The 509,592-nt window shown below is 41.7% G+C and overlaps 1 protein-coding gene across 1 annotated transcript; it reads left to right on the top strand.

Annotated features, from left to right (window-relative positions):
- The first annotated feature begins 165,990 nt into the window (after window positions 1–165,990).
- Window positions 165,991–467,212, top strand: MGAT5B (alpha-1,6-mannosylglycoprotein 6-beta-N-acetylglucosaminyltransferase B). The gene is made up of 18 exons (XM_089534995.1): window positions 165,991–166,774; window positions 183,517–183,629; window positions 298,929–299,073; window positions 346,320–346,432; window positions 357,561–357,634; window positions 366,460–366,630; window positions 369,293–369,457; window positions 369,636–369,805; window positions 408,228–408,359; window positions 414,937–415,070; window positions 419,064–419,194; window positions 420,928–420,933; window positions 425,371–425,526; window positions 433,669–433,815; window positions 435,435–435,551; window positions 460,239–460,313; window positions 462,894–463,162; window positions 466,645–467,212. Exons 1-18 carry the CDS (start codon window positions 166,707–166,709, stop codon window positions 466,841–466,843), a joined length of 2,385 nt encoding a protein of 794 aa, XP_089391121.1. The 5' UTR covers window positions 165,991–166,706; the 3' UTR covers window positions 466,844–467,212.
- Window positions 467,213–509,592: the final 42,380 nt, after the last annotated feature.

Here is a 509,592-nt window from a genome sequence, read left to right as displayed (position 1 = left end):
GAAAATGCATCCCAAGTATTACATTTTTGTTGACTTTTAACATACATAGTTTTACAGCAGGGAATTTTGCTGAAAACACAAAATTAAAGCTCAGCTTAGGGACAAAGCTACTTGGTAAAAATAAATAGACCTCATTCAATATTCAGAATTTATTGATCATTCATTGTGTGCGTGTGTGCGTGTGTGTGTGTGTATAGATCCCAAAATATTAGCAGTAGTGAAGGAAATTTCCTACTAAGCCGTACTAAAAAAGTAACTCTTACATGGTATTTTTCTTCTCGCTGAGGGCCAATTTTTTAAGATTACTATTTTCCATCTGGCTGACCAGCCTTGTAAATGGTGTTGGATAGGATTCATGCCAAGTGTTTTCCGTCCAACAAGGCAATTTGTATAGACAGATGTCAAAATGTTAGCTTTGATGCAACAGAAGCATCTGAATTTGGTTCTTAAAGTCTTGTGGTTCTAGGCAGAAAGTACAACAATGAAAGCTGCTCTGTGTAGACAGTGCAGATGGATAGGCCCAGTATAGTCTGTTTTCCTATCCATGTAGTAATGGGTGGACATAAACAGCAACACCAGCATTCTTTCAAGGAAAATGTTTAATGTAAATTTGTTAGCCATCTTTGAGTGGACTTAGTGATCCCATTGTTGTATTTATGGGTTTGGGAACTAATTCATTTGCTGTTCTTAAAGAGTAGTGGAGATGAGAGATTGTGAGGAACAGCACTCCAGAAGTAAAACCTAGTTGAAAATACTGTTGGTCCAACTCAGAAATGGATGATGTTGTTGTTCGTTTATGACCAAAGGAATGCCAAAAGGGCTGTAAAATAATTAAAATAAACCCCCCAGAAAATCATCCTCTCAGTCATAGAAGTTCTCAGAAGGGAGACACAGCTGCCCACAATAAAAGTCTGGGACAGCTTTCAAAAAATCTCAGCTGGAAAAGGATACTGCCCCTGCCATCAAAGGCAATTTATTTGAGCAGTTAGAACTTTTTGGCATATGTTTTGCAGTACATTTGCCATGCTGTCAAAGATTTATGAGTTTTACTCATGAAACCACTTCTCTGGCATTTATCACTGATTGCTTTAAGGACCTCTTTTTTTTTGTTTGCAATTAAAAATATTAATTATATTTGGAAGAGCACTGAGAGTAGTATTGCTTTATTACAGTTCTGTGGTGATAGTAATACAATTGTGAATCGCAGTCAAATATATAGTAGTTTGCAAATGTGCTTAGGAATTCTGGGGTCAAATGTGAGATAATAGGAAAAATTATTTCTATTATCCAGGATCAACCTATATAACAGTCCTATATTGTAATGTGTTATGCTATTGGAAAAATGCATCATTAGTGTCTTTTAACCCAAACTTCCTCTGTCTTATATTCTCTAAATAGAATGGAGTCCTTATGGCCATTTGAGCTAGGATGATGAAAGTCCAATACATCTGGAAGGTACTGGGCTGGAAAAGGATGCTCCAGCCTGTTGCAGTCATTTTATAAAAGGAGGGAAGTGGGGATTTCTAGTGGTGTACCTGTGGTGACACACACATTAAAACTGCATTTTTGCAATAATAATAAATAATAATAAATAAATAATAATAAATAAAAGTTATGCAAAAATCCATCAAACACTATTGAGAAGCCACCGCACGCTCAAGTACCGAGCTCCCCAAATGGCAAGTCTTCTTTGCTAACCTTATTGCCCCACCATAGACCCTTTAGCCTGTTTTTGGTCAGATTCAACTCTGAGTGTTCTGCCAGTGTTTCTCTAGTCTCTGTCTCATTGCTGCCAGCCAAAACCAACTCCAGCTCCTCTTTGTCCTTTGTATACGTAGGGCATGTGTTCTGGACTCCCCCCCCCCCCGCCGCCTATGGCAAAAAACGTGGGACCTTGTCCCATTTGTTTCTATGGCTATGCATGTGCTGTTATAACAGTGGGACTTGCTGTCCACGTAGGCTTAAAGCTGCAGATGGCAAGCCTGCATATAGGGTGAGAGCACTGTATTAATTAACTATTAATTGATAATAATTAATATTATTAATATTAATTCCATCCTCCTCCACCTCTGCCAATCCTCTCCTGAGGAGAAAGCAAGCAGTGGAGGAGCCTTGCAGGGCAAGCGGTTGCCCTTCCTCCTCCACATGGCCCTCCTCTGAAGGAGGCTGAGCATTGAACTCATTCCACATCCTTGCGGCCCACTTGAAATATGTTGTGCAGGCCTGGCCTTGAGTGTGCTCAACACCATGAGTTGAGCCAGATAGCACATGTGCCAGATCCATGGTTGTCATGGGGGACATGACATCCTGAGTCACTCCTGACAAGGTAGTCTCAGCATGGATTTGAAGTTCCCCAATACTAATAGCCCTGGGGACTCCAACCCCAACCCCGAGACCACCCTGGAAAACTCAGGAAGGGAGACTGTTACACCAAGAGAATCCCTAATCTGTCCTGGCCATCTACCTTTAAATAACCACACTCAATCCTTTCAGACTGAAGGCTAGAGTGCCTGGTTAGGGAGATATCCCAATGGACCACTGCATCTCCCCACTTCCCACCCCCAGCTCTTACCAGCTGTTGCACAGAGAATCCTGGTGGGCAAAGCTGAAAGAGATTAATGGCCTGTTTGTCCAGGTTATTTGGGATGAGAGACATTTTGGGATGGTAATTAACAGTATTGCAAACTGTACACGCAGGGCAGTGCAACTGTCCCATTTCCATAGTTCATTCTACCTGGAATATTTTGATTAGCTTCTCCCTGAGCACTGTTACCTCCCTTTGATGGCAACACACCTCTCACCACAAAAATGGTCAGTTGCTTATCCTGGCAGGGAAGTGTCTGTAAGCAGGTAATCTTTTCTTTCCTGCAAAACAGCAGCAGGACAGGCCCTTGCCCTCATGCCCACCCCAAAATTGCTCTGCCAAAGGGGCAGTCTCCCTGTTGAAGATTCTAACTGACCAATCAAAAGCCCCTCTGTATAATTGAATTTACATGAACTTCTACACTGCTGTGTTGCAGACCTGAACAGAATGATGGAATAGAATATGGTGGGACCATGTGATGTCTTCCATTTCTGTTCCATAATCTGCTGAAAAAGAACAACCTGAAGTATCCAGATAAGCCCAACCCAAAATAGCAAAGGTGGGTCTTGCTATTGATGTGTTTGGTAAAACTGGGTAAACTTAATCTCTGCTAGCAAAAACTCTGCTAGCTTTGGCAGTAGGAGCAGTATCCTGGTTAAAGATAGCAAGGCTGTGTTTGACTGGACTATGAGGATTTCTCCCCTAGTTAAGAGCAGTGCAAGTGCTCTGAAAATGAAACAGCATACAGTTTAGAACATTATTTGAATATTCTTTGTAAAACAAACAATTGTACACTTTACAAAATGGCAGAAAACACATGTAATCATTGAAAAACACACACTGTATTGAAAAAAGTGATGAAAAAAGTGTTGACAACAGAACAGAACTCATTGAACTGACCAACCAGCAATTTACTATGTTAGGCTATTATCTCAGTGTGACAGAGAATTATACAAGTGAGAAATTGGTAGAAAATAAGAAGCACTTAAAACTTAAATGCTGGTCTGTGGTTTACTCTGTTCTGTTCTTTTGGTTCTCATTTTTTGGTATGTGATGATGTTTAATTGTGTACTGTGTTTTACCATGATTAGTTTTATTCACAACGTTAAATTTTACACTGCCTTGGTATCTTTGAATATAGGATCTAAAACTATTTTAAATAAAGTTGTTCACTGTAAAGTCAAAGGCTTTCATGGCCGGCATCCATAGTTTTTTGTGGGTTTTTCGGGCTATGTAGCCATGTTCTAGCAGAGTTTCTTTCTGACGTTTTGCCAGCATCTGTGGCTGGCATCTTCAGAGAATGCTTGCCTGGAAAAAGTTGAGTGTATATATATTGTGTGAGCCTGGGAATGCAGGAATTATTTGCATGTGTATTGTTCTGTGCTGATGGCTGGCCTCAGCCTGGGAGGCTAATGCAAACGAGGATTAATGTCTGCTAATTGGTGATCAGGGGCTTTCCCAGCAGATAATTGATCACCAATTAGCAGACATTATTCCTCGTTTGCATTAGCCTCCCAGGCTGAGGCCAGCCATCAACACAGAACAATACACATGCAAATCACTCTTGCATTCCCAGGCTCACACAGTGTGTGTGTGTGTATACACACACACACACACACACACACACACACAAATTTTTTCCAGGCAAAGCGTTCTCTGAAGATGCCAGCCACAGATGCTGGCGAAACGTCAGAAAGAAACTCTGCTAGAACATGGCCACATAGCCCGAAAAACCCACAAAAAACTAAAGTTGTTCACATTTCCTGCTCATCTGCCAAAAACAGTGGGGATGTACAAGGACAAAAGAATGGCAGTTCACATTTTTAGAATATATTCTAGTTAGAGTAACAGGTTCTGGAGGAAGCAATTATAGAAGTGTGTGAGCTGCTGAGAGATCCAGGAAGATCGACAGGGTAGTACTCCCCTTGTTTCCCCACCAAAGTAGGTTGTCAGTCAGAGTAACCAGGCTGTCTTGGTATAGATAAATCTGTTTTCTTCATGACCATCTGAGGCAGCGCATCCAGCACATTCAAACACCTTGCCAAATACAAGATCTTAGTGACATGGCAGTACTTCTCACATACCTTTAGGTCCAGGGAGGTCTTCTACAGGAGGGGCACACTGCAGTTTCCTTCAAGGCAGCAGACACCTCCCCTTGACATAATTTAACACCCCAAGGGTGGACCCACCCCCATTATTCCACATCTGCTAGATTGTAACAGCCAAGTTGGGCAAGCGTCAAGACTAAATGTGGTAGGACGGACCAATTCAAGCATCTTGTTCACATCGTCACACTCCAACACCTCATCTCAAGAAAACTGACCAAATGGCACATTGAACACCTCCCTAGACTCTGCAATATCTATGGAGTCACACCCAAGGGTTCTAATCCTGACCATTCTTCATTCATGTTCATACAAGCAGTTTGGAGACCACTCCCCTTAAAGGCTCAACAACAACAAAAAAGAGACCCTCACACATTTTGATATTTTGAAAAGGCTGTTAAGAAGGGGACAACACACACGTTACTCATTTTGGCGATAGCATATCATTTACATTTCTATACCACTTATTAGTGAACTTGGTACTCTCTAAGTGGTTTGCAATCTGGAAGCCAATTGCCCCCAACAATCGTTAAACCAGTCTGTAAGCCAATTGCCCCAGAAACCCCTGTCATAGATTTGCCTTAGGGTTGCCATAAGTCAGAAACTACTTGAAGGCACAAAACATCAACGAAGATTTCCATACCTGGCTGAATTGCTGATAAAACATCCCTGAAACGCCCCTCAAATGTGGAGGAAGTACGCATGTCTGAATGCCTGGCACACTTCCTCAGTCATTATGCAATCGTCACTCCTTCTAGCGTCCCTGAATCGTCTCAAGGGGAGCAGATTTCCTATGAATGGAAACTTTGCGTTCATAGGAAATCCGCTCCCCTTAAGACAATTCAGGGACACTAGAGGGAGCAATGATTGCATGACAATTGAGGAAGTGTGCCAAGCATTCAGACACATGCACTTCCTCCACATTTGAGAGATGTTTCAGGGATGTTTTATCAGTGATTCAGCCAGGTATGGAAATTTTCAACAACAATTACTACTACTATATCAAATGGTTATAGAAGTTATAAGTAAATATAGGTGAGCTTACCCATGAAATTAAAATCTTTAGAAAAAAATGTAGTAAGTCACATAAAATGACTGCCTGCAAGACATCACTCTCTCTATACTTACAGAACAGACTAAGAATCTATCTGCAGAGATTTCAAAACACTGTGTCTCCAAATCTTATAAACTGTAGCAGCAGTTTTCAGAGGAGGAGGTAAAGAGTTATACTCTTAAAAGATTTATTCTGTGTGGGTCTATAAGTCATTCCTGCTTTCAACTCTTCACCGTGCTCTACATTTTTTTCTGCTGCCAAGCTACATTGATTAAGGTGCCCTTCATGTGTACGGTGTGTGTGTGTGTGTCAAATTTGTAAATAACTCAAAAATCTTAAGTAAGGAGAAAGTGGCAGGGGAATTATTTTTCATGGAACTGAAAACTTGCCTGTCTTATTTCTGATGCATCACTTAGATACCTGGAGAACAGATGATCCTGAAGAGATACTACACCACAAAGCATAGCAATTTTCAGGAATTACGAGGCCAAGTGTATCTAGATCAGCTATGATGGTGGGTGGGGTGGGGGGAGCTGCACAGTAAGGACAGAACATGAGTTTGAATGTCTGGCCAAGAAAGCATGCACTTTGTATGGGCAATATACCAAGAATTGCAGTACAGTGGGCCCTTGGTATCAGCTGGGGTTTGGTTCCAGGGTCCCCCTATGGATACCAAAATCTGTGGATGTTAAAGTCCCATCAAATACAATGGGATAGTGAAGTGGTGACCCATAATGGCAAAGTCAAGGTTTGCTTTTTGCAATTTATATATGTTTGGAATATTTTCAAATTGTGGATGGTTCAATCCATAGATAAAGAATTTGTGGATATGGAGGGGCTGACTAACCACTGCAGCATTGGCAGTTCTAGGGAAACTGTAATTGGTTGCAGACATTATCTTGCCACATAAAACAGCTGGGAACTGTAGCAAAGGAAGGGCTGAGCACATATCAAACTGCCTGTGAGAATGTGCAGTCAGGTTTGCATTTTAATACTGTTGCCATAGTTAATGAGGCTACAGATATACCAGGTACAGCTAGCTGTCTTTGTGAATGGAATGATGCTTGATTTCAAGATGGAAGAAGATATGCCCCTTTGGAAGGAATGCAGGACACCACAAGAGAAGAGGACATTTCCAAGAAGGTTCTGTATGCAAGGAAGGCCTGTTATTTGCTTTTTGATAAACTCTTTGTTTTTCTTCAGATGGAATTCCTGCTGTGGTTAGATATCAGGCAGTATATATTTCACTATTGAAGCAAACTGATCTGAAAATCACTGTATCATATTCCAAGAACATCCTTGTGTGTAGTCATTGCTCAAAGCAGTCATATCTATAATAATCAAAACACTGAACTACACCAAAAGGTGTGGGTTTGGAATTACTTAATCAACCATCCAAAGACTTTTTAACAGCACTTGAGTCAGAATATGATACTTACTGTGCTATTTTGAAGTATATTGGCTTAGTAGAGGAGATACGTTAGAGTGGTTCTACGGCCTGAGGCATAAAATTCAGATATTTATGGAGAGCAAGGGAATAGCAGAGTTTAGTGAACAGAAGTGGCTATGTGACCTAGCATTTATGGTGGATATTACTAAGTATTTGTCTAAACTCAATGTCAGGTTGAAAGAACACAGTGTTATAAGGGCTGAACAGTACTGAGGAATAGTGGCCTCAATCCTTAGTGAAGGGTAAAAGAGATCAATTGATATCATACTGGGTCACTTCAGAAACACTCAAACTCTTCAAAAGGAGGCTGAAACCATTCCACAAAATATGGTAGCCTAATTGAAGTTAATTTCAAAGAATGACCTTCATAAATGGCAATTTAATTTTCATGACAGCATGAACAATTTGTTATTTAAAGCACTAACCTTCTATCTGTTTTTCTTAATTCCACCAGATAGCACTGAAGACCAAATGCCCTTTGTAGGACAAGAACAAACCAGTCTGGCTTCCCATTTATCTTATTTTCTTTTTCTTTTCTTTTCTTTTTAAAAGTAAAAAGCCATTTATTTTGAATAATGAGATTCAACATGCAGAGAAATGTGAATATTAAAAATATTCAACATGACAACTTGGTAGGAAAAAAAGACAGGATACGAAGCCTATGTCCAGACTTTTCCAAAGGGTACCACTTTACACCCAGTGCCTTTGAATCTAATGGCAAAAGAGAAAATAAAGGGGAAACCTCGGATTGAAGTTCTTAGATCATAAACGCTCAGGCCACAAATTTCACAAGTACTGAGCAGGGCACAGGCAAATTTCACCAGTGAAGCATTTAGTTCACAACTGAGGCATTCTGCCTGACCTTTTAAATTAGAGATAGGACTCATGTAGCTTGGGACATTTTTATAGCCCCCCCCCCCAATAGATTTTAACTTCCCTCCAAAAGTTAGAGAACTGGACCTCTAGAAGAATTGCACAATTCTTCTCTAAAAGAGGGCATGTCTCCCTTGCCTGTAACCTTGAATCACAGCATTCCTCTTGGGTGTGGGAGGGCAACTTCACTAAGATCCATTTTTCATAGTGGGCAACTGAATATCCCTTGGGTATCTCAAAACTCCTGGGGGTGTCCCAGGGAACCTATAAGGTCCCCAGTGTATTACCTGTCCTACAGAATCATGGATCCCAAACTCCAGCATGGGCCTTCCCACCACCAGCATTAAAATTACTCCAAGGCCACCCACCAACTAATCAAAATGTAGGCAAGAGGCAAATACTAGGAGGATGTCCTAACAACCAATCAGAAGTGAGGGGGGACATGCACTTTACTGTTGTCTTATTGGCAACAAGGGAATGAAAGGCAGGAGCAGAGGAGTGGGCAAAATACAAGTAACATAGAACCATACAATCTTGCAGCTGGAAGGGACCACAAGGGCTATCTAATCCAATTCCCTGCCATGAAAAAATCCACTGGTTTGTGTTGTAGACTAGAACCTGCAGAAAATAAGCTTATTCCATCTTCTATGTGCTATCTCTTTAAACATTTAAAGATGGTTATCATATCACTTTTCAGCCTTATGTTTTCCAAGCTAAGCATACCCAGCTCCTTAAGTCATTCCTCATAGGGCAGATTTCCAGACCTTTTACCATTTTGGTTGCCCTTCTCTGGACACATTCCAACTTGTCAATATCCTTCTTGAACTCTGGTACCTAGCACTGGACACTATACTCCTGTCGATGCACCTCAGCATTGCTTTGGCTTTTTTGGCCACAACATCACACTATTGACTAATGCTTAATTTGTGATCCACTAAAACCCCTAGATCCTTTTCACATGTACCCTTTTCTGGCCAAGTGTTATCTACCCTATATTTGTGCATTTCATTTTTCTTACCTGATATTTATCCCTGTTAAAATTCATTTTCTTAGTTCTGGCGCAGCTCTCCAATCTGTCAAGGTCATTTTGCATTCTGATCCTGTTCTGGGATATTCACTACCTGCTCCCCCTTGATGTATTTAGTAAGTATGCCTTCTATTCCACCATCTAAGCCATTGATAAAAATGTTGAACAACACCAGTCCCAGAACAGAACCCTGAGGCATCCCACTAGCCACTTCTCTCCAGGATGAAGAGCAACTAATGATGAACACACTCTGGGTTCCTTCTGTCAACCAATTACAGTCATATTTGCTGGGGATCCATTCCAGAACCCATCCAGATAATAAAAAACACAGGACCACAGGTACCACTGTTTCCTGTGGCAGTGTGACATGTGAGCAGCTGTGGGCTCACACCTCTATTAAAAACAATGAGGCTTGCCATCTGTGGATGCTCAAATCCACAAATGGCAAGTCTACGGATAAGAAGAGCTCACTGTACAGATAAACATAACTATAGGTAAACAATAATTTGGAGTGGGAGTTAAAGCAAGAAATTTGTACTATAAATTATTAAACTTGCCCATCTAAGGAAATAATGTTCACCTTAAGAATAAAACCCTGGGAGCCCTGGTGGTGCAGTGGTTAAATGTCTGTCCTGCAAGCCACAAGGTTGTGAGTTCAATCCCAGGGCTCCAGGGTCCACTCAGTCTTGCATCCTTCTGTAGATCACTAAAATGAGTATCCAGCTTGTTGGGAGCAATTAGCTTACACATTGTAAACCGCTTAGGGAGTGTTCATTGACTGATAAATGGTATAGAAATGTACTTGCTGTTGCTATAAAACCTAATGAGGTGACATAGACTCTTTCCCCTTGTCAGCCCTACTCTATCTGGTGGAACAGATGAAGTTGCTATTCACCATTATCAAAGTTCACATCAATGAGTCTTGAATGAAGTGGGTTCTTAGCAGTGATAAGCTTTAACACAGAGTTTATGCACAGTACCAAAGTTTATTATCTGTGCATGTGTCCTTAGGTTTGGAAACTGAGCAGCACCTATGTACAGTTTGTGTAGGTTCAGCAGATCCATTTTAAATTTCAGTTGGTTTGGTTTGGGTTTTGTTTGTTTTTTTGGTGCATGTCTTTGTTGGACCCTCATGAAGTTCAATATTAAGGGCATAGAGAACATGTTATAATTCCAATTCCTTGATCACAAATCTTGGAACTTACCCTGGAAACACTTTATTAAGTTAAGGCATTCCTGGGAATCCTCTACTGATAAATCCAGACAGTGTGCTGTGCAAACATGGAAGGAAAATCACTTGCTCTTTAACAAATAGGAACCCACAAACAGCAGGGTTGGGCCAAGGGCCAGAAGTACATTCTTGAGCAATCCTGCAAGACAATTCTACCCCCATGGTGATTTTGGAAGGCCAAATGCTTCTCAGCTTGAGTGTGCTTCTCTTCAGATAGGTGTTGGAAGGAGTAGAACTTATGGAGAGTCATATTGTCCTGCCTGAAGTAAAAGCCCAAGGAGAGCTACTTGTAGCTGGCATGAAGAAACTGGTTGATCATGCAGTTCACACCAGCTTCACTGTTGGACTCTTGGGAGCTCAACAGACTGCCCCAAAAGGGCAGCCTGTAGCCGCCCATTTTTGTGGTGCAAGGAGGCTGCACCAACCAAACAGCATGGCCTCTGTCAAGACTAAAAAGAGCCCACTGAAAGCGGGTTCTTTTTAGTCTAGCACCATTGTTGCGCCATTGGCACACTCGCATACACTGGCTTGGCACAGCAGTGTTTGGATGCTGTGCCATGCCTGTGTCATCATGGCGGCCCCCATGTGGACAGGGCCGCGCCATGATGGTGCCAGCGGTGTGGTAGGGCTTGGTGTGGTAGGGCTTGGGAGTGTGCAGACGCTCCGCACTCCCGAGCCCTAAAATCGGCCCCAGACTTCCGCTTTCCAGCACTCTGTACCAGGCCTTGGTGTGGTAGTTCTGATGTATCTGGGAGCTCATAATGCAAAAAAGACAGTGTCTAAACACACTGACTGGCTTAAAGAATAAGAAGGCTGGGGCAGCTGCGATCCTGCTCCATTCAAGCATTGTTGAAGCAAGAGCAAAGGACAAGGACTAAAAGCAGTCTAGATCTGCTTTAGAGCTGGTCAATCAGATACTTTAACAAACTGAAAATCGTCAAGAACTGGTGCTACTATTAGACAGAATGCTTGCTTTATGACCATCTCTCAACCCCTCTCAAACAGCTATCTATCTACTATAGGCCACACAACAGGGATAGAAATAGAGGGACAAGATCTCGTTACAAAGCTAGATGTCAACTCTATCCTCACATCCACTCTGGCAACTCTGTTACAGAACCTAATGATGTCATTCACATTGGGGCATATTTGCTGCTGTTATCTGCCTTTGAGTCATTTCCAACTTATAGTGATCCTAAGGTGAACCTCTCATGGGCTTTTCTTGGTAAGACTGGTTCAGAGGGAAGTTTCCATTGCCTTTCTCTGAGGTTGAGAGAGTATGACTTGCTGAAGACCAGCCAGTGGCTTTCTATGGCCAAGTGGGGATTTAAACCCTATTTTTCCAGAATCCTAGCTCGACACTCAAACCACTATACCACACTGGATGCATTTACTTATTCTTTCCTAATGTATATGTGCCATCTTCTGCCAGCAATACCCCTCTGCATTATCCATAAGACAAACATAATAGTGTTCTGGCAAGAGGATAAATGAACACAAAACTGACACTAGAAATGGGACCCCCCCCCCAAAAAAAAAAAAAAAAGCCAGTGTCAGAGTACTGCTGTCTCCAGAACAAGGTCAATTTTGTGGAACAGTGGAATTTCAAGGGAAAACTGGAAAAGGAGACAGCTGAATTGGGATACCTCTACAATTTCTAGCCTTTTAAGAAACAGCCTAAATCCTATAGTTATTCTTGATTAGAACAAAAACATTGAAACAGATTTAGCTAGATGTTGATTCACCATTTAACAGTTGATTTTAGTGGATCTACTCTAGGTAGAACTGTCCAACAGAAGGGTTCCAGCCAATGGTTTCTTTGCACACTAAACACACTGATATGCTGATTTTCACTAAAGTTGTGTGTTCACAATATTCTTCTCCATTAAAAACTCTCTCAAAAGCATGCACATTTTTTGTACCTACTACTGCTTTAATATACAGTATCTACAAGACAAAGACTTTACCATATGCTGATTAGCCTGCTTATATGTGTTTCTATATAAAATGTGTCCTCTTCCTTTGTCCTCTTCACTACTCTGTTACAGACTCCCAGTAAAATGGTACTTGTCCCATTATCATGTCAGGATGATGTTTTGCATTTCTGTTATATTCCACATTCTCTCCCCTGCTCCATGTGTTTGTACAGATGTCAGGCAACTGAGGCTACTCTCCATGAAGAAAAAGTGGGCTGCAGTCCATGAAACCTTGTGTTGAAATGAATTAGTTAGTCTTTAAGGTGCCACAAGAAACAGACAAACACAGATATTTCCCTGAAAACTAGTTTATTTATTTTAACATATGGTTTCATATCAGCATGTGAATTTTTTTCCCCCAAGAGTAACTTCCCACACATCCTCTTATTTCATATGAACTGTTGTTACACCATTTTTCTCTGCAGCATCACAAATCGTTCTCTTTGACAAGCTGAAGTGCTTTCATCTGAAATGGGCTGAATGTTTTTAAAAGGATGAGAAACAAGTTCTCCTACCTAAAGTGGTCTGCAGTTTCTCCTCTCTTATTTCTTCCACACAGACGTTGGAAGAAATATTAGATAATGGTGCATATGTATGCACACACATCATAAATGCTGTAAGCAATGAATTCTTATCTTTCTCTCATGCACAGATACACTGTCTTTTCCCCCCCTTAACCAGCAGGAAACAAAATTCCACTTCAGGTCCTCAGACACAATTTAGTTAGTATAGCAAAGGGGCTACCTTACACCCTGCTTCATGTTTTTTATCCATTCATTGATGCGAATAAGCATCTCTGTGTCTTCCACTCAAAACCTGATAAAATTAAGCAGCTTGCCAATATGGTAGGATATGAGTTTGCCTGGAGTCCTCCTCTATATTCTGAAATACCTACCTGAGGGCAAACCTGACACTCATCTCTCTCTCAAGATGACTATGAAACTCAACTGTGAAGAAAGGCAGGTTTGTTTGCAACTGTCTGAGTCCCTGAAAAGCAATATCTGACAAGACTGAGATCAGAGAAAGAAAATCAAGATAACCTCATTTGATACAAACTGCAGCTCTTTGTCCACACTAGACTTTCCTACATTTAAGGTGGCTATTTCCACATAGTTTTAGGGTAAGCAGCTTTTGCTGTCTGTAGGTTTGACAGGCAGTTCTGTATATGGGGCTTTGCTACCATATAAATGGAGAAAAGACTGTTTCCCCAACTCATTTTTAAGGCTATGCTGCTCTACCTCTTTTCTGCCATGCTGTACAACAAGCAGAAAAAATGGAAAGCAACAGAACACAACAGAACTGTGCTCAGGGAGTGGCTATCAAAGAAACCTATCAGTCATATGCAGAATGCCTCCCTGCCATGGAGCTCAGAAGGTAGAGCTGAACACTGTGCAATCACTTATGACATAAGCACAGAGCAGGGAAGCAATCACTCACAACTGGTAGGTGTATGTTATTGGCTCACTCTCCTCCAGGTAATAGGGAAGTTATATTCCTATGAGCTAGATCTCTAAATACGCCACACTACTTTGGAACAGGACAAGAACTAATAAACGTTAATAATACTGGACAAAAAGTGTTTATTCTTTTTGTAAAATTATCCCGAAGTGGTGCTTGTTTATCAAGAGGTGTAGACTAATCACAATGATAGAATCTGCGAGTTGCAAGAAGCTGCAACTTCTAGTCCACCTCAGTCGTGCAGAGATACATTACTAAAGTACTCCTGAAAAATGCCTAATCAACCTTTATTTAAAGACTTTTGAAAGAAGGAGAATCCAGCACCTTCCAAAGCTGTTCTTCCACTGTTGAACAGCCCTTACAATAAAGATCTTCTTCTTGATGTTAAGGTGGTATATCTTTTCTTGTAATTTGAGTCCATTGCTTTGAGTCCCAGTCTCTGGAACAGCAGCAAACAAGCTTGCTCCATATTTTAAAGATGGAGATAAGGCCACCTCTTAGTTTTTTCTTGTCCAAGTTAAACATACCAGCTCTCTAAATCATTCCTCATAGGGCTTGGTTTCCAGACCTTTGATCAACTTGATCATCCTGCTCAGGGCACATTCCAGCTTATCAATATCATTTTTGAACTGTGGTGAGGTTTGACCAAAGCAGAATAGAGTGAAGCTACTACTTCCTTTGATCTGGATCATTATAGGGTGGAGATTTCTACAGTAAATCTGCCACAACATCTAAAGTCTTTTTATACCTAGAGTAGAAGTGAAGCAGTTTTTTAAAATTAAACTTACCCATCCTTGTCCTTCTATTGAATTTTTCTATGGCAGGTGTTTGAAAAAGAGTCCAAGCAGGTAGTTCTTAACCCTTGGCTTTTCAGATGTTTTCAGCTCCTGTTGTCCATGATCTCTGGCCATGATGGCTAATAATTCTGGGAGCTGAAGTCCAAAACGTCAACTCCTAGAGTTTGAGAAGCAACATCACATACAAATATCCCAGTCTGAGAGAAATTTAGGGTTCATTTACACTGTATAAATAATTCAGTTTGACATCCTTTTAACTGCCATCACTCTATCCTACAGAATCCTGGGATTTGTATTTTGTGAGGCACCAGTACTATTTGGCAGAGAAGGCTAAAGACCTTGCAAAAGTAAAAATCCCAGGATTCCATGGCATAGAGTTACAGCAGTTAAAGAGGTATCAAACTGCATTATTTATACAGTGTAGATGCACACTTAAGGCTCGGTCCCACTATGATTTAAAGCGAATCGCTGATCAGGTTATATGACTGTCATTCCCATTTGAAACCAGTTCAGATTCTACTTTCATCGATTTCTGTTGTGATAAAGTGAGACAAATGCAAAAAAACAGTACTTCCAGACACTAGTTTCTTAGCAGTTCTTTGAAAAAGAATAGATTCTGAAGTGTATTCAACAAGTGGGAATGACGGATCTGAATTGCATCGTTCTGGAGGGGAGGGTCTAATGGCAGAGGGTGTTTACCATCCCTTCTCAGTTTTTGGTAGATCCACCCCCCCCCCCTTTCAGCACTGCCTTTCTGTTTGTGGTGTGACCTACAGGCGCATTATTTAAAAAAAAAATTGAAAGAAGATTTGATTCATTGATTTTGCAACTACTTGCAATCAGTGAGGCAAGCAGTTGCAAAACCAATGAAATGAATCTTCTATCACTTTTATTTTAAAAAAATTGATAGGAGATTTGATTCACTGGTTTTGTAACTACAGTGGACCCTTGTTATATGCTGTGGTTTGGTTCCAAGATCCCCCGTGTATAACAAAATCCGTGTATGTTCAAGTTCCATTAAATATAATGACATAGCAAAATGGTGTCCCTTATAAAAAATGGAAAATCAAGGTTTGATATTTGAAATGTATACTTCTTTTGAACATTTTCAAACCGTGTATGCTTGAATCCGTGTATAAAAAATCCATGTATAAGAAGGGCCGACTGTACTTGCAATTACCTGGGCAAACGGATGGCAGCTCATAATGAGGCAAGTAGTTGCAAAACCAATGAATCAAATCTTCTGTCTATATCTATATCTATATATAGTTCCCAAGCCAGAGTGCCGCTCACATCACTAATGATGCGCAGATGATTGACAAGCATTTTCAAGTGGCACAAACTAGTGGGAACAACAACCGTGCCAAAAAAGAAGCAATTACAAGGGGATAATGAAAAGATCTGCTTTAATAGTGGGAATGACAGACCTTTTGGAATCAATTTACCAACACAGAGCAAAGGCGAATTGCAAACTGGTTTAAATGTAAGTGGGAATGAGCCCTTAGTAATATTTTGGCCTTATTTAAATGAATGAGACTGGTAAGTCATGGCAAAGGAATTACTGCAGATGTTACTAGTAGTCTGCATAAAGAACAGGATTTCTGTATTAAGTGAAAACTCACTTGGACAGTACTTTTTAATTTACTCAATAGGCTTGTATAATGGTAGCTCTCCACTTTCCCCTCTCACTTCTTCCTCATGCTCCATTATTTATCTTTCTCTGTGTTTATGGCTTTTTTCTTCCCAGCAGTCCTTTTCTGTAGCAAGTTCCCATTTACATCAACAAATGTAAATATTATTTCTTTCAGCTGTGCTCTCTATTTCATCCATTAACCATAATCAGTAAGTTGATACTGAAACAGAAATTCAATAGGACTTAAAGGGTGTATTTCCTGTGGATCAGAGCCAGTGATCCCCCTCCCACAAAATAACAGATATAGGAGTCCAGATAGTAACTTGGCAAGACAGCAACTGTATTGTGAGGAGTAATATTGCATTTTCTCAGGTCATCAAAGTATACTGGGGAAATGCTATTAAAGGCGACTCAAGTTTTTGACACACTTTTGTGACTGGTCTTTATCAATAAATGTCTCACGATATTGTGAACTTTTAATTTTCTAGCTTTAAAAGGACCTTTCCCTGGGAAGCTGTCAGTTCCTCTTTCTGTTGCAGAATACATACAATATATTTTCCCTTTAAAGCAGGGATCCTGGAGCCTTTAAATCAGGGACCTATAATTTAAGATGGTAGGGGAGAGGGAATGCAGTTTAGCACTGACAGGCAGGAGATTTTTAACTTTTGCTTACTTGTAGGTACATTTTTACAAAACAACAAAAAGACAAAATACATTGCATTAAAAGAACTGCTACTGCCATCACCTGAAGCAGGCAACAATCTGAGTACCATGAAAATAATAGCAAAATAATGAATGAAATATCACAAAGCCAAGTGAAAAAATATAATTAATATTTCAAGCAAAGGGTAAAAACATTTAAGATCCTATTAAGAGAATGGAGAGGTGCCTGTCTCCTAACACACTTGCCCTTCCACTGCACTACTTTAAAAGCAAAAGCTGTGGAGATACATTAGAAGATGTCATACTCTCAAAGGAAAAGGCAAGTGTGTGTTTACTAAACTCTGAGGTGTAGATGATCTCCTGATGCAAAACCTGGATTTAGAAGCTCATGCTGAGATGGTCACATTTGCTGATGGTAATAAATTACACCTAGGAGAATAAAATCAGAATGTGAAGATTTTAAATGAGAAGAGTAGGTTTTAAAAAAGCAAATGAAAAGTCATTGGGGAAAAAAAGGTAAACTGATGCACATTGAATCCAAATAAATTCTATTTTCATATATATAATGAAGGAATGTGATCTAGCAGCAACTGAATGGAGAGGGGGGGTCATGGGCCCTAACTATATGAAAATGTTCACTAATTCTGTGGCTGCTGTTAAAAAAAAAAAGGGGGGGGGAATCCCAAGTTGGGCATATCTAGAAAAGGCAATACCAGTAATGCTGTCAATAGCAATGATATTGTCCTTATACAGTTCTATGGTCTAATTACATCTATAATACTATGCACAGTTCTGGTCCCAGTGCTGATCTAGAAAAAAGGGCAATGTGAGAGATGGATAACATTTTGCATCTTTCAAGATCATGGAATCCACTGAAACTGAATCATGTGAGAAAGTAAGTACAAGGGCATACCTTGCAACATTTCACAGACAAAAACCCAAACCCGTGTGGACAAACAACATCACAGTGTGGCCAAGATAGCAAACGTTATTAATGAGGAAGAACACACAAGCCAGGAGGGGCTGCCGGAATTTCCTTTGCCTGAGCAGAGCGAAGAGCACAACTCTGCTCCCATTCCTTTTCCCTTGCAGAGTTAAATGCGTGCAAATTACTCTTGCAGTTTTAAGTCAGTTTGAAGCAATTGAAACAACATGGGGAAAGTAGGAGGAAAAGAGAAAATCAGGACATTATAAAAACAGCTGAAAAGGTGGGATGACAGAGGATTAATTGGGGTTGTTCTCCAGATCCTTTGGATTTCATCTCTCAGAAATCTCAGTCAGTATGGCTAATAGACAGAGGCATGTTACAGACGCATACAAAGTACGCGCTCTGCGCGTACTAGGGTTAGGAAGGGTCTTACCTTCCTCATGGCCCCTGACCCTAGTACGCGTGAAGCGCGTACTAAATGGTGGCCCCGTCCACATGGGGGGCGCCATTTTGACATCTCGGATGCACAGTGTCCAGACGTCGCGTGGCGGAAGTGACGCCGCGAATGCGTGACTTGCGCTTCGCGGCGTCACTTCTGGGTCCAAAGAAGAAGTGCCATTTTGGTGCTTCTTTTTAGCTGCGCCGGGAAGCCTTGCAGTTTGGCCGCTGGGGCTTCTCGGCGCAGCTAATGACGGTGGCGGCAGACCGCCCGCTTTTGGGTGGTCTGTAACGCGCCAGAGTTTCTGAGACCAGAAGTCCAGAACACAGGACAGGGAGGACTGGAGTTTGAGAACCAGTAATCTAGAGAAGCAGTTATCAAACTTCAGTCCTCCAAATGTTTTAGACTTCAAATTCCCAGTTAAAATGGACAGAGATGCTGGTAGCTAACTGTAAAAAAATTCTTTAGGGCTAAAGTTTGAGAATCACTAGAAATTCTCCCAAACATTTATACATGTGTACAGACAATTTGAACACACACATATAATTTATGAACATTCCTCATGTGCACAGACTGTAACTGTGTTGAATGTGATGTGCAAACCCGCTATTGTAATGGAGAGAAATCTCAGCAGCATTCCAGAAGGTTAAAGAAGCTTAAGGGGTAGAAAACTAAATCTAAAACCTGGAAAATGATAAGTGAGCAAACGGGGAGGCGTTACAAACCGCCGCTTTGAGGTGGTCTCCTGGCGCTGCTGTTTGCTCCGTGAGGGAGCTGCCGCAGCCAAACCGCGCGGCTCCCTTACAGAGCAAAAAAGAAGCTCCAAAATGGAGCTTCTTCTGGCGGCGCGCTCATGACGCCGCAAGGCGCCAATGGCGCACTTGCAACGTCATTAGTGCCGTGCGCCGTGCAGACGCACAGCGTCCGTTACGTCAAGATGGCGGCGGCCGTGTGGAACGGCCGCCGCCATTTGTTACAGACAGAGTCCGTAACAGGAATAGGGGTGTCTGGAAGAGACACCCCTTTTTTAAACTGGGACGTCCTGAGGACGTCCCAAGTGGCGGTTTGTAACCCGCCATACTCTGCTCACAACATTTCACAGATGAAAACCAGGATATGTGGCCTAGCAACACCAGAGAGCAGTCAAGATGGCAAATTAGGAAGAACAGATAAGCTAGGAGAGGCTGCAGTAGTTTGCTTTTGCCTTAGCCTACTGGGAAGTACAGGATCCCATCTTCCCTTTTTTCCCATCTGCTGAGCTGAGTGCAAACTGCTTTTTCACTTTTCTTCTGTTTGCATCAACTGAGGGATCCTGAGGACAAAAGGGGAAAGGAGGAGAGGAAAGAAAGTGGGACATTTTAAAAGTAGCTGAAAAAGTGAGTCTGTCCCTGGCAAATCAGGATAGTTGGAGTGTATGACCATGCTCAGTGGCCCATAATGCTTATCAACTGTCATGTACGTTGGAATGGCGTGTTTAACTGGGACCCTAAACAGGAATATTCAGCAATACAACATTGTGCTGCAGGTCTGACTTCTAAAATACACATTTCTAAGCCTGGCACTGGGGAGAGAATGGGACATTCTACTTAAAGCTGAACTACCTAAAGCAAAAAAGTTACTGGTATAGTTAACTGTTGGACACTATGAAAGCCCAGCCCAGTGTACTATTTTTATGCTGTTTTATAAATTAGCTGCACAATCAATGTGTGTCTATCCGGAAATAAATTTCATTGATTTATATTAGACTCAAGGAAAAGGAAATTTATAGAGGAAGCCTTTCTTTACAGTTTGCATCCAAAGCTAGAAAATATTTTACTTTCCTTGGTGAAACTGCTAAATTTTTCTCTTTCTAGCAGAAAAGGATTATAGGCACCTGTGGTTTATAATGTGCAATGAAAATCTACATGAATCCTGGCTCCAGTCCTATGTACACTTACTCATTAAGCCCTACGGAGTTCAGTGGGACTTAAACAAACATTTGTATAGTGTCTGGTTGTAAGGCTTTCAAATCTAGATCCTCCATAATACCAAAGGGATTTTGACTTACTTGTTTTGAAGCCATTTTGGTTTGATGTACTACTGTAACATGGATTATTATGTATTTCAGATTCCCCAGCTGAAAGCAAAGAAGGGAAACATTAAATATACCTTTCCTTTTAAAACTGAATAGTAGATTTTATTTATTAAAACTTAAGCTATGCCACACTTAACAGAAGTGCTCTGCCTTCAGTATTGCCAGAAAGGCACTAGTATTGAAATCTGATACATATTTATTTATAGTTAATCAGAAGTCAGATGAACAATCAGCTAACAATTTCTGATTAACTGATAGCTATTGTAACTGTCATTGTATGCAGAGTGTAGGTTTCTTTGTAAAATATATAGCGCATCCACAATACATTGTTATTGCAGTTTGATACCACTTTAAGTGATGTGGGCCCATTCTACAGAATCATAAGAAGGCGGATGAGAGAATTCTCTGCTTAATAATAATAATAATAATAATAAATTTTATTTATATACCGCTTTTCCACAGATCAAAGCGGTGTACAGACAATTAAAACCATACAGACATTTCATAAAAGGATAAAATCCCATAATAAAACCATATAATTACAGAACTCTAATAATAATAATAATAATAAATTTTATTTATATACCGCTTTTCCACAGATCAAAGTGGTGTACAGACAATTAAAACCATACAGACATTTCATAAAAGGATAAAATCCCATAATAAAACCATATAATTACAGAACTCTAAGCACAATCATTCGTCTTCAAGGGTAAGCAGGGAATCAATGGCAACAGGGTAGATAACTTCATTCTTCAGGAGGGAAGGCTTGACAAAAAAGAAGCGTTTTAAGCCTCTTTTTGAATGTTTCTAGGGGGGTTGTCAGATGGAGCTCCTCGTGTAGATCATTCCACAACTGTGGGGCCACCACTGAAAAGGCCATCTGGGATGTGGCAACATATTTGGAAGGTGAAATTACCAGTAAGTTCTTCCCAGATGTTCTGAGTGTGCGGGACGGATCATATGGGGAGATGCGGTCCCTCAAGTAACTCGGGCCCAAGCCATGTAGGGCTTCATAGGTAGTGACCAACACCTTGTATTGCGCTTGGAAGCAAATGGGCAGCCAGTGAAGATCTTTCAAGATAGGTGTTATATGGTCAAACCTGGACGCACCAGTGATCAATCTGGCTGCCATATTTTGTACTAACTGAAGCTTCCGGACTTGGTACAAGGGTAGCCCCATCTAGAGCGCATTACAGAAATCTAATCGAGAGGTTACCAGAGCATGTACCACAGTTTCAAGGTCCCTTTGGCCCAGGTAGGGTCGCAGTTGGCGTATCAACCGAAGTTGATAGCAAGCACTTCTGACCGTTGCATCTACTTGAGATGTCAACTGCAGAGACGAGTCCAGAAGTACTCCTAAACTGCGAACTTCGTCTTTCAGGGGAAGTGTGACCCTGTTCAGGACAGGTGGATACATTTCCTTTCTAAGGCCTGGGGTACCTATCACCAGTACTTCCATTTTCTCTGGATTCAGGGTGAGTTTGTTTTCCCTCATCCAGCCCATTACCGATTCCAGGCAGGCATTCAGAGGAGAGACTCCATCATTAGTCACTGTATCGGGGACACAGAGAAGCATATTTGGGTGTCATAAGCGTACTGATAACACCACGCCCCATGTCTCCGGATGATCTCTCCCAGCGGTTTCATGTAAATGTTAAACAAAGTGAGGGACAAAATAGCTCCCTGAGGGACACCAGATGTCAGTTCCCTCTTAGAGGAGCAAGTGTCCCCCAACTGCACCATCTGGAATCTGCCCGAGAGGTAGGAACGGAACCACTGGAGCGCAGTGCCCCCGATGCCCAACTCTCTCAGGCGTTCCAGAAGGATACTGTGGTCAATGGTATCGAAAGCCACTGAGATGTCCAAAAGCACCAACAGGGTCACACTTCCCCTGTCGATGCCCAGACGGAGATCATCGACTAAGGCGACCATTGCAGTCTCAACTCCATAACCCGCTCTAAAGCCAGTTTGAAATGGGTCCAGATAATCGGTTTCATCCAAGACTGCTTGGAGTTGGATGGCGACCACTCTCTCAATCACCTTACCTAGAAATGGCAACAATGAGACTGGTCTGTAGTTATTCCTTACCAGGGGGTCCAGGGAGGGTTTTTTGAGCAACGGTTTAACTGTTGTTAGTTTTAGACTTGATGGAAATTTTCCCTCCCTGAATGATGCATTGATTATACGTTGTAACAGTAATGTTACAGCATCACCACCCTGGACAGTCAGCCAAGAAGGACAGGGATCGAAAGAGCATGTTGTCTTCCTAACACTTCGAAGAAGCTTGTCCACTTCATCAGTATGAACAAACTCAAAGTGATCCAGTTTAATAGAGTCCACAGAAGCTCTGGATACCTTTTCTATAGTTTCTGTTGAAATGCCAGTGTCGAGATCAGCCCTTATCCGAGAGATTTTATCTGCAAAGAAGTTGTTAAAATCATCACAGCAGGCTATAGTTGGTTCTAAAATAGGGTTCAGGGTGGGGGGAAGCTGAGTCAGTTCCCTGACCACCCTGAACAGCTCTGCTGGACGTGACTCCGCAGACGCAATACGTGCAGCATAAAAAGAGTTCTTTGCTGCATCTATTGCCACTCCATATGACTTCAAAAGAGCCTCATGGAGTGTCTTGTCGGATAAGCGCTGGTGTCTCCGCCAGCTGTGTTCTAGTCGTTGTGCAGTCCGCTTCATTTCCCGGAAATCTTCTGTATACCATGGTTTTCTATTGGAAGCAGGCTGGAAAGGATGCTTAGGAGCGATACTGTGTATAGCCCTGGAGAGATTGTTGTCCCAGATGTTAGTCAGGGCTTCAACAGAATCGCCGTCAGATCCAACCATAAGCCCTTCTAAGGCTTCTTGGAACCTTTTGGATTCCATCTGCCTTTGAGGGTGGACCATCCTAATCGGTCCTCCACCCCCGGGGGGGATTTGGGTAGTTGCCTTAAGTCGAACCTCAACCAGGTAATGGTCCGTCCATGACAGACCAGAGGTACTGCCTACCTCTGCCCACGGAGTGTCCCAGTCTGTACTAAAGACAACATCAAGCGTATTATCTGCGCAATGCATCGGACCCGAGACTTACTGGGACAGGCCCATGGCCATCATGGAAGCCATGAACTCCCGAGCTGCACCTGTTAGATTTTGTGAGCCGGCCTCGAAAGGGATGTTGAGATCTCCCAGAACCAGAAGTCTGGGAGACTCCAGCACCAGTTCCGAGTACCAATGTTGTTTTTCAGAGAAGTGGACTACAGCAATACTTCCCATTTTCTCTGAAAAAGGAACTCAGCCATTATTATTTTTTCCAGTGTGCTAGGGATTGGTATCATATTTGCTAAACTTGCTTCTTTCATTCCTGGAAACTCACCAAGGACTGAGGGCTTGTGGACTGGCATGAGTCCAGAGACCACACTCTGACCAACACTGTACTAAAGCTCTATAACAGGATATTTGCATGTGTTAATGCAGGCGGAAATACTAATTCGGTTTTCGTAATACAGTTGCCATATCCCATGTAATATATTTGTATTTTGGTTTATAATATACGGTAAGATTATTGCTCAGAGACAGGAGCAATGGCACCACAGCTAATGCTTGAGTAGCTAACACAGAAAAAGGCAGTAGTAAGTCCATAGTTTCTGTGGGTTTTTCAGGCTAAGTGGCCATGTTCTGGAAGAGCTTATTCCTGACATTTCGCTAGCATCTGTGTCTGGCATCTTCAGAATATGCTGGCATGGAAGTGAATGTGACCCTTGGCTGGGAGAAAGTAATTTACATGTTAATCTGTGCTTTGGTCTGCTGTTGAATAGCAAGGGCTCATTGTGTCTAATTAGTGATCCATTGTCTGTTCAGAAACCCTCCTGTCTCTGGGTGGTTTTCATTTGCACTTGCTGGGTGTTGATTTTGGTGTTTTCAGGACTGGTAGCCAAACTTTGTTTACTGTCAGCATTTCTTTTTTTCCTGTTTAAGTTTTCTGTGTTTGTGGAACATAGGAAAGCCATTGAAATCCACAAACACTAGACAACTTCAAGAGGAAAGAAGAAACCCTTAAACTTAACAAGGTTTGGCTACCTGCCCTGAAAAACACCACAATCAAGACCCAGTAAGTGCAAATGAAAACCACCCAGGGTCGGGGAGGTTCCAAGCAGACAATGGATCACTAATTAAATAGACACAATGAGGCCTTGCCATTCAACAACAGACCAATGCACGTTAACATTATTATTATTATTATTATTATTATTATTATTATTATTAACCTTTATTTATAAAGCTCTGTAAATTTACACAGCGCTGTACATACAAACTTTTAGTTAGACGGTTCCCTGCCCTCAGGCTTACAATCTAAAAAGACACGACACAAAAGGAGAAGGAATGGTTGTGGGGAAGGGGATCACGTCACTTTCTCCCAGCCAAGGGTCACACAATATATATATACCCCACTCACTTCCATGCCAGCATTCTCTGAAGATGCCAGCCACAGATGTTGGTGAAACATCAGGAATAAACTCTTCCAGAACGCGGCCACATAGCTCCCCCCACAAAAAACTATGGATGCTGGCCGCAAAAGCCTTCTACTTCACAACAGTAAGTCCCTTTTGAATGTCTTTTACCATGAAAACCCTATGATGAGACAATTCAAAAGAATCATAGAATCATAGAATCATAGAGTTGGAAGAGACCACAAGGGCCATCCAGTCCAACCCCCTGCCATGCAGGAAATCCAAATCAAAGCATCCCCGACAGATGGCCATCCAGCCTCCGTTTGAAGACCTCCAAGGAGGGAGACTCCACTACACTCCGAGGAAGTGTGTTCCACTGTCGAACAGCCCTTACTGTCAGGAAGTTCCTCCTAATGTTGAGGTGGAATCTCTTTTCCTGTAGCTTGCATCCATTGCTCCGGGTCCTAGTCTCTGGAGCAGCAGAAAACAAGCTGGCTCCCTCCTCAATATGACATCCCTTCAAATATTTAAACAGAGCTATCATATCACCCCTTAACCTTCTTTTCTCCAGGCTAAACATACCCAGCTCCCTAAGGCGTTCCTCGTAGGGCATGGTTTCCAGACCTTTCACCATTTTAGTCGCCCTCCTTTGGACACACTCCAGTTTCTCAATGTCCTTTTTGAATTGTGGCGCCCAGAACTGGACACAATATTCCAGGTGGGGCCTGACCAGAGCAGAATATAGTGGCACTATTACTTCCCTTGATCTAGACACTATACTTCTATTGATGCAGCCTAAAATCGCATTGGCCTTGTTAGCTGCTGTATCACACTGTTGACTCATGTTCAACTTGTGGTCTACTTGGACTCCTAGATCCCTTTCACATGTTGTCTCCTTAAGCCAGGTGCCCCCCATCCTATATCTGTGCATTTCATTCTTTCGCCCTAAGTGCAGTACCTTACATTTCTCCCTGTTTAAGTTCATTTTGTTAGCTGTGGCCCAGCTTTCTAGTCTATTCAGGTCATTTTGAATTTTGATCCTGTCCTCTGGAGTATTAGCTATTCCTCCTAATTTGGTGTCATCTGCAAATTTGATAAGTATTCCCCCAATTTTTTCCTCCAAGTCATTGATAAAGATGTTGAACAGTACTGGGCCCAGGACAGAGCCCTGTGGAACACCACTGGTTACTTCTCTCCAGGATGAAAAGGTGCCATTGTTGAGCACCCTTTGGGTTCGGCCAGTCAACCAATTACAAATCCACGTAACTGTTGCCTTGTCTAGCCCACATTTTACAAGCTTGTTTGCAAGAATGTCATGGGGAACCGTGTCAAAGGCCTTACTGAAATCAAGATATACTATATCCACAGCATTCCCTTCATCTACCAAGCTAGTAATTTTATCAAAGAAAGAGATCAGATTTGTCTGGCATGATTTGTTTCTCTGAAACCCAGGTTGACTTTTTGTGATTATGGAATTGCTTTCTAGATGTTCACAGACTCTCTTTTTAATGATCTGCTCTAGAATCTTTCCTGGGATTGATGTCAGACTAACTGGCCGATAATTGTTTGGATCCTCTTTCTTCCCCTTTTTGAAGATGGGGACAACGTTTGCCCTCCTCCAGTCTGATGAGACTTCTCCTGTTCTCCAGGAGTTTTCAAAGATTATTACCAATGGCTCCGATATTACATTTGCCAGTTCTTTTAATACCCTTGGATGGAGTTCATCTGGTCCCGGAGACTTAAATTCATTTAGATTAACAAGATGTTCCTCTACTATCTCTTTACTTATTCTGTGCTGAAATTCCCCTATTCTGTCCTCTGCTCCATTATCCTCAGGTTGAGCACCCTTTGCCTTTTCTGAGAAGACTGAGGCAAAGAAAGTGTTGAGTAATTCTGCCTTTTCTCTGTCCTCTGTTAGCATTTTGCCATCTTCTCCACACAGTGGTCCTACCGCTTCCTTCTTTTTCCTTTTGCTGCAGACATATCCAAAAAAGCCCTTTTTGTTGTTCTTAACCTCTCTAGCAAGCCTGAGCTCATTCTGTGCTTTAGCTTTTCTGACCTTATCTCTACACTTGCTAGCTATTTGTTTGAATTCCTCTGGTGATTTCCCCATTTTTCCATTTCTTATACATGTTCCGTTTAAAATTTAGCTGAGCTGAAAGTTCCTTGGTCATCCATCCTGGGTTCTTGCGACACCTCCCATTTTTCTTTCTCACTGGAACTGTTTTAATTTGTGCCTTCAGTATCTCCCTTTTGAGAAACTCCCATCAATCTTGAATTCCCTTCTCTTTTAGTATTCCTGACCATGGGATCACCTCCAGTATTTCTCTAAGTTCACCAAAATCTGCTCTCCTAAAGTCTAGGATGCGTGTCTGACTATGTCTGGCTTCTCCTTTCCACTGTATAACAAACTCCAGGAGAACATGGTCACTTCCACCTAAGGATCCCACCACTTGCACCCCATTAACCAAATCATCCTTGTTGGTTAGGATCAGATCTAAAATAGCTGACCCCCTTGTTGCCTCTTCCACCTTTTGGACAATGAAATTGTCTTTGAGGCTAGTGAGGAATTTACTAGATCTTGAGGATTTGGCTGAGTTTGACTTCCAACAAATATCAGGGTAGTTGAAGTCACCCATCACTACTACATATCTCCTTTCTGAGTATGTGGTCATCTGTTCTACAAAGGCATAATCCAATTCCTCAGTCTGACTTGGGGGTCTGTAGTAGACTCCCACCATAATGTCCTTGTTGTTTCCCTCCCCTTTAATTTTTATCCAGGATGGGGAGTGGAGAGAAGAAAACCAGTAAAACTAAGCTTTAAAATATGTTTACATAAATCTCAGTTCTGATGGTGCTATAATTCAAAGGGGCTCCCTTCAAGGATAGCCCCAATTCCCCTGTTATTTGAAAGTGTATTTCCCCCTTTTCTCTTACTCTGTGAAGCAATTTGCAATCACACAACAGAGGGGTTCTATGCCAACACTCTGAAATGGATGCTACTACAGAAGCAGCTCTTGCTCTTGTTCTGACCCTATTGGGAAAGACAAAATTAAATTTCATCTGCTCTGGCAGGCAGGCTACTTCCTGTTCAGTTGAGTACAGCTCAGTTTGGAGTAGTTGTGCCCATGACACAGGAGGGTAAGGAGAAGACAGAAAGCAGGACATATTAAAACCAGATGAGAAACTAAGAAGGGAGAGTGTGCCATCCCTCTTGAACTGGGATAGCTTCAAGTTATGGAGTAGATTCACTGACATCAGTGGAACATAAGGCTAGAAACCTGCTGATAGCATATACTGGCATAAACTTGGGGTGCAACTTCACAGTAGAAAGAATGTAGTTTAACACCAATTAAACTGCCATGGCTCCATCTACAGAATCTTGTCATATGCAGTTTTTTGAGATACTAGCACTGTTTTTAGAGAAGGCTAAAGACCTTGCAAAACTACACATCGCAGGTGTCCATGAGATAGAACTACCCCACTTAAAGTGGTGTCAAACTGCATTATGTCTACTGTGTGGATCCACCCTGGGTTTATACCATTACATGAAACTTTGTGGATGTTGCAGAAGGAGGTATTTATTGCACAATGCCCTTCCTGCAAAAGACAGCTTTCCAGGGTATGGGGCCATTTAGTGACAAGGAATGTTAGGGGCACCTATATGGTGTTTGGCTGCAGTTCTATAGTCATAAGGAGAAAACAGACACTAGCATACTCACTGGAGATTTGGAAGAGCGACATCTGTTCTCTTCTTTTGCCTATGTGATTGTGACTGAACTCCACCCAAGTACCTCCACCCTCCCCCAGATACTAAATGGCCATAGAGGTGTGTGTGTGTGTGTGTGTGTGTGTGTGAGAGAGAGAGAGAGAGAGAGAGATTGAGAGAGAGAATATTAAAGAGGCGTATTTCACACTTGGGAAGGAGTAGCCTATTAGGATTGTATGGCCAGGATGTGACACTCTTGCCCGTGTTATGGAGGCCCTCAGCCTGTTAGTAATATGTAACATACGTTTAGTTTAATTGGCCTACTCTAAGTATAAAGCTGGGTCCAACGCAATATTTTGTATGTGTCAACACCAGATGTCAATATTTCATGTTCTTATCCAGATTCTTACTCATAACCTGCAGCTGCATATTAAAAACCTTTTTAGAAGCAGTTTGGCTTCAGTCGATTAGAATGCACTGCTTGTAAATGTTAAGATAACCTATAAAAATGGAAGATAGCAAATTTAGACTAAATGTGTGCATTCCAGTCATTTGACTTAAGTAAAGCTAAGGGAAATGCAAAACCCAGTTTAATGCTGTTTGTGCAAAACAGCCTCAGTATCTGAGACAAACCCCTTGAACATAGCTTTTAGAGTTACAAAGCATGCTTGATGGGCTGTAAATAACTCAATCCATGCTTGTGAAAAATGCACAATAAATTATTTTAAGGAGAAAACCTTTAGGAAGATCTGCTTCCTAGACATACAAGTAATTCCGCCCCCCAAGATCTATATAGGAAAGGCTAGATCATCCTTTTTTCCAGTTTATTGTATGTAGGTTAAATGTTCTGATGGTAAAGGGTAGGGTATCCCTGAATGTTTGGAGAGGGTGCGGTAAATCTTTGTGTGTGTACTTTGTGCCCAGAGATATACTACACTTTCCATGTTGTTGGTGGAGGGCAAGGTATCAATTGTCAGGGCTCTTGCTACAATACCTCTCCAAGTGAAGTGTCATTCAGTTAAGAAGATAATATTAAATGGGGCCCTTTGACACTACACACTTATGATTCCAGTTTATCTGGCATGGCTCCCTCCTATGAAATCCCAGGACTTTGTAGTTTGGTCATAGGCTCCCAAGGAATTCCCTGCCTGAAGATTCTAAAGGCCCTTCCATAACTACAAATCCCAGCATTCCATAGGATGGAACCATGGCAGATAAAGTAGAATGATAGTGCTATAACACCATACAGTGTTAAAAGGGCCCAAGGAAGTAGGGTGATGGTGGTAGGCTATATCTTCCCCACTGCCCTGATAACCCGTAAGAACAGGGAGCATGTTGTACCAAGACCAAAAGTTGATCTAGTCCAAGATTTTTGTTTCCAACAGCAAATGACTGGAGTGGAGGGAGCTTCTAAACAAGGCATGAGGACAATGGGCCTCTCCTGTTGTCTGTCCCATGTATTGTCAGCTGCCTTCCAATCGACCTTGACCCCTGGATGAACGAGGCATCTCCAAGCCACACTATCCTCAGCAGCTCTGTGCCAGTCCTGCTAACTTAGAGCCATGATCTCCTTGCTTGAATCTATCTACCGTTAAATGCAGTGTTCCTCTTTTCCTACTGCCTACTTACAAAGCATTATTGTCTTTTTGAGTGAATCATGCCTTTGCATGATGTGACCGAAGTACGATAGACTCAATTTAGGGCCCAAACATACAGGCCAAAATAAAGCTGCTTCGGGTCACTTTGGAAGTATGTAGTTTAAATGATGCATGCGTCCTAAGAGGCTGGAGGCCACGCCAAAGCCATGCTCCAGTCCTAAGGACTAGAGCGCAGCTTTGGCACAGCTTCTGGCCTCTTAAGATGCGTGTGTCATTAAACAGCATACCTCCAAGGTGACCTGAAGCAGCTTTATTTTGGCCAGTCTGTTCGGGCCCAATGTCATCTAAGTTATTTTAGGGAGAGCCCAATACTACTATCCCAGCAGTACTTAGTCTTTAAAAGATATTAGTTGGTCTCAAAGATGACCCTACTGGTCCACTTGTAACTCTGCCAGTTTTGTAACCAAGATATCAATAAGTAGAGCTCTCAGTGTAGATGTCTCTCAAAGCTTAAATGCCCTAAGGCAGTGGAATAGACTTACCTTTCTCTCTTTCTCTGCCTTCCTAACAAAAGTGTTAATTCACTTCTGTTAATTCTGTGAGAATGACAGAAACAAGCTAAGTCTTGAATTTTGGAACAGTTTGTGCTGGAACTGATATGAAAAGGAAGACAGAGAGCTAACTCTGCTCCCTGCAAGATAGCCTATGGATATCTGATAGGTACAGAAATCTGTATGAATGTTAACAATATGTCCCCTCAGATTGAGATCTGTCTGTCTGTCTGGCCTGTTACAGACTGCCAAAATAAAGCTGTTTCGGGTCTCTTTGGAGGTATGCTGTTTAAATGATGCATGCATCCGAAGAATCTGGAAGCTGCACCAAAGCTGCACTCCAGTGCTTAGGAATGGAGTGTGGCTTTGGCATGACCTCCGGATTCTTAAGAGCCATGCATCATTTAAATAGCATACCTCCAAAGAGACCCGAAGCAGCTTTGTTTTGGCAGTCTGTAACAGGCCATAGTCTGTCTGTCATCTCTCTCTCTCTCTCTCTCTCTCTCTAATCTAATCTAATCTAATCTATCTAAATGTTGTATGGCTGAAACAACATCAGCTTCCCTCCAGTAAACTTGAAATGGAACCATTCTTCGGCCCCTGAAACCTCTTGGAGCTCAGAAATGTAGTGCAGGTACACTTCTGGGGAAGGTGGAAAATTTGGCCAAGTTACATGCTGGTTGGGGCATATGGGAGTTGCAGTCCAAAAATATAACTTTCTTGAGCTCATCTTTTTCTCCTTTTCATGGTTCTCTCTTCAAGTGCCTTGAAACAGACAGGTGGGTGGATGTGGATGAATGATTTCAGTTAAGCGAATCATGCTTTACCACATGATCAGATTTCTTTGTAGTTTTCTGTCAAGCTGTGGAACAGTATGACATGCATATACACAGTTAAAATACTTAGTAATGCATAAGAAAATGAATGGATAAGAAATAAAAGGATAAGGGAGAAAAGGTGACAAACCAATGGCCAAACCTTTATGCACAAAGCCTCTAATGTAGCTGCTGGTTGCAATAATTAACATGAGAAATCACTGATTATCAAAAAGCCACATGTAATTCAATTATCTTTTCCTTCTGTCAGTTTGGTAGATGATAATCAGCTGCTATCATATGGCAGGGAAATGCTTCCTTGCCCCAGATCTCATTTAGAAAGGCATGACAGATAATGCAGTGTCATGAAGGATTAAAACCCTTTTCAAAAGTTGACAAGTTTATAGAGGCTTTTTAAATTAAAAAACAGGATTAGTTTGAATGGTGTCAGAAATAAATAAAAAAGAGTCAGAATATGCAGATAAATCACAATTGAATGAAATTCTCATGAGGTGACCAGAAATGAATGACTTATGAGAAACAATTGTTTCAGAATGGAATAAGATGAGAGACTATTTATATGTTTGTGTGTTTGCCTCAGAGGCAAGAAAAGTGCCATGATACAACAAAGTGTCATTAAAATTCACCAACTAATTCATTCCTCCATAAAATTAAGCAATAATAACAAGAAAAAAGATGACATCATCTCCCCAAAGAAAGCCAGCCCATTTCCTTTTTTTCAGCTCCTTTCTCTATGGACCAGACTTCCCAAATTGGAATTCAGCCATTCTCCTGGAAAAGGTTCCCCTTCCCTACTTTCTGTGATAGATGATACTTCAGAAATGTCTACAAAGGTTTGCATTATATGCTGACCTTTTATTCTCAGGAGGACTTCTAATCCATTGGAGGCATTTGATAAATGAAAACAAAAACAATTTTTTGGTGGTTATCAGCCTACACTCATATACCCTGAAGATACACTCTTGAGCATTTAAGAACCCCCTGCAACTAGCATGGAAGGTGGCAAAGGATATGCGCAAGAAGTATAGAGGATGGAACTGCAAAAATCACCTTTCTGCTTCTATTACCTGAAACTTTGGCTAGATCAAAAGTATGGCTGCATACATCGCCTTTCTCAATAAGGATGGGTGTATCCCTGTACAGAAGATTTTCTCACCAGAAAGTGGCATATTATTATTATTATTATTATTATTATTATTATTCTTTATTTATAAAGCGCTGTAAATTTACACAGCGCTGTACATACAATCTTTTTAAATATCTTCTCATAGTCTAGCACTGCAGTATGAAGGCCAAACATTCAGGGCCTTGTAGCGATTCTAAAAGCTCTTATTTCTTAAGAATTCATGAAGATGCCATACTACCTAAATTTAGGCATTTTTGACACAGTTTCTAATGTATTTGATTCTGAAGATATCTGTTTGCTCATTCCTTTCAAAGGGGAAAAAGAGGTGTAAGATCACAGCTCACCTAGGTCCATCACCACAGTTCATTTCAGTCTCACTGAAGCTCACTAGATCCATCACCAGTCAAAAGCAAGAGCCCTGTTTGTCTTTTTGGATTCACTTTCATATTTGAGTCGGGGCTGTCTCTGGGTTGAGCTAACATTCCACAAATAATGGTTGTGACCCCGAATTTAGGTCAAGGCTGAGGAATACATGGACCTCCAGTTGCTGTACTGCAGCTCTCATCATGCTTCCCCACTGGATCTGCAGGCTAGTGACTGCATAAATTGCAGTATAGAGACATTTGGAAGGCACACCCCCATCCCTGATTTAGGAGCATTTGGTGCATATCTTTAATGAAGTCCTACTCTGCAGAACATCACCAGTAAGAGATGGGTTGCAGAAAAAGTTTGAATGGTACTGAGGCTTTATGTTAACAAGGAACCATTTTTCCCCTTTCTTTTTTGGCCTGCTTATATATTGTCTTTTTCTTTTAGTTAGGATGTGTGGGACTTCTCCCAAAAGGAAACATTCCTTGCTGCTCATTGCCTAGACCAAGAAGAGGCTCTTACACTTCCCAGAGATTTGCATATACATAAGCTGACTTTTTTCTCTACTCTTGATTTTTTACATATAAGAGTTCTTTTAGAACCCCATAAACATTTTCTTGGGCTGATTTAAGAAGAACCTTGTTGAAATAGGTTGAGAAACTTCTAGTCTTAATCCTATTCACACAGCGGCCAACCAGTTGTCTATGGGACGCTCACAAGCAGAACATGAGTGCAATGGATCTGTTCATCTTGTTCTCTTCAGTAAATGATATACAGAGGCATCTGTGTATCTGGAAGTGATGTATAGTCATTCAGACTACATAGTAGCAGTTTATGAGCCTATACGCCATACATTTATCCAACCACCCTTTAAAGCCTTCCAAGTTATCAGCCATCACAATATCTTGTGGAAGTGAATTCCGCACATTATATATTCTGTACTTGCTTTGAACTTTTCTGCTTCTCCCACCATTCAGTATCAGTGGATGGCCAGGAGTTCTAGTATTATAAGAGATGCATAATGTGATACATTTCTATCATGTATCTCTTTCTTTTCCTTTCCTTTAAACTAAACATCACTGTACATTGCAAACTATCCTTACAGGTGAATGACTCCAGGCTGTTGGTCATTTTAGTCACTCTTTTCTGTATCCTTTCTACACCTAACACCCCATACAGACAGGCCAAAATAAAGCTGCTTTGGGCTACTTTGGAAGTATGCTGTTTAAATGATGCATGAATCCTAAGAGTGCAGAAGCTGCTCCAAAGCCACACTCCAGTCCTTAGGACTGGCTTTGGGGTGGCTTTCATACTCTTAGGACACATGCATTATTTAAACAGCACACCTCCAAAGTGACCCGAAGCAGCTTTATTTTGGCCTGTCTGTATGGGCCCTAAGATATTCTTTTAAATTGTGGCTTCCAGAACTACTTGCAGTAATTTTGAGAGTTATTTTGACAGTAATGATAATTAGACACCCCCAACTCCAGGTTTGTATCAGGAAATTCTCTGTATCTCATATCAGATAGATACATTTTGCATTTTCTTTTGAAAACATTTTATCTTAAATCCTTTACCTTCTGACTTATCTCCACCACCTTTGTTCTTACTGGGATAGATGTGCTAGCATTGATTTATATAATATTTGTCTTAACAATTTCTCCCTCTGCTTAATATATCTATTTTAGATCACTAGTTACTCAGTTGTGTAATATTTCATTTATTGTTTTGCCATTGCTTTCATTGTAGTCTGTTACCTGCTTCAGTTGGTATATTCTTATTCTAAGGCAATGTATTGTGTGTCCAATGTTTTGTAAAAATGTACTAGAAAGGGGGCAAATTAATAATAACCTGTCTGCAACTGATGATGCCCATTTTCTTAAAAACAGTTCTGGACTCTAATCTCTAGCTCCACTTGTATCCCCTATCCACCTGCATGGTGTTCTCTAGCTTCACCCTCCACTTGTATCCTTCATTCACATTCCATCTCCCACTATTAACCACTTTCTAACCTATTTGGTTGCCTCCAACTCAATATCCTTACTGGGATTGACCAGCAGAGAGCGCTGCTCACTTGCTGGTCCACCATACCCCCCCTCCACTCTCTGGTCTCAGAGTCCTTCTCCCATTTCACAAGTCACTTTGTACTGCACTTCCCTATGAAGGTGCCCTTTCCAATATCTCACTCCCACTGCCAACAGGAGACTTTCAATTAAACCCAGCACAGGTCAGCTCTGACAAGCAGCCTGCCTTGTAAATCGGGAAGGTTATCAACTGAAGTCTTCCTGAAATGTTTTTAAAGGGAGGCAAAGAGAAGCCAGGGGAGATTTTTTTCCTATTGTGATTCAGTGCTTTCCACAGCAGTTACTGCTGCTTCTTATCATCACCCTCCTCCTCCTCCTCCTCCTCCGGATATTTCAAAAGGGATACTGAGTTTCCTTCTGCACCTTGAAACAAAAAGATGCCAATTGTTACTGTATTTTGAACAAGCCATCTCTAATTCCAGATGTGCTGGGCTATAACTGGTCATGTGGGGAAGCCAAGTTTAAATGATGTTCACCTCCACACCAAGAAGGTGACAAGCTGGTGAGGAGCCACACCTTCTGAGAGACAGAGGCAAGGTCCTCCCTTTCCTTGCCTGTTAGATTATGGCATTGCATGATATACAGGGGGTGTTTTGAAGATGGCACATTAATAATCCATTAAGTTGGTAACATTCCTTGTGGTCACATGGACTATGTGACACCAAGAGGCCTGTGCTACCTGTAGGTACAGGTTGTATCTCCCTTATCTGAAATGCTTGGGACCAGAGGTGTTTTGGATTTGGATTTTTTTTTTTGGGGGGGGGGGGTTGGAATATTTGCATATACACAATGATATATCTTGGAAATCGGACCCAAATCAAAATCTAAATTCATTTATGTTTGATATACACTATAGATAGATAGATAGATAGATAGATAGATAGCCATAATATTTTTAACCATTTTGTGCATCAAAGTTTGTGTACACTGAACCATCAGAAAGTAAAGGTGTTACTGTCTCAGCCACACATGCAGACAAATTTGGATTTTGGAGTATGTCGGGTTTTGGAATTCCAGATAAGGGAGATTTAACCTGTAAGAGTCAAATTCATTGATTTGTTTATTGCATGCATGTTCCATCTTTTCTCTGAACAATTCAAAACCTGACACCTCAGGCTGCAGTCCTCTGCACACAGTCAGGAGTGAACTCCCTTGAAACCAGCGGGAGTAACGTAAGGATAAAAATATGTAAGATTACGCTGCAGTATAGTTGAAGGAGTAATACTAGGTACTGTGTGTGGGGTTGGGACCATGGCACACTTGCAAGCTGGATCCTGTAGGGTGTTGCTGGGAAGGCAGAAGTTGCCTGGTGGGTCAAATCATGCTAAGTAAGTTTTGTACCCACATTTTGATGGAGTAGAGAGGATTATGGAGATTATCTCATGAACCCCATTCATGCCGCAATCACAGAAATCCATGAAAACCCAAGCATATCCTTTTGTGAACAGTCACTATTGAATGTGTTCACAATCGTGTGAGTGGGGCCCCTGCTGTCATCATGCTTTCTTATGGACTTCCCCTTAACTTTGCCTCCCTGCCTACCCTATGCCATACCCAGCATCCTTTTCATTTAATTTTTCACTTTTTAAAATGCAATTCCATCATCCTGGTAATGCACTTTACGTTTTTTTTAAGTGCCAAAAAAAAAAAAAAAAAGTGAAGCAGGCTGCTTGGGAATAGCAAGGGGTGTGGACAGGGGGAGAGGAGGAGATTGTGACACCACATAACTGCCACTCTCACAACTGCCATTGCAATGACACAGGAGAGTATTGGACAACCATGCAATTGGACATTATTGATGGTTTCTCCCATTAATGAAAAAGGACACCCTAACCACACTTAGCAGACACAGCAGCACTGGGTCAGAGGCAATGTCAAGTGCTAAATGTTATTTTATTACTATAATCATGGTTCAAAAGATGCATGTAGTAATCTCCTATGTATAAAGCAGGTTCTCTTGTTGTTTTGTCCAGACTATGAGTCTTGGATGAAATCCTCCAGTATGTGGTTTTTGAACAGAAGACTAACTGACTGAGTGGCTTAAGTTATGTAATTTATATATCACCTTTCAGCCCACCAGGGCCTTGAAGCAATATTGTTGTTGTTGTGTACCTTCAAGTCATTTCTGACTTATGGCAACTCTAAGGGGGACGTATCATTGGGTCTTCATGGCAAGTTTCTTCAGAGGAGTTTGCCATTTCCACCCTCTAAGACTGAGAGCATGTGACTAGCCCAAAGTCACCCAGTGGGTTTACATGGCTGAGCTGGGATTCCAACTCTGATCTCCAGAGCTGAAGTCGAATACTCAAACCACTACACCACACCATCTCTTGAGGAAATATACAATGGATACAAATATTTGAAGCAATATATCGGAGGGGAGAATCCTTTAAAAATAAACTAAAAATATTTTTATAGTTTATATTTATTTATTTATAAATTTTATGAAACTTTATAAAATTTATAAACTCCTTAGAAATATTTAAAACTCAAAAGATAAAACACAAGGAGAATTTCAAGGACTAAAGGCCATGCACATCAACATAATTTTAGCTATCCTTCAGAAACTCAGAAGATATGAAGTTAGCTTAATATCTTATGGAAAGAAGGTCCACACGTGGGGTGCTGCTATAGAGACAGTCCTGTCATGGATACATACCAAACCAGCCTTGCAATTTATCAACACAGGGGGATGAAATTTTCTTTCTTTCCCACCTCCATTAAATTTTCTTTCAGTCCTCAAATTTCTTTCAGTACATTAAAACTTCAGTTGAGCATTTAGAAATACAGTTTGGGCATCCAAAGCAAAAGGGCAGGCAAAGTGAATAATGGAATGTGAACATAGCAGATGTAAGAGTTCTAGGTGTGAGCAATTTTCAATGACTCACTCTACAGTGCTAGAAATTTAGGCCCCATTCCCACTGGCAGTTTTGCGCTGGAAGGGACTGGGGAGTTTGGTTTCCCCCTCCCCGAATCCCTCCGGAAGCAAGTGCTCACTACCTAATCAGGGGTATTTTGCCCCGAATGCCCTCTTGAGAAATCGGGGTTTAAAATGAAGGCGCCTGCTGTCAATCAAATTTCAGTTCCGCGATCGTCATAGGTGACATTTCCAGCACTCATTGGGGCATCGGAAGTGTGCTTCCCCCCTCCTTTTTTTTTAAAGGACCAGGCACCAAAATGCGCACATTTTATCAAATTTAAAAATTCTTGACAAATCTTCTGGTAAAACCTCTTGACTTGTGACTCTGGACTTTAAAACATAGACTTTGTCTGCTGCCTCACATTGTCTTTGCAAACCATTTGTTTGTTTGGGAACTGAGCTGGTCTTATCAGCCATTTGGTCGCTTTCCCGGACAATTGGGCTCAGAGAAAGCTTCCTCTCTTCCCATCTCCACAGGGCTTCTTTCCTAAAGGATGCTTAGGGAGAAGGAACTGAAGGTTTTTGCCAGATGTTAACATCTGCTGACTGTATATTGCATACCTTCCAACATTCCAAAGCTGAAAACCATGATGTCCATCCTGTTTCCTCCCACAAATGCAGCAGGCACCCACATTGTTGCTGATAAGTGAAAGTTGCCATTGTGGACCTGCATCTGCCGCAGCTGCCACTACCATCTTCTCAACCCTCTCCCTCTGAGCCCTGCCAAGTGTTGACCATTGATTTTCAGCCATCCAATCCCTCTGCATGGGCAGCAGTACAGTCCTGGCTGAAGCAGAAGCACCACCAGCTTAGCAGCTCCTCCTGAGGCACTGCCACTCAGCATGGCTGGTAGGCCTGGCAGAGGAAGTTCCAAAGATGACAAGGAAGGTGATGACTTGTCCTTTAGCAAGGGGAGCACCTTGCTGGGTTGAGGAAGTGGAAGTGGCAAAGACGAGGAGGGCAGCGACCTGGCCCTTTTAAACACATTGCTTTTGCTGCACAGCTCTGACTGTGATGATGGTGGCTGCCTCCTCCCCCTCTTCTTCTTTCTCCACCTCCTCTTGTTTGGTGTGCAGTGAGATGGGAGCAGCCTGGGTGGGGAGAGAGAACAGCCATGGTGAAGGGTCCATGATGGTGATGACAGTGGTGACTGCCATTTTAGCAGCAGGAACCAAGCTGCTCCCACCTCACCAGCACAGATGAAAAAGTAGGAGGCCAGATATGTAACCATGGTTACCTCACTTTAAGTGAGACACTTGCAGGGTTTGGTATTGATTGTCACAAGCTGAGGTAGACAAAGTGAAGAGAGGGCCATTAGTTGGCTTTTCAGCTTGGCCTGGTGCTGCGATTATGAACCAAGAGTCACATACATCTCTACCATACAACATCTCTGCCAACATTTCATTGATAAAAACCAGGACACATGTGGCCAAGCAGCATCAGAGTGTGGTCAAGATGGCAAATGTTATAAATGAGGAAGAACAAACAAACTAGGACAGGCTATAACAGTTTGCTTTTGCCTAAGCCTGCTGGAAAGGGCAAGATTCTGCCCTTCCTCTCCTCTCTTCCCTGTTAAATTAATGAAGTGCAAATGCCTTTGCACTTTAAGCTTATCTTGCAAAAAGTAAGCTGAGGGCAAAGGAGGAAAGTGGGATGAAGAGAGAGAAACCAGGACATTTCAAAAGTTGCTGAGAAAGTAGGATGGCAGAGGATTAATTGGGAGCATCCCTGCCTAACTGGGATAGCTGGAGAATATGATACAGGAACAGTGGTATTTACCTGTCAGGATCCACCCCACAGAATCCTTGGGTTGATATATTTGTGTGGAACTTGGTATTCTCTGCTTGAGCTCCAGTGCTGTTGTTCAAGGGCATTGTGTATCGGGATGAGAAGAATATTTGTAATTATTCCTTCCCAGGTTGAAAAAAGGGTTTTGTAACAGGGTTTCCTGGGAAAAACAATAGACCAGTGAGAATCTTGTGCAATTTTCCTCTGCTATTTGACAACATGTAGTGTTGTGGAGGAATTATTCTGCAGAGAAACACATGTGAATTGTTGTGCTAAAATTTGTTTTCTCCATAGAAAATAATTTTTTTTGCACAGGAATACAGTAACAGGAGTGTGCAAAACTCCCATGTGTTTTACTTTGCAGAATTCATCCACAGCACTTCAGGATGTTTGAATACAGAAAGAATACCACAGAGGAATGTTCATTTTCTCTCACAGTATGGAGAGAATTACTGTAATTATTTGTCGTCATATGCAAGGGCGAAATAGTCAAAGATTTGCGTAACAAATTAATTAGAGTAGAGTCAGAACCATTCAAATAGGACAGTAATCTTTCTTTCAAACCCACTATCTTCTCTCATGGAAATAGCATGATTCATCTCAAGCCTCTCCTAAGGTTTAGTACTAAAAGATAGTCCCATTATATGCTAAGCAAATGTTAACCTGCTTGGAAGTAAAGCTTGGAGAAGTTACTTTTTTGGACTATAACTCCCAGCAACAACATAAAAAAGTAGCATCCCAAAAAGTAATATTGTCCCCAAAGGGAACATTTCTATGTTCTGAAGATTAGCAGAATTTCTTTCAAACTCAGCCCCTAAAATGTACAGATAAAGCTAAATATTTATCCACCAAAGTGAATGGGAAATGGTTTGGACTAAAACTTTAAAATGATGCTACATATGCTGGAGCCTGAGACAGAGAGAAGCAGCTTTGACCATATCTAAACCACCAGCTGTAATTGGAATTAAAAGTCCCAGCATGCAGCATGCTCTGTGAGCATCACAGTCGCTCATCCTCTAATCCGTCCTGATGCTACTGCACAAGCCAGTCTCCTTCTCAGCTGCATAGTGAGTGGCAGCCATGGGGGAATTAGCTGTTGGTGTAGGAGAGGTTTTTTCTCTCTAGCCTGACGCTTGCTTTGGAGAAGGACTTTGCTGTTGGCTGTCTCTTATGCAGACACAGCTGCTGGCTTGTATTAGCCAACCTGCTTATCTAAAATGGACAGGAGAAAAATATCTCTGGCCAGTTTTAATTAGGGAACATCATCTACCAGTGGCCAGGAGAAAGCCTCTGTGCAACAAATTAGCCAAGTGGAGATATGTGTCAGTGGTAGAATCCAACATTTGAAGATACTGCAACATTGTCAGATGAGACAGAATGTGAAAGAGTTGGTTTTCAAATATTGGGGGTGGGGGTGGGGATAGTGGAATTAAATTAAGTATAATATCCAGAACTCACATTTTAATAGTTTACTGTTCAAACATTTGGGGTGTTTTATTAGTGATTAACATGATGATTTTGCCTATGAATGGAAATGATGAGCTACACTATAGCCTAGCACTATTAGTTTGACTGAACAGTCACACTTTCTGCTCAAGAAACCCTGGGAGCTGTAGTTTTGTGAAGTGGGCAACAGCACTTTAGAAATTACAGCTCCCAGAATTCTTAGGAGAATCTATGACCTTTAAACTGGTTTCAGATCAAGTTTTATAGGCAAGTAGGCCTGAAGAGGACAGAATGAAATGGATGTTAATCAAAAAGTGGCTCACATACTAGAAATCAACATATATTCATATATCTATGTTCCACAGACATGAATGGAAATTTGAGCTTTGGACAAGAACCATGGACGCAGAAGCCCATCCCTCATAAACATGCCAATGTGTTAAATGAAGAATCTTGCTGGTCTTCTTGGAATCATAGCACTTTCCAATATTTCTTCACCAGACTTTGGGCATGTTACTTTTGGATTAAGGGATCTCCCAGCCATCATAGCCACTTCCCGAAACATTGCTTGTTACTCACTAACTGTTGTTAGTTACTATCAATTCTCTGAAGATACTAGCCACAACTGCTGGTGAAATGTCACAAATAAACTCTTCTAGAACACGGTCTCATACCCCCAAAACCCCACAAAAAAACTATGTTATCAGCTTTGCCCTTTACTCAGAACAATGTCCCGCAGAACCCAAAAGCATGGGTTCCCAAATAAGATTAGAGCCCTAGTGCAGCTTAATCCTATGATAAAGAAATAAGTCCTACTTCATCCAATAAAACTCACTCCTAACTTTAGTGAGCATAGGATCACACTCTTAGCTGCTTGGAAACCAGATTGTTTCTTTATCAATCATAGACAATGACAGCAAAAAGAAAGCAGGTTTTGTTACACTTTTCAAGTGGATGGCCATCTGGCTGGATCTTCTGCTCTAAGGATAAAGAATGTGACAATAAATGTGGCACACATAATTAGCAAGTTGGAACAGAGAAACAGAGAAATAATGGATGGTGGCTCATTTCCTTTAGCTTTGCTGGAAAACAAAAATGTAGCAAACAGAAATCCGATCATTTTTGGACATGGTCATGCTGCCATTTCCCTTAAGTGACTTCCATACACAATATCAACTAATATAGCAGGTTAGTATGCCCCACCCAATGATCTACGATAGACCTTAGTTTTGTGGGAAGAGGCATACCTGGCATATTTGACACACAGTGTGGATAATTTTTAAAATATCTTTGCTCCGGCACAAAAGAGACTTCCTGTTTCTTTGGGGGTCCAGTGACTCACAAAGAGATGGGCTATCAGCAGCAGGTGGTGGCGGCAGAGGTGGGGCTAATTCCATGTTTCTGCCACCACTACTGCCTTCCTGCTGCCTCTCCTTCCTTCTCATATCATTGTTGCCCACCTGGAAGCCTCTTCCAGATTTGAAAGAGAAGCTGCTTGGGAAAGAGAAGAACATGGAAGAAGGGCTCAGCAGGCAAAGAAGGAGACACTTGCTTTGCTTACTGACAGTGACTGTGAGCAAATGTCTCTTTTCTATGCACACTGACCTCCACCTCACTCCATGCCTTCAACATCTGGGGTGCAATGGCATCATCCTAATTAAGTTCTCACTCAGCGTGGTCCCCCTCCTAGTGACACCTCTGTCTATGGGTAGGGGACAGAGGAAGAGGAACTTTCTTACTAAAGGTCCTTTCATGGTTTGAAATTGTGCCTTCAATATCTCCCATCTGTCCTGAAAATTTGTGTAGTTTTCAAAGAAGTAGTTGTCTTAGCTTTCTCAGCACAAAAAGAAGGAAGGAAGGGGGAGAAATAAAAGGAAATGTGGCAGCACCTGTACTGCAAGTTTGGAGATAGTCAAAATTTTGGAATTGGAGAACCGTTTGATACAGAATTGGTTAAATAGAATATGGGCCATAGCCTTAGCTGAGAAATTAACATACAGAGTAAGGTTAAAGAGAGGAGAAATCAAAGAAACTTTATTCGAGGTCATATGGAAACCATTTATCAGTGACATGTGTCAGAGAAATAGCAAATTTAAACTACTAGGTGGGATTTTGGATAAATGACTAGTGGAAGATATGATTAACGTTAATGAAAATAGATAAATAAATAGAAGTAAATTAAAAAGAGGATTGACAGGGAAGTGTTTTGTACAAGTGTATGATTGGAGGAGGGGAGGGGGGAGGATGAGATTTAAGGAAGCTTTTAGATTATTGTTATTGTATTATACAAACCTATGTATTGTAATTTTAATAAATTAATAATTTTAAAAATTAACATTAATAAATGAACTAGTCTTAAAGGTGGTGTCTCATTTTCTTTTCCCTTGTTCCTTCCTCATTTTAAATATTAATATTTGTATGTCTTGTTATAGTGCTTCTTGCTATCTGCAATCACTAAGGTAAGAAAATGAGGAGGAAAGAGTTAATGTGCCCAACCAATAACAAGCTAACATTTAATTCAGTTACAATTATCTCAGAAATTAACTAATATGTTTATGTTTAATAAATTAAAAACTTGAAAAGTTAAAATTCTTACTACAATGAATCTGAAAAATGCTGCTGCTGATTTTACTTAACCTTTCCACACTTGCAAAGGGACCCTGCACCATCTTTGAGACTACAGGCACCCACGTCATATGCGGGCATGCCTTATGTGGCTTTCAGCATATACTGAAAGCCACGCTGGGTAAAGGAGCGGCATGCCTCATATGGGGTAATGGCGTGTCTGCTGGTGGCACATGTGCGCTGCTGTGTGCATAAGCCCCATTCATTTAAATGGGGCTCAAGCATACGTGGAATTCCCCTTACGCGGGGAGGTCCGGAACAGATCGCCCATGTAAGGGAAGGGCAGACTATATATGAAAGAAGTTGTAGTATAAGCTTTCATAGACTCAGATGCCTGGAGTGAAATGATTCCCAGCAGCTGATGCTATAACTTGTTTCTCACAGTTAGTTTCAAAGGTGCTGCAAGATCCCTTTACATGTTGCTATTCCAGACTAAGGGATGTGGTGGCTTAGTGGTTAAGACACCAGTTCTGATGATTGTAAGATTGGAAGGTTGGCAGTTCAAGGCCTGAGTGCTGCATGATGGGATGAGCTCCCATCACTAGTCCCAGCTTCTGCCAACTCAGTAGTTCAAAAGCATGCAAATACAAGTAGATAACTAGGTACCACTGCAGTGGGAAGGTAAAATAATAATAATTTAAAATAATTTAACTATAAGAGCATAGCACTGATGTCTCATGCAAGTAAAATCATGCTCTAAATCCTGCAACATAGGCTGCACTCATACATGGAAAGAGAGATCCCAGAGGTTGAACCAGGATTCAGGAAAGGAAGAGGCACTAGGGACTACATTACAAACATATGATGGCTAATGGAGCATACCATGGAATTCCAGAAGAAAATCAGCATGTGCTTTATAGACTATAGCAATGTTGGACTGCATAGATAATGAAAGGCTATGGAATGCCATTAAAAACATGGGAGTGCCAACACTTCTGATAGTCCTAATGGGGAATCTGTACTTAGGACAAGAGGCTACTGTCAGAATAGAACAAAGAGAAACAGAATGATTCCCAATTGGCAAAGGGATCAGGCAAGGCTGCATCTTATCACCCTACCTGTTCAATGTATTATAAGGAAAGCAGGCCTGGACAATGGCTCTTATTTCAGGAAAATATGCATCAAAGATGCTGTTTTGAAATGGATCAGTGGCAATTGTGGGTGGTAAAGGGAGTGGGAGGAGGAAGGTGCTTAAATCTTTCACCTTTCACCAGAAGAAGGAGGAGTGAAAATAGGAGGAAGGAATATCAACAATCAGAGATATGCTGACAACACCATAATACTAGCAGAAAACCTCACAGGCCTTGGACAACTACTAAGGAAGATCAAAGAAGGAAGTACAAAGGCAGGGTTAGTGATGAATATAAAGAAAACAAAAATAATGACCACGGAGAACTTACATAAATTCAAACCAGACAATGAGGAAATAGAAATAGTAAAAGAGTTCTCATATCTGGGATCAAATATTGATAAAAATGCAGACTGCAGGTAGGAAATCAGAAGATTAAGAATGGGAGGGCAGCTATGAAAGAACTAGAAAAGATCCTAAAATGCAAAAAAATACAACTCAGCACAAAAGTTAGAATCATACAAGCCATTGTATTCCCCATTACAATGTATGGATGGGAATGCTGGATAGTACTTAAGCACCCTCTAAGCAGTTTACAATGTGTCAGCTAATTGCCACCAACAAACTGGGTACTCATTTTAGTGACCTTGGAAGGATGCCAGGTTGAGCCAACCCTGGAGCCCCTGGCTGGTATCAAACTCGCAACCTTGCAACTGAGTGAGTGGCTGCAGTACTGGCATTTAACCGCTGTGCACCAGGGCTCCTGATGCTGAGCATCCCATGGATGGCCAAAATGACAAACAAATGGGTCCTAGAGCAGATCAAGCCAGAAATCTCTATGGAAGCCAAGATGACAAAGTCTAGGCTGTTGTACTTTGGACACGTCATGAGAAGGCATGAATCATTGGAAAAACAATAATTCTAGGAAAGGTAGAGGGAAATAGAAAGAGAGGAAGGCCCCATGCTAGATGGATGGACTCTATTAAAGATATAATAAGTTTGCAGGAGTTGGGCAGAGAACAGGGGGTCTTGGAGATGTCTCATCAGCAGGGTCACCATGGGTGAGATCGACGTGAAGGCAGTTAACAACAACAACAAATTCCAGACAAACATGACATGTCTCTCAATTCTTTCCACATTTGTCATTGTCTTAACCATGAGAGAGAAGGAAACAGCTGCATAATTTTTTGTAAATCTAATTTCTCATCCACCCCACCTGAAATCCTTATTTTCCCTTTCAATCTCCCTTATGATCAAATCTCTGGAAGTTCCCCCTTTCATTCATTTACTGATCCCCATGTGGTTTCTAGCAAAAGTCCCAGGGATAAGAGCTTCAGAATTCAGTTTCTTGGGGCAGGTAAGAAGTATTGGGTGTAGAATGCAAAGAAGACCAGCCCCCGCCAAATGGTCCTTACTATTCTTACATTTAAAATCTTTTAACCTTGGAAATAGTTAAACTATTATACTCTAGTCATGAACAAAAATAAACAAACAATTCCTATAACTATTTTATTTATTAAAGAACCAACTGTAAAATATAAAATATGTTCGCTCTTAAGCATAGTTTCTCATTTAATTAACTAATAATTTAATTATGGAACGAAGGCGAGAGACAGACCACCTGAAAAGGGCAGCTTGCCAGCGGCCTAATTTCCTCTGGAGGGAAGCCGCAGCTTCCCTATGGAGGAAAAAGAATCTGGAAAAAATGGGTTCTTTTGAGCTGCAGGGGTGGTGTAACAAGTGCGCCACTGGTGCACTCATTACGTAAGTGCCACATGGCAATGTGTGGACACCATGTGGTGCTTACGTAACAATGGCGGCGCCCGTGTACACAGGGCACCATCATTGTTATGCCACTGTGCCTTTTAGGATTAGGGACCGTGTGGTTGCCGCACGGTCCCTAATCCTAAAATCGGCACCAGCATGGTGCTTCATGCCTGTTTGTATGAGGCCAAAGGGCCCAAACAGACAGGGTAAAATAAAGCTGCTTTGGGGCACTTTGGAGGTATGCTGTTGTAGTGAAGTGCAGTCAGTGCAGCCAGGTGATGGGAGAGTTGGGAGGGGTGAGGGCAGCCAGGTGGAGGAAGGAAGAGAGGAGGCCTGAGGGGAGGACCCAGAGGAGGAGGAGGTGTGGCCCCAGGAGGATATAAAAGGACAGGAAGAGCGATGCACGGGGAGAGGGCAGAGACGTGGAAGAGGAGGACATGGTCAGCAAAAGTGATGCGCAGCCCTTGGAGAGAGGGGCTCCCGGTTTCCCTTCAGGGGAGACACGGAGTGAGACGTTTGGGGCCGCATGAAGAGGTAAAGTTGCGAGACCCAAGAGAGGAAGAGGACTTTGCCTATCCCAGGGAAGGAGAGTGGAGACTGAAGAAAGGCGCGTCTTTAGAGGACGAGTGGTGGGACGCCAAGGGGAAGTGTTGGGAGCAAGCCCCGGTACCCTTGAGTTGGGAGAAGGCCAAAAGGGAGCCCCTGGAGAAACACTCAGGTGGCCATAAGGCCCGGAAGACTGAACACGCTGACGACGAGGGCGTCACCCAGAAGGCCTAAAGAAAGGGACTGGGTTGGCTTTGGTTGTGTTGGGGACGGGCAAGGGTGGGCCCTAACTAGCTTGGGCCCAGAATACTTGAGAGAACGCCTTCTTCCCTATTGTCCGTCCCGCACACTAAGGTCCTCTGGAAGAAATCTACTACAGCCAAAAAAATCTAGATTAACATCAGTTTCCCAGAGGGCCTTCTCTACTGCTGCTCCAAAACTATGGAATGACCTGCCGGAGGAGATCCGTCACATTTCCACTCTGGCAGCTTTTAAGAAAGCACTCAAGACGGATCTCTTCCGGCAGGCCTTTCCAACTTAGTTACCCTCCCCAAATATTGTCCCCTCATCTGTCTATTTCCCCCCGCCAATGTTTCTGCCTATTTTTTGTTTGTTCAATGTTTTTAATGTTTTAAATGTTTTAAATGTTTTAATATTATTACTGTTTAATTCTGTTTTAGTACTGGGAATTGGGGGGGGGGTAGGTCTAGGGTTTGATTTTTTAACTCTATTGTAATTTGTTGTATTTTATTGTTGTAACCCGCCCGGATTCTTTGTGATTGGGCGGGCTAGAAATAAATCTATCATCATCATCATCATCATCATCATCATCATTATTGTTCAATGCCCAGCTCCCCACTGTCAAGTGAGTGTTTGTTACTATTAAAAGTTCACTGTTACAGCAATCCCGGCCTAGGGCAAGTTTGTTTCGCACGTGCACCTCACTATCTGAGGAAGTTTGGTCCCAGCATGCAGCCGGCAGTGCCAGCCCCGCCCACACTGTTTAATTGATGCATGCATCTTAAGAGGCCAGAAACTGTACCAAAGCTGCACTCCAGTTCTTAGGACCGGAGTATGCCTTTGGCGTGGCTTCCGGCCCCTTAGGATGCATACATCATTTAAGCAGCACACTTCCAGAGTGGCCCAAAGCAGCTCTATTTTGGCCTGTCTGGGCCCTCAGTTAATGCTGACATTCCAACTAAAGTCAATTACATTAAAGATAAATTTAATTAAGTTACCTCTTTTAATTAGAAAATTCTGTGTTCACAACTTAATTGATTTTAATTAGTGCACCCAAAGACCAGTTAATGATGGGGTTCCTACGTGGAATGCTAATGCTAATAATAACTAGTTACAATAGAGTTAAACTGGAATAACTATTAGCTCTTTCATTTGAATATGGCTGCTAAATCCCCCTAATAACCGACAACTCCCTATGAAAAAGACAGCCTGCCGTAAGAACTACATGAATGAGACACTTTTCTTTTTTCCTAATGGCTTTCTGCCTTAAGTTTCATTGTATCCATGGCCAGAGATAAAAAGGCAGATTGTTTCCATTTTTTTGGCAGATCCAATGAACTCTCCAAAGTTAAGTCTCCCCTGTCATTTGTGCCATTTTGCTGATGGCACCAGTGTCACTAATGATGATAAGTCTCTTTGTCTTCTGCCCAAGAGGGCTGCTAGTTTATTAATAGGAGATGTTTCAACAGGATATCCTCATTCCACCAGACACTGCTTTGGCATGGATTCCTGCCCAAGGCTGGTTATGTCAGATGACACAAGAGATCAAAGTGGCAGGCAACAATCTCTTTGTCATAGCATCTTAACTGGTCAGGTAAACAAACTAAAGTGTATGGGGGAGGGCAGAGAGTGAGAAGTTACTTTGAAAAAGAAGAGTGAACAAAAGACATGTGGAAGCCCTCCACTGTGAAGCTATGAGAGGAGGATCCTATGGCTATTTGCACTACTGCTCTAACAATGTGTTTTTATTAGAACTACAATAAGTTTTTATTGCAAGATAGATCACATAGCCACTGGGATGCCAGCCCAAATGGTATAATGTCCTGTGTGGGGGAAATAGAATTATATCTTTTTATCCATTGACCTATTTCTTTATTTATGACATCTGAGGGAGTGTACAGTGGGTAAAAAAATACATGGAAATATGCATGCTTTGCACTACTGTCATTTATTTATTTATTTAATAATCTGCCTTTCTCTTGGGATAATTCATATGTGTAGTGGTTTATGCATTGGACTATAATTCTGGAGACTAATGTTTGAATCCCCACTTGGGCAAACCTACTGAGTGACTTTGAGCAAGTCACATTCTGTCAGCCTCAGAGGAAGGCAAAGGCAAACCTCCTCTGAACAAATCTCGCCAAGAAAACACTGTGATAGGATCACGTTAGGTAACCATAAGCTGGAAATGACTAGAAGGCACACAACAAAAATGAGTTTCCAATGTAAAAAGGACCTAATGGAAATAAATTGGTATTAAAACACTAATAAATCATAGTAAAACTGCCCAATCCTTATGGCTATTTGCCCAGAAATGACCATTGGACTTTGTACATATAGAGTGAATAAACTTCTAAATAATGGAGGAATCAACAGATAAGAGATCATCTGGTCACTGGCAAAGTCATGTTTTCTCAAGCTATGTATCACAGCAGAGAAGCAGATAAGTCTCCTTCATGTAACTGCCTTTGTGGACTCTTCCTCTTGTGCGCTCTTGAAGTAAGCCTATCTTGTAAAATTAGTTTCCACTTCTTGCTGGAGCTCATCCTCCTTAATAATTCTCATCTTATACTTTGCCATTGAGCCCCTTTGCAAACTGGCTAACCTGGGAGGAGAAAGCTGAGAGCTGAGATAAGCCTCCTAATCCACTATCGGTGCATGCAATCAGCCTCCCCATCTGCTTGGGAAGGCCTATGGAAGCCTGACTGTGCCTTGTCCTTTCCTGAGGGGTCTGTAACATGCCAGCCGTATGTGCAATAAAACTTACTTTCCTCCTTTCCTTCCCTCTACCTAGACCACTGCCAGATTAAGATGAAGTGTCATCTGCTTCTTAGTTATACAGAGCAAGCGTAAGCCTCCCACAAGGCACTGCAGGCTGGCTCAAATATGAATACACAACTATGATGAAGAATGAAGCCCAGGTGGTGCACAGATCCCGGTACCATTTAGCAGAATGCCCACTCTGGTAAGTTTGCAACATCACAACCAGCTCCCCTTTCGGCAGAGAGCATGCTGTGCATGCCCCACAGGAAAAAGAAGCAGATGCCCTTTGCAATACACATTTCATCTTGTTGATGATGAGTTGCAAATATGTCTCCATTGCACTTGCAGGCCTTTGGGGAGGGCCACTTTACAAACAAAATCATTTTCATCTTGATTTGGAGCAGAAGTCACCATGAGCTATGAGGGGAAAACATATGTGCTAGGATGGTTGCCAAAAAAGAAAAGAAAAGAAAAAGGCTCAAAACCTGGAGTTCTGTGGAAGCACAAGAGCCTACTGAAACAGCTGGTACGCTTACCACAAATTTGCAAGGGGCAATTTGAAGCAGACTGAAGGCAAAAGGTGAAAGAGTTAAGCACCTTCCTCCTCCCACTCCCTTTACCACCCACAATTGCCACTGATCCACTTCAAAACAGCATCTTTGATGAATATTTTCCTGAAATAAGAGCCATTGTTCAGAGTTTTGTTACACACGTTTGCATACAACATGTGTCTAGCCTCCCAAATACCAGCCTAGTTCTGTGAAGCGTGGGCTTTATAGGCCATTAAGTAGGACTGTAATGTATGCAATGCAGGCGTCCTTAAACTGATGCCCTCAAAAGATGTCAGAATGCAACTCCCATCTTTCAGCCAGTATGCCCAGAGTCATGATGCTCCCAGATGATGGGGACTGTATTCCTTCAAGAGGGCACCAGGTTCAAAAAGAGAAATTTTGATGGAACAGCTGGTTATGTTAGCCAGTTAAAATAAAACATCCTTAAGAAGTGGGATAAATACAGTTGGCCCTCAGCATACACAGATTCCTTATCCACAATATCCATGGCTTGAAAATATCAATATCAATATCCCTATCATCTATCTATCTATCTATCTATCTATCTATCTATCTATCTATCTATCTATCTATCATCTATCTATCTATTCCCAAAAGCAAATCTCAATTTGACCATTTTATATAAAGCATACCATTTTACTACACCATTGTATTTAATGGGACTTCAGCATTCATGGATTTTGGTATCCACAGGGGAACCAAACTCCAGTAGATACCAAGGGTCCACTGTATTTAGGTACCGTGTGCTTTTAAAAATAATAATAATAACTGGAACCAAAACTAGCATTAAGCCATGGCAGTTAAAGTGGTGTCCGCCTAGATTATTTCTGCAGTGCAGATGCAGCCTTGATTGTTTCATCTCATATGTTCATATTGTTTCTTGGGGGAAGGTATTTGCTGAAACATGTTGAACTGGTCTTCTTTTTTTGTAGTGAGGAGCCTACCCCCATTCTCTCTATGTATCAGATTTTCTGTTGAAGAAGTATGTTCTGTTGACGAATTAATGAATTGATCTAAGATTTCTTTAATGAGTGACAGTCATAAGCAAATATCAGTTATAAAGATATAGGAGTAGTTGAGGCTATATGTTTATAGAGAGGTTATTCAGAAACAAATGGTTAGCTGTTAAGCCTTTATTAAAACCTATGAACCTAAAACCTGATTCTTGGCTGATTTATCTAGTTTTATTGTAAGGATTTTAGGGCATCATATACAGCCAATGCTAATATATGCAGACTTTAGGCCAGGGCCCTTCAGAGGGTGTTGGAGTATAACTCCCATCAGTTGTAACTGTCATGACCAGTGGTGGGAATTATGGGACCTGCAGTCCATCTATATCCAGAAAAGATTCCTCATCATTGCTTTAACAGACCCCCCCCCCCCGTTGCCACCACACCCACTTGTGATGTGATTAGGGTTGCCATAAGTGAGGACTTCCAAACCGGGACAAATGTAGGGCAACATTTTCAAATGTAGGACACATTTTTATAAAAATGGAGGACGCGCAAAAAATTGAGGTTTTTTAAAAAAATGTTAATATAAATGCATGTTTTTAGGCATGATCAAAATGGAGGACATTTTGGCATTATTCTTAGACAGATGGCAGAAATGGACTTGCCCTCGGGTTCAACTGTACTTGTCAGAAGTGTGTACTTGGGCAAGGGATTGTGGTTTTTCTTCACTGTGCATGAGTTTGTAAAAATCACAGCAAGTTACATTGGCCGTGCCTCAGAGGCTTGTTGATATCAATATCATCATCATCATCATCATCATCATCATCATCATCATCATCATCATCATCATCACCACCACCACCACCACCACTATAATTGTGCAAGAAAGGCAGACTTGTTAGCATTCAAAGTGCCATAAATACACAGAAAATGCACTTGCATATATTTAATAATAAAAAATAATGAAAAAATAAATAAAAAACAAGGCAGGGGTGTATATATTTAATAATAAAAATTAATGTAATAAAATAAAAACAAGCAATAATAAAAATTAACAAAATAAAACAAAAACAAGCAATAATAAAAATTAATAAAATAAAAAATAAAAAGCAATAATAAAAATTAATGAAAAAAAAATAAAAAGCAATAATAAAAATTAATGAAATAAAATAAAAACAAGCAATAATAAAAATTAATAAAATAAAAAATAAAAACAATAATAAAAATTAATGAAATAAAAAATAAAAAGCAATAATAAAAATTAATGAAATAAAATAAAAACAAGCAATAATAAAAATTAAAAAATTAAATAAAATAAGTATTTTATATTTTTAAATATAATTTAAAAACCCCAAAATACCAAGGCAGACCTAATGGCCACTGACTCAGCTCTCCTCCTCCTCCTCCTCCTTCTCTGGCCCAATTCTGCCCTGGCCTTCAGGCACCCTTCCTCCGGCTCCTTCCTCCTCCTCCTCTCCCCCCTCCTCCTCCTTTTGACGGCTGGCGCGCGCGCACGTGGAGGGAAGCAGGGCAGGCGCGCGCGCGGAAGCAACCGGGGCAGGCGTGCGGGGGGGAGGAAAGTGGGGCAGGCGCGTGCGGGGGGGAGGAAAGTGGGGCAAGCGTGCGCGCGCGCGGAGGGAATGGGGCAGGCGCGCGCGCTGCCACTGGCCCCTGCTGAGGCCTGGGCGGCGCGCAAGCCCTCCCAGTGAGGGCGCGGTGGCGGCGGCGCTTCTGCTGCCCGCCGAGGAAGAGGAGGAAGGAGGAGCTGGAGGAGGAGGTGGGTTGGCGCCGCAGCAGCCACATTAGTGGCAGCGGCAATGGCCGGAGCGGGCCCCCAAACCGGGAACAAGGCACGGGTGGGGGCCCAAACCGGACCGGGACCGGGAGGGCCCCCCCGAAACCGTGAATGGCACGGGGCCCGCCGGGTTATGGCAACCCTAGATGTGATCAACATATTATCAGAGCTTGGTAACCTGTTATGTTGGACTGAAAATAGCGAATATAGTATTTGAATGCTGAATGTACTTTTTCTTTCCTTCTCCAACAGATTTGAAGCATTGCTTTGGGTTTCTTGGAGGGACTTTTCACAGGCAGAAGTGTGTTTAACAAAGCAGGGATTACTCTCATTAGATTGGAGAACACAAAAGTTATTTCCCAAAGGATGGAAATTCAAACACACATCAAATAAAGCACATAGTCACATTTGAGTGATGAATCTGGAAAGCTCTTTTCATGTTCAATCTAATTACATCAATTTGATTATGTTTTATTATACTATGTAGAAATTCTTTTATATCTGTTACTGTGCAGAAATCCATTTTTTAAAAAAAAGTTCTCCTTGAAAACTAAAGTCTTTATTTTTAAAGTTCTCAACCTGATTTCAAAAATCAACTCATTACTGTGAATATCCCAAAGTATGCAAAAAGAGAGCTCATACCAGTCCTCTCCCTCAGCATACATTCTCAAGTGTACCAAGTTGAGGCTCTGCCAGGAGGACCATGGGACTGTAGCAAAAAACAAAAGAAAACCAAGTAGGGTGGTCATATTACTTTGCAGAGACCCTTTATTTGAAGGGCTGCTCTGACTGTGTACTCTGCTTACAGAAGACACCTTGACCCAATTCTCTTTCTCTTCCCTCTAACCCCCAACCTCCCCTACTCAGCCTGGTCTCTGGGAGGGGGAAGCATTTTGGGGGCACTGGAGGGACTGTCCTGAGGAAGAAAGTTTGCAGAGGTTTGCTTTTTGAGTGCAACATTTTTGCAACTACACATCTAAATTAGCCCATGCCTGTTCTGTGCAAATCTGTGTCCTCGTCCTTTTTTTTTTAAGGAAGTGAAAATGGGGGTGGCCACCTTTAAGTCAAGTAAGGATGGCCTATCAGCAAACATAGCTCTTGTCATAGATCTACTATGAATGAAGCCAGTGGTGTACCTAGCATATTTGACACTTGGTGCAGGTAAATTTTTTTAACACTCCCCCCAAATTATTTTCAATAATCATCACAAAAGAAATCTGCCTGTCTCTTTGGGGCACTGTGTCCCCCAAGAGACAGGCTCTCAGCAGTGGTGGCAGAATGATTCTGTTAGCAGCAACAGGCAACGCCATATTTCAGTTTGGGCCATCTCCTCATTTCTGATGCTGTTGCCTCTGCACTGCCTCTCCTTCCTTTGACAACCTTTCCAGCCCACTTGCCAGTCCCTGGTTCCCAAGGCTCAGTGAGCAGAGGAGGAGACACTCAGCTCACATGCTGACAGTGACTGTAAATGAGAATCTCCTCTGTCCACCTCTTCGGTTCATGGGAACTTGGGTGATGAAGAAGGAGTCTGCCCTTGGGGTTTACTGTCTCTTGCAACTTTGCAACTTTTGTGACTATGTGGGGGGAGCCACCTAGTTTTGTCAGTAAACAACAGTCCAGGCAGCAACCAATGAATTTTGGCTTGCCCTGGGGTCTGATGTTTTGCCCAAGGGAAGGCTTGGGAGGCTGGTCACAGGCTGATGCCAGGGTCTCAGCTGGACTAGCATCAGAATGCCCCCCCCCCCCCCCATTTGCTTATTTTCAGGTCCAAATTCAGTTATAGGTCAACAAAGTGGCCCTTATTCAACCCATTTAATTGTGTCTGGTCCTGTTCAGAATTTAAAAACTATAAAATGATCTAGAGTCCAACATGTATGGCTTATTTTCCCAGCAGAGTATAAATAAAGTTTTATTATTGTTAATAATAATAATAATAATAATAATAATAATAATAATATATTTATATTTCCTGCCTCTCCTGATGGATCAAGGTGGGATTATAACCATAAAACAGTATTTGAAGGGATGTCATGTTGAGGAGGGAGCAAGCTTGTTTTCTGCTGTTTCAGAGACTAGAATGCAGAACAATGGATGCAAACTGCAGGAAATGAGATTCCACCTCAACATTAGGAGGAACTTCCTGACAGTAAGGGCTGTTCGACAGTGGAACAAACTCCCTCAAAGTGTAGTGGAATCTCCCTCCTTGGAGATCTTTAAACAGAGGCTGGATGGCCATCTGTCAGGGATGCTTTGATTTAGATTTCCTGCATGGCAGGGGGTTGGACTGGATGGCCCTTGTGGTCTCTTCCAACTCTATGATTCTACAATTCTATGATTCTATGTAACATCTAGATTGCATACAATAAAAAATTCTCAGAAAATACAGTTTAAAACAATAAAAACAATATTAAGCTGCACCTTCTTGATTTCTTCTTCTCATGTTGTTATTAAGATGATAGGGCCTCTGTCACATAAACTACCACACCTTGAATTATTATTCATCCTAACTTCTTGCTAAAGGGAAAGTTGAAAGTAAGATAAATATATACCTAATTGGAAAGGACATGGTGTATGCAGCAGCACAGCAGCAGGGGGTAAAATGACCACAGGTGGGGATGGCCTAGGAAGTCATCTCTGTCAAGAGAAAATGCTCCCCTGCTGGCTCCCAAGCTGCTCAGGAGCTAGCAAGATAACTTTCTCTGCTGATGGAAAGAAGCTTTCACCTTGGTGCCTCCTGCTGCAATGGTGTACCACTCCAAAAAGTGTGTTTTTCCAGCATAAATCACCAAGATGATTCCAGCACAAAATCTTGACTGAAAGTAGGATCATAGGGATAACCTCCTGCTACAGTACTGTGTTCTGAAACAGTTTCTACCATTGTCACCAAGACCAAGTTTGATTTTCCATTTGCAACAAAAGGAAGAGCCCCAGTCACTCTGCCTGCCGCAAAATGCTAGCAGAAAACAGAAACAAGTTACAAGAGCTGATAAAGAACAGAATAACTTAGTAACTCATTTTCCACTGTGTAATTATTATTTCTTTTAAAAAACTTGGATTTGCTGAAAAGTACCTCAGGTTTTTTTCATTAGCACTACAGAACAAAGTGCTTGTATAATTAGTAAACATTTGGCATGCCTGCAAATAGGTTTTTAATTACATCAAAAGGACACTGCCAAGGTGTTTTTAATCATTTTAAACAAAATTGTGTTGATGGTCTACTCCAGAAGAGCTCTGTAGAAACCAATTTCCCTGGGAGAAGGAGAGCTCCATTAAGTTTGGAGGTTATAGTCTTGCTTTGCTTCTGTTAATGTTTCCTCTACACGTCTTACATTAGATGAGGCTTGGGGAAATGTGGACCTCCAAATGCTGCTGGCCTGGACTGCAACTTCGATCAGCCCTAACCAGCATAGCTGATGGTGAGAGATTAGAGGAGTCCCACAATGTCTAGTCACAAGTTGCCCACCTCTGCTATGGACTTTCTGGCCCATTTAAATGGAATTCTTGGTTTACAACTTTAAGTAGCTTGAGATTTTGGGTGTATTCAGACTCCTTTTTTTTAGTGCAACTATGCAAATAATCCCACTCATGTATTCCAGTTTTGTTGCTCACTCTATCTTTTTTTATCAGAACCGCATCTCTGTGCATCTCTGCAAGATCTCTTGCTCATGTGTGTCAGCACTGTGAATAAAGATGGACTCGAAGATGCGGATGTATTTGAAGCTCGTTCAAGGCATGCAGTGTTTAATCCTGGGTCTATTCACATCGGTTATTCAAACAGCCGACAATGCGAATCTTTTAGGAAAACTTGGGAAAAACCCTGTGATTGATGATCCCAGGTTAAGTGGGATTTTTGGCAGCTGCATTGAAAATACATGTGAACAATAAAGATTCAACCCACATTCTACCGGGATTATTTTCAACATCTGAATAACCCCACTGAGCTGTAGACAGTGGCCCTTAACCAGTAAAGCCTAGATCAGTTGTCCCCAAACCTTTTTGGGTTAACACGACCTTTCCTCTTGAGTGATAATCCTAGTTCCCCCCCCCCCCCCATTTCTTGATATTAGAACTACTGTTTTTGTAACAGCCAGCTGGCCAGCAGGTTTTACCTCAGCCATGCCCAACTTGCCACCACCTCCTCCTTTGCCTCAGCCTCTCATGTGCCAGTACAGCAATGGTAATAGCTCAGGCATGCTCCTCTCTTTCACCTGCACCAGCCTTATGGTAAAAAGAAGGACTGTTAGCCAGTTGTTCAGTTGTTGGTCCCAGGTAACCTGGTGCAAATAAAGGTATTGCTGTTTTGTGGATTTTGGATGTTATAGTACTTTTCTAAAATGAGTTTTTTTGTTTAAATTGGGGCTTTGTCTTGAAAGGAAGCATATAAATGTCTTTAACAAACAAACAACATGGTATACGGAGCTGTAGCTTTAATTCTGTTTCCAGCTGCTTGCAGAAGAGCAAAATTGGTCTACCATTTTACTGCTAGGGATAGGGAGAAGTGCCAAAATAACTGTCTTGGATGCTATGCAAAAACAAAACAAAACAAAACAAAAAACCCAAGAAAGATCCAATAAAATCTGACGTGAAGGAGGGATGAGATCTCAGGCATATGTGCACACAAAACTTTTGCATTTATCTAGTATATTCTTTTAAAAATTATCAGCGTATATTACTCCCTCTCTTTTAATAGCCCCTGATGAAGGCCAAACTAATATTTCTCAGCCAAAATGTGTTGGGCTATTTCTTGGAATAAAACTTTCTCTCTTTTTTTACATCTCAGAATCTCATTTCTTCTTCATATCAGATTTGGATACTATGCCCATTGACGTGTGTGTCTGGGGACACAATTTGCTGTCTCTCTGTCTCAGGCAGCAAAATGTTTTGGGCCAGCCATGTAAAACAGTAATGACTCAACAACAATTAAGAAGGAGTTTTTCCCTCACGAGAAAAGAATTACTTGGGCTTTGTTTGTATTTTAGTCCACCCAGTGTTTGCCCATCTTGCCTATCATATATACTGTACGTCAACCTCATGTAATAAGTTAAGGGCAGGTTTTGGGGCCAAAATTATGGATTTTGCCATGACCCATGTATAGGTCGAGGGTAAAACTTGGAAGCTTCTTCAGTGTGTATGTGTGTGTGTGGCAAGAGGGACTCTCATTGAGGATTTTTGCTTCAGTGTTCAGCTTCTGTTTCAGCCTTCACTGCTGAGACAGCAAGGCATGCAGGCGGGAGAGGGACTCTTAAACAAACAGCAATATCAGTCAGTCACCCAGGACTCTTTCTGCTTGGATCAAGAGAGAATGAACCTGCTTGGGGAAATCTGAAAGAATTGCTATCATATACCATAGTGACCTGTAAATAAGTCAACCTGGGATTTTGAGGTCAATTTTTAGGTATAAATTTTTAGACTTATAGATGAGTATATATGGTATTATGTCATTTATTCTAGGAAAAAGTGACACTTTAATGCTTGAAGGAATTAAGATCACTGTCATTAGGATAACTGAAAGGAGATTGTCACAGTGGAGCAATTTGCCATTACCTCCCACCTCTCCAGTGTTCTCGTCTCAAAGCTGACCCCATCCAAGCATGTAGTTTCAAAAATATAAAAGAGAACCAACTTTTGAAGCATTTCTGCTATCAAAGATATTTGAACCTATTTGAATGAGATCAGAAAAAGAGGCTCTGATTTTTTGTTAAATTTGATTCTGTGCTGGATGACAGTCTCTGGAAAGGGGCAACTGGATTTTCTTTAACTTTCTCTCTCTCTCTCTCTCAATCACTCTTTCATATTCCTGCTTTTCTCTTCAGGTTTGTGCCCTTACCTGATTCTATTTAATTGTAGAATTTAGATAAAGGAAACAAGGTTTGTATTTTCTCTCTGGTACCATCCTAGTTATTGTGAGATTTTTAAAAGACATAAATATTTTGTCTTAAATCCAATGGCCAGAGTAAAGCCCATTGAATCCAGGTGGTTTATGTAGCTTACTGAGCATTGATTCCTTGGCTCTGCTCTGGTTGGGACCATCAAATAGATGTAGTTCTTTATTGTTGCAGCATAACTATTTGGATGTATCACATAACGCATTTGGTCAAATACAAGAATTACAGCAGTACAGTCTTCTGCACTGCTGCTCAGTTCAGGTGACATACAGAATTTACAGCAAGTGGGAGTACTGTAAACATGCATTGTGGAAGTCACTCTCACCCCACCCGCAGTTCATTTTTGTTTTGTAGAACTGAGTTGTTAGTTATTAAATAGGGCTGATCTGGCACTGGAAGCTGTTTTAGGTGTATAAAGATTTATTAGTCCATCTACCTCAGAATTGTTTTAGGTTAACACTGACTGATAGTGGTTCTGGGGGGTTTCAAGTGACTCTTTCCTAGTTTTCCAGAGATGTGTGTGGGGGAGTGAGCCAAGGAACTTTTATATTCAGAGGATATATGCTCTGCTAGTAAGCTATGGTTCTTTGAGGAGAAGGTAGACTCATCCACTACAGTGGCATGCCAGACTATGTTGTATGTACCTGCCCTGAACTAGACTGAAATTCTATAGTACAGTGACTTGTATCCTGTGGAAACAAAACAAACAAATGAAGGAAAAAAACACACAAAAATGGCCCAAATGCAAGACCAAACCAAACCAAACCAGATTCATTCCACCTGCAAAAAGTTCCATATAGTTGAATAAATATTGAATGAATTTTTTATCCAAATTTATATGCCACCATTTTGGCTCAAGTAGGCCATCAGGGTGGCTTGCAAACCAATCCAAAGTTAAAAATCATCAACTCCAACCCTATAAAAAGTCAAATAACCAAACTTTCAAAACAATAACATATTGCCTTGTATGTGCTTGTCAAAATAACCACAGAACACCGACATGGGAGAAAGGCCACAACTTTATTAAACCATTGGTAGGGTTGGCACAAAGCATAAGGTCAGGATCTGTGCAATCAAACAACCACCTTGTTGTTTGATTATCCAAAGCCGGGTCCCAACCCGGTGCTTGGGATGACCTAGGGGCTAAGGAACACCGCTTGAGCGCAAACCATGCCTTGCGTTCCCCAATTCACAAAGCCCCTAGTCACCGGGAGGCGCACCTGCATTCTGTCCCCCGCAATGGCCAGACGCCTTCGCTCATCGCTCCCGGGTACCTTGTGACTCCCAAACCAGAACTCCATAGCCCTGGTACCACCAACGTTCAGATCCTGGCCTATGCTGCCGAACAGTTGTGACAAAAAGCCACCTGAAACAGCGGTGGGCGGGCGGGAGAAGCTCAAGGCTAACTCCCTTCCAAGCTTGGCTCCGCACAGCTCGAAGCCAAGCGCCGACTGAAGGGGAGAGGCCTCCGAGCAGCAATATATACTGCTCGGCCCCTCCCCTCTGCGTCCTTTGCGGGGCCCCGCCCCCAAGGCCGAGCCCACCAACGGGCAGCCTTGGAGGACCGGAAGCCCCACACCAGCAAGCCCGGCTCCCAGAGCGTCCCCGGGTCGGAAGGGCCGCCCCTTCCGGCCCTACCAGCCAATCGGGAGCCGGGGCAAGCCCCAGAGCACACTGGGGCTTGTAGTTTTGCCGTGCTACAGCGGCAAAGCAGTCTGCCCCGCGATCGGGGCGACTGCATTTTGCCTTGTATGTGCTTGTCAAAATAACCACAGAACACCGATATGGGAGAAAGGCCACAACTTTATTAAACCATTGGTAGGGTTGGCACAAAGCATAAGGTCAGGATCTGTGCAATCAAACAACCACCTTGTTGTTTGATTATCCAAAGCCGGGTCCCAACCCGGTGCTTGGGATGACCTAGGGGCTAAGGAACACCGCTTGAGCGCAAACCATGCCTTGCGTTCCCCAATTCACAAAGCCCCTAGTCACCGGGAGGCGCACCTGCATTCTGTCCCCCGCAATGGCCAGACGCCTTCGCTCATCGCCCCCGGGTACCTTGTGACTCCCAAACCAGAACTCCATAGCCCTGGTACCACCAACGTTCAGATCCTGGCCTATGCTGCTGCCACAAAAGGCCTACTAGGAGGCCTGCCGCCAACCCTGCCAAGAGCGATTTAATGTCCGCCACACTGATCCAAATGTGGGCGAACATAACCAACAAAGGCCTTGGATCTCCAGCGTCCCACTTGCTTGATATCCCTGGCAGGCATGCCAGCCCCAGAAGCGGCAGTGGCCGCACCAATCCGAAAAGAATGTCCACCAAACTCCCTGGCAGGGAGTCCCAAACTTCAAATGACCATTTTGAGAACAGAAACAAATTGGTATCTTGTAAGGGGAGAGCCATCCACATGTATGAAAAGAAATTCGGCCAACGAAGGCCTAACATCCCAAAAAAGACGAAGAGCTATAACTGGGCAAATAGGGGAGCCACGAAAACGACGTAGCACCACATTCTGGCCAACCCCTAACTGGTTGCACTTGGAGCGACGCAAAGTTAAAGAGACACCGTGCTTTATAAATGTTAAGTCAGAAGCACGCAGTGCCCTGCCGGATGAATTGCTCTTGGACCCAGCAACTATCTCGCCTAAATGAAAGGCGCCAAAAAAGGCCACCGAAAATGCAGCACAAAACAGCTGAACTTCGTATTTTGAAGAACAAATAACAGGAAGAGTAGCACAAATTTTACAGAGCAATTGTAAACATATAGGTCGTCTTGTGTCCTTATTACAAGCATAAGCACGTTTCCAACCTTCAACCGCCCTTTTTACCAAAAAGGAGGCACATGGATCAGCAAATCCCCCAGCCTTAGAGAAAAAAGAAATACCAGCCAAATGGATGGACATTGTCTTAGGAGCCACATTATTGTGGCGTAGCCAAACTAAAAAACGCAACACCACCTCGGTGGTCAAAGGCCAAACATGCTGAGTTCTAGAATCATTAAAATAATCTGCCAGCTTTCTTATGGCATTTTTGTAAGTCTTTAAAGTGGAAGGAGCAATGGATCCCAAAATCCCGTCCATTATTTCAGACAGCCAATGTCATGCCCAGCCTGGAGGATGGCTTGGAGGACTCAGAGGATGAGCTAGAGCCCCTGGGACCTGAACTTGTAATGGAGGAGCCAGAGCCCCTGGGGCTTGAACCTGTAATGGAGGAGCCAGAGGCTGGCCCTAGTTCTGCTGGAGCAGAGTCTATGGCCCCTCCAGAGGTTCAGCAGCCAAGTTTGCCTGGTGCCGAGGCTGTGGACATGGAGGAGGATCTGGGCAGTGTGCCTACCTTCAATGAGCGTCGAGCAGAAAGAGAGGGCCTTCGAAGATCTTGGAGGCTTTATCAGAAGCGTCTTCGTAATCAGACACAGCTGAAGGCCGGCTCCTTGCCTTCTTAAGCACCTAGAGCATGTGTGGTTCTTTGCCAGTGGATATCTGACTCTTTTAGAGGAAAGACTCTGTCTCTGGCTCCTTTGGCTTCTTGTCTTGACTACCTGGAAACCTTGACCTTGGACTGCTTCATTGACCTGCCTATCTGTTACCCTGAACCTCGGACCGTCTGACAATTCTCTTGGTAATCCCTTTTGCTAGAACTACTGTGAATCTCCAGGACTGTGTAGCTTACACTGACTTTGCTGTGTTGGGAGGGGGTTTGTTTGTTTGAGAACTAGCTGCCTTATCAGCCCTTTGGCTGCTTTCCCGGACAGTCAACCTCCCACATTGAAGCAGGACATTGGGTAGGTTGAAGGTCTGCCTCTGGGGCTAATTGTCAAAATCGCTGAAACTGAAAACGAGAAATTGCATCAGCAATGCCGTTATCTAAACCAGGAACATGTTTAGCTAGGAAGGAAATATTGTTAATCAAACAACACAACACAAACTTCCTTAACAAACTCACTACCCTCGGGGATTTTGCTGACTGCTTGTTGATAATTGACACCACAGCTTGGTTGTCGCACCAGAAAAGGACTCTCTTATTTGAAAATTGAGAGCACCAAATGTGAATGGCCACAACAATGGGAAAAAATTCCAAGAATGTCAGATCCCTGAGAATGTCTGACCCTTGCCAGGCCTCAGGCCAGCGCTCGGCACACCAGTGGCCATTGAAAAATAAACCAAAACCGATGCTCCCAGCTGCATCTGAATGAACCTACAAAGAATCATTAATGTGCCAGGTTCTCTGCCAAATGGCAATACCGTTGAAACTCTTGAGAAATTGGAGCCAAATGCGAAGGTCATCCTTAACACCTTTTGTGATCCTAATGTGATGGTGCGGCAGCCGAGGACCTGCTAAAGATCTGGCTAATCTAGCGCAGAAGGCTCTGCCAGGAGTCACCACCTTGCATGCAAAATTAAGATGTCCCAGCAGGGACTGAACCTGATTAAGCGTAAGCTTGGGAGCCTGGAGGGCATGCTCCAAAAGTTCACATAGCACAACAATTTTTGAATGAGGTAAGGAAGAAAAACCATTGACCGAATCTAACTGAATGCCTAGAAAGGACATAGCCTTAGCTGGACCCTCCATCTTGTCAGCCGCAAGCGGAACCCCAATTTCCGCAGCTAGGGAAGAAAAGGCAGTTAATAAATCCAGACACATGTTAGAATTAGCAGGGCCAACAAACATAAAATCATCCAGATAATGTGTAACCAAAGATGAAGAAGCCCTACGCTTTAACTCCCACTCCAAAAAGGTGCTAAAGGTCTCAAAGGCTGAGCAGCTGATGGAGCAGCCCATAGGCATAGCCTTGTCAAAGTAAAATTGACCTTCAAATTGGAAACCAAGGAAATGAAAATCGTCCGGATGAACCGGAAGGAGTCTAAAAGCTGACTGAATGTCACACTTGGCCATAAGAGCACCTGTGCCGCAGGACCTGACCAAGCGAACTGCGTGATCAAATGAAGCGTATTTTACTGAGCAAAGCTCATCGGGGATGGCATCATTGACAGAAGACCCTGGAGGGTGAGAAAGGTGATGAATTATCCTGAATTCTCCAAGAGCTTTTTTGGGTACAACACCCAAAGGGGAGATATGAAAATTAACAAAAGGAGGTGAAGGGAATGGGCCAGCAACCCGCCCCGCCTGGATCTCCTTATTGATCTTTAAACGGAGTACATCAGGCATGGATCTGGCAGATAACAAGTTCTTGGGAAACTGATGTGACAAATGACCAGAAACGGGAATCCTAAACCCAAATACAAAACCATTGGCCAAATAGGAGGCAGCTTGTTTATCAGGATAAGCTTCCAACAGTGGAATAAGAGCCTTAGGTTTTACCGGAGAAAAGGCTAACGAAAATTCTTGAGTGGTAACAACCGAATTATTTTTGGCTCCCTGCTTGACCGGCACTTGGCCCCCCAGCCCCATCGCCTTTTCCGGTGGTTGAAGAAGCAGAGCGCCCCCCTCGAAAGGGCTGGGATGCTTGAGCAGGACGGGAACAAGAAATTTTAGGGTGGGACCCTCTACAATTAGAACAACAATGCTCATATTTACAATGAACACGGGTACAACGACTAGAATTGTAATCCCAACAAGACAGAAACTTAGAGTCCTTCTTAACGGGCCCTTTTTGAGAGCCCTTGAGCCTCACAGACGTGCCCACTTCCAAGAGCCAAATCTTGTGATGAAGAAGGTCCCAACGTTCACGAGAGTTCTGTGAGGCATGTTGGCGAAAAGCGGCATCATAGGCAATAGCGGCTGCATCTCCAGCGAAAACCCTGGCACGCTGGACGTTCAAAAGATGGCTAAGCAAATGCCAAGCACGCTCAGGGAACGCCATGGAGACTACAGCCGCAAAGATGGTGAAGCCCTCCAACCAATTAGAAAAAGTAGGCTCAGCTGGAGCCACCTTGGGCTCATGTCTGTTCTTTTTGGTTGAAGTGACAGCAACCGCCTCCTTTCCTTTAGGTTGCAGCAAGGTAAAAACATCTACGTAGCAACCTCTAAGAATGTTGTTACGTATCTTCTTAGACAGATGAGCTCCAGGAGGGCGCTCTCCAGGAGAGCAAACCGGGAATTCAGCTGCAAGAGGATCAACCCAAACTCCTTGCACCCCGGGTCGCCAAGCTCGCTTCTTAATGGCCCACCGCGGCAAACCCGGGACCATGGCATGGTCGACCCAAAAGCCATCCCTCCCCACTGGCACATCAGGTTGAAAACCACCTGTAGAAGCTGATTGTACAGAACCAGCCTTCCGCACTCTCCGTCGTTTCCTCTTGGCCTTGTGCTTTCTCTTCCTCTCCCGGCGCCGTTGTGTTGCTTAAACTCCGGAAAGGTCGTCCTCATCCGATGACGACGATGATGAACTGGAACTAGAAGAGCTGGATGAGCTGGAAAGCTGAACCTCATGACGACGGGAAGCAGCACCGTACGACTGAGGGCCTTGAATAGCTGAAGAAGTGGATGGCTGTACAGACACGCTGGCATCCTGTTGTCTTGGCTGAAACATCGGAACTGCAGGCGTCGATGTGTAGGGCATCCGACCAGCATCAACAGCATGCTGAATGAATTCAGTGATGGATCTGGATAAGTTGGCAATAGCATCTGGATTTATCCCGGCAGGTACAGCCGGCTGTGCAACGTCTGCCACAGGAGGAATGCTCACACTGTGCGGGCCAACATGTGCAGATGTAGTAATGGGAGACCCATGACTGGAGGCCTGAGACCGACTCGGCAAAACAGGAGGATTTATAACCGACCGAGCCTTACGAGCCTCAATCCTCTTTGACTTTTTTGGAGACATCTCGGTTCAGATGTAAAAAACAAGCAACTACTAAAAGGCAGTACACAGTCAAAGGCACTGGCAAGCAGAATTGATCAAAGTGTGGAAAGATCACCACACAGCAAATGTCCAAGCCAAAAAGCACTAAAGAAAAGTGTCCAAGCACTGCAAAATTGACACAAAGGGTTAAAAAAAGGGGGGGGACACAAGAATAAAGCCCCTTAGATCAGCAAAAATGGCGATTCCCGCCAAAATAAAGGTTCAAAATGGCGCTCCCGCCAAAATTGAAAAAACAAAATGGTGCTCCCGCCAAATTATGGGCTAAAATGGCGGCTCCCGCCAAAACTGGGGCCCGAGATTGAGGCCTGGCGCCAGTAGCCACCCCTTAATGGCGCCTCCTACCCCCAACAAGCACCCTAGGGGGTGGGGGGACTTACCCCAATGGCCGCCGGGCCGCGGAGAAGCCGGCAAAAAGGAGGCCACGGACCAAGGCAGCTGCGCCCGGTGGAATGGGGGATCCGGGGAGGGAGCCTCCCCGAACCACACCACCCCACCAACCTTGGCCCAGTCGGCCCCCAAAGGAAGGGAGAAGCTCAAGGCTAACTCCCTTCCAAGCTTGGCTCTGCACAGCTCGAAGCCAAGCGCCGACTGAAGGGGAGAGGCCTCCGAGCAGCAATATATACTGCTCGGCCCCTCCCCTCTGCGTCCTTTGCGGGGCCCCGCCCCCAAGGCCGAGCCCACCAATGGGCAGCCTTGGAGGACCGGAAGCCCCGCACCAGCAAGCCCGGCTCCCAGAGCGTCCCCGGGCCGGAAGGGCCGCCCCTTCCGGCCCTACCAGCCAATCGGGAGCCGGGGCAAGCCCCAGAGCACACTGGGGCTTGTAGTTTTGCCGTGCTACAGCGGCAAAGCAGTCTGCCCCGCGATCGGGGCGACTGCATTTTAAGAAAACAGCAGTATTGATATCAAAGTACAGTATCTGACATTTGATTATCCAACATTCTGGATTATCTGATGTCGGATAACTTGGGGGGGGGCATAGCTGGGGGCCTTTCCACACCCCCACACATGTCCCCAAACAGTAAAGTCCCCAAGTGGGTGGCAGCAGCAGTGGTCGTGAGCACCACCAGGTCCCACCACCAGCTTCTGCCCCAGTTTGGCTGCAGGGGGCGGGGGGTGGAGTCTGCCAGGGCTGAAAGGGCTGACTTCAAGCCACAAAGGAGAGGAGTGGGTGCTCAGCCCAAAGTGAGTCTGCGAAGCCCTGTTTGGTCTGAGCGAAACCAGGCTGCCAAGGAGAGGCCTGGACGCTTGGCCCAGGCCTCTCTTTCGCAGGTTGAAGTCGGCCCTCTCAGCCCCAGCAGACTCTGCCCCCCTACAGCTAAGCCGGGGCAGAAGCCGCCACCGCTGTGGAGGAAGCAGGAGGTAAGCAGGGAAGGAGGGAGGGAAAGAGACAGGGAGGGAGTGAGGGAGGGAAGGAAGAAGGAGGGAGGGAAGAGACTGGATTATCTGATATTTTTGGTTATCTGACTATCAACTAGCCCGTTTATATCGGATAATCGAGACTCTACTGTAGTGAGAGTGCAGTGAAAATGCAAACTAAATTTATTCTGACAGCATAAGTTGTAGGTTTAGGGTACTGATGCCCTTTTATTTGTCAGAGCTTGGAAGTAACTTTGTATAAACAAGAAGTTACTTGTAATCAATTATTTCCCCCAATAATTTAAAACATTTAAAAACAAAACAGAGCATGAAAAGAAATACAATCACCTGATCAAAAGGAACTGTTATAGTGGGGAAGCATAAGAAAAAAACAGTGAGGAAGGCAAAAATGGTTAAAATCAGCAGGCGATGTTGTTCATCCTGGTACACAGCACAACCCTTTTCTGGTGTAGATTAAACTCTTCTCTTCAATGGACAGCTACAGAGGCTGCTTCAAAAGTTGCCAACCTTAGACTGCACCATCTGTTAAGTCCCACATTGCATCCTCCTCCCAGTTTCACACTTCTCCTCAATAGCAGTGCCTGCCTGGAATCTGTAATAATAAAAGAGAATGTCTGTGTCTGTCTCTGTGGCAGCCACAACTCATTGTGCTAGAGATCACAAAATATACAGAACATTTTCTTTGGTTGCCGTCTAAGTTGCAGGGCTCAGTTTCAGGATGAAATTCCAGTGAGGTGGTCTTCATAGAAAAGAACACCTTAAGCTATCTGATGGGGGAGACTGCCACCCTCCCCCCATGCATCTGGGACTAGTACCATATTTGTGCCCATTGGCTAGAATTCTTTCTTTCTTTCCTAAAAGTTCTACAGGGATTGGCATTGCTCCATGAACCATCATTTTGAGTAGCATTATGTCCTAGAAGGAGATAAAGGGGCTGCCATTGAGATAACTCAAAATAACTACAATACAGACATGTGACTAACACCATCAGGTTTTTTCCTCTTGTATTATTTTAACAGGGAACAGCATGACATAGTGGTTTGAGTGTTGGAACACAGCTCAGGAGACCAGTATTCGATTCCCAGCTAATTTATGAAACCCACTGGGTGTGACCTTGGGCAAATCACACTCTCTCAGCTTCAGGGGAAGGCCATGGCAACCCTCATCTGAATAAATCCTGACAAGAAAACCCCATAATAGGTTTGCCTTAGGGTTGCCATCAGTCAGAAATGATTTGAGGGCAAACAACAACAACAGCAATTTTAACACCTTTGTCTGATGAAGAATCCAATGGAGCTTCAAAAGATTGCAACATATATTTTGTGTGTTTTGGTTGGTTGAATAAAAGTATCACTGTTTTGTGGATTTTGGATGATATTGTAAATAACTAGGATGGTACCCAAATAGAATGTTTTTGATTGCCGCCCAAGTTGCAGTGACCCCTTTCAAGTTCAAAGTTCCAAATAGGAGTCTTCATAGAAAGAAAGAAAAAATTGGGGATCTGCCATACGTCATCAGAAATTGATTTTTAAAGGGATAGAAAATAGGAGAGGGTTTTCTAAGGCACTGTTGCTATTATTCCTGAGGATTAAAAAAGGGTGAGAAAAGGAAAGAGTGCTATCTGAGGTACTGATGTTAAGAATCATGAGGTTAAAAAAAGGGGGGGAGGGTTAGGGGGAAAACAAGAAGCTCCTTGGACACCTTTAGAGGTATATAGATGGTCCTTAACAATGCCAGGTAAACTTCAGATAGCAGTGAATCATGCTTAAAAATGAGAGCAGGAGAAATGGATTTTTACTGAATCTCCCTGCCATCAACAGTTAACTGCCTGGGTTCACATGCCTCCTTGTTCTCTCTGCTTCCTTTTACTTCTGCCAGTTTATTCTCAATGTTGGATTCCTCAGCAGAGTTCTGTTTCTGCAGTAAAGATGTTTTGCTTTAACTGCCCTGGCTCAGTGCTAGGCAATTGTGGGAACTATAGTTTTGTGAGACATTTAGCCTTCTCTGTTAGACAACTTTAGTGCCACAATAAACAATTCTCAGGATTCCTTAGCATCGAGCCAGGGAAGTTAAAGTGGTCTCACACTGGATTATTTCTCCATTGTGTTTTGGACCTATGATTACGTCCTGTGTTAAGCGTTCTAGGAACTCAAGATTCATAGTCCACCCCCCCCCCCCCCCCAGTTATTTAGTTGGCTTTTGAAAGAATGAGTTTTCCTAAATTATATTTCTTTAGCCTTGTAATGTGTTAGATCGGGTGGACAACTTCCAGAAGTCTTGGGGCTACAAGAGGGACCCTTTCACAAAAGGTCACATTTTTTAAAAAATATTTTTTTATTTACATTGAAAGGGAATCTGAGTTATGTGCACTAATGCTCAGGGAAAAATACAAATATAAGCAGGGAAATAAACATACAAAAAGAGAGAAAAATAACAACTTTAGTCATACGATTTGATATAAGCTGGCCAAATGTCCAAATATGTCCATTTGTAAATTTCGTCTATATTTCAATTGTTGCAAGCATTGTTAGATATTCTATTCATTGGATCAAAGGTGGAGAAAAATTATCTTTCCAGTAATGAAGTATTGATCTGCTAGCATTCAAAAGCATGCACAAAATCCACTTCTGTGGGATGTTTGTTAATTTCCAAGAAACAGGTGAAACATTCAAAAGAACATGCACGTTCCTGAAGTCCCAGAACTTTCCAAAATCAAATTTACACATGTGATTACTTCCTCCCAAAATGTAGCTGTTATGGGACAGTTCCAAAACATATATGCTAAGGAAGCATTAGCAGTATTGTACCTCCAACAATTTGATGTTTAGAAAGCCCTTTCTTGAATAGATGCTTTGGCAACCAAAATACGTGAAAGAACAATTTCTGCTGTATAAGATGTAGTTGGAGATCTATAGCCATACTCGTTACAGATGTTAAAACTGAGGACCATTGATTAGTTAGAATTGAATATTACAATTCCCTATTCCATTCTTGCTGTAAACTTGCCATGTCATGTTTATTTATAGATAACAGAAATATGTGTGTGTATGTATGTGTGCATAAGTTGTTGGTTTGGGTACTTGGCTGGCCTCAGTTAATGTTTCTAATATTAAGAGAACCTCAGGGCCAAATCTGGATTGTAGCAAATGTTGCCATTTAAATGACAGAAATAGTTTAAATTGCTCTTGTAAAATTGAAAAGGGCAAAAAGTCATCACCATCACCAAATATCTGATTTAAGGTAACAATCCCATTGTTGGCCCATACCTTCCTTAAAAATGGTTCCCCTTGATAGGGTCACTATACGGTCTCCATATGGAAATGACTTGAAGGCACACAATAACAACCAATAACAACAAATTTTCAAATCTGGATTCCCCCTATAAAGTCAAATTGACATGAGTGTATGAGTAAAATTACTGTTCACAAGATAATATTTGCTATACAGTTCTAAATGCTGAAATTATTGACAAAACACTGCCCTTTCAAAAACCAATCATCTGTCGGGGATGCTTTGATGGAGGGTTCCTGCATGGCAGAATGGGGTTGGACTGGATGACCCTTGTGGTCTCTTCCAACTCTATGATTCTATGATTCTATGATAATCCATCCTGAATCTCAGAAACTGGGCAAGACCATAATATTTTGTTGGAAACAAAATGCAATCATATGGATGTTAAACTTTCTCAGTGTCTACCAACTGGTGTTTCCATGGCAGTGGTGGAGTAGTGAATCTGCTCTGTGCTGTAGACTCAACTTTAAAGGAACTGTCCAAGTTTCTGGACACCTCTCCTCAAATAGGCCTAGCACCTTGGATAGTGCTCTTAAAGTTCAAACTAAAACCTGTCAGTATATTTAGCCAATGAGTTTATGAACCTTAGCAAATTCCTTTAAATTTCAGACTTAATCTGGATTAACAAAACAGTGATAGGATATGGGACAACCCCAAGATAGATGGATAGAGGTTGGCTGAGAACACAGCAGGGGGTGGATAAAAGATATGGTCTTACTTGCCTTAGTCCAATGGAATCACCTATATCTCCAGTGCAAGAGGATATGAGGAAAGCCTGGGGGAGGATAGAGTAACCAGCAAATCCATTACCTAGATCCTTCACATGTCTTTGAGTCAATGTACTTTTCCATGAGAAACTTCCTAGTGGTCCATCATGACCTCTTAAAATGCCTGGCTCTAAATATGAAACCCCATATACAGTACAGAGGCTGTAAGCCATGCTAACACAGGAGAGTAGATTTTGACTGAACATTAGAAGGAACTTCTTGACAGTGAGAGCAGTTTGGCATTGGAACCAATTGCCTAGAGTGGTGGTGGTGTCTCCTCCTCTGGATGTCTTCAGAAAGAGTCTGGACAGCTCTCTGCTGAGGATGCTCTAGCTGGAGACCCAACACTCAATGGCCTATGGGGTCCCCCCCCACCTCTGTGATTTTATTAATCTATTTGCAGGTTGTATCCACAGATTGCAAAGATAATTCCAAAGCTTTATAAACAAAAATTCTTGATGGGCGAGATTTCTGTTTCTCAGTGATGAGGCATATAATCCACATCTGGGTAGAGGAGGTACTTGCTCACTGTCCACGCTCCAGGCAAGCTAGGTTTGATTGACCCTCATGTTACTGTCAGAATGTTCTCTGCCTTTCTTACGCTCCATATGGCTACCAGGCATTTACATGCAGATGGCTGGTAAATGATAAATGAGACACCTGGGGAAAAGCATACACCTGCATCAAGTGCTGTTTGTCTTTCTTCTTCTAGCCAACAGTTTGATTTCCTGCTCTCCCTCTTTGGGAAGACTCCATAACTGAAATATATGGATTTACTGGAAATGACTGAGAAAGGTGTTGTTGGAGTTGTTGAGCAAAATAACCTGACTTTAAAATAAATGATGTCCTAAGAACTTAGGGCATGATTGGCATGAACTTAGTTCATGCAATCTGTCTGACCAGAAGCACTTATCATTTTTTCAGAATTCAAGTTGCTATCTTCACCAGGACACAGGTGTACATATTTGTGTGTGAAAGAGACCTTTTCTGGGCCATAAATCTATGCATAAAGCCTGGTTGGATTCCTTGTGCATTTAACGTAAGCCTAGTAGGCAGATGCTCAACTGAGCAAGCCTTCTGCAGCAGTACATCTCCCTGTTGAGACACTTGATGTGTTGGAATTTTGCCTGTTGAGCAGTTGTTGACTTGTCATCAATTCTGCTTGGCATCTGGAATCTGACCTTTGGGACCCACAACATGAAGGACATTCCAATGAATGCATTCTGATAACCAACAAATATGTTTTAATATGTGTTTGTAAAAGAGACTGCACTGTGCTTGAGGTCACTTCACTAGGTCTCTGTAGAGGTCCCTGCATTGGACTGATGCCTGCTAATCAGGGCTGGACTAAACATTTTGCTAGGGATGGAACAGCAAATGAAACCTTATTCCCACCTACCAATCCAAGTAATGGCATATAGTATTCAGAGCCAGACATGCTATTCTAGCATCTGAAGCAGAAACTCCCACAAGCATCTGATGACATCCTTGGCAACAAAAATACATTAACAGCTAATTAAACAGATAAAAATTTGCTGGACTTTTGTGGTAGCCCAAATATGTTGTCTGGGCTAGTTGCTTTTCTATTTCTAACAGTAAGGCTGTGCATACTTATACAGTTCAGATGAAACAACTACATGAGGCAAGCAACTGCCTTAGGTTGTGAGGTTGTGTCATCATTAAGACTGGAAGACTGGGGCCCTTCACACTACACAATTATAGCACATGTATTATGCCTTAAGTGCCATGGCAACATCCTATGGAGTCTTGAGATTTGTGGTTTAGGGAGAGGTCTTTAAAATTCACAGCCTTTGGTGCTTCGGACCAAACTATAAATCCCATGATTCCATAGGATGTTGCCATGGCAGTTAAAGTAGAATCCTATGGCTATTACTATGTAGTGTGAAAAAGTACCTGAAGACAACCATCATCTTCTTGCAGATTTTCCTAATGAAATGAATAAAAGCCATGACTAAACCTACTGTAAAACAGTACGGATTGAAATACTGGCCTGCCCTCTTTCTTTGTGGTATATCCTACAAGAGTTCTTGGACAAAGGCGCTGGGTAGATACAACTTCAGGGGGTGGGAGCAAAGTTAAGCATAATCAGAGAAGTGCAGAATTGGAAGAGTTTCCAAGTGTCATCTAGTTTAGCTGCCTGTGAGCTAATTCCATAGCCAAAGCATGCCTGATCCTGTCAGATGGCCACTCAGCCTCTGTTTCAAAACTTCCAATGAAGAAGACTCATATTCCACAGCTCTTACTTCCAAGAAGTTCCTGCTTTCTTATACTTTGAATCAATTGGAAAAAAGAAGGATCCATCCTAGCCTCCTATCTGCAGTGAGGACAGGCTGCCTAGTAGATGAATTTCTCAAAGGGGAACAGCAAATGTGGTATTACTCAATGGGATTCTTAACCACTCTCAAAAAGGAGGGCATATGAAATTCTTCCTGGACAGAGGGTTGAAATGTAGGGCATGTCTTGGAAAAGATGGACATCTGGTCACCCTACACTTGTCACTTCTCTTCAGAGAATGGTGGGGAACCATTGGTGAGCACTCTTTTGGCTCAAGTCTGTAAACCAGGAACAATTCTGCATTTGTCTAGCATGTATTTTGCCAGCTTATCTACAAGAACACCATAGGAGCCCTTGTCAAAAGCCTGAAGACAAAATACATCACACCTGCCCTATTTCCCTGATCTGCCATGCTTGTAACTCTTGTAAAAAAAAAGAGGTAAGATTAGTCTGGCATGACTTGTTTTTGAGCAACCAGCGCTGGCTCTTAGTAATCACAGCATCCTTTTTTTTCAGTGCTGGCAAACCAAATGTTTAATTATCTGTTCTAAAACCTCTCCTGGGATCAACATCACACTTACTGTTCCCCCTCCCTCTACTTTTTAAACCTATGGAATCTTACCAGTAATACCTCAGAGAATGTTGTCATGAAAGCTTGCTTTTACAGGTCTGAATTTGCTGCCTAGAGGTTAAATGGAATTGTTAATTTTTATTACTGTTAGTACTAGCCCTATCAGTTCTTTACAGCTAGCTCATTAAGTGCCACTGGTTATCTTGCAGCTCCCTCCCAGCCACGTTCATCCTTATATTTCCTCTGTAAAATCAGTCTGGCTGTTTACAGAATGTGAGAAGCTGCACAAGCACCTATTAGTATAAAAGTTGAAATGTTAGATCTGGGGACAGGCTGATCATTCCCATGTGCTGATTCAAAGCCAGGGACTCTTTTTTTTTTTTTTTTTGCTTTATAGTAATCTTTATTATATATTTACAATATTAAAAAGGGTACAATATTCCATCACATATACATTCTTAAATTGATTCTTAGACCCTCCCCCATCCCTTTTCGATTCATTTAACTGCTTTCACATTAGCTATACTTTAATTTTCCTCTGAAGTTATATCTCCCATCACCATTATCTCACCATCTTCTATTTCTCTTTAGCTTATATCCTAAGTCTATACACTAATCATGTTTCTCCATCAGTTATTTACAGAATCGGTGTAGCCTATTTGTTGTTTCATCCACAGCATTTTCCTTATTCTCTTATTTTGTCCTATTCTTCTGATAAACTTCCCTTAATCTCGTCCATATTTGATTTTCTTCTTCTGGTATTTCTTCTCTTAATCTCATAGTCAACATATCCATTTCAATAACCTCTAAGCATTTTTCCAACCAGTTTTCCACCCTGGGAGCCTCCTTATTTCTCCATACTTTCGCAATTGTTATTCTAGCGGCGGTTATTAAATACAGTAATGGCTTTAAGTGTTGTCTTAACTCTCTGTTTTCTACTATATTCAATAAACATAATTCTGGAATCAAAGTAAATTTTGTTTGAATGATTGTTTCAATTTTTTTATGTACTTCACTCCAAAATTTCTTTATCATGGGACAGTTCCACCACATATGAAAGAAGCTACCCGTAGTTTGTTCACACCTCCAACATATCCCTTTCTCGTTTTTATAAATCCGTGCCAATCTATTTGGGGTTATATACCACCTATGTACCATCTTATAGAAATTTTCTTTTAAATCTACACATAGTGTAAATTTTAAATCCTGTCCCCAAGCTTTTTTCCATGAATCCAATTGTATATTTTTTCCTATATTCTGTGCCCATAATATCATTGAATGTTTTATTTGTTCTTGTTCAAGTTCTAATTTCAATAAAAATTTGTAAAATTTGGTTATTTTCTTTTTCCCTTTATCTAATATTATCAAATCTAATTGTTTTCTTTTGTGATATACCAAATTTTTTTTCATCCACTCTGTATCTTTCTGTTAACTGATAGTGTAAATACCAATTTATATCAAAGCCTTCCTTAATCATTTCCTCTCTTGATTTCATTATTAATCTTCCGTCCATAAATTTTAAACAATCTTTATATTTTAGCCAATCCTTCCCTTCTATTCTACCTTTCTTTAATATTGCTTTGTGAGGGGATACCCAATCTGGTAGGTTTCTGTAGATTTTTCCCTTATAATTTATCCAAACCTTATATAATGTTTTCCTCACTATATGATCCTTGAATTCTTTATTTAATTCTACCTTATTCCACCACATGTACGCGTGCCAACCATATCTTAAATTGAAACCCTCCAACTCCAGTAATTTTTTTAAAGTTCAATCCAATTTATTATCCAATCTAAGCAGCATGCATGGAAGTATAATTTTAAATTTGGTAACCCTAATCCTCCTCTCTCTTTGTCATCCATTAAAGTTGTCCATTTAATCCTAGCTTTTCTTCTAGCCCACACAAATCTTTTTAGATCCTTTTCCCATTTTGTAAATATTCCTTCATTATAAATAATAGGTAAATTTTGAAATAAAAATAAGATTTTGGGTAGAATACTCATCTTTATTAATGCAATTTTCCCTAATAGCGATATTTGTAGATTGTCCCATTTTTCCAAATTTTTCTTTATTTCTTGCCAACCCTTTTTGTAATTATTGTCAAATAAATCACTGTTTTTCTTTGAGATATAAATTCCTAAATATTTAACCTTTTTTTAATTTTAATTCCTGTTGTCTCCTGTAGCATCTCTTGTTTCTTTCCTATCATATTGCATGTAATCATTGCGGATTTATCCTTATTAATTTTTAATCCTGCATTCTCTCCAAATTCATTTATTATTTTTAACACTTTCAATATATTTTCCAGTGGGTCTTCAATTACTAATAAAATATCATCTGCATAGGCCCTTAGTCTTATTTCCCTACCTTTGATTTTCGTCCCCCGTATATTTTTATCCTCTCTAATTTTATTACACATAATTTCTAAACATGTTATAAATAATAAGGGTGATAAGGGACAACCCTGCCTTATTCCTTTATTTATTGTACATTCTTTAGTTCTAATATCATTAACTATAATTTGGGCCGATTGTTCTCTATATAATTCTTCTATCCATTTAACAAAATTTTTACCTAAATCTATCTTTTAAAATATTTTTAACATAAACTCCCAATCCAAATTATTGAAGGCCTTTTCTGCGTCTAGAAATAGTAATACTACCTCTTTACCTGGTTTTCCCCCCATAATATTTGATCAAATCAATTATCATTCTTATGTTTTGCTGAATTTGCCTACCCGTTAGAAAACCACATTGATCTTCTTTTATCCATTCCCGGAGAATCATTTTCATTCTTTCTGCTAAGATAGTCGTAAATATTTTATAATCTGTATTCAATAATGATATAGGTCTGAAATTTTGGGGGCAATCTGAAATTTTTCCTTCCTTAGGTATTAGTGTTATATTAGCTTCTTTCCATGAATTAGGAACTCCTTTTATTAAGATATTGTTAAACATTTTTTCTAGGGGGTCCAGTAGTTCTTTTTCGTAAATTTTATAAAAATTTAGGGTATACCCATCTGGACCTGGGGCTTTGTCTTTTTTCCCTTTCCTGATAGCCTCTCTTATTTCCTCCTTTGTGATTTTCTGATTTAATTTCTCTTTGACTTCCGTTTCCATATCAATTCTCTCTACATTTGCAATATATTCATTCAGCTTTTCTTGTCTCTTTTTGCTCCTCTCTTCCTTTCTGTATAAGTTCTTATAGTACTTATGAAAAATTTCCCTAATTTTAGATTGCTCTGTTATGATCTTTTGATTTTCTTTTAATAACGATATTTGTCTTTCTTCTCTCAACTTTTTAACTTTATACGCTAGGAATTTTCCTGCTTTATTTCCATGCTCAAATTGTTTTTGTTTTATAAACTTCATTTTATTTGTAATCTCATCTATCATTTTTATATTAAGTTGATTATTTAGGATTTTTATCTCTTTAGCAATATTTTTATTTTTTGGATCCCCTATTTTTTCTCTTTCTTTTCCTTGTATTTTTTCCAAAATTTCTTTTATCTCATTTTGCTTCTTTTTTCTCTTTTCCGCTTTCTTTTTTATCAGGTGTCCTCTTATAACCGCCATTGTGGTTATATATATAACCTTCATACTAGTATCTTTTTCCAAATTTTCCTTAAAGTAGAAATTAATTTGTTCCCTAATTTCCTTCTCTATCTTTTTATCTTTTAACAGTAGGTCATCTAATCTCCATCTGTAATCATATTCTTTCTTGAATAGCTCCAAATAGATTTGATTATGGTCTGAAATTTTGTTTATTTTAATCTTAGCTTCCTTAATAATCTCTACAAGTTCCCTTGAAATAATAAACATGTCGATCCTAGAAGCTGAATTGTGTGGATTAGAATAAAACGTAAAATCCTTTGTTTTTCCATTCGAGAATCTCCAAGAATCTAACAGTGATAATGTTTCTATCATTTCAAAGAAGGTTTCGGGTAGTTTTCCTTGTTTTTCTGTTATTTTCTTTGTTGATAATCTATCCAGTTGAGGGTTTATCACACCATTCCAGTCCCCCATCAAAATATATGTTTCATAATCTAACTCTTTTATTTCTTTGGACAACTTTTTATAAAATTTTGATTTCTTTTCTGTCGGTCCATAGATCCCTACCACCAATATCCTTTTCCCTTCCATAACCGCTTCTACCCCAACATATCTTCCTTCACTGTCATTTATTTTTTCTACTACACTTGTGTTGTTTTTAACATACAGGGCTATACCATTCTTTTTTTTCTTATCTGCAGAGATAAATACTTCTCCTAATTTCGGATTTCTCAAATATTTTATATCTTTCTTTTTAATCTTAGTTTCCTGAATACTACAAAAGTCCCACCCCTGTTTTTCTAAATCATGGAAGATTTTTTTCTGTTTATACCCCGAGTTCATCCCTTTCACATTCCATGATAGAAATTTCATATCTTTCTGTTAATCTCTATCCACAGCTTTCTTTATCCTTCTCTCTTTCTTCTTCTTCTTCATTTTCCCCCCACTGTCCCAGTCTCAGTTGCTTTCAGACTTTGAGCTTCTCCTTCCCATTCCAAACCCACTCCTCCAATTGAACCCAGCAAAATTTCTTCTTCTTCTGCTACCAAGTCTGTCTGTTCTTCCTCTTTATCATCTTGTTTTTCCTTTTCTTTTTCATCTTCATTCTTCTTGTCTCTCTTTCCTTTTTGCTCTCTCTCTTTCTGCAATTGCATCTCATTTACATCTCTGTTCATCTTCTCTTCCTCCTTAAACCACCTATTGTAGAAAATTTTTGCTTTCTCTAAAGTGTCTATTTTGTAAAATCTTTGTCTCCATGTAAAGGAAACTCCTTCTGGTAGTTCCCATTTGTACCTAACATTTTTTATTTGTAACATCTTTGTCAACATGGCGTAGTCTCTTCTCTTACGTAAAATCTCACCTGGGACATCTTTAAAGATCTTAATCTCCACACCATCTATTGTTAATTTTTTCACATAAGTTTCTTGTATAATTCTATCTTTAATTCTTTCTCTGGTGAAATAGACCACAATATCTCTCGGCAAGTTACTGTTCTTTGCCACCGTAGAGTTAATCCTAAAGATCTTGTCAATGTCCAGGTCAAGATATTCAGGTGTGCAATCTATCAGTTTAGCCAAAGCAGGTACCAATTTATCATAAAGATCTTCATTGTATTTCTCCCTTAGTCCTCTAATTTTAATGCATTTCCTTTGGTCCTTCAGATCTCTCATTCTACTTAAGTCTTTCTCTTGCGTTTGTGTCCTTATTATTTCCTGAGTCACCCTTTCAAGTTCCTCTGTTTTAATTTCCAATTTATTCGTCTTCTTTTTAACCTCTTTCACATCCTCCGAAAGGTCTTTCATTGCAGTCTTCAAATCTTCCATATCTCTTTTGAAATCTTGTCTTAGCTCCTCCCTTGAGTCTTTAATCCCTTGTCGTATGTTAGATTCGATTCTTTTTATGGCTTCTAGTATCTTTCAGTTTGGATCCGTAGATTTTAATTCTATAGATGGCCTTCTTGCTTGACTTTGCTTTGAATCCATTTGTTGTGCCATTTTCTTCTCTTTCTCCTTTTCGCTTGCTCTTGTGACTATTGTTCTTTCCTCTTTCTCCATATTCTCAATATTATTTCACTATCTCCACTCTGTTTTTATTCTTCTTCTTTAATTTCTATTCTTTCGCTGTTCCTCCTCCCAACCGCTAGGCGTCGCTATATTCTCTTAGTTTCCTTTTGGAGTTCCCTCCGCAACTCTTCTTGCTGCCTCTCTTTGTTGCCCACCCTACCGAATGACTTCCTTTTCCGTCACTTCCTCCCTCTACATGTGGCCACTGACCTTGAAAACGCTGAGCTTCCCACAAACAAACCTCCCCACTGCCAATTTGTTTCTATTTTTGCAAGTAAGTCCAGTTTTCCTTTATTTCTCCTCTTCCGTCTGCTTCTCCTCCTCGTCCGCCTTCGTCTACTTCTCCTCCTGGTCTGCCTTTGTCTGCTTCTCCTCCTCGTCCGCCTCCGTCTGCTTCTCCTCCTCGTCTGCCTCTGTCTGCTTCTCTTCCTCGCTCACCTCCGACTGCTTCCCCTCCACATCCACCTTCGTCTTCTTTCTTCCTCCTCTATGCTTTTTTCTCTTTATCTTTATTCTGTCCTCCTCTTTGCCTGCCAATACAATATTATCCTTTTGAAAGCTTCCTGTTTTTGGCCAGGCGCTTCTCGTCCATTCTGTGATTTTCTTTATTTGCGAATTAAAGGTCTTATTACCTACAAACTTAGATCTGTTAGCTCTTTTTTCTCAAGTAGGTTATACAGACATCCGATAAGGTCTTTTAGATGAGGATCTAGCTCGAGTAAGCAGGGGATCCATTTTCTTCTTTTAAACCACCCCTTCTTAAAAGTCTGGCGCAGCGAGGCTTGGCTTTACCCCAACTTGCGGTTACGGTTTGCTCTCGTTCCCAGCGTTTGTCTCTGTATCCCACGATCTGAAGATCTGATACAGACAGCAATCACTGCCTTGGAACCCCATGAGCCCACCTGGGTCCCCCTTAATGAGGGGATCGCTTTGACCCCGAACAATTACCGCAAGCGGCACAGCTTCTCCCCTGCTACTGAGAGTTGCTGTTAACGCTTTGCCATCTTTACCGGAAGTCCAAAGCCAGGGACTCTAAGGCTGCATCCACACTGCAGAAATAATTCAGGTTGATACCACTTTAACTGCCATGGCTCAATGCTATGGAATTCTGGGAACTGTAGTTTTGGGAGACATTTAGTCTTCTCAGATGCAGCCTGAAGAATGTTTGCAATCCGGAACAAGATTGCTTTCAGGTCTTGAGAGAGAAGGCTCTTCTCAAAATTGAGGATTGATTGGTCCAAATACACCCTAAATCCCCAATTAAGTCTTTTCAATAAAGATAGTGGTGTGACATGGAAATTTAAAGTTGTGCTTTTTCCTTCTTTGTACAATATGGTTATGATAAAATGTGAACAAAGTTGACAGCTTTTGACATGGTTATGATAAAATGTGAACAAAAGTGACAGCTTTTGACATACGGTTATGAAAGCATGATTGAATATGATGGCTAATCTCAGGCTATCTGAATATGACCACTGGTAAACTTTCATAAATTCTTTATTCCATGTGCCAGAATGACTACATAACAACATACACTTTATACAAAGCAACAATAAACCTATCAGTTAATGAAATGAGTTTTTCGGGTTCTTTTTTTCCTTTTCCTGTAATTTCTGCCATCCTGATTTGTAAATGGTTTTAAAAAAAGAAAAGAACTGAAAGACATAGTGAATATATGTTATATAGTGAAATGATGGCCTTCCTGGTTACAGTGTCAATGTGAGCTATGATCAACAAGTAACTGGAGCGTCCTGAAAACATTCCTTGCTTGTATGTGCCCCTGGTAGCCATCTGGCTTTTTTGTAAGGGCTTGACTGGCATATTAGCCCCAATAGCTTTTCATTTGTATGCTTGTAGCTCGGCAACAATGCTAGGCAACTGGCAATTCTAAAAGGACATTTAGGAATATATAAACATTTCTAAAAGCTCTTGGTTTCCACAAGTGAACAATGCAGGCAGGAAGAGACATGGGCCCTTATCACAAGTGAAATAGGAACTCCAATCCCAAAGTCATTCTGAAGGGAAGGGGAAGCAGAGTCAATTTGAATCCAAGTCAATTCACGTGATGAGTTATCACACATGAAGGTAAAATTGTGGTCATTCCTAAGGCAAAGTAGAGCGACCGCAAAATAAGTTATCACATCATCAATTTGGATTGGCACCCTTGCGCATGCTTAGTGGGGCTGAGAAGAAGCCCAGGGAAAATCCCCTCTGGAGAAACATTCCAAGAAAACCCCCATGACAGCTTCACATTAAGGATCGGGATGAAGGGGGATGAGGATGATGAAGGAGCAGGACAAAGGGTGCCAGGGAGGGCAGGATTGGGGTGAAGGGGGATGAAGATGAGGAAGAAGCAGGAAGAAGGGTGACAGGGAGGGCAGGATTGGGGTGAAGGGGGATGAGGATGAGGAAGAAGCAGGAAGAAGGGTGACAGGAAGGTCAGGATCGGGGTGAAGGGGGATGAGAATGAGGAAGGAGCAGGATGAAGGGTGACAGGAAGGTCAGGATCGGGGTGAAGGGGGATGAGAATGAGGAAGGAGCAGGATGAAGGGTGACTGGGGGGGGGATCAGGGTGATCTTCCACACCAGACCAATTCATAATGAAATCAAAGTGAGCTTGTAAACAATTTTTGTGAATTCGCTTGTTACTGAATTCATCTACATCAGGAGTCACTTTGGATTTACTTTGGATCCGGCTTGAAATGACCCCCCATAGAAAGCAATCATGTATTATAATTAATCACGTTTTAAGGTGAATTCACATGGTTGGACCCGGAGTGGTTTTGAATTGGAGCTGCAAAACCTGTTATGTAGTCATGGAAATCATACCAATTCTGTTCAGGACTGCCCAAATCAAAATATCACATAACCAAAACTCCAGACACAAGGAAAACTCAAAGGCTTTAACCTGTATATTTAATCTTTTAACAGGGAATAATCCCCACAGTTCACAGTGGAACGTGACTTCCGTGCCGACATGCACAGAACAAGATTATGCCTTGTGGCATGTGAATTAGGGGATTGTCATCATATTCTATGGGGCCAAGTGTTGTAGAGTAGCTAAGAACCAAATCTTTTAACATGAATAAAAACCTTTTCTGAGCCTTGATGACAACAAATTGAGGTCATCACTTCTACAAGCTGAAGCAGACAGGTAAAGCAAGCTTGGTTATACATCTTCACACCCACTTCTTAAAGGAAGAAATGTAAATAATAATCACAAGGTATTCAATGGCAAATACAGTCTGGATCTTTGTTTCCAAGGAGACAGAGGTTCATATATATAGAGCACAGCAGGTGAGCAGTATCTTCACCCCCCTATCCCACATTAAAAGGAGAGGAATGGCTGCAATAAAAGCATGGAAGATCACATTTTCTGGTGTTAAAGTGATGCACTGACCTAGCATCTCACCTACAGAGTTGGGCACTTCTGTGCTCCGCAATGCTTTCATAGATAATTGTATTCCCTCCTGCAACAGAGGTTTGAATCGGAAAGATTCATCCTCTGCTATTGTGGAAGGAAATGGCTGAACATGACAAGAGACAAAAGAGTTGGTCCTTGTAGCCACACCTTCATCTAGTGACAGATGGCACATCCCCTCAGCTGGTGGAGCAGAAGGCAAGGTCATCACAGGTGACGTCAACTAGATCTAAGTTTTCCTCAGCCTTGGTTCTTATAGAGATATGCAAGCACCTTTCTCTTGCTTTGGCTTTGAACTCACACTGTGGCATGTGTTATTTTTTTCTTTAATATTTATGGAGACATTCCTTTCAAGGAAGATAGCATTTTTGGATAGAGACGGCATAGTGAAGTACTTTGAGTTTTGGACAGGGTTACCAGATATAATAGCCACAAAAGAGGAAAGGCACCACAAAATGTAGGACATTCAAGAAAAATGTAAGACATTACACAATAAAAACTAAAAAGCACTAATATAAATATACATTAATTTCATATGATTTCTTTAACAGCTATATTACACATACCATATTTTATTATGTACTCAATCATACTTTTCTGATGGACTTACCTTTGTTAAAATCACCCCTCCCCTTCCCTGTTTTTCTTTTTTGTTTGGAGAGTGCGGGTATTAAAAAATGATCCTAACCAGGTGTCAAACATGATCAAAAAGGATGACATTTTGGAATTCCTCCTGGACAGAAGGTTGAAATATAGCAGATGTCCAGGAAAAGGAGGACATCTGGTCACCCTGAAGTTGGACTAGAGACTTTATCACACAGGGAAAACACGATATCGTATTAAGGATTTTCAAACACATCACTATTAAAGAGGCAATAAAGAAGCTATAAAGAGCAATAACCATCATGTGAAAATCTTAAATGCGATATCATGTTTTGCACAGGGTAATTAGCTGTTTAAACCCTGATTTTGCCCTATTTCCTCCATGTGATAAAGTGTTAAGACTCTGAAAGACCAGAGTTCCAAATCCCCATTTAGCCATGGAAATCTCTTGTGTGACCTTGGGCAAGTTGTACTCTCTCAGCCTTATAGGCAAAGACCAGTGGCAAAGATCCTCTGAATAAATCTTTTCAAGAAGAGTCTGTAAGAGGGTTGCAACAAGCCATAGTCAATGTGAAGGCACACAACAACAACAACAACAACAACATATTGAAATCTATCCCCTTCTGCTTGATTTCTTTGTCTACATGGACTACCTGCCTCTCATCTTTTGGAAAATCCCATGATTCTCACTTCTGGCTTAATCAGTGCATTGCCTCATATTTAATTCAGTTATGTCCAGAATATTCCAGATGTATTAGATTAGAAATTTCCATTCTTGAAACATCAGATTTTTTGGTGGTTTTTTTGGGCTATGTGGCCATGTTCTGGAAGAATTTATTCCTGACATTTTTCCTGCATCTGTGGCTGGCATCTTGAACATGGCCTCATAGCCCAAAACCCCCCCACAAAAACTATGGATGACGGCTGTGAAAGCCTTCAACTTCACATCAGATATTGTTGGGCCGTAATTGCCAGAATAGCTGGCTAAGCTGGCTGGAGCTTCTATCCAACCTGACCTGGGGACTCAAGTTTGGGAGCTACTGAACTAGACAATATTCTTCTTTCCTTTCTAGTCTTTGTCTCAGACAAGCACCTTGTCCCAGACAGGCAACACTCTTTGTGTGGGAGGATGTATGTTTAAGTGGTAGTCACAGCTTTGATGCTATCTTGAGAATTTGTGTTTAAAATTCTCTTTTGATTCCCTTGAAGTGCCAGCTCCTCTTATTTTTAAACGCTAATTTTACAGTGTTGGAGAAGGAGGAGTTCTAAGGAGTGTGATGAATTTTGCATTTGGAATGTTCAATATTAACAGCAACAATGAGTTTCAGTATTTCCAGTTACTAAAATGCAAAGGAGAATAACTGTTATGCCAGCAAAGCCAAAATTCCATCATGATGTGAGTTCCCTGAGGATGACAGAGTTTATCACACAGGAGGAACTTCTCTTCATTTTGAATGAAAAGAAAGTGGGGCCAGAACACATTCATGTGAATTTGCTAGTTCAGTGAATTTACGTGAATTCGAATTGCATTCGAACTGACTTCCCATTGCCCGAAAATAGCTTGCCATTGCCTGAAATTGCGTGTGGTAGTCTATCACGCAATAATGTGAAACCCCATGATTGTGTTTGGTTTGCCATTGGATTATACTTCCAATTTCCCTGATAAACTTCAGAGGGGTTTTTTTTTAGTGCTGCAACTATGATCTTATTACTTCTGATTATTTAGGGTTAAACAGAAGCACATTATGGGCTCTGCTTCTTGTGGCCTCTGCCTCTGAGTTTTTGACTGACATGTGTTCCCTTAACTCCGGCAATTTCCTCAGCATGAGCCACTGCCTTGATTTTTCTTCTAGAGCTAAAGCAATCCCTGGAAGATTAGTATAGTATGTAATGTTGTCACTAATCTGTAGACTACACCAAACTCCTTTGGTGTGGTCCAGTTTTTAGTCATTCATTTGGGATCAAGCTTCAGTCACACACTCATAACTTCAGGGGAAAGCAATGGCCAACCACCTCTAAACAAATGGTGTGGCGAAAATCCTGTGATAGGATCGCCATAAGTGAGAAATGACTTGAAGGCACACAACAACAGTAATAAATTCAAATCCTGGAGGGATATCAGAATGATCCATCTCTCCAACTTCCACGTGCTTTGAATTTCATTTCCAGTCTAAAACGGATCCATATTAGTTAACTAGGCAATCCCAGGCCTACCCAACACTCTCTAGGATGGAGTCCATCACTGGCACTGTTATCTTCATTAAGTATTCACATGATCTCATTTGGCAATGTATGGCAAATGCTGAGCACCACCATAAATAACTGCCTTCCCTTTTTAATCAGAGATTAAGACTAGTGGGATTTACTCCAACAACTCCTTTGAAAACTGGAATGGGTCTCCATCTGATGGTAGGTAAACAGTCCATGCACCTTCCAGGTTATGCAACAAAGCAGTTCTTAGATGCATAGTCAGTTGTTCTTTTGGGGTAGTGGGATTCAGCCTGTGACATTGCAAAGGGGCCTTCTTGGAGAAGTTTGAGTTTCTGTAGCACTGCTCGGGATTCTACTGCAGACCACAAAGAGGTCACTTTGTCCTTGCTTTCACCCAGAGAAACACTGCAAACCTATCACTTTAGAAAGACAGATGGTTGCTGACAGCCACTGGTGAATTTGACAGATTTTAAAATGCAGTAAAATGTATCTTATTTCTCCTCCTCTTCATCTTTGCACAACTTCAGAAGGCAAGAGGATCTATCCATGGGGTGGTATCTAATCAAAAGTGGCCAAGGCATGAGCTTTTTACACTTCATCTATAAAACATGACCACAGGCTAAGGTTTACATGAATTATTTATGCTCACCAGCACAGGGATTCTCTTTCTAGTAATTATCCATGGACTCCTGGAGTTCATTTCATTCGCCTGCAGGACATGGGTGACTTCTTTGGGCACAAAGAAGCTGAGGAGCACCTGGCTATTTTGTCTGACATCTTGCTTTTATCCCATAACCACCCTCCTCCACTTGAAGATTTTCTTCCGTTCTTCTTAGATGTGACCCCATTTCAGCATTCTACAGTATTAAGACTGCTAAAAAAAGCTGCTTGCAGCTGTACTGGTTTGTGAATGGAGCTAATGAGTTTAAAGAAATCACCAATTGATGAGTTCTTGAGCCCAAAGCACATATGCAGACATAGATCTCAGTGCACTTCAGGCAAATAAATGGACAAACACACAACTGCAGCTTCCATGTTTTCCCTTGATGAGGTCAGTTTTCTTCCTCATAACTCACTCCATGAACTGCAATGCATGTTAGATTGATGTGCAAGGCAAAGAGGAGAGGGTTTTTAGTTGCTTTTCCCAGGAGGTGGTTAAGTTACAGACTGAGATCCAGGCAGAACTTGCAAGTGCTGGTTGACACCTGGATGACTCTCTACTATCTCTGATCAGAGACTAGAGATAACAGAGACTGGAGATAACCCCAAAGATGGGATTTGGGAAAATGGTAGAGTCATTGGAGAGCATTCAGTGATCCAGACTTGAATCCTGAGAGGGTCAGTTTAGGCCCATGGACTGGTGTTTCCTGCCCTCCCCCTGCCTTATAACTGCATATTACTCCATTGTCCCCCTCTTAATCCACTTCTATGACAAGATTTATTTTAAACTTTTTGTCCTACTGGACAACCATCTTGAAATATAGGAAAATTTAAAACATTCAATATAGTGTATGATACCTGGCATAGTCATGTAGGCTTCCATTCTGTGCTGGCATTGAAATGTAATAGTTATATACCACCATAGAATTTTTGTTTTCAGAGTTCAGTAGAAGTTAATGAAAATGTTATTTTTACTAGTTCAGTAGTTAGTTTCAATGTTGTTGTTGTTGTCATTGTTGCTGTTGTTGTTGTGTGCCTTCATGTTGTTTCTGACTTATGGTGACCATAAGGCAAACCTATCATGGGGTTTTCTGGGGCAGAGGGTGTGTGTCTCTCCCAAGATCACCCAGTGGGTTTCCATGGCTCGGTGGAGAATGGAACCTTGATCTCCAGAGTTGTAGTTTAATGCTCAAACTATTACACCACACTGGCTTCCCATTGGTTTGTTATTGTCAGTTTGTTGTTGTTGTTAATTATTGTTAGACAATGATATAGAATCATAGAATCATAGAGTTGGAAGAGACCACAAGGGCCATCCAGTCCAACTCCCTGCCATGCAAAAACTCATAATCAAAGTACCCCTTGACAGATGGTCATCCAGCCTCTGTTTAAAGACCTCCAAAAAAGGAGACTCCACCACACTCTGAGGAGTGTGTTCCACTGACAAACAACTCTTACTGTCAAGAGGTTCCTCCTAATGTTGAGGTAGAATCTCTTTTCCTGTAGCTTGCATCCACTGTTCCGTATTCTAGTCTCTGGAGCAGCAGAAAACAAGCTTGTTCCATCCTCAATGTGACACGCCTTCAAATACTTAAACAGGGCTATCATATCACTTCTTAACTGTCTCTTCTCCAAGCTAAACATACCTAGCTCCCTAAATCATACCTCACAGGGCATAGATTGTAGACCCTTTACCAGTTTGGTGACTCTCCTCTGGACATGCTCCAACTTCTCAACATCCATTTTTGAATTGTGGTGCCCAGGTGAGGCCTGACCAAAGCAGAACAGAGTGGCATTATTACTTCCCTTCGTCTAGACACTATACTATATATATGCCACATCACAATGTTGACTCATGTTCAACTTGTGGTCTACATGGACTCCTAGATCTCTTTCACATGTAGTCTTGTTAAGCCAGGTGTCCCCCATCCTATATGTAGGCATTTCATTTTTTTCTACCTAAGTGCAGTAACATTTGTCACTACTGAAATTCATTTTGTTAGTTCTGGCCCAGCATTCTAGTCTGTTAATGTCATTTTGAATATTAATCCTCTGGGGTATTAGCTAGAAATTCTAGAATGCATATCTGATTATGCCTGACTTCTCTTTTCTACTGTATAACATTCCAGGAGAATATGATCACTCCCACCTAATTATCCCACCACTTGCACCCCATTAACCAGGTCATCCCTGTTGGTTGAGATCAAATCTAAAATGGTCAATCCACCTTTTGGACAATGAAATTGTCTTCGAGACAAGTGAGGAATTTGCTAGACTTTAATGTTTTGGCTGAGTGTGATTTCCAATAAATATCAGGATAGTTGAAATCACCCATCACTACTACATCTCTCCTTTTTGTGGTCATCTGTTCTAGAAAGGCATCATCAATTCTTCAGTCTGACTTGGAGGTCTGTAGTAGATTCCTACAATAACATCCCTTTTGTTTCACTCCCCTTCAGTTTATGAAGACTGAAAAGTAACAATAGCCATTTTTATTTTCCATTCCTTTGTCTCGTTCTCTGGTCCCACCCCCCTCTCCCCAGAAATAACTTTGTTCCAAATTAAAACTCATATGGCCAACTTCACAAAATCTATTGCACATTTTATTTTCCTGCTTCACAAAATGTGTTCAGCTGCACATTAGAATTATGCCTGTGAGTTCCCTGATGAGATATGAACACTGAGCATTAGTGGAATTAAATGGAAAATATATTTCCTATTGTGTTATGTGGTTTGAGATCCTGGTCTTAGGGAATGCAGCTTATCCTGGCTTTCTCTTATGGCTCCTGTAAACAGAAAGGAGCAGATCCTTGGTAGGGTTGCCGTGTGTGCTCTTATATAGTATGCTAGGACAATCCTTCCCCTCCCTTTAAAAAGGGATGTCCAGTCTATGAGTGTTTTCAGACTGGAGGCTGCTATAGCTCACAGTCAAACGACACAGTAAACCTATTCTTTTCTTAAAAAAATCCCCCCCCCCCCCCTTTCTTACTTAACAGGTTTTATCTAGTAAGAAAAATGACAGAATGGGAAATCACAGGAGGGGTGCCAATTGAAGAGGTAGTTTTCTGAACCTCCCATAGATACCCAAGAATGTGGTTACATGGTAAAAGACTAATATGAATACATTCTAACAGTGTTTCGAGATGGACAGCTCTTAGTGCAAGGCTGGGCAGATGACAGGGGGATTGCAAATTAAAAAAGAAATGCCCCATATATATAAACACCAAGATTTTCTTTAAAGATAAAGAACCAGAAGAATAGAGAGGAGTAGGGACTTTGAAATTATTCTTTGACCATAGTAGGCAAGCTGAACAACAGGCAGTAGCACAGGACATGTGGGGATGAGCAGACAGGCCAGGGTAGCATGGGCTCAGTCCATGGTATCCTGGCCCTGGTGCTCACCCAGGTTGGTTCCTAGGTCAGCACAGGGATGAGCAGATGTTCACACAGCCATCCCAGACCCAACCTGGGACCTGCTAGCAGTGCATGCTCCTTACCTTACTTTGCCATCACGGGTACTCAGAAGCTATAATGATTTTATATATTTAACTTGTTATATCAACATGATGTTTTGAATTGTGCTTTTAAAATTGTTCTTTTTAAAGCATCTTTTGTGACATGCCATGGGTCCAGTTTAGGAAAAAGTTGGCATATAAATACAAGACAATAAAATAAAATTTCCATTTCAATTGGGCTTCAGACCTAGCTGTGGGACAGAGACAGCTTTGGTCACCTTGGTGGATGACCTACACAGGGAACTGGATAGGGGGAGTATGTCCCTGTTGGTCCTGCTGAACCTCTTGATGGCTTTCGATACCATCTATCATGGTATCCTTCTGGGCTGCCTCTCTGGAATGAGCACTGTTATGCAGTGGTTCCAGTCTTTCTTGGAGAGGTGAACTCAGAAGGTGGTGCTGGGGGATGCCTGTTTGATTCCTTGGTCATTGGCCTGTGGAGTCTGACAGGGTTCTGTTTTGTCCCCCGTGTTATTTAACATCTACATAAAACTGCTGGGAGAGGTCATTGGGAAATTTGGGGTGTGGTGTCACCATTACGTGGTTGACACCCAACTCTATCTCTCCCTTTCCATCTGACTGCTAGGAAGCTGTCTTTGGACTGAATCAATGTCTGCTGTCAGTAATGGACTGGATGAGGGCAAACAAATTGAAACCTAATCCAGAGAAGACAGAAGTGCTCCTGGCTAGTTGTAAGGTACACCAGGGAATAGGGATTTTGCCTGTTCTGGATGGGGTTACACTCCCCCTGAAATCTCAGGCTTGCAGCTTGGGTGTGCTCCTGGACTGAACTCTGAGCATGGATGCCCAGGTTTCAACAGTGGCCAGGAGTGCATTTGCACAATTAAAATTAGCGCGCCAGCTGCGCCCATTCCTTGAGATGTCAGATCTGGCTACGGTGACACATGCCTTGATTACATCCTGTTTGGACTGCTGTGACACACTGTATGTAGGGCTGCCTTTGGAAACTGTTCGGAAACTACAGTTCAAAATGCTGCAGCCAGAATGCTGACTGGGGCCAGTTATAGGGAGCATATAACCCCTTTGTTGAAACAGCTTCACTGGCTACCGGTTTGTTTCTGGGCACAATTCAAAGTGCTGGTCATGACATATAAAGCCCTACATGATTTAGGTCCAGATGATTTGAGAGACCATATCCCCCCATATGAACCTGCTAAAGCCCTAAGATCATCAAGTGAAGGCTTTCTCTCAGTCCCATCAGCATCACAGGCTCACTTGGGGAGGACATGAGAGACAGCCTTCTTGGTGGCTGCTCCCAACCTCTGGAACTCCCTTCCTCAGGAGGCTAGTCTGGCCCCCTCCCTGTGTGCCTTCAGACAGCAAGCAAAAATGTTTTTATTAAAGCAGGCTTTTTAAAATCAAGACAGGGTGGCTTTCATATGGGTGTGTGTTTTAGTTATGTTTTTAACTTTCATATGAGTGTATGTTTTTATGTTAATTTTATAAAGTTCTAACTAGATTATTTTAATTATTTTAAAATTTTTATTGGAAAATGTTTAAAGTGTTTTTATTTTGTAAGTTGCCTTGGGCCCTTTCTGGGAGAAAGGCATCATAAAAATGAAATAATTAAATAATAATAGATAAAATGAAAAATACTGTAAATTGCCTGTGTTAAAGTGGAACTCAGTGCCTCAGTTGGCTTCTGTGTGTGGATTTCAGGAGAGGGTACCTTTGCCTCTTGAGATGGTCCTGTAAGAACTTCATTTGCACTCCCATCAGACCTCAAATACAATTTTAAAGGAGATCAGCCTTTAAAAACACACCATCTTTTTCTCCCCCCCCCCAACACAGACATGCATTTCCTAAGAGGTCTTTCCTCAGCTGAGGGTGGGTGAGGGGGAAACATTTTTGTCCATTTGTGAGACTCTCATGAAAAATATTGGGATGTCTCTGCAACTCTGTTGCGTTGTGGAAGGTCCCTGTCTTTAATCCCAGAGCCCTACAGTCAAAGGTAAAGGGCTGGATCTTCCCTATTGCTCCTTTAAAGCCTTTCCTCAGTAGACAAAATAAAGGCAGTACCTTTGCCCTTCACCTCCCCCTTTGTAGCAGCAAAATTTCTATTAATAATGGCTCTAGACTTCATCATTTGCAATGGGTAGTAGTAAGATTTCCCACCCTGTCCTGCCCTGCCTGCTGTTTCCTAGCTAAAATGATTGTTTTCAAAGAACAAATTCTACATGGATTAATTAAAATGAAAAATGGCAAAAAAGGTTCTTTTGAATTATTTACCAGCATCTTGCAAATAGAACAATAATTGGAGACGTCTAACTGTAGATACTAGGAAGGAAAAGAGCAAAATGCAGCACATTATTTACTCTGAGCCAGAGAAATGGACTGGAAAGAGATCTCATTAGTCAGTCATGCATTTTGGGGGGAAAACATTTTATTCTTGAGTCCAAGGTTAGCCAAAATATAGTGCTCCTGAGGTTGTTGCAACTCCCAGCATGCCTCATCATTGGCGATGCTGACTGTGGCTGATGGGAGTTCTAGTTCAAGAACACCTGAAAGGTCACATTTCAGTGGCAGCCGGTGATGCTTCTCATTTCAGTGCAGAAGTGAATCCACTGCAGTCTGTATTGTAAAATTGCTATCCAGAACGCTGAACGCCATTTGTAATGGCCCTTGCAAGACCACTGGGGCTAGGATTAAAAGAAAATTTAACTCATCTTAAGCAAAGGGAGAAAGCTTGCATCCACACTGGAGCAATAACCCAGTTGACACTGCTTTAACCTCCCAGCCTCAGTGCTATGGAATTCTAGGAATAGAAGTTTGTTGTGGCGCCAGAGTGGGGCTTCTGTTAACTAGCCAGGAGAGAGGAAGAAAGGGATTAGAAAAGGAAGACGAACAGTTAAACTGCTTCAGGGGAGCAGAGAAGGAATCTCAGGGGGAAAATCAAAGGGTTGATCCGGGTTCTTCAATTCCTCTGAAAGGAATTGGCGGGCTAGGGATGGCAACCAGTGGAGTTGTAGGATGACTTGTTTTATATCTTGGCCAAATAACCTTGGATATTACACTTGCAAACAGAAGAAAGGAGTGAGAGCAAACCCTGGGCTTTAAGCCAATTGACTTTACTGAGTATACCTTTATACCTTGGGGATAGAGTGAGGCTAAATAGCTGTGCAATGCTCAGAGGTACTAAAAATATTTCAGGTTAAGAATTCTCTGTGGATTCTTGATTTATGGACTGTCTTTGTAGCCAGCCTCTTACTGCTGCACTTACAGTGGATCCATGCTCTCTAGTTGAAATAAACATATAATTCCTAACTGATTTTTAATATCACTCCTTATTAACCTTTTAAATAGTCAAAACATCAAAGACTAAGTGTACAGTATACTTATTGGCAATGGTGAGAAATAGGAGATGCAAATTTTATTTATTTATTTATTTATTTATTTATTTATTTATTTAGAGTATTTATACCCTGCTCTTCAGCCACAAAGGCTCTCAGAGCAGCTTATAAAATGGTTAATTAGATGGTTCCCAGCTCTCAGGCTTACAATCAGTATCAAAACTTAACTGAGAAGGTTGCAAGATCCTAGGACAGATTTACCCATCCTGATGGTTTTTAGACATTCTCCCACCATCCCCAGACAACAACTATATTATTGGATTTCTTGTCTGGAAAAAGAAATCCTGGTTAACTTCAACATCATGAAAAGAACACCCTTGAAGATGCCAATGACAAAACATGCCCCTACAGGCCAGTGGTGACATCTTTCATGCCATTCACTGTAAGTCTCATGGGCTGTTTTGAAGATGAACATTTCAAATAAATAATCTAACCAATTAAATAATTTCAATTGTTAATGTTAGTCAATGTCCTCATCAAACTCTGACTCAGACTAACACAAAAAACGCACATGACTGGACCTTTCCTTAGCTGAGTTACATAAAACCCATGTTGTTTTTTAAACAAAATGTGAACATTTTCTGAGTACACCTATGTGATTTCAAATGATTCGCTCTAGAAATATGCCTACATAGGTGCCAAGGCTGTGATTGTATACTGGTTTCTTCACAGGTGCTTTTGTCTTGCTTATTTTAATAAAGGTGTTTTCATTCAGCAGATTTTAAGTAGGGAGATTGCTATTGTGAAACATTCAAATCTACTGCATTTGAATCAGGTGAAAATAACATTTTATATATTGGTTTGCATATAGATTTAGTCATGCTTCAAGAAGACCTACTGAAATCAATGAGAATGTTAGTCATGACTGTATATTTCAGTGGGTCTGACATAAGTGTGGTTACATCTAGATTCAACTTCTAACTTTAAAATGGTGGTTCCTGAATTTGGCTTTGGATTTGAATTTGAATTTGGATGTCAACTTATCCAATTTTAATTTGGATGTCAACCCTAATGTGTAGGGATTCTGGATTCTCTAACAATATCTGGGGATCCAAAAGTTGGAAGACATCGATGTAAAGCTGTGGCCCCAGGATTCCTGGCCCCAATCCACAAGCATTGGCTGCTAGCCAGCAGAGAATTTTCTAAAAAGGAAAGAACAGTTACAGCCAGAGGGCACAAATATGAATCCAGCCCATGGCACTTTAGGAGAAAAAAAGGTGATCTCCCACATCAGACAGCCTGAGAGTCACTGATGTTAGGCAAGCCTTAATCCTTTTAGGTCTGGTTAATGAAGAGAGACATGATCCTACACATTGGCTCCATATTCTAGCTACAATTAATAACATAACAATATAGCAAACCACCTTACTTAACACATCTGTCTGCATAGGCATCATGCTGCTTGGTAAATGAAAGTGTTTGTCTACTGTTATCCTAAACCTTATGACTGGCATTGGCAATACTCCCTCATGATTAATTCCCATCCCTGCTTTTGAAAATATGCATTAGTTTTTGCTTTTATTTTGCAGACTGGAGTCAGAATTCTCTGATAGAGCCTGAAACCCCTCTGCATTCTAATCAGGTTCTCAAAAGTGCTTTCATCCCCCTGGAGCTTCTGTGTCATCTCTAAATTTGATAAGTATGTGTTTTCCCCTCCTTCATCCAAGTCAGTAATGAAAACACTGAGTAACATTCAACCCGGAACAAACCCTCAGGGGGACTCGTCCAGATACCTCCTTCCCAGTCTGACATTGATCCATTAATTCTGAGTAATATGTCTTAGCAAGTTGTTCATGCCCAGCTGACTGGGACTTCCATCAAGATACATTTCAGGTTATTCAGAGGGCTGTCATCATGGATTCCCATCAAAGGTCTTCCCAGAATCAAGAGGTATGACTGTGTACAAAGTGGGGTATTCAAATCATGCCATGGACAAAGGGCCCCACTGAAGTGGATGGGGCATAGTGCATTGAAAGGAGACATTTAAAACCTGGCTCACAAGGCTGTTTTCCAGTCAATGGAATTTAAGCTGATATGGTGATGCTCAACTTTTTAAAAAATTGCTGTGGATTTGTTTGAATGAATGAATGAATGAATGAATGAAATATTTATTTATATCCTGCCTCTTCCGTTTTGGGGATCGAGGCTGGTAACAATATGATTTATGCAATACACAGTATTAAAAACAGCCAGAAACCCACGAAACCCCAATCCTAACCCTCCTTCCCAACTATAAAAATTTTAAAATAATAAAAATATAATTAAAATATATAACAATACATCAAACATTATTATGCAATCAACGAATGAGGAGGAGACGTGGTGAGATATGCGGATTCAGTCGGTTCTGGATATAATCAATCAGGGAGGGCCTGCCAGAAGAGAATAGTTTTTATCGCCTTTTTGAAAACCTCCAGAGAGGGTAATTGGTGAATCTCTTCCAGCAGGTCATTCCAAATTTTTGGAGCGGTGGCAGAGAAAGCCCTCAGGAAATTGCCGCCAAGCTGGTTGTCCTTGGTTGTAGAAAATTCCTCGTAGAGGAATGGAGTGTACAGGAAGGATTATATGGGAGGAGGCATTCCTTCAAGTAGACTGGACCCAGACCATATAGGTCTTTATAAGTAATAACCAACACCTTGTACTGTGCCTGGAAGCTGACAGGTAGCCAGTGTAGTGACTTTAAGATAAGTGTAATTAAGTCAAACCTAGATTTTCCGGTGACCAGTCTGGCTGCCATGTTTTGTACCAACTGAAGCTTCCAGACGTGGCACAGGGGTTGCCCCATGTAGAGTGCATTGCAGAAATCAAGACGAGAGGTTACCAGTGCATGTACAGCCATTTCTAGGTCCTGCTGCTCCAGGTAGGGATGCAACTGGTGTATCAGCTGAAGCTGATAACAGGCACTCCTGGCCATCGCGTCAATCTGAGAAGACAGTTGAAATGACAAATCCAGGAGCATCCCTAAGCTGCGGATACAGTCCTTCAGGGGAAGTGTGACCCCATTTAGGACTGGTGGACTTATCTCCATATCCGGATTGGATTCAACTTAAGTCTATTTTCCCTCATCCAATCCATTACTGACCTCAAGCAGTCATTCAGAGGAGAGATGCCCTCCTTGGTCACCAAAACAGTCCGAGACATAGAAAAGTAGATTTGGGTGTCATCAGTGTACTGATAATACCCCGCCCCGTGTTTCCGGATGATCTTGCCCAGCAGCTTCATGTAAATGTTAAAGAGCATGGGAGACAGGATGGCACCTTGAGGGACATCAGATGTCAGCTCTCTCATAGAGGAGCAGCTGTCCTCCAGCATCACCATCTGGAACCTTCCTGAGAGGTAGGAACGGAACCACTGCAAAGCATAGCCAGCAATTCCCAACTCTCTCAGTTGTTCCAGAAGGATACCATGGTCTATGGTATCAAAGGCTGCTGAGAGGTCCAAGAGCACCAGCAGGGCCACACTTCCCCTGTCGACGCACAGACGGAGATCATTGACCAAAGCGACCAGGGCATTCTCAACTCCGTATCCCGACCTGAAGCCAGTTTGAAATGGATCAAGATAATCGGTGTCATCCAAGACTGCTTGGAGCTGGTTTGCAATTGCCCTCTCAATCACCTTACCCAAAAAGGGAAGAAGAGATACTGGCTGATAATTATTTTTATTCAGGGGATCAAGGGAAGATTTCTTTTAATTCTATGATGCAGCAGTTTACTAGGTATTTCAAAAACCACAAAAGCACCAGCTCCTATCTGATCTTGGAAGCAAAGCAGGGCCAGGCCTTGTTACTACTTTCACAGGGAACTATGAAGGAACACAAGTGCTGTAGGCCAGTGCTACTCAAAGTGGTAGACAGATGCCAATCCTTGAGCCATTGGTTGCCAGTCCCTGACAACATTCCAGGAAAGACAGAAACAATTGTAGACAATGGGCACAAATTTAGTGAGAGACCCTGGTTCATTGGAAAACAATAGTCACTCCCCCCTCCTGAGAACCAATGGTGTAGGCCATATCCAGAGGAAGACAATAGCAAACACCATTGACTATTCTTTGCCCAAGAAGAACTTATGAAATTATGAGATCACCAAAAGTTGACAGATGACTTGAAAGCATAGATGAGCTATAATTCTCCAGGGATTCTACCTTTGTGTATTTACTGTGATAGATTCTGTAGCCACAGCCCTCACTTTCTTTGTTACTGATGGCTTTACGGCAAGATCTACTATTGGGCAGAGTGAGACACATATCTCAGGCAGCAGATTTAGTGTCATAAAACTGTTAGCTATTTAAGCACACACACACACATCTAAAAAGCTATCTAAAATTGTTAGCTATTGGAGTGAATTCTTAGCTATTTCATTTCTTGCTCCTCTTCCCTCTTCTTCTGTTTTTAATGACAGGGATGGGGAGTTGTGGCTATTGGAATTTCTAAGTTATGTACCTGGTTTTAAGTACTTTGCACCCTGATTTGGATGAGAAGGAAGTATTGTTTGTCTCCTAAGGCAGCAATGTCTTGGACCAGCCTGGGAAAATTTCAACCGGTTCCTCAAAAACACACTCAGGGGAATATGCAATCATGTTCTTAGCCTTGAGTAACAATGTCACAAATGCAGATGTGGAGGGTGTTGGATCAGATTGACTCCAAAGGATCAGAATGGAAGCCCCATCTGCAATTGAGTAGAGAAGAGCTTTCTCCAATACTGAAGAGTCTTCCAAACCAACAATCCATGAAACTAAAGGTGCCATTCCAAAACCTCAGAGGACTCAGCTTGACAACAGAGAAATGCTAGAGGTTGCAGAATGTTACTTTTTGGACTCAAAATCCCAGAATCCCAAAGATAGCACAGCCATTGCTGAGGGATTCTGGGAGTTGTATTTTAAAAATAATACAGTGTACCCACATAATATGCAGGCATGCCATATGTGGCTTTCAGCTTATGCTGAAAGCCACGCACCGGAAGAGGCAATGGCACATGTGCCCATGGTGCATGCGCCACACCTCACCATGGGCATAAGCCCATTGTTTTCAATAGGGCACAAGCATACATGGTATTTCCCTTATGTGTGTGTGTGGGGGGGAGTCGGAACGGATCCCCCATGTAAGGGAAGGGCACACTGTATGCATCCAATTCAAAATTCCCATTCATCTCTTCTTTCTTTATATCCTTTGTTTGATTGTGAAAAGAATATAAAGCAATGAGTATTAGATTTATTTCAAGCCAGAATATGACTTCCTTAAGAGACTGACTCTTTACAGAAGGAGGAGGGCTTGAGGTAGGTTTCTGGGTTTGCACCATAATCTAGGGCTCACTGCTGATCAGGAAGCTGTTGCAACAAATTCCTGGAAAGCTGTTCAAAACCTATGAAGAATTTGGATGAGCTTTGCCTTGCCTTGCTCTGGCACAGACTCCTGTCTTCCTTTAGTTTTGCTTCTGTGGCTTGTCTCCTGCCTAGAGGCCATTTTCAGTAAAGACAGAAGCTGGTGCTTCAGACACCAGGGCCGCTTTTAACATGCATTTGCAACAAGGTTCAACTTTTCACTTCTATATTTTTAAACCTTATATTTTTAATTGTGCTTTACATGAGGTTACAGGTAAGAATATTAAACTGAGACTTTTGTACTTTGAGTATATCGTGAAAAGACATGACTCACTAGAAAGGACAATAATGCTTGGTAAGATAGAAGGCAGCAGGAAAAGAGGAAGATCACACTCTAGATGGATAGACACAATCAAGGAAGCCACAGCTCTGAGTCTGCAAGACCTGAGCAGGGCTGTTTATGACAAGGTGACTTGAAGGTCTCTAATTCATAGGGTAGCCATAAGTCAAAGTCAACTTGACTGGCGTTGTTGTTGTTGTTGTTGTTGTTGTTGTTGTTGTTGTGTGCCTTCAAATCATTTCCAAGTTATGGCAACCCTTAATGCAAACTGATAGCAGGGTTTTCTTGGCAAGATTTTGTCAGAGGTGTTTTGCCATTGCCTTCTGCTGAAGCTGAGAGAGTGTGATTTCCCCAAAGTTGCTCAGTGCATTTCCATGGCTGAGCAGGGATTCAGATTCTGGTCTCCAGAGCTATAGGCCAGTGCTCAAACTACTACACTGCAGTGGCTCTCTTAATTACAATTACAATTAGTTAATTAGTGAAGATGATGTCTGTATATTGAGACAGAGTGCCTGGTCATGCCACAAGTTATTGTTCTCTATAATTCTATACTATATTCTTGCTATGGATAACTGTGAAAAACATTCAAAGATATTTGTTAAACACTGTTCTGTGGCAATCACATTACACACACAAATACACAGAGCCAAGCTAAACAGAAGTAACTTTTCCACTTCCATAAAAAAGACTTCATGCTACTTTCAGAAAGCAGTGCATTCTGTTCTAAAGGCAGACTTTACTGAATGGTGTATCATAATGAATTGCAGGGCTGTTTATCAACCCTGCAGCTCACAGAAGAGTTTTCATATCTTTATCGATTCTTCGCCTTTGGAAAGGGGAAGGGAGGGCAAGCGGGTGGGCGATGGAAAACGGAGTTGCCGTGGCCACAGCAAAATAATCTGCTTAGCATTTGATTCAGAAAGCATCTTCTTGCAAATTATGATGTTATTGACCAGCAAATGCTTCATGTTGGATAAAAGACTTTTGGGGTGGGGGCGGGGGAATCATATTGATTGATTTAGCACAGCACTCAGCACCATGGACAGCTCCAGAATGCTTTGGCTTGCTTGGATGAAGCTTTACAGTGAAGAGGCTTTGATGAATGGGTTGTTGGGGCATGGAGGCATAGGAAAAAGGAGAAAGCCCAGTGTTACGGCTTAAGCTTTTGGGCTACTTAAAGCGGGGATGCTCTTGTAGTGGTAAAATGCTACATAGGATCTCTGTTTGACTTAAATAATTTACAAGTGCAACTCATTTCCAGAACTGATGTACTCCTTCCTTGTCTTAAACAGCAGATTATCGGTTACCTGCATCTTTGCCCAGAGTTCAGCCTGCCAGATGATTAGAGCCAGGGTGTTTTTGGAATCCGGCATGGCAGAAGACCAAGCAGACCAATGGTAGATCAATCAAGTAGGCAGTTCTGGGCAATGGCTGGTAGTGGTGGTGGTGGTGGGGATAAGATAGATAAAAAAGTGTGCAGAAAGAGCAGGCAGACACTGGAGAGACAAAAATAGACATGAAAAACCTTTAAACCAAAACCAAAGGCCACCACCTCCAAGGAGCATAGCACCCCCCCAAAATAGATCAGCTCACCCCACATCCTTATTGTTTTTGGGTATGCAAGCCTAATAGTAGTGAATTAATTGCAGGTTTATAAAGAGAGGAAGACTTTTACGACAATTTTAGGACAGCTAAAGATAAATACTATTCCAACATAGCTCTTTTTGTGGTCTTTCAAGATTTCGTAGTCATCAGTAAGAAGACATGGTGTAGACTTAATTAAAATTGCATCATCGCAACATTTGTTAGAGGCAAATGTATCTGGTTATTGATTGTTTTTGAGGAAAAAAAAGGAAAGTTCAAGAAGTACCCAGCTGAAAAGCCTAAGGGGCTTTTGTCTGCAAGGTATTCTTTAAAAATGGGAAGAGAAAGAAGAGAAAAAAGGCAAGTGAATCACATGATGTTGGGATAGGAGAGGAAAGAAGCCAAAGGATAATCAAATGAAAATAGGAAGGGTAAGAGAAAATAAAGAAATCATTACAAGTTCATGTTGAAGTCTACAGAGACAAAGCAGATGGAAAGGAAGTGATTGCCTTGAAAAGTAGCCTTTCAAAAATATTTTCTTGTCAGATAAAAAAGACAGATTGAAAACAGAATCACAGTACAAATATTAGTGTGGTCCAATTTCTTCTTTATCTTACCAAAGCAATCTTACCAAAGCCATGTGATCTGGTTGAAAAATGGGCATCAGCCTTTAATACCCCCCAGGGGCTCTCCCCAACTTCCAGTCCTTTTCATGAAGGCCAGTTCTTCCACCAAATAGCATGGGGAAAGAGAACAACCTGCTCCAAGGAATAGGCATTGGGGGAAAAATGAAGGCAGAAATTAATGCTGGAATGGAGCAGAAGGTGTTTATTTTCATGACAAAGTGTCTCTATTTCAGGCAGTGAAATGTCTTGGACTGGTATTGGTACAATAGACTTCCTTTATTATTATACTAAGTCTTGAAACCTGTCCTTTTTACAATCATCAATTTGTTGAAGTTCTGTTGTTAGAGCACAAATCTCCATAGGTTTGCAAAGGGTGTTGAACAAGCATTGTTAGCAAAGAGCTATAGCTTAGGTCCAAAACAACCGCAGAAACAATCCAGTTGGAGATCACTTAATGCTAAGGTACTGTAGTTTTGTGAGACATTTATCCTTCTCTATCAGAGAGCTCTGGTGCCACAGTAAACTACAATTCCCAGGATTCCTTCGCATTGAGCCAGGCAATTAAAGTGGCCTCAAACTGGATTATTTCTGCAGTGTGTTTTGGACCTTTGTCGAAGAGCCTGTGCTTTGCATGCATAAGATAGGATAGGAAAGCTTATAGCATGCTGTTTCATGGCTGGTAACTGGAAGGCAAACTGAGATCTAATTTGCAAGTCAGCTTGTCCATTGAAAGCCCACTGTGAGAGGCTAAATAGATTACCTTTTGGAAATTACCTACTGTCTAGTTTGATCCATTATGTGTTGGTGGGGTGGAGAGGGAAGGAAAGAGAAGGAGGGAAAACAGAGTGACAGTGAATTAATGTTGAGGTCTGTTATCCCACGACACTCTGAAATCTATTGAGAAGCAACAGCCTATGGAGTGTCTCCACCTATGGTCACCTTGCATATTTGTTAATCAATAAAATCATTACAAAATGCTAGTACCTCTAATGGTTTCATTACAAAGGAAACTAAACCTAGTGTAACCACTGCACTCCTGGAAATTCTTACAAACCTGGAAAACTGGACCATACACAATAACATGGTTTGAAATGTTTGAGAAAAGTCTCTGCAGAACAATAACCTCCAGAAACCGTCTCACAAAAATGCTTTCTAAAGTGCTTACCCCAATGGAGAGCCACCCTTGAAATGTGTTGACTTCTGAAGTACCTATTCTATAAAGCAGTGGTTTGTAAGGATTTTGATAGATAACATTTGGGAAATAGAAGGAAAATATTTCAAGTGCAAAACCTTTGGATATGTCACATTAAAACATAACAGGGGGGTTGCCTTCTATTTATAGCTTTTCTTTTTGTGTGTGCATGTGCTTTCAAGTTGCCTGTTGACTTACAGTAATGAATTTCATAGGGCTTTCTTAGGCAAGGAATACTCAGAGGTGGCTTTCCCAGTTCCTTCCTCTGAAATAGTCTGTCCCTATATACAGATGAGGAAAGAGCCCTTCCAATGTTAATGTAATAGGCAATTGTACAGTGATGATACAGAGATCCTATTACTTCTCCCTCTTTGGAAACTTACCCCTCTTCTAGGAAGTTCAGCAGTGCATGTGGGGACAGGGAATCAACTGATCTCATTTTTATTTTTACAATTATTGTATGAGGTGTTGGGGAATGTGAGAGATAATACTGGATTTCATATGCACAGTGATACAGTTGGCAAGGCAGAAGCTGAACAATTACCAGCCCCTTGCCCATGCACACACCCCTGGTCTAGCAAAGAAAAAAAAGTTGATCTTCTTCATAAAACATTTAAAATAACTTAGGTGGTATCCAGACCTGGATACATGCTAGGATTGCTTTGGGGCGTCTTTTACAGATGCCCCGCAGCCCAGCACATAACCGTGGCATCAAAATGGCAGTGCCCTGTCTACATGGGCGCCGCCATTATGATGTCATGGCTGCGCCACAGCCAAATGGCACGGAGTGGGTGTGACATGCGCATGCTGCTGCAGGGCGCTTGTGGCGCCCTTTCAGCAGCACTGGAAGGAGCTCCAAAACGGAGCTCCTTTCGCTGCACTTATCACTGAAGGGGCCCTTAAATGGCTGCGCCAGTGATACGGAAGAGAAAGGGGCCGAGCAGCTCCTTTCTCTCTTTCCCTGAAGCTGTCAGGGTGTCCTTGGGGCATGAAGCCCCAAGGACACCCCTTTCCAGGCTGTGGGGAAGCAGTGTTTTGCCGCTTCCCCGAGGCCTGGAGAAGTGGCGGATTGGGGCCTCTGTGGCAGCCTCTGTGGCCGCTCAGGCCCTGATCCGTCAGGGAAAGGGGCAGGTGCAGGCCACCCCAAAGGGGCAGTCTGTATCCCGCCTTAATTTACAATTTACTAGTTGTGCATTATTATTATTATTATTATTATTATTATTATTATTATTACTATTACTATTACTATTACTATTACTATTACTATTATTATTATTATGTTATTTGTACCCCACCCTTCAGCACTAAAAGCTCTCAGAGCAGCTTACAGTTATTATTATTTTTAATTAGACAGTCCCCTGCCCACAGGCTTACAATTTAAAAAGACATGACACGAAAGGAGAAGGGAATGATGGTGGGGAAGGGGATCAGGTCCAGCAGTTCTTCTCTCCTTCTGAGGCCTGGACCATGGCAGATGTACTGAAGGGAGGGCTCTTCTTCTTAGTTCAGGCCAGGCCCAATGGAGCTGGGCTTGCATCTCTCCCTCCACGGCCGGATGGCACCAGATGCACTGGAGGGAGGGCTCTGCTTTTTAGAAGGCACTTGGAAGGCAGAGGTCCAAGTAGCAGTAGAACCAGCAGCTTCTTCTTCCCCCTGGCCCCGATAGTCACTGTGGTCCTCCCATTCTCTCTGTTGTTTTTATGCTCTTCTTTCCCTCAGAATCCATTCTCAAATGTAGGATGTAGGATGTAACAGAGGAAAGAGAGGGAAGAAGAAAATGGCTGCAGATAAGAATGACATAGCCCTGGTGGTGCAGTGGTTAAATGCCTGTACTGCAACCACTCACTCACAAACCACAGGGTTTTGAGTTCAATACCAGCCAGGGGCTCAAGATTGACTCAGCCTGGCATCCTTCCAAGGTCGCTAAAATGAGTACCCAGTTTTTTGGGGGCAATTAGCTTACACATTGTAAGCCGCTTAGGGAGTGCTTAAGTGCACTGATAAGCAGTATAGAAATGTACTTGTTATTGCTATTGCTATGAACAAAGAGACTGTGGAAGAGCAAATAAAAAAGATTTCAGCAAAAATGTAAACTAGTGATTAGTATAGGCATGTAAAAGTTGCTAACTTCAGCATGAGCTAAGAGAGTAAGGTTTAGAATGTGACTGGAACAATATCACCCACAGAAAAATTTCAGAGCTGAACAGAAAAGTGAGACTAGGCTCCTTCATCTACAATCTTGATCACTAATTCCACTGGTTCATTATAGGAGTGAAAGGAATAAGGACAAGAGAATTGGAGGATTGAGTTGAAGGAGTTAGTATGAAGCCACATCTTCTATCCTGTGGGAAGGGCACAGCCACAAACACCCTGGGATCAAAAATCGCTGGGGCATTTGAGGTTGGGCTGAAATAGGTGTAACCAATGAATAACATTTGATGTATAATCACAGCAGTAGAGTGCCAGCCAATCACTGATCAGGCAGAGATGGTTGCATGGCACAGCAGGTTTTTAATGTCATGAAAAGGTACCAACTGTGTTTGAAAGGGTGGTTATTCTTTTATTCTTACTGCATTATTTTATCGATACTTCCAGGACTTGTGAGTGGTGCTTGAAGGATTTTCTGCCTCAGGTATCAATATAATTTAGCTGGTCTAGGAGATATGTACCCTGAATACATGGCTGGGACAGAAAAATCAGCCTCTGGGAGTAAGGTATGTTGAGCCATCAAACACTCAGTTTGGTATGGAATAATGATGTTAAGACATAAGAAGACTTTTACATTCAGATGAACAAACAGATTTATGGAGGCAATGATGACATGCAGCTGGTGTGAGTGTACTTTGGTGTGAATGCCAAGTTCAAAAAAGAAAAGAATAATTAAACACCTTTTACTAGATGTCTGTTGACAAAATGGGTCATGTGAAGTGGGTCATACTAGACTCTTTGGGGTTATTCTTTCAGACAATGTCACCACAGTCATAGTACATGTCCAGAACAAAGTTTACCCTAAACTATTTTCAGTGTCCTGATTTCCTCCACGTGAGCCTGGGAGGAACTGGATTTACTTAGATTGTTGAGAAATGTTTGCTAAAGAACCCTGATTGCACTTCCATTCATACAATTCCTAGGATTTCTGAGAACCAATATCTTCCTCTCTTGAAGAAAATGGTTCCCCTTGTCTTTTTTTTTTGCATGCCAGTACTTTGACTGAAGCCCCCCTGCCCTGTCCTCCTTCTTCACCGCCCCCAGCCACCCCATTTCCCTCACTGCCCCCTGGATCTTTCCATTGCCCCTGAGCGGGCATACCACCCACTTTGGGAATCACTGTTTTAGACGAAGGGCTAGAAGTGGAGTGGCAGCATTGAGACTTGCAAACCTTCTTGTTATATAAATACTAGCAACCATATACAGGGCCTGGAAAAACTTTGGTTTGGCTGAAGATGCTCTCCTGACAGAACTAGTTAATGCCATTTCTCTGTACATCCATGGCTCAATGTGACAAAATTCTGGGATTTATAGTTTTGAGAGACATTTTGCCTTCTCTGTCAGAGATCTCTCGTATGAAAACCAACTACAAATCCCAGGATTCCATAGGCTGGAGCCATGACAGTTAAAGTGTGTCATACTGCATTAATTCTGCAATGTGACAGCAGCCCGGGTTCCTGGCAGGCATCCAAGCCAGTATTGTTTTGCATGATCTTTGTTCTTTAAAACCAGGGGAGTTGACTTTGGGGACTGTCTGGTTGCGTTTATGTTTTATTAAGCACTCCCAATAATTTTTTTTGAAGAACATTTTTATTTGTTGTCTGTTGTCTTGGGGACCTGGTGGGTCTAGATGTGATAAACAAATATTTCAATAGGTACAAGTAAGTAAGTAAGTAAGTAAGTAAGTAAAAACAACTTCCTGCTTAGCAGACGGAGGTGGGGGGGATTATGATTTATGGAACACTGAAGAAAAGCTCCCACCATGAATAGGATGTTCAGGGTACCAATTTTCCAAATTGTTCTATAATTGCTATCTACCCTATCAGATATACGGTAGCACAAATGTGCCAATCAAACTAGGGACCTGGATCACTTGTAATGGGTAAAAGGCAGTATACTTATGCAAAATTTTCACTTCAGCATGGAACCGAAATTCAAGTTACAGTGCAGATTCTGGCATCTCTCCCTTTCTCCCTTTGTTACTTACAAGAAAAGGTGAACAATTGTCAACAGTAACTATGTGAAAAGGCAGTTCTTGCCATCGATCACTATTCCCTTGACAGGGGTTGATTTACCTGCCAAGCTGGAGTCATCACAGTATATTTATAATGCTTCAAGTTATTGGAAAATCATATGTGCATGTGATAAAATAATACTGCCATGGGCCTGGTGCCTGACACAATGTGTGCTGCAGCCAATGTGTTCAATTCAAGCGGTCTCTTTGCATGCAGTGTAAGGAGCAACTATGCCCAGTTTGCTATAGATAGTTGTATAGACAGCTGGCTATGACCACAGAGGACTCTGTGGCTTTGGTCCAGCTTATCAGAAAGCCTGTATCTCCCCATATGAGCCTGCCCAGCCCCTAGGATTCACTGGAGTGCTTTTTCTCTGTCCCACCATGCTTACAGGTTCTTCTAGTGAGGACATGGGAGAGACCCATCTGAGCCCCTGTCTTCACGGGCCAAATAAAACATCCTCCCCTTGTCCTCTGGAAAGCAGTCTGGATGACATAGGGCCCAAACTCCAGTTCTGGTGAAAACTGTCCTGATGATGTCCAGCGAGTTCAGCACTGAACCCAAAGTATATCCCCCTTAAAACCTTTTGCTCTGGATCTTCCTGGAAGACCAGGGGCCCTCTGTTGCATTGTTGGGCAACTGTTTACAATGCATCCTACTGTGCTGCCTGCTGCTGCATGATGCTTGTTCTGAGATCAGAACAAAGCTCATAACCTGTGATTAGTGCTGGACACTTTATTCAGCAATGACTGTCAGCAGAGGTGGCACTGGGTGGCATGAACAGCCACCTGGCATCACAACAAAGAGCTCTGGAGTGCCCAAGTAATGGGGGGAATTTGGGGTCAGAATAGTCTGAGCTGCTCCTGGAGTATTCTGGCCCATGCAGACAGCACCTCAGTGGTTGTTCCTAAACTATGGAACTCCTTCCCAGTGGAGGCTCAGTTTATCTCTTCTCTTTTCTTTGGTAGACAAAGACTTTATTTAAACAGCTATTCAGCTTTTAGCTGACTGGAGTAGAAGCTTGTGCTGTTGAGTGAGAGCCCACACAGTGTACTGTTTTGAGTGTTAGACTACAACTATGGAGACCAGGGATCAATTCCCAGCTTGGCCATGAAACCCACTGGATGACCTTGGGAAAGTCACATGCTCTCAGCCTCAGGCGAAGGCAATGGCAAACTCTTCTGAACAAATCCTGCCAATCAAATTCTATGATAGATTTGCCTTGGGGTCGCCATAAGTTGGAAATGACTTGAAGGCACACAACAACAACGTGTTGAATGCATTTTTGTTTTAAAGTAATGCTTTAATTGGGTTGATTGTATAATCCATTTTGTGACACACTTTGGAGCCCATATTGGAAGAAAGGTGGGATAAAAATATCTAAATACATCTCTAAATAATCATTCTCACATGTTGAGGTGTGGTCATTTCAGCTGCCCAGCCACAAGGGAGCTCTTGTGGAAAATAGGTTACCATAGGTTTGTCAGAATGCTTAAATCAGAGGTGGACAACCTTGGAAGGCCAATGGTAGTGATGGGAAGTGGGTGGGATCAGAGTCAAAACTGAGGGGAAGGCACACCTTCTCTTCTTTTTCTGCACCAGTAGGTGCAGAGAAATGGAGAGGGGAGATTCCTCCTCCCTCCTCCTGTTAATAAATATTTATTTATTTATTTATTGCCTAGGTTGACAGGAAACCTGAAGGCACAGATACACATCAGCAAAAACTATTTAGGGGATTTGGGGTACTGTAGTACCCTGCTGCCACTTCTTGAGGCATTGGAAAGCCCCATCTCTCGGTAACTGTATGAACACAGGGGAGGCTCATGGACAGGAGTGACACAAAAACTCACAACCATCTTTCAGGCATCAGACGCTCCTAAATTATTTAAGGGTAACAGCATAACTGTGGGGTGGCAACATGGCACCATTGTATTGCTGTGCCTGAGCAGACATTTTTATTTCTTAATTTCACTATTACCTGACACACTTCTCTGCCTTTGTGACTTCTCTATTCATTTCTAATTTGCTTTCCTCCATCCTCCCTTCTCCTGTTAATAGAAATTGCTTTGTTGTTCAACTTAATTTCACTCTTGAATGGGCTGAAATAGGCTTATTTTCTATGCAGCCCAAATGCGAAAGAATGATGCAATAATAATTTTTTTTTAATACAATCAAAAGCCATTCCTCAAGAGATATGAAAACAAGTCATTTCATTCTTTATAAACCTAGAGAAATGCCTGAGATCTTTGAAAAACAGATGGCTGTAACTGAGTCCTGATGCTTCTGTTTCTGCCTCTGGCTCTTTTTGATAGTAATAATAGTGGTAGTAATAATAATAATAATAATAATAATAATAATAATAATAAACCCACTTTCCATTAAAGCTAATTGGTAAAGATAGAAACTAATATTTTACAAAATCACTGAAAAACAAAACAAATACATTACAAACAAGCTAAGCATAAAACAATGAATGTGCACAGCAGCAGAATAAAAGTCATCCATAATAAAATGCTGGGGGGTGGGGGATTATTTAAAAGTCTGGATAATGAATGAGCTGCCTGAGTGAATTACAGGTGTGTGGAGAGAGACCAGATGAAGAACCAAATGCAAGCTGGCCTGTGGTCAGGGACTGACATCCAGTCACTGCCAAGGTTGTGAGTTGCATCAAAACTTCTTCTCAGTGAAGTTTCATGAAATGCTGATCACTGTCTCATGTAGCATGTTGAACCACTGCAGCTTCTTAATAAAAACATTCCAGAGTGATGGCTCCCAGACTGTCCATTAGCTCCTCTTAGGCACAAAGGATGGAGTGTAAAGTAGCTGAGTTTCATTGGAACACAGCTTGATCTCTCCATGCTCTGTTGTGCTTCTGTGCTTCCTCTAGTCCTGATTACTGATTTGCCTTTGGATCCTGATTATTCTTTAGTACAGCCTGGTTCTTGGCTTTCTCTGAGTGCTGTCCATAATCTGAACAACTTTCTTAAGGAGCTGCTACATACACCCCTGTGTTTTGCCTAAGGCTAACTTCTTGTAAGCCCTACAAGTCTCTGCCGATTAATGCGAGCTTGTTCTAGAACCACCGGCATAATTGGACCACCCAAGCCAGAGTCGGCAGTGCTCAAGTCATACACTGCAGCTCTTGCTTGGTTTTGCAGGAACACTTAGGCATCACAAAGAAAATAGTTTTTGAGCTTTTATAGGGCATCTAAAGATAGTTGGGATGCTCAGAAAGTAGTGGTCTAGGTACTGCAACAAATGTTCTGGAATCTTCTAGTGCATCAAACTGGGGTTGATATTTTGAATATTTATATTCATAAGCAGATATTGTGAGGGATGCAGGGAGGAAGCAAAGACAGTTTGCTGAACTGCCCAATGTAGCTTCCAATTGTGGTTTCTTCCTCCCATGATTGGTACTGTTTTCTTGTGAGGGGAAAGGAGAAAGAACAAGAGCATTTGTTAAAGTAAGAGCAGTTGTTTGCCTTGTCTTTTTTGTTGTTGTTACATGTTTCAATTCAGGTTCCTTGTTTCAATAATGTTATGTGAGCTCTGCCTGGGAAGTAGTATATAAATATCTTAAACAGAATAAATAATAATAAATTGCTGATGTGTGAACTCTCAGATAGATTAAACACTGTGCACAAACACTTGATAGACTTCATTTGTATACTGTATGGTTGATAAAATATGAGCTGCTGAATACTAAATACCCTTCGCTGTCAATATCAGTACCATGAGTAGCAACCCTTCCACACACACCAGCTATCAAAATGCTGCTAAAATATCATCTACTGTGGCCTCTATTGACTATCCAATTCTGCCAGCTGGCAAATATTAAACACCAAGATATGTTTTATCATCAGGGCACTTCATGGAAAATACCTATTTTCCATTTAATTTATCCAGATGTATGGCTTGGGGCTGAAATGGGAACAGGAAGTGAAAATGTCTCCTGTCCTCTGATGAAGCTTCTGTAGAATATATTCCCAATGTTTATTTCTTGGCTGCTTTGCTTGCAGAGTCCTATATTCCTACTTTCTGCACAGAAGCATACTACAGTCAGCCCTTCTTATATACAGATTTCTAATAGGGACACCATTTTACTGCGTCATTGTATTTAATGGAACTAGATTTTGGTATCCACAGGGGGCTCCTGGAACCAAACCCCAGAAGATACCAACAGCCCACTGTATTTCTAGTGTTGTTAGAAGCCCAGGATAATTGGGATTTTATTGTATATGCAAAAAGCAGTTTTTTGAAGTTATATTCATTGGTATACAAATCTGAAGTACATCCTGAAGACAGACATCTTTTTGTATTTAGAAATGGAAATATATTGGTTTATTTTCATTCTATTATGGGGAGCTGGGGGTGGTAAGCATACAACCTATGCCAGGGATTCATCCAGTCTGTCATCTTGAGACACGGTTTCAATTCTAGACCTCCAGTGGCCACAAAAATCCATGTAATTTTGGGGCTTCTTCTATTTCTTCCCCAGCCCCCTCTTTGTTTGTATCAGCTAGTCTGCTGAACAATTCTAGGAAATTCAAAGGCTAACACCCTTTTGTTTCATTTTATTTTTTTACTTAATAAAGGCTTTATCTAAAAAAAGGTATGAACACTAAATGTGGACCTTAGATAGCTGCAACACCACCATTAACAGTCCTTTGACACTACATCATCACAGCACTATGATTCCACTTTAACTGTGACATGGGGTTTCCTAGGGCAGTGATGGTGAATCTTTTAGAGGCCGAGTGCCCAAACTGCAACCCAGACCCCACTTATTTATTGCAAAGTGCCATGTCCCTCTGGCTTTCTAATAACAAATGCTGGCAGACTCTGTGCTGGGGTGATGGCACATGTGCCCACAGAGAGGGCTCTGAGTGCCACCTCTGGCATGCATGCCATAGGTTCGCCATCACTGTCCTAGGGTTTGTAGTTTGCTCAGAGACATCAGAGGAGCTCCCTGGCTGAGGATTATAAACACACCTCCCTAAACTACCAATCCCAGGGTTTTACAGGATATTGTCATGGCAATTAAACTGGAATTGTAATGATATAATTTTATAGTGTGGAAGGGCCCTGTGTTAGTTAGAAGGCGTTCTACCTGCAAACCTACAGTCTTAAGGCCATTTATGGAAGCAAAAGAGGAATAACCAAGACATAAAAGAAAGAAGAAAGAAAAAAAGAGGCAGAAATTTTGATGCTGACATTTTGACACTGTTTGAACAGTTGCACAGAGGAAAATATGTGAACGGCAGATTCAGAATCTCAATCATCATTTTGAGCATGAATACATACCTCAGGATTTGAAATGTGAGTGCTTTAGAGTTGTTGGCATCTTGATTATTTGGGAGGAAAGAACACTGCATAAGCTGTGCTATCAAGTGCTATTGTGTTTCATCTATCAAATGTTGTTTAGATATGAAATACCATTGTCAGCCATGAAATGTGTCAAATACTGAGTAGCGCTTTGTGTAAATACAGCAGAATGCTAAACAGGATTACATGTCAACTCTCAGTTCTAGCAATTGTCAGAGCGGTAGTCATGTTAGTTTGTTGCAATAAAAACAATAATGACTCCTTCTGGGTATTATGAGTTGGAAAATTTACGATGGCATCACCTTTCTAGGACCCAGTCTACTTTCACTAGATGTAGATGTGTAAGAGACCACAAGTCTCTTAGCTGTTTTCCACAGTCACAGATTAAATGTATATTACCTTGAGATGATATAACTGCTTTTTTTAATTGTAGAGGAAGGAGAGCAATGAACTATCCAACCAGTTTTTAAACTAAATAAAGTCCCCCTCAAGCATTGCTTTTGTTGTTGTTGAATGACTTCAAGTCATTTCTGAGTTATGGTGACCCTAAGGTGAACGTATCATGGTGTTTTCATGGCAAGATATGTTCAGAGGAGGTTTGCCATTGTCTTCCCCTGAGGCCGACAGCATGCAACTTGCCCAGTGGGTTTCATGGACAAGTGGGCAATCGAACTCTGGTCTTCAGAGTCGTAGTACCAGGCCTCATTACTGAGCTTTTTGCACTGGAAGGAACTGGGAAGATCCCCCCCCCCCCCAAATCCCTCTGGAAGCAAGTGCCCACTACCTCAAGCAGGGTATTTTAACCCTGAATGCCCTCTAAGCTCCTGCGGAAAAATCGGTTTAAAATGAAGGCGCCTTTTGCTGTCAATCAAATTTAGTTCTGCTTTCATCATAGGTGATGTTTCCTGCACCCACTGGGCAATTGGAAGTGTGCTTCCCCCCTCCTTTTCTTTTAAAAACCAGGCGCCAGTATGCGCATATTTTCTCAAATTTAAAACCCTCCTCTGTGTGTGTGTGTGTGTGTTGTGGGTATTTGGGTCACTGCAGGTTATGAATCTTCCCTTGACCCTGTTTTCAACCCCAAAATGCAATCTAATGCCATTTCTGCATCCTGCATCCTCCCTCCTTGCCACCCCAGAGTGCTTCATACGCATGTAATTTTGGCGAGATACAGATCGCCCCTTTGAGGCAGCCTGCACCTGCCCCTTTCCCCTCCAGATTGGGGCCTGGTCATCCGCAGCAGCAGCCCCAGAGGCCACAATCTGCCACTTCTCCAGGCCTGGAAAGGGCTATCCTTGGGGCTTCATGCCTCACGGACACCCTGACAGCTGCAGGAAAAGGGAGAAAGGGGCCACTTGGCCCCTTTTTCTTCTGCATCACTGGCGTGGCCATGTAAAGGCCGTGGCAGCGATGCATGCAGCAAAAAGGAGCTCCATTTCAGAGCTCCTTCCTGCGATGCTGAAAGGCTGCCCCAAGTGCCCTGCAGCGTTGAGGGGACATCATGCCCGCATCGTGCCATTTGGCCGTGGCGCGGCCATGACATCATAATGGTGGTGCCCGTGTATACAGGGCACCGCCATTATCATGCCGCCATGATGTTAGGGTTGCGGGGCATGTGGTGGCACTGCCCTCGAGCAACCCTAACACATCTCCAGGCCGGCGCAAAGCACTGGTCTGGAACGCCCCAATAACAACAACAACAACAACAACAACAACAATAATACATGCAAGGAAATGAAAGGGATAGTGAACAGGCAGGCAGGCACTTTCTATCTATATATCTATCTACCTGTAGCAGAAAACATGCGCATAGTCTGTCAAAAATAATTTAAAAAATAATATATAGAGAGAAAGCTGCCTGGTGTGAGAGGGAGGCTTGTTCCATTCTGTGCCCTCCCTCTGACCTAATTTTCTCCCCTGAACTTGACCCTTCATCCTGCTCCTTCCTTCTCCTCCTCCTGCTCCATGACAGATTGACCTCCATGGTCCCCTTCTTCCCCCCGGCTCCTTCATCCTCCTCCTCCTCCTGCTCCTCTTCCGTCACTGATTCTCTTGGCACTCTTTGGCTCCTTCCTTCTCCTCCTGCTCCAATTGCCCTCCATGGCCCCCTTCTTCCCCCCCCGGCTCCTTCATCTTCCTCCTCCTCCTCCATCAGTCTTGGCACCCTTTCTCCAGTTCCCCCCTCTGCCCTCCCTCTGACTGCCCTTTGCATCCCCCATCAGTTGCCCCAATTTCCCTTTGCATCCTGTCACCCTAATTGCCCTTTTTTGCATCCTTCCTCTGGCTCCTTCCCCCTCCCCCTCCTCCTCTTTCGCCCTGATGAAGGGGAGGGAATGATCTGCCTACTGACCTCCCTCTGACCTAAATTCCTCCCTTGAACTTGCCCCGATCATGATCGGGGCAAGTTCATATTTGCTGAAACTGTTTTCCCCCCAAAAGATACAGCTGATTCCAAATGACCCGCGCCAAGGGGCATTTGCCCTGAAATGGTTGTGGAAGCCTCAGATTCACTTGTGGGAGATTCGGGGTGAATATGAACTTCATGTGCATAATTTGGCTCCTGATCCGGGGTAAAAGGTAGTCTGAATGGCCCCCAATATTCAAATCACTATGCCAAGTGATTGACACCAGTGAGGTTTCTGTTTCACCCCTAAAGCCCAAAACAGATGGGCCAAAAGCACTGCCTTCAGGCCAGTCCAGGGATGTGCATTCAGGTGAGGCACACTCGCAGATTGGGTCGAAGCTGCACCATGGCCACTTAAAGTGGCCTAAACCTGGCCTCAAAAGGAGTGCAAAAAAGTGCTCCTTGCCCACAGTCCCTTGTGGACTGTGGTGGCAGCCAAGTTTGGGACCATGGTGTCTGGTTGCCATGGTCCTGAGCTGCTTTGGGTGCACTTGCAATTGGAGTGGGCAGAAGCCACTCCAAACCGCCCATCTGCTTGAGGTGTAGGTGATTCCTTGCTCCTTATTGATTTGCAACCTGTATTCCTTGCCAAGATGTCTGCTGTTGCATGGACGTACATTGAACAGTTCTCCTTACCACTGAGATCTGTTAGCATTTTACTATCCTTGCTGATCAGTGGTCCACCATATCCTTTTTCATTCTATTGCTTTGAACATATTTGGAGGAAAAAAAACCTTTTGTTGCTACTTGCTTGCCTAGCCAGACTCAGCTCATTTTTAGTTTCAGGATTCCTTACACTGTTTCTACAACCTTGGCTACACCTATACATCTGTATTCTTCGTTGGTGATTTGTCTTTCATTCATTATACTCTTTTTTCTTTTCACTTCCTCCTCGTGTTTATTGTGCAACCACATTGGTCTTTTCAGATGTTTGCTGTTTCCCTTCTTCCATGGAATTAATTGTGATTGTGTTTTTAGCAGTTACCTCTTAATGAAATCCCACTTGTGCTGAGTGTCTTTTTCCTTTAACATCTTTTGCCAAGGGATTTTGCCCAGTATTTCCCTGAGCTTGATAAAAATAGCTTTCTTGAAATTCAAGGTGCCCTGTATTCTTCTTTGGCCTGTCCCACAGCTATGAATGCTAGTATTACATAGTTACCCTTCCCCCAGTACCAACTACCTCCCCCAGTACCAACTACTTTGGTTCCATTGACCACCTCCTCCCTATTGGTTAGGATCAAAGCAAGGATTGCCGATCCTCTCATTCCTTCCTCCACATTTAAAAAGAAGAAATGATCACATTTAAAAAGAAGAAATGTTCTGTAAGATACATCAGGGATTTGTTGGAAAGCCTATACTTATCAGAGCTCATCTCCCCAGCAGACATCAGGATAACTGAAGTTCCCTGTAACTACCAGTTCTTGCTTCTTGGAGATTTCTGAAATTTGGTTCAAAAAAGCCAAGTTAAAATGGCACTGGCCTGAACTGCAACATGGCCTTAAATAGCCCAGGCAGCCAATCACCGCCCAGGAGGCCTGGAAGTCTTCCTCATCCACCTCCCCAACTAATCCAACTGCCCCAATGCCCCGGTGCTGACCAATGGAATGGCACTTCTGCTTCCGATGCAAGGCAGGATTTGTAGTTCTGTCCCTAGACTGGAAGTGCTGCCCTCCACAGCCCCAGCAGCCGATCTGGACCCCTGCAGCCTGTTCCAAAGAGGACCCACCTGGCATGTCAGGCAGCCTCATGTCTTGCTTCTTGGAGATTTCTGAGATTTGTTTCAGAAAAGCATAATCTACCACCTTGTCCTGATTTTGGTGGTCTGTAGTAAACTCCTACCTAACACAATGTTGTTTTGGTTTTTTATCAGTTTACTTTTACCCAAAGTTTTCCACTGATCCAGTTTGATCACTTCCATGGATTTCTGCACAAGTGAATTTGTCTTTGGCATATAATGCTACTCTCCCTCTTTTTCTTTTCCATCTATTCTCTTTGAACAGATTATACCCTTCAATTGTTATATTACAGTCATGGGAGTTATCCCACAAAGCTCTGTTGTAAACACATTTACCTCAAGTTGTTTGTTTCCCAAACTCATGTGCATTGGCGTATAGACATTTAGTGTTGTTTATTCTCATCTTATTTTCTACTGTGAGTTTTACTGGGGCTCCCATTCTCTTCCTCAGCTTCTCCTCTAGAATTCACATCCTTATATTTAGAACTTACCCACTCCAGATTTAGTTTAAAGTTCTCTTGATCTGATTCACCATGCTTTTACCAAAGACATTTGTCCTGGTTTTCGTGAGGTGTAGCCCATCTGTAGCCTGTAGACCTTTAGCAATAGCAATGACAAGTACATTTCTATACTGCTTATCCGTGCACTTAAGCACTCCCTAAGTGGTTTACATTCTGTAAACTAATTGCCCCCAACAATCTGGGTACTCATTTTAGCAACCTCAGAAGGATGCAAGCCTGAGTCGAGCCTGAGCTCTTGGCTGGCATTGAACTCACAATCTTATGGTTTCTGAGTGACTGGCTGTAGTACAGGCATTTAACCCTGTGCCACCAGGGCTCTTATTGCCACCAGGGCTCTTATTTAAGATCCTTTGTTTAGAATATGAAAACAATGGTCTCAGAAGCCAAACCTCTGCTGTTGGCACCATTTGCATAGCCAGTTGTTCACTTGCAGTACTTTCTTATCCCTGTGTGGTCAGCTATCTTTCACCGGTAGAATTTGCGAGAATATCACCTGTTCCTCTAAACCAGTGATTCCTAAACACTGGCTTTCCAGGTGCTTTGGACTTCAGATCCCAGAATTCCAGACCAAGATGGCTGAGGCTTCTGGGAGCTGAAGTCCCAAACACTTTGAGGACCAGATTTTGGGAATCACTGCTCTAAACCCTTCATTTTCCTGCCCTGAGCTTCATAGTCCAAGGTGATCTGCTCAAAGGTGTTATTTGCAGTGTTCTTGGTGACACATGAATCAGAAGAAAGTGGTACTGCTCTGTGTTCTCGATGAGCTTTGGCAGATTGTCAGTGACATCCTGGATACAGGCAACAGGAAGACAGCACACTTTCTGATTCATCTTGTCTGGATGACACACAATTCTCTCTATACCTTAGAGCAATGAATCCTCAACTATAGGAACCTTTCTTTTCTTCTTGCTCCAGTTGGTGGTTATGTTGGCTCCTTTTTTGGCATAAAGTATCTCTTGCTGCTGGTTTCCTATTTGTACCTCTTTACCACCACTACCCTCAGAAAGATGTAGAAAGCAATTGCTTACTTGGAGTGGTTCCAAATCCCTTGTACACAGTCTGCTCCTGATGATGATTGTCCTCCAGGGTGCTCCTTTAGTGTTACAGCCCTCTCTGTTTTCATTGGCTCTGTAGGATAAATTTTGTCTCTGTTCTATCCAGGAAGTCCTCGTGTTATCTGATGTGTTGAAGAGTCTCAACATGTAGCTGCAGTGCGCTGACCTTCTTTTCCAAGAGAGCCACCAGTTTGCACTTCCTGCAAGTGTAGTCAGTGAGGACTCCTGGCAAGAAGACAAACTTTGCACACCCATTGCATCAGACAATGACAGATCCTTCTTCCTCCATCTCTGCAGTTCTCTTTTCCCACCTTTACCAGATTGTAATACTATTTACTGATATGACTGCATGTGCTCCAAGTTATCTTTTCCCACCCTTACCAGATTGTAATACTGTACTATTTACTGATATGACTGCATGTGCTTCAAGACATGCACCACCACACCTCAGAGATTGAGCTCCATAGATTGAAGCAATAGTTATATAGAACTAGAGGCTGTTAGTGTCACCCCCAATCCCGGAGAACAGAGATGCAGCAGAAGCCCTGTTCCCTTTGATCACATGCTCAGAAAGAGCAAAAAACAAATGAAAGCTCACACACAAAATTTAAACCCCATAAAGAGTCAAGGATGACCCTCAAAACACAACTCACCTTCTCTTTTCTCCTCACAGACTGAACATCAAAAGAAAATTTAGGATGCCCTGGGCATGTCCAAGCCATGTTTTGCTGGGAGCTTTCCAGCAAGTTGAAAGCAGATTTTCATGAAATGGACACTTTGCTCTATTAGATATTTCAGATAAGGGAGTTCTTGTGTCTTGGAGGTGGGGGCACATGAATGGTCTACTTCTGTGTAATGAACAGAATAAGCAACTAGTGTGTGGGGGTGGGCTGGGGTGAGGAGAAGGACACTATACAAGGTGTTGGCCAAAGTGTTGTTCTTGACAAAGTGCTTGTGGGAGGTGAGGAGAAGAGAGGAAGCAAACAGAGGAGGGATTTATGATATGGTCTCATCTTTTCATATCCCCCAGATGCAGAACAAATCTCAAGCCAAAGGAAGCAGTAATACATTGCCTGTGTTAGGCACATAAAAACTGAGGAAGCAGAACTGAATAATCATGACATGAAATAAAGATATATGGCATCCTCTGAATGATGATGCATGGCTTTATTCTCATGGCCTTCGCTTTGAGTGTATGCTTGGATATATCAAAGGATTCAATGGAAAATGGCTCTGCAGGAAACACAGAGTGAATTTGGCAGCCAAAGGCTTGATCACTAGAGCTAAACTTGGCACAGGCCCTTAGGAATCAAGCTGAGGGAGAAGTCCCAGCTCATACTGGAGCCCCCGAATGATGATCTATGCAGTGAAATCAGGCAAGTGGAGCAAGTAGAAGTTTCTGTGCACTGGTACAGCTGCATTCTTTGAGTGTATAAAGTCCCTTTCCAAGCTTTCCCCAATAGTGTTGCCACTCAGCCTCCTTTTGAGTCCAGGGCTGTATTTGTATGTGTATATGTGCCTTCGGGTTGGTTGTTGATGTATGACAACAATATGTATTTTATAGTTTTTTTTTTAAAGCAAACAATACTCACAGATGTACACTGCCTTCCTCTGAAATTTAGCCTACAGCACTTGGCATTCTCTGGTGGTCTCTCATCCAAGTCCTAACCAGAACATGTGCTGCATAACTGGCACTACCATTAATCAGAGAGAGGTGAACATCTCAGACAGCAAAGGCCTGGAGGTATGTTTGTGTGTTGTGGGAGCCTTCTAGTTGGTCCTCCTGAACTCTGTCTCTTTCTCATTTTCTTCAGCAATCATCATCCACCTACAAATCCACTCTACCCAAAATTCTATACCTATAACTCCATCTTCATACAGGCACCTAGATGGGCTTACCATCTAATAATACAACACAGAATGTGAACCACTTCCTCCAAATTATCTAACATCACAAGTATTACAACTTCTTTTTTCCTCTTTGCTGCTCTGAAAAAAACAGGCTTCATCTACACAGCAGAATTAATGCAGTTTTACACATATCTAACTGTCATGACTCAATGCAATGGAATTCTGGGATTCATAGTTTTGTGAGACAGTTAGCCTTCTCTGCTAGAGAGCTCTGGTGCTACAACAAACTACGAGGATTCTATAGGATGGAGTCATAGCAGTTAAAGTAGTGTCGTGATGAATTAATTCAGCAATATGGCAGCAGCCCCAGACTTAATATCAAGAGGGAGGAGGAACAAGAGGCAACTAAAGAGAGAGCAATGGCAATGGGAGGGTAGCTTTCTATAGATGACTCCCGTAGTTCCCAGCCAAAAATGCTCATTGCTGCAGTCCCTTGGAGGCTTCTCACCATGTGGATTCTTGTAGTTGGGGTCTTCTGCAAGCCAGGGCTTGTTTCTCTTCATTGATGTGGTCTGTGGCTCTTCATGCTGTCTTTCAAATGTAGTTCAAGCAGTTTCCATGTGACAATTCTGTACTCTGTGTTAATTCTAGCCTAGTTTGACACGTTAATCCTTGATCACACAGAATATTTCTATGGCAGCAGCACCAGCACCAGATCACTCCATGAACACCAAATACTGGCAGGGATACTCTCTTTGTAGTTAGGAGGCTCTGTTCTGCAGGTGATGTTGAAGGCCATAGCCATGCAATAAAGAATGAATTTATGCATTCTCACATGAGAAGCAAAAGAGAACATACAAAGAGGCATGGAGAAGATATCCTTTCAGAAATTTGGAAAAATGGGATACTTCTGGTGGAGTTCTGGAAGTGATCAAACTCAACTGCTCTTGCATAAGGAAGGACATAATGAGACCTCAGTGTTGGCTTAATTAGTGTTAAACATCTGTAGAACATAGCTTTGCAACCTGCTCTTTATGTGAGTTGCCACCTATATTATAATGGTTTTAGCATTATGGAAACTCAGGTTTACTGTTGTGGTGGAAATATTCATTGTTGAAATAAAAAACTATAGAAAGATGGAGTCACCTTTGTCAGATGGTTTTTGAAATAAAGGCTTGGAGTTTAGAGAAACTAGAGCAAAGGAATAAGGAGTGCATCTTGACCTGGATGGAAGCTGGCACCAGTAAAAAGACATAACATAAACTACTGAGATAAGGACACATAGTTGACATTCAGAAGCAAGGTTAGGAGGAAAACCACTGAATTCCTACAGGAGGGGGTAAGGAGTGATGATGCAGTTTTAATGTATGCATGTATTTCTGTTCTGATTGTAAGAATTCTGTATGTTTAAATTGTAATTAGCCAATCAGGTGTATTGAAGAAGCTTCTTTGTCTTGAATAATATAAAAAGAGCCATTTTGTCTTGTTCGGGGTCTCAGCTTTTGGAACTTGAATTCCACTGAGTTCATTGTTTTCCTTTGTCGACAATTGGAAATAAACTTATGGATTTTCAATTACTAGGTCCTCTTGCCAATCCTATTGCTCTGCAAATCCTAGAAATTTAAGTTTCCTGAAATTTCTGTTACACTGTAGGTGTCTCCCTGGTTCTGCTCAGGTAGCCACACATTAATTGCAAATGATGTGAGCCTGACTTGTGTACAGCAGGCCTTTGGTATCCACTGGGGTTGGGTTCCTAGACCCCCCCCCCAGTGGATACAAAATCAAAGAATCATAGAGTTGGAAGAGACCACAAAGGCTATCTAGTCCAACCCCCTGCCATGCAGAAACTCTCAATCAAACCATCCTCTAAGGAAGGAGACTCCACCACTCTCCGAGGGAGTGTGTTCCACTGTCGAACAGCCCTTACTGTCAGGAAGTTCCTCCTAATGTTGAGGTGGAATTTCTTTTTCTGCAGTTTGCATCCATTGTTCTGCATTTTAGTCTCTGGAGCAGCAGAAAACAAGCTGGCTCCCTCCTCAATATGACATCCCTTCAAATATTTAACCAGGGCTATCATATCACTTCTTAACCTTCTCTTTTCCAGGCTAAACATACCCAGCTCCCTAAGGCGTTCACCATCTTAGTTGCCCTCCTTTGGACATGCTCCAGTTTCTCAACATCCTTTTTGAATTGTGGTGCCTAGAACTGGACACAATATTCCAGGTGAGGCCTGACCAAAGCAGAATACAGTGGCACTATTACTTCCCTTGATCTAGACACTATACATCTATTGATGCAGCCTAAAATTGCATTGACCTTTTTAGCTGCCACATTGCACTGTTGACACATGTTCAATTTATGGTCTACTTGGACTCCTAGATCCCTTTCACATGTAGTCTTGTTCAGACAGGTGTTCCCCATCCTATATCTGTGCATTTCATTTTTCCTCCCTAAGTGAAGTACCTTACATTTCTCCATGTTGAATTTCATTTTGTTAGTTTTGGCCCAGCTTTCTAGTCTATTCAGGTAATTTTGAATTTTGATTCATGGATGTTCAAGGCCCATCCAATACAATGGCATAGTAAAATGGTGTCTTTTATATAAAATGTCAAAATCAAGGTGTGTTGTTTGGAAATTAAATTTAAAAAATATTTTCAAGCCTTGGATGTTGAATTCATGGATACAAAAACCATGCAGAAGCAGGGCAGACTGTACTTCTCCTTTTCTGGTTGCTCCTCTTCTGCCCCACAATGCCCTTGCATTCCAAACAAATGTGAATTTGCCAGTGACCAAAGACAACATCTTCCTCTGTTCATAAGTGGACACATCATGCAGTCTGCCTTGTGCTTCATAATGTGGGGCCCTGTTAAACTGGCCATAGCTAAAAGAAACTGCACAGTCAGTTTCCTTACGCATCCTAGCAGGCTTTCTCAGAGTGTCTGGCTTCTGTTTTCTCCTAAGCTCTCATTATTTCTGATTTCCTGTAGCAAGCATTGAGGCTTGAAGGCATGGCTGGCACAAGGCAGAGCCAGAATGGCTGCTCCTGTTTGTAGATATGCTTTGTACTATGTGATATGCAGAGAGCAAATTGGCAGTAAACTATCTGTTTCTCAGCAGCAAATGGGCATGTCCAGAAAATCAATTAAGGATTAAAAACCAAACCAAACCACAGCTTCTGTGCTTCACTGGTTTCCTTACCATGTCCCTTGGCAAACTCTGGAGACCGAGGAACAAGCCAGTGGGCTTCTAGTCAAATGAAAAGCACTTCCCCCTCTCAATATAAAATGTTATTTAGCCCAGGGAATTTCTGGAAAGGCTTTTGTCCTTCCTGAACATGTTCATCATCATGTTTCTGGGGAGAAAAATCTGGGTCTATCTAACCTGAACACTACTTCTGTCATTACTGTAGTTGGCAACCTAGATTTGCAGACTAATAAAATATTCCCTACATTTTATACATTTATATCCCATCTCTCTATGACATTCACAAGACAGCACCCTGCCTCCCAGATTTCTCCTTGCAACAACTCCCTGTGGTGAGTAATGCAAGTGACAGATACTGACCTAACTGAATGGAAGTAGCTGTTGGGGACGGAGGGGGCAAAATGAAGGATTCCCCAAATAAGAATTCTTCCTTTCTTACATGAATTTTTCCTTCAGTCTTCATATTGCTAGTATTGGAGAGAGCAAGAAAACTGAAACATGTTTATACCTTGAACTCACGTTTGCTACATTCACGTTCCCTATGTGCTTAAACTGTATTTCTAAATGGTCAGCTGAACATTTAAATTACTGCAACTTGAGACTCTAAGAAAATTTTATTGGGAGCAGAGTTCTTATTTGGAGGGTCAATGATCTGATTCCCCCTTGCCCCCCGCGGCTACTCCCCTGAGTAAAGAGGAGAAGCTGGGTTTTCATAGCCCTAGTCTTATACTCTAAACACTGTACCCCATTGGTTCTCCTACCCCCTCCCTACAACTTTTTAAAGGGAGAGAGTAAGTTTTGTCAACCTTGAAGATGTTTTATGAAATCAATCCTTATTTAGTCATATTGTATGTAACTATGAAACAGGGAAGTTTTAATTAGCTCAGTTAATTGGACTGAGTTGCAAGCAGTCCTTTTGGAATCTTTTCCCACCTGTAAACTGAGATGAGGAGATAGGGAATTCACAGAGGCAGAATTCTTTATATTAACTATATTTTATTCAGGGGAAACAAACATCAATTTAGATTCACTCTCTCTCTCACACACACGAGCTACAGACAAGAGGTGATATTTACTCAAGTGTGGCAACTCTGGGTGATCCACTTGGATGTATGTGTTGGACCCGGCCATTTGGGGTATGTTGAGGGGATGGTTCTGCATTGGAACTCGTCAGAATTATATAATAATAATAATAATAATAATAATAATAATAATAATGGTTTATTTATATTTTCCCGCCTCTCCCAATGGATTGAGGCGCGATTGCAGCTCACTAAAATACACATAAAAACACATCGATAAAATAAAATAACAATTAAATAAAACTAGCTCATCATCAGGTGAAAATACAATAGAATTATACAATGGTCAGAAAGATGAGGAATATCTCTTACACAAGGTCAAGTGGGTAGGCTCACCAGAAGAGATCCGTCTTAAGTGCCCTCTTAAATGTCTCCAAGGAGGCAATAAGATGGATCTCCTCTGGAAGACCATTCTACAATTTTGGAGCAGCTATGGTAAAGGCTCTTTGGGAAGTCGATGTGAGCCTAGTTGATTGGTGTTCTAATACGCTCTTCCCAGTTATTCTGAGAGTCCAGGGCAGATTATGTAGGGAAAGGCGTGCCCACAAGTAACTCAGTCCCAAGCCAAAGTAATAACCAACAACTTGTATTGTGCCCGGAAGCTGATTGGTAGCAATGAAGAGATTTTAGCACTGGTGTTATGTTGTCAAACCTAGATGTACCGGTGACCAGTCTGGCTGCAGCATTTTGAACCAATTGAAGCTTCTGAACTTGGTACAAGGGTAGCCCCATGTGGAGTGCATTACAGAAATCAAGACGAGAATTCAATGTGGCATGGAGACACCATGAATTCTAGCCAGCCCAAGGAGACAAAAGAAATCTAGGTGCTTATATAGGCCACAAATAGCCTGAGGCAAAGATACATCAAAGGGCCAAATCTGCATGGGAAAAGATCACTTGAGATAGAGGTATCAAAGGTAGGAATGGGATTGCAATGGCATCTCCTGCTTAGGTGCAAAACATCCTGCTATAATTTACCTAGCCTTTCTTTCTTGTAAGTGTGAATCTTTCCCTGATGGCAGCTCCCAAATTATCTGTCTGATCTATGAAACTGGTATTTTGGGCTCATGGCTGACAGAGTCCATCCGAGGTCATAGAAGGAAACCCACATCACAAAACTGGAAGGCGTCCAATGGTGGTAAACATGTATTAGTGCAGAATTTTTCCATTGGTATTTTGTGGAGTGGGGCAAATTTTGAAGTGCAGAAACTCATCAAGTCGGGTCCAACAGTTCAGGATCATCAGGTCAGGCCCCCGATAGCTGTGTCTTTTACTGTTCAAAAATGGCAGCTACTGAGCTGACACTTATCAACAGTTTCAGTTAAAGCAATTTTAATCTCCAACAAGAGCATATATACACCCACCCACCTGACTGAAGTGTACAAAAGCTCATGCTGCCAACTTCTTTATTTCAGTTAGACACAAAGGTGCTACAAGATCTCTTTACATACTGATTTTACCAACTAACACAGCTATATCTTTAAATTCTGTCACCCACCCCTGTATATTTTTTATAACAAATGGGTCAGAATTGCCCATTCAAGTCCCCATGAAACCTCACAACTTTGGACTGCAACATAAATGTGTGTGTGGGCAGGGAGAACTGGGCATTTCCTTCCCTCAAATAGAAATTCTGCTCCTCTAAATGAACATTTCCTTCAGCTCTCAAATTTCTAGTATTCCTTTCTTAAAACTTAAATTGTGCATTTGGAAATATAAGTTAGGTATCTAGAGAAAATGGGCAAGCAAAGTTACCAAGGGAATGCCATCAGAACAGAAACAAGATAGTAGGTATGAGTGATTTTCAATGTTTCACACTCTGCAATGCTAGAAACGTGGGGAGTGGAGGAAAATTCATCTGAGAGTCTAAATAATTCTTATTCAGAGGGGCAATGCTCCTTTTTTGCCCCCAGCATAGCTATACCTCGTGAGACAGCCCTTTCTCACTGGTTTTCCCCAGTAGCTAGAATTCATTGCCTCTGACATTATATAGAAGTTCTGACTAGAAGCCATTAGCTTTATCTTTTATTAATTACTTCCTCTTTCGTAGCTTTTTGGATTGGTGACTGTTACTACATCTTGTGATAGGGAATCTAACCCTGTTCTCTGTGAAGATGTACATCCTGTTTTCCCTCCTGACTCTCCCATCACTCAGCTTCACTAGATGAGCCAGGGTTCTAGAGTTATGAGACAGGGAGAAAAACTTCAGCTGCCAACAGACCACTACGTAGATGTCTAAACCATGGTTGTTCCCATTTCAAGGTATTTTCCGGAAGTTAAGCCATTTCTGCTCTCTGGCACTATTGCAGTTCTTTTACCTCTTGCTTTTGGCACACAGTAACTTGAAATGCCATTATGTTTCTGTATTTCAGTGGAAGTCAATTGCAAAAATAACAGGGTTAGTTCATTCTGTCCTCAGTTGTTTACATTAGAAGAGAAGAGAGGTATTAGTAATGGTGGTTAATTTGGATTCTCCATTATGTGTTACCTGTTGGAGCTTCTGTTTTGGCTCAAATGTAGGCTGTAGCCCCATTTATTTAAAGCAAGAAATGAAGTGCCCTGGCTGAAGCTGCTCTATTCAACCTACATGTTTTGTTTCTTTGGGGTGTGTGTGGATTCCATTTGGAATTCATGTGCCAAAATGGTACCTCATATAGGGATACGGTGGCTTAGCAATTAAGACACTGACTCTGATGACCGCAAGGTTGGCAGGTCAGTAGTTCGAGACCCAAGTGCTGTATGATGAAGTGAGCTCTAATCACTAGTCCCAGCTTCCACCAACCTAGCAAAGTGTAAGTAGATAAATGGATACCACTTTGGTGGGAAGATAATAGTGTTCTGTGCAGTCATGTTGGCCACATGATCATGGAGTCATCTTTGACAATACTGGCTCTCTCAGCTTAGTAATGGAGATGAGCACTACCCCCTACTGTTGGACACAACTCGACAATCAACGTCAAAGGGAAATCTTTCCCTTTATGGGCAGAGCACTGGAATACCCACTGGTATTGTGACACTGCTTTATTATGGGGTGAGGGAACTGTTCAAGGAGATACTGAATATTTATTTATTTATTTATTTATTTATTTATTTATTTATTTATTTCAAGGACTTATATCCCGCCTTTCGCCCACAATGGGATTCAAGGCAGGTTACAATAATTTTAAAAGACAGAAGTAAAAATGTTAATTACAAAGTTAAAAATAATTAAATATTATTATATTAAAATATTAGTTAAAATACGTAGTTAAAACCAATAAAAACTTTAAAAGGCATTTACAGCACACAGCACAAGTAAAATTCACCCACCAAACACCAGCCTCAATAAAAATGTCTTCAGCTGCTGGCAAAAAGAGAGCAGGGAGGGGGCCAACCTGATATTCCATGAAAGGGAGTTCCACCATCTGGGAGAAACCATGGAGAAGACCAACCACACCTGTGAAGATGGTGGGTTCTCACCAACCTCCCCTGCAAAGGTGGTGGGACTGAGAGAAAGCCTTGCCCTACCAGTCTTAATGCTCAGGCTGGCTTGTATAGGAAGATACGGTCCTTCAGATAGTCTGGACTTAAGCTGTTAAGTATGCTCAATATACTTAAATGCACATAAATTCCTGTAACCCCACATAACATGAGTATATATAAGTATTACCAACAGGAATCTAACCATTATATCAGGCTTTCCCAGTCTGGTGTCCTTCAGAAATGTTGGACGACAATTTCTAGTCCAGCATATCCACACTGTACAATTAAAAGAGTCTTTATACCCCTCCAATGGCTATGATTCTATCCTATGAAATCCTGGAATTTGTAGTTTGGTGAGGTAAGATAATTGGAATTCTTTAGCTAGTACTCCCTTGAACTACAGCTCTAGAACTTTCTAACAGTGAATTTTTAAGTATCTCACCAAAATACAGATCCCAGGATGGAGCCATAACAAATGAGGTGGTACCAAATTGTGCATTGTGGATGTGTAAGAGGAACAAACTGGGGAAGGCTGCTATATAATGCTAAGCATACTTACAGATATCTATGTCAGGTTGCATGGGTTTTAATATGTGCTTTCCCCCACAACATCTGGTATAAATATAATATTTTAGCTTCCGGAGAAATACTAAGGCTATATGCCATCTAGCAAAAGAAAAATCTGCATTGCTTAACAGAGGCTTATGTTTGATCAACTTAGATGTTCCCATCTTCATTCGAAAAAGATTCATAAGACTAACTAGAGCAGGCAGCCATGAAGCCCTTGTTGTGCTAGTCATACTGATACAAAAATCAAGAACATGGTTGGTGGGGTTATGCTAGCTGGAGACTGTTTATTCATCCATTTTGTGAATGGATCAATAATAAATAAATACAGTACAATACAATACCATAAAACTATAAAACAACAATAATCCACAGTTCAGTACTGAATCAGCAATTATTAGTCAGAACTAAGCTACAGTCAATATGACTAATCCCACCCCAATAAACCAGAGCTTAACCTGGTAACAAAATGATGCTGATGTTAGTGCCAAGTGGCCCTCTGGTGGGAAGACATCCCATAATTGCAGCACCACAGTCAACTGAATGCCCTCCCTTGCCTCTTCACAAAATAAGCTGCTTCCAACAGTGTGGTGCAGAGGAAAGCTCCTGCAACAAGTTTAAAAACAGTTAAGAGCTATGCACTGTTTTTTTGGTTTTGGGGGAAAAGCTCCCCCAGGAACTTACTCTCTGCAGGACCTTTCAGACTGGAGGTTTAAAAATGGGAAATTAACCAGAGTAGCTCCAAGTGAGAATGAAGCAGAAGCTGATTTTGCAGCAAAAGCAATTATTTCTTTATTAAAATGACAAAAAAGATAGCAATAGAAACTGTTTCTCAAAGTACGGTCAGCCCTCTGTATCCATGAATTCTTTACCCATGAATTGAACCATCCACGACTTGAAAATATTTTTAAAAATACATAAATTCTAGAAAGCAAACACCAATTTTGCTATTTTATATAAGGGACACCATTTTACAATGCCGTTTTATTTAATGGCACTTGAGTATTCACAGATTTTGGTAATGCACAGGGTGTCCTAGAACCAAACCCCAGAAGATATCAGGGGCTCATTGTAAAAATGGGAGAAATGGCATGGGAGCTACTCCTAACCAATGTAAGGGAGGGTTAGAAGGGTGTAGCTTAAACAACTATACACTAAAGCACACAAATTGATTTTCTCTCCCTCCAACATGAAGAAGATGACTTGAGACTGGAACAGCTGAGCAGATCTCAGAGGCAGAACCAGGTCTCTCTCTGTGTGTTTCTATATTTAAACTCTTCCTAACTTGGAAGCTGTCTCTTAGATGTAAAGGGAAAACCTCTGGGTGGGGCAAAACATCACCTCAGTGTTGTTCTATGGAGGGTTCAAAACACAAAAACATGTGCTTGCAAAGGGCAGAGGTGAAAGTGCTCTTGAGGCACTGATAATGACTCTTAAATGGTCTGGTCAGTAGAGAACAATGGACTGTGTACACCTGACAAAGCCAATTAATGTAGAGTTTTACCCTCTTTCAAATCCAGATGGTTGCCCAACCTCTTTGGAAGCTGTACAATACAGTGAACCCTTGTTATATGCTGAGGTTTGGTTCCAAGATCCCCCGTGTATAACAAAATCCATGTATGTTCAAGTCCCATTAAATATAATGAAATAGCAAAATGGTGTCCCTTATCAAAATGGAAAATCAAGGTTTGATATTTGAAATTTATACTTTTTTGAACATTTTCAAACCATGTATGCTTGAATCTGTGTTTAAAAAATCTGTGTATAAGAAGGGCCAACTGTATCTCACAATGGGCGTGTACCAGTCTGAGTCAGTTTGGCAGGTCTCCATTCAATGGAGGTAAGCACTGATTGCTCTCAACATTGAAACCATTTCAATGTCAGCAGGAGGAGGGAGTTGGAGGGAATTTCAAGTTTGCATTTAGAATAAGGCTTGACATTTCCCCCAAGAAGATCAAGGGTCCAGGCCAGCAGTAGCCCTACCTGCCCAATATGGATTCTTAACAATTCATGAAGATTCTGGAAACAGACAGCTTTTCTGTCTTATGCATCAAAGTCTAATACTCATATTTATTGAGCATAACTCAAAACACATGTATGCAGAGGGAAAAACCAGGCCAATGGCTAGCAGGGCTTTATGTATTTCATCAACCCTTTAGCCAGCCAGTCATAAATTCGTGAAAAAAGAAGCAAATGGAGACCAATTTAAGAGGTGGTTACTGTACCTTAAGACTGCCATTGCTTCAGAATTTGGTTCAAACTCTGAAGCTGTAATAGTGTTCCACAACAACTAACCAGCCTAACAAAGGCCCGGTACAGATGGGCCTTTAAGCTAGGTGCTTAAAGGTGACATGCTAGGGTTGCCTCCAGGTGCCTCTTACAAATGCCCCTTAACCCTAGTACGTCATCAGGATGCCTCAGCTGAGCAGCACCATATAGAAGAATAAAATAACAAAGCTTTTTCCTCGATTATACAACCAAGATGTAGAGGTGTGAGGGGAATTAGCTTGTTGAAATGTTTCTCCATAGCACAGTGTCTGTGTCCATAGGAACACAGTATGGTGTGGAGGGTTGCAGAACCAGACCTTCCAGAGCAGCTTTGCAGGTTTGGGGGAAAAAGGAGGGGGAAGTTTTGTGATGTGCAGAGAAAAATATATACAGTTGGCCCTTCTTATACACAGATTTTTTATACATGGATTCAAGCATTCATGGTTTGAAAATGTTAAAAAAAGTATAAATTTCAAATATCAAACCTTGATTTTCCAATTTTTATAAGGGACACAATTTTGCTATGTCATAATATCTAATGGGACTTGAGCATCCACGGATTTTGTTATCCATGGGGGATCTTGGAACCAAACTCCAGCGTATAACAAGGGTCCACTGTACTGTTGATAGGTTATTATGCCTTGAAAAGGTAGAGGATATATTCTGGATACTTGAAGTGAAATCTGTGGGTCTCTAGACACCCTATCTCCCAGCAAATACCATATGAATTGGAAACAGATAGATTCAAGGGAAATTAGTTTTACATGAGCTAGTACAATTTAGAAATTCCCTTGTGTTAACAGTCTGGTTCACACTAGTTGCTAAAAGGTTTATTGCCACATCTGGGAAATAGCAGTGAAGTCTGTGGAGAATGTCTATAGCAGGAGAAAAACAAATGGGAACGCTTGATCAGGGATTGGAGGTCAAACTAGACGTTAAAGGGATGACCTACTTCCAGTGATTAGCCCATTTTCCCCTTCTTCAATTGGATTTCCTTACAGTTGCAAGCTTCACCAAAAAACCAAACCCACATTTACTTTCTATTAACTCATCACAGAACAAATTACTCTGGAATGCAAGATATAGTGGTGAGAGAAAACATGAGCTAAAACAAACATATCTTTATAGAGTACAAATTCTAATAATATGGTAAATGTATCAGTTAGTTTGATCCTGAGTTGTTAAAGAAACATGAACTACTAATTTTACTCTTTACATTTTCTTACTTTTTACTTCACTACTAACATAATGCAACTTTTGCATGACCTGAATTTTTGAACTGCACAAGGAGTATTGATCATTATTTTAAATGAAACACACTGCGAGAAGTGGGAGAAACATTCTTTTTGAACTGCACATTTGCCTAGAATTTCACATTTTGTGCCTGGTGGTTCCATGTCAAAACAAAACAAAACAAAACCCTACACCAGTTCCAGTTTGAATGCAGTTCTACCTAGCACACAAATCTGATTGATTGATTTCCAGGAAGGAAAAAAAAAAAGCTAACCATTCAAGACTGTTTCCAGCTTTTTCTTCTGATATAAATGACAGCTATCCATAAAAATGAAAACTTGTGCATGTTTGGTGATTGCATTTCTACGAGGTTCTTCTTGATCACTTTGAAGTTAGAAAGACAGGGATAAGCCTTACATCAATTCAGACTATTGTCTGTTTAGCTCAGTTTTGTCTTCTACACCAATTGGCAGTGGGTTTCTAAGTTACCTGGCAGGCGGTCTTTCTCAGTCCCATCTGGAGGTGTCAAAGACCAAATCTGGGACCTTTTGCATGTAAAGTATTGTATCCCTGTGGGAATTTTTTTCCAGAGCTTTTTGATGGTCTCTTTCCCTTGAATGTTATCTGAAATTTCTCCCCTTGTTGTTGGTTTTAACTTCCCTTAAGTCAATCTCAACCCATGGTGACTCTGCTGATCTCCAAGACCCTCTGATCTCCACTGCTCTGTTCAACTCCTGCAAACTCATACACGTGATCTCTTTACCAGAGTCCATCCATCTTGCATGTGGCCTTCCTCTAAGTAGAAATAGAGGTATTACTGTTTTTTCCAATGATTCATGCCTTCTCATGATGTGTCCAAACTATGACAACTTGAGTTTTGTCATCTTGGCTTCTAGGGAGATTTCTGGCTTGATCTGCTCCAGGACCCATTTGTTTGTCTTTTTAGCTGTCCACGGAATTCTTAGCACTCCTCTCCAGCACCACATTTTGAATGAGGTGATTTCCTTACTATCCTCCTCTTTAACTGTCCAGCTCTCAGATCCATATATGGCAATAGGGAATACAGTGGCTTGTACAATTCTAACTTTTGTGCTCAGTTGTATATCCTTGCATTTTAGGATCTTTTCTAGTTCTTTCATAGCTGTCCTTCCCATTCTTAATCTTCTGATTTCCTGGCTGCAGTCTCCATTTCTGTCAATGTTTGATCCCAGGTATGAGAATTCTGCTACTATTTCTATTTCCTCATTGTCTAATTCAAATTTGTGGTCATCAATTTTGTTTTCTTTATGTTCAACATTAAGCCTCCCCTTGCACTTTCTTCTTTGATTTTCCTTAGGTGTTCCAGGTCTTTGAGGTTTCCTGCTAGTATTATGGTGTCATCTGCATATCTTAGATTGTTGATATTCCTTCCTCCTATTTTCATTCCTTCTTTTGTGTCCAAGCCTGATTTTCTTACAATATGTTCTGCATATAATTTGAACAAGTAGGGTGATAAGATGCAGCCTTGTCTGACTCATTTTCTAATTGGGAACCATTCTGTTTCTCCATGTTCTGTTCTGACTGTAGCATCCTGTCCTGAGTACAGATTCCTCACCAGGGCTATAAGATGTGGTGGCACTCCCATGTCTTTAAGGGCATTCCATAGCCTTTCATGATCTATGCAGTGAAAGGTTTTGCTATAGTTTATGAAGCACAAGCTGATTTTCTTTTGGAATTCCCTGGTTCGCTCCATTAGCCATCGTATAGTGCTTCTTCCTTTCCTGATCCCCGTTTGGACCTCTGGGACTTGTCTCTCCATGTAGAATTTTGAGCATAATTTTGCTTGCATGGGATATTAGTGCTATGGTTCTATAGTTGCTGCCATCTTTTGTGTTCCTTTTTTGTGGATGGAGATGTATATTGATTGTTTCCAGTCTGTCGGCCATGATTTTGTTTTCCACATATGTTGCCATATGTTAGTTAGCACTATGGTTGACGCTGTCAATGTGGATTGCAGCAGCTCAGTTGGAATATCATCTATTCTTGGTGACTTGTTTTTTGCCATTTCTCTTATTTCAGTTTTTATCTTGTTTTTTTAGAATTTGGGGTTCATCTTCATATGGCTCTTCATTTCATGTGTCCTTAATTCTGTCATCTCTTTTATATAGCTCTTCTGTATATTGCATCAATCGTATTTTTATTCCTTCTTGGTCTTGAATTGTGTTATTTTTATTGTCATGGAGCGTCCCAGTGCTTGGTTTGAACTTTCCCTTGATTTCCCTGATCTTGTGGAATAGGTATCTTGTTCTCCTTTTTTTGTTGTCTTCTGTTTTTCTGCACAGCTGATTGTAGTAGTTTTCTTTATCTTTATGCACTAGCCATTGTACTGTTACATTCATGGTTCTTAGCTTGTTCCTATCTCCTTTTTATTTTGCTTCCCTTCTTTCCTTTATTTCTTTTATCTGTCATCCATGGTTTCTTGTCCTTCATTTTGCCCATTGAAAGTGTCTGTCTGCATTCTTCTTTTATTATGTCCTTGGCTTCAAACCAAAGCTCTTCTGGTTCTCGGTCAATTATGCTTAGTAGTACAAATCTGTTCCTTACACTGTTGATGAAATTTAATAATAATAATAAATTTTATTTATATACCGCTTTTCCAACAGATCAAAGTGGTTTACAAAAATGCATAAACAATGGCATTAACAAATATACAACTAAAATTTTGTCCCCTTACCTTAACTAAATAAAGTTAAATTAATCAAAATACAATTAAATTAATAACATTAAAGTCTATTAAGATATACCCTCAACCCAATATCAAATATAAAAATACAATCACAGCAGCAAAACTCATTACAATACAATAAAATATAAAATAGATAACAATTAAGACAATACTATCAAATGCTATCAGACAATAATATCAAATTCTAACAACCACCTTGTACTACTATATCCTGTAGCTGTTGTAATATTAGTTTGTGTTGACTTGGAGGCTTCACCAGCCAGCCGGCTTTGAGGGGTGCCGCTCCCACTGGTCTCCGCCTCCTTGCAGCTGCGTATGGTGTTTCTGGTGCTGGAGTGCTCTCGCATCCTGGCTAGTAGAGATATTGTTTAGTAGAGATATTGTTTAGATCATATTTTGGAATGACGACTGGTTTTGTTTTCTTCTTCAGTTTTACTCCTATTTTTGATATGAGTAATTCGTGATCTGTACCATAATCAGTGCCTGGTCTTGTCTTGGCTACCACTAAGGAGTTTTGTCATCTTTTGCTTCCAATTATACAATCTATTTGGTTTTTGTGTTGGCCATCTGGTGATATCCATGTATATAACCTTCTTTCTGGTTGGATGAAAAATGTGTTAGCAATGAATAGGTTGTTGGCTTCACAAAAATCTATCAGACACTCACCTGCTTCATTTCTTATGCCTAATCCGAATCTGCCTACTGTTTTTGAATCCTGTTTGCTTCTGACTTTGGCATTCAAATCTTCAATAATCAGCTTGACATCCTGTGCTGGTGTGTTGTCAATTTCTTCCTGTACTCCTTCATAGAATCTATCAATTTCTTCTTCTTCTGCATCTGTGGTTGGTGCATGTACTTGAATTATGGTGATATTCATTGGTTTCCCATGTAGCCTTATTGAGAAGATTTGGTCTGATTTTGTATTCGCTATATCTTTTCTTAGCATGAAAGCTGCCCCGTTTCTTCGTGTCTTTTTATTTCCTGAGTAGAAGACTGTGTGGTTGTCTGCTTCAAAGTGGCCCATTCCTGTCCATTTTAATTCACTCACCCCCAGTACTGCTATGTTCATGTGTTCCATTTCCATTTTTACTATGTCTAGTTTCCCTTGGCTCATGCTTCTCATATTCCAAGTCCCTATTTTCTGTGTAGTGTTGCTTCTGATTGCATTTGCCTTTTTGAGTATCTACTACTTGTCTCACCATCTTTATTTTTTCTTAACTCTTTGTTAGTGCTCTAATCCTGCCTGTTTCTCGCCTGGAATGTCTCATCATAGGGTTTACGAGGTGAAAGAATTATGCAAGGAAGGCCACCTTTACCTCCCTATGAGCAGTGTTAACAAGTGTTACCTATGATGTCACTGTTGTTGACTTGGCAATAAATGACACACTGACTCGGCTCGATTTGTGACTTGTATATTTTTAGCAACTGACTTGCTGGCCTAACTTCATCCAGAAATGGTATGGAATGAAAAGTGGTTTTCCTCCTTTGCACAATGCTTCTATCCTACTGCTTTTTGTCCTGTGATAGAAGCAATACTTTACATCTGCCATGAAAAAAGTCCCCGCTTTCTGTAGTCCTCCACCTCAAGCACATTGTATAACAAAATTGCCTGTTCCCCTTTGAGAAATTCACGCTGCCTCCTTTTTTTCTGTTAAAGTTGGCTCCCAGACTTGAATCTCAACTTGAGACTTGACTTGAAAGTATCTTACAAGGACTTGAGACTCAGCTTGAGACTTGAAGGTAGAGACTTGAGACTTGAGTTGAAACCTGGACTAAAAGACTTGAATACATCACCATCCATTTCCTAATTTTATATAGCCCCTTGAGGAAGGCCTTAAGAGTATGTATAGGCAGAAACTGTTATGCTTTTATATCAATAAATGACTTTTTTGAGCATCCTCAGGAATATCTCTTGTTTCTTCTAAAGTTTATGCTCTACCACTGAGTGAAAGACTTTCTTCAATGGAGAGGACAGTGGTGCCGTTCACCGGTTTGTCGATAACAGTAAAATTCTCTCTCTGAAGTTTTCATTAATCGTCTTCATTCTCACTGTTCTAGAAAATGGCTATTGAAATACTGACAGGTGGTTAATGATTGAGTTCAGCTCCTTGAAGAGCAAGGACATTCTACTAATTAAATCAGGATGGAATGAGCTCCTAGAAATGATTAACTGTGAGTCACAGTCTGAGGAAACCATGCATGCCGGCCACCTTACTCCAGTCTGCCTAGTTTTCTTGGGTCAGCAAGAGGCAGTTTTTCATCTGGAGTAACATGGCATCAAGCACAAAGGTGGATACATTTAATCAAAGTGTACTTTCACATATTATTATACATATTATATAGCCAGAGAGAATTAACACTTGTTATTATTAAGGAGGGAGGAAAATAAATGACAATATGTTCCTGGAGATACATTTTTCAGGGCCATAGGATTAATTAGAAAGCTCTGAGATCTTAGATCAGTGGTTCTCACCTTTGGTCCTCCATATGTCTGGGACTTCAACTCCTGGAATTCCTGATTATTGGTCATGCTGGCTGGGAATTCAAAGAATTGATGTCCACAACATCTGGAGAACCAAAGGCTGAAAACTGCTGTCTTAGATGACATTTGGAACATGGAGGGAGAATGCCAGTTATGAAGTCCTGCAGCACTCCCTGCTACCACAGCCATTTTCTACAGGGACTCCTTCCATGAAATCAAAACTCTCTGTGCACATGTGGGGTATGTAGCAGGGATGGGGAAAGTAGGGACAGACATCCACTGGATCTACAGTCCCATCAAGCTCTAGTCCTGTTTTGGTGATGCTGGCTAAGGACTCTTCTGCACAATCCCTTTTTTTGCAGCAATTGTGCTATTAAAAATAAAATGGGAATATACCTCTTTCAAGGCAGCCATCATTACACCTTCTCTCATTCACATGACAGGGCTGCTTCCCCCATCACTCATTCTTCCTCACACTTCCTTAATCCTGCCTTATGCCCTACCCAGCATGCCTTTGGGCTTCTAAAATTTCCCCCCTCACTTTTTTTTTTGTGCACTTCTGGAGCTCTACTACCATGATTAAAATTGAAAGAAAGAAAAGAAAAGAAATACATTTTCTTTAAAAAGGTACCAAAGATAATTCAGAATAGTGAAGGGGAGGGGGGGGGGACAGTGAAACCACGTGACTGACAATTGTGCAACTATCCCAGGAATGATGTTTCACAACTGGGGACTTGCACACTTGCCAGGTCATTGACGGGCTTCCACCATCAATGAAAAAGGATGGCTCAGGGATGGCACAGCTACTGTATGGGTCTGAGGTGTCATCATGCAATGAGTATGGCCAATGCTGCTTCTTTCTGGATGTAATCACGCTTTAAAATATGTGTGTAGTAATGTCCTAAAGCTGATGGGAGTTGCAGTCCAGCAACATCTGGAGGGCTACATTGCTCACCTCTGCTTTAAGGTTCTAATTGTCCTTGTTGTTTCTATTTTTGCCCCCCAACCTTCCTTGTGGGAGCTCAGTGTGGCTAATAATGTACATAAAAACACAATTGTGTTGTTTTTAATTTTGTGTGCCTTGAGAGGGCTTTACTCTTAACAGAGGACTAAAAATAATTTTAAATAAATAAATATGAGTAAATATAAATGCCGTCTGGTTCAATGTGTGCAGGATCCTGACAATAGAAATAAAGGCTGTACCTACATGAACTCGAGTCTTGTTTTGGTACAGTGACTTTATTACATGCAGGCATATTTCTGTCTCCTGGGCCTAGTGGGCCAGATTGGGGTGGGGGGGGGAGTGGTAGGGAATCTTTTTATATCAGATATTTGAAGGAAGAATAGCCATCTGTGTTGATGATAAGAATAGTTAGAACAAGTTAGGAGAAAGACTAGAATAGACTGTTGGCTGTTAAAATGTGCAGCATACCATCTGCCAGAGGAGGTTTGCTACACATCATGTCTAGTAACTATACTATCCTCTCCCATCTGCTGGTAGAATCTTCAAAGCATTTCACATCAGGTAAGTATTTGGTCCACCAGATATGCAGGCTTAATTGCCCACTTGGAAGAATTAACGTAACTACTATTCTATTCCTAGATTCCAAGGTGTCATAACTCAAGACTTACTAATGGATTCCAGATATAGATTGGGTAAGTCAGATAACAAGAAGTCAAAGGGGATAAGCACAGACATAGTCCAAAATTCAGTTCCATAGGTCTAGTAATCAGAGTCCAAGTTATCAGAGTTCAAGAGATACATCACATAGTACACCAAAAACCTCCAAGACAGATTACCAGCCACACTGAAGTGAACCAACTGGCTCCTTTTAAGGAGTATCAGCATGTCTCAGCTGTTATTGATTAGCCATTCTCTTGGCCTCCAGTCGGGATGACCATTTTAGGAATTCCTTGGCATGTGGTCTCTCAGCAGGCCCTGGAACTGGCATCATAAGATCTGTCTCTTCCTCCTCTGAGTCCTGCTTGCCCTTGGAGGCTGTAGGACACTTCCCCAGCCCAGGTTACTCCCCTGAATCTCCTGGCACCCCTAAGCCTGTCTCTGCATCACTCAGAGTCCCTCTCCTCATCAGTCCCAGGGCAGGCCATGACACTTACTGCCAGTGGGTGGCAGGGGGCTTCTGCCTCCTTCACCTGAAGTTCCATTGTCCCTAATTATCTAGACCCATTTCAAACCAGCTTCAGGGCAGGATACGGAGTTGAGTCTGCCTTGGTTGCCTTAGTCAATGGTCTCCATCTGGACATCAACAGGGGAAGTGTGACCCTGTTGGTGCTTTTGGACATCTCAGCAGCCTTTGATACCATCAACCATGGTATCCTTCTGGAACACTTGAGGGAGTTGGGAATGGGAGGCACTGCACTCCAGTGGTTCCATTCCTACCTCCCAGGCAGATTCCAGATGGTGATGCTGGGGGACAGTTGCTCTTCTAAAAGAGAGCTGATATCCGGTGTCCCTCAGGGCACCATCCTGTCCCCCATGTTGTTCAGCATTTGCATGAACCCATTGGGTGAGCTCATCTGGAGACATGAGGCGTGGTGTTATCAGTACACTGATGACAACCAAATCTATTTCTCTATGTCTCTGAATGCTACAGTGACTTAGGATGGCATCTCTCCTCTGAATGCCTGCCTGGGGCTGGATGAGGGAAAACAAACTCAGGCTGAATCCAGAGAAAACAGAGGTACTAATGATAGGAACCCCAAGTCCAGGCAAGGAAATTTGTCAGTCAGTCCTGGACGGGTCATACTTCTGCTAAAAGGACAAAGATCACAGCTTGGGAGTACTCCTGGACTTGTCCTTACAGTTGTCATCTCCAGTTGATGTGATGGCCAGGAGTGCTTGCTATCAACTTCGGTTGATACGCCAGCTGTGCTCCTACCTGGACTGAAGGGACCTTGAAGCAGTGGTACATGCACCGGTAACCTCTTGTCTTGATTTCTGTAATGCGCGCTACATGGGGCTACTTTTGTGCCAAGTTCGGAAGCTTCAAATGGTCCAAAATATGGCAACCAGAGTGGTCACTGGTACTTCCAGGTCTGACCATATAACACCTGTATTAAAATCACTTCACTGGCTGCCGATCAGCTTCTGGGCACAGTACAAGGTGTTGGTTATTACCTTTAAAACCCTATATGGCTTGGGGGAACGCCTCTCCCTACATAATCCGCCCCGCACCCTCAGAACATCTGGGAAGAATCTTTGGGAATACAAATTACTAGATTGGCTATGACTTCCCAAAGAACTTTTATTGCCGCTGCCCCTAAATTGTGGAATGGCCTGCCAGATGAGACTTTTAAGAAGGCAGTCAATACGGAGCTCTTCTGGCAGGCCTATCCATCTGACCCTGTTTAGGATAATCATCCATTAACCTTTGACGATGATTCTGTGCAATTATACCATTACAAAATTTTCGTATAATAATACGTTATCTTTTAATTAATAATAATAAGAGAATTTATTTATATCCCACCCAATCACTAGGAATCCGGGCGGCTTACAACAGTAGGGACATACAAAGCAATAGCAATAAATAATAACAATATACATAAGATAATAAAGAAATATAACATAGCGATACATAGCAAAAAGCATAATAACAATAATAACAGTAATATTGTAGCAATTCAATAATGACAAAAGCCTAACACTGATTATTACATTCAAATCAATAATTATCAAAAAGAATTCCCCATTTCCAACCCCTCATTGGAAAAAATAACAAGCAGATGCCAATAAACAATGAAACAATAAAGGAAATACAGCACAAGTTACAACATTAGCGTCAAGGAATTACAATAAAAGATTACAATCTAACAACCTGAAAAAGGGAGAGACTAAAAATTAGCAACAAGATAATGTTCCTCTTAGTATTGCCCAAGGCTTTATAGGCCGACGCCCAAGCTGAGTTGGTCCGGGGCCGGAGGAGGGGGCAAGATGTTAAAGAGCCCTCACTCACTCAGTCCTCCATTCTCCTCCTGGAAGTTCATGGCTGGGAATGGGAGCCAAAGGTGTTGATGTTATTACTGTTGATATGATGTATTATATTGGATTTATTGTATTTTATTGATTGTATTTGTATATTTCCATTGGGTTGTAACCCTGCCTCGATCTGCAGGGAGAGGCAGGGAAATATAAATAAATAAATAAATAAATAAATAATAATAATAATAATAATATTAATGGTGGTGTGCCACCTGCGTGTGCCACCATTGGAGACAAAGGAATTTGAGCATCCACAGATTTTAGTATCTGCCGGGGGGCTGGGTGGGTCTGCAATGGATCTCCGATGGATACTGAGGTCCCACTGTAATTTAATAACTAGAAACTGACTGCTCTTTCAGGATACCCTCACCTGAGCGTCTATCTCTTTCTACCTTTTCTGTTGCTGAAGGGAATTCTCATGCTATGATTGACTCCCAGTTCTGTGTTTCTTTTCCTTGGGAGGCCAATTAACAATGTATGCATAAGAATCCTGCTATAGAGTCCTCTGTTGAGCAGTCTTCAATATTTGCCTCATTGGTGGATTTTGTTTCAATTTGCCTCATTCTTGTTAGCTTAATTCTCTCTAGCTTCTTTTTGCCTTTGTCTAGCAGCCACTCTCCTTTGCTATTTGTCCTCTTTGGATGGGATCCTCTTCTAATCACCACCTTCAACTCCCGATCAGCCTATTTCTTCAGCACATGGCTTTCCAGTGGGTCCTTCGAGCCTGAAGCTTTGGTGGGCTTGGAAAAATGCCAGTTGCACAAATTCGACCATGTAAAATTGTACTACACCTATGTAATGGGGCATTTTGCTGATGTACTGCACCAACTGGATTCTGGCCATTGGCTAGGATTTAATAATTTGATGTCCAACTATCCAGCCAGTTTTATATTCAAACAGCCTTGTACTAGAGGTCTCAGAGAAGCAGATGTTATGGTGTGATTTTGGCTCTTAATGTTGGATATTTGTGAAACACAGCCAAACCCATTATCTTTCATTGATCTTTATGCCAGAATTTAAATGCTTGAGACCCGCTAGCATCCAACTGTGATCTGCTCAGCTGAGCTAATATAGCAAATTGTTAGCCTTTTCTCTCTACGGTGGACTAATATGGAAAGAGATAAAGCACACTTTTCCCCCCTCGTATGACATCGCTGATGCCAGAGTTATGATTCTATAAAGTCAGGTTTGTTTGTTTCTATGCTGTTCAGAAAGCTAGAAATCCTTTTTGGAAAATCTCTACATACAAATTAGTTATAGCTAAACTGGATTTTTACTGGGATATAGAACTGCAGGAAAGAAACCTCCAAGACGTTGTCCACTTTGAGTTTTATTTTCAGCTATCAAAATAATAATATAGACCTTTGAAAGAGGAAGTACAGGTTGAGCCTCCCTTATCTGGAATTCCAAAATCTAAATATTCCAAAATCCAAACATTATCCATATGGGTGGCTGAGATACTGACACTTTTGCTTTCTGATGGATCAATGTTCATTAAACTTTGTCCAATGGGAAAATATTTAAAATACGGTGTATAAAATTACCTTCAGGCTGCATATGACACATAAATGAATTTCAATGTTAAAATTGGGTTCCCTCTTCAAGATATCTCATTATGTATATGCAAATATTCCAAAATAAAAAAAACCCTTCAAAATCCAAAACACTTCTGGTCCCAAGTATTTTGGATAAGGGCGATTCAGTTGTATCATAAATAATGTTAGTCTAAAAATAATAATCATAAAATGATAAAGAAAGGTGAGTTGTAGCTAATTACAGATGATACAAACAGCACAAGGACTCATATTCCTCCCTGGTTGCTGGTAATTTACACAGCAATGCACCCAATAACATAGTAGTGATAAAACGCTATAGCCCTGCAACTGAAATGTTTACCTTGATTACCAGACATTTCACTTGTCTGTGAGAAATTACTGTAGTAACAGCTGCATAGTTATTGGGAGAAAATAAATAAGAGTTTGGGAGAGAGCAACTTGCCAACTGAGGCCCTGGAGAAGAGCAAGCTGGCTAGAGTGATGTGTGTAATGTTGTGTATATTTTCATGTCATGCCTCCCAGGGTTTTGTGCTGTCTCTCTGTGTTAGGTCAAAACAAGGCAAACAAGCAACATGACTGCTTAGTAAAGAAACAGCTACTATAATCCTGTCATGGAATTATACAATACACAGAATATACAGTATCATTACATAATGGCGAATGAGCTCTGGCATATAGGCATTCATTCACATGAAGGTGAGAGCCATTTGGGGAGAAGAAAGAAGACCCCATTTAATTCCCATCTGTGTATTCTTCTCTCACATGATTAATTTTGTTGTTGTTATCCACCCTTGAGTCGATCTCGACCCATGACGACCCTGTAGATGACACATCTCCAAGACTCCCTATGCTCCACTGCTCTGTTCAGGTCCTGCAAATTCATACCCATGACCTCCTTAATAGAGTCCATCCATCTAGCATGTGGCCTTCTCTTTCTGCTTCCCTCCACCTATCCTAGTATTATTGGTTTTTTCCCCCAGTGAGTCGTACCTCCTCATGATGTGGCCAAAGTACAACAGCCTCAGTCTTGGCTTCCAGAGTCATCTTGGCTTCCAGAGAGATTTCTGGTTTGATTTGCTCTAGGACCCATTTGTTTGACTTCTTGGCTGTCCATGGTAAACTCAGCACTCTTCTCCAGCACCACATCTCAAATGAATTAATTCTCTTCCTATTCACTTTCTTAACTGTCCAGCTCCACATCCATAAATGGCATTAGGGGATACAATGGCTTCTATGATTCTAACCTTCACGCTCAGTTGTATGTATTTACATTTTTGGATATTTTCTAGTTCTCTCATAGCTGCCCTCCCCATTCTTAGATTTCTCATGGTTATTTGACTGCAGTCCCCACTCTGATCAATATTTGATCCCAGGTATGAAAATTCTTTTACTATTTCTATTTCTGCATTGTCTAGGCTGAATCTGTATACATTTCCTGTGGTCATTATTTTTGTTTTCTTTATGCTCAACAATAAGCCTGCCTTTGCACTTTCCTCCTTGATCTTCCTTAGTAGCTGTTTTAAGTCTATGATATTTTTGTCTAGTAGTATGATGTTGTCTGCATATCTTAGATTGTTGATATTCCTTCTTCCTATTTTCACTCCTCCTCCTTCTGTGCCCAATCCTGCTTTTCATATAATATGTTCTGCATACAAGTTGAACAGATAGGGTGAGAGGATACATACAGCCTTGTCTGAACCCTTTGCCAATTGGGAACCATTCTGTTTCTCCATGTTCTGTCCTGACAGTGGCCTCCTTTCCTGAGTACAGATTCCTCATCTGGCCTATCAGATGTGTTGGCACTCCCATGTCTTTAAGGGCATTCCATAGTCTTTTGTGACCTATGCAATCAAAGTCTTTGCTATAGTCTATAAAGCACATGCTGATCTTCTTTAGGAATTCCCTGGTTCGCTCCATTAGCCACTGTATGTTTGTAATGTGGTCCCTAGTGCCTCTTCCTTTCCTGAATTCTGCTTGCACCTCTGGGATTTCTCTCTCCATGTATGGTTGGAATCTATGTTGCAGAATTTTGAGCATGATTTTGCTTGCATGAGATATTAGAGCTATGGTTCTATAGTTGCTACAGTCTTTTGTATCTTCATTTTTGTGTATGGCATGGAAAACAAGGTGGCACTGTTGGTTCACTGCTGTTGCCACTTGGACTTACAACAAGGAAGCCTGAAAATGATCCAGGATTTCACACCACAGGGAATGCCTGTAGGATTATTGATTTCAGCCCTTATACAACCAGGACCAGCTCTAACATTAGGCAGAGTGAGTCAACCACCCCAGGTAGAAAATTTTGTGTATCATAAAAGGGCAGCAAATATTTAGTTATTTGATTTGTAGCTTTTGTAATTTTGGATACAAGGAACAATATTTGTGGAATTTGTTGCTTCATTTGCCCATGACTTGTGTCATATAAATTTTAGAACAGACACAATACTATCTACTGATTGTGATATCTTACTCCATATTGTCCCATTAATCCTAAACCTGTCTGAACAATGTCTTGGAAAATTCTTGCAGAGTGCAATGTTAAAAATCAAAATCTGGGAGGCAGGGAGTGGAAATGTACAATTCGAGAGAATGTGATTCTGAAATCATGGACATAAAGGAATCTCTGGGGTTTAAATTCAAGCATGCCTACCATAGTCATTTGTGCACTAATAGCTTGTTGAATTTAGGTAAAAAATGGACCAGTTCACACAACTACTTCTGAAAATCTGCTTGTAGAGTGTAGCATTCAGTTAAGAATCTGTGCTTCTAAATAAATAAATTGTGGAGTGCTCAGATGGCAAGGTCTCCACATGCATGCTTGATTTGGTTTGGCAAATAACATAGCCTGAATGTGATTTTTAATACAGAAAGTGTTTATGCAAATTATTTGTAAAAAAAAGCAAACCCCTTCAAATGAGTAAAAACATTCTTGATTTACAGCAGTATAAAAAGAGGAGGCAGACTTACTTTTATCCATGGGGCTGGATGTTGTCTTGCATTGTACAAATAATGATGAATCTTTGACTGAAACATTCAAGTTAAAACTGCACCTGTGGATAAAGAGCGTTTCTATATAGGGTTACAGCAGCAAAGTATAGCCTGGAGGTGTGTGCATGGAGGGGTTGCTGAAACAACACGTGAGAATGTACTTTGGGCCTTGTAGCTATCACACAATCCAATTCTATTTCCTGTCTCAAGGGCAACATTGTGTGGAAAGAAATTTGTCAGAAAAGCAGCCAGTACTGTCTTATTGCATATTGTGTTCATGTACCCTTCCATTACTTGTTCTGGGAGCATGCAATAAATCTTTTTTGGAAGAGGGCTTCGGAACTGAATGTGCATGCACATACCTCAATTTTCCATTCAGTTTTGGAAACAGTAATATATCTGGGTATCTTAACCTGGGTCCTAAGCCAATAGTCTCTGTTCTCTTGGAGTGTAATGATCACAAAAATGTGAGCAAACAATGCAGATGCCAGATGAGTGAGAGACAGATATTCCTAAATTCAAGGCTGGTATAATATTGGAAGATTGACTTGCATAGACTTGATCCAAAAGATAGTTACTTGACTAATGTCTTCAATACCGCATTGACTTGTCAGAATTGGAACCCCAGTTTGGAAACCAATCCTTATTATCATGGGCCAGATCTTGTAACTACTGTACTTAGCACATTGAAGATCTGACCCAGATTCACTTACATCACACACAAGTAACAGATGGCCCTCCAGATGGTGTGCATTGCATTCCTCACTGTTGCTTATGCTGTCTAAGGCTGCTGGAAACTCAAATCCTACAACATCAGGAGGGTGATGGACATACAGTGAAGATTTGGTCTGGATGTGACTTGCTTTCTCAATAATGGCAGTTATTCATACCTTGTTGTCATTGTTAACTGTCCCTGAGTCAGCCCTGATTCATGGCGACCCTGCAGATGTGACATCTCCACGATCCCCTATCCTCCACTGCTCAAGTACTGTAAATTCAGGCATGTTACCTTCCTTTAAAGACATGCTTTGCTGGAGTATTAACTTATGTACTTGGTGAATGATTGATGCTGAATACAGTATACCCTTTTCTCCAACTCAAACATTTGTATTGTAACTTTGCAATCTGTTTTTACTTGGTTGTTCCTAATGACATTTGGACTTAAATATTGTATGCATTATAAATATTGCTATTCTGGAGCTTTTAAATTCTAAAGAAAGCCTAGAAGTGATTTAATGTTCTTTCTAAAAGAATGGTTGTAAATACAGTTTTGTAAGCCAATTATCTCCCTAATTGAGTCTATCCATCTGGTGTGTCGTCTTCCTCTCTTTCTACTGCCTTCTACTTTCCCTAGCATTATTATCTTTTCTAGTGAATGATACCTTCTCATGATATGGCCAAAGTACAGCCTCAGTTTTGTCATCTTGGTCTAAAGGGAGAGTTCAGGCTTAATCTTTCTAGAACCTATTTATTTGCCTTTTTGGCTGTCCATGATATCTTCAACACTGTTCTCCAGCACCATATCTCAAATGAATTTATTTTTTTTTCTGTCAGCTTTCTTCACTGGCCAGCTCTCACATCCGTATATGGTGATGGGGAATATAATGGCTCACATGATTCTAACTTTAGTGCTACTTGTATATCTTTACACTTTAGATTCTTATCTAGTTCTTTCATGGCTCTCTATCACATGCCTAGTCTTCTTATTTCTTGACTGCAATCTCTAATCTGATCAATGTTTGATCCAAGGTAGAGGAAATCTTTGACTATTTTGATTTCTTCTTACATTTTGATTATCTAGCTTGAATATATGTAGCTCCTCTGTGGTCATTATTTTTGTTTTCTTTATGTTCAGCAGTAATCCTTACTTTGCACTTAATTTGTTGACCTTCCGTAGCAATTGTTCCAAATCTGTGATGCTTTCTGCTAGTCATATGGTGTCATTCTCATATTTTAGATTGTTGAGGTTACTACTTCACTATTTTCACTCCCCCTTCTGAGTCTAAGGCCCTGTTCACACTGGCGCATGCCCCGACTCTGCTCCCAGGGTGCCCTGACACCATGCACCGCTCCACACGGCATACGGCACCATGGCACTCCTCTGACACTGCATCCATATGATGCAGCGCTGAAGGAGCACCATATAGCCATGGCAACAGGCTATGGCAGCCTCAAAAGGCTGGATCGGGGCCACAATCCAGCTAGGAAAGGGGCGGCATCCCATCGCTCCTTAGGGGCTGTATGTACAGTCCCTACGCCTTCTTTTTCTATGATATTTTCTGCATGTAGGTTGAATGGATAGGTTGGAGATTGGTGCCCTCTTGGATAAGAAAAGTTGTAAGAGGATTTCTGGATCCAATTTAGCCTTGTTTAAGCAGCAAGGCTTCCCTGAGCTCTAACATACTCCCATAGATATTTTGGATGTCCTTCAGTCCTGTCTCATGCTTTGGTCCTGACATCTGGCCGATCTCATGCATATTGTCTGGAGCATATCCCTTCTTTGAACCTGCTGGGACTGGAATAATGTCCTGGCATAAGTATAAATAGTAGGCGTCAGGTTTTCTAACTCAGAAAGAACTAGAAAATAGTAATGTCTTCATTTTGGGCTGAAATTTTAATTTTTAACATTCTAGAGCCAGCATGGTATAGTGGTTTGAGTGTTGGACTATGACTCTGGAGACCAGGGTTTGAAACTCAGCTCAGCCATAGAAACCATTGGGTGACCTGGGCAAGTCACTCTCTCTCTCAGCCTTAGAAGATGGCAATAGCAAACCCATTATGAAGAAACTTACTAAGAAAACCCCATGATAGGTTCACCTTAAGGTTGCCATAAGACAGAAAATGACTTGAAGGCACACAACAACAAAAGCCTTTGTCTCCTAGGCTTGGGGTGAAATTTGAATTTTTAACTTAACAAAGGTCTAGGCCTTCTGGACCAATTTCATAATTTTTAGTTAAAATATCAGGAGGCCATTTATTTTGCTCTCATTGTGTAGCCTAAAGTGTTTTACAATTTCAGGCTTTCAAAAAACATGGGTTGATCTGCAGTGATGTGTAAACTCTACAGAACAACTGAAGCCTCCCTCTATATCTGCATCTCTGTGCTCTGCATTGATTTACGCCTTCCCTAGCACAAAAGTAGATGCCATTCTGCAAGCTTAACTTCCCTAGAAAACCAAGGTATTTTCCTCCCTTCTCTTCCAAGTCAGATAATGAAGGAAGACAGCTTAAGCACCGACACCACTGAATTTGTAACAACAATGAGATATCTATAAATTCCAAAGTATTGATTTTCAAGGCCATCGCTTTGCCTTCTTCCTTTGGAAGGAGATGATGGATTACTTTATTACCCTGCTTGGGTTTTATATCTATCAAATTAAACAGGCAGTGAAGTGGTCGTTAATTAAGATTATGCTTTTTCAGATAGTGGAAGAAGAAGGCAATGTGACTGCACAGCCACCCACCACTACAGAATTTCTTATCCTATATTTTTGTAGAGAACTCATGCTCTGAGGGCTACTCCTTATGTAGCTCAAATGGCACTGTCTCTATACAAGAGTATGCAAAGGGATCTTGCAGCACCTTTGAGACTAATGGAAAGAGAGAAATTGTCAGCCACAACAATGTACAGTTCCTAGAATTCCATCACGTTGAGCCATGGCAGTTAAAATGGTGTCAAACTGGATTATTTCTGCAGTGCAGATACAGCCTGTGTGGAGTTTGGGTATGGAGATGAGGTGACAGGTTCAATGTGTTCCAGGTAATATTTCTTCTTCAAGGACACTGTGTGAACACATAAACAAGAATGGGATTTAAAATGTACAAACGTAAGAGTTAAAATACTTTAAAACTATTTGAATGTGTTAAAATTGCATTATAAGGCATTTTAAAAAACACCCATAGGCTATTTGGGGATAACAGAAAACAATCAGGCAGAAATATTAATGAAACCTCAGCTGTCCACCATGCTTAAATAACGAATCAGGTTTCAGAAAGACAGACAAATAGCTAACCTGGCAAGTATGACAATAATACTCTGTGCTTTTTCACACTGCAACAATATGTTGCAGGTCTGTGTGGTTCTTACAGTAGTTCATTATTATGAGAATGGTGTTGGGACTTAGGTAGGATAATCAAACAGAATGTTCATTTTGCCATCTCCAGGAAAAGCCCCAGGGCTTTTAAATAAGGACAGCATGAGCTTCTCTTTCCTATCAATTGGTCTCATTGTTGTCAGCAGATTTGGACAAATTATTTGTTTCTTCTTGCCTCAGATCAAGTATGGAAACCATGCAGCCCTCCTGATGTTGTTAGGCTACATCCATAGCCAGTATAGCCAATGGTGAGGAAAGGAGCTGTAATCCAAACACATCTGGAAGGTGGGACAACTTCCATCCCTGTCCTAATGGCCCCAGTTCTCAATGATGTAGACTTGAGTCAGTTGACTCAGACTTATGTTGGACCTAAGTCACTTCAACAACTAGACTTGGGCTTGACTTGGCAAAAATGACACACAGTGACTTGACTTGAGACTTGTATATTTTTAGTGACTGACTTGGTGGTGCCATTCACTTTGAGCAGGAGCCAAGACATGCCATGCAAGTGCGGGACATGTTTCTTGGAGGGAACCAGCAAATGTGTTAGGCAATGGGCTTGAGATGGAAGAATCCTTTTAAAGCTTTTGAAAAGCGTTAAAAGGCTCCTCCAATGTTCAGCAGGGACAGGCTGGAGAGCAGACCTCAATACTCACCTAAAGCCCATTGACTAATGTGTTTGCTGTTCCTCTCTGAGAAACAAATCCCAAGTTAAGAGTTGGCTTCCAGACTTGAGACTTGACTTAGACTTGACTTGAAAGTATCTTGCAAGGACTTGGGGACTCAGCTTGAGACTTGAGATGATTTGAGACTTGGATCAAATGACTTGAATACATCACTGCCAGTTTCAAGAAGGCATCCATGTTTGACACCACACAGTAGCTCCATCTTATGGAATCCTGGGACATGTAGTTTCACAAAGTCCTTAGGTTTCTCTGCTAGACAGTGCTGTTGTTGTTGGCTTTCATATCATTTCTGACTTATGGCAACCCTAAGGCAAATCTATCATGGAGTTTCCTGGGGATGAGATTTGTGATTTGCCCAGGGTCACCTAGTGGGGTGGGTGGCTTACAAAACTACACAACCTAGGATTCTGTAGGATGGAGCCATGGCAGTTAAAATGGTGTCAAACTGCATTATTTTTACACATTTAGTCTCATCTAGAGTTATGAATCGTTTCTTTCCTCTCTGTCACCTTGAATAAGGTTCCCTCAGGGTTCTTGAGATTGGTGAATCTGGGATCAGGATGCTGGAAGCAAAGGAAGCTGTTGGTGTGGAAGCAAAGGACACTACTGCACCTCATTACTACCACTGTACCTGGACAGATGGTGAAACTGCAGCTCCTAGTGGGTAGGAATCAATCAGGGGAAGAGAAATAGCATTTTATCTGGCCCTATAAAGCTGCTGATGCTGTCTTGGCTCCTCAGTCTGAATACCAAACTTTCAGGTCTGCAGACTGAGCTTCTAGGCCACCTGCAGGATTGCTAGTCTGACCATCTGCCAAACTGTTTGCGTGCCTCCAGGCTGTGAGTCCTGATGAATGTTTAATAATTCAGAGCCCACAACACAGTGACATTCTGCTATACTTTTGCATCTCTGAGGAAAAAGGAAAGAATTGCAGTTACCTGTTCTTGATTTTAGTTGTGGTTTCAGTCATCTCTTCCAGAGGCTGAAAATGTTACTGTTTTGGACTACAAACCCATCAGCTAGGCCATTGCCTACCAGTCTCAGGGCTTATGTTATTTGTGGTCCGTTGGGGGATTCTGGGAGTTGTGGCCCACCCTTATGCAAACAAACAACTCTATTATTTACATACTTTTAATGAGGAGAATGCTCTTCTGCTGCATTTCCAGTCTTGTTTCTGAGGATTGTTGCAAACCTGCAGATAAAGTCAATTATTTGTGGTTTCCCCTGCTTTAAATCACAGTATTATAGGGAACGTGGTTTGTTGTTGTTGTTGTTGTTGTTGAATTTGGTGTTTGATTTCTCCTCCAACAGCCTCCTCTTCTAAGGTGGTGCACCTTAGGAATGAGCTCATTTATTATTTTGAAATCAGCTTATATGTTGCTGTGAGCTTGTCAGCAAGCAAGAATTCATTAGTCTGCTTAATAGTGAGGGCATGTTTTCAGTGTTTGTCAAACCAAGTTGATGCCAAGCATATTCTGTCTCCTTGGCGGCTAAATTTTGCTTAAATATTGTAGATCTCCTTAGGCTTCTGATAGTTTGATTTTATGCTTTGCTTTGCTTTGTTTAACAGAGGGATGGCCACTGATATTTTCTTGGACTACCACTTCAACCTCCCCCACCCTCCCAAGTTGGCAGACTGAAAACTAGAGAGGGTTCCTGTACCTTTAATGGTGGTACTGAAGAAATAATTTTAGCAGGTGTTGCTGGTCAGGTAAGAAGCAATACTTGCTGAAATTCATAGAATCATAGAGTTGGAAGAGACCGCAAGGGCCATCCAGTCCAACCCACTGCCATGCAGGAAATCTCAATCAAAGCCTCCCTGACAGATGGCCATCCAGCCTCTGTTTATTCCTTCAGCTCAAGAATCATTAAAGGAGCCCTCCCTATGTTTTACTCTGGAAACCCTATCTTGAAGAGATCTTGGAGGGCTACACTCTTCATTGCACCCCCTGCAAATAAAACAACAACCCCACTTGCCCCTTGCTGTGTAGGGGGCATTTTTGCCACTTTTTTTGCCCTCTGGGGCAGTTTAGACACAGGAGATGCTTCTTTCTTCTTCTTTTTTTTGCAGCAGGAAGACACCAAAAACAGTAATGGGATGGTTCCCCAACATGGCAAAAATACCCCCATGTCCTCCACAGGTCCTTTGAGGAAACATTTTTTAAAGAAAATTGACCCTTGCAGGCTGCATGCAGCCTGTGACTCGTACTCTGTCCACCTCTGTTTTAACATATTATTTTGGAATTAAGTTTGAGAAACTGCACAGTAGCCGAAGCTTTCATGTTAAGGGGTGATTATAGCTTTTATTTCAAAATTTAGGATGGGCAAAGAAATGAGATGAGAGACCCTTGAAGTGGCAAACCATTTCAGGTAGGGAACACCATTTTTGTACCCTTCCCTACATCTTGGGAAAATGAGCACAGCAGGGAATGACCTCTCACAACTTGCACATTTCTTGCCATCATCTTTTTTTATCAAATGGAAAAGTCCACAAACAAACAAACAAACCCAGCAGTCTCCCCATCTGCTGCCTGAGATGAAATGACTCATCTGATCATGTCATTTGTACATTCAATGGACCTTTAGTAGGAGTGGGTACAAGGTGGCTTCCTCTTTTGAAATTCCTTGCTCTATAAATTAACTTGTGTGAGCATTGTGACATCTTTTCTTGGAAGACAAGATCCATACACTTGCCATCCAAAGACAATAACAGCAATCAAAGCCCTTCTGTATCAGTAGATACTCAGAAGGATAAGTCTTGTTAAAAGGAGAACAAGCTTCCTGCATCCAGTTTTCGTGCTCTGTTCTAAAAACAAGTAATATTTCTCTTCACATGAAATAAATGTGAATACAAATATTTTTCATGTATCTGAGTATGGCATGAGGGAGACCTTTTAGCACAAAGCATGAAAAATAGATGGATGGGTGGTGGTGGTGGTGGAGAGCCAGAGTCCAATGTCATTATGAAGATGCCACCATAGTTTTAAGCTGCCCATTTTGTATAGGTGTTTCTGGTTTCTGCATGCTATCAGCAAATGCTATTATAACATTATAAATGCTTCGGCACACTTGCATGAGATAATAGGCTATTGCCTCTAATATGCTGTCTGCAATTGCTTTAGAAAACCATATTAAATAGTGGCATAAAATATATAAGATTCAACCCCAATTACTATTATGTAGGAGAGGACTGTGATTCAGGCTACAGAGATCAATATGTCCTCTAACAAAAGAAACAATTGACTTGCAGTTCAGCATAGCTTCGGAGGGAGGAATCATAGTACAATGAAAGAATGACTGTTTTACATATGAGGGAGTTATACTTGGTAATTTGGAAGACTTTCGAGAATCAGTGCCAGTGAGAATGGGCAATACTAGGATAAATAAAACTTGGAGATGTTATTTTTGGACTCTATTTACCAAAATCCTCCAGTCAATGTGAACACTGAGAGTCCACAAAACTAACTTTTCTAATCTCTGAAATGATCTGAATTGGTATAAAACACCTTACAATTTAAAAGGAACCCTTTAAGGTTCATGAATGGAAGCTGTTAGAAGATTGAAGGTTGTCTGAACAGAAGTACAGTGTCCAGATTTGAGGAAGAAATGGCACCACTCTGTTGCCACACCTTACTTAGAGGACTATGTTCAATTCTGGGCATTTCAAATTGAGCTGGAGATTAGCAAACCAGAGAATATCTAAGGAGGGTTATGAAGAGGCTGATGGATCTGAAAAACAAGTTATTTGAGGATTGCTGAAGGAGCTGGATAAATTTTGCATGGGGAAAAGAAGCAATATGATTGACAGACCTTCAAATACTTGTAGATGGCAGACAGATGTTGGAGCAGATGTTGCTACAAGAACACAACCTGAGCGAATGGCTTCAAATTACAAGAAAGAGGATTTAAATATGTTGAAAAACATCCTGGCATAGGGCTTGTCAAAGTAACCATTTTGGACTACAACTTCTAGAATCTCTCCGCCAGAAGCTTTTGTTGCGTATGAATGGTTAAAGGGGAATAGATAGCTTTAGGAGAGGGTGAGCATTTCTTTGTTACAAAATTTAAAGCAAAGTTTGGATGGCTAAATATTTGGGATACTCCACCAAACAGTGATACTTCTATGGGGCCAACCAATATGCACAACATACATGCTGCAAGCTTTCAAAACTGCTTCATCAGGCAAGGTGTTAAAAACCATACAGGAGAAAAAAAGTGACTAACATCTATGACTAACACCTTCAATTTCTTTCCTCCTGTATGGTTTTTAACATCTTGCTTGACGAGGAAGCCAGTGGAGCTTCAAACATTCGCAACATGTATAGTGTGCGTTTTGGTTGGTCCAATAAAGGTATCACTGTTTGGTGGATTTTTGATGGTATTGGATTTGCTATCCACAAGGATTTGCTATTCACAAGGATACTGCTGAACAGATTAGTTCCTGCCATTGCAGAAGAACTTCTTCCCGAAAGCCAATGTGGCTTTAGAGCTAATAGGAGCACTACAGACATGGTATTTGCCCTCAGACAACTGCAAGAGAAATGTAGAGAGCAGAACAAAGGACTCTATGTAACATTTGTCGACCTCACCAAAGCCTTCGACACTGTGAGTAGAAAAGGTCTGTGGCAGATCCTGGAACATCTAGGATGCCCCCCCCCCCCCCCCAAATTCCTCAAAATGATCATCCTGCTACATGAAGGCCAGAAAGGTCAAGTCAGATATGGCGATGCTCTCTCGGAGCCCTTTCTAATCACTAATGGTGTAAAACAAGGTTGTGTTCTTGCTTCGACTTTATTTACAATCTTCTTCAGCATGATACTCCAAAGGGCTATGGCAGATCTCAAAGAAGAAGATGGCATTTATATACGCTACCATACTGATGGTAGCCTGTTTAACTTAAGCCGCCTGAGGGCTCGCACTAACACTCTAAACTATCTAGTCCATGAGCTGCTTTTTGCTGACGATGCTGCCCTCGTTACCCATACGGAAGCAGCTCTGCAGCGCCTAACATCTTGTTTCACAACAGCTGCGGAGCTCTTTGGACTGGAAGTCAGCCTGAAGAAAACAGGAGTTCTCTACCAGCTGGCACCTCAGGAAGAACACTACCATCCTCACATCACTGTAGGCACATCTGTGCTTCAGTCTGTCCAGCAGTTCACCTACCTGGGAAGCATCATCTCCTCAGATGCCAAGATTGATAAAGAGATCGATCACAGACTGGCAAAGGCATATAGCGCATTCGGAAGGCTTCACAAAAGAGTCTGGAGTAACAAACACTTGAGGCAAAGCACAAAAATCAGTGTGTATAGAGCCATTGTACTGTCTATTCTCCTCTATGGGTCTGAAACGTGGGTCGCCTATCGCCTACGACCTACGACTCCTTGAACGCTTTCATCAGCACTGTTTACGCACAATTCTAAATATACATTGGACTGACTATGTGACAAATGTTGCTGTCCTTGAGCAAGCAGGGGTCACCAGCATTGAGGCCATGCTATTGAGGATGCAGCTGTGCTGGGCAGGACACGTTTCTAGGATGAAGGACCATAGCCTCCCCAAAATAGCATTCTATGGTGAATTCGCCACGGGTCAGCATAAGAGGGGCGCCCCAAAGAAGAGATACAAGGACTCCCTGAAACAACATCTCAGGCTTGACCAGATAGATCACCAACAATGGTCCTCCCTGGCCTCGCATCGGGAGGCATGGAGATGCACTATCCGTGATGCTGCAGCCTTCTTCAAAAGCTCACGCCGAATGAGCCTCGAAGAGAAATGACAACACAGAAAGTACTGCAACCTGGAAACATCACCCAAGGAGCCTTTCTGTTGTGCTTTCTGCAACCGGACCTGTTTATCCCGAATTGGCCTTTTTAGTCACCAACGTGTGAAGCAAAGCCAGAGAGAGGATTTGCTATGTGGCCAACATGGCTACCTCTGGATGTTATCTAAAATACTGTGCTAGAAAAATTCCTAAATCAGCAGTGGGTCAGAAAAATGATTTGTATCCTCCAGCTTTGTGATTCTGTCTAACCTTATTTTTTCTCCAGATAGAAGAAAACCAGAGAAATGTCCCCTTAATAGCCTTTCTGTCAGATAGTTTGACCAGGTGGTGACCTCTTCAGACACAGAAGGCACCATGCTTGTAGAAAGTGATTTTCCTAGTATATGAGATGTTACTTTGCTGGAAAAGAACTTAGTTTGGACTGAGCAGAGATATGCAAGTACATTTCCTTGGCTTTGATCTCTGGAACACAAGTTTTTTAAAATATATTTTATGTAGCTCTTAGTTTGAAAGAAGATAACATCTTTGGACTCTGTCTCCTTCTGGTTGCTTTCTTTGCCTGAGTGACCAACCTGATTTTGATGGAAATTAATATTGCCTTCATTCATTTTATTTAAAGAAATTATAATCAAAGGCAAGGGAACATGTAATCTTCTAAATCAGGTTTGGGTATCATTATGGATGGCAGTTTGATTGCAAGTCTCAGCATTCCTTACCACTGGCTATGCAGACTAAGGCTTATGACAATTATAGTCCAACAGCATCCAGAAGGCTGCATGATTCCCATCTGCTCCAAAGGCACCAGTCCTTGTCTGATCTTGGAAATTAAGAAGGGTTAGGCCTGGTTAGTACTTTGATGGGGGATTACCAAAGAATACCAGGCAGTGTTGGTTATATTCAGAGGAAGGCAATGCAGAACTATCTCTGCGTATCCCTTGCCTGAGAAAACCCTATGAAACTAATGGAATATCTAAACATCACTAGGCAATTTGAACACACACACAGAGTGACCATCACCATTTGCCTAGCTGGTGCGGATGGGAATTACAGTTGAACCAACAGTGGGAGGTTGACAGTCTCCTCATCCCTGTTATATACTATGCTTTCCATCCAAAAAGGGATTCCTAGTGCTGTATACATAAATATCAAAGAATCAGTACAGTAAAAACAACATAAAATTGAAACATAAATACAATAAAATTGTGATCCCTAAACACAATTTCAGCCAGCACACACAGATACCCACACTTCAAAATCTATGTTTATGGATACATGAGTGATGGCTTTTTCTGTTTTCCTCAATCTGTCTCAAGGATGTGCTTTTGTTATGACCAAACAAGATGTGAATGTGGCAGATGCATGTCTCTTCCTTTTTCTCCATTCTTGCCTCATGTCTGGAACTGAAGTGAGAAATAGAAAGAAAGCAAGAAACTGTGGTAGGTGAGGCCTGGGCCCTCATCTTCATCTTGTTGTCAAAGTTAGACCTCCTCCCTCCTCTGCTGTTTATATTTGAATTGGACAGATATGAGAATAGTGTTGTCCAGTTTGGCCTTATGAAGCCTTCCCATTTGCACAGTACCTGCCATTACTAAGTAATATATATTCTCAATGTGGAAGTAATAAAGATACTTCTTTAGACACCATCTCATTGTTCTCCACATCTGCTCAGTTGGAATAGGAGATATTGGAGGAGTTAAGGTGTGATTAAAGAAAATAGGAAAAAGTCCAATTAACGTAGGCATTTCTGAAGAAATTTAGTTGATTGGAAATGGAGAAAAATATATTTTAAGAAAAGTGAAAGTTTGGTCCAAACAGGATATTATTGTTCCTTCTTGCAGTGGTGCTCCTGTGGTTCACAACTATTTCCACTTACTATATATACTTGACTATAAATTGACCTCATGTATAAGTCAAAGGCAGGTTTGGGGGCCAAAATTATGGATTTTGATATGGCCCGTGGATAAGTCAAAGGAAAAACATAGAGGCATGTAGCAGAGGATCTAAGGATGAAGCAAAGGAAAACAATGCCAAAGTCAAAGAACTTAACAAAATTGCAGCAGGCAGAACTGTTTGTGCTCACACTAAAGGCTGAAAGAACAGAGCAGGAGCAGTGCTTTAAGGACAGATTACACTCTTGCCTTTCAGCAGGGGATGGTTATGTTTTTAAATAAGAGTTAAAAGACAGTACTTATATTGACCTGTAGATAAGTTGACTTGGGTTTTGGAGGTCAATTTTTGACTAAAATTTTTAGACTTATACACTTATCCCTCTACATTTGCAGATTTGACCTTTGCGGATTGGATTATTCACAAATTTTATTAATATGTTCCCTCTAGGAATATCTAGGTTCTCCAGTGCAACTCTATGGTCAACTTTAACCAAAGTCACACTGAAGGACCTAAAGATTTCTAGAGAGAACACTCCACTAGACATTTGTTGCTCATCTAGCGCAATTCTGTGGTCAGTGTCTGGCAGATGTTCACCACAGAGTTGCACTGGAGGACCTAGAGCAGTGGTTCCCAACCTGTGGGTCGGGACTCCTTTGGGGGTCGAACGACCCTTTCACAGGGGTCGCCTAAGACCATCGGAAAACACATATTTGCATGTAGCAATGAAAGTAATTGTATGGTTGGGGGTCGCCACTGTCAAGGAAATGCAACATGGGACATGCAGTTATAGAAATAAAATATGTATGTGAGAGTCAGAATGACTAAGCATGAACAATTAAGAAATCACACAGGTGTAAAGGATGATATAATTTAGAAGTCTTGGGAGCTAAGGACAAAATTAAGGAATGTACATTGGTAACACCTGAGACTTGTTACATGTCCAAGGTGATCAGATGATGTTCATGGGTAGGACTTGAGTATGGGATGAACAAAAGTCAACCAATCATTGTGAATGTACACACCCACTGGGTGGTAATTGTCTAGTGGGTGGTAACAAACATTTGCTATAATAATTGCCAGTTTTGCTAATGTAACTTGTGGGTAGTTGAGGAGTACTGGTAGAGTGTAGAGATATTGTGGATTGTTGGGCATATAGAGATAGTAACTGTATATAGTAGAATAAAGTAGATCTTTTATCTAAGACTACTGAGTTGTGTTGGTGTCTTGAGTGAAGATACAAGAACCAGCAGAATCCTGATGGTGTTTGGAGACATCTGAAGAAGAAGAGTGAGAAGGCTTGGAGAAGATTGTCAGGGTCTTCAGCCTATTCTCAGAAAACTCTGCTGCTTTGGGAGAAAGCAATAACCACTGACCAAAGCTGGTCAGCTCAGCTTCATTAACAAGGTGGTGAGTTACAGCCTGAGGTGTAGAGCAACAACTCCCATCATCCCTGACAGCCACAACATGAGGAACTGTATTAAAGGGTCACAGCATTAGAAAGGTTGGGAACCACAGACCTAGAGATTCCTAGAGAGGTGTTCTCTCAGGTAAAAACATAGTGTTTTTGTTATTTGCAGTTTTTCTATATTCATGGGGGTCCTGTGCCCCTAACCCCAGTGAATGAGGAGGGACAAGTATACATGAGTTTATACAGTATACTCATATAGTGTATTATCATATATATCTACTGAAAGGTAAACCCTGTTGAATTAAATGGGACTTTCCCCCAGGTATTTTTTTTATTGGATTTCAGCCTTTGGGTATACTTGGCTGAAGCCAGATAACTTTCTCACACAGAATAGGAAGTATTTTATTGCCTCATGTGTGGAATTTTTGAGCAATTGTATAGGTCTGGTTCAAAGCAAGAACAGCTATGATGGTTAGATTTGCTAATTTTCAAGGATGGATAGTCCTTTCACATAAGTGAGGATTCAGTCCTTTCTGGCATGAAGGAGGAGGAATATCCTGGCATGCCCAGTTCCCAGCAGGGGAGGAGATATGCTCACTATCACCAACCAGAGTGATCATTCCCAGAAAAGCCTGCCAAATGTCTCCATTACCACATCCCTCAACTTTTCTTGCCCTTCAGCTGCTGCTCTAGGGAGCTATTTAATGAGTGTTCTGATTCTTTATGTTGTGTGAAAGCGGGGAGGCCATTTTCACAGATATTTGAAAAAGACTGGGGATAAGGGCATATGTGCTGCAAAGTAGGCTAATGACATCTCCCTCCCCTACTCCAGTTCTAATAGTCCTCTAAACAAAACAAAACCTTTACCAGATTTTCCTTTATGCCTCACAAACAGATACCTTTAGGGAAAGAGATTTTCAAACTCTCCATGAAAGTTAGTCCTATGCTCATGAAAAAGAGTGAAAGATTCTTGAAATGTACTCAACATTCTGTATCAACCATTTATTGTCCTTTAAAAAAAGGTTCCCATAAAGCTAACATGAAATCAGAAGACCTTATCACTCATTAGTAATGAGTGATGCTATCATCTTCTGATTTGACATATGGGGGAGGGGGTGCTTGTGCATGAGAAGTAGAAGGGTGAATGCTCCAAATGTGAGGATAATGTATGGAGGAGAAGCTGGGAAAAGAAGCAAAACACTTCTAAGGAAATATGAACTGTAAAGCTTGTGTCAACATTTCAGGTAAGAAGTGGGGTGAAGCATTTTAACCTCTTTTTCTGTAGTAATGCAAGCTGCACAGTAAACAAACCATAATGCCAAAATGAAGAATGTCCCCATAGAATTTAAAGATATTTTAAAAAATAGATAGGCATCGTTAAGCCTAATTGACCGTGAGCCAGAAGAACTCTGGACTGAAGCCAGGGATATTGGCAGGGAGGAATGCAAAAAGAAAGAGAAGCCTGAGTGGATGACAGATTAAAGTGTTCAAGCAGTTTAGGACAGAAGAGAAACAAAAATAAAAGGTGACAAAAATAGAGTCAGAACCCTGAATGCAACTGTTAAGTGACCTTTGTGCAGGGACAAAGACAGCGACTATAATAATTGATGGAGAGAAATAGAACAACAACAACAACAAGAATAAGAGACTTTCCCCACAAGATCTGAGAAATGAAAGGGAAATGTAACCCAAGAGTGGGTATGCTATACAATCAGCAGGGGAACACATCGCATTATCAAGTACAAATAAAAAGCTGATGGAAGCAATAAACTGAAGAACTATGTAAAACAGATGAAAGGATGACAGATTAATTTAAGGAAGAACCATTTCAAGATAAACCTACAATTTTATAAAATGAAATGGAAGCTGTACTCAACACACTTGGGAGAAATAAATCACCAGGAAAGAGAGGCATGCTTCAGACTACAGAGACATAATCTACTCTAGTTCTGACTAAAAACTGTCAACAAATATGAGAAACAAAAGAATATCCCACAGACTGGAAATGTTCAATATACATCCCAGCCCCCACAAAATAAAAAATCAGAGAGTGCAGCAGCAACAGAACTATTACATTAACTTCCCATACAAGCAAAGTAATGCCAAAAATTGTACAGCAAAGACTTTTACCATTTATGGAGTGAGAAATGCCAGATGTCCTGGGTTCAGGAAAGAAAGAGGGATCATACTACAAACCTATGTGGGTAATGGACTGTGCCAAAGAATTTCAAAAGAGAATCAGCCTGTGCCTTATAGATTATAGCAGTTTTTGATTGTATAGACCATGAAAAAAACTATAGATTTCTCTTAAAGAAATGAGTATGCAACAACATGTAATTTTCCTGATGTGTAACTTGTACTCAGAACAAGAGGCTATTGTTTGGACAGAGAAATGGAAGGGTTTCCAATTGGCAGGGGAGTCAGAGAAGGCTGCATTTTATCACCCTATCTTTGAAATAGGTCAAGATTTTCCATACTTTGCTTCAGGATGCATCTGCACTGCCAAAATAAAGCCATTTGACATCGCTTTAACTGCCATGGGCTCAGTGCTATGGAATCCTGGGATATGTAGTTTGTTGTGCCACAGAGCTCTTAGACAGAAAAAGCTAAAAAACCTACAAATCCCAGAATTCCACAGTATTGAGCAGTTATCTGGGAATGCAGCCAAGAATGCTGATAGGGAAACTGCTCACAAAAGCTGGTGCCATTTTAGAATCATAAAATCATAGAGTTAAGGTAAAGCAAAGTCCATGCAAACAAAATAAAACGAAAGCAAAGCTCCATAGTATGAACCAAGAGTCAGTCAGAGAATAGTCAAGCAGTACAAGGTCTGGGATTCCGATGATGCAGATTAACAAGGCAGTCCAAAGGCCAAGGGTTCCAGATAGTCAAGATGAGAAAGCAGTCCAAGCGTCAAGAGTTCAGGCCAAGGAGAGAGTCAGAGACAAGTGTGCTTTCGCCAGCAAACTCAGATAATCTCTGACAACTGGCTTGGCATCCTTCACCTGTTTATAATACCAGTTCTCATGAGCTCACCTGTTTGCTGATTAATTAGCATTTTTCATAAAGCCTCCTTGAATGCTGGAGGCATGTCTTTTCAGTTCTTCGCTGGTTTAAGTTAGGTATTCTCTCTTCATCCTCTTCCATGCCTGAAAGCTCTGCTGCCAGGAAGCTTGGTTGCTGAGCCTCCTGGGAGGCCACAGATTCTGCTTGAGCGTTTTGAAGCCACAGACTCTGCTCGAGCTGGCAGGGTAGAGCTAGGGCCTGGCTCATCTTCAGGGTCAGTCTCAAACTGGGACTCTAACTCAGCCCCCTCAACCTCTGAGTCCTCAGCCACGCTGGGCATGAAAGCAGTTAAAAGTGGTGTCAAACTGCATTATTTCTGATGTGGAGTCGAAGGCTTCCATGGCCAGCATCCATAGTTTTTTGTGGGGTTTTTGGGCTATGTGGCCATGTTCTAGAAGAGTTTCTTCCTGACGTTCTCTGAAGATGCCAGCCACAGATGCTGGTGAAACATCAGGAAGAAACTCTTCTAGAACATGGCCACATAGTCTGAAAACCCCACAAAAAACTATGCATTATTTCTGCTGTGCATGTGCAGCCTTAGTCTGACTGCAGTTAAGAAATCAGAATAAGACTAGGGCTTGGAAGGGCGTCTGTGAAGGAACTAGACAAGATCTTGAAGTGTCTAGGTATTTAATTGAACACTAAAGTTATGATTGTCCATGCCATTGTATTTCCCATTGCTATGCATGGTTGTGAAGTTGGACAATGAAGAAAGCTGATAGGAAGACAGCCACCTCATTTGAAGTGTGGTTCTGGAGAAGAATTATGTGGACTGCTAAAAAGACAAATAAATGGTTTCAAGAGCAAATCCAGCCTGAATTCTCTGTAGAAGCCAAGATAACTAAACTGAGACTGTCATACTTTGGCCATATCGTTAGAAGAATGACTCACTAGAAAATAACTAGAAAAAACAATAAGGGTACCTACTGCATTACAGATGAAAGGCTCAATCAAGGAAGCCAAAGCCCACAGCCCTGAGTTTAAAAAACTTGAGAAGGGCTGTTGATGATAGACTGACCTGGGGGGTCTGTCATTGATGGGGTGGCCATAAGTGGATGTCAGCCTGATTGCAGTTAACAACAACCATGTTCCATAAAAATCAGTGCTAGCTGTCTGCTCCAGCAGCAGTGGAGCTATCCAGAGTGCTGACGTCTATGCTCAAAATAAGTCAATCTCTCTGGAGAACTTGGATTGAAACCTGAAGCTCTTTCCTGCTGTCCAGTGATAGTGATGTGATTCCACTTCAACTGTCACAGAAACATCCCTTGAAATTCTGGGATCTGTAGTTTAACAAGGGGAGTTAAGAAATATCTTCCATTGTGGTCTCATGTTTTCCCCAAACTACAAGCACCACCAATCCATAGGATGGAATCATGGCAATTAAAGTAGAATTGTAGTGCAATAGTTACGTAGGGTGAAGGGAACCCTGAAGTAGATTAACAGCCCCACTGAGATGAGAGTCACCAGCCACCACTGTATGAATGATTTTTATTCAGGTGATTTGAAAGTGAACTGGACCAAGGTTTCAACAGGTGTATAAGTTACCATGTGGTGCAGGGATGATTTCAAACTGCATTATTCTACCTCCACCTTTGCATAACGGTCCAACAATAACTCCCAAGTATATCCTCCAGTTTCATAATAACATATACAACTGAAGACAACAACAGCACATCAGATTTATTCCAAAATCTCAAATATTTGTATATAAGAAGTATGTTTAACAACAACAATAAATTGAAGTTGAATTATTTATTGTTACAATTCATTGGGAAAACCCAGAGCAGAAAAAATTGGACTGGAGCTACTGTCTCCTGGTGCAACTTTTAAATTATTATTTTCTTATGTTTATAGCCTGTTTTTCATTCAAAGAGTTAAAGGTGGAATATGTGGTTCTCCTTCCCCCCCTTTTAAATCCACAGAACAATTCTGTGAGGCTGGCTAGGCTGAAGGCAGGATTGGTTTAGTATCAGCCTTTGAGTTTCACTGATGAACATGGTTTTCCCCAGTCCTGCTCCAAAAGTATAATGACTACATTGCACAGGATCTGAAAATTTCCTTTGTTGAGCAACTCATCCAGGCAATGCATTGTTCTGGGTTCTGGGGGCTTTAAGCAGGCTTAACCATCCATATAGGCTTTTATTACAAAAAATGAAATTCTTTGTTCACATTCACACATATGGCCAACTAAGGCTGGAACTGCTGGATGGCCTGTTACAGAGGCAGTACACATCATCCATTTCTTCCTTGATGTTTCAGCTTCTTTCTTTCATTTTTTTTAGTTCATAGACATTATTTTCAAATGTTCATTCTCAGTAAATCTGTGTAAGTTCCTTCTATATTCAGCAACCAGTTCAGCCATATGTATTGGACTTTAGGGCCCTTTCACACTACCCATTTATACCACTATGATTCCACTTTAATTGTGGATCCATCTCATGGAATCCTGAGGCTTGCAGTTTGGTCAGAAGCACCACAAGTTGATCTCGACCCATAGCGACCCTATGGATGAGACATCTCCAGGACCGTCTGTTCTCCACTGCTCTGCTTAGTTCGTACAAATTCATACCTGTGACCTCCTTAATAGAGTCCATACATCTAGCATGCAGCCTTCCTCTCTTTCTACTTCCCTCCACCTTTCCTAGCATTATTGTTTTTTCTAATGAGTCCTCTCTTTTCATGATATGTCCAAAATATGACAGGCTTTTTGTCATCTTGACTTTCAGGGAGATTTCTGGCTTGATCTGCTCTAGGACCCACTTGTTTGTCTTTTTGGCTATCCACAGTATCCTCAGTACTCTTCTCCAGCAGCATATCTCGAATGTATTGATATGTTTCCTATCTTGTTTCTTAATTGTCCAGTTCTCACATCCATACATGGTGATAGGCAATACAATGGCTTGTATGATTCTAACTTTTGTGCTCAGTTGTATACCTTTGTATTTTAGGATCTTTTTTAGTTCTTTCATAGCTGCTGTCCCGGTTCCTAATCTTCTAATTTCCTGGCTGCAATCCCTGTCCCTGTCAATGTTTGATCCCAGGTCTGAGAATTAATTTACTATTTCTATTTTCTCATTGTTGAGGTTGAGTGTGTGTAGATTCTCCTTGGTTATTATTTTTACTTTCTTTGTGTTGAACAGTAAGCCTGCCTTTGCACCTTCCTTAATCTTTCTCAGTAGTTATTCCAGGTCTGTACTCCCTCAATATCAGTTGGGTGCTGTTCTCCCCGTTTTTGTACTAGGGCAAGGCTATGTAAGGCAAGGCGATAGCATCCAGGGATGCTCTGCTTCCCAGCTCCTCATTTGCAGCAGTGAAAGCCAAATGCAACAGATGATTCCCAACTGTTGCCACTAGATGGCATCCAATTCATATTGCACCAGGCAGCTCTTGCTGCTGCTTCTCCTTTCTTGGAATCCTGACTCTAAGCAGAGCATCCTTCCCAGATGGAAACAATGCAGCCCATTTGCAAGGTTAAAGCAGAATATTTCGGATGGCCAGGATGATCCAAGGCAGCTGTCAGGCTGGGATGGCGGAGCTGGTCCCTTTAACCATTGCCTCTCCAACTGTGACTGGGAGTCAGTTCTCAAATAGGAAACAAGCCCTGGAAATGGCATCTACCTGGAAGTGCTGAAGCTTGCTTGGGCAAAAGAAAGGAGCCAGCCTTTGCTGTGGGATTTTCATTCAGGTGCAAGCTGAGAGAGAAAGGAGTAACTGGCTGTGATGAAGGATCTCCTCAGTAGAAGAGTGTCTGGGTCCAGGTGTTTTTTCACCTGAGTGGTGGATTTAATACTTGGAGAAAAGGGTGGTGTGTTTGCTTCAGTTGGCTTCTATAATGTGACTAAAATCACCACTACACCATTCAGTCTTCTTCTGTCTGTGTTCATACCTGGTCCTTCTAAAGCTGGCATCCCAGAAAGGGAGAAAAAACCCACAGAAGCAGAGTACCAAAGGAGGGAAATGAAGCTCTAATTTGCTATATATGTGTGGATATCTATTGGATCAATTCCGTATCCCTTTGCTTCACGTGTCCTCGGAAAGCCTCTAACCATGCACTCTTTGCAATAACCCGTGGTCAGACTTATGAAATACTGGCTGTATTTTCAATTTTTTCCCCTATATATATATATACCAAGTTTGAACAATGATTACAGTGAATTCAGATGGGAAGATAATGATCAGAAGATGTCTCGTCACCCTAAGGCCTTTTAGGTAAAGTTCTTCTCTTTTGCTTCATGGTGGTGTAGAGTTTGGGAGGAAATGGGGGACTTCCTAACTGTGTGACATGCCAACCCTTTTATTGCCTAAGGGAAGAGGCCAGCTGAGGTTAAGGTCTATAAAAGAAACAAGTTTGTTTTGACTTCACTTGAATGTGGGTGGCTGGGTACCTTGCCATAGTGGTGTGACGCTGGAATTGTTTTGGACTGATTTTTTTTGGCATGAATAGTTACACATTAATGATTTCTTGTTGAGAGTTGTAGATGAGAGGTCTATATAATTTTAAACTTCATAACTGCTTGTTGTTGTTGTTATTGTATGCCTTGAAGTTGTTTCTGACTTACGGCAACCCTAAGGTGAACCTATCGTGGAGTTTTCTTGGCCCGAGTTATTCAGAGAAGGTTTGCCATTGCCTTCCCCTGAGGCTGAGAGCATGTGACTTGCCCAAGGTCACATGCCTAAGGATGCCACAGCTGGAAATATTTTTCTATTCTTAAAGCCAAACTTAGACCAAACAAACAAAATTGGTTCAGCATCAGCTCAGACTCAAATCCTCTGGACAGCTTCCCCTGCTGGGTAGCTCAAGAGGGCAAGCTTTGATGGGGAAAACTGTGTAGCAAAAAAGCATGAAACATCTCCTTCCTCCAGTGCCATCTCCCCACCACCATGAAACTACTTGCTTTTGTTGTGCTCACAAACAGAAATCTTGAACATGGGATCCACGTTGTTGCTGTTGTTGTTGTGTGCCTTCAAGTTGTTTCTGACTTATGGTGACCGTAAGGCAAACTTATCATGGGTTTTTCTTGGCAAGATTTGTTCAGAGAAGGTTTGCTATTGCCTTCCCCTGAGACTGAGAGTATGTGACTTGCCCAAGGTCACCCAGTGGGTTTCATGGCTGAGCTGGGAATCGGATCCTGGTCTCCAGAGTCATAGTCGAACACTCAAACCACTATGCCATGCTGGCTCTGTACCTTATATATATCATTCTAAGGGTGCGTGTATACTGTAAAATAATGCAGTTTAACACCACTTTAAGTGCTGTAGCTGCATCTTATAAAATCATGTGATTTGTAGTTTTACAAGGTTTTTAGCCTTGTAAAACAAAGAGTGCTGGTGTCTCACAAAACTACAAATCACAGTATTCTGTAGGTTAAAGTAGTGTCAAACTGCATTATTTCTACAGTGTACATGCACCCTAAATTGGCTGCTCTGTGTGAGATTAGTCCAGGGCCATGCAGTTTCTGCACCCAGTGAGTCCCAGGAATTTGAGTTTCTCCTTGCTGCTGTGTTAACAAACTATTTTAAAAAAATGGGTGGCATTACACTTGGTCTCCACCAAGGCCAAGACAGCTTCTTGCCTTTACTGTGGGCTGCTTTCAACTCCTTGCACTGTCTAGTACTTTTCCCTTTTCTTCTAAAATGATATGCGGAAATTTAGTGTATTTAACAACTGCTTTCAAATGGCATGCTGTTTGGTTTGTGTTATGTAAGGGGCAGATAAATCAAAAGACTGCAATATTAAGTAAGAGTATGGATTTTTTTTTAAAAAAACAAGAAATATGGCTGAACCTGTTGTTCCAAGGTGGACTGTTCTTTCTAGAAAGCTATGTTTAGGATGCTGGTAGTTGCTTACTCAAATCTGCCAAATTGGGAGACTGTGATAGCGTTTGATATTGCTGCTTGGTCCATTCCATTCAATAACTGGTTACCCCACTTGGTGGGATGAAGTGAACTTTTAGAAGAAGCTGCATCTTATTTAAAAAACAAGACTTGGCTAGAAAAGAGCCATAACAGAGATGATTAGTGTGAAGTTACTCTGAAGTTCCATGACTCATGAAATGTCTCCCGATGTTCAAATAGAGCTGGGTTGAGTAATGTTTGGCCTTCCAAGTATTGGTTGACTGCACTCTCATCTTGCCTTCCAGCTGATGGGAGTTGTAGTCTAACAGCATCTGGAGGACCAGACTTTGCCCACTCTACCAACAAGGGAATATTTACAGTTTACATAAGGAGTCTGTGTGTCCTCGTGATTAGGCTTGCCATATCCCACCTGGGGGCGGGACTTTCCCGGTTTGGGGCGGTCCCGCCCCTGTTTGCCCCCGCCCCTGGGATTTCCCCCGCCCCCGGGCTGAGGGGAGGATTCCCTTCCCCGCTTGGGCTCCGCCGCCGCCACCACGATGAGAACGGGGCCCAGGCGGGGAAGGAAAGCCTCCGTGAGGGGAGCATTCCCTTCCCCGCTTGGGGTCCACCGCCGCTGCGGTGAGAACGGGGCCCAGGCGGGGAAGGAAAGCCTCCCCTCAGCGAGGCTCCTTTTTAAATGTAGGATACAAAAATGTGTCCTACATTTGAAAATTTTGTCATACATTTGTCCTGGTTTGGAGGTCCTCACTTATGGCAACCCTACTCATGATGCAAGAAGTGAGATGATGGGTGAATCTGCACCATAGAAATAATGCAGTTTGCCACCATTTAACCACAATGGCTCCATCTGACAGAATCCTGTGATCTGTAGTTTTGCAGGGCACCTACACTTTTTAGCAGAGGAGGTTAAAGATCTTGTAAAACTGTAAATCCCAGGATTCCATAGAATGGAGCTACAGCACTTAAAGTGGTGTCAAACTGCATTATTTTATACAGTGTAGATGCACTCTAAAGTGGTACACATAGTGAAAGTTGTGATGGTGAAACAGCTACACAGACCACTTAGATTGTCCTCATGATAAAACTATTATTGATATTACCTGGCAAACAGCAACTTCGGAGAGATGAAGATGACCAAAAGTGGGTCAAGAATGATTTCACAGCTATTCATCAGTTTATAATACCTTAGTCTCCCACACCAGCAATAAGTGGGTTCCTGGATTTAAAAAATCATCATAGTAAATAAAAATGCAATTAAGAGATAATGATTTCCAATAGGAGATCTTGGAAAAGCTACTGTTTTGAACTACAACTCTCAGAGATACCTAGCTAGTAGGGCCACTGACTATTTTGTCATGGGAATGTGTGTTTCTGAGAGTTATAGTCCCCAAAATGTAATGATTCCAATAGCTTGATCTCCCTCCTGTCTTTCTTGGAAGTAAGTTTCACTATATCTCATGGGACTAAGGGTCAAATGAGACATGATGCAGGAGACACATATTTGTTGGCGTGTTGATGGCATTCATGTCCTGCTTTATACCTAGACTTTATAGTGAGGGCCAGCATGATGTGGTTTGAGTGCTGGACTTGTGTGAAACCAGGATTTGATTCCCAACTCAGCTATGAAACCCACTGGGTGACCTTGGGCAGATCACATGATCTCAGCCTCAGGGGAAGGCAATGGTAAACCTCCTCTGAACAAATCTTAACAGGAAAACCCCATGATAGGTTTGCCTTAGGATTGCTGTAAGTTGAAAATGACTTGAATTTACACAAGAACAATGTCCATCCAATGTTAAAGATTTCTGTTTGTGAAAACAACAACAGCAAGCAGTTCCATGGTGTGTGTGTGTGTGGGGGGGGGAGGTGGCACCGAGGGAGGGAGATGTTTCATGCTTTTTTGCTACACAGTTTTCCCCATCAAAGCTGGTCCTCTTGAGCTACTCAGAAAGGGAAACTGTCCAGGAGAATGGAGCCTGAGCTGATGCTGAACCAATTTTGTTTGTTTGGTGTATGTTTAGCTTTTAGAACAGAACAATATTTCCAGCTGTGGCACCCTGGAATGCTTTCCTCAGAGAGGCTCAGAGGTGCTAAATTGAGGAACCAGAGAAATGCTGTTTTGTTTGCCCAGCCGTTCCACATGCCATGTATATTGCCCTGATCCTGTTCCCCTGAATTTATGGGTTTGTTTTAATTCAGGATAGGCAATTATGGTGGCTCCAGGGACAAACCTTATTCCCCAGGGACCCTTTTGGCACCATATGGACTGCTAAAATGCCAAAAATAAAAATTTGGAAGTGACCAGAAGTCCACTTCTGGGGTCTATTGACATGCAACATGACCAGATGTCCTAACTGCAAAGGAGGACAAAGCACCACAAAATGTAGGATGTTCAAGAAAAATGGAGGACATGACAAAATAAAAGGTAAAAGCAGTCATAGAAATATGAGTTCATGCTTCTTAGTCATGCTCAAAACAGAGGACATTTGCGGATTCCTCCTGGACAGAAGGTTGACATGGAGGACATGCCCTGAAAAAGGAGGATGCCTGGTTATTCTGATTCACATGACAGTTATAGTGTGATGATTCCACTGTAACTGCCTTGGCAACATCCTGAAGAATCCTGGTATTGGCAGTTGATAGGGAGGGACTTTGGTCTCCTCAGCCAGGTGCCTCTGACCCAATTGCCAATCCCAGGGTTCTTGCAGCCATGGCAGTTAAAGTGGAATCTTATTGCTATAAATGTGAAGCATGAAAGCATCCTTGGTTCTGAAGGGAAAAAACAACAGTGCAGTGAGGGGTGCAATCTGTTTTAAAAGCAAATTGCTATTCTGGGGGTGGAGAGCAACTATTTGCCTTTTAAAATGATGGGGGGAGATTTGGAAGAGTGCAAAAAGCAGCCTTAGGGGTCACATGCCACCCTTGGATTACTCTTTGCTTACCTTGTTTTAATAGTTACTTTAGCTGTCCTTGCACTCTTTTACATTCTAGAATCTTAGTGGTTCCCAAATTTTGGTCCTTCAGATGTTTTGGACTTCAGCTCCCAGAATTCTTGATGTTGGCCAAGCTGTCTGGAGGACCAAAGTTTGGAAATCACTGCATTATGGGCAATTTTACTGACAGGTAGCACAACGTCCTTCCAAATAAACAAATGGGGTGTTTAAGTTCTCAGCCTCAGGAGAAGGCAATGGCAAAAAGGTCCTCTGAACAAATCTTTCCGGGGGGCGGGGGGAATCTATGATAGAGTCATCATAAGTTGGAAATGACTTGAAGGCACACAACAACAACAACAACAACAACAACAAGTTATTACGACGGGATGTACTAAGAGGTATGCCAGTGTTGTTGTTGTTGCTGTTGCTGCTGTGTGCCTTCAAATTATTTCTAACTCACAGCAACAATAAGGTGAACCTTTTATGGGGTTTTCTTGGCAAGGTTTGTTCAGAGGAGGTTTACTATTGCTTTCCCTGGGGACTGAAAGCAGGTGACTCGCCCCAGGTCATGGAGTGGGTGTCTTGGCCGAGCTGGGAATTGAGTCATAGATCAACTCTCAAACCACTATGCCATGCTGCCAGTGTACAAGTCAAAAAGAAATCACATAGTGTTGGTACTACAGTGATGTTATGTAGGCATCATAGGCAGTTATAGCCAGGCATTAGGGTGAATCAGCACTCACCTGAAACATAAGAAGAAATGGTTTCCTTCAGTTGGTAGTGTGCCCTCCTGCCTCTTGGATTAGAGGAAAGAACATCCATGCCATAAGGTTCTCAGTGCCAACTTCAGAGAGAGAGAGAGAGAGACACTACCACCCCAGACTTCCACAATCTGGTGTCCCCCAGGTGTGCTGAAATGCCCATTAATCTCGATCATACTGGATCGGTATGATTGAAATTTTAGCCCAGTGCATGCAGGGCCAGGTTGCAGCAGGATGAGCTAGTTCAAGGCAGTTGCTCCCTTTACAGAAGGACAAGAATGAAAAGCTTACATGAAGTTACCAATCTGACATGATTGTGCTTTTAAATGCAGAAAGTAAAAAACCAGTGTCTGGAAATCCATTTCATATGGCTGCACCTGTGAGAAGAATAAAATAGCATGGAGGTATATGTAGAGTGCAAATTTGGTGGAAAACCCAGATTTGTTGCTGACTACAGGTCTGCTCCCCAAGAATTGTGATGGGGTGTGGTAGTGCTTCACACATCAGTGGAGCAGTGAATTTACTTCATGTTTTAGCCTTTGAATGAGCTTTTTAAGGCTGTTGCTGCACGCCTTCAAGTTGTTTCCAACTTATGATGATCCCATCACAGCATTTTCTTGGGAAAATTTGTTCAGAGGTGGTTTGCCCTTGCCTTCCTCTTAAGCTGACTTGCCCAAGGTCACCCAGTGGGTTTTCATGGCTGAGCGGGTCTTTGAACCCTGGTCTCCAGAGTTGTAGTCCAATGCTCAAACCACTCAAAATAGTTTCTGCCCTTTGAACAGCTCGCAATCCAAAACCTGGAATAGATTCACCATCCCAGTGAAAAGGATCCATGGACCACCACTGATTGGTCACTGCTCTCTTCTGGCAAACTCACATATAAGAAATTCATATAGGCAAACTTTACCTCAGATGTGCACTTTCCTCTTCTCTGAAAAACGTGCCACTTCTGATTTTGCTTAGGTTCCTAGGAAAGCTGGCTGAACTAATGCGAGTTGAGCCCTAAGATGAGGTTGCGTGCAAAACTAGAAACTGGATGGAAGGATGTGTGTTTCAGTAGCAATTCACTAACTGTGCCAGTTGTGTCACAGACTATACACAGCCATCAGCAAGAGCTGTCGCTTTCTCTCACACTGAATGACACTTGGCTTAATAGAACAGCAGAGCCCAATTTAAGAGGGCTGCCATGCTGAAGGATGGCATGAGTGGAGACTGGCAAGGTAGACACATTTCTTTGATCTGCTCTTGGCCCTTTAAAAAAGTTGGCATGGCTTCAAACTTTGTCTGGGGAGGGTGATTGCTGCATGTGCAGGGTTCAATTTTGGCCTCTATTGTGGGTTGCATTGCTGATTATTGCTTCTAGTTGTGATTTTGAGGTTTGGGTAAATTTATTTTTGCAGATTTGGGGTTTTTGCCTGGCAGTGATGGAGTGTGTGTTAGGGAAAACTGGGGCTTCAGGAGTCACAGTTTCCCACTGTTTTTTTCACTTTTCACTGTAAGTTTTTGCTTCTTTGTGATCTGGGGGCTTTTAAGGGGGTCTTTAGGGAATCTGGAGCCCAGGGAAAGCCCCTGGAGTTAACATATGTCCACTTCACCACATTTTACCATCTTCAAACTAAATTTAGGGGCTTTTTCACATCATCTTTTTGTATACCAGTGTCCATAGTTGTGTATAAAGATATACACACACTGGCAGTGCTGGAACATTTCCCTTAATCTCCTTTCCCTTTCACTAGATCTCTTGATAGTCCAAAACTCTCACACTGGGAAGCCCTGTAGAAGGACCTTCAGTGTCTTGGCTGTGCACATCCTATGGGATGTAGGCACACATGCACATGTGATACTCAAAAATGTACTTTCTTAGCCACAAACCTAGAATGAATAGTATGCTACACTGACATGGAAACTACCAGCTGCTGTCATAGGGGAGAGGTGTTGCGTTGTTCAGCTCAGAAATATCTGGTCTTGCTGAGCTGGTTTTAACCTAGGGAATATGAACCAGAGATGTAGGCAAACAAAATTTGGTGATGATGTGGCACTAACTTCCTATCTGAATTCTATCGACACACTTGTTGTTATCGTGTGCCTTCAAGTCACTTCTGACTTATGGCAACCCTAAGGCCATGGGGTTTTCTTGGGCTGAGAGTATGTGAGTTGCCCATGGTCATCAAGTGGGTTTCCATAGCTGAGCAGAGTATCAAATCCTGATTGCTACAGTTATAGTCAAATGCTCAAACCACTACACTATGCTGGTTCTATAGATACACTAGGTAAAGGTAAAGGTATTTTCCTTTGACAAAGTTGTCAAGTTGTGTCCAACTATAGGGGGTAGTGCTCATCTCCATTATTAAGCCGAAGAGTCAGTGTTGTCAAAGACTACTCTGTGGCCATGTGGTTAGCATGACTGTACAGAACGCTGATTACCTTCCCACCAAAGTGGTACTTATTTATCTACTTGCATTTTCATGCTTTTGAACCAGAAGCTAGGACTAGTGATGAGAGCTCATCCCATCACATAGCACTTGGGCCTCCAACTGCCAACCTGCCGATCTTGCAATCAATAGAGTCAGCACCTTAACTGTGTCACTATACTACTGCAGAATGTTAATATAAGCTAAATGTCATCATACTGTAGTAAAAATGCTATTATGCAACATGGCTGCACTCAAATACTTTGCCATAGACCAGTGCTTTTTTGTTTTGTTTTGTTTTAAAAGGAAGCATCCTTATGTGCCCTCTAGATGTGGACTGTGAGTCCCAGCCATCATAGTGAATGATAAAGATTTGGAGGGTCACATGATTATGGTACAGAGATTCTTTCTTTGTGAAAGAGCCTACAAATGGCAAATTCAAATTGCTGTTGTACAGTATACTTGGCCCTCCATATCCATTGATTCTTTATCCATGGATTCAACCATCCATGGCTTGAAAAAAATAAAAAATAATTATGAAGTTCAAAAAGCAAACGAAGGCCCGTTACACACGGGCCTAAAAGTACACGCTCTGCGCGTACTAGGGTTAGAAAGGGGCGTCCTTTCCGGACGCCCCCAACCCTAGGACACACGTAGCGTGCACAAAATGGCGGTGCCCTATGCACACAGGCGCCACCATTACGATGTCACGAATGCACCGCCTCCAAATGAGGCAGCGCGGATGTGATGTCGTCACGCCGCACAAGGGCGCCTAGAGCGCCCTTTCCACAGCGCAAAAAGGAGCTCCGAAACGGAGCTCCTTTTACAGTTTGCGTCGCTGGTGCAGCCTTCAGATGGCTGTGCCAGCGACGCAGAGCAGAAAGGGGCAAAGCGGCCCCTTTCTCCTCCTCCCCGCCACTATCGGGTGTCCTTGGGGCTTCAAGCCCCAAGGACACCCCTTTCCAGGCCGTGGGGAAGAGGCCTTTTGCCGCTTCCCCGCGGCCTGGAAAGTGGCGGATCGCGGCCTCGGAGGCTGCCATTCTGGCAGCTGAGGCCCCGATACAGCGGGGAAAGGGGCAGGTGCAGGCCGCCCCAAACGGGCGGTCTGTAACCCGCCTTTGATTTTGCCATTTTATATAAGGGGCACCATTTTACTACCCCATTATATATGAGAGTTGAGCATTCATGGATTTTGGTGTCCATGGGGAGGTCCTGGAACCAAACCCCAATGGATACAAAAGGCTCACTTTATTAGACTTATTCTGTGCTTTCCAATTTTCTTCTTCTGATCTCCACTTTTTTCTTCCTCATTGCAAGGAGATTGTGGTCCCATACAGACAGGCCAAAATAAAGCTGCTTCGGGTCACTTTGGAGGTATGCTGTTTCAATTATGCATACGTACTAAGAGTCTGGAAGCTGCACCAAAGCTGTGCTCTAATCCTTAGGACTGGATCGTGGCTTTGGCGCGGCTTCCAGACTCTTAGTACTCATGCATAATTGAAACAGTATACCTGCAAAGTGACCCGAAGCAGCTTTATTTTGGCCTGTCTGTATGGGGTCTTAGTGAAACAGATGATATTGATTAGCCTGGCCTGGATTGACATTAATGTTACAGAAGTGTGTGATTTTATCACGTTTAGCCTTAGACCTCAGGCGAGGGTACCTTTGACCACACTGGCATTTACTGCCATGGCAAAATGTTTGAAAAACTTCCCCAAAATAGCAATAGCAAGCAATAACAGCTTCATTTATATACCGCTTCATACTGAATCAACTGTAAGCTAACAGGGTGTGTTTTTGTGTTAAATCTCCTAGGAGGTTCCTGGAAGTGTGATTCTGCTTTAAAGCAAGGTGCATGTTCTTGTGCACCTTGCTTACAAAAGAATAAATAGTTATTTTGCTGCAATTGTGCTACTGAAATTTGCCAGCATGGAATGAAATTTGGCAGAAACCAGGGGCTTCATAAACAGGTAGTGGGCCTGTAAATTGGCCATCTCTGCCATAGAAATGTTTGGATGTGAAGCAAAATGTAATAAGGATGCCTTCTGCTGTTGTTCCTTTTGCAAGACCCTGAACAAGCAAACAAAGGAATAAAATCTACAACAGCAACTCCAAAACAAACTTCATCTTCTTACTGGGGCTAAAATAAACAGAGCTTCAAGTACTGGTGCTTCTTAAAATAGGGGTTCTTTGCAGCAATGTTATAAATTTGGTAGCTGTGGTTAGATAGAAATCAGATACTAATTAGGAGGTGTTTTTGTTTTGTTTCAGGTAGAACAGAGTAAAATCAATTGTCTGATCGCTGTATTGCCTCATTGAAGTTCTCCATGTTTTCTTATTTTGATCCGTATAGGTACTACAGGCACTAAAGTTTTGACATTTTTCATCTTATAATGAAATTCAAGACCATGCAACTTCTTTATTTCCCTCCCTTTCAGTTAATCATGATTAGCTTTTCTTTATTCTCCCTCTCCTCCAGTGGTCTAAATTAGTAATTAAATGCAGTGTTTAACCATCACTCCTTGCTAGATTATAATTATGAAGATTCAAATGCACAAATAAGGCCTTGCATAATTATGAGTCTCTTGTCAATGGGGAGAATCTGAAGAGAGAGAAACAAATCACAGGATCATGACAATTAAATACCCAAATTTCCACTATCTCTGTAATATCAGTATGAAATTTATGCTTTAGGGAACAAACAGACTGTTGCCGTTAAGAGTGAATAGTGTACAGAAGTCGATTTGGTGACCTACTATTGTAAACTGTAAACCCTTCCCCCAATGGCGTCACTAGGGTTGGCATCATCTGTTGCAGTAATTCATGGTGTCACCCCCCCTCCACTGACCTCCGCCTATACCACATAATACTGAATTCTTAGTAATGTTTTTTGTACAAATGCACTTATAAAATGTAATTCCCCTATATCACTGAATATAATGGCAACAGTTGTGACATAAACAACTAGCAAAATTAAAATTATACCTTTAAATTACGATATCATACACATAGAATAAATGTGTTTACATATATATATATATATATATATATATATATATATATATTTTCATGTGGTTAAAGGGAACATTTGGTAAAATTTGATGTTTTTAAAGTTTTAAAAACTTTAAAACAAATTTTAAAATTTGAGATTTTAATATTTTTTTTAAAAAACATGGAAGTCTCCTTTCTCCTTCCACTGATTCTCATCCCACTCACACCAGTGGAAAGGAGAAGCCAGGCAGAGTCAGACACGCATCCTAGACTTTAGGAGAGCGGATTTCAGTAAACTTAGAGAAGTATTGAGGGCGATTCCATGGTCAGAAATACTAAAAGATAAAGGAGTTCAGGACGGATGGGACTTTCTCAAAAGGGAGATACTGAAGGCACAATTTCAAACAGTTCCAGTGAGAAAGAAAAACGGGAGGTGTCTCAAGAAACCAGGATGGATGACTAAGGAACTTTCAACCGAGCTAAGTTTGAAACGGAACATGTATAAGAAATGGAAAAAGGGGGAAATCACGAAAAAGGAATTCAAAGAAATAGCAGGCATGTGTAGGGGTAAAGTCAGAAAAGCTAAAGCGCAGAATGAACTCAGGCTTGCTAGAGAGGTTAAGAACAATAAAAAGGGCTTTTTTGGATATGTCCGCAGCAAAAGGAAGAAGAAGGAAACGGTAGGGCCACTGCGTGGAGAAGATGGCAAAATGCTAACAGAAGACAGAGAAAAGGCAGAATTACTCAACACCTTCTTTGCCTCAGTCTTCTCAGAAAAGGCAAAGGGTGCTCAACCTGAGGAAATGGAACAGAGGACAGAATAGGGGAATTTCAGCACAGAATAAGTAAAGAGATAGTAGAGGAACACCTTGTTAATCTAAATGAATTTAAGTCTCCGGGACCAGATGAACTCCATCCAAGGGTATTAAAAGAACTGGCAAAAGTAATATCGGAGCCATTGGCAATCATATTTGAAAACTCCTGGAGAACAGGAGAGATCCCAGCAGACTGGTGAAGGGCAAACGTTGTCCCCATCTTCAAAAAGGGGAAAAAAGAGGATCCCAACAATTATCATCCAGTTAGTCTGACATCAGTTCTAGGAAAGATTCTGGAGCAGATCATTAAACAGAGAGTCTGTGAACATCTAGAAGGCAATGCCATAATCACAAAAAGTCAACATGGGTTTCAGAGAAACAAGTCATGCCAGACAAATCTAATCTCTTTCTTTGATAAAATTACCAGCTTGGTAGATGAAGGGAATGCTGTGGATATAGTATATCTTGATTTCAGTAAGGCCTTTGACAAGGTTTCCCATGACATTCTTGCAAACAAGCTTGTAAAATGTGGGCTAGACAAAGGAACTGTTAAATGGATCTGTAATTGGTTGACCGGCCGAACCCAAAGGGTGCTCAACAATGGCTCCTTTTCATCCTGGAGAGAAGTGACCAGTGGGGTCCCACAGGGCTCTGTCCTGGGCCCAGTGCTATTCAACATCTTTATCAATGACCTGGATGAGAGAATTGGGAGCATACTTATCAAATTTGCAGATGACATCAAATTAGGGGGAATAGCTAATACTCCAGAGGACAGGATCAAGATTCAAAATGACCTGAATAGACTAGAAAGCTGGGCCAAAGCTAACAAAATGAAATTCAACACAGAGAAATGTAAGGCATTGCACTTAGGGCGGAAAAATAAAATGCACAGATATAGGATGGGTGACACCTGGCTGAATGAAACTACGTGTGAAAGGGATCTAGGAGTCCAAGTAGACCACAAGTTGAACATGAGTCAACAGTGTGATGCGGCAGCTAAAAAGGCCAATGCTATTTTAGGCTGCATCAATAGAAGTATAGTGTCTAGATCAAGAGAAGTAATAGTGCCACTGTATTCTGCTTTGGTCAGGCCCCACCTAGAATATTGTGTCCAGTTCTGGGCGCCACAATTCAGAAAGGACATTGAGAAACTGGAGCGTGTCCAAAGGAGGGCGACAAAAATGGTGAAGGGTCTGGAAACCATGCCCTATGAGGAACGACTTAGGGAGCTGGGGATGTTTAGCCTGGAGAAAAGAGGGTTAAGAGGTGATATGATAGCCCTGTTTAAATATTTGAAAGGATGTCATATTGAGGAGGGAGCAAGCTTGTTTTCTGCTGCTCCAGAGAACAGGACCCGGATCAATGGATGCAAGCTACAGGAAAAGAGATTCCACCTGAACATTAGGAGGAACTTCCTGACAGTAAGGGCTGTTCGACAGTGGAATGCACTTCCTCGGAAGGTGATAGAGTCTCCTTCCTTGGAGGTCTTTAAACAGAGGCTGGATGGCCATCTGTCAGGGATGCTTTGATTTGGATTTCCTGCATGGCAGGGGGTTGGACTGGATGGCCCTAGTGGTCTCTTCCAACTCTACGATTCTATGATTCTATGATTCTATGATCTCTTCATTATTTCAAAGAGATACAGGTGAATGCCACAGCCCATTTCTGCCAAAATACAAATATTTAAGGAGCAGTGGTGTCACCCCCACCTTAGAGTGTCACCCCCAATAGGCTGCGATTCTCTTCCTATGTTTTTAAAGGAAATCCCAAACAGCAAGTCTCTTGTTGCTTATATGGTACTATAGCACTGATCCAGGTGTGTATGTGTGTGTGTGCACACGCACACATAATTTGGCCATCTATACTTCAGGGAAAAAGAGGAAATACATCATACAAAGAGAGGATAAAAAAAAAGATATAGATGTTCATAAAATGTACATATACAGTAGCTGGTCTCTAGAGCCAGTGTGGTGTTGTGCTTTAAGCATTGGACCATGACTGTGGAGACCCCGGTTTGATTTCCCGCTCGACTATGAAATCCACTGGATGATTTTTGGGCAAGTCACACTCTCTCAGTCTTAGGTCAATGAAAAACCTCCTCTGAAGAAACATGCCAAGAAAACCCCATGATAGGTTTGACTTAGGGTTGCCATAAGTCAGAAATGACTTGAAGGAACATAACAACAACAAATGCTGATACATAAATAGGCAAATTCAAACATAATTTCTATAATATTTTTGAAAAAGACATTACATCCCACCATAGGAAGTTAGACTGAGGAGATTATCAGACAGGAGACGGGATGTCCTTGTCCCATCCTTCCCACATAATCGCAGGAAGGACGTTCAGATGTCGCCGAGCTGATCCTGTCATTGTCCTGTCAGTGAGGTGGAATTGTCCTGTCCTTGCCCTTCATTTTACATTAATGGAAGAACCCATTAATGCAATTTCACTTCACTGACAGGCTTATGACATGATGAGTGCGTCAAAGTGTGAATGTCTTTTGCGTGATCGCTGTCACGGATGGGATAAGGATGGGCTTCACTCCTGTCCCCCATCTGATAATCTCTTGAGACCCTGTATTTGTTGCTGTTCAGGTACTAATGGTAGAGGGGCAAATTCAGGGCTCCTTCTCCCCCTGCCTATGATATGTTATGTTTAAACTACAGTGAGATGGGAAAATCCTTTGAATTAATGACACCTTCAAGCAGAGGACTGATATAGGACACATGGCCATAGTAGGCTGTGCATAGTGAATTATGGTGATTGTGTGGAAGCTATCATGAAAAGGATTTTGCATCTAATATGGGGTAAACTTTGTGCCATCATTTCTGTTTTGGAATTGACAGCTACACCAATCATGCAGAATGTTTGGTCTTCAGCATGAATTATTTAGCAGCAGTGAATATGATGCCACCAGCCATTGCAGGTTTCAAGTGTAATGTTTGAAAGTTCATGTTCTTTGAGTGACTGTAAAATATTAGAATTTAAAGCCATGTCAGTTTACTCAGATTTTACTTGAGACACACATTCACAGGGGGACACATCCACATGTTGATTATTCCTGTCTGTCAGCACCGGCTCTACTATTAAACAGAGTGAGACACTAACATATACTGGGTGACATGAAAGGGGCATCAATTGCAGCCACCTGGTTGTTCACTTCTGCTGGTGAATAGACTCAAGGCTGTTCTGAACCTATGCTACTCAAAAGGTGGTCTGTGGACTGGTGCTGGTCTGTGAGCCATCAACTGCTGGTCCACAGAGAGTCTCTAGTAACTTATGCAAATATGATAATAATACAATACAAATATGGTGCTACTCTTTTGCACACTGGAATTTTTTTTCTTGGTCTACTGCACTGGGTAGTTTGAGAAGCATTGTTCAATCTACACAACCTATCCTGCATTGTCTCCAATTAGCTTGCTGCCCTCAGGTGAGACAGAGAATGATGCCCCACCAGCAGTGGTTCACCTGTTAATCTGGTTGGTTTGGAAACACACTCATGCTTAAGGTTGCCAGGTTTGTAGTTGAACTGAGAAAGAAATGAGGTAGAAGGCATTGGTGTTATGTCTGTCTCAGTGTCGTGAAGCATTGGAGGTATGAGCATTGCCAATGGGTGATAAACAGGCAGCATTTCACAGTCTGAAAGCTGGGATCGATGGGATCTTTTGTGTTGGTTGTGGGCTGATGAACATGGAAGATTGAAAGAAAAATGTCAACCTGATGTGCAAGATGAGGGTGAGAGGACCTCTTTGGTCCACCTAAGATTCCCTCCTGAAAGGAATAAAACACATTAAAGTGTTCAGAACCTGAAGTTTTAAATTAAGTGTGGAAATGATCCATGCATGATCTATCTATCTGTGCAAGTCTTCTCTTTTAGTACAGGAGTGGCCAAAGTCCATGGCTGCATGTGGTCCTCAGAAGTAAAGTACTTTTTAAAAATCACATTTTTAGAGGCCTTGTCTGGCTCAAATTGTGCTCTAGTGTAAAGGGCATTTGGCCACATTTTCCCCTCCCTTGGGCCATTTTAGGTTCTAGGAGAAGTCTTTTCTAAAACAGCCCTCTGTTCACTAAAAATGGCCCTGGAGCCTCTAGAGGGCATTTGGGGGGTAAAACTATGGTTTTGGGGTGTATATAGGGGGGTATAGTCTTTTAAGCTCTCTTGGGGGTGCAGTGCAGCCTGTAGCTCCCCATGGTTGCTCACCTCTAATTTAGCCAACTGCCAATTCCAGGATGCCATAGGATGTTGCCATGGCAGTTAAAGCAGAATCATAGCACTATAACTGTGTAGTGTGAAACAGCCCCCAGAGTCAGCTGAGTCTACTATCAGTAGCAATTACAAAGGTCATTGGTCATTGCCTTCTGACTGTGGGACCTCTGCCTCCAGGGACAAGACCAAAGAACAGTTTTGAGCATCTCCAAAAAGTTGTGGTTTTTTTAATTGCATGTGTTAAAACTATACAGTTTTTTTAAAAATAAATAAATATATAAATTATTGACTGGGGTGAAATGACTAAATCTATTGGATGAACAAGTGGGAACTGTTAAAAGCAAAACTGTGAAATTCATTTCAAGAGAGGGTTTGTGCAGGATAACCACCCATTGGATTATTATGCCCTGCAATGACTCTGAACTTGTGTGCTACTTGCAGCTTTCATTCCTGTTAAATACAATTAATTTCTCTAACTGAGAGAAGTATTTGGTTCTCTTCCGGCTAACTCAGCGTTAGCTTCTGCCTGAAGCTTATTCAGTCTAGCAAATGTAGGAAGGAAAAGGAGGGTGGATGGGGACAAGAAGCTGTGAAGTTTGATGGCTGTGTTTCTCATTTCCTACTGCACCAACACATTCACTTCATAACTGCCTGCGGTTAATTGTTAATTACTTAGATTGTGGTGTTTAAGGGAGGGCGATATATACACCCCATATCCTGTAGTAAGAAACCTTTCAGTAAATGGTGCTTTCAGTGAATGCTAAAAGAAAACTTTTGTTTTTTTCCTGCTTTGTATGCAAATCTGACATTTGGTATAGTTTATTCCCCCTTTCTTCTGGGAACATGGTGGACCAATGGTAATATTCTTAGAAGCAGGTTTAATGGATATATAGGGAATTTTCTTTGCATATTGTTGAGCTATAACAAACCAGGCCTGACTCTACATCTGTTCTTTTGTTTTCCTGTACAGGATATTTGTGGTGGGGATTGGATTTTTCACTCTCTGCTTCTTAATGACATCACTGGGAGGGCAGTTTTCAGCCAAAAGACTGGGAGACTCTCCATTCACCATCAGGACTGAAGGTAGGTAACGTTATGACATGTTTAACTACGTTTTCCCGATGGGCCACCCAAGGACTCATTCATTGTGAATTGCTGGTGAGGCCAGGGACTAGTAAACCCAGGCTGTCGCCAAGCATTTACCCATTCAGATGGTGAAAATAATCCAAGTAGAATCTGTGTTGAATCTTTGTTGTTCACATGCATTTTGAATGCATCCAAGTAGGTTTTTTGGGGGGACTGCCTGAAAACCCAGTTAACCCAGGATAATCAATGCCGGATTTTTTTCCTAAAAGATTTGGATTGCCAGCTATGTGAATAATCGTTGCGAATAGACCCAGGTTAAACCAGGATAAAACTCTGCATGCCTTAAATGTGCTTCAAATACATTTGCATCATGGACTTCATCTTTATTTGAGTGCTGACATGTGTAAGCAACCAAGCTCACAGAGATGTGCATAGACACAGTTCTGTAGTGTGAACAACAAACACAGAATGCCTGAGTAAAATTATTTGCATAGCTGTGCTAAAAAACAACAGTGTGCAAATGACCCTTTAAAAAAGGAACGGAGAGTTGGGTCAGCACTAGGTTTGCCAGAATAAAAACCGGAGATGATTCCTGTACTTTTAATGGTTGTGTAGCAGTGGGAACTTCAGCAGGTGTTACTTTTCATGCCACAAAATAACAAGCAACCTCTGCTGGAATTCCATCTTCTACATAACCATTAAAAGGAGAGAAGCCCTCTCCAGTTTTCACTTGGGCAGCCCTAGTCAATACCACTGCAGACACAGGACATTAATTTGCCGGTAGGATCCTCTCTCTCTGCTAACTCTAGGCCTGCTTTGAGATTGAAGAGCCAGTGTGGTGTAGTGGTTTTAGTGTTGGACTGTGACTCTGGAGAGCAGGATTCGAATCCCCTCTAGGTCATGAAATCTCACTGTGTAACCTTGAGCAAGTCACAGTCTTTCAGTCTCAGAAAATGGCAATAGCAAAATTCCTCAGAAGAAATGTGCCAAGAAAACCCTGTGACAGGGTCATCATAAGTCAGAAATGAAGGTAAACAACACATACAACACACACTTTGAGACTGGCTGTTTCCAGATTGGCTCAACTCTCCCAGAAGAGAACTGCCATCATGGGGCTAACACTGACAGACCTTCCAGAGCTTTCAAAGAGTTGGAAGAGCCACGTCCTCAAAAGGTTCACATCCTTTCTGACTTCTCTTGGGCTTGCTTACCAGGGAGTTCCTGGCAGCATAGTGTTTTCCAAGCCTTCTCTTGAGAGTTTATCGCATCGGGGATAAAACGTTCCCCGATGCGTTACAATGGGCATGAATGGGGCCGCGCACGGAGCATGATGGGAACCCGATGGGGCCCAGAACGCTAGTTTACTGCACAGGGAACGCCGCCGCCGCTGCCGAGCGTTCCCATTGTGTTCCCATTGGGTTCCAGGGGATGCCATTTCTGGGAACTGTTTCAAAGCGTTCCCAGAAATGGCGGCCCCTGGAACCAGATGGGAACGCGATGGGAATGCGATGGGAACGCTCGGCAGCGGCGGTGTTCCCTGTGCGGTAAACTAGTGTTCTGGGCCCCATCGGGTTCCCATCATGCTCTGTGCACAGCCCTGCTCGTGCCCGTTGGGAAACGTTTTATCCCCGGTGCGATAAACTCCTTGGTGTGGCTTCCTATACTCTGTTTTCTCTGTAGTTGTGGGTGCTTTAACCTTTTTCCAAGATTCTGTGGTTCTGGGCCGTGACACCTCGGGCCAGAGTCTTGCCCAGTCACTGGTAACTACACACCACACAGTGCTTTCTCCTCCTCATTTGGATCTGTGTCCACTTCTTCACACCCCTTGGTAAATATGAGTGTGAGGGCAGGGGTCACGAATGTAAAAACTTTGTATAATGCATTAGCTGAAGTTAAACTGAACTTCAGTAAAAAGGGACTTTTAATTCTGATCAGCCCTGCCTGCTTTAGGTGGGGGTACAACATGGATTAAAAAATAAAAATATTTAAACACTGTTAAACTCTGTTAAAATGTTATTAAAACACATATACATAGGACACATTAAAATCACCCAGCATAAATTAAAATAGCCTAATTTAAAATTCACAGATTAAAATCAACTGGATAGATCTGGTGGAAGAGAGCCATTTAAGACTCTGTTAAGTTCAGACAGCACATGTAGCTGTCAAATCCCTCCTGGCAGGTCATTCTACAGTTCAGGGATGTCTAGCATCCCACCTGCCACCTGCCTTTCAAAGATGGAGTTGTCTGGAACAGTGCTTTGGTTAATCTCTCAGCAGATGGACAGGGTTTGTTGAAGGGCAATTAGCCCTTGAAATATATTGAGATAATGAAATGTTCTTGGTAGGCAATTGGCGACAGTGTCCGTGTATTTATGGTGATATGTGGTCTGAGTTTGAGCCATGTGGACAACTGGACAGGTTTGTGAGAGACCAGCAATGATGGCTAGAAAGTGGCAGAACTCTAGATTTTCATAAATTCCTCTCAAAAAACATAACCAATTCTGAAAAGCAAAAGATAATGGAAGACAAAGGGGGAGGGGGAAAAAGGACAGTTCTTGCTGAACAAAGCAGCTCTCTACTAAAATAAAATAAAATACAATATACTCCAGGGCGGCATCTACACTGCAGAATTGGTGCAGGTTGACACAGCTTTAACTAATGTGCTTCCATCCTATGGAATTCTCAGATTTGTAGTTTTGTGAGATATTTAGCTTTCTCTGTCAGAGAGCTCTGGTACCACAACAAATTACAAATCCCAGGATTCCATGGGATGGAGCCACAATAGTTAAAGCAGTGTCAAACTTGCATTGTGGCAGCAGGTCAAGTCTCAAATGCAGCATACTGTTGGCATCTTCCATCTGGAAGTTTCTCTAATGAAAAAGAGTCTCACTAATAGGTGGCTTTGATTCTGAGTGAGATACAAAATATATGTGGAATAATCGTTTGGCTATTTGTGCTGCTGTAGCAAGAGAAACTACTACATAATGGGATGTTGAAAGATGAGCGGTGAGAGCTATGTATGGCTCCTTTTGTACACCACCACAATCATAACCACACAATACTGTATAGAGGACAGAAGAGAAATGATTGCTAAAAGTTCCATTTAACTTAAAAAGAGAGAGAGATGCAGGAGGGCTAATGCTTCTTGGAAACAAATTTCACACATGCCTCCCCCCTTGAAGAGAGCATTTTCAAAGGTAAAATTGGCTGGAAGCCACAGGAAAGCTGATTTGAAATAGGTCATGGTGGAAGGTTTTGCACATCATACAGCTGGACTCGGGAAGAATACATAGATGCCCATAGTTGTTATATATTTAGATAGTGTTATCCAGTGACAAGCTCCTGCTGCTTATTGTTCTCTAGATAAATAATAACAATACTAATAACTGCTGCTGCTACTGCTACTGTTACTACAAGTAATAGTATTCCATCCCTTTCTCACTTATAGCAATAGCAGTAGAATGTACATTTCTATACCACTTATCAGTGAACTCAGCACTCTCTAAGCAGTTTACAATCTGTAAGCTAGTTGCCCCAGTAAGCTGAGTACCTATTTTACCAACCTACAAAACGATGGAAGGCTGAGTCAATCTTGGAGCTCCGGGAACAAACTCACAACCTTGTGGCTGCAGTACTGGCATTTAACCACTGCACCACCTGGGCTTCCTGATTATTACTTATTACTAGGTAGTGGTTGTCCATCCTTCAGATTTTTGTGTTCTTCAGCAACTATGTGGTAATCACATTTAACCCATCCAAACTCCAAATTAAGAATGGAAAGCTCTTGGACCAGCAGATACTTTTGAACTACAATTCCTGACCATTGACCATGCTGGCTGTGATTTCTGGGGATAGAAGTCTCAAACCTTTGGAGGGCCAAAGTTTCCCCAAGCCTGCATAAAATGAAAAGTGGTTTGTTTTTGTTAACGGCTGTCAAGATGACTTCTACTTGGGTCCAAGCTATCTCAGAGACCACCTCTTCCCATACAATCCTCCCTGCGCTCTCCGGTCCTCTGGGAGGAACTTGTTGCAGCCTCAAAAATCGAGGCTTGTGGCGACCTCCCGGAGGGCTTTTTCGGCTGTCGCCCCCAGGCTCTGGAACGATCTGCCAGACGAGATCCATCAATTAACATCTTTGGACAGCTTCAAAAAGGCTGTCAAGATGGATCTCTTCAGGCAGGCCTTCCCAGACTGAAATATCCCGGCCTCAGGATCTCAGGATTTCAGGATCTCTGCCCTCCTCAGTAATGTCTCCAAAGCCCCCTTTTCTTTTCTTTAGAACTGAAGTTGCAGTGGTTTGTTGGTTGGTATTATTTTGTTTAATTTATTGTTATTTTAACTAGTTATTATGGTTTTAAATTAGATATGTAGTTTAATAACTTTTTAAGGGGGGAGGGAAATATATTGTTTTTATGCTGTATGTTATTTTAATGTTGTAAACCGCCCGGATTGGTTCACCACAGGGCGGTATATAAATAAAAAAATAAAAAAATATTATACTTGTGGCCCCATTTCCTGCTTTTGAGTAGAATAAGCTTCTTCAAACTATCTAGCTGCTACTATTCACTGATTTACACCGTGTGACTCAGTAACTTAGTAGCAGGTTACTGAGTGGTTTAACTTGTACTTTTCCCCACCTCTGATTCTGCAGAGACTTTGCCTCCTTGTCCCCCTTCTTCGTACAATGTGCTTATACCTTTCATTGGACATAAGCAGCACCCTCACATTGGTGAGCAAGATGGGAGATAACATTGCCAAACAACCTCCCAGTTAATGTCATTTCAGAATTTTTCCAGATGGCTTTCTTTTCCTTGTGAGATTAAAAGGGAAGGGGTAGTAAGGCCAGCTATTTGTGCAACTAATTCAGTGTCCTTTCTTCCCTCGCACAAATCAGACTATTACTACCTCAGCAGAGTTCGACTGAAATTGTGCAAAGTACTTTGGGCCTCTTCTGCCCAATAATTCTTGAAATTCCACTTTCAGTCTTCGCCAGAGTGTCTTTAAATCCTAACCTAAAGCACACTGCTCCTTGTAGAATCCAATAAAAACAGAAAGCCATTTCCAATGGCTGTTTACAGATGTGGGAAAGGGCCTTTGTGATCTGATGTGTGTACACATGTATATCTATACATCCATTCGGGACTGAGAAACTGAAGTCATGTTCCTATAGATATTTGCACTGGTTTAGCAATTGCTTTGTTCAGTGTTCCTTAATTTCTTTGTTGTGTGTGACTTCTAAGCCCTGAGGATGACAAAGTGAGGTGTATGTCTTCTGGGAGGACTAGAGAGGACTTGGCAACACATGTTGAGAATACAGGCACTCTGAAAGTACCTGGGAATTTAGTCACCACCCAGGCCCCATGGCTTGCTGTCTTGTCCTTGTAAGGCTCTTATTTGAAGGATCATTTGTTATTTATAAAGACTAAAGCAGGGCAGAGAAGGGCTGCTATCAACCATTCTGAGAATCCAGCCAGTAACAGCTGGTGGCTCCAGTTTCATGTGTGTGGGACAATGACTATCCTCCATATTTTAGCCGAAACTTTAACGGAGTTGCTTTAGGTCAATATATTACAGCAAATATTACAGTACTGTCAATATATTTTTACTACTGTTTTATGTGTATCTACTAAATGAAATATGTTGAAAGTGCATTGTAAATACAGTGGTCTCTTGGTATTCACTGGGGTTTGGTTTCAAGACCCCCTGGGGATAACAAAATCTGTGGATGCACAAGTCCCATTATATACAGTGGCACAGTAAAATGGTGTTTCTAATATAAAGTGGTAAAATCAAGGTTTGCTTTTTGGATATTTTAAAAAATATATTTTCAAGCTGTAAATGTGGATGCAGAATCCATGGCAATGTTGATTAAAAATTTTATATCCTGCCTTTTACAAGGTCTTGTGGTGGCATAGAAATAAAGTGAGTATGAACAGGTTGAACCAAATTAAAACAATAATATTCCAGTTTAAAATAAAAACATTAAAGGTGTGAAATTGAGGAATACAGCCGGCCCTTCTTATACACGGATTTTTTATACATGGATTCAAGCATACACGGTTTGAAAATGTTCCAAAAAAAGTATAAATTTCAAATATCAAACCTTGATTTTCCATTTTTTATCAGGGACACCATTTTGCTATGTCATTATATTTAATGGGACTTGAGCATACACAGATTTTGTTATACGCGGGGGATCTTGGAACCAAACCCCAGAGCATAACAAGGGTCCACTGTATATTCCATTGTATAAGAAGATCTGAAACCTGGCTCAAGCACAGGTTTGTCTAGTCCAGGGGAAGGAATGTAGTTTGATGGCTGGGGAGCATCCATTTTATGGGGAAGCATGAGCAGTATAATCCTCAGTCCTGCAAGAACTAGGCTTCTGGAAACAGTGTTTCTCATCAGGTCCTCAAATCTGCTGTTCCTGCATCCCTTGCCACTTTTTGTGATTCACCTGGTGGTACTTGACCTTGGACAGTGGTTCTTGAACAACCTTTTCATTGCTGTTGTTTTGCATCCTAGACCATTGCTTGACTCTGTATGACCCACATCTGATTTATCAGACTTGCTGGTAGAATTCAGCTAGTTTGATCTTTGCTTTGTCTTCTGACTTTGCTTCTAGATTCATCTTGCCTAGTTTTTCTTTTTGTTGGGTGTATGCTTTTGTCTGATTGACCCCAGAGTGTTAAGACCTTGGCACTTGAATTGACCCACCAGGAAACAGGACAGGTGAAATATCACAGATTCTTCAAATTATGTGGCCATGTCAGTTGAAGCATGCTAGCAGTTTTAATCCCCAAAGTAATCTTTTCATCTCTTCCTTTTTCTCTCCCTGTTGACAAAGTGTCTCAGGAGTAGATGGAGTGAATGGAAAGGCAGAGGTGGAGAGGGGATTGTTATTTAGGAGACCCTTTCAAGAATAGCAAAATTGTTTCTGTGTTTAGCCTTTTTTCATAAAGAGGGTGTGCCTTTTTGGAATGGACAGTTAATTTTGAATCTGTGGCCCTATCAAAGGAATTCTAGTTTCTTACACATATCTAGTAGAATTATTACAAATCCCTAATGACTGTTTTATCTGAACACCTACAGATTTAATCAGGCCCAGTAGTCACTCATCAAATCACAAAGCCAGACAGTAGTGTTTAAATTCTTCTCTGAGCCGTTCATAATATTTTCAGGTGCCTTTCAGAATTGTTCACTGATACAAAAGCTGGCCATCACAATGGGAAGTTAAGTGAGTGCTTTCAGAAATCCAGGGCCTGATTCTGATTTCCATTGCACTTCTGGCAAACCGACACCATTCTACCAGCCAGCTTCTGGTTTTTGCGCAAGGATCTTGGCTGGATCAGAATACGATCTTCCTGCAAATGACCTAAATTTTCTTAATAGCTTATTTTAGTTAGAATTCAGGGGGAAAAAGGCTAAACGAAGAGTGATGGCTTGTTAAAAAGACCACACGTTGTGGGCGCAATAACAGAAACACATGCAGATTTCATTACATTGCCAATGAGCCTCCAGAGATACATTTGAAAAATAAATTGGTATGCAGCAAGGACCTAAGGGGGAAAATTACAGAAATACCGCTAGCTGCAGCAATGATGGTTTGTTAATTGCAGGAAAAGTACACCTTGGAGATTGCAACTTTGGGTTCTCAAGGGACAGCTCAAGAGCTGTTGATGCCTGAGGTAGAAAATCCAAATAGATTTTTCCCCAGTAAAAATATAGTAACTGTCTAGCTGACATTCTTTTGCCCTAAAAACTGTTGTTTGAAATCCCCCGCTGATTTGCCAAACAATAGGATCTTCTGGGATTTTTTTGTATCTTTCCACCTGTTTTGCCTCTTTCCATCTGCTCCCAAATCACTTTCAGTTTTGCCTTCTGATGAAGTCTGACTATCTCCTCAGTTTACCTTTTATCTCCAAAACCCACCATTTGAGAACTTCAGCAAGTGTCAGCATCTTTTCTTTTGTGAAAAGACTGAGGCAAAGAAGGTTTTGAGTAATTCTGCCTTTTCTCTGTCCCCTGTTAGCATTTAGCCATCTTCTCCATGCAGTTGGATAGGATCAGATCTAAAATGGTTGATCCCCTTGTTGCCTCTTCCAACTTTTGGACAATGAAATTGTATTCCAGGCAAGTGAGGAATTTGTTAGACCTTGAGGATTTGGCTGAGTTTGACTTCCAGCAAATATCAGGATAGCTGAAGTCACCCATCACTACTACATCTCTCCTTTCAGTATGTGTGGTCTTCTGTTCAAGAAAGGCAACATCCAGGTCTTCAGTCTGACTTGGGGATCTGTAGTAGATTCCCACAACAACATCCCTGTTGTTTCCTTCACCTTTAATTTTTATCCAGATGCTCTCCACCTAATTTCCAGGATTTGAGTCCTGGATCTCTTCACAGATGTAAACATTCCTGACATATAACGCTATTCCTTCTTCTTTCCTGTTTGACCTATTTCTCTTGAAAAGGTTATACCCCTGTATTACTACATTCCAATCATGAGACTCATCCCACCAGGTTTCAGTGATGCCTATTATATCATATTTCCTTTGTTGTGCTAGGAGTTCAAGTTCATCTTGTTTATTTCCCATGCTGTGTGCATTAGTGTAGAGACATCTAAGACATGGGTCCTTCTCACTAGCTACCTGTGTATAGCTTTTTTCCTCCCACTGTTGGGTCACTGAACTATTTGCCTTGCTCCCTCTGTAATAGTTTGACCATTATCTCCAGCCCTTGATGAACTTCTGTCTTCCAAAGTAGTGTCTCCCTCTCCCACATAACTCAGTTTAAAGCCCCCCCCCCCCCCCGATCAAATTTTGAGACTATTGGCAAAAATGTTTCTGGCATCTGGCATGAGATGCAACCCATCCCTTGCCAGAAGTCCCCCCTCATGGAACCTCAGTCCATGATCCAAGAATCCAAATTGTTCTTGGCAGCACCATCTGCAGAGCCAGTTGTTCACCTCACATTGTGCTAGTTTAGAGTTCTGGGAGCTGTAGTCCAAACCAGCAACTTTTCTAAGATCTGGATCACAGTGATCAGGAAAATGATTTGCAGCCCTAATAATTATCTGTTTCATGAGATTTTCTTGTTTAGGTGTTCCACTGCCTTTGGTGGGTAATGAGTACACTAGCATGCCTCTACAGACCCTTAAATAATAAAACCACAGGATCCATCCCTCTGGCAGTGGTGTGCAAAATTCACAAAACATTTTAATTCTTTATGCAACAATTTTCTTTCTTATCTTTCCAGTATAAAGGATTTTTGTATCAAAATTACAATGGCACTAATGGTAAAGAAAGTCAAAAGGAAATGATAATTACTATACTGAAATAAATGGTACTGCCAACAGAATTAGTAGTACGAGAATGAAAAAAACAACAACCAGTAGAATAATACAGCAGAATAAAACTATGACTATTAATTAATTCCCCAATAAATCAGAGAAATGTAACATATAAGTCACAACACTGAATGCTCCAGGGGATGGTTCCCAAGGAACAAATTTTAGAGGTGAGATGGCATTAGAGAAGAGCCCTCTCCTCCATTGGGCCCTTGGCTTTCCTTTGGAGATGGAGGCCTCAGAAAAAGAAGGTCATCAGAAGATGCTTCTAAGTGACAGGCTGGCTCAAGAGTGAGAAACTGAAAGATTTTTCCATTTAGTCCAAAGGAGGAGTTAATTGTTTGGACAACAGTGACAACGCTGGCTATGGGATTCTGGAATTTATCATTTAAAAAATTATGTTTGCTTTGCTCCAGGTTAGTCCAGTGTGGTCTACTTTGATGGCAGCAGCTCTTTCCTACCCATGTCCTTTTTAATGGAAGTATCCAAAGTGTGGGAAGTTACTTTAATTAAGGAACTAGTTACATTGGAGTTCCAAAAAGCAGTTAGTTAACATTATAATTATAATGTTGTTGTGTGCCTTCAAGTGATTTCTGACTCATGACAACCCAAACCTATCATGGGGTTTTCATGGCAGAATTTGTTCAGGGGAGGTTTAACCTGCCACTGAGGCTGAGAGAATTGACTTGACTAAGGTCATCCCTGCTTGACTTTCCATGGAAAAGCAGGGATTCAAACCCCGGTCTCTCAGTTTTTTAGTCCAGCACTCAGATCACTATACCTCATTGGCTCAAATGTTACTTTTTTATTAAAAAAAAAACCTGGGAGTAACTACAATAGTTACTTTATGGTGTGTAAAAATGAATATCTGAATGCAGGAGTATGAGACACAACACATGAACCATGAGATTTTCCTCCTCTACTGTTAATGACAACATAACCTATAACTCCACAAGGTTACAGTTTCACCACAAAAGGAATAAGGTTATCCCTCCTCAAGTGTCATTAAATAACTTAATGATAACTGCATTTGTGAACCGATTCAATATCGATTCATCGCCACTATGTTACAAGGCAGCAAATCTCTCTGTGGCATTTGTATCCAGTCTGAAATTCCCATTCACCACTGTTCCAGATCAAAATAGAGGCACCTCCATTTGCTGAACCATGGATGCGCGATCTGAATTGATCCAATAGCTTATTCACACTATCAGAGATGCAGATCATTGCGGTTCTTTAAAAAAGAACCACTAAAGGATCTGGTGATAAATGCACTGGTTTAAATGGGCTTTTCAGTCCCCCCCCCCCAAACTGCACTGAGTAGAATCGGTGTACATCTGAACAACAGGGAAATAACCCAGTGTGAATGGGGCCAAAGAATGATTTCCAAGCTCTGAAGACAGCAGGGATTACAAGTAGGACCTTTCACATCCAGAGTACTTTATCACTGAACAATGGTCTCCCCCTTCCAGGTCAAAAATTATTTCGTATCTTAAGGCCTTTCTTCCATGCTCTGCCAAATGTAGTGTATCAAACACCACGGCACAATGTGAGTCAATCTTGAAAGGTCAGTGTAGGGGATCATTGATGAAAGGTCAGCGTAGGGGGTCATTGATCTTTGCATGTCCAAGGGAGTTTTTCCAAGAACAATGGATTACTGGATGGTAGGATTTCTCAGTGCCTGGCAGCAGCAAATGCAGGCAAGGAAGTTGTGCCATTTGCCTGTGGAAGGACTTCAGGCACATCTATGTCAATTAATTTTTATAATATGATTTTGGTCATTGAACTCTTTCAGAACTTGGGAAGTTCCTTGGAAGCTATTTGGAAGCTACTAATGTTGATGCTATTTGTTTAAGTGGTAAGATGATGTTCAGATGACCCAGATCATCATCTTACTGTTGCTTCTTGTTGTAGTCTTTTCTTGCAGGTTTTCCTGCAAGAAAAATGACTGTTTATAATGATTATCTATTCACAGATAGATGAAGTATGCAGAAGAACTTGTTGGGTACTTGCCTTCGGCTTACTGTTGTACATAACTGTTTTGAGGAAATTAAAAAAAAAAAACCACTTAGGAAGACAGATTGGTCTGTGCTCCTTGCTGGACTGTTTAAAGATTTACAGTTGTTCTTGCCCAGTGAAAGCTGGATGCTAATGGGAAAAGTTGGAAAGGGGAGTGTAATTCCTCAGCTGATTTGTTTGGTGTGCTAGTGGTAGTTGCTGCTGTTTATGAGCAATACTGGTGTGTGTGCAGTGAGGATCAGATGATGGCAGAACAGCACCCTCAAGGGAGGATTTTTTTCTTATTCTTTGAATGAAGTGTAGCACTTAGCAAGGTATGAGACATCATTTTGCAACCAAGCTGTTCAAGTATTATGGCCATTTTCTAAAAATCCCACAGGGAATTGCTCAAGTACCTCTGTCTGTCTTGGCTATATAAGTTTGGGAATATTAGCTATCATGTGCTTGCTAAACAGCATCTCAAGAATCATCCCAATTAATGTTACACTGCCCATTTTCCACATGCTGTATCCTGGCCTAAGGCTATGGGGATTGTCCCCCCCCCCCCAGGACAGCATCTGGAAAAGATAACAACTTCATGACATTTTACTCATGTTCTCTCATGTCTGCTGAACATCTGGGAATGTGTGTCATTGCATTGTCCATTCCGCTTGTTTTATTTTTCATCTACTCTTGACAATATTTTTAATGGGAACCAAACACAATATATTATTAACTGTGGAATGTCTTAATCACAAATAAATCAACATGGCAAAAACCTTGGCTCCAGCCACGCCGAATTTAAACCTTCCTATGGGATGTGGTGGCTCAAGTGGTTAAGATGCATTGCTGACTCTACTGATTGCAAGATCAACAGGTTGGCAGTTCGAGGTCCAGGTGTTGCATGATGGAGTTTGCTCCCATCACTAGTCCCAGCTTTTGCCAGTGTGAAAGCTTGCAAATGAAAGTAAATAAATAGGTACCACTTCAGTGGGAAGGTAAACAGCATTCTGTGCAGTCATGCTGGCCACATGATCACAGAGTTGTCTCTAACAATGATGACTCTTCGGCTTATTAACAGAGATGAACACCGCCTCCTATGGTCAGACACAACCTGTGGCAACCTTGTCAATGGGGAATACCTTTACCTTTTTAAAGCTACTTTAACTAAATTGATGCTATTGCACTCTGGCACATCATGACATGGTATGACTCACTGGAAAAGGTGATAATACTGTGTAAAGTGGAGAGCAGTAAAAAAAAAAAAAAGAGGAAGATCACAACATAGGCAGGTTGAGTCAATCAAGGAAGTTATGGCTCTGAGTTTGCAAGATTTGGCCAGGGCTGTTGTTAACTAGGCTCTTGGAAGTCTCCCATTTATAGCTTGCTGCAAGTTGAAGCTGGCCTGATGGTAAAAAGCAAAAGACTGCTTTGAGCACTAGGAAAGAGAGAGATCCATACCTGTGGAATAGTCATTGAGGACATTTTAAATATCTCTGTATTACAAGGATGGGAAAGATGCAACTCAGTGAATGAAGATGGGTGGCCACTTTTGGCAGTCCCAGGCAGCATAGCTTTTGCCGAGGATTCTTGGGAGTTACTATTTAACAACATGTGGAGGTTCACATGATTCTCACCCCTGTTTTATGGTGTAATGGTTGACTCACATTGTTTTGTAGTTAGCATGAGGATGAGGCATTTGTTTGGAAAGGCTCTGATACTGATATACCTGCTAGTCACCCTTAATCAGCTAGGCATTCAGCAGTTATTAATCATGCAACAATTAAATCAACGACAAATCAACTTTTAAAGTATATATTGCTTGTTTTTAATATGTATTGGTTCTATACAATCTTTTAACTGGTATTGTGTGTTTAATTTGTTGTGGTTCTCTGCTTTGATCAATAGAGAGAGATGGATAAGAGATGATGATGATGATGATGATGATGATGATGATGATGATGATGATGATGATGGGAGGCCTATGGGTTTTTCAGATATATGTGCACATACTTTTCCTATCACACCAGTAAGGAACCCATGTCTCCATATGTCCTGAGAGACAACAGAAATTACAATGTGTCTTCACACAACACATAGTTAACTGTGGAGTTCAATGGTGCAAGTAGTAGTGATAGTGGCCAACTTGGATAGCATTCAGAAGGAAATGAGAGGATATGATGATCAGTGGCTACAAGTCATCGGGGCACTCCAAATTTTATTGGACTGCAACTCTCAACAGCCCTAGCCAGCATAGCCAATGTTGAGAAATTCTGGGAGCTGCAGTCCAATAATGCCTGAAGGACCACATGATTACCACCCTGCTAATCTTTGTATATGAGGATTGAAGATGTCTCAATTTTTACACTCCCCCCCCCAATTCCTGTTGGGCAGAAAAGCTACTTGACTTTCATCCTGCCTCTTTGGCAGGCCTACTATCTCTTGTACCCTGTTTTCCACACAGCCACCAGCCCACCCATCCACAATTTATTGCTAAGAGAGGACTAGTGCTCCTTTTGGTGATCCCTTCACCCTCCATGGAAAACAGATGAGTAATCCTGACCCTCACCATGGAAGGCAGACACATCCATTTTCCAGACCTCCACTCAAAGATGCCATCAGTCTCTGTTGTCCCTGAGCCCTATTCAATAGGCTTTGAAAAGTATAGACAGAGCCCCAGTGGGAGTTGATGTTCTTTTTAGTGTTGTCCTGCACTCAAGACAGTTGGCAAATGTTGACCCAGAAAGGCAGCGGTTGTCTGGGAGAAGACTAATTTGTTGTGGACCCTGACCTCACTGACTTCAAGAGAAAGCTTCTTTATGCCAGCTCCTTCCTCTAATCATGTTCAGGAGCTCAGAACGACAAGCCTGCTTGTCCAATTTCTGAACCAGATGGAATCTGTCTTTTCAGAGCTCAACAAGAAAAAACAGAGAAAGTCCTGAAGGCTTTTGTTTCAGAGCATATTTCTTGACAGCCTGCCTGTTTTTCCCTTTGTGTTTGTGGCTGCACAGTGTGGGCATATGGCGCAGGCAGAGCCAACTCAGTACATTTTTCTGCCTGAGGTTAAAGACAAGTTGACGTACTTTTCCTGATCCACTTACAGAAGTGACTGTCAGTTGAATTTACATCAGTTGTGGTCATGGGGCCATGTCCTCCACCTCACTTCCAAGACAGCAGGTTAACTTATGGGATACAAGGCAGGTTGCCTGGAACATAAAGTTTTGTTTCTTCCATTAGAAAGAAATTGGCAGAGGTCTGCAGGGACTATGTTTTGGTCCATACTGTTCAACATTGACCACCTGAAGTCTAAGTCCTATTTCCAATTACAACCAGATGAGTTGTTGAATAAGTACATGTTGCTAATAGTAAGTCAAAATAGTTTTTTGTGGGTTTTTCAGGCTATGTGGCCATGTTCTAGAAGAATTTCTTTCTGACATTTCACCAGCATCTGTGGCTGGCATCTTCCTCTGAAAGCCTGAAAAACCCACAAAAAACTTTGGATGCTGGCCATAAAAGCCTTTGACTTCACAGTAAGTCAAAAGTTACATAAAACCTATTGATTTCATGAGTCTAATCTAGCTGGGACAAACAACTCGATCTAAGCCTGAAGTGACAAACTCATTGTACCTAATTGTAGGAACAGCTTTGAATGTAACAGAGATTCTCTACTGAGGGGTGAGGGAGAGGAAATATATAGTTTTCGGAATCTTTGATACATAAATGACCTACAAGCAAATGAACATGGCCTTTCTTGCCAACATATTAGCCTAAACATTCAATTCTTTTTATTTTTTTATTTTTAATACAATGATTTCAAGCTGTGTTCTGTTTTAACTTTGTAGAAGGCCACTTTGGGTTCCATAAGAGGAGAAAGATGAAATACTTATTAAATTCACAAGCAAAAAGATAGAGGAAAGAGAATATAGAACAGAATAATAGAGTTGGAAGTGCTCACAAGGGCCACCCAGTCCAAACCCCTGCCATGCAGAAATACACAAAGTATTTCTTACAGAGGACCATCCAGCCTGTCTTTAAAACCTCTACAGGGAAGGAAATTCCACCACTATCCAAGGCAGTGTGATCCACTATCGAACAGCTCTTACTGTCAGGACGTTCTTCATAATGTTTAGATGGAATCTTTTTTCCTGTAGTTTCAGTTCATTCCTCCATGTCTTAAGACTTCATGTGATAAATGGAATTTTACAGGATAAATGTGTCTTTGGCCAGTACTTATCACATGACATTGTGTCCGTACTGCTCCTGCCTTGCATTCCATTTGTTACTGTAGTGCACCTTTTCATTGATGAACAAAACCTGTTAATAGGCTCTCAATCTTACTGCTATTGCATTGCTGCCTTCATGTGATAGGCCCCTTCCAATGCATTTCTGATTCTCAGACAGTCATGTGGTATGAGTGGGCATGAGTCTTCTCTTCTCTCCCTCTCCTGCAGTGATTGCAGCCACCAACATATTCCCAACATCGGATGTTGTTTGCAGACTGACACAGCAGCTGGTTTCAAGAGGCAGTTGGCACCACAATTATTTTGCGCAAGGCTACTGTGTGAATCTGCACCCCCCCCCCCCTTTTCAGGAAGGGGTGGAGGAGTACTCATGGCTGTCAAGCACCTCCCAAAGCCAGCTGCTGCATGCACATTCACACTGCATCTGGCTTCAGGATACAGTTGGCATGTTGACTGTTAGTGATCACGACATTCCTTTCTAAGTTCTTACAGACTGTCTGTTTCCTGACCTGTCTAAAATCCTTTGTGGTATTCTGACCTGGTAATTTTTTGGTTTCTCTCCCCCCACCTTTTTTTTTTTTTTGTGGAAGATGGGGACATTTGATCTCCTCTAGTCTGGTGGGACTTCTCCTGTTCTCCAAGAATTCTCAAAGATTATTACCAGTGGTTTTGAGATTATTTCTGGTAGTCCTTTTAATTCCCTTGAATGTAGTACCTCTGCCCCCTGGAGACTTGAAGTCACTTAGAGAAGCCAGGTATTCATTTTCTACTTCTTTATATATTCTGTGCTGCATTTCTCCTATGGCATCATTTGTTTCATTTCCCCCAGGTTGAACGCTGTTTTCCTTTTGGGGGAAGAAGGGGTTCAGTAGTTCTGTCTTTTCTCTGTCCCCTGTTAGCATTTCTCCATCTTATCCAGGCAGTGGCCCTACCATTTCCTTGTTTTTCCTTTTGCTACAGACATAACTCTCTCATTCTTTTTTAAACTCTCTAGCAAGCCTGAGCTCGTTCTGTGCTTTAGCCTTTCTTACATGAACTGGATATCTGTCTGAATTCTTTTTTGAAGAACATATCTTGTACATGTCCCTTTTGAGGCTTAGCTCAGTTGAAAGTTCCATCCTGGCTTCTTTAGACACCTCCCATTTTTCCTTTTCATTGGAACTGATTGAAATTATGCTTTCAAGATTTTGCTTTTAAGAAAATCCCACCCATCATGGACTACCTTCGCTTTTAGTATTCTTGACCAGAGTCACACCCAGTTTTACCCTAAGTTTAATGAAATCAGCTCCTTAAAATCTAGAATGCATGCCTTGGCTTGTGTAACAAACTCCAGGAGAACATGGTCACTCCCACCTAAGGATCCTGTTTCTTCCACCCCATTAACCAGGTCATTGGTAAGGATCAGATCTAAAATAGCTGATCCTCTTGTTGCCTCTTCCACCTTCTGAAAAATGAAATTGTGTGCAAGGCAAGTAAGGAATTTATTGGGCCTTATATTCTTAGCTGAGTTTAGCTTCCCACACATATCAGGATATTTTAAATCCCCCATGAAAACTACCTCTCTCCTTTCTGAATGTTTGGTCATGTGTTCCTGGAAGGCATCACCCAAGACCTCAGTCTGGTTTTGGAGTCTGTAGTAGCCCCCCACAATGACATCCCTATTATTTCTCTCTTCCTTAATTTTTACCCAGATGCTCTGTACATGGCTTCCAGAATTTAAATCATGAATCTGTTCAAAGGTGTACACATCCTTGACATATAATGCTATTTCTCCTCCCTTCCAATTTGGTCTATTTCTCTAAAATAGGTTATACTCCTCTGTTCATACATTCCAGTCCTGAGTCTCATCCTACTAGGTTTCAGTGATGCCTATTATATCATATTTGCTTTGCTGTGTTAAGAGTTCAAGTTCATCTTTTGTATTTTGCTATGTGCATTAATGTACAGACACCTAAGATCATAAGCCATTCCTCCTACTTTCTGGGTTCTTGTACTATTTATCTTGTTGTTTATATAACAGTCAGTCTATTATATCCAGTACTTGATGAACTCCTGCCCTCAAGAATACTGTTTCTCTTCCCCACATAACTCACTTTAAAACCCTCCTAATTCAATTTTTCAGACTCTTAGCAAAAATGTTGCCACCAACAGCTGTCAGGTGCAATCCATCCCTTGCCAAAAATCCTTGTTCCTGAAACTGCAGACCATGGTCCAAGAAGACAAACTGTTTGCAGTGGCACCATCTGCAGAGCCAGTTGTTCACCACAACTATTCTTCTCTCCCTTCATGGGCTCTGTCTTTTAAGTGGAAGGAGAGATAAACCTGTCTATTCAGGTCCTTCAGCTTCCTACCCAGAGCCTTGTAATTCTTTATGACATTCTGAACGCTATACCTTGCAGTGCCATTGGTTCTCACGAGGACCAAAAGGAAGGGCTAACAGTCAGTGGGCTTGATGAGTCTAGTCAGCCTCCACTACATCATGGATTTTTGCCCTAGGGAGACAGCACACTTCTTGAGTCATCTTGTGAAGCCTGTAAACCACTGCTTCTGTTTCCCTTAGCAGGGAGTCTTCTACCACCACTACATGTCTCCTCTGATGACTGGCAGGGGTCATTCCATGGGCTGAATCTTCCAAGGTCACCTGCATATTATCTGAGGACTGACACTTCTGCTCTTCTTGCTATTCCTCATCAACTCTGATAAGGGAGAGGGCTTTGAATTGATCCTGTAGCTCCAAACTCACAGAATGATCCTTGGCCTTTCTACTCCTCTGTGTCACATTCCTCCAAATGTCTACCTCCTGTGTTTGGGAACTTACTTCCTCCTCTGAGACATCCCTTGTGCGTTCCTCATTCAAGATAGTCTGCTCTAGTCTGTTCAAGGTAACCTCATGTTTCCTAAGATGCTGAAGAGTAGACACACAGGCCTCAAGTTGCTGGACTTTCTTTTTCAACAGGCAACCAACTTGCACTTGCTGCAGGTGTAGCTACCCATATTGTCAGGCAACAACAGAAACATATCCACAGCTGTTGCAGGTGCCTGCAGCAGGTCCCTCACACTCCATATTCAATAGTCTTTGAGCAGGCACTGAAACAGAACTTAAGGCCTCCTCCTCAAAATTCATCCACTGAACACCCAGGCAAAATGCCTGTTGGCTTTGGCTATTTGCAGAGCTCCTGTTAAACTCTTAGCAATATGACTGCATGGTCTACATTGCTGCACTTTTGAGCTCATAGAGAAAGCTTGAAAGACTGGCAGCAGTTATATAGAGCAAGTGACTGCTAGCTCTGCCCCAAGAAAATCAATTTCTCAGCAGAAGCCCCATCCCCTTAGACCGATGTGATCAGAGAGAGCACATGTCCAAAAACAAGCAATCTCTCCACAAGACTTTAAAAGCTCCCCCAGCTGTTTAGGATGCCTTCTGCTCTCTCCTTAGAAACTGCCCCCTCTCATCAAAAAATGTAGTTAAGGTTTTGTGATACTCAAAAGATGGTCTAATTATTAGTAGAAAAGCTAACAAACTAATTCATAAATGATTTACTAAAGATACCACATATTGAGGGCTTTTCCTCTAATAAAAAATAATATTTTGAGCATTTTGAGATATGTCTCTTGCTTTTTCTTTGAAAAATGTTTTTTTTTCTACTAACAGAAAATCATCTTTTGAGTTTTTTGAAACATGTCTCCCGTTTCTTCTGTGGATTCCATTGGATGCTCCTCAGTTGTTTCTTTTAGACTTGTAGAAAGGACCTGCATGAAGACTTCTGTCTGTCCATTTACACTACAATTCATGCTTCAATAACATCTGTGGTGGAAAAAGCAGTATGATGGAGGAGATCTGTCAGATTTTATGTGATTGAATAGTACTTCAGTTACTATTTATTTCAACAGTAATACTGAAATCCATGGTTTGGAAATGCTCTGAATGGCTTGAGTCTAGAAATATTTGACTTGTCGACATACCCTGCAGTGTTTTGAGCAGATGAAAGATAGGTACAAGAGTTGTACAAGTGGATAACCCAGCAAGCTTTGGCCAAAACAGTCCACTAGTGCAAAATGAGGAAGTCAGTGCTCTTTTAAATATACCTCAATCCCCACCCCCCAAAATTTTTACCAGTCCTCTGTCCTACAGATATTAAACATTTTCAAATGACTTCACCCTTATACATCCCTTTACACACACATAGATAGCTTAAAGCAGGTTAACAATCCAATCTTCCATTTACTTGGAAGCAGGCCTATTGAGTTTGATGAGGTGTGTCTAGAAGTTCAACTAAAACAAGAAGTGATCCCCAAAGCAGTAAAAGTACCTCTCATAGCACATGATTTTTTTTCTCTTGCATTTGTGATTGGTCATTGGAAGGCAACATGGATTTAATTTGCAAGTCTGAGGCACATGTGTCTGAGGAAATCCTGTTATGGAAGTGAAAATGAGTTAGCTGTAGTGCATTCCTCCCTCCATAACTGTCATCTTCTGGCCTGTGAGGGAGTTGACCAGGCAGGTCCAGCTCTATCAGGGCTAGCCTGGAAGAAGAGACTCCTCCCTCCATAACTGTCATCTTCCGGCCTGCGAGGGAGTTGACCAGGCAGGACCAGCTCCATCAGGGCTAGCCTGAAGAAGAAGAGCCCTCCCTCCAGTCTATCTGCCTTGGTCCAGGCCTCAGAGGGAGAGAAGAACTGCTGGACTTGATCCCCTCCCCCCTCACCATTCCCTTCTCCTTTTGTGTTGTGTCTTTTTAGATTGTAAGCCTGAGGGCAGGGAACCGTCTATTATCCCCTCTGTTATAAGCTGCCCGGATTCCCAGTGATAGGGCAGCATATAAATAAATCCTATTATTATTATTATTATTAGTAGTAGTAGTAGTCACATTTCCCTTAATGTCTAGTATGATGAACACTAAGATTAATTCAGGATACACTGTGGTTCCAGCTTCCCTGACTTAGTATTTCAGGTCAGATGAGAAAAGGCTGGGGTAGACCATCTATACAGTAGTTTATAAAGGGGTAGGTATATCCAATTGCCCTGTGGTTCTCTGTCCTCTAAAGCAAGGGTGCACAACCCTTTTGGCCTTCTGAGGCCCATGCTGGGTTGGCCAAATCTGAGTGTTCACCAACCCATCATGTAAACGATGTTCCCCTTATATGCTTTCTGTCATAAAACACCTATATCAAGAGAGGGTCCAGGAGTTGCACCTGCCCTATTTTTTCTACCTCTGCAAGCCACATCTAGTCTCCCCCCCCCCAAAAAAAACACCAAAACAAAACAAACAAACAAACAAAAAAAAACCCCAGAAGTGGAGTTCCAGTCATTTCAGATTTTTACAATTTTGCTTTTGTGAGGAGACCTTTTCCAGGTTCACCCTATGGAAGAGTGATTAAATAGAAAATGGCATCAGTTGGAGGCCTCTGCAAGCACAATTCCCCATTTTAACTCAATTATTTTTAGTCACTGGTGATCCCATGGGGCCAAGAGTCAGCACAAAATCTCTCCTGCTCCCCAGCTGTGTAATGCCTAAAGATCTCACAATTTCTTCCCCTGGTTTATAGTCTGATTGCATGGAGAAAGTTCAGCCTGTCCTTGTCTTGCCTACCCCCAGGGCAGATGGATGGGGAACTTGACCGTGTTACATCACCTATTGCCCTTTCCCTTCTTCTTGTGGCTGCTCAGCCACTTTCCATATAGAAAGATGCTGCTATTCACTATGCACAGACTGGTACGTTCTGGAGCTCTGTGTATCTCTCCCTCTCACTGGGATGTGTTTATTTCTGTTACAGTGCAGAAACACTTCTCGTAAATAAGGAGTACACAATTGGGCAGGCACAAGATGCTAATTAAAAGAGGATTGGATGTTCGGGTGCCGCATGTGAATGAGCTCCCTGGTAACAGTACAGACTCTTGCAGTGTGAAAAAAAGGCAGTTTTAAGGACCCAGTCATGGGCATCCACAGGAATTTTTCTAAAGGGTGGGGAGCAGAGTGCATACAGTTATAATTCAAACACAGAGCATATGCTGTTACAACATACCTATTTTTGTCCTTGTATGTGGGCTTGGTTGCTTAGAGTCACATGCCATGGCATTGAGAAGTCCAGAGGGAGTAGCAGAACATTCTGAGAATTAGGTTGCAGTAATGCAGAAGAACTTTATGTTCAGGCATCACAGAAGAGGTACCATGAACCCCAATAAATCTTTAACTGAAATAAGGGATGTAAAGGTTATTCCAGATTGATCTGAAAAAATGTGAGTTCTTCTGTATAGCTCCTGTTTTTTTTCTGGTTTTTGTCACCTCTGCCTCTACTTGTTTGTGTCCTAATCTCTAGAACAGCAGAAAACAAGCTTGCTCCTTCCTCCCTGTGACATGCTTTCAAATATTTAAACATTGCTATTTTGGTTCTGGAGGCCTCTGGGAGTGGGATGTTTTTCCACACTCAGTTGGTGGGGATGGTTGTTTGGGGTGCAGTGAGGTGAATGGAACCGAAAAAAGGGTACTGGGGTTACATGCAGCCCACAGAGCACAAGAAGGGTGGCCTTCTCTTCTCTGGGCTAAACACATCCAGCTCCCTAAACAAAATTATCATTTCACTGATGCACTGATAGGACTATATCTCAAACAAAACAAAACAAAACAAAAATAATAAAAAAAGAAAAGGAAAGGAAAGGAAAAAATGGATGTACAGTGGTTTCTCCACATTCGCTGGGGTTAGGGGCAGAGGACCCCAATGAATGTGGAAAACCTGCAAATATTTTTTTTTAAAAAAACCCTATTTTTACCGAAGAGAACACCACTCTAGGAATCTCCAGGTCCTCCAGGTCAACTCTGTAGTCAACATCTGCCAGACGTTGATCATGGAATCATGCTGGAGGACCTACAAATGCCTAGAGAAGTGTTTTCTCTAGGAACCTTTAAGTTCTCCAGAACAACTCTATGGTCAAATTCTGGCAAGTTGCCCTGGAAGACCTAGAGATTTCAGAGAGAGACTAGAAATAATCAAATTTACAAAAGTCAAAGCTGCAAATATGGAGGGCCAACTGTATTGTTCTAGTGTGTCATAGAATTAAAAAGAAACCCACTGAAGGGTAGGAATACAATGTTGCAGCTTCTGCTGAGAATTGCCAGAAAATAGTCCAAGAAAAACAAAAATGTTGCTTAGTTATTTCATAAACCTCCTAAGAACTACAAATTCTGTGACCTCTTCACACAGCTGCCTTGATGGAAGAAGCTCAACAAGAGATAAAATACATCAGAAAAAGAAGGAGAAAGAATAGATGAACAAACACTGCAACGTTTTGAGAAAAGTTTAATGATTTCATAATATTAAGCTCTGTATAAATAGCATAAATAAATAAGGAATTAAATGTTAGCTATTTTCTGATGTCACCATCATTGTCATAACAATGAGAATCTCATACATCTTGGAGTCCCTAAGTCCTCCATTCAGATGGGGTGGGCAACTGTTGCGCAGCCAGTGTTCACCCCTATTTTGGGTGACAATACAACTTTTTGGGCCAAAAATTGGAACTGGAAATCTTCCCAGTTCTGGCATATTCTAGGGTGGGTTTGGGTGGTTTTTCTCTTGGTTCTGGAGGCCTCTGGGAGTGGGATGTTCTTCCACACTCAGTTGGTGGAGATGGTTGTTTGGGGTGCAGTGAGGTGAATGGAACCACAAAAAGGGTACTGGGGTTACATGCAGCCCACAGAGCACAAGAAGGGTGGCGACCTGTCTGTGATCCTCACTTTCCTCACCCCTTGGTATAAGAAGAGTCATGCTGGACCCCACCAATCATATTTCTTTTTCACAAGCTGGACATGAGTTTAGGGAGGGCCCTTTAGAATCCTCAAGTGAACTTCAGCCAGAGAACTTCTCTGGTGTCTCTGAGCAAATTGCCAACCCCAAGATCCTATAGGAGGGAACTGTGACAGTTAAAGTAAAATAATTATAGTGCTATTATTCTGTAGTATGACAGGGCCCCTAGAGGTCCTGCATAATTGTTAAGAAACACTGGATCTTCCTATTGTCAGTGCCTTTGTAAAGATAAAAAAAATGCAGTGCAGTATTTGGCATGGGAACAAAGGTGGGTACTGTTCAGTCACCAGTGCTGAAGTTAAATTCAACCTTTAGTCCTGCTAGTTTCTGCACTTGGAATGGGACAAAGGCCTGATCTTGTTCTTTACCTCAGACTGCAAGTCATCTTGGGTTGGTCTTGCTTACTGTCCGTAAAATGAAGCATTAGGCTGCTGCAGAAAGGAGTGTCTAACAGCAATGGGGTTGTAGATTGTATTCAGTTGAATGTTCTGGATGATAGGGTGATGGAAGTTTTGACGTACCCCATAGTTCTGAACCCAAATCTTATGTTATCTGACACTGAACTCTCTTAAATGAGCTAAATCTTGAGTTAGAAATGACATAAGAAGGAAAATAAACTCTACATCTCTTGTGACTGTTATCTCTGCGTGGCCTGGAGTGAGAATCATTTAGAAGCAGTCTCTGGAGTTGGCAGATGTTGTTCAATACCTCCAGGAAGCAAACAGTAAAAAGAAGAGGGCTGGATTTTCACAGTTGCTGTTCAGATCTAAGAGTGAAGTCTTCAGAACTGAAGAGGAGGTTTTAATTGGGGGGAAAAGACTCTGCATCTGTGCTCACTCAGTAATCTATGAATTCACGCCTTGCACCTGCAGCCTATAATTCTGAATCCATTGAAAAAGTAGATTATGGCCACCTGGTTCTTCTGGTTCTGCCCAAATTGCTGACTCTTGATTTGCCAATAGTATGGTCAGGTTATTGGAGGGGTGAAAATGCAGCCAGCATTGCCTGGATTTCTTATTACCCAATGCCTCTCTTTTCCCAAAGGCTGGCTTCTGCTAATAGGAATAGCTGCTGCAGGATTTGTGCTTTCCTCATTAGTGAACTATATGGAGGAGCCGTTTATTGTGGGGCAGAGTACATTTCTTGCCACATCCCATTCTATGTGCATATTACAGAGTGGGCCATAGTTGGGAGAAGCACACACAGGAGTCCCAAATAAGTGTAGCTACTTCAGAGAACTGCTCTATATCCAGAGTCCTATCTGAAGCTGGCTGAGTGTAATGTTTCACCAGCAAACTTATTCAGAGGTTCAGGAGGGTGATGATGGAAAATGAGATGAATGGCAGCTGAGCAGCATCCCCATGGCCAAACCATTGCTGTTTGGATTGAGAGTGGAAGTATGCCCAGGTGATTTCTGGAACTAGTCTTACAAAAGCATTGGATCAGGAGGTATTGCATATGTCCTTATGCAATGGTGGATAAAGTACACTGGTGCCTCGGGATACGAAATGATCGGGTTACGAAATTTCCGGGATACGAAAAAGTTGGATTGGCAAAAACTGTTTCGGGTTACGAAATATTTTTCGGGTTACGAAATTCATTTCGGCGCGAAATTCAAATGCTGCAAAGTGCAGCTATAGGCTTTCCAGTGCTAACGGATTATTTTTCGGGTTACGAAATTTTCGGGTTACGAAAGGAATGGCGGAACGAATTAATTTCGTAACCCGAGGCACCAGTGTAGTTACACTAACAAAATATCGAGTTATGCAGGCATAAGAGAATTCTTTAAAATTACATTTGAGGAAAGATATGAAAGCACCACACTTTCACCTTTTCATTCCTTCTGTGGTTCCATTGTCCTCTGGCAGAAATCTGAGTGTCCTTCTCATGAAGCTGGGAAAGAGGACCATATTAGAGAAGTGGAGAAGGAATGGGCTGGAGAGCTGGAGGTTAATTCGCCCAGAGATTCAGTTGTAAATTTTTGAAGTGAATCAGGACAGTACTCACAGTTGTGCCCCCAATAAGAATCCAAAATGCAGTCATCTTTATTGATCCATCTTCTCTCCATCAGGAGAAGGTACTTTATAAAACGAACAGATCTTAATTCCCCCTTCAAGACCAAGCCACCATAAAATCCTTCATTTCACAACAGGGATAGCAAACAGCAATAGATTGCTGTGAAGGGAATTGATTTTCCCCATAGCAACTCAGATAATTTCAGCTTAGCTCATAGGGGACAGAGAAGCCTGAAAGATTGGGTGTGAGAGGGGAGATGACAACACCACCCCTGCTTATCAACCCCCATTTCTACAGGGGGTGCATGTGAGTGCGTGAAAATAACAAATGTTTACTGGAGGACTATAATTTTCTTGAGCTGGAAAACTACCTGGCAAAAATCAGACAAAAAGATCTGTAGATGATAATGATCTCGACAAACAAACTGAGATAAAGTTGATCTATGGAAACAAATAGACAAATCTGAGGAAGAGAGTTATAGCTGAAGAATCTTGTCATGAGTCCTTCCTGACATCCTTTTTGATACTTGTATAAAGAACATGTTTTGGTACTGGTGATTACTACAGTGAGTGCCACTGGGGTCAGTGGACTTGCGCTTATATTTATCACCACTGAGAATCTGTACCCTTATTGCCTGGGCTTACCCAACTACAACTGATTAGGTATCAGTAGGATATTCGTTCTCTCTTTTTCTTGATCATTGAGGTTCTTCCAAGAGCTGCTTCTGATGTTTCTGAATGGGTTGGAGATGAATCTGAAGACCATTAGGAACAGGGACTTTAATAGATTTGCACTCATCTTGAGATCAGGCAAAAACTATTGGTTGTCAGTTTTTGCTACACACTTTTCAGCCAGTTTTATTAATGCATTTGTTTTTATTTTATTTTTATTTTGGTATTTGGTTATTTTAATCTACTGTACACCACTCCAAAATATTTGGAGCTATTCATAAATTCTATAAATAAATGAAAATAACTAGTCCATTATTCTGCCAACCATAAGCATACTTGAGGATATACCCCCCTAGAAGGCATACAGGAATAAACTCTGCTAACCTCTGCTATTCAGTGTCTAAATTCACCCTGGGAGAAGGTCGGTTGTCCCAGTTTATGCAGCCATTTTAAAGGGGGGAGGGAATCCCATTGAACTAATAAGGGTATTAATCCAAGTGTCCTAAAATGATGTGCCAGCAAAATTTCTGTGTAAAAGCCATCTTGCCTCAGACTTTTTTTTTCTCAGCAGGCAGGCCAGAATTTCAGCTCAGATAATTGCATTCAGCTTCACTGAATTCCCTTCTGCATTTCCAATGGGAGATGACATCCGTCTTCTTTTTGCAAACTAAAAAATGTGGTGTTCTGTGGTGCCGCTGCTGGCTCAGTAAAGGCTCCCATTTTCTGCTCCAGGGATGGCTTTGTATTGGTGTTGGTGGTGAGAAGATTCATTTGCTTATGCAGCCAGAAGATGAAATATGAATGCAGGCCCTGAATTGTGAAAAAGTATTGATGGCTGCTTCTTCACATCTATGTCTGAAAAGAAAAGTAATCACATGTGTGGCGGAATGAAGGATTAGTCATGGGTGTCTCCCTGTCTTCTTTTTCTCTGAAACATCAGATAGTCCTAATTAGAATGGGGAATAGCATGTCAAAGGGAGGTGAATTTGAGCTATAGGTTTACTTAAAACATTTATAAACCACCCTTGGCCAAATTAGATCCCATGATGCTTTACAAAATTAACAGCTCAAAAAATAACAAGCCACCTAATCAGCAAATAAAAATGGTGCTATTAGCAAGACTTTAAAATGCCTAAGATGTTTCAAAAGCTTGGGAGATTTTTTTGAAAGGTTTTGCTGGGAGCCTCAAACAAGTAACATCGATTGTTATTATTATTATTATTATTATTATTATTATTAACCTTTATTTATAAAGCACTGTAAATTTACACAGCGCTGTACATACAATCTTTTTTAATTAGACGGTTCCCTGCCCTCAGGCTTACAATTTTAAAAGACATGACAAAAAAGGAGAAGGGAGTGGTGGTGGGGAAGGGGATCAGGTCCAGCAGTTCTTCTCTACCTCCGAGGCCTGGACCAAGGGAGATGGACTGGAGGGAGGGCTTGGCTTCTTAATGGATGGTTAAAAGGAGGCATGCTGGGGCAGAGAGGGGCTCACCCTTGGGAATGCTTCTCTAAACAATATCTTTAACTCAGTTTTGAAACTGGGTAGTGAAGTGATGAGATGTGCATGTGGTGGAAGAAGGTTCCAGGAGTAAGGGGCAGCAAGTGAGAAGGGACGAATCCAGGAGGGGGCAGTGGCAATCCTACGCTGGGACAGGAGACCTTGACTGCCAGAGTGGAGGGTACGAGTAGGAATGTAAGGAGAAAGAAGTTCAGATAAGTAAGGAGGGGCCAGTCCATGGTGGGCTTTGAAAGTCAACAGCAAAAGCTTGTACCGGATGCAGAAGGGGAAAGGAGGATAAAAGAGGAGAAACATGGTCAAAGCGGCGAGTGGATGTGATAATACGTGCAGCTGAATGCTGGACAGAGATTAAAGGATTTTGGCAATGTTGTGGAGAAAGAATCTACAGGCCTTGGTGGTGGCCTGGATCTGGGGAACGACAGAGAAGAGTCAAAAATGAAGCCAAGACTGCGGGCTTGATGAACCGGTTGAATAGAAGTGTCGTCAACAGAAACAGAAAAGGAATAATGAAGGGCGGGTTTAGGTGGAAAGACGAGAAGCTCAGTCTTAGACATGTTGAGCTTCAAGCGCCGAAGCTGCATCTACTGAGAGATGGCAGTCAGACAAGAAGAAACTTGCTGTTGAAGCCCCGTCGAAAGGTCAGGGGTGGAGAGATACAGCTGAGTGCCATCGGCGTACAGATGATAGGAGAAACCAAAAGAACTGATGAGTTTACCTAGGGACAGTGTGTACTCCAGCAGACAGGGGAACAGAGGATGAAGTCTGTCCACCCATGACCACTGCAAAAGATCTATCTGACAAGTAAGATTTAAACCAGTCGAGAGGAGAGTCAGAGAACCCAAGGTCAGAAAGTAGATCAACCAGGAGACAGTGATCCACAGTGTCGAAGGCCGCAGACAAATCAAGAAGAATGAGAATAGAGTAAAGGCCATTCGCCTTGGCCCACAAGAGATCATTTGAGATCTTGGTGAGGGCTGTCTCTGTAGAGTGCTGTGAGTGGAAGCCAGACTGGAAAGGGTCCAGGATGGAGTTGGCTTCAAGAAGCTCAGTACAGTGAGTATAAACGACCTGTTCTAGGACCTTAGAAAGAAAAGGAAGAAGAGAAATTGGATGATAGCTAGACAAAGAAGAGGGATCGAGAGAGGGTTTCTTCAGAATTGGGGAAACGATAGCATGTTTGAAGTCCAAAGGGAAGGAACCCACAGAGAGAGAGAGATTAAAGATATAGAGGAGTGAGGGCAGAAGAGAAGGGGCTATAGAGATTAGGAGACGGGAGGGAATAGGATCAAGAGAACAGGTAGTAGGTTTGGAAGAGTTTAGCAGCGTAGAGAGTTCATCCAGAGAAACAGGGAGAAACACAGAGAGTTTATTAGTAGAAGGTACCAGAGGTTAGTGGTAGGGGGCAAGTCAGGAGGAACTATTTCAGATTGCATAGTAGTGGGGTCAGTGGGGGAAAATGATGAGAAGACAGGGGGAGAGGAAGATTTTAGTAGTGTATTGAAGCAGGAGAAGAAATGCTGAGGGCACCTCTCATTAGCGCAGATCAACGATTTATAATAGTTCTGTTTTGCCATAGACAGAGCGCGTGAAAAAGATAAAAGGATGAATTTATAATGAATGAAATCAGCCGGCTCCCTGGACTTTTTCCAAAGACGTTCGGCCGATTGAGAGCAGGACCGGAGGAACCTGATAGTGGGAGTGAGTGAGGGCTGAGGCCTAGTCAAGGGGGAAGACATGCGTACAGATACCGGGGCAAAGCTGTCGAGAGTTGAAGAAAGAGCCACCCTGAGAATTGTGGTCTTTCAAGGGGTGAATCATATACAGTTGTTCTCGCTTTCTTATTCTTAATTCACATGACATGCACCTACTTTCAGTTGATGTAGTCTTCATTCCCATCATAGAAAGTAGTTTTTCATTCCAGTGTTATTCTGGAAATTTAAACTATTCAGGTTGTTGTGATGCCTTTTCTCAAGGCATTTTTGAATCCTGTATGGATCCCCCCGCCTCACAGGCATATTTTTTCTTGTATCATTTTGCAGATGACAGAAGTGAGATGAGTCTTCCTTCCTCAACTGTTTCACAGTTCTTCAATCTTGTCTTTTTCAAACTTTACGGCCTTTCATCAGTTTGACTTCTGACGTTCTAACAGGAAACACTGGATCACTATGCTTGGAACTGTCATTGACTGTTTTTGTTGTTATATTCTGTGCCTTCAAGTCTATTCCACTTTATAGTGACCTTATGCTAAAGTACACTTAGGAAGATTTATTCAGAGGAGGTTTAACATTGCCTTCTTCTGAAGTTGAGAGTATATCTGACTTGCCCAAGGACACCCAGTGGGTTTCCATGGTTCAGCAAGGATTCAAACATGGGTCTCCCAGAGTTCTAGTCTAGCCCTCAAACCATTACACCATGTCGATTCTTTGATTTGTCACTTCAGTTTCTGAAAATACAAATCCAAACTCATGTTTGGTTGCAAAGTATGGAGCATAAGTTTGAAAATGCATGATGATGCTTTTCCTTCTTTTTGTATTAGAGCTGCTGCACACCATCACAGTGGCATTACCCCCTAAATATCACACATTCCTATACACGTGCATTTTAGCTATCTTCAGGCAGGTGACAAGATGCAGCTTTCCACAGCAGTCAAGCAAGTGGAATTAACTCTCTAAGGCCTGTTGAGTGGATGGAAAAACCAGCAAGCCTACAGAGCCATCAGACATTGCTTTCCACCTCTTTTTCCTTTTGTCTAATTCCAGCCAACAATGCTTGGCTAAATTACTCCTATTTTTTCCTCCCTAGCTCCATCCTGGTTCCCTCTCATTTCCTGGTCTCTCCAAGAAGCCTTAGTTGTTTGCTAGTTGCCTTATGTGAAGACAACACTTCTTTTAAAAGACACAAAAACTATTTCTAACTCCCCCTATCTTTTTGGTGGAACCTCATTGTACATTACAGTGCTGTACATACAATCCCACCACAGAGGGGAGTACATAAAAGGAGTCAAGCGACATTGAATCAATATTTGCTTTATTGCAGTATTTTATTGATTAGCAGGACTCCACTTGCACATTTGTTAAAATTGGGTATGACAGGATACAAAATCTATTCCACCCAAATATTTGTCACTGCACATGGACCTCAGTAATTTAGGGGGAAAAGAAGGTGCAAAGGAGCAGAAAGATTCTGTAAAACCTTCAAATAAAAATGGACACCCCAAATTTAAATGCATTCTGTACAAAATTCTAAAGTAAAATAAATGCAAAAGTGTAGGAATTCTCTTGCAGCAATTTGGAAACTAGTCTTTGGGGAAAGGGCATGGGGAAAATCTCAGGAATATTTTAAGAAATTACTTTGGGAAAAAAGTAGGGGGTGCTTTCAGCTTTACAATGCAATCTACATCTTCTTTAAATTTCATAAAATATATTTTAGCTGCTGTTGTTCAGTGTGAATACCATGGATGTTATGAATCTTGTTTGATCATATGCTGTGTGGAGACAAACTCTGAAAAATAACAAATACAGCAAAATGATGGTTTCTAATTTAGAGATAAGTTTTCCTTTTCAAAAATGAATGGAAAGTGGTTATTGCCCCTGTAGATGTAGGAGAAGTGGTGATGGTGTGGATTTGTGACTGGCAGCAAAGGTGTAGGGGGACTGAGAAATGGGAGGGGCTATCAGGGCTAGCAATAACAACAGCAACACTTTAAAAGCAAACAATTGATGGAGGGTATGAATGATAGCAATACACAGCAGAAGCAAGGAGAACATTCAAAGAAGATAGTCTGGATGGGGGAGGTGGAGTAAAAGTTATGAAGTAGAGTGTAGTAGTAGGAATATTGTATAACGTATACATCAGAAGAGTGTGGAAACTGACAGTTTAAAGTGAGCCATCTGTATTCTTCCTGTCAGTTCTAGTGGTATAAATTGGACTTGGAAGCAGACAGGCAGATGGAAGAGCTCTTTTAACATGGGAGGCATATGATCTTGTACACGCTGTGTCACTCAAGTGTTCTGGCAGCTGGGCTTGGTAGCCACTTGAAGCATCTGGACTGTCTTCAAAGGCAGCTTCACATACAAATGCATCACAGAGTTAGAGGGCCATCTCTTGGGAAGGTTCATTTAAAAGACTGCTTTTGAATCAGGGCCAGATTCAAAACAACCCCCTGGCATGCCCTTCTAAAAAAAACAACAGCAACAACAATTTGGCATATTGCAAGGGGCCTTCGGTGATTTTCCCTTTTGGCTGCAGGGGTCTTATCACTGCTCCTTTACAGCTTCAGCATGCTATTATTTTCCATTCCTCCGAAAAGTAACCTTCTAAAACCTTGTGTGGAGCTCACAGATATATGGAGGTAATGGTAACAGGGAAATAGCACTGTCTCTTGTCTGAGTTCTCACTTCATGTGTCTTCCGGAGTGGTGTGAACTGAAATTTCACCACTTGTCAGCCATGTGATGAATCCTCAGAACCAGCCATCAGGGGCAAACTGGGCCACAGAAGGAAATGTGTGACTGGATCTCCTCCATGATATATGATAAAACTGAACAGAAACAGTAAGCTCCTAATTCAGATAGGGACCATGGGGAGAGTTAATTCCCTCTCTCGCTACAAACTATATCATATATCACTATTGCTTCCAGTCAGGTCTGTCCCCCAGTTCCCATCAATCCTAGCAAGCATTATTATTATTATTATTATTATTATTATTATTATTATTATTCCACCCTTCTCCCAAAGTTGGGACTCAGTACAGCTTACAACATTAAAAAAACACCATACAGTTAAAAACATACAAAATAGTATATTAAAATAGAATTAAATTACTACAATCATTAAAACAATTCAATGCTAAAATCAAGTTTAAAAGGTTAAAATGCTTAAAATACATTAAAACAAGCCTTGTTGTCAGTGGGGAGACATGATTGGTATAATAGTCTCACAATTTCTGGAAACTGAAAGTTCTAGGTCTAGATAAACAAATCTCCCCCACTCCTACTTCTGTTTCTTTCTGCTGCTCATCCAAATCTATGCTAAGTATACACTGAAGTAAGAGGAAATAAGCTTTCAGCATATGAAACAGTTTGGTTTGCTCACATAACTTCTGTTCAACACTTGCAGATGGGAAGAGAGATCTGGGGATCATTAGGGAGAGTTGTCCAGCCCTGTGATGGAGGGCTTTTGTAGTGGAGAAGCATTGGAGCAGGTCTAGGCCCAGGTTATGCTGGGCTGCCCCAGCAGATCCTGCACATGTGTTTGCACCCAATAAAACAAAATCTTCAGATAAAATATAAAAATTACAATATAATATAAAGCAAAATGACAAATACACGTAAAAATACATGTAAAATACAAATACATTATTTAATTAAAATTCCCAAACTTTGAAAAACAAGAGTTTTTAATTGAATTAAATAAAACAAACAAACAAGGAAAGTAGCCATCCACAAATGTTCAGGGAGGCCATTCTAAGAGTATGGATTAGCAAGTGAAAAAGGGCAAAGCTGAGCCAAGGAAAAAGAAACCCTTGGTTAGATGAGAAGCTTAAACCTCTTGTAATGTAAATGGTATAAAAAAGTATGTTCTCAAAGATAGGGAGGAGCTAGGTTGTGTAGGGTTTTACATGTTAAAACATTAAAACAAGAAGCTTGTACTAAATCCAAGAAGGAATGGGTAACTAATGAAGATATATCAAAAGTGGGGTAACATGATCAAAACAACATACCAGAAAGATAATCTTAGCAGCAGAATATTGAATGGAAACCAGAGGACACAGGTGAGATAATGGAAGACCAGTCAAAAGAAGATTACAATAATCAAGATGGAAAATAACCGAGGCATGTACTGTACTGCTATTCTGTCTTTTCTGCCTTAGTCGATTTTTTCTTAGTCTGATATGGGAAAAAATGAAAGTGAGAAAACACCAGACAGTTACAAACTGAAGAAGGCATCATTTAGACCTCTAATAAAAAAAAAATCCACAAACAATACAGGGTGGTTACAATATAACAGACTCAATTGGAAGCACCTTCTATTTCTCTTATCACAATGTCCTTCCCTATGCATGTATGTGGCATAATGTTGCCATCACTGGCTCCTAAATTAATAAATGATTTGAGTCTTGAAGGATTTTTCAACACTGAAGAACATGGAAAGCAATCAGTAATCTGACCCATGGCAGTTCATTATTTTCATAAGGAATGGATTCCACAGGAGTGATTAAATCAATTAATTGATTCTCTACATCTAAAAAAGTCAAATAACATTTCCATCAACTTGATATCAGCAAATACCAGGCTAAAGCCTGGAGGGATGTTAATGGACCTTTTATGCTCTTTTATTAAACCTTTACACACTGATATTCAACATCTTTGCATAAATGCTGTGGATGAAATGAACTTTCTGAAATGAAATATACATTTGTGGGGTTGTAGCTTCCAAATCAAAGAAGCGTTTAAAGATGTGGTTTATGTTGCTGGTATACAGTAGTCACAAATGTTGTTATCCTTGTAAAAAAAAAAAAAGAGTTAACTGTGAGATTTGGGGAGGGCATGTCAGGACTTCTTTCTCTCAAAATAAATGGAGGAAAAGCCATTGTAGTTATGCAGCCCATGTGCAAAAGACAAAAACAAACCCCCAAGTGGAACTTCCCCAGTGTGGAGAAATCTTTTAAAATTCTTCATTCTTCCATGGGAAAAAAATAAATAAAAATGAAGCAAAACTTTACCTCTATACACAGAAAGTAATTGTACTGTTTAAGAAAGCAGTCATTTACTCTGTTGCATGCCTGGTTCAATGCCTGTTCAGAAAAAAATACTTCCCAGTACTAGGAGTAAGCTAATGTTAGGAATGAATGAATGAAATTAATTTCTGTTAAAGTGACAGCAGGTGTAGCCACATTGCAGAAACAAAGCAGTTTAACACCACTTTAACTGCCATGGCTCCATTCTGTGGAATCCTGGAATTTGTAGTTTGGTGAGATAATTAGCCTGCTCTGCAAGAGAGATCTGATGCCTCACCAAACTACAATTCTGTTGGATAGAGTCAATGCATCATTCCCATCAACCCTTGGCATCATAGCCAATAGTGAGGCCTTGTATGAGGTAAAATCCATAAATATTTGGTGAACCATTACTATCTACTTGGTTTACTTCCAATACTTTGGACTTGGCATACTAACCTTAGTGCACAATTTGGAGATGTGATGGAACTTCTGTTAATCATGGGTTTCTTCTCTCTTAAGTGGCTCTGGGTTCTGGGGTGGCTTAAGAGTTATGACTTTTCTTAGTGTCTTAAAAACAATACTAAGAAGCAGTACCAATGGTATCTGAAATTCATTGTTATCATGGCGGTTTTGGGACCAATGGGAACTGAGGTCATGAGTATATTCAAAATCCTGACACCACCCCCCCCCCCCTCCAGATGCCAGCAGAACCTGCAGAAGCTGAACTGGTCATGGAACAGCACTGTCTCCTTTGTTCTCAGGTGGAACTGCTGTATAAAACACACAAGGGGGATGTTCTTGCATACTCTTAATTACTCTGCTTCTGGAAAATGCAAAGGAATAATTTTCTGCTCTCAAATTTCTGGTTCATGATATAATTTGGAAATGCTGCTTTTCACTAAGGTAGTGAATTTGCAGAGGTATGATGTTGGTGAAGGTCTCCCCTCTGGTCCAGTGCCGAGTTTAGATTACAACAGAAAGTATGAGGAGTTTCATATTAATAATCCACAGAGGCACACTGGTAGGGATGCGGTGGACTGTTAAAAAGCAGCCTAGTTCACCACTGCATGTAGATTCACATTGGGTTTGGGTTTTGTGCCAGTTCAGTTCAGATAGCCAATCTTTGAAACAAAACTGGGTTCAATGGGGAGAGCCCTTCAGTGTGCTTCACCCATCTTCACTTGAAGGCTCATTATGGAAAAGTCTGGACATTGTTTTTAAGAATCTGTTAAACCTAAACCCAGTTGATTGTCCCAACTAGAGTAAACCAATTGAAACTTGGTAAGTAAACATTTAAGTAAATTCCATGGACTCAACAGACTTATTCTAGTTGGGGATTAACAGCTGGATTTCGTTGCAACCTTATGTAAGTTTACCTAGCAGGTAAATAGAAATGAATGCAGTAGAGCTTGCTTCCAAGTAAACGTGCACAGAGTTACACCAGTACATGGTCTATCTTTCAGAGGAGACATACATATTTTTATGTGGCTACTGGCACACTTCATTTGAACACATGTTGCTATGGCAGCCATGATGAACACATGGTTATGGAGCCCTGGCCTTTTGAAGTATCATGAAATGTGATATTTCATAGAACTCATAAGCACAGGCTTCATAAAATGTGAAGGACAGTGTTTCAGTGTAGAATGTCATGTTGTATGTCATAATAGATAATAGCTAAATTGACAGAACCTGTTCTGACAGACTGAGTTCTTCTAATGGAGTAAAGGGGTCATTTGGGAATTTATGGGTTGTGTGACTTCCTAACTTTGATAGATCTTAACATCTCCTGAGAAGAAAATTGACAAATCTTCTGCAAAAGTTCTGCTTCCTTTATATTCTATTTACACTTTGTTAACAGAAATTGTCTATTGTACATTGGGTGGACTGTAGTTTTTGTGTGGACTGTGACAAATACTGTGATTTTTCATCCTTCCCTTTGTAAAGGCCCCTGTTCATTCAGTTGTAGTGCAGCTAATATGTTTGATGAACAACTCATCAGAGAGGCATGAAGTTGAGAAACCATGTGTATGTGTGTGAGAGAGAAAGCAGACGTAGCATTCCCCAAGTGAGAGTGTTATGCCCAAGATTGTAAGGGCAACCTGTTTATCCTGAGAGCGTGTAATGAAAACCTCTCCCTCTGTGGACCTATTCACAGCAAGGCTGAGAAAGACATTGAGACACCAAATTTGGTTTTAAACACCATGCATGTAACATTTATTGAATCACACAAGTAACACAACCATTGATTATCAAGAGCTCTTTCACTCACACATTCATACAATACTCACACACACTTTCCTTCCGCCGAACATTGATCAGTTGTTCTCGAAGGCTGGGGATGACACCGTTGCCGCGGTAGATGCCAACAAAATGGAGATGAAAGTCCAGGGTCTTTATACTTTTTCTTCTCTCTGGCTCTTGGCTGCTGAAGTTTTGCAATATTGCAGCCCATTACTCAACTTCCTCTTTTGGGAGGACAGACAGGTTGTTCAGATCAGTCCATGTTCAAAGCAACTCGTTCTGTTCAAAGTTCTCCATTGTCCTGTCAGTTCCTCATCATGGCGACTCAGGAGATAAGGTTCTTCCCGGTCATGGTTTGTCACACCTGGACGGCACCCCGCTTCAGCTTCCAAGTTTTCAGACTTTCCTCGCCTCGGTTGCCAAATACCTTCGTCACATCAATGCTTTGCGCGGAACCATCTTGTTTTTTCCTTTAGCTATGTTTAAAGCACAATTCCTTGGTTCTTCGGTTCTTCAGCTCTGGGTTTAAGTCAGAACTCACTCATTCGTCTTACATACACCCCCTCTTGATAATCAATTAATTCAAAATTGATTGTCACAAAGTTATTGCTATAAAAGGTTACATAAGCTGGTTACATAGATTGGTTAAATGTAATAATGAGGTATGTGTGATAATACTATGAGGTATATTGTGTGAAAAGGAAAGAAAGAGAGAAAAGAAAACAATAGCACACCCAATCATGATTCATAATGCAAATTCATAAGGCAAATTCTTCTTCTTTCTTCTTGGGTATCACTGAAATGATACTACATTGACATATGCGAATTAAAATTGGAAAACAACAAGTTATCACACAAATCATACCACCACCATAGCTATTACCATAAGGATTTCCTTTTACCCATACAGCAGATGGCCACAAATCACTTAGCCATCCAAAAAGAGACCAATTCCCTTCTATTCCTTTATCTCCTTCAATATCATTTTACAAAAAAAAAACACCTCCTTTTGAAGCTAACAAATAATCTAAGGCTAATCTGTGCTTCATTATCATTTGACTTAATTCTTCAATTTCAAATTGTAACATTCATACTATTTCTCCAATAGCATTTATTGAATTTTCCAGTCCGCAGGCAAGTCACAGTATGCTCTTCCAATTTTCCTGTGCTATCATTCCCAGATATGCTCCCAAAGTGAGGATTCCTGTGAAAGCTCCTTTGACAGCCCTCCCAATTGATGTACCATCTGACAATTGATATCTATGATCATAGTGTCAGAACAATCTGATCCTAAAACCCCACCACAGGCATCCCGCTTTTGCTTAACTTGGAGATCCTGAGACTTATATACAAGAACTGGAAAAATCAAGTATCCCACCCCTATACATTGATAGTTTCTTGGATGAAAATTGGTAGTCCATTTGTCAAAGAAGAATCATATGTTCGGGTCTCGAGGTTGCCAACCCAAACATATGCTTCCCTGTCCCAACCCAAACATAACACTCCCATTTACACAAAACATTGGGTAGTTTGGGATACTTCCCGTTCAATTCAGTTTGATTTAAGTCTTCTGGCATATAACTTTGATTATAAGTTCTATACAAATAAAATTTATTCATAGGTTCTGGATCCTGAAGGGCTAAGTCCGATTTGCCCCTTGGAGGTCTTTCCATCTCTTGCTTCCTGTGATTTAATCCTAGAAAAGAAAATATACAACCAAACACGCTTGTTATTTTTCAACGCAATATACTTTTATCTGGTTTCGGTGGACCCATTTCGGTTTTCCATCTTTTTCAATTAAATAATTGGTAGGCCATATATGATCCATTATGATATATGGCCCCTTCCACTTGGGTCTCAGAGCATGCTCTTTTGGTCCCAAATGGAGGTACAACACTTGAGTTCCAAATGGTATCATTTCTTTTAACTCATTTTTTTTTCATGATCCAAATCTACAGTTTCATTTGTTCTTACTATATTTGAGTTCATACAAATTGTACGTTTTGATTGCAAATAGGGTTTCTAATTTTTTTCATTCTTTTCAGTCTGTTTTAATGCCATCAATTTTATCTGCCACATTGATTCTTTTATTTTATAACCCAAAATTTTATATCCTGACTAAAAATCTGTATGAACCCAACATTTCAATCTTTTTATTTCTACAAATATTTTTCTATAGTTCCCATATAAAGCTACACATCTCAGGTTTATCAACAGCTCAGGTTCAGCACAGCAGCAGCAACAGCAAGTATAACCAGGAGCTGAAAATCAAGAACAGCTGAGGCAAGAAGCAAGCAGAAAGCAAGCAGGACGCATTTTGGAGGACATAGAAACTGAATGATTAAATTGACTGTACTTGAGTAAGACGTTCTAATACAACTATCAAATGGGTTATACAGTATCCAAGAAAAATATCTTTTGCATTTTAAACAAAACCTGTTGAGGCAACAATAGATCAGATGTCCTGGTACCTTCTATATTCTGAAAAGAACATTATAATGAGCAAATATAAAAATACAAAAGAAATAACAAAAAAGTGAAAGTATGTTTTTATATCTTTAAAACCGAATATGGAGCCTCTGCTCCCTTGTCTTGAACTTTATCCCAAACAGAAAATTTTATTTATGTGTTTGTATACCTTTAAATTATACCATCCATATAAATATTTTACAATTTCAAATCCTTTTTTAAGCCATCTCTTTCTCTCTTTTTTATAATTGCTATTACTATATATATATGGAGGGGTATCACATCTTTACCCTCCCCCTCTTGTTCTTTTGACATTAACATCAAAAGAACATTCAACATCAAAAGAACATCTATATAACTGTCTATATTTCAGCATCTTGTGCCCTCATATCATTATTAATATTTCTCTTTTTTTTCCCCTCTTGTTTCTGATGCGATTGTCTTATCTTCATATCCTGAACTGAGCAGCAATTTAAAATAGGATTTGTCCTACTCACAGCATATATCAAAGGAAAGGGGAACACACACAAACCTATAAACGCACACGCTCACACACTGTAGCCGGCTAACTTCACACACTCACACACACAGTCACACAGTCATTTTCTCAAGGTAAAACATAATACTCTAGAGTCAGTTTTTAAACCAAGCCCATGGTTTTTCATATATCAACAACACAAAAGCAATTCCAATAAATAACATAAAATACACACATGTCCATTTTTAAATTCTCTACCACAGACCCACATTTATGACACAGTTTGTTAGAAACACACACAGAGATAAAAAAAAACAACAGCCTTTTATTCATTATATAAAAACACTTATTATCTTATACTAAAGACAAAGACAAACAAAGTTCAAATGAGGATTCTGTTTTTATTTTATTCTTCTAACCACCATTTTAAAAAACTTTATATATTAGCACCTTCTTTTCCACATGGAGGACTTATCCTTTATACTTTTATCAAAAGTCCATCTATGGGGCTAAAATGTTCTCTGCTGATCTGTTAACTTATCAGCAGGGTTGTAGAGCATTCTTAAGTTTCTCACTGCCCAGAGGGAAAGCTGGCTGGGAGGAAAGAGTTAATTCTTTTAAAACAAAGGCAATTTCCAATAATATTGTTTGCAGGGATTTACTCCCTGGTAACCAAGTTCTAGTTATTCTAATATTGGCTCATGAGTCCTTTAAAGTAACATATTCTTTTCATTTTTGATCAGTGGCTGTGGCAAATTTTCTGTAAGAAGCATAGAATCTTAAGTTTCCTGTTTGTGATGCCAATTTGTCAAGGGTGGCAAGAGGTGTTTTGTCACTGCCAGCAAAACAGGTTCTTTTTGTTTTTACCAGTCCCTTGGCAAGCTACACATTTAGTTTTCTTCAATGGGATTTTACTATCTACTGAAACCTTCTTCAAAACATCTACCCTTTACATTCCTGTTCTTTTTCCTCCAAAGCATCCAACCAGACCACTTCACTCATTGATTCAAATAATCCAAACCAACCTGCACCAACAGCAATCCAACTTTCACCTGCTCCGCCTTGTCAGTAGAAGCCGTATGAAAGCAAAACATTCCAATTCCCTCATACAAAGCTTCCCAGCGGTCATGTTTTTCCAATGCCTGTTGAAACCATTCTGAAACCTTATTCAAAGCTATTTCGTACTTATTTCCCTTCAAAAGGGACCTCTTTAAAAACGAACCCCAATCTTTACTCTCTTCAATAAGATCATCGGCAGGAGAAACCTTCCTGATCTCTCCATCCACAGTACAAAAAGGGTTATCTGAGACGGAGTTCCTGCCTTCCCCCGTCCCCCTTCTGTTTTTCTTTCCAAACATTATGTCAACTGCGGGAGAAAGCACGCCGACTCTCTCCCTCAAAGAACAGAGAAGTTGTGTAAACAGGCTTCCAAACCTCCACCTGTTCCCCCTCTGCTCTTGTTACACCTGCGGGAGAAAGCACGCCAACTCTCTCCCTCAAAGAACAAAGAAGTTGTGTGAACAGGCTTCCAAACCTCCACCTGTTCCCCCTCTGCTCTTGTTACACCTGCGGGAGAAAGCACGCCGACCCTCTCCCTCAAAGAACAAAGAAGTTGTGTGAACAGGCTTCCAAACCTCCACCTGTTCCCTCTTTGCTCTTGGCTCCAAGCTTTTTGTTACAACTGCGGGAAGAAGCACGCTGACTTCCCCCCTCAAAGAACAAAGAAGTTGTGTAAACAGGCTTCCAAACCTCCACCTGTTCCCTCTTTGCTCCTTGTTTCCAGCAAGGGCGTCCCCTTGCACCAAGTCTCAAGATCTGTCTCCCCCAAGCTATGAGAGTCCCCAGAAAGAAAGAGTCTCACCACGCTCTAGGATCCCACTTCTGACACCAAATATGTTATGCCCAAGATTGTAAGGGCAACCTGTTTATCCTGAGAGCGTGTAATGAAAACCTCTCCCTCTGTGGACCTATTCACAGCAAGGCTGAGAAAGACATTGAGACACCAAATTTGGTTTTAAACACCATGCATGTAACATTTATTGAATCACACAAGTAACACAACCATTGATTATCAAGAGCTCTTTCACTCACACATTCATACAATACTCACACACACTTTCCTTCCGCCGAACATTGATCAGTTGTTCTTGAAGGCTGGGGATGACACCGTTGCCGCGGTAGATGCCAACAAAATGGAGATGAAAGTCCAGGGTCTTTATACTTTTTCTTCTCTCTGGCTCTTGGCTGCTGAAGTCTTGCAATATTGCAGCCCATTACTCAACTTCCTCTTTTGGGAGGACAGACAGGTTGTTCAGATCAGTCCATGTTCAAAGCAACTCGTTCTGTTCAAAGTTCTCCATTGTCCTGTCAGTTCCTCATCATGGCGACTCAGGAGATAAGGTTCTTCCCGGTCATGGTTTGTCACACCTGGACGGCACCCCGCTTCAGCTTCCAAGTTTTCAGACTTTCCTCGCCTCGGTTGCCAAATACCTTCGTCACATCAATGCTTTGCGCGGAACCATCTTGTTTGTTCCTTTAGCTATGTTTAAAGCACAATTCCTTGGTTCTTCGGTTCTTCAGCTCTGGGTTTAAGTCAGAACTCACTCATTCGTCTTACAAGAGTAGAGCCGGAGAGGTAATGTTCTTTACAACAGTTCTACTCAAAATGGTAGGAGATTATTAGATGGGAAAAGGATGTCCCTGTCCTGTACTTTCCCTGTCCTTCCCACATGATTTCGGGGAGGTCTTTCATATGATGTCGCACTTATCCAGACATTGTCCCGCCCAGGCAGCTCAAGTGACAGCAATCACGTGAAAGCCTTTCATATGATGTCACACTGATTCTGTCATTGTCACAGCAGGTTTCCAGAAAAGAAAGAAAGAAAGAAAGAAAGAAAGAAAGAAAGAAAGAAAGAGTTGTAATCAATAAGTGTAAGCATAAATATGGTGCCAATCCCTGGGATATTGGAGGAAAAAAACTTTGCTGTTCTCCCACTTCAGATAGCTTAAGAAGCACTGTTTTATAGAACCTTGTCGGCTTTGGCACTCACCTCCCTGACTTGGCAGTCTGGTGACAAAAGGGCCCACTAGGTGCACTTCAGGGGGCAAGATGATTGAGGGGCAATGGTGCATGTATATCCTGCGACATCAGCTGGGTTCGGAGTTACTGCTGCAGCCCTGATGTCTGCCAGACAAGCAGTGAATAGAGAGAATGGGGAAACAAGAATAGACACACACAACTGCAGGAGATGAAGGACACATATAAACATATATAAAATAGATAAGGAGACAGAAAAGCAGTGGTTGGAAGGGAGCCTGATGAACCTACATGTTTGTCTGAAAGATGCTAACTCACTCTTTCAAAAGATGGAGGAAATAAATCAGATCTTAACTTCCTTTTGAATGCAGGCAAAATATTCCCTTTCCTGTATTTATGACTAGGCTATCAGAACTTTAGAAACTTAGAGGATGTTCAGACCGGCCATTAAGGCCGGCCTGGAGGTGGAGGTGGGGCATGGCATCCACACAACACACCCCCTGACTCCACCCCCAGGCTGGCGTGACACTGAGTGCCGCACCATCCAGCAGGCGGTGTCACAGTGCTCCTCTGATGCTGTGTCTAGATGACTCAGTGCCAAAGGAACACTGAAAAGCTGTGACGCTGGTGGCTATGGTGCCCTTTCTGTGGCACAGAAAGGAGCTGCTTTTTGCAGCTCCTTTTTGTGCCATGGAAAGGTGATATTGGGACTGTGGTGTGCGGTTGCTGAGATTCCAATCTAGTGCTAAAAGGGGTGGCTGCAGGCCACCCCTTTGGGGCAGTCTGTACAGCCCCTAACTGCAAGAAATAAGTTGGTAGCAGGAGCTTTTGTAGACTTTAATCTACTTCCTCAGATGCATCTCAGACAAACACATAGGTTCATCAAGCTACCTTCCAACCATTGCTTTTCTGACTCTGTGTATTTTATCTGAGAAAGTAGATTGGTCTACAAAGGTTCATGCTGCCAACTTCTTTCTTTCAGTTAGTCTCTAAGGTGCTACAAGATCTCTTTACATACTGATTTTACAGACTAATACGGCTACATCTTTGAATTTTAGTCCACCAGAAATGTAGTAAAAGAGGAATTAGAAAGGATGTTGCTTTGTTAAGGAAATTAGCTATGGCTACAGGAAGCCTGGGCTTAGTTCTTTATTTTGCCAAAGTCAGTTTTTGGTAGGAACTAAGATGTGATAGGCATAAGACTACATCACAAATTCTTATTGAGAGTGCACACTGTCTCTATAAAGGTCCCCAGAGAAAACTGGCCAATATACATCAGGTTTGTTCAAGAATAAAATGAATATGTTTCCAGCATTTTGAGACATTATCTCTCTTGATTTTCGATTGGCAGTGGATGCAATCCATTTCTTACTCATATTAAAAGTATAGATATGTGACCAGCCAGTGCCACAGATATGAACAGTTGCTAAAATTATTTTGGAGATGTGGGAGTGCTTTCATTTTCAAAAATGCTGTTTATAGAACCTTGTCGGTTTTGGCACTCACCTCCCTGACTTGGCAGTCTGGTGACAAAAGGGCCCACTAGGTGCACTTCAGGGGGCAAGATGATTGAGGGGCAATGGTGCATGTATATCCTGCGACATCAGCTGACTTGCACCTGAGGGACAAACTCATCCTCATCCTCTGAGTCCTCAGCCTGGCTGGCCATGACAATGTCATTGGACTACAGAGTTTATCGCTCAGCATTTTAAACTGGCTCCAGCCCCTTGGGCTGTCGCTGGGACAGAGACGGGGATTATCGCGCACTAAATCGCCACTGGCTGCCATCCGCCCAGGTCCCAGCTGGGTCCCAACTGCACTCCACCAGCACTTTTTTAGAAGTCAGAAAGCTTTCCAAATTCTAAAAAGTGCTGGTGGAGTGCAGCTGGGACCCAAGCTGATGGAGGCTGGCGTTTCAACTGTGATTTAGTGTGCGATAATCCCCGGCTCCATTTCGTGTCCCGGCTCCAGTCTGGGAGGAGATGGAAAATGAGGGTCTTTGAAAATGACAAAATTAATACAGTGTGCCTGTGCAGATTTCCCCTTACGTGGGGGGATCTGGAATGGATCCCCTGCATAACGGAAGGGCCCGCTGTAGATGACATTTCTGGGTTGGACTGTCCATCTCTGTCTCTGTCTGTCTATGTTTTTGGAGAGAGGGGGGGGAGAGAGAGAGAGAGAGAGAGAGAGAAAGAGAGAGGAGAAACCCCAAATCCCCAAATCCCATAGAGAGGATTTTCTACATATGTCTGTAATTTAAAATGTTTCAAATGATGTGAGTGTATTGGGAAGCTGTGACAAGCACTGGGAATCTAAATAGTGAAGGAGACTATGCTGAAATATGCAAAGGGATCTTGTAGCAACTTTGAGACTGTGAAAAAGATGTCTGTAGCATAAATGTATCCATCAACACTTATTCTACAAACTTATTTCTCTCCTTTAATATCAGAGGTGTTACAAGGTCCCTTTGCATACTTATATAGGGCAATATGGCTGTTTTTTAATATGGTGGAATAATACATTAGTGATGAGCAATTTGTAGCACATCATATGTTGATAATCTGCAATTCTCTTCAGGGCCTATCCAGCATAGCCAAGGGGAGAGATGATGGGATCTATAGTCCAACACTTGGAGGTTTGCACTTGGTCCATCCATGACCTATGTGGACCTTTCCTGCCCCCCTCCTCCCAATACATTAGCTCTCTGCTTGTAGGAAATGAATCATCAGGTAGCTTGAAGCTTACACTAGGGCTGTTTTTAATGTTCACAGTTCAGTTTCCTAGGCAGACATCCATCTCCAAGCAATAGATTATATTGTGCTGAGAATACTTAGCTAAGTGAATCTTATTCTTTTCCAGATGTTAAGGATGTTGGAGTTCTCTTTTTGGGTCATGCTGGCACACTTCTCTATGAAAGACTAGTTTCCCTCTTCTCTTAATAACTTCCTTTTCTGAGCTCCTTGGTAACAAAGTTTGGGCAAATTACTTGTTTGGATGCTGTCTGGAGCTTCTGCGAATTGTGGTTAAAAAAATCCTCAACAACATGTCCATGGAGCTCTGCTAGATAGGCTTGTATGTCTTGCCTCCCTCCCTGCTTAGCTGAGCTACCTTTGAAGCCCTGATAAAGAATACGGTGAGTTATTAGGATATATACTGTACCTTATTTTCTATAAAAATGTACAAGTTGAGTCCAAGTAAAAGGATGTGGGAAATCCAGCTGCCATGCGTTAATTATTTTAATTATCTACCAAGCACAAAGTCGACCCCCACACTCCAGGAAACAATAGTCCAGGATACTGTTGTGCCAAACCTTGTGCAATGAGATGTGGCACAAGGAGTCATACATCCACAATCACATTGCATAGGCCAAAGGTTCATTTTGGAACAGCCATCACTACTTGTACAATGGCTAGAACAGACCACCCCACCTAACTACTCTGGCAGGGCTTGTCATTCCTCTGAATTGGCTCTCAGCCCAAGTAAATAGCTAATGATTTATTTCCCTTTTGTGACACCCCAGATATGCTGCTTATTGCAGATTTTCTGCAATAAGAAAGCAGCTATGCTCTGAGCCAGAGAAATCCAAGGTTGTCATGATCTGCTCAAAGTTTCCCTGTGCAAATCCCATTAAAAAGAAATGGGGACATATGAGAGTGCCATTCAGTGAAGATTATTCAGAAGAGGTCCCCTGTGCATTGTGCCCCAGGTTCCTTTCAGTAGCCCAAGTTTCAGCTTTAAAAAGTGGATGGAGGGGAATAATGAATAAAAAAGAGCAGAGAGCCCTTCTCTTGCCCAGCACTAATGAAAACATACACATCTATAATCTAAAAGCCCATTGGCATTGCTTAACTCCCTGACTTTTCTTATTTATATGGAAATATGGCAGGAATGTATGCTCATGTTGAAATGTGGAGCTGAGTTTTCATGTTAAATATGTTTCCATTCAGCCAGAGTCAAAGGATGTGAAATTTTGTGCTGAGAAGCCAGTGCTTCTCAATTTCTGGTCCTCCACATGTTATGGCCAATGATCACAAATTTTAGGAGTGGAAGTTCCAAACACCCAGAGTATCACAGTATGAGAAGTATTGTCCTAGATTTATATCACTAGAACTGTCTTAATTTGTCAGGGACAGTTCCAATTAATCCTCTGTCATCCTATTTTTAAAGCTGTTTTTAAAATGTTCCAATTTCTGTCTTTTCTTCCCATTTTTCTCCTTTCTCCTTTCTCCTCAGCTTACTTAAAATGTTGCAAAGTGAATTCAAAGTACAAAAGGAGGAGAGAGGAAGGAGTCTTGCCCTTCCCAATAGGCTCAGGCAAAAGCAAACTACAGTATCCTCTTGCAACTTGTATTCTTTTCCTCATTAATACCTTTTACCATCTTCATCACACTCTGATGTTACTTGGCCACGTATGTCCCAGTGTGCATTTGTGAAATGTTGGAGATATGGACTGAACTGTTTATGGATTCTTTAAAGACTTTGGTGAAATAAGCCTTGGATATTGGTCAATGCTCACCCTGTCCAACATTATCTATAAAGATTTTTTCAGACTCCTGGTAGGGGACACACTGAATTGGGGGAACTCTTCTGTTTTTCCATCCATAAGCTACATTTCAGAGGAAGGAATTGGCAAAATTACCTCTGAGTATTTATTTCCTTAAAAAAATCCTATGAAATTCATTGGGTTGCCATTAGTTGGCAGATGACTTGAAGACACACACACACACACACACACACACACACACACACACACAGTGAAAGAAACAACAGAGGGTAGAGGAGGAAATGACTCATTCCCATATACATTTAAACCGGTTTGGGATTCGCCTTCGCTCTGTGGTGGTAAATTGATTCCAAAAGGTCCGTTGTTCTCACTATGAAAGCGAATCTTTTCATTATGTGCTTGTAATCACTTTTTTTGGCACGATTGTCATCCCCACTAGTTTGCACTGCTTCAAAATGCATGTCAATCATCTCTGTGTCATCAGTGACATAAGTGGCAGCCTGGCTTCTGGGTGGGGAGAGGACACTGGCAGGCACTGGGCCTCTTGGCTGGGAATCACTCAGAAGGTGCTTCCCCCAAAGAGGTGATCAGGAGCACAGTGCTAAAACCCTCAAAGGGCTCCATGGCATTGATAGATTTTTTTAAAAAATAAATTGATCAAAGATTCAATTAATTGGTTTTGCAACTACATGCTTTTGCAAGTAGTTGTAAAATTAATAAATCGAATCTTCTATGAATTTTTTTTAAAATGTACCTATAGGTCACACCATAAACACAAGGACAGCACTGAGAGAGGGGGGATGGTGGATCTACCAAAAACTGAGGAGGGATGGTAAACACCCCTTTGCCATTAGTCCCTCCCCTCCAGAATGGTGTGATTCAGATCTGTCGTTCCCACTTGTTGAACATGCTCCAAAAGCGATTCTTTCCAAAAGAACCACCAAAGAACTAGTGTCGGGAAAGAGTGGGTTTGTTTGCGTTTGCTCACTTCATTGCAATTGAAACTGATCACACTAGGATCAGAACTGGTTTCAAATAGGAACGATGGTCATATAAACTGATCGGCAATTCACTTTAAAGCATAGTGGGAAGAAGCCCAAGGTCCAGGGTGGGTACATTCTGAAATTTTCAGGAGTTTTATGTGCACTTTGCCTGCCATACTATGTTGGGGGATAGGTTTGATGGATTTTGCAGTAGAAACAGAAATAGCTGAGACGTGGTGATCTCTGACTCAGGTGTTGAGATAATAATTGAAGGGAGGTGAAGACTGTTCAAGATCATTGCTGTGGGAGAATCTAATTGTAAGAACTATAAAAGTATAGGAATGAGGGGGACAAAGTGTGTTTATAAAATAAAATGAATGGAATTAATCCCACCGTGAATTTGAATTGTGCAGTTTAATTAGGCAATGTTAATGCTTGCTATTTAGTTCTGACAATGAAAGTCTCTGGATGGATGTATAGTTTCTTAATAAAGGTTTTATGAATTTTAAATACCTAATTCTGGATTTCTATACTAGATACCCTGCTGGTTGTGAAAGAAGTTCAAAGCATTGCACTGGCTGTTTTTATTTTTATCCCTCTGGTTCCGTGGGACCATAGCTGTGCTGTTGTGGCTGCCATTTTACTGAAATGAAGTAAACTGGTTGCCTTTTCAATTGCAAGGGGAGATCATTTTCTTGCATTTCAGGATGGGAGATATTATGCTGTTTTATAGCACTTTGAAGGGAACTTGTAGTTGAAAAAAATGGAGAAATCTCGGGGAATGGGAGGCTGCTTGACCCTGCAACCCTATGAAGTATAGGCATTTATTTTTGAGATCCTCACAAGAAGTGTAAACAGCAAAGTAAAACAAAACTTTATTTCCTTATACAGTATATAAAACATATTAGGTATATAAAAACGTGTGTATTCAAAGGGAATGTTGTGTCAAAATTTCAAAGCAATCGATGAAGAACTTTCAGAGACTGAAGATTTTGAACAAGTGAACATTTACATTTTTATTTATATAGACCAGGGGTAGGCAACCTTTTTGAGCCGGGGGCCAGGTTGCTGTCCCTCAGACAACTGGGGGGCTGAAGCAAAAAAACAAATAATTAAATAATTTTTAAAAACATTAATTAAATAAATAAACTGGGACAAATGTAGGACAAAATTTTCAAATGGAGAACACTTTTTGCAAAATGGAGGACACGCAAAAAATTTTGCTGATTTTTAAAAAAATGTTAATGTAAATGCATGTTTCGGAGGCTTCTATAGACAATTGCCCCCCTTGCCCGCCGCTTGCCCCCCCTTGCCCGCCTCCTCCTGATAGGCCAAAGGCCCCATGCCTTCATGCGAGAGGCCAAAGGCTCCCCAGCAGGACCAAGGCTGGGGCCGGTCCCAAGGCCTTGCTGGGCCGCATCCGGCCCGCGGGCCACAGGTTGCCTACCCCTGATATAGACCTTAACTTTGAGGTACTCAGGTATATAATCACTGGTGATCTCTACTTTTTATTTGGAGAGAAATTATCAGTTGCAAAGAGAAAAGGAAAGGAGAACACAACAAATAACAACATTAATTACTCATGGCAACATATATTCGTGGACAAATGAATAACCAGATAGTGTATAGTAATATATACACTCATCCCTCCACATTTGTGGCTTTGACTTGTGCGGATTTGATTATTCATAGATTTTATTAATATGTTCTCTCTAGGAATATCTAGGTCCTCCAGCACAACCCTGTGGTCAACTTTAACCAAAAGTCACACTGAAGGACATAGAGATTCCTAGAGAGAACACTCTACTAGGCATTTGTAGCTCCTCCAGTACAATTCTATGGACAGTGTCTGGCAGATGTTGACCACAGAGTTGTACTGGAGGACCTAGAGATTCCTAGAGAGGTAAAAACTGTTTTTGTTATTTGCAGTTTTTCCACATTTACGGGGTCCTGTGCCCCTAACCCCAGTGAATGTGGAGGGACAAGTGTACTTTCTTTTCAGTGTATTTGACCTAATAGTTGTTGTCCCTTACTTTATTATTGTTTCAATAAATAAATACATAAAGAAGAAATGCAAATAACCTGATTGCTTTAAATACAACCACTACCCAATCTTTGAGCGATGATCAGCAAAGGTCTTTCAAATGACTTTTCAAAATGGTTTGATATTTCTAACAAAGTGCCATAGCTACACCAATGCACACAATATACTTCTAAACACGTATCTCCCGGTAGGAGAGTGTGCAAAACAGCCCAAATGAGTATGTGGATTATTGCAAATAATGATTTTCTTCACACTCACCTCTGATTTTTTTTAATTTATGGGATTTATATCCCACCTTTCTCCCAAAATGGGATTCAGCCTCTGAAGGTAGGATTTGGACTTTTCTAGAGAACTAAATTTATGACTGATAGGAAAGGCCTCTTATTGTTAATGCTGATCTCTGAAAAGAACCAACCCTCAGGTCTAAAAGGTGTAAAAATAAAAGTGGTCCAAATATAATTTTAAATAAAATAAAATTAATGTTAGGTCAAGACTGCTGTTGATGCTACCACTGCAGGAAACAGCATGAGTGGGTTGTGAGCCATCTTGTGAGGACATTGCTGAAAAGTGACATCCTCTCTCTTTCTCTTGTCCACAGCCAAATGCGTCAGAGCCAGAATGAACAATTTGCATTGATTCTACTGGAGGGCAAGAAAAGGGCAACAAATAGATTAGCTAGATAGATGGAGCATAACCCACCTCATCAGCCTCGCTGACAGAAGGTTTAAGTTAAATCTGCTTCTTTTTGCCATTTGCAAGGGAGCAGACTCATTGCCGGTACATTTCTCCCATGTTCAGCAATAGATTAATGGTGCATCCATAGCAGTTGTGAAATGCCAATTTAAAAACCAGGCTTGCAAGCTGATTCACAGGCATTTACAGGTGTGAATCGATGTTGTTGGCACAAAGGCCCTGCAGCTGAGCTATTTGATTCACACCCCCTCCCTGTCTGCTTTATCACAGCTACTAAACAGGTCATCCTCTTCCCCTTCCGTGTAGTTAAAGAAATACAAAATCAGTGGTGATGAAGTTCAGAAGGCTCTGAGGGCACAAACACTTCTCTTTCATTCTCTCAAAAATCAACCATACACAAATGTACACTGCTGTTTCTTTATTTGCCTTTGCAGAACACTGTTATGGCTCAAATAAAGATTCAGCCAAGAGCCAAATTCTTCTTACTGCCAGAAGAGAAAGTTACTTAGAAATGTAGATCAACTAACCAGTCAAAGCAAAAAAAAATCCAGAAGAGAAAATTGTCCTCTATGATATGGCCTCTATGCTATGGCACTTTCAGAGTTTGGGTTTTATGCCATGGTACTTTGAAAGTTTGGGTATGCTGGTTTTTAGATTGCAGTTCCCAGAATCTGCTAGCCAGCATGGTCAATGACCATATTGTCTGATGCATTATGGGACTTCCAACTTTTAAAAAATTCCTTTCCTCAGCTCTGAGTACCTCTCCTTCACACCCTTTGTTTTGGTTGTATCTTCTAATCTGCCTATTGAACCCACACTCTCTTACTCCCATTGCATAACTAGCCTCAGTTTATAAATCTTGTTATTCTGCTCTACAGAAGAAAGAGGTACAGAAGTGGCACAACCTGAGTGAGGAACTAGAGAAACAGACTGAGATGCTGTAAAGGAGACATCAGAAAATTAAATTTTCACATATTACAGCATAGGCAGCATGATCTTTCTGAGGAATTTCTGAAGAGTTGTGTAGGGACTGTTGGAAGGATTAAGACAACATGAAAGGAATTTTCCATGGCTAAGGGACACCCAATAGATGAGTTCCTCCAGTTTCAGTGACCTTCAGCCAAACTCCCTTTCTATTAAATGTTAGGTGGGACCACTAGGCTCCTTCCACAGTTGGATCATCTCCTGGACTTGGATTGTGGGACAGCAGGAGATGGTATACTGAGTGATTAAAAAAGAATTGTTAAAAAATGGAATAAGAACAGCTTTTCTTCCCCCCCTGTATTTGCATCACCCTCTATTCTAAGAGCACTCCTGTTCTTAGAAGGTGATTGGTTGAATACAGGGGTGGAGATAAAATTCTAGGTGGCAAAGTAGTTTTGCTGTGGTTGCAAAAAAATAAAATTAAAAAAAATCTGTTAGAAGCTGATAGTTGGGTTCCTCCAAAATTGCCACACTGAAAACCCGAGACAGCTGCTGTAGCTTTAATGGTTCTGTAGAAGAGGGAATTTCAGCATATGTTGCTTGTCAGCCAACCAGTTAACAAGCAATACCTGGAGCTGTATAGAAACGTCTCCAGTTTTCATTCTGGCTACCTTATCTAGAACAGAAGCTACTATTGGTGTCATGGCAGCTTGAGGAGATATTTTTGTGTATGTGCATGCGATTTTGATGAGGATTGTAGTGTGATTCCTACTAATCCTCTTGAACTCATTTGTCTGTAGTTTGACAGGCTTTGTATTTTCTGAAGGAGCTGCTTTCATCTAATTCTGTCACATTACAGAAAAAGTACAAAGGCTATAGCTGTTTGTTGATTTCCCCATCATATTCAGTGAGGAGGAGACATCCAAAGCTTTACAAATGAAACCAGAATGCAGTACTTTTCCAGAGCTCCAAGATGAATCCAGCCATTATCCAGTGCTCCAAAATAGGTTCTAGATTAAGACTCCCCTCCTTCTGTAGTCATAGCTACACTTCGAAATGAGAACCATTCTGGACTCTGTTAAAACACCCACATTCTCCAAATGAAAAAAGAAACAAAGAAGCTGTGTCTATAGTTTGAAAAAAAATGGAGATAGGTAGTCAATTAAAAAAAAAGATCACTGAAGCATTAACAAACTGGAACAGAAGTGGATATTAAGTGGTGTTGGGAGATGTGGATTTCTCTAGCCTAAAGAAAGGTAATGCATGTGCTCTCAAGTCACCTGTTGACTTATGGTGATTTCATGGATTTCCTATGGTTTTCTTAGGCCCCATTCAGACTGGCATCAAAAACCTGGAAGGAACTGGGCTGATTCAGATGCCCCTCCCCTGAATCTCTCCGTTAGCAAGTGCCCACTACAAAAAGAGGGGCATTTTAAATCAAATGCATTCTGTGCCTGCTGTGAAGGTGCCTGCTGTCAATCAAGCGATCGTCATGGTGATGTTTTTGCAGGGGCATCGGAGGTGTCCTCCCCCCCTTTTTTAAAGAGCCATGCACAAAATGCCCCTGTACCCATTTTCAATCCCATGCAAGCTAATGCATCCCCCACTCCTTGCCCCCCAGAATGCCTCTTACGCATGAAATAATAATAATAATGATGATGATAATAATAATAATAATAATAATAATAAATTCTTCACCTCAGAAATGCCAGTAAAGGATGCAATTGCCATGCATTCCTTTTTTTTTTTTTTTTTTTTTGCTTTTAAAAGCAATTCAGGGCTGCCTCTGAATTCAGTAGCAAAAGCATGTATCATTTTGTCTAATTGACAAGAGGAAAAATGTAACATTCCAATTGTAAGTCTAGCCCTTTGCAACATTTGTAACATTTCCCCTTTGCTGGAAGCGAGCAGATGAAAGGGAAAGTGCACAAGCCGCTAGCGCTGCTCTATCTGCCCCAAGAAAACAAATCATGCGCATATTTGGTCAAAAATAATTTTAAAAAAATATGAAAAGGGGGGGGGGGTGCCTGATGTGAGCTCCGTTCGTGCCCTGCCTTTGACCTGACCTGACCCTTTTCCTCCTGCTAGAGGAGCTTTGCCATTGCCTTCCAGTGAAGCTGAGAGAGTGTGACCTGTCAGTTCCAACTAAAGTAGACCCATGGAATCAACTGGGAATAAAATGGAAATGCAGCGCAGGCATTCCTGTAGCATCCTCATATAACACAAATAATAATAATAATAATAATAATCCAGGAGCAAGTGGAAGTGAAAGTAGAACAAGCAGCCTGATTTCCCTACATGCCCCAGCATAGCCCCGCAACCCAATTCCCCCTGGAAATCTTCCTCCTCCTCCTCCTTCCTTCAGACCCTCTCCTTCCTCGGTCTCCTTCTTTGGGGTTTTTTAACTAGCAGCTGGATGGCCATCAGTCGGGAGTTCTTTGATTTTGTGTTGCTGCATGGCAGGGGGTTGGACTGGATGGCCCTTGAAGTCTCTTACAACTCTATGATTCTATAATTCTAAGTAGACCATACGTCTTCCCATAAGGGAGGAGAGAAGAAATTCTACTACCTGGACTGGTGGGTTGGCCATTGTTTGTGTCTACTTGTACAAGGTGATTACTGCAGGCTCTACATTCTGCAAAACAACATTGTGGTCTTGACCTAGTGGTGATATGTGCTGCATGCATAGGACTTTTTAGTCCAAATGGAAACATAACAGTGCTTTCAATGGGGACTGGATGAATGCAGCATTGCTGGTGATCACATCAATTCTGTGTGCTGCAGACCTCCCTGTTCTGATTAAATTAAACCTAGGTGTTTTGCAGAAACACCTATGCCATTTCCAAAAAGTAGTGGAGTATCTGTTGCTTACAGAATTCTTTATAGCAATTTTTCAGAAGAATGAGTTCCACATTTATCAAAACAGTTTTGCTAAGTAAAGATGCCAAAGTATAGACTGAGCCTTCTGAGCCAAACAAGGATCTGCCTTGAAGAAAGGAAGACCTTCAGTTTCCTGTTGTGCCTCCAGATGCCTTCAAGCACCTTTAATACATCAATATCTCATTTGAAGAATTCAGTGGTGCAGATCCTGACTAAGAACATGTCAGGGGATCACAGAGGGGTGCTAATTGCCTCTTCAAATGGACAAGGGCAGAGCAAGGTAATGGGGCTGGAAGAAGGAAGACTCTTTTAAATCTAGCTATATTTACTCCCCACCCTCCAATCTCCAGCATCGCATCATTGTCAGTGTACTCCTGAGAGGTTGACAGCAGCCAGGTGAACGGAGAGCAGCCAGCTCAGTGATCAGAGATAAATGGACAGGGATGAGTGATAGCCATTATCATCATGAAGGCTGGAAAGTGAGACCCCTGTTATAGCCGTAGTCTTCCAAGCTTCTCTTTTCAATGCTTTTGGTACTTAAAGTGTCTGTAGAACATGTCACCCAGGCAGAGACAAGCCATTTATATGACTGGCCTGTCAAATCAATGTTGTCCTAATGTCAGGTGAGAGTTTCTTTTCTCCCCTCTTATATTCTCATGTGGAGGGTTTTCTATCCTGCGTTCCCTGTGAAATATGAATGCTCAAGTGCAAGTATTGGATGGTTTCCTGAGGGGGGGAAACTGGAATTTCCATTTTTAGTCATGCTTCCATATCTCTAGTCACAGGATAATGTGTTTCCTGAATTGCATTTCCATTAAAGGGTACTGTATGGTACCATGGATAAAGCATTTTGGGGGCTTAAACTCTGTCTTTATTATAGTGTAATTTAGACACAAGAATTGCTATGTCTCTGACCTGAGTTTCCTATCTATGAAGAGTGAACAAGAGCAAGTGTGTCATAAGGCCAGCACAGCTACAAATACAAAAGAAAGTCTATGGTTCTATGAGTCTATGAAACACAGGAGAATCTCAAAAAGAAAACGATTCCTAAAAAACTCAGGGAAAACCATGCAAGGTACCAAATATAATATGAAAAAGAACAAAAAAGTAACTAAAGAATACACACGGAGTAACTACTAATAATATAATGGAGTAAAATTACACAAATAAAAAAAAAATCAGGAAACTAACAAACCAACTCCTTTCACAACAACTTCAAGTCTTGTATACTACTTGATGAAAAATCATTACTGTCAGTTCTACTCATGGATGAGTCTTGAAATCTGGAATGTATTATGGAAAGTAATTGAAAAAAAGTACCAGTTTATCTTTACTGAGGAAGATATTTTTGAAACAACTTCAGAGCTCCACATCAGAACTCCGGAGGTAGTTGTAAACTGCCACAGTTTTTGAAAATATATTATTGTTCTTTATGCAAGCGCATACAATGTCCTATTGAAACTACTAAACTACATTATGAAGATTTATTCAATTTTTGACACCTGAGGAAGTAAAGTAGTGTTTATTTCAGGATACAAGACTTGAAGTTGTTGTGATATAGATAATTCTCTGTGAAGCTGGTTTGTTTATTATTCCACTACTACAGATTGAAACTTGAGGAAGGGAAGTAGTGATTACTCCAGGACACAAGATTTCAAGTTGTTGTGATACAGTTGGTATTTTTCATGGACGTCTGGTTAACACTTTAGCAATTCAGTCAAGTAGTGGTGCTGTAAGTACTATTCATTAGTAAAGTCAGTCATGCAAAACACTGTTTGTTACTTTCTGTGTGTGATTATATAATTGTTAGTAACTTTTTTGATTTTTTGGTTTATGTAATTTTAGTTCATTATATTAATATTATTAATTATTTTCTGTATGTTCTTTAGTTATTTTTTTGTTATTTTTAATATTATATTTGGCACCATGTATGGATTTCTCATGTTCGAAACAGCTACAAATGCTATTAAATTAAAGTTAGCATCTGTAAAATCCCTAGGAATCTATTCTCAGGGGGGTTGGAAAAAGGAAACACTGCCAATCGGCTGACCATTGTAGCCCCTTTTTTTATCTGTGGCTTTCAAGAGTTCAAAAGCAGCATTATCCCCTCTGGACCTTTAAATCTTTTTGAAGGGGTCTGAACAGCTTAGGGTAAATAAATAAATAATAAAATAAAACTTTTATTTATATCCCGCTTTTCTGTTACAGGACAATCAAAATGGCTCACAACATATTAAAATCCACATTCACAAAACTATGTCCCAAATTCCCCCCCCCCCTTAAAACAGGATTAAACATGTACAATTAAAATATCTATTAAAACACAATAAAATACAATAATAATAATACAGGAACAGAGCGGTGGGCTAATACATGATGTGGGGGCAGTCATTCTGTGGCCGGGCACTTTTATTCAGGAAAGGCCTGCCAGAAGAGATCCAACTTGACAGCTTTTTTAAAGCTGTCTAAGTTGGCAATTTGATGGATCTCGTCCGGCAGACCGTTCCATAGTTTGGGAGCAATTGCAGAGAAGGCCCTCTGGGAGGTAGCAGTTAGTCTGGTCTTTAAAGGTTGCAATAGATTCCTCCCAGAGGACCTGAGGGTGCGGGGTGGATTATATGGAAGCAGGCGATCCCTCAAATAGGTTGGACCCAAACCATGTAGGGCTTTAAAGGTGATAACCAACACCTTGTACTGTGCCCGGAAACTAATGGGCAGCCAGTGAAGAGATTTTAGGACAGGTGTTATTCGGTCACTCCTAGTTTTGCCGGCGACCAACCTGGCTGCCATATTTTGCACTAGTTGAAGTTTCCGGACTAGCCACAAGGGTAGCCCCATGTAGAGCACGTTACAGAAATCAAGTCGTGAGGTTACCAGTGAATGTACAACAGTTTCTAGGTCCTTTACTTCCAGGAAAGGGCGCAGCTGGCGTATCAGCTGGAGCTGATAGCAGGCACTCCTGATTGTTGCATTCACTATCTGCTTGGTCCCAACAACCAATACATCTGAAGGATATATTATCCCCTTTTAGAGTTGTTGGGACAGTGGAATTTTCCTTCTTCTTGTTCAGTCTTCCCTGTTCTGTAAATCCAGCTGGGCCAGCTTCTACTTACCAACTTGGTTTAAATACTGCCTGTGGCCATGGTCCAAAACAAATTGCAGAAATAATCCAGTTTGAGACCACTTTAACTGCCCTGGCTCAATGCTAGAGAATTGTGGGAACTGTAGTTTTGTGAGACATTTAGCCTTCTCAGTCAGAGATCTCTAGTGCCACAATAAAGTACAATTCTCAAGATCCCTAGCAATGAGCCAGGGCAGTTAAGGCAGTCTCAACCTGGATTATTTCTGCAGTATGTTTTGGACCTACGTTGGACACATCTCCATGAGATAACGCAGGCACACCTATAAATATTCATTTTCCACGTAGTGATTCCTATACTTTTTCTGTGATCCATAAATGACACACTCATGAAAATTCACGTAGCACTTCATCAGGAGGGAAGCATGTCTGTATGTTTGTTTGTTCAATTTATATCTCACCTTTCTTGAAAAATGTGCTTTAACACATCAGTTGAAGAAACATGTGTTACCTACTTGGTAAAATGCCCTTTCCCAAACATCTAATCTGTTGCTACAAGTCTGGCTGAACAGAAAGGTCTCCAGGAGAAGGACAACAGAGAGGGGGCCAGGCAAGCTTCCCTTGACAGGGAGTTTCTCTTAATGGTTCCATGGAACTTAAAAAAGTTGTTGTTGTTTTTTGGACTGCCACTCATAGAATCTCTTCACATGGCCAGGCTGGTCATGAAACTGTTCCCTCCCCCCAAGTATCTTGTTAAAATTAATGGATGGGTTCTAACTCTCTCTCTCTCTCTCTCTCTCTCTCTCTCTCTCTCTCTCTCTCTCTCTCTCTCACACACACACACACACACACACACACACACACCCTGCCATTGCTACAGGAGTGAGGAGGGGAAGCTATGTGCATTGTTAGGTCTCCACACATGATATAGACCAGAAGTAGACAAATGTGACAGATCTAGAGGCCAGTTTTCCACTCCTGAGCACCCTGGGTATCTTCATGGGCTGTGAAAAAGGATGCAAACAAACAAAAAGCAAAATTGGCAGTGACCAGAAGTCTATAGCTGGTTTTGAAAAATTGGCGGTTTTTGACATTAAAATGGGAAGGGGATTTCAACCAATTTAAAAGTCCAACTGGTGCTCCCAGGGACTTCCAGGAAAGGCAATTCACTTTTTTTTTGGGGGGGGGGGGGCAGAAAATGGGTGGTTCAGGGTAGGGTTGTAAGTTCTTGGGCACTTTTCCTCTCATGTGGGGATGGATAATTATAGAAACTTTCTACCCACTATGTGAGAATAGCCAGCATAGAGCAGTGGTTTGAGCATTAGACCAGGACCCCAGAGAACAGGGTTCGAATTCCTGTCCCACCATGGAAACCCACTGAGTGACTTTGGGCAAGTCACATTCAGTCAGTCTCAGAGGAAAGCAAAGGCAAAACCTCTCTGAAGAACTCTTTCAAAGAAAGCCCCATGATTCGGTCACCATAAGTCGAAAACATCTCCAAGGCACAAATCAATGACAACAATGGGAGAAAAAGAACATTTCTCTGCAGTATTTTCCCTGTACTGAAACATCTTGAAAAACTGTTGAAGAATTGTTCTGTGTTTTAAAAATGTGTGTCCGCCCAAAAAATCTGTTTCCTGCACATGTTTTTTCTTTGCAGAATAATTCCTCTGCAACACTTCAGGACATTTGGATATGAAGAGAAAATTGCTCAAGATTGTTGCCACTTTATACTTTCTCCTGATAAGGTTTCCTGGCTTTAGGGAGCCCCATTTTTAAATCTGGGAACAAATCATGTATAGTGCAGGGGAAAAAAATTCACACTCTGTCCACCTCTGATCAAGACTTCGGTGTGATTTTTATCTCTTTGGAAGAGCAGATAATGGACACCCAATGCAAGTTAGGCTAACTTTTGAAGAGCTCTCCTACTATAAGCAAGAGGCTTATCAAACAGTTGAAGACTTGGGACCAAATGCCTCTGTCTTCTTTTTAAGCAAGTAGTACATTTACACAGATTAACTTTTATGGATGATTTCATGAACTGGGTTGTAATGCGGGAGCAGGATGGAAATCAGTACCCCTGCCTCCCCTACACTAACATTTTGAACAAGAGTGAGATCCACTGCTGGAACAAATAATAACAGCTCCCTTCTTCCACACAGCATCTGACTGTTACAAGACAGGTAAACAGGAACAGAAACAAGAACAAGCTATCCATGCTAAGAACAACAGCAAACTATTGAATAATTACACTGTACATGTCAGTGGCAATGGTCTGATGCTTGCAAATCGCTCTAGATAGTTCTGTGCAGACAGAAGGAGAGCAAGAGTTTCTGACAGTTTTTGAGCTGCTTCTTTTGCCTAGAACAGCCTACTGACCCCTCTCCTATAGCACCCAATACCTGAATCTCCCCGGATGGTTCTCAAAAGAGCGAAACCCAGCCTAGTGATGTGATGAACTGGTTTCCATATAGAAGATCCCAGGTTCAGTCCCAGGCAACTCCAATAGACAAGAGTGAATGTGGTGTAGTGGTTCGAGTGTTGGCCTATGATTCTGGAGACGAGGGTTTAAACCTTCACTCAGCCATTGAAACCTATTGGATGACATTTGGCAAGTCTCACTATTTCAGCCTCAGAGGATGGTAAAAACACCTTCCCCCACCTGAACAAATTGTGTCAAGAAAACCCTATGATGGGTTTTCCTTAGGGTCACCATAAGTCAGGAACAACTTGAAGGCACACAAAAACAAAAGCCCAGGGATGGGCTACTGTGAACACTACCATTTTTGCCTATAATTCCCACCAGTCCAAACTAGCAAATTAAGTCATAGTCAATAGGAGGTATGATGGGACTTGAAGTCAAAAAACACCAGGAGAGCCAAAATTGCCTCACCACCCCACAGTTAGCAGGGAGATGTCCTCTGCAGGGGAGCAACCTTTCTCTATCCCACTGGCAGCAATGCTCCCGTACTTTGGAGCTCCCTCCCTCTGGAAATTAGGAAGGCTTCTTCTTCATTTTTTTTTTTTTTGGTGGAATGTTAAGATCTTCCTTTTCCAGCAAATCTTTGGAAACTGATTTTAGCAACAACAACAATAACAAGGGGCTTTTATAGCACTTTGCTATTTTTAATCTGTTTTAAAGTAAGCTTTTAACTGGTTTTAATTATGTTGGTTTTTTAATGCTGTTTTAATTTTGTTGTTTTTAATTTTGTTCTCTGCCTCTTTGTAAGCCCCAGCTTGGGAGAAAGACAAGATATAAATAAAGCAATGGATGGATGGATGGATGGACGGACATGAAAGACCTGAGGTATCCAAAAGCTGCTACCCACCAGAGTAGACAATACTGGACTAGATACTGAGTGGGCAGGATTAGTCTGCTAGCCTAGTTTGACATAGCTTAAGGCAGCTTTCTGTGCCACAAAGGAGCATGGGAAACTCTGAGGAAGATATGAAAACTAACTGGCTGCACCAGTTTCTGCCTCATGCATGACAGCAGTGCTTGCACAGGCAGCCTGCTTGTCTGAGCTCATAAATCCACAAGCAAGTTTGGAAGGGGGAACAACAACAACAACATTTTTCCTGCTTCTCCTCAAGGCTCAAGGTGGGGTACAGCATATTAAAATACAAAACACAATTAAAAACACATAAACCCACAGTTAAAATACAATACTCTAAAATCATTTACACTCATAAAAGTGCATACACAGATTTTAAAGTCATGATTTAAAATGGATTGGACAGGCCTGCTGGAAGAGATATATCTTTAATGCTGGCCTCATTCACACTAGCATTTTTGTGCCGAGTAGATCCAGGGAGATTTGATTTGCGTCCCTTCTTAGACTGAAAGGACCTAGAGGCGGTGGTACACGCCCTGGTAACCTCTCGTACTGATTTCTGTAATGCGCTCTACATGGGGCTACCCTTGTACCAAGTTCGGAAGCTTCAATTAGTGCAAAATATGGCAGCCAGATTGGTCACCAGCTCCTCAAGGTCTGACCACATAACACCAATCTTAAAAGATCTTCATTGGCTCCCGATGTGCCGGGTGCAATACAAGGTGTTGCTTATCACCTTTAAAGCCCTACATAGCTTGGGCCCGAGTTACTTACGGGACCGTATCTCCTTATACAATCCACCTCGCACTCTTAGAACAACGGGGAAGAATCTGTTGGTTGTAACAACTAAATATGCTTCAACTTCACAAAGAGCCTTCACGATGGCTGCTCCAAGATTGTGGAACAGTCTCCCGGAAGAGATCTGTCTTACTACCTCGCTGGAAACTTTCCAGAAGGCAGTTAAGACGGAGCTCTTCCGGTGAGCATACCCACCCGATTTTATATAAGACACGTATCTACCTCCTGAATAGGATGAGTACATCCTTACTTTTTATCCCAATGTTGCCTTGTGATATTCAATTTGTATTGTTAATTGTTATGTAATCTGCTGTTTTTATTGAATTGTTGTGTTTTATTCTGGATTGTATTTTAAACTAGGTTGTGATCCCACCTCGATCCAACTGGGAGAGGCGGGAAAATAAAAAATAAATTATTATTATTATTATTATTATTATTATTATTATTATTATTAGCAATACCAAATCAAAGTTCCCACTACATTTACTCCACTCAGATCTCTCCATGGCAATTTAACCCTGTTGAAGTTCACATTACTGTTTGTATCAATTTAAAATGGAACTGAATTTCAGTTGTTCTTGGGCTTTTTTAAAAAAACTGTCAACCAAATGATGCACATCTACGTCACACTGTTTGGGCGAATCTCTCCCCCTCACCCACCCCCCAGTTAGCCTCGGAGGATGGTAATGGCAAACCCCTCAGAACAATCCTCAGCAAGAAACACTGGGATAGGTTAGTCTTGGGGGGAGTCACACTCCCTCAACCAAGAAACCCTCTCAGGTTTAAATGTTGGGTATAAGTGCAATATAATATGTGTGCAAGATCTTTAGTTTGCACCAGCTTGGGAGCAGAATCTGATGTGGTTTTATCTCATGGGAAAGAGGAAAAAAAACAACCCCTAACCCCCAGCCCCACTGATAGCTTTTTTTAATGTCAAGCAAATCACGCGCATCTTTGTCATACTGATGATATGAGTATTTAAAAGTGCTGTGTACTGTGGCCATACAATACCAAAGATGTGCATAAATTGTCATTTTTTTAAAAAGTACACTGTTTAATGATGTTCCCAGGAGAACCCCTTCCCTGGCTATGGCTTTGGCTGATGGGGAGAGGGCAAAGGGGTGGGTATGATCTGCCCCCTGCACATTAACCCCTCCCTTCCTGTGTTCCGAATTGAATCGACAGCAAGTTCCCATTGGCGGCTGGTAAAACAAAAGACTGGTTCTTTTGAAAAGACACACTGAAATCCCCAGTTCCAGAAGAACTGGGTTAAGGGGGATTTGCACTGTCTCCCCCCCCCCCCCCCCCAAATTCGAGTCAGGAAAATCTGGCACAAGTGTGAACTGATTTATAATGTAGTTTGAACGGCCATGCTGTTTTAAATGGAGGGTGACAATATGGATTAGATAATCCTTTGCACATTTGGAGAAGTGAAATAAGTGTCTGCACAGGTGATTTGGGCAGCTCACCTACAGGAGAGACAGGCAATTTCCACCTTTGCTAGTTCTCTGCAAGCATGAAAAGAAGAAATCAAACTCACTCCAGCAACTTCTGCACTCCTCACAATGTGCAGTGTTGCCCAGAGAAAAGGTCACTTTTTGCAGCTCTTGTGGGGTTGTCTCAGTTCACTTGTCTCAACAAAAGACCTCTTTCAAAGATCTGGCTTGGAAGGAGGGTCCATCAGAGTCTAGGTGATCATCCTGCAGTGTTTCTAAAGATATTGAAAACTTGCCATAGTTAGCAGCTTTTTTAGGATTAAGAAGACTTGTTTTATTCCCCCACTGCAAGATTAGTTGTAGCTGTATTTCTCTGAAGCCCCAAAGATGGCCACAACTGGCAATGAGTGGAATCATCTTGTGCTAAAGAGCTATTCCTACTTCAAAGAAGCACAGCGGGAGCATTTTTCATTGCCATTGTTTCATTTTACAAGGATTTTTTCCTCAAGTAAGTAAGCCTGAGCAGAGAGTAGAGCTTTTTGTCTCTCCCTCCTCATGTCATTTGCTGAAAGCTTGTCCTTTGGTGGGGGAATAACCCAATTATTTGTTTTGTTTAAGAGTGAAGATAAGCAAGTGCTGTATTTGTTTAATTGTGGGTGGCTTTATTATTATTATTATTATTATTATTATTATTATTATTGTGGGTGGCTTTATTATTGTTTATTATTGTCTCCATCTTGGGGAGAGAGAGGCAGGCTAGCTCCAACAGCCTGCCTGAAAGAAGTAAAGCCCTCCCTTCAGCCACCATCTTAGGGGGAGAGAGGCAGGCTAGATCCAACTGCCTGCCTGAAGAAGTAAAGCCCTCCCTTCAGCCACCATCTTGAGGGAGAGAGAGGCAGGCTAGATCCAACTGCCTGCCTGAAGAAGTAAAGCCCTCCCTTCAGCCACCATCTTGAGGGAGAGAGAGGCAGGCTAGCTCCAAGAAGCCAAGTCCTCCCTCCAGTCCATCTGCCTTGGTCCAGGCCTCGGAGGTTGAGAAGAACTGCTGGACTTCATCCCCTTCCCCACCACCTTTCCCTTCTCCTTTTGTGTCGTGTCTTTTAGATTGTAAGCCTGAGGGCAGGGAACCGTCTGATTAAAAAGATTGTATGTACAGCGCTGTGTAAATTTACAGCACTTTATAAATAAAGGTTAATAATAATAATAATAATAATAATAATAATAATAATAGTTGCTGGTGGCCTTCCACTTCCATGGAGTCTGCATCCACAGATTCAACCATCCATGGCTTGAAAATATATATATTTCAAATTCCAAAATTGGAAACCTTGATTTTACCATTTTATATAAGGGATACCATTTTCACTATTTGCTTTTTTTTTATTTGCATGATTTATCACAGTCCACAAGAACCCCAAGATGCTTAGGGGCAGAAAGTTGGCCTCCAGATCTGTCACCTCTGATCTATATTGTGTGCAGAGAACTAACTACATACACAGCTTCCATATCAAATCTGTGGCTTCTTCTTTTCACTCCAGCATCAATGGGGGTAGGGGAGAAAAAGCCTTCCATTAAATTCAACAGGTTACCTTCTGGGAAACAATTTCCAGTATATTCCACCAGCATGGCTATGCTAAGAGATTCTGGGAAAGCAAAAGAATCTCCAAAACAAAGCAACTTATTTAAGCTCCATGGAACCATTAAGAGAAACTCCCTACAAAAGGAGAAGCCCTCTCTCCATTATCCTTCCACCGGAGACCTTTCTGTTCAGCCAGGCTTGTAGCAACAGCTTAGATGTTGGGGAAGGAGCTTTTTGCCAAGTTGGTACTGATGTTTTTTCAACTAACATGTTTTAAACTACCTTTTAAATCTAGTTGTGTGTTAATATTTGGATTTTCTATATATCTTAATTATACAGTCAATACTCTCTATCCACAGATTCTATATCCATGGATTCAACCACCCACGGTTTGAAAATATTTTTTAAAATTATAAATTCCTAAAAGCAAACCTTGATTTTTGCCATTTTATACAAGGGGCACCATTTTACTTTGCTGCTGTATTTAATGGAACTTGAAGTTCCATTGATTGTGGTATCCACGTATGGACCTGGAATCAAACCCCAGAGGATACCAAGGACCCACTGCATCCATTTGTGAGGAAGGCTGCCTTTCTAAGCACCTCTCCCCACCCACCCACCTTCAACTCTCTGTCCCCTTTTTTGTGTTCAGGATCAGGTTAACATGATCATGTGAGGATATAGAGTAGGCCGGCCCCATTTGCCTCTGTTGTTGCACTCCACAAGTGTGAAATATCACAGTATTGAGAAGAGCAGTTGCCATAGAAAATGTTGGTCCCCACCTCAGCCTCGGTCCCAATTGCATGGCGTGTGGAGAGCCATCATGGTCAGTGGAGGCTCTTCAGACTGTCACTCTCCTTTTCAAGAGGAAGGCAAGGGAAGAGGCAGGGCTCCTATTCTCACACACTTAGGTTAAACCTAAGATGAATGCCCATGAAGGGCTACTATCATCCAGTTTTTGCGGGAAAGAATGGAGTTTGTCTGTGTGGAACTTTCACCTACAGCTGTGCTGTCTATTCCAACTATGAATGCAAAGAACACGCAAGACCATTACATGAACATTTCACTCCGTATATATTTATTTAACTCTGTGTATATGTATATATATATTTATATTTTCACAATCTCATAATTGTTTTCTTAATTGTTACAAATGTTATAGTTATTGGTTGTGCTCCCTTGTGTGTCATTTGCATTTATAGTTGAGACCCTGCCCTTTTGTTGGTGCTTATACCAACTTTGTTACTCTGTGCCTTCAAGTCGTTTCTGACTTATGGTGACCCTAAGGTGAACCCATCACAGTGTTTTATTGGCAAGATTTGTTCAGAGGGGACTTGCCCTTGCCTTCCTCTGAGTTTAAGTGAGTGTGATTTGCCCAAGGTCACCCAGTGGGTTTCCCTGGCTGAGTGGGGATTCGAACTCAGGTCTCCAGTCATAGACCAATACTCAAACCACTACATCTCACTGGCTCTCTTTCCCAACTACTAACTTTAAACGGAGACTGAATAGCTATCTCTTGGGGATGCTTGTGAGTTCCTGCATGGCAGGGGTTGGACTGCATGGCCCTTGTGGTCTCTTCCAACTCTATGATTCTGTGAGTCTAAGTAAGGAAAGAACAACTATGAAACTTAAATATATTTTGAATAAATGCATTATCTTCACATATAACCTAAACATTTAGGAGTTAGCAATATTTATCTGACCACAGATGCTTTAAAGCAAGTAACCCATTTTCATTATAAGAAATTAAAAATATCTTCAGTACATGGTCTTCAAGTGGAAGCACCCACTGAGATAGAGGAGTCACACCCTGATCAAGCACAGTTGGCTCACAAACCCTGGACCTGTTTTTCAGATTGTCCTCTGAAGAAGGCAGTGTATTCTTTCCTTGATACTTTAGTCCTGAAAATAGAAAGCCAGTTTAATATTTGCAGGCCATGTTGATCTTTCTACTTGTTCTAGAATAGCCTCCTTCTTTTTGTTACAAGCTGAAATGATGGAATTCTCACTGAGGAGTCAGTCAATTATTTGACATGTTAACATATGCATAAACAGCACATTCAAATGTTTGTGTATTAAACATAAATATGTTACAGTGAGAGCCAGCATGACATAATGGTTTGATTGCTGGACTAGGACTCTGGGAGATCAGGATCTTAATCTCTTCTCAGCTTGTTGGGTGACCTTGGATGAGTCACACTCTCTCAGCCTCAGAGTAAGGCAAAAGGCAAAGCCTCTCTGAACAAATCTTGCCAAGAAAACATCATGAAAGAGTCACCTTAGGGTTAGAAATGACTTAAGATGCACAACATCTTGCAGTACTTATGGATAAAATTGAATAAGGTTTTACAACAAAGCAGCAGTAATTTTAACCAAAAATATAAAATAACTAGCCAAGTCATCTCCACTCTCAGGACTGGCTTTAGGTATTTGGCCACCCTAGGCGAGAAATAGTTTGGCACCTCCTGTTGCCCCTCATAATTATTATCACCCCTTGATTTCCACTGTTTTCTTTGTTAAAGCTAAACATGACATAAAACTTAGGTTCCAATCTCACGTCATAGTATTGAGAATTAGTAAAAAAGCCAATTAGTTTTTTACCTAATAAAAAGCCTAATTTATTGCCTTTTATAGAACAACATTCTTTTTTCTGATTTCTGATTACGTAATGATAAAAGACATAGGATACAGGGCGGTGTGCATCCCCCTATCCCTTAGGGTCCTTAATTCATATTTGGTGGTCCTGCCCAAAAGCCAAACAATTTTGGGATGTAATCCATGAAATAATTGAGGAAATTACACAAACTAAACTAAAGAAAAATTCGAAAACTTTTGTGTTAGGGATGTTTGAAAAAGAACTTGAAAAAAACATGGAAAGATTCTGGTTTATATGCTGACTGCAGCTAGGCAGGTTTATGCTAGACAATGGAAAGGGGACCAGATCCCTTCAGCTTTAGATTGGATTTGGAAAATATATGACTTAGTGGAAATGGATAAACTAACTTACTTAATTAAATCTAACTCCTTAGGAAAATTTGAAGATGAATGGAAACCGGTTTTGAACTTCTTTGATAAGTTTTTGACAAGTTTTGACACCTGAGAATCTCTCTTTGAGGATATATGAAACTTCTCCTATTTCGCCTTGTATGATTTAAAGACAAACTTGTTTAAGAATATGAAATTATATGTTCCTGAGATACTGAAATGATCAACTCAGTTGGAAATCACACTGTGTGAGAAATTATGGAATTGATTATCAGAACAGGAAATTTTTGGTGTACCAACTCTCTGACTTGGGTTGAGTCTCAGACGTGGAATAAATAGAAGATAAGTTACACAGAACATTATATAAATTTTATATATTTAAAAGAGTTAAAAGTTGAATAGGAAAGTAATTCCAGTACATCAGGTTTAGGAAGCTTTTATTTTAATCTTTATTGGAAGTGCAGTTTGTACATTTTGTAGATACGCAGGCTGTACTTTTATTGGGCATAAATATTGTATACTGTTAAATAAGCACTACTACTATTGTTTTACTCTGTACATTTTGTACAATTTTGTTGTGCTCTCTTTTTTTCTTTAATAAAGTGTATTTAAAAAAAAATATCCCCTAAGATCATAGAATCATAGAGTTGGAAGAGACCACAAGGGCCATCCAGTCCAACCCCATTCTGCCATGCAGGAAATCTCAATCAAGCATCCCCGACAGATGGCCATCCAGCCTCTGCTTAAAGACCTCCAAGGAAGGAGACTCCACTACACTCTGAGGGAATGTGTTCCACGGTTGAACAGCCCTTACTGTCAGGAAGTTCCTCCTAATGTTGACTGGGGTGAAATCTCTTTTCCTGGAGCTTGCATCCATTGTTCCAGGTCCTGTTCTCTGGAGCAGCAGAAAACAAGCTTGCTCCCGCCTCAATAATAAACAGAGTACTCACCTAAACAACTAAAACTTCCTCTTTATTTAGTTTAAAACTTCTCTTAAGAATGCAACACAGGATTAAACATACTAGGCAAACATTCAAAATCAAATCAGTTTGTTTGTTGTAAAGAGTAAACTCAAGATGACTGGCAACTGACATTACGTGTTGTGGCACCAAGGGTAAGGTGGGTGGGTGGTGAGAGGAGAGGGGTCTGTTGACCTTGAGGTTACATTCAAGGCAGATGCAGAAGGCGGATGATGTACCATGTGATTGTACCACAGACACAGGGGGGCGCACATTTATGTTTTGGCCATTATACAAAGAAACCGTCATACAGTAGCTTGCTTTTACATTGCTTGCTGTAATGAGTTTTCACTTTAATATTGTCTAATTATTCAAGAAATTATACAAAAAAGCTGCCAAGCTGCCCCTAAATTTTGCCACCCTAGGCGGCTGTCTAGTTCGCCTATATGGATGAGCCGGCGCTGTTCACTCTGTCCTCCACTATTGCATCCTAATAGCGATAACCAATATTCTGAAATACCTTGAAATCAAGACCCAAAATACTGTTCCTGAACAGCACCTTTCAGTGCAAATATCTGAAAGGATGTCCCATAGATGATGCAATGTTTTTTCTGCTACTCCAGAAACTAGGGATACATCTGCACTGAAGCATTAATGCAGTTTGACACTGCTTTAACTGTCATGGCTTCATCTTATGGAATACTGGGATTTGTAGTTCATTGTAGCACCAAGGTTCTCTGATTAAGCAGGTTAGATATCTCATAAAACTACAAATCCCAGACTTCCATAGCATAGAGCCATGACAGTTAAAATGATGTCAGACTGCATTGTTTCTGCAGTGCAGATTAGACCTTTCTTTCTGTGAAAGAGGGAGTCAGATCCTGGAAAGGTTAAAATCAAATGCAATGGTTGCTTGGATTTGAAGTCCAAAACAAAACCAACCAACAAGAATGTTTCTGAGCTGTGGGTTTATTCTGGCCCTGGGTCACATTTTTATAGTGGCACTGCGGTATCTGAGATTAGGCACTGTGTTCCTTGAGACAGGAATGCATCTGGAATTCGGAAGATTTTGGCATGGAGGGACTCTCTTTTTCCCCAGTGGAGCTGTAAGATGCCAGTATCTCTTTTCTGTCATGCACCTGCTGTCTGTAGATATTCTGGTGTGAAAAGCTGAATGCTGTTAATTCCTCCCAATGTCTTTGTATGGATATCTTCAGGCATTCTGTGAAAATAACGGGATCCAAAGCCTTGTGAGCTGCAATCTTAGCTGCTCAGCCATCAAGTCCCCTTAGAGCAGGTGGGGACAAACTCTATAAATCAACCAGAGTTTTGTTTTCGGAAGAGGGAATGCAAGAAAAACAATTCCTAGCTTTAAAAAAACCCTTGGAATGGGGTGAAGGAAATACCAAAGTATAGGATGGTTCTGCGCCTTTTTTTTTTTTTTTTTGAAATGCGGAATCATTCCTTACAGAGGCTTTTGGGAGTAGAAACTGACCTTTATCTATTTATCTGTTTATTTATTTATTTGCAGCAAAGCATGGGGAGGTAAGCTAGTTAATCACCCGAAGCTGCAAAAATGGTTTTAAGGATTTATGTGGCTGAATGGGCTGCACAATGTCTCACTGGCTTGTGGATGGTCCATGGATTGGGTTCTCAGATCTCAGGGCCTTGCCCTGAGTTTCAAGGCCTGCCCCCTACATCTTTAGTCTTAATGACAAGAGGGAGGAATCTCTGGGCAAGAGCACTACCTTAAAATGTATGTAGAATTCAAAGATATAGCCATTTCAGGCCCTTTATAGACTGACCTGAAAGGCTGGCCTGGGGGCAGAGTTGGGGTGCAGCATCCTGATGAGGCACACCCAACTCGCACCCCCCCCCCCAGGGCTCCCTGACGCTGCACACTGCTCTATACAGTGCACAGCATCATGGTGCTCCTCTGGCACTGCATCCAGATGACACAGTGCTGAAGGGTCTGTGGAGGCCCTCAGTCTGCAGAATCAGTATGTAGAGAGATCTTGTAGCACCTTTGAGACTAAGAAAGAAGTTGGCAGCATGAGTTTTCCTAGACTTCAGTCTACCTCCTCATCAAAAGCATCTGAAAGCATATTGAAAAGTGTGTGTGTGTGTGTGTTTCCTCATTTATTAGATTTGGTGGTTTTTGTTTGAATGGTGTGCTTTGTGTTGCTGTGGTTGATGCTTCAGTTATCATTCTTCCTGTGACTTCTCAAAGGTTTGTCCCTAAGTCTGAGGTTTTGGCCTTGAAAACTCAGGGCCTGACAACTCTGCCCATGGAAGTGTGCATGACTGGCTTAAGGTAAGCAGTGAGTTTCCTAGCTGAGAAATTAAAACCTGGATCTCTCAACTCTCCTAGGTATGGGGAATTTTCTACAAGCATAAAAGCTATATATGAAGGAGAGAATCAGGTTCCTTCCACCCTTAAAATTCTGCCAACTCCTTAACTAGATTGGCACTTATTTTCTTCCCTGGGGAAAATGTCACATATTTCAACAAGCATGAGGTTTTTCTTCATCCACTTTTGCTTTCATCTGATTACTTCTAATTACTTAGCTCCATGCTCCTTTGCGGCACTGTAAGTAGTTCCTTCAAACCTCTTCCATGTTTACTGTCACATCTCTTGAGACAGTGTAAGGTGATTGATTACGGTCATTATTTCAAAGCACCATATGAAAATCTCTCCACCCTATTTATTAATTGTTTTAAAAAGTGTCTGCCTTTTAAGGAGGGAGGGACACAAAACCCTGTCATTCTCCAGCAAATTTCAATTAATTTCATGCATGGTGGTTGTTATTTTTTACTTGTACTTTCTTGTTTGCCCTTGTTTATTAGCAAGACTCATTTGAGCTTTTCCCACCTATGCTCCTGTATCATTAGTATTTCCTCTGAGATGTCTGATTTGGTTTTAGATTTCTCCATTATTGAATCAAGTAGGCTAAAGCCCTGCCCTAGTCTGCATTTTTTCTGGCTGGCTGATATAATTTTCTCTACCTGTTCTGTGTTGAGATCAGAGTATACATTTTGTGCCCCCCCCCCCCAAAAAAAAAAAAAAAATCTCAGTTTGGGATTATTCTGGTTCTTCTGTTTTGGTTCTTTTGAACTAGATTCTTCCAGATTACAATTTATCTCAGGATGAGGAAAGTGTAGACCTACAAATATTGCTGGGCTGCCGCTTCAATCAGCCCTAGCCACTATGGCTGACTGTAAGGGATGACAGAAGAACATCTAACAACATCTACAAGGCTACATGTTCCTCACCCGCAAGCTAGTTTAATTAGCTTCATCAGCTAACAAAGTTATGATATTTCAGGGAGAACTGATCTCTAGTACTTTCTGTATCAGTAGTTAAATACCACTCACTATATTGTTGCTGATTTGGGAGAGCTTAGTGTCACTTCAAGTACACTCATATGTGTGAGACAAATACATTTGGAAATATAAAGACATACAGGGAGCCAGGAATAGTAGTTGTTAATCTTGTCACTGGTTGTAAACATAGGTTTCTTATCATGCATTTGTTGGAAAAGCACCATCAGAGATGACCAGGAGCCATATTTGTAGCTGTTTAAAGGTGTTATGTATGGTACCAATAACCATATGTGGAGCTAACTGGACCACCTTCAATGGCCACGTGGATGAATCCCACTCAGCCTTCCCTTCACAACTCTTCACAGATCTGTGAAATACACCTATGCTAATACTAGTCTTGACTACAAGGTTCCTTGTTTCCCTGCAGGAGTGATCAACATGTGGTTATCATATAAGGCTTCAGATTTCTACCACATGGCTCCCAGTTTTCTCTAATCCGAACATCAATGGGGTGTTATGAAGGGCCCTCAAAAAGGGCTGCACTATACTTTTTCTGCTACCCTGTGGTGCTGCTAGAGGCCATTCTTGGTTTTACAACCTTGTGAAAAAAGTCTAGGGAATTGTGGAATTGTGCCTTGGCCCACTTGGATGTGTGCTACGATTAAAAAAAACAAACAAAAAACAGAAAAACTAGTAATGGTACCCTGTCTGAGGGTAGCAAGAGGGAGAAGAGGGAATCAGAGCATTTTTATTTATTTTTATTTATTTTCTATGCTGCCTTTCTGCCAGAAAAGGACCCAAGGTGATTCACAAATAAAAACACATTAAAAACTTATTATAAACATTAAAATCACAAAAAAGCATGATACCCACCCCATATAATAACCACCCCATATAAAAAGGAGCCCTATGGTCACACATTAAAAGCCTGACTGCATAAAACTGTTTTTGCTTGCTGACAGAAGGCAAGCAAGGACAGGGCCAGCCTTGTTTCTCGTGGAAGAGCATTCCAGAGGGCAGGAGCAGCCACGAAGAAAGCTCGCTCTCGTGTCCTCACCAGGCGAGCCTGTGATGGGAGTGGGACCAAGAGAAAGCCTTCTCCTAAAGATCTTATAATAAATAATAATAAATAATAAATAATTTATTTATAGCCCGCCCAATCACTGGGAATCCGGGCGGTTTACAACAGTAAAAATACATTACAATAAAATACTAAATGGTCCCTTCCCAACCCCCCTCCCCAATATTAAAACTAGAATTAAACAATCAGAGTTTAAAAACAATAAAATGCAATACAGCATTAGGTTAAAATTAAAAACAATTTGGTGGGCAGAGAGACATACATCAGAAAATTGAGATCATATTCATAAACATATACAAGGGAGGAAGCTAGAGTTAGTGAGGTTGGGAAGGCCTTCCGGAAGAGATCCATCTTAAGAGCCTTTTTGAAGTCTGTAAGAGTGGGGATATGGCGGATCTCTTCTGGCAGGTTGTTCCACAACTTTGGCGCAGCAGTAGAGAAGGCCCTTTGAGTTATAGACGTTAGCCTAGCTATTTTTGGCTGAAGTAAGTACTTACTTTAGGACCTCAGTGTGCGGGACAGACAGTATGGAAGAAGGCGGTCCCTTAACTATTCTGGACCCAAGCCATGTAGGGCTTTAAAGGTAATCTCCAACACTTTGTACCTTGCCCAGAAACTGATTGGCAGCCAATGAAGGGACTTCAGAACAGGTGTTATATGATCGTTCTGGGAAGTACCTGTGATTAGTCTTGCTGCCATGTTTTGTACCATCTGGAGTGTCCGAACTTGGCACAGAGGTAGCCCCAAGTAAAGCACATTACAGAAGTCCAATAAACAGGTTACCAGTGCATGTACTACTGTTTCAAGGTCCCCTGGCTCCAGGAAGGGGCGCAGCTGGCATATCAGCCAAAGCTGGTAACAAGTGCTCCTGACTGTCTTATCCACCTGTGCTGACAGCTGGAGTGACGAGTCAAGGAGCACCCCCAAGCTGCAGACAGAGTGCCTAAGGGGAAGTGTGACCCATCTAGATCTGGCTGATATAACTCCATTCCCGAGTTAGGGTTTCCAATAACAAGTACCTCCATCTTACCTGGATTCTGCTTGAGTCGGTTTTCCCTCATCCAGTCTATTATAGTGAAAGGGGCACACTATAAAACCGGCTTCCCGGTGACCTCCTCGTCCCACCCCCAACAAAGGCCCCTGTGGACTCTGCTGCTGTTGCTGCTGCACTGCCGCAGGAGTGCCTCCTTTGGACTCTGAGATCTTGCGCAGCTGTGCACTCCAAGGGACGCTGCCGGCTGTTCCACCTCAGCACCGCAGCAGCGCAACTGCGTAACTGTGCAGTAGTGCAGACGGGACAGGGGTGGGATATTGTTAGCTGTCCTGACAGCAGAGGAATGTTTTGGATGTTAGTCCTCCTATGCTGCAGTGGTTTTGTATTGCTGGGGGGAGATCTTTTGGACATGGGGTGTACACAGCTTGGAGAGGTGACTGGTGATTGTGTTGGAGTAAGTGGAGCACCTATTGGAGTAGTGTGGGGCAGGGGGAGATACAGCGGTAGGAGAGTGGAGTCATATCGGAAGGGAAGGCGAGATTGATGCGTAATATCTATCTCTCCTTCCATCCACTCTCCTAACCAAAAAGATCTGAGGGTCAGTCCAACTGTACCACAAACCCTGTCTCTGCTCCTGTGCAATGCCAGGTCTGTAAGGAATAAGTCCCACATTATATATGACCTTATAGAGGATAAGAGCTGTGACCTGGCTTGCATTACTGAGACCTGGCTTGGGCCTGAGAGTGAAGCTGTGTGGGCACAGGCCCTGCCAGCTGGGTACTCAGTTAAGGACCAGACCAGGTTAGGTGGGCAGGGGGGGGGGGTGTTGCCTTGATCCATAAGAACACCCTTCCCTTGACCAGGAACCATGTTCGGAAAACTGATTTCATCGAGTGTATTTACCTGACCCTGAGGGCCAGGGACAGTCTGGGGATTCTGTTGGTCTACCAGCCACCCCGTGCGCTAACAGACTCCCTGGCCGAGCTGACACAGCTGGTCTCGGAGCTGGTGTTGGAGTCCCCTAGGCTTCTTGTCCTGGGGGACCTCAACATCCCTTCCGAGGCTAGCCATGATCTAACTGGTGCAGCTTGGGAGTTCATGGCTACCATGACTGCCATGGGCCTGTCCCAATTGGTCTCGGGGCCCACGCATTCTGCTGGTAACACACTCGATGTCATCTTTTGCACAGACATGGAGTTGCCGTGGGCAGAGGTAACTAATGTCTCTGCCCTATCATGGACGGACCATTTCCTGGTCGAGGCTAGATTCAAGGCATCTACCCAAATCCCTCCCGGGGGTGGTGGACCTATTAGGATGGTCCACCCTCGAAGGCTGATGGAACCCAAAAGGTTTCAAGAAGCCCTAGAGGGGTTTATGGTTGGAACTGATGGCGATTCTGTTGAGGCCCTGACTAACACCTGGGATAAAGATCTCTCCAGGGCTATAAACAGTATTGCTCCCAAGCGTCCTTTCCAGCCTGCTTCCAATAAACAGCCCTGGTATACTGAAGACCTCAGGGAAAGGAAGCGGGCTCTGTAACAACTAGAGCGCAACTGGCGAAGACATCAACACTTAGCCGACAAGACACTCCTGGACTCTCTTTTGAGGGCCTATGGTGTGGCAATAAGTGCAGCAAAGCGTTCGTTCTATGCTGCACGTATTGCGTCCGGCAGAGCTGTTCAGGGTAGTGAGGGAGCTTACCCAACTGCCTCCCCCCCTGAACCCTATTTTGGAGTCATCCAAAGCCTGCTGTGATGAGTTTAACGACTTCTTCGCGGATAAAATCTTTCGGATAAGGGCTGATCTTGACGCCAGTATTTCTTCAGAACCTAGAGTAGAGGCGTCCAGAGCTTCCGTGGACTCTGTTAAACTGGATCATTTTGAGTCTGTAAGTACCGAGGAAGTGGACAAGATTCTTCAAAGCGTTAGGAAGACGACATGCTCTCTCGATCCTTGTCTTTCATGGCTGGCAGCCCAGGGGGGTACAGCTGTAACCTTGATGTGCGCCGTATAATTAATTCATCCTTCAGGGAAGGGCAGTTTCCATCTAGCCTAAAATCGTCCGTTGTAAAACCACTGCTAAAAAAGCCCTCCCTAGACCCCCTGATTCGGAATAATTATCAGCCTCTTTCGCTGCTGCCTTTTTTGGGGAAGGTGATCGAGAGAGCACTTGCTTTCCAGCTTCAATCGATCTTGGATGATACGGATTTTCTAGACCCTTTTCAAACCGGCTTCTGGACGGGCTATGGAGTTGAGGCTGCCATGGTCGCCTTAGTCGATGATCTCCGTCTGAGCATGGACAGGGGTAGCGTGTCCCTGTTAGTGCTTTTGGACATCTCAGCAGCTTTCGATACCATTGACCATGGTATCCTTCTGGAACGCCTGAGGGAGTTAGGTATCGGGGGCACTGCGCTCCAGTGGTTCCGTTCCTACCTCTCGGGTAGATTCCAGATGGTGCAGCTGGGGGACGTTTGCTCCAATAAGAGGGCGCTTACATCTGGTGTCCCTCAAGGAGCCATTCTGTCCCCCATGCTATTTAACATTTACATGAAACCGCTGGGAGAGATCATCCGGAGACACGGGGCACGGTGTTCTCAGTATGCTGATGACACCCAAATATGCTTCTCTGTGTCTCCAACTGATGCAGTGACTAGGGATGGCATCTCTCCTCTAAATGCCTGCTTACAGTCGGTAATGGGCTGGATGAGGGAAAACAGACTCAGACTGAATCTAGAGAAAACGGAAGTACTCGTGATAGGTTCTCCTGGCCCGGGAAAGGAGATTTGTCCACCTGTCTTGAATGGGGTCACGCTCCCCTTGAAGGACTCTGTTCACAGTCTGGGGGTGCTTCTGGACTCGTCGCTTCACCTGACGTCTCAGGTGGATGTGACGGTCAAGAGCACCTGTTACCAGCTTCGGTTGATATGCCAGCTGCGACCCTACCTGGACCGGGGGGACCTTGAAACGGTGGTACACGCCCTGGTAACCTCTCAGTTGGATTTCTGTAATGTGCTCTACATAGGGCAACCCTTGTACCATACTCAGAAGCTTCAATTAGTACAGAATATGGCAGCAAGGTTGGTCACTGGTTGTTCCAGGACTAGCCATATAACACCTATTTTGCAAGACCTACATTGCCTGCCTATTCGCTTCTGGGCGCAATACAAGGTGTTGGTTATTACCTATAAAGCCCTAAATGGCTTGGGCCCAGGGTACTTGGAGGACCGCCTCTCCCCATATAATCCGCCCCTCACTCTCAGATCGGCCCGGAAGCAATTGTTGAGGGTTCCCAAGACGAAATATACCTTGTCTTCACAAAGGGCATTTTCCATCTCGGCCCCGCAGATCTGGAACTCCCTTCCTGACGAGCTCCGCTCCGTCACCTCCCTTGATCTTTTCAGGAAGAAACTAAAGACCTTTCTCTTCCGACAAGCCTTCCCCCATTTGTTCTGATGTTATGCTGTTCTCCCCCCTGACATGCAATTGTTATTCAGCTAGTTTTGTTCGTGTGTTTTTAACAGTTTGTATGTTTATAAATTTTATTGCTGTATTGAGATGTTTTTAATATGTTGTTGGTGATACCTGTTGTTGCTATCTTGTATCACTTTTAGCTGTACACCGCTGTGATCGAATTTGGAATTTGGAATAGCGGTATATAAATAAATTTTATTATTATTATTATTATTACTGCCCCAAGACAGGCAGTAGTCACTGCATCAGTTGGAGACAAAGAGGAATATATTTGAGTGTCATCGGTGGACTGATAACACCCCACCCCATGACTCTGGATGATCTCACCCAGCTGCTTCATGTAAATGTTAAACAGCATGGGAAACAGGATGGCGCCCTGGGGGACTTCAAATTTTAGCTCTCTTTTAGAGGAGCAACTGTCTCCCAGCACCACCATCTGGAATCTTCCCGAGAGCTAGGAAGGATACCATGGTCAATGGTATCGAAGGCTGCTGAGAGGTCCAAGAGCACCAACAGGGTCACACTTCCCCCATAGATGCCCAGACGGAGATTGCCAACTAAGGCGACCATGGCTGTTTTAAGTCCGTATCCTGTCCTGAACCCAGTTTGAAATGGATCCAGAAAATCAGTTTTCTTCAAGACAGCTTGTAGTTGATTGGCGACTGCCCTCTCAATCACTTTGCTCAAGAATGGTAGTGAAGAGACTGGCCTATAGTTGTTTGTATTGAGGAGGTCCAGGGAAGGTTTCTTTAACAATGGCCTAAACACCGCCTCTTTAAGGCAAGAAGGCAGGGTGCCCTCCCTGAAAGATGTATTAATTATATTTGCCTAGATCATCTTGATTGTGTCCCCCCCCCCCCCCCTTGAATGGCCAGCCAAGTTGGGCAAGGGTCGAGAGGGCAGGTTGTCTTTTTCATTCTACTAAGGAGCTTGTCCACATCATCAGTACTTACCGACTCAAATTGATCCAGTCTAACAGTAATGGCGGAGGCAGTGGATGCCTCTCTAATTACTTCAGTCTCAAGGTAGGCATCCAAGTCAGGTCTTATCTGAGTGATTTTATCTGTGAAATACTCATTAAAGGCATCACAGCTGGCTTTAGTTGAATCTAATAGAGGGTTCTGGTTGGGGGATGGTTGAGTTAATTTCCTCACCACCCTGAACAGCACAGCTGGACGAGATTTCACAGACGCGATAGATGCAGAATAGAAAGATTTCTTAACTGCATCTATCGCCACTTGATAGGACCTAAGGAAGGTGCAATGAAGTGTCTTATCAGATATGAGTTGAGATCTCTGCCAATCATGCTCTAGTCATTGTCCAACCCGCTTCATTTGTTTAAGATCTTTGGTGTACCAAGGTTTTGAGCGATTGTGTCTATGGCTCTGGTAAGATTGTTATTCTACGTATTAATCAGAGCTTCGACAGTATCGCCGGCATTGCCAACCATAAGACCCCCTAGGGTCTTCAGCCTTCGAGGGCGGACCATTCTAATTGGTCCTCCACCCCCGGAGAGAGGGATAGTGGCCATCAGTCCAAACTTAACCAGGAAATGATCCGTCCATGACAAAGCAGAGATACTAATTATCTCTGTCCATGGAAACACCTGCTCTGTGCAGAAGACCACATCGAGGGCATGACCTGCACAATGTGTGGGCTCAGAGACTAACTGGGAGAGGCCCATGTTCGTCATGCAAAGCATGAACACCTGGGCTGCGCCAGTAAGGTTGGCCAACCCAGCCTCTAGGGGGATGTTGAGGTCGCCCAAACCTAGCAATCTAGGGGACTCCACAGCAGCTCCGAGACTAGTTGCATCAGCTCGGCTAGGAAGTCTTAGGTTAACGGGGTGGATGGTTAACCAACAGAATCCCCAGACTTTCCCTGGTCTTCAAGCTAAGGTAAATGCACTCATTGTGGCCTAATCCACAGATAAGTATCCTGATTAAGGTGAGGTTGTGTTTGTGGACCATGGCCACACACCCTCCCCGCCTGCTTTCCCTCACCTGCTCATTGACAGAGTACCTGGCCAGAAGGGCCTGAGCCTAGGTTACAGAGCTGTCTGCTCCAAGCCAGGTCTCACTGTAGGTTCATATGGGGAAATATGGTTTCCCTTATTTAAAATGGAAAATCAAAGTTTGCTGTTTGGAATTTATACTTCTTAAAAAGTATTTTCAAGCTGTGGATGCTTGAATCTGTAGATAAACAATCTGTGGCTAAGGGCTGTGTGTGTGTGTGTGTGTGTGTGTGTGTGTGTGTGTGGTGTGACTGTACATTTAAGCTTCTACCTGACAGCAGAAGTCCTGCAAAAAGTGCCTTCTGTTGGCTCTTTTCAAACACTGGTGGGCTACTGGCTGTGCTGTGAGACTACCTGTTGGGCACATGCTAATTTCCAACAATAGTGTTGTTCAATGGCATTGTATGAAATGGAAGATGGTGGCTCATAGACTCAGCCAGCTGGGTGGGGGTGGCAGTGAAGATATCAGCACTTGTGGGTCCTATCAAGACGGCAGGGTCCAGACCTGTTTTTTTAACCACCTTTCCAAGCTAACATGGTTATACTGGTCAGTCTAGAAAATGCAAGCTGGTACATAACACATTGGAGGAAGGATGGCAGTCATGTAGGCAGGCAATGGAAAAAATGGAAGCCAGCAGTTTGTCACTTCATTTCTGTATCTTCCTTTCAACAGCTGCTTTTTCAGCAGATATCTGTGAAACAAAAATGATGCGGGGGGAGTACACCTCTGGAACCCTAGCTTGATTATCTCTTTACTAGCTGTCAGTTAACAGAGTTCTAATTCTGCAGGTGTCCAGAAATATGCTTTGAATTTAGGACAAATTAATCCTGGCCCTTGCATTATGAAGGACGTGCATCAGCACACACACCTCAGAAGGAGCTTTCCAAAAGATAAAATACTAATTGTGGCCAGGATTTGTCACACGTATCTTGTCATCCTCCAAAAGCCCCTGGAAAAAAAGAAGAAAGGGAATGAGGAGGGAGGCAGAAATGAAGAATCTCAGGAAAAACAAACAAACAGCTTCTGAAATTGTCTGCTGGAAATGACAGGTGATAATATGGCCCATTTCCATTCCTCCCATCCCCTTCTGTGGAAAATTATCCAAAAATGAAAAAAACACCAATCTTTTGATATATATATATATATATATATATATATATATATATATGGAGAGAGAGAGAGAGAGAGGAATTCCTTTTCTAACTATGCAGAAGAGTATGTGTGTGTGTTTGTATGTATGAGGGAGGACACGTATAAGGGGAAAATTAGCATGGGAGCTATCACGTATGTACATGCACGCGCACACACACACACTTCACCTGCAGCCAGTGGTGTCATTAGGGTTGGTGTCACCCGGTGTGGTGTCTCATGGTGTTATCCCCAATAGACCTCCCCCCATACCACTCCATACAGAATCCTTAGTAATGTTAGGGGAGCAGTGGTGTCACCTCCTTTAGGGTGTCACCTGGTGCATTCTGCACTTCCCTAGTGACGTCCATGCCTGCAGTAGAATCATAGAATCATAGAGTTGGAAGAGACCGCAAAGACCATCCAGTCAACTCCCTGCCATGCAGGAACTCTCAGTCAAAGCATCCCCAACAGATGACCATCCAGTCTCTGCTTAAAGATCTCCAAGGAGGAAGACTCCACTACACTCCAAGGGAGTGTGTTCCACTGTTGAACAGCCCTTACTGTCAGGAAGTTCCTCCTAATGTTGAGGTGGAATCTCTTTTCCTGGAGCTTGCATCCATTGCTCCGGGTCCTAGTCTCTGGAGCAGCAGAAAACAAGCTTGTTCCCTCCTCAATATGACATCTCTTCAAGTATTTAAACAGGGCTATCATATCACCTCTTAATCTTCTCTTCTCCTGGCTAGACATCCCCAGCTCCCTACGTCATTCAGTTATTGTTAAAAGCAACAGCAGCTTCCGTGCATGTTCTTGCTGCTCTCTTGTCCACTATGGATGAGTTGGTTTAGAGAGGGATTAGGATCTGTTCTTTCCTTCCTGCTTCCTTTATTTCAGATGGCTATCTCAAAAGTGTTTTGGGCAGATAACACTATCTGGTTCAATTAGGGTTAATTCTGATGTAAAAGAAAAAGGAAGCTGCCCAGACTGAACTCTCCACTCTCTTCCCATCTGCTCTCTGATGAGGGAGAACATGCCATAATATGTCTCCTTCCCATTTTTTCTCTTTTACATAAGTTTAGAAAGGATCAGGCTATTTCTATCCAAGAATGTATTTCCTTAATAAATGTTTCTCCTGCTGAGGATTCTAAACTTATTTTTCTGCTTATAATTTAGTCCTTTCAAACTCACCATTGTCAGATGGGCACCTCCACTGTGAAGAGTAAAGGCTCTAGCAAACCTTTCATTCCTATAATAAATGTATATTTCAAAAGTACATACTATAGTCAATGATTGAATGTGTGCAAACAATGTGTACAATTTAAAACATGCACAGAAAAGTACACATTTTAAAAAGAAGCACACACAGGAAGGCTGGCTGGCTGGCTGGCTGGCTGGCTGGATGGCTGGCTGGCTGGCTGGCTGTTGTACCTTAAAACAAAAATCCACATAGAAATAGCAAGGCCAAATGTAGGGGAATAGATAGGTTGATTTCTGTACTGTACCATTCAAGGCACATCCAAATCTAGTAGGAAGATGCAAATGGCCACACACAGGTTTTAGACTACTTTTAAAATTCTAAAATACACCTCTGGTGATACCAGATGATGCCGTCTCCATCTCATAGCTGCCTTGCTGTCCAAGTGTGGTTAGAGTTCATCTTGTCATTGATAGGAAAATCCATAAAGCCCCCAAATATGCAGCTGTCCCATTAGTCCTCAGGTGTGAAATGTTCTTTTGGTGGCAGTTCTAGTGCTAGGCACTCACATGGTGCCAGTGTCTCCTGCTCTCCCCCTGTCCCCCATCCCACTACCTATACCCAAGCAGGCTCCTCTCCCCGCTTTATCCTTTCTCTTCTCTTCTTTTCTATTTACTAAAAAAAAAAAAAAAAAAACCCAAACAAACAAACCAACCCCAAAAACAAAAACAACAACAACTTATTATGGTAGTATAGTTCTGGAATTGCATTAAAAATAAAAAAAACCACCAAAAATAAAACAAAAAAGCTCTGAAAGGGATGTTAGTTAGAGCATCGGGTAAGGAGGTGGGGAGAATGATTGCAGAAGAGAGTGTGAAGCCTGATTTGCACTTTTGTGAAGATGTGTGAGAGGGATGCTTCAAAACTGGTATGTATCTGGTTACCCTTACTAGCTAGCATGATCATTCAAATCAAATCTTACTTGTCAGATAGATCTTTTACAGTGATCTTGGGTGGTCAGATTTTGTCCTCTGTCCCCTTATCTGTTGGAGTTCCTCAGGGCTCTGTTTTGTACCCCCTCTTGTTCTCTCTATACACACTGTCCCTTGGTAAACATATTAGTTCATTTGATTTCTCCTATCATCTGTACACTGATGACACTCAGCTGTATAATTCCACCCCTGACCTTTGGCCAAGGCTTGAACAGCAAATTTCATCTTGTCCGACAGCTGTCTCTCACTGGATGCAGCATCGGCACTTGAAGCTCAACATGTCCAAGACAGAGCTTCTTGTTTTCCCATCTAAACCCACTCTTCAATACTCCTTTTCTATTTCTGTTGACAACATCTCTATTCAGCTGGTCCAGGAAGCCTGCAGTCTTGGTTTCCTTTTTTACTTTTCTTTGTCATTTATCCCCCAGATCCAGACCACAATCAAGGCCTGTAGATTTTTTCACTACAATATTGCCAAAATCCATCCATATCTCTCGACTTCTACTGCAAAGACTCTGGTCCATGCCCTAGGGGTCCCGCGACTAGATTACTGTAACCTTCTCCTGGTAGGGCTTCCTCTCTCTCACCTCCGCCCATTAATTTCTGTCCAGCATTCAGCTGCACGTATTATTTCACTTGCTCGCCGTTTTGACCATGTTTCTCCTCTATTGTCATCCCTTCACTGGCTCCCCTTCCCCTTCTGCATTCAGTACAAACTTCTGTTGCTGACTTTTAAAGCCCTGCATGGGCTGGCCCCTCCTTATTTAGCTGAACTTCTTTCTCCTTATATCCCCACTCATGCCCCCCCACCCCACTCTGGTAGTCAAGGTCTCCTGTCCCAGCCTAGGATTTCCACTGCCCCGTCCCGGATTTGTTCCTTCTCACTTGCTGCCCCTCACTCCTGGAACCTCCTTCCCCCACAAGCATGGCTCATCACTTCCCTAACCAGTTTTAATACTGAGTTAAAGACCATATTGTTTAGGGAAGCGTTCCCAGGGACTCTGTGATTGTTACCTGGTTGGTTTTAACATTTGATTCGATATTTTATATTTGAGGTTTTTAACTTGCTTCCTTTTTACTCAGTTGTATCTTATAATATTTATCTATTGTTTTATCTATTTGTTATTATCCTTTAGATTGTATGCCATGGGCAGGCTTTATATATTCTTTGATTTTATTGACTTTTTGTACAGCTCTGTGTACATCTACAACGCTTCATAAATAAAGTTCAGTAATAATAATAATAATAATAATTCAAAGATATAGCCATGTTAGTTTGTAAAATCAGTATTTAGAGAGATCATGTAGCACCTTTCTTCCACTCCACTATATGCATCTGAGGAAGTAGACTGAAGTCTATGAAAGCTCATGCTGCCAACTTCTTTATTTCAGTTAGGCTCAAAGGTGCTAGAAGATCTCTCTAGCATGATCATGGTGAGAAAGGGGCTTGTGTGATAAGCTCCTGAATCTGTCATGATTTGGGTGGATCTGATAGTTTCAAAACAATGACTAAATAAATGAATGAAAGATAGAGGCAAAGGAGCTTACTAAAGCAGGGGTGTGTGCTCTTCTCAGCACTAAGCATTTGCAAATGTTGTATGTGTACAGTAATACTCAACCAGAATGAAGAAAGTGTTAATAACAGTTTTGCATCCCAATCTGCATTATGTAAATCTGCACAACCAATTAGATACCAATTTTCCAGGGAAGGTTCAGTTCAGCTTCTGTAACTTCTACTCATTAGTCTGATAACTAACTTGTGTCATTTTTATGGTGTTATCAGACGGAGCTTGGAAAAGTTCATTTTTTGGATCTGTAACTATGCTGGCTGGGGGTTGGGTTGGGAATTGCAGTCACCTCCCCAACATGACTTTTCTACTGCCCACCTTTTTTTCTTGTCCAGATGACTACTTCAGCCTTTCCCTCTCCCTTCGAGAGTGTGTTAAAACTCACAGCAGAATTTTTGGCACATCTGAAACTTTAATAAAATGCAGTGTCAGAGGTCAGTCTCAAATACTCAGATGCAGGTTTATTCTTTTTCTATGTACTTTCCTTTTCAAATATTCTGCCTGCCTGTAGCTATTATTCTCCTTTCTCAATACCTGGGAAAGGGTCCAGTTTCTGTGGTTATAATGCAGACACAAAAGCAAGACAGTGCACAGAGTGTGGCTTTATTTAGACTTAACAGGCAAGCAATCACCTTTTTTCAGTGGAATAAATGTTTATGATATAATGAATAGATGGTTTCTTTTTCTCCTTCTGGAATCCAGCATAGTCTGCTGTGCCAATTCCAATTCCCAAAGCAGGAGAAAGAAGGACTTTAGGAAGAGATCCATCACACCCTGAGTATGTAGCTTTGTACTCCAGTTCTGAATGTTGTCATTGACTTTGACTTATGGTGACCCTATCATATGGTTTCCCATTGCATTTGGTTTGTCTTTGCCTTCATCCAAGGCTGAGCGTGTGACTTGTCCAAAGTGATCCAGAGGATTTCCTTAGCTAAATGGGAATTTGGACTTTGGTTTCTCAGAATCCTAGCCCAAACCATTCAAACCACAACACCACACTGTCTCTCTTATTCTGAAATTCCACAATGAAAACACCAGTGACTAAGAATTTGAATTGTGATCCCAAATGAGCAGTTTTGTAGGTTGATGTTACTCATATGATTGGTTGATTTTATTCACTTATATCCTACTTGTTTCCTCAAACTGGGACATATGATGGCTGACATGATTGAAAACAAATACAGATAAAAGCACATTGCAAAGCACATTAGAAAGATATAGATGAAATATATCAAAAGAGTTAAAAACAATTAAATTATATATACAATAAGTTACTAGGGCGTTATCACATGGGGAAAATCAGGTGTTTAAACAGACATTTTACAGTGATAGTCATGGAGGTAAAACGGTCTCAAACTGAATTAATTCTGCAGTGTGTTTTAACCTAAAATAACATAAAATAAATTACCCCAACCACCCTAGTCTCCCCCATCCCCCCATATAAAGATTATAACACTATTCAACAAAACCCAAATATCACACCTAACACAAACTAAAAATTGACTTCCCACTTCCCTGACCTAAGAATATTGATGCTCAATATGTATATTTTTTTCAAAATACTAACAGTAGTTTGTTGTGGCATCTGAGCTCTCTGACACAGAAGGCTAAATGTCTCACAAAACTACAGTTACCAGAATTCCCTAGCATTGAGCCAGGACAGTTAAAGCGGTCTCAAACTGGATTATTTCTGCAATATGTTTTGGACCTTCGTTAGAGTAAGATAGGTTGGAGGGTTGTGTGTGTGTGTGTGTGTGTGTGTGTGAAGAATTTTGTTATGTGTGTATTTTTTTTCTAATTTTGTATGGTTTTTGTTTTAGTATTTTTAAAATTCAATTAAAAAGGATTTTAAAAATTATATAGAGTTAAAATCATTCAAAAACTCAACAAGACAAAAGATAAAATGTAATAGAATAGCATACAGTTCATTTCATCTTGCACCATTGACGATGTTGGTTGGGCTTATGCATTTTGGACTACATCAACATCTGGAGGACCACAGGTTTTGATGCTAGCTGGAGTTGATGGAGTTTGGAGTCCACGATTAGCCCAGGAGCCAATGCTGAAATATATAATGTGCCAAACCTTTAGATTCCTTATAGATGGAGCCTTCCCTCCATTGGCATATACTCAGTTTTGTCACCAAAATAATAGAAATTTCATTGTAAGCAAGATCCATGTACCCTTGTTAGCAGAACTGAAATTTAAAAGGGGCATGGACAAGAAATGGAAAAGGGAAATCACCAGAGAAGAATTCAAACAAATAGCATATGTAGGGAGAAAGTCAGGAAAATGAAAGCACAACAAGAAGCTCAGGCTTTCTAGAGAGATTAAAAACATTAAAAAAGAATTTTTTCATTATGTCCGCAGAAAAAAAGAAGAACAAGGAAATGGTAGGGCTGATGTGTAGGGTGAAAAGTGGGGAAATGATTACAGGGAACAGAGAAAAAGCAGAACTACTGGACTCCTTCTTTGCCTTGGTCTTCTCTAAAAAGGAAAACAGTGTTCAGCCTGGGGAAAATGGAACAGATGATGCAGTAGGGGAAATGCAGCACAGAACAGGCAAAGAGGTAGTGCAGGAATACCTGTTATTCTGAATGAATGCAAATCCCCAGGGCCAGATGAAATTCATTCAAGGGCATTAAAAACTGGCAGAAGTGATCTCTGAACCACTTTCAATAATCTTTGAGAATTCCTAGAGAACAAGAGATCCCAGCAGACTAGAAGAGGGCAAATGTTGTCCCCTTTCTTCAAAAAGGGGTTAAAAGAAGACCCAAACAAATACTGCTTAGATAGCCTGACAGCAATACCGGGAAAATTTTTTAGAGTATGTAATGAAACAGACAATCTGTTAGCACTGTAAGGAATGCTCTGATCACTAAAAGTCAACATAGGTTTCTCAAAAACTGGTCAGGCCAAACTAATCTGTTCTCTTATTTTTGACAGAGTTACAAACTTGGTAGATGAAGGGAATGGTGTGGATATAGTTTATCTTGATTTCAGTAAGGCCCTTGACAAGATCCCTCATAATATCCTTGCAAAAAAACTAGTAAATTTTGTGGGCTAGGCAATGCAACTGTTAGGTACATTTGTAATTGTTGGCCCAAAGGGTGCTCACCAATGGCTCACCAATCCTGGAGACAAGTGACTAGTGGAATGCCACAGGATTCTGATCTGGGCCTAGTGCTATTAAACATCTTTATCAATAACTTGAATGGTGGAATAGAGGACATTCTTATCAAATTTGCAGGTGATATCAGATTAAGAGGGAGAGCTAATACCCCAGAGGGCAGGATCAGAATTCAAAATGGCCTTAACAGGTTAGAAAGCTGGACCAAAACTAAAATCATGAATATCAACAGGGAGAAATATAAGGTACTATATTTAGGTGGAAACAATGAAATGCACAGATATAGGATGGGTAACACCAGGCTTGACAATAGTACATGTGAAAGGGAATTAGGAATCTTAGTGGACCAGAAGCTGAACATGAGTCAGCAGTGTTATGCGGCAGCTAGAAAAGCCAATATAATTCTAGGCTACATTAATAGAAGTATAGTTTCTAGTCTAGATGGAGGGAAGTAATAGGCCTGTTACAGACCGCCCAAAAGGGGCGGTCTTGGGCCGCTGCCGGTTGCAGCGCGGAGGAGCTGCAGCAGCCAAACCACGCGACTCCTCCGCGCTGCAAAAAAGGAGTGCAGAAATCGCACTCCTTCCGGCAACCCAGAAGAGCCGCCGCAAGTGCCAAAGTGCGCACTCGCGATTACTGTTCCGGGTTTAGACATCCGGACACTGCGCGTCCGTTACGTCAAGATGGCTGTGCCTGTCTGTATAGGGCGCCACCATCTTGCCGTATGGAATACGCGCGAGGGGCAAGGCGCATCCGGAAGCACCGCCCCTCGCGCGTATTCCTGGCGCAATGACAGCGCCGCTTAGGCCTGTCTGTAAGGCGCCATAGTTTCACATTATTTTGCTTTGGTCAGACATAACCTGGAATACTGTGTCCAGTTTTGAGCCCCATAATTCAAGAAGGATGTTGACAAGCTGGGGTGTATCCAAAAAAGGGTGACCAAAATGGTGAAAGGTCTGGAAACCATGCCCTGTGAGAATCGGCTTAAGGAGCTGGATGTGTTTAAGATGGGGAAGAGCGGTTTAAGAGGGGACATGATAGCCCTGTTTAAATATTTGAGGCAATGTCATAGTGAAAGTGAGTAAGCTTATTTTCTTTTGCCCTAGAGACTAGAACACAGAGCAATGGATTCAAGCTATAGTATCTGCCCAAACATTAGGAAGAATTTCCTAACAGTAAGAACTGTTTTGACTGCCTCTTCCCCATGGTATTACTCCTTATTCTGTCATAGCTTCTGGCTCCCATGACAGTGGGGTGGTCCAAATGTAAAATAAGCGATCCAGGTTGCTGAAGCCATTTTGGGAATAGGGCTCAGTCTCTTTAAAGTTTGGACTAAAATCCAGTCTGGATTCCTTACGTTAACCAAAATGCTAGGGTCCCAAGAAGGCACCCACAAATTAATATGCTTTAGGGGAATTTTAGTAGCTCAAATTATGTTCTGGCCAGGGTAATAGTTGGCTTTGGGATTACAATTCCATGTATAATGGTTCCAAATCACACAGAACTCCAGAGGCAATTCCAAATAGGTTTTGCAGTTATGTTAGGAAAAGAATTAATGTGTGTGCACGCGTGCGTGTGCGCACACACACACACACATGCACAGACACAAGAACTAATGAAGCAAAGGTGGGAAAAGGCCAATAGTGGAGGCCTTGCTAATGTTAATACATTACCAGTTTGAAATGTGGTTCAAATAGATAGGCATCTGGAAAGGAGATAACTCAATAGCTGCTGAGGCAAGTGAGATGGCTGTCTTATTGAGGTCTCTATAGTCAAACCAACAGAGCATCTGCCTGGTTACAAACTAGGAGCTTATCACACCCTTTTGTCTCTGTTCTGGGCACGGGCAGGTAATGCGCGTGGCCAAGTGAAACTGGAGTGTATCGCATGCTAAACTGTCGGTAAGGCGTTCCCATGCCATTGCTGACCCTAACCCGTCCCTGAGCCAGGCAAGGCATGTGAATTTTGCTTTCTGGCTGAGCCTTAGGGTCGGCAATGGCATGGGAATGCCTTGCCGACAGTTTAGCATGCGACAAACTCCATTTTCACTTGGCCATGTGCATTACCTGTTCGTGCCGAGAATGGAGACAAAAGTGTGTGCGATAAGCTCCCTAGACCAAATTGCTAGTGTCTAGGTGGTAGTATATATATAATCAAAATCATGTCCTGGGGTAGTATTCTTCAGGATGAATGGATTAACTCTCTGATAAATAGTTTTCCAAGAAAAAAGAATGGTTGAGAGCTGTAGTAAATGTTCAGATGATTGGTGTGAATATCTCAGACAAAGCAAACCCTTTGCTGCCAGAGAAGTGTCTTTTGTCTGTGTATGCTCAACCATCTCCTTCAGCTAGAGTCCCATCATTGTTTTCCATAGACAAAAGATATTACATTGATCTCATTGTGGTGGGTGCCTTGCTTCCTCCCTTGCTGGAACCAACCAGATTATAGCCAAAGTTCCACCTTGGGGTTGCCTTTACAGGTCACCCACCCATCACTCACCTCAGTATCCCCTTTAATATTAGATTGATATCAAATATGAGGAGTGATTAGGGCCCTGGTCCTAAGCTAACACTCATCCCAGTGATATGGAACCTACTAGCTGCCACTGCTCTTACTCAACAGGAGTCTGTAACAGGGATGATTAAGGTGCTACTCAAGAAGATTAATGACTAACACAAAAATCATTGCTATTCTTATTAACCATTTTAAGGTTTTGTTACCACTGCAAACTGTCCTTCATTGCTCCTCCTTTGAATTCCATCTGTGCATCATGGCCACATTGAGGGAACTGAAAAGTGAAAGGTCTCATAGCATATATATGCCACACTGCACCTGGTGTGATTTGTTTTGCTATTGAGGGTGAATGTTTTGCCAAACTCTTCCAGCTCGATTATTTTCATTCAGCGCCATCTGAAGCAGTTATTGTTTATATAACATCCAAAAGGTCTATCTGGGAGTCAGAGAATTTAATGGTGTGTCCCTTTTCACATCATACATCACTGCCATGCCAGCTAAAGAGAAGCTGGAGCCGGAAGTTAATGCTTGATTTTACAAAAGATATATGAACAAGGACATTGCCTCGGGCAGGTGTTTGCAATGCTGAGAGCTGCAAGTTACTAGAATGCCTTGGGGAGGGTCTACTGGTAATGGGCTGTTTTTGTACATACTGGAAATACAATATATTAAAGCCTGCATAGGCATGATGGCCTGTTCTCCATGCAAGTCTCCAAGGACTGGTTGGAGGTTTTTTGTCTTTTCTAGCAAAAGCAATTGTTTTGATTAGCTCTGAAGATACAAAATAATGAGAAATCCTCCATCTTGTTGCTAGTTCAGGGTGGGTAAGGATGCTTTGGGAATTTTTCCTTTGTAAATTGTGCTACTGACGGACTTGATTTGTACCTCCCTGGCTGACATGTAGTTCACAACAACATTTTCCTTAGGATTTTGCCCCTTTCTCAGTGATTTCACGCAGTTTGGGATCTGTGGCTGTTGTTTTTGTTTGTTTGTGGGTTGTTGTGTTGTTGTTTTTTGCAAAATGTGTATACAAATGCATATTTTAAAATAAAATAATTTAGAAATGTGTATTTTGAGGTTTAGAAATGCATATTTTTCTGAAGAAGTATATTAATAAATATTGTTGCTATTCTGTGTTCAAATATGGGGGGGTTGTTGAGAAAAAGTAATCATAATTACAAATTAATGTGGGATAAAAGGAATTTATGAACAAGCACATGTTTGACTGGTGTTGATCAGTGGTGAGCTGATCTCTTCATGTCTAATAGCAAAGAGAGGGCAATGTGTGGGCTGCAGTTTGAAGGCTGTTTGTCAGGTGTGTTTTGTGGCCTAGAGCCCATTCACACTACACAATTATTGTGCATTCCACTTCAAATGCCATGGTTCCATCCCTTGTATTTTGCTTAGAGGCTCGAGTAGCTCCTTGGCTGAGAATTCTGTGAATGTTCCTCTCACAAATGCCAATCCCAGGATTCCATACTGTGCGACCATGGTGGTTAAAGTGAAAAAATCATAGTGATATAACTCTGCAGTGTGACTGGGTTCCTGGTTTGTGTCAAGTGGATCCCAAACTACAGTTAGGTTGGAGAGCACCATGGAAATGTCTGCCTTGAACTATTCATAAATTAAAATGGCAAGACATGGTCTTCTCCACAATGTGCAATATTTCTGGGTGTGATGGGTTGTCACTCACCACTACACTTAACCCACCCTTGCAGGATTAAGTTTCAGAAGGATGCTCAAGGGGAAAAGATGTACTGGAAGATAATCAAATACATTTTAGAAAAGCAAAAAAAAAATCTTTGTTTCTCTTATTCCACAGCATTTCATTTAAAAAAACTTCTATAATTTTAACAAGTGGGATAAATCCTTTATCTTCCCCAAGGGAGGTGATACGCTGACATTGGCTATGCTAAGTAAAACAACTTTCAGCATCATTTTGGGGCTTTGACCTGAATCTGATTAGTACTCTCAGCTAGAATAGATGCATATAAACAATGGAACTTGCATAAGCATTTGCTCACCAGTCAGCAATTGATAGCTGGGGTTACTATATGAATTCAGGCCATCGCCTACTGTGACAGAGTGGGGGAGAGGGGAGGAGGGAAGGAGAGAATGAAAGAGAAATACAGATATTGTAATACTCTTATCCTCTTTTCTCTCTGGTCTTGAAGGGTTCTTCACTTAAGGCAGGGGTAGGCAACCTGCGGCCCGTGGGCCGGATGCGGCCCGGCGAGGCCTTGGGACCGGCCCCAGCCCAGTCCTTCCACCGATTGCCACTGGGACCTTTGGCCTCTCGCACGCAGGCGCAAGGGGGGCAATTGTCTATAGGCGCCTCAGAAACATGCATTTATATTAACATTTTTTAAAAAAATCAGCAAATTATTTTGCGTGTCCTCCACTTTTTTAAAAAAAGTGTCCACCATTTGAAAATGTTGTCCTACATTTGTCCCAGTTTATTTATTTATTTAAATTTTTTAAAAATTATTTAATTATTTATTTTTTGGCTTCGGCCCCCCAGGTGTCTGAGGGAGAGCAACCCGGCCCCCGGCTCAAAATGGTTGCCTACCCCTGACTTAAGGGGTGGGATGAGAGAGGAGGGTAAGGGCCCAGGAGCATGTAGAAGTTCACAGATTCCACCATTTCAAAAAGGGAGTCTGTGGCTGCAATTTGCAGCCAAAGCAAACAATAATACCCTCAGCCACATGGATCAATTCCCTGACTTAAATATAGGACAGCTTCACAGTTCACATTCTTTGTTGTGGCATTACTCCAGATAATGAACTTGCAGGTATGCAGTATGCTTGGTACAATGTCAGAATTCCATTGACACTGGATAGCTTAACAATGGCCTGTTTAAAGGAATCGAATGCTGTGGCTTAGGAGCATTGTGGTATGGAACACAGTGAGCCCAGGGGCTTGGTTTTGCTACCCATAGTGTTTCTTAATTGACTCTGTAAATTTTAGATTACTCCCATTCCTTTCAATAGGAATGGGGGCAATTGCAAAAAAACATTCCTGGAATTATGTATGTATGTATGTATGTATGTATGTATGTATGCATTTATTTATTTATTTATTTATTTATTTATTTATTTAAACACATCTATCCTGTCCTTTACCATAGGATCTCAGGGTGCCATACAATATAAACAATTTAAAACACTTCCAGATTAAAACATAAATGATTTGAACAAGAAGAAAATATATTAAACATAGCAAGAGTTAGAACCACTTTAAAAGCACCAGCAGTTTACAACCATGTATATGTATACTTTGAAGTAAATTAGTCCCTGAAGACTTTAATAACAAGCCATGTTTTGGCTAGGCAATGAAAATAAAGCGGCATTGTTACAGGTGAGTCCTCCAAGGTGAGGGCATTCCACAGTCAGGGTTACACAGCTGAGACAGCTTGTTCCATGTCCTCAGACTTGGTGGGACACAGACCAAGCAGAAGACCAAGCAGGGAGACTGTTTTTCCTATAATATTCAGTTTTCAAAGGCAATGTGCTTTGATTATTCTTGTGACAGTGTGTACAGGCATAGGCTCTCAAGCAGGGTGTGAAAATCATACAGCCCTCTAGACTCCTAGCATCCTTAGCTATCGTAGCCTCTGGTATGGAATGCTGAGAATTGTAGTTCAGCAAGGGCCACACAATTCCCACCTCTGCTCTATAGCTTGTATATTCCTGTGTTGATCATCATTCAACAGTCGCCTCAGTGAGTCTACTGTGTTTGAGTCTTTAACTGATGTATAGCAGACAGAGATTCCTTTGCCCTGGGCTAGAACAATGAGGGAAATTGTGATTTGTTTATTCAAGACCCAGAGGGTTGCTGTTTACTGACCCCCTCTAAACAGAACCAGTGACACCCAGGGTGGTATAGTGGTTTGAGCATTTGACTTGGACTCTGGAGATCTGGATTCAATTCCCTGCTTGGCCATGGAAACCCACTAGGTGACCTTGGATGCATCACACATTCTCAGCCCCAGAAAACCCTGTGATAGGTTTGCCATAGGGTCGCCATAAATCTAAAATGACTTGAAGGCACACAGCAACAAACAAGTACCAACTCTTGTGCTGAGTAATGACAAATTTATGTGTATTTACACATTCTAGGACACCAAGTGATGTGATACTGTAATGAGATTTGAGGATGAACTAAGGCCCTGTACAGGTGGGCCTTTTAGCACATCCTGGTGACGTACTAGGGTTGCCTCAGGGCGTTGCTTATATACGCCTCGCAACCCTAGTACGTCACCAGGATGTCAAAATGGTGGCATCCTGTCTACACGGACGCCGCCATTTTGACGTAATGGCCACATTGCATCCATGTGGCGCAGTGCAGCCATTGTGCCCTGGCGCCGCTGCAGGGCACCTGTGGCTCCCTTTCAGCAGCGCCAGAAGGAGCTCCAAAACGTATCACTGGCGCAGCCTTTACACAGCTGTGCCAGTGATACAAAAGAGAAAGGGGCCAAGCGGCCCCTTTCTCTCTCTCCCTGCCGCTGTCGGGTTGTCCTTGGGGCAGGATATGGGGTGGAGACTGCCATGGTCATCTTAACTGATGACCTTCGTCTAAGCATCGACAGAGGAAGCGTGACCCTGCTGGTGCTATTAGACCTCTCAGCGGCATTTGACACAATACACCATGACATTCTCTTGGAATGCCTGAGAGAGTTAGGAATTGGAGGCACTGCTTTGCAGTGGTTCCGTTCCTTCCTTTCAGGTAGATTCCAGAGGGTGATGCGTAGAGACAGTTGCTCTTCAAAAACAGAGCTTAATTGTGGTGTCCCTCTGGGCACCATCCTGTCCCTGATGTTATTCAACATCTATATGAAGCCACTGGGAGAAATCATCCGTAGACATGGAGTGGGGTGTTATCAGTATGCTGATGACACCCAAATATACTTCTCCATGTCTCGGTCATCAGCAATGACGACAGATGGGATTTCTCCCCTCAATCAATGTCTTGCAGCAGTAATGGACTGGTTGAGGGAAAACAAGCTCAAGCTGAATCCAGATAAAACGGAAGTACTTACAGTAGGGGCCCCCAAACCAGGTATCGGGCCGCAACCTCCAGTTCATGATCCTCTCAAAGGACTGTGTTCACAGCTTAGGGGTGCTTCTTGACCCATCGCTTCAGATGAGAAATCAGGGGAATGCAATGGTCAAAGAGTGCCTGTTATCAGCTCCGGCTCATACGTCAGCTGTGCCATTTCCTGGAACGGGGTGACCTAGAAACTGTAGTACATGCACTGGTAACCTCAAGACTTGATTTTTGCAATGTGCTCTACATGGGGCTACCCTTGTGCCTAGTCCGGAAACTTCAACTGGTACAGAATATGGCAGCCAGACTGATTACAGGAACAACTAGGAGTGACCATATTACACCTATATTGAAATCACTCCACTGGCTGCCTATTCGTTTCCGGGCACAGTACAAGGAATTGGTCATTACATTCAAAGCCCTCCATGGCTTGGGCCCAACCTACTTAAGTGATCGCCTCCTTCCGTATAATCCGCCCCATACCCTCAGAGCCTCTGGGAGGAATTTGTTGCAGTCCACAAAGACCAGGTTGACGGCAACCTCCCAGAGGACTTTTTCCGTGATCGCTCCCACTTTATAAAATGGCCTGCTGGACGAGATCCGTCAAATTGCCAACCTAGAGAGCTTCAAGAAAGCTGTCAAGATGGATCTCTTCCGGCAGGCCTTCCCGGAATAGACCGGCCATGTAACACTCCCCTCACAGACATATATAAGCAAAGACTTGACCCACCGTTATTTTATTATCATACTGTTTTTAGATTTTATCATTTGTAATTTTAATGCATAGAATGGTTTAATCCTTTTTTAAGGGGGGGATTGTATATATTTTATTTTTTTTAAGGTTGTAAACTGCTTTGATTGTGGTAACAAAAAGCGGGATATAAATTAAAGTTTTATTATTATTTATAAGTATGAAGCCCTAAGGACACCCCTTTCCAGGTCGCGGGGAAGCGGCGTTTTGCTGCTTTCCCGTGGCCTGGAAAAGCGGCGGATTGGGGCCTCTGGGGCTGCTACTGTGGCAGCTCATGCCCCGATCTGTCAGGGAAAGGGGCGCCTGCAGGCCACCCCAAAGGGGCGGTCTGTATCCCGCCTAAATAATCTTTCAGGACATTCCTGAGTTTCTTAATATAAGAATGAAATTTGGTTAGGAAAGAGCAGGTCTTCTTGGAACTCCTAGAATCCACCAGGTAATTTGGGGTCCAAAAAAGGTGGGTAACTTTTATAATTCCTGGTTAAGGGATAGTCGAACATTGGAACAACTGCTGGAAATTGTCTTGACAACCCCAAAGGAATAGTGTAGTGACATGTCCTGATAATGAGATACCTCTAGGTAGGGCTCTTTTACCTAGATGTCAGCCTACCTGACTTGAGAGGATGGTAATGATACTGAATGTGATTTTATTCATTTTTATCCTGCCTTTCTACAGTAATAGGACTCCAGGTGGCTAAAAATATATTTAAAAACAATACAGATTAAAGACCATAAAAACTTGGATAAAAGTATAAATATAAAGGTTGTTTTAAAATGATTGAACAATTTGTAAAGTTAAAATATTAAACATTAAAAACATTAAAACAAATTAAAAGACCGTAGAGATGTTTAAAAAAAAGCACAGTGCATCATTAAAAGCCCATCCCATTCAGTTTCCAAAAGGCCTGGTGGCCCAAGAATGTTTTCAGTTGCCAAGAGAAGTAGAGCAAAGACGGAACCATCCTGGCCTCTCGAGGAAGTTCCAAAGTGATTGAAAAGAACAGGAACTCTCAATCAAAGCATCCCCGACAGATGGCCATCTAGCCTCTGTTTAAAGACCTCGAAGGAAGGAGACTCCACTACGCTCTGAGGGAGTGTGTCAGCAAGTTCCTCCTAATGTTGAGGTGGAATCTCTTTTTCTGTACCTTGCATCCATTGCTCCGGGTCCTGTTCTCTGAAGCAGCAGAAAACAAGCTAGCTCCCTCCTCAATATGACATCCCTTCAAGTATTTAAACAGGGCTATCATGTCACCTCTTAACCTTCTCTTCTCCAGGCTAAACATCCCCAGCTTCCTAAGTCGTTCCTCCAAGGGCATGGTTTCCAGATCCTTCACCATTTTAGTCGCCCTCCTTTGGATACACTCCAGTTTTTCAACATCCTTTTTAAATTGTGGTGCCCAGAACTGGACACAATATTCCAGGTGGGGCCTGACCAGAGCAGAATAGAGTGACATTATTACTTCCCTTGATCTAGACACTATACTTCTATTGATGCAGCCTAAAATTGCATTGGCCTTGTTAGCTGCCACATCGCACTGTTTCATTTTGTGGTCTACTTGGGCTCCTAGATCCCTTTCACATGTACTTTCGTTCAGCCAGGTATCACCCATCCTATATCTGTTCATTTCATTTTTCCACCCTAAGTGCAGTACCTTACATTTCTCCGTGTTGAATTTCATTTTGTTAGCTTTGGCCCAGCTTTCTAATCTATTAAGGTCATACTGAATTTTGATCCTGTCCTCTGGAGTATTAGCTGCTACTCCTAATTTGGGGTCATCTGCAAGTTTGAGAAGTATGTCCCCAATTCTGCCATCCAAGTCACTGATAAAGATGTTGAACGGCACTGGGCCCAGGACAGAGCCCTGTGGGACCCCACTGGTCACTTCTCTCCAGGATGAAAAGGTGCCATTGTTGAGCACCCTTTGGGTTCGGCCAGTCAACCAGTTACAAATCCATGTAACAGCTACCTTGTCTAGCCCACATTTCACTAGCTTGTTTGCAAGAATGTCATGGGGAACCCTGTCAAAAGCCTTACTGAAATCAAGATATACTATATCTACAACATTCCCTTCATCTTAACAAGCTAGTAATTTTATCAAAAAAAGAGATGAGGTTTGTCTGGCATGATTTCTTTCTCTGAAACCCGTGTTGACTTTTTGTGATTATGGAATTGCCTTCCAGATGTTCACAGACTCTGTTTAATGATGTGCTCTAGAATCTTTCTTGGTATTGATGTCAGACTAACTGGACAATAATTGTTGGGATCCTCTTTTTTTCCCTTTTTGAAGATGGGGACAATGTTTGCCCTCCTCCAGTCTGCTGGGACTTCTGTTCTCCAGGAGTTTTCAAAGATTATTGCCAATGGCTCCGATATTACATTTGCCAGTTCTTTTAATACCCTTGGATGTAGCTCATCTGGTCCTGGAGACTTAAATTCATTTAGATTAACAAGGTATTCCTGTACTATCTCTTTACTTATTTTGTGCTGAAATTCCCCTATTCTGTCCTCGGCTCCATTATCCTCAGGTTGAGCACCCTTTGCCTTCTCTGAGAACACAGAGGCAAAGAAGGTGTTGAGTAATTCTGCCTTTTCTCTGTCCCCTGTTAGCATTTTTCCATCTTCTCCATGCAGTGACCCTACCATTTCCTTCTTCTTCCTTTTGGTGTGGACATATCCAAAAAAGCCCTTTTCGTTGTTCTTAACCTCTCTAGCAAGCCTGAGTTCATTCTGTGCTTTCATTCTGGCCTGGGAGGAAATGAAAGGGCAGGCCCAATGCCATCAGGCCTGAAGGAAAAGAGCCCTCCTCCAGTCCATCTTCCTTAGTCCAGGCCTCTGAGGGAGAGAAGAACTGCTGGACCTGATCCCCTCCCCCCCACCATTCCCTTCTCCTTTTGTGTCGTGTCTTTTTAGATTGTAAGCCTGAGAGCAGGGAACCGTCTAATATCCCCTCTATTGTAAGCCGCCCGGATTCCCAGTGATTGGGTGGCATATAAATAAATCCTATTATTATTATTATTATTATTATTATTATTATTATTATTATTTATCTTTTCTGGCTTTATCCCTACATGTGCTTGCTGTTTGTTTGAATTCTTCTTTGGTGATTTCCCTATTTTTCTATTTCTTATACATGTTCCATTTAAATGTTAGCTCAGTTCAATAATAATAATAATAATAATAATAATAATATTTTATTTATATACCGCCCTGTGGCGAACCAGTCCGGGCAGTTTACAACATTAAAATAACATACAACATAAAAACAATATATTTCCCTCCTCCCTTAAAAAGTTATTAAACTACATATCTAATTTAAAACCACAATAACTAGTTAAAATAACAATAAATTAAACAAAATAATACCAACCAACAAACCACTGCAACTTCAGTTCTAAAGAAAAGAAAAGAAAAGGGGGCTTTGGAGACATTACTGAGGAGGGGCGAGATCCTGAGGCCGGGATATTTCAGTCTGGGAAGGCCTGCCTGAAGAGATCCATCTTGACAGCCTTTTTGAAGCTGTCCAAAGATGTTAATTGACGGATCTCGTCCGGCAGGTCGTTCCAGAGCCTGGGGGCGACAGCAGAAAAAGCCCTCCGGGAGGTCGCCACAAGCCTCGATTTTTGAGGCTGCAACAAGTTCCTCCCAGAGGACCGGAGAGCGCAGGGAGGATTGTATGGGAAGAGGCGGTCTTTGAGATAGCTTGGACCCAAGCCATTTAGGGCTTTAAAGGTAATAACCAACACCTTGTACTGGGCCCGGAAACCAATAGGCAGCCAGTGGAGGGACCTCAGAACTGGGGTGATATGGTCCCTTCTAGATGTTCCTGACACAAGTCTGGCTGCCATGTTTTGAACCAACTGTAGTTTCCGAACCAGGCACAAGGGTAGCCCCATGTAGAGCGCATTACAGAAGTCAAGGCATGAGGTTACCAGCGCGTGCACAACAGTCTCAAGATCCCTTACTTCCAGAAAAGGGCGCAGCTGGCGTATCAGCCGAAGCTGATAACAGGCGCTCCTGACAGTCGCATTCACCTGATTTGTCATCAGGAGCGACGAGTCAAGGAGCACCCCCAGACTGCGAACACAGTCACTGGAGGAGAGTGTGATACTATCCAGGACTGGTGGTTGCAACCCAATTCTTGGTTTCGGGGCCGCTACCGTGAGCACCTCCGTCTTGTTCGGATTCAGCTTCAATCTGTTTTTCCTCATCCAGCCCATTACCGCCCGAAGACATTCATTGAGAGAAGAGATGCCATTAGAATTCGAGGCCGACGAACGAGACATGGAGAAATAGATTTGGGTGTCATCAGCGTACTGATAGCACCCAACACCATAACTCCGTATAATCTCACCCAGCGGCTTCATATAGATGTTAAACAACATTGGGGACAAAATAGCTCCCTGAGGGACCCCACAAGAGCTCCCTCTTTCTTGAGCTACTTTCCCCGAGCAGCACCCTCAAAGTTCCTTAGTGATCCATCCTGGTTTCTTGAGACGTTTCCCATTTTTTTTCCTCATTGGAACTGTTTGAAATTGTGCCCCCCTTGAGAAACTCCCATCCATCTTGAACTCCCTTCTTTTTTAGTATTCCTGACCATGGGATCATCCCCAGTATTTCTCTAAGTTTACTGAAATCCGCTCTCCTAAAGTCTAGAATGCGTGTCTGACTATGCCTGGCTTCTCCTTTCCACTGTATAACAAACTCCAGGAGAACATGGTCACTTCCACCTAAGGATCCCACTGTTTGCACCCCATTAACCAAGCCATCCTTGTTGGTTAGGATCAGATCCAAAATAGCTGATCCCCTTGTTGCCTCTTCCACCTTTTGGACAATGAAATTGTCTTCCAGGCAAGTGAGGAATTTGCTAGACCTTGAGAATTTGGCTGAGTTTGACTTCCAGCAAATATCAGGACAGTTGAATTCACCCATCACTACTACATCTCTCCTTTCTGAGTGTATAGTCATCAGTTCTAGAAAGGCATCATCCAATTCCTCCATCTGACTTGGGGGTCTGTAGTAGACTCCCACTATAACATTCTTGTTGTTTCCCTGCCCTTTAATTTTTATCTAAATGCTCTCCACCTGGCTTCCAAGATTGATGTCCTGGATCTCTTCACTGGTGTAAATGTCCCTGACATATAGTGCTATTTCCCCTCCTTTCCTGTTTGGCCTATTTCTCTTGAAAAGTTTATACCCCTCTATTTCTACATTCCATTCATGAGACTCATCCCACCACGTTTCAGTGAGGCCTATTATATCATATTTGTTTTGTTTTGTTAGGATTTCAAGTTTATCTTGCTTATTTCCCATGCTCTGTGCATTAGTGTAGAGACATTGCAGACCATGGGTCCTCTTTACTTGCTTCCTGTGCAAATTCTTTTGCCTCCTACTTTTGGGTCTTTGCACTGTTTGTCTTGTTCCCTCTATGACAGTTTGACTATTTTCTCCAGCCCTTTTGTCTTCCCGAATACTGTCTCTCTCCCCCACATAACTCAGTTTAAAGCCCTCCTGAACATTTTTGCCAACTGGCATGAGATGCAACCCATCCCTTGCCAGAAGTCTCTCCTCATGGAACCTCAGATCATGATCCAAAAATCCAAATCGTTCTTGGCGGCACCATCTGCAGAGCCAGTTATTCACCTCTGCTATTTTCTTCTCCCTTCCTGGGCCATGCCCTTCGACTGGGAGAAGAGATGAGATGACAACATGTGCATCCATCTCTTTCAACTTCCTACCTAAAGCCTCATAATCCCTTATGATATTCTGAAGGCTGTGCCTTGCAGTATCATTGGTTCCCACATGAACCAAAAGAAAGGGGTAACGCCGTGGCTTGACAAGTCTTGTCAGCCTCTCTGTCACATCATGGATCTTTGCCTCAGAGAGACAACACACCACCCGAGACATCTCCTTTACCCCCACCAAAATGAGCCTGAAAAGTTGGTGATGGGACAGAGATAAGGGCCTCTCCAGAAGATCTTAGTGGTCTAATGGACTCATTAGTTCAGGCTACTCTTCAAATAGCCTGAACTCAAGCTGCATAGGGGTTTGCAGATCACCATCAACACTTTGACTTGTGCACAGAAACAGGCCACCAACCAGTGTTGCAACAAGGGAATACAGTACTGTGCTCCCTGTATCAGCCACAGTTAGCCCCAGTCCCTGTTGGTTCTGCTGGACCTCTCAGGGATTTTCGATATTATCAACAATGGGCCACCTTGCTGGATTGGGGCTTGGAGGTCCTGTTCTATAGTGACTCTGTTCTTTCTGCTTGCACCTCAGAAATTGAAATTTCTGAGAACTTTTCAATGGTAGCCCCATATATAGCACATTGCAGTAATCCAAACAGAATGTAATTAAGGCATGTGTTAGTGTGGCTAGATCCAGTTTCTGCAGGAATGGGTGTGGTTGGTGCACTAGCTTTAACTATGCAGATACACTCTGGGTCGCATCCATGCCCCTCAAACTGTGAACTTGTGTTTTCGGGGGGGGGGGGGTAACCTCATCAAGTGCAGGCTGAATCCCTTTTCCCAGAGCTGCCTTTCTACTGACCAAGAGTACCTCTGCCTTGTCTAGATTAAACTTCAGTTTATTCACCTTCATCCAGTCCATTACAGCTGCCAGGTTTTACACAGAAAGGAGTGACGGAGCTGGGTATTATCAGCATATTGGTGAACAACATGACCCCAAACTCTGGACAACTGCTCCCAGCAGTTTCATGTAGATGTTAAATAGCATAGGGGACAAGACAGAACCTTGGGGGAATCCAGAGGTCAGTGGACAGAGAGTCAATTAGGAATCCCCCAGCACCATCCTCTGAAAGGGCCACTCCAGGAAAGAACAGATCAACTGCAGAACAGGACCTCCAAGCCCCAACCCAGCAAGGTGACCCATTGTTGGTAATATTGGAAATCCCTGAGAGGTCCAGCAGAAGCAACAGGGGCACAGTCCCCCTGTCCAGTTCCCAGCACAGGTTGTCTGCCAAAGCAACCAAAGCTGTCCCTGTCCCATAACCAGGCCTGAAATCATACTGAAATGAATCTAAATAACCTTTCTCACCCAAGAATCCAAGACATCATCATGTTGGATGTATTAGTGATTGCAAGAAAATCAAATCATTGGTGGGTAAAATATTTTACCCCCCAAAGTTCTCATCAGTTAGTGGACTGGAATACAGTGGATGTTACAATATATATCCGATGGGATTTTGAAAATTAAATATGTATTTAATTTGCTGATATTTCTAATAAACCCCATTTTCTGGCCTTGCTTCTGCTTTTCTTTATGCAACAACTTGTTTGGACTGCAAGCATTCATTGAACTGTATTTTATTTAGTATCAAATTGTGAGGCATTCACTACAATTTCTCTGAATGTCTGGGATAGCTTGAGGCAAGCTAAAAATAAAAATTAACTTATCCCAAGTTCTTAGGAGACCTGGGGGCTATTTATGTGAAAGGCTGTCCAGAGAATTCACTTCCATTTCTGATTTGTTTACACATTCAAGAGGTGAATCAGAGGTTCATCTCTCAAGTCTAGGGTGGAGGGTAAATTCTTTGCTCCCAACTCCTCGGGAAGCAGGAGAATGAGGAATAAGACTTGGCTGGGCCTAGGCCTAAGCATCATATCATTCAGTCAAGTGACTGTGTACCATATCCACCTTTCAGGCTTCCGCTTACCCCTCCACAGTGTATTTGGAACTACCTTAGCTGCTTGTCACATTGAGACAGCCAGGTGTCCATTAGGACCTCCATGGGTCTTTCCTACCTTGTCCCAGTTGCCTTTGAAAGCAATAAATTTTGCCTACTTTGCCTTATTGATGAGGTCAGGATGCTTTGTGAGATGTAAGGCTTGTCATGATCCCTATATATTCTTTATAGTAGAGGAAGTATAAGTGAGCAGGAAGGAATTACTGCTCCTCAGCCCTGCTTTCCATTAGACTATACAGTTGGCTACTGTGGGAACAGAATATTTCTTCTTATGCCCTTGTTTCCTTGCTAGAATTTAGCCTGTTTGACTTTATTTTGCTTCCACATGATTAGGTTACAGCAGGCAGGTTCAGCTAATGTGAGGAGGGTAGAGGAGGACCAAAGTGGTGAAGAATGGCTTACTTCAACTGGCCTATCACCAGCCCAGAAGTCTTATGGGCCTGGAATAGGACCACATAGGCACACTCTTGGGTGATGGTGGACTTGCTGACTGCTCACAAGTTTACCGCCTGGAGAACTGAGGGCTCCGTCAGCAGTGGCAAGCGGTGGCTTCCATGTTAGTGGGACAGCAAATCTAGTCAGGGCTTTAGTTGAACTTTAAAAGAGTTGTCCAAGGCACCGAACCTATTGGCGGTGGGGGGGGGGAGTAGAATCTGGAGAGGTGGCTGGTGATATAGGAGCCACTAGTTACTCTTGCTGAGCAGAACCCCCTGAATAGAAATTTCAAGATGTGTGGGCAGGAGGAAAAAATATGAGTAAGGAGAAACACAATAGACATGATGCATGGTGCAGAGAAAGTAGAAATGTAAAGCACTTTCTCAAATTATGTCATTCCCAATGAGAATATTGATTCATTAAGATACCTTCTTGGGAAAAATGTGTGACCACCATGTCCCCCACCCCTTCATTTTGGATCTTTTGTGAAAAATCCATTTATGAATATATTGGCTGGCATTCAGTAGTAGTTTCAGATTTGTAGCCTAAAGTTGTAGAACTGATCTGTATTTAGTAAGACTACAGAGTGTTACTGTAAACTAAAGCTATATAAATGCCATCTTATCCCACCTTAAGAGCCAGCCACTGGATTGGTCAAAGCAGGTCCATTCACCTTCTGATCAGACTGCAAGGAGGAGGATGTTTCCATCTCCCTGCCACCAGCAAGCAAGGCTACAACAAACAAAAGAGGAGACCCTGTCTCAGGACCTTTTCACAAACCTCATTCACTGATGGCAGGGGTGGAAACATCATTCTGCTTGTACCCCAATTGGAAGTTCAAGGGACCTCCTTTACCCAATCCATTGTCTGGCTTTTAAGGTTGGTTTGGAGGCCTTGGCCAGGAGATGTTACTCAATTACACATACGTAATAAGTAGCCAGTGAAGAATATTGGTGATTGTTTATAATACTAGAAGGATTTTTATTGCAGAAAATATTTTCCCCATGCACATGGATTTTTCTTTCCAAAAATCTATTCTGAAGTGTAAAAAGTTATTGAAAGCAAATGTGCAAAAGCTTCTATGATCTCATGCACCCAAACCTATTACGTCTTGAAAGCAAAAAATGTTGATACAGACAGAGAAAAGAATAGAACCTGGAGAATAGAACCTGGAGTCATCTACTGATGATGTGGGGTGGGAGATTCTAGAAAAATGCAGGGAAATACTTCTTGACACAAGACATACCTAAACTGTGCAACTCATTGCCACAATGGTGTTTAATGGGAGAACTGAAAAAAATAATGGAGGTTAGGGCTCATGATGGCTACTGGTGAGGAAGGTTTGGTATCACCTTTAGAATCAGGGGCAGTATATTGCTGTAGATCAGTTGCTGGGGAGCATGTGATGGAGGTTGCAGGCATGTCCAGCTGGGGAGCTTTGTATCAGCAACAAATTGGTTGCTGTGTGGACAGAATGTTGGAATTAGAATTACCAGGTTGAATATGGAACAGGGCTCTGGTATCTTTAATAGTTATCAAATCCTGGTGCAGGAAAATGTAGTGGAACTATGCACCATCTCCTCCCTTACACCCCTAAACCCACCTTTTTGCTGCTGTCTCTACCCCCACCCCACCTCCCATGAGCCACTTAGCAATTTACCATCCAGTTGAGAGCTGGGAGGGTGGTGGAGAATCTACTCCATGTTCTGTTAACTATTAAAGATACAGGTGCCTTGTCCAGTATTGAGCCTGACAGCCCAAGTTGGACTGGCTAGGTCTTTCGTCTTATTGATTGTGGCTCTTATGTCTGATAGAGCGTGGGGCAATTGTTTGAAGCAGGATGGAGCTGCTGCACCAAAAAAAGTAGCAGGTCATATTGCTTCACATTTCCCCATGGTGAGAGATAGATTGCCCATCCAAAAGAAGACTGATCAGCAGTTAAATAGAACATTATGATTTGTATCTTTCTGAATTGGGTTGCATTTCATCCCACTCCCACAATTTGTAAAAAAGCTTTATACCTGAGCACTTATTATCACTTATTGTCATGCATCCAAAGAAGGGAGTTTATATCCATGATGTTCATGTGAAAATTAATATTTTTTTAATGGTGCCGCCACATTTCTTTTTCTCCCCCCACCCCATTACTCTTCCTTTTTACTCTGCAAGAGACTAACATGGCTACTTCTTTGAGATCATTATGTTGCAGATCATCCCCTGTAATTAACAGCACTGAAATGGTGCAGCCCTCCAGCTATTGTTGGGTTGCAACTCCCAGCATCCCTATTCTTGTCCTAATTCAAAACTTGTCTTGTGTCTTCAGTTTGTTTGTGGGAACAACTGTCTTTAGCAGCATCCTTAAAGACAGTTATTCTACATGTCAGCTTAGTTTTAAAGCCAGAGCAGCAGAGCTAATTGAAAATACTGGTAATCTAAATAAAACCATAGACCCAATTAAACCCCATCCCCAAGCACAGGAAAAATAATCATTAAACATTGTAAAAACATTGCTTTCCTTAGTAAGTGGAATTCCAAGGTGCATCTACACTGTAGAAATAAGGCAACTTGACACCACTTTAACTGCCATGACTTTATCCTATAGAATCCTAGGACATTAGTTTTGTGAGGCATCAACACCCTTTGGCCGAGAAGGCTAGAGACCTTGTAAAATGACAAAGACTAGGATTCCGTAGGATGGAACTACAGCACTTAAAGTGGTGTCAAACTGCATTATTTCTACATTGTAGATGCACTCCCAGTTTGGAGCAAGATTTTTTTGAATTATTTAAAATACTGAGCAAGAAGGTTTAGCTGAATGACATCGTAATACTTTGTTAAGATGGGGAAATACAGACTGGCACTTTGTGCTGGCCTATGGGTGAAGTCATGGCATAGCGTCCGCATGCTTGATGCCGTGTCTCTGCTCCATCGTGCCATTACACGGCGTGTGGCCTCATGGCATGACTCTACTGCAGTGCCCAAATGGCACAGCACAGAAGGGGCGTCATCATGCTGCCCCATCATAGCTATGACGCCCCTTCCAGGGAATGAAAAAGAAGCCCTTTTTGGGGGCTTCTTTTTGCTCCCTGCAGAGGCTGCAGTGTGCAGTTGCTGTGGTCCCAATTCAGTGCAAAAAGGTGTAGCGTCATGGTGCGATGGGCCCCATAGCTGAGATGTATCTGACACAGTTGCTGTACTGCTTCTTCTTCTTCTTCTTCTTCTTCTTGGCTTTACTTCGCGAACGAAGATTCAGGAAGGACTCATCCGTGCTTTCTACAAGCACGTTGATGACGTTGGATGTATCCTTCGAGCCTGTACAATGGATTTTTCTGGTGAAGCGTAGCATGCACAGAACTGGCCTCACCCTTTAAACCAGAGCTTCGACTACTGAGGCCTTGACAAGCATGGACGGTGGCAGCGAGGTCTTCCAGTCTTAGGTTTGGTTAGAGTTTCCTTCTCTTAGATGGTTGACCTTACAGGGTTAGACGAGCACCATCTGCCTGGGTTTGGGATTAGAGTTTTCCTTCTCCTAGGATGGTTGCCATAAGGCTAGAGAGCCCATCCTGCCCTTTGGCTCTCTTGGTCAGACCCTTCGATTGTGACCTGTTTGGCATGGGAGGCCCTACCGATGGCTATTATACCACTGCCAGCATAGCTCACAACTTCATTAGGGTATGCAATCCTCTCCCCCAAACAGTCAGAGCATAGCTGGAGGGGAATAGGAGGCCAGAAGATGACAGTTAAGGAGGGAGGAGCCTCTTTCTTCAGGCTAATACTGCATGTAAACAGGCAGCAAATGAGGAGGCAAAGATCTTTTTGCCAAGGTACCTAGTGTATACTAAGGATAACTTGATGACTTTTTGCTTTGCTTCTCATATACCTGTTAATGATGGAGGTGCCTTGTCAGGAAATAGGTTACCAAACAAAACTACCCTTTGACTCTCGATTCTGTGAACGTATGCCTGAAATAGCCCTTTTCTTTCATCTTGGAATGCTGAGATATTCCCAAATTCAGTTCCTGGTCATAGATTTGTGTTTTTCATATGTGTGTGTGTGTATTACATAACTGTGTTTTCTCTTAGACCCAGATTGCTTCTCTTGTCCTCTAACTTCCTGCTGTTTTGTAAAGGAAAATGTGCTTTAAAGGAGTCAGCAGGAGTGGAATGAAAAAGAGAAGTTAAATGAGTGATTTGGCTAAAAACACACAGGCACACAACTGCACGCAAGTCTTATGCAATCAAACCAATTCTCCACCCTCTGCCTTCACAGAAAGGTCTTCTGGGCTTTACCAAAATGGAGACAATAAAAGGCAATCAGTGGAACAACAGGGCGGTCTTTGCCTTGGGTCACTCGGATGCAGGAATTGAATTTTTTAATGTGTGTATAGGACACGTAAAAAGAAGTGAGGAAAGAAGTGAACTTCTTGATGTGACAGCTTTAAAAAGGGACTGTAGTTTCATGGTAGAATTGTATGCAGATGACCTGAGGCTCAATATGAAAGACTGAAAAAAGTAATTTTTCCATGTTCCATGCCTGCTCAGAAAACCCTTCCCTGCTGACATAGCAATTTTGATGAAGGACTGAAGGTCCATGATTAGGACTCACACTTTGGATTTAGAAGATTCCATGTTTGGTCTCTGCCACTTTCTGTTAAAACTTTCTTGTTTTCCGAAGCTTTTGGAATTTGAGTTTACTATTATATATTTTGATTAGATGAATTTGTCAGTTTGCTTGATATTATCCTCTCCATTGACGCCCCCTTGTCGTGGGGGAAAGGCTTGTGCACTCTAATGATGTTGTGAGCTATGCTGGTGGTGGTATAATACCCATCGGTAGGGCCTCCCATGCCAGACAGGTCACAACCGAAGGGTCTGACCAAGAGCGCCAAAGGGCAGGATGGGCTCTCTAGCCTTATGGCAACCATCCTAGGAGAAGGAAAACTCTAATCCCAAACCCGGGCAGATGGTGCTCGTCTAACCCTGTAAGGTCAACCATCTAAGAGAAGGAAACTCTAACCAAACCTACGACCCGAGGACCTCACTGCTACCGTCCATGCTTGTCAAGGTCTCAGCAGATGAACCTCTGGTTTAAAGGGTGAGGCCAGTTCTGTGCATGCTGCGCTCCACCAGAAAAATCCATTGCACAGGCTCGAAGGATACATCCAATCTCTGAAAAAGCCCTGTAGCGATAGGCAACGGACGAAACGGCAGGTGTAAAGATGCACTGGAAGCCGCAGACCCAACCCTGCATGCAGGCGGTTCAGGACTTTGGTTGCTTGAGACTGACTGGGGATGACAGTCTTGTTCGGCACCATCCTGAATGACCAAGCAGCCTTTTTTAAGAAGAGCACTGCTTGCTCCATATGGAGAGGGGCCTAGAAAAGGTGGCCTAAAGAAAGTTCATCCCCAACAACCCGGTTGGCTATCCGCGGCCAACGGGCATCTTCTGATGCGGTCGAACAAAGACAAAGAGACAACGGCACACACCAGCCTCCAAAGGTGCAAATAGACTAACGCTTGCATGCTGGAACATCAGAACCATGCAAGATTCTGCAGATAGTGGACGTCCTGAGCGCCGTTCTGCTCTAATAGCCCATGAACTGTCACGACTTAACATCAACATCGCTGCTCTTAGTGAAGTTCGTCTCCATGAGGAAGGCAGCCTAAAAGAACATGGTGCCGGCTACACACTCTACTGGTCTGGCAAACCCAAAACTGAAAAACATATTTCAGGTGTAGGCTTCATGATCAAAAACTCCATTGCCTCCAAACTGGAAACCTTGCCAACAGGACCCTCTGATCTCATTATCTCCTTACGCCTCCCACATGTTGTTCTCTTCAGTATATATGCCCCAACTATGCAAGCCGACCCTGCGGAGAAAGACAAATTCTACTCAGACCTACACCACCTTATACAAAAAGTCCCTGCAGAAGACAAAATCATTATCCTTGGCGACTTCAATGCCAGAGTAGGAAAGAACTTCGAAGCCTGGAAAGGTGTTTTAGGCAAGCGTGGTGTTGGAAACTGTAATGATAACGGACGCCTCCTGCTAGAGTTTTGTGCAGAACAGCAGCTGACTATTACAAACACCATCTTTCAGCAGAAAGATAGCTTGAAGACAACCTGAATGCATCCCTGATCCAAACACTGGCACCTCATTGACTATATCCTAGTGCAGCAGAGAAATATTCTCGATGTCCATCATACCTGAGTGATGCCCAGTGCAGAATGTCAAACAGATCATCACCTCGTAAGATGCAAACTAAATCTTCATTTTAAGTTGAAACCTAAGAGGGGTGGCATCCTAAAGAGGAGTCTCCAAGTCAACAATCTTCAACAAGCTGCCATGAAAGACAACTTCCAGGCAATTTTGCAAACAAAACTTGAAGACCATCCTGTAGACTCTTCTCCTACAGCACTTTGGCAACATATCAAAAACAGCATCATGCAGTCTGCAGAAGAATTCTTAGGATTCTCCCTCAAGAAAAACCAAGACTGGTTTGATGAAAACAATCAAGAGATCCAGGAGCTGTTGACAAAGAAGAGAACTGCTCACCAGGCACACCTCACCCTACCATCCTGCCATGTAAAAAAAGCAGCCTTTCGCCTTGCATGTAGTCAACTCCAACAAAAACTCCGAGACATTCAGAACAAGTGGTGGATCAATTTAACAGAAAAGACACAACGTTGTGCAGATCTGGGTGATTCCAGAGGATTTTACGAAGCTCTTAAAGCAGTGTTTTGGACCTACATATCAGATCCAAAGCTCCCTATACAGTACAGATGGTCAAACACTAATCACAGATAAAGCTTCCATTCTGAACCGATGGGCTGAACATTTCCAACGCCTCTTTAGTGCCAACCGAATAGTCCAAGACTCAGCTGTTTAACATATGACATGACAACCGATGAAAAAGGAATTGGACATAGCTCCTACTTTGGAAGAAACCGTTAAGGCCATACAGCAGATGAAAAATGGCAAGGCTGCTGGGATCGATGGAATTCCACCTGAAGTTTGGAAACATGGAGGTCATGTACTCCATGCTGAACTCCACAAACTCCTTGTGAGTTGCTGGGAAAAAGGCAAACTGCCACCAGGTCTCTGAGATGCAGTCATCATCACCCTGTACAAGAAAAAAGGAGCAAAATCGGATTGCTCAAACTATCGAGGTATAACACTGCTCTCCATCGCTGGAAAAATCATTGCAAGGATACTGCTGAACAGATTAGTCCCTGCTATTGCAGAAGAGCTTCTTCATGAAAGCCAATGTGGCTTTAGAGCTAATAGGAGCACTACAGACATGGTATTTGTCTTAGACAACTTCAAGAGAAATGTAGAGAGAAGAACAAAGGATTCTGTGGCCCTTACCACACGGGGGCTTTTTGAGCGTCAGTTCGCATTGGCCAATGCGTATTCGCTTTATATAGCATTGGAGTTCCACACCTGTGAGCTCTGAATACACATGACCAATGCGATATAACGTGAATACGCTTTGGCCAATGCGTATTCACGGCTGGGTTCCGAACTGAAGGCAGCTGGCTCCTCCGTTTTCCGAGTCCACAAAATTAGGGGATCGGCTGGATCCGCATTGATGGCCAGTGCGGAACCTCTGCTGCTTTGGCTGGTGTGTACATCCAATCCGCTGGTTCTCCTGAAGACCACCGGTTACAAATCTCCCATGATGCTGCGCTGGAATTTCGTAAGTGGCTAAAGGCAGCAAATCTCGCGATATACCGCGCTAAACAGTGACCTTATTCTTCACCCCCGGAAGTTAAAAATGTTGCGCCCCGTTCAGAGCCCCACAGAGCATGCGCAAAGCTGCCAATGCGCATCGGCGAACACACATTTTATTGGGTTGGTGTGGTGATCCAATCTGCACTGGCCTCGCTTTGTGTGAATACGCATTGGCCGATGCGCAAGACCTCGATCCGGAAGGCCACCCAGGTGTGGATGAATGATGTGATATCACGCGAATACAAATTGGCAAAGCGTATTCAGAGAGCGCGAGTGTGGATGAATGATGCGATATGATGCGAATACGAATCGGCCAATGCGAACTGACGCTCAAAAAGCCCCCGTGTGGTAAGGTCCTATGTAACATTTGTCGACCTCACCAAAGACTTTGACACTGTGAGTAAAAAAGTTCTGTGGCAGATCCTGGAACCACTAGGATGATAATCCTGCTACATGAAGGCCAGCAAGGTCAAGTCAGATATGGTGACGCTCTATCGGAGCCCTTTCTAATAACTAATGGTGTGAAACAAGGTTGTGTTCTCGCTCCAAGTCTATTTACAATCTTCTTCAGCATGATGCTCCAAAGGGCTACGGCAGATCTCAAAGAAGAAGACGGCATTTATATATGCTACCATACTAATGGTAGCCTGTTTAACTTAAGTCGCCTGAGGGCTCGCACTAACACTCTATCTAGTCCATGAGCTGCTTTTTGCTGACGATGCTGCCCTCGTTGCCCATACGGAAGCAGCTCTGCAGCGCCTAACATCTTGTTTCACAACAGCTGCGGAGCTCTTTGGACTGGAAGTCAGCCTGAAGAAAATGCGAGTTCTCTACCAGCCGGCACCTCAGGAAGAACACTACCATCCTCACATCACTGTAGGCACATCTGTGCTCAGATCTGTTCAGCAGATCACCTACCTGGGAAGCATCATCTCCTCAGACGCCAAGATTGATAAAGAGATCGATCACAGACTGGCAAAGGCATATAGCGCATTCGGAAGGCTTCACAAAAGAGTCTGGAGTGACAAACACTTGAGGCGAAGCACAAAAATCAGTGTGTATAGAGCCACTGTACTGTCTATTCTCCTCTACGGGTCTGAAACATGGGTCACCTATCGCCAACACCTACGACTCCTTGAACGATTTCATCAGCTCTGTTTACGCACAATTCTAAATATACACTGGACTGACTATGTGACGAATGTTGCTGCCCTTGAGCAAGCAGGGATCACCAGCATTGAGGCCATGCTATTGAGGATGCAGCTGTGCTGGGCAGGACACGTTTCTAGGATAGAAGACCATCGCCTCCCAAAAATAGTATTCTATGGTGAACTCGCCACGGGTCAGCGTAAGAGGGGCGCCCCAAAGAAGAGATACAAGGACTCCCTGAAACAACATCTCAGGCTTGGCCAAATTGATCACCAACAATAGTCCGCCCTGGCCTCGCATCGGGAGGCATGGAGACGCACTATCCACGATGCTGCAGCCTTTTTCGAAAGCTCACGCCGAACGAGTATTGAAGAGAAATGACAATGCAGAAAGAACCGCAACCTGGAAACATCACCCAAGCAGACTTCCTGCTGTGCTTTCTGCAACCGGACCTGTTTGTCCCAGATTGGCCTTTTTAGTCACCAGCGCGCTTGTACAAAATACGAGATGAGTCCTTCCTGAATCTTCATTCGCGAAGCAAAGCCGGAGTGATATTATATTGTATTTTTTGTATTTTAGCTGGATCATTTGTTTTTCAATTGTATTACTGTAAACAGTTGTAAAATAGTTTTCTATTTTTATTTTTCCTTCCTTCCCCCTATGCTTGTGTGTGTGTACATATATTTAAATTTAGATTGTACACCTTTGAGAGGACCAACTCTTTTTAGTTGTTGCTATATATATATATATATATATATATATAAGCAGCAGCTTAGTGATGAAGGTCTTCTGGAGGATATGCTGAAGCACATTCCAGCATCAGGTTTTCCAAGTTGAAATTTCTGGGTTGATTTTATCTATTTGAAATTCAGATTTTGATTTAGGAATGGTTGTTGTTATTAAAATTTATTAAGACACTTTTTTCTGACAAGGGCATCTTAAACCAATTGAAACATGCAAAGTTAGAAGCAAAAACAAGATCACTGTGTCTATAATAGAAAAGGACACCTTCCTTGAAGAATTATAAATCACAAGAGTAATTAAGTGGATTAAAGATACAATTTAAAAACCAGCAAATTACATCCTGCTATATACCTTCACCTTCACATGATAAGCCACACTTGACAAACCTGATTATTGTATTCAGCTTTTTAAAGTTCAGGAACATTGCCTTCTGTCTCGTCAAATCTCTGTACTTCCCACTTAATGCTCAAAACAAGAGGCTCCAAAGTTGGTATTCACATTTCAGTGCTCATGGTAGAGTTAAGAGTTAATTTAATCACTAAATCTAGGTTTGCTACTTTAAATTGAAGATGGTTTACCTTTGTGTGGAGCTTCTATAGGTGGAAGGATACTGAGAAAATTACAAGTCAGTTGGTGGAACATGTGCCTGGATGAGGGTATCAGTGCATTTGCTCCAAACCTGCCCTTCTTTTACTTGATCTCTCTATACAGTCAGCCCTCCATATCCATAGATTTTTCATCCATGGATTCAAGCATTCACAGCTTCAAAATATTTTAAATAGATATAAATTCCAAAACACAACTCTTGATTTTGCCATTTTATATAACAGACACTATTGTAGTCTGTTGTTGTATTTAATGGGATTTGCATATCCATGGATTTTGGTATCAAACCCTAGTGGATACCAAGGGCCACTGTATATCTGATTTTAAGCTATCCTGGTAATTCAGGTTAATGAATCTCAGCACAAACATATGGAACAATGAACCTGATAAAATTTGCAATCCAAATCTTATATACTCAGATGTAAGTTCCACTAAGCTTACTGGGGTTTACCATCAGGGAACTGGAATAGGCTGCCTTGGAGCGTGGTGGAGCCTTCTTCTTTGGAGGTTTTTAAACAGAGGCTGGGTGGTCATCTGTCGGGGGCAGTTTGATTGTGTATTCTTGCATAGCAGGGGGTTGGACTGGATCACCCTTGTGGTCTTTTCCAACTCTGTGATTCTAAATACAGTATACATAGGGTTACAGCCTAAATGCTGGGAATGTTGAATCATTAATATTATTCACATTGAGATTAATGTAATTTTATGCCACAATAATATTTCAAATGTGGGGTGCCAGGAGCAAGCTGGCAAGGAGTGATATACATCAGTTTTAGAAGTCATCAGCCATTTTTTAACAGCTTCCCTATATTCTGCCCTCTCAAAGTAGACATTTTCACAATCTTTAATGCTCTTCCTTCCAGTCTGCCACATTGTCTTCATTTCTGCTCTTTACTGAATAACACTGCACTGCAGCTCTTCCATTGCCTTTCAACCATCTTTTTTGTTTGTGTGACTACAGTGATGGGTGCTCTGGAGTCCAGAGGGGTGTTGAGGAAAATGAGTGATATGCTGGAGATGATGGTGAAAAGGATGGATGTACTAGCCAGGCTGGAAAATAGCACAGACTTCCGAAAAGGGGAAGAGATGCATTTCCCTATGGACAGGTCAGTACCAATATGTTTTGAAAATATTGAACTGATATTCTCTTCTTCTGAATTCAAGAAATGAACTATGCAAAATTCTGTGTAGAGCAGGACTAGGGGAAAAACACTTTCCTGATATTTTGGCCTTCAAAATACCAGCATTGGTCATGGTAGGTGATTGTAAGAGCTGTGATGCCAAATAACTGAAGAATCAAAGGTTTCCCATCCCTGCCATGCAGAGTCCACCTTTTATACAGAGACCAGCTGGTGCTTGGGCCCATTTCACAGTGCATTGGTTCTGGCCACCATTCTTTGGGCAGCATATGATGGAGTCAAGAGGGTAGGTGAAATCATCAGATGGGTCACTATGCATCTCTGTTCATAAAGTAGGCATGCTGATTGCAACTGAAGGACTGGAGACTACCTATACTTTCAATTGAAGATTGTACCAGCTGTGCTTCCCATTTATTTCTTTGGGATCATTCACACTAGCATTTTTGTGATGAGAAGATCTGGGGGGGTTAGATGATGCAATACCAAATCAAAGTTCCCACTATGTTTACCCCGATCAAATCTCTCAGTATCAATTTAACCCTGATGAAGTACACATTACCATTTGTATCGATTTAAAATGGAGCCACCATTTTTATGGTTCTTGTTTTTTTTTTAAAAAAACAACTGGCAGTCAAATGATGCACATCTACATCACATTGTTTGGCCAAACACCCCCCCCCCCCCCCCATTAGCCTTGGCGGTTGGCAATGGCAAGCCCTAGCAAGAAATCCTGGGATAGGTTAGCTTTCTAATGATGTTCCCAGGAGAACCCCCTCCCTGGTTTTGGTGAGCTCTGGGAATCAGACATTGGTGCTGATAAGGGGACTAAATCACTGACAGAAAGGGGTGGGGGGGAAACAGCTTGCGCTTTAAAGAGACCACTTTCCAAAGTGCAGGAAATTTGAATCCACTGCCTTTATGAATTTGCTTATTTCACTCCTGCAACCAAATGCTGAGAAGAAAAAACAATGGCACTTGGCTGGCAGGAAGAGAGCAAAGGGGTGGGCATGATCCACCTCCTGCACATTAACCCTTCCTTCTTGGGTCCCCTGAATGGGATTGGAAGCAAATTCCCACTGGCGGCACTCTGATAAAACCCAGTGTTTTGGAAAAGAAATGGGATAAAACTCAGTCTTGGAAAAACCAGGTTAAGGGGGATTTGTGCTGGTCCCATTTGAATTCGGGTCAAGAAAAACCGGTGCAAGTGTGGATGACCCCCTTTTAAACCAGTTTGCAAACTGGTTTATAATGTAGTGTGAACGGCCTCAAAGTCTTCATATCTAGTGACCAAGACTTCTACATTATTTAGTGCCTATGGAGGGAGAAGGGTAAAAGGAAGGGCAAAGAGCACAGAGGGAAACTGCAACAGCTATCAACTCATGCTGCATAATGAATATAAAGTATATTTTGTGAGACTGCACATTTACTAGGTATTCACTAGTGCTGGTGAACTGTTCATGCTGGATCTTTCCAATGTGGTAGATCTCTCCAAGACAAGAGGCTTCTGAGTTTCAATCATAAACATGAACTGGAATAATCCAATAGACATTACCCAGAGGATCTGAAGCAAGACTGTGTTGTAGAGATTGTGAGCATCCTTGAATAACGTTCTGTCTTAGACCAGAATGAGAAATGTTATAGGTATCATACAATGAAGAACAACAATGTAAAAGACTGCGTTTAAAATAATGACTTGAAGTGCAATGTGGCTTTTAGCAAAGCTAAAAATATCAATTAATTTATATGATGGATTGACTATACATTTTTAATGTAGAGTTTTAATTTGATTTCAACTTGATCTAGCTCTTGAGAATGTGGATGATTAATTTCTGATGACTGTGCAATTGTTAACAATGGAAATAACATTTCTTTGGGCATTGTCATGGAAGAAATTTAATATCCAAAGTAATTAACACCACAGTCATACAAAACTGCTCCGCACCTCATTCTCACTGATTATCCTATTCCTTAATTTACCGTGTGTATTAAGACAATAAATTTGATTTGTTTATTTGGGGCTGATATAAACAATGCCCTGTATTTATTAATCCCAATTACAGCAGGCCTATGGAATCAATGAGAAATTTCTAAGACAGTACTTCTGTAAAAGCTCTTAATTCAGTAGACCTTCTAGCTATATTTAAGACAAGGGTTCCAGTCCTGAGAAAATTAGTTGGGCCTCATTGAGATTAATGGGGCTGTATTTACCAAGATTTTGTGCCAGTGAATTTTAAGTTGAATATATCTGTCATGATTTGAAGGTCGGCAGGCTAGCATACATTATTGTGGAGGTGATCATAGAATCATATAATTGTGGAGTTGGAAGAGACCACAAGGGCCATCCAGTCCAACCCCCTGCCATGCAGGAACTCACAATCAAAGCATCCCACAATCAAAACTTGATATTTTAGAGCCGATTGTATCCATGATAATATGTGTTAATTTTTTTGTCTTTGTATATTCTCTGGTTAAATTGGTTTTACTGGTTTTTAAATACTTGATAAAGCCTCGGGGTGAGTGCGGGTGGGTGTAGAAGTCCTTCAAACTAGCTCCCAGACATGCGGCTGTTAACTGTAGCAAGAAAAATGGATAAATCCATGTTCATTGGACTGCCAGGGACTAACTGCTTAATATTCATTGAATATATTCCTGCCCTCTATGAGGTGATGTGCATATAAATCATGCGAGTATTTAAAAAACAAACATAGGATTGCAATCCTGCATGGCTCAATGCACTGTAGTAATTCTTCATGGAGAACTAAGTTACATGGAGTCATTTACCACCCCCTGTCTTATCACAGAATTGCTGAGCTTCCCTCACAGCTAATTGTATTTAAAAAGGAACGGGGGGGGGGGGAGGGTCACAAAAACATCTGGCAAGCTGATTACATCGTCCACTAAGGTCTGCCACAGTCTCTAGAGCTCTCAGTGGCTGACATAATCATTTTACATCTGGCTACAGTGACATATGCTCCTGCTGTGGAGCCCTAGTGGCACAGTGGTTAAATGCTGGTACTTCAGTCACAATGTGAGTTCGATCCCACAGGGCACCCGGTTGACTCAGCCTTCCATCCTTTTGTAGGTTGGTAAAATGAATATCCAACTTGTTGTGGGCAATTGGCTAACACATTGTAAACTGCTTAGAGAGTGTTTAGTTCACTGTGAAGTGGTATAGAACTGAACCCTGGTGGCGCCTGTACTGCAGCCATTCACTCAAAACCACAAGGTTGCGAGTTCAAGACCAGCAAAAGGGCCCAAGCTCGACTCAGGCTTGCATCCTTCCGAGGTCGCTAAAATGAGTACCCAGACTGTTGGGGGCAAATTAGCTTACTTGCTAATTAGCTTACTTGCTGTTCACCGCTATGGTCTTTGGAATAGCGGTATATAAATAAAACAAATTATTATTATTATTAAAGTGTTATTGCTATAGCTACACTGCAGAAATAAAGCAGTTAGACACTACTTTAACTGCCATGACTCAATGCTATGGAATTCTGGAATTTTTAGTTTGGTGAGATATTTAGCCTTCCCTATCAGAGAGCTCTGGTGCCCCTCCAAACTACAAACCACAGAATTCCATGGCACTGGGTCATGGAAGTTATAGTGGTATCAACTTCTTTATTTCTTCAGTGTGGCAGCAGCCCTAGCCAGGTGTTTCTGTGATCCCTTCCCTTCTGCAGGCACAAAAAAGCCATGGTTGTGGGGCTTCAATAGCTCTATGCCAGGTCGAGTGTGAGGAGGGGTTTTGCTTGCTGCAAAGAGAGGTAGGAAATACCATCATCCGCAGCGAACAAAAATAGACATGTATGCATAGGGTTAACATATGTCACAGAATATCAGCCAGAGTGGTTGCAAAAACAACTACACAACCCTACACATACTTGCTCAGAAGTAAACATCATTGATAGGATCAGCCTAAAACATTTTACTTCTAAATGTGAAGGATAAGATGGTACCCATTCCTATATTCTACATGGAACAACAGATTAGACCACAAATGGAATCTTACTTCAATACTGGTAGCAGAGGATTCCCCAGTATACCTGAAGGCAGCAGGCCAGTTTAGGGAGTACAGGACTGTGCAGTGCACACAGAGAAGAATGCCAGAGAGGATGCCCTACCATATTTGCTACCTGAAGGGCCAGCACTGCTCATTGATATAACTAAGACATACCTCTGTGTGGTTGTGCCTGCAATTCCAGCCCAGGTTCCATGAATGTTATGTATGTCTGATGCAGATGTTATTGGGTATAAAATATAAGTTGATAGTGATGAGGGGAAGGGGATCATTTACTACAATCAAATTTTTCAAAACAAAATACCTTAGAATGTGAAGTAGCTATTAAATGCTAAATATGATGGCCTCTCAAATATCATTTGTGAAAATTGATCATCATGTGCCAGGCACTGAACATTCAGCAGATTCAGAACATCATCAGTAATTTTTGGGAAGGACTAATGAGGTACATTCCTATCAGCTATAACAGATAACAGGCCCACGTGAAAAAAACAATGCTGAGAATGGAATTGTTGTGCCCAGTGCCACTCCACAGAGTTTCCAAAGGTGGTAAGCTGCTTACAGTCCCAGACTACATGGTTTAAATCCATGGTGGTGCCCTGTTCTGCCCCTTCACAATTAGCTCACTTTCTTTTTCCTCCAGGTATTATAGTGAAGAGAAAAATGTGCTCACTGTTACTTCTTCCAGTGGTCAGGCATACCACTAATCCCCAACAGGAAGGAAAGCACATAATAAGATCTTGGTCTTTGGCTTCCTTCCAGTTCAGTGGCCAAAGCCTACATTTGAAAGAGACAAGGGCTAGTTTCCTTGTTCATGCAGCTGCAGGCAGCTTTGAAGTTCAGCTCTGATTATATTAGGGGCAAGTAATGGGCGATGGAGTCCTAAGTAGACTGATGAAGATGTTGTGCTTTGGCAATCTCTCCTTCTAGCCCCCTCCTCTTGCAGGTTTTTCTGCCTTGAATCTGTTATTCTTTTGATCAAACATCTCCTAGATAGGCTGTTTTCCATGATTTCTTTTAATCTAAGAAAGGAAAACAAAGTGTTATAGTTTTCAGACCAGGATCTTATGCTGAAAACCACATAACGGATTTGCAATGGCGTGCGTGCCCGTGGCGTACATGCCGCACCATGCATCATCCACTAGCCCCATTATTTTCAATGCGGCTTGAACATACGCCCTATTTGCCTTACATGGAGGGGTCCGGAACAGATCCCCTGCTTAAGGCAATGGTGCACTGTATCACATTAATGCATAGAACAGGTAGATTTGAAGAGACATAGTAGCTGGCATCCTGTTGGAAAGTTACATCATTGTAAACAGACTTTTGATCCTGTAAAGTTGAATTGTGCCATTGGGCAATGCTCATATTCACAAGAGGAAAAAGAGAAATAGTTAGACCATTAAAACCATTGTATTAGCAAAGCTAGGAGTGTGACCATTGCTCCACAGTCCCAATGTGCAGTGTGTCCCATTGTACAACATGAAGCAATGCACAATGTGTCTCATTGTGCAGTGGTCCCAGTTCAAAACATGTCCCACTGCACTACAGGCTATCTTGCATGATGCCCTATTGGGCATTATTGCAGTTCACTGTCATGGTTGGGTATTGTGTCAGTCACATAGATCTGTCATCATAAAACTTTGAAAAAAAATTGAAATAAAAGTTGTCTGAAGTTTTTGGAATCTGTGTGTCGGTATAAGAACTCTGCACCTGGTTGATTTAAAATAAGTTCTTCCTAACCATTTGCTTATTTGTGGGGCAGAATGGAATCTTTAGAAACATTCCACGTTCTCAAAAATATAAATGGATTTCCATATGCAGGCCTTACAGATAGATAGGGCTGAAAGGAATGGGGTCAGTAGTACCCCGGGGATTAACTATCAGCTATGATGTGCTGTGTTGGGTATGTGTTTATTTGCTTGTGAATCTATAGTGTTCTTTGGTTCCCTTATCACAAAACTGTTGGCTAAATTCAGCATTTTCTCCTGAATGTGAAGTTTTTGGTTTTATTTGTTGATTAAATTTTTGTCCTATCCTTTCCCCAATAAGCTACTACTTCCTGAAAATAATGCTGGAAGACAGATTAGGGTCAGAGATGGTGATTGTCCCAAATGGCAGCTGTGATAGCTGGCAGATGACCGTTAGCAAAGAGTTTTGTTTATTCTAAATATTTATTAGATTTCTGTGCCATCTTTCTCCTTAGCAATGACCCTCAAGGTGACTAAGGTGCTATACAGACGGGCGCAATGGGGCGCCATTGTAATGTGTGAGGAACGGTGCTTCCAGATGCCTCTTGCACTTGACGAGGGCGTCAAAATGGCGGTGCCCTGTACAGATGGGTGCCGCCATTTTGACGCAACGGATGCTTAGCGTCTGCACACCCTGATACCATTGTGATGTTGCGAGTGCGCCATTGGCACACTGCAGCATCACAATGGCACCGCAAAAAGAACCCGCTTTTTGCAGGTTCTTTTTGCTGTGCAAGGAAGCCACGTGGTTTGTTCGCTGCAGCTTCCTCGCGCAGGCAAACAAGGTGCGGGCAGACCGCTCTTTTTGGGCAGTCTGTACCCCGCCCAACTATGATAAAACCATATGGAACAATTACATTCAAACATAAAACATGAAAACACACTTAAAACCATTAAAAGTTCTTTTTTTACAAATGGAAGGAAGAACAGCATCTGCCAGGACTGAGAGACTCTCTTACAGCAAGATAACAAAGGCCTGTTTGCTTGCTGGTGGAAGCAATAGCAGCAAGTACATTTCTATACCACTTATCAGTGAACTAGCACTCCCTAAGTGGTTTACAGTGTGTAAGCCAATTGCCCCCAACAAGCTGGATACTCATTTTACCAACCTATGAAAAGATGGAAGGCTGAGTGGACCTTGGAGCCCTCTTTTAGAATTGAACTCACAACCTTGTGGCTGTAGTACCGGCATTTAACCACTGTGCCACCAGGGCTCCCCTAGTGAAAGGACAACAAAGGAGGCCAGCACAACTTCCCTTGGTGGAGAACTCTACAGTCTGGGAGCAATCACTGAGAAACTCCAGGAGACAGATAGGGATAGCTATGATGACAGTACATTCATAGAAATCAGGAATTTCACACCAGTCACTATGGAGATTATTGCACTGCCCTTTTCTGTCCTTCTGTCACAACCTCAGGGTGGGATGAAAACCTTTAAGCATGGATTTTATCACACACTTCCATGCCCAGGCTGGAGGCATCTTGTATCCGATCATATCATCCTGTGCCCAATCCGGACTTCTCCAACACTTTTTGAAAGAATGGGACTTTCCCGTACCTCTGACCTGGGCACGGGCATGTGATAAAATCCATACTTAAAGGTTTTCATCCTGTGCCGAGGTCAGGATGGAAGGATGGAAAAGGGAAGTGCGATAATCTCTTATGTAATGTCAGGTCTTGTCACCAGAGCAGGAAGATATGGTAACTGGCACTTCAATCTCAGCATCACCATGCCTTCTAGTATTGCTGTTATCAGGGAGCAACTTCTCCAGCCATCGCTATCCAGTCTGTTTAACTGAACACCTGTCTGTTGGGGGAAAAGTTTTCCAGAATCCACTTGGTGACTTCTGCTTGCTTAAAACAGGTGTTACACAAGCATGACTCATTTTTTAAGGTTTACAAGGAGGTATAAAGTGTCTCCTTGTGCTATGTTTTCCTCTCAGCTGCACAAGGACAGCCAGATTGCTCTCAGGAGCAGCTCCATCCACAACCACCAAGACAGCTGATAGGGCATAGGTGACGCTATCAGGATGGGTTATGAGTTCCCTTGTGCCACTATCCAGCTGCTGCCACCACTACCATCTGGTGCAAATACACCGTCTCTGGACTCCTGGTGCCATTACAGTAGGGCCAGCTTCAGAGAGGATCTTGGCCATTGCTTTCTGTTTTGGGTACATACACTATCTATAAAATACATTATAATTACCACCATCACATCATTCTAATTCTTTGAGGGAAGCATAGCTAACTTCAGTTCAGGAAATAGCCAGAATGTTCCAGGGAGGAAGTTGCCTCTCAAATTCCTTACTATCTTTTGCTTAAAAACTATGCATCCTATTTATCTCCCATCCCAACAAAGCTTTGTTCATTTTCTGCTCTTTATAATTAATACTCAGGCTGTTAAGCTGGATGGGTCAGCTTAAAAATTCATTTTCTTTTGGGCTGTTTCCAGTCTTTCCTATATCTCAGCCCTGGAGCTTTGTTTTTTCAGACACTGAAGGGAAAGTCTGACTTTCCCAACATAGTGGGATATTGTGCTGGACATAACCCATTCATGTGTCAGTCATATTTGGTAGGAATATCTGAGGCTATTCTTTAACTTAGTCATTGGGTTTTAGGGAGAAGTCAGCACATTAATGTAATGCTGAGCCAAAGCAGAAAAGTCAATTTTTATTGCAATTTATTTCCCCCCTAAATTGTATGTTCTGCTGATATGTTTAATTTTGCTGGCTTTCCCAATAAAATACCTTTCAGTTAAAAAAAAAAACCCAAACCTTTCTAGATTGGTGTGGTATAAGAGCTGAAAAACTATATATAAAGTACTGTTATTATTAAAGGCCTGACTGGGATGGGTACTGAGAAAGTGCTGTTGTGGTTGTGTGTCTTCAAGTTGTTTCTAACTTACGGTGACCCTAAAGTGAGCCTATTGTGGAGTTTCTTGGAAAGATTTGGAAAGAGGGGGGTTTGCTCTTGCTTTCTTCTGAGGCTGAAAGAGTCTAATTTGCCCAGGGTTCCCCAGTGGAACCCCAGGGTTCCATGGATGACTGTGGATGCAAATTCTGGTTACCCAGAGTATTAGTCAACACTCAAACCTTAATACCACACTGACTATGTTGAGGAGGTGGGAAGACTCCATTCTAAAATAAAGTGACTATGGTGTTTATGTCATAGACCTGCCCATAGAAGACCCTCCTAAGCAGGGATGGACAACGTGTGTTGTTAGATCCCATTAGCCCTTGCCATGATGAGAGAGCATGGGAACTCAAGAACACAGAAGCTAACAATATCTAGAGGCCCACCCTTTCCCTGCCTCTGCTTTTAAGCCTTTACTATGAATCCTTGTAGGATATCAGTGGTTGGTAGTATCTAACAGCTACTTGTCTTTGTTAAAGGAGAATCCATTCTCCTAGTGAAAGGAGAATCCATTCTCCTTAGCCTTGTTTCCCCTTTGGGAGCTGTTAGTTAGGTGGGTTCATGCAATGTCTTGGAGAAAAATGCATTCAGCTTCATGACTGGAAAAAGGAAATGGTTGACTGTTTCTCAGACATAAGGAAAGGATAAAACCTAACTCAGTGAAATAACAAAAACAAAAAGTGTTCGGGTATAAATATAAAATGTGTGTGTGTGTGTGTGTGTGTGTGTGTGTGTGTAAAGGTTTGTAGCAAATATAATAAAGCACTAAAATAATCAATTATTGAAATCTGCAGTCTACAGTCCACTCTATAAATAGCAGTATAGGAGAAGTGAAGGAGAAGAGGCATTGTTATGTTGTATAAATCTATACTCAGCTGTTACCTTTTATTTGGAGAAAATATTGGATAGCACAAGGTTCACATTGGCCACTGATGAAGACTGCTAGCCTAAACACCTTTTGTTTCTGTTTAAATGAAGAATTGGATAAGACTTTGGGCCATCTTTTTTCCTTAAACAAATGATTTATGCCCTGTAGACATTCTCCTGTACTGCTATTTATAGTGTCTGGACTGTTTAGTGCAAATTTGAATAATTGATTATTTTAATGCTTTATTATATGTGTTATAAACCTTTAAAAGGTAAAGGTAGTCCCTTGAGATGAATGTCTAGTCTTAACTGACTGTAGGGGGTGGTGCTCATCTCCGTTTCTAAGCCAAAGAGCCAGCGTTATCCAAGGACTGCTCTGGTGGTCATGTGGCCAGCATGACTGCACTGAACACTGTTACCTTCCCACTGAGAAGTGGTACCTATCTATCTACTTGCATTTGCATGATTTCGAACTGCTAGGTTGACAGAAGCTGGGACTAGTGACAGGAGCCCACCCCATCATGTAGCACTCGGGCCTCAAACTGCCAACCTTCAGATCTTCAGATTGAAGCTGGCAGGCCTTCCCAGAATAGAGAACCCAGCCTTAGAAGAACGTCTGGGAAAGATACTGCTGCTCCCACTGATTGTTTGCGGGTGTGATGTTGCTGACTTTTTGGTCAGTTTTTAACTTGTATGTTTGTTTGTGTATTTTTTGTTTTGTGCTTTTTAAATACTGTATTGGATTTAATACTTTTTTAAGGAGGGGAGGGTATTAGGGATTTTATATGTTCTGTATTTTTAACTTTTAGCCGCCCCGATTGTTCTCAGAGGGGCGGGATACTACTACTACTACTACTACTAATTATTATTATTATTATTATTACCTTCTGATCATCAGAATTGCAGTCTTCACCACTAAGCCATGTATATATACTTATGTATATATTTTCTATTTATACCCTAACTCTTTGGGTTTACCTTTCAATTCTCAGACTTTGCCAGCAGAGCTGGCAGCTATTTGGCTAGCAGGAGGCTATTACTCTTCCTTCCACTGCCAGCTTGTATGAGGTGGGGAATCTCAGTCAGATCACTCTCTTAGTATGTCCTTAGTTGGGGAATGTGGGGCATAGATGGGGCAGCTTTCTTTAAAATATGTTACTTTTGGATAAGATACTTTTTGGACTGCAGCTGCCAGATTCTTTCAGCCTACAGGATCAATGGCCAGGTTGGCTGGGGATTCTGGGAGTTGCAGTCCAAACAGCCTAAGTCCAAGTTCTTAAGCTTGCTTCCTTTCCTGGTTTAGCCTCTCTTGTAGCTCTCTTGTTTTCAGGAACCAGAAAAAAAAAACTAGACATAGAAGAAACATGTAATTCTTACATTATTCAGGTGTAATTAAATGGGCTTAATTTCAAGGAAAACCTTTAATGTTTCAAGTTGATAATGCTGGCACACTGTTTTCTTTTTCTGGGCTCTTGAAACAATGCCATTTCAGCCAGATTGGGCTGTTTGAGATTTTTTGTTTTGCTGCTGTTATTTGCAGAAGGCTGCCACTACTTAAATGTAGGGTTGCCATTCATCAGGATCTCCAAACCGGGAAAATGTAGGACAAAATTTTCAAATGTAGGACACTTTTTTTTGGTGTCCTACATTTGAATAGGAGCCTCGGAGGCTTTCCCTCTCGGCCTGGGCCCCGCCCTCAGCGGGGGCAGAGCCCAAGCGGGGAGGGACTCCTCCCCTTGAAGGAGGCTTTCCCTCTCATCCTGGGCCCCGCCCTCGTTGGGGGCGGAGCCCAAACGGGGAGGGACTCCTCCCCTTCAGGGAGGCTTTCCCTGCAGGCCTTGGCCCAAGCTGTGAGGGAAAGCCTCCCTTAGCTTGCCATATCTCGCCCGGGGGCGGGGGCAATCTCGGGGCGGGGCCAAACTGGGACGGGACCGTGCAGACCCGCCCCAAACCGGGAAAGTCCCGCCCCCAGGCGGGAAATGGCAATCCTACTTAAATGCAGTTCTGAAATCAAATTACCTTTTCCTGTACACCTTTATGAAAACAAATGAGAATGGTGCCTCAAGGTGCATCTGTAGAATACTTCTACACTCACTTTGCAAGATGCAGCCTTCACCTCCTGGGTGGAGATGTGGTAGTCACCTTAGGGTCAGTCACATGCAGGGCATCACTGGGGTGTATGTGTGGGAAGTGTGGGCCACACCAAGTGACACCCTAAAGGGTGGTGGCATGACTGCTCCCCCCAAATATCTGCTTTTTGTTAGAACTGAGCTGTGGCATTCAACTGCATCCAAATAAAATGCTGGAGCTCAGTGTAAGAGATGATTTTAGGATGGTGAGGCTCAGTGGAAGGAGAAAGAAAAGTCCATAGGTTGTTTTTTTTCCCCCATTTTTTTAAAAAATTAATTGTTTGAATTTAAAATTTTATTTTTTTAAAAAAATAATTCTTTTTAAATTTTATTTAAAAACATCACGTCTTACTGAATTTTCACTTTAACCAAATGAAACTATTTACATGTAAATACATTAAGACTGTGAGTATGATATTGTAATGCAAATGTATAATTTTAATTTTGCTTGTTTGTTTATGTCACAAGTATTGCCATTGCATTCAGTGATATACAGGAATCATGATCTATAAGTAACATTAGTACAAAAACATTACTACAGATTCTGTATTGTGTAGTATGGGACAAGGTCAATGGAATGTGTGTGACACAATGAGTTACTGCACTGGGTGATGCCAACCCTAGTGACACAACATGGTGCAACCCGGGGCTACTGGGCCAGGAAACTGCGAAGACTAATGCCTGTTATTGGATGGGGGAAGCTAGAATAAAAAGCACATGATAAAATGTAGATACAAAATTTTTAAAACAAACATTTTTAACAAGTTAAAAACATCACACAGCAAAAATTTAAATGTATCAAAAACTCTATACAAACCTTAACAATCTAAATTACACAGCATTTAAAAGCCCAATCTAGACCCAAGATGGACTAGGAATGGGAAAGGCCACTATGAAAAAAAATAGACAAGATCCTAAAGTGCAAAGATATAAAACTAAACACTAAAGTTAGGATTGTCCAAACCATTGTATTTCCCATCACCATATACGAGTGTGAGAGCTGGACAGTGAAGAAAGGGGATAGAAAGAAAATCAGTTCATTTGAGATGAAGTGCTAGAGAAGAATGCTGAGGATACCATGAATAACCCAAAAGACAAACAAATGGCTGCTATAAAAGATCAGGCCTAAGTTGAGGCTGTCATACTTTGGTCACATCATGAGAAGACATGATTAACTAGAAAAGATGATAATGATAGGAAAGGTGGAGGGCAGCAGAAAGAGGGGAAGACCACATGCCACATGGTTAGACTCAATCAGGGAGGCCACAGGTCTGAAACTACAGGGCCTTAGCAGAGGGGTTGAAGATAGAGGGACTTGGAAGTGTCCCATTTATGGAGTCACTATGAGTCAAAGTCATCTCAAGGGCAGGTAACAACACAAATAAATTGATAGGTTCTTTAAAGTTCATAATAAAACATGGAACACATTCATTATCCAACAGGCATGGAAGCCCTGGTGACTATTTCATTCTCAGGCTGACACCCTATTAGTGACATTCACCCACCTTAAGCCTGTGCATGTTTTTTTGTGGTCATAGAGGAAGATGTCACTTTTACTCTCTGCAATGACCAAAGTGCACCCTCCCCAATTCACTGTTCAGCCTTTTCATCCATACTATGGTCATTCTGCGGATGTTGGAGGGGGAGACTGGAAAAGCACCTGCCTATGTTCCTGTAGCCAGACACAGAAGCATTATATCTGCTGAGACCTCCAGTGACCCCAGTGGGTCTCAAAGGATGATATCATTAGTCTGCATCTGGCTATGGTCCTTTAGCCAGGTGCTTCTTTGATCCCCAGAGTGACGAACACCATGTTATTAAGGCTGGATTGTCTTGCCATAACAATACAGCTCTCCACCAACCATAAAATGGCCGGGGGTGGGGTGGGGGATGCAGCAGCTAAAAAGTGAGTTTGGGTTGTGCTGAGAAGAGATGTGTAGTGTACTTCCACATGCACAATCGCTGTACTACCCTGTGCCCTATATGATTGTATCTCCATGCTGACAGACACATCCAACCTGAGTTTGCTATTATGGAGGTTGGAAGGAGGAGGAGGTAGGGCGGATGGAGAAAGAGGTCCTGATAAACTGTGGAGACTTGGCTAAATGACTCCCAGTCCTTATTAATGCTAATTGCTTGATGTTTTTGTGTTTGTGTGTGTGTGAAGTCTGAAACCAGATGCTTTAATTATTTGTTTGAGTTAGTGGTCTCCATATAAGAGTCAAATTGCTCTCAAATGAGAGAGCCAGCATGGCATAGTGGTTTGAACTCTGAAGACCAGGGTTTAAATCCTAGCTCTGCAATAAAAACACCCATTGTGTGACCTTGGGCAAGTCACACTCTCTCAGCCTCAGAAGGAGGCAGTGACAAACCTCCTCTCAACAAAGAAAACCCCATGATAGGTTCACCTTAAGATCTCCATAAGTCAGAAATGACTTGAAGGCACACAGCAGCAGCAGCAGCAGCAACAACCTTCTTTAAAAGCTATCAATTAGGTCAAAGCACTGATTATTCAGCTAGCTTTATTTGACTGTGGTAGTTGATGTTCCTAAACTGCATGACAGTGGTGGGGAATTGTGGTCCTTCAGAGACTGTTGGAGTACAGTTCTCATGGGCCCTCACTGACATAGAAAGAGGTAAATGCAGATGGGAATTGTAGTTGAGCATGCCTGGAGGACCACACATTCCCCATCATCACCATAAATGTTTATGGAAAGCTTCTGTGGAAGCTGAAGAGTCAGGCCATATGTCAGTGGCTGCAGAATCCTGGGTAATGTGCATAATTAGACCTGCCATATGTCTGAAGCAGTGCAATTTGCATTGCATGTATGTCTTAAATGAAACCTTGTTAATGCAAAAGAACATTGCCTGGAAGTGACAAACACCATGCTATTAAGACTGGATTGCTCTGTTGTAATGATACAGTCACAGTTGTTTGTGGTTCATGCATACAGAAATATAATTGTTTGCTTTTCTTCTAATTGATGGGTTCCAAAAAGCACATTCTCCTGGTCACCAATTAATCTTGACACTTCATTACTTTTCAGAGCTCACTTAATTTCCACAAGCTTTAAGCATTCATTTCTGTACAAGTTGACTCTGAGTCCCATTTTGTATGTAATAGCTCACAATGTAACATTTAATGAGACACATTCTTGTACCTATTCTCCTGCCAGCTTAGTGCTGTTCATTTCTAAATTATTGCCAAAGATAGAGCATCTTTAAATAAATTGTTAGGAGGCACTTCTCTGCCCCTGCTTTAGATCTGTTCCAAAGCTCTTAAACATAAAGGCTGAAATCCTGTATCAGGTGGTATAGGGTAAAGCACTACCTGTACAATTGTGCTACATCATCCTTATAGTGGATTCTGATAGCAAGCAACTGATCATGTATCTGAAATAGCACTCGTGCATATTCATGTTGCACACTGGCACATGCAGATTGGGAAGAGACAATCAAAGAAGTTATGGATAAGGGCATTACTCTCTGATCTGTGATGGATTAGGGGTCTGTCCGTACGAGTGATAAGATGTGGTTTTGCTCCATTTTGAATCCTACCTGTTTAAACGATGCATGTGGTCAACACAGGAAGAATCTGGGATGAAGCCGCATTCCAGGGCTAAACAACAGAGCAAAATAATCCCTGGGTTGTCTGAGTCAAGCTGGAAAGTGCAAACTATTGCAACTGTGTGCAGGCTGCCCACTGGTGCAGAGATGAAGAAAAGGGCCAGTGAATCACTGATGCCATTGCTGCCCATAATATTTTTTGTCATCTGTGAATTGATACACACAAGTGGTCAGCTGCACCATTGACCCATCGCACACCTGATGCAGTGAAATGATGACAAACACAGCAGGTCACCAAAAATACAGTGGATTTAATAAGAATATCAACAGACTGCTTGGTCCAACAGGGGCCCATGTGGGAAGGGAGCCCCCATGATCATTCCTATTATTATTATTATTAGTAGTAGTAGTAGTATCCTGGCTTTCTCCCAATATAGGGACTCAATGTGTCACTGGGTGCACTGATGTGCCATACAGGTGGTCAATCACTTGTGCAGTTGATTGGCCAGTCATGTGGCTGGTTGTGTGAGGTGTTAAATGGGCAGGCAGGTGGGCAAGACAAGGGTGGTGATTGGGGACCTCGGGCAGTGCATCTGTGCATTTGTGTGTATGTGTTTGCAGTAGAACAGGAAAATAACAATGGTGCAGCACATCTTGTGCCTACAAATGCCCTATTTTGGAGGGTTCATCCTTGCAGATGAAGCAGGGTAGTGTGGACTGACTATGGGTGTTTGGCCTGTTGTGGGAGCCAGTAATGTAGTTGGCAGATTTTCCTTGCAAATTTGGAGACACCAGAAGAAAGCTGGCCTTTCCCTTCCATCTGCTCAGCTTCGAAGAAGTGCAGTCACATGTGCAGTGGTTACACATGCAGACCTCTGCTTGTGCAGTTATCATCACCAGTAGGAGGCTGGCCAGTATCAACCTACCTTGGAAACAGCTGTGGAAGTCAAAGATATAGTCGTGGTAGTCTGTAGATTCAGTATACAGAGAGATCTTGTAGCACCTTTGAAGAAAGAAAGAAGGTGGCAGCATGAGCTTTCATAGACTTAAGTCTACTTCCTCAGATGCAGTTGGTGGAGTACAAAGCCAGGGACAGACCTACAGTATATATGTCATTAGTGTGTGAGAATATCAATTCAAAACCGTTCGCGTATTGCAAGTCCAATTTCTACTGTTTCTCTTTCCAATCGTCCTTTTTGTTCTTTTGTTCAAGGACCACTGTTCTGAACTGAGTTTGCCACTTCATTTCCATATTCAAAGGATTTTGAATTTGAATTGACATTTCCTAGTAATAGAGAGCTTAGGCCAGTACAGATCACTTGGAGTGAGCCAAAGTCCTGTTTTCATCTACCCTTTCCGACAGCATCTGCCTTGATTTTCCCTACCATGATGGGACTCAGTCTGACTCTGCCATATGCTGTGGTTTCTCCTTCAGTCCTCAAGCATCCACTGAGGTTTCCACCAATGATATTGCATCCTGTACAAATATTAACACTCTCTTCAAAGTTACTTTAACTGGATTAGCCAAAATTCTGCAATTACATTAAAAGGATTATTCTTGAAGAAAACAAACAGTGCACACTTGGGCACAACTTTCTAAAGTCTTTTCCTCAGTACCTACACATTTTCTAGTTTGTGCAAAAAGGTTTGTGAGCTAACATCATCCTTTCCCAAAATCAGAGTAGAGAGCCAGTGTGATGTAGTTTGAATGTTGGACTAGGACTCCAGGAGACCAGGGTTCAAATCTGCTCAGCCATGGAAACCAGTGGGTGACCTTGTGCAAGCTACACTCTGGTAGATTCAGAGGAAAACAATGATAAACCTCTGAATAAATCCTACCTTGAAAAACCCACGATAGGCTCACCATAGGTTTGTCCTAAGTCACAAATGACTTGAAGACACACAGCAACATCTGGGTCAGAGTACTGAGAGTATCTGAGAGGTCCTCAAGGAACCAACAGACTGTCTCTTGTTTGCTCTTTGGTGGCCTTTTATTCAAGGACACACTGTCAGTGGCTTTATATACCACCTTCCAGAGCCTTCCAGAACAGTCCGGCCAGAGAGAGGAGAAGGAGAGGAGCTGCTTGGCAGCCATTTTGAGACCGTGTGCTTGAGACCGTGTGCTCGTTGCTGAAGGGGCGGAGCTTCTGTGAGTCACATCTGTGAGTCACAAGGGGGCGGAGCTAGCAGACTAGCTTTATATACCACCTTCCAGAGCCGCGCGCCTAACGGCACGCAAATTTTAGTTTTCTTTAACTCAACAACTCTGCTCAAGTGGCATCAGGTTAGAATCAGATATTGAAACAGAACCTTCCCTTTAAGTGTAAGATAGCAGCCAGTACTTACCTTTAAAGAAGTATTCCCAGTAGATTGACTGTTATATTTATTACTAAAGACTTTGCAGTATGGACAACGAGGGATCTGCCGCAGTCACCTGCAACTCTTGTGGGATGTTTCTCTTCTTGCCTACAGAAGTGGAGAACTTCACATGCACCAAGTGCAAGTTGGTAGCACTCTTGGAGGAGAAAGTGCAGCAGCTGGAGTCCAGAGTAGCTACACTTCAGCATATTAGGGAACAAGAGGATTTCCTGGACACAATAGAACTAACCATCTTGGATGAGTACCACGCTGAGGAAGATGCTAGGGTGGAAGAGGTCACTTGCCAAACAGAGGAGGCAGACAGCTGGAGGAATATCACAAAGAGAAGTAAGCCAAGAAGGAATTGTTCGGGGAGCTTACAGCTAGAGAATCGATTCGAAGCTCTTTCCCTTATCAAGGAGGATGAAGAAGAGCAGCATGGACAGACTTCGGGGACAGAGCAGGGGAGCCTGAGAGTCCCACCCGAGGGAACAGTCGCTGCTAAGCCTCGGAGGAGGCGTGTGGTCGTAGTGGGGGACTCCTTGCTGAGGGGTACAGAAGCAGTGATTTGTAGGCCTGACAAGATGTCTCGAGAGGTGTGTTGTCTTCCAGGTGCAAAGATCCGTGATGTGACAGAGAGGCTGACAAGACTGGTCAAGCCTACTGACCAATACCCCTTCCTTTTGGTCCATGTGGGGACACAGCATTCAGAACATCAAAAGGGATTACGAGGCGCTTGGTAGGAAGCTGAAAGGAATGGATGTACAGGTTGTCATCTCGTCTCTTCTGCCAGTTGAAGGGCATGGTCCAGGAAGGGAGAGGAAAATAGCAGATGTGAACAACTGGCTTCGCAGATGGTGCCGCCGAGAAGGATTTGGATTCTTCGATCATGGGCTGCGGTTCCATGAGGAGGGACTTCTTGCAACAGACGGGTTGCATCTCACGCCAGTTGGAAGAAATGTTTTTGCCAACAGTCTCAAGAACTTGATCAGGAGAGCTTTAAACTGAGTTCCGAGGGGAAGGGAGACAATATTAAGGAAGGCGAAAGGGATGGCGAAAATAGTCAAACTGACATAGAGGAAACAAGGCAAACAGTGCAAGGACCCAGCAGTGGGAGGCAAAAAAACTTGCACAGGCAGCAAGTAAAAGGGAACCATGGTCTGCGATGTCTCTACACTAATGCACAGAGCATGGGAAATAAGCAAGATGAACTCGAACTCCTAGTACAACAAAGCAAATATGATATAATAGGCATCACTGAAACCTGGTGGGATGAGTCTCATGATTGGAATGTGGAAATAGAGGGGTATAACCTTATTAAGAGAAATAGGCCAAACAGGAAAGGAGGAGGAATAGCACTATATGTCAGAGATATTTACACCAGTGAAGAGATCCTGGACATCAATCATGGAAGCCAGGTGGAGAGCATCTGGATAAGAATCAAAGGGGAGGGAAACAACAAGGGTGTTACGGTGGGAGTCTACTACAGACCCCCAAGTCAGACTGAGGAATTGGATGATATCTTTCTAGAACAGATGACCACACAGTCAGAAAAGAGAGATGTAGTACTGATGGGCGACTTCAACTATCCTGATATTTGCTGGAAGTCAAACTCAGCAAAATCCTCAAGGTCTAGCAAATTCCTCACTTGCCTGGAAGACAATTTCATGGTCCAAAAGGTGGAAGAGGCAACAAGGGGGTCAGCTATTTTAGATCTGATCCTAACCAACAAGGATGACTTGGGTAATGGGGTGCAAGTGGTGGGATCATTAGGTGGAAGTGACCATGTTCTCCTGGAGTTTGTTATACAATGGAGAGGAGAAGCCAGGCAGAGTCAGACACGCATCCTAGACTTTAGGAGAGCGGATTTCAGTAAACTTAGAGAAGTATTGAGGGCGATTCCATGGTCAGAAATACTAAAAGATAAAGGAGTTCAGGACGGATGGGACTTTCTCAAAAGGGAGATACTGAAGGCACAATTTCAAACAGTTCCAGTGAGAAAGAAAAACGGGAGGTGTCTCAAGAAACCAGGATGGATGACTAACGAACTTTCAACCGAGCTAAGTTTGAAACGGAACATGTATAAGAAATGGAAAAAGGGGGAAATCACGAAAAAGGAATTCAAAGAAATAGCAGGCATGTGTAGGGGTAAAGTCAGAAAAGCTAAAGCGCAGAATGAACTCAGGCTTGCTAGAGAGGTTAAGAACAATAAAAAGGGCTTTTTTGGATATGTCCGCAGCAAGAGGAAGAAGAAGGAAACGGTAGGGCCACTGCGTGGAGAAGATGGCAAAATGCTAACAGGAGATAGAGAAAAGGCAGAATTACTCAAGACCTTCTTTGCCTCAGTCTTCTCAGAAAAGGCAAAGGGTGCTCAACCTGAGGATAATGGAGCAGAGGACAGAATAGGGGAATTTCAGCACAGAATAAATAAAGAGATAGTAGAGGAACACCTTGTTAATCTAAATGAATTTAAGTCTCCGGGACCAGATGAACTCCATCCAAGGGTATTAAAGGAACTGGCAAAAGTAATATCGGAGCCATTGGCAATCATATTTGAAAACTCCTGCAAAACAGGAGAGATCCCAGCAGACTGGCGAAGGGCAAACGTTGTCCCCATCTTCAAAAAGGGGAAAAAAGAGGATCCCAACAATTATCGTCCAGTTAGTCTGACATCAGTTCTAGGAAAGATTCTGGAGCAGATCATTAAACAGAGAGTCTGTGAACATCTAGAAGGCAATGCCATAATCAGAAAAAGTCAACATGGGTTTCAGAGAAACAAGTCATGCCAGACAAACCTAATCTCTTTCTTTGATAAAATTACCAGCTTGGTAGATGAAGGGAATGCTGTGGATATAGTATATCTTGATTTCACTAAGGCCTTTGACAAGGTTTCCCATGACATACTTGCAAACAAGCTTGTAAAATGTGGGCTAGACAAAGGAACTGTTAAATGGATCTGTAATTGGTTGACCGGCCGAACCCAAAGGGTGCTCAACAATGGCTCCTTTTCATCCTGGAGAGAAGTGACCAGTGGGGTCCCACAGGGCTCTGTCCTGGGCCCAGTGCTATTCAACATCTTTATCAATGACCTGGATGACAGAATTGGGAGCATACTTATCAAATTTGCAGATGACACCAAATTAGGGGGAATAGCTAATACCCCAGAGGACAGGATCAAGATTCAAAATGACCTGAATAGACTAGAAAGCTGGGCCAAAGCTAACAAAATGAAATTCAACACAGAGAAATGTAAGGTATTGCACTTAGGGCGAAAAAATAAAATGCACAGATATAGGATGGGTGACACCTGACTGAATGAAACTACGTGTGAAAGGGATCTAGGAGTCCAAGTAGACCACAAGTTGAACATGAGTCAACAGTGTGATGCTGCAGCTAAAAAGGCCAATGCTATTTTAGGCTGCATCAATAGAAGTATAGTGTCTAGATCAAGAGAAGTAATAGTGCCACTGTATTCTGCTTTGGTCAGGCCCCACCTAGAATATTGTGTCTAGTTCTGGGCGCCACAATTCAGAAAGGACATTGAGAAACTGGAGCGTGTCCAAAGGAGGGCGACAAAAATGGTGAAGGATCTGGAAACCATGCCCTATGAGGAACGACTTAGGGAGCTGGGGATGTTTAGCCTGGAGAAAAGAAGGTTAAGAGGTGATATGATAGCCCTGTTTAAATATTTGAAAGGATGTCATATTGAGGAGGGAGCAAGCTTGTTTTCTGCTGCTCCAGAGAACAGGACCCGGAACAATGGATGCAAGCTACAGGAAAAGAAATTCCACCTGAACATTAGGAGGAACTTCCTGACAGTAAGGGCTGTTCGACAGTGGAATGCACTTCCTCGGAAGGTGATAGAGTCTCCTTCCTTGGAGGTCTTTAAACAGAGGCTGGATGGCCATCTGTCAGGGATGCTTTGATTTGGATTTCCTGCATGGCAGGGGGTTGGACTGGATGGCCCTAGTGGTCTCTTCCAACTCTACGATTCTATGATTCTATGATTCTATGATTCTATGATTCTATGATCATTATTTCTTGTGGAGAAAAAAGAACTGTCTGGGCAGTGGATGGCTTTTCTGCAGTGGTTAAAAGCTGGACTGTGTATGCAGCTCACTTATTCTCTTTTCTTTGCCTCCCACTACATTTAGTCTAGAAGACCACTGTTGTGACTTGCTTGCACAAGTTTCACCTGCTGTCATCCTATTTTGATTTATTCTCCCGCTCTTGCCTTTTCTCACGCAGCTCAGTTTTCCTGGCTAGTCTGCATTTAGGACTATTATATCTGTTTTTCTCATTTTCACAGAGTTTTTCAGAGTTCCACAGGCAGTCTCATCCTGTCCCAATTTTGATTCAGTGTGTGAGCATTTTGTTTTCATTCTGCTAAAAATATGTATTTTTGTTTGTACTGTAGGTTAATGGGCCAGTGTGGTGTAGTGGTTTGAGCATTGGACTAGAATACTGGGAGACCAGGACTTGAATCCTGGCTCTGCCTTGAAATCCACTGGGTGACCTTGGGCAAGTCACACTTTTTTGGCCTCAGAGGATGGCAATGGCAAACCCCCTCTGAAAAAATCTTGCCAAGAAAACCCTGTGTAAGGTTCGTCTTAGGGTCACCATAAGTCGGAAATGACTTGAAGTTATACAACAACAGCAAAACAAAACCCTGTAGGTTTGTGTATATTTGCTCAAAATATATTCACTGATGCATGTTCATTTTTTGACCATTTTTCAAATATACATAAATATTTTAGTCCTGTATGTTTTTCAGATATCTGAATGGCTGTGTGAACATTTCTTTGCCGAAATGTTCCTTCTTCAGGTTGAGGAACCTATCTCCTCTACCTCAGGTCCAATTGCAAGCCTTGAAAAGATATGGCTTTTTGAGGCAAGATGCACTGTATCGAGCTGCCAGTTTCAGGAGTATGGAATGTAAATTTTCAGAGGGAAATGAGAACCCAGTGAATGTCTTTTTCCCTGCAGCTGCTTCAGGGAGAAATTGTGTTAGTAGAAGTACCAATTTTTCTAAAGACATTAAGTTGCTAGATAGCTTTGAAGTACTGCAAATGTTCTGCTATTTTAAAAGTTGTTACCATGTCTATGCCAACATATCATGTCTGGTGATGTTTTTTGCATTAAAGAACCCAGCACAGGGTATGCTTGGACATAAGTGATCCCGGCCACCCCCAAAATAAAGTGGCTGTTGATGATGGAAGGTGTGGTAGGGAAGCTGAATCCCCACAAAACCCCCAGCTGTTTGTCTAACCTCCTTCTGCAGGACCTATAGAGTCATTTTGCCTGTAAGGGAGGAGTGAGAAAATTCTGTGAACAATGTGCCACTTGCCTTCTGGTGCTGTTATCATTTCAACTACAGGAAAGAGCTTTCCAGAATTTTGATTGAAGAAACTGGCAAAGGCATGGAGAAGTTCTGAGTATATGTGTGAGCACATATGTGTGCATATAGTGTCTGTGTGCCTGCCTGCTGTTTCCACACACTGGTGTTTTGGTAGCACTAATAAACCATTTCTCTTCTGCTGTCAGCTACAAACAGTGCTGCAGTTCAGTTTCTGCACCACTGAGGATATTACATTTTCTCTCTCCCCCTTGCTTTTTCATCCTGCTACTTTCCATCCATGCCAGTGACTATGACATAGCAGCATCTACAGGTGAGAAGATGGGGGGTTCAATTCATCTGAGTGAGCATTAGATGAAAAAATATACAGATGAGGAATACTTAAAACCCAGTCAGTCATTCATTCAGTCAATGAATCCATCAATTGCTTATTTTCTTATTTTTATTTTATTTTTTGCTATTTCTATGCTCTTAAGGCATTTCACAGTTACCTAAGTAATACCCATAAAATCTGAAAAGGGGAAACCTAAAGCTCAAAGTATTCATCACTTTCTTTTGTATTGGAAATTGAGTTTTGAAATGCTCAGTATGGACAAAGCCCAGAGGTTGGAGTAGATAATTTTTTTTTTAGTACACTGTCTTCATTGGCCATGTCAGCTGGCGGATTCAGGGTGTTATAGTCCAAAAAAGTAACTTTTCCAAACTCTGGGAAAACAAATAAAGTTATGGTGACTGGAAAATGTGTTTTGTATTATAGTAGTACACTTCTGTAGCCGTCTTCTATCTGATATGTGTTTTGCTAACATTTTAATATTTTGTTTTGGAATATATGTGCCAGGGGAAGCATTTTTTGTGTAAATTACAAGGCTAATAATCCATGGAATTATAAAGTGGAGCTCATCCCAAAGATTATAGTAACTGTATGCTGAGCTATGCTAGGGCTATCTGCCTGATATATTACTGCCTATGTCAAAACAGATGGATCAATAGTGCTTTTCACCTATGGAATTTGCATTTTGGCTTGCAGGAGTGTAATAGAAATGGCTGGACAGAATAATTCTGTCCTCTGTAAACCAGTCACTAAAATCTCATTTGTCCATATAAGCCTCCCAGATACTGGTAAGATAAATAGATAGAGATTGGGCTGTTTTTACTTTTTTAAAATGCTGTCCTTGTAAACATAAGACTTGGATTAGGATCAGGGCTGCTTCATATGTACCCAATTTGAAACCAGAGATTCCCTTTCCCCATCACATTGGAGCAAGTACATATTGATCATGAAATGTGTGGAATACCACTTTGCCATGACCATGTGCCTCAAGAAGTCCATGTGCAGCACGTATGCCCATATAAGAAATATTTAGGTGTATTGGCTATCCTTAGTAGACACTTGACTGCAAATCCCCTTGAAGGCAACTCCTCTGGCTTTATTGATGTGTGGACTGCAGCCATACAGAGATTTTCTGTTTCTGTGGAACTGCACTGACATTATTGATTCCCTGCCTAGATTATGTTCCAAAGTAGATAATGCTCCAGGGTCTCTGAATATTATTCATCAATCATGTGCACCATGCAAAAATGTATGCATAAATTCTCACTTATAAAAAAAACTTCCATCCACTAAACAATCTTGGCAGAGGAATCACTTTTTGTCATTTCTCCTTTCCACACAAACCCTGAATATGAGCAGCTTTCCCAGTAAGATAAGACAACTTCAGTGCAGAGGCAAAGTGCAGTCTACTGACCACCACATTTTTAGGAGATGTAATTAGTGTGTCAGGATAAAAATGGTCTTGGGCTTCATCCTGAAAGTGATTGATTGTGGTTGTGTAGCTTTTTCATACTTTATAATGGCTGCTCTATTTTCTATTAGATCCCATCTTCTCCCTCCTTTAGCCCTTCCTGCTTACTGAAATTTAATTCCTCAGCATTCCTCCCCCTTTCTCTCTTTACCGGTTGTCCACAGCATTAAAAACCATCACACTAAGAAGAAAGTGATTAGATGATTAGCTTAGTTTAGGAGTAAGTTAGAATAGAGTTTTAATGCAGAAAAGGAAAGGGAGAAGGATGAAAGAAGAAGAGCGTAATATATAGATTAGTTAGGTAGATAGATATTTAGATAGGTAGAGTGGGATCAAGTATGAGTAAATAATAGTAATGTATAAAAGGATATTCCGCTTATGTACTATGAGCCATGTCGATGTATAAAGATACACGTATGCATGATGTATAAGGTAATATGTGTCTTTTTGTATTGTTTTTAAATTTTATTAAATAAAATTTTATTTTAAAAAAACAAAAAAAACCATCACACAAAGAACCCACTTAGTATTTTGCAAACAACCCTTCTCTCTGCATTGTGATTTGGTGGCACACTGTGTACTCTTAACATTGGGGACCAAGTTTTGTCATATGATTTCAAACCCTTAAAAAAAAGGAGAGCTATAGCACTCAGAGTTTCTTGCAAGTGCACAGACGTGCTGACCAGAGGTGGAGTGGGGGGTAGGCTTGTGGAATACTTGTGGAAGACAAAACTTGGACAGGCTTATCCTATGTTTGGTGATTTTGGTAGGAGAGAACAGGGAATAAAAACAATGACAAGGGATAAAAATAACATTATACCCTCTGACTGTTGCAATTTGGCAGTGACAGTCTCAATTAATCCTCATTCAGTCCACCTTTTCACCTATCTTAAAAGTGTTCCAGTTTTTCTCTCCTCTTCCCACTTTCCCTCTTTGTCCTTAAATTGTTGCAAACTGCATTTAAAGTATAAAAGTAGTTTGCATTCAGCAGGTGGGAGAGCAAAGGAGGAATCTTGCCCTCCCCTGTAGATTCAGGCAAAGTAAAGTGTTACAGCTTCTCTTAGCTTGTGTGTTATTCCTCTTTTATAACTTTTGCCATCTTGACCACACTCTGATGTTGCTTGATCACACAGGTCCAAGTTTTCATCTGTGAAATGTTGTAAGGCATGGTGTTCTAAAGTGTTTTTAATTACTTTTAATTAATGTATGCTTTTATATTTAGACTATAAATGTCTAAATTGTGTTTTTAAAAAGGTATTTTATATAACGTATGCCACCTTGTTCCCCAGCCATGGAAGAAAGGTGGGTTGCAAATTAGATAGATAGATAGATAGATAGATAGATAGATAGATAGATTTAAAACTAACTGTGAATGACAATGGGAGATGCAGTCCAACAACATCTGAAAATGTTCCTCATACCACATCTATAGGAAGGTGTATTGAATGTCCCTCTCAATACCAGGACACACTCATCTCTGTGAAACATATTCTAATCTGCATTGCAGAAACAATACATTTTGACACCACTTTAACTGCCATGGTTGAATGCTATGGAATTCTGGGGTTTGTAGATTTGTGATATATTTAGTCTTCTCTGTCAGAGAGCTCTGGTGGCACTACAAACTACAAATTCCAGGATTCTATAGGATTGAACCATGACAGTTAAATCAGTGTCAAACTGCATTATTTCTGCACTGCAGATTAGACCACAGTTGTGGTATGCAGCTAAATCTCCAGCTCCAGGTTTGCTGGAGGCAGACATTACTTTATTAGTTTGATTTTACAGTCTGTAAAGGCAGAGATTACTTTATTAGTTTGATTTGACAGATGAGGAGGCTCCGGTCACACCATAATCCCACAACTGAGATTAGACTTGGGGGAAGGCCATGGATGATTTAAAAGAACTGAGTTTAGTATAAGAGCATGTGCACCATTGCGAGCACTGACACTATAAACAAATGGTTATGTAGAGCTTTTGGCCACATGGAAGATCAAGCAGCTGCTACATTTCCCCCCTTCTTGGTCTGGGGTGGGACGTAAATGTGCTTTATTCACTGTGGGACAAATGTCTATAGCCACAAAGTGGCTTTCTACAATGCTATAGCTGTCATGTGGTGAGAATAGGTGGTCACCACACTACAGATGGCTCTTCAAAGCCAGCCTAGCAGTGCCAACTTTTACATTGTCTACTCTGAAGAAAGTCCTAGTGAATTCAGTAGAGCTTGATCTCAGTTATTTTGGTGTAGGATTGCAGCTTCCTGGTTAAGAAGGCAAATATTGCACACTATATAAAGAGATATCTGAGAACTGAGAATGAATGATAGTTCCTATCAGTTCAGTTTCACTGCATCCCTCATGTTCTGTTTTAAAAATACCTGTTTTCTGCCATTTTTATTTGTCACACACTGCTTTTGACAATGAGCTGCTAAGAATACCAGATTAGGCTGAGAATGTATTTAAAGTTTGTAGTGTGGAGACAACGCACAAACAGAAAAAGATTCATCTTTGGGTAGTGCCCATTTTGTAAGCAGCTGTAAAGATGAAGCATCTTGTAAAGAGATAAATGTGCTATAAGTAAGCCAGAATGACAAAACTGGAGGCACGAAACAAAGCATGGGGAACTGCAAACTAAATTAACGTATGTGGGTTTTTGTTTTTGTTTTATTTTTAAAAAGACACACACACACACACACAAAAGCCAACTCCCAGTCACCACATGGTAAAAATGATCTGCCGTGGGGAAAGATATATCTTATTGAGAGTTTTTGAAGGATGATAAATACTGTACTCTGTGTATTATAAACTGCAATGTGAGCTGAATCTTAATCAAGACATGGAAATATAAATCTAAAAATAATAAAGGAAAAATCAATATTGATGGTCTGGAATAAAAGTACTATATTTTTGTTAGTAAACATTTTTAAGATCCTGGGGAAAAATTCATTTGAAAGAACCTATGGTAATTTACTATAATTTCAATAGCTGGCAAGTTCCCAGAGCATTTTGCTAGGATTTATACTGCCACCACAGAACAAGCTTATATATAAACAAACACCATTTCTTATGTTACTGCTCCTAGTTTCCTGATGCACCAGAAAGGTGTGCTGGCAAGCTAGTAATACAGTAATTCCACCAGCTGCTGTAGACGTTGTGGCTGCATTTCTGTATGTGGTCCTTGCTGTTTCATGTTTCTATGAACTCTAATTAAAAATAATTACAGTTTACTTATATGATTTATATAACACCTTTCTCCTAGAACTGGGATCCACCATGGCTCACAAAATAATTAAAAATGTAAACAGGGTATACAATTAAAGCACAATTAAACATGGAATGATACAGATACCAAAGTGGATTAAAAGCAGTGCATCTGAAACTCACCTTTACCTGCCAGTAGACAGATGAGAGCGAGGTTTCCTTGGAGGGAGTACAGTATCACAGTGCAGGAACAGGCCTCTGACTCATGCTTTTCTTTCTCAAGGTCTCTTCTGAAATACCTTTTTAATTGGATGGGATTAATAACAGCGGCACCAAGAAGGTGATCCGTGAACAGAGGGCCCATTCATAGAATACAATTGCAACACTATGATTCCACATTAACTGTCATGATTCCATCCTATGGAGTGCTGGGATTTGCAGTTTAGAGAGGAGTTTTTAAAATCCTCATCAAGGGAGTTCCTCTGGCACCTCTGGCCAAAATATGGGATTCCATAGGATCCAGGCAGAGTGACCAGATTTCATAACTACAAAGGAGAACAAGCCACCATAAAATGCAGGACACTCAAGAAAAATGTAGGATATTACAAAATAAATAATAAATAAGCTAAAAACACTAATATAAATATAAATTCATGCTTCTTAGTCATGCTCAAAATGGAAGACATTTTGTAATTCGTTCTGGACAAAAGGTTGAAATATAGGACATTTCTTGGAAAACGAGGATCTCTAGTCACCCTGGATGCAGGCATGGAAGTCATAGTAGAATCAAAGTGCTATATTTATATAGTGTGAATGGACCCAGGAACAGTGGGGTTCTTTAGTTGAATAGTGGAAGCATATACAGAGAGAGAGAGAAGAAAAAGAGAGAGAGACATCACCCATACATTAAAAAATAATCTTTGTGAAAGAATATTTTGCATAATCTGCTCATTTTTTGGTCATGATATGACGGGAAAACTGTTCACTGAAAACTGGCTCAGACAGCTGTGGCATCTATAGTAGGTTTAGGATTCTGAAATTTTGAACACAAGCTGTGCACAGGTGAAGGAAGTGGAGGTTTTCTTTTGCTTTGCTGTTTTGTACTAATGGCAGTTTGTCTTAGTGATTGTGGCTATCTTCCATTGCTCCAGCCCACATGAAACCTAGACACCTGAAACATGTATACTAAAGGTGCTCCTCAAGGCCATTTTGCATGGCTTCATTTATTATAAATAGTTTAAGCTGCAATAACATCTTCAGTCACTAGGCGACAGACTTCTCCCACCAATTGGGAACAGTGTGGTCAGACCTTGCCTTTCCGAGTCCAGAGAAATATCTGCAGGAGAAACTGGAAGGAAAACGACTTGACTGTTATAACAACTGCTCTAGTCTTTATGGCTCCTAACTCTTCAGATACTTATAAAGAAAGGGAGAGAATCACATTCCCATAACTCTGGAATTGCATTACATACATACATACATACATACAGGAATGCTGGGTAGGGCATAGGGCAGGAAGGTTGGGTTAAGGAGGAGTGTGGAAGAGGGCATGGGGACCATCAATGACAGATACAGCCCCAGTCATACTATTGTGGATAATAAAAGCTCCCAAACTGCTCTGTTTCCATTTTCTTTAAATAATGTGATTGCTGCAAGATTGAGGCAAGACTGAAGTTTGTGTGATAAAAGTCCAAAATGTCTTTCTGCCTAGTGATGGTGGGTGGGGATGAGCAGAGGGAAAGAGAAACAGCACCAGGATGAAGGGTGAGAAATCATGGATGGGTGGATAAGGGGAAAAACAGGGAAAGGAGGAACACATAGCTCCATGTGGGAGAGGAAGAGCATTGTAGATGGGCAAGGGAGGAGAGAAGTCTGAGTTAGTTGGTGGGGGCGATAGAGGAAAGAGTACCAGGGAGCCTTAGGGGTTTTCTAAATCATGAAAAGTTGGTAACCTCTGTTACTTTTTCATAAACCATTTGGAAGGATGAATACTGTGGAAAAGAGAAACTGGGTCTAGATTTGTGTTCAGTCACTTGTCTTAAATAACATTTTCCAACACTCCCAACAGTTATGTGACAAAATGCAAAAAAAGCACATCAGAGACTCCCTGTTCTTTTGCAGCTCTGAAATAATTGAAAGGAAAGCAATGCAAATATCCTGAGCGCATTTCATAGAAATTCTTGTGGAACAGTTAATGTGACACAACATTCTCATTTGGAAGGGATGAAAAGAGCATTTAAGCATGATAGCCAAACATTCATTTATAAGTTAATACTTTTTGATAAAGGAACAGCTGACAGTTAATGGAACTGGTAAAGCACTTTATGTGAGTAATAGACCAGATTGCCATCTGTAGTAAAATGGGTCCTTTTTATTGATCTGGAGCAATTTTGTACCAGCTGGGAATCTTGACCATAGGCCTCATTAGATGTGTAACCAATTTTCCAGCTAAAATTCTCTCCCCCAAAGCCAATTCTGATTTTATCCAAATTAACACTGATCAGAATATTAACAGTAAAGTCGTTTTCCCACTTAACCAGCTTATTCAAGAGGCTTGTACCAGAATATGAAGTCCTCATATTTTACATGATTTTCCAGAGCTTGGTAATTGTAATTTTTGCATTACAATTCCCAGAACCCCCCAGCAGCATAGCCACATAATTTTAACATATGACCTAGTGGAGAAAAGAAAAGTCACTTGCAACCCTATGGCCAATATCGTGTATTGCAGAGTGTAGTTAAATGTTCCACAGCTGGAGCTCCAATACATACACTCTTCTCAACCCCTCCTGACTCACTGTGTAGCTCTTGTACTGCTCTTCCTTTGGTCATTCAGTGGCTGGCGGAATGCTGGGTGGATCAGTGAAGTGTCTGGCTATGGGGACAGAGCCAGGTGCAGACCAGTGATGTAACACACTGAGATCTGCTGGGGTCCACAAGAGGTCTTGGTGGATGATGTAATTGCATCCCCATACTAATGAAAACACCATAATAAAATTATACACATTGTAATATTTAAACACAATGAAATAAAAGCAATATAAGGGTATATCAGTAAAGACGTATAGTGTTCAACTGCTGAATGCCCTTCCCTCAGCATCTGTTACCAGCTTCGGCTGATATGCCAGCCGCGTCCTTTCCTGGAAGTTAGGGACCTAGAAACTGTGGTGCATGCGCTGGTAACCTCTCATCTCGATTTCTGTAATGCACTCCACATGGGGCTGCCCTTGTGCTTAGTTTGGAAACTTCAGTTAGTGCAGAACATGGTCTCAGGCTGGTCCCAGGTAAAACCAAAAGAGATCACATAACACCAATTTAATGGCTGCCCATTAGTTTCCGGGATCAGTACAAGGTGTTGGTTATCACCTTTAAAGCCCTAAATGGCTTGGGTCCAACCTATCTTTCGGACCGCCTCCTCCCGTATAATTGACCTCATGCACTCAGGTCCTCTGGGAGGAATTTATTGCAACCTGTGAAAACTATACTGTCTGCAATTGCCCAAAGGACATTTTTGGCAACCGCTCCCACATTATGGAATGGCCTGCTGGAAGAGCTCCGTCACATTACCACCTTAAACAGCTTTCAAAAAGCTGTTAAGATGGATCTTTTCCAGCAGGCCTTTCCTGAACAGATAACTGGCCACCAAAAATCTGAACCTTTTATACTCCTGAATTCTGCTACAGCCACTGTTTGATTTGCCTATTATTTTATGTTTTAAATTGTGAACTGTTTAATTGTATTTTAAGAGGTACGGGATACTGGGATGGGACTGTATTGTTTTAATATGTAAGCCGCCCTGGTTGTGTTGCACAGAGAGGCGGGATATAAATAAATAAATAAATTTATTATTATTATTATTATTATTATTATTATTATTATTATTATTACCTGGTCTGTAGGCAAAAGACTCACAAGCTTCCTCACAATAGCTCTCTTCCTACACTAAGCCTCATCCCTTGATTTTAAGTAGAGTGGTGCTTTTTCCCCCTGTTGTTATTTTTTTGTAAAAACTTTCAGGATATGTTGTTCCTCTCTGAGAGCATGAAGGGCCAATACTGGCTGCCATAAACCATCTGTGAGGAAATGTGGATGGTGTTCCTACTAGCGATTGGCCTTTAAATCAAGCTTGAACTGTGAAGCTTCATAAAACCAGAAGCAGGATTTCTTTCCTTTCCTTTTTTCCTTAAAAAAAGCCTTGAGGACTGAGGTACTTTAAATTCTAGCCTTCAGGTTCACTGATCTGTTCAAGAACAATCATAACACTTAAGCAGAAGGGACCTGAAATCAGGACACATTTTCCTGCTGAGTTAACCCAGGACAGCAATCCTAAAGTTCTTCTCATTTGCAGTGACATTTCCCTGCATCTTAAAAAAAAATGGTAAGAGAAAAGTTTTACAGTTGTGTTTCAAGGGAAGACAGAATAGTATTTACTCCAGTATTCACCCTGAGAGAGGCTTGAAATATATTTCAACTTTTCTTTTAAAAAAAGTCCTTTTTAACAGTGAGCCTGATTTGCCAGCTGCCTACATTGCAACCTGTCTCTTAATTTCTGCAGCACTTTTTTCATATACAAGATGCTTTGCAAAGCAGTCATGTCAGGTGGGGCCCTTTCACAGTATACAATTATAGCACTAAGATTCCACTTTAGCTACCATGGTTCCATCCTGTGGAATCCTGGGTTGTGCGGGCCAGAAGCGCCTGAGGAGCTGTCAGGCTGAGAATTCTGAATGCCCTTCCCTAAATGCAAATCCCACGACTCCATGGGAGGTAGTCATAGCAAAAGTGGTATGAAACTGTCCAGAGGCGGGTGATCAAAATGGTGAAAAGTCTGGAAGTGATGCTCTTTGAGAAGCTGGGAATGTTTAGCCTGATGCAAAGAAGGTTTAGTGGGGAGATGATAGTCATATTTAAACATTTGAAGGGATGTCAAATTGAAGAGGGACATGGCTCCAGAGACTAGGATAAGGAAGAATAGATTCAAACTACAGGAAAAGAAATTCCACCTAAAGCTCAGGAGGAACTTCCAGACAGTCAGAGCTGTTTGATAATGGAATATGCTGCCCTGGAGTGTGGTGAAGCCTCCTTCTTTGGAGGTTTTTAAACAGAGGCTGGGTGGCCATCTTTTGGGGGTGCTTTGATTGGTGTTCCTGCATGGCAGGCAGTTGGACTCAGTGGTCATTGTGGTCTCTTCCAACTCTAAGGTTCTATGATTCTGTGGTCTTATGTCACCAAAGAGTTGAGTGTAGCAATGGCTTGACCAAATCAGCCTCCTGACTGAACAAATTTGGATCAACGTAGTCCCAGCGTTTCAGTCACCATAACCAGGCTGGATCCATCACACTGGAAAACAGACTAAGGTTACTTGCAACTTATTTCACAACTTTTCTGCTGACAATATTGTGATGGACATTCATTATAGCAGGCACTGCAGGTCCAGGGTGCTCTTTATTTTAATCTTGCTTTATAAACAAGTTTTACTGGCTTAACCATTGCATCCTGATAATATCACATTCTTCCAATGAGTTCAGTGGGTATTATTGCTATGTAAGTGCCCACAGGCTTACGGTGCTCACACTCTAATTATAAATAAAACATGTTCTTTAGACTCTTCTTAGTGATTTTCAACAGCATGATCATGGATTCTGCCAGTGTAAGTATCTTTTCAAATGTCACATGAAGTACCAAGTACCTCCTTGTACATTTTTTTATTTTATTTATTTATTTATTTATTTATTTATTTATTTATTTATTTATTTATTTTTGCCTAGCTGTGAAAAACCAGCCAGACGACTCTGGACTGGCTCAGATGTGGGCAGATTGTTGCACAGGGATTCTGGGAATGCTTGCACCACCGCCTAACTGATCTTCCTAAATTTCCAAAGGGGCTCTATATAAGCATGCTGGTGGAACATTTTGTTAGCTTCAAATAAGATCATAGACGTAGAGTCTCAGGATCCAGCCACTGTTCTGGATGCTTTCTAGCAACCCCCCATCTCAATAAGGGCCATGCCAGACATTACATCCAGCAAAACGAAGTTTGATATTTGAGTATAGATCCAGTGGGGCATTGTGGCCAATTCTGGTTCACAGATGAATGGATCTGCATGACATAAATGTGTTGATTGCATTCATATAGTTCTGTTGCATGTGTTCTTGTGAATAATTGTAGGCATACATCTAGAACAATAATGTGTGAAGTGGCTCTCTTAAACTTTCCTGCTTAGATGTAATAAGGGGCATGTCTACATAGGCCATTTGCACCACTTTCCCCCTGTCCTCATGTTGCCCTGTCCAGATGACACAGGGCCAAAACCCCAATTCAGGTGTGGACTGTCTTGAAGTGGGAAGGCCAGTTACATACCGAATCTGGGCCATCCCTACCTTACATTGAATTTTTAAAACCTACCTTTTGCACCGGATTTGCCAAGAAAATCTAGAGCACTCCACAGCAATGCTGAATAGCTGTCTACACAACGTCTTGCTTGTCTAGCACCACCACTGCTGGTGTGTGAACGATCCTCTGTACCTCTTTTCCAACCTCAGAGTGAATAACTCATGCCAGTGGCAGCAGCATCAGGTAGCACAGTGGGAGACCCATGTAGACAGCTAACCGGTGTTACTCCAGTGTGCCTAGGTAACAGCAGGAATTGGGGGCAGCTTTGGAGTATTCTGGCCACTGTTGACCTGCCCAGAGACAGGTATTATAGCTTGCTTCTATTGCCATCCCACCACATTTTTTCACTTTGTGAAATTTTTAGCACCTCCTCCTGACATTCTTCTATTATTTTGACCAAATCGTTGTACCTATAATGTCTAAAAAAGGGCAGGTAAGGGACTTGCACAAAAGGTCCAGGGACTTTGTTCTCTTATTCCACAATATGAGTAAGCTGCCTCTTGAAAATCTTTTAAACAAATTTTAGCTTTTTTTCTCTACTCAAAGAAAGGTGTACTAAACCTATTAGAGGACAAGAAATAGAAAAGAATTAGAGAGGGCTGACTGGAAAGTATCTCAGCAAATGAGAGGGGTTTAGCCATGCCTTCTCCCTTCTAACTGTACTTCACTCCCCACATTCAGTACAGCTGCACTAGTATAGAGAAGGAGTTGAATTTTAATTCACAATTTGCTACTTCTTTGGAAAAACTCTCCAGAATTTTCTTTCTGTTATTTCCATGAGGAGCCTAAAGTCACACGTTAAGATTACATGTCAAGAATCACTAACACTTCAGAAAAATGTTATGTCTGCCATATGGAAAACCACCTGAAAAGCTTCTCCATAAAATCCAGGTCCTCCTGCCCACTGGACAACTGTACTGAATTGAAAAGGAAATATTTCTGGAGTAATATTTTCCCATTGGAGTCTCTCTTTAATGAGTGCAACTTGTTCAGCTGCCTTTGTTCCTTCTATTTCAGAGAATAGTGTAGACCCCCTGCTCTGTTCTCTGTAATGCAAGGGTGGGGGTGAGAGTGGGGAGGAGAAGAAGAAGAACCTACAGCTTCTGTTCCTAGTCTCAGAAGAACTATGTTATTACTACCCATTCAGCACTGCAATCCACAAAGTGCTTTGAAAATTGCTCTGCTCTTTTAGCAGCAGAGCCACTCTGTGAAGTAGCCAATTACTGGGCCTCTTTTTACAGACAGAGAAGTGAAAAACGGAGAGGTAACAATTTGTGCAGGGAAACAATAGTTGTGCTGGGATCTGAACTGAGACTTCCCCCATCCAGGGCCAAGCTTATTATCTGCTGGTCCACACTGACTCTCCTATACCAGCTGTTACAATAAGAAGCCTCATGTCAAGCCCAAGTCATGTCCACCCCACCACTGTGGTAATCTTCCAGTAACGTCTTATGTAATTTATGTGGTGCCTCATTCTGTCAACCAGAATAAGGTCCTTTTAATGTTAATGTGGTGAGCTATAAAAAGAAGAAAGCTAGCCTTTCAGTATTATAGCTGCTAGTCCTTTGAGAGTGGTAACAAAAACAAAAAGTCTTGTGGAACCTTAAAGATTAAGGATACATTAATAAAATTGGATGTGTAGGATTACTGATTTGGAAATATATAAGTAAAGAAGCAATTATATTAGGACAATAAAGGTAATATTTGAAGTTATAGCAGAGTTGGAGGGTAAATTTATCTATGTGAAAATAAGAACAGTTGGATTAGAACAATATAGTAGAAACAGGGAGCTCTACTAGCTTAGGAAGGTAACTGTTGAATGTTGTTGTTGTTTATTATGTTTTTGTTTTATGTATGTGCATATATTTTGTGTTATATTTATGTTATGAGTGTTTTATGCTTTTTATGGTTTTTTTAATCAATAAAAAAACCTAACACATTTACTGTTGTATAAGCTTTTAAGCTTTTACATTCCTGTACATATAGTAAAAAAGGAGAGACAAAAGACTGTAGCAACTACAGGACCACTGCACTAATTTTCCATGAAAGCAAAGTCATGCTCAACATTCTACATCAAAGACTCCTACCATATATCAAGTGAGAAATTCCTGAGGTGCAAGCTGGTTTCTGGAAAGGAAGACACACCAGGGATCACATTGCAAACATAAGTTGGATAATAGAATGCACCAGGGAATTCCAGAAGAAAATCAGTATCTCCTTTATTGACTACAGCAAAGCCTTTGATTACATAGATGATGATCATAATGATGATCATGGTGATGATTAAGCTTTATTTATGTAGTGCTGTAAATTTACACAGTGTTGTACATACAATCGATTAAAATACATAAAATGAACCTGCCTATGGCATACATTCTACAAAAATAATTAGATATAATACAATACATAGATCATGAAAAGCGATGGAATACTCTTAAAGAAATAAGAGTGCTACTACATTTGATTGTCCTGATGCTCAACCTGTATTCAGGATAAGAACTGCCATCAGAACTGAAAATAGAGAAACAAAATTATTTCCAGTTGCCAAAGGGGTCAGGAAAGGCTGCATACTATTGCCCTATTTGTTGAACCTATATGCAGAAAATATTGTATGCAGTGCAGGCCTAGACTCAAGAGGAAGGAAGAGTGAAGATCAGAAGAAGGAAAATTAACAGCCTAAGATATGTGTATGCCACAATTCTATTAGCAGAAACAAACAAAGACCTGGAGCAATTACTGAAGAGGGTCAAGGTATGCTTAATGGTGACCATTAAGAAAATAACAATAATGACCATGGAAGATCTACAAGAATTCATCCTAGATAATGAAAAAATAAAAATAGTCAGTGAGTTCCCATGCCATGGATGAAACTTTGATCAGAATGGAGACTACAGTCAAGAAATTAGAACAAGACTAGGTTTGGGAAGGGCAGCTGTGAACTAACTGAACAAGATTGCAAAATGTAAAGATATAAAACTAAACACTAAAGTGAGGATTGTCCAAGCCATTATATTGCTCATCACTGTGTTTGAATGTGAGAGCTGGACAGTGAAGAAAGCCCACAGAAAGAAAATCAACTCATTTGAGATGCAGTGCTGGAGAAGAATGTTAAGGATACCATAGATAGCCAAAAAGACAAAGAACAAAGCAAACCTTACTCTCTCTGAAGCCAGAATGACTAAATTGACAGAACTGTTCTATTTTGGCCACATCATGGGGAGGCATGAATAATAAGAAAAGACAATAATGTTAGGAAATATAGAGGGTAGGAGAAATAGCAGAAAACCTTATGTCAGATGGATAGACTCAATCGGGGAGGCCACAGGCCTGAATTTGGAGGACCTAAGCAGAGCAGTGGAGGACAGGGGGTCTTAGAAATGTCTCATCCACAGCTTTTCAAGACTCCAGCCTCCTTCATCAAATGCATACAGTGTTATCCTGAGTTGTGAGTATACATGTACCAATGGCTGGTAGGGAGGGAATTGTAAATAGTAAAATCAGAGACATTTGTGAAAATATTTGTAGCTACCGTAGGTATAGCTGTAGCTTTTCCAATTCTCCATGGCAATGAGTGGGACATGCCAAGGCTCTTCTCATGAAATTCCCTTATTTGACAAATATTGCAGTAATCTAAATTTTACCGCTGGACTATTCCTGTTATAGGATCTGGTTACAATGATTGAAGAACCTCTGACACAAGAGTTGTGCAACCCAAAGACATTCGTCCAGCACATTCCTAAGCCAAAAATAACAGCACAAGTCAAAGACATTTTTTAAAAAACTGAAATGTTTCTGTGAATTAGTGCACCAGTACTGACAGAGAGTTCTTCGAACTTCTGGAAAGGAAAGAACTAAGAAGCCTGGAAAGGTGTTTTAGGCAAGCATGGTGTTGGAAACTGTAATGATAACGGGCACCTCCTGCTAGAGTTTTGTGCAGAACAGCAGCTGACTATTACAAACACCATCTTTCAGCAGAAAGATAGCCTGAAGACAACCTGGATGCATCCCCGATCCAAATACTGGCATCTCACTTGACTATATCCTAGTGCGCCAGAGAAATATTCGCGATGCCCGTCATACCCGAGTGATGCCCAGTGCAGAATGTCAAACAGATTATCGCCTCGTAAGATGCAAACTAAATCTTCATTTTAAGTTGAAACCTAAGAGGGGTGGCATCCTAAAGAGAAGACTCCAAGTCAACAATCTTCAACAAGCTGCCATGAGAGACAACTTCCAGGCAATTTTGCAAACAAAACTTGAAGACCATCCTGTAGACTCTTCTACAGCACTTTGACAACATATCAAAAACAGCATCCTGCAGTCTGCGGAAGAATCCTTAGGATTCTCCCTCAAGAAAAACCAAGACTGGTTTGATGAAAACAATCAAGAGATCCAGGAGCTGTTGGCAAAGAAGAGAACTGCTCACCAGGCACACCTCGCCCAGCCATCCTGCCATGTAAGAAAAGCAACCTTTCGCCTCGCATGTAGTCAACTCCAGCAAAAACTCTGAGACATTCAGAACAAGTGGTGGATCAATTTAGCAGAAAAGACACAATGTTGTGCAGATCTGGGTGATTCCAGAGGATTTTACGAAGCTCTTAAAGCAGTGTTTGGACCTACATATCAGATCCAAAACTCCCTATACAGTACAGATGGTCAAACACTAATCACAGATGAAGCTTCCATTCTGAACCGATGGGGTGAACATTTCCAACGCCTCTTTAGTGCCAACCGAATAGTCAAAGAATCAGCTATTCAACATATGACACAACAACTGATGAAAAAGGAATTGGACATAGCTCCCACTTTGGAAGAAACCGTTAAGGCCATACAGCAGATGAAAAATAGCAAGGCTGCCGGGATCGATGGAATTCCACCTGAAGCTTGGAAACATGGAGGTCATGTACTCCATGCTAAACTCCGCGAGCTCCTTGTGAGTTGCTGAGAAAAAGGCGAACTACCATCAGATCTCCAAGATGCAGTCATCATCACCCTGTACAAGAAAAAAGGAGCAAAATCGGATTGCTCAAACTATCGAGGCATAACACTTCTCTCCATCGCTGGAAAAATCCTTGCAAGGATACTGCTGAACAGATTAGTCCCTGCTATTGCAGAAGAGCTTCTTCCTGAAAGCCAATGTGGCTTTAGAGCTAATAGGAGCACTACAGACATGGTATTTGCCCTTAGACAACTGCAAGAGAAATGTAGAGAGCAGAACAAAGGACTCTATGTAACATTTGTCGACCTCGCCAAAGCCTTTGACACTGTGAGTAGAAAAGGTCTGTGGCAGATCCTGGAACAACTAGGATGCCCCCCAAAATTCCTCAAAATGATCATCCTGCTACATGAAGGCCAGCAAGGCCAAGTCAGATATGGCGACGCTCTCTCGGAGCCCTTTCTAATAACTAATAGTGTGAAACAAGGTTGTGTTCTCGCTCCAACTCTGTTTACAATCTTCTTCAGCATGATGCTCCAAAGGGCTATGGCAGATCTCAAAGAAGAAGATGGCATTTATATACACTGCTGTACTGATGGTAGCCTGTTTAACTTAAGCTGCCTGAGGGCCCGCACTAAGACTCTAAACTATCTAGTCCATGAGCTGCTTTTTGCTAACGATGCTGCCCTCGTTGCCCATATGGAAGCAGCTCTGTAGCGCCTAACATCTTGTTTTGCAACAGCTGCAGAGCTCTTTGGACTGGAAGTCAGTCTGAAGAAAATAGAAGTTCTCTACCAGCCGGCACCTCAGGAAGAACACTACCATCCCCACATCACTGTAGGCACATCCGTGCTTAAGTCCGTCCAGCAGTTCAGCTACCTGGGAAGCATCATCTCCTCAGACGCCAAGATTGATAAAGAGATCGATCACAGATTAGCAAAGGCATATAGCGCATTCGGAAGGCTTCACAAAAGAGTCTGGAGTGACAAACACTTGAGGCGAAGCACATTGTACTGTCTATTCTCCTCTACGGGTCTGAAACATGGGTCACCTATCGCCTACGACCTACGACTCCTTGAATGCTTTCATCAACACTGTTTATGCACAATTCTAAATATACACTGGACTGACTATGTGACAAATGTTGCTGTCCTTGAGCAAGCAGGGATCACCAGGATTGAGGCCATACTATTGAGGACGCAGCTGCACTGGGCAGGACACATTTCTAGGATGAAGGACCATCGCCTCCCAAAATAGTATTCTATGGTGAACTCACCACGGGTTAGCGTAAGAGGGGCGCCCCAAAGAAGAGATACAAGGACTCCCTGAAACAACATCTCAGGCTTGGCCAAATTGATCACCAACAATGGTCCGCCCTGGCCTCGCATCGGGAGGCATGGAGGTGCACTATCCACGATGCTGCAGCCTTTTTCAAAAGCTCACGCCGAATGAGTCTCGAAGAGAAACGACAACGCAGAAAGAACCACAACCCGGAAACATCACCCAAGGAGACTTTTTGCTGTGCTTTCTGCAACTGGACCTGTTTGTCCCAGATTGGCCTTTTTAGTCACCAACGCGCTTGTACAAAGCGCGGGATGAGTCCTTCCTGAATCTTCATTCGCGAAGCAAAGCCAGACTGACAGAGAGCATTTAGTTGCAAGAAGCCTGGAGTTTTGCTGAGGGTTCATTTAGAGGTCTTCTTCCCCCATTTTCTGGAAGATTTTTAGTCCTCTTTTTAACAAAAAATGTGGCTGTATTTATGCACATGTATCTAGTTGCCTTTACTTGCACTCCTTTGCATGTGTGAATTCTTGATGCACTGGTAAAAAAATATTTGGGAGTCATGTCACTGGAAATAATTCAAGGAAGGTTGCTGCTTTACATTGATACTGCCTCTGGATTTGTTGAACATGTGAATGCTTAATCTGAATTTGCTATGAATAGCCTCCCTGTCCATTTTAATAGTACACTCATCCTTCTACATTTGCGGCTTTGACTTCTTTGTATTTGATTATTCACAGATTTTATTAATATGTTCTCTTTAGGAATATCTAGCTCCTCCAGCACAACTCTATGGTCACCTTTAACCCAAAGTCACACTGAGATTCCTTGTGGTGATCCCTGGGGTTCAAGCCGCCAAACAGCCACCCTGTTCTTGGCCCTTAGACCCAGAGGATCCCTTTGGTTTCCCCTAAAGTCTCCTGGGTCTCTGTTCCCACTCCCTGCTGAACTGAATGAGTTCCCTTGAGATCCTCTAGTCAAGCTGCCACCAACCAGTGAATCTCCAAAGAACTCCCCTTAGCACATACTGGGACTTGCTAAGGACTTAAGTTCCTTCCCTTACTAACCTAAACAAGCAACAACCGAGCTAAGGCACGTGTATAGGAGTACAGAGACATCAGATACTTTTAAAGAAAGTATTTATTCTAAGTAGACAGAATGGAGCAATAAAGTATCATTCATGCAAGGCCTCCTTACCTTGCAGATACAGCATACATAGTTACAAGATGTTCATTTTAGGCAAGCCAAAAGATAAACATAACAAAAACCTAGACGCACTAGCTAACACATTTCCTAAGCTACTCACAAAGAGATGGGCTCTGCAGTCCTTGATGGGTTTTTGGATGCACGGAGCTGGTCCCCATTGCCTAGCTCAAACTGCATCCCTTAAGCCTGCCCTTTTGGCACAGGCCCAACAGCTGGGCTTCCAACACAACAGAAGACCCACAAGGCCACATGGCCTCACAAGGGAAAAGACTCAGGCGCATGGTCACAGAGGCCTTTCAAAGACCTCTGTTGGAAGGTTCTTGAAACTCCCGGTCCTGCTCAACTGATTGGTCAGTTGGGCCTTAGGTCAGCTATGATGTAAATCTCATTAGCATATGATGTTTACTCTCATTAACATGTACCTTCCCCCCAGTTTAACCCTTTGTTGTCTGAGAGAAGTCCTCAAATGACTGGTGGCCCAGTCATTATATTCCTAGAGAGAACACTCCATTAGGCATTTGTAGCTCTTCCAGCTCAATTCTGTGGTCAGTGTCTGGCAGATGTTGACCACAGAGTTGCACTAGAGGACCAAGAGATTCCTAGAGAGGTGTTCTCTCAGATAAAAACATTGGCCTGTTACAGACTGCCAAAATAAAGCTGCTTTGGGTCTCTTTGGAGATATGCTATTTAAATGATGCATCGGTCCTAAGAGTCTGGAGGTCGCACCAAAGCCACACTCCATTCCTAAGCACTGGAGTGCAGCTTTGGTGCAGCTTCCGGATTCTTAGGACCCATGCATCATTTAAATAGCATATCTCCAAAGAGACCCGAAGCAGCTTTATTTTGGCAGTCTGTAACAGGCCATAGTGTTGTTGTTATTTGTGGTTTTTCCACATTCACGGGGACCTGTGCCCCTAACCCTAGTGAATGTGGTGGGACAAGTGCATAGACAAGCCCCAGAGTCATTGTGAATCTGGAAAATCCAGGGCACCCCAGGTTTTACTGCACATTTATATGTAAATCTACCCTTAGTGGAGTTATAGATACAATTCAGATACAGTTCTGTTGGCTACACTTACCACACAACTGGATTGTCCTTGAAAATCCAGAGAAAACCACAAATCTTTTTTTCCCACTGGCAAGTTAGATGCAATATAATTGCCCTACAATTCATCAGTAGTTTTTGACAGATTATTAAAAGTCACCCAAATTTCATTCACATTTTGTTTTGTTTTTTTAAATGCATTGTCAGGTTTATAATTTAAAACTAGCCAACTTCTAAATTTGTGTTATGTTCCTCCCAGCAGTACTCTTACTACAGAATACAGTACTATATCTAGGATGCAGTCCTATACACATGTAGGGAGCAAGCCCCTTTGGGAAAAAATGGGATTTATTTCGGAGAAGGCATGTGTAGGGTTGTGAGGTCATATGATTAGCAGAGCTTTAAGTTCTGTAGTCTGCATATAAATGGAATTGCCATACTAGTTTTTACTAATACTGTGCATGATACATCAAACCAAAGAGATTTGGCAGCACTGACAGCAAAGAGATCTGACAGCCCCTGTATAATTAACTGTTAGGAGAAAAAGGCCATTTGGCCTACCAGCATTGTGTTCTTTCTCTACTAAATTTACAGATTATGTAGTTGCCTCCTAGACACCCACACCAAATTGAATAAACTGAGGTTTGTCATGTAAAAGCATTTAATATCTGTAATCCTGAAGAAGATCCTGGATATAATTTAAATTATGCTTTGCTCTGTTCCTTCATTCCATCTCCTACTGTTCTATTTAATACTATTTTTAATTACATTTTTTTTAAAAAAATTAAGTGATAGTGGGGGTTTTCACTTAATTTCGCCATAATTTAATTATAGAGAGTCAGTGTAGTGTAGTGGTTTAAGCATTGGTCAGGTCACACTTTCTCAGCCTCAGAGGAAGATAAAGGCAAAACCCCTCTGAACAAGTCTTGCCAAGTAAACCTTATGATACATTGGCTTTAGAGCTGTCATAAGTCAACTTGAAGGTCCAGAGTAGTAATGACAACAATTATATCAGCCCAAGTCTTCTTCATGTAACTGCCTTTCACTAAAACTACAAAGCTGTTATTTGGGAGCTTAAAAATGACAGGTATAATTGAGCTCCTTGATTTATATTCTTAAAATAGCTAGAATCTCTTGGCTGAGTAATGTCCTCGGGATTTTTAGTTTTGTTTCATCCAAGATCTTCCATTACCCCTAGGGGAGAATGGGTGGAAGGCATGACTACACCACTTGTTTTCTACAGCCAAATTTATGTTGTGCTTTCTCTAAAGTAGATTTCTTCTGCTTGACTTGTAAGGTAGGCACAGATAATTTTTATTTCAGAAGTTAGCACTTCTTATCTTTCCTTGGAGTGGCAAGGACAGACCTTGAAAACATAATACACTATGTAACTCATTACAAAAGCCCAAACAGTATCTTGTTACCATTACTGTTGCAATATTTAAATTATTCATTACTTCCCCTGTATTTTGTAGTTTTTAAAAATCAATCTACAGCTTAACATTTAAAAGCTCTCCTCAAAATGCCCAAGAAAGTGTCATAAACCTACAAAAGTACATTTTTAAGTCAGTGTAATGTGGCATGTGTTAATATTTCCTAATTTTCTCCTTTTTTGTACTATACTTTTCTTTCTAGCGAGGACACTTTTGTAGTTTTGCTAATTTACATAAATCTGAAATTTCAGGAGATAATTTCATCTGAATATGTCATATAATTTCAAAATACCTTTGTGCTGATGATAAAGAGTAAACATTATTGGCTACATGGGGAAAGCAGCAATAGTAGAAGACATTGGCCTATGCCTTCCTCTTACACCTGACTAGACAAGACACATTAAATCAGTGGGACTCACCATTCAACAATTGATTAGAATAAATGAATCCTGAATAGAAACACCTCAGTCGGCTCTGAAATATTTTGTTTCAGCAGGTTGCATTTCTATTGCTTTGATTTCAGAAATCATGTGTCCTCCATGGCACAATTTATTTCCATAAAATCACAGAGGTGGAAGAGACCACAAGGGCCATAACATCCAGTCCCCTGCCATTCAGGAAGACACAGTCAAAATGCTACCAAGAAATGGCCATCCAATCTCTGTTTAAAAACCTCCAAAGGAGTAGACTATACCACTCTCCGAGGGAGTATGTTCCACTGTGGAACAACTCTTACGGTCAGGAAGTTCTACCTAATGTTGAGGTGGAATCTCCTTTCCTGTAGTTTGACTCCTAGTCTCTGGAGCAACAGAAAACAAGCTCACTCCATCTTCTGCATGACACCACTTCAGGTATTTAAAGATGGTCATCACAGCACCTCTCAGTCTTCTCTTCTCCAAGCTAAACATACCCAGCTGCTTATGTCACTCCTCATAGGGCATGATTTCCAGACATTGAATGGGAGATTTAATAGTTCTGTTCTAGCTGGAACTAGAAAAAGGATTCTAGCCATTATGTTACTTAGCAAAAGAAGTGTACGGAGTTCAGACCACTCTGCGTGACACCTCAGAGTCAGGATGTACACCTGGCAGGGCAGTATACTTGGTGGGATCAGCACAGTTGCGGGACAAGTAAGAAATGGCATCACCTCCCTTTCTCACTTACCCAGCAGTCATGCCAGTTGGAATGTGTGGTGCCTTCCATTTATGTGCCTTCCAGGAGCTGTGCCAGACCCTAAACTGGCCCTCTGGAAGCTGCAGCACCATTTCCCAGTAGCAGTCTGGCTGGCTGGTGTCCTGCCATCAAGGTGACCAGCAAGTGAGCCAGTAGAAGGGCATGGCAGTCTGCTAGCCCCTTGCAGCCTTTTCTGAGCTCCCACATCAGGTGACACCAAACTCAGAGATACCACTGGGTAACACCAGTACTTGCAATATATCACTTCCAAGCTCTGAAAAAATGGAGCTCTTTCACACATGCAGCCTGGAAAATGCTAATCTTTCTTTTTCAGTGTACTTGTGCCTGAGCAGCTAATCAAAGTTCCTGATTAGTAAAGTTACACAACTGACATCTGTTTCTAAGGAAATGGTTGTTGCATTCACCTTTTCAGGGCTTTGTTTTAAATATCATAATAGTTACAAATATCATTATAGTTAATATGAGATGTCATTTGGAGGACATGTAAAAAGCGACCAAATTATCCCCGTAGCAAGAAAATTCTGAGACAGATTGATCAGAAGTAGCTCATATGGAGGATCAACTCAACTTCTGAGCAGTGCAGTTCAGAAACTACCATTGCAGTTTCTGCTCAGTTCAAAAATGGCAATTGATCAGCTTCTGCTCTGCTCTCAAATCAAGACTCTTGCTGAATCCAGTTTGATAAAATGCTGTGAGAATTTGGATACATCAGTATCCACTTCCCTGCCCCACCCACACCAGCCAACATCCTTCTGGCTGTCAGTGCTGTTCCTACTGGCATTTGGCCTTGTAATAATAATAATAATAATAATAATAATAATAATAATAATAAATAATAATTTTTATTTATATTTCCCACCTCTCCATGCAGATCGAGGCGGGATTACAACATTACAAGATAAAAACTACAATTTCATATAAAATACACTCAATAAAACAGTAAAACTGCTATCAATACAATACATAGACTAAGGCCTGTTACAGACAGCCAAAATAAAGCTGCTTCGAGTCACAGTGGAGGTTTGGTGTTTCAATGATGCATGCATCCTAAAAGTCCAGAAATCGCACCAAAGCCACGTTCCAACCCTAAGGACTGGAGTGTGGCTTTGGTGTGGCTTCTGGACTCTTAGGACACATGCATCATTGAAACACCATACCTCCACTGTGACTCGAAGCAGCTTTATTTTGGCTGTCTGTAACAGGCCTAAAACATCATTTAAAATACATATCTTTACAAACAGAGGTGGGATATTTCTAACTCTCGTATAGCAGAATGGGTGGATAGGCTTGCCGGAAGAGATCTGTCTTAAGTGTTTTCTTAAAGGCATCTAAGGTGGTAATGAGATGGAACTCCTCTGGCAAGCCATTCCATAATTTAGGAGCTACGGCAGTAAATGCCCTGTGGGAAGTTGTTAACCTGGTGTATACATACTCTAATAAGTTCTTCCCGGTTGTTCTGAGAGTGTGGGGAGATTGTGTAGGGAGAGGCGTTCCCTTAAATAACTCAGGCCCAAGCCATGTAGGGCTTTAAAGGTAATAACCAACACTTTGTACTGCGCCCAGAAGCTAATTGGTAGCCAGTGAAGAGATTTTAATACTGGTGTTATGTGGTCTGATCTAGATGTTCCAGTGACGATTTGCACCATTTGTAGTTTCAAAGGACTGTTGTTTTAGAGCAAAGGGCCCTCTTTGTTCTTTCTGACAAGTTTGAGTGCTTGATAAAAATGAAACATGGCTTTGTTCTTTGTCTAAATACTTTTCAGGTTCCATCCAGCAGTGGGCTTGATGGAGAGGATCCAAGCAATTGCTCAGAACGTCTCAGACATCGCAATGAAGGTGGATCAGATTCTTCGCAACAGCCTCCTAAATGGAAAACGTAAGAGCATCATTAGCTTTCGAAAGAGGACAGCAACCTTGGTTTATTATATGCTACAATGGAAGGGGCTTGACTTGAGTCTGGATTCTCTGGGTCTGTGTTTTAATTGATGACCATGTTTTCTACTCAGCTCTGAGTATGCAAACTGGGTTTTTCTTCCCCAAATCTACTCTGAGTTTGAGGAGGTCAGAGTATATACTTTTTCAGAAAACCTTCACCCTGGTATCTCTTTTTTAGAAGGGTGAATTACAGAAACATAATATTCTGCTATAAATCTGTTATGTTTTCTATAACTGAGCCAAAAATAATGGATTAATTTTAAAATGACAGAATTCAATGATTCTATGTTTCTGTTTGCAGTACTGTTCTGATACCAGTGGTTTATAAATTAGTTGTTATGAAATTCAGTCAACCCCTAAGAAAATGGCTACCACATTCTTATAATGAGGGAAAGAAGTATCTACAATGCCCTAAAGTTCAAAGAACTCAGAAGCCACAACTCTGATATGTTCTTCTTTTTTAGTGGTAGCCCAGCTTAGCTGGGTGCTGTATTTCTTATAGCCCTAGTAGCATTAACAAGCTGTTATCTGAAAATTGAAGATTTCTAACTCTTGTCAAATAGTCTTCTTAATCTGCATCTTGTTATGTTAGTAATGAAATGTTTGTGTGATCCATTTAGGGCCTTGAGTATGCTGTATGATTGACTGTCTTAAGCAAAATCCTATTAAAGTCAATGGAATTACTCTATAAACTAAACACTAGTGGATAACTTCTCTACCCCAGTTTCTCAGCTGAAAGCCATGATATCCAGGCACCTCTGCCCATGGGATACCCTGGGAAACCAGCTCTACACAGGGCCCAACCTGTGCAAATTCACTGGTTTCCTACCATTTATGTGGGATTGGAAAGTGATGGAAATTAGCAGAAAAATTACTTGCATCCATACAACAGGGGCTGAAGGATCTCAAGCAGCTCATCTGGTTCCCTCTTTGAAGGTAGTCTGGGCATGTCCTCAGAGTCTTTGAAACTCTTCTGCATTTAATGGTACTTATCCCTACATGCCTTGAATTGAGATCAGCAGAAATGGGTTGGCAAAACTAGATTTGTTATTCTCAGGGGCAGAGGTCCAAAATGAGAGGATTGGCCCACAGTAAGAATTCTGCCCTCCTTCATGAATTTGTCCTTCAGTCCCTAAGTTCCTAGCATTTCAGAAAGTGAGACACTGAAAATTTTTCACACTGAGAACTCTGCATTCATGTTATCATGGGAACTTCACTTATGCTTGCCTCTTTTCTGCAGATGCCAAAACTGTGGGGCAAACTTCTCATTTCTAAATACTCAGCTGAAATTTTTAATTACTGGAATGCTAGAAAATTTGGGAATGGAAAGAAAATGTCATACAGGTTTGGGGGACAGAAGTCTTATTTGGCAGCCCACACTGTCATTTTGTTCTCTCCATTCCAACACTACACCCCTGATCATTCCTACAAGGAAATGTAGGAAGGAAGTAGTCAGTCTGCCCTGACGTAACTCCCCTTAGTCCCATATTGTGCCGTTGAGCCAGGAGTGTAGGGAAGTAGAGACCTTCCATTGACTTTGCACAGGTCTTCTGGGGAAGGAAGAGTTCAGGTCAGCACTTGAAAAACAGAGGACCATGCATTGCTAGCAGCACTGCAAAGCTAGCTCCTCAGTCAAGAGCATCACACTGCAGGGAGGGTGCGATGCTCCACTGACAGCACATATTTATTGTTGAAGGCACTTTGCATTTTCCCTCTTCCCTTCAACAACTTAAGTCTCTGGCTTCCTGTGTAGGTTTGTTGACCCAGAGTGCTCCCTCACCTCCCTCCCAGTGGTTTAATGGGCTAAGGAAGGGTATTACTGGAGAAATCACTTTAATCATACAACAATGATGTGTTTGTTTCCTCCTAATCCACCCAAGAAAATAATCCCCAACCGACACCATTGAAAACACTTTGCCTTGAATCACATGAGAGTGCCTTTAAACCTCTCCTTTCAAAGCTCCACTTATTCGCCTTTTTTGTTCCCTCTCCTTGTCACCTCTGGCTGACTCTGCCTTGCTGCAGGATAAGTTTTGTAGTTGACTTCATTGCATTTATGGATTTTATTTTATTTTATGTTTTTACCTGTAGCAAGATTCCCACAGAGCAGGGGTTGGCAACCTACGGCCCGCGGGCTGCATGCAGCCCGCTGAGCCATTGAGACCGGCCCCTGCTCAGTCCTGGCGCCGATTGCCGCCGCCAAAGGCCCCACGGGGCCTTTAGCCTCTTGTGGAAGTGCGCGGGGCCTTTGGCGGCGGGCAAGGGGGGGGGCAAAGGCCCCGCGCAAGCGCGCGGGGCCTTGGGCCTCCCGCGCAGCCGCGCGGGGAGGAGGGAGGAGGAAGGAAGGAAGATGAGGAGGAGGGTGGAAGGCGAAGGAAGAGGAGGAGGAGGAGGAAGAAGAAGAAGAAGAGGAGCAGAAGCAGGAGGAGGATGGTGATGGTGATATTGATATGAGCCAGCTTCAGAGGCACGGCCAATGTAAGTTGCTGTGATTTTTACAAACTCATGCGCAGTGAAGAAAAACCACAGTCCCTTGACCAAGTACACACTTCTGAGAAGTACATTTGAACCCGAGGGCAAATCACTTCTTGTGAGACCACCTTGACATGTTAAATATGCATAGCCATGTGAACCCATGTTCAGTGTAAAACCCAAAGAGTTTGGTTATGCAGTAAGCCTCTGAAATATGCAAGAGATTGCCATGTTAAGTAAAGCCATGTTCAATGCTGAAATGTGCTGTTTGGAATGGGGGGAGGGAGGGTTGGCCAGAAAGGGAAGTACATTTCTGCCATCTGTCTAGGAATAATGCCCAAATGTCCTCCATTTTGATCATGCCTAAGAAACATGCATTTATATTAACATTTTTAAAAAATCATCAAATTTTTTCACATGTCCTCCATTTTTTAAAAATGAGTCCTACATTTGAAAATGTTGTCCTATATTATTTAATTATTTATTTTTTTGCTTCCCCCTCCCCCGTTGTCTTGGGGACACCAACCCGGCCACCGGCTCAAAAAGATTGCCTACGCCTGCCACAGAGTATGCCTTTCTAGTTTGTCATGACAGAACTGGAAGTTCCCACAAGTCAGAAAGCTGTGTTGCTCCACTGCTAGCCTGTGAATTTCCAAGTCAGGGGACTAGTAAGCAGTGGCCACTATTGGGGCCCTACCTCCCCACAACTGTAGCTACTGATGGGTTTCATAACTAGTCACATCATGACTTGTCACATCCTGTACCCAGGACAATCTTCCATTTACAGAGAGACAGAGACACACAGCCAAAACAGCAGAGGAGATGACAAATTAACAGCAAACTATAAAGACTTCCTCTTTAAACTGCAAAGTTTTTCCAGCATCTTCTGTGAAATTACACAAATGGGATCCCTGCAAATGTAAGGAGCGAGTTCTTGGAAATGTCTCAAACTTTCAAAGGGATAGGAGACAAATGGCCTGCATCCCAGCCCCCAAGAGGCATGGCTTTCTTGTGTGTGCCTTGAGGAATGGAAAAGCACTTCCTTGTCATTTTATCTCTTCCTAAGAATGTCTCTCTCCACATTTTGTAGCTTTATAACTTTTTTTTCCAAGTTTAATTTTCAGTGGTGAACTTTCAGAATTTACCTTTGTCAAATTCTTTCAACACTGCTTTGTTGTGCTCAAAACCAGCTGTGTGGATGTCAGACACGTGTGTGTGTGTGTGTATCAGTGAATTCATTCTGAATTTAGTGCAGATTTCAAAGCACTGTTCTGAAAAAAGTTCAGCATCTTGGATAACATTAAACACTGAACTAAAACCCACTGACATGGGTTGCATCTGTACTGCATAATTAATGCAGTTTGACACTGCTTTAACAGCCATGGCTCAATGCTATGGAATTCTGGGATATGTAGTTTTGAGAGATACTTAGCTTTCTCTGTTAGTGAGCTCTGATGCCACAACAAACTACAAATCCCAGGATTCCATAGGATGGAGCCATGACAGTCAAAATGCATTAAGACTGCAGTGTGGCCACAGCCTTGGAAGCTGCCAACCATCCAGGGTGGATCTTATGGCTTGGGAGCTGGATGCAGCTGACCAGGCCTTCCCAACTGGGTGTGAATCTGTTAAGATCTTGGCCAAAGCCCCACTATTTCAAGAACTGAAGGGATGATGGAAGGCAGTTCCATTGGGAGCCACTGCTTTTTGTTGCCTAAACTGCCTTGAAGTGGTGTTTTCTGACAATAAAGACACTTAAAATCATGCTTCCAACAAAAGTCTTCCTCTTTTCTGCTGGTCAGAGCAATAAATGGGGAGATAATGAGGAGAGGAAATTCAAATTTTACATCTCATCCCCACTTAGCTGAAACAAAGAAGGGAACACATCCCCAGCCAAATCAGCTCTATGGAAGTAGCAAAGGAGAGCAGTCTGTCCTTGCTTTGCCAGCACAATTGGATGTCTTATGGCCAGTAGGGAATCTGATCAAGCTGGCAAACTAGAGACAAATTGCTCTGATACACCAGCTGGAACTGCTATGAGCATGTGTGAGAGAATGAATGTGTATGGATGTGTATTTGTGTATGCACATTCATGTATGTGTGTGTGGGAGAGAGAGAGGGCTCACCTATTTTGCTTTGTCCTTTTTGTATGTCTTTTGCTGCTATACATAATAGCAAACTGACTGTTGCCCTAGATTTCACTTCTTTTGCTGGTGCTCCTCAGAACTGCTTCCCTCCCATCCCCTCTCAGGGGACACTTTTCTTCCTAATATCATCACACTGTTCTTGCCAGACCAGACGTTCATACCCTGCCACTTGACCATTCCTCTTTTCTTTAAAGAGCCTTATCATCCAGTCTGGGAAATAAAGCCTTTGCCTTCCTGAAACAAAGAGTAATACTTTGAAATTGCAAATGGGTTTCATTATGATAATTAATGTGGCAGATTCAAAAGCATTTTCCGACTGGTTGTCTCACCGTGCTGTCAAGCTGCGACCCTCAAGTATTAAGTATCGGCTTTCCTGCTCATCCTTCTTCGTCCAGCTGTGGCTCCATGCTCCAAATGGCTTTTTGCTGCCATCTCTCTCTGAACATGAGGAGAAGTGCGAGGAAGTCAATAAAATATTGTCTGTTCCTGTTCTATTATCAATTTTTAATGTCTGTCTTTAATCTGCAGCTAAGGTTCCTAATGAACCAGGGTGGCAAAGACCTTATTTAACACTAAAGACATGAATAATTGCATAGGTTTCAGCAATTTGTTCATGAAAACAAATGGAACACATTATAAATAGTTTATAACACCCTTGCCAGTTTCCTTCTTTTAGCTTTCCCACTGCAGGAATAACAGAGAAATATCCAAAATTGGGCTTGACAGAGCACTTTGCCACTGCCAGTCCCTAGATACCCCTGTCTCTGCTGCATCTTTTCCTTGTTGTTGCACCCTCTTCACTTGCCTTGTCTGAACAAGTGGTAGGACACCAAAGAAATGGAAAAATAGCTTTCACATTCCTTCTTTTTCTCTTTCTTTGGGAGGTGATACCAGTTGGCCTAGAGGAATGGCCTGTTGGTGGATCCATTGCCATGGAGTGGTGAATCAGTTTTAGGGCTACTTCTCTTGTTTTTGCAAGCACCCAGGAGAATACACTTTTTGTTCAAAAAACAAAGGAGAAATCAAGCCAATCCAGGTTCATACACAGAGGATACAAAAGAGCAGAAGAATAGAGGAAATAGTCATGGAAAGCAGTCCAAATAGGATTAAAAGCCAGTCAGGGAGTAACCAAAGAAAAGAATCCAAAAAGCTAGCCAAAGCTCAATAAACTTGAGAGCAGGGGATGCAATGATGTCAAAGACAGTGGCTGCACTACTTTATAGCCAACTGAAACCCAGAGTAGCTGGTCTCATTATTCAACTATTTTCCTTTTAAGTCAGGCCAAGCCTTTGCCTGTGCCTTTGTTGTTTATGTTTTAGTCTGTACTGCTCCAAATGATGAAGGAGCTCCACCTCCAACTTCTTTTTTTGAAAGTCAGTATGTGATGGTCCAGGCTCAGATTCCAGGGCAGGGCTACTGATCTCATCTGACTCTGACTAGACCCTGCCGTCTATGCTTCTTCCCCTTCCTCATGTGAGCAGGCTCCTCCAGGTAGGAAAGCAGACACTCCTCCAGAGGCGCTCTGTGGTGCATGGGAGCTCTTCTACTGCCCAATCTCTATTGGGAAGAGGGTCCTGGGTCTGAATGGCCCTGTAAAACATGGAGAAGCTGCAGGGGAAAAACTGTAAAACTAAAAGTAGATTGCTTTAATGAATCCACTAGCCATCCCTACCCAGAGGGAGAGGCTAGTGAATGTATAGTGATTGGTGAAAGACAAGAGGAAGAGGAGCATAAAGGTGATGATTACTCCTTTCAGCAGTAAGAGAGGAAACCAGTGAGATAATTTGGTGCAAGCACTCCTAAAACTTGGAAAATACATTGTCCAGTTTTGATAGAAATGAGTCAGAATGAATTTTGACTGTTCTGGGATTGTAACTGCATCGTATACCTAATTTATTTAAACAGCATACCGTCATATCTGTCTTAGGCGGGATACAGACGGGCAAAAAGGGGTGTGTTCATGACGTCATGAAGGTATAGCCTTCAGACAGCCCTTACCTGAATGCCGCCATGAACACGCCGCCCGCACGCCCCAAGCGGGAAGAAGCGGCATTAAAAAGGTGCTGCTTTTCCCCGCTTCTTTTCTATATACTGCGCAGCTGCGCATCTCCGTCTATAAGCTGCTTCACCAGTACGCCAGAATTGTTACGCTGCTAATTTAAGTTGCCCATTTAAAAGCTCCATGTCTGCTGCGTCGCATAATGAGTCGGGGTCCTGGAACATGCACAGTTTGCACCGAGGCTCTAATTAGAGCGTCAGATGCCATGCAGATGTGGAAGCTGCAGCACAGCTGCACTCTATTTTAATGCTCGTAACCCTAACCCTAACCCTAACCCTAACCCTAGAGCAACATGTACTCATGCGCTGCTAAAATTGGGGAAAGTTTGGAATTTAAAGTGAACCCCTACACACATTCCTGTGCCATTTTCACCTAACAATAAAACCCCCCTAAAACTTTAAATATTTACATATGTACAAGGGAGGTGATGGGGGATGGCAGGGGGACAGCGGTGGCAGCGGCGACAGCTGTGGCTGTGCATTGCAGATTCAGCAAGAGCGTGGGGACCAAAGGAGAGGAGGCATCCATGATGCTGGTGACACTACCAACGTGCAAGCGGACAAGGATGCCAACACCAGCTGATCACCAGCTGGCAGGAGACCACCATTGTTCTTGGGCAGGGCGAGGGAAAAAGTTTAAAGGGGCCTGGGCGCTTTAAATGTGCACATAGGCTTTCTGCCGCCGGTGCTGAGCGCCGCAGCTGCGCATCCGCCAGCCGGCAAAAGAAAAAAAAAGCCCCGTTTTTGGCCGCCCGTGCAGAAGCTGCCTCTCTCTTTGCAGCGTCCTCCGAGGCGGCGGTATGGAAACTGCGGGTCAGAAACGGCCCCAGGTGAGGCGTCTTCACTGCCCCCCATGTGGAAGCCCCATACACCTGAGCCACGCCCCCGGGGTGGGCGGTCTGGAGGCTCCGTATTCAGCAGAATACACCTCCAAGACGTCTTCCCCTGCCCGTCTGTACCCCACCTTAGTATACTTTAAATGTCATGATGCTATCCTATGAATCTGTGTTTTCTTGAGTCATGCAGTATTCTCTGCTAGATTGTTCAATCTCACTGCGAATTGGTCTGGTGTGGAATCCCAATTTGCTTGTGCTCCCGACCACCATCGCAAGAACCCCGGGTTGCAAATCTCCCATGATGCCCTGCTGCAATTTGCCCCATTTTCTTCCGGTGGCTCTTTTCGCTTTCAGGGCAACTGGGGCTCCATTGGAGCTCTCTCTCTCCTTCCCTCCTCTTCTCCGCTGTAACTTCGGCAGGGCAGCCTGGCCAGCAGCACTTTCTCCCTCCCTGCCTCTCTCTCTCCCTCACACACACACGTATCCCTGGCAGCCAAATGCAAAGGGATCCCCCGTGTCAGAGCCCCCATCCATTTCATGCACATCTACATCCATCCTCCTGTCAATCTCGTCATCCATCTCATATATGCACACACACACACACACACACACACACACACACACACACACACAGACACTGCAGTTCCCAGAATTCCATAGCACTGAGCCAGGACAGTTAAACTGGAGTTAAACTGGATTATCTCCCCAGTGTGGATGCAACCAAAGAGAAGGCAACAGGAGGATGGATGTAGATATATATAAATATAGATATAGCTCTTTAAGGGCTTTTGGACTTCAGCTCCCAGAATCCCAGGCTATTGGCCAACATGGCTGAGGCTTCTGGGAGCTGAAGTCCAGGATCTTTTAAAGGGCACAGTTTGGGGACCACTAGGATAGATGTAGATGTGGATGAAATGGATCAGGGCTCTGACATGGAGGACCCCTTGAATTTGGCTGCCAGGGAAGGGAAACTAGAAGGGAGGAAGAAAAAAGGGGCAGCTGTCATTCAGGTGAGGCTAGCATTTGCATGAAAGTGGAGTCAGGCTCCGTTCTTAGCCCCGGAAGTGCAAAGGTTCAGGATGCCTTCAGGGCCCCACTGAGCATGTGCAAAGGTCCCAATTTGAATCATTGAATCCCCCATGGTATGCACCGGTGTGGAAGTACAATTTGCACTCACTCCTCTTTGCCTGAATCCGCATCACATGACTTCCTTCGATTCGATTCCGCCTCAGTTCGGAAGGGCAACCAGGTATGAAAAAACAATCTCGTTATCATGTGAATGCGAATGGCCCGATCCTGCGAATGGCCCGATCCGCAGATGCCCCAGATCTGAGCTTCAAAGACCCCGTCTGATAAATGCCCTAGTCTTCTTTTTATTTCTTGACTGCAGTCTCCATTCTGGTCCATGCTTGATTCTAGATATGAGAATTTTTTAATAAATAATAAATAATAATAAAACTTTTATTTCTTTCCTGCTTTTCTGTAGCAAGACAATCAAAGTGGCTTCCAACTAAAACAGCCATATACAATATTGTACATAAAATTACAATTTCCCCCCTTAAAAAAAATACTATTTAACAATTTAAATTTCCTCGTTTTCTAGACTGAATTTGTGTATTTCTTCTGTGGTCATTATTTTTGTTTTCTTTATGTTCAGCATCATCTTTCATCTTTGACCTTCCTTATTAATTTTCCAATTGCTGAATATTCTGCTAATATTATGGTGTTGTCCGCATATTTTAGGTTGTTAATGTTGCTTCCTCCTAACTTAACTCCTCTTTTTCTGTTTCTAATTCTGCTTTTCTTATGATGTTTTCAGCATATAAGTTAAAGTAGTAGGTGATAGGATGCAGCCTTGCCTGACCTCTTTGCCTATTGGGAATCACTCTGTTTCCCTGAATTCTGTTCTGATGGTGGCTCTTGTCCTTGGTACAGATTCCTCATCAGGACTATCAGATGTAGTGGCATGCCCATGTCTTTGAGTGCATTCCATAGTTTTTCATGATCTGTACAATCAAATGCTTTACTATAGTCTATGAAACACATGCTATTTTTTTTTAATTCTTTGGTGTGCTCCATTAGCCATCGCGTGTTTACAGTGTAGTCCCTGGTGCCCTTTCCTTTTCTGAATCCTTCTTGCACCTCTGGTATTTCTCTCTCTATGTATATTTGGAGTCTATGCTGCAGAATTTTGAGCATTATTTTTCTTGCATGTGAGATTAGTGCTATTGTCCAATAGTTGCTGCAGTCTTTTGTATCTCTTTTCTTGTGGATTGGTTTGTATTCTGAGCTTTCCAATCTGATGGCCACTACTTTGTTTTCCATATTTGTTGGCATATTTCAGTTAGCATTAAAATTGCATCTGTCGGTAGGCACTGTAGAAGTTCAATTGAGTTATCATCTATTCCCAATGATTTATTTTTCCCATTTCCTTTATTGCAGATTCCACTTCATCTGTCATCCATTGTTTCTTATTTTTCTTTTGGCTGTTAGTGTTTTCTTGCATTTGTCCTTAATTGTGTTTTTGACTTCTGTCCACAGTTCTTCAGGTTCCCCGTCGATTATACTCAGTAGTTCAAATCTGTTTTTACATTGTCCTTGAATTCATTTGAAATGTTATTCAGGTCATATTTTGGTATAATGAGGGTTTTGCTTGCTTCTTCAACTTAACTCTGATTTTTGTTATGAACAGTTCATTGTCTGTGCCACAATCAGCTCCTGGTCTGGTTTTGGCCACCAGGGTAGAGTTTCTCCATCTTCTGCTTCCGATTATGTAGTCTTTCTGGTTTTTCTGATTTCCATCTGATGATGTCCAGGTGTATAATCTCCTATCTGGTTGTATGAAGCAGGTATTTGCAATGAATAGATTATTGGCCACACAGAATTCTATCAGATGCTCTCCTGCTTTATTTCTTGTTCCTAATCCAAATCTTCCTACTGTTTTTTATTCTTCTTTGTTGCCAACTTTAGCATTTAAGTCTCCAATAATTAGTTTGAAATCTTATAATGGTATGTTGTCAATTTTTTCTTGGACTGCATAATAGACTCTCTTAATTTCCTCTTCATCTGATTTTGTGTTTTGTGCATATACCTGGATTATTGTGATGTTTATACGTTTACCCTGAAGCCTTACTTTTCTGATTTGCTACTGCAAATGAAGGTGATTCATCGGGCCACAAATAATTTGGTGCCCATGGTGCCAGCCCAGGAAATAATTTCAAAAAGAAAACTAGGCCTGACCTGGCAGAGGTTGGTGAAGTGAAACTCAGACCAGGTCTAAGTATGGATTCATAGAGATAGAGGCCAGCAGGGTCAGCTTGCCTTAGCAAGGCTAGTCTTTTTCCATGGTCATTTGGTAATTCAAATATGTGTGAGTATAGGATGTCAGCAATTGCAAAAGGTAGCACAATTTGCTTTTTCAATAATGGTGATAACTATAATCTTCCTTTTTAAAAGCTGGCATCCTTAGAAACCTAATGTCTGCACCAGAATCAAGGTTCTTAGCTAGATCCTCTGCCTCTTATATAATTCCCCTATGTATATCTGTACTCAACAGCAATAGAAAGCAGACGGGACCAGTGTGAGGTGCCAAGGGATGCCAAGTACCCTGACTGCTCTGGAAAAGTGGAGGTGAGTAAGCAAAATTCAGAGTCAAGCTCCCATCAGAATAAATGTGGGGAAAGATAATGTTGCTTTCTGGATGGAAATTTTAAAAAGGAAGGAGGATGTTTGTGGATTTGCACACTTTTCCAGAGCTGCTAAACATCACTATGGCTCCCATGTCACTGGGGTGGCAATCTGGTCCTTGTTTTAGTCAAAACTTTAAAGGAGCTGTCCAAGATACCGAAGTTCATTTGGGGAAAGGGTTCAAGACCTCCTGGATTAAAATGTGGAGTGGATTTATGACCCTACTGATATGGGAACCAGCACATAATGAGGTATCAGATACAATCAAAACCTTGCTATCTAACTGGAACTAGTTTAAATTTTAAGCCCATTACAGTCTAGCAAGAAGTACTAAGGAGAGGCAGAAAGCTGAGATGGCTCCTATCATGGATTACAGTGTGACAGTACCAAGGTAGAAGGTCCTTATATGTCTTATTAGCTTCTGCACAACTCCACTCATTGAGCTGAGAGATACACATGGGCTTTGGATCTTCCCACTCCACCCCTTCCCACTCTTCTCTAGTAGCAGGGCATGGCTGAAGACTCCCTGGTTTAATTGACCATACAGAACCAGTAGAATAACCATGTTTGAAATCATGGCTTGAATTGAAGTTGATTAAAGGTTCAGGTTTGTTTGGATTTAAATCTTCTAGTTCTGATTTAAAAGGAAACTGGTCAAAACTAATCTGAACTCAGTTCAGAAAGTATTTCATCATGGCATTTCAAAAAATGGGTGAATGGAAGCTGAAGTACAAGCTCAGAGCACACAGAGACAAAATTCACATGTGTCGCTGAGATATTTTTGCCTAACCTGGACTACAGTGAAAGGATGGTGGCTTTGCTGAAGATGCACTGGATGCAGTCATATACCATTAATGGGAGACATGCACACTGTTGTTGTTTCTGCTTCTGCTAATATTGATCATCATCATTAAATACCCACTCTCTGCTCATCCTTTTCACCATTGCTATTTATGTTGCAGCCATGTTGATAGTGACTATTGTGTTTGCTAGTGTCTCAGCTGGTGGCAGTTTCCACTCCTTCCCCAACAGGCCAAAGGAGGGATGGAAGTGTTGTCCTCATTCTCATTTGTTTCAGAACAGTGCTGTGCCAACATTCTAGTCTAAATCCTGCTGTTAATCCTTACTAGAGTAGACTCATTAAATAAATGTGTTTTTCCTATCTGTTTACTCAGGATTCAACTATTTGAATTTAATGGGTCTGCTCTAGTGGGGACCAATGCAGTACAATGCACTGTCTTTGGTTCCTACCTATAAATGGCTGAAATACTGTTGCCCTGCTTCACTAGCTCATATAAAAACAGGATACAAACTCTGCAGGTGACGCATTTCACAAGGGTACAATAATTTGTAATGATGAAGATTTTTTAAAAGGGTATTCACAAACATTAAAAACATTATATTCTTTAAAAAGCAAGTAACACCCCGTCACATCTTAGGTAAACTAGAAATCCATAAAAGTGGAAGAGTAACACACAAACCCAGAAGAACTTGATCTTTCTGCTGGTTGATGTACTATTAGAAGAGCCTTATCACACAGAGGTTTTTACAGCTGTGATCCAAAGCCACTGCGGGTCCAATGATGCGAATTCACATGATAACGTGATGTATTACCACACATGATTGCTTTCTATGGGGGGTCGTTCCAAGGCGCTTCTGCAGTGAATCTAAAGTGATTCCTCATTTTGGTGAATTTGGTAATAAGCGAATTCACAAAAATTGCTTCTAAGCTCACTTCAATTTCACTCCGAATTGGTCTGGTGTGGAATACAACTTTGCTTCTGTCCTGGTACACCCTCCCCCCCCCCCCCCGCAACCCTCCAAGGTCCCACATTTTCCATGATGCTGCACTGCAATTTTGCCCTATTTGCTTCCGGTGCTCTGAAGGGTAGATTTAGTTGTAGATGACAGGGATGAATGAAACAAAGGGCATTTAGAGATAGGCAATACATTTGAATGAAGCAGAGGGCATGTAGGGATAGGTGACATTCCCTATTATTCACATGAGGCTAGCATTCACGTGAAACTGGAAAGGGATGGAGGGAATAAATTGGATGACAGGGTGGAGGGGATGAAAAGGAGGGTAGATTTAGATCTAGATGACAGGGGTGGAGGGAATGAAAAGGAGGGTAGATTTCGATCTAGATGACAGGGGCGGGGAGAATGAAACAGGAGGGTAGATTTAGAGGTAGATGACAGGGTTGGAGGGAATGAAAAGGAAGGTAGATTTAGATCTAGATGACGGGTGGAGGGAATGAAAAGGAGGGTAGATTTAGATCTAGATGACGGGTAGAGGGAATGAAAAGGAGGGTAGATTTAGATCTAGATGACAGGGGTGAAGGGAATGAAAAGGAGGGTAGATTTAGATCTAGATGACAGGGATGGAGGGAATGAAACAGGAGGATGGAGGGAGAGATGGGAGCAAAGGAGGAGGCCATCGGAAGCTGGGGCTAGAGATGACAGGAACAATTCACGTGAGGGTTGCATTCACATGAAGGTGGAACCAGAAAATGGTCCCCTTCTTCACCCCGGAAGCGTAAAAGGTCTCAATGGGTTCAGACCCCCACTGAGCATGTGCAAGATTGCCAATTCAAATAGTTGAATCCGCATGGTATGTACTGTTGTGGTAATTCAAAGTGCTCTCACTCTGCTTTGACTCAGGAATCACTACAATTTTGTTCTTCACGTGTGATAATTCATCGCGTGAATTGCCTTAGATTCGAAGTGATCCTGCTTCACCCTCGTTACAAAAGTGCTTCGAATTGGGGCTCCTGTTTCACATGTGATAAGGCTCGAAATGGAGAATAGTTAATATTTCCTATGCAAAAGAATCAAGCAATAGAGCAGGCTAGGATAATGAAATAGCAAAAACAAATATTCGCAGAGCGGGAGTGAGGTTACATGACTCCTTTGTGTAAAGCCATAGCAACTAGGTTACCCTGCCTTGCATGATTAATGTGCTAATGTAGCATTTACATCTATATTAATTATTCATATGCCAGCAATTGTGAGGAAGCTCCAATGGATTTATTGCATTGCTTGTTTTACTCTGGAGTGTTATCTCTCGCCTGGGGAACAAACTAAGCACTGCAACCTGATGCATGTTTCAGACTACATTTTGCTGAGCAAAGTACATAGCCTTAACTTTAACACAGGAGTAGGGATGTAAATCTGCTCATTTCATTCTCATACATGGGGCTGAACAGGTTTTCTACAAAACATTATATTTTGTGGAAATACAAAAAGGTTATTGCACAGAAATATTGCCTCCTGCACAAAATACAGTAGTTTTGTACTTTGTACAAAATGTTGCATTTTGCTGAAAATGTAACAGGAACAATTCAAGGAATTTAATTGGCATGTTTTGTTAATCTTGTAAATCTGGCAGTTAATTTATTTTGTCAGACATTTGTAATGTATCGAGACAGGTTGAGACACCTTTTCATACAAGAATGAGAAAATTTGCAAATATTTTTCAGATGTCTACGCAGCATAGGCATTAGATTGGATGGTGGTTTGTTGGAGTACAGCTGTGTATCTACACACACATATTTAAAATGAAGAAAAATTAATTACATACACACATGTGAGGAACATGAGCCATTATTTAAACCTACATGCTACTGATCGAGATACTTGACAAAAAGAATTAACTGCTAGATTAACAAGACACATTACTCTGTCCCAGCTACATAGCGGTCATTTTCTGCCATCTCTTTCCAAGGTTGGGTTAAATTTTAAATGTAATTTAATTGTTGGAGGCAGTAATTCGATCTCCTGTCTGGGTGATTGGTGTGTTTTACATATTGGGAGTGGAAGGCTGTCTCCTGAGTGGATTCGTTTGTGTAGTTAAGTTTGGAAGAGGCTGGCACCAGCAATTACAGAGGATGATAGATCTACACAGAGAAGCCTGTGGTTATTGCTTTGCATGCAAAATCACTTCCTGAGAACCGTGCTAGATTTCCACCTCCCTAGGATGAGGATGGTTGCTTTGCTTTTCTATGCCACTGTGCCTCTATGCTGATCTCTCACTTTGCCACTTTTGACACATACAAGCCAACATGCTTTTGTTCTGGTGAGTGCTGCGAATTTTGCTTGTTTGCTGTGTGATGAACCATGTGGTGCTGACCACAGTGATAAGCAGGATGAGCTTTGTGAGAGGCAAACTGACAGATACTAACAGAGCTTCTTGGCATGATCTCCTCTGCATTTTAGCAAAAGCATTTCTAAGAGGTGAAGGAAGTGTATTCAGTTTTTTACACTTGTTTCTCATGTGATATTTCACTTACATATAGGAAGGGCGCATTTAAATTAATCTATGAATTTATACAGGTATGTGTATATGTGTGGTAATTTTATTCCCTTGATTAGTGCCATGAGCAAACTTTTATCACAATTTATCTCTTCTGCTCCATGGGTCAAATGGAGTGGATTCTGGTCCACAAAAAGCTCATGCTGTGTAATCTATCTGTTAGTGTCTTGATGTTTGAGGTGCCACATGATTCTCTAGTGTTTCTGCTACAGTAGACTAGCACAGCTATCCCTTTGGCAGTCTAGTCACTCTGAACTGTTTGTACAGTTTCTGTTGAATTTACTCCTGTGACAGAAAGGTCGGGAGACATTTTGTCAGCTACACCAGTCTGAAAGGATTCCTTTTCACTGCATCCTCTCAGTTGCATCCTCCTCTTAACAAGAGGCAGAACTGTCTTGACATAGTTTCTTTGTCAAAATTTTCCCTGTGACAGTGCATCATATCCCTTGATGAAATCCAAGGCCCCATTCAGACTGGCATCAAAGATCTGGAAGGAACTGGGCTGATTCGGATGCTCCTCCCTCGAATCTCTCCGTTAGCAAGTGCCCACTACAAAAAGAGGGGCATTTTAAATCGAATGCATTCTGTGCCTGCTGTGAAGGTGCCTGCTGTCAATCAAGCGATCGTCATGGTGACTTTTTGCAGGGGTATTGGAAGTGTCCTCCCCCCTCCTTTTTTTAAAAGAGCCATGCACAAAATGCCCCAAAGTGTCAATTTTTTTAAAACCTCTTTTTTGTGTGTTGTGTGTATGTGTGGGCATTTGGGTCAGATCTGCCCCTGTCCCCATTTTCAATCCCATGCAAGCTAATGCATCCCCCACTCCTTGCCCCCCAGAATGCCTCTTACACATGTAATAATAATAATGATAATAATAATAATAATAATAATAATAATAATAAATTCCTCACCTCGGAAATGCAGAAAAGGATGCAATTGCCATGCATTCTATTTTTTGCTTTTAAAAGCAATTCAGGGCTGCTTCTGAATTCAGTAGCAAAAGCATGTATCATTATGTCTAATTGACAAGAGCAAACAATGTAACATTCACATTGTAAGTCTAGCCCTTTGCGACATTTGTAACATTTGCATTTGCAACATTTCCCCTTTGCTGGAAGCGAGCAGATGAAAGGGAAAGGACACAAGCCACTAGCCCTGCTCTCTCTGCCTCAAGAAAAAAAAAATTTGTGCATATTTGGTCAAAAATAATCCTCCAGCTTGGACCCACAGCCCTACTTCCCTGGGCAATCCTCCTTCCTTCCGACCCTCACCTCCCTTTGAGCTTTCTCCACCACCACCCCCACCTCCCTCTGACAATAATCCAGGAGCAAGAGGGAATGAAAGTAGAACAAGCAGCCTGATTTCCCTACATGCCCCAGCGTAGCCCCGCAACCCAATTCCCCCTGGAAATCCTCCTCCTCCTTCCTTCAGACGCTCTCCTTCCTCGGGGATGCCCATTGACCCTTTCCCCCAGCTCCTTCATCCTCATCCTCCTCCTGCTCTGTTTTAGGATCCCCTCCATGGCTCCCTTCCTCCCACGGCCCCTTTCTCCTCCTCCTCCTCTTCCTCCTCCTCCTAGAATCATAGAATCGTAGAGTTGGAAGAGACCACAAGGGCCATCCAGTCCAACCCCTGCCATGCAGGAAATCACAATCAAAGCATCCCCGACAGATGGCCACCCATCCTCTATTTGAAGACCTCTAAGGAAGGAGACTCCACTATACTTCGAGGGAGTTTGTTCCACTGTCGAACAGCCCTTACTGTCAGGAAGTTCCTCCTAATGTTGAGGTGGAATCTCTTTTCCGGCAGCTTGCATCCATTGCTCCGGGTCCTAGTCTCTGGAGCAGCAGAAAACAAGCTTGCTCCCTCCTCAATATGACATCCCTTCAAATATTTAAACAGGGCTATCATATCACCTCTTAACCTTTTCTTCTCCAGGCTAAACATCCCCAGCTCCCTAAGCCGTTCCTCATAGGGCATGGTTTCCAGACCTTTCACCATTTTAGTCGCTCTCCATTTGATACACTTCAGTTTCTCAATGTCCTTTTTAAATTGTGGTGCCCAGAACTGGACACAGTATTCCAGGTGGGGCCTGACCAGAGCAGAATACAGTGGCACTATTACTTCCCTGGATCTAGACACTATACTTCTATTGATGCAGCCTAAAATCGCATTGGCCTTGTTAGCTGTCACATCACACTGTTGACTCATGTTCAACTTGTGGTCTACTTGGATTCCTAGATCCCTTTCACACGTAGTTTCATTCAGCCAGGTGTCCCCCATCCTATATCTGTGCTTTTCATTTTTCCGCCCTAAGTGCAGTACTTTACATTTCTCCGTGTTGAATTTCATTTTGTTAGTTTTGGCCCAGTTTTCTAGTCTGTTCAGGTCATTTTGAATATTGATCCTGTCCTCTGGAGTATTAGCTACTCCTCCTAATTTGGTGTCATCTGCAAATTTGATAAGCATTCCCCCAATTTTGTCCTCCAAGTCATTGATAAAGATGTTGAATAGAACTGGCCTGAGGACAGAGCCTTGTGGGACCCCACTTGTCACTTCTCTCCAGGATGAAAAGGAGCCATTGCTGAGCACCCTTTGTGTTTGGTCGGTCAACCAGTTACAAATCCATGTAACACTTGCCTTGTCTAGCCCACATTTTACAAGCTTGTTTGCAAGAATATCGTGGGGAACTTGTCAAAGGCCTTACTGAAATCAAGATATACTATATCCACAGCATTCCCTTCATCTACCAAGCTGGTAATTTTATCAAAAAAAGAGATCAGGTTTGTCTGGCATGACTTCTTTCTCTGAAACCCGTGTTGACTTTTTGTGACTATGGTATTGCTTTCTAGATGTTCACAGACTCTCTTTTTAATGATCTGCTCTAGAATCTTTCCTGGTATTGATGTCAGACTAACTGGATGATAATTGTTTGGATCCTCTTTTTTCCCCTTTTTGAAGATGGGGACAACGTTTGCCCTCCTCCAGTCTGCTGGGACTTCTGTTCTCCAGGAGTTTTCAAAGATTATTGCCAATTGCTCCGATATTACATTTGCCAGTTCTTTTAATACCCTTGGATGTAGTTCATCTGGTCCTGGAGACTTAAATTCATTTAGATTAACAAGGTATACCTCTACTATCTCTTTACTTATTCTGTACTGAAATTCTGTCCTCAGCTCCATTATCCTCAGGTTGAGCTCCCTTTGCCTTTTCTGAGAAGACTGAGGCAAAGAAGGTGTTGAGTAATTCTGCCTTTTCTCTGTCCTCTGTTAGCATTTTGCCATCTTTTTCACGCAGTGGCCCTACCATTTCCTTCTTCTTCCTTTTGCTGCGGACATATCTAAAAAAGCCCTTTTTGTTGTTCTTAACCTCTCTAGCAAGCCTGAGTTCATTCTGCGCTTTAGCTTTTCTGACTTTATCTCTACACAGGCTCGCTATTTGTTTGAATTCCTCTTTGGTGATTTCCCCATTTTTCCATTTCTTATACATGTCCCATTTAAAACTTAGCTCAGTTGAAAGTTCTTTAGTCATCCATCCTGGTTTCTTGAGACATCTCCCATTTTTCTTCCTCACTGGAACTGTTTGAAATTGTGCCTTCAGTATCTCCCTTTTTAGAAACTTCCATCCATCTTGAACTCCCTTCTCTTTTAGTATTGTTGACCATGGGATCACACTCAGTATTTCTTTAAGTCTACTAAAATCGGCTTTCCTAAAGTCTAGAATGCGTGTCTGACTATGCCTGGCTTCTCCTTTCCATTGTATAACAAACTGTAGGAGAACATGGTCACTTCCACCTAAGGATCCCACCACTTGCACTCCATTAATTAGGTCATCTCTATTGGTTAGGATCAGATCCAAAATAGCTGATCCCCTTGTATAGCTCCCCCTCCTCCTTCATCACTTTCTCCATCCCCCATCTCTCTCTGACAGCCCTCTGCAGCCCAAAAGTCACCCCTGATTTCCCCCTTTCCTCCTGTCACCCTTTGCATCCAGATTCCCCTTTTTTTGGCTCTTTCCTCTTCCTCCTCCCCCCTCCCTTCTGATGATGGGAGGGAATGCTCCGACCTCTGCCCACCCCCTGACCCTAATACCTCCCTAAATTTGCCCCGATCATGATCGAGGGCAAGTTCAAATTTCGCGCAACCCGGGTCTTTTGAGAAAAGACGGATTTTAGCCCGAATCTGGATTCCCAAGTGTAAGGGACATTTCCTTGTGCAAGCCCTGACATGGATTGTGATGGAATCGGGCCCAATATGAATTTCATGTGGAAGAATCGTTTTCAAACCCGGTTTTTAATGTAGTCTGAATGGCCCCCCAAAAGACTAGGTCAGCCTTGAGTAATTTTTGACATAAATCCAGATGTTAAGCCAATGATTGCTTGGTATCATTTATTTCACTTAAAAACTAATTAAACTACAACATTTTTAAAGGCTTGCCTGATAACCCATTTGTCTTGCAGTGGATGAGGGCCAGGTGGACATCAGATCCCTGCTATGCATTTTTTGGTGTGGATGGCACAGAATGCTCATTCCTCATCTACCTCAGCGAAGTTGAGTGGTTTTGCCCTGTGCTGCCTTGGCGAAATCAGACTGCAGCTACACTTTCCACAAAGCCACCACCCCGGGTGCAGGTGAGACTTGCAGGATTCAGACTGTGCTTGTGAGTAACACTGGTTCATAGAAGGCTTTATCACATTTTTAAAAGAGATGCTCCCTCAAATGGTGAAATGTGCCTGTTTGTCATAGTGTGAAATTGTCCCCATCCAAATAGTTTGCATGTAGTCTTCTTTGTTTTCTGGTTGGTCATTGCAAGTTAAATACAGGCTTACTATTTGCAAGTCAGATTGCAGAGGCACACATCTCTGAGGAGATGCTGTTGTGAGAGGGAAAGTAGTTTCATTGGATTTATTGTGGGAATATACATTCCTCTTAACATCTTGTTTGACTTTCAGTCACCTGTCTGTTTTGTCCTGAAGCCTTTTGGATTAAATGTGCTCAGAAAATACTAATAGCCTGCAGGATGCCAAGAGAAAAGCTGTAACAGAACGTCTTTCTGAAAACAAACAAACAAACAAACAACATGTCTGTATCAGGAAAGCCACTGCTGATGCTGAATATGTGAAGGACAGGAGGAAAATGTGCAGGAGTAGCTGTGTTAGCCATTTAACAAATCCAAACAAAAATCTATCGGTGATATCTTTCTTAGCCAACTGAAATGCACAATATACTTGTTGCAATCTTTTGAAACTCCATGGGCTTCTTCATCAGGCAAGATGTAACATCTTGCAGGAGGAAAATTGTGAGTCTAGACAGGACATGGGCTTTCATGTCCACTAGTCAGGACTTTCTACCTCCACTCAGACTGGGCTAAATGCAATTAAGGAATACAGCTTGGAAGATTTAAATTTTGGAGTACAACTGCCAGAATCCTCCAACAAGCATAGCCACTCAGAGATTCTGAAATCTTAAGGCCTGAAAGAGTAATTTCCTTAAGTCTGGTAAGGAAGTTCTTAAAATCCATGATACTGCTATCTGACTCACTGTAAATCTATATCTTTCCTTGTAGCCACACTCTTTTTGGAATTCTGTTGGACTGGTGCTGGTACTGCCACTTTTCCTTAAAGAATGCCTTGAGGGAAAGGGGAAAGTTTTTGGGGACTATGGCGGGTTACAGACCGCCATTTAGGACGCACTCAGTGCGTCCTAGGGTTAGGAAGGGGCATCCTAGGGTTAGGAAGGGTTGCCCCTTCCTAACCGGCCCCGTTCCCAACACGCGCGGAGCGCGTCCTAAATGGCAGCGCCCATCTACATGGGCGCTGCCATTTTTACGTCTTGGACGCACAGCTTCCAGACATGGCGCACCGGAAGTGACGCCGCAAGGGTGCGCTTCACCCCTCGCGGTGCCACTTCCGCGTTTTGAAAAGGAGCGCCATTTAGGCGCTCCTTTTTCACTGCGGCCAGAAGCCTCGTGGTCTGGCCGCTGGGGCTTCCCTCGGCAGCGAATGGCGGTGGCGGCAGACCGCCCGCTTTAGGGCGGTCTGTAATGCACCTATGTCTTCTTCAAATAGCTGCAGTCCCCCACTCCCTGGAGGAGGAGGAGGAGGAGGAGGAGGAGATTGGTATATGCGATAAAATATGCATTTAAAAGTTTTTATCCCCCACCTAACTCAGGAGGAAAAGATGGGAAGCATTGCTCCTTGATTCCAGTCTTCCTTTTTCCTTTAGTCCATATTTATTTATTTATTTATTTATTTATTTAGGTATTTATATCCCGCCCTTCAGCTCTAATGGCTCTCAGGGCGGCTTACAATTATTATTTTTAATCAGACAGTTCCCTGCCCTCAGGCTTACAATCTAAAAGACATGAAACAAAAGGAGATGGGAATGATGGAGGGAAAGGGGATGAGGTCCAGTGGTTCTTCTCTCCCTCTGAGGCCTGGACCAAGGCAGATGGACTGGAGGAGGATAACATCATTATCTATTAAAGATAAAATTACCTAATAACTGAGTAGACCCCCAGCAAATGCTGCAGTTGTCCCTTCTTAGAAGTTTCTATGGCATTTACTAGCTATATCAGTTTTACTTTCCAAGCTGAGATGATATTGGAGGAAGTTTAAGGTACTGACCTGGAAGGCAAAATTGACATACTTATTTTATGTCTATTTTGAAAGTGCTTGAATATGTCTCTTGATATAATGTTACATTGAGATTGTTGTCCTCTGAGCATCTTGGAGCATCACTTCCTCTAATACAAAATGAGCTAGTGAGCGATGATAGGATAGTAGCTGAAACTGAAAACCATCCTGCCTTTGTTTAAATCTTCCAAGGACCACCCTCTGAGGCAGCATATCCCACTATTTGTTTGTTTGTTTATTTCCAGGATTCATATTTCTCCCACTGTGGGATTGTCCCACAGTGGGATTCATCAAATAGTTCTTACTGTTAAGTTTTTACTAATTATTAGGTGGAATCTCTTTTCCTGTCACTTTCATCCATTGATCCATATCCTAGTCTCTGGAGCAGGATGAAATCAAGCTTGCTTCATCCTTTCAATATGACATCCCTTCATATATTTAAACATGATGATGATCAGTGTTCTGTAGCCCTAATCTAGAGCATCTTCAATCCAAAATATTGACACAGGTAATGGAGAGAGAGAGAAAAAAAGTTTGTGTATGTGACCCATGCAGGCCTAAAGAACTAAAGAGTGCATTTTGGATGAGTGCATTTTGGATGATCCTTGACCTTGCATTAACTGGCATAGTCTCTTTGCTTTCTTTCCCACACTCCTAGGCAGCTTTTCAGAGAGATTTCTCCTACCTCCTGGAGCTGATTGGCAGCGGCAAGGAGTCTTTGATCTTCATGAAGAAAAGGATCCGGCATTTGGCCACCCAGTGGCTGAGGGCTTCCTATCAACTAGAAGAAAAGTTGCAGGGCAAACCAAGAGACCAGAAACAGGTAGAACTTGGTCAATTGTTTGAGAATCAAACTGTCCACTGTTCAGGTGGCATGATCAGAGTGAAATGTTTGGCTTGCTGTGTTCTCTGTGAATTTGTCTCATTTTCTTAACAACCCTCTCCCAATTTGTTCTCTATGTTGAGACATCATTGCCCCTCCTCTCCCATTCCTCCTCCAGATTTTGATCCACATTGGCTTCCTGACAGAAGAATCAGGAGATGTTTTCAGCCCTCGTGTATTAAAAGGTGGCCCATTGGGAGAGATGGTTCAATGGGCAGATATCTTAGCTGTCCTTTTCATCCTTGGTCATAGCCTGAAAATCACAGTCTCCTTGAAAGAACTCCAAAGGTAGGTTTGGTGATGAAACACTATCTTAAAAGTGATTATAGATTGGAAAGAGATTACAGGTCCTGTCCAAGCATTGCTACACTGCTTGTCTTTTGGTTGGTCAGAGGAACCCTGCTTCATCCTTCCTCCACTATTCTTTTTTCCCCCTATTTCTATTTCTAAAATGGATTTTTAGCCCCCTGTTAGTTACCATTTTTTAAAAAAAGCTATAGGAACCACATGAAATCAGGGATAAGGTTGTGGATTATCTTCTTCTCCTCCTCCTTCATCCTCCTCTTCTTCTGTAACAATTATACAGGTTGAGTTTCCCTTATCTGGAATGCTTGGGACCAGAAGTGTTTTGGATTATTTTTGGATTTTGGAGATGAGATCCAAGTATAAATATTAAATTCATTTATGTTTCGTATATACTGTGTGGGTAAAATACATAGCCCAAAAGTAATTTTATACACAATATTTTTTATAGTTTTGTACTTGGAACATAGTTTGTGTAAAGTGAACCACCAGAAAGCAAAGGTCTCACTATCTCAGCCATTCCTGTGGACAATTTTGGATTTTGAAGTTTTTCAGAATTCTGGATAAGGGAGAATCAACCTGTATATCAACACCATCATGAACATTTGGTATTATCAATCTGAAAGGAAGAGAAAGTCTTGCTCTTTGTTGCATTTAGTTCTCATGTAATCAGACACAGGAAGTTGGGAATGCTGGCCCCAGTTGTCTTCTGCCATGGAAAAACTACATTGTCCCCTTCCAGGAAGAACAAACCACCAGCTGAAAATGCCAGATTGCACCCAGAAATTGTAGGCATATTTGATATTTATATTAAGCAGCAAGGCTAGTGTAATAAGATCTTTTGTTAAAGACAGGAATTATTACTCAGGATGCTATTGTAAAGTAAAAACAAACAAACACAAAACATGTTAAATCTCTCAGGAAATACATCTTGGGATAGAAAAGGAGATAGACTTATACTTGGTTACAAGAGCTCCTAAAAGCTGGCTCATGTGGTGGTAAGCTAGTAGCCCTTGTTGGGGTTGGGCCCCATCAATGCTCCCTTCCCAGACAAGGGTACAAAGAAACTGACTAACTTCTTAAAGATGGGTGAAGTAACAGGTAGGAAGGAATCAAAAGGCTTGAGTACATAAACCAAAGAAACATAGAGAGGGAGGGGGGGGGGGGGCAAGTGTTATGTACAATAACATCCAAAATCCACAAAGTTATTGGGCCAGCCAAAAAGGCACAAAATACATCATGCACATTATTTTGTGCATTTTTGGTTGTTATCACTGTTTTGTGGATTCTGGAAGTTACTGTATTTTGCTGTGTGGGCAACACAACTACCCTTAGATATGTTTTCAAGTGTTATTTAGGCTCTCCTCTCCCACTAATCGCTTTACACAAGTTTCAAAGTCTCTTTGCCTCTGACAGAAATGGCTCAGTCGAGTGCCATCTGGTGACCAAACTACATAATGACAGTATCCATGCATCACCTCACCCTGTTTTCTGTTACACTTTTGTAAAGGCGGGAGGAAATGATTCAGCTTATACAAAATGATAGGCTGATGCTTATTTGTTTAGGTGGCTAACAACAGCAGCAACAGAAAAGACAGGGAACGGTTGGGCCATAATCAGTTAACTTCTCTCCACAGATTTGGAAGAAAATGCATGTGTCCCAACATCACCAGCAGTTTATAATTATTGTTTTTCCAAATATCTGTATTTCAGTTAGGGAGTGGGGAGAAAGGGTCCCTAAATCATTTTCTTTTCTAATCCATGCTGTTAAAAGCATTTACCATTTTCATGCCTGTTCACTCTCTCTGTTCTTCCTGCTGTACTATTACTGTGCCACACCAATAGTTAGGGAGCTGTTTCTCCTCCATAAAATGATCCCAGCCCATCAGGGTTTTTGTAGTGACCATGATGATATAACTGTGTTTTGTAACTCCTAAGAGCAAAGCAAGTTTAGCTTAGCTTTCTAGTTTACTGAGAAAACTATTCGTCTTTGGGCTGGTGGTCACATGGAAGATCCTCTCTTTGGGATGCTGCTTTTGGAACAGATAAACACTTTCCATCATATTGCAGCACTGTCCACACCTTCCAAATAGGCTAAAGAGGGGGAAGCGCCATTCCACCCTGATGAAAGTGTTGCTGAAAAGCCCCTCCTGCTTTCAGCTCTGTGCTACTTATAGCTCAGACTGAGCTACCGAAAGCAATTATCTTAAATAATGGGGATTGCTCCTGATGAGGTTTAAGAACAAGAATGAGCAAACAGGATCGCAGCAGGCATGTGCTGATTAGTATTTAACATTTGCTGATTCAGTCTGAATAGCATACTCCCTTATCAGCTCTAGCTTTTTCCCATTCTCAAAAATAAAACAGAACAAATTAAACCTTAGTGCCAAAGTAAATGTTACAGGAAACAAAGGTAAATGTAAAAGTAGAAAGCTTCTCTTGTTCCCTGTCAATAAAGTGAGGTTTCAATGCTCTTCTTAGTCTGGTATCATTACAGTTCACATTTCTCTGGCTTTGCTAACTTACAGCAGTGATGGGTGACTGGAAAACACTCAACGTAATGATGTTTGGATGCAGGGCCACTTGTTACAAATGGCTAGAGGGTGAAATGATGTAAAATACATTATTTAATATCAACGTCCAGAACAGCTTACACAGTATGGGGGTGGGAAAGTGTGGCACTTCCGATGCTGTTGCACTGTACCTCCCATAATCAGTAGTGTCACTAGATGGCTGTGGACAACACCAGGTGATACCCTGGGAGGGGGGTTGACACCACTGCATCTCAATGTTTGGCATCAGCAGGCTGTAGTATTTACCTGTGTCCTTTTAAAATGTTGAAGAGATGGCATGAGTGGGGTGAAGCACAGTGGGAGGAGAAAGGAGAGGCTCAGGTTTTTTTTAAAAAAAATGTCAATTTAATTTTTAATTTTTTAAAAAATATTATTTTTTAATTTTCTTTAAAAACGTCACCTTTTATCAAATTTTCACTTCAACCATATGGAACTATGTACATGTAAATGCATTTAGGAGTTTAGCACGCAGCTAAATAATCCGGTTTATTTTGCCCGGTTGAATCCTATTCTGGGATGCAGCCGGATATTATCATATGCATTTTGCTGCTGATGCCGCCTCCTACCTAAAACCCGCCTAAGTCCCGGCTAGAATTCAAGCTCAGCCGGCTGATTTGCAAAGCTGTGAAGCTCCTGACTTTGCAAATCAGCTGGCTGAACACAGCTGGGAGCCAAGTTTTAGGTGGGAGGTGGCACTGGCGGCAAAATGCATATGATATCTGGCTGCATCCCGGAAGAGGATTCAAACCAGGCAAGGTAAACTGGATTATTTAGCTGTGCACTACACTCCTTAGTTTGTGTGTATGATATTGTAATTTAAAGATATAATTTTAATTTCACTAGTTTTTTAGTCACAACTATTGCCATTACATTCAGTGATATGCAGGAATTATGATTAATGAATTATATTAGTACAAAAAACATTACTGAGGATTCTGTATGATGTGTTACGGAGGAGTTTGTTGAAGGGGAGACACCATGAGTTACTGCACTGGGTGACTCCAACCCAAGTGACACCATTGCCCATGATCCTTCATTGATGGCTATATTGGGTAGTGGTGATGGGACTTGCAGTTGGGCAAGATTCAGAGGGCCATAGCAGTTCCATCTCAGGAGAAAGGCAGCATAATAAATAAATAAGTAACCCACCTCAGCCAAAGCTTCTGTAATTTCTAGAAGGATTCAGTTCTGCCCCCAGCCCCATCATGGGCAGAACAGTTGTAATCATCATCATCATCATTTATATCCTGCCTCTTCCTACAGATCGAGGTGGGTTACAACAAAAAAATAAAAAAACATAATACAACTGTTGATACATTCCCCAATCCCTCCAACCCTTCACCCTCAACATAACAATCAAAAATAAATTAAACAGTTAAAATAATTAAAACAGTTTAAAGACAGCAACTAAAAGCGAGACAACCTGGAGCAGGCGGGGTTGTCTATTTAATTGGAAGTCAGTCTGGGAAGGCTTGCCAGAAAAAATCCGTCTTGACCGCCTTTTTAAAGGCATCAAGAGAGGTGATATGACAGATCTCCTCTGGCAGGTCATTCCACATTTTTGGAGCTGCAGCAGAGAAGGTTCTCTGGGAAACTGCAGCCAACCCGGTCTTCTTTGGCTGCATTAAATTCCTCACAGAGGACCTGAGTGTGTGGGATGGATTATATGGGAGGAGGTGCTCCCTTAAGTAAGCTGGACTCAAGTGATGTAGGGCTTTAAAGTTGTAGGGAGAAAGAGTGTCCACATCTGCTTAAGAGCTCACAATTTCTCTCCCATGATTAACAGATGCTTAGATGGTTTTCTGAGTTTTATCAGACCACCATATAAATGGAAGAGGACACCTCTTCCCTTCCATCAGCTATTTTCCTCAATTGCCCCTTCCAACTTAGCACAACTTTCTGTGAGAAGAGAATCTGCATAGCATGATTGCTTTATCTGTTCTCTTAGTATACTGTGGCACACTCAGGTTTTGTAACATGGCATACCTGTAAAGTGTCTCATTTCATAACATTTAAAGGGCAGGCAAAGGGTTCTTCTTGTTCAGCAGAGCCAGTACTCTATTTTGTTAAACTCTGAATTCAATTTAATTTTATTTGCTTTCTAGCTCTAGGTGGATTTTTTTTCCTTGCAAATTATTTCCACTTGCTGTATATTACATCCAGATAGTGGTTAGGACAGGGGCCATCTGCTGATGCAGTTAATAGGGATTTTACTTGAAGGATGAGTCAGATGTCTTGGTAGTGCTGAAGAGTGTAAAGCACTTAATTATGATGGTTGAATCTTCTTGCAGGGCATTGAGCACAGCACAGAGTGGTATAGCCTGTGGAAAGGAAATTTCACTACATCTTGATGACTTCTTTGCTCCAGCATGTGGCAATTTGGCACTGTAATGCACCTCAACTAGCAGCTTTATATCGTCACAACAGAGTTGAATCTATACTGTAGAATTAGTGCAGTTTGAAACTGCTTGAACTGCCATGGCTCAGTGCTAAGGAGTTCTGGGATTTGTGGTTTTGTGAGCTATTTAGCTTGCTTTGTTAGAGTTCTGGTGCCATGACAAACTACAAATCCCAAATTTACATAGGACATGTAAGTCCATGCCATTTCCCCCTTTCTTTAATGCAAATCAGTTGCTACTGAAGAATAAGGCTAAGAAAGGGTAGTCTGAATCCTTTTGTTAGTCCCAGCTAGAAGAGAACCACTGAATGAACTGGATTTATAATTTTTTTGTGGGTTTTTTGAGCTATGAGGCTATGTTTCTCCAGCAACTGTGGCTGGCATCTTCAGAAAATGTTGGGTATACATACTGCTTCCTCTCAACCAATAGTATATACACCTTACTCTCTTCCATGCCAGCATTCTCTGAAGATGCCAGTCACAGCTGCTGGCAAAACAGGAATAAACTGTTCTAGAACACGGCCTTATAGCCTGAAGAACCCACAAAAAACTATGGCTGTCGGCCGTGAAAGCCTTCGACTTCAATTTGATTAATTTATATATTGTAACCATAGCAGAGGCTTTGCTTAGGGGAATTATATATATATAGTTCAATAAATGGCTGGGTTACATAGCCCTTGGGACGTTCTCTATGTTTATGGAAGTGAGAGACAAGAAGAACTGCAGAGGCAAACTCCCAATGAAGCAAAGGCATGGTACAGACTGCGGAAAAGGGGCCCCAACCCGGCACTTTCCCAGGCCACTTCTCTGTGGCCTGGAAAGAGGTGTCCATGGGGCTTCATGCCCCCGGACACCCTGACAGGCCTGGCCCCTTTCTCCTTTGCATTGCTGGCACAGCCATGTAGAGGCTGCGCCAGCAATGCGTGCATGCAAAAGGAGCTACGTTTCGCAGTTCCTTCCCGTGACACTGAAAGGGCAATCAAGTGCCCTGCAGCATCGCAGTAGTGTCACACACATGCTGGTCGGTGTGGAGCTGGCACATGCGTGATGCCATCGTTGAACACAGTGTATGGACGGTGTGCCTTCAAAATGGTGCCGTCCATACGAACTAGGGCTGAGGAGCATGCAGTTGCTGCGCACTCCCCAGCCCTAGTTTTGACCCAAGGATGGTGCTTCCACACCATCTGTATCAGGTGAAAGAAAAGGAAAAAGAAACACAAGACAAGTTGGAATATAAAGGTATCAAAATAAAATGTGCCTGTCAAGTTGCTCCTGATGATCTTTTCCAAACAGTGTAGGAAACTGAAAACATCCTTTCCTCTATCGACCAATTAGGGTGTAGGCAGCTAATATTGTACTGTCTGATTGTTTGATGGGCTAGTGAAGCTGTTTCATTCTGAGGCTGGGGCTTTTGATTTAAGGATGTTTGCCCACTGTAGTTTCCTATCAGCTGGGTAAAACAAGACCAGTAGCTGGCACAGTGACAGAGTGGGAGAATAATTCTCTAATCTTTCATGGGGGGATGGGGGGGAATCACCCATCCTACATTACACTGTCCATGACACTTGTTAGTAAATTCAGAAATGTGAACATTTAAAGGGAAGGATTTGTGGGGTCTTACCACCATGGAGTTAATAAACCTACACCAAATATGAGGGCTGGTTTTCTTTCTGTTTGTGTACTCTCCAAAATGCAAGCTAATTCCTATGTTTAATCTGTTCTTCTCCCTAAAGTCCAGCTTCCCCACTATCTTTTGAGAGATCGCATACTGCAGCTTAAACACATTTGCATAATTGTTTTAATTTGGCCAATAAATTCCAGTTGAAGAATGCAGAAACTTACTTGAATGTGGAATTCCTTCTGTGTTAATATTATAGCATCCTGGCTGTAAACTCATGGGAAGAGTTGGCATTTATACCTCTTCTGCATCTAGCAGTCTTTCTAATCTCACTTGGAAGGAAAAACATCTGGCTGCCCCCTGGCTCCCATAGTTAAAATAGATGCATGCATTTCATTGTTTTTCCATTCCCTTGCATTTCTTGGTAAATTTGTTAGCATCTCTTTTATGCATTCTGACAGCCAAGAGGTGAAATGTACTTGATTATCTGGTACAAACCATGCTAAGGAAGGTTGTAACATCAGCAGCAATTTGCAGCTCCCGGGAAAGAGAGTGCAAGTGTCAAGCTGAATCAGTTTAGGTTGGGAGAAGGCCCCTGTGTCTGTAACTTTTGTGCTGTGCATAGAGACTTTCCAGGTGGAAATGGGTGTAGCTCCAGTGCAAAATGGAGGACAACATTCCCCAGCTGCCACACAGAAAAGAAAACAAAACAGGCTTTGCAAAACATGGTTAGAGATGTCACTATGAATTGGCCTTTACCTCCATCTCAGTCACTTGATGATTTGTATGTTTCACAGACAGAATGCCACTGCTAGCATTCTTATAACTTTAAAATGCAATGATTTCTCATGGTTTATTTATTTAGGTGTTGATGAAGAGGAAATATGTGACCTAGGAATATAAAGAATCTTCATAAATATTCTTATACTCAATGAAAAAAGATGACTTGACTCATTAAGAGATTTCCCCCCATATTTTCTGATGATGTTTTATATTTAAGGGTTTGTTTTGCAAAATTTTCATTTCTGTAAAAAGCCACTGTATGTTGGGCAAAATACAACAATTTAGCATAAAAATATTTGTGCCAGAAATGAATGTATTTGTGTGAAATACTCTTGTGCAAAACTATTTTTGGACAAAGCCAAGATGCCCAAGTCCTAAAGAGGATCAAGAAGGTGTGTGGCAAGAAAGGAACAATGAGCTCTTAAAATCTAGGTCAGAAGGTAGGTCAGCATAGGACAGAGTAGAGAAAGGACAGCTTAGGAAACCTCTGTATTCTCTGTATATAGAAATGCATGCATCTTCACTGTAAGATGAGTTGCCTCTCTCTTGCTTGTAACAATTTTGAGTAATCTGACAGTCTAAAAAAGGGAACAAGTGCAGCAGGAAGCTGTAATTACATTAGCTTTTTTTTTTTTTTTTTTTTTTTTTAGAGTAGCAGGAGATCATGCCGTCTTTTATCCACCTGCTTGGTGTTTTTTAGACTACTCTGAAATTGCTACACAAATATTTCTGGAAATGCTGGCAGAGGGGAGCAGGGACCAAGGGGACTTGTCAAGGTTTACACTTCATTTTGGCTAAAATAAAAGCAGAGGTTTGAACTCTAATCTGGTTCCCTTTAAATTTGGACACAAACTTCCCTTCTTCTTGAGTGAACAAGGAAAGGGTGTTCTTGAGTACAGTAACAACAAGGGAAGGGTAGACCAGTCTATTTTTCATATATCATGTGTTAATTCATAAGCCCATTCTTACATCAGTCTGTGAATTTTTAAAAAATGCTTGAAATCACACGATTTGCGTTAATGGATTAATTAATTATTTCCAACATCTATATATGTCAAGAAATGCAACATGGGATATGCAGTTATAGAAATAAAATATGTATGTGAGAAGCAAAATGACTAAGCATGGGTAGACAGAGAAATCACACAGGTGTAAAAGGTGATCTAATTTGGAAGTCTTGGGAGCCAAGGACAAATTTTGGAATGAATATTGGCAACACCTGAGACTTGTTTCATGGACAAGATAATCAGATCATATTCATGGGTTGGACTTGAGTCTGGGGTGAACAAAGTCAACCAATCATGTGAATGTACACACCCAGTGGGTGGCACCTAACAATAGCTATAATAATTGCCAGTTTTGTTAATGTGCTGCTGGTTGTTGTGGTTGATTGGTAGAATTGTGGTAGGATAGTTGGGCATATTCTGAGAGCAAGAATTGTAACTGTATATAGTGTATAGTAGAATAAAATAGTACTTTTGTTTAAGACTACAAAGTCGTTTGGTGTCTTGAGTGAAAACAAGAGTCAGCAAATCCTGATGGTGTTGGAGACATCGGAGGAAGAAGAGTGAGAAAGCCTGAAGAGGTTTGTCAGGGTCTTCAGCTTATTCTCAGAAACTCTGCTGCTTTGGAAGAAAGCAATAACCACTGGCCAAAACTGGTCAGCTCAGCTCCATTAACTTGGTGGTGAGTTACAGCCTGAGGTGAAGTGCAACAACTCCCATCATCCCTGACACTTTTCACTTTAAACCCCTAAAGTGGTTCATAGTAAGAACAGGCACGTTGGCTAAAAAACAGTAAAATCCATAAAATTGTGCATTAAGGAAAAAAAGAATGGGGTTGTTGATGGAGTTAACATTTGGGAAATTAACAGTAAAGTGCCTAAGTAAACAGGTGAGTCTTCATCCAACACTGGGAGCCATTTCTATGCCAAAGGGAAAGTATTCCACATAGCAGAAGTCACAGCAAAGAAGGTCCTCCTTTGCATCACAGGTACAGGAGCCTCACTTGGCCAACGACTGAATGTAATGACCATGGCAGTCTGTTTTTAACTTATTTTTGATAACATGCTTTTGTGCATTCATTTTGTGGGGGTGGTTAGGTCTTTCAAAGATAAGGACTTAAGCATTCCCAGGAAAAACAGCACCATTCCATTCCATGCATCTGTCCATTCTATGAGACAAGAAAAGGAACCATCTATTTAGCTTTAGTGAAATAAGTACTAGAGCAAACCTTTCGCAAACCGTTCACTATCTTCCTTTTGTATGCTGCCTGTTTAATTACAGAGGATGCATTCATTTGTGCTTTCAAGTTTGTTTTCTTTATTATGTTCCAGAATTGCCTTGTTCATATGCAAGCATCAAACTTTCAAAGGAAGGCATTTTAATTATTTTTGGCAGATGAATGCTTTTTTTTTAAATTTAAATCCATGGTTTATTTTAATTTCCATGAACCAAGAAAGGCTTCGAGCCTTAGAATTTGAAATCACTGTATGTTGTCTACTGAGTGTACCTGCACTGAGAACATGGCTCACACAAATCAAGCCATTACATGTGCTAATGAAACAACAGCAACAGCAAGAATAAAGACCAGCCAAACATGCATGACACTGATGTTCTATTGAATGGTTACCTATGTGGAGGTTGCCACATGGGAGAAAGGATCACAAGCATATGAGCTCTTCACAGATCTCATGCAACAGGCATTTATTAGCTTGAAAATCTTCTACAAGCTGTTAGAGAGAATATTGCATCCCTCCCTCTAAGTATTCCAGAGTTCCCAACTTAATTGGACTCTTTGTTCTGATTCCTCTTCCAAACTATGGGAGTTTTACTGTGGCTGCTCCATTTAAATATTCTAGCTTTGCTGTGTCAAGTTGGCACAGGGGTGCCTATGCTCCTGGGAACTTGTGAGGCCTCTGGAATCATCCACCATGGCCTGAAAACCACCACAGAGGATAGAATGTAGTGATATGTTTTATGTACTATAATACACCATCTGCATCCATTAATCACAGTTATATCTAATAAAATATACTGCACGAGTGGCTCAAATTAATTGTGGCTGTCAACAAATCTGAGGGGATCAGGACTCAGAATAAGACATGCTAGACTCTAAAAAAGTAGCGGTGATCTAAAAATCTCATCTCTAAAATGCAGTCACATCCAGTACTGATTGATAGATCAGCTAGCTAAGACAAATCATAGATAATAAAGGTAGATGTTTGTGGATCTGGATAATTTCAACCGGAAAGAGGAAACCCTTAAAGTGAACAAAATTTGGCTACCAGTCCTGAGGAATAGCAAAATAAGGACTCAGCAAATGCAAATGGGAAACCACTCAGAGTCAGGGGCTTTCCCAGCAGATAATGATCACCAATTAGCAGACATTAATCCTCGTTTGCATTAGTCTCCCAGGTTGAGGCCAGCCATCAACACAGAACAATACACATGCAAATCACTCCTGCATTCCCAGGCTCACACAGTATATATACACCCAACTTTTTCCAGGCAAAGCATTATCTGAACATGCCAGCCACAGATGCTGGTGAAATGTCAGGAAGAAAATTTTCTAGAACATGGCCACATAGCCCGAAAAACCCACAAAAAACCATGGATGCCGGCCATTAAAGCCTTTGACTTCACAGCAGAGGCTCTGTTTAAGACTGGTAGCCTTACACCAATGGGAGGTTGACTGAAGTGACAATGGAAAAGTTAGAGCTAGGCTGCTCTCTTCTTTGCAAGTTGATACAACATGCTGTTAAACAATAAAATGAGGAAGGTTTTAGATGTAGCTCCAGGTGCACACCCACACCCATACACAGAATCATAGATTTGGAAGAGCCCCCAAGGGCCATCCAGACCAACCCCTTGCCATGCAGGAATACACGGTCAAAGCACTCTCAACAGATGGCCATCCAGTCTGTGTTTAAAAGCCCCCAAAGAAGGAGACTGCACCACACTCTGAGGTAGTGTATCCCACTACCTCAGAGTGTGGTGCAGTCTCCTTCTTTAAAGGCCTTTAAACTCACTAAAAAGCCAGGATAATTGCAGTGGGGAAATGATTAACCCCTGTGGTCAAACAGCTGTTACTATTAGAATGTTCTTCTTAATATGGAGGTGGAATCTCTTAAACCCATTGCTCCATATCCTAGTCTCTGGAGAAGCAGAAAACAAGCTTGCTCCATCCTCCCTTCAAATATTTAAACATGACTATCATTGCTTTTCCTTTTCCCCTGTATGCACAGAACCTCAAATGACACTGTTACAGCCCTTAGTATCCATGGACTTTCCATCCATGGATTCAAGCATCTGCTGATGGCAAGCCCATGTTGTCCCCAATGGCTGTGTGTGCATGTGGTCGTACCACCATTAGAGATAGTCCTGGTTGTCCCATGGCGGTGCATGCACATAGATCTTTTCTTTTCTTCCTAGTTCCTCGTGTTACCCATATCATGGACAAGCACAACAAATTATTTGAAATAAAAACATCTCAGTAAAGTAATATAGCGCTTCTGTATTTTGTAAGATAGTAATGATTACATTGGAACTGGCCCAAAGGCCTGCCCAGTTCAGCATCCCATTTCTCACAGTGGCCAACCAGTTGTCTATGGGAAGTCCATAAACAGGAGATGAATATAGAAGCATTTGTCTGCTTTTGCTACTGAGGAACTGATATTGAGAGGCCCACTGTCTCCAGTATTGGATGTCATTATAGAGCTATAATGATCAGTAGTTGTTGATAGCCTTATCCTCCAGGAATCTGTCCAGTCCCTTTTGAAACCTATCCCCATTGATGGCCATCACTGTATAGAAGCAAATTCCCTAGCTAAACTAGGTAATTTGTGGAGAAGTTCCTTTCTGTGTCTCTCTTGAAATACTTACATCCACTCACATGTATCTAGCTTTGTTGCATAACTGGGTTGGACTCTTGCACTTTAGCAGTATCTTAAATATGAATTTTAAAATGATTTAGGAAGGCTTGACATGCCTGCACAAATTGACTCCTACTTATCCACTAGCCATGCCCACAGGAAAGCTGCTATTAGCACCACAGTGTGGGAAGACAATTGCATTTCATGCACAACCTATGCAGGAAGAGCAATGCTCAGGTACAGCTAGGATCCAACCAGTTGGAGGCTGGAGCACCCTGGGTAGCAGGTGCAACCCTGAAGGGAAATGCTTAAGATGTAAATAAATCTTTATTTGGAGTGGCTATGAAGCCGAGGGAGTAGAATATGATTGTTACTGCAATGCCTCTCAATAAATTAATGTCTCCCAATTGGCACAGATGAAAGATGGTGCATTATCCAGTTTTATTTTTTTTTAAAGTATAAGACCACAAGGTGTATTGATGATATAATTATAGCTGTTTACTCTTAATGGAGAAATTATCAAGGGACTGCACTTCATTTTCCTTCTCTGTTCACCCCCCTGTTAACACTTAACTCATGGAAATTTACATAACTTTATTAACAACTAGTGCTCAGGACTCAAATTTCCTTTTAAATGCAATTGCTTCCAGTCTGCTTATTATGTAGAGACAAACCCATTTGCATTGCACTCTGTAATAGAGCTGATCAATTTTTAAGTTGGTAAGCGGTGGTGAAGTAAAGAGGTAGAACAGATAGGAAGGCACACATATGCATTTGTGCGAGAGGAAAAGAGAAATACAAATACAAGATGCACTGTGGGAACTGGGTGCCTGTGTGTCTTTGAAAATAAATACAAGAGTGATTGACAGTTTGCTGACTCTGTTCATTTGTGCCAGTGCCTGAAGATGTGTGACAATCTGGGTAAACCCAGGCTTGTTTTCTACCAAACATATAAATCAGTAAATGATGGTGGATATTGTTTCCTCCTGCCAGCATCAATTGATTTGATGGTAGCTAGACCAGTGAAATTCGCCCAGGATAGTCTTTTGCTGTCTGTGACAGCATGCAAGTATTACTTGCATGCAGGAAAAGATAAAACTATGAGTTTTCTCTTTGAAACCTGGATTTTTAAACAGAGGATAGGAAGTACTTCATTTATGCTGCTTTTCTTTAAAACAACAACAACAACAGTGTTAATTATGCTTTCCTTTTTTGTCTTTAACAAAAGGTATAGTGGCAAGAAACATTATAAAGTAACTGCAGTATTATAGACCAGAGGGATAGTGGTTGTCTTTCTACATTATGCTGCTGCTGCTTCTACAATAATAATAATAAAAGCTTTATTTCTAGCCCGCCTTTCCAGAGATCAAGGCGGGTTACAGTGGTGGATTTTGCAATCCAACAACATACAAATTACAATAAAAACATTATCAAAAATTTACAATTACATTATATAAAACAACAACAATAACAATTCCAGGCTAGCAGCGATTGTAACAGTGGTGAGGAGGAGAGGGATCACAACAGGGCTATTGGGGGTATGCCTGTTTGAAAAGATATGTTTTCAGCCCTTTTTTAAATTGGGCTAGGGAGGGGGTCGAGCGGAGCTCGTTGGGGATCGAGTTCCAGAGCTTAGGGGCTGAGGTGGAAAAGGCCCTTTGTGTAGTGATGGCTCGTCTAGCATCTGGAACTCTTAAGAGATGTTTATCACCCAATCTGAGAGTGTGGGGCGGATTGTATGGAGAGAGGCGGTCCTCTAAGTACCCTGGGCCCAAGCCATTTAGGGCTTTATAGGTAATAACCAACACCTTGTATTGTGCCCGCCAATGTAGATCTTTAAGTACCGGTGTTATATGGCTGGCCCTGGAAGATCCAGTGACCAGCCTTGCTGCCATATTCTGGACCAGTTGAAGCTTCCGGGTTTGGTACAAGGGTTGCCCCATGTAAAGCGCATTGCAGAAATCCAAACGAGAGGTTACCAGAGCATGTACCACTGTTTCAAGGTCCCCCCAGCCCAGGTAGGGTCGCAGCTGGCGTATCAACTGAAGCTGATAACAGGTACTCCTGACCGTCGCATCCACCTGAGATGTAAGGTGAAGCGACGAGTCCAGGAGCACCCCCAGACTGCGAACAGAGTCCTTCAGGGGAAGCGTGACCCCATCTAGGACAGGTGGACAAATCTCCAAACCTGGACCTGGGGAACCTATCACAAGTACTTCCGTTTTCTCTGGATTCAGTCTGAGTCTGTTTTCCCTCATCCAGCCCATTACCGAGTCCAGACAAGCATCAAGAGGAGAGATGCCATCCCTGGTCACTGCATCAGTTGGAGACACAGAGAAATATATTTGAGTGTCATCAGCGTACTGATAACACCGCGTCCCGTGTCTCCAGATGATCTCTCCCAGCGATTTCATGTAAATGTTAAATAGCATGGGAGACAGAATCGCTCCTTGAGGGACACCAGATGTAAGCGCCCTCTTGTCGGAGCACACATCCCCCAGCTGCACCATCTGGAACCTGCCCGAGAGGTAGGAACGGAACCACTGGAGTGCAGTGCCCCCAATTCCCAACACTCTCAGGCGTTCCAGAAGGATACCATGGTCGATGGTATCGAAAGCCGCTGAGATGTCCAAGAGCACTAACAGGGACACGCTACCCCTGTCCATGCCCAGAGGAAGATCATCGACCAAGGCGACCATGGCAGTCTCAACTCCATAGCCTGCCCGGAACCCAGTTTGAAATGGGTCTAGATAATCAGTATCATCCAAGATTGATTGAAGCTGGAGTGCAACCGCTCTCTCGATCACCTTCCCCAAAAATGGCAGTAGCGAAACGGGCCGATAATTACTATGCATCAGGGGGTCAAGGGAGGGCTTTTTGATCAGCGGTTTCACTACGGTCAATTTCAAGCTGGTTGGAAATTGCCCATCCCTGAGTGATGTATTAATAATTCGGTGTAACAAGGTGGTTACACCCACATACCCCTGAGCCACTAGCCATGAGGGACAGGGATCGAGAGAGCAGGTTGTCTTCCTAACGCTTCTAAGGATCTTGTCCACATCCTCGGTACTTACAGACTCAAAATGATCCAGTACAATAGAGTCCATGGAAGCTCTGGAGGCCTCTACTCCGGATTCTGACCCAATAATGGCGTCGAGATCAGCCCTTATCCGAGAGGTTTTATCCGCGAAGAAGTTGTTAAATTGGTCACAGCAGGCCTTGGATGGTTCCAAAATAGGGTTCAGAGAGGAGGAAAGCTGTGTAAGCTCCCTCACTACTCTGAACAGCTCTGCCGGACGCGACTCCGCGGACGCGATACGCGCAGCATAGAACAAGTTCTTTGCTGCGTCTATCGCCACTCCATAGTCCTCCAAAAGAGAGGCTAGGAGTGGCTTTTGGCTACAAATAATAAATGGTTATACTACTGCATCATGACACATCATGGTGTTGCTAGCTGAAATATGGTTGTTGTGATGGGAAATGTTGTCTTAACTAACAAGCCATGTTTTGTTAATCAGCCTCAAACCAAAATCCACGAGTCTATGGTTAGTTGGTCACTTACAAAGGCTGGCTTCTTCAAAAATGGCTTCTTATGACATTTGAACTGGCATGTATGGATTGGCTGTGATTTGTTTCTCCAGTTACCCACTCTGAAACATGGGCTGACCAAAAGATGGGAGAGAAACCTTAGCTCTTTGCTTGTGCCACAATAACATCTAGGTCATCATAGGCCATTCTTCTGTCCAACAGTATCAAATATGTGAAAGGCCATGTCTTCCCATATGAACCTGCCAGAGCTTTATGATTAATAGGGGAAAACCACCATCACAGGCTCACTTGGTGAGGACATGAGAGAGAGGACCTTCTCGGTGGCTGCTCCCACCCATTTGAACTCCCTTTCGTGGGAGACTAAGTTGGCCCCCTCCCTGCTTTTCTTTCACCAGCAAGCAAACACATTTTTATTTAAACAAGCTTTTAATGGTTAAGTCAGAAGTTATTTTTTTTAAAAATAAAGATGTATGTTTTATCTGTTTTTAACTTTTGTATGATTTTTAATCATTTTTATAGTGTTTTAACATGGTGTTTTAAAATTGGTTTTAAAACCTTTTGTAAACATTTTTAATTTGTTGTTCTGGAAGCTGCCTTGGGTCCCATCCTGGGAGAAAGATGGCATATAAATAAAGTAAATAAATAAATATTGGAAGCCTTCAGTGTGAAGGATCCTTCCTAATGGCATGCAGGACAAGTAAGATTAGCTGAAATGCCAGTGCTTTCCTAGTTTTGCATTCCAATGATTTTTATGATTGTCCTTGCAGATGCAATTGCATGTATTGCTTTGAACTGAAAATGTTAGCTCCTGGTGTTGAATGCATTAAATAGCCACCCAGTACCCAAGAAACCCAACAGTAATCATTTTGTCGAAGGTCCAAAACAGATTGCAGAAATAATCCAGTTTGAAACTGCTTTAACTGCCCTGACTCAGTGCTAGGAAATCCTGGGAATTATAGTTTATTTTGGCACCAGAGCTCTCTGACAGAGAAGGCTAAATGTCTCACAAAGCTGTAGTTCCCAACATTCCCAAGCACTGATCCAGGGCAGTTAAAGCAGTCTCAAACTGGATTATTTCTGCAGTGTGTTTTGGACCTTAAAGGCACAGCAAGATTCCCTTTTTCTTCTCCTTTCCTTTTCCTTTTATGCCAACACAGATGTGTCTGTTATTATTATGGTTGTGGAGTGGAATGTGCTGCCTCATGGAGTTTCCTTCTTTGGAGGTTTTCAAACAGAGGCTGGATGGCCATCTGTCGGGAGTACTTTGATTGTGTATTCCTCCATGGCAGAATGGGGTTGGGCTGGATGGCCCTTGTGGTTTCTCCCAGCTCTATGATTCTATGAAGAGGACCTTTCCACACGGGGCACAGAAGTAGGCTCAGTTTGCATTGGTCGATGCGTATTCGCGTTATATAGCATTGGAGTTCCACACTTGTGAGCTCTGAATACGCATTGACTATTGCGATATAACGTGAATACGCTTTGGCCAATGCGTATTCACGGCTGGGTTCTGAACTGAAGGCAGCCGACTCCTCCGTTTTGCGAGTGCACAAAATTAGTGGATCATCAGGATCCGTATTGATGGCCAGTGCGAAACCTCTGCTGCTTTGGCTGGTGTGTACATCCAATCCTCTGGTTCTCCTGAAGACCACCGGGTTACAAATTTCCCATGATGCTGCGCTGGAATTCCCCCTTCTCCTTCCGGTGGCCTTTTCCCCTTTCAGGACAACCGCCGGGGCTGGGGAGCGATTTTTCCACTGAACGAGATAAAGCAGAAAGCATTTGTGTCGGGGGGGGGGGGATGTACATGTATATGTGTGTATATATGTATATGTATGTATGTATGTGTATATATATACACACACACACACACACACACACACACACACACACACACACAGACAGCTGTGTGTGTACACACATAAATACAGCTTCACACTTTTGGCAGTACCACTATGTGTATATGTGTGTATATCTGTGTGTGTGTGTGTGTGTGTGTGTGTGTGTGTGTACACACACACATAGATAAACACTCAAGCAGACAGATGTGTGAGTACACATATAAATACGGCATCACACTCACACTTTTGGCTGTGGCACAGTGTGTTTTTGTATATATGTGTGTGTGTTTGTGTGTGTATATATATATAAGTATATGTATATATATTAACACTCATACAGACAAATGTGTGTGTACACATAAAAAAGGCATCACACTTTTGGCTGTACCACTATGTGTATATGTGTGTATATCTATATGTGTGTGTGTGTGTGTGTGTGTGTGTGTGTGTGTATAAACACTCATACAGACAAATGTGTGTTTACACATAAAAAAAGGCATCTCACTTTTGGCTGTACCACTATGTGTATATATATATATAAGTATGTATGTATATATATAAGTATGTATGTATGTATTTATGTGTCTGCATCTACACACACACACACACACACACAGACAGATGGTGCATACCCCTTTCGTAAGTTGCTAAAGGCAGCAATTCTCGCAATATTACGCGCTAAACAGTGACCTCATTCTTCACCCCGGAAGTTAAAAATGTTGCCCCTGTTCAGAGCCCCACAGAGCATGCACAAAGCTGCTGATGCGCATCGGCCAATACACATTGTATTGGGCTGGTGTGGTTATCCAGTCTGCACTTGCCTCACTTTGCCTGAATACGCATTGGCCGATTCGCAAAACCTCGATTCAGAAGGCCGCCCAGGTGTGAATGAACGATGCGATATGACACGAATACGCATCGGCCAATGCGAATTGACCCTACTTCTGTGCCCTGTGTGGAAAGGTCCTCTGATAGACTGGGTGCTGTCCAAAGCTCTTAGTACTGAACATCAGTTCTGTTCTTTTAAGCTTGGAAACGCAGCTTTACAAGGACCATGTCCTCCTCCCTCATGAACCAACGTGCTCTGAAATCTGCTGGGGAGGTGATTCTGACAGGCATTTAATGAGTGATAATAAAAAAAACCATCTTACACAATGCACTGGATATTACTAATTGTTCTGTTAGTGTGCATGTGTTGTAGTTTTAATGATATATATTTTAACCTGGAGTGTATCCAAAGGAGGGTGACTAAAATGGTAAACGACCTGGAAAACATGCCCTATGAGGAACACCTTAGGGAGCTGGGGATGTTTAGCCTGGAGAAGAGAAGGTTAAGAGATGATATGATAGCCCTGTTTAAATATTTGAAGGGCTGTCATATTGAGGAGGGAGCAAGCTTGTTTTCTGCTGCTCAGAGAGCAGGACCTGGAACCACAGATGCAAGCTACAGGATAAGAGATTCCACCTCAACATTAGGAGGAACTTCCTGAAGTAAGGGCTGTTGGACAGTGGGACATACTCCCTCGGAGTTTGGTGGAGTCTCCTTTGGAGGTCTTTTAAACAGAGGCTGGATGGTCATCTGTCGGGTATGCTTTGATTGGGAATTCCTGCATGGCAGGGGTGGGACTGGATGGCCCTTGGGGTCTCTTCCAACTCTACAATTCTATGGTTCTATGATTCTAACCTAGTTTTATTTTATTTTTTCCTGATTTTTTCATTTTTTAAAACTTTTGTATCTTTGGCATTTTTAACAATGCTTTCTTTAAAATCATAAGCCACTTTGAGTCCCATTATGGGAAAAAGGCAGGATATAAATAATAAATAAATAAATATTTTGGGGGGATGACAACTCCCAACCTGCCCCAGAGAGCATGATCACTCTGACTGAGATTATGGGAGGTGTCATCCAAACAAGTATCATTTGCAGTTTTCTAATTAGACAATGTTAAATTTCATGATTGCGATTTTTCTTTTCACTTAAAAAAGTGTTTTAAAATAACTTCCTCTCTGGTTTGCAGGGGAGCAATAGGAAAAAGAGCCATTGGAACAATGGGTGGGTTAACTCTTTTCTGTGTGTCTGCACAGAAAATTGTTCACCTGAGCAGCAGATTCAACCAAAGCGTGGTATTTCTAATTGGAAAATAATTAATCTCTTTTTGCCTGTGTTGTGGTTCTTGATCTCTTTGACTGCTTTCAGTTTTAAAAAGGAGGAAAATTCCAAATAAGGAATTCAGAGATACATTTAACTTTCCAACAGATCTGACCCTGAGGCCAAATTAGAAGTGACAGGGCTATTATCCGTGTGTCTCCATTGTTACAAACACAAAAAGTGCCTTGATGGATGAGGCTAAAGGCCTCTGCAGTCCAGCATTCTGTTGTTTATGAGAAGCGTACAAGCAAGACATGAGTGCAACAGAACCCTGTTCATGTGTAATGTGTTACATGAAATAAGCATGTAAGGGAGGAACACTGGATGCTCCCAAATCCTGGAGAGGTTACTTTTTTGTAATTTGTACTGTGTGGTATGAGCACTGACCAAATTTGCTGGGAGATTCTAGGACCTAGAGGCCAAACAGAACTCCTCCAAGCTCTGGACCCTCCCTTACCTCATCTTGTACCTCCTGCTCCACACAGTCCTCCAGATATATTTATACTTTCCCAGCTCTTATTCCAGAAGTGAGCACTGAAGAAAGAAATCCACCTAGAGCAGTGACCTGAAGGGCAATAAGGCAAGGAAAATATACAGGTAACTCTCCTCTGTATCCTTAGTTGCTGTTAAAGCAAGACCCTCATCACTTTCTCACTTTACATGCAAACAAGACACACATCTGGAAAGAAAAAAGAAGCCGCTGCAGTCACAGTTTGTTTGGTCTTTAGCAAGACAGCTGATATTGCTGTTCTGTACAAAAGGACAACGCTATCGCTTGTATGGCTCTTTCATCTGTACCAGCCAGATCCCTCTTGTTCCTCCACTGGCAGGTATTGTCCAGAACCCCATGGTAAACACTCCTTAGTATATTTTTCCAAGCTGTGTGAAGAAAAAAAAATCATAGAATGCTTGTTTCGATCTAATCATTGCCAGTTAGGATTGTCAAAAAATCTGTTACCTTGTACTTACACAAGCAACTCTCTTTCCTGGAACACATCACAAAATAGACTGACTCACTTCTGTGCAAGGGACAATGCTAAACAGTTTTTCCAACTCCACTATGTCTTCCTGAAAATGAAAACATGTGACCCCTTTGGGTTTGATCCCAAAGAAAGAGGGAAAAGGAGGAATTGCCAGTGAGTTGCCAAATTTCCCTTCTTTGCAAAATGTATTTATTTTGTACCAATGGAGGTTCTTGGCACTAAGGAAAAATTTCTACTTATAAACATTTGAGTTTCATTATAAAATTGATTGTGTTGTAAATAGGTTGTTGCATGAACTTATAGACAGAGAACATCCTGTTCTGTCAGCACTCTTTTGACACTGCTGTGCCCCCAAATGCATCCCCACTAGAAGCAGAATCTGCAAAGTTGATGTCAGAGGGAATCAAGCATTGACTGAAAGCCACTGAGGTGAAAGCCCTTCATTAAAATTCCACTGCCGTACTTTGTACTTGAAGGGCTGTTTTACTTCTCTTCCCCTCCTCACTTCTCACTTGGATTTTACTCCTTACTTGGGAGGCAAAAACATTCTCATCTCTGCCAGAGATGACTGATGATGTTTGAGCTTCATAGATGGCTATTTCGGAATACACTAGATTGCACATAGTGTCAAGCGTTTGCAAACATTCCTCACAGAAGAAATATCCCCTTCTATCTGCAACCTTCCTTTCCCTTGACAGAGGGGCCACAATGGGCTGGGGCAATCGGTATAATTCTTCTCCCATGACTCACGGCTCACACACGCCTGCACTTCATGGGAGCAAATGATGGATGTAGCCCTGCCGCTGACAAGCTCTCCTCTGTTCACTGTAGCAGCCGGGGTGGGGGGTGGTGTAGTGAATCCACTCTGGGATTTAGTCAACGTGTTGAAACTACTTGGATAGTATTTGGATAGTTCGTTCCCATCAGGCCCAAGTATTACACATGTAACTGTGGGATTTCTTTGCTGAATAATTATTCTAACCATGTTCATCCTAACCATATTTGCTAGATGCAGTGACAGAGTGAAGGCATGAAATGCAGCACAAATAGAACTGCTCAGTTTATTCCATGATGAAACTGATCTGAAATAACAGTGTCAGTATGTGTGTGTATGTGTGTGTGTAGGCCATGGTGACTGTTAACTTCCATGTCAGTTGGGTTCCATGTCCACCCTGGGTTTTGTCTGAACTTCAAAGAAGCTGTCTAAGGGCCTGAGCACACAGACCAAAATAAAGCTGCTTTGGGTCACTTTGGAGGTATGCTGTTTAAATGATGCTTGCGTCCTATGAGGCTGGAAGCTGCGCCAAAACCATTCTCCAGGCTAAGGACTAGTATGCAGCTTTGGCACAGCTTCTGGTCTCTTAATATGCATGTGTTATTAAAACAGCATACCTCCAAAGTGACCTGAAGCAGCTTTATTTTGGCCTGTCTGATTGGGCCCTAAGATGCTGACTCACTTTGGGAGATATCATTCAGCACCTTGTATAACTCATTTAAAGTTCAGACTGAAACCCAGAGTAGATTTTCTACCTCCACTGACACAGAAGCCACTGGCTGTCACTATGTATGGTGAGGGCACATGGACAAGTTCCTCTCCCATCTTCTCCATACCCAACAGCTTGAAGGAAGAAGTTTCATACAACCAACACAAAGAAGCAGAACTTAATGGCTCTCCTCGTTACTAGGCAGAAAATACATGCTCCGTATGTATTTTATCTGTTGTGGTCCCACCTTGATCCATAGGGAGAGGTGGGAAATAGAATTATTATTATTATTATTATTATTATTATTATTATTATTATTATTGAGGAGATTTCTTGCAAAGTTGGTTCAGCCATACTTTATTGTTGGTACATAGGATTGCACAATCTGTCTGGCCACCAGCCTGGGGCTGAAATTAGGGTTTTGTAGGGCTGATTGTCCACATGCACCCAGCCCTACTATAGGTGCACAGGCACCATAATTATGCATGCCTGTCCATTCGGGGCGTGCAATGATGACATCCATGCGGCACAGCGCCACACCATGCGGATGTCAACTTGTATGTGAGTGCAGTAATGGCACCCTGTGTGCAGTACAAAAAGAACACTGAGGCCAGCGTTTGTCTGCTGTGGCCTTCATCTGGGGGACAAAGGGGCGGCCTCTGGTTGCCCCCTTCTCCCAATCTGTACAGTCCCTCAGTTGGAAGCAAAAAGGAATTCATGAGCTATGGTGAAAATAATTTCATTAATGGACCACAAAATGAATCCAATGAAACAGAGAAAGGGACAACTAGAAAGTCATAGGAATTACATTTGGGAAACCTGTCCAAATGGAAAAACTTATTTTAGATTTTTGTGGGGATGGGTATACTGCCTTGAGGTGTTTCAGAAATGTGGTGTGGACATGCTTTAACTAAATAATAAGCTTAGATAATAAGCTGAGACCTACCCCCTCCCTTTAAAAATAGCAGTGGGTACTTTGTGTCTTCAGTGTTTGGAGTCCTTTCTTCCTCTCCCTTCTGGGGTTACTGTAATTTATAATTAAGAAGGGCTGGCCACAGAGATGCAATTAGTGCTGATGTGAGTATATTGGTCTGTCTTCTGCTAGGAAGTGAAAGTCCCCCTAGATCGATTGACTGTGGATGTTTCAGTGCAGGGACCAATCATTTGGAAGCACAACTCAGGTTCATTTGAAAATAGGTCAATGGGATGTGAGATAGCCCAGTGTAATCAGAATCTGTTGTTATCCACTTCAACAGGGGTCTCTTGGTTGCTTAAATTACCAATAAGAGGGAAATAGTGTGAGAAAAGCCTGATGTAGATTTATTCTGGGCTACCGACAGCTGTTCGAGACAGATGTCCAAAAACAACTAGCAAGATTTTGCTGGGTAGGTGAATGTGGTGCCTTTTAACTGGCTTACTTAAAGGGGAAACAATGTCAGCCATCACTCATGTTATTTGGAATTTAATAAATGCAACCCAGCTTCATTTTGCAGATGCTCACTTGCTCGTTTGCTTTGTTATAGCACATTCCAGAGCAATCTTAATTAATGATATCCTCGTAAGAGGTTTGTTGTGTCTGCGGGAAAAGGGATTCATGGGAATTCAGTCAAAAGCAGATTGTGCTAGTCTATTTTTCATTATTATTTTTTTAAGATTAGATTTTCAGAAGTGGCTGGCCCTGGATGCAAAGACTGTACCATCACCACCACCACCACCCATCCAAACAAATCTGTGAAATTCTTGGCAAAGAAAGCATTTATGTTCAATTTTATTTGCATAATTTCAAGCACCATTAATAGTACATGGCAAGAGGAAAAAATACCAAGTTTTCACTCCAACCATGAGTGAAATTGGGTTTAGTAGAAAATTAGTTGGCTTAACTGGCAGATGATGAAAGCTTAAATGAAAAGTGTTGAAATAAGGAGGAACTGTAGAAAAGAAACACAAAGGTGGAGACTGAATTAAGGTCAGTGCTCAACTGAGAATTGTGCCTTGAAGTTGCCTGTCAGCTTATGATGACCCCATGAATTTCATAGGGGTTTCTTAGGTGAGGGATACTCAGAGGTGGCTTTGCCATTTCAGAGAATGCATTAAATTCTGCAAAATATAAGTGGGAAGCAGCTCACGGATACATAGCTTTCATCTGAAGAAGACCCACAGGGTCAGATCCCTCAACAGTATGGCTCAATCAATATCACTCCCAAGAAGATATGGAAGTAATGTTGATGTTATACCAGCTGGTAAGATGGCCTTTGTTTTTCTGGGTAAAGCACATATTGCTTTACCCATGAGAATGCAATTTGTTTTTACTGTTATAATAAAGAAAACACCATGTTAAGCCTATACCCTTTATCTTTCTTGAGACATTCGTGCCATGTGAATCACAGGGCAGCAAGTGCTGATGAATGTTGCAACCAAAGTATAGCTGACAAATTAACAACTGGAAAATATATTGCTTTTTGAAGGCGTGTCCATTTTGCAATCAGTTATTCAGCCCTTCCACTCATGTCATTCATCTAGTGCCTTTAATTTTCAAAGCACTTTAAAAGTATACAAACGAAAACACAATTGGATAGATAGAAATCTGAAGCACACACACATTACCTGTACATGTAAATACACTAATAAATTGTACATATAAATGTATTGGTCAAATATGAGTATGGCCAATTTCTCTCAGAGAAGAAGGGAAGAAGATTGTGAGAGAAACAGAGGAGAGAGAGAGGCATACATACAATATATACACATTCTAGAACACTTTATATCAAAATAAAAATGGAGGTTTGTGTGTGTGTGTGTGTGTGTGAAAGAGAGAGAGAGAGAGAGATCCAGTGTTGTTTGCAAGCAGGGAAACTAATTCAGTGAGGAACAGTGAGTTGTCAAAAGCCACTAACAAATTTGTTATTGTTGTTGTATGCCTTCAAGTCATTTCCAACTTATGGCAACCCTGAAGTGAACCAATCATAAGGTTTTAATAGCAAGATTTGTTGAGAGGAGATTTGCCATAGCCTTTTGTTGAGAGGGGATAGCTGTTCTCTGCAGCTGAGAGGCTGTGACTTGTCAAAGGTTACCCAATGGGTTTCATGGTCAAGCTGGCAATCGAACCCTGGTCTCCAGAGTCACAGTCCGACACTCAAATTGCTATGCCATGCTGGCTCCATTACTTAGCAAGACCATGAGCATGACCTGCTATAGGGAAATATGGTAAGAGTGTTCATGAATTTGAATCGTAGTCATACCTAGCAAGACAATGATTCAAATTCATGAAGACTCTTATCATATTCCCCTATAGCAGGTTGCAGGCACAGGAATAAATAAGAAACAGAGGGAAATATGTATGATGATGTCAAAAGTGTTACCCTCAACCGCCTCCATCCCATCCCAGTGATTGCAAAGTACGAGGTTGCACCGTCGATCTAGCCAGGAGCCTCATTGTAGATTTTCTTCACAGTTGAGGAGAGGAAATGCAACTCTGCTGACCTTCTGTGATTCCCCTTTTAATCCTCTTAGTATTACAAAACCCCAAGTAGCTGAAATTTCTTTGCCTTGTAGGTCAGGAAGCTTCCAGCTGATTACCCTTGTGCTCCTGGAAACGCAAAGATAAATGTTATCACACTTCTCCTTGATAGTGGTAACCTTCCTGACTTCCCTTGTGCAATCTTCTTGAATTGCATCTATTGGCTGTACAGCCCCATTGGATGCTTTTTTTTTTTTTTTGAAAAAGAAAAAGAGGGGGAGAGGAAAGGAGGTTGAGGGAGGGAGGGAAATAAAAAGAACAGTGTCTCCTTGTAACAAAATTATATTCTCCTCAGGCAACAGAACATGAAATGTGTACAATGTACATGCCATGGTTTATGTCTGTGTTATCCAGCTGAGACCTCTGCTATTAGCTTTATGTGACTGAACCTAAATTACATGTGTACTCATGTGGCTGCATGCACACCACATACACATGGGAGAGCTGAAAAGTTGATTTGTTCTATTTTTTCCAATACTTTATTTATTTCAGTTATATATATATATATTTACATAAAACATTTCATTTATAAAATCAATAGTAATGCTTACCACCTCCTCTATCTTTATTTGTTCTTCATCTTCTTTCTTTCTTTTATTCTTCTTTCTTCCAAAATTAAAACATTCATTCTTCTCTCTTTCAAAATCAAGCATTCACCACTTCCTTTGGTTTCTCCACCTTTGGTGCTTAACAACACAAAAAAGAATTTATAAATGACTATCTACTTTTCTTTGTTTACTGTCTGCTTTGCATCTCTTTCTGATATCTTCAGAAAGAAGAAGATTTGGTTTGTTTGTTTTTTAAAAAAAACCATCAACTTTCCAAAATTCACTAATTCTTCATAAAGTCAATAGAAAGAGAGGAAATAAGAGAAAGGGGTGTGGGATGGCGGCGGCGGCAGGGAAGCAAAACTGACAGATTTGCCCAGAAGACTTGCCAGGATCCTTTGTTAATATCAAACGCAGCAAAAGTTAAATTCACTTCCCACCTATGTCTGTCTTTTTTTGTTTGTTGTTGTTGTTGTTGTTGTTGTTGTTGCAGAAGTTGGTATTCTCATCCTCCCTTTGCAATGTCCAAAAGCCCTCCCAGGATTCACTATTGTGCTGCAATAGCACCCCCTCCAAACACACACACACACACACACACACACACACACACACACACACAGCCCAATCATTCCATTGCTGGTGGAGAGAAGAAGGGATTGGAGAAGCATCTGACTGTGCTGCCATTGGGAGATGCAGAATGATGACATCATGTGCTGAGACCTCCAGCAGACTCCTGCAGATTTCAGCAAATGATGTCCTCAGTCTGTATCTGGCCCTGAGGATATAATCAGAATCTTCTCCAGTCTCCAGAAGAAATGGGACATTTTGCAGGGAGTGAAGAGAGCCATCACAGTGGACTTCTGAGTCTTGGAGGTGGAAACAGGAGCTGCAGCAGAGTTCCTCATGCAGGACATTTAAACTATGCATGACTGTGTAGAATCTTGGCCTTTTAAGAGTTTAGCTCTTAAAGATCTGGCTCTGAAGCCTAGTGTGCAACCATTCCAATAGGGAATTGATCAGTGACAGTGGCCTGGTACAGACTGCCCAAAAAGGGCAGTCTACTGGCACCTAGTTTTCTGCCAGGGAAAAACACAGCAAACAAACCACATGGTTTTCCACCGGCAGAAAAAGAACCTGCAAAAAGCGGGTTCTTTTTGTGGTGCAATACTGATGCCGCAGTGTGCCAATGGTGCACTCGCAACATCAGTATCAGGCTATCCATCATGTCAAAATGGCGGCGCCCATCTGTACAGGGTGCCACCATTTTGACATATGGAATACGTGCTAGGGTTGCAGGGCGTCTGTAAGCAGTGCCCCGAGGCAACCCTAGCACATCATCAAGACGTGCGTTGAAGCCCGTCTGTACCGGCCCTATATGTGGTTTGATTGTGTGTTCCTGCATGGCAGAGGGTTGGATTGGATGTCCCTTGTGGTCTCTTCCAAGTCTGTGTGTCTGTGATAGTAGATATAAGGCCTATCTTATGCACTTGAAATTGCTCATTGTGCTTGTGTGTGTTTGTTTTAGGATGTATGTTTTTATTTTATTTTTGATTATTTAATCTTATTTTAACTTTTCTATCTTGTGGATTTTAAGCAATGTCTTTAATTGTTGTAAAACGCTTTGAGTCTTCCTCTTCAGATTTTTCTCTCTATCCCCTGAAAGCCTATTTAATTTTTTTTTTTAATAGACTGGTTTTTAAGCTGTGTTGCTAGCACCACCAGTAGTGACTGGTGATAAGTCATATAGCGATAAGTCAGACCCTCAGTGAGAGTCCAGAATGTAGGCAGGTATGTTGATCCATTTTTAAAAAATTGTATTGAGTTTTTAAAGTATGATTACAAAGAAAAAATAAGAAATTGGGGAAAAATAAGAAGAAGGAAGGAAAGAAAAATCCATAGGATACGGACAAGGACTGATCATGTAACCAATGTTTCCAAAAATGCTTTTTCTTGAAGCTGACCTCTATAAAATGCATGTTCATGTGTAGCTAAAGCAGTAAGATCTTCTGTCTAAAGGATGATAGATGGCGATGGTGAGTGTTTATCTTTCCAGCCTTGAAGTATAAGTCTTTTTGCAACACTAAAAGCACGCAGGATCCACCAGTGCTGATCTTCAGTTAAATTCCACATCACAGGAATGTATTTAAAAGAACATGTGTGTCTATAAATGTCAAAGATTTTCCTAATACAAAATTAATATGTGGTAGCACTTCTTATCAAAAAGTAACAAACACTTAACATGCCAAGATCATATGCCACAAGGAAGCATAGTTGACGTCACATCAACAACATTCCATTGACACAAACAATTTCTTTCTAAAAAGGCATAACGGTATCCAGAGCAACTGAGATTTTATTTATTTATTTAGCTGGACCAAATGTCATTTTAGATCTAAAGAGATTTTGGTTATTAAAGCTAGGATAGTTTTCCACTGGTGAATTTGCACAGGACAATCTAATGCCTTATTCCGCTCCATTTTTATGTCATTATTATCAAATGTTAAGCTGTTCAAAAAGCATATATAAACTAAACTTCTTAATTTTATTTTCTCTGAAGATATGATCAATGTTTCCAACCTATCAAAGATAGCTGAATAATTCAGAGCTGATGGTTTATGTACAGACAGCGAAAGGTCTTCCAGTTGTAAAAATGGCTACATAAGAATGCAATAGTGAAGATAGCTAAAATTCTTGGTCAGGACCAATCAATTGTTCCAAAGTATAAATTTCCCAGCCAATTCACCTTTTCCATGAAAAAAGCTGTCTCACCAACTTCAAATAAGGTTTATAACCTATGTTGATCATATCAAAAGCAAGTTTCAGAAGTTGTTTATATACTTTTTAAATTACATGGTCTTCATCTTTACACAACTCTAAGGGCCTGAGCAGATGGGCCAGGAAAGCATGAGCCAAGTCCATGCTTTCTTGACCATGGTGTTCACTCAGGTTGGTCACTGGGGCGGGTTATAGACCGCTGCTTTGAGGCGGTCTGCCGCCGCCGCCGTTTGCCCCGTAAGGGAGCCGTCGCAGCCACACCGCGCAGCTCCCTTGCGGAGCAAAAAAGAAGCTCCAAAATGGAGCTTCTTTCTGCGGCGCCCTAATGACGTCGTGAGGCGCCACTGGCGCACTCGCGACGTCATTAGCGCTGCGACACGTTCGGACGCACAGCGTCCAATACGTAAAGATGGCGCCGGCCGTGTGGAACGGCCGGCGCCATATTGTACGGACAGAGTCCGTACTAGAGCCAGGGGCGTCTAGAAGAGACGCCCCTTTTTTAAAATCGGACGTCCTGCGGACGTCCCAAGTGGCGGTCTATAACCCGCCTGAGTCAGAGCAGGGACAGACAGTTGTTCACACAATTATCCTTGCCCTGACCCAGGATCTGAGACTGGTGCACCACTCCATACCTTGCTGGCCATCGATCCAACTGAGAAGCCCCCAGTCACAATTTCTGATTCAGAAACAGGGCACCTGGCTGCACTCACGTGATCAGGCACCCCATTTCCACATTGGCTGCAATGACTGGGGGCCTCTCAGTCAGAATGACAGTTGGCAAAGTAAGGAACACAGGAGACTGTCTGAACAGCCCAGTTTTGCTGTGGAGTTTCTGAGAAACTTCATGCAAAACCAGGGGTAAGTTACCCTGGGACAAAGGCTCTTTACCTGGGGGTCAGGCTGGGTCCTCGAGATCTGAGTTTGGATAGCAGGATTGGGCCCAATCCTCCCTCAGGGGTTTTGGCCTGTATCATCTGATCTAGACAATGCAAGGCCAGAGAGAAGCTAGGCCTTTTGGCTCGTGAAGACAATCCCCTAAATCTCATTTTCTCTAACTTCTACGGCTGCATTTCTCTTGTCTTGATTAAACCTGTCCTTAAGTTCTATACAAGCAAACCAGTTAAGATCTTTGTCTCTTTTTAAGAGTCATCTTTCTTGGTTTAAATTTCCAGTTGTCTTGTTCAAAATACAAAAGAACATCATAGAACAACCATCTCTAATTTTTACCTATACTAGCCATTAAAAAGGCTTCCTGCAATGAGGTGGCTAGTATTATCTTAGGAAAACGTCTTTGCTTATTCTTATGACAACCTCATAAGAGAGCCTGTTTAATACAATGATTTTTCTTAACTTTATCATATCAAAGATAAGTATACCAACCAAAACTTAAATTATGGCATTCAAGTTCCAAGAGTGTCACATCTCTAAGCAATATCAATTCCTTCAACCATACAAAACAACAGACCTCAAAATAAATTGGATATGAGGAACTGCCAAGCCACTCCATTCCTTAGCATCATACGGTGTTTCAAATTTTATTCTCGGTTTCTTCGTCCACCAGCTAAATCTTCTAATTTCTTTCTACCATTGTACACAAAATATTTCATTTCTGCTAATAGAGATCATTTGTAAAAGAAATAAAAGCCTTGACAAAACATGCTATTATTACAACAGTTCTAGCCAAAAGGAATAAATGTAACTTTCCCAATTTTTCTGTCTCTTTTAATTTCTTTCCAGATATGTTCATAGTTGTTATGAAATAAGAAAAAGTTATTCTTCGTGGTTGTAACTCCCAAATATTTAATTCCCTTATTTCAAATTTAAAATGTGAAACAGCAGATAGTTCATTATCCTTTTCTGAAATCATTTTTTAAGTTAGCAATTATGTTTTATCACAATTCACTTTAAACCCAGAGCATGTCCCACATGCCTTATTTTTTTCCAGAAAAGCCTTAATTGAGTCCAATGGGTTTTGTGTTATCATAACAAGATCATCTGCATAAGCTCTCATCTTATACTGTTCTTCTTAAACCTTCACTCCATAAATCCTGTCATCATGTCTGATATTCCTGAGTACAGTCTCCAACACAAAAATAAATAGTAAAGATGAGAGGGGCCAACCCTTTTTAATCCCCCTTTGTATTTCAACCACTCTTGAAAACCTGGGACTTTTGAACTGAGTATTTTTTTTTCTTTATTGCCCAAATAATATTTAGTAGGTATTTCTCCAAGAATCTGGCACCTACCCTTTTCCTAATAACTCATAACACACCATTTCCAATGGCTGAAGTAGCTCCATCTTCAAATTTCTTATGCTGCTGATAGTCCATCTGTGTCTAGCACTATTGCAGTTTTAAACTTTTAAATTGCTTCGTTTAGTTCCACAGTTGTCACAGGCCCGTTCATACTTTGCTTCTGTTGCAAGCATAATTTGTCCTATTGGAACTTATCAAAATAGTCTTCCATATTTGAGCTTTTCTCATTGCCTCTCACATATACAGTAAGTCTCTGTAATATTCCTTGAAGGCTTTTAATATTTTCAAATTATCCATTACAAACTGATCTCGCTTCCTGATCTTTGTTGTATTTTTCTTCATTCTTTCCTGTCTCAATTTATGAAATCCCTTTCTCAGGTTTATTTGCAAATTCACCATTCTTTTGCTTAAGGTATTGTAGTTCGGCACTAATTTCTTGGACTGTAAACAATGAAATCCATTGTTGGAGTAATGTAATCTTTTGCTGAGTCTCTTTATCAATTTTCTTTGAAACTATGTATTTTGTCAATAAGCATGCTATTTTTAGCATCACTTTCTTTTTTCATATTTTATGAAACCATATTTAATAATGGCACCATATTTTATAAATTGCCCTCTCATATAAGCTATGCTTTCTCAAACTATTGTGGGCTCTGTAAATTTATTTAAGTTCAGCTCAAATCCAAAGTACTTTGTACATTTAAAGAAGGATCTTCCTTTAATACCTTTCCTGGAACATTTATCTTTATTAGGATCAACAATCCTGTCCCAATCCCCCATGCAAATCAGATTTTGTAGGTCTAGTTCAGTGGTCCCCAGACTTTTACAGACTACCACCCCTTTCCTCTTGGGCAACAAATTCCCCCACCACCACCAGGGGAAAAATATTTTGATTATCAGGTCTACTGTTCTACTGCAAATTCAAAACAGCCAATCTCAGTCACTGTTCCCTTGGCACCCAGTCACCTTGGGAGCAGCAATTGAGCAGCTGGCTGAGCAGCGACTGAGCAGCTTCTTTCTTGTGCTGGTCTTGCAGCAAAGGCCGGCACAGGCGAGAGTCTTTTTGGTTACTGTTTGACTGGCTGTTCAATTTTTCCTCCTATTGCACCCTCTCATCCTGGGAGCAGCAACTGAGTAGCTGGCTAAGCCGCGACCAAGAAGCCTCTCACCCATGCCAGCCTCCCAGCAAAGGCCAATGTGGACAAGAGGCCTCTTGGTTGCTGCTCAGTTGCTGCTCCCATGATCACCAAGTGCAGCGGAGAGAGGAGGAACTCTCAGTCCTTCATCGGAGCTGAGAAAGGTGCAGCTGGTGCGTATGTAAGGGGTTTACAGAGCCCACATGCTCTGTATTGGAGACTGATGTGGACTAGAAAATGGAGATTTTAAGTACACGACTCAAGACAAAGGACTCTTTCAAATAATCGAGCACAGATATTCCTTCTCAAGAGACATTGTTGTTGTTGTTGTATTTATACTCTGTTATTTAGAAATGCTTTCAGAGCGAAAGACATGTCCAACCCATACAGTTTCAAGGGTTCACTCTCCCACAAAAAAGGTTTTCTTCTGCTACCTCTTTTCTCACTTGGTTTGATGAAAGAAAGCAGCAGCAGCAGCAGGACAACTCCAACCTGTCAGCCAAGTCCCCGCAAACATCACAAAGCTTAAGCAGGGTCCCAGATTTGAAAGCTCCTTTTTGCCACCACTTCTCCCCCACCACCATGTGCTCTAACTCTTTGCTCCAGTTTGTCCCAAAATGCTCCAAGCCACAGAAGCATTGGCCTGTGCCCAAACCTCACGAGAGTTTCCCAATTGCCACTACTAGTGAAAGACATCGGTAAGGGAGTGATCTCAAATGGTCAGACAAAGAGCAGGAGATAGCACCATACAAAATGATCAGCAAAGCTGTGTGGTGGTTTTCTGGGGACCCTGAAAAGAACTTTCATGAAACCTACATCCCCACCATGGTCTTAAAGGCTGTTGGTTCCCCTTGTCTTTCTTGCACACTATTACTTTGACTGAAGGCCCCTCCTGCTGCCCCCTTTTCCCTCCACCGCCCTGATATTTACCCATTTTCCCTCACCACCCCCCTGAAACCTTCCACCGCCCCCTGGGGGGCGTATCACCCACTTTGGGGATGACTGGTCTAGTTGGATATTTTTCTTAACAAATTAAAAAAAAATGATTTCTCATTAGTTGGGCAATGAATACACATTAAATGCATATTCTTGCCATTCCAGATGATTTCTACAATTACACATTTACCTTGTCCATCTTCAAAAATCAATTTGTCTTGTAACATTTTATTTATATAAAAGAAATTCACATTTCTTGGAGGTTTTTTCCTCTTTGCAGAAGCAGAGTTTGCCTATATATTGCATCAATCTTATTGTCAAGTCCTTCACTGGATCTACTTGTAAGACCCTCAAAAGCTTTTAGTACTGTCAATTTTAAATCAATTAGATCTTCTGGAACAACTCTTAATCTAATCTGTGTTTCTTTTGATTTGATTTCCATCATTATAATTTTATCCTGTAAACTTTCTAAATCCTGCCATAAAATGTCAATTTCCTTCAAATTATCAAAGATGTCCTATTTATGTTGTACGTAATCATTTTGAGATTCTGAACTGAGGACGTGATTTCTTTAAACTGCTTTCCAGCAAGCTCTTTAAAATGATTTACCATATATACTTGACTATAAATCGATCTCATGTATAAGTCGAGGGCAGGTTTTAGGGCCAAAATGATGGATTTTTATATGACCGATCAATAAGTCGAGAGTATAACTTAAGGACATGTAAGAAAGCATCTAAAGGATGGAGCAAAGGAAAACAATGTCAAAGAACTTACAAAATTCCAGCAGGCATAAATGTTTGTGCTCACCATAAAGGCTGGAAGGATGAGAGAGTAGAGGGAGGTCAGCATGTCCAGGATAGATTACACTCTTGCCTTTCACCAGGGGATGGTTCCTTCTTTATAAGAGTTAAGGCACAGTACTTACATTGACCCATATGTAAGTTGACTCAGGTTTTTTAGTCAATTTTTAATGAAAATTTCTAGACTTATACATGAGTATATATGGTACTTGTTTTGTAATCTCTAATCTTAACTAGTCCAGTCTTGTTTCTAAATTCCTATTACTTTCTGATACACATTTGTTCAAATCTAAACTCTGGTTAGACATCATGGATACTGAAGCCTGAATTTTAATGAGCATAGAGTCAGTTTGGTCTAGTCTATCTCTGGACATTTTTCTAGTGGCCATGTTTATGATGTCATATAAATCACTCCCTGCTTAAATTCTGGCATCAGGACAGTATTTATTTTCCCTTTTCCAAAATATGGTTTCCATATGGATGTTTTAATTGTTTGAATCTTGGAGATGCCAAATTTGTTTCTTATTTGCAGTCCAAATTGGCACTTAATGTAATCTTCAATTTTTTAGCACTATGATGTCCATCTCTCTTGGCACTTATTTTCGCTTTGTCAATGGAGACTGCACTTTGAATATTTATGATGAAAACTGTTTGTGCTCACTCAAAAGTAATAAATCACCAATTGAGCAGAGGATTCCTCCATCCCTGTTTAGTATGGGCCATCCAAGATCCTTTGATAATACTGTAAATCCTTGTTTTTAGAAACTTCCATCTAGCTGGCTTTAATGAATCTTTGTGATTCTTCAGCTTTGCAGTGGGGAGCATTGTAGTTTCCAGGGTATGTGAGCTAAGTGGTTGTCCAGGATACTGTATTTCTGCCCTTGTGTAATCCTTCCATATCTTTATATGCTTAAAGATAATAATAAATCCTCCAATGCTAAAAGCAGCATGGAATCATGTCCCTCATGGTCAGAGCAAGTCCTTTTCTGTATGGATTGTGCACCTTTGTTCTTTAGTGGTAAATGTCTAGTATTTAACAGACACTGAGAAAACACCTGAAAAGTTCTATCTATTCCATCATAGACATCTGTGCTCTTCTGTATTACTTCATTTTATTTATGTGTTTTTTAAACTGTGGCTGTCAGATGCAAGAGACTTTCATTCATGTCATCTTTCTGGCCAGCCACTTAGTTTAACATTGCTCATAAAAGGGTACTTAAATTACAAGCGATCACACCAAAGCTCATCTTCAGCACTGCCAGACTTTCCTGTTCTACATGGTGAAGCTTATATTCTTTGTGACAAGAGCAATGAAGCAGCTGCAAGCTCTTATCCTTAGTGAAGGCGCCATAAATTGAATATGCTTCTTGTTGCTTGCTTCAGAATGTCAGGTGGTGCTTCATTAGCTTTTTTTAAAAAAGTATTTCTTAGTGTTGGGCAAAATGCTGGACCCTTTGTCCTAAATGAATGCTAAATGCAGAGCTCAAAAAATTAGTTTTTGGACTTCAAACATTCAGAATCCACCCCCCACCCCACGCCAGCCAGCCAGCCTAAATACCTAAACAAACCAAAGATGAAAATAAAAACCAAGAACCGAGCACCAGCTGGAAGAGGAAAGTTTTAGTATCTGGTGGCTCTCACATGGGAAGGCAATCTGGCTAATTCTCTGGTAGCCACTAGCTAGCCAGGCTATCTTTGTCCAGATAAAAGTTTGGATAATAGGGATATAAATTCTTGACTATTTCATTCTTGTATCTGAGGACAGATAATTGAAGTAGTCTTTTCTGTGTTGCAGGATAAAATGAATATTCCTCCACTGTATGAAAATTCCAAAGTACTGCAGAGGAGTTACTCTATGGTGACAAACATGTGGGGGTGGTTGTGCAAAATGCACAGATCTCTGTGCAGGAAGCAGTGTTTAATTTTATGCAGAACATGCTGGTGGGGCATGTTGATCAAACCAATATGTTTCTCTGCAAAACAATTCTTCTGCAACATTTCAAATACCAGGAGAAAATTGTAAAACTTCTAGATGGTCTCTATTATTCATCCTGATGGAGTTTCCCAAATGTTGATGTGTGATGTGTGTTTTTAACCTGAGAATTAATAATTATGAATATTCTTTCCCTTCCAAGTGGGCGCTGTATCAGCCAAAGGTGATTACAAACTGTGTTACCAAGGCCACTTGGATCTGTGAGCACCCCCAAAATTATGGCCCTTGTCTTTCCAGAGGAATGTAGCCCCATATATAGGAGGATGAACACCACTTCATTGGGCAGTTGAACCACTTGATAGCAGCAAATCTTCATTGTCTGGACTGAATCTCAGTTTATGGGCCATCCTCCTGCCCATTGTGTGACCTTAAACTAAACATGAGCTTTTCCACACTGAGATGGAGTGGATGAAACACATCTTGCTTTTCTCTCCAAACCTAACACCCTTTACAGTGCACAAGTCCAGGGATCAGATCTATGCAGAGCTGGCATTAGGAATTGGTATCATCAAGGAAATTTATTGGTTGAGGCCCATAAATTGAGTGAGTCCCCCCCCACCAGATATTTATTAAAACTTTCTACCCTATAGCAAAAGATTTCCAGACAGCTTCCTAATAAAGTCAATACAAAAAATTAAACAATTTAAATAAATAAAAATAATGTAGAAAAACAGTAATATGTAGTGGTTTGAGTGTTGAACTATGACTCTGGAGGTCAGGGTTTGAATCCTGGCTCAGCCATGTACACCCACTGAGTGACCTTGGGCAAGTCACATTCTCTCAGCCTTAGGGGATTGTCAGGACAGACTCCCTCTGAAGAAACTTGTCAAGAACCTGTGATGGGTTTGCCTCAGGTTCACTGTAAGTTGAAGGCACACAACAACAAAATAGACTAAAAGCATATTAAACAAATTAATAAGTTAAAACAGATTTAAAAGATTAAAACAACTTGAAATGCTGCACATAGCATCTGAAGTAAATCATTGAAGCCCTCTGTCAGCTGAATGAATAAATAAGGAAACACTTGTTTCATCACTAATGCCTTTAATAAATTGTTAAGTAGTCTTGAGACTCATGATTATGTATGTATGTATATGTATATGTATATGTATATGTATATATATAATCATCATCTGAGGAAATACAATGTGAAGTGTGGCCCAGATCTCCTACTTCATATTGTCTATCCAAACTAATTGGTGGCAGGATGCAAAGTTTGCTGTTTCCTCAGTACTGTGGCAAGAAGAGAAGTACCCCGAATTTGACTACCATTTAGTTGCCATGGCTAACCAAGCACAGAGTTGAGAAGGGGAGAGACAGGGGAAGAAAGGGTCAGAGTGATAGTGATATAGGATGCAGAAAGGTGGAGGTGCTGTGAGATGGAGGTGCTGTGAGTAAAATTCATATAATCCTGAATTTTAATTCATATTCACAGAAGTGACTCGTGTGAATGGAACATTGGAACTACAGCAGAGCTAACAGTAAGAGGATAGGAAGCTGCCTTATAGCCTTCAGGTCATGTTCCCTCAGTATTGTTTACATCAGAACTGCAGAACCTGTGGCAAACTGGATGTTTGCTCCTTGGCTATATTTTAGACTACTTTGGGAATGGAGAATAGTTACACTTCTACATAGAGAGAGAACTTGTGAATAATTGAAAAACAGTGTATGCAGACAGAGACCTCTCCCCTTGATCCTGACATTACTTTGACAGTTCTGTCCAGTGTATTTTGACATAGCAATAAGTTTTCCTGAGTTCAGTGAAGCTTTCTTTGCAGTAACTATATAGATATCTGCAACAGAAGTTAACCCATGGAATATTCTGCCAAAATGTCCTGTAAAGAAGAGTGGTACAGCTTGGTTCTGTGAAGTACTGGACATCCCTGGATTTATCAAGAAGAGCTACAGATCAGCGACAGAATACTTATACAGTATTGCATATGGAAAGTCTTTGATTCAGTTCCTGGGGTCTCTTTTTTGACATCATGGAAAACCTCTCCCAGTCAATGTACATGAGGGATGTGCAGAGTCTGGCCCTCCAAACAGTTGGGACTTCAACTTCCAGAAATGCTTGCCAGCTTGGCCAATGGAAAAGCAAATGTCAGAGGGTTGCACCAAGCTGCCCCACCCCCATATATTTGAACTTACAACCATCCTTTTCTTTGTATTTAAACCTTTTATCATTCTTTCTAGCAATTTAGGAGTGCCTCCTGGACGGGGTAATTGTCCACTCACAGTTCCTTTGCCTTTCGACCTGATTTACACAGACTACCATGGGCTACAGCAGATGAAGCAGCACATGGGCCTCTCTTTTAAAAAATACAGGTAAGAAGGGAGGGGTTGGTTCCCCCTTCACCTTTCTTTCCATTCCGTTTTGTGCTTTTTAAGAAGGCAGCTGGTGGAAACTGCCATGACAGAATTGACAGGCAGAGATGTACAGTTTTATTCAGAACACCTCTGCTGGTGCTTTACAAACTGTAGTAAACCTTGGTGAATAGTGAGATCATAGTGCAGACACTTGGTGCACGCCCATACAGATGGGGTGCACCATGATGAAGTTGTTCATGCTTAGCACTTACACAGCACTGTGCATAGCGGGCATCATAAGGCCGTGCTGCAGCTTTCATGGTGCCTGTTCTAGGGCGCAAATAGGAGCCAGGTTGCATGGCTCCTATTTGTCCTGGGTTGGGGGCATGGCATGTGGCTGCCACATCTGCAACCCAGCCCATTCAGGGGTGGCACAGAGCCCCCATGAATGGTCTGTCTGTACAGCCCCTTACTTACTTAGGTCCAAGCCAAACTGCAGAAATAGTGCAGATTGAGACCACTTTAACTGCCCTGGCTTAGTGCTAGGGAATCCTGGGAATTGTAGTTTATTGTGGCACCAGAGCTCCCTGACAGAGAAAGCTAAATGTCCCACAAAAGTACAGTTCCCAGAATTCCCTTGTATTGAGACAGGCAGTTAAAGAGGTCTCAAGTGGGATTATTTCTGCAGTGTGTTTTGGACCTTACTTTCTCTCTCTCTCTTTCTTTCTTTCTTTCTTGGATTTATATCCCACCTTTCTCCCAAAAATGGCATTCAAGGCACTTATTTCTTTCTCCACCTTTGGAAATTCCTTTGCCAGTGCTGACGTATTTGACGCAACTATTGTTTTTTAATTGTCTAATGAAAAGTCATGTTCAGTGCTTTTCCTATTTTGAAGTATTCTTACGCTTTTGCTAACCTTACCAAATGCTTATACACATAGCATGAAGGATTACTATTTGGTAAATGATTTCTTGTGTTTATCTGAGGGTATAATTTGGAACAATCTGATTAGTTCATCTTCTCAGGCAGCAGCACACAGGATTGGGTGGGATCCAGTTGAGTTTATGAACTAGCCTAAAGGGATCATTGCTGTCATTCAGCTGGGATCCAACACTGGTTGCATGGCAACACAATGAAAACAATCAGATTATTTGTTTTACACCAACCTAGTAGAGCTGGTATGCAAAAAGAGTAGTCTTTCTGCCCGCCTCCTGGAACCTTTTGAGGCTCCACATATTGCAAAAATACCAAAACAACTCTCCCCCCCCCCCCCACGCAAAGATATCTACAGTAGTTGTTTTGAAAAATGGTATTTATATTAACATTAAAAGAAATACCATTTTTCAAAACAAGTACAGTGCAGTGGAGGGAGGTACTGGAATCTAGTTAAAGGGTGAATTGCCATTGATTGGGGTGAAAAAAAAGCATGATCCAAGGAGTCTGGAGGGGTCAAAAGATGCAAAAACAGGCTGGGGCAGCACATATGGCCCCAGAGCCTTCCTTTTCCCACCCACCCTTTGCCCTAGATCTTCCAAATCATCCTTTCCAGTATTGTTTGTGTTCTTTTTCTGTTCTTTTAAAATTACAACTGTACATAGTACTTAACAAAATTGTGGGTTTGAGATTACTATGATTTTATCTTGATGTATTTCTTTCTTTTGCCCCCTAGCTAGGTTTTCTTTCCTTGTTTGCTCTTGATGTAGTTCCTCATTCTAGTCAGGTTTTTCTTTGCTTGTTTGTCACCTTTTCAAAAGAGCAAAATGCATTGCCATGTTGTCGTTTTTTTAAGGCAGGCACCTTTGCCTATTTAGTACCTTCTATTCAGTAGCAAGACGAAACAACAAGACAACCTCTCTTGCTGGATCAGCAGCTACAAAAAAATTGTGATTTAATTTAGCACCGATAGTCCTGCTGTTCATTACTAGCTCCCTCTCTCTGCCGGTTATCCTACAGAATTTTATGAGGGAGAAAAATGGCAGGCAATGTTATTGCTTTCATTATAAATCAGTTTTCTCTCTGCATTCAGTTTGGTTGGGTGAGAAGAGTTGATATTCCTGTCCTTGCTTTTACTCGCTCTCTCTCCCTCACTCTCCTCCTGCCATTTCCCAGCCACCACTGACGTTATGAACCAGGATAGCAAGGATTTTGAGGTGAAGGGGAATAGCTACACACCAGATTCTAATGAAAGGGAACTTCATTCCATTAACACTGACTGCATCCGACCCTACCTTTTCTTGAAATTTTATTAAAACATTAGGAGGAGAAAGGGCTACAATTGGCTATTGGTTTTTTTATGGCTATATATAGTATGTCAGGTATGAGAGGTCATGTACCTGCATTTCCCAGTTGTTGAGGAATATGAGCAGGAGGGTTTGATTGTCCACATGCCTTGTTAGTGGGCTTCTCATAAGGGCATCTGGCCTGCCACTTTGAAAAAACAAGGCTGGCCATTTTAGGTTTAAGAGAAGTCCTTAAAAATTAATAAGAGGAACTGAACAGGAAGCAAACCAAGGCCTGTAAACATGGTGAAGATGTACCCTATACACTAAAGTCTGTGTTTGGGGGCAAAAGTTTTCATTTATTTTTTTATATTTGAAAGTAGGTAAATAGGGGCATACATCCCTCCAAGTTTTCCTGAGGGCTTAGCGTGGCCGTTGCTATCCTTAGAAGGTAACTGAATTAAATTATTTGGACTAATCATGTTTTCCAAATCCATATGCCACAAATAATTCATCATGTTAAAATTCAAGTCATTTTGGTATTAAATATGAAATAATCTCCTTGTTCATAGTTCCTCTAATCATTAACTCTAATTCATGAGGGCACAAATGAACCTCTGACAGTTGCCCACTCTTGATACTATGGATCTGTTCTTAAAAGTGAGTTACAGCCCCGTGCGAGACCCTCAGCAGCACAGCTAGCCCCACTCCTTTCTGGTATATGGGCTGAGTATCCCTTATCTGGAATTTAAAAATCAGAAGTATTCCTATAACCAAAACATTTTTCATGGAATTCTGAATTTTGAAATACTCCAAACTCCAGAATTCTCCACATGGGTTGCTGAGACAGTGGCACCTTTGTGCACAAAATTTGAGTCATGCACAAACGTATTTAAAATATTGAATAAAATTACCTTCATGCTATGTGTATAAGGTGTAAATGAAACAGAAATGAATTTTGTGTTTAGATTTAACCCCCATCTTCAAGATACCTCATTTATGTACATATATGCAAATACAGGTATTCTAATACCCCCTAAAATTCAAAAGTCCTTTGCTCCTAAGCCTTTTGGATAAGGGAGATTCAACCTGTATGTGGAGAGAGGAAATTACACAATGCAGTTCAGACCAGAAGAGGTTTGTGCCTGGAGACTCTTAACAGAGGATGAGAATTCCTCTTGGATCAGTGATGAAGAGTGGAATATTTAAAAAGGACATAGTATGGTCATGTATCCTCTTTCTTATTGTTGTTGGGCAAAAAGTAAGAGAAAGTGGTTGCCAATCTGTTTAAAGAACAATAACAAAAACAATACAGCAGATAAATTACATGCATCCTTTGTGGTGTAAACAGAGACTTTAAATGCCTGCCGGAATTTTGGAGATTTGTTATCCTTTTCTTCTCAAGCACAATTGTATGGAGGGGGGTGGGGGAGAATAGTTGCTCCTACAGGCAGGCTAGGAAGGCAGCCATTTATTTTTCTATGCAATGGTTCCTGTAAAAGAGGGGTGGAGAAAATGCAGCCTATGGGCTCATACCCTCCAATAGTTCACAGATGAAAATCAGAACACATGGCAAAGCTACCTCAGAGTGTGGACAGGATGGCAGAAGTTATTAATGAGAAAGAGCACACAAGCCAGGAGAGGTTGAAGCTATTTTCTTTTGCCTGAGCATACTGGGAAGGTGAGGATTCTGTCCTCTCCTTTCCTCTCCTCCCCCCTTGCTTAGCTGAGTACAAGACATTTTTGCTCTTTAAACCCAGTTTGCACCAAATGGAAGTAAGCTTAGGACAAAGGGGGAAGATATGAAGAAGAGTGGTAAACTGGGATGTTTTGAAAGCAGCTGAAAAGGTGGGATGACACATGATTAATTGGGACTGTCCCTGTCAAACTGAGACAATAGGGAGGATAGGTAGGCTATGTACAGCCCCCAACTCCTTTTTTGTAGGACCTCAAGTCACCCAACTGTTCCAGATCACCCCTTTTACGAGGAAGGGAGAATATTGCCTAAACTCGACAGTAAGAAACCATTCCACACACCTTGAAATGCTGACTTGAAACCAAAAATAGACTAGAAAGCCCAGAGGCTAGAAAACCAGAAGCAGACCTCTGGTCAATGTGTGGCTGAATTTTGGGCAATTTTAATTCACAAATCACAAGGTGTAGTCCACTTTAGGGATGCAGGGGTGGCATTTGGTCCTCCTCATAGCTGCTCAGCCCTGCTGTAAAGGAAGTAGAAATAATGTCATTTCCTTTCCCTTCCTACCTAGAGGCATTTATAATTTTAGTTTGCTGCAAGGGGCTAGACTAATTATTCATTTCTAAAAAGGTGAAAAGCAGGCTAGCCATGAATCCAACCACCTCATGTCTTCATTGCACAAAAAGAATACCCCCCCCACAACCATTGCAGTGTGCATGAGGTTTGTAGTTACAAGGAGGAGTGAAGACATTATTGCTGTTGTTGTTGTTGTTGCCCCCAAATAAGAATTTCCTTCTGTGTAATTTCTTTCAGTCCACAAATTTTAGCACTACAGTAACCAAAAACATCAGTTTAGACAGCTAAAGAAAAGGGACAGGCAAAGTTACCAAGGGAATGCAAACACTGCAGACAAATGAGTTCTAAGAGTGAATGATTGTAGGATTCTCACTCTATGCAATGTAAAAATTTGGGGACTGAAGGAAAATGGAATTTGGGGGCTGAAGGGGGATGGAATTACTACTTGGTGGGACAATGCGTTTATTTTGCCTCCCGCTGCTAGACTGCTATAATCCTCTTTATAATACATTTTGTCTGATTTTTCATGTATGTTTGAGGATAATGATGTGAATGCTCTTCCTGAATGAGGATTGATTTATTGAACTTTATTCTGGAAAGAGAACTGGATTATGTGGGGGCAGATTAATTAATAACAGTATTGATTTGGAGAAGAAAATGCAAAGGCAGGCTTACGTTTCAACATTAAGAAAACAAGAATAATGACCACAGATGATTTACATAATATTAAAGCAGATGATGAAGACACTGAAATAGTTCAAGATTTTCTATACTTTGGCTTAATCATTAACCAGAACGGAGACTGCAGTCAAGAAATCGGAAGATTAGGACTTGGAAGGGGAGCTGTAAAGGAAATAGACTTGCTAATTAGCTTACTTGCTGTTCACCATTATGATCTTTGGAATAGCGGTATATAAATAAAACAAATTATTATTATTATTATTATTATTATTATTATTATTATTATTATTATTATCATCCTGAAGTGTCAAGACATATAATTGAATACTAAAGTTAGGATTGTCTGTACCATTATATTTCCCATTTCTATGTATGTTTATGAAAGCCTGACAGTGAAGAAAGCTAATAGGAAGAAAATCAGTTTATTTGAAATGTAGTTCTGGTACCATGGAGTGCTAAAAAGATCAATAAATGGTTCCTAGAGCAAATCAAGCCTGAACGTTCCCTAGAAACCATAGTATGGGACTGTCATACTTTGGCCATATCATGAGAAGACATGACTCACTAGAAATGACAGTAATGCTTAGCAAAGTAGAAGGCAGTGTGAAAAAGATGAAGATCACATTCCAGATGCATAGATTCTATCAAGGAAGCCATAGCCCTGAGTCTGCAAGTCCTGAGCACATCTGTTGAGGAAACAATAACTTGGAAGTATAGTTTAGTGCAATGAATTGTATTTTTTGTAGTGTAAAGTGTTTAATTTGTTTATAGGTGAATACAATATATATATTTAAAAAGAAAACATAAATAAAAACACAACAGCACAACAAAAATAACAGATAGACCTTGTGGTCTCTTCCAACTCTATGATTCTATGATTCTAACATCCAATACATTATATAGGGCCCATCCTGTCCAAACAATCAGTACTCAAAGACCTCTTGAAAGCCTTGTTTGCAGAAAGAAAGTAGAGAGGGTGCCACTTTAGACACTGTGGAAAGGAGTTCCAGAGGCTGGGGGCAGCCACTGAGAAGGCCCTCTCCCATGCTCTCACCAAATGTACCTTTGAGGGTGGAGGGACAGAGAGAAGGGCCTTCCCAGCAGATCTCAAACCACAGACAAGTTGTTAAGGGAGGATATGTTCCTTCAAGTAACCTATACTCGAGCTGTATAAGGCTGTATATATCAAAACCAGCACTTTGAATTGTGCCTGGAAACAGGCCAGCAGCCAGTGGAGCTTTTGCAATAAAGGAGTTGTGTGCTCCCTGTAGCCAGCTCCAGTTAACAACCTGGCTGCAGCTCTTTGCACCAGCTGGTTTCTAAATATTCTTCAAAAGCAGCCCCACAGAATGTTTTAAACTAATCCAACTGGGTTGTCTCTAACTGTAACCAACATGCTGTTCTTTCTCTTCCCTTGCCCAGATGTCGTGTTCGAGTAATTGATACTTTTGGGACTGAGCCTGCATACAATCATGAAGAATATGCTACACTGCATGGTTACCGGACAAACTGGGGCTACTGGAACCTGAACCCTAAGCAGTTCATGACCATGTTTCGTAAGTGGTCATGGCATTTGCCAGTTCATTAGAGGTGGGGTTACACTTCCTGGATGAGGAAATGATTACCTGCAGTATCAAAGGTGGTATACCTCCATCAAAGCTGGGGAAAGTGTGGAAGACTATCTTCCAGAATCCACCAGCCAAGGTGTTCAAGTCACTATGCTGAGAGTGGTGATCCCAAAAAGTAATTGGGAGTGCAAGTTGAGTCTCGGTACAGTACATGTTGAGTCTCCTTATCCAAACTGCTTGGGACTGTAAGTGTTTTGGATTTTTCAGATTTTGGAATGTTTGCATACAAATAATGAGATATTTTGTAGGTGGGACCAAAGTCTTAACATAAAATTCATTTGTGTTTCATATGTACTTTGGACACATTATGAGACAATAATGCTAGGAAAGATGGAGGGAAGCAGAAAGAAAGGAAAGCCACATACTAGCTGGATGGACTGTATTAGAGAGGTAATGGGTATGACTTCGCAGGAACTAAGCAGAACAGTGGAGGAAAGGGAGTCTTGGAGATGTCTCATCTACAGGGCTACCATGGTTGAAATCAACTTGAGGGCTGTTAAAAACAACAATGCACCTTATACACATAGCCTGAAGGTAATTTTATACATATTTTTAATAATTTTGTGCATGAAACAAAGTTTATGTACACTGAACCATCAGAAGGCAATAGTGTCACCATCTTAGCCACCTATGTGGAAAATTTTGGATTTTGAATATTTTGGAATTTGAAATTCTGGATAATGAATACTCAGCCTATATAGCTTTCCTGCTGCTCTACTTTCTTGGGTGCTGGAGATAAAACCCGGGGGTATATATCTGGAGGTTTTGCAAGATGATGAAGAAGCCTTGAACGTAACAGGAAGAGAGGAACTGAAAAGGTCTGTGCCCTATGCTGCATCCATGATGTGGAATGAGTACTAGAGATCCTGCCAGATTTGCACCTCAAAGCTGATTTTCCAAAGTGTTCTACATAGGCAGATATGCTGATGCCTCCTGACCTTAACCTTGGCAATGACACCCTAAGGAAAAACCAGCTTAATGGGGCCTGCCATTTTAATTAGCATTCATACTTTGCTGTCCCACTCCCACTGTTCTTCTAATTATGCTTTCTAGCAGCTCGCTTCCTCCTCCCTGGTGTCACTAGGGTGAAAGACCTACAGCTGCCACAGAGCTATTTCATTGTAAGTAGCCCTCTCTGGGAGCTGCCAAGATAACCAATCATTCCTCTCCCAGCTGGAAGGAAAGTGATAGCAGGTACAGTAGGATGTGGTGTCATTTAAAAAAAAAAATAACCCCAGGATTAGACGGGAAAGGAAACAAATGGCCTTTTGAAAACTGGCATGCTGTTAAAACATTTTCAAAACACCCTGTTCTTGGGTATGTAGGCAGTCACACATATTCAGTCTCAACATTCCCTGAGGCATGATCAGAAACCACTAGAGAATAACTGAGAAATGCACAGTTTCTGCTGGAAAGTTAGGAGGAGGACAACAACTAGAAAGCAGTCAGTGTTAAAGGCAGGCAAGTTTCCTTAGAGGAAACTGGGTTTGGAAGGAAGACTGCAGTTGGCATCTTAGGAAAACAGATGCATCCTTCTGAGTCATTTCATTGTGAATTCAAATGTTGTGAGTCAGCATCAGCAGGATACCAACTAGAAGTTCATTCTTTAGCAATGACATGAAATAACCAATTAATGCAATCTCTAATAACTAGCTGCAGATTATTTTTTGTAGTTTCATCATGGTGTTCAGCTTTTGGGCTTGCTCTTCACTACATAGCCTAAGCATGTCTGTGGTTTTCCTCTGGTCATATACAGCTCTAGGTTTTACTTTACACTTTGTTGTTATCGTTATATGCCTTTGAGTTGACATCATTTTATGGCGACTCGATCATGGTGTTTTCTTGGCAAGATTTGTTGAGAGGGGATTGCTGTCCTCTGAAACTGAGAGAATGTAACTTTCCCAAGGACACCCAATGGGCTTGTATTCCCAAGCAGGGATTCAAGCTCTATGGTCTTCTGGCATCCTAAATCCAGCATTCAAACCACTATACCATCTTGGCTGTCTTGATATGTAGTACATCAAGGTACAACACATATAGAAAGTGGGTTACAAAATTAACTTATAACATCAAAAATCCACCAAACAGTGATACCTTTATTGAGACAACCACTGTTGCAAGCTTTCAAAGCTCCACTGGCTTCTTCATCAGGCAAGGTGTTAAAAACCATATAGGAGAAATAAAATTGAACATATTAGTCATAAGCCTGCATTTTGCTGCTTTTGGTTCAATTCAAAACCGAAACAAACAGCAAAATACGGGCTTATTACTAATGTTAGAAACTGGGGTTCATGGAGGTCGCAGCCCTTCACAAAGGAGTCAGGAGAGATCAAATCTAGTCCAAAGCAAAACACAAATTTATTCAGCTGAGGTGGACAGTCAGCACCTTGGTAGTGCTCAAAGAAACTGCCGCGCCTATTGGCACAGTTCCAAACTTTTTATAGACAGAGACAAACAAGTAACAAATGTAGGATAATTGATTAATCATAGCATGACTGGTTAACCATCTGTGCCTGACCTTTGAGTTTGTGTACTCAGTAATCGTTAACTTTGTAGTTTCCTGAGGGGAATAATAAGATCTAACTTTTATGTCTAACTAGCAGGAGATTCTTCGGTATCACACAATTGACCTTTAACATGATGGGTTATTGTTTAACATGGTAAGTCAGGCACTGATTAGTTGTATACGTGCATGAATTCATCACACAGGTTTAATTAGCCCTACATTCTGAAGCATGATAATATCACATATCAGCACTGGTAACACTGCTAGTGCTGATGTGGCATAGCTTTAGTAACCTTTTAAACCAGTTCTTACCAAATAACACAGTTCTTACACCTATTTCCTTGTCCTGTTTGCAGAGCTACATTCCTATCTTGACATTTCATAGATACATTGGTGCTAAACACCTGCATTTTATATTTAGCTTTCCTTCACTAACATTTTCCTGTATGGTTTGTAACACCTTGCCTGATGAAGAAGCCAGTGGAGGTTTGAAAGCTTACAACATGTATATCATGCATTTTGATTGGTCCAATAAAGATATCACTGTTTGGTGAATTTTTGATGTTATTGGATTTGCTATATGGCCAACAGGGCTCCCCTGGATGTTTCCTGAGAATTAACTTAGAATGTCATTTACATTTATCAAACAGCAACCATTCCTTAAAAAGCTAGATTTGTCCAACTGCTTCTGGGAGAGAATGTACAGTATATGTGTGTAACACCTATGGAAATGTGTGTTGATGGCTTTGTAGGTAGCACGCCACGCAATTTGTTGAATTCTAAGCTAGTCAATCCTAAAGTCATTCAATTTCTTGGATATCTGAAGCTGTTGGAGGACTCTTCCCCTTTTCTGGAAGTTTGAGGATTATAGTGAGGCTATTAAAAAAATTGCACTAAAGTAAAAAAAAAGTTTAATTTTTTGAAAATATTTTCTAAGGCATGTATGTTTTTATTTTATTTTAATTTCTACCCCTGCTTGATCTGTTCTGCTAGACCTTGTATGGTGAAAAGGAAATAACTCAAGTATTTCTAGGTTATGCAATTATTAGATGGAAAATACTGTGTATTGAAGAGTGTGAAAAATCTCAGTGGATGTGCTTCTAAAATTAATGTAACTGGCTTGAAAATTATTGCACCAGATCTCTTGTGAATTATTAGAGTTTGTACTCAAATTGTGGTGGTATATGTGGAAAGATTTTTAACTCTTTAAAAAAAAACAATGCAGAAAGAAAATACAGTAATCTATTCTGAGGAAGCTGTAAGAGATTCTCAGTGAGGATTGTCTCCATGGTACTCAGAAAGGGCCCTTCCATTGAGAAAGGTTTTTTGTGCTATTAAGAATGACAGTGAAACCTTTTAAGGATCCTATTAAGACATTAACAGCAGTCAAACACATTATATATATTTTTTCACAGCTCATACGCCTGACAATTCCTTCATGGGGTTTGTGTCTGAGGAGCTCAATGAGACAGAAAAGCAATTGATTAAATCCAATAAGGCCAACAACATGGCAGTGGTATATGGGAAAGAGGCCAGCATTTGGAAGGTAAGTAACTAACACTCACACAAGCCTCTTGCCATTTAAAAATTGGAAGATGAGGAAGATGATTTTCCCCAGCCATTTCTCATCTTTCTCAGTAGAAAGTGGAGAACTGGTGAGGAAAATTAAGCACTTAAGCAGTTGTTGTTGTTGTAGTTGTTGTTGTGTGCACCTTCATGTCATTTCCAATTTAGTACAATGCTAAAACAAACCTACCATGGGGTTTTCTTGGCAAGATTTGTTCAAACCGGGTCTGCTTTTGCCTCCCTCTGAGGCTGAGAGAGTGTGACTTGCTCAAGGTCACCAAATAGGTTTCCATGGCTGAGCAGCTGGTCTGCAAAGGCGTAGTCCAGCACCCAAACCACTACATCAAATTGGCTCTTTAAACAGTCATACTGCACATAATAATCTCATAGATTATTTTATTTTGATTTAGAATACTAAAATGTGGTGGGAAAACTGCTAAGAAGACTTTAAACCCCTTCTTGTCATGATATCCACTCTCATTGGCTGAGATCCTACATCTGTGCATATCTCCACACATGCCCTTCTGTGTCCTCCCATTATCCAATGACTGTGAAGCCCTGAGGGGGAACCTGCTCTTGTTGCTTATATGTGGGGAAAAGAAAGAAGGATGAAGGTGATTCAGCCCATAGAGAAGCAGATAATCTCAACTCTGTTGGAGGAGTAGGGATGAAGTTGCACTTGCAAATGGAATGCATCTACCTTTTCCTTCCCCTGAAATCCCAGAGTAGCCAGATCTTCATAGTCTGAATTGTTTCCCTGCTCCCCTCCCCAGAGCCCTATCCAGAGCTTGACAGCTGCCAAATGGTGGGAAGTTTTTAAATATAGAGCAAAGGCAAGAAAATAGATCTCAGCACTCTGTCTAAAAAGGGATTTACATAAGTAACAGGATGCTAGTCATAGTCTTCCCAGTTATTTATAAAGCAATATGGAACATGTGTGGAATCTGTTCCAGGTGATGACTTTGGTATACAGTGTATTCTGGGGCTAATATGCACTGCAGAAATAATACACTTTGGCACTGCTTTAACTGCCATGGCTCAATGTTATGGAATTGTGGGATCTGTAGTTTTGTGAGCTATTTCATCTTCTCTGTCAGAGAACTCAGGTGCCACAACAAACTACAAATACCAGGATTCAGTAGTGTTCAATGGTAGTTGAAGTTGTGTCAAACTGCATTATATCTGCAGTGCAGATGCAGCCTTGGTCTATGCATGGAAGTAGCTACCAGTGTTCTGATTCCTGGCAGATGGATGAGGCATTCAGCAGGGACAACTTTGTGTGTGAATCAAAGTGGAACAAGTTATTTAGCAGCAATAGTCATGGAAGACTGATCAGATTTGTGGAAGATAGGTCTGTCACTAGCTCTGTCACAGCTGATGAGTCTGTCACTATTTATTGGTCATAACAGTTAAACAGAAGTACCATGGATCCCAGGTTCTGTGGAGGGCATTGGCAGGAATAGCATGGCAGGGATGCTGCCTACGGGCTTGCCCATAGGCTTACCAGAGGTTGGTTGGATGCAGGATGTAGCACTTGATGAACTCTTGGCCTGATCCAGCAAATGTGTTCTGATTTGCTTAATGCTGCTCATGATAACTTGTATCACATCATCTTAGAGCTTCCTGAAAGCCTTTTCATTTGTTGTCATTGATACAGAAGAATTAATTCTCGTCTCTTCTTGCTTCTCTGTGCACCATGTGTGGGATTTCCAGTTGCAGGTACTGTAAATGGCAAATCATTGTAAACTATGCATGTATAATCTACTATATTATAAGCATGTATTTTTATGTATTTCCTTAGCTCTGAGTATCCATTTCATTTGACAAAATGGAATATTATTTGAATTACTATGGTGGGAGAACTGTGGGTAAAATCTTGTGTAGCAACTTTTTTCTAGTGGCTTGTTATTAGAACAAATTCATTTGCTTCAGAAGATTATCACACTGCCCTTTTTTGTCCTTCTCTCCTGACCTAGGTGTGGGCTGAAACCTTTTATGCATGGATTTTATTGCACACCTCCATGCCCAGATCAGAGGCATCCTGCACCCTATCATGGCATCCCATACCCAATCTGGACTTCTCTCGCACTTTTTGAAGTGTGGCATGCGGTAAAATCCATGGTTAAAAAGTTTCAGCCCATGTCTAGGTCAGGAAGAAAGGTGGGAAAAGAGCAGTGTGATAATGTCTTCAATTATTGTAGCACTTGTCAACAGAAAGTGAGGCAAGTTATTTTCAAATGCATGGCACAAACTATAATCAGATGCAGAGGTGCCATTTGTGCAGATACATTTGGCCTGGCATCTTAAAAAGCAGTGTGCATAATGGGCATGCTCATAGTTCAGATTCCCATTCAGCAGACTGCAAATAGCCAACATCAAAAGGCCAGTGATGGACTCTACTCACTTCTGTTAGGTGCAAGCATTACACAAGAAATTATTCTTGCTGAATAATGAATGACATAGTTGGATTCTTCCCAAACATATTTGCTCCAGTGTCAGAATGTGAATGCAGCAAAAACAGAACTTCCAATATATTCCAGTGAAAGAAAGACCAGTATCAAGTAATTCATATGTGTGGGTGTGTATACAGTGGTGGCTGTTTGCTTCCATGTCCACTCTTGTTATTCCAAAATTTCAAGAAACTGTCCATGTGTGAACCTATTCAGGGCATAGAGTTCAGCACTTTGGATAACTCCATTAAAGATAAAGAAGAGGCAGGGGGAGCTATGAGGTACTGCATGTGTGTGCAGGTGTGTATATGTGTTGTCACCTCCACACACCTCCCATATTCAAATAAATGCCATGTGTGAGATTCTTATCTATTCTCAGAATCTAACCAATATCCCTTCAATATATGCTCCATTTTAATTTCTCTGACAAAATATCAATACAATTTTTCCTGACAATTATTCCTTCCATGAGCTTTTAATCTAACTACTTTTTAAAAACTATAGCTTTCCTCCTTATACAATTCTCAGTGACTAATTGCAATGCAAGCCACTTCCTGACAGCTCAAAGGGCACATGTAGGCAAACTCTTACTGACTCCATTCATGCTGTATAATCTCCTCTCTAGTGCAGGGAAATAGAGGGGTGGGCAGGAAAACCTGTCAAGGTGTTATCAGTTGACACACTCAAAATGTGTTGGAACAAGGCAATGTGTTGTTGCATGCTGTAAAGACTTTTGCAACTTTTTTGGAGTGGTGGTCCACGATTTTGTTTTGTCTTGTTGAGTTTGTGCAGCTTTCTATCCATTTGTTTATTTGTTTCCATTAGTTTTATGTGGACCCATGTAGACAGAGCCACACATCCAAGCACAGCTGTGCCACACATGAAGTTCAGTCATCAACTTATGTCACCTTATGATGCCTTAAGGACCTCTGTGCATGTATGACTAGACCTAATGCATTCCAGTCGTATTTCCAGGCCGTGTTGGGCTATGCCATGCATGCCATTGATTGGGACAACTTGCCACAGTGCCTCTGTGCTTGCACCAGGAGACTTAAGCCTCCCTTGCATTCACTGGCTATCAGCTTAACTCCCTTGTTGAAACATATTTACTGTCTACCAGTTTGTTTATGGGCACAATTCAGAGTGCTGGTCATGACCTATAAAGCCCTATACGGCTTAGGTCCAGCCTGTTTGAAAGAGCAAATTTCATCATATGAACCAGCCAGAACCCTAAGATCATCAGGTGAAGGCTTTCTCCCAGGTCCCACCACCATCACAGCCTCACTTGGGGAGGACACAAGAAAGAGATCTCTCAGTGGTTGCTCCTACTTTCGAGATTTCCCTTCCAGGGGAAGCTAAGCTGGCCCGCTCCCTGCTTTCCTTTTGCTGGCAGGCAAAGGCATTTTTAAGCAGGCTTTTAATATATGATTGTGTCAGGAAGGCTTTTATGCAGGGTGTATGTTTTCAATTTTTTTAAAAAAAAAAAACTTTTGTATATTTTGTATCATATTTTACTTTTTTCTAGTTAGATGATTTTCATAGTTTTTAACTTTTACTGTAAAATTTTAAAAACAATTTCATCTGAACTTGTAAAAAAGCATATCGAAGAGGTGTATGCTCAGTCTAGACTTTTTATGCTGCTTTTCTGGAGACATCATCCCCCTAATATTAAGGGACTTATACTGGAGCCCCTAAGATTGTCTCTAAATTTTAGAGATGAAATAGTGCGTTGAAAGGGCAGCAGAAACAAAATATAGCCAACCCTCCATATCCATGAATTCTATATCCACAAATTCACCCATCCACAGCTTGAAAATAAAAAAGCAAATCTTGATTTTGTAATTTTATACAAGTAACACCATTTTCTATGCCATTGTATATAATGGGACTTGAGCATCCATGGATTTTGGTATCCACAGGAGGTCCTGGAACCAAACCTCAGCAGATACCAAGGGGTAACTTTATTTGTAATGATTGTAATTGAAGTAGCATTCTGAAGAGTACAGACCTAAAATTAAGTTAAAACATAACAGATATCTGGAGCAAACAGAAAACTGGAGCATGATGTTTGGCTTTTTCTGTACTTGTTCTGTATTGTCTTCAGTTCAGATCAAATATGGATCAGTTTAAGTCAGCGGAAATCTGTTTGTGTTCAGGATTGAACTGGAATGGCCACACAACTTTAATAAGCTGTATCAAGCCTTCCCTTCCTCTTGAGTTTATGTGAAATTGTCAGGAGAATGTGCTTAAGGTTTAGTGGTTGGGAAGAGCTTCATTTTATTGCTGGATTAATTGCCACTTATATATCCCCCATTTCCCTCCCCCATCACAATTTAATATGGCTGGTCTTAGTCTCTTAATGCTGAGGAAAGTAAAGAAACTGGGGGAGGGAGCTGTGAGGGAGAATGAAAAGAAGCCTATTCTGCAAAGGGCAGTGCTGACCACAGCTGAATTGAAAAAGGGAAGTTGCTTCTTTTGGGTAGAATTTATGCTAGCAGGGAAGAGAGAGATCCACGCTTCGAAACATTGCATGACATGTATTGATTTGCAAGGCTATTCACTTGATGGAGCGATAATGAAGTTCTTAGTGGCTATGTAGAATTCTTAAAAGGTAACATCAAATGAGCTCCAGAGTTAATCAACCTAATGTGAGTCCCATTTTCAAAAGGAAAAGTGCTCGGAAGCTGCAAACGAATACCTGTTTTCAAACTCTTTAAGACCTTATCTATTTTCCTGCAAAGTGGCAATCAGACAAGAGAGAAATAATGGACTCTTCCTCCATTTCTGGTTTTCCTAGGTATTGTGGCTCAAAAGGCCATCCCCTTCAGTTGTGTAATGAGTCCTCACTGTTACTTTTCTCCCTAAGGAATCAAAGCACCTGAGGTTTGGGGCAAGGACAGCCCTCCAGATTCTGTTGGAGTGCAACTGCCATCAGTTGCAGAGATTATGGGAGATGCCATCCAACAACATCTGGAAGCAATGCCTTCACTAGCCCTGACACAGATTATCTCTGGGGGCATTCACACTCATTTTTTTGTCCTGAGGAGATGTGGATTGGTGCACTGATGCATACTGGGTTTGTTGTTCCCATTTTGTTTTGGGTTCATGAATCTCTATGAGTCATTGTAATCCCTGTGTTATTCATACATTCCATAATTTCAGGAGAAAATGGAGCTGCCTTCATTCCCTTGAACAGTTCAGCGAGAACCAAATTGATTCAGAAGATTATTCACAGTGACGAAGATGCAGATCAATATAGATCTTTCAGGACAACTTGGGGGAGGGACAGTATCGAAAACCCTGGGTTAAGTGGGTTTTTTGCCAACCTCCCCACAAAGTGCATGTGGGATGTGTGTGAACAACAAGGATTCAAATAAGTTTCATCCCGGATTATTTTTGTAGTGTGAATAGGGCCTCTGTAATCCTTGCAACATCCCTGTAAGATAGGACAGTATTGTCCTATTGTGGTGAGGAGGAGCCTTCCAATGAGATCATGCCAGGGTGGTGGTGGTGGTGAAGATTTTGTGGCAGGAACTTCTCAGACTATGACTCATTCTCCAGACATTATCCCATAATTTCTGTATAGGACATACTTCTCTTTACTGTATTCTTTGTTCCTTAACAAGATCTGTGAATTGTGATGGACTGAAACTTTTGGGTCTTATCTGACTCCAGTGAGATTATTTCCATTTCTTTCTTTCCCCAGGGCAAAGAGAAGTTTTTGGCCATTCTTAACAAGTACATGGAGATCCACGGCACTGTTTACTATGAAACCCAGCGTCCCCCTGAGGTCCCAGCTTTTGTCAAGAATCATGGCCTTCTGCCACAGCATGAGTTCCAGCAACTACTAAGGAAAGCCAAGGTACTTCCCTTACCTATAACTTCTTCCAAAAAACAAAACAAAACCACCACCACCACCACCACCCCCCCCCCCCCAAAAAAAAAAAAACACATGAAGGAAAAGTCTCTTTAGCAGTAAGAGCTCCTGTCAAAATATTTCATACAAAGAAATTTTAACTTTTGCTGCCATCCTGGCTACAAACATGGACGTGTGTGTGTGTGTGTGTGTGTGTGTGTGTGTGTGGTTGTGGATTTGCATTATGGTGCTAATGAGCTCTGCAACAAAACTACTGGGAAATACTTAATGGGTAGTGACCTTCCTGTCATGGAGCAGTGAAAGTACTCTGGATTTTTGACCAAGCCTTAAAGAAGCTATCCAAGGTGTTGATGTCTGTCTCCCAAATAGGTAGGCCCTTTGAAGACTAAAACCCAAAGGGGATTCACATCTCCATCAAAATGTAAGCCACCAGCTGCCACAGGGGAAAGAGGCAAGTGGGACAGCTCATCCTCTCCCACCCAACCTGGTGTTGCTGGGGATTGTGGGAGTTGAAGTCCAGTACTCTGGGAAGTCACTGGCCTCAGAAAGACTGCACTAGCTAATTACACATAGATATTTCACATTTTTGTTGTTGTTAATTCTCTTAGAGTCAACCTTGACCCATGGTGATCCTATGTATGAGAGACCTCCACGTCACTCTATCCTCAGCTGCCCTGATCAGCTCCTACACTGTTCAGGATAAAAACCAGAGGAATAAGAGAGGAGGAAGGCAAGCTCCCTATTACAGTAGTTCAGGCTATTATAGTAGTTCATGTGAGAAATAACCAAGGCTTGGACAAGCAGATGGGCAGTCTTGATAGTCAAAAACCTATGGAGCCTACAGATGTTCAAAAGCAATATTAGTCACAAAGCTTCCATCCAGAGTATTGCTTTTCTTCATCATCATAGTGGCCAATAATCTGTCAGTCCTCTTGCCACTTGTTGGGCAGAGAGAAAGAAGAGATTAACGTAGGTGGGAGAGGCACACTGCAGATATAAAGCAGTTTGAGACTTGAGTTAAATTCCATGGCTCAGTGCTATAGAATTCTGGGATTTTTAGTTTGGTAGCACACCAGAACTCTCTAATTGGGAAGGCTAAATATCTCACAAAACTACAAATCTCAGAATTCTGTAGCACTGAGCCATGGCAAAGCAGCATCAAACTACTTTATTTTTGCAGCGTAGACGTGCCCTGACTGACAGAGGTATAGATAGCAATACAGGCAAATGGAGAATTGAGTGACTGATGTGGGGAGAAATAGAGATTAAATTTGAGCAAGGCCTGTCTGGGACATTTTGCTGTCTGAGGCAGGATATCAAATAATGCCCCACCATCTCTAGTCAGGGTGCCCAGTACTGAAACCCAACCAAGTAATTCTAGTACATGAGGCAGAATATCACACAAGCACATCTTCATTCCTGGCAGTAAAAATATAGTAAAAACAGTAAATAGTGAAAACAGTAAATAGTTCACTGACCTTCTATGAGACCCCAAATCTAATACTAAGATCAGCCCTACCCTCAAGGAAATGTGTGCCTCCACAGAAGAAAGTTCATCACCCCTTTCATTGACATTCTCTACTCCTCTGATCCGATAGCTTCCTAAGCATGGTAACAATCCACTTCCAGAACTGGTCATGCGAGGCTGATGAAGTCACTGCTTGTATCAAAATGGCACAATTGAATTAGAAGAGTAGAACAGAGCAGAACTGAACAGAAATGGCTTGGGAAAAATGTAATCTCATTATGGGAAGAGATAGCTGAAGATCTTACAGATAGATCTTCCCCATAATTATAGAGTCAGAGGTTCCTGCTGCAACCATTCAGCTATCTTGCTAGTGGTTCAAAGGAAGTCACTGGAGCATATAATTGCAACAGAGAATTTATTAGGTTTATTCTCTGTTTTCTGTCTATACCTATATAAAAGTCTCTGGTGTATGCATTATTGGCAATGATTTGCTCATTGCTTTAGCTGCTTGAGAATCACCACCATCACCATCATCTTCCAAAATAGGAGTGCAGAGTTAACAGATCTTGACCCTCACTGGGGCAATGATGGCTTCCATGTCAGAGGGGCCTTGAATCCAGTCTGGCTTTTTTTAGACAGCTGCTTTAAAGTTCACTAAAACCTGAAACAGATTTAGGATAACTCTTTCACCCTGCATAGTTATAACACTATGGTTCCACTTTAGCTGCCATGGCTGCATCTTGTGGAATCCTGGGATGTGTAGTTTGCGAGACACCAGAGAAGGTCCCTGGCTGAGGTTTCTAAATGCCACTCCCTCAAATACCAAGCCCTAGATTCTACACGATGTTGCCATGGTGGTTAAAGTAACACTTTAATGCTATAAGAGTGTGGGGTGAAAGGGCTCTTATTTTCTCACTGTTACAGAAGCCTTAAGCTGCCATTGCCTTCACTTCCCAAGTCCATTTTAATCAACTCTCCTTCTCTTTCTCCTGTGATAAGTTAAAGGGCCCAGACCATCAATAGTCAGAATGGTATCATCAGCTGAAACTTTTATTTTGCTGTTCCAGCCATCAGAAGTAACACAATAGAAAAATGTGAGGAAGGCTTTTTAGTGGCAGCACCATTTGTTGCCTATTTCTGTAACACTTTCTGGTCCCAAGCAAAACATTCTAACTCCCTGCTTCCAGGCCTTTCTTAATTCTTTGAGAATATATATTATGCTTTGATAATGTGCATCTCCTACTTTCTGCCACTGCTTTAAATTGCTATCGTGTTTCTTCTTTGTTATTTAAACACCATATTTTGTAAGATGCCTGGAACAGGCAGATTAGCTTCCTGACCACACAATAATTCCTTCCACATTTCAGTACCTTTCTGCTTTTCAGCTAGAATTCTCTCTTGTTGTTTTTGTAAGCTGCCTTCAATTCTCTGTTATGTCTTGTGTTTTCTGTTAATCCTGGCAGCAATCGTGCAACCATGCATCTGGGGGTAATCCTCACAGAACTCAAGGGGGCTGGCTTGGGGTTTTCCCTTCTAGATATAAAAGGTTGTAAAACCAGGCATCTCATGCTGATATCCTATTTGGAGCCGTCTTGCCCAAGGTGGGGAAAATGGCCTGTGGGCTGCATACAGCCCCTCAATCCTTTCTTACAGTCTCTAACTCTTCTTGATCCTGACCCCTTTCTTCCTCCTCCTCCTCCTCCTCCTCACCCCCCCCCCAAAGCACCTCAAAGCCTTCCCTCTCATTTTTTAAAAAAGAATTCAGGACTTACTTTGGAATGATTTCCCCCCTCTCAAACAGCCCCAGACCTCCCAAAGCAGCCTCAAAAGGCAATAGTTTGCTAGTCTGAACCCTCCCACCTCCCTAAAACAGATCAAAAGAAGAAAAGGAAGGAAATGGCCAACATTGTGACTGGATTGGACATCACATCACTTGGGGAGCACTGAAATATGCTGCTGCCCTAAAAAGTCACTAGAAATGGCAGTTCCAATCGAAATACCCACAATCTCCCCATAAGCTCTCAAAAATGGTCCCAAACCCAGAAATGGCAATTTCCATCTAAACACTTCTAGTCTCCCCACAAACTGTCAAAACTGCTTCCAAAACCCAGAAGTGAAAACTGAGAGTAGGATTCTGTGATTTTGTTGAAAATCGGGCATTGTGACTTGCACATGAGGGTGAAAATTGGCCACTGCCCACTTCTGTTGACCCATTCTTGCTTTTGACCATTGGGTGTGCTTGTTGGTGGATTGATGGATCCTGGTTTATACTCCCTGATCAAAAGCTTCTCTTTTTCTCAAGAAAAGGTGAGAGGGAAGCTCTGTTGCTTACAACTGTGAAATTGCTTGTTTGATACTAAAGCTGAAATAATGGGAAACCCAACTGAGTGCAGAAGTGTCCTGTTCATCATTTATTAACAATCCGATCCACCCTCATGGACAACTGTCAACCATATTTGAAAGGGGTTAAAGTCTACACATGATCATGCCTGGTGGATGAATCCAAAAGCGAAGATCCAAGGCATCCTGTTTTCTGAGGCATCAAATGGCATCCTTTTCCTTTTCCATATTTATTTACCATTATAGATTTAAAGTACAGTATTTATACCCAGCCCTTCAGCCAAAAGGACTCCCAGAGCAGGTAACAAATGGTTAATTTGGCAGTTCCTTGCATTTGGGCTTACACTCTAAATAAAACAGGACACACAAGAAAAAGAAAATGGCTTGGGAGGGGGAATTAAGTTGAGCATATTCTCCCCCTGTCCCCAACCTCAGCAGTGGCAGCTGGAATTTGAAGTAAGGAACTATACCATCTGCTGAGGCCCAGGCCTGAAGGAAGTGTGCCTGGCTGCCCTTCTTCTTCCTCAGCTGCAAGGTCCCAGGGATGATAGAGGCCACTTCCATACAGAAGTTGTTTGCATTGGCCGTTGAATCTTGAACACCAGGAATTGAATGAAGTCTTTAATCAAACATAGGGAACCAAAATAATTTGGGGAGCAGAGGGCCTCAAGACAGAGAAAGGAATGGCCAGTGGGCTCAGGAGGAGCAGCCAGGGAATTGCCACTTCAGTACCTGAGCACCTGCCTTCTCCTGAGTGCATCACTCTACCTAATGGTAGAAGTGGGCCTGATAATGGACTTAAAAGAAGCAAATGAAGCTGTGAATAGGAGCGGATGAAAGTAATGCAGAAAGAGGAGGAAAAAGAGAATGCCTCTTGCATTTCCTTGGATGCAGCTGGGCCCTGAAGAACCTGTCAGAGGTCTGAGGCTCAGCACAACCAGGGAACTGACTGGCAGATGAGAGGCATGCAATGTATGGTCCTCCCCCTGTAGGAATGGGTTTTGATAGCCATGTGTCTATCCAAGTCTAGCCACAAGTACAGTGTGCCCGTGTTATACATGGGCGTGCCTTACACAGAAAAAACTCTGACACATTCTGGAAGAAGAAATGGGGTGTGCCGCAGGCATGAGCCTCATTACTTCCAATGGGACTTGAGTGTACGCATTTTTTCCTTTACATGGGGTCTGGTTGGGTCTGGAACGGATCTCCCGCATAAGAGAAGGGCTGACTGTAATTCTTATGGTATTCAATAGGATTTATTCCTTAGTAAGAGGGCTTGGAATGACAACCAGGCAGAATTTTTTATATGGCACATCATGAACTCCAGCAAGGTGGCTGCACATATCCTTTGGTGTGTACTTCTTCCTATGAAGTGCTTCTCAGTAGGCCAGCTGAAAACTTTTTACTGCTTTGTCATGTGTAAAAACATTTTGCTCAAAATAGCCGTGGTATCCCTCTTTGCCCATGTGCCTCTCTGCATGATGGGAAGGAAGCACTATACAGAAATTGCGGGAAAGCCCAGGACAGCTTGTGCAAAGACACCTCCTTGGTCTCCCGGGAATCCCAGCTGTCATATTAAAATGGAATTAATTTGACAGGACTCATGGAGGCAGAAATGCATTTTTTTTAAAACACACACACACACACACAGAGAGAGAGAGAGAGAGAGAGAGAGAGAGAGAGAGAGAGAGCGCAGAAATATGCTGATGGACTTCAAAGGCCCAGTAAGACCAGCTCCAAATCTGTGGCTCACATCCTGTTCTATATCTTCATCATGAATAGTTTTCCCCTCTTTCTCTACTCCTAGGGGCTAATTAAAGTTTTTCATGTGAAGGCAACAACACCTCTAAGGGGTGCTTCTCACTTGCGATTTACAACGGTTTAAAATACACTGGTATCAGTTAAATCGATTCAAAATAACCCTGGTCTTATCCCGCATTCCGAATCGCTTTTTTTTCTTCGTTCTCATTTACCAATTGATTCGCTTTAAGTGATCCGCTTTTGTTCCTATTCAAATAAAACAGTGTATATGTAAACCGGTTTTAGCCTTATTTCATTCCCACTCACCATTTTGGAGCTGTCAATCAAAGCAACGTCATCATAACGTCACTTTTAAATTTCACGGTTTGTTATAAAAGAGCCAATGAGGAGGCGCTTAAAGTGCCTATGAGTCCTGCAATTATTCGTGGGGAAGGATGGTTGAGGGAGAGAAAACTGCCTCCCCAAAGCACTTCTGCTGCCTTGGAAGAAAGACCCCAGGCTGGGGCAGGCTGCAGGCAAAGCAAATTTAGGGAAAGCTGCTCTTCCAGAGGAACTATGGGATGGGTTTTGCAGGACAGCATCCTCTCTTCATGTCTCCCAAGATAGCCAGGGAGCATCCCTTCAGAGAGCCCAGAGATCAATGGGAGAGGCTGCTGGCAAAGCAAATTTGGAGAACCCAAGCTGTTTCCAGAGGAACTATGGGATGGGTTTTGCAGGACAGCATCCTCTCTTCATGTCTCCCAAGACAGCCAGGGAGAATCCCTTCAGAGAGCCCAGAGATCAATGGGAGAGGCTTCTGGCAAAGCAAATTTGGGGAGCCCAAGCTGTTTCCAGAGGAACTATGGGATGGGTTTTGCAGGACAGCATCCTCTCTTCATGTCTCCCAAGACAGCCAGGGAGAATCCCTTCAGAGAGCCCAGAGATCAATGGGAGAGGCTTCTGGCAAAGCGAATTTGGGGAGCCCAAGCTGTTTCCAGAGAAACTATGGGATGGGTTTTGCAGGACAGCATCCTCTCTTCATGGATCTACAGACAGCCCAGGGAGAGAGCACTCTTCCCCAAAGATTCTCTTGGAAAATGGGATCAAGGAGGAGGAGAAGACAGATTCCATTTGGGAAAGAGAGGAAAGGCTTTATTTCCCCCGAGATCGCTGTGCATTCTCCCTCTCATCCGTTACAAATGGTGTTCAATGATACACACACACACACACACACATATCCAGGGTTTCCTGTGTCTCCCCAGATTGGGAAAGAGAGATGGAAAGGCTCTATTTCCCCAGAGATTGCTGTGCATCCTCTCTCTCTTCCGTTACAAATGGGCTCTCCCCATACAGAGGGGAGGTTGCAATCCACCGGGGGAAGCCTTTAAGAGTCCTTTGGCAGATGCAGGCGCTTGAGCGGCCGGGACTTCAGGCGCTTAAGTGCTGAAGAGATTAAGCGCCTATAAACCATTAAAATAAAAAATTAAAAAATCCTTATCTCTTATCGAAAGACCACAGCGGACAAAGGGGTGAGGGAAGCAAAGATGGCGATGGCCACCAAGGATGGGGACAGAAAGGGCGACTCCCCCAAGCCAGCCCATCGCGCTCTGCTCCTCCCATCCAGCTAACCCGATTTCAAAGGCTGATCGTTCCTATTTAAATGCTCCGATTCCTATCCCGAATCAAGGAAAAAATGTAGGTTCGACCCTTCTATTTTTTTAACCCACGTTAAATGACGATAATGCGATTCAAATTATAAACCGCTTTACGATTCGATTTTAAGTGGGAACGATTGCGGGTTACTCTAGAACTGTTCCAGAGTTAATTCGGTTTCCAATAGGAACGCCTCACCTTGGATTCGATTGGAATCCCGGCGTATCAGCCAGTGAGAATCACCCCTAAATAAAGACTGTTGCAAAATAATGTGTGCAGCATGTTCAACAAACCATAATTTGACATGTGTAGGCTGTTAATGAAAATCATGGGGGAAATGGTTTATGAGTGACTGCTAATATATGCAAATGAATATAGTGTATCTGGGGCATATAATAATTCAAATACATTTTTTATGATGCAGAAAGTTGCTCTCTATGGAGTAGTACCAGAGCTTTAAACCAATAGGTAAAATTCCCAAGCAAAGGCAGAAGGGAAGACTTCATACAGCATGAGCTCCCACTTATAATGAATAACATTAAATTCTATAGTCAATGGTTTTGCAAGAACACCCTGCAGGTTCTTGCAACACCCGTGGTATATTTCAGCCCAGGGCCAATCCAAGAAATATTACTGTCTCAGGAAGAGCTTCAAATGGTGCCTCCCAAGTCAAGGTACTACAATGTTGTTTTCACACATGAAGGGGTACATCTCACAGCATCTCTCCCACTTGCAATACAAACACAGTTAAAACAAATCAAATAACTAAACATATCCTTTCTTTTCATGACACCCCAAATCTGCTCCTCCTGACCCTGCTTCTTAGTAGGGCCAGCTCTGTTCTAGATAAAACAACATGTCCATGTAAACAGAAGTGGTATGAAAAGCCAATGCTTCACTAACATGTCTATATTTGCTTTCCACAGGTCTTCATTGGGTTTGGTTTCCCTTATGAAGGTCCCGCTCCTTTGGAAGCGATAGCCAATGGCTGTGTTTTCCTGCAGGCACGTTTCAATCCACCCCACAGTTCACTCAATCATGAATTCTTCAGAGGGAAGCCAACATCTAGAGAGGTAAAGCTTCCTTCCAACTTAGGAGTTTATCAGACAAGGGAAATTGGAAGTATAATCCAATGGCAATCTGAACGCAATCATGGGGTTTAACGTTACACGCAAATTAGGGCAATGGGAAGTCAGTCTGAGTGCAATCATGGGGTTTCATGTTATTGCGTGATAGACTGTCACTTGCAAATTTGGGCAATGGCATGCTATTTTTGGGCAATGGGGAGCCAGTTCAAATGCAATGAGCATTCATGTAATTTTGCTAAACTAGCGAATTCACGTGAATGCGTTCTGGTCCCACTTTCTTTTCATTCGAAATTAAAAGAAATTCCTCCTGTGTGATAAACTCCTTAGTGAAGGAGAAGGTCATAGGGAAAAGACCTGGGCCCTTGTTTCCTTGTGTTTACAGCTGATTTTAAAATATAAAGCCAGAGAAATGTAACATCATCTTTGTGAGGGCCAGTATATGTGTTCTGGTGGATAGGATGCCGAACTTAGATGTGAGAGATTCATATCTCCCTTCAGCACATTGTTTCCCAATCAGTTTTCCCAAATTAACTACTTAAAATGACCTGCATCATAGTGTTATCATAATGCAATTTAACAAGGAATATTTAACAGAGTATTCAGAACTGGGAAGTTACTAGTTATAAATAACTCATTACAGATAACCTAATCAGTTATAGTGAAAATACTGCAAAAAAATATTATTGTGATACTTTGCATCATTTGTCATATAATGAGGGATAACTTAAGAACTTAACTGTGTTACTATAAATGTTTAGTTACTTTTATACATAGTGGCCTCACTAAGTGTTGGTGGAGAAATTATGTAGCTCAGCGTATGGCTCATCAAGCTGAACAAAAAATATCAGATTTTTAGAACAGTAACCTATTTGTACTGTATTGCTGATATACATTTAAGAGCTACTTTCAAAAATAGTAACTATAATGGAGGCTTTATAATTGCTTCTAAAACATAACTTTACAAGCTCTTGCTTTGCATATTGAACTGCTTTACATATTACTGTTACAGTATCTTATAAAATAATAATTAGACAAATGCATGCTTTGTGACATGTATAGATATACAAATTCAACCAACCACTGGTACAGAAATTGGATAATTGGATTAGACCCTAATCTCTTTATTATACCTGAATTTGAATACAGTGACCCTTGGTATCCACTGGGGGTTAATTTAAGGAGCCCCCTCCATGAATAGCAAAAACTGTGGATGCTCAAGTCCGACATAGTTAAATGGTGTCTCTTATATAAAATGTCAAAATGAAGGTTTGCTCTTTTGACTTTACACACACACACACACACACACACACACACACACACACACACACAATTTCAAGTCATGAATGGTACAATCAGTGGATACAAAATCCGAGGATATGGAGGGCCAACTGTATTTCCTCCATAAAACAGAGAAGTTTATATCTGAACAGCACTCTTTTTAATATGAAACAATACCTTTAAGATTTTTCTTGGTTTCTTTGCTGCCCTTTCTCTTCCCATCCTTGCTATCCCTTGTAAAGTTCTGCCATATTTTCTGAAATGCATCCAGTCACAAGGCCTCCTTTAAGAAATGCCAAATGATACATTTCTTTTTGGTATTTTAGGTATCCTCCCAGCACCCCTATGCTGAGGATTTCATAGGGAGACCCCACGTGTGGACGGTGGACTATAATAATTCAGAAGAGTTTGAAACTGCTATCAAAGCCATTATGAGGACCAAGGTAATTGCCAAACCAAACTTGTGAAATGTTCTTATTCACAGAAATTGAACCCATATTTCAGTGTTTTTGCAAAATTCTCCAGAAAGTAGATCCAGCAGAAATAATGCCAGGTTGAAAATGAGTGTGGGTTTGTAGTGCACCTGGGATGGGGGTGGAAACCATAGGAAATCTCAGTCTATTCCAGGTACATTCCCATCCCCCAGCATACAAAACTGAACGACAGGTGGTCAAACCATCTGTATCTGGAGGTGTTAATAACTGAGTGAGTTGTGGTTTTTTTAGCCCCAAATATGGAGATTAAAACAAATATTTTGATTTTGAACCTCTGCCCAGTGCTTCGGTTTCTAAAATGTCATCTCCATACACCCACTTTAAAAACATTCTGAATGTCAAGAAAGTGGGAGGCTGCCTCTCAGGTAAGTTATAAATTGCTCTTGTGTGTTACAAGCATGATCTCAAAATGTACATAAACATCATTTGAGAAACGTTCACAAAATGAAGTCATGTCACAGCCAAGATCCATGTTAGCTTTTGGAATATCAAGATTCTAATTTTGCAAGGCAAACATTTTTGCAACAGAAGTCTAAAGTTTAAAAAAAATAACATTTTTGAGTGCTCTATGGCTGGTCTAGACATTATAAAAATACATAGGTCCAGAACACACTGCAGAAATAATCCAGTTCAAGACCTCTTTAACTGCCTGGCCCAGTGCTAGGAGATCCTGGTGTGACACCAGAGCTCTCTGACAGAGAAGGCTAAATGTCTTTAAAAATATACAGTTCCCAGAATTCCTTAGCATTGAGCTAGGGCAGTTAAAATGGTTTCAAACTGGATTATTTCTGCAGTGTGTTTTGGACCTGTCTGACTGCCAAAAACACCCATCATACATCTTGCTCTCATCCTGCCTTTCTGCCCACCTTTACACCGTGAAAATGTAGTGGATTTTTAAAAACCTTACATTGTGTAGTGTTACAGGGAATAGTGGTACGCTGTCCTTCCCCAATGATGTTGGTGAAATTGGGCTAGCATAATGTCATGATACAAGGAAATTGCCATTCATTACTATGGAGGAGGGAAGGTAAATCAGACAGGGGCAGCTGGTGGCTCCCAGGTCTGTGAGGTGATGAATCCACTGCAGATTTCAGGCAGAATTTTGAAGGACCCCTCCCAAAGGCATTGAACCTATTTAATGGATGGTATCCAGCATCATGGACAGGTCCAAACTGTTATCAGAGCCACCACCTGCCACTGAAACCTGATGTGCAGTGGTTTCTTATGGAAGCTGCCATGTGGTTATCATAATGACTAAGGTAAAACCCTGTGGGTGTTTTGCACACAATCACTATGGAAGTAGTTGGACATCTTTGTCTGGCTTGGAACAGCTGCATTCATTTAAAGATTCATTGAACAAGGATTTGCTTTATGCATGGATCCACATGCACATTGTTCATGATTGTGCATTGCACATGAATGCACATCATGTGTATTGATAAGCACTGTATCTGCAGATACTCCTTTGGTTGTGCATCTGATCATGTAACATCACAGTTCAATTGCTGCACAGCTCTGTAAGTGTAAGGTTATGTCAATGCAGGTTCTCAGCCCTAGTTTAGCCCTAAAATGGGGGATTTATGACAACATGTAAAAAAAACATTAGCCAGAGGCCTGTGTTAATATATGCATTGTAATGAAAGCCTCAGTTTCTGGGCCATTTTTCAAAGACTGCTCCACAGAGGCTCTCATGTGTCAGGAGATATTAACACTATTTCCTTGCCTGCAGCCCCCACCCTGTTCAACTGTCAAAGTCCTCAAATGCATCAGATAATTTTGTCATCTTTAATCTAATTGTTCATAATTAGTATTAGCAGAAATTGTATAGAGGTATTCAACAATAAAAGGAAGAGCCTGAAGTACTCCCTTTAAACTTGAACATTGCATGTACCTAAAAAAAATACTACCGGTAATAATGGGAAGTGAAGACAAGGACCTTCTGAAAAATGCAACACCTGCTGTGTGATTCTGTATCTGAAAGACTTAAAATGTATCTGTCATGAATATTTACCTCTCCCACAGCAGAATCCTTTCAAGTTGTCCAGATCATTAAAGTCAAATCTCCTGGTAGGGGTAAATGTGCTGATCTCCATTTTGCTCACAATTTGCTTTGGGTGGGAGATTAGTGTTCCTGTTGTTATGAAGAGAATACACTGCTAAATGGTGCCTCACTTAGTATCTAGATCCAGCATGGAAAGCTGAGAGAAGTCAGATGAATCAGCTCATCTGAACTGTGATTTAAAAGGCTAATTTAGGGACCATTAAAGATTGCTCTAACACATGGCAGTCCAAGCTCTCTTTTGCATGTACCTGTCTGATCTGTTTTGGAGAAAATAGTTATATTGATCTGCATTAGCAAAGAGAAGCAAATATTTTGGTAGTAACTTAAAGTTAATCAGATTCATCATGGAATAAGGAAGGTCTGGGAAATGTGCAGCTCTTTGGCTGTTTTTGGTCTGCAATCTCCATCAACTTTTCAGTATGGCCAGTGGTGAAAAATGAAATTTCAAGGTCTAAAACATTTGTTCTACCATAAGCCTGTTATTAGATCTGTATTGTTTCTGTATAGCATGGGTATTTGCTAATCCAAATGTATCATTTTAGGACATTACATTTTAAGTATTTGTGTAAAACATTTTTGTCTACAGACATGAAAATGCTCAGGTGTGAAGTGCTGTTGGCTTTTTTGGAACATGCAAAATGTGGGGCGTAAAATTCTCAGCATTATACATGTAGACTTTTGTTCCTAGTTCTGTGAACAATGAACACTTCCTCCCTTACACACTGCAGTCATTATGTGGACCGTTTTTCCTCTTCCTAGATACTGAAAATAGATTATTGACTGTTTCTAATATGGCATGGCTTTTTCTAGCCACTAAAATAGTAACACTTGGTGCACTCTGAATCTGAATGCTTCAAACTGCCTCATGTCTGCAATCATGAGTTGAATGCAAAATGAATATAACTCCTCTCCCTCACTCCAGTGGTTGCATCACACACTATATATATTAATACATGAGTTCTCACTACTGCACATACAGTATAACAAAATGAATCTCCTCAGAGGTTTTGACCCCAAGGGAACTGAGTTTTAGAAAGCATGTTTATTGCTTTCATACATCAGTACTGACGGATTACTGTAAAGATCTGAAAGATCTGTATCACTTAACACAGCCCTTTGAAAATTTAGGGTGACAGTCATAGTTTGTATCTTTCTATATCCTACTACATTCTATCCATTCCCACAACTGTCTAAAAATGCTTAATAACCTGTATTCCATCTGAAGATATGGACTGATATCCAGAAAAGCTCATGCTAAAATAAAAAACAGCCTTTTGAAGGTACTGCTGGATTTCTTTCCCTTTTAAATCTCTGTCCTTTTCTCCTTTTTATGCTGTAACAGACTAACATGGCTACTTCTTTTAAATTCCCCATCACAATACTAATTATGAACAATTATATTAAAGTTGCATTGCTTCACAGTATTGGGATTTGAATTTCTTTAGCAGCAATGATGGTTAACTGTGGCCGTCCAGCTCTTTTTTGGTCTACACATCTTATCAGAACTAGCCACCATAGTCTATGGTGATCAATTATGGGAGCTACAGTCCAAAAGCATCAGGAGAACAACAGTTGCTCACCCCTAAATTAAGACACTTGTGTAACCAATACCTGTCTGGAAAATGGACAGAGCTACAGAGAATGATCTATATTTTCCAAACATGAAAGGCAATGGCTCAGCACTGAAGCACTAATTAGACTAAAGTCTAATACACTTTAATGCATCCTGCTTTTTAGGCTTCCATTATATACGATGTGGTATAGTGTTCAAGGCAAAAGCTAGATGTCAGAAAGTATAGGGTTGCCTGGTTAACAGCAACTTGTTCCTACAGTGAATACCTGAGATTGTGTGTGTGTGTGCATGCCAGCAGGTCCTTGTGATATGGCAATAGCAATAGCAAATACATTTCTATATCGCTTATAAATGCACTTAAGCACTCCCTAAGCAGTTTACAAAGTGTAAGCTAATTGCCCCCAACAATCTGGGTACTCATTTTAGCGACATTCTTGGAAGAATGCAAGTCTGAGTCGAGCTTGAGTCCTTTTGCTAGTATTGAACTCACACCCTTATGGTTTGTGAGCAAGTGGCTGCAGTACATGCATTTAACCACTGTGCCACCAGGGCTCTAATCATAAGGGTGGGTCATTGTGTTGTCACAGAGTTGCGGTAGGCAATTGAAAAACTATTTTCAGCACCTGGGATAGCTCTTTTTAAATTTGGATTAAAAGCCTGAGTGCATTCACAAATAGCTGATATGGAGGTCACTGGCTGCCACTATTATATAGGAATGGCGGGTAAGAAATAACAACAACAGTTACAAGGTGGTAGTCATGGCCATTGTGTTATTACTTTCACATAAAAATAGAAACCAGATGAATTTCCCTCTCTGTCTGTCCTTATCAGTACATAGATAGAAGGACACAGAGCTATGGTTACCCAATCTGACATCCCTTGACCACAGTGGGGCTTGGAGCCATCCTTCATTTTAATTTGAAATATAAAAAGCACTTGGATGTCTGTAGTAAACTTGGGAGCACTCCCCCAACCTCACCCCAGCTCCCACACTGGATTAACCATCCTAGGCTAATCCTTCGATGCCTTAGAGTTGCTTTTGAAAAGCTGTTCTATGAACCACCTGGAAACAGCTATAGAATACAAAGCAACTCACAGTCATTTCATTCCTTTATTTTTAATTTTTTTAAGGGCAGGGATATTAGAGATGCTGTCAAGACAATTAAGCCTTAAAAAAAATCCTTTAAAAGCTTAAAAGCCTTATTATGGGCTTGTGCCTGTTGGATTCCCATGATATTATGCCTTTGAAACACTGTTCTGCCACAGTAGGAAATTAAAAACAGACTCATTGAGAGGAACATTCAGTAGCTCAGGTTTCAGTCCTATGCATATTTACTTAGTGAGTTCTGTAGGGCTTACCTCTAAGTAGACCTCAAATGGATTTCATGACAGGTGTTTTCCAAGTGAAATGTACAGTATATACATATTTTATTTTATTTAATATAAAATTTAACATCTTTCAGCATATATATTCATATGTATCTACATAAAGTAATCTTAAATACTGTATAACATTACATTTCATTGTTAATATTTCTCTATATTACAAACTTTTGCAGATATTCTCCCTTTCCCAGCAAATAAATGAAATTGCTTATAGCCTATGCTACTTTGATTTTGACAAACATTGTAGCCATCTATAGTACAGTATATTCTGAAGGGATTTTATTCCCTCTACATCTGTCTAGAAGAGGAATAATTGAATCTATGGATAATGCAATAAGTTTTCTCATCTGGACCTTGAAATGTGACAGCTGCATTATAAATGTGCCCTGCATTTGATCTCTAGCATCTGTCCAGATTAGTCCAGCCTCTTTGAGAGCAATACTATGCTGCCTGGCAGAGCATTGATTTTGGAGTTTTTAACATAGCCAGAGTCCTGCTGGACTTTTTTTGGCAAGGCAGAAGAGAGCAAGGAGACCTTTTCTCCTCTTTCACTGCATCACCAAACAATCCAGGGATATGTTTTTTTCCAGGTGGTATAGAGTAAGGTTGATTTAGACTTGTCTAAATGTTTCTCTGTGTTTGTGGTGTGACTGGAATTTGGGAGGGCTATGAACTGGGGATGGAAAAAAATATTCAAAACTATTTTAAGTACAGTCAAAAATATGTTTGTCAATGGTGAGAATCCTGGGCTGATGAGAATCTTTGGCCTTTGGGACCTATTCAGTTAATAATCACATGGGATATTTTCCACAAACATAACCGCATTTTCAATGCAGAAATTAATATTTAAATATTATTTTCTGCACAGAAATTGTGGTTTCCTCTGCAGAAAATGTGTTGTTGTTTTTTTACCCCCAAAATACCACATACAAATTTAGCACAGAAGAATCCCAAACTGCAAAACATTCTGCCTAGATTCTTGTTGTTTGTTGTTTCAAGAACAAAATTAGCAAATAATTGTATCACTACTGCAGATTCTTTGGATCCATAGCTACATATGAATATGGCATCCTTGTCTTGTGAGTCTGAGCAGATGCAATTGTATTGGCTATAAACTATAGATTTGGAAATGTGTTCAGGATGGAAAGTGGAGGCATATAAATACATATAGCAGTCAGGGAGGTTGTGATATAGCCTGGTGTTTAGATGTCAATTGCATACAAAGGTGTCTGGAAAATGAGCTTTTTCTGCTGATAGTTTCAGGCTGAGATTGATGGTAGGGTGGAAATTGTTGAATTTCTGGTGGGATATCTTGAGTAAGTCCATGAGTCCAAATGATGACGTTATTAGTTACTTATAATTTAACCCATTTCTCATTAAGAAATATGTAACTACATTAAATCATGGCTATAACTTAATGAGACATAATTTCACTCCTTTTGTGATGTAACTAACTTTTGCAATATTACAAGGCTGTGGTGGCCTCAATAAATGCTAGAGGAGGAATATAATATCATTCAAGAACCAGCTTGAAGACATTCAAATGTTTTTTTAAGAAGTAAGGTCCAAAACACACTGCATAAATAATCCAGTTTGAGACTGCTTTAACTGCCTTGGTTCAGTGCTAGGGAATTCTGGGAACTGTAGTTTTGTGAAACAATTAACCTTCTCTGTCAGAGAGCTCTGGTGCCACAATAAACATTGGCGGGTTACACATTGCCATGAAAGTACGGAGTCAGTCCGTACTAGGGTTAGGAAGGTGCGGTGCTTCCACACACCCCTAACCCTAGTACGGACTGAGTCCGTACAAAATGGCGGCTCCCCTTTCACATGGGGGCCGCCATGACGACGTCACGACCGCGCCGCCTCTATACGGGGCGGCGCGGACGTGACGTCGTCGGTCCGTGCCAGGGCGCTTAGTGCGCCCTTTCTGCAGACCAGGAAGGAGCTCCGTTTCGGAGCTCCTTCCTGGTTTGCGGCGCCGCTTTGCGTCACTGGGCACAGCCTTCAGACAGCTGCGCCCAACGAAGCAAGGGAGAAAGGGGCCAAGTGGCCCCTTTCTCCTTCTCCCCGCTGCCGTGGGGTGTCCTTGGGGCTTGAAGCCCCAAGGACACCCCTTTTCAGGCTGCGGGGAAGCGGTGTTTTGCCACTTCCCCGCAGCCTGAAAAGTGGCGGATCGGGGCCTCAGCGGTTGCCGTTCTAGCAGCTGAGGCCCTGATACACCAGGGAAAGGGGCGGGTACAGCCCGCCCCAAATGGGTGGTCTGTAACCCGCCTATAATTCCCAGGATTCTCTAGCAGTGAGCCAGGGCAGTTAAAGTGGGGTCAAATTTCTGTAGTGTGTTTTGGACTTAAATGTAAGAGAAATAAGTATTCTAATTACTATTTAAAAACTGGATAGCAAAGAATTATTTTTTTAAAAAAAGTAAGTGGTTACTGAGTCCCTTTTATGGTTTGGCACTATGACTGTAGTAACTACTTTAAAAAGTTATTTTCTAAGCTCTTCCAAAGAGGAAAGAATTTCCTAGAATGAGCTTTTTTTTTACCCAGTGCAAGAAGTGACAATGAAACACATAGTCAGTATTAGTCTCCATAGCCTCAAGGGCTCTCCTTTAGCATTCTGAGCTTCACTTCAGTTTCAAGGTGTTAGCCTCAGTGTCATAGAATCATAAAATTGGAAGAGACCACAAGAGCTATCCAGTCCAGCCTCCTTCGCCATGCAGAAATACACAATCAAAGCACTCCCGATAGATAGCTATCTAGCTTCTGTTTAAAAACCTCCAAAGAAGGAGACACCACCATTTTTCAAGGCAACGTATTCCACTGTCAGACAGCTCTTACCATCAAGAGGTTCTTCCTAATGTTTAGGTGGAATCTCTTTTCCTGTAGATTGAATCCATTGCTCTGGGTCCTGTTCTCTGGAGCAGCAGAAAACAAGCGTGCTCCGTTCTCAGTATGATATCCCTTCAAATATTAACATGGCTATGATGTCTCGTCTATTCTTCAGGCTAAACATATCCAGCTCCCTAAGCTGCTCCTCAAAGGGCATGGCTTACAAACTTTTTTGGTTGCCCTCCTCTGGGCCTGCTCCAGTTTGTCCACAAACTTCTTGAATTGTGGTGCCTATTCAAGAGATACCAATTTAGAGGCATGAGAAACAGACACTAGCATGCCCTTGAAGACATTTGAAGTTTCTCATCCCCTTTTTTCCTTTGGTCTCTTTGGGTCTATACAGATTGTCCCTAAGGGGTAGCATGCAGCTGCCCCTTTCCTGGCCAGATTGGGGCCACAGCAACCTCACACCACAGCGCTGATCTGGACTATGGAGAGCACAAAAAGGAGCTACAAAAAGCAGCTCCTTTTTGCGCCCTCCAAGGAGCATCATAGTTGCAGTGGTGCAGCTTTCTGACACCCCTTCGGTGCTGCATCATGTGGATGCAACTCTGGAGGTATGTCACGATGGCATGCACCTTGTGGACCAGTGCACCAAAATGGTGCCATGGGGGCAGAGTTAGGGCATCTAGCATCAGGACACTGCACCCTGACTCTGCCCACAGGCCGGCGCTTTCTGCCAGTCTGTATAGGGCTTTTGTTTTCCTAATTGTAGTATCCCAACCCCTAACTGTGGACTGGAGGATCCCATCCACCCACTTTGTCACTTCCCACTGTACAATGCCACTGGAGGGCAACTGAACAAAAAAACAAGCATGTGGGAATTTAAAAAGCTGGCATAGCACAGAGTGCTTTCTGGTGATGTCTAGGGGAAAAATTCAACAGGGACTCATGTATACATGAATGAAGCTTTCCCTCACTTGAGTCTCTCTTGACTCCAACACCTTTGTCTATAAAAGGGCACTAGTCTGTTTCTCCCATGTCCTCCTTAGCAGTATTGAGTTTATGCCTGCACAATTATTTGTTGTGACTTAACAAGCAAAACACATCCTTCTGGTCATGCATTTTTCATTTTTCAATTTGTATTTGCTAGAAGCTTGATAACCCTTGCCTCTGACCTCTAAGCAGGTAACAAAACCAGGAGGTTCAAGTGAGGTTTTTGTAGGCTAGGCCACCACCTACAGTCAGCTACATTCTTCTTGGACTATAATGGCACAAACCTGAATTTGTTTCTTTGGTCCTACTATCATGCATAAGCCATTGTCCCTGGCGATAATAATAGTGAGAGCGCAACATTTTTCTTGTGATACTCAGCACCTCAGACTACAAGGAGAGTTGCTCACAGAGCAACTGCGTCAAGCCAAGAGGGAGTGTGAGATAAAAAGACAAATTACAGCCCTCCAGGAAAGGTGACATGGGGAGTATTGTCCCAATGATGAATTACAGCTGTTACAGAGGTTAAAGGCCAGGGGCAGAGATGGAGTGGCTTTCCTTTGAGGTCATGGGTGTCAACTTCAGCTTTTACATTTTCAAAAATGGTTCTTACGCAAGCAATTTAATGCAGCCAATATTCTGGGGTAGTGAAGGGAGGAAGGCATCATTATATTAAAGTCAAACGTACATGAGTATGATGGGAAATTATATATTTCAGGGTATGCTTGGGAGAGTAGCATATTAAGGATCGCTGTGAAAATAGCTGGTTAAAGTATTCCTTAGGCTACTGTTACACACTGTTAGACAATTGCATTATTTTCTATTTATTTGGCTGATAACATTTGGATTGGGATTTTTCTTTTCCTCCCATGGTTTTGTTTGAGCAGGATTCATTATTCTTCTCAGAGCAATGATTCCTGTTGGAAACCCAGACACTTGTGGAGAAATCACTTTTTAAAATCTATTTCTAGGTGATGAGTATGTTTTCTTGTTACCTATACCCTTATTTAAAAGGGGTTTCCTTAGTCTGAGTTGCCTGTATTCATGGATAACTGTACTGTAGAACTGGGGCTGTGCTTTTAGTCCCATTGCTAATATGTCTTCTTTGTTTGTCTTGTCACTCATGCATTGAGAGTGCAAAGGAACCACAATGCTCAAGCTAGTTTTAGGTATCTCCAGCCTTGGGCTATCAATGTAATCTTCATGAAACTGTTATAAAACACCTTATAAATTTTTTAAAATGTTATTTTAATTACCATTTGAAAGATAGGAACATGGCATAAAGTTCTCATTCCTCATGATTCTAAAAAACAAGTAAATGTTAATTCTTAGACCCAAAGTATGTTGGCAACACATGTGGATGTGAGTAGACATTGTTACCCCTTGTTATCCCCAAAAACAACATACTACAGCTGTCATAGGTCATTATCACATGATGGAAATTGGAAGTATAATCCAGTGTCATTCCGAATGCAATCATGGGTATTCACGTTATTGCACAAAAAGTTATCACACACATTAGCTGGCATTCTGAATGCACTCCAAACGCAATTCCACAGCAATCCAAAATTAAGTAAATTTGGTGAACTAGCGAATTCATAAATCCTATTCCCAGGCTATTTTGCATTCAGTTAGATGTTGTTTGGTGTGATATGCATGTCTGCTTTGGCCCTGGTATTCCCCCCCGCATCAGTTCCCACGTTCCTCTGTTTTGTTTTGGCTTCCAGGGCTCCTAGGTCTTCCCCAGCAGCCGGGAGGAAAAGCAGCTGTTTTTGACAGAAAAGAGTGGCTCTCCATGAGGCGTCCTGCAAGCTCTCTCTCTCTGCCCAAAACGGTGGGCTTGGGGCTTGCCCTGCTCCTGGCCCCTTGTGCTCCTCAGGGATTTTTTTGCCATCCTTCCTTCCTCCAGGGCCAGGGGGCTTCAAAAAGAGAGAAAACTCCCCCCTTTTTATTAGCCCCAAAGAGTTCTTCTTCTTCCCTCATTCCTCCTCCTCAGGGGGAGAATGGAGTAGGGCAGCCTGGGGGATGTGGGTCTGTTTTCCTCCCCTAAGGGGCATCGCTCTGGGCCCACAACAAACTCCAACTCCCAGAATTCCATAGCCTTGAGGCACAAAGAGTTAAAGCAGTGCCAGACTGGGTTGTTTCTCTAGTGTGGATGTAGCCTTAGTCGCTGGCTCTGGTTCCTGCACAGCTTCCTCTCTTCTTTCCCCCTCCTCCAATCATGGTGAGGCAGCGCCATTGCCTTCAATGGGACTCCCAATAGGCCAGGTTAGAAGCAGAGAGGACCCAGGCCCCCCCACAACCTCACTGCAGCAAAGCTCTCCCAAATGGGGCACCTTCTCTCCCCCCACCCACCCCCCATAGCTGGAGACTTAAAGACACAGACACACAACCACCTGGAGACTTCCCCCACCCGCTTTTGGGTTTTTTTTGGCAGGTTTATTCAGATGGAGTTTGCCATTGCCATTTTCTGAGGAGGCTGAGAGAGTGTGACTTGCACCAGGTCACCCAGTGAGATTCCATCCCTGCCTTCTAGAGTCATAGTCCAATGCTCAAACCAAGTACAAGGTTGCTTTCGACTGGTTTTGAATTGGTGAATTGCCTACATAATGTGAAATAAAGGGTAATGAATGAACAAATAACATGAATTGCCTAAATAATGTGAAATAAAAGATAATGAATGAACAAGTAATGTGAATTGCGTAGTAACGTGAAATAACAAGTAATGAATGAACCAATTCAGTGGACACTTGTTATACACTTGGGTTTGGTTCCAAGATCCCCCGTGGATAACAAAATCCATGTATGCTCAAGTCCCATTAAATATAATGACATAGCAAAATGGTGTCCCTTATAAAAAATGGCAAATTAAAGTTTGATATTTGAAATTTATACTTTTTTTTTAACATTTTCAAACCATGGATGCTTGAATCCGTGTATAAAAAATCAGTGTATAAGAATGGCCAACTGTAATATGAAACAAGGCAAAACCGGATGCAAGCCCTGCCGGAAGTGTAAAAAGGTCACGATCCGATTCTGCCCTCACTGCACATATGCAGGGATGCCAATTTGAATTCTAGACTACGAAGGGTATGTACTCATATGATTTCTTTTGCATTCACCCTACCTGGGCTTTGAGATGGGTGCTGTGTTCTTCTGTGCATTTGATAAACATTCGCATAATAGCGTTCATTTTCGATTTGGCCCTACTTTATTTTCTTTCGAAATTGGGAGACATTCCTCCCGTGTGATAACGGCCATAGTTACCACATTACTTCCAAGCTCTGAATATGTCTTGTTGATGTTTGTTGTTAACTGACCTTGAGTTGGTCTCAACTCATGGCTGCCCTGTGGATGAGCCTTCTCCATTACTCCCTATCTTCAACTGCTCAACTCAGGCCTTTGGCCTCCCTGATTGAGTCTACCCATCTGGTATGTGGTCTTCCTCTCTTTCTGCTTTCCTCTACCTAGTCTAGCATTGTAGTATTTTCTAATGAATCGTGTCTTCTTATGATGCAACCAAAGTATAAGCACCTCAGTTTTGTTATCTTTTATTCCAGGCAGAGTTCTGGCTTGATTTGTTCTAAGACCCATTTGTTTGTCTTTTTGACCAACCATGGTATCCTTAGCACTCTTCTCCGGCACCACATTTAAATGGGTTTATTTTCTTTGTATCTGCTTTCTTCATTGTCCAGATCTCACACCCATACATGGTGATGGGGAATGCAGTCAATTGGATTATTTTGATTTTAGTGATCAGTTGTATATCTTTACTCATTAGGATCTTTTCTAGTTCTTTCATAGCTGCCCTTCCCATTCCTGGTCTTCTTCTAATTTCTTGACTGCAGTCTCCATTCCAATAAATTTGATCCTAGATATGGAAAGTATTTAACTATTTTGATTTCCTCATTATTTAGGTTGAATCTATGTAGATCCTCTGTGGTCATTATTTTTGTTTTCTTTATGAACATACCTGTACTTACATAACTCTTTGTATTGCACCAAGTATAATTAAGAAACATTGTCACATTTTGGCTTGTTGCACAGTCTTTCACTGCTACACATGCTTGTCATTTTTAATGCTTTCTCTGTTCCTCTCCTGGCACCAGAACAAATGGATTCATTGAGGAAGAGACTCCTCTGAAACCACCCCCTCCATTCCTCTGTGGCTTTCATTCAAATCACCCTGTGATACCATGGGTGCACCCACTTGCTTCATTAACTTATCTTCTCTGCACTTTCCTTCTTGCCCTTTTCAGTGTAATTGAAGCACTCATCTTTCCAGCACTGTTCCTGATGACCCATCTGTTAACTACACTCCCAAGAGCACACCATTCATCTCCTTTTCTTGCTTTTTGTCCTTCTATTTATGCATTCAGAGATTGTGCAGTCAAGGCCACATAGCAAAGTGCCAAATTTTCCACAATAATAGTTTAATTAAAATGGGACACTTCATATCTCCCATTGGTTGCTGCAGTGCGTGAGACCTTTCCAGAACTTTAACCCTTAAATGAGTGATGGTCTCCTTCTGTGGGGGAAAGAGGACACAGACACACATCCTGTGAAGCCAGGATCTATTTTATGTTGCACCCACACAGACCTAGAATCATAGAATCATAGAGTTGGAAGAGACCATAAGGGCAATCCAGTCCAACCCCCTGCCATGCAGGAACTCTCAATCAAAGCATACCCGACAAATGGCCATCCAGCCTCTGTTTGAACTTAGGACAAACCATAATTTAATAGACAATTAGAATGAAACCATGGCAGTTGAAGTGGAATCATAGCACTATAATTGATACAAGACTTCACCAAAAAACTTTAATTGATTAGTGTCAAACACTCCTAAGTCACAACAGCTTTTTTATCCGAAGTAGTTTTACAAGGTTTTTTGCCTTTTCTGCCAAAGTGTTCTGTTGCCTCACAAAACTACAAATCCCAGAATTCTGTAGGATGGAGCCATGGCAGTTAAAATGCTTTCAAATTCATTATTGCTACAGTGTAGATGTACCCTGAGAGAGTGTGACTTCCCCAATGTCATCTACTGGGTTTCCTTGACCAAGCTGAGAATTGAGCTTTGGTCTCCAGAGTCCTAATCCAACACTTAAACTACTACACCACATCTCTCCCAATTCACTAGGTACAACTGTTCTCAGCATGGAGAGAATAATTTTGTACCTACTTTCCATGAAGCTGTTAAAATCAAGAAGCCTCTTGAGAAAAGAAGGCAGCAACCCTACTTTGACTCCATGGTTGACTACCGAAGGATTCAGAGCCACAATTTTAAGAACAAAGAACTCAAAGCCTTGTTTCTCCTCCATCTTCATCCTTTACTAACATAAGGCACAAAATGCAAAATTATCACCACTACTTCCACAAAAACAGGATTTCCTCTCCCTCCTCTGCCTTCCCCAGGAATAAAAGTGGGGTAATTCTGTCATATAGAATCCATTTTGTATGCCAAATGTCAGCAGTGCAAGCTCCAATAGAGCTCTGCACTCAGATATGTCAAGCAGGCAGTCTGGGTTATGTCAAACAAGAAACTTCTGTTTAGAAGCACCCATCAAATTGCTATCTGAAAATTACAGAATCAAACCAGGGCAAGTTCAATAATTCATAGGAAGTATCAACTCCTGTCATTATGTCAAAACTGATTACCATTTGCACCTGTAATGAGATACAATGGTTACAATTTCCAGCCTTGCTGGACTCTCAGTTGACATATTTATGGCAAGGGGTTGCTTAGTGGTATCTCCTCCAGCATTTGCAGATGCAGCTTGACTCATTTTTTAGGAGAAAAGGAACCACTCCATTCAGTATGTATGTGGCTGAAACAACAGACACAAAATGGGTCATAAACTGAAAGAATGTCTTGGCTTATGACCCATTTGCTGTTCATCATCCAAGCTCTGGTAAGATGCTTATAGGACTGCAATGATATCAGTTGTAGGGCTATCTGTACTCAGTGCTGTGTGTGTGTGTGTGTGTGTGTGTGTGTGTGTTTTCCTTGAAGAAAAGTGCAAACTTCACTTTCTATCTTTCATACAGATTACAAAATTTAATCTTTCTTGGCTTGGAATTTGCATTACCTTGATAGACATTTGATGGTTTTAGCCAATAAACACTAGAAGGCATTACTTTGAAGAAATACTTATTGTAATAATAGCCATGAGCTAACTGTAAGAAAATGTGTTATTTATGCCAGCCAAGTACAATGGGCTAGTGCTGTGAGTTTATGGGGAGGGAAACCCAAGCCGCATGAAGGCTCATATGAGGTTTTCCAAGAGGAAAATATAGGGCTTTTCTTCCAGAAAACCCACCAAAGATAGAACAGGGGAGAAAATCCTGTGGTTTTAGGACTTGAGAATCCACAGATTTTGGTATCCATGGGGGGTCCTGGAACCAAACTCCAGTGGATACCAAGGGTGCTCTGTACTTAGAAAGATGACAAGACCAAACACTAAGCCCACCTTGCCATCTCTCCATCATCCCCAGTGGCTACTTGTTACTTACCACAATGGGCCCTTGGTATCTGCTGGGGCTTGGTTCTGGGATCCACATGTTTGCAACTTGGATGGCTGAGCATGGCTGGCAGCTGGGATGCAGCCAGGATGCAGTTGCCCAGAAGCATCAGCTGCATTTTTAATGTGATAATTCTTGACTGCATCCTGTAAATGACTGTCCACTGGAAGGGGTAAGTCACCTTTTTTTGTCCAAGCGATAAGGTCCTAAGAAATCAACTTATAGTTCACCTCCTGCTAGACAAAAGGGCTCTCCCAGGCTTAAAACAACCCAGAGAGTTTCAAAATCATGGGAAATTGTCTTTATGTCCCTTACAGGATGTTTGGGTACAAACAAATTTTTGGATCCTGGTTCACTTCCCCCACATCTGATTTCAACACATGCCTGTCTACATGAGTGCACTTTCCCTGTATTTAGCACTGAGTCCCAGAAAAGGGTGGGAGCACACTGGGTGAAAGCATGGGGGGGGGTAAACAGTCACTTTTGTCCATCTTACACCCCCCACCCCTCAGCCTGAATGCCCCCATTGCAAAACATTGTGATGCCTCCTTCCCTCCTGGGAAGAGAGTATGGGGCAGACAACTTGATCACCAGTCTGCCCGCCCACCCACACAGCCTCCTGGGTCCTTTCTAGTCTGGCCAGGCAAAGCAAAGGGAAAAAGATGGGACAGTGCTGTCCACTAACTGAATCTTTCCATGGCTGGCCAGGCAGTCAGGTGAGGCAGAGGGAGGGAAGTGGGCAGTGCTGCCCACTTCTGCTGCTATTGCTGCCACCCCACACTAGGTGACGCTAACCCTAGTATGGAGAAAAGGCATAGTTTGGCAATGTGAGAGAAGCCATGGCATCAGAGTGGTGGAGTCTCCCTCCTTGAAGGTCTTTAAACAGGGGCTGGATGGCCATCTGTTGGGTATGCTTTCAGTGAAAGTTCCTGCATGGCAAGGGGGTTGGACTAGAGGGCCCTTGTGGTCTCTTCCAACTCTAGGATTCTATGATTCTATGATTCTAAGAATAACATCCATTTGGGATGGGGCAGATGCCACCCAATCAACTTGAAGTTAGACGGGGATAAATAGGACAGTTGGAGCCAGTTAGTGTTAGAGTCGTGAGGGACTCTGTAAAGAGCAGAACTTGAAGGGGGAGTTACTGTTATAAAGTATCCAGAGGGATAGATAGAGCCTTGGTGGCTGGTTTAGGAATAGGTTATACAAAGTATCCAAAGAAGGACTGAGAGGGTCCTCAGACCTCAGGTAACTAAGGAGTGTTCTCAGAAGAGATGTGTTTACAGTAAAAATGAAACACAAGCAATAAGAGAGTGTATGAAAACATAGTATCATAAAGAGTTGGCTTTATTGTGGAGTTAAAGTATCTACCAAGTAGAGTACAAGAAATCATAACTGTAACAAAGTATAACAAGTAAAGCAAGACCATGAAGTATCAACTGTAGTAACCATCTCATACAAGTGATACATTGTTCAAGTTAACTTTCAAATAAACTTCTAACTTTGTTTTAATAAAAGCTTGTCTGGGATTCTAAGAAAGAAACACACTACCAACATCTAAATGGATAGGTTGGGGTTAAGTCCCTTGAAAAGGTTGGAGTGGTGAATCCATTCCACCCATAGATGCCATTGAGTGGGAAATAAGTAAAGCGACTGAGGGTGTCACTGTTGGAGAGGAGGACAGCAATGGGGTCAAGAAGGCCCATGGTGCTGTTATCCAAGAAAAATAGTTTACAAAAGATAAGTGGTTGTCACAAATTGGTGGCAGCGGTGGGATAACACAACCCATTGTGCTTCCACAAAATGAAAATAGTTGGGTGAGTGGGACTCACCGTCACAGCTAGTGATGCCACTGAGCCATGCTTTGGTGAAGTTGTTGTTTTGGTTACACTTCTTCATTTACCAAACAGAGCTGTAATTGGTCAGTTTTACAGAACTAAGGAAAGAATTTTTTTAAGATGATTGGACCATTGGAATCTCGTAAGTTTGATGGGTGTAAATGTCCATGGCACTGTGTGTGTATTATATTCTAGATAACTGAGGACTATTTTATAAAATAATTGGAGAAGGTGAGAAAAAGGCAATTGGAAGTTTTTGTGCACGATAGTGAACTTTCAGAGGTATTCTCACATCATCTTGAGGAATATTGAAATATGTAGGTGAGATGTAGTGTAAAGTTATTTTCTCCTCCACTGAAAACCTACTGCTAAAAAGCAGAAGTATAGGACAGCAAATAAGACCAGTGGTGTTTCATAATCTATTCTTAAACTGTACCATCAGTTTTAATCATAAAGGCAGAGGAGATGGAAGAGTGCATATAAATAGCAGTCAGAAGGGGGTGGCAGCAATTCTGAGCTTTTGGAAATATCTACATTTTATCTCTGCATACTGCCAAATGTGTCTCCTTTTTTCTGGAGCCTCATATCTTCTCACTGGACTAGACTAAAACCTCAGGTTGCAGAACCCCAAATTTTCTGTGGGAAAGGATAGGAGGATAGATGATTCCCAGTGCTCAAATAACCTCTTCATGAATGCTTGGATTTGTGTGTGTGTGTGCTGGCTTAGATAAACACTTTCTCACAATAGGTTTTCTGTTCTAAGTCAGGATAGCTTTAATGGAATGTAGTGTCCAATTGCAGCCTAGGACACTTTACCCTGCAATTTATTGAAGTCCTTCCACTTCCCAGGTGACTGCTTCATGCTGCCACATTTAATGGTGATGCTGCTCAACATGCCTAGCAGTGCAGAGCATCTTTGAGGAAGCCAAAGCAGCAGGAAGGTGAAGATCACCCAAGGATATCCTGAGATAGGGAAGATGAAAACTGAGCTGATGCCCCGATGAGCATGGTTCACATTCAGGACCTTAAGCACCTGGAAGAGGACTGTGAGGAATCTAAAATTAAGCAGGATTGATTCCTGGGACCACAGTGGAGTCCCATGAGGCACATTGCTTTGACTCCAGCTTTACTATCTTGGAAATAAATCTCTCTGAAATAGTTCTGAATGAGAGCCACACATTACAGCTGAGATAGAAAAAGTGTGGCCCTACATATTTTGTTGTACTGCAGTTCTTATAATTCTTCATTGCAGGCTAAGGCTGATGGGATTTGTAGTTCAAAAGCACTTGGGATGTTACACATTTTCTGTATTACATCGAAGCCTCCTCCATGTAATACAGCTCTCTGGGTGCAAATCAGCTTAATGTGTGGGTCACTTCTGTCATGTGGAGAATCTCTGTGGGAACCACAAGCCAGTGTTACTGTATGAAAATTCACCCCATAGTAGCAACTGGCAAAGAAAGACATTTGAATAGCTTTGAAATGGCATTTGACCCATTCCCACTCTCTTATGACCCCATAATAGCAATACATGCTTGCCATGACTTAAAAACAATGTTAAGCTGGCCATCTCTGGAAAAGACTGGTACCTTTTCTATACCTTTTACAGTATATTTATATGCATGGAAGGTTTCCTTTGGCCCATGTTATGGAAAGAAAACTGAAACAATGTTTTCTATGGTACAGTGTTCTACTTTTATTAAATGAAGTAAATTCTATCAAACCAGCATCAATTGCTCACTTACACTGGAGATTTTTTTACAAGGCTCATACTCACATATCACATTTCTGAGAGCAGTGCACAACCTCATCTCACCTCACTGTCTTTAGTAATAGGTCAGAAACAAACTTTCCTAAGCCTTTCTTAAGCCCAGATGTTAAGCCTTGCTGGATGAAGAGGGAGTAAAAAGAGAACCATTTGTTACCAACCTTCCCTAGGCAGAATAACCTTCCCTAGACAGAATAAGTATATATAAGTGTAAATAAATATAAATACATGAGAAACTTGGAATTGCTGTGATGGTGAAGAAAAAGCAATGTAGAACTATGTTCATCTGTAAATGCAGGGAGTAAGTAGGCATATGAACCAACAAGATTCAGTTCAGATTCTAGCTTAGCACTTCATAAATTCATTGATTTCAGCTTGGACTGCATCAGAGCTAGTCTGTTTTGACTTGGTTCCCAAACCTGAGTTGAGATTTGGATATCTGGAAGTTTATTGCTCTCATTGCACAACCGTCCCTCAAAAGTACAGTAATTGAAGAGGCCTTTGTAAAATGTTCCCTAGAATGAGATGGAGGACCTGTCAACCACCCCCAGTTCCCTATCACTACCACCCCCACCCCCACCCCCACCCGAGTGTTTTGACAAATACAGAATCTGGGAAACTCAGTTGAATTTATTGTCTCTTCTGCATTTCTGGAGTTTGAGGCCCACATGAAACCTCAGTGAGGGACCATAATTGATTGTGATAGTTTCAGAGCATTGCCCAAGTAACCTTAGAAAGCATCAGAACCAATCCAAAGCAGTGGGGGTGGTAGTTGTGATGTTGGGGAGGAGGACTGAATCCATTTGAGTAATCTCTGGTGTTGAACCCTCCTTCCAAATTAGCTTCAGCTCCCTGGCTGTTTCCTTTAAAATTCAGACTAATATTGGAGCCACCCTCCTCCTTTGCTCCAAAGTGGTTGAGTTTGGCTCAGGATCAAGTTTTATCAAATTCTGATACACATCCTTCATGTAATGCATGGAAGGCTGCAATGGAAAAGCAACAAAGGTGGTTCATTATGTGCCCCATCATATTTAGCAATTTACCTGTTGTAGGAAGCCACCTACTGTTTTGTGTTGCTTGATTCAAACAGACAGAAACTTTCTCTCTGTCAGCTCCCCCATCTTCTTGCCTGCCCACTCTCTCTTCCTTAGCCCTGCTGGATTTGGTAGCTAATCATATCCCCCATTTAAATGCTAATCTTTCTCAGTTGCAGACCCATTTTATATACAGCTTGGCTTTTCTGGTGCAATAAAGCTTAAGCTCAGAATGTAAAATGAGACTCCTCAGGGCTTTTTACCCTCAACCCCCCCCCCCCCAATGGTAAAAAGCAAATGATAAATGGCTAGATGAATTATTGCCTTAAAATGTAGAAATGTATCTTGAATTCTGTGGCTATTTCATTTTTTTGGCAGGGGTGGAAGTTTGCTCAATCAGTGTGTCAAACACTTCCAGCTCAGAAGAACCATTTTAATACTGCCTGTGGGGAGCTTCAGGGATGCAGTGACTTAATGGTTAAGATGCCAGTTCTGGTGACTGGAAGATTGGAAGGTTGGCAGTTTGAGGCCAAAGTGCTGCATGATGGGATGAGCTCCTGTCACTAGTCCCAGCTTCTGCCAACCTAGCAGTTCGAAAGCATGCAAATACAAGTAGATAAATAGGTACCAGTTCAGTGGGAAGGTAACAGTATTTGGTGCAGTCATGCGGGCCACATGAACACCAGAGTAGTCCTTGGACAACACTGGCTCTTTGGCTTAGTAACAGAGATGAGCACTGCTGCCTACAATTGTTTACAACTAGACTTTCATGTCAAGGGGCTACCTTTACCTTTTAATGAGTAGCTTCAGCTCAGAACTAGAAGGGCTATCTACATTCCTTTGAGGTTCTCCAAGGCTCACATTAGGCAAATCCGACAAATTCCACTCATTGGCTTCCACTCCTGCAGTTTAAATGAATAATAATAATAATAATAATAAATTTTATTTATACCCTGCCTTTCCAAAAAAATGATCAATGAAGAGATGAGTTCCCCATGGTCTCCTAGAAACAGTGGCCAAAGGGGTCGCTTGCCCCAGGAGTAAAGAGCATTGCTTGGAAATGTTATCATTCTTTCTGGGGAATGCTGGGCACTGTCATGCAAAAAGGCCTAGACTGGTTTCTGATTTATTTGAACCTTGAGATTCTGCTGTATAGAAGGCCCTAGGCCCTTGTCACTCTGCTCCTTTGGATGTATTGCTCTGGTCAGAGGTATTTGAAAGTACGATCTGTTTGTATTATTATAACTTGCTCTGAATGGGGCTGCTTTTGATGACTGTTAGGAAACTTCAGCTGGTTCAAAGAATTGTACACAGACTACTGACTGGAGCTAGTTATAGGGAATATAGGTAAAGGTATTCCCTGTTGACAAGGTTGTCAAGTCATGTCTGACCATAGGGGGCGGTTTGCCAAGAATACTGTTTACCTTCCCACTCATGCGGTACCTGTTTGTCTATTTTCATGCTTTCGAACTGCTAGTTTGGCAGAAGCTGGGACTAGTGATGGGAACTCACCCCATCATGCGGCACCCGGACCTTGAACTGTCAACCTGCCGATCTTGCAGTCAACAGAGTCAGTGTCTTAACTACTTGAGCCACCGCATCCCATAGGGAACATACAGCTCCATTTTACAACAGCTGCACTGGCTACTGGCCTGTTTCTGGGCACGATTCAAATTGCTGGTTATGACGTAGAGAGCCCTATATGTCTCCAATCCATCTTATCTGAATGACTTTCTTCTCCCATATGAGCCTTGTCCATGTCTTCAGAATTTTGAGGAGGTTCTTCTCTACCCCACCACCCTCACAGGTACATCCGGTGGGAACACAGGAGAGGGACTTATTGGTGGCTGCTCCCAGGCGCTGGAGCTCACTTCCTATAGAGGCTAGATTGGTGCCCTCCATGGTATCCTTCTGGAGTCAGGCAAATGATTTCATTTTAAAAGGCCTTTGGGAACTAACTGTTCATGGGGGAAAGGCTTTTAATAGTGTTTTGTATTGCTTGTATTTTTTTTAATGGGAATGTTTTTAAATTGCTTTTAATTCCAATTGTAGTTTAATTATATTTTAACTTCTGTATGTTTTAATGATGTGGATTTCTATTTGTACCTGTTTAGTGCTGACACCCAGGAAAGAGTGGGAAATAAATAAGTAAACAAATAAACCCAAATATTATCAACCAAGAAGCTAAGACCAGTGTATTCAACCCCTCCCTTTTGTATCATGGGCTCCCGTGTTGAAGGATTACAGCTTTTATGCTGCATGCTGGCTGCCTAGAATCAATGTGAACATCAGCCGAGTTGTAAGGTGGCTTGTCAAGATCAAATCTCCAGAAAGGCCCTGTGCTTAGTTCCAAGGAGAGCCTATACTGGGGAGGGGGAGGGCATAAGGAAACCTTAAGATCAGAGATATCTTCACAGGGGATCCAGTCTGCCTTATCATCAGTCAGCCATGGATAAACTGCTTAAGAAACCAAGCTCACCAGGGTGGAGAGTTTTGTAGTTAGATTTCTGAATCCTCACTAGAGTACACAAGGGGGGACTTTTTCTAGAAGTAAAGAAAGGATGCCATATGCTTTTAATCACCTAACTTTATTTTGATTCTTAATTGGTATCCTTCTGTTTCCCCCCTCTTTTTTCTTACAAAAATTGGCTTTGATCACTTTTTTCTTCTTTAAGGCACAAGGGAAGGGGAAAGGAAAGGCTCATTAGGAGCCACTTGTCCTAAAGAGTCCGTCTGTTGTTGGGACGCTTTGCTTTTCAAGACAAAGCTCCCTCCAACTGTCTTCTGGTAGCATATGGAGACAAGGGCGTCTGCTCGCACTGCTTGGCATGAGTGTTTCTGACAGATCCAACAGGATGCTTGCCAGCAAGCAGCATTCCTGAGGAGGACAGGGAAGGAGCCCAAGGAGCAAGCTCAAAGCCAAGTCCTGATGCATAGTACAGACGTGGCAGAACATGCCAGCTGTCTAACGTGCTGTTGGCTTCAATAGCTTTGCTCAGAAAATGCCGGTGCTGTGGATGAATTGCTGTCAGAGATATCTCAAGGAGGTTTGAGTGCTTCTTATACAACTCTTAATTACAGATGGGCACACATAATTGCAATATTTGGTTTCTAGGATTTTTAAAAATAATTATAACTTTTGTCAGATGACTGAAAACCTCACTTTCAACAAGATCCCTCCCATTTGTTATTGGTGTGTGTGTGTGGCAGGAACATGCAGGATGGTCTCAGTGTCTCCAAAGTTTCAATACCCTCCCTACCAGCAGTTCTCACAAACCTCATGCCCACCAGATGTGTTGGACTATAAACTAAAGGGCACTGTAATGAGAGAAGGCTGCTCTAAAACTAGATGAAGTTATGGTGGGCAGCCATCTGGAGTGAATCTGTTACTCATAGCAGACTTAGGACTTTATTGCACAAGCCCCATTCTCTCAGCAGTCATGCAATTAATAATGAAACGGGAACATACGGCTTTCCAGGCAGCCATCACAACACCTGTTTCAATTGCATGACCAGGGCCACTGGCTCCATCGCATTGTCTTCCTGACCTCTCCCTTAACCACACCTCTCTTCCTTATGCCCTACCCAGTATGCTTTGTTTGTTTGTTTGTTTCCCTTTTCTCCATGCAATTCAGGAGCTCTGCTGCTGTGATATAAGTCTTAAAATGTAAAAAAAGAAAGAAAAGAAAAAGAAAAAAATTTAAAAGATAATCAGGCTGCTTCAGAATAGCAAGGGGGAGACGGCCATGGTGGATATGGGGACAATGATATCACATGTATGGCAATCATGCAACTGCCCAGGAGTGATATTTTGCACTCAGGGATTTGTGCAATTGTTAAGTCATTCATGGGTCCCGCCCCTGAATGAAAAGGGCCAAGTTGGGGACAGGGCATCATTGGGTCATAGGTGTCATCATGCAATGATTATCACCAAAGATGCTTCTTTCCCACTGTGCTCGCAGTTTAAAAACTGTATGCAGTAATGTCCTTACCTTCCTTCTGCCATTGACATTTCTTATCTTACACAATCCTTCTTCTCCCAGAATCACATTTGGCTCACATATGTACCTCAACTTTCTTAACTTCCCACTTCAGCATTCAACATGGCCTGAAAATTGGCTCCAGACAGATATTTAAGAGCCAGTCTTGAGAGCGCATGAAAGATGTAGAAACTGCTGTGGAGAGTTATGATCACCCCTCCTGTTTCCACTGGATCCCACCATTCTTCCACAGTCAAATATTGCCATGAGATTCAGCAAAAGTTGAAAAAGTCACTGATTTTTCATTCTGGATTTTATTTTATATTTTTGATGCTTTTATACATTGCTGACTTTCATCACTGTTATTCCTATATACAAACATACATACATGTAGCTACACTGTGTTTTGTAATTATTATTGTACTCTGCTATAAACTGTAAGCTATATATAAATATTTTAATTAATCATTTCACTGGACAAAATGTAATTAAACTTGCCAACTTGCATTGTCTTTTCTAAATGCAAAATGTAAGATGCATGGTTACAAAATGTGGGGTATTCCACTCCTCTTTGACAGAAAGTGGGGAGGTAGATGGTCTATTGGCTCCAACTAATTCATGCCTACATCTTGTTCTTCCCTTTCTTCAGGTTAATCCTTACCTGCCCTATGAATACACCTCTGAAGGGATGCTGGAACGAATCCATGCCTACATTCAGTACCAGGTAGCTGACCTCCTTGTTCTCCAGTTCTTTGTGATTTAATCTAGAAGACAATGTGTTTTCACTCATGCACAAAAGATGTAAGCATACAGAAACTAACTTAAAACATAATTTGAGCATTTAGACATATAGCTTAGGCATCAAAGAAGAAGAAAAAGAAGAAGAAGGCAGAGGCAGGCAAGCAAAGTTACCAAAGAAATATGAACATAACAGATACAAGTGTTCTAGGGTTGAACAGGGTTTAAGGTTTACATTTAGAAGAAGGAGGAGTGAAGATAGGAGGCAGGAACATCAACCATCTAAGGTACTCAGATGATACCATACTACTATGGAGCCCTGGTGGCGCAGTGGTTAAATGCCTGTACTGCAGCCATTCACTCAAAACCACAAGGTTGCGAGTTCAAGACCAGCAAAAGGGCCCAAGCTCGACTCAGGCTTGCATCCTTCCGAGGTCGCTAAAATGAGTACCCAGACTGTTGGGGGCAAATTAGCTTACTTGCTAATTAGCTTACTTGCTGTTCACTGCTATGATCTTTGGAATAGCGGTATATAAATAAAACAAATTATTATTATTATTATTATTATTATTATTATTACTAGTGAAAAGTATCACAGGCTTGGAACAATTACTAAGGAAGGTTAAACATTAAAGTTCAAAGGCAGGCTTGCTGCTAAACATAAAGAAAACAAAAATAATGACCACAGAAGATCTATATGTTCAACCTAGACAATGAGGAAATTGAAATAGTTAAAGATTTTCCGTACTGTGGATGAAATCTTGATCAGAATTGAGACTTCAGCCAAGAAAGAAGAAGACTAGGAATGGGAAGGGCAGCGATAAAATAACTAGACAAAATCCTAAACAGTAAAGATATACAACTGAGCATTAACGTTAGAATCATCCAATCTATTGTATTCCCCATCACCATGTATGGATATGAGAGCTGCACAATGAAGAAAGCAGATAGGAGGAAAAACAACTCATTTGAGATGTTGTGCTGAAGAAGAGTGCTAAGGGTACCATGGACAGCCAAAAAGACAGACAAAATGGGTCCTTGAATAGAATCATAGAATCTTAGAGTTGGAAGATCAATCCTAAAATCTACCTGGAGGCTAAGATGGTCAAACTGAGCATGTCATGCTTTGGTCACATCATGAGAAGGCACGACTCATTAGAAAAGACAGTAATACTAGGAAAGGTAGAGGGTAGTAGAAAGAGAGGAAGATGGCATGCCAGATGGATAGGCTCAATGTGAAAGGCTATGGGCCCAAATGTTAAGGGCTTAAGCAGAGAAGTGGGAGACAGAGAAGCTTGGAGACATTTCATCCATGGCGTCACCATGGGTTGGCAATGACTCGAGAGCAGGGTTGAACAATTTTCAGTATCTCACTCTTTGCAGTGCTAGATATTGGGGTAAAGAAGGAAACTTTCATTGGGTACAGAATTCTATTTTGCGACACAATACCCTTATTTTATGCGCACACACACACCATAGTTGCACCCTTGGAGGAATACATATGCAGGCAAAACCATTTCCCACTAAAAGAATCCATTTCCTCCAATTTAGTACAAACAGACCTGAGAAAGTAATCTAGCCAACAGTTTTGAGTTCCATCACTTTTCATGTTATGACTAGGGAAAGCAAAAGCCAAGACTGGCAGGGAATCACACAAGACTGATATGTTTAAACAGCTTATATTGTATCACCTGAAACTCCCCTCTCAGAATTCATCCCTTCACCTCATCATCCTTACTGGAGAGAAAACCCACTTAGCTATGAATTTTTCCACCCTCAAAATGTTTATTTGTATGGGGGCTCTGCACAATGACATCTTACCATATGTTTTCACTGCTTTTCCCAAACTTAATCTTAAATACAGACCCACTCTCTCTCTTAAGGAAAATATGCTGTACCTGTACCTTAATTTTTGATTTGCAAGACTTTTTTTATTTGTCAGATAGAATACCTGAACCTTGCCATAGGATCTGTCCACCTGGAAGCAGGAATTTACTCCCCTGGGAGCAGGCTGCATTACATACAATGGGCTTACCTCTGAGCGAACATGCATAAGATCATGTTCTAGATTGCAGTCCTAAATTCACCTGAGGCTATAATCCTCATAGCTGGGAGAGAGAGACTCTCTGAACTCCACAATATAGGTTGAGTCTCCCTTATCCAATATACTTGGGTGCAGAAGTGTTTTGGAATTCAGATTTTTTTTCCTGATTTTGGAATTTTTGCATATACATAATGAGATATCTTGCTGAGGGACCCAAGTCTAAGCATGAAATTCATTGATGTTTCATATACACCTTATAAACAGAGCCAGAAGGTAATTTTATACATATTATTTTTAAACAATTTTGTGCATGAAACAAAGTTTGTGCACACTGAACCGTCAGAAAGTAAAGATGTCAATATCTCAGCCATCCATGTGGATAATTTTGGATTAGGGAGTATTTAAGATTTCAGTATTCTGGGTAATGAATATTTAACCTGTTCTTATCTCTAACCATTGGTTGCGTTGTTAATACCTTTTGATTATGTCTGTAGAAACACCATCATTTCTCTGCCCCATTAGGATTTCTGTGCCACTGCTGCCCTGCCAGACAAGCCCAGCGGCCACACTATGCAAAGCACTGCTAGTCCGTTCAGCCTGAGGCCCAATTCCACCTACCTGATCTGGTCCTACAGTTCCAGCAGCAGCCCTGCAATCTGGCCCCCGGTCAATTCGATGCAGGTTTGGGTATCCGAAACAGGCCAGGCATGCACCAGTACTTGTCAGCAGCATGGTTTGGTCTGTGAGCCTGAGTTCTTCAAATTCATCAACAAGAAAGAGGTGTTTCAGCAGTAAGTCTGCATCCTCTCTCCCATCTTTGCCTTATTTCCCCTGGGACCTCTTGTCTTCCTCTTTATGTAACACTAACAGTGTCAAATATCAACCAAGGCATTTATATTTTGCAGCCACAGGGCAAAACTGTAAAGTTCACATTTTTATCTCTGTCTGAATTGACATGGAGTTTTGGCATTTAAACAAGACTATATTGCACGCTGACATTTCTGTGCTACAAATGGAATCTTGCTGGCAAATGCGCATTGGAAGGTGTGCTGGATTTGTGATAGGGCTTGATGTTTGCTTCCAAAACTTACATTTCAGCTCTCAAATCTGAATTTTATAACTAGGTTTTATTTCATGGTATTTGATAGTTTCATGGGATCTTAACAGTTTGTGTCCATTTGGGTTTGGGGTTTTTTTTTTGGGGGGGGGGGTTTTGAATAAAATTTGACAAGTTTTTAAGACCAGAACTAGTTGACAGCCTCAAGAGAAAGGACAAAAGTTCATCTCATAAAAATCTAGTTAGTAGGCATCACTTCTTAACTCAACAGCTCCTCTGGCCCTTTTATGCCAAAAATTGTCAAAAGGTAATTGGAATTAACTGATCAATCTGTGGAAGATTTGCAGTGGACTGGCTCCCAATTGTTTAACCATTATAGCAATAAAATGGACCTTTGTCTAGTTTTGGGACTGAAAACAAATTCTTGTACTCAGTAGATGCTCAGAGACGCCATGCTTTTTAATACTGAGGGCAGATACTTTGCACCTGGATCTACTTGATGGATCTTGACCACAACCTAAAACTCCAGGGTCCACCTAAAACATTTTGCTGCCTGAGGCAAACTCAAAGTTGGTCCCTCACCTACCTCATCCCCATTGCATGTACAGAAGCTTACTAGGTTGGCAGTCAAAACTTGCTCCAGTTATGGCAATGGGATATGACCCTACATGACACTTGAGCATAGCTGGTTAGTTGAGGGGGTGCAGGATAGGTTGTGTGGGACATACCCATTTGTGCGCCAATAAAGGGGATAACCCTGTAATTGGATGGAACAGGCTGTCATTGGTGCCAGCTCCAACATCCCTGCTGCCTGAGATGGTTGCTTCATTCTGTCATATGGTGGGGTCGGCCTATAAATCACAGAGTTCATCCCACAAGCCTGAAGCCTGCCCCCTCCATTTAATAATCTCCCGAAGACCTGAGAACCATGATAGATCTTTGCTGTACCCTCTTCCCTTCTTTTGTAGTGGCTCCTTTCCCAGATGCCTTTCTTGACATTTGTTCAGCTCATTTTGCACACACAGTGCAGCAGATTAAAAATATTTGGACAGACCTTTTTGTTGTATTGTTAATGTGTGAGAGTGCCTTTCGGTGGCTGAAAAGGTATTGGGTTTCTGAGGCACCATTGTTCTTTTGTCTCCCCCCTGCCCCTTTTATCCCTCTGCCTGTGAGCATACATTTGGAACACACAGGCACTGACATTTTAATAGAACATAAATCTGCCACCCAGCTCCATACATAGCTCTGGACAATTAAAATGGGTGCATTATCATTTTTGTCACAGCAGCCAAGCAGGCAATTTGAGTCCAAGTGACATTTTTATATGATAAATTAGAGGCAGAGCTCAGATTCTACTTGCTAAGCTCCTTTAGCTTCTTAAAATCTAACCATTTTGGAGAAATTGCTGGTTCAGAATCACTAGCTCCCATCAGAGTTTATTAAAAGAGCTGCCAGGTTGCTTGCCGAGCTACAGGAGGAGAAATAAAAGGCTATGGAAGGGATGGGTGAACTGCTTCCCTCCTGCTGTCGCTGGACTACAGCACCCAGCATTCCTTGCCATTGACTATGCCATTTAGGACCAATAGCAATAAAGCAATAACAAGTACATTTCTATAGTGCTTATCAGTGCACTTAAGCACTCCCTAAGTGATTTACAATGTGTAAACTAATTGCCCCCAACAAACTGGGTACTCATTTTAGCAACCTCGGAAGGATGCCAGGCTGAAGTCAACCCTAGAGCCCCTGGCTGGTATCGAACTCACAACATTACAGCTGTGAGAGTGGCTGCAGTACCAGCATTTAACCACTGTGCCAACAGGACTCCAGATAGGAGCTGCAGTTCAGTATTATCTGGAGGGCACACTTTGCCCATCCTCAGCTTTGGCATCACCTACAGGTGTGCTACAAAGCTTGGAAGTAACTACTTACAAATAACTAGTTACTTGTAACAGATCAATTCCCCTAACAATTAGGGCATAGTTAAAATACTTTTCAACTGTAAGTTGTAAAAATTGATAATTTCAGTAATTTTTGTGTGGTGACTACTTTTATAGTTACATTGGTGTCACCTGACAACATGCTAGAGAAGGAATATCATGGAGGTACAGGCATTTACTTGTGCTCTGCCTTGTGCCACTGAATGAAAAACATTCAGGTGGTGCTTTTTTATGAGAAATAACTAAAAGTTAACTATCTGGGTTACATCTGAGACATGTTGAAGGAGACAGTTACTTTCAGAAAATTGTAACTATACTGATACCTAGTCAGTGGGCCTCTGGAACTATAACGATAACTAATTACTTTTAGAAAGTAACTTTACAAGTTTTGACAATGTATTTCATAGATTTCAGATCACTGCTGTAACATTTTTCTTAAAAAAGATAAAATGTGAATGCAGCCCCTTTCCCAAGCCAACCCCAAGCCCACTGTCCTACATGCATACTAATCACAGACACAGATTTGGCTGTAGCTCCTTGTTGCTGTCAGGGCCAGTGTCAGGCATTTTTCTCTCAGATGACGAGGCTAAGTTCTACCCATGGAAGCCTCAGTAGATAGGCAGCTGAATTTCTGTACTGGAGTGTGGGTGACATCTTCCACTGCCACAAGGGCAGCAGGGGTAAGTTAAGGACCACAAGATAACTATGTGCACACACAGTGCTCTCCTCCCAATGGCCCAACTAAGGGAAAAAAGTAAAATATGCATCTTCAAGTTGACTGGCCATTTACGGTGACTCTACCAATTTCATGGGGCTTTCTTAGGCAAAAAATACTAAGGGATGTGAAACCGAAGGCTTTCATGGCCAGCATCCATAGTTGTTTGTGGGTTTTTTGGGCTATGTGACCATGTTCTAGAACATGGCCATATAGCCCAAAAAACCCACAAAATACTAAGAGATGGTTTGTCATTGCCTTCCTCAGAAATATAAGGTAGTTGTTGTTGGTCCCTTACTCAGCTATTAACCAGGCTTGACTGTCCTTAACTTCCAAAATCAGTTGGGATCTGGTGTTTCAGGGTATTTAGGAATAGCCAGGATAACAAAGCCAAATGAATAGGACCTGCCTTGGTTGCTGCATGAAATGGTCCTTGAAAGTTGCCCTCTTGGCTCTCAAAAGGCATGGTGGAATCCACTTGTAGTACACCCTACCCTCGACTTTCCCTGACAAAGCCCACACAACATGATCTTTCTCTCTATGTATATATTTGTGCTCCTTTAGGATCAACATTGTCTGTGATAGCACAGAGTCGGAGATGAATCACCTCTACCCAGCTATGGCTGAAAATGTCCATGAGTGCTACCTTCAGAAGGACCCCCTGTTATTCAGCTGTGCGGGTTGCAGTACCAAGTATCAGCGCCTCTGCCCATGCCGTGATTACCGGAAAGGACAAGTGGCCCTGTGCAGTGACTGTTTGTGATTCCAGTGGGGCATGTGCACACAAACATGCAAGGAGTGACTCTCCCCCCTCCCCATAAAATCTTCTGCAATACTCAAGAAGGTTCCAAACAGGACCATCTTCTTGGAGACTTGTGAAAATACTTGGATGTCAGTGAGACTTCATTGGTTGTTTTGTCTACCAGTCAAAGATGAGTGACCCTTTTCCAACATTAATTTTAAGGTGTATCTCCTCCACATCCAAGACCACTGGAGACCTTGAAGAGGCTTAGAAGGACCACATCAAAAATCCTTCTGAAGGACAAGAAGGCACCACTTTAAAGAGTCCATCTTCCTTAAACATCTGTATTTATTTTTTATGGGGGGCAATTGAAATTAAAATGGGGGAAATCAAGAAGTCTATGTGAGGAATTATTTGAAATCGTTTTGTTTCAAAGAGGCAAACTTGTTACTTATCTTTCTAGAAGGGCAGGAGAGAGCTGGGGCTGGAAAGGAAATGAGCAGTGGTGGTGTTAGAGAGATGCGAGTTCATGCAGCAGATAGCCTTCCCCAGGCTGGTGTGCTTGAAAACACAGGCAACTATCCATTATGCAACTTGCAAGGGTAATAATGGAGGTGCCTGGACTGCTCAGAGCCTGGAAGTCATGTAGGTTCCAAGTGTAGTGCTTCTTGGGCTATCAGATGTGAGGGTGGAAGTATTTCCCCCCTAGCGTGCCAGGGACTGGGGGTACCATCATTGTACCCATTGGCTACAGTCCTTTTGTTTTCATTTTTCTTTTCCTGGAAACCTGCTGCAGACTGGAAGCTGGGGGCTCACAGACTGGCATTGATCCATAGGTCACCGCTGTGTAAATGTGTGTAGAGGAGGGGTTGTTGCTGGTAACCTGGCACATAACAATATATTTCAGAAGCAAGGTAATAAGTGATCTTTTATTGATGTAAGGGGTAGTTACTTTTCTATTTGCTTTTTCATTTAAAGGGCATTTTAAAGCATTTTTTCGGGATTTTTAAAAAAAATTATGCTATCTCTTATCAATCCAGAATGACCTCCCCCTGAAAAAGCAATGCAACAAGTAACTCAGTGAGTTTCCCCCTTTAATATTAACAAATAATGCCAATGAATTATTATTCTAATGCTGTAATGAGTCATGGGAATTGATTACTTTTAACAAATAATTTCCCAAGTTTCGGAGTAGGTCAATCAACTACAGAGGAACAGCTGGAAACATCCTGGTTACTACAGCTGATCATGGGGTGGGCAGCTGTCATGGTCTGCATGGAATGGGAGATGGCTCCGGAGCCTGTCTGAGAGTGGCCAATGAAATGCAAAGGGACACTCACACAAACAAACACAGGAATCAGTGTCAGCTGAAACACCAGAGTGGTAGCTGAAACACCTGTCTGATGGCCAGACAGTAGGTGTCTATGATGGAGTTAGAGAGAAATTGGTGCTGCTTCTTGAGTGCTCAGCTGTAGTTGCCTCATGCTCTCTCCCTATGGGGCAAGAAAAGCCTGTGAGCATACATACTTCTTCCCCGGTGGCTGTTGCTATTCAGTTCTCCGTGTTGCGACCAAAGATGGAAAGACTGTTATGTTGGAAAAACCCATCAAGAAGATGAACCAGCAAGAATCTTGTGCATTTTTCCCCATGCATTCAAACGTCCCAGTGTTGTGGAGGAATTACTCGGAGTAGAAAAATGTGTGCAAAAGAAACTTTTTTCTGAGTATAAAACAGGTTTTTCTTTGCAGAATAATCCTTCCAAAACATTCAGGATGTTTAAAAATGGGGAGAATACTGCAGATGAATTTTCATTTTCTACTGTTGTTGTTCATCCCCACATGCAAGAATGAAGTAGTTGAGGATATAGATTCTCCTACTTGACACAACTTGTGCTGCTCCATATGTCATATTGTGCTTCTGTAAAGCAAAAGTGCCTATGTGTGTAACAATGGTGAGGGCTAGGGTGGTGAGCCAGCCCTTTGCCAATAGAGTGCTGACTTGTATGTGGAGAGACACTGTTCCCCATTTGGTGATGGTGGCAGGGAAAGTATCAGCACATGATTACAACTGTAGTTGGAATACTAGTCTAATCTGTACATTTCAAGGATACAAGTCCGAATCCAGGTGTACACAAGAGTGGAGAAGCTGAGTCTTTGAGTTGCAATATAAGGTGAATCCCTACTTCCTGGTCTGCCTTTGATTCATTAGGAATAGCTCTGTCTTCTCTGATTATTGCTGTGTGCCTTCAAGCTGTTTCTGACTTTTAGTAACCTTAAGGTGAACCTATGATGGGATTTTCTAGGGGTGAATGTGTGAGACTCGCCCAAGATAATCCAGTTTCCATGGCCGAGCAGGGATTTGAACCCTGGTCTCCAGAGTCATTGTCCAATTACACCATGCTGGCTCTCATCTTGTCTGGATCAAGCTTCAATTTGTACACTCTCATCCAAAGTCCATTAGGTTTGATTTAATCCTGTGATTTATGACTAGAACAGCTTCCTTAGATTTAGAGAGAGAGTTGGGTGTCATCATCAGCATATTGGAAGTATTGAACCCTAGGACTTTGGACAACCTCTCAGTGCCTTCATTGATATGTTAATCACTTAGGGGACAACACAGAATCTTGTTTTCAAACTCAAACATATAAGATGACGCTTCAAGCTCTTGATTATTCTAGTTGCCCTTTTGCTTCATTTTTTCTAGCATTACTGTACCCATCCTTAAATGAGGCAAATAAAATTAATTAGGCACAGACCTATTCCAAATTGCCACACCATAAATTTATGTATGACATTACAATGCTGGCATTATCATTTTCAATCCTGTTCCCCATAATCCCAAGCGTGAAATTTGTCCTTTTCACTGCTACCACCTACTGAGTTGATGTTTTCATTCAACTATCTACCATGACACTGTCATGTGCAGGCAGTGTTCTCTCTCTCTTACTACATAGGGTTGGGGGGAGTAGGGAGAGCAATCACCTACGTAATTTGTCTCCAAGCTTGAATACAGCAATCAGAGCTTCAAAATACAACTAATAATGTGAAAATGGTCAGGAATGACAACTCAAGTCCTGATAAGCTCTTTCAAAAATAGAAGTCTTCAAACTTGCAAACTGGGTTAAGTGAATATGTGACTTTACAGATAATGCTGGACAGCAATCTCCATTATACCTAGCAAGCAGAGCCAGCAGCTGGAGATAATGGGATTTGTAGTGCAATGGTATTTAGATAGTTGAAGTTTTGGTAGTCCTGCTATGCACACTGAGAATAAATCCCAGTGGAGTTTACTTCTAAGCAGACATGTATAGGAATTTACTGCAAGAGCATCTGACTAGGATGTCTGTATCGCAAACATTCAAATATTATCCAGGACAAACCTCACCCAAATCATATTAAAGTGAAATGAGAATTCTGAAAGTGTCCTCAATTCTGAAGTTCAAAACTAATACTGTGGGATCATGTGCTATCCATCTTCACACACTCACATTTAGTTCTGGGGAAGAAATAGAGCTATAGAGAAGTTCTATACTAAAGAAGCAGCAGGCATCTTTCTTGGAAACACTTCAGGGCTGAATCTGAGAGAAGCATGGAGTTTTCCAGCCTGGTGCCATCCAAATATTTGGAACTTCAGGTCTCTTTATTATTGGCTACATTGGGCAGGGATGATGGTGGGGGGTGCAATCCAAAAAATCTGCAAGGTACCAGGTTGGGGAAGATAAGTAGAGGAGTGCATACTGGTGGGCAGCTCCAGGCCCAAATGTCCAGTTCTAGTAATGGAACTTTTCTGACTCACCAACAACTTCTTTCCTCAGATCCAGGCCTCAAGCAAAACAACTTTCCCCAAAATATCTAAACTGGAAGTAAATTCTGGGAATATATCAAAGCAAAGGTAGTTACTAAAGGTTAGCAAGGAGTAATGGTAAATGTGGTTGCATCTAATTATTGTTCAACAGCAAGATAGAAATGGTACAAAAAATAGGAAACAAAGCTTTATGTGGCAAGCAAAGTAAATCAGGGCTGGGCAAGTGTGACAGGTCCAAGCATCAATTAGATATGGCCCTTGACCAAAAAAGGGGCCCAGATGGGCAGCAAGTCTATGGAACATCAAAATACATAACAGAATGCAAACAAAGGAATATGGCTATCTGGAATACTGAAATCCAAAATATTCCAAAAACCAAAACCTTTTTTGATAGGTGGTTGAGGTAGTGGCACCTTTGCTTCCTGATGGTTCAGTGTGTTTAAACTGTGTTTCATTCACAAAGTTATTTTAAAATATTGTATAAAATTACATTCAGGCTATGTATTTATGGTGTATATGAAACATGAATCAATGTTGAGTCGAAGGCTTTCATGGCCGGCATCCATAGTTTTTTATGGGTTTTTCGGGCTATGTGGCAATGTTCCAGAAAAGTTTCTTCCTGACGTTTCACCAGCATCTGTGGCTGGCATCTTCAGAGAATGCTTTGCCTGGAAAAATTGGGTGTATATATATACTGTTCACTTTAAGGGTTTCTTCTTTCCGGTTGAAATTGTCCAGGTGTTTGTGGATTTCAATGGCTTCCCTGTGCATCCTGACATGGTAGTGGTTGGCAAGGTCCAGAACGTCAGTGTTTTCAAACTGACCATCCTGGGCATAAAATACTGTTCGAAAACACTGAAATTCTGGACCATGCCAACCACTACCATGTCAGGATGCACAGGGAAGCCATTGAAATCCACAAACATCTGGATAATTTCAACCGGAAAGAAGAAACCTTAAAGTGAACAAAATTTGACTACCAGTCCTGAGGAACAGCAAAATAAGGACTCAGCAAATGCAAATTGGAAACCATTCAGAGTCAGGGGCTTTCCCAGCAGATAATGATCACCAATTAGCAGACATTAATCCTCTTTTGCATTAGCCTCCCAGGCTTAGGCCAGCCATCAACATAGAACAATACATATGCAAATCACTCCTGCATTCCCAGACTCACACAGTATATATGCACCCAATTTTTCCCGGCAAAGCATTCTCTGAAGATGCCAGCCACAGATGCTGATGAAATGTCAGCAAGAAACTCTGCTAGAACATGGCCACATAGCCTGAAAAAAACACAAAAAACTATGAATCAATGTTGTTTAGATTTGGGTCTCATATCATGGAGGACCAATACAGGCTGAGTCTCTTTTATCTGAAATCTGAAATGCGTAGGACCAGAGGTGTTTTGGATTTTGGATTTTTTATTTTATTTTATTTTGGAATACCTGTATTTGTATATCAATACATTCTGTTTCCTCTGGTGAGCAGCCAGGTGCCTACAAGAAGATCAAACAGGGCATGGAAGCAGCAGCAGTTCTCACTTGTTACTTTCCAACATTAGGTGTTTTGAAAAATTTCTAGATGTTTTAAATCCTAACTCCCATTAGCCACAGCCAACATGACCAGTGCTCAGGGCTTATGGGAACTGTAGTCCAAAAACATGTGTAAGGCCTCATGCATTTGTTTAATCCTTTTAAGAAGCTTTGGCTGGCATCCTATTAGTAACATGAGCATGCATACATTGTGCTATCCAGGTGGGGCGAATTATTTGTGACAACACATTGGATGTATTCCACTGACAGCAGCAGAAACAGAGTTGTACACCAACATTAAGCACAGTGATTGTGCACTGAGGCTATGCACTGCACATTGCACACCATTAATTGTATATTTCACATTTTGCACAACAGCACCCTATCAGTGACATGCTGCCCAATGTTGGTATACTGCATGAGGGTTACATAATGTTGCCGGATCTTATCTTCATATGTGGATATTTATGCTACATTGAGGGGATGCTGAATTGCAGCCATAGTCTGTTAAATATGTCTTGTGCAAAGAAATCCTTCGTTTTCTCTCTCTTGAACCTCTTGCTATCAGTTTCATTGACCCATGCAAGGCGAGATTATATGACTATGTGTTACATACATTTCAGATGTATGGACTGCTTGCTCCTCCATCACTCCCAGTTCCTTTGATAGACCACTGTTACTCTGAGCTGTAGTGTTTTGGATTTTTTTAAACATTTAATTTCCTGTCTTTTGTCTCTTCTATCACTATTCTCTTCATTCTCCATTTCATAACTATCTACCTACCTCTTTCATCCTCTATCTACTTTCTCTAACCCTCTTCTATTTTCTTTACCTTCTTTTGCCTTATCCTTCTCATTCCTACCATCAGAAGTATTAATTCTTAACAAATTTCATCTATCCTAATCTAAAAAAAGAACAAAACCTCTTTCCTTCCTTTCCCTTTTTGATTATCTTAAACTTCATCTATCGTTACCTTACACATAATACATACATTATATATATTCTTGCATTCAACATAACTATTTGCTTCCTTTTCTATAGCTGTTTTTTAAGTAAGAAGAAATAAATATTTAGTATATAAAAGAATAAGACCATAATATATAGCTTAGAATTCATATAGAGAGAATGGGCTGTAAGGAATTGTAATGAAAATTATAATTGGATAAAAATAATGAGCTGCAGTGTTTTGAGAAAGTGTCAAAAATAATGTACCCATTGTCACTATCCTATACAGAATTTTGCAGAATGAGAGAATGTGGAGTGTATGCATGGTGACCAGATGTCATAGCTGAAAACAAGGCACTGCAAAATGGAGGACATTTGAGAAAAATGTAGGACATTACAAAATTAAAAGCTAAAAACACCAGTGTAAATAAAAATTCATGCTTCTTAGTAATGCTTAAAATGAAGGACATTTTGGAATTCCTCCTTGACAGAAGACAGAAATGTAGAGCACCTCCTAGAAAAGGGACATTTGGTCACCCTGAGTGTGTATGCTGCCACTCCAGTGAATGCAGAAAAAGCCACATCATTTGGCTTTTTACAAGTTACTGAACAGAGAGCTTTAGAAAGGAAAAATCAGCTCAGCTGTAAAGCACATTGTAAAAACAATGATTTATTTGGTGGGATGGTGCTCAAACACTACACATCTGGGTTCTGCCTAGGGAACAGTATAACAGTATAATCCTGGATTTTCTCAAAAATAGGAGTGAGATTTATTTATTGTACAGTTAATAGAATGAGAATATATTGGGTGAACAAGAAAGACAAACACAGCTCTAAAATGTATCCTTAAAGCAGGGTATCTTTAGGCGTGTGGCACTCAGGCAGTGTTTGGTTGAAAAAGTAGATGGAGACCTTGGATGGTGGGGGGGGGGGGAGGGACAACTACTCTTCTCTTTCAGCTCCATCTTGTTTTGACCACACACATCAGTGATAAGATTTCAGCCATAGATCTGGCATTCTAGCACCTTATGGCCTGAATCTGGAGAATGGCTTCTAACATCATCCATCAGTTTTGGAATACTCCATTCTCTCTATACTCTGTAACTGCTACCTTGGGAACAGCTTACTTGTATTCAGAGCAGCTGGAGAAGGTGAAAACTGAAATGCCTTGCCATAATATTCAAACAGCTCTGCTTTAGCAGGCACACCAGTAAATACAGATATAAATAACCATGTACCCGCAGCATTGTGTAAGACTCATTTACTATTCCAAGGTGCTAAAGATGGTCTGAGCTGCTAAGTTTCTGGTGATGGGAATGCCTTCAGGCCTACAATGAAGAGACAGTTCCAGGTCTACTGAGAGCTTGTTAGTAGTGTTGTTTCCATTTGAACGGCAACCCTCAGCAGCACCATCCACTCATGCTTGAAGCTGGTTAACCCTGGCTAATTGCAAAGCAAGTTTTACAAGTTGCAGATGTCTCTAAAATACATAGCTAGTTTTCAAGCAGCCAGGGAGGGTTTTCCCCCCTAGAATCTGTTTTCTAAACATTGGCTACAAAGTTGCAGGAAGTTGCTTCCACAAATATTACATTGGCCCTACACACAGTATTGTAGTATGTTAATAGAAAATTAGAAAATTCAAAAATAGCCATGGGGTGGCCAGCTCATTATCAGGATGGCAAAATGCACAGAGGGGGAAATGTCACCTGTTCTTCCCATTGCTATAGAAGTGATGGTGGTGATTATTTAGTATGGGCCCTTTATAAAACAGAGGGGTGAAACAGAAAGGCAGGAAAAAGCATCTTGAAGCTGCTTTTTCCAAAACTGTATTGAAACCTCACCGACTGCACTTGCAGCTCCCAAGCTGGCCTGGATACGAACAGACCAACCAGATGGTATGGTATCAAGCTCCACTGCTGGGTAATTCTTTATTTTTGGGCATCTCCTCCCCATCCCTGTTCACCATCACATAAACACACATCCACCTGTGATTGCTTCCACCTTAGAAGCCATCCTATTGACCACACAGTCATACGTGCGACCCACCACCACTACAGGGCACCGGAGCACCCAAATATGCCCCCCTCCTTCATGCCCCATGCCCACGCTTGGACTGTCTGGTTTGTGTATGTTGTACTTATCTTCATGAGAGGTGTCACACTTTCACTTATGGGCATTGCCATCCCCACCACTTGGGTACAGTCTCTCTGTCCTTTTTTTTAATGCACTCCTGTGATGGGGCATTTATTTACAGAATCAGGAGACAGAACACTCCTTTAGAACCATTCTGGCATCAGGGCATTTAGACGTTCATGTGAAGGTGAGCACTTTCCGGGAAAGTGGAAAAATCCAGCTCCTTTTTAGTGTGGCTTTTAGCTCCAGAGTGCAGCTTGGGTGCAGTTTCCAGCCAGTTTCTAGGTGTGCATCATCTAAATGCCCCATCTCAAAACCTGCTGGAAATCGGCTTATTTTGCCCATCTGTTTCGCCCCTTTCCATCCAAAGTGTTACTCTATTAAGTATCATTTACTTGAACAGAAGAGTTAAGTACGTGTGAATAATACACTTGTCCCTCCACATTTGCGGTTTTGATTTTTGCAGATTTGATTATTCATGGATTTTATGTATACATTCTCTCTAGGAATATCTTGATCCTCCAGTGCAACTCTATGGTCTACTTTAACCAAAAGTCACACTGAAAGACCTAGAGATTCCTAGAGAGAACACTCCACTAGGCATTTGTAGCTCCTCCAGTGCAATTCTATGGTCAATGTCTGACAGATGTTGACCACAGAGTTGCACTGGAGGACCTAGAGATTTGTTCTCTCAGTGTTTTTGTTATTTACGGTTTTTCCACATTCATGGGAGTGTGGCCGTAATCCCAGTGAATGTACTCTCCGCTGAAGATAACAGGTCTCATTTGCTTTTTTTATTATTAATAATAATATTTTTTGAAATTTTACAAAACAAAACAAATTTAATATTCTTTCCATACATACATGTACTTATGCATCTTATTATTATTATTTTTTTTAAAAATTCTAAATATAATTTCAGTGCACCTCACCCCTGGAGCCATTCCCTTCTTTATACTCCATCCAAAATTTTAACTCCTCATGTGGTGGTAATTTCCCATCTTCTTTTCTTAGTACATTTTCAATCATTTTTTCCATATTTGTTCAAAAACATTTCTTTTCCATAATCCTTTTTTTACTTTCAATTTACATGTTAATTTGTCATTAATTGCTAACTTCCAAACTTCTTTATACAAGTCCTCCAATTTCACATTTACTTTTGTTTTCCAATTTCTTGCTATGATTAATCTCACAGCAGTAAAAAAAATTGTTACAAGTTTTTTTCTTCTTTTTTCCATTCTACTTTATTGTATATTGATAACAATGCTATATTTGGTTTTCTATCTATCTTTATATTCATAATATTTTCTATCTCTAATATTACTATTTCCCAAAATTTTTGTACATATTTACATTGCCACCACATATGTAGATATGATCCTAGTTCCTGACAGCCTCTCCAACAAAATTTTGAATTATCTTTGTTTATATTATGTAGTCTCACTGGTGTCAAATACCATTTCCAAATCAAATTTGCAATAATCTTCCTTAATTCGCACTGATAAATTTTTCAAATGTCTTTGTTCCCAAATCTTATTCCATTCATTATCACAAATTTTACATCCTAATTCATCTTCCCATATTTCTTTTAAAATAATTTGGTTTAATTTTTTCCTCTTATTCTCCATTAATATTTTATAAATTTTACTAGTTATACCTTTCATATTTTCATTTTCCTCCATTTCTTTTCCTTTCTGGATTATTTGTTCAAATTGTGTATATTTTCCCCTTTCTATATTTTTTCTTCCAATTTTTAAACCATTGTTCTATTTGCATAAAATGTAACCAGGTCTCATTTGCTGACTAGATGATAGCCAGGATAATAAGGAAAGAATTCAAGGAGAAATGGAAGAAAGACCAACTGATTTTAACAAGTGTTTGTTATCATGGAGAAATCTCAGACATATTGCATTCCCCTCCACTATTGTGGTTTCCACACTGCAGGAATAAAGCAGTTTGACACCACTTTAACTGTAAGGTTAATAATAATAATAATAATAATAATAATAATAATAATAATAATTGTGGCTCTGTCCTGTGGAATTCTGGGATTTATAGTTTGGTGAGGTATTCAACCTGGTCTGTCAGTGAGTTCTGGTGCCTTACCAAACTACAAATCCAAGTATTTTACAAGATAGTCATGACTATTAAAGTGGTATTTAACTACTTTATTTCTACTGTGTGGCTACATCCCAGATCTTTCCACAGTTTGGAAAGCTGCACTGATTGAATTTCTTCCTGTCAGGCAGTCATAAAAGCCTTGATCAAAAATAAAATTGAGTAGCCATGTGTAGAGGGTAAAGATGTTTTTTCAGCCTCAACTCACAGACCATTTAAACCAGTTTCCATGCACTTAAGAAGAGTGGAGCGAGTTGCATGTATGTGGCAGCATGAGGGTATATGAGAGAGATTTCACTGAGTTTGATAGAGGTCTTTGTTTTGATATGTTATTATTTATTTTAGATCAACTCTTGTCAGTTCCAAATACGGTGTCATAAAATCCAAATAAATGAAAGCTGGCCTGAGTAGCATGTCAGTTTAAACACAAGTTAAGTGTGCTGTCCTGGGAGGAGTGATTTGTGAATGATGCAGGCTTATCTTGCTCTTCCCCTTGCCTTTCCATGCTATGTTGATATGACTGCCAAGTGCCATAGTGTAATGAAAAAAAAAGAAGCTGTTGAGAGCCAGCTTGATGGTCAGCCAATTTATATCTGGGTTGTGAGCAATAGACGTTACCTAATGCTGTGAGCATAACCATAAATCAGTGCAAGTCGGATGGAACAAACATGGTGAGTCTACTCTTTGTTTTCAGGTGTTAAATCATTCCTCCAGCTTGTCCTCCCTCTGCTGACAGTAGAGCTGCTTTCGTGATAATAGATAGGTCCAAAGAACAAAACTGCACACCTTCCCTTTAATATTTATTTCAAAAGGGAATGGGGGAAAAGATGTTTTTGCAGAAATCAAGGGATACATAACTACAATGCATAGTAGTTCATATACAGAATAAAGTCATCCCCGTGGTCTGCTGAACTGAAGGTTTTCCTTCCACTCCTCTTATGAATATTATCTAACCATTTCAATCCCAGATCTTGAACCAATGGACTCTGAAGATGTTATTTTCGGTGTGTTTTGCCCATGTGTGTGTGTGTGTGTGTGTGTGTGTGTGTGTGTGTACATGTGTGTGTATATAAGCTAAAATAAGTAAAGTGATTATCATAGTGTTGTGATATTAGAAATATTACTCTGAATGACAGGAATTCATGATCGCAGTTATGAATGAGTAATCCAGAGTTACACACTTGTAACTGATTCGTATGCACAATCCCTATAAATTCAGTAGTGTAAGAATATGTAGAGATTGTAAAAGCCCTCCAATCCTGATTTACCAGGCAGCAACTGCTGCAAGTGACCAGGGTCTGTTCTCTTTTTGATTAGGGCACAGCAGACTGATGTTCCCACCTCCTCTTTCCCCCCACATCTCCAGTGTGAGGAGGAATTGTGACAGGAACCCTGCATCTAACTGTCAAACTGGAGATCATTTGTGGGAGGAGGGTGAGAATGTCAGTCGCTCAGAGCAGCTGCCACCTGGTAAGTCAAGACTTGGAGGGATTGGCCAGGAGATACTACTTAGCTATGTAACTAAGGTTGTTATGTAGCTAAGTAGCTGATCTAGAACGTTGTTCAAATGGAGAATCCAGTACTAAAGTAATTCCTACAATTAGCATATATTTGATATTTGTCTCCCACATTTTTATCAGGTTGGCAGCTCCAGTAATTCCACATTTGCAATATTTCAATTTTGTGATTAAAAAAAAAATCCTATTAAATTATATTGTCGAGTACCACCTAAAAAGCCGTTTGTTTTTGCAGATAGCACTGTACAATTGCAGCAGTTTGATATCACTCCAATGGTATTGGCTCCATCCTAGGATTTGTAGTTGTCTGAGAGTGTGCTCCCAGTGAACTGCATCATCAGAGATGTGTCACAAAGAATTTTAAGTACTTCAGGAAAATAGAAATCCTGGGATTCCATAGGACAAACTGATGGCAATTGAAGTGGTACTGAAGTGCTAAATTGTCTGCTATAGATGCACCTTCCACTTTGCCCACCCCTGATGATGAGGTTTAGAGACATGGGGGCTATCCAGACTGGTCTAAAAGGCCAGCCTGGGGGCAGAGTCGGGGTGCAGTGTCTTGATGACACATTCCTGACTCCGCCACCCAGGGCACCCTGACACTGCACACCACTCCAGATGGTGCGTTGCATCATGACACACCTCCAAATGATGCAGTGCCAAAGGGGTACCGTAGAGCAGTACCACCATGGATATGGCACCCTTTGGAGGGTGCTGTTTTTTACGGCTCTTTTTGCGCCCTCCAGAGGCCAGATCAAGGCAGCAGTGTGAGGTTGCCATGGCCGTGTACAGCCCCTTGGTTTATATTTTGACATACTTGGGCCGAAACTAAATATCTCATGCGTATCGCCTTTCTTTGTTTAGTGTTCAAACCATTGTAGTTTACTTTACTGTATTGTTGGTATCTCCAGCTAGATTGAAAGGAACTATAATACATATACCTATATGTTTAAATGTCAGAGATACCATGTCAACTATGTGTATTTTGCTTACATTTCGTGAAAGTGTCAGCATATGTAAATGAGTGAAAATGTCCTTCAGACAACAGATTGCAATCTTTAATATCACAGGCCAAGATTCAACAATGCTGAATAATTTGTCCAGTGGTGTGTTTCTATACCTACTGCCAGTAGAATTGGGATTCCTTCCTCTTTCCTGCTGCAAGCCTTTATCCTTCCAAAAACCTTCTCAAAAACATAAAGACTCACTGTGGTCCCATTCCCACTGGCCCATTTAACGTGTGTGGAACTGGGTAGATCCGGATGTCCCTCCCCGAATCTCTCAGTGAGCGAGTGCCCACTACGATTGAGGGGCATTTTAACCCAAATGCCTTATCGTGTTTAACTTGAGGGCGCCTGCTGTCAATCAAGCGATCGTCATAGGTGACATTTGCAGGGGCATCGGAAGTGTCCTCTCCCTCCTTTTTTTAAAGAGCCATGCACAAAATGCCCCAAAGTGCGCACATTTTGTCAAAATTTAAAATCTCTTTTGTGTGTGTGTGTGTGTGTGTGTGTGTGTGTGTGGGCATTTGGGTCAGTGCAGGTTATGATCTGCCCTTGGCCCCATTTTCAACCCCAAAATGCAAGTTAATGCATCCTGTATCCCCCACTCCTTGCCACCCCAGAATGCTTCTTGCACGTGTAATAATAATAATAATAATAATAATAATAATAATAATAATAAATTCCTCACCTTGGAAATGTCAGAAAAGGATGCGATTGCCATGCATTCTTTTTTGCTTTTAAAAGCAATTCAGGGCTAGCAAAAGCATGTATCGTTTTGCCAATTGCCTAATTGACAAGAGCAATAAATGTAACATTCGAATTATAGCATTGATTCGCAAAGTAAAAAAAGTCTAGCCCATTTGCAACATTTCCCCTTTGCTGGAAACCAGCAAATAGAAGGGAAAGGGAACAAGCAGCTAGCCATGTTCTATGCTTATCTGCCTCAATAAAAAAAAAACCACACACATATTTTGTCAAAAAAAATTAAAAAAATTAAAAAGGGGGGGAAGGTGCCTGATGGGAGCTCCGTTCGTGCCCTGCCTTTGACCTGACCTGAACTGACCCTTTTCCTCCTGCTAGAGGAGCTTTGCCATTGCCTTCCACTGAGCCTGAGAGAGAGTGATCTGCCAGTTCCAACTAAAGTAGACCCATGGAATCAATTGGGAATAAAAGGGAAATGCAGCGCAGGCATTCTGACTGTAGCATCCGCATATAACAATAACAACAACAACAACAACAACAACAACAACAACAACAATAATAACTCTTAAGTTCCAGGAGCAAGAGGAAAGCAAGCACCCAAAAAATCATGTGCATAAATTGTCAAAAGAGGCTGCTGCTGCATCCATTTCCCTACATACCCCAGCTTGGCCCCACAGCCCTATTTCCCTGGGCAATCCTCCTCCTCCTCCTTCCTTCTGACCCTCACCACCCTCGGCCCTGGCTCCTTCATCATCCTCCTCCTGCTCCATTATAGGATGCCCTCCAGGCTCCCTTCTTTCCACAGCTCCTCCTCCTCCTCCTCCTCCTCCTCCTCCTCCTCCTCCTCCTCCTCCTCCTCCTCCATCACTTTCTCCACTCCCTCCCCTCCCTCTGACAGCCCTTTGCAGCCCTCATCGCCCTGATTTCTCCTTTTATCCTCTTCACCCTTCGCATCCAGATCCCCCTTTTTCCTTCGGCTCTTTCCTTCGCCCCCTCCCCTCCGATGAGGGGAGGGAATGCTATGACCTCTGCCTGCCCTCTGATCTTAATCCCTCCCTGAATTTGCCCCAATCATGATCGAGGGCAAGTTCATATTTCGTGGAACCCGGGTCTTTTGAGAAAATATGGATTTTAGCCCGAATCTCGATACCTCGTGCTAAGAGGCATTTCCTTGTGCAAGCCTCGACATGGATTGTGACAGAATCGGGCCCAATATGAACTTCACATGCAAATTTCGAATCCAGAACCGGGTTAAAATGTAGTCTGAATGACCCCACGGTATATTTTCTGCTAGAGAGCTCTGATGCCTGTTTACATAGAATTCTAGGTAATTAACCAATGACAGAATTCTGTCATATGGAATCACAACAGGTGAAGTAGCATGAAATTGATATAGTTGTGCGGTGCAGATACACCTTCAAAGGATTGGGTTGCACTCTGCAAAAATTTAACTGCACTAGTGGTTCCCTGAAAAATCCCAGAAAAGGAACAATGGCATCGGAGGGGTTAATACTGTAAATCTCCAATTTTTGCCCACGTACCTTCCAACTGTTCCATTTGGAAGAAGTAGTCTTGATTAATCCTCTGCAATCCTTTTTTTCCCCATCTATTTTTAAATTGTCCTAGTTTTCTCTCTTCTTCCTACTTTCTCCATTTGTCTTGGTTGACTTCAGTTGGTGAAAACTGAGTTCAGATTGCAAAAATAGTTTGTCCAAAATTAAATGAGCAAGACTGAGAGGATAGGAGGGGGCAGGATCATGTTCTTCCCAGAAGGCTTGAGCAAAATCAGATTGCTGTAGCCGCTCCTAGCTTAACTGTTCTTCCTTACTAATAACTTTAGACAACTTGACTCCACTCTGATCTTGCTTGGCCACCCACGTCTTGGTTTTTGTTTGTGGAAGATTGGAAAGTATATGCCCAGCCATGTATTGGAACATTTATTGGAACATTACCACAAGCTTCCATTGACACTGTTTCAGGGATACAAAATCCTAGATAACGGTCACACCCTTGGGGTTCTCACCACTTGGAGAATCAAGATGCTGTCAGGACTTGACGATGCAAAAATGAAATCTTTGCAAGCAAATTCAAATATGGAAAAGGGGGCTCTGAGATTTCCTCCTTCAAATTCATTTCAGTTTTCATCTTTGCTGCTAAAGTTTCTCATTTATGTTCCAATCATTTCTGGTCTTGATTACTATAATCTCCTCTTCAATGCTCCCCCAGCATCTCATCTTTCTTTTCCAATCAATTGAGAATGCCTCAGCCAAAATAATGTTTCCTGCTCATTTTAAACTGATCAACTTATGCTCCATTGCTCACTCATGCTGCCAGTTATTAAGGATGCAATTCTATGCACCTTTTCTTGGAAGAAGCCTCCTTTCAACACACTCAATGCAAAGCCAGAAGTCGACAATGATCTCAGGCCTTAGGCCATACAACCCATACACATTGTCCCTGGACTACAATGCTTCCCATTGCAATCCCACCCCACGTTCTCTTTTCTCTCTCTCAGAATGCCCCCTGCTTCCTCTAGAGGGCATGGGTGGCAATGGTGCCACACTTTTGCCCCCTCTGGGTGTTATCACAACCCAGTGTAACCCAGTAATGAAGACACTTAGGATCACAATAAAAGAGATTCTTTATTTGTAGGTTGCAAGTGAGGAGCAGCCTCGTCTACTAGTGCAGGAAAATGAGGTCTCAACGCTCACAGCTACATGCAGGGTGGTTTTATACCTTGCCAGGTGGAGTTACAGTAGCAAGAGTGCAGTTTATTGCAGTGTAATAACACCTACCGTTTCCCTGCCTACTTCTGACATCACTTTGGTTCTACAGAGCTCCCTAAGGTGGATCCAAATTATAATACAAGCACTCACCCTGTGGGTGTAAAAATGAATATGATAACGAAACCTTAGTAAGCCATATAGGGCACTGAGAGGTTATGTCCTGTGGTGAGCCCCCTCCCTTGTTCTAACTGGTTTAGTTTCTATTGAATCCCTTGTCTGACCACAAGTCTTTTCTTACTTTCCTGTTCTCTACTAAATTTGCGAACAGCATCAGCAAGATGTTTTCTGTTTTTGCCTTGGCTTCTTGTAACCATTGCAAAAAGCAGCATTTTATTTTATTAAGTTCTTTAGCCATTAATTCTTGCCTATAGTCATTTGTGGTCCCAACTATCCTGGAACCTATTGAAATTTCTCCCAATGTGCTTCCACATGGGCTGTGTTTGGCTGTAGGAGGCCACTTCCTAGTTTTAAAGAAGCCTCTCCTGGATCTAAAACAGCCTAAAGAGGCCCCGAAGAACATGACAACCTTTCCCTCAGACTCTCAAGAGCAGGAGAGGGCAACTGTCAGAGAAAAGGAGCCACATTAGACCCCCAGGTGTTGTTGGAGAGCTGCACCCCCTGCAAAAAATAAATAAATAATCAAGAGCATTTTTGTACTTTCTGGGGTTTTTTAAAGGCTTCTTTTAGGCCTAAAGTGGTTAGGGGAGAAAAATATGGCAAAAATGCCCCCACATGAACATAGGAAGTTTTTTGGGGAAATGTTTTTGGTTTCTGGGGAGCCAAAATGGCCCTGAGGTCACATGTGGCCTTCAAGCTTAACTTTGTCCACCACCCCTGCTCTAGCAGGTACAGGAGGCATGCTGAGGAAAAAGGAAAGTGTTGAAAAATATCCCAACATTTCCAAATTCTTAGAGTCTCAAACATGTCCAGGGGAGGCACATGCAATTTATGGGCCCACTTTTCCCACTGTTTTGCACAGGTAAACTTGTAACACTGCTTGGGAGAGCTGTATTCCTATACACATTTACGCTAAGACTAACTCCTACCAAATTCAAGAGGTTTATTTCTGTGTCAACATGTATAAGATTATTTTGTATCAGCAATACATTACCTTTTACTTTACCTTTAAGCTCTTTGCCATTATGTTTGAAGCTTTTAACAATGTATTTTTATAAGAAACCTTTTAGTTGGGCCTAGAGTTGAAATGCTGCAAGCAATATTATCCCAAAAGAGCTTAGCAAAGAAGTCACAATAGGCCTCCAAGAGTTCATTCACACATCTCTGCAAGCTAAAGATTGGTATCTCTTGGGACCATTCACCTTGAACGCCCTCCTTGTTACTTCCAGTCCTGCCATTTCAAAACTGCATCTCTAAATAGGATGCCCCTATGACTGACATGCATACAGAAGATGCAGCTGCTCTACCTTTAATAACTGCATAGAAGAAACTATTTCAGCAGGTGCAATTTGTTTCCTCCATCCCTCCCAATCTGGTTTCTGTTTTTCTTTTTCTTTTCCAACCAAATCTTCATATGCCATTGTTCCTAAGCCAGTTCCCTTCTTTGGAGGCAGCAAATATCCCCCTGCATTGTTTTTTGTTTTGTAAAACCTCTGCATAGTGTGCAGTTCACTTGGGCATACAGACACCTCTCTCTCGTCTCTCTTGTTTCTGTGTTCTACAGTCTTTTCTGTCAGTGCTCAACCACCCGAGATAACTACTAGAGGGCATGATAAAAATAAATAGAACTGACTTGCCAACGTGTCTGGACAATTAAGTTGGCCCTTCATATACACAGTTTCTCTATCCACAGATTTAACCATCCGTGGCTTGGGAAAACATTCAAAAAAGAAAAAAATCCAAAAAGCAATGCTTGATTTTGCTATTTTATATGAGACACCATTTCACTATGGCATTGTATGTAATGGGACTTGAGCATCCACAGATTTTAATATCCATGGGGGTCCTGGAACCAAACCCCAGTGGATTTCAAGGGACTGAGATTGTCAGTGAGCACACATGCAACCCTGACTTAGGGGTTATATCAGAGGTGAGTAGCACTGTCCTATTAGGACCCTGAGCTTTCAAGGCCAAAACCTGAGAGCTAGGGATAGTAACTTGTTATGACAAAAAGAGGGTCCTAATGAAATTACAGAGGCGATATTAAAATAGCCAGTCCTTGGTGATGTCCTGAAAGATGATACATTAACATCAACCATAACTGCACAGAGAGTATAATGTTTAAATATAGCACGCTAAGGCCTGAAACAGATGGGTGAAAAAAGCTGGATTCCATGCGGCTTGGGGGCATGGCGTTTAGATGACAGGCCCCCAACCCACTTCAAAGCTGCAGCAAAGCTGTTCCTGGGCCACCTAAGGTGGATCAAACCCAGACCAGGAAGGAGTGGATCTTTTCTGCTCCATGCCACAGTCCATTGGGGCCGCATGCCTCTGGTTGCTGTGGCCGTGCCATGAATGGTGCCCCAATCTGCTGTTTTGGGGAGGTCTATTTCATCCCTAAGTCTCACAAATGAAGGGAAATATATACATTGTGCTCTTGCCTTGAGGTTCTTTTCTTTTGCCCTGAGGACCAGACAACAAGGTCCAGGCCCTGAGATCTGGGATGTGAGCAACTTTGGAAAGGCTGGGCCATTTTTGCCTTATCAAGATCTTGATGGGCCACATGTGACCCATGGGCTGCACTGTGCTCACCATTGAGTGGGGGAGTGTTCAGTATAGATGAGAGTCATCAGTAGATGTTGGAAAATTGCTCCCAATAGTCCTATCCAGTATAGCCAGATTATGGAAGCTCATACCTTTCAAATATCTTGGTTTGGCAGGAGCAGACCCAGTTAATTCTCTCTTCCCCTCTTAATTTCCTCTTTTGTCGTCAGCTTACTTTAATTGCTACAAACTGAGTCCAAAGTACAAAAGTAATTTGCACTCAGTTCACTCAGCAAGGGGAGGAAAAGAGGAAGGATCTTTTTCTTCCCTGTAGGTTCAAGCAAACGCAAATGGGTGTAGCTTCTCCTACCTTCTCTGTTGTTTCTCATTAATAATTGTTCCCATATTGATCACACTCTGTTGTTGCTTGGCCACAAACATTCCAGTTTTCATTTGTGAAAAGTTGAGAGGGTATGGAAATTGTGGTCCAAAAGCATGTGCAAGGCCATAGTCACCCACTCTTGGTCTATACTGAATATTCCAGCATTTTCCTGATGATAACAGGAAGGAAGACACTCTATACTGAATGCACCCCCTTGTCACTCTTACTTGTGTGTCTTTTCTAACAAGCTGCAGCACTGTACTGTCTAGTGCAGGAAACAGAAGATGCTGGAGTTTTATGCATGATCAGAACCACTGAAGTGTGGGCCTCCTCTCTGTGGGCTTTGACTCCCTCCCATTTACAAATCACTTGGAATGGCTATCTGGCAACAAAGGGCCAAAACAGACTGGCAAAAAATGTTGGCTTCAGGGTGGTGTGGGGGCATGGCATACACATGGCACATGTCCTGACACTGCCCCCAACCCAGCTTCATGCCGCCCCATTGACCACACAGTGAGCGGCATTGCAGCATTTCTGCAGCGTAGCATTTACATGCACAGAAATGCCAAAAAGCCACTGACACAGTAAAAAGGGCACTTTTTTCTATCTCAAAAGGGAGTTGCATTTTGCCACTTCTTTTTGGGCCAGAGAAATGCAGATTGGGGCTTTGGTGTGCGGTTGCCACGGCCCCAATCCGGCACTCAAAGGGGCAGCATAGAGCCACCCCTTTACAGCCATCTGTTTTGGCCCTAAGTCTGCTGGCCTCCCATCCTTCAAACTATGGCATGGTTCCTTTGACTGCTGCACCTCTAAACTGAGCAGCTGGCCCTGTTTATTCTCTAGGCCAGAATTGAGGAGCCAGTTGCAGGAGTGCACCCATGTATGTTTGTGTGTGTGTGCATGCAGACACATACACACACAGGGCAAAATGGGGGGGGGGGGAGATCTTGCTTTTATCCTTTTGCTGATCACCAACTGATATGGATGGATGTACTGAGCATTTATTGGCCTAGAAACAAAAATCACATCCCACGACCAGTGACTGAAGAAAAGGACACCTATACACACACATACACACATGCATAGAAGTTGCATACCATGTCATATCACATTTCCAAGCAAAGGCTTCTCTCCCCATTCCCATCTAGACAGAGACCTGTAGGTGGTCATCACCTAGGAGTGCAGGATGAAAACTGGAGAGGGCTCCTGTACCTCTAATGGTTGTGTATTTGGCCTCAGTTATCCTCTACATTGTTTGGACAGCTTGTCGTGAGAACTAGGTGAGATTATTTTATTTGGTCTGTGTAGATGTGACCAATAGCTTCATTTGTTGTTGCTGTTTGCCTTCAAGTTGTTTCCTACTTACGGCAGCCCTAAGGCAAATCTACTACACGGTTTTCTTAGCAAGATTTGTTCAGAGAGGGATTGCTTTTGCTTTCTTCTAAGTCTGAGAGAGAGTGACTTACCCAAGGACACCTAGTGGGTTTCCATGGCTGATCAGGGATTTCAACCCTGGTCTCCAGAGTCGTAGTCCAACACTCAAACCACTACACCATGCTGACTCTCAACAGTAGCTTCACTAGCTCTTATATCTCACCATTGTTCTCCTACTCAAAATCACCCGCTAGCTACTTTTCATTTTAAAGGTGTTTAAGGTTTGTTTACAGATAGTTTGTGTGATATAACATAGGCTCCAAAGTTCAAAGGTATTCTTTTCCTGTTTGCTGTCTCTATTGTTCCTGACATTTATAGTGGTTATTTATACAACAGGAATATCTTTGTACAGTATTTTTCTCCTTCTGGAAGTGCAGGGGTATATTGTGATATTTTAGGATTATAAACAGTAAACTGAACTGGTATAGCAGAGAGGGGGGTTAGGCCCTGCACCCAATTTTACATTTTTACCTGTTGAAATTCTTGTTACTATTTCCAATCTAGTCCTGTAATTGATTTCACAGTACTGCTGAGCCAAAACAGAGGACAGTTTTCACAAACTTTTAAGAAAATACTCCCTCTTTTAGTGATATTGGGCTTTGCTTTTTTTTTAAATAGTCAATTTATTTATTTATTTTGTAATAACTCATATAAAGGTGGCACTGACTAATGTGAGCTTTGTGGCCAACCAATGGCTACTTGGGTTTTGTTTCCATCCAGAATTCCCTTTTTCATGAAACTGGCTTAGAGCTGCTCCACATTTTCTGCAGAAGAATTCTTGCTATATTTAGGGAGGTGTATTTAGAATACTGGAGAGCCAACATAATGTAGTGGTTTGCATGTTGGACTTGGAGTCCAGGAGAGTGGGGCTTGAATCTGCATTCAGCAGTGGAAACCTACTGTGTGGTGTTGGGCAAATCATACACTCTCTGCATAAGAGAAAGAAATAGCAAACTTCCTCTCAATAAATCTTGCCAACAAAACCTAGGAAAAGGTTGGAGTCAATTGGGAGGCACATCATAAACACCACATTTAGAAGCTCTAGTGCCTCACTAAAGTACAAAGCCCAGGACACAGTAATGGTGGCAGTTAACAGTGGAAGCTTAACATTATGATTGTGTTGTGTCAAAGAGCCCACTGATAGTCATGACCACCATGAAATGGTAAAACAGAAAGACATATTTGTAAACATGTAGAGTAAACAGGCTAGACTCACAGTGGGATGCCCTGGTCGGTCACAGCTCCGTAATGTGATTTGAATGCATTCATATACCCATCTGTAGCTTCTCTTTGCAGTTGTCAGTGCAGAACATGAGAAACTCTGGAACACATGAGTCAGGCACAACTGCTACATCAAGTGGGATTTGGCTCTTTGAGGAGGATTGAAGTATCTATAGTCCTCCCTCTAGATGTTTCCCCAGACAGCACAACCAATGGCCAGCAGTGATAGCTAGCAATAGCAATTTCATTTATATACTGCTTCATACTGCACTAAGCAGTCTCTAAGTGGTTTACAACTGTAAGCTAATTCCCCCAAGAAGCTGGGTACTCATTTTAGTGACCTCAGAAGGATGCAAGACTGAGCCAACCCAGAACCCCTGGCTGATATTGAACTCACAACCTTGTGGTTTGTAAATGAGTGGCTGCAGTACTGGCTCTGGCTATGGAGCACCCCCACTTCCCAACTCCCCTGTTTCAATGGAAAACAATTTGAGCATTTGTGTTGGGCTCCACACTTACAAACGATATGCAGAGTTGGCTTGAAGGGGGCAGAGAAGGGTGACAGAAGTAAAGATACACTGAGCTCCAAGTGGAAAGTAAAGGTAAACAAGGACTCAGTTTTCTGCTTGTAAGCCATGCCCTTAAAATAAATGTTCAAGTTCTTTCCACCTTCCTCATTCTCCAGTCCCTTCCAAAATTTGAACAGCCAAGCTTCACTTCATTGCCCTCTGCTAAGCAGCTGGAAAATGCATCTGGAGGCACCTTGGGGAGTAGAAAGAAGTGCAAAAATGAAGAAGGGGGTGAAGACAGAAGGCACAGCAGTTCCATCTGCTTTGGGCAAGCAATGATTACACTCATCTTTCTGAAGCCACTTGCTGTCAGATTGCAGTCTGGCCTTTATTTCTTTTCTTCACCAGGCTACCAGTGCACCATTATACCTGTGTGTGACCTTTAAGAGACAGATTCTCTTCACTTATGCAATTTAAGGCTTTTCTTAATGCACACAAGACTTCAAAATGAAGTCTTTGTCCACCCAAATAATGACATTCATTCATTCATTCATTCATTCATTCATTCATTCATTCATTCATTTAATATCCCACTTTTTCCCTGAATGCAATTCACAGTGGCTTGCTGTACAAATAAAACAAAACATCTGAAAGCATGTAAAATATAAACGTTTTTTAAGCATTAAATGATACATTCAATTAAAGCATGGGTTTTAAAACATTAAACATTAAAACAAAATGCTTAAAATGGATATCGTAAATAAAAACAGCACACACAGTTGCATTTTCCTTCAGGCTCCAAATTTGTAGCACTCCAGAGAGTGAGCCATTGGACATTGTTTACACTTTGGGCCTGTCTACACCTTCCAGAATATTAGAGGTATTCTGGCCCTGAATTCACACCTTACCTGCTTCACAGTGATGCTGCTGCCTTCACTTGCATAGTCTCAAGTTGCCTCTGCCACTATAGGTTCTTTGCTCTGAGGCCAGAATGAGGGGCTAGTTGGTTTCCAGCAACATGCCTGCAACATTGGGGGAGGGCACCTTAGGTGTCTTTATAGCAATGAGATGGTGGCATTTGCACAGTCCTGAGCAACCCGCCAACCTCGCTGCTGTGGGTGCATTGCTCTGAGGCCACAATTAGCTGCCCAATCATGCTAACAATGCTGAGCACCTCATTCTGACCTCAGAACAATGTGCCTACAGCAATGGCAGCAGCAAGTGAAGACAGCTGCAAAGGGACTGGAAGATTCATAGCAACAGGTGAGTTAGCCTTCTGTATCCACAGCTTCTTTATTCATGGATTCAGTCATCCATTACTTGAATATATCTCTATCTATCTATCTATCTATGCCTGTTACAGACTGCCAAAATAAAGCTGCTTCGGGTCTCTTTGGAGGTATGCTGTTTAAATGATGCATGCATCCTAAGAATCCGGAAGCTGCACCAAAGCTGCACTCCAATGCTCAGGAATGGAGTGTGGCTTTGGTGCAACCTCCGGACTCTTAGGACCCATGCATCATTTAAATAGCATACCTCCAAAGAGACCCGAAGCAGCTTTATTTTGGCAGTCTGTAACAGGCCTATCTATCTATCTATCTATCTATCTATCTATCTATCTATCTATCTATCTATCTATTCCAAAAAGCAAATCTTGATTTTGCCATTTTTTACAAGGGATACTATTTTACTGTGCCATCTAATTGGACTTTAGACTCTACAGATTTGGCTATCCACTGGGAGTTCTGGAATAAACCCCAGCAGATACCAAGGGTGCACTGTAGCAATAGCAAAAGCAACTACATTTCTATACCATTAATCAGTGAACTAGCATTCTCTAAGCGGTTTACAATGTGTAAGCCAGTTGCCCCCAACAAACTAGGTAGACATTTTAGTCACCTACAGAAGGATGCAAGGCTGAGTGGACTTTGGAGCCCTGCCTGGGATCAAACTCACAACCTTGTGGCTGTGAGTGGCTGCAGTACTGGCATTTAACCACATCAGGGCTTCTTCCATTGTAAATGCAGGTTAGGGGATGGAAGCCTAAAATCAGGTCTGGGTGTTGTGAAGACACTGCAGACCTGATTCAGGGTTTTCAGCCTGCATTGTATAAACAGGACACAATAAACTCAGGGGAGAATTTGGGGTGCTTAGTCAATGTAGACAAGGCCTTAGAGTTCTTTAACATTTACTATGTTCATATGCATTTGGGAACTTGGCCTTGACATTTTCTTTGGATGCCTAAACTCTGTTTCTAAATGCTCAGCTGAAATGTTAATGCTAGAAATTTGAAGCCTGAAGGAAAATTGCTTGGAAGGGCATAACTCTTACCTGTCTGTCCTCGCGTCCCCTTCCCCCCCCACATATCTACATCCATGACTACATATTGACTATAATCTTACCAGGGGCTCTTAGAGATGGAGCAAATGTGTCAGGAGGTGGCAGTATTTATTGATGTATGTTCAGCTTTTTTTCCTTCTAAAATACATTTTTAGAAAACGAACATACAATACTTTGGGCTATTTTCTTTTCTGGAGTCTTCTGAAGTATTTTGTCCCTACTCCAAAAGCACAGTTTCCCATCTGTCAGACCCATGCATTGGCCTATGGAAAGAAAAGTAACAACTTAAATAGGTGTGTCTGACTGATCCCTCAGCCCTTTCTTATTTTGGGATGTTTCCATCTTTTTCCCTATTTTCCTTCTTCTCACTCCTGTATCTCTTTTGAATGTTTTAAAAAATTCTTGCTAGAAGCTTAGTGGGTGCAGTGGTGTCACTTGGGGGTGCGGAGAATGTGAATTGCACCAGGTGACAGACACCCTAAGGAGGGATGATACCACTGCTCCTCAAACACTTACCTTTAGGCAAAAATGGGCAAAAACGGGCTGTGGCATTCATCTGCTTCCCTCTGAAATGCTTTAAGACAATGGTCCCCAAACTGTGCCCTTTAAGAGATTTTGGACTTCAGCTCCCAGAAGCCACAGCCATGTTGGCCAATAGTCTGGGATTCTGGGAGCTGAAGTCCAAAATCCTTTAAAGCGCACAGTTTGAGGATGACTGCTTTAAGAGATGGTGGGTGAGGGTTGAAAATCAATGGGAGGAGAAAGCAGAGGATTGTTTAAAATTAAAATTTCAAATTTCAAAATTTTAAGTTTTTTAAATTGAATATTTTAATTTTGCTAGTTGCTTACGTCACAACTATTAGCATTACATTCAGTGGGATATGGGAATTATGATTGATGAGTAACATTAGTGCAAAAAAGCATGACTAAGGATTCTGTATGATGTGAAATGGGAGGAGGTCAGTGGTTTGTGTGTGTGTGACACAATGAGTTACTGCAGTTGACCCTAATGATACCACTGAGTGTCTGGCAAGGAAAGAATAATGTTGTTGTTGTTGTTGTTTTGTTTTGTTTTGTTTTTTTGTTTTTGGTGGACCACCCGCTACACTGCTCAACAATCTCCTCTCCTGAGCTGGCTGAGTTGGTCTCAGTGGTGGTTTTAGAATCAAACCAGTTTGTTGTCCTAGGGGACTACAACATCCATATTTAGATCACACTTTCAGGAGCAGCTGAGAACTTTGTGTCCTCCATGATGATCATCAGTCTGTCCCAAGTTGAATCTGGAATCACCTATGTAGCAGAACACACTCTGGACCTAGTTTTCTGTGCTTGAGAGGATGACAGTGATCTCTGTGTGGAGGAACTTTCTATAGTTCCACTGTCATGGACAGATCAGTACCTAGTAGGGTTTTGACTCACTTGACTCATAGCCTCTGAAGGGGTGCAGAGCCTATTAAGAAGGTACACTCCCAGAGACTTATGAATTCAGATGGATTCCTTGGCAGATGATAATGTAGAAGCTCTGGCTGATTTCTAGAACAGGGAAATGACCAGGGCAGTGGACACGATTGCTCCTAAGCATTCTTTCCAGAGTCGAGCTCAGCAGGCTCCCTGTTTTACAAGGGAACTGGTGGTGAGGAAGCGGGTGGGTCTGAGACTAGAATGAATCGAACAGTGTGGAGCCGTTTTACGTGGTCAGGGACCTTCTATGCTCCGTCTCCCCAAGAATAGCAGGTAGACCACTCAGCAGCCTATTATTATTGTTGTTGTTGTTGTTGTTGCTTTTTGCTATGTATTGCTATGTTACATTTGTTTATTATTTTATGTTATTGTTATTGTTTATTGCTATTGCTTTGTATTTCCCTACTGTTGTAAGCTGCCCGGATTCCCAGTGATTGGGCGGGATATAAATAAATCCTATTATTATTATTATTATTATTATTATTATTATCAGTCTGCTGGAAAGAATTTGCATAACTCTTTGCAGATAAAATCAGTCAGATCCAAATGGTTTACAAACTGACAAAGAAAATCCAGCAAATGCTTCGCTCAGCCAAGGACCAGAGAGACCCTCTCACAGCTGCAGGAGTTTACCACATACCATGCAGCTGCGGACAAGTCTACATAGGGACCACCAAACGCAGTGTGCAAACAAGAATCAAGGAACACGAGAGACACTGCAGACTTGGCCAGCCAGAAAAATCAACAGTAGCAGAACATGCCACAAACCATCCTGAGCATAGAATACTGTTTGAAAACACTGAAGTTCTGGACCATGCCAACCACTACCATGTCAGGATGCACAGGGAAGCCATTGAAATCCACAAACATCTGGATAATTTCAACTGGAAAGAAGAAACCCTTAAAGTGAACAAAATTTGGCTACCAGTCCTGAGGAATAGCAAAATAAGGACTCAGCAAATGCAAATGGGAAACCATTCAGAGTCAGGGGCTTTCCCAGCAGATAATGATCACCAATTAACAGACATTAATCCTCGTTTGCATTAGCCTCCCAGGCTGAGGCCAGCCATCAGCACAGAACAATACACATGCAAATCACTCCTGCATTCCCAGGCTCACACAGTATATATACACCCAACTTTTTCTAGGCAAGCATTCTCTGAAGATGCCAGCCACAGATGCTGGCAAAACATCAGGAAGAAAATCTTCTGGAACATGGCCACATAGCCTGAAAAACCCACAAAAAACTATGGATGCCAGCCATGAAAGCCTTCGACTTCACAGACAGAGATAATGTGAGAATTGCAGCTATCTGGAATACTGAGAGGGGGATTGAGTGGATTGGCCAGCCCTACATCTAGTATTAAAAGTTTGGCTTTGAATTAGAGATGACTGATCTCTAGGCATGGTCGTGCCCTGTCTCCTGGTCTTCTGTGCAATCTCTAGGTGGGAAAGAAAGGTACAAATTCCCCATTTTTGTTGGGCTTGATCCCTGGCAAGAGGAGAGGACTGTGTACAAATGTCAAACTCAGCTAGGAGAGTAACAGCTTCCAAGAGTTTGCAATGCTTAACAAAGTTGTTGCTGCAACTTGCAATGATTCTCCAAGGGGTCTATGTATTTACTATGGAGATTATCACATTGACAAATAAAGAGACTGCTCCCCAATGGGATACAGTTGCAGTTCAAGTTACTACCAGGAATTATTGCATGTAATCCTGGCTGTATCCTGAGTCCCGGCCACACTTTGGAGGCCACTTTTTGAAGCCAGGGACTTTCCAACTTGGAAAAGCAGCCTCCGAAGCACAGCTGGGATCTGGGATGCAGCCAGAACACAGCCACCTGGCAACAGCAGTACCAAATTATGTGCGATAATTCCTGGTAGCAACCTGATTTACGACTGTATCCCCTTGGGGAGCAGTTGCTTTGTCAATGTGATAATCTCCTTTGTTAGCTTCCTCCTTCCATTCCAGTTATTGTGATGGAAGGACTCACTTTCCACTGTGCTCTTTATCCACTTTCTGGCTTGAAGCAATCCAAAGACATTGGGCTAGTCTTCACATAAGTGAACCATGCACGTTGCTGCAGATTTTTACACATTCACATCTACTGTTAATTGTTTTCATTTTTCTGCACAAAATCACATCTATTCACATCTATTCACCCTCACTTTGCTAAAATTGTGCAGCAATCAGAATCCATGTGGAGTAGATGGACAGCAACATGTGTGGTAATGCACATTTCTGTTCATTTTCTCAGTTACTCTGGTAAAAACTGTGAAGCCTTTCTCTATGGAGTTTAAGGAATCTCTTCTCCTCCCACACCCCTAAACAACCTTAACTCCTGTGAAGCACATGTGGTCAGTTTGCATTCTATTCACCTGGAATGAGGAGTATTTTAATTGTGTAGACAAGACCACAGCCATGTTAGTCAGGATCAGTATGCAAAGGGATCTTGTCACATGGTTTTAGATATTCTGTTTTATTTATACCATAAGCCACTTTGAATTGCATTTGGGGGAATGTGGGATATTAAATGAATGAATGAATGAATGAATGAATGAATTAAAATGTCATTATTTGGGTGGGCAAAGATTTCATTTTGATGTCATCAAGGGTAATCCCTAGGTCATGTTTTGGCCTAGAAGCCTCAAGGCCTGGGACAATTCAGAGCTTGCAGTCCTACTTTGAGTGCCTCTGTCTGTGGCATATAATTAATTGTGCCACCTCTTTTTTTCCCCTTCATTTTTAATTGCTACCTGCTAGGAATGTACAGCATGATTATCACCTATTAAATTTGTCCAGGGTAGCTTGATGAAAATTTGGTGTCTGTGTTTGATAGGAATATCTTCAAAAACGTGACAGAAAAGCACTTGATATTAAAAAAATCCAAATGTGAAACTAGTTATCCATCATTACCAAGGTCACTCAGAAACATAGTTCTTTTAAGAATTAATTCTGGAACATATAGATCCATATTCAGAAATGTCAGAAGCACAGAGACAAACCAAATCAGTCTCCCCACTCTCCAGTTCAGATTAATGTTTGGTTTCAAACAGTTGTTTGATCTTCGTGCCATGGGTGTTGTCTATCAACACAACTCCCATTTCATTTTGGGGACCTTTTCTCAAAAGACAGTCTGATTGGACTGGACTTTCTGTTTGCTGAATTCCAGGCTCACTATTTCAGAGTGGCGGCTGTTTTCTTGTCAGGGTTGTTGCTGTTTTATTTTCCTGACTGGGAAACTGTATTGAACAGGCCCTATCTCTCTGGAGAAAAATATTGATTCTGGAGTTTAAATGGCTTCCCATTAACACACTACAATGGGTGTCATTGGAGATTACTTTTTGATCTGATTACAAAAGGAGGCCTCAGATATTCTGCTTCAAAAGAGCTTTCAACCCCTTTCCTTCAACACAAAAGAAGGAATTTCCCGGTCTTTTCACTTAAAATGTCTGAGAACAAAAATGTGAGTTATTAACATCTTTAAAATGTTTCCTGCTCTGCCAAAGTGGAAAGACAAGCAGTATTAAATGTTGTTGGCTTATTTGCAAACAGCTTTTTAAAGCAAAGGAAGGAGGCTGTACCACTGAGAGAAGCAAGATTCAGTCTGCAATCCTGTACATGTTTTCCTGGGAGTAAGTCCTATTGAACTCATTGGGGCATAGTCCTGAATAGACACTGTAGCATTGCACTCTCATTAAAAAGAAAGAGAGAGACAGAATGGATTCACACTTCTATTTTATCTTTCTAGCAGCCCTGGGCAATTTGGTTTATAAAGAAAACTCTCACCAAGGGAAATAGCAACAGCCAACCAACCACTATGCTCATGTTCCAAGTGCAAATATCTTTAGATTCTCTGCTACATTCTTCATCTCACATCCCTGCAATTATTGCAATTCTTTACAGAAATTCTTCGAATGTTTGATTTGTGTGCTGTTTAAACTACCTAAATTTGGTTATGCGTAAAGAAATTAGACTGTGTGCACAAGGACATGAGCACAGGTGTTTAAACCTTTTAGAGAGTTGAGCAGTAGCCTAATAATATTCACTTGGGGAAACAGGAAATAAATGCTGTGGAGGAGAAAGAGCATATAGTGGTGAGAACACAGATTGAGCCAAAAGCATAGTCTGTGTGCCTTATATACTGGAAACTATAGAATGCATAAGGAAGTGGAGTGAAACTCTTTCCAAACACTAATGAAATCTATGACCAGGCCCTGTTTGGTATTTGAACCATTAGCAGGAGCATCTGCTGTGTTTTCAAAGTTTAGCTTTGCAATCTAGAAACTTGCTTTTTTGAAAAAGAAGATACTTCTTCTTATTATTATTATTATTATATGGTTTTCATTATTTTACTATTGCAACACTCAGATAGGAAGTCGGATCAAATGTTGATGGACTGCAGCTTCCAGGCTTCTTCACCACTGGATTGGGATGATGGGAGTTGCTGTCTAACACACTTTGCCCATTCCTGCTGTGGCTCAAATGCTTAACAATGCAATCCTCTCTATAGTTCATCAAGTATAAGTCCCATTTTGTTCAATCTAAGTTTTATTCTTTAGTAAATATGAATTGCTCAGAGGTGAAACAAAGTCTGAAGCTGCAGAAGGAAGATGGAATGTGAACAGCATTAATCAAGGGAAGCTAGATGTAGTTAAACACGAAGTGGAATGTATAAATATTGCAGTATTCAGGATGAGTGAGCTAAAGGCGTGGGACATTTTCAGTCATATAAACACTGTGTAAATTGCGAAGTCAAAGGCTTTCATGGCCGGCATCCATAGTTTTTTGTGGGTTTTTCAGGCTATGTGGCCATGTTCTATAAAGATTCTCTGAAGGTGCCAGCCACAGATGCTGGCGAAATGTCAGGAATAAACTCGTATAGCACATGGCCACATAGCCCGAAAAACCCACAAAAAACTACTGTGTAAATTGTCTGGCTGAAAATGTAAGATACTCAGGAAATGAAATTCTAAGAAGAAATGGAGTAGCATTAATAGTGAAAAGAGCTATAGCAAAAGCAGTCAAGGGATATAATGCAAACCCTGACCAAATAATATCAAAAAGACTTCAGGGAGATCTCATCAATATTTATTTATTTGTTTATTTATTTATTTGATTCATATTTATCCTGCCTTTCTCCCAGTAATGGGACTCAAGGCAGCTAATAACTTATTTAAAAACAATACAGATTAACAAATATACAAAGTCATTAACAAAAGTATAAATATAGGAGTTATTTAAAAGCAATTAAACAATTTATAAAACATTAAAAAATATTAAAAGACCAGATACAGCACTGCACCCCACCGCAGTCCATTTTTAAAAATCTGATGGCATAAAAATATTTTGATTTGCGGATAGAAGGACCACATGGCAGGGTCATCCTGGCCTCTCTAGGGAGGGAGTTCCAAAGTCTGGGAAAAGCCACCAAAAAGTCCCTCTCCCTAGTTCCCACCAAATGAACCTGGGAAGATGGTGGGACAGAGAGAAAATCTCAGAGCAATAATAGGCTCATAAAGGGAGATATGTTTCTTCAACTAACCTGGACTCATACTGTACAGGGCTTTGTAGGTCTTTGTCAGTACTCTGAATGATGCCTGGAAATGGACTGGCATTGTGTGCTTCCTATAGCTAGCCGCAGTTAACAACTTGGTTGCAGCTCTCTGGGCCAGCTGCTATTTCTGATCACTTTTCAAGGGCATTCCCACACAGAGTGCATTATATAACTATAATCAATACAACCATAATCCAAGTTTATGCTCCAGCTACAGAAGTAGAAGAGGAAGAAATTGAAAGATTTTGCATTGGAGTCCAGGATGAAATTGATTACACATCAAAATTAGGCATGAATTGAAATGCAAAAGTAGGAAACAGAATAAAACCAAACATTGTTGAACACTATTTATTGTTTAGCATTGTTGAAAACATTTGGCCTAGGAGCAAGAAATGAAGCAGGAGAGCAAGTGCAGTCAAGAAATCAGAAGAAGACTAGAAAGACAGGACCTTCAAATATTGAAATATACAATTAAATACCAAAGTCAAGACTGACCATGCCATTGTATTGCTGATTTCTATGTATAGTTGTGAAAGCTGAAAAAATGCATAAGAAGAGAATAATCTTTTTTGAAATGTGGTGCTGGAGTGGAGTTCTGCCAATACCATACAGTTCCAAAAAGGCAAATAAATGATGCCTAGAGCAAATCAAGCCTGAGCTCTCCCTAGAAGCCAATATGACTGTTGTACTTTGGATATATTATGGGAAGACATGACTCACTAGACAGGACAATAATGCTTGGTAAATTAAAAGGCTGCAGGAAAAAGGGAAGACCACATTACAGATGAATAAACTGCTCATTTTGTCATGGCCTTTGGCCAGTACAATAAATGTTAACTTGACTGAATCAAGCAACCACACTCTTGAGTTTGCAGGATCTAAGCAGGGCTGTTGATAACAGGGTGACTTGGCAGTTAACCACAACAAATATGAATAGTTTGGATAGTATTACAGCCAATTATAATAATAATATTCTAAGCTGTTTAATTTTGTAAACCAACTTGAGTCCCAGGGCTGCAGAAAAGTCAGATGGATGGATGGATGGATGGATGGATGGATAAAACAACAGCAACATTTTATATAACTACCTTATATACTCGACTATCAGTTGACCTTGTGTATAAGTCGAGGTCAAGTTTTGGGGCCAGAATTGTGGATTTTGCTATGACCCATGGATAAGTCGAAGGTAAAACTTAGGGGCATATAGCAAAGAATCTAAAAGATGAAGCAAAGCAAAATAGTGTCAAAAAACTTACAAAACTCCAGCAGACATAGGCGGGATACAAACCGCCGCTTTGCGGCGCTTCCCCACCAATGCCATTTGCTCCGCGCGGGAGCTGCAGCAGCCAAACCGCGCAGCTCCCACACAGAGCAAAAAAGAAGCTCCATTTCGGAGCTTCTTCTTGCGGTGCACTGATGATGTCGCGATGTCGCGATGCCGCTGGCGCATTCGCAACGTCATAGGCGCCGCGACACGTCTGGACGCTATGCGTCCAGTACGTAAAGATGGCGGCGCCCATGTGGAAGGGGCGCCGCCATCTTGTACGTATTGTATACGTACTAGGGTTAGGGGGGTGCGGAAGCACCGCCCCTTCCTAACCCTAGTACGTATACAATACGTACTATATGGCGGTGTGTATCCCGCCATAACTTTGTGTTCACTTTTAAGGCTGGATGGATGAGAGACTAGAGGGGTTCAGTGCTTCCAGGACAGATTATACTTTTGCTTTTCACTCTTATTTTCATTCTTAAGAGTTAAAGTATAGTAGTTACATTGACCTGTGGATCGGTTGACTCAGTTTTGGGGGGTTAAATTTTTGATCTAAATTTCTAGACTTATACATGAGTATATACACTTGCCTGTGATAAATTTAGAAATAAATTTATTTCTAACATCATCCTTTGTCCTCTCCTTTTTATATCATTGTCATCATTATCACCACCACAACCACTATCACTATCATCATTTATTTTTTATTTATTTATATCCTGCCTCTTTCCCATTCCAAGACTCAGGGCATCTTACTAAGTTTGGAACAGATACAGCTAAAGAAAAATCACATCATACAAATATTAAAAATATAATTAAATAACAATAGAATTAAAAGTAGTTAAAAGCATGACCCTTAAGACAGCAAACAAACAATACAGCACATTTTGAAAAGCCTGAGCAATCAGCTCTGAAAGGCCTCCGAAAATGAAGGCTAGTAAAGAGGGTGCCAGACTAACCTCTCTAGGGAAGAAATTCTAGAACTTGGAGCCAGCCGCTGAGAAAGCCCTTTCTCATCTTTCCACTTGATGTGCCTGCGAGATCCAAGCTTGGGTCTAGATTATCTGATGGACCATATTCTCCCATATGAACCTGCATGTTTTCTGATCTTATGGGGAGGCCCTTCATTCTGTCTCACCCCCCTCCCAGACACATCAGGTGTGAAGATGGGATAGGGCTTTATAGGTCATTACCAGCACTTGAAATTGTTCCTGAAAAGACACCAGGCCTGCTGCAACAAAGAAGTTGTGTGATCTCCATTTAACAATTTTACTGCAGCTTTTTGAACCAACTGAAGTTTTTAAATGCTCTTCAAAGGCAGTCCCACATAGAAGGTGTTGTTGTTGCTAACTGCCCTCAAGTTGACCTCTATTCATGGCAGCCCTTTGGACAAGACATCTCCAAACCTCCCTATCCTCCACTTCTTTGATCATGTCCTGGAGACTCATGCCCATGACCTCCCTAATTGAATTTAGCCATCTGGTGTGCTCTCTTTTCTTTCCTAGCATTATTGTCTTTTCTAATGATTCATGCCTCCTCACTATGTGGCCAAAGTACCACAGACTCATTTTGATCATTTTGGCCTCCCAGGGGAGTGCATGGCAGGGGGTTGGACTGGATGGCCCTTGTGGTCTCTTCCAACTTTATGATGCCATGATTAAACTAAGGATCCATTTGTTTGTCTTTTTGGCTGTCCACAATACCCTTAGCACTCTTCTCCAGCATCACAGCTCAAATAAGTTTATTTTCTTTTTATCTGCTTTTTTCATTGTCCAACTCTTACATCCTTGCATAGTGATGAGAAATAGCATAGGTTGGATGATTCTAACTTTAGTATTCAATTATATACCTTTGCTCTTTATGATCTTGTCTAGTTCTTTCATCATTGCCCTTACAATTCCTAGTCCTCTTCTTATCTCTTGATTTCAGTCTCCGTTCTAATCATTGTTTGATCTGTCTTGTCTGGATTGAGCTGAAATTTGTTTGCACTCATCCATTCCATTACTGATGACAGGCACTGGTTTAGAATCAAGATAGTTTCCTTGAATAGAGTTGGAAAGGAGTAATATGCCTGAGTGTCATCAGTATCCTGGTGTCACTGTACCACCAAATTCTGGACGACATCTGCAGAAGTTTCATATAGATGTTAAATAAAATGGAGGAGAAAACTGAACCCTTAGGGATCCTACAGGTTAGCAGCTAAGGGGACAAGCAGAAGTCCCCTAGCACCACGTTATGGGTTCATCCTTCCCACAAGGGATGGGTTGAGATGCTGCAAAACAGCACAGCCAAGTCTTAACCCAGGAAAGCAGCCCAGAAGAATATCATGGTGGATGGTATAAATAGCCACTGAGATGTCCAGCACAACCAACAGGAACATATTCCACTGTCTTGTTCTCAGTGAAGGTCTTTTACCAAGGCAACCCAAGCATCTCTGTCCCATAATCAGACCTGAAACTAGATTGAAATGGATCTAGTTCATTTGTCTCCTTCAGAAACCCTTGGAGCTGAATCATAAATTCAATTTGAAGAATAGGGACAGAGGTCTTCTTTTTTTACTTTACTGTGATGGTGTGGGATAAGGTCTATGGACTTAAAGATTTTTTTTGTTGACATAATCCTTGCTTGTAGTAATGAAACTAGACTAAAATGTCAGGGCTGGATAGCATTTTGGTTTCAGTACCTGGCTGCAAGGGTTCTGTGTGACAGCTGTCTAACTGATCAGGCCGAGTGAACATTTTCCTGCACATTCTGGTCTTTTATTATCACAGAGTCTGGGAAGCTGTGCTGGTATTCTCCACTTTCTGTACTGAGAATAAGTGAATTCGATTGGGCTAGACTATTCCATTAAGATAGTATTCACTTCTATATTACTTGGTTAGCTAGCTAAAGAACAGGCAAGAAGCTAAGCTGTACCATCCTAAAAGTCCTTCCCATACACACTGGAAAGCAGAGCTTGAAAAAAGTTAATTCAATTTATCTTCTAGAACCTGTAGCCAGCTCTCCCCACTCACATACTCCGCTTCAGCAGCTTCTTAATTGTTATCAGACTTTTGCCATCCATGTTAAGTTTATATTCACAAGCTTAATGGCTAGAGACAAGTATGTGTTTAAAATGAAAGATGATTGTATCTCTTTTTCAGTTCCAGATTTCCCATTTCTGCAGAAGTAGAGATGACACACAGAGACCCAAATATGACCAGTTTCTAAAACTTTGGGTTTACTTTGCCTTCTTCAAAGTCCTTGTGAGTACAATGGGGAATAATATAAATGGGTATAAGACTGCAGCCTTGATAACCAAGAAGATTACACTTGAAATCTTTGAACAGTATGGACTTTTGCCTGTGTGTGTGCCATCAAGTTGCCTGTCGACCCCATGAATTTCATAGGGTTATTAGGCAAGGAATACTTAGAGATGGTTTTACTAGTTCCTTCCTCTGAAAAATAGCCTACAAGCACCTGGTATTCATTGGGGGTCTCTCATCCAAGTACTATCCAGAGCCAATCCTGTTTTGTTTCCACAATCAGATGGGAGTTGGAACCTTTAGGGCACTTAGGTATACAATCCTTTGCATACCAATGTTCAATTGATTTTATCCCATGCCAGATTGAACCTTTAGGATTCCTCATTGGTTTCCACTAATTTTGAAAGAGCTTTCCTGCTTTGTCTTATCTGCCAAGGAGAAACTCCATACATTGCTCTAACGCTTTAGCATTTGTATTCTAAAGTGCTCTTTAATTCCCTCACTCCTCTGACATGCATGCAGTTATGCACAGCAAACCTATCTCTGTGGATTCCTTACTGCTACTGTCTGCTGTTTTTGTGGAGACAGAACCCTGGTAGGCATGTCATGTGCTGTTTCTCCAACTGGATCAGACTGTGTATTTTAAAAAGTCCCTCTGGTAGGAAAAGGAAAAATAATAACACATGGTAGAAAAGAGATGCAGATTTATTTTACTCTTCTGATGAAAATTTTAAGCCAAACTCTTAATATCACACAGAAAACCTTGCCAGGGCTTTATATTTTATTTCTGTTATCACATAATGTTTCCTCTAGAGGTAGCAAATGAATGCCGCCAAAATATAGTTTATTGGAATAAACCAGTAGGATAGCATTGGGGAATATCTATGTGTCAGAGGAATAGCTCAGGTTGTTCCTATCATGATGCTTTAGTAGAGAGGCAGCTATATTCAGCTAGGATCCATTCAGCTCTCCTGCCTGCAGGGGTTTCACTTTGTATTTCCTGGGAGGCAGCAGCTCTGCTTGTATATATAGATGTATGAGAGACAGCATGGCACAGTGGTTTGAGTGTTGGACAATAACTCCAGAGATGAGGGTTCAAATCCCTGCTTGGAAATTGAAATCCACTGGGTGGCCTTGGTAGCATTGGAAGAGACCACAAGGACCATCCAGTCCAACCCCCTGCCATGCAAGGCATCCCCGACAGATGGCTATCCAGCCTCTGATTAAAGACCTCTAAGGAAAGAGACTCCACTACACTTTTAGGAAGTGCGTTCCACTGTCGAACAGCCCTTACTGTCAGGACGTTCCTCCTAATGTTAAGGTTCTGTTCTCTGGAGCAGCAGAAAACAAGCTTGCTCCCGCCTCAATATGATATCCCTTATACTTCTTTTCTCTAGGGTAAACATCCCCAGCTTCCTAAGACGTTCCTCGCAGGACATGGTTTCCAGACCCTTCACCATTTTAGTTGCCCTTCTTTTGACACACTCCAGCTTCTCAACATCCTTTTTGAATTTTGGCACGTAGAACTGGACATAATATTTCAGGTGGGGCCTGCCCAAAGCAGAATAGAGTGGCACTATTACTTCCCTTGATCTAGACACTATACTTCTATTGATGCAGCCTAAAATCGCATTGCACTGTTGACTCATGAACAACTTTGGCATAATGCCCAACATTTCTAGCTTGTCCAGCAAATGAATAAACTACTGGAATTAGAAGCACATAGGAAGTGGCACAATGTACATACACACATACATACATGCATACACGCATCTATGGCACAGCTCCACATATGGGTCAAGTATTGAACTCACAATGTGGAGGAAGGCTGTGTCACAAATGAAGCTGTCTAGAGAGCCATAAAGGTGTCTTCAATTGAGTGTGAAGCTCTGTGTTTATATACATGCCAGGGAATCTACTGGAACAAACAAGCAATGGCTGAAGCAGCAAGACAGCAGGGTGTGTGTGTGGGTGTGCATGTGTGTATGAGAGACACACAGAGAGAGAGACTAAGGCCATGAAAATGAGGGATAGGCACCAAAACAGGAGAAGAGAGAGTTCTAGGTAGGATCACAAAGAATGGGCTTGAGAGTCACACAGTTCTTGAAGTGGTGTTATAGAGAATGCATCTCTGCTGAAACCCCTGATGAAAGTGCTGAAAGAATGCATGCTGAAATGACCCCAGGGCAGTTATAGACTTCAAAATCAAAAGAATACAAAGGGATCGATGGCTCTGGGCTGGACTCAGGTGGGAGTAGTACAAAAGGGGTCAATAGCTTGATGGAGAAGGGGAGATGAAAGGGATCCTCAAAGAGATTCTGATTTAAAATAGACTGATTTAAAATGGGCTGGTTGGGTGTCACAAAAAGCTATGTCTCTCACAGAGACAGATAGCGACCTAAAGAACAAAAAAGGTCCAAGGTATCCAGGCAGTGCTTTAAGATGCTGATCTGTCTTGGTGTTCTAATCTGACCAGTTCGAAGCTGCCCTCCTTGGGTTGTCCATCTGTGGTGATTACTTGGTATTAGCCAGAAAGGCAGCTGCATGTATTTGGAGAACAACCTTCAGGGCAGTCTCTCTTATTTTCATCCATATTTCCCCAGAAATATCTAGGTGCTAGTCCAGCTACTAACATCCAGGGTATGCTTGTTGCTATCAGTCTCCAAGTCTCTTGTTCTTGCTATCTTTCCCAGTTGAAAGCAAACATTTTAACCAGTGTGGTTGGCAGATGCCACTAACACAGATGTAAGTTATAACCCATGCATGTGACCAAAGCCATCATATCTGATTTTCTCTGAAAGAGGAATCGTAACTGGTGAAATTTAATCTTCTTACCTTTTTGCATGCCCAATTATTATTAAAAGAACAGGACCATACCCTGTAAAAAAAGCAGATGGAAGCTACAAAGATGTTCTGTAGTGTATATGAAAGCTGGAATTTAATGGATTAGTCCCAACTAGAGTAGACTCAGTGAATCAACTGGTGAGTGGTGAGTCATCATGTAAGTAAAATCAAATAAAATTAAATAATTCAGTGACTCCACTCTAATCAGAACTTTCAATAGGATTTAGCCCAAAATCTGAAGTATTTGGCCATTAGATTGTGTGTGCTTGGATCGCATGTCAGAGATACTGCTTCTAACTTGCTCTTTGCCCTCAATAAATATAACTTGAAGCTATATTTCTCAACTAAAAGCATTTGATGAAGAACATCTGTGTTTAAAATGTGTAAAAGGCAACAGCTTCCAGTTGTATGATCTCTGGGCACTTGTTTAGGAGTAGTGAGTATGTGGGTCCTCATTTATCCTCCAGCATTCCACTGTGCCTTGCCAGTTCTTTCTGCTTAAAGGCATTCATGTTGTGTTCACTGTTTTGGGGATCTGATCATGAAAAGAACTGGTCAAATCCAACAGTACAATGTGCTGTGTGAGATTCTGACTCTTATGGAAGTCAGAATTAATGGGAACTGTCATAACAAGTCAAGCCAATGGTCAGTATTAGCAAGTACTCTCTACTCTGATTTGAAGGAACATTCAGGGCTGTGAGGCAAAGGCCTTCTCAGGGCCAAACTAGATGTAGCACTAAAAATGTCACTTAGAATTACATTAGAGCCATAGTAGGCCAAGAAGAGAGACTTTCACTAGGATTTCAGAAACACTCCCACACCCACATACCAATCTTCTGTTAGCCCCAGGTAGGAAGCCTCCTGTAGCACCAAAAGAGGGTGCACCCAAGATTAACAGCATACATTTTTCTTTGCTGAATATGCAGGGGATAGGAAAGAATTGAATACTCACTCCCTCTGTACTGGAGTCCATGCAGGTGATGGTGGTGATGATAGTAGTGGTGATGATTATTTCTTCCTCTCCACCACCAGTACTAAGAGCAAACCAAACTATATGGCCACAGTAGCCAAATCATTATTTAAAACAGATTTGGGAGATGGGGAGGGGGAGAAAGGAAGGAACTTAACTGATGTGATTCCAAGTGACATGCTTAGTTCCACATCTTGTTTGGTCCCCAGGCCAACTGGCTAGACTTCTGTAATTAGACATATCAAGAAGTGAACTTGGGACCTTTTCTCGTGTGACTCTCTAACACTGAACTTGGACTCATCAGAGGATTGGCCTGCATGGAAGTCAGGTACATTTAGAGCCAGAAGGAAGATGATACTGGCTTTCATAAGCAAGTCAAAAAAAGCAAGTTCATCAAATAACAGAGTCCTTAGACAGAGACTGCATTCATTTAACTCCCTTTAGGGATGACTAATGGGACTTGCATGCATTTTGTTGTTGCTATTGTTGTTGTTGCTACCAAATCTCTGTAGAATACTGCTGTCTTTATGCACCACGAGCAATGTGAAAGAGGAAAATGCAAAACCTGAGAGGTGACCCGTCTTCTATTGGGGATAGGGTGTCAGCTCCTTCTCCTGATTCTCAGATTTACTAATTCTTTGGTCAGGACTTCATGCAGCACTTTCCCCAAAGCACAACTTCAAGATACATTTTAATTTTTAATGCTTCAATAAAATTGTGATTACAAATACCCCAATTCAGATTTAAAGTAGAAAGTATTCATTTCCTCTAGTTTAATTATTCAGCAGATCTTGCTGTGTATGAGAAAGGATTTCATCTGATGCCTTAGAACTGGAATGCTTTTCCTGAATGATTTTGGAGGAGATGAAGGTGTTGGCCCTCCCCTAATGCTTGAATGGTTCTCCTGTGCCCCCAAAGTTCAGCCACCCCCTTTGTAACCCCCAAACCTCTCACATTCATTTTCATATTTTCAGCAGAGGCAAACCAGGCAACCATAATCCTAAAAAATTGGTCACCACTCAAAACAGCAGATTTGGATTTTCTCATCAACAATGACATCATCATGCATACTTTCTACTGGTGTGTGTGTGTGTGTACACCTTCACTTTCAAATATGTCATCAGGGCAACTTAAAATAATATATTTTTAAAATGCAATAAACTATTGACAAAGCAATCCTAAATGGAATAAACCTTTTCTACTAACATTTGCATCAATTCTACTAACTGTCTCAAGGCCCCGATTACAGAACAAAATGTGCCCATGTTATCTGATGAAAAACTTCAAAGTTCTTGTTTAAAGTTAAATGTTATTGTTCTTAATAATTGTTACTTCAGCCAGAGACCTAGGCAATAATATATGGTCTGAGATTAGCTGAGACAGGAAAGATAACAAAAAAGATTTAATCCACAGAGTTAATTTTTAATAAGCCAGAAATTATATCTATTTCATGTTGGAGGGGAATCAGCTATTAAATTTGCATTCAATGGCTATTTAAGTTAAACACGTGTACTAATAGCTTTACCAGAAGTAAGCTGAAAAAGTCATCTATGGCCTGAAACAGATGGGCCAAATACAGCAGCTTCTGGTCACTTTGGGGGGGTGGTAGTTATATGAAACATGCCCTCAAAGTGGCAGCAAGCTGCTCTCTGACTGGCTAAGGTGGCCTGAAGCTGCCAGCAAAAAGAACTCTGTCTTGTCCTGGGGGAGAGGCTTGCGTACCCTAATGAAGTGGTGAGCTATGCTGGTGGTGGTATAATAACCACCGGTAGGGTCTCCCATGCCAGACAGATCACAACTGAAGGGTCTGACCAAGAGTGTCAAAGGGCAGGAGAGCTCTCTGGCCTTATGGCAATCACCCTAGGAGAAGGAAAACTCTAATCCCAAATCCGGGCAAATGGTGCTCGTCTAACCCTGTAAGGTCAACCATCTAAGAGAAGGAAACTCTAATCAAACCTACAACCCGAGGACCTCGCTTCCACCGTCCATGCTTGCTAGGCCTCAGCAGATGAACCTTTAGTTTAAAGGGTGAGGCCAGTTCTGTGCACGCTGCGCTCCACCAGAAAAATCCATTGCACAGGCTCAAAGGATACATCCAATTTAGTCATCAATGCACTTGTAGAAAGCATGGGATGAGTCCTTCCTGAATCTTCGTTCGCGAAGAAAAGCCAGAGAGAAATCTGCTCCTGTTGGCAGCCCTTTTGGGATCACAGCAGCAGCTGGCTTTGAGAGTGGGTCGTCCGGTCACCATGGTCCTGGGCTGATTGGGGGTGGAGCAGCCTCTGGCATCTCCTTGGTCCATCTGCTTTGTCCATGTTATTTTATTCCCACCTCA

Source organism: Sceloporus occidentalis, unplaced genomic scaffold, assembly GCF_023333645.1.
Source record: "Sceloporus occidentalis isolate IW3139 unplaced genomic scaffold, rSceOcc1.0.p SCAF_1, whole genome shotgun sequence".
NCBI classification, from domain to species: domain Eukaryota; kingdom Metazoa; phylum Chordata; class Lepidosauria; order Squamata; family Phrynosomatidae; genus Sceloporus; species Sceloporus occidentalis.
This window is presented reverse-complemented; position numbering and strand designations above follow the sequence as displayed.

What these genes read in the sequence shown, in the direction of transcription:
- MGAT5B (XM_089534995.1), top strand. Translation starts at nt 166,707, where the DNA reads ATGATTACAGTGAATTCAGATGGGAAGATAATGATCAGAAGATGTCTC. An exon ending in CAGCCTCCTAAATGGAAAAC is followed by an intron (nt 346,433 to 357,560) that starts GTAAGAGCATCA and finishes TGTACTCAACAG; the next exon opens with CAATAGAAAGCAGACGGGAC. An exon ending in ACTGCTCTGGAAAAGTGGAG is followed by an intron (nt 357,635 to 366,459) that starts GTGAGTAAGCAA and finishes TTTGTCTTGCAG; the next exon opens with TGGATGAGGGCCAGGTGGAC.